Source organism: Emydura macquarii, unplaced genomic scaffold (genome assembly GCF_026122565.2).
Source record: "Emydura macquarii macquarii isolate MOO-44397 ecotype Brisbane River unplaced genomic scaffold, CSIRO-AGI_Emac_v2 contig_1363, whole genome shotgun sequence".
Taxonomy (NCBI): domain Eukaryota; kingdom Metazoa; phylum Chordata; order Testudines; family Chelidae; genus Emydura; species Emydura macquarii.
In genome coordinates, this window is record NW_027131500.1 from 6,791,188 (window position 1) to 7,325,186 (window position 533,999).

Below are 533,999 nucleotides of genomic sequence, written 5' to 3' on the forward strand. Positions count from 1 at the left end.
CCAGTATTATGGTACTACCCACAAATAGATAGATATGTTAAAAATCCTTGCTACCAGACTAGCAATCTCATGGGCCAATTCTTTCGGTATTCTTGGACAGAATTTATCTGGTCACCCCTACTTTGAGTGCATTAAGCTGTTTAAGTTTTTCTTCTACATCAGATGTTGTAATTTCCATTTCTAGACACTCATTTCCATCAGCTGTACTACCTTCATGAAAATGTTCCATATTATCATCCTTAGTGAAAACTGAGGCAAAATATTAATTTAGTTTTTGGGCATATCGAGATTATCTTTAATCTCCTCATCCACACTGAATAGCAGCCCAACCATTCCTTATTCTCTTTTTATTTATATAACCAAAAAGCCTTTTATTATTTATTTTAATTTCCTTGGCAAAAGCTAATTCATCTTGATTTGTGGAATAAAGTGAGAATTGCTACTTCCATAAAGTAGTTTTCTTTGCTGATCAACCCCTTTTTCCATTCCCTGTGGGATCTCTTTGTTTCCCAATAACATTTTTAAGGGTGGTTATTCATCCAGCTGGGTCTGGAACATTTCCCTAGAAGTTTCTTTCCCTTGGTTGGGTTGCAAATTTCAGACACTTTTTATATAGTTAATTTGAAGAAATTTCAAGCCTCCTCCACGTTGAGTCCTTGAGCTCTTTACACCAGTTTATTTCTTTAACTGATTCCCAAATTCCCAAAGTCTGCCATTTTGAAATAAAAAACCAGAGTTGATGACCTGGTTTTAATTATCCTTCCATTTAATTTAAACCGAATCAGTTTGTGATCACTCAACCTGAGGTTAAATTCCTACAACCAGCTCTTCTATGATGTCATCACTACTTACCAAAACCAATTCTAAAATTGTATCACTTCTTGTTGGTTCATTGACAATTTGATGAAGAAAACTGTCATCTATCACATCCAGAAAATACTGGGCCCCACCAATATTAGTAGCACTAATTCTCCAGTGGATATCTAGGAAGTTAAAGTCTTCCACTATTACACAATTCCCAATAGTATTTAACTCTCTGATAATATTGAAGAGATCTCTATCATATCTGAGTCCATCCCTGGGGTCTATAGCAGACCCCATCACTATCCTAACAAACTTCTTTTACAATCCTTCCCCAAAGTGATTTTGACTCAAACAGATTCTGTTTTATCCATACTATCATTTCATATTTTTTTACAGTTCACCACTTCATTGATCTACAATGCTGCCCTGCCACCTTTATTCATATTGCTGCTAAACAATACATACACTTCAACACCTGCATTCCTGTCATGAATACTTTTCCACCTTGTTTCTGTAATCTCTATAATATTTGGTTTGACCTCCTGCACCAGTAGTTCCTGTTCCTCCATTTTATTGCCCAGACTCTTTTCATTCGTATACAGGTATTTCAGCTGTTTCCCTTGGATTTCACCTATTTTTCTGGATAGAGGTATAGTCCTTTCACTAACTCTAACACCTATCTGATTATTACTCCAATCAATATTTGTAGTTTCTTTCTTCCTCTTTTCAGCTAAAATTTTAAACAAAGATTGAAATCTCTGAAACTTGTAGAGCACTGGTCTGTTTTTCAGAATTCTGTTAGAAGCACTTTGCACAGACACTTTGATAATGCTCTTTAATAGGAGTTGCAAGACTAAGTCTCACTGGATTTTCCTATCATCTTTCCACTTTCACCCTCACTATGTTGCCAAAGTTGTCTGTGTGCTAATTCAGTGAAGTATAAACTCTAATATATATATCGTGCTAAAGCTCTTTCTGGATGCTAGATAGATAATCTGTACCTGCCAAGAGTTGTGCTGGGTTGTATTTTCTGGTACACACATTGGGCTATTCTATCAAAGGGAATGATAATAGCAGACACTATTTCATTATTGTCGTTTGGAAGGACAACATTTTCAAGAGTGTCTACCATTTTAGGTGCCTCTGTTTTTTGATGCTCATATTGAGACATTTTGGTTCTGATTTCGGAGGTGCTGAGCCTGAAGACAATGGAAGATGCTGGCGGTCAGCACCTCCTAACTCAGACACAGTTGAGCACCCATAAACTGAGGTATCCAGAACTTCTAAAAACTTGGGTCCTAATGGTGAAATCGAGGAAACCTAGGGCAGATGGCTGGGTGTCAGGAGTACTTGTATGATTAAATGTTCACTGTGACACAGAGACTCCTTGGCAAGGAGTCCTCTGTACTTTGCAAACAACTCTTGCCTCAGACCTGACAAACTCACTACACCAAACATATCTTACAGGATATTTATCCATAAAAAGTAACATGTCCAGTATCTACAGAAAGCGCAAAACTTGTCAAGATACATAATCATCGTAAGATATGTGTACAGGTAATAGTTTAGGAATAAAATATTTATATTGAAAGTATGCTTCTTAGACTTAGAGTCAAAATTCGACACCAGGGGATAATATGTCTCAGTGGTAGCTCATTCAGGCAGGAGGGAGTTGCCACCTGTCCTGTTCAGCCAGTGACTCAATTGAAGAAAAATTGTTTATCCTTGCTCAATACCAAGACTTTCAATGGAAAACCATAAGAGGCTACTGCAAACAATAAAAAACACTTACAGGTAAAAAAGGAACATTACAACAATCCAGGATTTTGCGATCCTGGAATGCATAAATGGGGGAATCTCGAGTAGAGATAGAGAAGTTATTTTATCTCTATATTTGGCACTGGTGTGACTTGCTGGAATACCCATATATGATGCCCACTAATCAAGAAGGATATTGATAAGTTTGAGAGGGTTCAGAGAAGAACTACAAGAATGATTAAAGGGTTAGAAAACATACCTTACCGTGATAGACTCAAGGAGCTCAATCTATTTAGATTAACAAAGAGAAGATTAAGATATGACTTGATAACAGTATAAGTATCTTCATGGGGAACAAATATTTAATAATGGGCTCTTCAGACTAGCAGAGAAAGAACAGTCAATTCAGACTAGTAAGGCATCCATTTTTTACAGTGATAGTAATTATCGCTGGAACAATTTACTAAGGGTCGTGGTGGAATCTCCATCACTGACAATTTTTAAATCAAAACTGGATTATTTTTTTAAAGATATGCCGTAGGAATTATTTTAGGGCAGTTCTATGGCCGGTGTAATACAGGTTAGACTAAATGATCACAGTGGACGATTCTGGTCTTAGAATCTATGACCTTATAAACATTTGAATCCTGGTTTTTGTGAAATCAGCCAGCTCTGCAATAGACTGAAAAATGAGGTGGAAAACCTACTTTATTAGATAGGAAGGCTAACTACTAATAAATGTAGACCCAGGTTCATATTTTATGCTTTTGTTTTGCATTGTAACCAGTTGTTTCCATCACTTTGTCTTACTTCTAGTTAAAATCTTCACTCTTTCTTAAATAAACCTACTTTTGTTTTATTGTAAGTGCTCAGAAGTGCAGTGTGGTTTACAGGAGTGGTGATTAAAGGTAAAACAGGTAAACTGGGGTACACTGCACCTTTGGAGTTTCTGTGAATAGACGGTGTTTCAGGCTTCGGGACTGGGGTGCACCTTGTGTTAACCTGCATGGCGAAGATAGGGCTGGCATAGGAGGAGGAGGTTGAGTGGCTGAAAGGCTGGTAGTGTTAGGCAGCTGACACTCAGCCAAGTACAGGCAAAACTTCCTCATGCTGGAGGCAGGTGCGCCAAGAACTGTCACATTCACCAGCACGAGTAAGGATTGCATAATTGGACACTGCCCTGCGTAAAGTTTGTGTATACCTTAATTAATATAGTTTTAGTGGAAAGTCCTTGGCCGCAGGGAAAACACTGTCAGGGGAAACACTGATAGTCACAGAAGAACTCATCCATTTAGGTGTTGCAACACCTACATTTTAGGCGCCCTGCCACCCAGTGGAATCCATCACCCTGAGTTAGGCACCTAGGCTTCCAATATTACCCGTGGGGAGAGTTAGATGTCTATAAATGAGAGCTACAAAAGCAGCCTACTGAGTGGGGAGCAGCCTAAGATAGGCAAGGAGAGGGGTATGGCTTAAGTCCCATCTTTCAAAGGGGACTTTGTCTAGCCTGAAGGGAGATGCTTGTCACTGCTTGGGATTCTCAGCCATGAAACCTTGCCTGGAGTTAGACACCTACACTGTTTTTTGCCCCTCTTTCCCCACTCCTCCTTTATAGCTTTTAGCTCAGTGGGCTCTGAGACTTGCTTCTGCCATTTTTGGCTTGTTTGTTTTTTGCAGAGTTGGTGTACCTTCTATATCACCTATTGAAGCTGTTCCACTATGTATAAACAAACAGTCATTGGGCCACAGAAATAGTGACTCTATAGCCCAGTGATTGAGGCCTTGTCTCAACTAGAAAAATAAGTCGACATAAAATATGTCGACTTTCAGCCACCACTATAATTACAGGGGTGGCTGATGTACACACTGCTCTCCTGGGGTCACTGGAGTGTGTCCTCACTAGGAGTACTTCCACCGACCCAAAGGGCAGTGTGGGGAGCTGAGAGCCATCAGCTCTCTCAGCTCCCTCCTGTGAACCCACAGGCTCCAGCGCTCCCTGTGGATTGCCCCCCCACATACTTGCCAGTCCCAGTTGGGAGCCAGGGGCAGCCTCTCCTGTCCTGGCTCTCAGCTGGGAGCCGGACGGCAGCCACTCACATCTCACCCGCATCCTGCCCCATAGCTGGGAGCCAGGTGGCAGGCCCCTGTGTCCTGAGGAGCAGGGCAGCAGCCACCCTGGTCCTGGTGCACAGCTGGGAGCCAAGTGGCAGCCACCCATGTCCTGGCTGGCAGTGGGCAGCAGCCGCTCACCACTGCATCCCATCCAGTCCTGACTAGCGCCAGGTTCCAACTGCCCAGAGCTTGCCTGGTTCCAACTTGCAGCTCCAGTGGAATGCTGAAATTGACAAGAATGACAGCTGCAAGGGGTTGCAAGTATCTACACTGACACTGTCACCCTAGCTCTGCCAACAAAAGCTCTACACCTCACCAAGGTGGTTTTATTTTATCGAAAAAACGGGGCAGTTTTGTGGGCGAGGGGATGATTGCCGTGTGCTCACCAGCACTGTTCTGTTGACAAAAGCTTACGTTTGTCGACAAAACTCTCAGTGTAGACCAGGCCTAAGGCACTCATCTGGGAGGGGAGAGACCCAAGTTTAAATCCCTTCTCTACATCAGGAAGAGGGGGAAATTGAACCCAAGTCTCCCACATCTCAGGTGAATGATCCAACCACTGAGCTAAAAGTTGTAAGAGGGTTATAACTGCTGTGTCAGCCAGTTTTTGAGAGGTTAAGTATACTCTGAGCAGGCAAGATAGGCAGGGGAACACCTGTTTTGAGGATCCTGCTGGGCCTTATATGTGAAGACAGGCATCAAGGTACCTATACTGAGAAAGCTGTGCACATGCTCACTGACGGAAACCTAGGTGCCTCGGGGGACTTTAAAGGTGAAAAATTTAGGCATTAGCTGAGATGGGGTTTTGGGGAATCTCAGTGGCACCTAAATATTGGACTCAGGCATCCAAGTCCTTTTGTGGCTCTAGCTCTGTGCTTAAACACGGCTATTGTTAGTTCAATTCAATCATAATGTCATAAGGACCAAAATATTTTTTCTAGGCAGATGCAAAAATGAATAAATATAATTTTTGCAAGGAATATAAGTGTATTCAAGAAAGGGAAAAGAATTGTTAAAGACAGTGAGAGAGATTGGATATGGCCTAGATGTAGATTTATTTTTCTATTAGCCAATGGAACTTTTCCAACATTGCACATCCCACTAGAACACTGACTACAGCAGTAGTGGATATTGCTGTAATAGCTGGTGTTTATCAGATCCTGCACTGAGGTTTCTTAGTAAATACAGTGGCTTGCTAATCAGCTTCACATTGATTCACATAATTTCTTTCCTCTACTTCTCAGCCACCCTTTCTTTACAAATAAGATAGATGCAAGCATATAACTAAAGCAATTACACAGCTGTTGCAAGAAGCATACAAGTAGTGGTAGAAGAGGTGTATATTTTACATCTAATTAATTCATATTGAAAAGTGGAATAACCTTGCAGAAATATTGATTGGATAAGAGGCAATTTCAAGGAAGCCAAGGATTCAATTAGCATTTGGAGGTTACCTTAAAATAGCTAATTGGCACATATTGCAGACTAAAACGATTTAGTAGCTGCCAAGGCATTTACAAGAGCATTACATTCTACTTATCCACTGTCCTCTATCCTTCCAAATCCCTCAGCTTCAATCCCACAGCTCTGTGTAATTGTAAGCAATGTCATAGACCAAGATAAATACTATCTGTTTAGGATAAAAATAATCAATATCTTTTCATATATTAAGATTTATTTAAATAAACTCTTTCATGTGCTAAGGGCATTGGAAAACATGAAGAATGTTTCTTTTAATAGAACTACTCTCATTTGAATGTGTGCCATATTAATTTCCAAGTGAGCTGTTCTATAGACGACTGAATGCCTAAAAATGTCATCTACATCGTATTTTCCTGTGTTTGTAGAAATACTGAGCACTGCAATTCTGTCCATAATCCTGTATCATATTTTAGTTATTTAGAACAGTAATGCAACTTTTGGCAACTATACTAGTTTACCAGACTAGGACCAGCCAGTGACTTCTTTTTATCTAGTCTAATCTAGCTACTCCCATTAGGCCATTAATACCTAATCCTGCTTCCACTAACTTCAATGGGGCCCTTAATAATTAATCTGAAATGTAATTGCTTCGGTAAGACTAGGTGCCCCATAGCTACTTACCTTTCACCCAACTGTGAACGTTCTCAGCTAAAGCATTGATTAGGGCACTCCAGCTCCTAGAGTGTGCCAGATTACATAATACAGTATATTTTAAAATCTCCTAGTGCATTCTGGGGTGTAAAGTCCCAGACTGTGTTTGATGTTTAAAAATTAATGAAAACAGTGGGTCCAGCCAAGACCATTTCTTAGTTATGTTTTTCTGAAATGAGGGAAGAGGACATCTGTCATTCCTATTAGGGGATGGCAGAGGATCCACCAATCATCCAGGACTGACATGTCCTCTAGCTAGCTGTCTCATGAGAAATAAATTGAAGGAATCATGCCTACATAAACCTGAACAGGGAAGTAATCCAGCCAATCATCCCCCAAGAAGGGACTGGGGTCCAGATCCTAAAAGATAGTTAGGCACCTAACTCCCATTGATTTCAATGCTTAAATACTTTTCAGGATCTGATCCTGGGTCTACTGATCAGCAACCCCAAACCCCCAGCTGAGATAAGCACTTCAATCTCCCAGGACACTCTGCAGCTGACTTGAAAGTTGCCATACTTCTACAAAAAAACTTCAAAAACAGACTCCAGCGAGGAACTGCAGAGCTGGAACTCATATGCAAACTTGACACAATCAATCTGGGTCTGAATAGGGACTTGGAATGGTTATCTCATTATAAGAAGTAATTGTCACTGTTCACACATTCTCACCTTCTTATCAATGGCTGTGAATAGGCTTCATCTAGTCTAACTGAATGGACTTTGCTAACACCTACCCTCCCCATTGTTGTTCCTTACCCTTGGATGTTTATATATACCCCCTATCTGATTTCTGTTTCTTGCATCTGATGAAGTGGGTTGCAGCCCACAAAAGCTTATGCCTGCAGAAATTAAATTTGTTAGTCTTTAAAGTGCTACAGGACTCTCGTCATATTTGCTGTATACAGACTAACACGGCTACCCCTCTGGAACTTTTCATGTGGTCACTACCATTTCTCCCAGATGAGAAGACCAGAGTTGAAGGGGTAGCAGATGTGCTCTCCGCTGTCTCCTCAATCTATCATCAGGTAGGTAAGAACTGGAGCCTATACTGAGAAAGGGATGTTGTGCAGGGATTGGAGAGGGAGTTATCAAACAAAGGGCTATATTCACAAAGAAATTTAGGCATAGTGATGTTGAGCATTGCCACGCCTAACCTTTAGGTGCTGTGGTAGGGTGGCCCTTGTGCACCCGTGGGCTGAGTGCTTTTTCAGTGCGGTGGACACAAAATGACCACCCGGACTCCCACCAGTCTTAAGATGGCGGCCGCCTCGCTTCTGCCCCGTCTTCCTTCAGGCCTCTGAAGGCCGAGCAGTGCCTTCTGGACCTTAGGTTCTAAGGTGCGGTGGGGAGAGGGGGAAGGGAAAGACCTCTTCTCCCGGAAAAGGGGGAAGTTCCCTGGTTGGGCCAGGGGTGGTCGGGGTAGGGGGTGTGTGAGCCCGCCCTCTTCTTCGGACACCAGCCCAGAGACTCTGACTGACAGCAGTGGTTGGCTGCTGCTGTAAGGCACTATGCAAGTCTCTTCTCTGGACTGCTTCCCTACCCTGGTTTTCGTCGGGGCTGAGTAGCCATTCCAACGGGCAAATCCCAGCCCTTCTCTGGCTCCTGCCACTCACAGTTCTCCTCCCGTTCTCCAAAACTCTCCAACCTGGCTGGCAGGGAGCTTATATTTGCTCCCAGGCAGTTCTTAATTGGTCTCAGCTGATCCTGGCCTCAGCTGACCCTAATTGGTCTCAGCTGACCCTGGCCTCAGCTGACCCTAAACAGCGTGGAGGAAACCTTGGGCAGCTGCTAGGGGAACAGGGCCTTGGTCATTCTTAGGCTAACATAGCATCCCTCTATCACCCTCCGGTAGCCCCTGTCACAGTGCTTAGAAAATCATTGGGCTCACAAAGCCTGAGTTCAGGATATAGGCTCCCTATACAATGAATGGGGAGAGATAGACTAAGCCCACCCCTCTCTGAGTTCAATGCCTAAGTAGGGGCTTGCAGAGAGACACCTCTTTCTGCTTAGGATTCTCAGCTTTCATTACTGAGCCGAGATATTCCAAGCACTTCAGTCAAAGACACTCTGGTTTAGGTAAAATTATAAAACAAATTTTTTAACTGCAGAAAAATAAATGTTAAGTGATTATAAGTGGCAAGGCTAAAGAGAACAAGGTAGTTACCAAAGAAATAAAAATAAATTTACAGTCTAAATTCTATAATACTGAGTGGGATTTGAATTAACGACATCTCACCCTTATTAGCTGGTACAAGCAGTTCCTTAAACACAGGCTGGGACTGCTTTCCCTGCCTGGAGCAAACCTTCCCCCCTTCAAAAGTCCTTTTGTCTTCCAGATATTCCTTCAGGTGTTGAGTTGTGGGGGAGTGAAGCCAAGTGATTATGTCACTTCCATTTTTTATATCTTCTTCCAGCTCACTGGAACAATAGATGCTTGTGACCTGAGAGGGTCACCATCATTGGTCAAGTAGGATCCTTTGCCTATATGCTTCCTCAGTGAAGCCTTCACTGTAAACAATCCCTGGTAGTGGATTATTTCCTTGAATGGGTGAGGGAGATCCATTAATGCTGTCTGGCCACTCTGTTATATCTCAAAAGCTGATTTGTGGGTATTTCCCACCTCACAACATGTTCTAGTAACAGATACAGCAATATTTCATAACTTCACATACCATGATAGCACATGCAATTCACCAGTATGTTAATATTTAGCAGATCAAAACTTTTAGAATGATACCTCACAAGGCATACTTTGTTCAGAACATATCATAATTATATGACAGTGGTGAATGTGGGTTTTCTGGGGTGTTGCTTTCAGAGAGAGTGTCACAAAGACAACTTAGGTTGGCATAAGTACATTGCTCATTGGGGTGGATTTTTCACACCCCTGAGTGACAGAGCTGGGTCGATCTAATTTTCTACTGTAGATCAGCCCTGAGCAAAACTTGTATGGGGATATCCCATAGCTCAGTGATTAGGAGGGACTCTTTTGCGCTGTGAAGTTGCAGTGGGGGAGGTCTAGGTTGGATATTAGGAAAAAGTTTTTCACTAGGAGGGTGGTGAAGCACTGGAATGGGTTACCTAGGGAGATGGTGGAATCTCCATCTTTAGAGGTTTTTAAGCTGTAGCTTGACAAAGCCCTGGCTGGGGTGATGAAGTTTAGGTTAGTCCTGCTTTGAGCAGGGGGTTGAATGAGATGACCTCCTGAGGACCCTTCCAACTCTAATATTCTATGATTCAATGATGTGGTAGATCCCTCAGCAGATCCCTTCTCCCATCAGGTAGAGGAAGCATTTGAACTGGGGGCATCCCACATCCCAATGGAGCATCCTAACCACTGGGCTAAAAGTTGTGAGTAAGCTCCTTCTCCCTCCCTCGGCTATTTTATGTAAGCTCACCTATACAGGACTGCCCTGATAGACAAGGTAAAAGCATGCCCACTGGAATGGGTGCTGCAGGCAAGTTAGATAGAGGAATGCCTATCTTCCTCTGGGTTGTGAATAGCACTGGGCTTAGATATCCGGACTCCGGGTGGGGGGCTGCAGAGTGCGTGCTCAAAAGCAGAAACATAGGCACGTAGGGAACTTGTATTGCAAAAATTTAGGCACTGAATGAATGTAGGCATCTGCAGGATTTGAAGGTAGCGGAGCGGGGCTTTTGTGAATCCCAGCAGACCTGATTCTGGGATTTAGGTGTCTTAAGTTGCAGTTAGGCATCTAAGTCCTTTTTGTGAATTTAGCCCAGTATGTATAATTCAAAGCAACTAAGCTTTTAGATAGTTATCCATACTTGAATTCCCCACTGCCCCACCAACACTAAGAATAATATGAACAAACAAATAGCTTCATTACCTCTAATTTAAGGTTCTAAATAAAATTAAAGGTGAAACTTATTTATGCAATGGAATATTATTATTAAAAAGAACACCTAGGCATTTGTGAACTATGTAAATTAACAGTTTTGAGGTAGGTTTAATATTCAGATATCTCCATAGTTTTACAGTGTCACACTTACACTTGTAAACTGTCACACTGAATATCCCAGAGATACCTGGCTGCAACTTTAATTCTGGAGTCCTAACCATGACTGCAAAATATTTACAGAGTTGGTGCTTGCTGTTTCCTAAAAAAATTGTCATTTAAAAAAGTCACTAAAACTTAAAACAAGACTTATGCCATTAGCTAATTCTTGTTCTCGCACACCTTTCTTTTTTACACTGAGATTGGTACTGTATAAAGTATGGGCATGCATATCCATCAGCACTATGGACAAATACACTGGCACAATTAAGAAATGATTTGGAAAAGCACCTCTAGCCTAGTCAGGGTCACAACTGAAGTAAAAGAAAATGCAGAGTTCCAGAATCTGATCAACAACAGAATCAATCAGTGCTTTGCACTAGAGACTTGCATTCCATTCCTATGGTTTGATTGACCTCTGATGGGAGTCAGCAATGAATTGCATTAACTAGAAAGGCTTTACTTCCACCTGTTATATTATATAACAGAATTAGCCCTCTGGGTTCCAGTGACCACATAAGATTTTAACACCCAATCACAGCCAGAAATCTGACTCCTTCAGGATATCTTATAGAAGTACCCTCAGGCTGATGAATATTTCCCCATTCTCACTGAATGAAATTTACTAAAAGGGATGAACAAAAATACTCCATAGAAATCCCATTTACTCCAACAGGTTTTTATTTGTTTTATTTGTTTTATTTGCTGCAGCTGGTATCTTTGTGGCTCTGATAAATAGTTTTGAATGTAGGTGATAGTTACAGTTTTGAAAGCTGTCTTGATTTCATTTCTGGAAGTAAAACATCCATCATACAGACCGATGCTGTCTCATTTGTCTAAGTGCCTAGTTGAAATCTGAAACCAGATTGGATAATGTCAGAAAATCCCATTCAGTCCAGGCTTCTGCAGTGTCTTGAGTAGTAGAGTTTCATGCACAGAGGTTCTGGAAAAGCTAGAGAAGCTGCCAGGTCTAATCTGAAGGATGGACCTCATGGCTGGTGAAAAACAGGGATTGTTAATTCCTGGGAATGAACCTTCTTGGTTTCCTCCCCAGCTCTGCCCCTCAGATCGTATCGTAGTCAGGTAGTGACCTGATCTTTTTCCATACCTACCTCTATGCATGCCTCTAATCTCTCTGCTACCTCCAGACTCCCTCAAACATGATAATTTTCAGCAGCAGACCAGAGCTTCTCTCTGGCAAACCATTTGGAGGCACAGCTGATGGAAAATCTGCTTCCTTAGTGGTGCCATTAGCTCTGTTTCTGAGTCAACTTTCTTTGAAGCCTCCTATTGTTGTAGACCCTTTACCCCACGAACAAATTATTTAACAGAACCAGATGAATGCAAGGGACACAGACAGAGGGAGACTTGCAGGCAAAGTTGCCTGAGAAGCAGAGTTTGTAGCTCTCTTACACAGGTTCCTTGTCAGACTGTCAGACCTTCCACAGTTTGTCAGAGAGGAGCCTCTGTCTGACATACCTGATTCCTACAGCAGACCTTAACAGAAACACAGGAGGAGGTTGGGGTGGTGAGAATGGAGTAGGGAGTGTGTATGCAAAGAAGTGGTATGTAGGAGACACAGCTTTGTTGGGCGCAGCCCAGGACTATGGAATTAACTGACCCAGGAGTTAAGCACCATCACAAACCTCACCATCTTCCACTGTAAGTGCATGACACACTTCAGCCTTGCCTTCTCCAACAAACATTTACACCACTGCCCACACTGCTCCCTCTGGGGAGAGGACGAGAGAATAAATACATGACAGATGTTAGTCACATTAACGCACTGCTGGAAGCTGCTCAAATACCACAGTGATGAGCACAGTATAGGAATCTATATAGAATAGAACAGAATAGAAGTGGTGGTGAGGGGTTGGCTGGGGGCTGGAGGCAGGTTGGGAAATGGGACTGGAGATCTGAATGGTGCAACAGGGTTGTCTGGGGAAGGGAGCTGGTAAGTTTTACCATGAGTGGGGTGGCATTATATAATGGAAGTGGCAACACACACTCAGGATTTCATCAGCTTCTATTACGGAAGAAAACAGAGTGATGTTCTGAAGCAACTTTGTGATATTTTAAAGTTTAGCCTATGTCAGTGTCCTATGTAGGACTAAGTTATGTGCAAATTTTCAAGTGTGTACATATACATGCATAATCTACAAGACCCTCAATTACAAATTAGACTGACAGCAGAAATGTCAAAATAATGTGATTTTAATCTGTTTAGGAATCAAAGTGACAACATTTTTCTGAAAAGTATGTTGAAAATTAATATTTCTGCTGCTGATTTAAATTTAAAAGTTTGATACGCAGAATGCGCTAAATTCAATAGTGATTTCAGGGATTTATTCTCTGCTTTAAGGGAAAAATCATTCCAATCATAATTGTAGACCTGCTAGATCACCTTCTTAATATTGTGAAGGAACACATATGCACCTTTAGAAGTACATGCTTAGTAGGGCTGGCCAGAATATTTCAGTGAAAAACAGAAACAACATTTTGGAACATGTTTGTCATTTTTCTGACTAGCTCTAGTGCTTAATTATTTAGCTGAGGAAATATGAAATCCTGCAGCATTGCAGGGATGTGAGCGGTCCTTTCTGTGTTCTCACACAACAAAGATCATTCATGCTGTTAGCATGAAATGTTCTTGACACACACATTTATTTAAAAGAATTAGGGTATGACTGTACCAGACCTTGCATGTAGCTATGCAGTGAGGGATGAGGGAGTAAAGAGTCTCTCCCCAACTTGCACAGCCCAACTAAGGTAGAATTGCAGCCCCTCTGTGCGAGAAGTGCAGGGTCACTACTGAGGATGCACAGGGCCCAAAAAGGGGATAGAAAGTGTTGGAGGCCTAGCCTGACCTGAGTTGCTTGACCAAGTTGCCTGAACCCTGGTAAGATTGCTTGACCACTGTTTGAGGCCTAAAGTCTCAGCAGCCTGACTGCTTTTTATATTTGACAGAGACCGATTGCTGAGTAACCTTGTGGTACCTCAGTTTCTGCACATCATAGCAAATAACTAATGTGGGTTTGGCACAACACAGCACATAGCTTGTTAGTTTCCAGCTGCATATAGATAAAGATGAACAAGGACATGAGTTTATACATTTTATGTTAAGGGGTGCTCTTTCCCACTCATCGCTCCTCCCACTGCCAGATGTTGTTTGTGGTGAGAACATGAATATTAGTTATTACTAACAGTGAAGGATAGAGAAAGCGAAGGACATGAAAATGTCACCTAACATAAGTGAAGGAATGGACATTGTGTAAAAAAGGATATAAAAAGCCACCACCCAGACAAAGGAGTGTGTGTCATCGCCACCTGATCAGTGTCGGCCCGAGCCATTCCTGCGCCCCAGGAACGGGCAGACATTATAATTGTGCTCATAAGCGTGCGCAGCACATTTCATTGGGGTGTGCACTCAGGGAATTTTCATGATATTTTCAGGGGTGTCAATTTCAGCCACGCTGCTCCTTCAATTTCTATGACAGCTTGTCAGTTTCACATTGGAATTTCCCACTGCCTCTTACCCACCACCGAAAAATCACACTGATCCTTGCATTTCGGTGGGGGAAGGTAAAAACATTATGGCGCCCCATACAATCAGGCACCCCAGGCTGTTGCCTGGTCAGACCATAGCTCAGGCCGGCCCTGCACCTGATTCCACAGGAGATGCACTTGGTAGGCACCTAATGACAGCCCGTTCCTGTGTGCAGCTTCTGGAGTGAACACATAACTCATTGGGTCTAGTGAGCATGGATATATTGTAGTTAATTTTTGGCTTTGTATTGAACTAACTATCTAAGAAATCCTTATGCATTAAACCTTATTGATCTGCAAATCGGGCGTACCTTACCGTGTCTCACTGGTAACTTACACTGATCATAGTGAGTGCCATGCAACAGAGAGGGGTGTGAGACTCCCTAGTGCCCAGCGGAGTATGTTGCACCTCTTAAAGAGGTTTTGTGGTATGAATCAACTCTTCCCAACATGCTGGAGTGTTTCAGGAAGCATTCAACCTTTCTGTGGCAGAATGTCTCTGGTGCTCCCCCCCCCTCCAGGTAAGCAGGGCAGTCACCTTGAGTGCCAACATCTGGGGGAAGAGGGAGTCATTGAGGGGAGACACCACACTGCCAGGCTGCTTAGCTTTTGTTTATTTTGTTTTTTGCTTGGTTACTGAGGGCGGTGGAGGAGGAGGAGGAGGGGGGGGGGAATGATTCTGAAAATGTTTTCCACCCTAACGGGCAAAACACCTAGGGCTGGCCTGTCACTCTCTGACATGCAGCTTCGCACCACCCCAAAGCAGGGCTGTGTAGAACAGATACATCCTACACCTTAATGAATTTAACAAGAATAATTACTTTGAATTTCCATGTCAGGAGTTCTCCTCCAACAGATGAAGCTCTCTCACAGAATCCTGGTGTTGTGACAACAAAAGAGGAACTCATGCTGCTCACAGTTTCTTAACCAGTTCAGTAGCTGATTAATGAATGTCTTTTTAAAAAGCAATACCTAGAGTTCAGTTTTTATCCACCATGGGGGTTATTCTTTAAATAATTACATGCCAGTAATGTAATTGTTTCCCCTCCACCTCCAATTTTCATTTCCTCACCTGTCTACTGGCAGCAATGCAAGAGATCTTTCAAGACAATTTAGTCATATACATGGACATTAATAAAATCTTTTACATTATAGTTTGTTTATGCCATACTGCCTTAGTCTTCAGATGGAGTATTTAAATTAAATAGTTTGGACCCAGTTTATGCCCAGTGTAGCTGTGGCAGCCAACAGAGATAAAGCAGGAATTGTAAGATCCAGATTTTCACTCCATTGCAGTATTTTCGACATGGCTCAGTGTTTCACTGCAGTTCACTCTTGTACTGGATGCACTGACTTGCAATGAGATTCCCCAGCTGCTGCTCACTTCCTCTGGCAACTTGTTAGCATACTAATGATATGCTGATGTCAAAACCCAGACAGCAGCACCACTCTGATCATGAGATGTATCACTCTGTTATTCTTTTTTTACCCTAAGATTTAAAAGATGATCCGTTAATACATATTTTATTTCAAGAGTCATTTTGTCTCATTTCCCGTCAACGTAGCATTTGGTCCTAATTTTTGAGGTAGGGACAGACACAAGGAAGAGATAGGGACCACTAGGGGGCAACATGATTAGATGCACCTGGATCTTTTATTGCACTAAGATAGAAGGGGCTCACAAAAATCATTCATCTTTTTTGTGTCTCCAAATTTCAGCCACTGGGGCTGCATAATCTATGGCCTTATGTTTGTATCCCCATTATGTTTTCAGTAGCAGTGAGATTGCCTGCAGTTCATTAAGTAGTTTCTGATAATCCTGTTGTGAAATTACAGAAACAGACCCTGTATCAAGCTATATTTAAAGTCTTACCCCTTCCACTTGTAAAGAAATGCACTTGATTTATTGTCTTTTGAATTAAAGAGTTGTGGAGATATTATAACATACCTAGTGGGCTCCATGTTGTCAAACTGTTGAATCTGGAATCCTCTGTCATTGCCCTCACAAGGCAGCTGTTATGCATTTTGACCTGGACATTTTCTAGGTGTGCCCTGATTTCTTACAATTTGTAAAAGATTTGTGCTTGAAACAACAATTGTTTTCACTGTGAGATTGTCTCCCGCAATGAAAGCACACAGTTTTTTAGTGTTTTTTTTTACTTCCTGCTTGAGCCTCCCTTTATTTGTTTCACAGAGTACATGATACTGTTGCATTTCCCTGTTAGTTGTCTCTATTGATATATATCCCATGGTTTAGAGTCAAATCAGCCTCAGTCAATAGCTGTTTCTGGATTTCTTCACTTTGCATACTACCTACCAAATGGCCCCTCAACACATCATTTAAACTCTTCCAAACTGGCAGTGTTCTGTTAATGTATTTAATCCAGCCATACATTCAGGAACTGGTTAATTTTCATTTTATTTATAAAAGCAAAAATGCTCTGCAATGACCAGTGGCTTCAGGGATAAGTGATTTTACAGAATGTCCATAATCTCAGCAAATGTTTTGGGGGTTAATAGCAGTTGTTAGCTAAGAGGCAGGATATAAGTTTTAGCCCCCATTTCAATCAGTAAAACCACCACCTTTTTTTAATCAATTATTATGATTGTATACTGTTCCAGTCTTTTGATATAGTTCAGTCAGTTCTCTGAGCTGTAAATCTAAACCAGCCATTTTTTAACCTTTAACATTTATTTTTCTCTAAATAAGCAGTTCATTCCCAGTGGCTGCAGTTTCCTTTTCACTTTCAGTAGGCCTATGCAATCACTCTCTATTTCACTGTATTCTTGGATCAGCATCCCATCTCTGTTGCCAAGTACTGTATCTTTTGCTCTTTATATAACATACATACTATAAAGAAACCACATAGGTACAGTGAAATCTAAATATGCAATATTCAAGTCCTAGCCACATACATGCACTCTGGCTCTGATGGCTTCTCAAAACATAAAAGACAATGGGTATGTCTACATCTGTAATGTAACCCTTGGCTCAGACTCAGGCTTAAGCCTAACCCGCCTTACATCCATACACAAATCACATTAACCCAAGGCTTGGAGCCAGGGTCTCATGAGCCTGTGGGGCTGCAGGGTGGAGCCATGTCAAGCCTTAACTCAGGATTTGAGTCCTATTGCTTTGCAGTGTAGACACAGCCCCACTTGACTCAGGTCCTGGGAAAGCTCCAAAGAAGACCCCTCTCTATCCCAGAATCTTGAGTCCACTCTATTGAAAACAGAAGCAACCAGCCTTGGTGTAGTACAGCAGTCAGTGTGTTAACCCTTCCATTGTCTTCTGACCACTGAACTGCAAACACACCATCAGAGAACCTTCTGTGTTTGTAATGGAGACTGAACAGAACAAGCATTTTGCAAAGCATGCTCCTTCATGGTCACAGGAGCACAGCCTGCTTTTGATAAATCTCTGGGGCAAGGCAAGCAAAACCTTGGACTTTAGTAAGAGAACAAGGAATAACCACGCATACCAGCAAATAGTGAAGAAGATGGCAGCTTTGCAAATTTACCAGACCAGTGACAGGAGCAGATTAAGTGGCTCAACAGCAAATACTGGAAAACCAGGGAGCAGACCTGCAACTTGGGCAACTTGCCAAAATCATGCCTGTTTTATGAGGATTTTGAGTGGGTGCGAGGCACTGCACCCAGCATGAAGCCAACTAAGATGCATGATGACCTGGTCAGCCATGACGTTGACCCCATAATCCAGCATGGGGACTGATGGGAGCCAGCAGCAGGCTCTGAGTGGCGACAATGAAGTCACTCTGTAGCTGAAACCTGTCCCAGAGGAGGCTTTGGAACAGAAGCAGCACATTCTAAATGTATCCCCTGAGAGTTGGGAAGTTAATGTCTGTATCCCTTCTAAGTTTTTTTGGGTTGAACTAAACTAGTTGTTTACATCGCTATCTTGTTTTGACAAAAAGGACAGTGAGGACTCCATACTGGGGAGCCATCTTTACGGGTTTTCCCGCTCTTTGTCAGGTATGGATTTAGAGCAGGAAGCGGGAAACACAGTAGGCAGGGACAACTGAAATCTGCCCAGCAATGGCAGAGCATAAAAGTGAGCAATGCAGACCGGAGCTGTCCTCCCCAGAGACAGAGGTACAGCACACACACTGCCCATCTGAGTGACAGTGCAGGTAGACCGTGGCAAGCATGCCAGAAGTAGACGGAAGGACTCTGAGAGAGGACCGTGGGCAGGTTATGAGATGGGCCCAGCTAGCAGTGCGATATGCTAATGGTGGATTGCATGCCAGTGGTGTGCTCTCTCTGCCCTACCAAATGGAGCTCAGTATGGCAACTGGGACATGCAAACAGTCAAGTACACTTTTAAAGTGTATTTTTACTGGAAAGGCACAGATTTTTGGTAGGGCCATTCTTGTTTCTTAAAAATGATAACTTTACATTGCTATACCTGTAAGTATGCCACTCTGTAACCATTCTACAGCCTATAGAGCTACCTGGAAGCAGTGAACTCTGTGTGTGTGTTTGGGGAAATGTGTTCCATTCACAAATCTATTTCAGTAGGTAGTCTATGCTGCCCTTAGGTGACAAAATATGACTGCGATTTGAAATTTTGTCCAGAAATGTGCCAGGGGTGGGGAAAAGAAAGGCTATGGGTTTCTGTGTGTTTGCATGCAGTCATAACAGGCTAAATCACATGGAAGCTAACACAGCATCCTGTTGATTCCTGCATGAATTCTGATCCAACCCTGGGTGCTGATAGCTGCAAATTTTTCCTGAAGCAAGAACTCCAGACAGGTAGACACATTTCGGAGAAGGGCATACTTTCCAAGGCCACTCGCAGCTGACAGGCCCACACCGCTCAGAGATATGCTGTTCCGTCACTAAACATTTGAATACGTCTGTTGCATTAACTTCACATTTCCTACCAGCACCTTGGAATAACATCTCCCTTTGACAGCCAGACACCAGAAGAATTGTTATGTTCTCCAAAATGTGGAAGGCCTGAAATCACAGGAAAAGCTTTTGTAGCATAGCCACTGATGGCAGCCTTCCCTCCTGCAACTCAAACCCAAGTAGTTTTGCAGTTTTCTAAAATAAAAAAAGCTGCTTTGCATTTTTAACTTACTTAACTTACCTTTAACTTAACTTACCATTGTGCCTGTAATTCTTTCGCTGTGATTAACCAGGCTGTGTCCAGGGGGCTTCTGTGGTCTGAAGCATCCTTCTCAAAATATATTGAAGTTAAATTTGTAGAAGTATCATTTTATGTCCTTGAAATTCCTGCACTGAGCTATTTGAGACAATAGCCCTCAGTGTCTTGTCTTAGCCTATTCTAGGCTCCTTGACCTCTACTGGCTGTAGTACCGCCCAAAGTTGCCCACACTGCAGCAGAAGCCTGGCCCAATGTACCTTTATGGACCTTTAAAAGAGCAAGTCTTTCCATGATGAACTTATGGCTGATGTTCTGGAGAGGCCCAACAAGCAGGTCCAGTGCCAAACGCAGAGGGACTTGCAGCCAGAGGAAAGGCATGCCACAAGGCAAGAGGAAAAGCCGAGGCTGGCTCACAGGAGCAGGTACTTGCTTCGCAGTTTCTGGAACAGAACGGTGGCTAAGGGAGGAGGACAGAGTTCAGTGGAAAGTGCAGTTAGAGTGGCTCATATCACTAGTGAGTGCAAGAGTAGCAACTCCTACTGCGTCACTCACACCACAGCCCAAGTCCCTTGCGCGCTGCCCTGTGCGGCAGTCAAGAAGCAGCTTGGAAGACTCCTTGCATGGGTGGCCCATGCAATGGGGCCCCAGGAGTGGCTGGGAAGGACTCCTTTGCCCCATGCAGCCCTCCATATTGACATGGTTTCACTGTGTGCACTTGTTCATTCACTTCTGTTTGTTTTCCTGTAAGGTTCTGTTGTTACTGCTGTTTTGGGATGGTAATGGCAGCCAGCCTGCCTGGGCATGAGTGAATGGTGTACTTTTCTAACATATGTTTATAAATAAAGTTTTTTATTTCATCAAGAAAGTTTATTTCTATCATTGCTTCACATCATACGATGTGTATTCAAAATAATAAAGGTAAGCGTGATCAAGCACAATCAATCACTGGTATCTATAGCAATTCCTACTTCATTCACTTCCTTACATCAATCCATATTGTGAATAACCCCTCTATTCCCTATTTCATAAACGGGCATGTCATTAATAAGTACATTGCATGGCACTAAAATTCCACACCCCTCCTCATAATCAATTAGCACTATTTCCCCTTCCTTCCCCCCCCCACACACGCTCATTCATAAAGATATTATTCCCTCTCTTCCATTGGGCCATGCAAGTCCATAATGTGGGAGCATAAAGCATCCCTGACTTCTGTTGCCCAGGTGCATCCAGTTCCAACTGTGGTATGTGCTTTTTCTGGTGAGTGTACTGATTCAGCAGCCCTTCACGCTCATAGAGTCATTCAGGGGGGAGTGGCTCACCTCTGGTTCACAAAGGTTGTGAAGAGCTCTGCAAGCTACAGTAATGCAGACACTGGTATCCAGATGTGTCTGTAAACAACCTGAATGAGATTTCAAGCTGCCAAAAGCACATTTAACCACCATTCTGCATTAGCTGAGAGCATAATTAAACTGTCTTTTGCCAGGGCCTCTGAAATCAGGGTATGGTTTCATAAGCCAAAACAAAAGGAGGTATGCAAGGTCCCCCAGAATAACTGTGGGGACAGTAACTCCATTTATGACAATGTCATTTGGTGGGAATAGTGTCCCAGCCTGTCCATGAATGTAGACTCCTGATGGGTTGAAAACCCTGGCATCATGAACTTTCCCAGTGCAATCCACACTGACATTCATAAATCCTACTCTGTGGTCCATGAAGACATGCATAAAAATGGAGTAGTATCCTTAACGGTTTATGTGCTCCTTTAGGAGGGCAAACTATGGGCACACGAGTCTCATCAATAGCCCCTGCCACTTTGGGGTAAATCACATGCCTAATTGCCTCAGAAACCTCCACGACCACTTGACCCACAGTTGACTTTCCAACACACAACTGATTTGCAATGGATCTGTACCCGTCTGGGGCAGTCAGCTTCCAGATAGCTATAGCAACCCGCTTCTGGATTGGCCTCATTGTGTATTTTTTCCCACAGTGCACCACAGTCAAAGGACTAGAGCGGCCACAACTTGGGTGGGCTCTAGGGAGTGTGGTATATAGTTGGTTTGACTTAAGTCTTCATGCTGCAGTGTAGCTGCCAGAGCTCCAGGTTCAAGCCTGGGTTAAAAAATTCTTAACCAAGGTATAGATGCTCAAGCCCTGGGTTCTATTACTCAGGGTCAGCTGATTTGAGTCCCACTAACGCTGGTCTTACATTGAAGAGTAGGCATACCCAATATGGCTCACAAACTATTTAAAGGGATATTACCAAATTTCTTATGTATTACACCCTGCAATCCAGTTTTCACCTATTCACACAGTTACAGTTTCTCTTAAACTGTGAAGAGGGGAACAAGATATATCATGAGACATTTTACAGCTTTGCAACACACTTTTTACATATAGGTGATACTTTTGGGGGGATTGAGGAGTACATGTTTATGTTTCTCTCTGCATGGCTGTAAAACTAATGGAATCTCACTTCTGGCCTTTCCCCTACCAGCTTTTTGTAGGTGCTTGCATCAATGCCTGCACAATTTATAACCCATTTTATATAAAACATTTTTACTCTTCGCAATTTTGTTTTTTAGACACTAGGACATAAAACCATTAGGGAAAAAATCTGATTTTGAACTGAAGCTTTATTTGAAACCTCTTGTATTGATAGTCTTCAAGATACTAAAGAAAAGCTATTTCCAAGAAATAATTAATTTTCTGCCACTGAATTTTATACTCAGTAGTTCAGAAGAAAGTAAATATGAAAATGCAATTAATATTGTTAACATGTAGCCACAAAGGAGGGGCTGATTGGTGCAAGGGTCTGCTAGTGTCCTGCGCTTGGAGGCACTGGGGGCAAGAAAAGAGTCAGTGGTCCTAAGTATTGCAATATGCTGACCAGGAGACAGTAATTGTGGCCCACAGCTTAAGTATCTAAAGGCTGTTTGACCCACAATTTATATTATGTAATACAAATTTATATTGTAAAACAAATGTAAAATTATATTGTAAAAACAATTATATTTAAAATTACAATTAATTGTATTAACAATGAATTATATTGTTATATTATATGGTAAAACAAATGTAAGACAAATTTATATTGTAAAGCAATTTATATTGTTATGTAAAACAAACTCAGAGAGGTGCCATATAAACCTCTCTACAAATTTTCTGATGCTTTTCACTTTTTGGTTTACATTTAAATAGTTTAAGAATGTTGGGTAAAATGTAGCTGTTCAGAAGATTCTCAGTGAGATGTATTACACTCCTTTTAATTAATAGCAATTTCAAGTTAATTTACATTTGTTGAATATTGGCAGCCAATAGTAACAATATTCCATAGGGCACCAGGAGCTCCTCACAGCTGGCAGCTCAGTTTCATCATACTCATTCAATCAGAAATAAGACATATGTTCTGAACACCTTTCCTTTCAATCTTGAAATTTAGCAATTTATTCAAAATTCTAAATAGAAGGAACAAGGATCAAGATAACATTTCAATAAAGAAATTATTTTGTGCAATCCAAACTGAATTACTTGACAGCACATCAAAGGCAAACTATTTTAAACCAACAGTGCTGCTCTGAATTACAGTCACACTGTTATTATGATGATTAAATTCTGCAAAACATCAACACATTTTATACAACAAAATGTAGGAACAAGTTTATTATCAATTTGTTTCTTTTGACAAATGAAAGATACCAAAGATAGCCTTTGACAGTGCTTACAGAGGCTGGGAAGAACTGACATAATATAGGGTAATTATCTAGGATTGTTCCATGAATAAATGAAACATTTCAGGGAATGAAATAATTTCTACAGCACTACTTTTAAATTATGAAGAGATACTAAGCTTTATGGCAAATATTGAATGTAGCTATCTTTTATATAACTGATATTGATCACCTCCTAAATTAAATCAGACCCACTTGAATTTTCACATGAATGTTCTTATGGGAGGGTAGACTTTTTGTGAAAAGTATGAGGCAAATCAGACAAGGTCATAAAAAATGTAAGTATTCCATATATTTTTTTGGAAAAAAAAACTACTTTCTAACCTCTTCTGAGCTGTAATATCTCAAAATATGACTCCCAAAGTGTCTTATTGTTTATTCCGCTGTTGCACCTAGAGGCCCCAGTCACAGACCATGGCTCCATTGCATTATATGCTCTAGAAACTCATAACAAAAAGACAGCTTCAGTCCCCTAATCTGTTGATTTTTACAAGAAATAGTTCTGTTGATTATTTTCAGAAAATTTGGATATTTACCCCAATGGATACAATTAAATTGAAGGAGATGGTGAAGGGGAAAGCAGGACAGGCTTATAACAAAATGTGTGCTTCCTTAGAGAAATGCATGTATCTCAATAGGTTAATTGTGATTTTTGTTTATTCTACCCACAAATGCATCATTTCAGTTTTTCACATCTGTAGATCAAACACCCTTCAGAATGTAGCTGCAATCTCTAAACCCCCTTCCTGTGGAGTGCTGGGCACCCTCAACTCCCATGACATTTTATGGAATTTAAAGGTGATCACTAGTACCTCACAGGAGGTGCACAACAAGCACTGCATAGGATAGCATCTCTTGTCTACTATGATACTAGGAAATCCCAACATCCTGCTGGATTTTACTTCCTTTCTTTCTATTCTATTTGCAGAACAGGAAAATAGAGAAGTTTCACACATATCTAGAAACTGACCCTGTGTTTGAGCATCCATAAAGATAACAGAGACCATCAATCTGATATCACATTGCTTATACACCACTATAACTCCATTGACTCCAACACAATTACTCCTGATTTACCCCAGTGTAAACAAGATCAGAATCAGGGCCAGAAACTGTCCTCCTTTTCATTTGCTGAAATTTTCCACTACCAAACAAAGATTCCTCAGCCGATAGGAGCATACACAAGTCCATGGGGCCAGATGCAACGCACCCGAGGATGTTGAGGGAGTTGGCTGATGTGATTTCAGAGCCATTAGCTATTATCTTTGAAAGCTCATGGCAGTTGGGGGAGGTCCCTGATGACTGGAAAAAAGCAAATATAGTGCCCATCTTCAAGAAAGGGAGGAAAGAGGATCCAGGGAACTACAAATCGGTCAGCCTCACCTCAATCCCTGGAAAAATCATGGAACAGGTCCTCAAGGAATCCATTTTAAGGCACTTAGAAGAGAAGAAGGTGATCAGGAACAGTCAACATGGATTCACCAAGGGAAAGTCATGCCTGACCAATATGATTGCTTTCTATGAAGAAGTGACTGGCTTTGTGGATGTGGGGAAAGCGGTGGACGTGATATACCTTGACTTTAGCAAAGCTTTTGATACGGTCTCTCACAGTATTCTTGTCAGCAAGTTAAAGAAGTATGGGTTGGATGAATGGACTATAAAATGGATAGAGAACTGGCTAGAGCATAGGGCTCAACGAGTAGTGATCAATGGCCCCATGTCTAGCTGGCAGCCGGTCACAAGCAGAGTGCCCCAAGGGTCGGTCCTGGGGCCGGTTTTGTTCAGCATCTTCATTAATGATCTAGAGGATGGGATAGATTGCACCCTCAGCAAGTTTGTGGATGACACTAAGCGGGGGGGAGTGGTAGATACCCAGGAAGGTAGGGATAGGATACAGAAGGACCTAAACAAACTGGAGGATTGGGCCAAAAGAAATCTGATAAGGTTCAACAAGGACAAGTGTAGAGTCCTGCCCTTAGGACAGAAGAATCCCATGCACAGTTAAAAAAACTCCAAAAACAGACTTCAAAGAGAAACTGCTGAATTAGAAATGATCTGCAAACTTGACACATTCAAACTGGGTTTAAACAGAGACTTGGAATGGCTATCTCACTACTGAAGGTAAATTACTTTGCTCACCCATTCTCACCTCCTACTCAATGGTCGTCATTAGGTCTTAAGTACCGGACTCCACCTCCCCCATTGTTCAAAATGCACCTGGATACCTATAAGATACCAACTCTGTGTTAACTATTCTCTGTATTATTGCATCTGAAGAAGAGAGCTAAGTCTCTCGAAAGCTTATGTCTAAAAATATTAAATTTGTTAGTCTTTAAAGTGCCACAGATCTCTCGTTGTCTTTGCTGTATACAGACTAACACGGCTACCCCTCTGGAACAGTTACAGACTGTGGACCGATGAGCTAGGCAGCAGTTCTGCAGAAAACGACCTGGGGGTAACAGTGGATAAGAAGCTGGATATGAGTCAGCAGTGTGCCCTGGTTGCCAAGAAGGCTAATACCATATTGGGCTGCATTAATAGGAACATTGCCAACAGATTGCGGGAAGTGATTATTCCCCTCTATTCGGCATTGGTGATGTCGCATTTGGAGTATTGTGTCCAGTTTTTGGCCCCCCACTACAAAAAGGATGTGGAGAAGTTGGAGAGAGTCCAGCGGAGGGCAACAAAAATGATTAGGGGGCTGGAGCACAAGACTTATGAGGAGAGGCTGAGGGAACTGGGCTTGTTTAGTCTGCAGAAGAGAAGAATGAGGGGGGATTTGATAGCAGCCTTTAACTACCTGAAAGGGGGTTCCAGGAAGGATGGAGTTAGGCTGTTCTCAGTGGTGGCAGATGACAGAACAAGGAGCAATGGTGTCAAGTTGCAGTGGGGGAGGTCTAGGTTGGACATTAAGAAAAAAATTTTCACGAGGATGGTGGTGAAGCACTGGAATGGGTTACCTAGGGACGTGGTGGAATCTCCATCTTTGGAGGTTTTTAAGCTGCGGCTTGACAAAGCCCTGGCTGGAATTATTTAGCTGAGGTTAGTCCTGGTTAGTCCTGCTTTGAGCAGGGGGTTGGACTAGATGACCTCCTGAGATCCCTTCCAACTCTATGATTCTATTCTATCTTTCTGAAGCTCAGGTGAAATAAAATTGAATCAAATTCCTAGCAAATTGTACACATATATCCAAGAGGCTCTTCTGCCTAAAGGATATTGATTGATGCACTGCTGATTCTTTATGTTTAAAGTAGGCACTTGATCTCCACTCTCTTCACAAAACTAAGGGGCATAGTACCATGTTATGCTAACAATAACTCATCTCTCAGCCAGACTTCCTCTTGTGTTTTTTAATGATTATATGCTTCTTGTCATCAATGGCGCCTGTCTTCAGATGATATTATGTTCATAATGATGTTGTGAGAGGAGAAAGAGTGGGATTGTCAGTTTGTGCGAAGGTTTTTATTTAAATATAAACGACTGGCTGTCATCTCAGCCCAGCCAGTATTGGTACCTCACCCAGCGTCTGGTTCAGGCCCTTTTTCTCAGGTGTTCAGTTTTATTTCTCCCATCTAGTACAAATTCAGCATATTAGTTATCCATCCCACAACCCAGGGTCTTTTGAAGGGGTTTATCTATTCCTCTACCAACCACTTTCCTGAGATAGCCTGCCACCAACATACTTCCTATAACTCTATCAGCAAAATAGCCGTTTGCTGGCTTTTATAATCACCTGATCCCTAGCTGATCAGTCTCATCTGGGAGATAGTGGATCCGTCAGAGATGAGGCTGGGCCCAACTCCTCCTAAAGGGCCAGTCACCCTGTGACCTTTTGCTTTCTTTTATTTCTTTAACTAGATTTGTGTTAACATTCTATCTATTTAAGCAAATTTCTGAGTACATACTATAGGATGTATCAGTATGTGTTTGCCATTCTTTTTCTCCTGTTCCTTCCTAAAAATTCTTTATGGCAGGTATTTGGCCAACAGACTCAAAGATATTTAGGCACCCAACTCCCACCTCATTATTTCAATGGGAGTTAGGCACCTAAATATCTTTGGGGGTCTAGGCCCATTTGTTTATTTCTCTACTCCTTTCTGTTGAGAGCTGTATTTGGAGTAAAAAGACAATAGTCTTTCTATAATTAGTAAGACTTTGTGCCTAACCTTGTGTGGATACAGAAAAGGGTTAAGGACATTTATTACTAATTTGAATTACCAGAGTGAAAAAGGACCCCAGTGTGCTAGGTGCTGTACAAACACAGAACAAAGAGACATTTCCTGCCCCAAGGAACTTACAATCTAACTATATGACCAAAGGCCAGAGATGGACGAGAGAGAACACAAGGAAACAAGGGACAATATTAGCCTGATGGCCAGCACTCTTAGCATGCTAGCAACCTAATCTCACACAAGCAGCCTTCCCCTTTCTAGGACCAATTCCATTTAAGCAGATGCTTAAGTCCCATCAGTGATTACGTGCTTGCTGAACTGGGGCCTATGAATGAAATCCTGACTCCACTGGTATCAAAGGGAGTTTTGCCATTAGCTTCAATAGAGCAAGGATTTCACCTTTAGTCCCTGCATACAAGTTTGGCACAAATGTAGTTCTTGTGCCTTAGCATGCAAGGACCGCACAAAGTTATGTTGCCACCAGCAGTGCTAAACTCTCCAAAGATGACAGGGTCAAGGCCTTGACACCTGTACCAGCCAGCATATGGAGGGTAGATGCTGTATCCTGTCAAAGGGTGGCACAGTAGCCTTGCTCCCACCATGCTCCATGAGGCTTTGTTTAAAATTAAGCTTGACAGAAAAATTTCTATTTTCTGGTTTGGGGCAGAAAATAGTTTTGGTTTTTTTTACAAAATGAAAATTTTCCACAAAAGTGTCTGGTTTCTGCAGAACATTTAGGTTTTAGTTAAAAACTGAAAAGATTTTGGTTTTTGGAAAGTCTGACCAAATTTTTGTATTTGTTTTTTCAATTAAATGTCAAAATTTTCTACAGAAAAAAACATTTTCTGACCAGCTCTATTTACAAGGCCCCCCACAAGTTCCCATTGGTCCTGTCACACCACTCCCAACCATGGGATAGGTGCTGGAACTAGGGGTGCTACCACACCCCCTGGCTTGATGTGGTTTCCATTACATATAGGGTTTACAGTTTGGTGCAATGACGCTCAGCATCCCCACTCTAAAAAATTGTTTCAGCACCCCTGTACCATGGGCTACCTCTTGAAGGCACAATATAGCCCTTAATATTGAATGGGGAAATGATCCAGTCACAAACAGGATTTTTGCTATTGACTTGTATGGAAACAGATTCAGGCCCTAGGTTTTTGTTAAAAGACCACTTTTCACAAACTCATCCATCTAATTTCAACATATTAGCAACAGACTCCTCAGGAACCGTAACCACCTCATCAAATAGGCCTCACAGACTCCCCTGAGCCAGAGGAGCAGCTCACAAAGCGAGCTCACATAGCCTTACAGCAGTCAAATTAATATTCAGCCCAGGATGGCCCTGCTGGCCCTTACATTCCAGAAAGTAAACAAAATGGTCTTTCATTGATTCAATCTAAAAGATGCATTGAGAGCTAGGACTGGACTAGACTAGACCTGGCCAGACTTTGGGGATTAAGTCAGTGAGAGGGATCCATTCATCCTGTCCCATCTTCACACAGAACTGGCCCCAGAAAGAAGCTACCAGTTCTTTTTATCTTGCCTGATTATCTTTATCTTGCCTTTTTATCTTGCCTGATTAGCTTCTGTCAGGTCCCAGCCCTTTTAGCCCCCCGAGGACCAACTCTCAGTGGTACCACCCACAGCTGAGCTTGGGTGGGCTTTCTAGGCAGTTCCGGGTGTCTGACCTCTGTGCTTTTTTCTTCAGATGGGGTGCACAATGCAGAGGGGTCTCCAGCGGGGGGGGGGGGGGGGGGGGGTGTGTGTGTGTGGCGGGGGGAGCAAACACCAAATACACCCCATCATTACATGCCCGAGCCCTGACGTGTACCTGATATAGGCAGGAAGGGTGATTTTGAGTTATATCATCATATATCAAAATAACCTTCTAATTCAGTTCAATAACACAACTGGGAAGATTTAAGTTTTTTTTCATGTGATAATTAATGGGTTTCTTCCATCTGTGAAGGAAGGATAAGCAAGAATGAAAGGGTAAAGTAAAAGATGGTGTTGATATTGCTTGGTACAGGCATAAGATGTTTGTTAGAGAAGATGATGAAAGGGATATTGATGTTGGGATCACTGGCTGAAGAGAGAGGACTGGAGGTGCAGGGAACAAAAAAGGAGACCACATCAGCAGTATAGGCAATGGCTTTGTGATGTAGGGCCTTGAAAGCAAGGACAAGTAATTACAATAAATCTTCTATACAAATAGACTGAGGATTGCCTGCAAGAAAAATGGTTTAATTCTGGCATAGTTATTCAGGTACTGAAGTCAAATCCTCATCATCTGTCACACAAGCCGTAAAAGTTAATGATAACTGAAGATATTAGGAAGTTTATCTCCACTAAAAGCAAGAGATACCATGAGGACATTGGACAAATTGTCTTCTGATAAAAATGGGAATTTCAAGCTTATCTGAATTTATCCATCTAAGCCTGAATTTATCTGAATTTGTCCATCTAAGCCTGGATGTTCTTGAGACAATGTATCAAATACACTGATGTCAATGTTTGGATTCATAAGAAGAAGGAGTTTACCATTTTGCGAGTTTTCTACTGCTCTGCCATTTAGAATATGACCCTCAAGACAACTTCCACACATCAGTAAGTTAACTTACACCAGAAGTCCCTTCCAAATCAATCAGATTGCTTACATGAGTATAATTACCGATGTGTGTTTTTGGAGGAACAAGCCCTTCATTTTCACATGAAATGTGCATAAAACTTAGCCAAAGGTGGATTTTAATTTTCTTTAATAAGAAAAAATAAAGTTGTTTTTTGTTTTGTTTTGTTTTTTCCAGAGTCAGGCAACTGGAAGGATTCAATCTCTTGACCTTATTAGTCATGGTTTAAAAGATATTTTCATGTTTATTTTTTACTGTTTAATTGTGTTATGAGACCTCTCTAGGATTTTTTAACTTACTTTTTTGTATATATAGCCCTGTTGCTTAAATTATATTGTGAGAAGTTATCTGTATTTAGCACTACATAACTGTAAGTGGGATTGCTGTTTGTAATGTGCTGCATGAGTGTGCCATCTTGGTCAAATCTCTACTGTATGGCCTGATGCAGCAAAGCATCCTTATTCACCAAAGCACTGAAGCATGTGCTTAGGTCCCATTAACTTTTATGGGACTTAGAAAATTAAATCAAGCTTAACTACATCGCTCAGGGGTGTGAAGCCTCTCTCTCTCCCTCCCCCCCCCCCCCCCCCCCGGCAGAGTAATTAAACTGACCTAACCCCTAGTGTAGACAGTGCTAGGTTGACAGAAGAATTCTTCCGTTGACCTTGCTACTGCTTCTTGAGGAGGTGGATTACCTATGATGCAGTGCAGTTGCACCGCTGTAGCATTTCAAGGGTAGACTAGCCCACAAGTATATATGTAATATTAGAGATGCTTAAGTGCTCTGCTGAATAGTGGCAAACTGAAGTACATGCTTAAGCATTTTGCTGAATTGGGGTAAAAACGAATATTTGTTCTTGATGGAGTTAACCTTTTTAAATAAAAGTGTAAAAATTCATACTAACCAGTTGTGATACATGGACCTAGTGAACACAGACAAGTATTCTTTCAGAAACTGGAAAGGATACAGCAGATAGGTAGCTGGAAGACCATCTTCATCTGTGTTGGATACCATTCTAAAAATCAACCAGGCGAGGCTTTATACTCCTGTTTTGTCCACCGGCTTTGCGGTTTTAAAAAGCCGCTGGATTTGCAACACAAAGGTTAACTTGAAGATCATTTTAATATGAAAGTATTTTAGAAAGTGTTCAGTCTCGCACTGTAAGAATCATAGAAGATTTATTAGTTTTCAGATACAGATATGATCCAAATACAAGAGAATTAACTAAATAAACTGTGAACACATGAAATTATTTCAGAAAAATAGTCTTCTTTTCCTGTGATTAATAATAGTACCAGTGATCTTTCTGAACCTATTGATCCATTAGGAGACCTGAATCCCATTGTTTCCCATATGAGCCAGTACTAAGCAAACCTGCCAACAGCTGCAGTTAAACTAGAGGTCCTGGAGGAGTAGTTGAAACAAAAAGAGGATTTTACTGTAGAACAAACTTTCTGCATTAATTACAACAGGAAGGTAATTAATATGTGAGTTCACACTGACAAGAAGGTGCTGAAGATTAACAATATTTTATTTATGAGGAAATTATTGTCTAACACCTGTTTTTTAACTTGTTTGGGAGCAGAAAACATGAGCTCAATAGTTCCATTTCAAACCCACACTACTCAGTGAAATGCTCTGCACTGGTTGATCAATCTAAGGTTTGAAAAAGTTCCACACCAGACTACTGAAGTACTTAATAAACTAGGAAATTAAATTGAAATTTTTTTTTTAATTCTTGGGATTCTGAAAGGTTAATGAACCAACAGTTCAGTAACTGCATAAAAATGACATTGAAAAAGGAGGACATTTTACTGTATTGTATAAAACAATATGTTGTGCAGAAATTTCTAGTTATTTTGTCTTTTCAGACAACAAATGTTATGTTTTCATTAATATTATTCCCCCTATTTAGTATATTTACAAAGTTTTAAAAGGCTTGAAAATCTAGGTGACATAAATTCAGATGGCTTGCGTGGTAAAGCTTATCTCTACCCTAAAAAACTATGGAAGTGACATCAGCAGTCACCAGGGTAACTCACCAGGATGCTTCCTTATATATTTTGAGTGAGTAAGTTCCAGAATGGTGAGGTAGGGTGGAGGCAAATCTTAGAAGGCGGTTAAAGTTTGCCTGCAGCCAGTGATGATGGCTGGGTTTTGTTTTTAGTTTGCCTGGGATTTTATCTTTGATACTAAGAATGAAGTCTAAATATATGAATTGGTGATCTTTATATCCTATGGTTGCTGAAGAGCCCCAAGGAGATAAAGCAACTTGAAGAAGGCTGTTTTAAAAGGCTCAGGGCTAAGTAATTGTTGGAAAGTCCAGTTTACCAGAGATATAAGCATGTAAGTTTTGGCGTATTCAGGACAAACTTTATCTTTTCTATAATGACTAGTTAGAATTAAGGTAATTTTTTCTTATTTGAGACTGTTTTCTGTGTTTCTTGCATATACATTTTTTCTGTTGTGTTTAAATATATTAGTGTAAATAAGTCTTGCTTGAGTTATGTTACCCAGGGTAGTGTTGCTTATAAAGAAAAGTTGTAAAAAGGGCATAAATAGCCTACCTTCCACCATCCTCCAGGATGCTACAGTAGAAACAGAGATAATTATTAAAAAACACATTAAAATACTTGTTTAAAGGTATAAGCATTCTCAAAATCCATGTGCGAGGGACAGATTCTGCACTCCTGGGAGATGTTATTGACTGCCTGTGGTACAGAAGCATGGCTCGTTTTCTTGAAAATTACATACAGAATGTTGTGTTACATGTGGGAAAAAGAAATCTGCATCCTATTGATGGTTCATCATTAGGAAAACAGTAAACAGTGACTAACAATGTGGGTGGCAACATTAATTTTCATCAAAACAACCAAAAAGTTGCATGACTCATTCCTTTTGTAAGCCAGGAAGTGTTTTTGTATAGCTCTCATGGGGGGGGGGGGGGATTTATGTCAACATTACATACAAACCAATACAAATGTCTTAATTCAAACATTTCAGATGTGACCCCAAGAAAATGGTTTCTATTAAGGAAAAGTCAAATCATCATTCCATCAGCAGACTATTTTTGGAAAATCCAGAGGCAGCAGCTGGTTTGAGAATTTACTCAGAATTGTTTCCCAATCGGTCATTTGGGTCCTGTAACTCAGTGGTTCTCAAACTTTTTAAATGGAGCCCCCCCCCATGGATCTTTGTGTCACAATCATACCCCCCTTCCTCCGAACACCCCCCCCCCCACTCACACACACTTTTAGAAAAAATCAGGGAGCAGTGGCAGCAGCAGCTGCAGCAACAGTGTGGGGAGCAGGAGAGGCACGGGGAGCAGTGACAGGGCAGCGGGGAGCACGGGGGGCTGCTGGTGCTGCGGGAGGCGGAAGTGGCTGCTGGCAGCAGCATTGTATCATGTGGGCCTGTCCATTCAGATGGAGCAGATTGCCCCTTCCCCACAGTAAGGAGTGGGACAAGACCAGGTTGTCCTGCTCCCCAGCGGGAAGCAAAAGCGAGCACGCCAGAAGGATGAGCAGAGACTCTGTGGGTGCCCCTTGTGCAGAAGCGCAAGAAGCTTGGTGTGCCCGGTAGTGGCGGCCGGGAGCAGCGGCAGGAGCGACATGTGATGGGACCGTGCCCGGTAGTGGTGGGGGGCTGCGGCAGCTGCGCAAAGTATCCCCCGCTCTGCCAGCAGCCTACCTCTGCTCCCCTCCAAAGGGTCCCCAACCCCAACACCCGCCTGATTGAGGCGCCGGGGTCCCCAGCACCACCCAGCCCCGCTCTCAGCCTGGCGCCCCCCCCAGGATCCATCTTGCGTGCCCCACTTGGAGAAACTCTGCTGTAACTCTCTGTATCAAATGAGGAAGGTACCGCTTTATAGGGAGACGTTAGGGGACTTTTTACCACTCAAAAATTGTTATTTTGGGAAGGTGAGACATAATGGTGGAAGAGAAAGGGAGATATATATATATCTCTAGAAGAGGTTCCAGGAATACAAATGCCCCCATTCTGCACTTCCTGTGTGTCTAAATTAGAGGGATCACTTTTAGTGATCAGAGGAGAGTTTAGTCTTCATGGCCCATTGGTCTGTCTGCTGAGTCTGCCAAAAAAGGGGGGAATTTAGTGCCCGTGTGTTTTGTGATCTTGTCACGTCACCTAAGAAACACACAGAGACCACCAACTCCTTTCACAAAGGTCAGCGAACAGCCATCAGATCCTAGCAACTGTATTACTGTTATTAAATGCTTATATTGCAGTAGCTCCCAGAGACTCCAACCAGCATTCGGGACCCCTTGTACTTGGCGTTGCACAAATACATGCAAAGACACAGTCCTTGTCCCTAAGAACTATGATCCTGCAAGCTGCTTCACAACGACAGATTATTTTTCCTGCGTGCAGCCACACTGAACTCAAGGGGCTCTGCACAGGCACAGGAGTTCACTCCCAGGAAACAGCTTGCAGAATTGTGGCTTAAGAAAGCAAATGTACTCACTGCTGGCCTGGACTATATACAAACCAGTGAATATAGGAGGTGAAACAGGGAAAGAACAGATTAAAGACTATTTAGATAAGTTAGATGTGCACAAATTAGCAGGGCCTGATGAAATTCACTCAAGGCTACTTAAGGAACTAGCTGAAGTAATCTTGCATCCGTTCGTGATTATCTTTGAGAACTCCCTGAGGATGGGTGAGATCATAGAGGACTGGAGACGGGCAAACACAGTATCTATCTTTAAAACGGGGAACAATGAGGACCAGAAGAATTATAGACCAGTCAGCCCAACTTTGATACCTGGCAGGGGCAGCACATGATTCCTGTCCTTGGGGAGGCTGATTGGGAAAGAGGGGGGGGAGGGGCGCACCAGTGCTCTGACCATGCCCTCACTCCACCCTCTCTCATGCTCCACCTCCTCACTCTGCTCCAGGCCCCGCTCCTGCTTGGCCCGCTCCCCTGAGGCCCCCCCCCACCCGCCAGGGCAGCATCCTGCTGGGGCTGTGGGTGCATGGCCGAGCACAGGGGCAGCAGCGGCAGGGCAGCAGCAGCTAAGCAGAGGGGAGTTGCTCCTGGAGGGACTCTGTGCTGAGAGTGAGTCCAGGGGGTTGCCTGTGACGGTGGTGGGCGTCTGGGGCGGGGAACCCTCCATGCGCCTGCTTGCTCCCAGCAGCTGCAGCAGTCACGACTCCATCTTTGCTGCTGGCTCCTGTACACCGGAGGCATCTACGCCAATGCAGATCAGGGAGTGAGAAGGGGGCTATGTCCCAGGCAGCCCCAGGCTCTGTGCTAGGTCCTGAGTCTGCAGATGCCCCTGGGCATTCCTCCCCAAAGAAGCTGGGGTTCTCTAGCCCACGGAGCCCTGGTAAGGGGCCTAGTTCTCGCAGGGTCACAGCAGCCAGTCCTGCACCCCCATGTCTCCCAGCTGGGCAGAGAGGGGCACAGTCCTTCAAGGGGGTGGGGCAGAGCAGGAGCTTCCAGGCGGCGGCTATTTGGGCCCAAGCCTTTTATATCTGCCGCCCATTATACCTGGAAAGATACTGGAAGAAATAATTAAACAATCATTTTGTAAGCATATAAAGGATAACAAGTAATAGCCAGCATAGATTTGTCAAGAACAAATCACTCTCAACAAACCTAATTTCCTTTCTTGACAGGGTTACTGGCTTAGCGAATGGAGGAAAGCAGTAGATGTGATTTATCTTGATTTTAATAATGCTTTTGACACAGTTTACTATAAAGTCCAACTGGTTGAGTAGTTATCAATAGTTCACTGTCAGACTGAGAGGATGAACCTAGTGAGGTCCTGAAAGGATCTGTCCTGAGTCTGGTACTTTTTAGTATTTTCATTTACGACTTGGACCATGGAGTGGAGAGTATGCTTATAAAGTTGTAAAACTGGAAGAGGTTGTGAGCACTTTGGAGACCATAATTAGAACTCAAAATGGAGAACTGGTCTGAAATCAATAAGATTAAATTCAATAAAGTGAAGTACAGCGTACTGTATTTAAGAAGGAAAAATCAAATGTACAAATTCAAAATGGGGAATAACTGGCTAGGCAGCAGTACTACAGAAAGGATCTGGAAGTTATAATGGATCTCAAATTGAATATGAGTCAATACGTGATGCTTTTGGAAAAAAGGCAAGTGTCATTCTGGGATTCATTAACAGGAGTGACATAGGAAACATACGGGATGTAATTGGTACTTCGCCCTCATGAGGCTTCAGCTGGAGTACTGTGTCCGGTTTTGGGTGCCATATTTTAAGAAAGATGTGAACAAATCAGAGATTGTCCGGAGGACAGCAAAAAGAAAACAGTTTAGTAAACATGACCTATGAAGAGAAGTTGAAAGAATTAAGAATGTTTAGTCTAGAGAAAAGAGGGCTGAAGGGGGACATGACAACAATTTTCAAATATGTAAAGGCCTGTTATAAGGAGGACAGTGATCAATTGTTCTCCATGTCTATTAAGGGTCAGGCAAGAGGTAACTGGCTCAGTATGTAGCAAGGGATATTGAAGTTAGATATTAGCAAAAACGTTCTAATGATAAGGGTAGTTAAACATTGGAATAGGTTACCTAAGGAGATAATGGAATATCCATCACCAGCAGTTTTTAATAACAGGTTAGACACCTGTCACGAATGATCTGGATATACTTAATCCTGCCTTAACCCAGGTGGATGGACCAGATGACCTCTTGAGGTCCCTTCCAACCCTGCATTTCTATGATACTGTGAAAGGCTGTATGACATGTTACCATTCCCATGAGCCATCCATTGTCCTAGATTTATGATTGTTAAACTTGAAACTATAGATTCCGTTCATCACGGCACTTTGTGTACTTACCCAGCTGAAAATAAATGCAAAATCATATGCCTTAGTGTTGTTATGATTTAGGTGAAACCTCATCGAAGCTAACATGTATAACAACCACCTTTCTTTTAGGAGAAGCATAAAAAGTAACTGAGCACCTTTATGAAACCAGTTACCAGAAACACTAAGAGCACCACCCAAAATACAGGCACCTGGCAAAGCTTGAGTAGAAGCTAGACCATGTGGCCCAAGGGTTTTCCCTGCAGACTGGTACAGCAAACTCTGGGACATTATGGAGCTGTGTGTATGTGTGTGCAGGTGAAAGAAGTACCAGAAAGCCAAAGCCCACTAGCAGTATGACTCAGAAAAAGATGAGAGAATTTGGGGGGTAAGTGCTGGCTGGAAAGGGGCTTGAAACTGTTAGCAAAGAAACTGTCTCTTCCTTTTTTATTCCTGCTGTATTGAGGCAAACAGAACTTTACCTTTTTTGTAAACTGTATGGGTTCTCCACCACAGCCCCTTTGTTTTAGCCACCCTTTTGGTCATGAATGATTCCAAGACCCTCCAGTTTAGCGGTCACCAGTGTAGTTTATTTACAGTATGCAGTCTCACCACTACCTTACAACATATAGCTTAGACTAGCAATCACAGGAACTTCTCAGCTCTGACCAACCCTCTACTTCCCCCTTTCCACTCCCTGGCAGTGGCAGCCCAACTCCCCCTTACTATGGTCACCTGGGCCTGTAGATAGCCCCAGCTAATTAGGCAGACAGCTGCTTCCTTTTCACAAATCAGGTACAGGTGTCCCTAGCCAGCTCCAATTTACCTCACTTAATTGGGGTTGGCATGACAGAGCCGGCTAACAGGTTGTTGCCCAGTGCCCTGTAACATAAACAAACAGCATTACATCAAAGAAATACTGGACTCTATCAGCAGTTTCTTTTCCTAATCAAAATGACCCACTAGACCTTGAAAATTGACTAATATTCAAAAAGAGGTAGTAGTATAAATGACTATGCAAGGTGCGGGAAATGATGATGTGGATCCCTTGCAGCTTTTCCAAATATCTTAGCGCTTATTTTATGAAATAGATAAAGAGATCACATGAACACACATTTACAGAGTCTGATATTCCACTACCTTGCACCCTGTGTAGTCATTTACCATTCTGATCTGGTAGCATTTTACAAAACTATGTGCTCAATTACTATAGCTTCAAATGATTACATAAGGCAGTGGAGAATCAGGCCTGCAGAAGTAATTGGAGCATAAACATCTCTTCTATCATTTTCAGTAACTATGTAAGTGGATGAGTTTGTTGTCAAAGTTAATACAAATGGTATCTGTAGGCCAAATTCTGTCCTCATTTATCCTGTGCAACCTCACTGTTTAATTGATAATGAACTGTAATAGAAGTTCCAAATTGATGTTGCTGTAAGGAAAAGCCAATGGGATATACATGTATACATAAGGGAAGAGTTCAGCCCAAGGTGTATTTTTTAATGCAAATAGACAATAGTGTCATAATTTTTTCAAATCATGGTTTAAATATCACTAGCACAATCCTTCCTATAATCCAGAACATCTCTTCATTCTGATACAAAAAGTGGGAGTCCACAATAAGCAGGTTCACCTCCCCTGCCTTTCATGTACTGTCTGGGGTTCTCTGGTCTGTGTCCCTTTCAGGTTCCCTGTTTAACCGTTTGATCTTCACACCTATTCCTGTTTTTGTCATCTGTTGTCACTCAAATTTAGTTGAGTTTGGGGCTCAGTAGATCCTCCCCTTAAACTGGGGGAGGGGTTTTTTACAAGCCCACCCACATCCTGGTACCCAAATAGTATCCCCGAACTGTAGCAGCTTGATAAAACCAAAAAGCATCATCCCATGTCCCTGGCACAAATGACAAGATTCATTTTGGTTTCAGTGGCATGAGAATTAGGCCTTGAAAAGTGGGACAAAATTCCAGGCCGAGCAAAGCAAGAAAAGTCATGGGCACGCGATTTAAATGCTGAATATTTACCCAGTCAATTTACAACAATTACAGTGGCTGAGAATGAGCAGGGGAGGGGGTTAGCCACCTTTTCCATGCTGTGACCCCCTTTTCCATACCCACATCCCCCGAGGATCCCTCCCCTGTCCACCCTCCCACTTAACAAAAGGGGAGGTGGGGACTGCAACTCTCAGGCGGAGAGCTCCTGAGTTGGGGGGAGAGGCCCTTTTGTATCTAAAAGAAGGGGGCAAAGAGGGGTTTATGAGGATGGTGGCGACTGTCCTGGGAAGGTGACTATTCCGTGTTTATACTACACTTCCAGTGCTCGAGGGGTGGCTAGTGCAAATGAGTGGGGGCCAGTGAATCGCAGCTGATTAGAAGGCCAGGGCTGGGTGAGAGCCTAGGGAGGGCTCCCACTGCCAACCCACCGGCGCAGCGGGGCTGGGGAGCACGGCAGCTGAGGACCACGCCAAAGCCAGGAGGCTCAGCAGGTTCCGGCAGGGTTGCTTAGAGCCTGGCCCCTCGCTCGTCCTGCCCGCCCCCCTTCCCTGTCGCCCTCCAGCAGGCGCTGACAGTTTGGGGGCAGGCGGAGGGTTCCAGGGCCCGCCTCTAGCCCGGCGGGAGAGGCGAGCGCCGCTGCCTGGGGCCGGTGGAAGCTGCCGCCGGTGCTCAAGAGGCCGGGCCGGGAGGAGCGGCCGGAGCGAAGGGGAGGAAGGCGTAATGGGTGAGTCACTAGGGAACCCCCTCCTCGCCTTCCGAGGGGGAGCCCGGGCGCGCCGCGGCCGCTCCCTGCACCGACTGAGACTTCGCGGAGAAACTTTTCCGCGACGCTCCCCGCCCGCGGCTGAGCCCAGGACATCTCGGCGCCGCCGGCCCCTCTCCGCGAGCCGGCCCCGCAGGGCGGGCGGCGGCGGCGGCGGCTGCGTTCCTGGGCGAAGCCCCGCTTCGGGAGCGGGTCGCTGCTCCCCGCGGCGGGCTCCTTCCCCCTCGCCGGGGAGCGAGCCGCTTACCTGGCGCAGGCGGGCAGCAGGTTGCGGTCTCAAAAGTTGTTGCAGGCTCGGGAGGGGGCTTGCGTGTTGGGGTGTGTTCGTTTTCCTGGGCGGCTGCAGAGCCCTCCGGGGGGGACTGGAGAAACCCTGGGTCCTGCCAATTTTGGGTCCCAGCACCCTGAATTTCACTGCTTAAATGGAGAACAAGTCAAGCTGCTTCTATCCCAGGGGAAAAAAAATCCTGTAACCTGATTTCACAGTGCTGCAAAAACCCTCATCCGGCACCTGGCTCCTGCCACAGTTTGGGCAGCCAAACTGTGTCTTCAAAAGAGGTGTTCTGCTATTCCATCAAAACCATCCAGACCCGGTGCAACCTAGTGTAAGACAACTGCAAAAACTCTTGGTTAGTCTTCTGTAGCCTGCTGGATTTGACTGGCTGCACACCCTCCATCAAAATGTAATACATAAGCAGCTTCTCTTTGTCCGCCATAATAAAGTGTGGTATAACAGTGATTTCAAAAAGCACTGGGGGGAGGAGGAAGGAGATGTACATGTCACAACTACTGTAGGCTGTTGACTACTGTACTGTTGATTCTGCAAATGGTAGGAAAGAAGCAGCTGAACTTGTTCTCTACCTAAGCAATGGAATTTGTGAAGGCGTGACCAAAAATTGGCTGGATCCAGACAGATCTAGGGTTTGCAACAGTGTGCTGGGGTGCACCATGACTTGGATTTTGTTAGTGTAGTCTTAACTTGTTCTCTAGTCAGACATTAGAATTTGAAGGAAGGTCTAGGACCAAACTTCAGAAGTATTCATCTTTTTTACTTCTTCCATGTAATTCATGGGTAGCTGTCGAGTCCTTCCTGTGTTCCCACAGCTTGTCCTATCTTAACCTTTCTCCATTTGCTACTTCTGCCTACTTGCTTCCAACTATCTAACTCTGCTCCTTCCTTCCTCCCCCTGTTTCTTCCCCCTTCCTGGCCACCTCAAGCCTTCCATCTCTAATCCTCTCCTTGTTGCTTCTCTCCCAAGTACCCAGTTTTCCCACACCTGCTCCTCTTTCCTCCTCACTTCCATTTCCTCCCCTCAGAAACCATGAGCTGCTACCTTTGCAATCTAAGTATTATCTGGAACTGAGCATAGTGTCATGATGTGACACATACAGCTGTAGGGAAAGCAGGGGTAAGTGATTTATCTATGTGCAGTATTACTGTAGTGTGTTGATCCCAGGATATTAGCAAGTCATATTGGGTGAGGTAATATTTTTTACTTGATAAACTTTTGTTGGTGAAAGAAACAAGCATTTGAACTTACACAGAACTTTTCTTTGTTGTGTGAAGGAAGGGATAATGCCCACAAGCTGTGGAATTTGGAGTATTCCAATGCCTACACTCAATAGAAGTGTGGAGGGTTATAAAGCACTTTCACTTGCATCTTGCAGAACTCTCATTTACTTTTTATTCATATGTCACCAGCACACTCACACTAACAACGCTATGAAACATCAGTACACAAGCAAAAAACCCCAAAACTATTCCATTAAATATGGTGTCATATTTGCCTTTGTTTTCCTGATCATTGAGTTGTGTAATATCACCTTGATGTCTGACTCATCTGTGGAGGCCAAAGTAATTGGGTGAATATAGCTAGTAATGAATCAGACTCTGAAATTGGACCTTCATTTTTGCAAACAGGGAAAAGATACGGTTCTTACATGCAGTAAGGAGTAATGCATTGTTTTATGGAAACCAAACAAAAAAACAAATTCAGTGCAGTAATAAAGATCAAAGTGTGAAATCCTAGCCCCACAGATGTCAATGGGAGGCAGGATTTAACTGAAATATTTTTGATTCTGAATAAGTGATCATTAGGGTCACACTTGAGTTCTTCCTCTTCATTGTGGATTTGCTTAAAACAGAAAATCCTGATGTTAGAGGCAAAGAATGACTGGATGTATTAGATAATATCCACCTTCTTAAAAATATATATACACACTTTTATTTTCAATCAAATCTTTCAAGATCCAATTTAGGTAACAGTGCCTGTTCATAAATAAACTCCTGCAAGCAGAAACAGAGTTGTCTGGATGATTATAGCTCTGATTTTGGTCTGCCATAGGGTTCTTTAGGTGTTTATTCAACGTGTGTGTTGGGGTGGTGGAGATAAGTAAAACTTGTTTGGAACTTATTTGATAGAAGTCTAATCACTGTACAGTTATGTGGATTTTTTCATTCTACATATGTTTTCTTAAGGTAGAAAGGTTTGAGCTGCATCCAAGCACATCCTGGAGTCGATATATGGCAAACCTGGAGTAATTGCTGACTGTTGACACTAACTGAGCTTTGTATAGTTGAATATAATTTTCTGAAATGCTGTCTCTACAGAAATTTGCGGCTGGATTAGTTTAGTCACTGCTTCAGACCTATTTACCTAATAATCATCCGAGACTATGGAGGGAGTTGATGAGGTTTACTATTGACTTCATTGAGAGTAGGAACTGGACCTTATTTCTTAGTGATAAGTGCCTCATTTTGTTCTGGATGCTTTAAATACTCGTGCTTAATGTTATTCACAAAAATACTTTCACTGAACTTGATGAGGCTACTCACGTATGTAAAATTACACGTGTGTAAATGTTTGCAGGATTGAGCCTCAGTAAATACGTACTTGTAAACCATCATTATGAGCAAGGTACATGCCTCCAGTATGTTAACAAATTAAGACCCAAGGAGTTATTTGAACACAGTTAGAATAAATGGAGGACCCAGAAACCAATCTTATTTTCTGAAATAAGTCCGATGAGGGACTGATTGAAGAATTTTAAACATAGGCATTTAGATTTAACTGAAGTATTTTCTTATTCCTAAAACACTTAGGTAGCTTTCAAAACATGTAATATAAACCCAAGAGACTGGAACATCTTTTAGCAAGTTAGCTTGTGCAAATATTTGTGTTTTAACCGGATATACTAAACATTGTTAATGTCATGTTTTGGTACATGCATTATGTACCACTTGCGTGCTAAGATGTATTTGAATGTAAGTTTGCTTAGGAATATTTTCTATCGGTCACAATATATACAGATGTGCCATTGATACTGGTTTTCATTATTGTCTTTGATGTTGTTTTGCCTTTTTAAGAATGGCAGAATTAGGCCCCATTAGATATTTCAGAGTTAGAAAGTTCCTGCCTTCCCTGCAGTGACCTGCTACAGAGAAGACATGATGGTTCAGCTAAAATGAGTAAATACAGTTTTAAAATGGTGGGGGGGACTATCTATTTCTCTTTGGGGATTGAAGGGGTCTGAAACTGCTAATGCAGTACAGTCAGAATTGGCCATTATCTGCTGGAAGGTGGTAAAGAGACTGAAACAGCCTCATCTTGCCTTGTTCTGGAAACCTCTTTTTGAGACTTTGGCATTGTGGGTTCAGGGGATGATGTGAATTGAGGTGGGGCCACAGGAATGAGCGCACTCCATTCTCTCTCATCATTCTGTACAGAACCTGCTGAAATTTACTGCATAAGATAATGCTGATGAAACATCCTGCTCGGGCTTTGGTAGGTGGGCAAAAACAGGTGGTGACCACAGGTGAGGTTTCCTTGATTTTAAGATTTTCATTCTATCACAGGAATGAGGCTAAGGATATGACTCCTATCTGCACAATGGTCTTTTGAAGTTTTTGGGCACTTAAGGGTTTGTCCTTACGCTACAGGGAGTCTGATTATTCTGTCATGTTATCTGAGTTACTGGTAGATGAAAATAGCAAGAGTTTTTAGTCTTGGATATTCCGCTGTAATTAAACATATTTATTTAATTTCATTCCAGAACTAATTTTACAGAGTAAAAAGGAAACCTATCAAGATAGAAACCATTAGCAACCATCCTTTACTCATGCTTTTGTAAAGAAACCATCCTGCCAATAAATTCAGAACAGAAATGTTTGAATTGTTATTGAAAGTTATTGAATAGGTGCATAAATGCAAAGTGATAAAGCATGAAGTTATATTCTCCTTTAAACTACATCAATAGATGCTTTTTCAGTACATGTGTAAAGACAAAAACCAAGCATAATTGAATCTGTGGACTGAGGAAAAAAACAAAAATCTTGTAATGACTATTTATTTATTAAAATTACTAGCTATTCTTATTTCAGAGTTGGGAAGCATGCTTGAGTGTGTGTGGGTGGTTGCTGGTGGCAATTTACCAATAAGGGACAATTCCTGACATTCTTTACAGAAACAAATCTCCTATTAAACTTAAAGGCAATTATATTCATTGAAGACTATAGGTTCAGAAAATGTGTTCAATTAACTGTAAACTGTACAGTGCTGTTTGTTTTTTGTTACACCTGTATTCCTGGCTAATCATTCACCACATGAAAGCAAATAATTGTCCCAAAATACAATTATTACCCCGCTAATATGGAACACCCTTTTAAAGTCATCATACTAAATGTCTAATGATAAATGTTTGGGAGGTGGTAAGCTGTGGCAGTTGGATTTCTGTTCAAAACCTATTCATCCTGCTGTTATATCATTGTCTTTTTTTCCACCCCCAAAACTGTTTATTTTGTCCACCTGTTGTCTTGCCATGAAGCAAGATAGTAGGCTCTGAAACTTTGTGGGGGAAGGGATTGCCTTTTTAGCCCGTCTCTGAACAATGACTAGCCCAATAGGGCCCTGATCCTTTAATGAGACCCCTGGGTGTTCCAATAAGGCAAATAATAAGTTTGAGACCTAGCTGGGTTATGATTTATTTGTTGGGTTATATTTATTTATGATTGAAAGTGTGTGTTACGAGGTCTAAGGGTAGTAGCAAATCAAGTGCAGGGATTTACATATTGTTTGTTTAATTTAATTTACCATTCAGCTGTAAGTCAGTAATCGTACAGCATCCCTGCAGTCTGGCTGAGAGAATTCAGTTTCAATAAAAGTTTTATGCCATTCCACACCAAGGACCATGTGCTTTCTGTCTATTGATATTAATGAGTTAAATATGTTGAATGAAGTCCGTATCAGGAATCCTTATAAATCCCCAGTTACAGTCGCTTGTCCAGAAACACTAAACTTTTGGGGTTGGAGTTGGAAATAGAGTGAGATGAATAACTTCATCTCCTTAAGGCTGTGCTTTTTCTTGCTCCATTTTAGGGGTGGAACTATTATGCAGTCTACTCTTGGAGATTGATGAACTTTATCAGGCTCCAGAATGTTCAGAATGTATTGCTCATCCATTCAGTCTCAAAATCAATAGTCTAGTGGAACCTGTAGTTCTTGTATTATGATAAACGACACAATGTCACATTTGTCCTATAGCCTCATCTCTCCAGCATCATCCTTATAGGTTATCATGGTGTACAGAAGATACATTTCACGGAATAAAGCTGGAGGACTTGTGTTCTTTAACACTCTGGATTGTTTGGGAGCTAGTTATGAGTGTGCACCTCTCACCTTATAACCACAACAGCACTTGGCTAGGAGGTTCTTGTTGCCTGCTCCTATCTTTGAGTACTCCATGACCATTGGCAACATAGTCTCATTTCGAGGCCCTTGCCTTTGAAATTTGCCCCTCTTGGCAAACTGTTATCTGGTTCTGAGGCAAGGCTGCTTATTTTGTGTATTATTTGGCTATTGGTTGATTATTTTCTATTCTACTTATGTTTTAATTACTGTAACTGTGCCAAAATACTACAAAGGTAAGTGCTAAGGAAATCATCAAAGTACAAAGAAAGTGAGGAATGAAAGAAAACTAACAGAGCATTGACATTCTAATGAATCAGTTAATGTTTTAGATGCCACACCAAACTGATAGGCATTGGAAGCCATATTTTCATTAACTGTTTTCTGAGCTTTTAGGTCAAAACACCTTCAGAATAACAGAAAACATATTTTTCTTCTTTATATACAGCCCTTTACAGGTAATAATAAGACACCTCTGCTTCTATACTTCTTCAGTCTTCTCTCAGAGAAATTGATCTTTCTTCTGAACAGTTGTACTTAAGTCCAAAAGCAAATATCAGTTGACCCGAGAAATATATTTACTTCCATTCTCTTGGCCACATCTACAAATCCAGTCAGACTCAGTCTGTGACACAAACAAAAGTGACAACAGATGTACCTCTGGAGGTAGAATATGGATTTAAAAATATTTTCTGTGAATTATGAATTTGATGTATTTGGTATTTTATCCTGAGTAAGTCATGAGCTTGATAGCCTTTTAGGAATGTGAGATGCTCTCAGTTTGCATATATACCTCTTCACACCTCAAACTTCAGACAATAATTTTCAATTTCTTAATATAAAGTGTTTGCCTCTCATCCAGGTAACAGAATGCTGAAGCTGCTATCTGAATATATTTCATATTTTTGAATAATTTGTGACCAAGTAATTATTTTACTTCAGTAATTTCTACTTTCTTTGAAGTAAAATGTCTACTAGAAGGAACAGATAGACTAGAAAAGAAAATTCAAGTTGAGGTTTCTCTCTGGTGGTGATGGTTTCAATTACCAATGAAGCCAAGCCTCAGAAAGGAAGTGAGTTGGGGTTTGGACTATATACAGATTGTAGTAGGTGTGTTAATTATCTTGCTTTGAACATAACATACACCGTCACATCAATTGGCTATCTTGACTGGGACAGGGAGAATCTATTTTTTAGCTGAAGAATTGGACAGCTATTAGTAGAGACGGGGCTTTCCTACAATATAGACCTATATTAATATAGATATTTAGTACCGAGTTACTAAATGGCCCCTTCATTATTGATTTTGCAGATGGTACATATTTTAGCACTTTCTGAAAATCCATGTAACTTGTCAATTTATTCATTTTGTTGCATTGTCACTAACGTTACTGGTATTAGTTTCTGTGGTAGGTAAACTAACTCTGGAAATACTAATAGCACTTGGTGTTAGTCAGTAATATGTGTTTAGGGTTAGAGTTTGGTAGTGTGCTTAAATGTTTGGTAGTCTTAAATGTAACTTTTTGTTAGCATGTAATCCGGTGGGGGGTCCGGCGGGGGGGGGATGAGCCTGGCTGCTGATTGGTGTGCAACTCTGTCTCAATTCCTCCTAGGATCTCCTCCTGCCAGCATGAATAATAGGAAGTGATTGTGTGCACCAACATTTTTTTTAATAGTTGTTGAATTTTTTAAAAGTTTTTTTTTGTGTGTGCTGATGTCTCACTGTGTAAAATGAGCACATTTGCCTCATTTTCAGAGTTTTAATTGTGCCATTTTAATGATGGTAGAGATTCATACATTATTTGCATATTTACTATATCTAGTGAATTTTGTTGGTTTGCTTTGCGAAGGCATAGGCAGTCTGAGCTGCATAATCCCACAGGTTAATAGCAGTTTTGCACCCTTTTTTATTTTGGTTTGAGTTCAGTATTGATTTGGAGTTATCTCTTTGCAAGGTAAAAACAACCCTCTCTATATATATTTTAAGACGTTCCCTCTCGCTAATTAATTCTTGGGCTCTTACTATCCCAATTATGTCTTATTTCTTGGCTAGTTTATTCATTTAATGTTTAAGAAATTAAATGTCTTTGTGTTAATTCTGTAATGGAGCAAGATATCTCAATGGGTACTAAAATCTATAGTTTCCAGGACTGATAGAAAATGTGCATGACTTAATAAATAACATTCGTGCATTTATCCATGCATTCATGCTTTTGCAGCTATAAATCTAAAGGAAAATTAATATACTGGGAATTTCATCCTGAGCATCACTGAAAAATCACTGGTGTTGTGGATGCAAAGCATCCCTCAAGATCAAGCCATAAAGTGGCTCCCCTTGGAATACTTTATGTAAGTTAATACTTTGGTTAGAAATAAGCATGCTGATTAGAAAGTTATGGAAAATACAAGTTGTACATGGCTCCTTCGTATTTAACTTTTGAAATCCTCTTACAGAGATTTACAATGGTCTGTTTGTTAGATCTCCATCAAAATCTTGCTGGTATGTGAGATCAAAAAGGAATTTTTATATCGATGTGTAAATTTGCTCTGTGGGGTTCTTGGCTTCTCTGTACTTTCTTTGGTTCTAATCTTAAGAGTGGCTGTAAAAACAGCGCCTTCTTACTCAACATAGCTACTTCCTTCATTTATTCTGTCAGTCAGCCTATGAACATGACAAAAGTAAGTTTTTACTGCTTTTACTTTTGTTAGAGCATCACAGCCCACACAGGTAAGAATGAGCTACTTGTGCATCAACGTAAATTGTTTAACTGTGTAAATGAATTTAGTAATCAGTTGCACCTCTTCAGCTCCATTGAAAACAATGATATTGCACAGGTGTCATTGAGGTTAAGAACTCAGCTTGATGCTCAACCCAGTTTGAAGAAACAAGTTTGCTAGTTAAGGAAAAAATTATCTTTTATAGGTAAACTTAGCATGTTTCATGGGGAATCATGGCAGTACTATAAGTATCAAATACTCCAAAGTCAGTTTCACAACTAGTTTTCAGAGTGGAACTTGCAGTTCAGAGACCTTTCTCTGAAGCCAAACCTGCTTATAGAAACATTTAGTGTCTAAAATCAGTGAGAAAGATGAAACTCTGGTCCCTTGTACAAAATATAATTAAAGAGGCTTTGAAATGTGGGCCTTACATGTGTGTGCTTTGGGATAGAATCCCTTTTCTCTTCTCCACTTCCCCTTCAGAGGTAGTGTGTGGAGCACCTTTTGCAACCTGAATGTTACTGCAACTTATGATGTATAGTAATGGTTCTAGCCCACTGTGCTCCTCAGTCCCATACACACTGGCTGATCGTTCACTGGATCCAAGCTCCTACAGCTTCCCCACCAGTGCCCCAGTGTTCCAGTAAAGATAATTGTTACATGCTACACAGAAGCATGCACTCTTCTCCAGCATGACTGTGTCCCTGAGCCTGCTATATTATTTCTTCTGTATTTGAACTCTTTCGAAGAGGCATAGAGTTTTGGCTTGTCCCCGTCCCGTCCCGTTCTCTCCCCCCCCCCCCCCCCCAAAATCTCAAATATTGCAATGGCAATATTTAATTGATCATTTTATCCATTGTTTCCAAAACTTTTCAAAGCTGAGGCCCCCCTTCAGGAAAATGAAACCAATTGCCCCTTCTCCCTGTAACTCTGCCATCTGATGTTAAAGGCCTATCCAAAATCAGAGGTCACTTGGATTAGATTGTGTAGATCTTCGTAATATGCAGATTCCTTGCTTTTCTTGCGAACTTTGAGCAGCGAAATAGCTAAGTGTAAATATCTGAAATAATATCATAACAGAAATGAAAGGATCGGTTTGCATCTCAGAGCTACTGTTTTAGGTTCACTGTACTCAAGGGCATATAGCTGTAATCATTTACACTCAGATAATATTTTCAAGGTTTTCTTTGGAACCATAAGAGATAATGACATACTTTTCATTTAAAAAAAACAAACAAAAAAAACCTGGGATTCCGGAGAACAATTGAGGACAATAAAGGATGTTTATGGGGTGCATTCCACACTGTGAGAAATGCTGCTTTTAATCCATCCACATTTTCTGTGCGTACTTGATGGTGCATGCATAATTTTATACGAGAATGGCAACTATAACATTTTATTTTCATTTAATTTGTGCATGTAGTAAAGTGTGTCTATAAATATGCAAGCAGATGTGCACATATAATACCAGATTTGCACATCATAATACTCTGTGGCCTTTGGGGGACCGTACCCTCAACTGTAAACCAAGAGACTATAAATTTGAGTCTTGGCTCTGCCTTGGACTGCTCTTAAAGGTTACATGGCGCACAGAAATATTATTAAGCAAGGCCTTGTGGCTCTACAGTCAGGGAATACAATGATCATTCTTCCATTTTACACATCAAGTAATTGAAAATGTGCAGGCAGAGCTGTGAATGGAATGATGTGACAACTCAAATCTCCTCCATGTTGGCAAACTGTCTCAGAAGAAATGGATCATATTACATGTTTGTGTAACTCATGCTAACCCAATGTGGCCCTTTGTCATTCTCTAGAAGTGAAACCTTCTACAGAGGTTTGAGTTTGCTACCGCTGTCATGCTAATGGACCTGGTTCTTTAGTTCAGTGGTTCTCAAACTTTTAAAATGAAGCCCCCGTGTGGACTTTTGTCTAACAATCATGCTCCCCCTTCCCATGAATCGTGTCCCTCTTTCCCCGTTCTGAAAGGAGGGGCCCTTTTAGAAAAAAATGGGGGGGGGGCTTCCCGCGCTGTAGGCCCTAACAATCGCACCCTCTCTCCCCCCGAACACCGCCCTTTCAGGAAAAAAACAGTGCCTACAGCACAAGAAGTGGGAAGCGCGGCAGCAGCAATGTGGGGAGCAGCGTCAGCAGGGAGCAGCGAGTACCGGCAGCAGTGCAGGAAGTGGAGAGTGGGAGCAGCAGCAGGGCAGGGAGCATGCCCGGCAGTGGCAGGGGTCTGCTGCTGCTGCAGGAGGTGGATGGCGGTGGCTGCTTCCGTCTCCAGGGAGCATGGAGCTGGACCGGCTCTGTTCCCTGCTCCACGGCCCCCATGATCCATCTCGCACCCCCACAGGGGGGCATGCCCCCCAATTTGAGAATCTCTTTAGTTCAAGTTGTTAGAGGCTCAGACCTTTCCAAGACCGAGATTCTAGCTTCATTCTCTGCAGGTGCCCAGACAGAGGCATTGGAACATAGGACTGGAAGGGACCTCCTGGGTCATTGAGTCCAGTGCCCTCTGATAGCAGGAAACCACATCATAATCCTGTTTATAAATTTATTAAATTCCATCGTAAAGCTAGTTAGAGTGTTTGCCCCACTACTTCTATTGGGAAGCTATTCCAGACTTTTACTCCTCTGACTGTTAGAAACTTTCTTTTAATTTTGAGCTTAAAATTTTCATAGTCAACTTATTCCCATTTGTTCTTGTGCCAACAGTGTCCTTTAGCTTAAACAACTCTTTTCCTTCCCTGGTGTTTTGTGTCCCTTCCTCCCTGATCTATTTATCGAGAGCAGTTATATCCTTTCTGAGCATTTGTTTTGTTAGGCTAAATAATCCAACCTCTCTTGGTTATCTTTCATAAGATAAGTTCTAGAGGGGTAGCCGTGTTAGTCTGTTTTTAGCAAAAGAGTGAGAGTTCTGTGGCACCTTAAAGACTAACAAATTTATTTGGGCATAAGCTTTTGTTTGCAGAAACCCACTTTGTCCGATGGATGATTTACTTTTTGTAGTGTTCCCTCTGTTGACAATCACGCTTTCTTATCAACTGTTGTGAACGGCCTCATCCACCCTGATTATATAAACTTTGTTAACACACATCACAGTGAGGAGGGCGAAACTCACCATCCTTGCATGTGTATATATACCTACCAAATTGAAGTTTCCATTTCATGCATCTGATGAAGTAGGTTTTGCCCATGAAAGCTTATGCCCAAATAAATTTGTTAGTCTTTAAAGTGCCACAGAACTCTTGCTGTTTTACTCATAAGATAGACTCTCTCCATTCCTCTGATCACTGTAGGAGTTCTTCTCTGCACCTGTTCCAGTTCAAATGTCTTTTTCTTGAACACGGGAGACCAGAATTGTACATGGTATTCCAAATGAGGTCTTACCAGTGCTTTGTATTATGGCATTAGAACTTCCCTGTCTCTACTGAAATACCTTGCCTACTACATCATAGGGTTGCACTTGCCTTTTTCACAGCTGTACCACATTGATAGCTCATAGTCATCCTATGATCAGCTAATACACCCAAATCTTTCTCCTCTGTCATTTACAACTGATGCACCTCCACTTTTGTTTTGAAACTCACTTTTTGCTGGGAGTGAGGAAACTGGGGCTGGTGGAATGGGCCTTCTCCTGTTTTTTTTTCCTTTTTCCTCCAAAAAGATGATGACTTAGGGTTACCTGCTACCCCTTCCCTGCCCCCCTTCCCTTGCCGATTGACACTGGTCCTCCTCCCCGATCTTTTTAGGTAAAACTGTGTTCATTTTTCTTTCAAGGCCCAGATATGAGATCAAGTAGTATGATTAAACTAATGAAGTTGCTTTTGCTTTTGCTTACATTCATTTTATATAATTCATTTAATATATAAAATGTAGGGTCACACATGGTGACTAATCAGTCTCCTTTCTCCATTCCCTTCCCAAACCCTGTTGTGATTCTGAATACTGTTGCTCCCTTGGCTGGGAACCAGCTCAGGGAACTGTCACAGCAACTAGAAGCAACCCCATGCACCTTCAGTTTCCTTTTTCACTGAAAAGCACACATTTTTGTTTCCATTGAACAAAACAATCTCTCTCAAAACAAAAAACCCTAAACACAAATATGGTTTTATGCAAAAAATATTCTAAAGGATACTATATAATAGTTATGAATTGAGAGATAATTTTGGACTAATGTTGTAAGGTTAATTTAATCAGATGAGAAATTTTAATTCTATGCTCGTATTATTGATGATCTTAAAAATACATGATTAAAACAAATGTGAATCTGCTTTTACAAGCAATTAGAAAACGTACATATTTCAGAGTAAGGATAATAATACCTTCTCCTTAGCTTACAGTAAAGGGATTTGAGTCTGCCTGGTGTGTAGTAAACAAAATGATAAAGCTTGCAGCTGGCATTCTAATAGCTCCAAAGATGTGTTTTATATTGTCTGTCTGGGTCTTGACAGATTGCTTGGATTAATAAAGTATTTTGCAATAATCACACTGATCTACTTAGATACAAGAATTTATAAGCAGGAAAATATATTTACATGTAATTCAAACACATAACACATACATTCAGAATGTGGGGAATATTACACTGTCCAAAAGAAAATAACAATCAGTTTTACAAGTGGTCATTGGCTCTCTGTGACCTCTTGAATAGCACAGCTTTTTCAGCATTAATTTGAAGCACAGGAGGGAATTCAAATACTTCAGTGGAAAACTAGGTTTAAATCTGTCCGGCTTGTCAAAGTATGAAGTGTGTGTTTGACTCTTGCAAAATCAAAACAACGTGATCCACTATAAGTACATCCAGACTAAATAATTCTTTCTTTTCCTGCCTATTACCAGTGCATTTCCCATTACCTTTAACATGAGCAGGATCCCAGCTTTATTTTGCATCAAATACAGTTCATGAACTTTATGTAGGTTCTTACATTGACACGCTTCCCCATAGCAGCTGAGTGACTCTCAAGGGAGATAAAGTAGTGTCTTAGTTAGATTTGATTTATTTTTGTTCCTACTTCTCCTGAAGTTGTTAGGTCTATTTTAATAATTATTTCCATCTTCTTCTTGTCTGCTCCTTCCCCATCTCCTCCTCCTGATCATCTTTCTCTACTACCACCTGTCTCTCATCCTTTTTGCTGGTTTCATTTGCAGCTGTGGGAAAACTAAATAAAAAAATAGGTTTTATACACTGACACAAATCTCACTGCTTTCAGAACATTCTAATCTTCCCAGTAAAGAGTTCAAATCCTTGGCCCTGTTGCTGAGAGAGCTCTGTCTCCTAACTTTATGAACTTCATATTCGTTCCTGAGGAATGTAGCTGTTAGGTGAGGTCAACAACAGGTGGGGGGAGGGAGAGAGATGCTTTTTTAGGCTTATTCCATAGAAGGCCTTGAAGATTAGCACCAAGATTGTGAATTTTATTTGGTATTCTGTGTGGTACCAGTATACTGAGTAGACCACTGGGCTGATGTGTTCTTAGCTGCTGGTGTTGCTGAAGTGGCAGGATGTTGCATTCTGGATTAATTAGTTGTTTTAAATATTGGAGTGTTCAAAGGTAGTTATAATGAGCCCAGCCTGGAGGTCATGAAGGTATGATCGCCATGGAGTTTTGATAGAACATCAAACATCTATCATGCAACTTGGTAGTAACACATGTCTGAATTGCAACCTGTGTTAGTTTTACACTATGGGCTTTTCTTGATAAAATGAGGCAGTTTAATCTGACAGAGTAGTTATTAATCTTATTTTTAATGTTCTGTGATGCAAAAAATAAGAATATTACAGTGGATTAAAACTGACTCGCTTTATCTCAATAGGCAGGTGTGACTCACAAGAGCATCTCACTGCAAGAGGACAAGGGTCTCACTGATACCTGGTAGCAAGTTTCGGATGGCCTGACCAGTTCAGTGTACCACAACTCACTGTCATAACCTTTATCTAAAAGGTGTCACACAAACTATTAATAGCAAGCTAATAACATACTGATCGTTAATGTTGTTGTGTGGTGTGTGTATAGAGGACAAATTCAAAATTACAAACATTGGAAATTATGTTATCAAAGTGTTCGTTAGGCAGGGCTAAAATTACTCCACCTTAGACAAAGGAATGTGGTTTTGCCACCTGGAAGACATCAGCAAGGTACATTGAGACAATGGGTATGCACATTACATAGAAGATAACAGAACCATCAACACAGCAGGGGAAGGAGATTGCAGGAAACGGTTTCGTTTTGCATTTTAACAAACGCTAGGGGGGAAGCAACCAGCATGAAATTTCATTCACCATGAGACTCCATGTCGCCTTTCTCATAGGTTAAGGGAACTTTATTTTGGGGGATAATCTTCAGAAGAATCCATTGCAAAGGTCCACTGAATTTAGGGCTCTTTGCCCCTCTCTTTATAATAATCTAAGAAGACAAATGAACAGAGCATTTTGGACATTGTGAGGGATTTTGACTAGAGGGGTGGTCAGCTGTGGGAAGGAGATTGGTAGGGAAACTACGTTGAACAAAGGGTGTAGCGTGTTTTAAGTCTTAGCCTCTAGAAAGTGTTTCACTTTTATTTGTTTGAAGCCATTTCTAATGCTATCTTTTATAGTTGAACTCACTTAAAATCATATCTCCTTTTGTTAATAACTTGTTTAATTTTTAATCTAAACCAGCCCAGTACTGTGTTTGATTTAAAGTGATGTTCGCTCCAGTTAATGTGGCAAGCTGCTGAGTATTGTACCTTTAAAGGAACAAACAAGCTTTAATCTCTCTCTGAATGGCCCAGGAGAGAGCTGGAGATTGCAGAGTGCATGATTTTAGGAAAAATCTGGGATTTGGAAGTGTGTTGGGGTCATTTTGCCAGGTGTAACCAGAATGTGTCTGAAGTATAACCAGTAGGATGCTGGAATCAGAATTGCTGAGTCGAAGCTGCTTAACACACAGTCACTCTGTGCAGGCTTGCATGCTGGCTGGGGGTGTACAGACAAGAGAACCACAGCCGCAGAGCCATTTGAGACACTTAGGGTTACAGGACAGGCAGTGACACAATCCCTCGTTAGTTTGGCTTGCACCCAGAACGTGACAGCAGGCTCCTTGACCCAGCTCTGATTAGCAGAGTTACTGGCTTCTTTAACTTGCAACCTGGAGTCATCCATTTTGGAGCAGCTATTTCAAGGAGGGAGACAAAAAGGGGAAGGACAAGGATGGGGACAAAATATGCTGAAAACCCTGGTGATTGTGACTGGCCCTTGTGTAGGTGGCCAGGGGAAGGCACACACATGAATGTCCTGTGCAAGGCCAATTCCCTACTGCAGTCCCTGCACTCTGTAGCACAGGAATGTTCATGTGCTTTCTTTCTGCATTCCTGAAATGGTCAGGGCCTTCACCTGCATGGCTTAGTAGAGTAAACTGAGGCACTGAGCACCCTGATACTTCAATTAGATAACATCATTCTGGTGGCTGTGATCTATGGAGGCTCAGAAAGAGTACTCTAATTAAATCCTGCTGCTTCTCTCTCCCTTACAGAGAGACAACAGAAATGACTGTCTAAGGGCAGAAGTAGTTTTCGTGCAGCCTTCTGCATGGGATTAAGGGTGACTAATGAGAGTAGTTCAGTGTAAGCCAATTAAAATTTAGTACTGGGCAGGGGGGAAGGGGAGGAAACTGGGACTCTGCTGCTCCTCCTCTTTTACTCTAGGAGGGTTTTTTGTTTTTTAACTGCAGTGGATCTCCTTATCAGCTGCCAGCTCTGTTTCAGATTCATCTGCAAAATTCAGTGCTTTAGGGGAGAATTGGGACTGCTTGGCCTCTTACATTCAGCCTGCCTTTTGGTCAGCCAAAGAGGTCATGACATTATGCAGAGACACTGAGGGAGGCATTTCTGCCCTCTTGCTGTCACTCTCCAGTGATTCTACTTTCATTCATAGGAAAGGTGGCCAGGCTGGGTTGCAACAGAGCAGCTCTGTTTTGTGTGGAGTGCATGTGAGTGTGTTTTCCCTGAGAGAGCTGGCTTGGTCTTGTAAACAAACTACATTCCAATTCCCTCAATGCTCAACTAGTCCATCTGCTCTAAGTAACTGGCTCAAACAACACGGTTACATGAAGTACAGCTCAGCTATTCAAGATGTAAAATATAGACCTCTAACACTTGTATTGGCATTGTTAACCAGTTTGTAGGCTAACCACTAGTGGACAAAATAGAGACAAATCCTGACACATGTATTATTCCATCCAGTAGAGGGCAGTGTACATTTACATATCAGCTAGTACATTTCACAGTAGAGAGGTGTGAAATTCAGTTTTTTTGTTTTTGGGGAATTTTTGTGCACAATTTTTTTTATCTCCCATTTATTGAAATTACAAAAAAGCTTGTTTTCACATAGAGAATTTATTAAATACAAAGTTGTGCATCGTTTTCAATGCAAAAAGCCTTTTCAAAGCAACTGCGTACCTTTGCCAAATTAAGTGAAAATAGGCCCATTTTCTAGCTGGTATCAGAATGTGAAAAACCTGGAATATTGAGTATTTTGTTGTAACTACTCTCCACTCTTGTTTCTCCCTCCCTTCTGCTGGGGTCAGCCAGCTGTAGTTACTGTTGTCCTATAGCAGGAGTGACTGTGCCATAGAGCTTTAGCAGGTGTCAAGCTTGTCTTTCTTTACGGCTAGGAGGGAGTTTTCATTTAATGTATTTCCTCCTTTTTAGCTGAAAATGACTGTGTAGGAGCAGCAGTCTGCCTGTGTCCAAGAAGTTGGAGGATTGGAGCCTAACTTCTTGAGTGCTTATACTGCGCAGTGTGCTATGCAAGAAACAGAAGATATGAATCTTGACCTAAGGCGATTACTGCCTTACGCCAAAATTTTCAAATTTGGCTGCCTAAAGCCTAGGCTCTTAAATCTGTATTTAAACTCCTTTGAAAGTGACCTGACTTTTTCAGAAGATCTGAACAACCAAAAATACTATTGAAGTCAGTTACTCAGCACCTTTTGAAAATCAAACTACTTTTATTGAAGGCAATTTAAATGTAGATTTAGGAAGCCCTCTACATTTGGCAATTTTGGCATAAATAAGCAGGGGAAAAATTATACCCTTCTTGAAATTTTGGGGACTCAATGTGATCAGGGTTATTTCAGGAACCTGATTGTGATGCAGTCTGTGGTGATCAGGTTGGAAGGAGTCACAAACTTCTGGGAAGGGGACTACTGTGCGAGGATGTGTAATATGACTTTATGCCATTACTAATGAGGAATATTTCATTTCTTTAGACAGAGAAGGCCCATAGAATTTCCATGGATTAGCAGTTTGGCAGTTACTTTTCCTTTAATTGATTTCCGTGTATAAATATTGTTACTAGTATCGGTTGTTTTTGTTTTTTCTTTTGGAGAGATCACCTTTACCTCCACAGTAATAATTCAATTAATAATGAAATAATTAGTTTTGTCTTCCAGGGCCCCTTCTAATATAATATAATTGCAGCCTTGCAACTGTAGTTTGAGAGATGCATTTTTTCTTAATGATCTTTAAGGAGAAATAGGCTGGTGTTTTAACTAATATATTTCTTATACTCCACATTAGAAAAATTAGTTGAATAGTTTATTTCTTACTTTCAAGAAAGTTATGGTAGTTGAAATTATAATGTTGTGCTCATTAAGCACTTCAAGGAGTTTCAAAGCTGGGGGTGGAGGAATTGAAATCTGAATTCAGGATAATATTTCAAATGCTTTGATTTATTTTCTAAGTGGAATGCCTGTAATTTTGGAAAGTAATATATGTATAAAACTTGGACAACCTAGCTTTATTCTTCTGCTAGTCAGTGTTTTTTTGTTTTTTGTTTTTGTTTTTTTCAAATTATATTTGTAGCAAAGTCTTTAAAAAGGCATTAATTGAATAAAGTGATCAGGTCTTGCTGTCAAGTTCACAAGCTGTTTTTGGTTGTAAGAACTTGTTCTAGGTAATGGTTACTTCTGAGAGCAGAAGCATAACTCAAAACTTTTAGTTATTCTTATCCTGGAGGAGGGGTGGAGGGGGGTGTGAATGGATGGAGACACACACACTTTCTCTCTCTCAAGCATTTTTTGTGGAATGCAGGAAAGCTTAAGCAAGGGATGCTGGTGCCATTTTTAGTCACACTAACGGTTTTTTGACAATGAATTTTGAACTTCTGGGATCCAGTGGAATCGGCCTATTATATTCTTCATCACATTTCACAAGTTAATCCCATGGAGTGCCTTGGTGAGCTCCCTTATGTGGCACCACGTGAGTCTCTGATAGTGAGTGAATACTTCACCCCAGGAGACTCTAATACCACGCTTCACATTTGCAAGTCAGCTGTATAGCAAGTGGAGTAAAAAACCCAACCCAACATTATTTAACACTTCTAGATAGTTTTATTAGTAAGCATTGCACCTTACGGAAAGAATGATGATGGTCTTCCTGTGGAGAGGCATTTATAATTTAGGTGGTCATTAGAACATAACAGATATCTAATTTATTTTTAAACATATTTTTGTTACTTCTTCCTAGTTTTAGAACCCATTTTCTTATAGGGATGTTATAATGGGGTATGCTGCCGCTCTAAAAATAAAGGGGGTCGGAAGACTCTGTTCCAGAAACTTAGAATGAACAAAGGCCCAAGTAATGGCTAGCAGAAGAGAGGAATTGGGAGTTGGATGGTTGAAAACTCCAGGATGCTATTTCTTTAAGGGCCTGGGATCAGGAACTCTGTAGTGTAGGATGGGGGCAGAGCTAAAGCAACAGTTTCTTCCAGCCAGTTGAGAGGGTCTCTATGGAGGAGGGTGGTATATAGACTTCCTTGTCCCTCAGAACAGGGGAGACACTGACAAGAGAAGGAAGCCAGAGCCAGAAGGCTAAACTCCAGGAAGAGACATCTGTGAGAGGTGGAAACAGGCTGTGGCAGGGAAGAGCTTTGTGTAGGTGGCAGACAAGCCAGAGATAAGTGTGAACCTTTAGATTGTAGTGATAGACTTTGTTGGTGGGACTATTTGGAAATGTGTGTGGTCAGTCAAAGGTGGTAGGCCTCATAAGAGGGTCTGTAAGAAGCCCTGAAGAGGGGGGACAGAGGGAGGTTGTTGCAAAGGGAACTCTGGCCATAAGGGAGTGGTCAGTAAGTGGCAGGTGTATTTAGCCAACAGAATGTGTTTTAAGGAAAACAGGTGAGGTGACAGATCAATCTCCCTAATTGCATTAAGTTGCAGATAACTCATTTTAAGCATTGTTGAGGTGGGTTGGGTAGCATAAGTGGCTCAAACAAAGTCTGATTGAGCAATTCATAGTTTGAATAATCTGCTGAATGGTGGTGACTGGGGGGGGGGAGGGTCTGTGTGTGTGTTAACTCCTGCAGAATTTAATGTTTAATTACAAAAATAATACCCTTGTGCTTATTAAGATATCTTGTTGTGCTGTCTGAGTCATTTTTACTACTGCAATTTAGAATCTGATGGCTAGTTGCGACACTGACAAGAATAGAGTCAAGTTTCACTCTGCTGCTGTGTGGGGAAACTGATGAAGGCAATTGTTCATGAGGGAGGATGACCCATAATTGGATAGAGGGGTAGAGGCTGGAGTAGGTCAGGAAAATGGAAGCTGGGAAAGAGAGAGAGTATTGGAAAAAGTCCCTCCTATGTTATCATAGCAGTTAACCTACAGCCCCACTTCAGAGGTGCTTGATCAGGAAAGAGAGAGAGAGTTGCTCCTTTCTAGGAGCCAGGGAAAGGCACAGCAGGAAAGGTAGAGAGGGCTTTATTTTATCATAAACCTAGTAGTAAGAGGCTTACACAGGCAAATGGGCCATTGAGCAGGAAGCAATGAAAGCATTCCCCCCCCCCTTTACATCAGCTCCAATGAAGACTGGGCTTCTCATGAAGGTGTTGCCTGTAGAGTTTAGTGATCATACGGAAATGTGGGGGATGGTCATCAGTCATATAACTCTGGTTGTTGTTAAGCCTGTGGCAAGTGGTATGTAATATATTTTTCAAGCTCCATATCAATTCATACTTACTTTTACTGTAACATAGGGTTTTTTTTACTTGAAATACTGATGCCCATAGCTCTAAGACTTTATAGCTAACTCAAGTAGGCACGTTCTTTCCAGATCTAATTCAGTATCCAGTGTTGAGATCACTTTATTGGGGCTTTTCTTTCCCTTCTCCCAAAGGCACTTAAAATTTATTGGCAACCTCCCTGAAGGCATCCAGTAAATCCCGAGTTATGGGTTTTCATCAGACTCTCCGATAGCAAATCATTCCAGTAGCCTAATGAAGATTTTAAACTGAAGCTTTGTATCACCCTTCTTTACAGAATTGTATTGACTGTGAGGTATGAACAATGCCAATCAGCACATCTTTGTAGAGATAAATGCTACCCCTCATTTGATGCCAGCAGCAAAAACAAAGCTGATACCATTGTCTGTTTTTGCTATTAATGAGCTTCTCTCCAAAATCCTAATTATCTGTCTGTGCTGATCAAGAGACGTAACACCAAATGCAGCACATGGTGTAGTGAATATAATCATCACACAGATGATGCTCTTTAGGTAAAAGATACTCTAACAATTTTCTTTACACGAATACTGTTACAATGGAGGTTGAGTGAAACCTTGTTCAAGTTGGTGGGTGTAATAGATGCCCTCCATTCAGATAATGTAAGAAGCAGTAACGTTCCTTCTTGGAGTAAGGGAACTAAAACAGTATGAACCACCACCCAAAATATGAGCCATGTGCAAGGCCAGTCAGAAACTTATGTGGGTGGAGGATTTTCACTGGGTATTGATTGATGGAGGTGTGCATGTGTGTGTGAGCAGAAGCAGCCAGGAACACACAGAGAATGCAATAGGAAAGCTAAGGAAATACAGAAAAACACTGGAAATCCAGCCCTGAGAGAAAGCGTCTTCTGCTTTTTGAGTAGTGCTGGCTGGAGAGAAGCTTTGAATTATGAGCAATGAAATTGTCTCTGTTGTTTGATTCCTTCTGTGTTCAGGGAAACAGGACTTTGTGTAGATTCCTTGTAAGTAAACAGGTTTGTCTCAAAGAAATACTTGACTCAATCATAAATTTCTCCTCCTAATGAAAACAATCTGCAAGACTCGGAATATTGGCTAATGGCTCAGATCAAAAGGGGAAACAATATATGTTGTATCTGAACTCCCTAACATCACTTGTAACAACAGCCCAAAGAATGAAATACGCATGTAAGACTATGGTTAAATATCACTTTTTTGGAACTTCCTAATTATGACTCTTAATTGCCTAGTTTCATTGCATTTTACTGACCATTTCAAGAGAATAGTAGACAAATTAACATGTCCCTTTTTTACTTTGGGCCAAATTCTGCCAGTATTTTCAAGCTAAGAATTGCTAAATTTGATTGGGACTTTTTTGACAAAACTTTTTTTTCTTGGAAAATGTAGATGTGTATAAACTGAAACTTTTGTGGAAACATAGCAGTTGTGATAAAATGTGTATCAACAAGATTTCTCAGGTGTGGGATATAATTGAGAGTGAGCCACCCCAGAGTAGCCAGTAGCCCAATGGGTAGGGGGCTCATCTGGGTTAGGGAAGAACCAGGTTTAAGTCCCTGGCCTGAAACAGGCAGACCGGGGACTTGAACCTGACTCTCCCACATTCTGAATGAGTGTCCTAATCAGTGGGATATTGGCTCTTTTTTTCCCCATCTCATGAAAAATTTAGAAGGCTCTTGATTTTGTTGTGCTTTGGAATAGATGCTGATATTGAAACTTCAATTTTTTGTGTGAAATGGAATTCTTGTTTTCCTGCCAGTCAAAGGAATCCCCCATTCCATGATTAGTCCTACTTAATGTAATGAGACTGCTCACAGAATAAGATACAACTTGGCATGAGTAAGGATGGCAGAATCTGTCCCTTTCTGAGGGCAGATATGTAGCCTGTGTGGTGATGACTCTGCTTAAAGCTTCCTCAACAGCTATGGATAATCCAGATGTCATATTGTCTGACTTGTCCTGTTGTTCTATAGGTGATACTCAGAATTTTATACTATTCTCTCTAGCCTGTTTCTACAAAAATAAATCGTAAAGAATAGAGGGTAGGGGAGAATGCAGGCCTCTTTCTTAATTAAAGTACATATTATTTAGATTCCTGGCTCTTGGACAATGAACAAAAGACATTTTTTCCCCCCTCATAAAATGAAGAGGCTTTATATTCACAACATTATTTTTGGAGTTGGGTTTCAGATGCTAATTGAAAAGACTAATGAACTTTCAGAAGGGAAGAAAATTTAACATGTATAATTAAATGTAAATTATCTTGCCCTAGTATATGGTGATTGGCTTTTCATGTGTATTGCAAGCCTGTTCTCACCTCTCTGCTGTCAGTTCACTTTTCCTTTTTTATGGCTAAGCAGTTTTATCTATTTCTTAGTTTCGAGTGCTGATGTCTGCTGGTATTTTTCAATATCTGTTAGAATTAATTTTGCTGAGGTGCCCTGAGCTAATGGGTCAACCTTGCGCAAAAAATTTAACTTTCAGTTTCTCTCTTTCAAGGGACAATCAGCTATGCATACTTTTGTCTCTCCTCTTGCCTCTTCTCAAGTTTTCAAAATGTGTTTAACACAGTTTTCCTTTGACATCTCCATACCCCTTGCTGCAGTCTATGGATTTCCTTTTCCTTTCTGTGCTTAACTTCATTATTAGTGGTATTACTGTACTGCATAGGAGCACCATCATGGACCAGGACCCCATTTCTGTTTTTTCTGTAGTTGAGTCACAGTCATAGGGGGAGGCAACACTTCTTGGTATGTGCAGCTTTATTGTTGAGGAAGATAAACATAAGTCAATCATTGCTGTACTAGTTGCTGTACACATACAGAACACAAAAGATGATCCTTGCCCCAAAGAGCTTACAATTTAAGTATAAGACAACAGATGGATACATACAGACTGACTGGGGAATACTAGGAAACAATGGGAGAATATTGTCAACTTTATAGCCAGTGATCTCTTACACCTCTCAGCCCAAATCCTTCAAACTGTGGGGAGGAGTTGAACTCTAGCTGGGCCAATTAATGTTGCTCTCCAAGGCCTGCTATGTACTGCTCTCCAAGGATTCTGCTACATACTACATGTAGATGTACTCCTATGTCTGTGTGGCAGTCATTACATGGTTGTCCAGAGAGGTTTGATGAACAATGTGAAGCATTTCTTTCTCTGCAACCAGTGAGTATTCAGTCACTGCAGTACTGCCAATTTCTGCCACGTTGAGAAATAAGCAACTGATCTAGAATCACATTCTAGTCTCTTGCATGACAATGCAAAGCGTCATTTCACTAGGACAGCCCATATCTCTGGCTTTCTGTACTACTTTACTTCTTTGCAGGAGGGCTACAACGGTGGACTACTTCCAAGCTTCTATGTGCCTCTTAATCCCTCCTTCCCATTTTTTCTATCTATCCTTCAGTTTCAAGTGGAACAAACTAATGAAAATATAATCTATCTTGAATTTTAGAACAAAACAGTTCTTAAAATTTGATAGTATTTGAATAGTTTTTTCCCTCTAGTGACTGCTGGTGAGAATGACAGCAAGGATTTATTATGTGGCAAATTACTGGCAAAATGCAAATAGCATAGAAAATACATTAAGAGAATTCGTAGCAGCTGAATCATTTTGCTCCATTTTGTTTTGGTGCCTTCAGTTTAACATGCTGTCTGATGACCCTCCAGAGAGAAATTTTGTTAAGTGACCTAGCTGTTTGGTGGTGTTAATGAATGTTAAATTAAAATATTCCTTCATTTATGATTTCACTTTCCCTGCATACAATTTTTAAAACTATTCTTGACATTTCTATGATTAAACAGCAAGTGCTTTTAAAAAAAATAAAAATAGAGATGAATATTTTGGCATAGTGTAAATTTTTCAAAATCAAACCTGCAGATATGTCATTTTGTACAGAGATAAATATATGCCACCAAATGCCACCTGTTTAATATAGAATGGAACATGGCACTGCACATGTGTTTTAGCACTGTGTGGGCTGAGAAGTTCTGCTGTAAAAACAGAATCTAGGCTACCTTCATTAAGAAGCACTTTAAGAACAATGTTTCACTCTGTCCTAAACAAGGGAGGAAGACAATCAAAATGTCTATTATTTTATATTATTCCAATTTCCTTTGACAAAGATTAAATAAAAATAAACAGATTAATGGAGGCTTATCATTGGCTTATTCAGCTTGTCTTCTTTTACACTTGTCGTGTTCTGCCTTGGTTACTATAGTTACTAGCTTAATCACGATGCACAGAGCCATTTCTAATTACAGTATATGCCAGCATAAAATTAATTCTTTGAGTATCTTAAGTCACAAACAGCTTGCAGCTTGTTCTTTGGCATTTTATTACCACATATCCTGAAGTAACACATTAGCATATCATATTTAATCTGTGCAGTTTTATTGAAAATAAAGTTAGTCTGTAAATGTATTGAAGTTAAAATTTATGTCATGGGATTCTCTCCACAGAAGGAATGTTTTATTCGAGAGTGATGCATTAATTTGATATTATATTGCTCTTATAAATAGTCTGTGGCCATCACAGAGCAGACCTTTCTCACTGAAAAAGAGCTATAATTTGGTAGATACTGACTGTTTGAAAAAAGAAGTAATTGGTGGAATGTGTCAATTTCTACTGCTTGCTGTATTTTTTTAAACTGATTGCTAGGAGCTCTCCAAACATAAAAAAGAAGCATAACCTTTGTTTTGAAAGAGTTTATGATGCAGGCCCCTAGTTCTGCAACTGGATACGTTCAGGTCAACCCAGTGACTTGAGTGAGGCTCTGTGCCAATGCGAGGACCTGCCTTCATGCATCCAATTGCAAGATCAAAGCTTAAAAGAAAGACTAGACTTTTTTCCGAAGTGCTGATCACCCACAACTCCCAATGAGGTCCATACGAACTGGTAGGTAATCAGCCCCTTTGAAAATCAGGCCAAAACATTAATTTCCTAAATGAAGCAAACAGATATGTTCTATTCATTATCAGTGTACATTACTCCATTATCTAAGTCAAATAGTCCAATGCTTGACTTATGTTTATTTTCCTCAACAGTAAAGCTGGATATACCAAGATATGTTGCCTCCAACTATGGCTGTGACTCAGTCATAGAGAAAACGGAAAACAGCTAGAATTTTTTTACAGTACAGGAACTTGACCAACAATAATAGTATGCTTAATTTAAAACATGTATCATTTGCATTTCTGTCTGTTAACAGGTATTGACAATGATCCAAGAGGGACTTCCCCCTAAAATGTAACAACCTTGAGTTTTCAGCATAATGGTAAATGCTTGCATCTGGATTTTTGTTGGAGTCATAATTCAAGTTGGAAATGGAAAACTGATTATTTTAAAACAGAAGCAAAATTTTATTTGTATACATTTCTATCGCAATGCCATTTTTAACTTAAAATTTCATGTACCAAACTGGGAGCTAAGTGTGCATGATTGGGATTTGTTTCCCCTTTAGTGGAGTACGAGAACATTAACTATTGGGTTTTATTAAACTCTTCCAGTCTGGTCAGCTAGAGGATGAGGCGATAACTTAAGGAAACTGTAATACATACATAGACTTAGTTCACTTATTTTAAAGATACTATAATTATTGTCACTCATTTTGAGTGTCATCTGAACTGGTGGAATGTTGGCTTCCTTTAATTGGTATAGATTCATTTTAAAATAGTTGTACTTTTGACTGTGACTTGTAGCGATTATAGATTCTCTCTCTCTCCTTCCCTGTTTATGAACAGTACAAAATAAAACTCCCTTAGCGGCCAAATCCAACTTACCTTACTTGTGAACAGTCTCATTAACTTCATTGGGGTTAGTCATTTAAGTAAGGGCTGCAGGATTAGACCCAATACTAAATCACTTGTACATACAACTGCCCTTACAATTCTCCATTTACTTCAGTGATATTTTTGTATGGGCCAGGAATGTAGGATTGGGCTTTGACTATGTTTGTGCCAGTTATTTATTAAGATTTTTAACTGTTTTAAAAAAGTAAATTACTGATGCAAATTAAATTAATTTAAGCAAGGGTTAAACTGGCTGTAGGGGGTTGCACCTGCTTAACTAGATCCATATTGCATCAATTTAATTCTCTTCAGTGCTGCCTGGAATAGCAATAGCATAGGAGGGACAGTCTCCTTGCTCTCAGTTGTAGTGCTATAGTGGCCACTGGCAGCTGGGAGGAGCAGTTGGGTTTTCTTATTGTGTTTAGTACGGTGAGCTCTGTGGACAAACAGCATTTTCACTACAGATGGAATATTAGAAGAGCTTTGCTGCCAGTCCTTAACACGCTCCTAAGAACATATGCAAACACCAATTTTCATAGGCTTATAAGTCAACCAAAATTGGGTGGATTTTAGAGACATCAAGACACTCCTTGAAACCTGGGTCAACCTCTTAGGGACATTTCAAGTCCCTGTTCCAAAGCATTCAGGCACTGGGTCTTCTCTATGAAATAGTCATAATTTGAACATAGGGGAAAGTACATTGTTCTTCCCAAACTTTATTTCAGAAACAGTTTTTGGTTGTTTGTTTTGTTTTTGTTTTAAGTTCAGCCCGAGGCAGATGCCCCATATGGAAAATTTCAGCACAAATGGTTGAAGTTTAGCCACGTTATAAACCAGTTAAAAGTAGGTTTTTATAATGGAGAATACTAGGTAATCTTAACTATAGATGTTGCAGCCATGTCTTCCTGTAATAAAAATCTGTCCTGGCTGTTGTTGCTACCTGATCTTGTAGAAGTAGCTTAGAGTTGAACCAGGTCTTTTCCTTGCAAACCTGACCAATAAATGGAGGCACACCTTCCATTTAAAAATCAAATATTCATTTTACTGCATATTCCACTAACTTCCTCCTAACCCACAAATGATCTCAGTCTTGTCTAGATTGATCCTCAGCCAGTTAGCAACAATCCATGCTCCAATCTTGCCTAGACACTGAATGGAAGGTGACAAGACAGAATTCAGTGGAATCCTACATGAGAATGTCCTCCAAGAGGATGCTTTCTTGCATGTTCCTCTGAAGCATTGGTTGATGGCCACTGATGGTGACAGAATAGTGCTCTAGAGCAGAGGTGCCCAAACATCTTTTGCTGCAGCCCCCGCTTTGGAGATTCATGTCTCATGCATGCCCTACTTTTTCCACAATATTTCCATGTATGCCTGGGGCCCGGGAACCCATCTTGGTGCCCTAGCTCCCCTGCCTGGAACACACTGTGGGGTGTGGAGATGATGGTGCCAGCAGGGCATACAACTGGGCTTCACTCCTTTCTTTAGGACTTTCATTGCGCACCCCTAGGCTTTCCTAGCCCAGAGGGACACCTCTTCCTCCATGAACCCCCCACTCCCAAAATCCTTGTAGTAGCCTCCTGGGGAACTGCCCCTCCTCCTTCTCTTGCTCCCAGGGAGCAGCATCTCAGTGGACTTCTTCCCCACAGCCCTGGAGGAATCTTTCCCTCATGTCCGCCTGCACTTCCTGCTGTCACCTGAGGTATCCATGCTGCTGTCCCTGCCACTGCTGTCCTCTCTTCCCCACTGGCATCACTCACAGGCCACAGGCTCTTCTGGCTCTGGCACAATCCCCAGCATGCATGTGGAAGAGCGATTGTGGACCGAGAGAAACTACCTCCTAAAAGGCACGTATGCATTAGCCTCTCGAGATGAGCAAGCTGGAATGTCTCCACCTTGCGCAGGGAGCTGGAGCAGCTCCATGCACCTCTGTCCAGAGGGGCGCCCCAGGTTTTTTTTGGCCTGAAAACCAAAGAACTTGGATAATCCAGTATGACAATTCCTATAATTCTGTGTTCACTTCTATCAATTTTCCACCTGTATCATCTTTTGAGAATGGTCTAATTAAATAACCATCATTCCACTAGTTGAAAAAGACAATTTCTTGAGTGTAGGAGGAGGTGAAGAAAGAATTAGCTATCCACAACCTCTCTAACTTGCAATTAAATTGACCAAACTCACTAATGTCTCAGTTCAAGTTCATTTTTATTTCTTGCTTAAAAATATTTTAAATTATTTTTTTTTCCCCATGAATTTGCATATGTGAAAAATTTCCATAGAGCTAAGGTAGTTTTCTAACCTGATCAATATTTGCAGGCCCAAGGTTAGCTTTAGGCTTCTGATATGGCAATATGCATGCAGTGGATCACTCGCTATTAGACTGCAAGAGGTTTGTGTAAAACTATATGCATTTTGCAGGAGCTAGTCCTTCTTGTTTTGGCTAAACTCTTTTCCTAATTGGGAAAAAAACTGCAAATTCTCACTGTATTATAGACCTTACTGATTTTATTTTAACTGAAAAGACTATGATAATAAGACCATTCTCTCAAATGGAAAACAGTCATTTTTAAAAAAAGGAAAAATTGTTAAAATCCTGTGAAAGTGCAGTTTTGAGAATGGTGCACATAGATTTACCTACATGACTCATTAACACTGGCATAGTTGTCTACCTAAATTCCCGTGCAGTATGCTGAAAATTGACTTGAGCTGTTAAGTGTCTTGATATGTTCCGCAAAAAAGAAAATTATGGCTTAAATTTGCAGTGGAATTCTTGGCACACCCCTACAACAGCTACATTCCTCTATTGGGCTTTTCAGAACCTGTTACTATAATATATGCACCATGATATCTGTTAATCTTTCAACTGTTAATCTTACAAAAGTGCCACCTGAATTAAAAACAAAAATCTTCTGAAATTAACATCTAATATCAGCCTCTAACAAAATCTAACTCACACCAAAAGTCCCACAAATCTTCCTATCCCTACACACTTCAGGCCCCTTCAAGCCTCCTTTCATCCTCAAACCATAAGTACATAGATTAACTTGGTTTGTGCTGGATCTAATGAAGGAGTGGGTTCCAAAGCTGAGGGGCCGTCACTGATAGCACATAAGTAGTAGATCCCTCTCTCTAGACTTAAATGTGAAATTTATGCCTAAATATTTACCAATATTTAATGTGGATTGTAATTGTATTTTAGGCAGATTTGTGGGCCACTTGTTTGTTACTGATAAAATAAAAGTGGTGCCTGTGTGTTATGGTTTGACAGAACAGTGACACAGTTTTGTCACTGAAGCTTGATTAAAGATCAAAATGGTAATTAGTGTGACTCTTTTAACTGTTTTAAATACATTGGTCATTTTGCCTGCATATTCCCCTGTCATATGAACTAGATAAGATACTTAAAAATGGACTTGTCTGTCTTGTCATCCTGGGTCATCATCTAAGGAAAATGTAATCAGCTCAATGCTTTGAGCTGTAGAATTGACAAGGGACACTTAGTAAAATTGTTATAGGAAAAAGCATTAAAACTGATGAGTATGGAAAGCTTTGTGCTATGTGAGCTTCCTATTACTGTTCCCCATGTTTCGTGACTCTCTCTATATAATGTGGCTTGAACTTTCAAACCCAAAGAAGCTAAGCATTAACCAGTTGGATTTATAACAATACTCCCATATCAAATGAATACTAAACTCCATCGGTAGGCAAAATCACAAGGGCATGTGTTCAGAGTGATGTGAATATGATGTCCCTTTGTGTGTCCACAACTTTTTGTGGGCAATCATTTTTATGCGCATTTTTTTTACCCTCTCCCACTTTTGTGCATATGTGATAGCAATTAAATGTTCCAAAGTCACTTAAATGCACGAAATTTCACTTGGGCTCAGTTTGCTTGCACAAATGTGTTTTGTACATATAAATGATATAATCTGCGTGACGAGGAGCTGGGTGTACATTAACTAGGCAAGTACAAATAACAGAATATTGTGGAGAGGTGATTTTTATGGATATCTGTCACTTAAGAGTCACATAATACCAAGTCAGTAAATGGGATACTAAAGAAGAAAAATATAGATTATGCATAAATTGTAAGAAGCCCTTCAGAAAAGTTTGCAAGGCAATTTCTGGTGAGGCAGCCCACATGTGGCAACCTTGCCTTTTATGTGAGGTGAAACACTCTAAAAGTTATGGTTCTGTCAGAAAGAACTGAAGTGATTTGTAAAAGTTAAGATGCCTTTAAACACAAGACCCCAGGAAGGTCAGATAGGTATTTTCAATATGTGACCTATGACTGAACTGGTATCAATTTCAAATACACTGTAGCTGTTAGGAGTTTTGACAGATGCCTTCTCTAGATACAGCACTTCCATGGCTGAGTAGTCAGGAAAGGACTAGCAGGCTGCTGTATGGAGTAGTGTAGAAGAGGTTTTAACATATTGTATTTCCAACTGTCGCTGCAGTACCCTGTTTACATAGCCTAATATTTTTATATTGCTTGTGATGGAATGCTAGGGCCTGTAGCCTATAGAACTAGCCTGCTTGCTTGCATTATATAGCGATATATATCTTTTCTTATAGATTTAAGTATGATTGTGTGATTATAATAGAATTATACATTTATATATATTTTGCTGTAATGCAAGGTACCTTGCAGGACATCCTGGATGACAGCTACCTTATTATTATGATTCCACAAGTATTGGGTTCTCAGATCCTTTGCTCTGCTCTGACTTAATCCAATGAATCAGCCCCTTGGCACTGACTCATCAGCTGAGAAGGGTCAGCAAACTAGCCCCTTCACTGGTTTCCTAGCCTGCAGCCCTTTTCAGCCTCCCGGCACTGTGGCTTTTCCACACAGGAAGATGAGCAGGCTGGTCCCTCCCCTGGCTCTTAGCCCTTAGCTGTTTTTGGTCTCCTGGTACTTTGCTGAGCTAGAGAGTCAGTTAACTAGCCCTTCTGCCAGCTGCCAATCCAATTCCTCCCTCTTCTGAGGGAGGGCCTTCAGAGCTTTCCATTATTTGCAGACTCTCTCTCTTAGGTAGTTCTCACCTGCCTGACAGGGTCTCTCTCTGTCCTCCTTGGTCCTTTATAGCCCCTAGGTGGTGCCATCAAACTGAGAGCACTAGTTCTGGCACAGAGGTGCTGGACCTTCTTCATTTATAGGGGCCAGCCTCTCTGTAACAGTAAGCTATAAATATTTGCCTGAAACGTCAAGGTATGAACAACTTAACTATGTGTTGGACTAGGAAATTCAATACATTAATTGCCTTGAATCATACCTATTTTATGACTGTATCAGACACAAACTGTATACACAGCAGCTACAGATACAGCAGATCTGATCAATATAATGAAAATTTGCATTTTAATAGCATCTTCCATCTAATGATCTGAGAGCTTTATAAACAATGAATTAAGCCCAAACACCCATCTAAAGTAAGTGATGATATCGCAGTTGATAGAAAAGCTGAGGCATATGCTAGTTATTTTCTTGCTCATAAGAGGCCTTGTGATGGAGCTCAGAATAGAACTGAGATCTCCTGATTCCCAGTCCTGTGTTTTAAACACATGATCTTCCACGCCTCCTTATGTGCTTTGCAGTATTTTCCTGTAGCAATTTCAGCATTTTGTAGCATACCTCTTGGCAAAGGAAAGGGCTGTCTGTCATTGTCTGTCTGTCTTTTTGGCCATGGTATGACACAAGCAAACTGGCATATTAAAGCTAGAAAGCTGACATGTGACAGGCCTTTCACTGAATAGCAAGTCAGCAGTAACTTATGCTCAATACATTGCCTCCTGATTTGTTTGTTTAATGCACACATGCTGATATAAATATGCTGTAACTTTTGTTCTTTGTTATTCTGCTTTTGCTCAGTGTCTATGAAATTCATATGCTACATGCATTGTGTTCCCTGTCCTGTCTGCAGAGGAAGCAAGTCTGTTATAGCCTCCAGCTACAGAAGCAAACTCAAGTGGTAGACTTACACTTTCAGCCCTGGGAACCTGGAAGCCCTGAGAACCCCTGCTTTGAAGCCAGGACTCCAGACCCTTAGAGCCACTGCTAAAATTGGGACTTCCAGACTCCTATATCTGTATAAGGGAACCTGGAAACCCTGGTCCCCAATGCCAAGACAGTTCACTGGCAGACCCTAGAAGCTCAGACTCCCCAGCTGTTGAGAATCTAGGTGGGTTGCCAGTGTTTGAACCCTGCCTGTGTTCTGGTGAAACAAGATGTTTCCGTGAAACACTTCTGTTTTAATGAATCAGCATCTTCCGATGGGAAAAATTGTTTTGTTGGAAAATTCCTGACCAGCTGTGCTCGACCATCAAGAAGGCATTGGTTCCTCCTCAGACTTTTGTGAGGATGTGGCCATCTCCTCATTCGTTTAATCACCTGATGACTTCAGGCAGTTTCAGGAGTTGCTAAGGTTTAGGACATAGGACCTTCCTATATGATGTTCACTAAAAAGATTTGGGGAGGAAAATCATCTACTCTTGGTATCGGTATGGCTAAGTACCAGTGTAAAAGGGAAGCCATTGTAACAACTTAAAAATAGTCTAATTTTTCAGTGCCTTTTAAAAAAAAAATTCTGATTAAGGCTAGGCTCCAGTAGGGAGCACATCGATGGTTTACTGAACAGCCAAAAAAATGAAGTCTCTGTAAAAGCAATGGGCCAAATTCACTGTGGGCATAAGTAGCTGGATGTACCTCCATTATCTTGAGTGGGACTGGCCCAGTGTGTGTTCTGTTACCCAGATTATTTGCTCAATGAGCCATCTTGTTTTCGATGTAGAACTGTCTGTTAATGGCTTGAGCTCTTTCTGGAAATTTCTTATCTTGTGTTTTAAAAAAATTCTATATCTTTGCAATATGAACTTAAAATATTAAAAAGGTGTATAAGAATACTCTTTAGAATTTTATAGGAATAAGGATCTTAGCTTTTTTTAACATAAGATGCTTTTATGAAATTTTACTAAACATTACTTCTTCCTGAAAGGCATGGGAAAGGAAATATCAACAATCAATTCCAGATACAGTTTTAGAGTTTTGATGTAGGTTTCCTGGGGTTTTTAAAATTTAAAAAATGAAAAATCCCAGCAAAGCTTTGAGCCCTGTCTAGTTCTTCATTCTATGAATGGAAGCTTCTGACACTTAGTATTCTTGTCACTTGTGCAGTTCTGTGGATGTAGAGTATTCTCACTGCCAAATGTCAGTGAATACAAGAGCTGCTTTTGACTGTGTGGAATTATTCTTTTTGTGCAGTCTATGCCGTGCTACATATTCAGCATGAAATCTTGTCTTCTGCAAAGGAAATTATTTTTCATCACTGTGTAAATGGGAACAAGCATATCAAAGAATATATTGTTTTGATATCCAAGATTACATTGTTTTAATAATTTTAACTATTTGCTCCCTGAATGAAAGGATTTAGTAGATAATGTTTTCCAGTGAAATTCAATGTGTTGAATTGGAATTGTGTATAATTTAAACACTGTTTCAGAACATACTTTGCTCAGAAGCATAAGTCGGAGTGGGGAGGAAATGCTAATTTTAATAGGTCACAATCAGCTAAGTTTATCCCAAATTTAAAATAGAAATCTCAACAAACGAATACATTATCTGTTGTCTTCAAAGCAATGCTGAATAATCTTTCTCTCTAAGTGATATCCTGTGGAGTTGCTGGTGTCACTGTGGATAGAAAGTCTAGAACCATAAAATGAGTGTGCCTAAAACCAGTTCAGAACAGACTATTTGAACAAACTATCATTAAAAAGCTATCTTTTCTCTTCCTGAAAGGTACAGACTTAAGAGAATGTACACCATCCAAAACCAACAATTACATTCAATCCCATTCCATTCTTTCATCACATAACCCCATGTTGGCAAACTGTCTGCTGTGGCATGAGTTTTTTTTCTCCCTCTCTCCTCCCAACTGAAACATTAACAAATACATTTGAATTTTAAGGATCCATTTTGTCATTCTGCTTGTTTCCAGTACATATTCTTCTGAAGAGGAGGGTAGACATCACATAGAGGAATTGATGTATATCTTGATTCTTGCCCACTGCATCTAGCCTGTATGCTTGAGGCCTGATCCTCATTAGCAGTGAAACAGTATAAACTGAATGAGTTTTAACCTGAATCTTTCTGAATCCATGTTTATCATGGTTTAAATATAGTTTGACAATCAGACTGGAGCAGGCAAAACTGTGATAAATATTGTTTTGTTTTTTAATTGAGAACATTGATTAAAAACTGTTTATAAACTCTTGTTCCTAATCCTTGATGGCAAGGCAAAGTATGTTTAAATCATACTGGCTTGAACTGCTTTGAATTAGTGTTTTAAAATGTTAGTTAAGTTTTGGCTTAATCTCTAGCCAAACTATCCCAAATGCATACCATATAATCCCATCTTTGAGTTCTGAGCCTGTTGCAAAAGTTATTTTTAATGACTGGCTGATACCATAAATAGGTAAATCCTCTGACGCAAGCCTACTTGTGTCCTCTGCAACCATAGACTCAGACTTTAAGGTCAGAAACATGATATTATTCTCTCCTAAAAACATTTCCATCAGTAATATTCTGATAATGAAATTGCACCCTTCTACACAGAAAGGTATAAGCTAGGTTGGGCCATGATAAAGTATTATACTTCAATTCGCTAAATTAGGTTGTATGACAATGATAAGAAATTCATTCACACACAATCATCTGTTTATGTCATTGGTAGCATCACCAAATTCAAGAGCATGTCAATAAAAGATTTTCAGTGAGTTAGAAACAATGATTCATCCTCCTGACTAGAGCTAGCCAAAACTCAGAGTTTACAGTTTGCAGGAAACCTCAACATTTTGAAATTTGGTTTTGTTTCAGTTTTAAAAATTTCCAGGGAACTGCGAATTCTGAAATTTTGGTACCAGAATCAGACACATATTTCCAAAATGAAATGTACTCCCTGGAACCTGTAGATGCTAACTGAAATTGACATGATTCTGGTTGGTTTCATGGCTATTTATCATTGGGGGCTAGAGTAAGAGTGAGAATGACTCTATAGCCCAGAGATTACTCATTTGGGAGATGGGACAGATGTGTTCCAGTCCCCTGGTCCAGTGAATATTTAGTTATTTATATGCAGTGGAACAATTTCAACAGCAAAGACAGACCCTAGAATAGCCAATAACCTGCTGGTTAGGGCACTCACCTGGGATGTGGGAGACCTGGCTTCAAGTCCCTGCTCCAGAGCAGGGTTCCCTAACCACTGGGTGCCAGGGGTCCACAACCACCACCTCCTCCTTGTGAATGATGCCTAAATCCCTTTCTAAATCAGCCTGAAAAATTGAAAGGTTTCATGTTGAAATGAATGGTGTGGACACTTTTATTTCCTGTTTGTTTCAGTCAAAAAACAAAACAAAAAAACAAAAAACAAAAAACAAAAAAAACCTGAAATGAATAAGATTATGTAGAATGTTTCAATTGAGTGAATCTGTATTTAAAAAAAAATATATAAAAAAGAGTAACAACTTTTCCCAGCTGTGAACTATTGTGTACCCTAGAAGCCTGTCCCAGGAGGCTGTGCAGCTGGGACCTTGGATGCTCATTGTAATGCAACTCTAGGGCTTCCAGGCTCCTGGTTCTGTGGTTGGGAGCTCGGAACCCTGGGGCAGCCTGTGTGGCAGAGCTACTCCAGAGCTATATACCCTGGAAGCCTCAGGGCAATCTGCCAGGTTCAGTCCAGTGGAATTTTTTTTCTTTGAACACACAGCAATTCCTCAGCTACACTAGCAATTTTAAACATTGAAGCATAATGCTGGCAGTTGAGAATCTGAAAGTGAAATCGATTAAACGAAGTAAAAGCACAAGTGAAACTGACTAGTCTACATTTTTGTTGTCCAAGCTGAGAAAAAAATGGCAAAGCAAACAAATACCATAAATGGTAAAAACGCAGAGTTGAACATACCTGTTTGGTCATATACTAAAAAAAAAAAAAAATCCTTATTTTAAATGTCACTTCAGATTTTATGATAAAGGATGATCTCTATTGCCATTTTAATTCTGAAATAAAACTTTTCTTTTAACAAGTAACGAACCTTAAAACCAACCAAGGGCCAATCCTGCAAACAGCACTGGCTGGAATTATTACCATCCTGTAGAAGTGTTGTTTAAAGCAATGCAATTAGGACATTTCCAGTTCCTCAACTGGTTTTGATGTTGACTTTTAACTCACCCTTTTCAGAAAGATAAATATTTATAGATTCAGTAAGCATCTCCATTTGTTGTTTATATGAAAACCAAAAATGTGCATCCCATTCCACTGCAGGAAGACAAATGTGACCAGATAAAAGTTAGTGTAGAAATAGAAGCAGCAGCCTGTATACTCAGACAAATTTCTTAATAAATATTATTTCCAGAATTAATATAATGTAACTGGATGAAATATGATGCAATGGATGAAAATGCTGAAATGCCTTTGATTCCTCCATCAGCATTAGCACAATCCTACCACCACTCCACAATGAGAACTGATGTCTAATTTATCATGTTATCCCAAAAAAAAGTAGTACTGGAACAAAGCGCAGTTTCATACTTCTTTTTGTTTGTTACCATAATTAAGAAAACCAAAAATGATAAGTAATACGGTAAGTCTGGATCTGGAGAAGCTAATCTTTTGTCACTATTTCTCTCCCTGCCCTCATCTCAGGCCTCTCTGTTTAAATGCCTTCAGTGTCTTCTTTCTTCTGTCACCAAAGTTGTCATCTTTTTAGCTTTTTGAACTGAAAGAGTAGCCAGGTGGATCCATTCCTGGACTTCAATGAATATGCAGCCCGGGGGCGACCCTTTCAAATAATGGAACCTGCCAATCCATGGAGAAATCTGCAGCAAATATTGTATATCCGCAGGACATCTAAACGAGGAACCAGCTCCTAATACTGCTTCTCTCCACTGGCTCTCCAGCTCCCTCAGGCTTGCTTTCAAATGCAATTCAGGGTGTTGACATAGCTAAAGCTCTACATGGCTTGGATCCTGTCCAAGAGACTGCCTCTTTCCCCATGTAGTACTGAAATGGTTAAAGTTGTGCTATGAGCCCCTAGACTTTGAACATCTGGTGGTAGGTAGCAGGGTGATGTAAGTGAAGGACTGCAGAAAAGAAAGGATGGACAACTGTCATGCAGCAATCATGGCCCAACCCTGCCTCCTGACACCACCTGCAGCATGTGCCAACCAATCTGCTGCTTCAGAGTCCTCGGTCTCCAAAGGACCCATATCAAATAAAACCCATGAAAAAAGATCATTCTTGACTCGAGGGATCGCCGCCACCACCTCTAGCAAAGAAACCTTACCAATGCTAAGACCAAATAACTTCCCAAATACAGGGAGTGTGTGACAATCATAATGTGCTGATCTGTTGATATGAACAATATCAAAGCATACGAGGTCACTGAAGGTTTTGCTACTTCTGCATCTTAGTAAAGGTGTGCTTTCCTCCCTCCCAACCGCACATATTAGGTGGCGTCTATCCCAACAACATCCCAAGTTCATTCTAGTTTGCTGATCTGATAATTGCAGTGGTTCTGGTTCTTTCCAATTTGTCTCCCTTTCAATATATAAAAACCCAGAAATCCTATAGGTTAAGATCAGCTGAACTAAGGGCCTGATCTTGCATCTGCTTTAGTCAATAAAAACTTACCTTTGACTTTATTGGGAAACAACTGGTTTGCCAACCAGATATTCTCTATGGTCATGATACTTTACTGAAATAAATAGTCATACATTTGTTAATCATTTTTCTTATTAATTATTTTAATAAGTATATTACTTTCTTCCCTGCTGCGGGAGAGATTGACTTATGATACCTACTCAGCACAATACTTTGTTTCTCTCTTATGTTTTCCACTATGCCATTATGTTGGGTTTCTATGTTAAATTTTTGGCTAACAATACATTTTTTTACTGTCAGTGTCACACACACACTCCTGTGAAATCTTTATTCCTATTTATGCCTTCTACTGCCCCTTTCTTGCTGAGGCCATTGCATCTCAGTTTGATTACAGCTTCGTGTTATGGTTTTATGTAAACCTTTGAGATATTAATAACCAACCAAGAGAAAATTATTTTTATTTAGAAATTGAATAGGCAGCATATAAAAAAATTTCACCCAAATAGAGTCCTGTCAACATATGGCCCAGTAACTTTTCATGTTCATCACGTGCTGAGAGTTCTAGCATCTGTGTCTCAGGCCTAAAGGCCTTACCCTTTCCAGGAACAGGGTCATTGTACAGTCACTGATTTATGTAGCTGTGTAGCTGGATTAGAATAAAACATATGGAAGGTTGCAATGAAAATATAAAAAAAAATTATACAGATATTCTAAATGCCATGCTGCTTTGTAGCCCAGCACAGCAAAATCATTTTATGTTTTTCCAGCTCAAATGTTCTTTGCTGAAAGATGAAAATGTTGTAGGAATGTAAGATTCTTTGTTCCCCACGGTGAATGATGGAGTAATTATCTGACTTGCATCTTGGATCAGAGCATTACTATCAAGATCACAGAAGCAGAAAGAAAAAACTATTAAAGTCTAAAAACAGGTAGATCTGCAACTTCGTGTCAAACAACATGCCTCCTTAGTTCTATCTTGATTTAGTGGCTATGTTCAAATTAATATTCTACAATTGATGACAAAATAAGATTATATAATATATATAAATTTTTTGGAAGGCAGGGGGAATTGACCAGTTCTTCTGGCAATGTGGTGTGTGTAAGATATATAGGAATTGCATTACCAGTAGAGCTGATCAATTTATTTTCTCTATAGAAAATTTTGCTGAACCCCCATATCCTCTCCCCCCAAAAAAAAAAATTAGTCTAAATTTTCCACAGAAAATTTCAAAATCTGAAAAAGTTTGGCTGAAAACCATTGTATTTACTTCATGGAAGTTGTAAGTCCCATTCTCTTCTGTGGGTTGTGCTTCCTGGCCAGACTATGTCTTCCCTGATGGTCTCCCTTCATGGAAAGGGGAAATTGGTGATGGGATTCCCTGCCCATGGTCCATTATGGGGGCTAGAGCGTGGTCAGGAAACCCATTCTATAGAGGAGGATGGGGACATGAAGCAAATGAAGTGTAATTCCCACAAGGAACCATGGCAGCATTCCAAATAAAATATTTTAGTTTTCAGTTGAAATATTTCAACAAAAACAAACATTTTCCATCAAAAGCAAATGCTGATTCTTTTTTGAAAACCCAATTTTGTATTTAAACAACAACAAAAAAAACCCCCCCAAAACAAATCCCAAAACAAAACCACACCACCCAGTTGCAATAGAAACTTTTTGTTTAGCCCTACTTACCAGATCAGACCAGTAGTCTGTCCTGTGTGTAACAATGGCTAGATAAAGATAGTTGAGAGGAAGGTTCAAGAATACCCCAAAACTCAAAATTATGGAACAACATGAAGGCAAGAGAAATTTCTTTCTAACTGCAGACGGTGGTTAATTGGCTAATGCTCTCTGTCATGAGGATGTATATCCCTTACATTTGTTTTGCCTAGATAACGTAACTGCATACGTTCTCCTTATCTGTAGAAATGTCTAATCCTTTGCTGAAGTCTATTACATTCCTGGACTCAGTGATATCTTGTGGCAGTGCATTATGTATTATATAGAAAAGTGTTTCTTTTTATCAGTTGAAAATGTATTATCTTTCAAATTTGTTGAGGTCTCTTTAGGCTTGTCTTATCCAATAAATACTTTTACATATCCATTGTCTATAGAAACGTAGGAATTGCCCTATTGGTTCAAAACTGTGTTTAGCCCAGTATGTTGATATCATCTGCCAGTACCTGTTGCTTCAGAGAAAGGTGTAAGAAACCCAACGGAAGCAGGTGTGGCGTATCTGGTCTGTACATTAGGTCCTATCCTGATATATAATAGTTGGAGACTGGCTTAAGACCTGAAGCATGAAGTTTGATCTCCCTTCAGATATTTCTGTTATTTTAATTACAATTCTGGATGTTATTGAAATCCATATAAATATCCACTCCGTTTTGAAATCTTATGAAGTTTCAATCTGAATCATTGTGCAACCTGATTGTTATATCTGGACAGTGCTTTAACCGACTTTCTCTCATAAGTGCTAAGTGATGTTAAGAAACATGGCAGGGTATGTCTACACTGCAGAGTGAAGTCAACATACTTAAAGTCGACTTTCATCCGCTGATTTTTAGAAGTTGCTGGAGTGCGTACACACCACACTCTTTGTGCCGGGCTCATGCGTCCACACTCGCCACGCTTGTGTCGACATTCAAAGCAGTGCACTGTGGCTTGCTATCCCACAGTGCAACTAGCTGCGGTGGCTGTTGGGATGAGTTTCATCGTCCCATGATGCAACGCTCCTTCCCCCTCCCTTCTTTCCCCAAACAAACAGGAAACCGATTTTTGTGCCGTTTGTTTATGCGCGCATTCGCCATTCCTGCAAAGACATGGAGCCAGCTCAACTCTGCACTATTATTGTGAGCATCACAAATACATCGTGGCTTATTATTGAGTATTTTCAAAGTAGAGCAAGAAGCCAAAGCACAGGCAACTGCGATACCACCGAAGCTGCCCTGCTACAAGCCATCGAGCAGAACAATTCCCGATTGCTGCAGGCCATAATGCATCATCAGCAGTCCATGGAGCGCCGGTTCTGGTCTCGGGAAACAAGCACAGACTGGTGGGACCGCATTGTTATGCAGCTGTGAGATGATGACCAGTGGCTGCAAAACTTTCGTATGCGAAAGGCCACTTTCCTTGAACTGTGCTCGGAGTTGGCCCCGTCCCTGAAGCGCGTGAATACTCATTTGAGACAAGTTCTGATGGTGGAGAAGAGAGTCGCCATCGCTCTGTGGAAGCTGGCAACCCCCGACTGTTAATGCTCGGTTGGGAATCAGTTCGGAGTCAGTAAATCTACAGTGGGCGCTGCCGTGATTCAAGTGTGCAGGACCATCAATAGACTTCTGCTATGAAGGATAGTGACTTTGGGAAATGTGCAGGACATAGTGGAGGGGTTTGCCACGATGGGCTTCCCAAACTGTGGGAGGGCTATACGATAGGCCATCCCTATCTTACTGCCTGCCCACCTAGCAACCGAGTACATAAACCACAAGGGGTACTTTTCCATGGTGCTGTAGGCCTTGTGAATCATAGGGATCATTTCACTGACATTTATGTGAGGTGGTCTGGGAAGGTACATGACGCATGTATTTCAGAATTCGGGGCTGTTCTCAAATATGGAGGCGGGCACTTTCTTCCCTGATCAAAAAATTCACATCGGAGGTGTGGAAATGCCAATAATGATCCTGCTTATGCCTTGCTGCTTTAGCCAATGAAACCGTACACCGGGCACCTTGACAACGACAAGTGTTTGGGCATTTAAAGGCCAGATGGAGGAGTCTGCTCACTAGGCTGGACATGAGTGAAAAGAACCTCCTGTCAGTGATATCTGCATGCTGTGTTCTTCAGAATGTGTGTGAAGTGAAGGGGGAGAGGTTCCCCCTGAGTTGGGTTGCGGAGGCAGAAAGACTGGCCGCCAGTTATGAGCAGCCTGATGCCAGCAATACACTGAGAGCTAACCGCAGAGTGCTTTACATTAGGGAAGCATTGAAAAGCAGGTTCTGCAATGAGATTCAGGACTGATTTCTGTTCCTGTCTGTTATTTGCCTTTGCTCAACATCCCCCCCCACCATCGATACCAGTCCCTTCGAAACAAGATATGATTTAATAAAGAAACATGTTGAAATGATGCAAACTTTTATTTATGAACATTCAAGTTGTGGGAGGGAAGGGGGGTCATGTTCATTCACAGTCTCAAGACGTAGCGTGGTTTCTTGCAAGTCAGCTGTAAGCGGGGCTGTCGCTGCTTTCTGCTCACCTCCATCGGGGTGGAGTGCATCATGTACTGCTGCCTGGCCATTCTCCTCTGAGACCTCTTGGGGATGGCGGTGGGACAGGGCAGCAAAGACATAGGTGGAGAAGCGTTATGGAGGGGCTGCAGTGGGACTCTGTCCGGCCTCCGCTCCTCCGGACTCTCCACAAGCCGCCGGAGCATGTCTGTCTGGTGGCACATGATTCGCAGCATCTCCTGTGATCATGCTCCTGCATTTCTCTGTGACTTTCCCTGTCCATGTCCATATTCTGGGACAAGGTGAGCCGCCATGCTCGGAGCTCTGTCTCTGCAACCGTGGAGGCATTCATGAGCTCGCCAAACATGTCGTCTCTTGATTTTTTTTTCCTCTTTCTAATCTGCGATAGTCTTTCCACAGCATTTCTAGAGGGTTGGGCCCAGGCCGAGGTGTCTATGGAACGAAAAGAAATGCAGAAGGTTGCCATTGTTAGAAAATGAAACAACTGCAACAATGTGTAAAATACTCCCCTTGGAGTGCACAAGGCAAACCCAGACCATCATTCCATTCCTAACATCCCAGAAGGGTCAGCTTGCTGTGCCGTTACAGAGATGGTAAGCCAGGGGCACTTTACTGTGCTATAGAGAGGATTACTGATCTTTAAAAAGCTCGTTTCAAATGCCCTGTGTTAGAGGGGTGCCTGGGCAACGTGGTTTAATTTGGATGAACGTTTTGGAAGGAGGCGGCCACAGGGGATCTGAGGACAGCACGGTGGGCGTGGGGGCTTTAATAGTCTCTTCGGAAACCAAATCAGAGGTACAGGGTATCTGCTGTACAGCCCAGGTATTTTAAACATGCGCCATCTTCCCTAGGTGCCCATGAGTGATATCAGTCTCCTCAGGGTAACGCATGAGGAAAGGGAAGATTTGCTGCACGCAGCGGGGTACCAGCCTGGCCCTTATGCCGCTATGCTGTATTCCACCATGATGCCGGATCCCTTGATTGCAGCGTGGCACGGCAAAGTATCTTACCGGGGAGGAAGGAACAAGGGAGCCCTCCCCCGAAATCTTGTGCAAAGGAGAACAGATTACCTACATGAAAGTTTCCTTGAGATATCAACTGATGATTCTCAGAGCATATCTCTGCACATAAATAATCTGTTCCGTGGGTAACCCCCCAGTAAAGTCCACTAAATGCCTGAAATCCCCTTCTTGGAGTGCCCCCCCACTTTTTAAAAGGACAGAACTGCTAAGAAGGAAAAAACATCACGAGATGTGCCTTTCCCGGAATCATTATTGCTGTCCTGTGTGCTGCTGGACTGCTCTGGGGTCAGGAATAGGTCCTGACTGTCGGAGAACGGACACCCCGCTCTCCTGCACCCTGCTCTCCTAGCCTCCTCCTTCTCCTCGTCCACAGAGTCCTCCTCATTGTCCATGGACTGTGATCTAGTGGAGGTATTGATGCTGCGGGGCGGCACTGTGGTGGGGTCACCGCCGAGAATTGCATGCAGCTCCTCATAGAGGCGGCATGTTTTTGGTGAGGAGCCAGAACAGCTGTTGGCTTCCCTGGCTTTCTGGTATGATGCCGCAGGTCCTTGATCTTCATGCGGCACTGCTCTGTGTCCCTGTTATGTCCCTTCTCCAGCATGCCCTGGGATTCTTCCCGTAAATGTCCAAATTCCTTTTGCTAGCCCTGAACTGAGTCATAAGACTCCTCGCCCTACAGACAGATGAGATCTAAGACCTCTGGTCAACTCCATGCTGGAGCGCGTTTGGGTCTTGCAGTAGCCATGAGGAGTACAGCGACAAAGCTCTCTCTATGCTGGCTGCACAGGAAATGAAAATACAAATTTTCCCAGGGCATGAGGGGAGGGGCCGTTTCCGGGTAGTGTGAGCATGTAACAGAACCCTGCTCCCACTTTTGTCAACAGAAAGTCACCCTTTGACTTGAATGGTGCACAATAAAGCCCTTACTGGGGGATGGGAATCTGAACCAAAAGTCTCTTCTTACTACGGCCTGGTCTACACTGGTGACGGAGGTCAATGTAACGTCACTTACGTCAATCTCCGAAAACCTGCGTCTACACTGGCATGGTAATACCGTCGACTTAAACTGTGGCAAAAGTCGACGTAATAAAACCACCTCCGCAAGTGGCGTAGCGCCTAAATCGATTGTATTGGGTCAATTTTGCGTCAGTGTAGACAGAGCGTAACGTAATTCGACATTAATGGTCTCTGGGAGGTATCCCACAATGCCCTGTTGTCACCGCTCTGGACATTCGCGCTCTGCTGTTATGTGCTCACACAACCTGGAAATGGCCCCTCCCCTCATGCCCTGGGAAAATTTGTATTTTCATTTCCTGTGCAGCCAGCATAGAGAGAGCTTTGTCGCTGTACTCCTCATGGCTACTGCAAGACCCAAACACGTTCCAGCAAGGAGTCGACCAGAGGTCTTAGATCTCATCTGTCTGTAGGGCGAGGAGTCTGTTATGACTCAGCTCAGGGCCAGCAAAAGGAATTTGGACATTTACGGGAAGATATCCCAGGGCATGCTGGAGAAGGGACACAACAGGGACGCACAGCAGTGCCACGTGAAGATTAAGGAGCTGCGGCAGTGGGAGCAGGATGAAGCCTCACGTGCCTGGAATTAGGATTTCATTACTCAGTTATTGTCTGTTCTTGCATATTCTTACTTTTAAATCTCTGTAAATATAGTTTTGTGATCTCAGCCTTCTCAAAGTCCTTTGCTCCCTCTATTCCAGTTCATTTAATTGGGAATTGGCAGTGCTGAGAACCTCAGGAGGTATTTGGCCCTTACCTGACTGGTCTGGAATAACTCTGATGTATGTAGCTATAACTGTCAAGCTTCAACTAAAATATTTGTAACTCTGTTGATGTATACAGCAGCTCCCTAATAACAGTAGGTGCATGTTGCAGTACATGTTACGTACCTCGACTGCTTCAACACATTTCAAGTGTGCCTTGTTGGCCACATATGTGCATGTTAATTCTCAGGTTCCATGGGCTGGGACATCAGTGTGTAGATGGAGACCTGCAGGATGAGCTGTGAAAAGGTTAATTCAAATCAAAATAATTAAAGTGACTTGGTAGGACACTACAATGGGGAATACAGAGGTACAGGGTATCTGCTGTACAGCTCGGGTATTTTAAACATGCGCCGTCTTCCCTAGGTGACCATGAGCGATATCAGTCTCCTCCGGGTAACGCACGAGGAAAGGGAAGATTTGCTGCACGCAGCGGGGTACCAGCCCAGCTTTTATGCCGCTATGCTGTGTTCCGCCATGAGGCCGGCTCCCTTGATTGCAGTGTAACTAACTAATATCAGCATCACTATAGGGACTTGCAGATATATAAAGAGAGAGAGAGAGAAAGCAAAACAGTGGGAAACAGTGATCATAAACAGCACTGTAGCCCACAATTGTAAGAGGTTGTCACCTCAGATGGACACACAATGCAGAAGAATAGGCTACACATTCCCAGATCCCAGAAGGGAGGGAAATAAGGGGTATTGAGTCTGTTGTTTTGCTTGAGAGGGTCTCAGAGAGGCAACAACCCCAGCAGGTTGAGACGGTGGAATAACCAGAACAAATAGATGTGCCATCTCCTGACAGCAGTGGTGGTGATGTTTGAGGAGAGCCTCACACTCCAAGTGACAACATAGGGCACCTCATAGACTAATTCAATATTATTAGAAATTTAGTTATTAGATTCGTTGTAAATATTTGTAATTGTGCATTTTATTAATATTGAGTCTTTAAGTGGTGGTGTTAAGTTTTGGCTTGGAAGGGAAGATATGTTAAGGACTGTGCCTTTAAGGGCTGACCTTCCTGGACAGGGAATCTGGATGGAACACTGTGAAATTCTTGTTATGCGCAGCCAGTTGGAACTGCACGCAGAATAAAACAGATCTCTTGCAAGTACATTAATTACTAAGTAATCATTGAACACCATGAAAAGTATCGCAAGGCTCAGCTATGGTTATGATTTTGGGGTACTTTCTCCTGGTTTCAGAACCTGATGCAAAATCCCAGGCCAAAAAGTGGTCCTCTTTTAAAAATGACTCATAAGGAACTAGAGACAATGTGGGTGAGGTAATATCTTTTATTGGACCAACTTCTGTTGGTGAGAGAGACAAGCTTTTGAGCCACACAAAACTGTCAGAATTGCTCCCAAGGTCTAAGGTTTCAAGTTCTTTGCATGGATTCAGGGAGGGCACCTCCTATAGTTCTGGTGGCTCTAAGGTGCTGCACTGTGCAGAAAAGGAGGGCTCTGACAGAGATGATGCCATTGGATCCAGATGAAACCTAGTGTAGTTGGCTTCCTCAGGACCTAGGGATCTCATATAAGGGCTTCCTGGGGTCTGGGTTTTATAGGATGGTAATCTTATTCCGGCTGCCTATCAATTCCATCTGGCAAATTCCCCAGCAGATGCTGTCTGAGAATTCTGGTGGAATAAATAACAGGAGTTCTGTCTCCTGCACTCATGAGTCTCCCTGCTTTTGGTCTACAGTAGCATATTGCTGCTGTTAGAGGTATAGTTATAGCTCCCAAGACGCCACCTCTTCTTCTTTGGTCAATCACATGGTGGGTTTTAAATATCAGGCCAGTATAGTCACTTTACCTGATTTTTTATTTTTTTCCCCTCGGCCCAATGGCTGTCCTTGGGAGGGTAGTTAACATCGAGAGGATGTTAAGACAGCTATTCCATAGATAGGATTAAACTATTTAGAACATCCAGCAGAACATTTGTGGCCTTTCTGAGAAAAATCTAAAGATCAAGCCATCTTGATTCAACGTCCGTCTATGCAGCCATGACTGTGCGTCCAGTTGTGTTGTGAAGCATGTGCTTCTCTACCTAAACATGTCTGGGCTCACTCATTCAGGGGAGAGCAGCGTCTGTGTGCCCTCATTAAAATCTTTTGGGCTGTTATGTGGAGTTCAGTTTCTGCTGGCACAAATCACTCTTCTCTCAACATAGAATCAAGAATAATTGCTGATTTTTGGAAAGGAGAGTGCTTCAATCATCCTTGAACTAGCAGGGCTCCTCAGCCTATCTTATTGGAGAGGTCACTATTAACTAGAATCCTGCAGTAGGATTCTATATAGACATGGTTAAAAAGGACTCCTTATAAAGAGTGATTCTTTTTCTCTGACTGTATTTGCCTCCGTAGAGTCACACTTCTCGTTCCCCTTCTTCCACTCTGATTCAGGGGCTGGTTACAAATATGGCTTCTGGATCTGTGGGTTGGCAAAAGGGTGAGGGGTATTTATATGCTAATATTCTGGAGGGAATTGTGGGCACCCCTATATGCAAACTACTGCTCAAAAATGGTTTGGAGGCTGCACATCCTTCCATATGGCCCTGTGGAGGCAACACATTGAGAGAGCAAGAGTTATTGTTTGTAAATAACCCTTTGAGACATCTCTGTATATATGCAGAGTTGCTATAGAAACATGAGATTTTTAAAGTGATTTAATATGGATACTCAACTGAGAGAAATTGATGTTTAGTGCCTTCTGATGGGTGAGAAGCTCTTTAAAGCTACACAAAAATCTTTATGACACCATCTGGACAACAATTCCACTATGCCATATGGGCTCTTTCTGATACTTTTTAGTTATCTTCCCGCAATACATGTTGAATATGTAAACTGTTCCAGTGCTGAGGGAAGCTGAATGGCTACTCTTCATGGAGAATGTCACTTACAGCACTGCCTAGAGAAATTAATAACACATCATCCTATTTATTTTTCAATATAGTATAAAGGCACCAGTCAATCTCTGGACATACATACAATTTGCATAAAATCCCATATAACAAAGCAGAGACTTACCCATGCCAGTGCCTACTTCCGTGAGTAAAAAAGTTCCTTCCATTTACCCACCAACTTTCAGCAGAAGCTAAAGTGAATACCAAAGTCCTGTAGTGTGCCCTGAAAGCTAAAAAGCCTGGCTGTGGTTGTATTGTCTGTGACACAAATTTCAGAGGTGAGGGCCTTATGAGAACCTCCAGGTCCTTGATGTTCAGATCTGAGAGCTGCTGATTGCAGTTACCAGGATGATGCCTGGGAACAAAAACACTCATGTATATGTCTTCTGTTAAGGGAAAAGTGAGAGAGATTGGAAGTGAGTAAAATTCAAAGGGGTAAAGAGAAGATCCTGGTAAGTGTAAGAATGAGAATGTAACAGGCTAAAAAAAAAGAATGTAAATGTTGAAGTTAAGAGTTACTTGGCACTAAAAAAGTTCAAGGTACACATCTCTTTGCAAACAACGTTGTAATATGGATTACTTAAAAACAAAAATATTGAAATGGCAGTCAAAAGTGTGATCAAAAGTAATTAGTACTTAGAGGAATTTAGAATCAGAGAATCGTAGGATTGGAAGGGACCTTGAGAGGTCATCTAATCCAGTCCCCTGCACTGAAGGCAGGACCAAACATTATCTAGACCAGTGTTTCTCAATTATATTTCCCCCCCCCGGAACCCTTGCCCAGCCATGCCAGACCCTCCGCCGAAAAGTCCAAACTATCTACCCCTTTTCGGCGGTGCGGTGAAGGCAGCTTTCGGTGGCGGGCTATCTGAGCCGTTTTCGGCGGCGCACTAACAGCTGTTCGGCGGCGCGCTAACAGCTGTTCGGCTATTTGAGAAACACTGGTCTAGACTATCGCTGACAGGTGTCTGTTCAACCTGCTCTTAAAAATCTCCAATGATGGAGATTCCACAACCTCCTGGGCAATTCTAGTGCTTAACTACCCTGATAGTTAGAAAGTTTTTCCTACTGTCCAACCTAAACAGTCTTTGCTGCAATGTAAGTCCATTGCTTCTTGTCCTATCCTCAGAGGTTAAGGAGAACAATTTTTCTCCCTCATTCTTGTAACAACCTTTTATGTACTTGAAAACTGTTATCATGTTCCCCCTCAGTCTTCCCTTCTCCAGACTAAAACAAACCCAATTTTTGCATCTTCCCTCAGAGGTCATGTTTTCTAGACCTTTAATCTTTTTGTTGCTCTTCTCTAGGCTTTCTCCAATTTGTCCACATCTTTCCTGAAATGTGGTGCCCAGAACTGGATGCAATATTCCAGTTGTGGCCTAATCAACACTGAGCAGAGCGGAAGAATTATTTTTCGTGTCTTGCTTACACACTCCTGCTAATACATCCCAAAATGATGTTTGCTTTTTTTGCAACAGTGTTACACTGTTGACTCATATTTAGCTTGTGATCCATATGACCCCCTTTCCACAGTACTCTTTCCTAGGCAGACATTTCCCATGTGTGCAGTTGATTGTTCCTTCCTAAGTGAAGTATTACACTGCCAGACATGTTAGGATCGTTCTAATGCCATTTTCATGACAAAAGGGAAAATGCACTTCATACAGTCCTATTTCATTACTTGATATAGATTACACAATGTTAGCAAATATTGCAGTTAAATAATTAAAGTTTTAAATTGGGGATAGCGCTTATGAAATTTATTTACCCTGTTCAAATATAATTTATTCCAAGTAGATTTTCAGCAGATAATACACACTCTAGTGTACATAATAGATAATTACTAGAAGAGATACCAAGCCAACAGGTACTTAGATGCTGAAAAGATCTTTCATAGCCTGGAGTGTTCATGAAATCCCAGCAGATAGGGATGAAATGTAGATATTTTATGAATTGGATGGAAACAGTTTATAGAATAAGCCAGTGATCCAGGTTTAAACAAAGACATTGACTTTTTTGTAACTACATTGTGGGTATACCGCAGAGATGCCCATGTTTTGGTTTTTATATTATAGAATAATTGATAGTCTTATTTCTAAAAAACAAATCCTTTAACAATAGGCTTAGTCATAATAAACTAATTTAGTTTTACAAGTGATTTTATGTATGGAGTGAAGATTCTTACTCCATCAAGCCCAAAGTTAAAGATCTATTAATTTATTATTAAACATGATTTCAGAATATAGGAAAATGTGTGGAAGAATGACATGTAACTATTTACTTGTGATTTATTTAAATGTGTGCCAGAAACAAGGTATTTCAGTTTAGCACATCAGCACTTCAAGTATTTAAAGATTCATGTCATCAGGAATGTTGAATGTTTGACATTACTTTAAGCCTTTGATAATACAATTTAGAGTAAGGGATAAGCCTTACTCCTGTGAGAGTCAGGGCTAAAACTAATCTCGGCCTTTCCTGGTATTAATTTCCTTTTAAAAAAGATAATTAACCTAGGTGTTTCAGTGTCACTCTGCGCTCTCCTGATTTTATTTTTAAATACTTTTTCCTTTTCTACTGCCTTTTTAAAAGTCATTGTATAGTGCAAGTGTCAGTACTAAATGATGATGATAATTCTGTAAGTATGGCGGTGTAGACTAATGATGGCTGATACTGAAAAAGCTTTGGGTCTGTTGGAATAGGCACCCAGAAATTTGGATGTTTATCAGAATACCTTGGCTGCCTTACCTCCCTTTCCCCATGACAGTCCAAAAGGCAATCTCTGGTTGTTTTCCTCCCTATGGCATCCTCCCACGCATATTTCCCCTGCTCTGATGTCAGTAAGTTCTTCAGGTGTGCAGCTTTTCTCTGGAGGAAACTGCAGCAGTTCCAATCTGGAATGAAGACAGTCATTCTATTCCCATCTTCCATCAGCACTGCTCCTGAGGGGAGCATGAGACAATCTCCTCCAGCTGGATTGCTGGTGCTTCTCTGCTGGGATTCATTAGGTATCAGCAAGGTCTGCATCAGTTTCAGATCTGTTTCTGCATCAGTGTGTTTCTCCTATAGAAGTGGGTTTGTAATTGGGTATTACCAGCTCTCAGGGGCAACCTCGGAAGGGTTGGTTTACTGAAGCACAAAAAAACCTTTCTTGCTCTGTATAAGTGGAATCTTGTGGTTGAGTCTTTTTCTCCAGAGTGTGATTCAGATGCCTTTTCTCCTTCACACAGTTTTCAGTTGTTATCTTTGTTGCTTTAACTGCTGTTCTTAGGGTATCTCAGTGTTGGATGGCTATTACTGACTTGAATTTTCTTTCTTTGGTGTTAAACTAATTTCATTGCAGGCCTCTAAAATTAACTATGGAATTGAGAGCCTTTTCCAGCATCTGGTTCAGGTTGGAGGAAGGGAAGTGGGAGAGCCGGTTGAGGTTTAATCTTCACAGAACAGTGGTATTGGTATAACTTATGTTCTCAACCAGAAGTGCTCGTTAGATCCTCAATTATTGCTTGATGATCAGTTTCAGCACTAGTGATTTTTTGTTTGTATTCATTTAGGAAGGGAGGGTGTATTCTTATCACTTTAGGACTAGATTACTGCTATTTAGGGTTGCACCTTAAATCCATTTGGATATTGTAGCTCATGCAGAATGTGGCATTAGTTTGTTAAGCAGGATATCTTGTCATAAGCATATTATACCCATGTTTCATGATGCCTGAGAGTCTTTAGTTAAAGTTTAAGGTATTGGTTTTGACAGAATCCTAAGCGGCCTGGGACCCTTCCCCTTAAGAAAGCGTCTCTGTTTCCACATAATACTGTTGCAGTTGAAATCAGTAGAATCATTTGAAGAGACACGTCCTTGCTATAAAAGGAGAGCCAGTGGGTGTCAGGATATTCTTTTTTGGGATCCCTTGTATTTTGAACTCCCACCTGTGAAAAGGCTATGGATGAACCTGTTCAGAAAAAATAAGCTCCCATTTGAATGTTCACCCAACCTTTAACCCAAATCACTTTTGGGAGATTCTAAAGTGTTTGGATAATGGTCTTCCACATCCATTTCTGTGGCCAGAACCCATCAGTATTATCTGAAATAAATTACCCTTCATAGATGCTTCTTAGATATCTCTGTTATCTTCCTGGGAGGAGAAGTGTGAAAGAAAAGAGAGGCTATGTCTTCTAAATCTTTCTGGTGAAGTAAAGGAGGTGGCAAATTTGACTTGTCCTCCTCACATACTTTTTGGAGGGCATGTGGGGAAGGAGATGGGCTGCTATAGTTTGAGCGAACAGGAGCTTTTTCTGGTGTCTGTGTTTAAGTTGTTAGGTACAATATATTGTAATAATCAAGTCTGAATGTGTGGATTGCTGTGTTTGAATCTGACAGCACTGGAGATGGAATCCTTGCCAGAACTAGGTAGAATAAGGTGATTTCAGCAACTGTAGGAATCCAGTATCAGTTAACAGTGCAGGAAGTATTTGAATAGTGATAAGCACAATAAAAATACTTAACGAGCCCCAAGACTACAGACCATCTTGAAACTGGAAAGTTGATGCCCATGATAGACAATGATTTTGAGAAAAGTGTTTCTCTATTACCAGAATTATATCCATTTTGCCTAGTTTAAGTTTCAGCCAGCCTTAACTTTATGGGCAAGTAGGACCGTGTTTATTAAACAGCACTGTAATGAAGATTTATGTATGTCTCCGGAGAGCCTCTAGCCCTCCTGCAGCTCTCATCAATAGGGCCACCTCTATCTATTGGTCTCGTTTCTTCCCTCTCCAAATCCCTTTTCAAAGATTCAGATGCTATTTTCTCTCCCCTTCACTTTAGCCTCTGCCACTTCACCTGGAGAATATCTGGAATTAGCCAGGCATCTGTCTGGCTGGTATTATCCTGTGATGTCTGTCACTGTAGCATCTGACTGCTGAGGGAAGAACACCTCAGCACAGTTTTCTGCTGTAAGCCGCTTGCTGGCACCTGGGAGCAGGATGAAGGGCTTACAGTGAGAACTGGCTAGAATAGGGGAGTTGATAGGCAAGCTGGGACATACAAGCTACCTAGGGACTTTTATGGCCTGCATCATTGTGGTATGTGAGTATCTCATGAACATTCACTAATTTTTTCCTCTGTGTGGTAGAGAAGTATCATTATCCCTATCTCACAGGTGGGGACACTGAAGCACAGAGAGATGGAGTGATAAGAAGAATCCTTCAGAGCAAAGAACTGAATGCGGATCTCCCTTAGCATCAACCTGGTGCCTTAACCACAAGGCAGTCACTACAGGCAGAAGTCTTGATATGATACTGTGTTCCAGTGGTCAGACCTTCCCTTAGCCATGTCTCCTATGGTGCTTCCCTAGACTCCTGGAAATTAGCTAGTCACCACGTGTCCAGCCATCTAAGGACAGACCAGTTTTCAAAGGACTTAGAAATTGTAAGAAGTAGGAATTCTATTTGCCATTTTTAAACTTTATTTCTGACAATTTTAGCAATGAATATCTCAGAGTTAAAGTGCTGCAGAGAGTGCTGCAAAAGCTACAGTTTGAAGCTTTCAGGTGGTAGGCAGCATAGCTGTCTACTTTAGCAGCCTGTGAAATAACAGAGCTGCTAAATTCACATCTGAATTGAAGCAGGGAAAAAAGGTAACGGTAATGGTGTGATTATAAAATCTGATTTCTCATGACGTGCCAGATATAGAAATAAATGCTCTACATCTTTTGAAAGACTGGAATTCTAGCTTTTCAGTGGTGTATGATATTTGTTTCTAGACAAGATAGTTTGCAAGGTATCGTACCATCAGAGTCACTGGACCTGCAGTCTAGGAAATCTTTTCTATTATTGGTTAGTTTAGGGTTAAATATCTCAAGTCATAATTCGGTGTAATTTTTATTCAATGCATTACTATGAACAAAACCCTAAAATGTGTGCTGCTGTGGCATAAATTGGCATGTGGCAAGGTAGAAAGGTGCGAGTTGCCTTTTAAATGATTAAGATAGATATGCCTTTTCAAATTTTTCCCTGACCTTTTAGCAACAGGATTCAGTGCCATAATTTTGTGCATCTGAATGTTTCTTGCATCCAGCTATGCCCACTGATTTGTATACTGAATTTGATGGTAAATAGAATGAGAAAGATGACTTAATGGATCTTGAAAATGTTTACTGCTATTGGAACCATTCTGCTTTCTTTATTACCAGGAGAAGGTTCTGCTTGAAATATTGCTCTTCTTGCTTGCCAAATGATTGGATTTTTTTTTTTTTAAAGCAAAGACTGCATTAAAATACCAGTCTACACCAGCTGTTTCTCTAACAGAGAGAAATTAAGAACACTCCTTATAGGAGAGACTGTTAAAATGCTCTTCTACTCTCATTCATGTTTCTCTAAAACACAATAGCCCTTCCCCATAACATTGCTTGCTGGGATTTTCTTAGAAGAGTTGCGTGTAGTTTGGAAAGATATAAAGCAGTGGTTCCCAACCTTTTTGGCTTGTGGGCCACAGATATAATTTTTACTACCCTGAAGGACCACCAGTTTCCACCAGCAGTCTCCCTCCCGCATGTGGTCAGATGAAAGGGGTTCAGCGAGGAGGCTCTCCTGTCCCCCTGGCTGCAGCAGGGAAACCGTTGTGTGTCCTGTAGCCCCATGCTCTCCACCTGGGTTCCTAGGCAGTGGCTCCCTTCTGCAGCCAAGGGGACGGGAGCTCAGTGCTCCCTTCCTCCTGGCTCTAGCAGGGACCCCAGTGCAAGGAGCCTGCACTGGTCTTTTAGTCCCGCGGCAATGTGCTCCACGTGAGTCCTTAGGCAGTGGCTCCCTTCTGCGGCCAGCGGGACAGGCCACTTTGAAAGTCCCTGGGGACCACAGGTTGGGAACCACTGATATAAAGCATCCAGGGAAATTTGGCTTTAGCATCTTAAGGGCAGAATAAGAACTATTGGTGACCTCTCCCTTGAAAGCATTCTAGACTTATTTATGACAGTTAAACTCCTCTACTCAACAAAATAAATCAGAAACACAGAGAAATTAATTTCTGCAAATGTTAAGTGATTATTTTTATAGGTCAGAATGAATATATAAAGAACTGAAATGATAGCTGATGTGTCCATTTGATTTGCTCTATGGAATTGTCCCTTCTCGTATTGTGGTGCAAAAAGTCAAAATGCATGCATTAGTTGTGTCAAAATTCATGGGTGTTACATTTCCTTAACACTCCTCAGCTTCCAGTTGTTTCCCCATTTAAAGCAGAGCCTCATAGCTGATGAACCTGTCCGCAACCCTTCCATGCAAGAAGAGAGTTAGTCTCCGAGCTGCTAAATCTGACTACAGCCCCCCACACTCGTCTTCCGGTTGCTGATGTTGCCAACCCATAATAACTCAACAAGTGCCCTGAATAAGTCTTTCTCCATTTGTCCAGCTCACCCAAAACACCCAATCCAATTTAAAGATGAATTTGTAATAATACTGATAAATGATTTTCCCCAGCTGTCGAACCTGTTCCACCCCTCTGGTATCTGGAGCAATCCCTGTGCCAGCTTCCCTCATAAAAATAAACCTTACCGGACCTGTTTCCATCTCCCAGCTGACAAACCCACCTTCAGTTCTCACCGATATCTATCTTCACTGTCTCAGCTCTTGAGCTTCTCTGTACCCTCTTCTGTAGACAAATGCCTTAATGCAGCCCAAATTCTAATTTCCAAATCCTCCTGCTGTCATCATAGAGGACTTAATTACCACCAGATCTGAGTCACTGCTATAAAATATACACGTGTAGAGGTTTTTTTCTGATCTTATCTCCAGGGTATCCTTGGCTCAAACTTGTTTTCTTAATACATGAAGGTCTAATGACTGGTTCCTTTCTGTTCTTTTTCCATCTGTTGGGAATTGAACTGAAACCTCTGAAGTAGAATAGCATGTACTTAAATGCTATTTTACTCCCATATTGGGGATTTAAGTCCCCACTAAAACAAACAAACAAACAAACAAAGAAAGCACCACCAACTTTCTGATCCCCAAGGAAAACAGTTTTTTTAATTCCATGTGTTTGTTTAAAAATCAGCTTATTTTATTTTTATTGAGTGAGTTTTAAATTAACTTTCCTGCTTGTCTGAGGGAATTTGACAGTTATAGTTAATGTAACCATTTTATGAGGGTTGACATTTTGATTTATTATATGATTTTTATTGCTTTCACACTGAAGCTGAAAATACCAGACCCTTTGTGGTAATTTATTAACAGCCATTGATTTAGACAGTTTTGGTCTGTTTTAGAACCTGAACATATTTATGAAAGACTTTTAAAAGTATGGTGTTGAAAATTAGGGATTTATATGGCATTTTTGGTTTTGTTGGTGGTTTTTATTCAGTGTATCAAATGTAATTTAAGAAACTAAACTAATTTTGCCACAATAAAACTGGGGTAGCAGAGTGACTCGTTTAGAATGAAAATGCTTACACTTCCAGCATCTGACAAAAGAAAAGCTTCAAAGAATTTGATGCAAAACAATGGAAGGCAATCTTACATTATCTTGACAGAAAATATGATAATATATAGGTCTATATAGATAATATGATAATGACTCGTCCTTTTTGTATTTTCCACATTTAAACATTGTAAAGCACTGAAATTCACCTCACCAGTCACAGGCAAAACTATACTAGCATTTTAAACAGCTTTTTATTCCAAAAGAGGTGTTGTCTCCCATTGTAAAATCTTAATATGTAAGTTAGGGCTTTTCTTCATGGTATTCTGACATGTAAAATAATAAAAAAGGCCCTAATCCTGCAAGCTTGTATGCATAGGTGCAAGTATCCTCCCACACACATTAGCTTGCAGGATTGCAGCCTTTTATTATTTTATTTAGTATAGGTATTGCAGTAGCATCTAAAGATCCTGACTGATATTTGGGCCCCAGTGAGAAAAGCACATTACAAATACACTGATAGACATTCCCTGCCCAGGAGAGCTTTCAGTCTAAATATAAAACAAGACAGACAAAGGAACTACTATGATCGGCATTTTACAGATGGGAACTAAGACACAGAGATTAAGTGACTTGGCTGAGGTCCTACAGGAAGTCTGTGGCAGAGCAGGAACTGACTCCAGTGTTTTAATCACAGGCCAGTGGTTTTTTAGTCACAATGGTTCATAAAGTCATCAATCTCCCTTCACAAGGAAGTAAAAACTTTGCAAAATAATTTAAAAGTTAATACTCGTCCTCTGGAATATACTTTCTGGAGGTTGTTACAGGCAAAGAGAGGAAATTCTAGTGAATGAGATGGTATGTTATAGCATTAATTATGTGATTTTTCTGTCACTTCAGATTGGCTATCTCTAGTCAGTCTAAGAGGAGAGGATGGCTCTCCCATTCATTCGTCCCTGGGAAAGCCATGTTATGGATCTGCTTATGTTTGGTATACTAAAGGTTTATTAGGTTCAAAGCCATTGGTATTACATTTCTTTTTATACAGATATTTTCTCTCTTCAGAGATGGAAAAGCAGCTAGGTCTGAAAATACTCTGAACTGAATTACTCCCTCCAAGAACGTTCCCTATCATTTAAACACAACACAACAAAACAAAAAAGCGCAGACCAGCCAAACAAGTAAAACAGCCTGAATCCGTATTAGTCACTGAAGAAGTAACAACATTTTTATCCATTGTATAATATGAACTTTGCTTCTTGTGAGAGCATTTTGCACTTGGGCACTTTTTATGAAGGAAGGAAGACATGAAGTATCAATGGCACAAAAGCTTACAGCTGAGGTTGCAGACATACTTGGTCTTATATATTCATAGCCTGATAATGAAAACATTCCTTTTATAGTTTCTCTCCAGGTCAGAGGTTGCAGGAATATCCATAGCTAGTACCTCAGGTAAAAATCCCCATTTGCAGACAACCAGAAGACCAATCTCTCTCTGCTGTCTGTCCCCTACATTCTGTGCATCAGAGCATACTTGGGAATCATTAAACCGATACATGTCTGTGTTTCTCCAAGGCATCACGTTCAAGGACTTGGATTTTTAGTTAACCTCCTTGATTGCCTAATTGAGCCTCTCATTCACCTTAGGCAGACTCAGAATGCCCTTTTATGAAGAACATAAGAATTGCCATACTGGATCAGACCTAAAATCCATCTAGTCCTCTATCTTCCTGACAATGCCCATACCAGATACTTCAGAGGAAGGTGCAGGAACCCCACAGTAGGCAGATATGGGATAATCTACCCCTCACATTGCTGCTCATCCTTGTCTCTAGTAGCTAGAGATTGTCTTAAGCCCTGAAGCATAAAGTTTAATATTCCTTCCAAAATGTTGGCTGTCATCAATTATAACTCTGGATATTCCTGATTTCTATATAGATATCCAGAACCTTTTTGAATGTTGCTCATTTCTTGGCCTCAGTAACTTCCTGTGACAATGAACTCCACAGTCTAAACTGAGGGCCTTTCATCCTGGATTGCAGAGGTATGTGAAATTGCCTTTGCCTTGCTTTTTTTGCATACTCTTTAAAGGCCCATTTAAAATGTTTATTTTGCATAGTTGGAAGTTCCTTCTGTAAGCATCCTTGTCTCTTTAGAAAACAAAAAGATCTTTGTGAGTCCAGTTTCCAAAATTTATTGTGATTTATTCAGCTTACTTTGACCAAACTACTACAGGCTTTATGCAACGCAGCATATAGAATGCACTGCAGCAAACACCATTTTTCTTCTTAGGTAATTTTCCAACCAATTCTCCTCAAGACTTGACTCTTAACAGTACTTGTATTGTTCAAGAAATTACAGAAGCCTGTGAAAATATATATGGAATAAATACAATTTATAGAAGAATAGTATTAAAAATGTTAGATTGTTGATACTTTGTCTTTACATGACAATCTATTTAGATTGTGAAATACACTTTAAATGTCTGTTGTAGAAGTTCATCTGATTATCACCACCTTTTCCATACGCATTTGTTGAGTCTTTATGGCCTTTTAGGAGCAGTGCAACTCTTAGAATGCTATGTCATAAGGCAGACAAAGAGGTTGCTTAACATTTTACTATTTGTTTAATAATACATAGTGTTCTATTTTAAGGAGATTAAATGCAAGGATAACGTTAAGGGCTTCGTAACTGCAACATCCACTGGCAAAAACAGAATGATCCCACAATTCTTTTTTTCTGTAGTTTTATTATTTATATTATCAGCTAATTGATTTATAAAACAAACATATTTACTCTTAAGATTGTCCTTTTCCTATTATTAAGAAATCATGTTTATTCCAGGATACAGAGACTTCAGACACTAAAGGAACTTAAAAATTCCACTTCTTTCTGAACACTTTAACCTATTATTGCTTCAGGTAGCTCCTAAGGTTAATATAAATGAAAAAGTTTAGAGAACAAATATTTTTGTGTATCTTTGTTTATTTGATCACACATTGTGTATATGCGGTTTCACTGTTTTCTCTGTCTACGCTAATTAAGGCCTTATCCTGCCAATACTTAGGCACACGAGTAACTTTACCTAAGTGAGTAGCTCCATTCAGCAGGATCAGGCCATTAGTTAGTTTCCCTTGTTTATTGTGTGTGGGTCTTTTCTTGCAGCAATGAGAGAGAGAAAAACTTTTAAAAACATACAAAAATATGATAGTAAAAATACAAGAATTGAACTGTGAACTTAGTCTATGAGACTACAGAGTAGGTATTCCACATCAGAGACTATTTTTAACTAGCTTTTTCACTGATTAGATTTTACGTTGACAGCCTCTCTAAGTATTTTATTGTGCGAGGTTCTTTGGCCTGTGTTATGGAGCTCGTCAGAATAGATGATCATAATGATCCCTTCTGGTCTTAAAATCTATTAAAGCTGTTTACATGATCAAGGAAAGTGTTGGGCACCCTAGAACTTTCTGTTTGTGTAAAATGAAGTTTGACGGCCAATTATTATGTATTTCTCTTTTGTTTCGCTAAATGGTATGAGGTGGCAGAAGGCACTCACTGAGGTGAGATTGGTAGATATTGTAAGAATTATATGAGACTTTATACACCTGTACTAATCATGACAGTGTTTGGAACAATGTATTTAAAATATGTATCGGTGTTCTAAAGGAGATTTACTGTGGTGTAAATTGGTGTGGGTCAGATGTCTCAATCTACCTAGATTTTCTGTAAAGAGACTAAGGGCTCATGTTCCCTGCAAAGTTTATACTAATTATATATAACTCAAGTTCTACCCCTAACATGAGTCCCATCCACACACAAAACTGCTTAATTCGAATGTGAGGTTGCTTTTTATGAGTTGGCTGGCTTGAGAGGGGGATAGGCTATAGCATAACTCATCAACTGTTAGCACCACCATGTTGTAGCGCTAGCCTATGTCCACACTGCGAGAGCACCACTAGTCCTCTGATTTCCCTCATTATCAAACAAGGACTGACCAGTCCTGCCATAATTCACTGGGAAAGAATTCATAGAGGGGTCTGGCATAGTGAAGTGTTAAGACTTCTGGGGTTCCCATGATTCTTAGCGCCACAAGCAAGTATGTGCACAGCTTATCTGGACACAGCTACTCGAGTGTCATTTTGCAGTGTAGCCACTCTTGCTCAAGCTAAACTAACTTGAGTGTACGTAACTTGAGTTAACTGTGCAGTGAACACACACGCTAAGCCTAGCTATTTACTTTGCGTTCCAGTAAAGAAGACAACCAGACAAGACCTGTTTAGCTAGTGATCCTCAAGCAATAGAACACAAAAGACTTAATTCTGAAGAATGTAGTTGCAGATTGTTGTGAGATAAAAAGCGAATGGGACAGGGAGCACAAGGGTATTTGATCCTGCACTGAGTTTGCTGCTACATGGCCAGCTTGACAGTAATGATTAGTAGCAGGAATAAGGCCTATGAGCTGAACGTGTAGCTAAGCACCACATTAGTATGAGAAAGATCAAGTTTAAACTCCTCTCTCCTCCTGTTCTCTGCCTCTCCATCCCCTTTTAAGAAAACCCAACCAAACAAACCTCTGCAAGTTCAGGAGTAATTCAGCAGGTATTCAGGTGAATTGAAATTTGCTGTTACTTAGGCTTCATCCTGACCTAGCTACATCAGTCAGGGATGTAAAGAAACCACACGCTGACCGATAGAACGATGTCGACATAGCTGCGTCTACACTGGGTGATATGGTAATTAAAGAGTGCTTCCATTGATGTGACTATCATCATTTGAGGAGGGGGTGTGTGTGTGTGTGTGTGTGTGTGTGTGTGTGTGTGTGTGTGTGTGTGTGTGTGTTCATGTTCATGTTCCTAAACTGAAAGACAAAACCTTTCTGGTGGTGTAGGCTGCTTCAGTGCTACCAAGCTATGCTGGCATAGCTATACTGATGCAGTCTCCAAAGTGTAGCCATCCCCTTAGTGTAGAGGAATGGACATAGTACTTAAACGGTAAGCTCTTTGGCACTGGGACAATCTTTTTGTTCCGTGTTTTGTGCAGCATCTATTAGCACAGCGGGCTCTTGTCTCTGACAAGGGCTCATAAGTGCTAATAAATAATACAAATAATAAATAATAGTATTTAATTTCACTCCCATTTATGTGTAGCTGCCACTCATGCTTGAATTGGAGTTTAATAACCTCGTTCATCTTCTTACATGCTGTGTAAGGGCTTGGAGGATCATAATATATATTTTCATATTTTGTTTGTATCAATATTGATTATAGAAAGTTGCAAATATCATACACTGGAAGTGGGATTAATGAGTAATACTAGTTAGTGGGCAAGTTGCTGCTCACATTACAGTTTCACAAAAGTGTAAATTTTAGAGCCTTCATTTTCACAGGAAGGTTACACCATCTGTCTGCACTTTCATTTACTGCAGCATTTGCATTAACCTTCTTGGCACCTTTTATTTTTTGCATAAATTAATTGTGTCCAAATTAACTCTTTTTTGTTCCTCAAATAGTGTTCTTGAATTATTAGCTTAATTAAGGCTTCAGTTCAGCAAAGCATTACACAGCTGAGGCATGGGTTCTATTAAAAAAATGTACAGCTGCAACACTTCAAGAAACAGAACTTCCACAGTATTTGCATTCGCAAAGAACTCAATCTTTAGAATTACCAACACTGAGCAAATTTCAGGTTACCTGCATTCCACTGAATTACTCCCCAGAATTTCTGGTAATTTAATAATAATGATACTTAGTTCTTGCATAGCACTTTTTGTCAGTAGGTTTCAAAGCACTTTACAAAGGAGGTAAGCATAATTGTCCCCATTTTTCAAATGGGGAAACTGAGGCAGAGGAATTTGTGTAAAGTCATACAGCAGATCAGTGGCTGAGCCTGGGAGTAGAACCAAAACTCCTGAATCACAGACAAGTGCTCTGCCCACCAGGCAATACTGCCTATCAAAAGTAGGAAATGTGAGTGCCGACTAGTTCTGAAAATCAAGCTCAAATTTCCTTTCTCTGTGTTTGGAGGGCTGTGTCAGCTACATTATATTTGTTCACATAGCGAGCCCTCAGATAGGGAAGAGCATTTTTTAATCTGCAGTACAGTATGTCTGCTTCCTTGTGCAAATATGAAATAGTGTATATATCTTTTTGGAATTTGAGTACAAGAATCAACAGCATTTGTCCCTGGTGTTGACCAAAGAAATCATTATCAGATGGAAAATTAATGAATTCCGGCAGGATTAATAGTTTAGTGAGGGTTTATTATCTTAATGTGAACTGGAATTGTAACGTGAGAAAATGCTGGCATTTGTCAAAATGACTAGGGAAGAGGCAGATTTTATTATTAGTCTAATAGAATATTCAGAAAGAAAACCTGCTTTTCTACTTACTGTGGCTTAAATTCATCAAGGTACTAAAATATGTTCTTAATTTTAGGCACTTGAGTATTTCCATCAAAGTCAGTGGGAGTGTTCGTATTTTTAAAGATACCTATGTGCTTAAGTACCTTGATGAACTGCGGCTCATATGCACATACTGGTCTCTAGCTTTTAGGAAAAGATGGATATTGTAAACAGAGTATACGTTCTGTGGAGAAGTACAGTGCACTGTTTAAATAATAAGAGTTAAAATCAAAAGTCGTTTACGTTTTGTTCCTTGCAGCATTGATTTCAGAAGGGTTGCTACATTTCTGTAAGATGGCCACCAACCAGCTCAGAAATTCCAGTAACAATTGAACATTTGATTTTCAAATTATTTAATAGATTGTTTAATTTGAAATGTGCTTCTTCTCTTAGAAAATTCGGTATGCTAGGCTGAGCCAAATGTACTCAGGCGACTAGGCCAAGCTGCTACCCTTGCTACCCTTCAATATACTTCTGTTTTAGCCTCCTGGCTCAAGCAGAACTAGCCTGCCTGAGCTGGGAAGCATGTTCCCAGACTATCCTTTCACATGCAATCTGCAGAGGCTCCATCCCCAGCTGTTAGGGTCAAGCATCTCAGTTTGTGTCTCTTGCTTTTTTCCTGTTTTTAGGGCTTTATCATGCATTCTGTTCTGAATTTATTTTGTTTCTGAGACCATGTTCTCATTCCTCTTCCTCAACCCATTCTGTACTCTACAGCCACATACCTAGTTTTTTTAATTCTCTCACTAGCTGGTTCTCTCTCTTCTTGTCTTTCTTTCTCGCTTGTCAGACCCTGTTCCATTCCTCTCTTTCAGGCTTCTTTTTCCTCTCAAACACACAGCAAACACTATATCCTTATAATTACTTGGATTTTTATGAACAATGGCAATTATAGGTGTGGAATTTGGATCAGGTGTGGTTCTTAGTTACTGCAACAATACAGTTACCATGAGCTGCATTTTTGTAAAACACAATCTGCACTAATGGAACCACGAAATAGTAAGACTAAGTGCTCATCACCTTTTTTTTACATTTTGGTGGAACACCTGCCACTCAGTGCTAGGACATTGAAAATGTAATAACCCTGGTGATATAACTACTACATCAGAACTCTGACATTCATAGGGAATTTTGTAAGGCCTTATGTTTTCCTCTTTATCATGTCTTCTCTTGCTCTAAGCTATCAAATGGTCTCTCTCTCCTTTAAAAGCCTCTCCTTTCTACTATATAACATTCTTCCTTCCTTTTACCTCTTCTCTGTTATCTGAGGCTTCAGAAAGGGGAGAGGAGTGTCCTAGACAATTCTCTGTTATGATGATGATCTCCTATTTCCCCCCCATTTTACCCTCTACTCTCAAAGTCCTGCACCATTATATATGGCCCACTGACCAAGGAGAACTAGATCTGGGTGCCTTCAGAACCTGTAAATGCTGATTCTTTGGAAAGCCACAAGGGCTGCTGTTGTGCTATAGGGCTTGATCATGTTTTCACAGCATTTGACATCTCTGACCATGGGAGCAAACACTTAGCCTAAGGGTGGATTCTGGCTTCTCACAGTGTAATGCTAAAGATGCTGCCACTAGGCTGTTTGGCCAGCGATCTTCTTCTTTTGTATTAAATGGATCAGGAATATAGGAGGAGTTCAGACGAACTACTTCTTTTCAAGAAAAATAGGACAAACATTTTCAAAAGTGGCGCTGAGTGCCTGCATTTTTGAGCGCTCAACTTGAGAGGTGTTGGATCACTTTTTTAAAAGTATAGTGTACCTGAAGCTCTTACTGACTTCAGTTGGAGTTATGAATTCTCTGCATTTCTGAAAATTAGGAGCAAGATGTGATACGTTCAGTTTATTGCCCATTGTTGACAATATTGGCCATAGTAAATAGAAATGCAGTGAAAAAACAGATTTGTTTTTGGTCATGTGATTGCTGCATATGTTGTATGTTAACTTTCACCAGGAAAACGCACTTTCTGCTAATTCCACACACAATATCGTACTGCACATGTCAGAACTTATTTATAATGAATTTCTCTTTTACATATTCTCTTAAGGGCCACTCTGTACGGGGTGATTCGTTTCCCTGCTTGTGGGGAAAAGGGGAGAGATGGGAAATACAATATTGTGCTAAAAATGCACAGGCTTTGGTTTTGTGACTTCAGTTACCCAAGACAAGGGATTTAAGCACCTCATTGCACAGCCTTGAGGCTCCAGTGGCAATTATAAAAATGGATGTGTGTTATAAAATGGGGGTAGACATTGGCAAAAGCATTTTTAAGGTCGGTGGGGCTGATTCTGAACTGATATAGCAGTTTCACTGCAGGATGACTCTGTCATCTTCAGCACCATTTATTTAATAATTACAATGTCATTAAAATAAGAACACATAACCATGAAGCCTCACTCACCCAATATAAGTAAGTGGTACATTTTGCCATTGAAGAAGAAAAGAAGAACGTCAGTAGTGTCCTGGAACTTATTTTTATTTGAGACTTCATTTGCAACCCAAAACAGTTGGAAAGTCCTCATATCACTAATATGTAAATATCCAATTAATGGAAGAATTACAGCTGAGGATCCAAAGTACGTTAGTGTGAGACAAGAAATGAGAAAAGCAATTAACACCTGGCAATTAATATGGTTAAGAGCAGGATAGCTGTCATTCTGTTTGAGAATCAAGGGAAATCAATCACTATGAAATTCTTTACCAAATGGTATCTGACCTCTGAAGTCCAATTATGGTTATTGATAGGTGTTGGTGGAGCAGAGGGAAAGCAAGTCTGTTTATCCATTTCTGGCAATGATGTTCCCAAACTCAATTCCTTAGGATCCATGTTTCTTCTTAAAGGTTGATAATAACTTCAATAAACTTCCTTGGGGAGCTCTCTGGCTTTATTCTCAGGCTGTCATTCAAACAGATATATCGCATTAATGTGGGAAATACACTGGAAAATAAGACCTTATACCTTGACCTGGGTGATAAGGATTTGGGACATACTAGTAATGGGAAAAATTGCTATCCATAGAGCAACAGAAGGAGTTGACATATGACAGCTGTTACTCGTATGTATAGACAAAGATGCAGCTTCAGCTTATTAATTAATAGAGCTGCTCAAAAATGGTATTTTTTCTTAACCCTTTTAAAAATTGAAATAATTGTAACATTTAAAAAGAAATTTTTCATTTATACCAAATATTTTTGTGAAAATATTTTTAATGAAGATTTCTAATGAAAATTTTAGTTTTGAAAATTTTGGCTTTGTGGTTTTCTCTCTCCTCTCTTTTTTTTTTTTTTTTTTTTTTTAAATCCTATCCTTGACCCTCCCCTTTTTTTCTATTTTGACCTTAAAAAGTGGGGTGGCAGAGGGAAAGGCGTATCAGGGGCAGAAGTGTTATATACTGATGAAGTATTCAGTATATAACACTGAAGGCAGTGCAAATACGAAAGATTAGGTATTGGTTCAGCTACCTATAGTTGAAGGAAGTGAAGTGCAATTTGTTAGTTTGGTGCAAAAACTGGTTAAAATACCCAGAAAAATACTAAGGCCAAATATGGTCCTCTTTCATTTCACATTCTTTGAAAGTCAAACCTCTTAGCTTCAATGAATTCTCCCTCCTGGCTTTATTTTTTTTAACCACGAATGACAATACCAGAGACCAGATTAAGATACAGAATAATTCTCTGGAATCAACAGAATGTGGCTAACTTTACAAGGTTCTAAACTAGAAGGGAGATCTGATCTGAGAGTTATTTCTGCCCCACAGTCTCATTGTTGCATGCTGGGGGAGAGTCAGGCTGACCCATGGACTGCATAGTTGTGGAAGTTTGAAGAGTGCAAAAACTCAAGCAGTCACTTGTGTTGAATTCACTTAAAGTTGGTGATTCTAGAGCTGTCTCAAAACAGGACTAAAAAAGCCTTGGAAATAATCTCTCAGACACTTGATACTAGGTCATAAAGTGCTCTAGGAGGAAAAAGGCCGAAGGAACTTGTAAGCACAGAGCTATGGATGTTCAATACATAGGAAAAGGACCACTTCACTAGACAGTGCTATTAGCGAGGCAAGGCAGGCTAGCAAGCCAGCAAAGTGGTGTACCACTAAAATCAATTATACTTATGAAAATATTACACAAACCACTATTTTAAAAATAGGCTTTCAGAGTCACTAGATTATAGCCTGTTTTGACAATTGTTTGGGGAAGATAGCTCTAAGCAGAGGAATTGAGAGAGTGGTAGAGGGAAAGGCAGACAAATGCAGATCTTGATCTGTCCTCATATGAATGAAACAAAAAATGCCCCAATGATATTCAAACGTGCATTAGAATAAACACCTTGATCATATTAAATAAACAAGGCGATAGAAAGAGGATTTTAGTGGTAATCTAGACTAACACTGCATGGGTTCAAGTAAAATAAAACTTTTATGAAGAGAATCTCTCTCTTGAGTTAACTGACAAAAACTTGCTGGTCCCAGAAATGAGAATAATTTGGCAAGAGTGGACGTCGTCTTACTGCTATATCTGACACAGTAGTGTACAGTAACCATGACTGAGGAGACTTGATATTCTATCATGGATGCAATATATTCTGATTCTTTGTTACAAATTTAGCTATTTTAACACTTCACCATTTTAAAGCTTTTTATCAAATCAGATCAGATAAACAAAAATCACAAGTTAAAAGCAACTCGCTGTACCAGTGTCTTGTTGACTTTAGTTTAACGTTGATTTTGCAATATATCTGTGTATACTTACAAATACAATCACCTAATTAAAATAGAATCTAGAGCTGGATGGGAATTTGACAAAATGATTAACAAAAAATGCCTATTAGTTGAAACGGAAACTTTTTGTGGGAAAAGATCTGTTTCAACAAATTTCATGACTCAAAAAATGTTTTTAAAAAGATTCAAAATTGTTGAAACTTCTCATTTTGTCAATCATTTACTCAAAAAATCTGGTATTACAGTTCAAATTGGCATTTCTTTTAGAAATGTAAGCTTATTAGGATAAAAAAATGGTACAAATAAAAATGAAATGTTTCAATTGAACCAACAAGCCTTGCTTGAAAGGGCTGAGAAGAACTGAACAATAGCTGTTACAGTCACTCAAATATTCAGTAATATAACTTCAGATACTAGTTGTGTTTTATGTTCATTGTGTATTTCCAGTATAATGTCTCAGAACAAAGATTTTACTCCTATGAGATTGGTGTGGTCACTTCACTCAAGGCTGTAAAATGTTTGTCACAAACCATCCTGTATTATGCTGGGAATATGTACTACAAGTCATCCCAAATAAACGATCATGAAACTATTGCCCTGCCCTATGCTACAATGAATTTGCTCTTTTACTTGTATTTTTTAATTTCTCAATGTTGCCTTAGATATCAGGCACAGGCCTCAGAATGAAAAACAAATAAAAATACTAGGCTTTTGTTCCTTTATTATTTGAAGAGGAACTGAAAGGTTTATGTTTTAATTTGATATATACTTATAATGGTACAATATTTATTATAATGATCATTATATTTTATTTCATTCATTTATTTAATACCATGTAAAATCTGGTGTTCTCTAGTTGTGTTGAAGGACCAGTGGGAAGGCATAAGAATCTTGGAGCTATTAACACTTTAATTAAAAAGTGAAGGTGTTGAATCTTAACCAAAGCCTTCCCTTCTTTAATCAGTTATTACAGTTAACAGATGCTATGATGTTAAGGGGGGGGGGACAGACCCTAATAGTTCAAAGCAGTCTGACTAAAAATTGCTTCCCCTCTTCAATACATAATAGGGGGTGTGTGTGTGTGTGTGTGTGTGTGTGTGTGTGTGTGTGTGTGTGTGTGTGTGTGTGTGTGTGTGTGTGTGTGTGTGTGTGTGTGTGAGACACGCACACACATGAGAGGAAACAACATTATGGTTAATGGTAATGATTTTATAAAATTCTGTTTTCATTACTTCACATCTCTCTTAGTAAATAACAGTGAGAAAAGGATGGGCTTGTGCTTAAGGCACTGGCCTGAGGCTTAGAGGATATGGGTTCAATTCATTAAAAAGTGGCTGATGATTTTGGGTGCCTCCATTGTTTTGGTGCCCAACTTAAGACATACTGAAAGAGCTTGATTGTCAGAAAGTTGTGTGCATCCTTCCTCTGAAAAGGTGTCTCAAATTGAGCACCCTAAAACGGAGGCACCCAAAATATCTTTTTGATAATCTTGGCTGTAATCTTTTTGTGCCTTAATTTCTGTAAAATGAAGCTAATGATATTTCTGTGCCTCACAGATGTTGTTTGAGATAAAATACATTAGTGCTTTGTAGATAGCTAGCATCCTAACTGTGGTGGTGGGCTGCTGCTAGTGCCCTCCATGCCAAGAGGTTTCCTGCTTTTTCAAATTGCCAGCATGTGTGAATGTGCAGATCTTCTCAGCCCTTTCAAGCAAAGAGGGCTGTCTTGTGCCTTTGAGCTCTAAAATCACTTCGCACATTCCTTCAGGGTAGGATTTAACTTGCTTATGCTTCTAAAAAGAAACACATTCACACACCAAAGGCTAGAATTTTACAGGTCACTCGAGATGTATTCTGTGTTCTAGAATTTAATCTCTTCTGTATGTATGCCCTTTATATGTTCTTCTCACCCTTTTAGAGCTGGGGAGGGAGCAAATAAAATAGTAGTTTATTTTTTACTGTCTTGTCTATATTACAATCTTTATATTAAATATTTTAAACGTGTAAGAAAATTCAGATTATACCTACAATATTTTCCTGAAAATGTTAAGATATGCAAGGATTATTTCACTATTGCTCATTGATCATATTAGAAGGAAGCTGTGATTTCTTGTCTAAATGCCTACCTTTTCATAATACATGTATCTAAAATATTCTTACTAGTTATTTCTTGTAGAAATGTCAAATAATGTAATGTTTTGGATGAGCTGAAGTGAAAGAAGAGGATTAAGAGGTAAAGCACTGTGCCATTCTGTTTTTTCAGGCTCATTCAGGCAGTGAGATAGACTCCTTTGTTCCTTACCCTATATGATAACCAAAGGTCAGGTGCCTATTTTATTTCAAGGTAGGGGGAATGGGAAACAGGCTTCAAACCCAGGCTTTAAAATTTCTTGCTGTCATTGCTGCTCCTTTTTGATGATTGATGCCTTTTTCCATTGTGGGTAAAAACCCAATTTTCTGTGGTTTGTCTTTTTGTATTACCTGTATATGTGATGTATTGTGAGCAACAATTAGAGGGTCTTGTGCTTGCTACTGTTGTGGACTGATTTCACACACATTTTCACTGTCACCTCTGACATGGAGAGACATTATTCTGTATCTTACAGGACCAACATGAATGTAAATTCTGCAAAGCAAGATTACTTGCAATTCAAGTCCATCTTTAGCATTTAAACTACAAGGGTTATGGGCATAATTACCTGTATACACAGTTCAAACTTAGCCGCCTCTTGTGGTTTTGCTTTCATAGAAACGTGAACAACAATAGCAAAACAAGGTTCACGCTCAGCTTCTCTTCCCAATATAGCTGATCCCGAGTTTCCTCTTCTGTCCTAGACCTGGATCCACAAAGGGACTAAGGCGTTGCAGTGCTCAGTGCCAAGCATTGCAACGCCTAACTTCTGGGTGCCTAGAACATAACAGGAACAACCACAGGATCCACAAAATCTGATTTACGTGTGTTAGGGTTAGGGATGTCAAAATCTGTTAATTAAGAATCCGTTTAAATGTTCTAAAAACAGAACGTTTAAACGGTTAAATGCGTTGGGGGAGGGGAGGAGTCGTGCTGGGCTCGGCTCCTCACTGCCTAGCGAGAGCTTCTTAGCTGTGGCTCCTCCCTGCTGCACATGCAAAGCTGTAACTGGGCAGCTCTCACTGGTGGGGAGCTGAGCCGAGCTCAGCTGCAGCCCTCCCCCCACCCCGCCCCCACTAGGCTCCGCGCCTCCCTGTCAGTAAGAGCTGCCCAGCTGCTCTCATGCACGGGGAGCCAAGCCCAGCTGCCGTTTCCCTCCCACCCACAGTTTAAAGGGTAACCAGCTGTTTAAAACGTTTAAACAGCTGATTAACGTTTAAACATTTAGGCTTTTACATCCCTAGTTAGGGTCCCTGTATAATACATGAGGAGAAGGAGGTGCTAAGAATGGGATCCACAATAGTTGGCATGTTAGGCAGGGAGCTGCCAAAGCTAGCCAGTGCTGAGATGCTGAGGAGAGGGTGTGTCCTAAGCCCCGCCCGTCTCACAGAGATAGGCACCTAAGTCTGGGCCGCAGGGAGCCATCTATCTCTGCTACCAATCCACAACCAGGAGCCCCTCTCCTTGAGGCAGGTGGCTTAGATGCCTAAGTCATTTCTTGTGAATATGAGTTAGGCACTTGCCTCACTCCCCACCGAATGGCCAAGGAAGGAGACCGAGGTGTTGCCACCTTATGAGTTTTAACCCTGTGATTAGAGCACTCTTCTGTGATGTGGGAGACTCAGGTTCATTTCCCATTCTTGCCAGAGAGGAGAAAAGATTTGAACAGGGGAATCCCACACCACTCAGGTGAATGCGCTAATCACTGGACTATGGGATATTCTGAGCGGGATCTCTTCTGTTGAAACTGTTCCATTATGGATAAATAAGGAGTCATTCGAGCAGAGGGCCTGGACTCTCCTACATCCGAGACAGGTGCCCTAAGCACCAGATGTAGAGTGACTCTCGTTTTCTTTCTCACCTTCTTTCTGTGTCCCAATGATTCTTTAAGTATTTATCCACAATGGAGCAGCTTCAGCAGGAGTGATTGAGGGAGCCCCATATCAGAATATCCCATGGTCCGATGATTAGAGCACTTACCTGAGAGGTGTGAGAAGCCCCTATTCAAATCCTTCTCCACTGACATTTTGCCTGACGTACAAAACAGAGGAAGAAATGGCCTCTGCCCCACAGAGCTTGCAGTGTAACTAGTGGCAAAACGATAGTTACAGACAACCTCACTCTGCTCAACTGGAGTTATTTAGGGTACTGCAGATTTAATTTTAAAAAGTATAGCGCACAGAACTCGGGGCTAAAATATTACAAAACTAAGTGCCAAGAGTTTCCAAAGCCATATGTAAATACCTAAATATGTGGTCAGAACACCCAGCAGCTCTCAGTGACTTCAATCACTGCTAGGTGCTCAACAGTGCAGTGCAACTTTTGAAAATGCAGCCTAACTTTAGACATGCCTTTTTGAAAATGTTGGCCTATGTGTCATAACAATGGCCATATTGAAAGGAGAAATGGATTCTAAGTGGGGACTTGAATACGAAAGGTAGGGTTGTCTCCTTGCACTACAGTGATTAAAGGGAGTTCCAGGTATATTGGTCAACATATAAGAAAGCAGGAAGATGCGCGATGGAGAAAGATGTAAAGGGAGCAGGGAGTTGGGATATTTGGGCTGAGCAAATGCAGTGAGAAGGAGAATAGTAAGAAGAGAGATTAGAGATGTAGGCAATGGATAAGTAGTGCAGAATCTTGAAAAGGAGAAGCTTAAACTTTATAAATGGCAAGGGAAAGTCAGTGCAAGGATTCAGTGGCCCATCCAACCGCCAGGAATGTGTTTTTTAGTGATCACATTCTGGACAGAATGGAGATGAGTGAAGTAGAAATCAAGGAGGCTAGTAGAGAAGAAGATGCCATAGGAAAGCATAGTTTGAAATGTTGTTTGAAAGAAATGACAGGATTTAGTGGCTAAACCAAAAAAAGGCCACTGTTATTCTAAATGAGTGTCTATATAGGGAATTATACCGATATAATTATACCAGCATAGTAATGTCAGTAAATTCCCACATGCAGATAAGACCTAACACACACACTCTGTATACAATGTATATAAATATGTATAAAATGTATATAAAATGTATAAAAATAATTGCAGAATACGCACCTTGTAGCAAAAATATGTACCATTTTGTTTTTAAAATAAACTGGATAACCATCTGTGGAAGGAAGACAGGAGTTTTTTCTGTAAATATAGAATTTTATAACTCACTAATTTCTGTAAACTTACCTTTCTCAATGGATGTATTAGCCCATAGTTCACAATAGCTGTGTTTCTTCCCCATACATATTGTGTGTTGTGGTTTTGTCTGCATTACCTTCTTACAAAAAGCAAACCATTTGTCTTATTCATTTATATAATTTGATGGGGAAAGGGGGAGGAGAAAGAGGCTCTATGAAAGGAAATTCCTTATTTAGGTGAAAATGTTTGCAATGAGGTTTCTATTCTACGGCAAACAAGCTCTGGAAAAATATAGTGGCTCTTGATGTGCTTCTGTTGTCATAGAAATGGAGATTTTCAAGTGGGTTTATCTGCTGTGCTTTGCTTTTTATAGGCTTTCTCTCATTGGAAGTTGGTTTCAGGCAGGCATCCTTGAACTTCAAGGAGAAGAGCATTCCCTCCTTTATCATCCTTTTGTTTCTTTTCTGTGCCCATTAGGATTCATGATGTCTGTTTTAATAAGCTGGGGGAGGAGATATCATGTTTGCAGATCTGAAGGTGCAAAGAGTATACTTAGTCTGATAGCAGTGCTGAGCCTCAGGCTGTAGGGAAAGAGGGCATGGTTTTAAGGAAGAATGAAAAGAAACAGAATTAAAACATACCATTGGCATTCTCTTTTTCAAATAGGTATAAACTGCGCAGCGTTAAATTACTGATGAAGGGTGGAAAATTGCTACAGTTTTTCTGTGCCTACTGTAGATTATTCATTAAAGAAAATAGATGTACTTCTCTTGAAGATTTTTGTGTTAAAACAAAACCCAGTTTTCAAGATGTCTTTACTTTAGTAAAAATGTTACGTTAAAATAAATTGCAGTGTTACATGGCTCTGTACAGCGTTATTAAAAGTGATTCAGTGTCAGGTGGACAGGCAATATATTTCCATTACATTGCACATATTCAGAATTTGAATGTACTTTTGTTATCCAGTTAATATGACTTGGGTCTCTACCTCCAGAGTGCTCACAGATTCACAGTGGTATCTTCTGGATTATCATCTCTGTCAAAGGAAGGAGGGAGATCTCTCAGAAGCAATCAGGTTCAATATTGCCAACCCCAAATGTTAAAAAATCATGAGTCAGGTTCACCAAAAATCATGAGGTTATGTAAAAATAATAGACTTGGTGTTCTTTTTATTTGCCTTTTGCATTTTGAGCCTTTAGGGTGCATTAGGATCACATTTTGAAGCTTTCTCCACAGCCACAAGGACTAGAAACTTCCTTTTTATTTACGAATGAAGGCTGACATCATACATATCCACTTGACTCCAGGAGCTGGGGCTTTTTATCATGAGACTCATGAGAAAATCATGAGAGTTGGCAGCACTGCAGGTTTCAGGGGAAAAAACTGGACCAGTGCCTCAATTTCAAAAACTCTGTCTTTCCACTGCACCTGTAGTTATTTTTTCTCTGATATGCTCTTTTGAATCTATTGTCTCAGTTCTTTATTGGAGTTGTATTACTGAAATGTAGTTGCAACAGAATTCATAAGAGGTAGTAGCTGCAAAGAAATCATAAGCAATGGACATTAAATCCTTTCCTCTTTGTGTCGGTGCACACGTCCTGATATAAAGAGAAATTACTGTAGGGAGGCAGGATGAGAAAATCACAAGGGTGTTTTCTATACACCTCAGACTGTAGTGTGCTGCATGTGAGTTAACAACACTCTGCAAAAAATCATTAGATTAAAAAAGGTAAATAATCTCTATCTGAAAAAAATTCATATGTTTGAGGTTTGTTTTAATTCTGGCTAAAACCTTTTCCAATCATACAAAACTTAATTAGAAAAGAAAAATCACCTTTTGAATGTATACATTTGCACTGCAGAGAATCTTAGCTGCTCTAGTTGGGACTTTGGTGATTTATAATGAAGATTATGTTGAGTGAATCATCCTTTTTTAAAAAAATGTCCTTTATGAAATAGCTGAAGTATTGGAAAGTTGATGCTTTTTCAGTCAGATTGTGAACATTTAAAATTATATGTTTAAATTAATATGTGCATTGGACAACCTCTCATTTTCTATTAGATTATTTATATGTGAGTAGTTTGGACGAGCCCAAAAGAACTACCAGGCAAAGGTACATCAGTGCATCAATATGCTAGTGGGAAATCTGTTATTGGGCAGCGTTGTTACCATAAAACAAGCTGGAGTTTTTGAGAAATCTTTAATATTTTTAAATAAACCCAAATGTGCATATTTTGTTGTGTTTTCACACCAGTTCTCCCCCATCAGCTTCAGTGGTCACGCCTAGGAGAGAGCCTCTGCATATGGATATGTCTCTTTTTTTTTTTTTTTTCTTCAGAAAAAGCTGTGGATGAATATTCTGACTGAATAATATGCTTAGCTCGCTAAATGTCTTTATATCATCTATCATTTATGTCCAGAGTCAGCATTAAAAGCTTAATATTTAGTGGCAAGCTTCATGTTCTTGTTCCAAATCAGAACTAAGCAAAATTTTAAATAGCAAAATCCTCAGCAAAATGGAATTGCTTTTCTCCACATAGCTGTAGTTATTAGGTTAGTGTCTCTCCATTGCTGATGCACCTCTCTGCTCCCTGATTTGTGTTGATCAGCGCTGGCTTTGTGGTCCCGCCAGCCTTTTGCTAAGGGTCTTTCCTAATTTGGGGGACCAAGGAATGTAAAGAAGAATCTCTGCTTACTTTTTTAATAAACTGAACATTTCTATCCCTTTTCCTTGTTAAAATAGCCTGGGAAACGTAAGCGGATGCACACCATTGCAAAGCTAAGTAAGCTGATGTAAAACACTGCAAAGCTAAGATTTTTACATTCAATTGCTCAAGATATTCTCATGTATTTCCCTCACTCAGTTCATGTAGGAAGGTTATACAATAATTGCATTTCCAAGGATGACCAAACCAACTCATTTTGTTTTAACTTTGCACAGTAGTTTGTTATACGTCAGCACCTATTGCAGATCAGAAAACATACTAATCAGGGGCAAAATTTGGCCCATGATATGGCTCCAATTATTTATTATTTTCAATAACAGCTGGGGGTTGCTTACATCCACTTAAGAGCAGAATTTGGGCCAAGTTATTTAGAAGCAATTTGATGTAACTACTCCCCATTATTTATCATTAGAAAACAAATATTTTTACAGGCTATTAAAGCCATATATATATATGGCTCTCTCTCATTCTTTATATATATATATATGTTGCAAAATCCCTATCATTAAATTTAAATCATCCAGACTATCATCCAGGAATCCTCCCAAATATCTGTATTTTATGACCTCTTAGGGGTAAATACTGATGGAATTATTTATTTAAAGTTAGTAGCCTGATTAGGACCATTGTAATATTACCTGAAAATCCATTTTATTTTTATTACTTGACCAGAAAACGTTTTTGAGTTTGAAATAATCTTATGCTAAATGAATTAACTGAAAGCGTATTGTGCTTACCACTTTACTGTGCCTTAGCATCAGCACAGAAGTGCTCCTCAGGACTCATGTCACCTTTACTTTGGGTGGATCATTGATTTTTTTTTTTTTTTTAAAAGAGGGACATTGGTTTTTTTATGACAACAATTATGGTAGGTATGTAACATTTACAATTTTTTATCAAAATTATATTTAGCGTTTGCATATTTGCCGAGCCAAGCAACAGCTTTATTAGTGGTCAAGTGGAGCTCTCAGAGCCCACTGCTGAATTTCGTTAGCGGGCACTCAACAATGTGTATCATTGTTTGTTTGATCTGTGCCGCAGCTGCAGCTGCAGCTGGATTATTTTGAAGACCCCAATGGATGTTGCATAGTCCTTGCCCAGTCTGGAATCCGTTAAGAAGGGCCCACTGATGGTGTGGCAGGTGAAAGCCAGGTGGGTGAGCAGTAGGGTCTGTGATGAAGAACTGATTGGTAATGGTGTTAAGCACCAGTCTTCCTGCCACAGGGACTCTGCTGTCACTTCCTGGCAGCCTTGACCACAGTGGATGTCGTGATGAAAGACGTGTAGCTGATGGACTAAAAAGATTGTTGTACAAGGGCAAACTTGGGTTGGTGCACACCTTCTTAAGCAGCTTGCCAGCTGCAATCTCCCTCATGATGTAGGGCTCAGAACAGAATGTGGCGCAGAACTGGAAGCCATGGAAGATGAGTAGGTCAGAGAATTCCTGTGATGATGCGCATTGTTGAGTTGAGTTGCACATCATCAAGTTTGGTGTGAGCCGACTGACTCCATACTGGAGCACAGTACCCTGCAATTGAATATGAGATGGCAAGGACTGAGATCCTTAGGGTTGGAGCATCCCTCTCCATGAAAAACCTGTGAGTTTGCTGAGAAGTTTGTTGTATGTCCTGACCTTCGCTGCCATCTTGCTCAGGTGGCTTTTGTATGTCAGTGTTCGGTCCAGGGTCATGCCTAAGTAAACTGGGTATGCTTCATGCTTCAGCCTCTGGCCATTCATTATGATGTTTTGTTCTCTCTTAGCGTTGGCATGGTGGAGGTGGAATGCACTAGAGACTGTCTTGCTGTGCTTGGCTGAAGGTGTCATGTCTTGGAGTAGTCGGCCAGCTTTGCAGCATCATCACTTAGGGTCTTCTCCAGCTCAGAGAAAGTCTGAGTCTGTAACCCACAGCAGATGTTGTCTGCATAGATGAACTTCCGTGACTGAGATGGTGACAGGTCACAGATGTATAGACTGAACAAGGTTGGGACTAGATCAGACCCCTGGGTAACCTGTTCTGTTTTTTTCCAAGCACTTGTTTTCTCACCCACATGCACACTGAACCATCTGTTTTGGAGTACCAGTTTGATGGCATCAGTAACTCATGGTGGGAGGACTCTTGATACTTTAAGAAGTGGACCAATGTGCCACACCAGATCATACGCTGCAGTGAGGTCAAGGAAAATAGTGCCTGTCTTTGAAAACTGTTTTCGATCAATATGGTTAGCACAAGTACTTGGTCGCATTATGTTCTATGATGAGATGACTGCCTCTGGATGTGGGGAAAGTAGTGGACACTAGCTAGATCATCGGACTCAACAGGTAGTGAGCAACGGCTCGATGTCTAGTTGGCATCTGGTAACAAGTGGAGTGCCTCAGGGGTCGGTTTTGTTCAACATCTTTATTAATGATCTGGAGGATGGGGTGATTGAGCAAGTTTGCAGATGACACAAGAAGGAGTGGTAGATATGCTTGAGGGAAGGGATAGGATACCGAGTGACCTAGACAAATTGTAGGATTGGGCCAAAAAAAATCTGATGAGGTTCAAGAAGGACAAATGCAGAGTCCTGCATTTAGGACAGAAGAATCCCGTGCACTGCTACAGACTGGGGATCAACTGGCTAGGCAGCGGTTTGGCAAAAAAGGACCTGGGGGTTACAGTGGACAAGAAACTGGATATGAGTCAACCATGTGCCCTGGTTGCCAAGAATGCTAATGGCATATTGGGCTGCATTAGTAGGAGCATTGCCAGCAGATTGAGGGAAATGATTATTCCCCTTTATTCAGCTCTGGTGAGGCCTCATTTGTAGTACTATGTCCAGTTTTGGGCCCCCCCACTACAGAAAAGATGTAGACAAATTGGAAAGAGTCCAACAAAAATGATTAGGGGGATGGAGCACATGATTTATGAGGAGAAGCTGAGGGAACTAGGCTTGTTTAGTCTGCGGAAGAGAAGAATGAGGGAGGATTTGATAGCAGCCTTTAACTGCATGTAAAGAGGTTCCAGGGAGGATGGAATTAGGATGTTCTCGGTGGTAGTAGATGATAGAACTAGGAGCAATGGTCTCAAGTTGCAGCGGGGGAGGTCTAGGTTGGATATTAGGAAAAAGTTTTTCATTAGGAGGGTGGTGAAGCACTGGAATGGTTTACGTAGGGAGGTGGTGGAATATCCATTCTTAGAGGTGCTTGACAACGTCCTGGTTGGGATGATTTAGTTGGGGTTGATCCTGCTTTGAGCTGGGGGTTGGACTAGATGACCTCCTGAGGTCTCTTCCAACCATAATCTAATATGATTCTATGTGCTTCTACCTTGTCAAAAGCCTACTTACTTGACATTCAAGATGTTCTCCACCTCTGGTGTTATTAACTGTAAAATTAGGCATTCTAGAGCCTTGAGACACACAGAAAGCATGGGTGTTATGGGTGTTAGCTTGATGCCTGGTTTGGCAATTTACTTTGGGAAGCCGATGATGTTTGACATGCTCCAGATTTTCGGCAGTCTTCCTTCATTGGTGACCCTAATGAAAAATTGAGCCAGCCAAGAGTGGGCGCGTGGGCCAAGATGTTTCAGGAACCCTGGAAGGTTGTTGCTATAGTTGGCAGTGGTGCCAGACTTGATGTTATATAGTACTCTGTACAGCTCTGGAACTGTGAAAGTTCAGGGGAAGTTCTGGATTTGTGATGCCTGTGGAAGATGCTCCACTCACTCTAGACTTGACTCTTCACTTCTTTTTCCAGGGGTGTCTCTCCCAGACAAAGCAGGTGGCTGGCTACTTGGTTAGCCCTTACAGATGATCGGCTTGGTGTCAGTGGCTGTTGGGCTATTCCAAGACGACAAAGTAAATTCTAGCATTTTGGCCTGGAATGAGTAAAGTCCAGGTTCTTGGTCTTTTCCTCCCCCCTGCCTCAGCGGAGCATAGCTCAAATCTTCTATTAAGTGGCCACATCCAGGTCAGTGATTGACTCATAGTGCTTGATAGAGTGATGCATTCCTCTTCAAAGCAAAGGTGATGTCCCCACGGTGATATCAGCATGGAATGGCTCTCATGGCTGTTTTGTAGATGGCTCTACAGAAATGCCTATAAGCCTGCTCTGTTGGGATATGAGGAGGCAGTATCATTACAACACTCCGTTATAGTGTCTTGCTGTATTTCTCCTAGTTGGTTTTGTGCAGGTTTCACTGCTGCTGCTTTGTGTTCATGACGATTGGTAGCTGAAGACAAAAATGAATCAGTGATAGTTTGTGCTGGCTGTGTGGAAAGTTGTGCAAGACTTGGCATGATGCTGGATGTGGGTTGCCATATCCTGAGCTGACCCCAACGTATGTCAGGTGAGTAGTCATGCTTCCATCTAGAAGAATGGAATGCCCTGAGCTGTTTTGGATCATGAATAAGGGCAAAGTCATTTCGTGAGGCCCCGTCCACAAGTTGTTCACTGCTGGCATCAGCCACTTTTGTAGCCCCAGTCTGTATAATGGCTGTTGAAGTCTCCCATGTAAACAGCTGGGTGCGGTAAGCATGGAAGGATCTTTTGACCTCCGCTAACTCCAGGAGGCTTGGAGACATTTGCAATCCAAAATGCACCAATCTTGATGAGATCGCTATATTCCATGGATAACTAATGGACTGCATCTGCAATGGTAGCCCGAACATATGTGGCGTGCTTGGGATGTGCAGCATGGTCTACCAGGTTTAGGTCGTTGATCTTGTATTGGTCAGCTTCATGAGATGAAATGTGAGTTTCTTGTATGCAGATCACATGAACAGCATGTTGATAAGCAAGAGTGCTGGTTGTCACTTGGCTATTGAGAAACCCTCAGCACTGAATTGTAAGTCTCAGAGTGCGGGCCTAATGGTATGGAAGCCGCGGGATTGTACATTCTTAGGGTTACCAGAAGTGGCGAAACTGGGTTTCTTCAAGTATGAGCTTGTAGAATTCAGTTTGCTAGGGGGATCATTAGCTGCCTCAGACTATGCTGGGTATTGACAGGTGGTGCAATGAGAATGATGATCCATCGATCAAAAGAATGCTATTATATATGTAACTGTGTGACCATAAAATGTTTCCACTCTCCGGTGGCAAATGTGCCATTAACCTGGTTTACCTGACGATTCCAGCAGGGTAAAGAAATTCATGTGTCGTGCAGAGCTGTCATAGAACCTCTAGTGCCACCCTCATCCCTGTGACTGGTTGTGGGTTGGAGAATGGGGTGTTGTCAGGCCTCCTTTATTCCCTAGTGATCTCTCAGCTGGCAGAACAGTCTCTTGAGGCCATTGATGCCTGTCAAATTGTTCTAATTTATTCTGCAGACTGCATTAGTGAAACAGTTTCAACCCCCACTCCATCACTGAGCTGTACCAAGTGCTCCTTGTCCAGATCCAAGCTGTGGCCTTTGACTAAAACCTTTTATTTATATATACATTTAAACTTTCAGTAATAAACTGAGCTTTTAGATATACCACTGGGACTGCCACTGCAGTCCAAGATGGTTAGGAATAGTGCACTATTATTTCTCTGTCACCATGCCAGTGGTGTTTGGAAGTACACTTTTTTTTCTGATTTAGAATAGGAGATATCTGTGGTAACTGTGTGGCGGTAATAGTTGGCAATTGTTGACTGTTTAGTGGCTTTTACTGGGCTTGTCAGTCACCAGGATCACCAGGATTAAAGACTTGCTGGTTTGTCTTAGGTGAATACCACTTTATTTATCACATTCTTCTCTGCCCTCTGTTTACTGGGCTAGATTGTGCAACCTGCCCACAGCTGTGTAGTGGTGTATTCCCCTGTCGAAGTCCCCCAAGGCTGCTTGGTATGCATGATGGGAAGTGTATTCTGTGCCATTGGGATCATGCAGATTACTGTTCTTGGTATTCCAGCCCTGTACTTTAGACTGGTGTGGAGGGGGAGGTCTATGACCTGCTTCTTTCCTGTGCTTTTTTGGGTGATTTGTTTCTGGTCTCCTGCCAGTAGAGGCAGCCAAAGCATGGACCTTTGATCATTCAGAGAATTTTCTACACTTTTGACTGGACTTTCTCTGCTCTGTGCTGATTCTGTTTTGCTTCAACGCTCTCCTTCCTCCTCCCTTGCATTCTGTTCATATCAGATTCACTCCACAGCTGCTCCTCTTTCCCTCTTCTCCCTTGCCCGGTCCCCCACATCTCACTTCCCTTCATCTTATCCCCTCCTAACTAATCCCCCTCATCACACCCACACACACCCACACTGTGGAATTGACCTGACGTTTGCTGCCATCATGTTGTTCACTCTGCTTGTGTCTTATATCCCTTTTCTTATGTCTATCTTGTCTTTTCAGAGTGTAAGCTCTTCAGGGCAGGGACTCTGTATTTGTACAGTGACTAGCACTATGGGCCCCCATTCTTGTTGGTGCTTAGGCACGACTGTAATAAACATTATTAATAATATTCAGGATGATCTGTACCCTATGCAGAATGATATTTTAGGGCATCAACTAGAAAAGCCATTAGAATGTGAAATCAGGGGTGACTTTTAATATGGTAGTATTGAGAAGAGGAGGTTAAAAAATTTTTGACTGAAAGTTTTTCTATTGGAAAATGCTGATTTGTTGAAATTGAAATGTTCCATGGGAATGTGTTGATTTCAACAAAATTTCATTGTGGAAAAAATAAAATTGAAATGGAGCGCTATGTCAGAATTTTACTGACCAGTTCTCATCAAAACCTACGGCTAAAGAAATTTTAATTTACAACAGTTTATTGAAGAGGTATGTTTAAAATAATATAAATTCATTTGAAATATTGAATGAGCCTAATATCAGAATTTACAGACGTAATATTTCTGCCTCATGTAATTTATTTTCATTCCCTTCATCAACACCAATACTGACCTGTGCAATATTGCTTCTCTACCTTTAGCCCGTTTCCACAGGGCTGGGAAAGAATAGAAATGTCCCTTGCTTGAGAGCTCTGCACACACTGAGCTTAGCTAGCCTGGTTACACCCTCTCTCTTCCTGATACTTCCTGCTTGTGTCCTTGTACCCCTCTGCTGATGGGCTAATTGGCTCATCCAGCCTACCAGCTGGATCAGCCAATTAGCTTTCACATCCCCAATCAGCCTTCTCCATAGGAGCTGGTTGATAGCTAAGCTGACCTAACGTCCAGCGTAGACAGTGCAAGGTCATTGTAGGTAGTATCTACACTGTAGCAGTTTAAGTGTAGACATAGCCACAGACAGGTATACTGTTATGATTCCCATTACAATGAAACCTGTCGTATATGATCACCCAAGATATGAGCCAAAAGCCGCGGCTAATAGCAGTTGATCTTTAAAGGTCCCACAAACATAACAGAAATCTTCGCAATATTTGAAACTAGTCACTTAAGAGAAGGGGTTGTTTGTTTTGGGTTTCAGTTGGAAGGTTCACACAGCGGATATGTCAGATCACTCACGTTCTGTTAATTTCAGTCTGATAACTGCATAAGTAGAAAATGGTTTTTAAAATGAACATAAAATATAATGTCCTTCGGAGTCAGCTGATAACCATCGGGGCAGGTTTCTACTTTTGTATACTAAATTGAAGAATTTACTGGGTGGTTATTTGGGGGAAAAGGGAGATTCACTTTACTCTGAACCCTGCTGTTGATGTGATGGGTCAATGGGTTGGTCTGGAATCCCATGATCCCGGGTCAATGGGATCATGGGTCAATGGGTTGGTCATGGTGAATCCCATGATCCTGTGCCAGTGAAACAGGTGTGTCTACCACAAATCCATCCAAGGATCTCTGATTCTCTAGACAAATTTTTGTATTTTTGTTAGACACAGGTACCATGGATTGTGAGACTGGCTAATAAAGCTTTCCTACATCTGCTTAGTATCAGTAAGAAATCCATGTTAGAAATAAATCTGAATAAATGTAGGCTTTTAAAATGATTAGTTTAGCCCAGGATTAGAGAGAGCCATATTTTTATGCTGTTACGTTTGGCTGATATTCTACAGTGTATACAGCAAAGTATAGAGTCTTAAAACATTGTCTTAAAACACTGATTTTTGCTGGCTGAAAAGGAGGAGAAGATATGATACTGTCTAATATTAAAAACACTAATGTTTAGCATGTAATCCACGGTAGGCTAAAGTTGACAGTGTATGTACTTTGGCTTGCCTTGCAGTGATATTTTAACCAACTACTTTCTTTTTCTCTGTGGGATAGTTTTTTGCCATCTGAAATCTATTTATGTGATTTAGTTTTCTGGATTAGGAGGATCCTCTAAACATGTTGTATTAAGAGATTCTAATGAGAGTTTGCAAAGGGAATTTAGTTTGAATATCACACAAAACGTTGTTGTGTTGTTTCTGAGCTTTCGCCTCCTCCCCTCCCCTCCCCCCAAAAAACCCCCTCAAAAACTAGTGCTGTGGATAGCATTGCTCGGTAACGAGGATATTCTACACCACTTTGATTCTTTCAAAGGCACTAAGTAAATAACAAAGATTTTAAAAAGGGATTACAGGATCCAAAGGGTATGCTGTACGAACAGCATTAAATCAGTACTTGTGGGGGATATTTATAAACTGTTCTTTTATAGTCTGTGGTTATGTAGTCAATTTCAATTATATTTTTTAAACCTTTCTCTCTCTGATCTTTTGGAGATGGGAAAAGGGGTGAGGGGTAGTTTTATACTTCAGCATTGTATTTACTTTGTGCTCTTCTAGGACATCGTTTAAAAAAAAATTTAATTTGCTGCTGAACATTTGTATTGTACAAAAGTCTCATTTGCTTTTAAGGAAAAATTAATTTTAAAAAAAATTAAGTCATTCACTAACCTAATACTCTGTACTTGAATAGAATGTGGATGTATATTATAACTTGACAGGGAAATGTGTGAAGAAGAGGAAATAAAAGACCATTTAATAATGTCCTTTCAATAGAAATATGAAATGGTGAGCAAGATTTTGCTAACTGCAGAATCCAATGTATTGAACAGAGTTGCAAAACCATGCTCTGAAGTGTCCATAGCCTCTGTTTGCCAGAAGCTGGGAAGGGGGAACAGGGGATGGATCACTTGATGATAACTTGGTTCTGCTCATTCCCTCTGAAGCACCTGTTATTGGCCACTGTTGGAAAACAGGATACTGGGCTAGCTGGGCCATTGGTCTGACCAAGTATGGCCGTTTTTATGAGTTGGAGAAAACAGTGCTGAAAACTTTTAGGTGGCACAGCTCATACCTAGCATAGTTTTTTGTCATGTTGATTAGTTTACAGTTGAGAGAATGAAGTCAATATACCATTTCTGGACTTCTTCCATCTGTCATTTGCAGACCAGTTCACAGTCAGAGACTGCTCTTACAGGGATATAGTAAGGTGTAAAAAGGCTGGTAAAAAGCTGTGAGCACAGTTTAACTTTTACAGGTTCACTACATTCAAGGTTTGTTTTCTTGCTCAGTTTTATCAAATACACATACAGCTAAAGTTGACCTTAAAAAAACTGTTAAACATTTATGAGTGTGTTGGCTTTACAATTCTTTTTAGTCCTCCAGCTGTATGTGCTTGTGGGAGGGCCCAGTCAGAAGGCTTTTGTCTAGTTCTCTTTGTTGTGTTGCTTTTTGTCCCCTTCTTTAGTTCATTTTTCAACTCTTCCTTGTCTCCTAGTGGAAAGATGGGCTGGATGCCATTTAGTAGGATGGATCAATGGAAGCAAAAGGGTGCTAACGAACAGTGTAGCTGTCACTTTCACAATGAATCTACTGTAGGTGCTTGCTTGTTCAAGCCTAAAAGAGAAGAGGAATCCTTAGTGGAGCATCTGAACCTGTTAAGGGCCCAAAACTTCCTGCCATTGCCAGGATATTTTTTAGATCCCTATTTTAATTTTCTTTGCCCAACTCATTAGATCATGTTCTTCTTATGTTCCTTAAAATAGTGTTATATCTCCCATAATCATCCCATCTTGGCTGACATAGGAACTTTCTAAAGCAAAAAGAGGAAAAAAATTCCCAACCACCAATCCTCATGCTGTCTTTGTTTCCCATGCACAGCTCTAATTGATGGCAGTATATGATCCTGAGTCTGATGTGTGACTTTCTTAGTTGCATAATTCCCGCTGATGTTGCCATGTTGTTAACTATGGAAACTGTAATCCACTGCAAAATTACTCACAGGATATTAAAATTGGCAAAAGCCTGAATATAACTTAGTTAAAGGTTCAACAATAGAGTTTATTATGGTTTTGAAATATTTATATTTAGATGTTTATTTAGCAGTACTAAAGAACAGCATTTTAAAAATAATGTCAGGAGAGATTTTCACCTTGTCTAATTTCTCTCTTTCATCATTCAGACTTTTTGGGCTTTGAAGTGTTTTTTAAATGTTAATTTTGATTCAGTTCAGATCATTAGAATTACCCCCAGCTACCTGGGATGTGTCATTGAACAAGCTGCACCTCTCCTTCACTGGATTTCGCATGGCCTTTAATCTCTTCATATATGTCTGAAGTCAAACACTGGGTTGCACTTATTGATGATTGTTCTTATATGCATTGTGATAGTCTCCAAAATGCCTAGTTAGGATCAGGGCCCAGTTGTGCTTGGTGGTGTACAAGCACACACAGAAAGATGCAGTCCCTGACTCAAAAAGTTTACAGTCTAAAGCCCTGATCCTGCATTGTGATCCATTGTGGACCGACTATAGTGGCTTCACGGATCTCTATTGACTCCAGAGCTGTAGCAGCAGAACTTAACTAAAACTAAAAAGAAACTGGTGAATGTAACAGGCAAAAGGAGTGGGAAGTTAAAGGTTACAACAGTAAATCTCAGAATTATATAAATTAATTTTATGCACAACTTAAAGGTTCTAGTCCTTTTGGACTTCTGCAACTTAATAGTTAATATCAGGTACCCCCAAATTATCGCCCAACCTAGCCTACGTTGGCTGGTTGATTCTTCTAGGCATAGTGTCACTGTAGAAGTGGACCGTGAGGTGGGATTTGAAGGAGAAGAAAAATATTTTCAAATGGTTTCTTCAGTGAGTGATTGCCTGATTGTGGGTACTTAGCACCTGCAAATCCTGTTGAGTCACTGAGAATTGAAGATGCACAGCATTGCTAAACATCAAGCCAGGATTTGTTTTCATGTTGTGTGAAGAATAATTATTTACAGTAAAATAGATGGTGGAATACTATTCATTCAAATATATAACTTACTTATTTGTCAGTGTTTTCCCACCAATTTTCAGTCAGCTCTAGGACAGTGAAGAGAACCCATTTGTTTGGGAATTTCTTTGTGCTGCTGTAGCTACCACTCATCTACCAAACACTGAGGGTGAAACGCTGTTGTACTCAATAAAAGTTCTACCATTGTCTTCACCCTGAATCTGTTGTTTAAATCCTATTGTTCAGTTGCCAAAATTAAGAGGAGAATATTTTAAAAGGTCTTCAGGAACTTGAATTACCATTGTTCAATGACACTCTGTTTTGTTTTCTGGAGTAATTTCTGTGGGGTGTAAGTATACAATAATTACTTCATTATATTCAGTGTTCCCTATTTTTAGGTAACAGCTTCATTTCTTGACCTTATTAGAATTCCAGTGGTGTAATGTAATGTTTCTATTCAAAACTAAAGTTGATGGGCCAGATACTCAGCTGACATCAATTGGATAGCACCATTGACAATAGACCTATACTGATTTAAACCATCTGAAAATCTGACCCAGTATGTTGTTAGAAACGTTTCTATGGTGCCCTTGATTATAGTTACATACTTATTAGATTTTTTTCTTTTTCTTGGAATGCGAGCTCTGTTTGGTCTTTGAAGAAATGCTGTCATGTTAGTGTTGTGATTCAGTTTCTTTTGAAGGGAAGTGTGGCAAGTATCAGGCAGTTTGCCCTCTCACTTCATCTCTCTAACTAGAGTCAATTCTTGGTGTAGAGGTGCTTTCTGGAAATCAAGCATGGGTGCTATGGCTGAGATTTCTGAAAGAGGCATTGGCTGCATGCTGTTTGTGATCACCTCAGTTCAGGGACTGGTATATTGTGTAAGTAAAGTTGTACTGAATATACCCAGACTCCACTCAACTGATTTCTCTGCCAACAGTAAGCTGATCTGCAAGGTCCTGACAGATGATCTTTCTTGGCAACGGTATCTGCAGTATAATCACATTTAGAAGAGCAGTTTCTTCAAGGAATCGTATTCTCTCTCCTTATGTTGCACTGGAAAGGGAACGGAAATGAGGGATAAAGAAACGCTGAGACAAGGGCAAGTTTAAATGATCTGGGGAAAAGAAGAGATGTATAGAAATAAAGGGTGGGGAGGAAAAGATTAATGTAAATATATAGGCAGTGGAACTGAGAAGCAGAAAAGTAACTAAAACAAATTATATACTGTCTTCCTCCTATAATTTAGTTTTCTTCTCTGTGGTATATGTACTTATGATACTATGGTGCCCTTGCTTTCAGTGTAATGCGCCTTTTCATTTCTGAGAACTCTGCCTGTTGGCAGAGACAACAGACACGTTGTTCTTAAAGGAGAAACACACTTCTCTCATTCTCTTTTGTTCCTTCTTGTTGTTTTTCTTAATCCGAACTAAATCATTCCTAATGAAAATATAAGATTTCTTGCAGGGTATGTGTAACCCATTGGTATGGTATGTGTTACCTGTCCTCCTCAGTGCCCAATCCACAAGTCTGTTACTACCTCCATTTATGTGATGACTGCCATTTTGGCCAACACTGTGGATTGAACAAAGGATCTCCAGAGCTAAAAACATCAGTCTCTAAATTATTGAGCACAAAGAGCTAGAGAAAAAAGCTGAAAGCTTTAACAGAGTCTTATCCTTTATGGAACAGCCATGTAGGGGGATACATAACACAAACTGACCTGTGTGTTATATATGGGATAATATTACATCCCTCACATCAGTGTGTCAGCAAGATGTCTCCAATGAGAGAGAAACAGTGCAATAACTCCTGAATGCAATATAACTCTGCATTATGAAACCCTATGAATATGTACTTTAGTGCTAATTGACCACAGAGGAAATCAAGGGAAAGTCAAGGCTCTTCAGTTGATCAAGATTTGAAAGCTCTCAGGAACCAAAAATACAGTTTTAATTAATTAAGTGATAGATTCATAGATCATGAAGCCAGAACAGATCATTGTGATCATCTAATCTGACCCCCTGCATAACACAGGACCTGGGATTTCCCTGAATTAATCCCTATTTGAACTAGGAAGTATCTTCTATAAAAACATCAATCCTAATTAAAAAATTTCCAGTGACAGAGAATCCATCACAATCCTTGGTAAGTTGTTCCAATGGTTAATTACCCTCATTGTTAAAATTTTGCGCCTTATTTCTAGACCAAATTTGTCTATCTTCCACTTCCAGCCATTGGATCTCATCATACCTGTGAAGAGACCTCTATTATCATATTTCTATTCACCCTGTAGGTACTTATAAACTGTGATCAAGTAACCACTTAACTTTATCTTTAGTAAACGGATTGAGCTCCTTATCTTTCACTATAAGACATGTTTTCATGGTTTTTCTCTGAATCGTCTCCAATTTATCAACATCTTCCTGAATTGTGGATGCCAGAAGTGGATACAGTATTTCAGCAGCACTTGCAACAGTGTGAAATACAGAGGTAATATAACTTCCCTATTCCTACCTGTTCATAAATCCAAGTATCACAAAAACCCTTTTGGTCCCAGTCTTGCACTCGGTCTCATGTTCAGCAGATCATCTATCATGACCCAAAAGTCCTTTTTGGAGTCATTGTTTCCCAAGATAGAGTCCCTCGTCCTGTAAGTATGGCCTAGATTCTTTGTACCTACATTTGGCTGTATTAAAACAGGTATTGTTTGCTTGTACTCAGCCTACCAAAGTTAATTAAGCACTGAACTTTTTTGCTGGGGACAGCATTAATTTCTTGCATTACCAACTATGAATTTTTTTAGCTTAGAATATTGTGCTTAAGCTCAGCATTAAAACTTTCAACAAAATAAACCCAAGGGAATAAACACAAACAGAAAACCAGATCTCCATATGGTAGCTCTATTGAAGTCATGTGGACCTCTGCCAATTTATATCACCTCAGGATCTGGTAAATAACATGATAAAACATATCAAAGAATCTTCTGCTTTGGGAAACTTATGAAGTATGACATGGTATCAATTTGGATGTACACTCTGGAGTTTAAAGGGTTAGGCACGTATGGATTTGGATTTGGCACATATGACCTTAATTTAATTTATTAACTGATGTGGCTATACTTTTTATGATCCAATTGTAAAAATGTCAGCCTTTAATTGGTAATTATCTGAAAACACATCTGGTCAAAATTCAAAGTTTTAAATTATGGTAATAGTTTGTAAATACATTATGGCTGGTATTTTATATCAAAGGCGCCATATAAATCTGAGGTATTACTATAATAAGTCTCTTAGTGAGTGTAGCTCCCAGTAGTGTTATATTTGTGTCCTGAAAGGAGAGTATTTTTTAAATATCAATTTTTTAAAGACTATATATTGCAGTGTCCAGTGTCATGGGTAGCAGAAGGCATCTGTAACAAAGTGAAAATTTCCAAATGGGCTGGTTATTCAGAGCAAGGCTCTCCTTGATCCATTTTATATTTGGTATATAAATACAATTTGGTAACCCAGAGCATAATACTGACGGCATGGAAATTAAACCACTGTATCTCTCTCTACTGCATATAATCCGTCATTCCTGAAAGTAACAAGTTATACCAGGATAGGGGGAAACAAGTGATAAATATATTCAAATTCAGGAAGAGAATTGGAAGAGACAAGAATAGAGCAAAATGTAGGAAAGCAATAAGGGAATAAGGAAGAACATATCCATGTGCATACAGGAGAACATTGAACCTTATTAAAAGTAAAATGCAAACTTGACCTTACATTATCTAAAACAATAAGAAAATCCCTTCCTTTTCCCCGTTATGCACATTTTTACCAATTATGGGCCACACTTCCTCTTCCCTTTGTCCACATTTTCACAATATTATGGACTGGATTCTCAGTTTCTGTAAATTGGTGTAGTTTCATTGATTTCAGTGGTATTACGTTGATTTACACTGGCTGAGGATCTGGTCTATAATGTCTCTAGATAATATGGACACCCTGCCCTTCTCTTAAGCATGATCTTTGATTGGTTTGATTGGTGTGGCTATATTTCTCTTGTTTGAGTCCCCTACAGTGTCATTACCTCTAGCATTTTACCTCTTTCCAAGAAGCTGTTTTGGAAATCCATGACCCAGGTCCTTGATCCCATCATAGCTTATTCCTTGAGGTACAGATAACACAGTTCCCCCATTATATCTTCCCTTCAGTTCCTTTCCTCGCCGTTTGTGTTCTTACCCTCCTCGGAACTAACTTTTGTTAGTTACCTTTTCATGACATGAAACACATCTATTCCCAGCCGTTTGCTTGAGTGTGTAGCATGAGAGAGATTGTGGGGTTTGGTAGGATTCTACTTGTTTATTCTTGAGGGATAGTCTCTCCCTCCTTGTCATATTAACTAATATGCACATGCTGTGGAATGTGTATTTAGGCATATTTTAGAAATCTTAAATAAACAGCACTGAAAGCTGCTGCCTCCAGCATTGTCCTATAGGGAATTTCATGGAACTTCTTTAATCCATCACTAAATGGCAGTATTTCTGGTATTTATATGCCAAACAATGTTTAACTACATGAAGTGTTTGTTTACGTAAGGTCTTTATAAAAATACAATGTTTATCAGGCAGAGCAAAGAATTACTATGCAAAACTTTACTATAAATGTGATTAATTCATGTTTTTATCATTTTTGTTTGTGTAGTAGTTTAGTGTCTTCTTCAACCTAAATGATAGTTATTACATACTATAGAGTACCTGGTGGCTCTGTAGGAGGCTTTTGGGTTCCTTCCTCAGTTGTTTTAGTGGTAGTAAAATAATATTTAGCGCTCTCATGCTGCTTTTCACATGTAGATCAATATAGTACTTTCCAAATGAAAGCAAGTATAATTATCCCCATTGTGTAGCTGGAGAGAGTGAGGCATAGCTTGTTGAAGTGACTTGCCCAAGGCCAGCAGTAGAAGTGGGAATAGAACTCCTTTCTTGTCAAAAAGTCCAGGATTCTACCTGCTGCACCGTACTTTATAGCAGTGGTGCACAATCTTTTCCAGTGCACCCCCCTTACCATTGATGGTATTTATTGCCCCCCTCCCCTTCCAGTCATGCCCCACTGCTACCCATACTTCTGCGTTGCTGCTGGTGGTGGTGCTGACTTCAGAGCTGGGCAGCAGAAGAGTGGTGGTTGCTGACTGGGGTGTTCATGTTGTTTGTGGCGAAGGAGGACTTTTTTAAATTTTAAACCTGCTTGTAGCTCACCCCACAATACCCACTCCCACCCACTCCTGCATTGTTTGTTGGATTTTTATCCTGCTCCCGCTATTATGGTAGCAGATCCTGTGCGCTTCAGGGCTCTACTAATGTTTCTTTCTTTGATATTTTTATGTTCTGTTTTTAAAAGGGTGAAAGGCTGAAGTGTCTTCACATTCCCCCTCCCCCCGAGAACCTCTTGCACCCCCCATTTTGTGCATTACTACTTTATAGTATCCTAACTGCTAGCAGATGGTCTGATCTCATCAGCCTCCAATTGATTGTTTACTGAACTATTGACTGGCTCCTGATCCCAGAGTTGGATGTTTTGTCTTGCTTCATTTTTTACAGGTAAGGTCCTATGTTCACTCGCACTATTGGGGTCATCTGACTTTATCTTTTTTTTCTCTTATCGAGCCTTCTTAAACCTAGTACAGTAGAACCTCAGAGTTACTAACACCAGAGTTACGAACTGACCTGTCCAACCATTTGGAACTGGAAGTGTGCAATCAGGCAGCAGTGCACACACGCACGCACACACGCACGCAGCAAATACAGTACAGTACTGTGTTAAATGTAAACCCTAGGAAAAAATAAAAGGAAAGTTTAAAAAAAAATTGACAAGGAAACTCTTTCTGTGCTTGTTTCATTTAAGGTAAGATGGTTAAAAGCAGCATTTTCCTTCTGCATCGTAAAGTTTCAAAGCTGTATTAAGTCAATGGTCAGTTGTAAACTTTTGAAAGAACCACCATAACATTTTGTTCAGAGTTACAAACAACCTCCATTCCCAAGGTGTTAGTAACTCTGAGGTTCTACTGTAGCTTCTTCTCTCCACTTGTATTGTATTATAACTTGTTGTTAGTCCCAGTCCCTATTTTGATACTGGTCAGACCTGGACACCCTTGTGGAAAAGTTTTTAAAAGGACTTCTGAGAAAGTAGATTTTTCCTACATCGTTTCAGCAGCAGAAAATACAGTAAGAGTGATGGATTTGACATGAGATCTCTCACACTCACACTTTTTTCCTGCATGGAGAAGATGAGGATAGTTAATGTTCCTGAAACCAGTGGAGCTATTAATGGAGTAAGGTACTATGGATCTTAAGTAAGGGCATCAGAATATGGTGTACTGACTTCTTTCAGTTGTCACTTACACTGATTGTTTTTTCATTCCAATTTGCATATATTTTCATTAGAGTTTCAGATTCAATCCTCTCTTGAATATTGAGAGAGAGACTCCAGGGAAAGGAAAGAATGAGGAAAATATAGGTTATGAGGTACTGGTAGAAAACATAGTTCAGAAATAGAAAGGAATATACCGGGTAGAAGAAGAGATAAAGAAAGAAAGGAAATAGATACTGAAACAATGCAGGGAAAAGTACACCATGATAGGGAGGAAAAAGTGGAGTGAAGCCACTAAGGATAGAAACATATACATAAGTAAAAGAGCTATCATAAGTTACATTTAAAAATATTTTGTTAAATATGACTGGATTGACTATTACAGTTAAATTCAATGCATGGTAAACTCTACAAGAAGGATTAATCTTTGGGATATTAGCTATCAGGGGAACTTTTTAAGCCCAATTGATGAAGACATTAATGGATTCTTTTTTATGTTGGCTAATCAACAATTGAGGGTGTGTTTAGATGAGGTAATAGTGACAATGTATTCAGATGATTGCTAACATTAGGCGGGATCCTTTTGAATTGGTCTGTTTAGAATTTTACATTAGGGAAGAATTTGTGTAATGTAAACCTCAAGGTGTTTAGAATAGAATTGAGTAGGGTGTTTTGATTTCTTGAGTAAACTGGGAATAAGGGAAGAAAAGAGAGAAATCAGATTTATTCTTTTTAAAACAGGGAAGACAGGATTCTAGGTGCTTTTTAATTGGGATATAAGAGGTGAAGGTTGGGAGAGATTTGTGAAGTCTCACATATACTGAAGAGGAACAGGAAGATCAGCTAAATGAAGGTATAGTGAGGGATAATGGAAGACCACAAGCTAAAAGACTGAGGGAGGTCCAAGGGAAACAACTGAAATGCTTGTACACGAGTACAAGGCATCTGGGCAATAAAATGGAGGAACTGGAACTACTGGTGCAGGAGGTCAAACAAGATAGAGATTATGGAAACATGGTGGAATAGAACCAAAAGCAGGTATTAAACACTATGTGTTGTTCAGGAGAGATCGTAATGAGAGTAAAGGTGGTGGGGCATTGTTGTAAATCAATAAAGCATAAACTGTAATGAAATATGAAGTGATAGTATGGACAAAACAGTATGGACAAAATATGTTTGGGTCAAAAGTCACTTTGGGGAAGGATTGTAAGAGAGGTTTTGTTGGGATGGTGCTAGGGATCTGCTATAGGCTCCTAGAGTCAGACTCTGATATGAATAGTGATCTCTTCAATATTATTCAGAAGAGAAATATATCTGGGCATTGTGTCATAATGGGACACTTGAACTTCCCAGATATATATGGGAGAATAAATGCTACTAATACTGTGTGATAGACAATTGTTTTCTTCATCAGATTGTCCCTGAAGCGATAAGAGGTGATGCAGTTTTATACGTGGCTTTAGTAAGTAGTGAGAACATCATAGAAGAGCTTGTTGTAGGAAGTAATCTTGGATCGAATGATCACAAGTTGATTCAGTTTAAATTAAAAGGAAAGGATAATCAAAACCAACTATCAGCTATAATTTTTTATTTTCAAAGTGGCAGACTTTGGAAAACTAAGGGAATTTAGTTAATGAGGTGAGCTGGATTGAAGAATTTAAGGATTTAAATGCGAAGGAGGTTTGGAATTTCTTCAAAGCAACTACACAAAAACTCTCTGAAATTTGTTTCTCAAGCAAGGGGAGAAAACTTCAAGGGAAAGGTTCCAGACCTAGATGTATAAATAACTACTTCAAAAAGATAAGGAGTAAACATGCCTACAGGTAATGTAAAAAAGGTTGATCATAAAAAAAAAAAGCTACAGTGAGAAGGTTAGAAAATCTGGGAATAAAGTAAGAATTGTTAAAAGAACAGCTGAATTAGTGCTTGCCAAGAAATAAAAAAAAAATTAATAAAGGTGTTTTAGTTATATAAATAAAAACAGAATAAGAGAGAATGAGGTGGGGTGTTATGCAATGTAGATGACAAAGAGATTAAAGATGATCTAGGTATAGCCCAAACTCTAAATGAATACTTAGCCTCAGTTTTCAATAACAATGGTAATATGGAACATGTGAATGAAGGCAGTACAGCCAATGGAAATGAGTGTTTAGAAATTATCACATCTGAAGATCTCTCTATCACTCTATCTATCAGTGGTTCTTATATATTGTAAGAAAGGAAGTTAATATGCTCTTTAATATTAATACTGCCATACTATATGTTTCACAAACTTTTAAAATGATGGGAATTTACAACTAGAATAATGTAATGATCTCCCTGTATATTTGCTTTATCCAATCTCAAATTGGGAGGACTGGATAATTTCCATCCCAGATTACTGAAAGAACTGGCACATGAGATTGCTCATCTAGTAGCAAGGATTTTTAATAAGTCTATCTATTTGTGGGTAGTGCCAAATAACTGGAGAATAGCTAATATCGGACCTGTGTTTAAGAAAGGGGAAAAAAATCATCTGGCTGATTACAGACTTGTTAGTCTGACCTCAGTAGTATCCACAGTTTTAGAGCAAATTGTGAAGAAAAGAATAATTAAATTCATAGAGGTAAATGGATAAGGGGATGTAATACAACATGGGATTAGCAAAGGTAGATCATGGAAAACTAACCTGATTTCCTTCTTTGAGAAAACAACTGATTTTTTAGATAAGGGAAATGCAGTATATCTAATATATTTGGATTTCAGTAGTGCATTTGACATGGTATTGCATGGGAAATTATTAGTTTAATTAGTGAAGTTGGGGAACAGTACAAGTATTGTAAAATGGATGAAGAATTAGCTAAAGGGGAGAAAGCAATGGGTTGTGCTGAAAGGTGAATTATTGGAATGGAAAGAGGTTGTGAGCAGAGTTCCTCGAGGATTGGCCTTACAGCCAGTCTTAGTCAATATTTTTATTAATGACCGTGGCACAAAAGGTAGGAGTGTGCTAATGAAGTTTGCTGATGATACAAAGTTGGAAGGTATTGTCAGTACAGAGGATGATCAAAATATTATACAGGAAGATCTGAATGACCTTGAAGACTGGAGAGACAGAAATGGGATGCAATTAGATAGTACGAATTGCAAGGTCATGCAGTTAGGGTCTAAGAATAATAAGGCTGGAAGAGACAGAGGAGGAGAGAGACCTGGGCGGGTGGACTGATCACAGGTTGACTGAGCCAGCAATGTGATGTGACTGTGAACAAGGCAAATGCGATCTTAGAATGTATTAGGAGAGGCATTTCTAGTAGAGACACAGAAGTGTTAATGCCATTGTACAAGAGAGGGGTAAGATCTCATTTGGAATACTGTGTACAATTCTGGGCACCCATGTTCAAGAAAGGTTCATTCAGACTGTAACAGGTGCAGAGAAAAGCAACTAGGATGATCAGGGGACTAGAAGGACTACCTTATGAAAAGAGACTGGAAGAGCTTGGCTTGTTTAGACTCGCAAAAAAGCTGAGAAGGGATATGATTGCTCTCTATAAATACATTAGGGAGTAAATACCTGAAAGGCTGAAGAGCTTTTTAAGCTAAAGGACAATGTTGGCATAAGAACAATTGGATATAAATTGGCCATGAACAAATTCAGGCTGGAAATTAGAAGAAGGTTTCCAACCATCAGAGGAGTGAGGTTCTGAACAGCCCCCCAGTAGGAGTTGTGAGAGCAAACAATTTAATTAGTTTTAAAGAGAGAGCTGGACAAATTTATGAGTGCGGTTTTACGATGGGGCTGCTTGTGGTGGTGGAGGGAGCAGGGCACAACAGCCTGAGGCTCACTTCTGGTTTGCCGTTCTTCAGGGTTTCAGCTGGCCACCTGCATAGGTCAGGAAGGGATTTTATACCTCCAATGTATTCTATGAGGTTTTTTTAATCTCTTTCCTCTGAAGCATCAGGGTTGGCTACAGCTGAAGATGGGACACTGGGCGGGGTGGCCCAGGCCTCTGAGGTGGCACCTAACATTCTTTCTTTCAGGTACTTGGCTGGCTGGTTCTTTCTCACATGTTCATGGTCTAACTGATCGCCACATGTGCCGTTGGGGAGGAATTCTCCCCTAGGTCAGATCAACAGTGACCTTGGGGATTTTTTGGCTTTCCTCTGCAGCATGTGGATTCAGGCGACTTGTGAGGATTATCCGGGCATTTAATTATTTTCCTGTCATTGCGGTGTTGGGATTCCCTCTGAGACATTTTCCACTTGGCTTATCCAGAACATCTTTTTCAGTTCTGAGAAAACACTTCATCCAGTTCATTGGGATCCAGAAAACTCAGTTCAACTCCAGATTTCGTCACACAGGTTCTTTTATTTGGCATACAGCATATGCTGAGTTGATCAGACTCAAGCATAGGGAATAGGTATAGGATGTACCATACATCTAAAGTTACACTGAAAACCTGTTCCTTTATATACATGTACACATTACACTGCATTTACTATACACTGCATCACACATTTTGGGATTGACTTGGTTACTTTGCAGGAACCAAGTCCTATACAGCATGCTCTGTCCATACATTGTCCATGCTCAACATGGTCTTTACCTCATCTCTACATTCCTAACTTATCTTGTCCATTGTTAGCAGATGGTTTTCTGGTGTTCTCCCTCTTAGCTGGCTCAGACATTGTCTTTTTAGCCTATTGACCTATTTTCTTATCTTGTTTAGCATAAACATTCTGTTTTCAGCCTAACAATCTGTTTATCACCCTAATTCTGTCCTCCAAGAAATGAGGCCTCCCTCCATGTGTTAATTACTTAGGTTAGGTCTCTGCCTCATGTCAGGGGCCCCGACGACTGATGCACCTTAGTCCCACCTAGTCTCTGCCTGTGGCACATAATAATCTGGTCTCCTGTTGGCCTCATTTACTTTGGTCTCATTTCCATTGCTGGATTTAGTGTGCAGGTGATGTCTTGTTGGTAGCCTGTGATATACAGGAAGTCAGACTAGTTGATCTAGTGTCTCCTTGTGGCCTTAAACCCTATGAGCAGAGGGAGCCCATTCCAAATTGTGGAGAATTCATGAAAAAGACACAATGGTTGGAAGGTGACAGAAGATTCAGCAGAGTGGAATGGGCTAGAGTGCAGGAAGAAAGGACCACTGAAATGGAGATAGGAGCAGACCTATTTAGTACTTTTTACGGCTGTGGATGATGAGCTAGAATATGATGTACATAAGGGAGATTAAGTCAGTGAAGGGATGAGAGGGAAATAGGAAGTGATATAGGTACAGAAAATCTCGCATTTGCAAATGAAATAGTACAATTTTATACAATATATATTTTAAGAAAGTGTTGGTGCCTTAGACAAATGCCCCGTTTTTTGAGGAATAACAGAATGCTAGGAGGAATCCCAGGAGAGTTTAGGGAATTGGGAGCAGTTGGTCAGTCAGAGGGGGCGCAGATTAGGCTCTTATTTGATAGCTGACTGCTGGGGAAGGGGTTAATGGGAGTGCTTGACAGCTGGGAGGGGAGTGGTCAGGCACTTTAAGTATTGGGGGATATGTTCATGTTAATGAGTTATCATGAGATTGGACATGAATGTCCTAGACTGCAGTGTGCTCTTCTTAAAATATTACACCTTCTGTAGACAGCTGGGGTCCAGGGATAGAGGCCGTCAGACCTACAGATCTATTTTCAGTGCCATCTGAAAGATATGGGGAAATGAGACTTCATATGTTAATATGTCGAACCTGCAACATTCTTCAGACTGCTGTCTATAATTAAGCTACTGTCTGTTTTGTACATTGGTAAGTGGGGGAGGGGGGAGGGAGGAGCGGCAGTAGAGAGAGACACTAAAGGGAGATGGTGGGGATTAACTGGGTAAAAAAGAGAGAGCAATGACTGTACATTGGTTTCATTATAATGTTGAATTTATTATCTACGCTGCAACATAAATTGCAAAACACTTAGAAACTTTGAGGGAGCCTGAAATGGAGCTTGAATTGTCCTTTGCTCCCTGGCTCAACATTATTGTAATGTTGGAGGATTTCAGAGGGAGCTGTGTCCGGCTCTTCTAAAGAGAATGGATGATTGCTGTGAAGAACAGCCTCTAAGGGTGGCGGTGAAACAAGTCAGAAAGTAAACAGAGGGATCCTCCATACATTCCTCCATTCTCCTAAAAATATGTAAAAATTAAAGCTGTGTGATTTGGCTTGGCTATTGTCCAGCAATAGAATTTGCATATGCAAAGAAGATGTGTACTTGTACTGTAGATGACTCTCAGCTGTATGTCATTCTTTCATTAGATCTGCTAATAGAGTTGATTGGCTTATACAGTATCTGCCTAGTTTCAGGGTTTGAATGAGAGTGAATTGTCTACCACTCCATTCAGAGAGAGACCAGATTATGCTGGAAAGTTCAAGTCAGTTTGAAGAAATGTCTGAGTTTATATCCGCTCTCACTGAGCTGGGCATTTGCCCACCTTTTTAATTACTCTAATTTGTAAACTGGGTGTCCTTTACGACTTGCATCTGCTTTGAGGTACCTGCATAGTAGTCTGTCATTTACACTTGGGCAGGAGGTTACAGTCTTCTTTCTCTAGCGAAAACCATTCCTCAGTGATCCATTGTGATACCCATGTCTTGAACCTAGGCCTAGGCATTCCAAGACCAGCTGCCACATCCTGGCTTCCACCCAATGTTTGCTGATACCTGATGAGCTTAGAAGCTAGTAGGACTACAACCAGAGCCAAGGCACCAGCCACAGGAGCCTTGATTGGAGGATGACCCAGGCTCCACTGATTGGTCCAACCATGTTATTTAAGCCAGAAGGAGGCACAGGAAGTTGAGCAAAAAGATGATTTCCTGTTGTGGCACATTCAACACTGTTTGTGCTTGCTTTCTGAACTGAACCCTGTTCCTGATTCCTGCTCTGCTTTTGCCTCATCCCTGCCTTCACTCCTGTTCCCACCATGCTCCTGCTCTATGCCTGATCCTTGCCTGTCCTTCAGGTCCTGCCCTTACCTCACTTCCACCATCAGCTATCAATCCTGTCTGTGACCCTGGCCTCTGACTTCTAATGCTGACTCTGGATTGACCTTTGACATTCAGCACCTGACCTCGGCTCTGAACATCAGCTTCAGTTTCTGTTTCTGACTTGGGCTTGACCCCTGGCTCTGGTAGTTAACAGTTGACTCTGGTGCTGACCCTTAGTTTTGTTCCCTAGCCTGGATGACTGCTCTTCCCACTAGATTTGACTCCTGCTTTGACTATTAGGCCCGATCACCTACATCCTGGCCCACAACACCCATAACTTTGTACTGCAGTGTGTTCTACCTGGTCTATGCGTCAAGACCTCTGAAGCTTCAGCTGGTGCAGGATGTTTTTAGTGTGTTGAATCAGTGTGTCAAGCTTTTAGAATGGAATCTCTTCACTTAGTGCTAACTGCCATAGGTCTGTGTGACTGTTTGACACCCATTGATCTGAAGGAGGCATAAATCATCTTCATATCCTATGATATAAACCAACTAGAGGTTCCTCAGATTCTCCTCAGGACACTTACATTTCCAGTTTAACACCAGGTTCTTTTGTTTGATATTGGCCAGCCTCAAGAACTGTCTTGAACATAACCATGGTCATTGCAGCACCCTTCAGGAAGAAGTGGGTCTGAATAATTCCCGATCTGGCCCGGTACCCAGCATTTGAGATTCTGGCAGCTCAGGTTGGCAGTGAGTTGGGAGAAAAGTTCTCTTACTCTCCCAACGCCACTGCTCTAATAAAGGTAATCGTGGACAGACAGCTTTACCAATCCTGACATAATCCTGAAATGCCAGACCTTACTTGAACTAATCCACTGTAGTGGCTTAGTTTCTATCTGCTTGTGCATAGCACCATATTGCTTTGTTGGAACATAGTCCCAGAATTGTATTTTAATTCTTTGCCTCTCCAATATCTGTTTTTCTTCGTCTCCTCAATGGAGGAGAACATGGAGGACCTAATTCCTGTCCTTCAACCACAAAAATCATGCCTCAGTTGGGAGCTGGCCAGGTCTCACACCATAAAAGGAACCTCACTTCTGGACTCCCAGTGCATCATCCTGGATTGAGCACTCACAGTTCAGTCAGACCAGGCATCATCTCCTCAGGAACAAAAACTTGACCTCAGCATCTCTTGCTTTGAACAGCCAATATATTGGCTATAGAGGACTTGAGAGCCACATCTTGCCTAGTGCAACAGTGCCCCCATAGTGGCCTACCTGAATCATCAAGGCAGAACCTGGAGCATTCTCCTCCAGAATCCAATGATGTATTCCACTAGGCAGAGAAAATCCTGGGGTCTGTCAAGGCCCTATGTGTGCCCAGACATTGGGCTGAGCCAGAAAGGCCCCCATTTGGATGAATGCTATCTCTAGAGGGAAGTCTTCAGCCAAGCAATGATCTGGTGCCTGACCTCCTTTGATCAACTTCTTCACATCAAACTTCAGCTCCCTAGTTTCCAGATATGAATGAAAATATCTAGGCCCCTACGCATAGGCACAGGGTACCTTCTCCATCTCACAGGTGAGGGCGGGATCTTATGTCTTCCTTCCCCTACTTCCTATGTGTCGTAGTCTAAAGAAAGCAGAAAAATCAGTGCCCTATACTTCTGTTTGGCCCCACAGTGACATAGATGGGCCCGGTGTGCCTGGGGCCTCCTACAAACTATCCCATGGTCTCAGAATTTGCCTGACAGAAAGAAAGGGTCTCCTACACATCATCTCCACCCCTTGAATCTTGTGAACCCTCCTTCCTTTCAAAGCCAGGAATGTTATTCAGATCCTTGTTGTTAATCTACCTTCGTGAAAGAAGTGTACTTATTCTGCTTATAGTAGGGAGTGGTCTGTCTTTTTTTGATCCCATAAGATGTCAGCCAAGTCATCTACAATCCCCTCTGTCACAGGGTTCACTCGCTACTAGTGGTGCCTCCTTCTGGCCATCCTGGGGATTAGCTCTGCTAAGCTTTGGACTCTCCTCTGGTGGTGCTTCACCCATCCTGTCTCGCCCTGCAGCTCCTCCCGCTCCAGGAACTGCAGTTTCCTCTTCATGGCTCAGCTCTCCGGCCACATCACTACATGATTCCCCTTTCCAGAGGATAGGGGTTATGTAACAAACTCTTTCCAGACAAATCATCCCAGGCAGTCCGCTGTCCTTTGCCTGGCCTATGCCACATCCCCAGTGGCTTGTAGGAGAACCCAGGCTCACCCTCTACTCCAGGTTCCAGGTCAGGGGCCCTCCGATCAGCAGCCAAGACCTGCACTATCCTACCTTGCTGCTTTCCCCCTGAGCCTTTTCTATGTTCCTGGCTTCCCCCCCACTTTAGGTTCCTAGTCTTCCAACTCTCTCCTCTCAGGAAACACATACACTGCCTACTTCTCTGCAGCCCCTTTCTGCTATCTGCTTCTTGGTTTTATACAGACGTCTCCTGTTCCTGTCCAGCTGAGCCTCATTTAATCCAATCCCTGTCTTCTCCTTCCAGTGGAGCCTGGAGAGTTAATTGGCCTACCTTAACCGTTTCAAGCCTTGTGTGGAGTGAACTCCTTTCTGGAGTTCTTCCAGAATGGGGTAGAGAGATTCTCAGTGCTAGCACCTTTAGGATTCAGACCTCTGCCCTCAGCTCTCTTAGATTCCATAGGAGGCTTCCCAGTGGAGTTCACCCCACTCCCCCCCGTAGCTAGACTCCTTAGGGCGGACTCTTGTTCAGTGTATCTCTGTGCCATTTAGATAAATATAGTTCTTACTTGCTCTCACTCAGACTTATTTGGTCCTATCTTCACCAGTCCTCCTGTTGTGGAAAGCAATTTTTTTCTAGTGGTCCCAGAGTCTGTGAATTTATAGCCCTGGCTTGTGATATTTTATTTTCCACACAGAGAAGGTTTGTTCTGTGGAATTACTCCCAATTTGGTCTCAGCCAATCACCTTACCTAGGAAGTTGCATTGTTCGACTTCTGCCCCAAACCTAAGACAAGACTTGAGGTCCAGTTCCATTCTCTGTATGTCTCATGAACTCTTAGTCTAGCTTTCTGAAACCAAACACTTCCACAAATCCCTTTTCTTTGTACTCTGCAAAGGGCCCCACAAAAGATAGAAACAATCCAGATACATCCTCTTCCACTGGATAAGAGCCAGCATCTGGTACCCCAACTTCCTTATGTGTGTTCCCTGCTCAGAGAAACTTCAAGCTCACTTTTCACAAAATATGGCCATCCCCTGGATGGAGCACAAAGAGGCCTCAATGGATGAACTGTGCTGTGTAGCCAGGTGACATTTGATTTGAGACCTTCTCAAGACTCCACTGCTAGGAACGAATCAGCTGCTGTCACTTTTGGTAGTTGAGTTCTCGGAGAAGTCTTTCCGCAGTAGCCATAGTACTGCTGCCTTGGGGAGGAGATATTTAGAGACTTGAAAACAATTTTAAACTTAAATTGAGTTAATATCTGGGTCCCTTTAGAAAGTGTAATAACATCACATTAAAAACAGGTTTGCTTCTGAGTTAATATCCATTTTCAGCCTTGAAAATTTTTATTCGTGATGAGAATTAGTCATGTTTTTCCAGGAGGGTAGGGAAAGGGGAATGTGAAAAAGCTTTAAAAAAAATACTACACACATTGTGTTGTGTTTTTCTTGTTGCACTTTTAGGAAGTATTCAAACTCTTAAGATGATGCTATGTCACTCCACAGGCCAAGATACAAAAATGCTAATTTATTGATAGACTGCAGTGTCCAATTTGCATTTCAAATCAGACTGCACAGCTCCCCAAATGAGCAAGTGCACCCACAGAGTACTGAACCTGTGCTTTTCCTCCAACAGTACATGACAAACATTGTGTAATGCGTGGGGGAGCATTGTTTTGGTTTTTGGTTTTGTTTTAAGCTTCACCATCCTGAAAAGGTTCCATCTTTTAGTAAGGTACTACAGCGTTCAGATAATTTTGTATGATATACAGCAGAAAAATCATTGATAGAAGATTTATTTAAACATCTCACAGATATGATTTTAAGAAAAGAGAGAGTACTTTGTGGCACTGGGAGAGATCATTTACCTTAAAGAGCAGATTTGATTGGCAGTCAGTAATATTCTCTGTTACATATTTTCTGCTTTTTTTATTTATATACTTAAAACCCCCCAAACCTTAAATTGTAAAGGTGTTTTCTTCTTTTAAACAAACCCTCGTGCAGCCTGTCAGAATACATTCTAGAGTAAGTGTAATAGCATACATTTCTAATACTAATTCTACGCAAATAATATAGATGTTTGAGAGAGAGAGAAAATGAAGAAGCGTATTAGTAATATATGTGACTGAGAGAGAGACAACTACTGCAGCATAAAGAACCCACAGGCATCCGGGCTTTCCCACTTTGGTAGCAAATAGGGGGAATTATGGGTTGGTGGTCTGCTTCATGTTAGGAGAACACCCCTCCATCTGTTCTCAGTGCAGCCTGTTTCCAATTTAAAACGCAGATTTCAATACAAACCTCAATTTCTTTTCCCCATTTTATATGCAAAGCAAGGCTTATGAATTACAGTGCCACTGCCACTGGGACTGAGACCAAATTTCTGCCCCAAATTAACAGGCTATTCATTTGAATACCTGTTTACAGTGATATACAATGGGCAGCTTTGAGAAGAAAAATTGATAATCTTCACGGAAGAGTAATTTGAATGAAATTATACTTGACAGCCTGTCTCCAAGCAAACAAGGAGAGTGAGGGAGCCTTAGCTAAGCTCTGAGGACTTGCCTAAGCCTCTGCTGTTGGAGCTTCCTAGGGAAAAAAACCCTCACAGTTTTTTCAGCATCTAATTGAAGCTTTTGATTAATTCTGTGTAGTGAAGTGAAGAAAGGTAGCCATGGAAGAGAATATGGAAGAGGGACAGACACAAAAAGGTATTGTGCTAAATAGTTTTCTGTGTACATGTGTTGTTATTTTGCAGTTTCCTTTTTTGCTTTAGGTGCATGTCTATAAGGCAAGTGAATATCCTCGTGTAGCAGATAGAAGAGATTTTTGTCTCCATTTGGCTTCTTGAAGTAATGTCTGGAATTAACATTGTGATTGCAAATATTTAAGACTTACGGAATTCAAATGTAGAGTCCTATATGCATAGTAGTAACACAGCAAGCATTTAACATGGACTGTTTCCCAGACCAGTTCTTTGTTAACCTTCATTTATTTCATGTTTTCACGCTTGTCTAGCTGGGTCAGGGAGCCCCGTGTGAACTATGAGAGAGCCACTCACACAATATTTGGAGCTAGTTGGAGTTAGATTTCTAACAATGTAACTATTATTTACACCTCTGAATGGGTGTCCAGATGGAACAAAAACCTGGAGTATATATTGTATATATTTGGGGAGTATCTATATTCTTTCATTCTTCCCTCCGTATCTGTGGAGGCAGCGTTCCTATAGTGTTTATCAAGGGATTGGTTGTAAATTTTGCTGTGTATATATTCAATTAGTATTTTGTTTTGTTTTTGCACAGTAAAGTTCAGTTTGCTTTAGAAAAAATAGAATACACAGCATGGTCATGGTATTCCTATTTTAAAATCTCTGGCCAAAGTTGTATGTAGCTGACTGTTGCTGGGTGTATTACTGTTTTTTAAAGGTACACCTCTAGATTTGTTGTTGCTTGTGCAGTATATCAAATTGTAGCTCAGGAAAATAGACTGTTCATAAAGTCCTTTTCTCTAAGAAGCACAGTGTATGATCATTGCAACAATAATTTCTTTCTGGTCTGTCCATGCTGGATTTTATCTAGATGTATTGAAATGAGGGCATTTATTGTATTGCAAGCGCAAAGGTAATGCTGGCAAAGATTTGCCACATCTAAATCACAGGTACAGTTTGTTCTAAATTGAGCTGAAGATAGATATCCATTCCTGAGAGAGGCATTTAGGAAGTAATAAAACTCGATAAACTTAAACTCTGTGTAAATGCCTATTTCCTGAGTTGATACCATATTCTGTTTTTCAACACTCTGATCAATCTGCTTGCTACATGTAAATATCATGCTTGCTCATTAGAACTGACCCACTTAGACTAAATGCAGTCTGGGAGTGTTTCTTATCTTGCTTTTATCGGGATGTCCAGTAGATTGTCACACAGCAAAGCAGAATATATATATCAAATGTAAAACAGATTAATTTATAAACAATGTGGTAAACTGACAAGGTATCTGACAATTGAATCCAAATACTTAACCACTAAAGAAACACAGATTTGGAGAAGCAGTATATAATTCAGGACCATTAAATGCCTCATTTAAAAAAAAATCCAATTGGAAAACCTGTAAAAATTACTAAAGAAAAATGTGAATCAATTAGTGGATGGCATGAACAAATTGGTATAGATAACTGTGTCTTCGTTGTGCAAATGATAAGCAGTTGGAATGACCAATAGGCTCTCAAAATGATGTGATGGATAGTGCGATTACAACAGCTAATGCAACAGATTTTTTTTTTCCATTTAGAATCCCATGTATTAGTCTTTTTTCCCCTTTAGTAGTGCCCAGCTGTCATCACAAGCACTGGCAGAAATGTGTTGAAATCTTGATAAATTATATTTATTTCCCTAATGGAGGAGTGAGGCTGTTGGTTAATTGTTCTGACTGTATCTGTGGATCTGTTGTGGGAAAGAAGGGAACCCTTATCCCCAGAGAAGGCTGGATTTCAAGATTTGGGAATAAAATAAGGATCCATGAAGAAAAGGAGTGTTGGCATCTGTGTATGTAAGGGGCTGCTAAGGGAAGTACTGTGATCACTGCCAATCTCTGGTCACTGCAGATGCTTTAAAGGCTGCACCTTGCCTTGGAGGAAGAATATTATCTCTTGTTCCAGACCCTGGTACTTTTGTCCTGAGTTACTTTCACATACTGTAACTACTCTATTATGGTGTGCTTTGTCAAGGTTGAACAGTCTATAATTATAATTTAGCTGGGCCATCTCCTGTTGTTTTTCCTTTATGGAATATCCCAACAATTTTCATCAAGACATGCTCATTCTAATTTTCTTCATGCTTCCATCTTGAGTGAAGCTGCTTGTTTCCCCCTCTGTCTTCCTGCTATAAAATCAATGGGAGTATAAATTGTCCCTGCTCACCAACTCCTACACTCTTCGTAGCAGATGCTTTGAACCACCCACTGCACGGCATTACATGTTGCTAGCAGCCATGATGGAAGCAAATAGTTTAATAAATTCACATTTCACAAATACAATGCAAATAGCTCTAACATGGTACTTGCTGTTTCAACAACCATTTTATTTCTATCGAGTCAAATACAATAAAATACCAGTCGGTATAAATAGTATGCTTTCTATAGTGATGCCAAACAGTGACATTCAGTGTAAGGGATTCTGCCTGTATGTACTCTATAAATTCCAGTTTTTGACCATTAAATATCTTTTAAGACTATAATTTGGGAAATAAGTTAGCAGCAAGGGAGACTGCAGGACAAACACATTAGCCTCAGAAATCGGACAAATAATACATATGTATTAATTGTCTTGTTTCTTATGCTGATTTGGTGTGAAGCTGCATTGTGGTTGAGGATCAGGCACGGTAGCATTCTAATGCTTTCTCCAGTATTGTCTTGCTGTGTGGAAGTAGCTTCTCTTCTCTGCTTCAGTTTCGGCATTGAGAAAATAAAGCTAATGCTAACCTACCTTGCTAATGTTTGTTCAGCAGTTTGAATATGTAGAAGGGTATATAAGTGCTCTGTATTTATCATCTATTCATTTTTGCTCTAAACTATGGATAGGCCCATCTCATTGCTTCCAAAGCAAGCACAGGTTGGTGAGACAGATCCAGTTATATCCACTAGTCCACTGCCCATCCCTGTCCAAGAATTAGACCTGTGCATGAAAATATACTCTATCAAAACATTACAATGCATCTTTTAGTGTGCATTAAAATAATAGCCTTACTAAATATCAGTAGCTTAATATCTGGGGAGACCTTAGCCATTACAATTTCCATGGAAGGAATATAAAGAACCCTTTGATATGGTGCTGAGTTTATAGGAAATCCAAAGCCAGAACAACGTCAGCAAGAGTTTTGTCGTCCTACTGTTGAAAAACACAAAGGTGGTGGAGAAGATGGTTCAGATTATTATTAATGAGATAAAGTGTGAAAATTTCTGAGTTAGAAGCTCAAACCTCACTGACTTTCAATGGGACACTTGCTATTAAGTCACTTACTTAGATGCTTTTCAAAATCTCATCCATAAAAGTTAAGTTATGTCAGTGGTTCATATTCCAGGTCATTAGTGGCAGAAACATGGTAATATCAGACTGCTGTTAATTGTGCTACATGAAAAAAATCTCGTGGTTTTAGTCCAGTTTCTGCTGATTAAGTAATCTCACCATAAAAGCACAATCACCATTCGCAACATTGTTCATTGCCTCAGGAGAAAGTTTTTCGGGGTAGAAACCGGGGGCTTTTTATTACACATTTTATGCAGCACTTAGCATAATGAGACCTCAGTCCCACTGCTTGCTTCGGAACTATAAATAATAAGACTGTGAAATTTAAACTACCCATGTCCCTCTAGGTTTCCTTAAGGCACATTAGCAGAAAAGTGTGGGAAAATTTGTATTTTTGATGCTTCTCATGTATCTGTTCTGAGCACAAGTATGTATAATAAAAAGTGCCCATATTTAGATAGGCAGAGTGGTCTGAGGGTCAGGGCACTGTACTGTGACTCATGAGAATGGACTTCTGTTTTCTCCCCTGTCAATAATTTGCTGAATAACCTCAGACAAATAACTTCACCTCTGTGCCTTTGTTTCTCCTCCCATCTTTCGTCTTGTATATTTGGACTGTAAACTTTTTGGGGGTAGGAATTATCTCCTAGTATGTCTATGTATAGCACCAAGCACAGTGGGAAATAGATCTTGTTTGAGTCTCTAGGCACTACTGTAATATAAACAATCATCTAATGATCTGAGCGCTTTTACAAAGTTTAAAACTCTTCATAATATTATTTAATTCAAAGTTATACTATAATACAATAGACAACCCATAGCACTCTGAATATTACCAGCCAAACAATAATTATCAGAGTAGATGAGTTCCAGTTCAGGTTTGGCTTTTCGATGGCATGAGATACACAAAAGAAGTTAAATATAAGGGAGACAATCACTTACTCTTTAGTCCATGGTGGTGTTACAATGCATGTGGCATATTAAGAACATAAGAATGGCCATACTTGGTCACACTAATGGTCCATCTAGTATCTTGTCTTCTGACAGTGGCTGGTGCCACGTGCTTCAGAGGGAATGAACAGAACAACACAATTATGAAGTAATCCATCTCCTGTCATCCAGTCCCAGCTTCTGGCTGTCCGAGGTTTAGAGACACTCAGAGCACAGAGTTGCATCCCTTACCACCTTGACTAACAGCCATTGATAGACCTACCCTCCATGAACTTATCTAATTCTTTTTTGAACCCACTTATGCTTTCGGCCTTCACTACAACCCCTGGCAACGATTTCCACAAGTTGACAGCATTGTATGAAGAAGTATTTTCTTATGTTTATTTTCATGTGTTGCCTGTTAATTTCATTGGGTGACCCCTGTTGAAGTGGTAAATAATACTTTTGTTCACTTTTCCCACACTATTCATGATTTTATAGACCTCTATTGTACCCGCCTCTGTTGTCTCTTTATTAAGCTGAAGAATCCCAGTCTCTCTTCTCTCATATCAGAAGTTTTTCGTACCCTTAACCCTTTTTATGTATACACACATGCACACAAAATACACATACATATATAAGATATGGGATATATATATGTATATATATATGTATATGTATATATATATATATGTGTATATATATAGTACCCTAGTATTACTGTATCCCACTTATCATCATCATTCCACCAAGGTTCTGTGATGCCTATTATATTGGTATCCTCATTTATTACCAGGCACAAAAGTTTACCCATTTTAGTATTTAGACTTCTAGCATTTGCATACATGCCCTTATAAAATTTGTCAGTATTTAGTTGTCAGTCTTCATGTGATGTAATTGAATGGGACTTTTTGTCTTCAGTTCCTACCTATACATCAGCAACTTCTATCCTCTCCCAAATATAGAGTATCCCCTTTCAATAAATCCTCCCCTTTGGGATGTGTCTGCCTGAACCGTGGGCTCCTCCGCTTTCCCCCAGTGCTTAGTTTAAAAACTCCGCCACGGCCTTTTAAATTTTATAAGCCAGCAATCTGGTTCCATTTTGGTTTAGGTGGAGCTCATCCTTCCTGTAGTAAGGGTCACAAAGTTAGAGGAATAGATTCTCCACGCCATCTGAGATTTACTTGGATGCGGTGGAGAGGGGGGACCTGCAGGGAGCCTATCATAGCAGCACCTGGCCCTGGTAACTGTATGCCGGTGGGGAACTGAGTGGGACATTGTAGAACTCCACTTGGGCATACCTCTCCCCACCACCAGTCTTATTTCTGGCATGCCTTGTCCCTCTCTTTATACTGGGAGTTGGGAGGAGGCTAGTACAGAAGCTGCTATGCTGCCAGTGGAGTGTTCCCCTGTGCAGAGGGACATCTCTGTTGTCCATTGCTGGCTAGTTCATGTCTTTTGAGCAGTGCAAAGTTGACTTAGTGAACCAGTGATTTCAGCTCGTAGACTATATAGCGCCATAAGTTTAGGAAAGAATGGCAGTGGCATTGTTAACTCAGAATTTTGCTTCTTTGTTCTTTTCAGGCCAGCATATAATGCGGTAGAAATGTGTGTGTATTTATCTTTTTATGCGGTGCTTTCATATGCTGCAGTGTTAGATGATATCATTAGAATAAGAAAGCCTATTAACTCATTATTAGGCTCATTATTTCCCCCCCCCAACAGTGGTGGACTCTGCAATATATCATCTAAAGCTCTTTTCATTCTTGTTTTAAATAACTTAGTTGATGGTGTTTCCACTGTTTTATTTGGAAGATTATTCCAGAGAAGAACCGATCTGTTAGGAAGTTTTTCTTATAGTCAATCTTTAATTTTCCCTGTTGTTTCTTTTTAGCACTCTGTCAGTAATTTCATTCCCTTCATCCCACCCTAAACAAATCCCTGCCCATTTTAGTGTATGATATAACATTTTAATTTTCCTATTTCTAATCTTCATACATATTACAGAATGTAGTGATGGTTGCTTTATACTCTATAATGCATTATTTGTATCTAATATTACATCCATTTCTAGGGATCTCATCACCACATCATCTGTGAGCACCCTTAATTAAATTTGTTAGGAATGCACAAAATTTCTGAACAATGCTCTCCTTCCTTCCTTCTCCTCACTGAATATTGGTTTCATTAGAGAGAATGTATTTGGTAACTAATGAGAAGACCATTAACAAGGGTTATTTAAACTCCCCAGGGAGACCGATCAAACAGATGTTTTCGTTAAATCATAGAATCATAAGGTTAGAAGGGACCACAAGACTCATCTAGTCTAACCCCTTGCCATTATGCCAGATTTGTTGTGTCGAAACCATCTAAGACAGATGGCTATCCAGCCTCTTTTTGAAAATTTGCCAATGAAGAGCTTCCACGACAACCCTAGGCAGTTTGTTCCATTGTCCTACTGTTCTTACAGTTAAGAAGTTTTTTCTGAGATCAATCTAAGTCCGTTATACTGTAGTTTGAACTCATTGCTTCTCTCTGGCAAGAGAGAATAACTTACTCCATCTTTTTTATGGCAGCCTTTCAAGCATTTGAAGACTATCATGTCTCCCGCATCTCCTCTTTTCCAAACTAAACATACCCAGTTCCTTCAGCCTTTGCTCATATGGCTTGTATTCCATCTTTTTGATAATCTTTGTTGCTCATCTCTGGATCCTTCCCAGTTTCTCTACATCTTTTGTATACAGCAGTGACCAAAACTGGACACAGTAATCCAGATGAGGCCTAACCAGCACTAAGTAGAGTGGTATAATCACCTCCCATGACTTGCATGCTATGCTTCTGTTAATGCAACCCAAAATTCTATTTGCAACAGTATTGCATTATTGACTCATATTGAGGTTGTGATCCACCACAACTCCTAGTTTCTTTTCAGTAGTACTGCTGCCAAGTCAGTTATCCCCCATTCTGTATTAGGGAAGAAAAATCAAATGCACAAAGTGTAGCATCTTAAATTTGTCTTTGTTTTATTTCATTTTGTTGTCTATAGGTCGGTTCGCCAATTTATCAAGATCACTTTGAATTTGAGTTCTATCCTCCCAAGTGCTGGCAACACCCTCTATCTTTGTGTCATCTACAAATTTGATCAGTATGCTCTCTCTTCCTACATCCAGGTCATTAATAAAGATGTTAAATAACACCAGACGCAGAACAGATCCCTGTGGAACCCTCTTGAGACTTCCTTTCAATCGGACATCATTCCATTAATAGTTACTCTTTGTTTGCAGTTGTTTAGCCAATCGTATATTCACTTAAGGTAGTTCTACCAAGCCTGCATTTCTCCAGCTTACTTATGAGAATGTCATGTGGGACTGTGTCAAAAGCCTTGCTAAAGTCCTGGTATGTTATGCCCCCTGCATTCCCCCATCCACGAAACCGCTTACCTTGTCAATGAACAAATCAAGCTGTTTTGGCATGATTGGTTCTTAGTAAATCCATGCTGGCTGCTACTGCCTTCATCCATCAACCCTTCATTGTCCAGGTATTCGCAAATTTTATACATTGCTCTAGTAGCTTCCCAGGTATCGCAGTCAGGCTTGATGGTTTATAGGTCTTCAGTGCCTCCTTTTCCCCCTTTTAAAAGATGGGCACTATGTTAGCCCTTCTCCAGTCTTCCTCTCCTGTCATCTTTGAGTTTCCAAATATTATTTTCAGTGACTCTGAGATTTCTTCAGCTAATTCTTTCAGCACCCTGGGGTGAATAGCATCAGGCCCTGCCAGCTTGGATTCATTCAACTTAGTCAGAAGATCTCAGATGTGTTCTTTACTTATCCTGATCTGCATCCCTTCCTCTGTATTGTCTGTGGTTGTCACTAAAGTTGTGAGATCACAGCTCTGAATTTCTGCTGAGAGCACATTCTGGAGTTGAAGTAACTCATATTATTTGTATTACAGTGGTGCCTACAAGTCCCAGTCATGGACTAACCCCCATTGTTCTAGCATCATAAACATTTATAAAAGAAACACAGTCCCTGCCCCAAAGAGCTTACGGTCTGAGTATAAGACAAAAGACAATGAATAGGCAGATACACATATGGGGAGCACCAGGAAAAAGAAAACAATTGAGATGGTATAGATCAGTACAGTAGGCAGTGGTTGGAACATACTAGCTGCCAAGCCACTGACAAGTTTTTTGTAGTCATCACAGCAAATGGGACTTTTTAAGAGGGATTTGTAGGAGGACAATGAGGTGGTTAGGTGCTACTGGGAGCACCCTATGCTGCGCCCCAGAAATTCAATCCTGGAGACTAAAAGCTGAATTGCTTTTGTTGATTGCAGTTACTATGGTGCGTCTTAAGAGGAAAGGCAGACTCTGAGATAGCTGAATCATGGATTCAAAGACAGTAATCAAGAGTTTGAATTGCATCTAGAAGTTAAAAAGCAGCCAAAGTAAAATACCTGACACTGTTGTGATTCCTTATCTACTTTAATCTTTTTCTTTCACCCGTGAAAGAGAATACCTGTCCAATTTTTCTTTTGACTGTGACTGAAAAATTAGCTGTGTTCTAAACTAAAAAGTAGTTCATAATATTCTGCCCATTAATTTTTCCGAGTGACCAGACTTGTAAACGAAGCCTCAGAGCCAAATTCTTCTCTTACATGTGAGATTGCAAATGAGAGCCGTATTTGGGTCTCCAGTAAGGGAAAGTTTGTTTCTATTATGTAGCTGATGCTTTACCAAATCTTCTGGGACCCCTAAAGTGCAATCAGTTTTGTGCATAATTAGGATAATTCAGAAACTGCTTTTAAATTTGGCTTTGTGAAAAATTTATAAAGAAGGGGAAGCAGAATGCTTCTGTCTGATAGTTTTATCTGAAACTGGCATTTACAATGTTTGGCTTTTAGTGGATTTAATGTGGACTTCCACTTTTACTTCCCACGCCTGTGTTCAGACTGGATTTTTGGCAATTCTTTCACAGTGATATTGTCTTAGATCAACAATAACCATAGCATGAAAGCCAGCTCTTCTTTTTTATGTACTCCCTCAGGGACAGTAGGGTTCACTGACAGACCAATTAGCTATTCTCCCTTAATACACATTAAATAAAGCATTACGTTTTAGCAGCTGGTGAAGTACTGTGGCTTACTTCCCTGCTTAATACTCCTAAATAGTTAATCAATAATTTTATGAAAGGAAAATGTAATAACAGCATTCAATATGAAACTGAACTCAATTGCTTTCATTCCGTAGCATGATCCTCCATGAGCCTCTCTTTCCAGGTAATAGCCACACAGTATCTCAGTTAAGATGAACAAACACCAGCTCATTTTAGCACAGGATGTGTTCTTGTATCCTTCCACATAGCCCCATTTGATTCTCAGTGAAAACTTAGCATTGTGTTATATAGGTTAAAGGGGATATACTGAATCTTATAGCATTCCCATGGATGATATGCACATAATACCATACATTTCTCTGTGAATATAACCATCCTCTTTTATGTAGTCCGAAGCTGAGTGGGCAGCAATGGAATTTCTAAATTAGTACTATGCAAATATCACTTTGATACAGGCCCTTAATAAAAATTCAGTCATTCAGCAAGATACTGTAATGCTAATATGATTTAATTTATGACAGAATGTTTTCATTGTAACATTTCTTGAAAATGAATAATCCCCCAGCTGCCTCAGGGAAAGGAGTGAAGAATCTGGACCACGTGTAGCCTTTATATTGTGGTGGTGATGGTTTTAATAAATATTCTGATAGTGCAGAGATGACTGTGATGTAAATGCTTAAATGTTTTTTGATTTTTTTTTTTTTTTTTTAAAGTAAGGGGCTAAAAAGGGAGCCATATTCTACTTTCAGTCTCCATGCAAAACTCCTACTGATTTCAAAGAACGGATTTCATTATATTATTCAGGTTATAAATATGTATCTTAAGAACTAGTAACAATTCTACATCACATAGCACAATATGGTATTGATATTGCTGAAAATTACAGAAATCCTCTTTTAGAATTGGAAGAAGGCAGAGTCATTTTGGGGAAAATTGTTTTAAAGTTATTCTGACAAAATAGGCTGTAATGGCAAAATAATACTAGTGGTGTAACAAAATGTGTAGTTTAATATGCTAATGTTAAACAGGCTGCGAATACACTTTCGTGACTTTAAGTTCCTAATCTTTTTCTTATATGTTCATTTGAGTAATATACATGCTGAAATTTAATATAAAGACTTTAATAAAGAAGTATCTAAGGACAATTTCAGCACCAGGATTTTAACATTTTACAGACTGATACATTTGAAACTGTACTGTCCACAGCCTTGATATTTCTAAAGAGCAATTTTTAGAAATCTATTTTCAGTAAACATTCAAGAGGCGTGGGGAAGCGGTGTACCTGGACTGTCAGAAGTGGAAATGCTGCTGCTTTTTGGTCCAGTCATATTCCTCTTTTGCCCTAGGCACTCTTAGAGAACGTACCTATGTCTTAATTATATTAACTAACTAACTGTGAAAAAAGACAATTTACAAAGTTAGATTATGAAATATATGCAAAGGCTTGCTTATTTTGCAAATGAGGGATAAAATGAAAGTTGTATTTGAGCTTTTGCAAGATATCAAAGATCTGAATTAATGTAAAGCAAAAGTGAAGTTTATAATTTGAAATTTAGGAATGCATGAATTACAGTATATTTTCTATTCTCTGTATAGAATCATAGAAATTGTAGGATTGGAAGGGACCTGGATAGGTCATCTAGTTCAGCCCCTCATGCTGAAGCAGGACCAAGTATACCTATACCATCCCTGACAGGTGTTTGGAGGTTTTAAGAACAGGTTAGACAAGGACAGAGTCCACATCCTCCCTTGGAAACCTATTCTGATGCTTAATTCTACTTCTCGTGAGGAAGTTTTTCCTAATATCTAACCTAAATCTTCCTTGCTGCAGATTAAGCTGATTACTTCTTGTCCAACCTTCAGTGGATATGGAGAACAACTGATCACCACCTTCTTTGTAACAGACCTTAACATATTTGAAGATTGCCAGCAGGTCCCCTCTGTCATCTTTTCTCAAGAATATATGTACTCAGTTTTTTAACCTTTACTCAGAAGTCAGGTTTTCTAAACCTTTAGTAATTTTTATTGCTCTCCTTTGGACATTCTCCAGTTTCTTCACAACCTTCTTAAAATGTGGCTCCCTGAATTGCACACAGTACTCCAGCTGTGGCCTCACCAGTGCCAAGTGGACCTAGTTATTCCCCATTTTGTAGTTGCACATTTGATTTTTTTTTCCTTCTTAAGTGTAGTTCTTTGCATTTATCTTTTATTGAAATTCATTTGTTGATTTCAGACCAATTCTCCAATTTATCAAGGTAATTTTGAATTTTAATCCTGTCCTCCAAAGTGCTAGCAGCCCCTCCTACTTTGGTGCCATCCACAACTACTATAAGCATATTCTTCATTCCATTATCCAAGTAATTCATGGAAATATTAAATAGTAGCATACCTAGCACAGACCTCAGCAGGACTCCACCAAATATATCCCTCCCTGAAAAGAATGGGAAGATATCTATTGACAATACGTATTGTTCACTTCCTAATTGAGCTAATTAGTGTTTCAGGTCAAATCCTGCTCACCTAATTCATGCCAGTAATCCTGTTGAGTTCAGTGAGTCAAATGAGCAAAGTGTGGACCTTTTGTGTGTAAAAGTGAAACATGTTTGGAACTTTTTACAAAAAAAAAGAATAGCATGAAATAAAGTTTCACTCACTCTACCAATAAAAATATATTCTTTGCCATTAAAAGGAATGTTCTATTATCATGAATTATCATGACTGTTAATTAGAATATTATTATTATTATTATTTTTTATTATTATTTTATTATTAATAATAATATTCTGCCTCAAATTCTGACTGATTGTTCTGCCTTAGATTGTAGACATGGGGTAACATTTTCCAAAGTTCATCAGTGAGTTAGGCTGGAGATACATTCTTAGCATGGCAGTGAACCATTGATAATTACGCTTTCAGGACAGTCTTTCAACCAATTTTGCACGCACTTTATAGTAATTTCATGTAGACCACGTTTCCCTAGTTTGCTTATGAGAATGACACATAGGACTGTGTCAAAAGCCTTACTAAAATCAATTACAAACAATGTCTACAGCTTCCCCATTCACTAAACTGGTAACCCTGTCAAAAAATTAAGTTAGGTTGCGTTGATGTGACTTATTCTTGAGATATTCATGCTGGCTATTACTTATCACCCTATTATCCTCTAGTTGCTTACAAATGAATTGCTTAATAATTAGTTCTTTCCAGGAAACAAAGTTTGGCTGAATGGTCTATAATTTCCCAGGACCTCTTCTCCTCCCCCACCTTTTTAAAGATAGGAACTCCCTAGGTTATTCCCCTGAGGGTGTTGCTGGGGAGGACAGGGCATGTCTTGGATTTCCCTAAATCCCAGTGGCCTTCTGCCATTAGATGAGTCCCATGAGGCCTTAGGTAGCTGGGGTAACTTAGAACAGCTCAAGGTGCTTTGAGAAATGCTCAACAGTCCATTATATCTCTTTATAACCATTAGCTACCAATCAACATTTGAAATCATCACTGAAGTGCTCCTGCTGGAGGAAATGGATAAATCAGGGGCTTGATAATGATATAATTGATAGTGATATTAAGCCTTTTACCTCTTAAATTACTGATTGGAATCAAGGCCTTGTTTGTAGTGACTAAAAGTTTTCTGTCACAAGGACCATCTAAAGTATGTGACCTATCTGTAATTAACTTGTGACTTTTAGGCCAGATACCAATTTTAACAGTGTGAACATACCTGACTTTGTTTCCCTGTTTGGGACTTGTGGTATTAATATCAGTAAGTCAGTCAAAAATTGCAATATCGTGTCAGGGCTTTCTTCTCACCGTTAGTTGTAGAACACTTCAGGTTAGTGTTGAGGAACATTGGTGAAGCAGTGCAGTGAAGCATGTACCACTACTGTTTCTGTTAATCCTGTTCTGTGGATAAATTAAGGCCTTTAGTATATAGAACTCAACATGTATTTGTTTGGGTTTGGGGTGTTTTTTTGGTGTATCTTACAGTTAGGAATAAAAAAGAATATTTTCCTTCCTCCTCTTATAATGCAATCATAATAGAAAAGACACTATATTTTCCCTTACGCACTCAATATTCATAGATGGAATCTCAACTTGTGAAAGGCCTTCTAAGTGATAATATTAAAGACTTTTGTTCAGATTTTCAAAGTTAGGTGTGGGCAGTTATTACTATCTATCATTGTATTCTTATACCGCAGAAGTAGTGTTAGATGGTGTCCATACATAAAAGCAAACTCAGTAAAAGGCCAAAGGAGGTTACAGTCTTAGAAGACAAGTGCCATATGAAAGGAAAGAGAGCAATAAAAAAAAAAATATAAAAAATATAAAGGGCCTGGTTTTCGGAAGTATTGAACAGTACCACTGACTTTAGAGTGGCCAGTGCTAAGCACCTGTAAAAATCAGGCCTTCAATCAGTGTCTCTCTCTCTCTCTCTCTCTATCCATACATGCCAATACTCTAGGTGTATGTGCAAATCACATATTTGTATGCATTCATGACCTGGCATGTGCAAATACTTAAATGGGATGCACACACTGGAAATTTACGAACTTAGAAAATCTGGCCTTTAGTATTTGATTGTCACCTCATATAAAATAGAAGCATGAACATAAGTTGTATAATAATCTATCTAAAGCCTGAGGGAGAAATAGCATACAAAGGTACACTGAAACTGGTAAGTAACATTGAAAACCTAGTGAAAGCCATTTCTGTAGCAATTTCTGATGGAAAACTATATATGGTGAATGGGGGACATTTATTCAGTCACAGGCGGCAGGTTAATCTAAAGATGCCATTCTAGATTTTCATTCTCTGACTCATGTCACAAAGTACTGAGACACCAGACAGGAAAAAGCAAATGTTTTAAAATCTGCATGTCGTTGCATTTAAGTGACAGGTGGCATAATGCTCAGTGTCTTCATAGTTTCCCTACCCAGACGATTTATGTAGAGGAGACTTCATCTTCCCTATTTGTCCCATTTTTCCACATGAGTGTTGGTAATCTTTTTCAACCCTGGATTTTTCCAGGATATGATAGAGGCCACAAAGTAAGTTTTTGGTTTGGTTTGTTAGTTTATGTAGAGAGCTGGTAAGATTATGCTATTACCATAGATCTTTTTCTTTCTTTGAAATGTTGATTTATTTGTTATCTCCATTCCCACCACTACAAAGGTTTTTTAGTAAAAGAGTTGTCGTTTTCAAAATATATAGAACTGGCCAAATTCTGCTCTGGGTTACATCTGCCTAAACCATGGAGTTCAGTAGAATTACTCCAGTTTTATTTTCCAGTATAACTGAGATCAGAATTTTGGCCCAAATGTGTGAGAACTTGCTCTGAATTTGAAGTATTTTAATTTGTTCAAGGTATTTTGCTGGAGAATCAGCAACTATAACCTCCCTGCTGTGCATTGATATGGTACAGTGCAGAGCTGGTATGCATATGTATTTACTTTAGACAAGGAGACTGATGTCCTTATCTGGTAATTAATTTTTTATTTCCCCCTTTACATAGTACAATGTATATAAGAGCAGAAAGTAACAATTGTTGCATGGTTATAATAAAATCATGTTGTGATTCCTGTTCTTCCAAGTGCTTCTCACTGTTTGAGTACTATAAACTCTGTGCTATAGCCCATGCACTCTGTGTTTTGTGGTGGTAAGGAAGGTGCACACAGATATTGGCACATTTGATGTTTAGTTATTTGAATCAGAAAGTAAAAATCTCAGAAGCACTTAAATGACTTGGGAGACTAAGGACCAGGGTTACAAAGGTAGTTAGGCACTTAAAGATCCAGATACACGCCTAGTGAAATTTACAAAATGCATGAGCAGGCTAGGTGCCTACGATGCCAATGCTCTGGGATTTGCTTACCTATTGGTCTTTAACTGGTGTTGTGTTGGTTATGACCTATAAGGCCCTGAATGGACTGGGACCCAGCCCACCTCACATACAGCCTCTTTCCCCATGCCAGGCTGCTATCACTACAGTCAGCAAAGACATTTGAATGGGATAACCCTTTTTATAAGAGAGGGTTGCTATTCTGGGTATGAGCTCCAGGACTCTGAAATTTGCTTCATCCAAAACAGCCTGAATTCGATGACTTTTTGGGCATACTGTCAAAGATATCTGTTTGACAGGGTTTTTGGAGATGGCTGAGGGTCTGCTCCCAGAATGATGAAGAGCATTTTTGTAGATGGTTGGCTGGCATAGTTCCTGTTGGAATGATTTTTTTCGTGCTGCTGTGGTTTTGTTGTATTACTCGTGTTTAGGGCACCTAGAGTCTTTTATAGGTGTCTCTTCTATTATTATTTAAATAGAAATAAATACACTGTACAAGTAGCATAAAACCACTCAAAAAGCCCTAATGGCTAATTATCATCAAAGGTACAAATTTAAGGAGAATGGAACATTCAACCATTTGAATGCCTGCCAATGGAGAATTCCACTCAGAGAGAAGATCTTTCGCTCACTGGGCAAATGATGCGTCATGCCTTCATTTCATATCTATAAAGTGGTTACATTCAATAACCTCTCATTTTGCACTAGATTCTTTTACTTTCTGACCAGTGTTGTGATCATCGTTTTTTACCCCTACATTCATGAAAATGAATAGTTTCATTGATCGATTGTCCCAGAACCTGTAGGTTTTTACTCTTGATGATGCGATAAATAAGTGAAACTGTTTTTGAACTCCATGGAATTATTTATACACATCGTGTAAGAGATTTGGAAGGCTACCGATCTTTATAACCATTTACAAGATGCTGTTTTTTAATATGCCAAGTCATTAGTTTACTTATATTTGTGGAAAGAAGTTTCTGTAAATAATATTTGGAATAGCAATAACTGAGGAATAAAGTAACAATTTGAAATTGTCCATAAGAAACAGAGGCCACAAGCTAATGTGTTTATAAAACTCCTTTAAAAAAAAAAGAAAAGAAAAGAAATAATGTTGTCGTTTCTTCCTAGTGATACTGTGTCCTTTCACTCAGTTTGTAGTTCATCATTGCATGTAGTATATCAGAATGGGAACATAGACATATTGAAGGCTGATTCACTAATATTTGATGTCATCTTTTCCACCTCCCTCCAACAGCCAAATTCTTGCAAGGATTGTACATTTTTGTACAGTTATTGTACACGTATTGTACATTTTCCTCTCTCATCTCTGAAAAAAAATCTGTCTCCCTTTCTCCATTCCAGTGGCTAAAATGATTGTTTGTGCCTTGGTCATGTCTGAGCTCCTTGTCCAATTACTGACTTCCCTCCACCAATCCATTCAAAATGCCACTCATCTTCCTCTTTTACTGCTCTGCACATGTACCCCCACTTCTTCATTCCCTTCAGCAGCTGTCATACTCCTTCCATTGTAAGTTCAAGTTACTCACCCTCATTTTCAGGCTCTACACAAATCTCTGCCCATTTATATTCTTCTCTAGTCTCTACTTACACCTCCATCTGCTCTTTATGCTATTCCCAAACTTGGCTGCTCCCTTTGGTTCTCCACCAATTTCTGGACCTTTTCTATGCTCCTCACCCCACTTTACGCACTCTCCTGCTCTCCCTCTCTTCCTTCAAAGACTACTTGAGATCTACTAAGATCACTCACTCTGTCTTTCTCTTGTTTAGTATTGTTCTGTGTTTTACCGTATTGTATCTTTAATCCATAGAGTTTTCAGGTAAAGAATTGTATTTACTGAGCACATTATAGTACAGTGCTGTATATTTAATAAATTAGAATAGCAGTAAATAGTTTTATATATGGATAAAATGAGGCACAGAGTGATGAAGTGACTTGTCTATGGCTACAGAGCACATCACCAGCAGAATTGGGAACAGCACCAAGGTGTCCTGTCTCTCAGTCGTGGGCTTTAACCACTATACAACACTTCCGTTTTGTAGGCAATGGTTATAATCATAGTAGGTATTAAGGATCATAGTGCCTTTTATTTCTCCCCTCCTCCCCCATTGGTGTCATGGGATTTACATATAAATAGCAAGGACAGTATATGACCATAACATGTTTTACAATATGTAATTTAAAGACCATCATGCCTATGAAGCCTTTGTAATTAGTGATTGAGGCCCAAATTCCACAAAGAATTTCTTTAATTATGCTTAATTGTACACAAAGGGTAAAGATTTAATTGGCTTCAATATGACTACTCACAGAGTATGTACAGTTAAGTGTGAGTATGGCTGTTTGTAGGATGTGGGCCTAAATTGGCTATGTAATAATTTATATGTAGCTTTCAAGATGGTAAATGGACATTGGTTTTGAAATTTGCCATCTGAACTGCACCATTTTGGTGCAATAAACCTTTAAAAAAAAAGAAAAAGACTAACATTTTGACATACATTTGGGGGGGGAAATGATTTCTAATTTCTAATACTATTCTAACATATATACACACACACACACACACGTATGTAAAACCAGTCAGGAAAAGATTAAGACTAATACAAATTTTGCTGGAGTAAGAAATGCAGAACAGAGCCATTTACATGTGGTAAAACGGCAGCAGAATGAAGTATTACAAATACTTTCTGCTTTCTTTCCACAGTTCTCATAGTATTTGAACATTGTCATTGAACAAAGCTATCCACTTTCAAAATCTATCTGGAGTTTATTGTTCAGTGTTGAAGGCAGTGGAATAGCTTAATGGTAAGCAGGCCTTTTAGGTCAGCTGTGTTTTGTTAATGGGCCAGGGTAGATTTCCCCCAACCTCCAATCTGGCACAATCATTAAATATTGAAGACACAGAGGATGCTGTTGTGAGCATTTGGAGTATTTTCTTGGCTTTGTGTGTATGTGTTTGGAGGTCTTTTTTGTTGTTTTTTTTTTTTTTTACTGTGAACTGCTGTGCACTGTCTGTGCCATCTGTATTGTCTGTGCATCCAGCATATCTCCTTCCATTATCTCCATGCACACTCTCTTCAAGAAGATGTTCATATTGTATCAAATAGTTGTCGACACTCTTATTACTTTCAGAGTCCTGCTTAGGCATCTCTACCTTTCTTGCACATAATTTGAATTTATAAATCTTTAGAATGTGTTTACAATACCACAGAGCTAGCTATCAATTGGCATTGTAACTAGTATGCCTATACAAAGAGAGAAACATCCCATCCATGGCTCCTAGCAGGAGACATGTCCATGCTTAGGGTGTTATCTTCTCATATACAATCCTTCCCAGTTGTCTTTCCAGATTTCTGATCTATCCAATCATTCCAATGGCTTTATTTTTGTAATTCTTTTTTAATGTAGGCTCAGCTAAATTTGATTTAACAGCATCACTGTTTCTAGCAGCTAAATTTTGCTATGCAGTACTATTTTCTGGGATTTCATTGTTCTATATCCTGTTTTCCCCTTCCTTATAATTCCTGATCTTGTCTGAGTACCTACAAGCACTTTACCTCAAGCTGAGAGGATGTAATATCTACTCCCTTTAGCAATCTGAGAGCATTCCCACTCAGGAATCACCCACCCTTAGCCATTCCTGTATTCTAATACCAGCCAAGGCAATGCTGCTACAGAATGAGATTGCTCTGCTCTGTTTTATTTCTAAAGGAATAATTTTACTAGGCTGTTGGTAGTCCTTCAGGGACAATGAATTACACAATGGCCCAGATGTAACAAGGAATACAAGTGTCCCAGTCATTAAACTGAATTATTATAGTCATTTTTATTGCCTTTAAGATCTGTTGTTTAAAAAATAGTAACCTTCAGTGTAATAAACTATATTATCTAAAATCTTCCTTACAGGAATGTGATGAGTAATAATTTGGCCGTTGGTTGTATGGATAATAGTGCAGCAGAGTTTACTGAAATGGAGTTAGTCATAAATCCTGTAATAAATTAATCCAGCAAATAGAAAAATAGCACATGTGCAAGCAGCTAATGTAATGGAACATATCTGCTCTTCATAAATATAGAGTCAGTGTATTGTCGGTCTCCTGGGTCATATATAGATATGGTTTTAAGACTGCCACTAATTTATATGCATATATGCTTATCGACTTTCCTGCCTTCCTAAGAGAAGAGAGATCTCTTAAATGCAAAATAAGCATATAAATGCACTTTGTATATTTTGCATTTTAAAGACATCACACAGGAACATGCAATATACTTTCCTCTTTCTGTACCCAACTGATTTTTAATGGTTTTTTTCCTCTCTAACTTTGTTTCCAAAGAATGGTGTGTGTCTCAAGAAAAACTCAGATGATGAGAGTCTCTTTTCTAAGAGTATGAATGTTGTGTATGTTAGGGTGGATCAGCTGTTCTGTCAGTATAGCAGCATTTATTTTATCTCTGAATTAATGTGTGTAGGTTGCTAGGCAATTTTCACTTCTATAGTTTTATTAGGAAGTGACTAATTCAGGTTGAGTTTAGTTCTGAATCCTCTCTCATTTGCTCTAACCTCAACATGGTTAAGAGGTAAAGTCCTGCGTGATGTGATGCTTGGAATCAATGCTGATGTAGATGGCCAATTGTATGGAAATATTCAGTAGACTATTTTACTGCCCTGGGCCTGATCCTGTATTGCTTATGCACCTCATGCTTCTATTGAATTCAGTGGGAATTTAAGGTACTCAAGAAATGCAGGATTGGGCCTTATATAAATTGTTGAAGATTATCTCCTGTTGTGCCTGTAGTAATTTGGAATTGCAGACCTTCTGTAGCAACTCCTAGAGAGCCATGTGTGTATTCTGAGACAGTACTCAGTACTAGGGGCCAGTACTAAACAGCCCCTCTGAGTCCACAGTGACAATGGCTGAATTGCTAATACAGCCCAGTTATTCAACCTGTAAATTCATTCAGTAGATCTCTCTCTTCTCTTAGGAATGCAGGAAAGTCGATAAGCACATATGCATACTAATTTGTGACAGTCTGAAAAACAAAAATCAACTCCCCCCCCATAACCCTACAATAGTGGACCAAAACTGCAGTAAAACGCTGCAGAATTCTAGCATATTGTTATAAGGTAAAGGAGAACAGTCTCTGAAAAAGACAGTCTGATCAAAACTGTATTATTTTCAGTTCTTTTCAATCCCACTCTTTACCAAAGGACAAAAACAGACTGATAAACAAAAGGAATGCTTGAATACAAGCTTGGAGATCCTTGAAAATCAGGGACAGCAAAGAGTCATGGCAGTTGGGTCTGGTTTATTCTGACACCCATAGCTGTAAATTCATTTCTGACTTCTCACCTACCTAAATAGAGTGGGTCCCGTGTGCCCCCCCCGCCCCCCCTGGTTTTGTACCTCTGTTACGCTCTTGTGTTTCTGTGCTGGTAAACTACAGCAGCTTGGAAATGAGTGAAAACATATATTTTAGCTATTTGTTTACGAGGAGAGAAAAGCTCTGCAGGCTTAGCATGCTAATGCCCTACTTTTGTTAGGCTCTTGTGTTCTTGAGGTTAGGTTCAAGCCTTGGCTTTGCAGATTGATTGATTGACTCAATTCCTGGTACCACAGAGATTTTTTTTCTCTCACCCTCACCCCCTTCCTTCCCCCTCACCCTCCCTCTGTCCCCTTGTGGGAGGGGAACAAGTAGTTAATAGCAGAGCCATCTGCTGGAGCAGTGACCATCTTTCTGGCTGAGTTCAGTTGTGCTAAAGCCTACTGCTGATCAGGTCTGTCTGAATGATTAGGTGTCACTAAGAATTACGCGATTTGAGTGTATTTTAGTCTAGTCACAAAGGCATTATAAATATTAAAAGAGAGAGAAGTAGAAATGCTGTACATTATAATCATTGTGTATTAAGTCTGTGCAACCTTTGAACTCTATGAACACAACTAGCCTCTGGCAAAGCTTTTCATCTGCGGTCTTGCGCTTTAATTTGAGCTGCAATTGCTGTTAGTCAGACAACAGGGGGATTTTATTTTAGACCCTTCTGGTGGGATTTGGGTGAAAACAAACTTCAAAAACATAAGTTTATTTTACCAACACTGGGAGTGCTACAGAGAAAGCAATAGGTCAGCTGGCTATGTTTTCACATGCTAAAACTCAAAAGTGCTGCATTTGTTTGGCCCGTGCACCACTCAGCAATCAAATATGGGGGATACAAAACAATGTTATTGTTTACCATTGATACACAGTATTCTAATAATAATTAAGAACAAAAAATAAAAAAGGTAATTCTTCCTAGACCTTTGGGAGTTTTGCTGATTTGTTGTTGTGTGCAAAAAGACGACATGCCGTCAGCATTCTTAAGATTGTATTTGTGTTAACAGGAGGGTCTCTCAGATCTTCCTCGTACCATCATCTCTCACTATGTCATATCTGTTTTACTGCTTAATCATGGCCTATAATGGTGGTTTTCCATTTTCAGTGTATTGTGAAACTAGGTTAGAAATCTCACGCCGCAGAAGCATGCAGTGTTTATATTGCAGAGTAGCTGAAGGGGTACTGGTAGAGCAGATAGAAAATAGTTGTTTTTGCCCCCAAGCTGTGCCTAAGACCCTGTGGTGCTTACCTGGTAAAACCAGCTCTGTCTGGTACTCAACAAGATATTCCACTGTGGTCCTTCAACAAATGGAAAATGAACAAAACCAAACCAACCTCATCTCTCCCCCAGCCGTTTTTCAAAACTCTGCATTATCAATATAGAGCAGCACTATATATGTTCTGACCCTTTTCCTAACCCATGGATTCACCTATTACAAACAATTAAAAAGTCATGTTGTAATGTAAATATGTAAATATTTCACATTAAATAATATTAAGCACAGTTGTAAAATAATTAAGGTATCACAAAATAAGTCTAATTTTCCAACTGTAGGCTTCAGTGCAGAATTAAAAAACAAAAGAAAACTATTTCCAGCTAAAGAGAAATTATTCCCTCAAACTATTAATTCTAAGATGATGTTTGGTATTGTGGTTAAGACACTGAATTGAGATTTAAAAGATCTGCATTCTCTTCCCAGCTCTGCCATAGACCTCCCTTTTGATCTTGTGCAAGTAATTTATGGGATCTGTGCTTTGAAGTCACTTAAGTGCATTTGATAATCTTACCCTTAATCTTTCTGTGCCTCAGTTCCCCATCTGTCAAATACTTTATATAATAGAATAATACTTCCTTTCTCCTTGTGGGTCTTGTATATTGTCTGCTCTTTAGGGCAGGGACTGTCTCTTACTATGTTTTGTACATACCTTGCACAATGGGTGTCTGATTTCAGCTGGGCCCCTAGGTACTCCTGTAATTCAGGACATCATTATTATGATCTATGTGAGGGAGGTCTCAGTGGCCAGCAAAGCTGGCAGCCAAGGGGAGCTCTGCAGTGGCAGATAATGGGGTGAAATGTTATTGGAGTGCCATTTGTGCATGACATGGCACCCTGATCTGGAGAGTCCCTTTTAAGGTTGTACACCAAATGCCAATTGAAAAAACAAGGGACTCTCAACATTTTGTGCTTGTCATTAAAATAAAAAGTGTGATAGGGTAGCCTTGCCTGGAGCTCTCCCCTGTGGTAGGCCACAGCACGAGCAGCACATCTATTGTAGTTTCCCTTTCAGAGTCCCTAGTAACTCCATCCAGGCTTATCCTCTGGTCCATCAACATGGTTAATTTCCAAATCAAATAGTCCTGTCTCCCCCCCAAAGTCCCACACCAAATGTATATAGTCCTTAAAATCCTGCTTTCCCCATCGGGCACCCCCACCAGCTTCTCTGCTTGGAGTCCTTCCCTCCCACACACCAGCATCTTCTGCCACACCTAGACCATTTGTCAGTCTTCTTCTGTTACTCTGCCAGTAGAGGCACCCTAGCCCTTCCAGCTGCCTTGCAACCCCACTCTTCTAGGAGATCTGCCCCTCTCTACTGGGAGATCATACTCACCAGAGGAACATCCCTCATTTCCCTGGGCCCTCTCACTGTTCCCCTGGGTTCAACTGTCTGGTGTGGTGATACCATTGGGTAAGCCCCTCCACAGCTCCATCACCTTCAGCCTCTCTACCTCTCAGCTCTGGTTCTCTGGCTTAGAGCCAGCAGGAACTTCCCTCTGGTGCTGCTGCTCCTCCTGCCTTCAGCCCTCTCCAGCTCTGGCTCTCCATCTGGGGGAAGTCAGCCAGCAAACCCTTTTTGTTGCTCTCCTCACCTTCAGACTTCCCTGGGAAACACCTTCTGCTTCCTTCTGGGACCGTCCACAATCCCCTCCCTGGTAGCTCTCACCTTTCCTTGCTCCTCTAATCTGTGCTCCTAGGCAACCCTGTCTTACTGAGTCTTTCCCTGGTCTTTTATAGCCTCCAGGTGCTGCTACACCCTGTTAATTGCCCAAACAGGAGAAGCTGGAAAGGTGATCTGGCACAGGGGCACTGGACCTACTTTATTTACTAGGGCCAGCCAACTTGTGACAGCATGTAACATGCCTGATTTTTGGTAGTGACACAACACAAGCCAGAGTGTCATGTTGCATATCTTGATGGCATACCATAGTTGAAAACCGTATCTGGAATATGCTTTTTTAGTACTTCAGTTGCAACTGGTGTTGCTTCCTCTAGTGATTGATTTCTTAGTGACAGTACAGAGGAGACTTGACAACATCCATGCAGATGCTCAGTGATGCTTAACTTATAGGGAATGTGTCATCTTTGAAATGGCTTTCCAATTTATAAATCTGGTCCCTGATCTTTTGCCAGAAATGTATGTTGGGAGAATGATCATTCAAATTTCTGTTAATGAAATGAGTAGGAAGCTTATTCTATGTTTGGCAAGTGGAAGGAAGGACTTTGAATGAACATTACACTATAGCAAAGCTGCAGATATGAAGATAATTTGATTAAAACATGACTACATGTTTCTGAGATACAGGTCTGCCAAACTTCTCCTACAGGGAGATCATTGTGGAATAGAAAGGAGCTTTGGTAACATTTTAAAAGCCCTGTTCTCTCAGAGAGATCTGCTGAACACTGGGAGTGAAGTGAAAAATCTTTCTGATGTAAACATTTTGCCTGTGGTGCATATACCAGATTGTCTGTGGAGTGTAGGCATGGAGAACAGGTCACAGCCAAGACAAAAAATAAGACGGATCACATTGGTTTTATTACTTTGATTCGCCCAAGACAAAGCACCAACACCTCTTCATATTGATTGGAGAGATTATTTGGGGTAGGAGGTGTGTAAAAGAACAGTCAGAGAGCAGTAGAAAACCTTATAACTACTCTTGCTTATCTGACTTCAGTCCAAATTAAACCCTTAGTCCATCTACAGCCACAAATTTATATTGACTTCATTGGAAGTTCTACTACAGATTGAAGGCAGTATCTGACCTCTTAATTGTGACCCCCGCTTATTTTGATGGATGAGAGGATTTTCAGAGATCTTGAAATATAATAAAAAGTTAGGTTGGAAGTACCCAGACCATGTATTTATTTCACCCCCCACACTTCCTTATAACTATCATTAACCATAAATTACCAGCAAATAAAAATATTAATGAAGATAAATAAGTCTTCTCACTCTCAGCCTAAATGTTTATGCCTATGGATGGCCTTCTAGTATGTCTGAGTGGCTAATAAATTTAGCTTAACAAAGGTTAACAACATTTTGTAATTTATTTTTTTCCTCCATATTTTGACCATCTCTTCTCCCGATAGATATAAAAAAATCAGAATGGACATGTCATCCTTGCTTAGGAGGGAAGCATCAGCCAGTGCTACTAGTACAATTTCTGACCTATACCCAGGTCAATAACAAAAAAGACTGGTGCCAAGGAAATCTAGATGCTGCCAGGATTTCCTCACCCACCATCCTTTTAATAATTTCCTCCCAGCAATGGGAGATTTAATGCAGCTCTATAATTGACAAGTTTGTTACTTTCCAAGGTTGGTTCCCTGAGCAGAGGCTTCATCTATCCCTCTTTTAGTGTAAAAATCACTGTCTTTTTTCTCTCAAAAGGAGAGGCATTACCAAACTTCAACAGAAATTAATGGGTCCACTATTTCCATACTGGCCTTAACCAGCTAAGACAGACATGGATCCAAAGCACAGATGGAGCCCAAAACACCACCAGTATCATAGAATTTCAGCTAGTTCTACTGTCTGACACAAAGCCAAAAAAAGCTTACATGAGATTGCTGTGCATCCACAATAGTGGACCGTTTCATCTAAATCTGAGTGACTTTTATCTGCAAGGCAATATAAAACTTCCTGACAGTGGGAAACACTTGAGTGAATACAAGTGTAAGTAGGTGGAATTAAACAAGCTATAAATTCTTCCCCAGAATAGTTTCCCTTTGTGATACTTTATGGACATACTATAAAGGCCAGAAAACCTTCCTTTATGTTCTATGTAGCTATAGTATAAAATTTCAAAAATTCTTTCAGGTGCAATTGGTCAGACATGGCATGAATTCTGCCATGGGTGCTCTAGCCTTTTCTCACTTGCTTTATTTTGCGCAAGTCTTACATATATCATGGTGATCAGTCAAGGAAGAGAGGCATTTAGTGGCCACCTTTTTGATGGTCCTGCACAAAAAATATAATTGCTAATTCTTGTGATTTTTATCATGTTTCCATTTTTTCTTAAAACAATAGCTCCTGAAGTTATGTGACTACATGAGGACAATCTCAGCTTTCATTTAAAAAAAAATAAAGTTTCTAGCCCTCTTAGCTGCAGGAAAAAAGCTTTAAAATGCAAACCCAAAATGCTCAAACTAGAAAGCAAATAATCCACCACCAATTTATTATTTTTAAAAAACTCATGAGTTTTGAGACCTAACACATGGTCTTTGAATACTTGGGATTATCTGTACAGTAAATTATATGTATACTTTGTTTCCAGCCTGCACATATTCCTCCCCACTCCCAAATCCCATTTACATTAAGTGACAAGAATTCCTGTGTCTGTGCAGATCCCCATTTGACCTTTTTGGGTCAGAGGTTGAACAATGTACAAGAAATCTCAGGAGCATGATAATTTCAAATTCATACCAAAACTTCCACTGATTTCACTGGAAACAGACCAGGACCTTGTGAAGTAGCTGAAACTTTGAATATTGTAAAGAGAGTCATGCAAGATATGAGAGAAGAGGATGGTATGCAAAATGGAGATAAGAGGATAGGGAGCTTTCACCATACCCGCAACCATGTACAGAAACAACAGGCAGGCTCTCTAGAGATTACTAGTGAGAGCACTAAGAGATGAGCCCAGCTAATGCCCTGACCCATGGACCACATCTCCAAGGGAGTATGGCTTGCAGGTTGTGTGTGTGTTTAGCTATCCAGCAGGCTAGTATATATATTGTGGTGAGCAGAACATACTTGTCTGGGATGCATTTCTGTCCAGAGAAAATGTTCCATGGTTTTGTTTCCCAGGCTAGCCATGAGGAATTCTGCCATGATTAGCAGGAATCTTAAGAGATAGCAGGTAGTATCTCTGCTCCAATCTTTCTGCACCAGTCAGGGCAGCACTGAGCTCTGATTCAGCTCTTTAGTTTTACTACTTGTTATATTTTGGCTGCTGTATGACCACTGCATGAATTCAATCCCTTAGACCCTATGGGTTTATTTATATGCTGGCATGGGTAGGAAAAAAATCAAAAATAAAAAAAGTGGATTATAGTAAAATTTGGCACACTCACCTGTGCATAACACAGGGTATAACAGTTCTTGGAAGCTTGCCCTTAAAGAGCTTGTCATTGGCAATAATGGTATTAGAGGTTAGAGGTTAACCCAGTCATTTAGAGAGTGAGACAGTGAAATCATTACCCTAGAAGTTACAGAAGGACCAGGCCTATTAAAATCTTGCACATCATCAGTTGTGACAGAAACAGCTAAGGGAATATTTGCAGTATCCCAAATCAAATGCAAGCAATATAAGAAAACACAACAGCAAGGAATCACATATGTGTTCTCAAACTTGTGAAAACTTAAGTGAAATGGCTTCCCAATCCTTGGCATTATAATAATTTTACTGAAGACCACTCACACCACAAAGCTCTCAAAAATGTAAAAATAAACAGAAAATATATTTATCAGTAACCATCATTTCAAATTATTAATGCATGCACATAGACGATATGGGCTTGCGAGAAGAACACAGAGGAGGACATGTTAAATGTGATTGAAAAATAAGACAATTTAATCAGTGTGCTATACTTTCTGTGTAGTATTAGGGGAAACTGCATCCCATAACTGTGCTTTATTCCATGCTGCCCCCAAAGCATGGAATGCACTTCATATTCTTATTCTCAAAGCCACTACCCTTTTCCTGTTTGAGTCACTTCTAAAGACCCACATTTTCAATGATGAGCACAAGAAGTGAACCTAACAAAAACATTTACCTATACATGCACATGTGTGCACATATGTATAATATGTGTGTGTATTAATAAAAGCTAGTGAGAGACAATCCCTGATAGTGTGTGGTGGCATAAAGATTTTATTGGCATGAGTTTGGGATATCTCTATTACTTTCAACTATGCAGGTCATCTCAAACAAATGTGAGTAAACTTGTTTATAGCACAGCACATCATAATTTATTTTGTATATGCCTGTGATGGGGTGGACTAGGCCCTGAGTCCCCCTGCTGGAGGCCTCAGGGTCTACCACACCTGTCCCAGGAAAAGAATATGGAGCTAAGTTCTCCAAGCAACCTAGAGAGGCATGGAAAGGAGGAGGGGAAAGCAGCTGATCAGGGGGAGGCTGCAAGGTGCTATCCCAATCAGAGGGTTGCAGGTTAGTATAAAAGGAGCCGCAGGTTGCTGCTTGGAGCTTCAGGAGTGAAGGCAGTGCTCCTGGTGGGCTGAAGGACTACAGCACCATGGACAGCTCAGTGCTAGCAGGGCCTGGAAAAGTGAGAAAAAGCTCCTGTCTGGTTGCTGGGCCTGAATACAGAAGAGCTCTCAGGTAAGGGTGAAGGCTGGCACCATGGGGAAGTGGTCCAGAGAACTGAAAGCAGTTTAGTTAAAGGGACACAGCAGCACATGGCTCCTATTCTTAGGGTCCCTGGGCTGGGACCTGGACTACTGCGTGTGCCTGGGACTCCTCCATAGGCCACTGGGGAAATGGCTTAAGATTGGACAGTGATAAACCACCAGAAGAGGATCTGAACTGTTACGAGGTTCAGCTGGAGAGTCAAGGCCAGAACAGACCAGGATGGGCAAAGAGTCTCCAGGGAGGAAGCCCTGGGGGCCTGGCCCCTTACCAGGGTCAGGAGTGCTTAAAGACTTTGTTGGACTAATATCCCTGAAGGGGTCTGTTTGAGTTGTGTTCCATACAGACTGTGTGTGACTTGGCTGGAGGGCAAGTGTGTGAGGGCTTGGCTGGAGGGCTGTGTGTGACTTGGCTGGAGTCACTAGAAATCACCAGAGAAACCAGTGACAGTGGTCACCATAAACTGAGAGAAGTGCAGACACACCCGACCAGAAGGGGGTGCTCATGAGTGATGGGTGCCATGCCCTTACAGTCCCACATATGTTACAGGGGAAAAAAAAGACTATTCACAAATGTTTTAGGAACTTTTCAATGTTTTTATTAAGACTTTTTTTGTTATCCATCCATTTATAAAGTGTCTTAAATTAGTAACTGTGCAGGGCTCAGAAGGAGCCATAAAGTCCTTTAAAATGACTCCAAAATAGCTTTTCTGTACATAAAAATATTTGCATTTTAAGGTCCAACAGCATGAGGTGCAGCAGAAGTAAAGGTTTCATCTGTATTCAGTTCTATGGGACATTTTCATAAGGACCACTGTACATACTTATGTACGGAAAGATGTCACTGATCAAGAACTGAACCCTGCTTTTCCTGGGAAGATTTACAGTTGTGAGGAGAAGGGGAAGGAAATATTTCTTTGACAGGTTGATTTAATCAAGAAAAAGTCACCTGTCTGAATGAGTCCCAGGGACACCCATTAGTGTGCAGAGAGCAAATGAGGCAGTCAAAGCTGCTGGAAAAATTAGTGTAAGCTAGAGGGCTGCAATTTATCACCTGGATACCTTCTCCCCATATAAGCAGAGTTTTTAGACCCTGTTAGTGTAATCATTCGTTCATCCTTCCCACTCCCCTGCTTATGATTAAAGTTGTATGTTCTATGCATTTTTATTAAAAAAACACATCTTAGATGTAACAAAAATAGTGTAATCTCTTTAGATTGCTCAGCATTAGCTAACTTAAACCTCATCTGTACTACAAAAGTAACCATGTATAAACAGGGTTATGGCTCAGCTGTGTTCTAAAATGTTTTTTTTTATATTCTACAGGGATGGAAAAATGTTATAACCATGTTAGGAAAGCATGACTTTAGACTAGGCATCCAGAATGCGCTGGGCAGGTTGGTCAGAGTTGAGGCACGTAAGGGCAGGCTGGCTGGGATTGATAGTAATAGTCTGGTTGAGGAGGTGGAGAAAAGAACACAGGGTTCTGGAGGCAAGAGAAGAAGTGGGCACAGGAACAGGCTGGCTGCAGGGGGAATGTGAGGACAGGGACAGCCAGGGAAAGTCAGGCAGGGAAGAGGGAGCAGTAGGCAGCATTGAATGTCTGGGATGGAACCTCTGAGGAAGCCTTGCATCCAGGTGGCAGGAGGGCCTTTGGTGTAATAGCAGAGAAAATTCCCAGCTGGAAGAACAATTGCCAGGAGCCTTGGTGGAGGGCAGAGGAAGTTTCTATTTGAGGGAAAGTGGGGCAGCTGTTGAGTAGGGGTGAGTTGAGGGGCATGGTGGAAGACCCCATTGAGGACTGACAGGATTGCCTGCCTGATGTAGGGAGATGTGTGGCCGAGGAAGAAGTCTTTAGTTTGGGGCAGCAGGAATGGCCATTTTGGGCAGGGTAGGAAAAAACATGCTTGGGGGACAGCAGCAGAAGTGGATGGAGGCAGAAGAAACCGGAGCATCAACAGATGTTGTGAAGAGGAAGAGGGGACATGAAGTTTTGCCAAGAGAGGGAAGGAGCAGGAAGAGCAGGTGGAGAATGAGGGCCCAGAGGAAATTTTGGTCAGAAGGCCCTTTTGGAAGGGAGGAGCATCAAATGTGTCAAGAAAAAGGAGGTAGAAACAGGACACTGACTCCCCACTCCATTATCTCATTGCCTTCATGCTTTACCTTGTTGGGTGGAGGTACTGCAGACTCAGTGTGCTGCAGTATGGGAGACTTAACACTTGACCAGGCCTAAAGGTCTTCAGCAATATGAATCAAGCAATATGGATCAAGGGTTCTATGAGCTCAGATAACTCCCAATAAGATGTTTCAAGAATTGAAAAGCTGTGAATACACAAAGTCTCATTCTGTCTTCGTGGAGGATCTTCCTTCACCCTGGGCTCCTGTGGTGACAGGTTCTTCAGCTTCCTGAAAATGTTCATGTTATTCCTTTCTGTAGGCTTCCCATCCATAGGAGTCCCATCTCTACCATATCTGTTAGATGTTAAGTTCTCCAGGGCAGGGTTTGCATTCATTTTTGTGACTTTTACAGTGCTGAGCATGTTGTCATCTTTTAATGGCTAAATAATAAAAAATAATATATTTATTATGTGCTGTGGCATAGGTTCACTTTGCATTATTTTTAAAAGAAACACTGTTCTTACTGCATGACATTGATGATGTATTTATTTCTGCTTGTGTTGATTTCAGTGCTATTACCAGAGATTATATTGCACAATATCTATCCTGTTCTTTTCTTTTAATGGGCAGCTGCCAGATACTGAGTTTCTGGCAACTACATCAGTTTTGCAGAGCAGATTGGATTCTGTTGGTACTTAATAACAGTCTAAGCACCCTATTAATAATACTGGCTAGAGCTCAATGCAATTATTTTGGGGGGAAAGAATGGATTTAGTAAAATATTCATTTACTAACTTCATTATGGACCAGATTGTGGCTCAAATTAATGCTGTCATGCCAGGGAGTAAGGCCCCCTGCAGCCAGCCTGATTTTTATTGCTTCCTCATGCAGCATGGCTGGGAGTGCAGCTGGGACAGCAGAGATATATGCTTGGTACTCCCTATTAAGCGAGATGGTGTGGAAAGGAGGAGGGGAGAGGCATGGATTGGCTCCGCACACCCCAATGCGTTGGCCAGGAGAGCTGAGGTATCATGATGGGTGAAGTAACCTGCATCCAATAAAGAGCTGCAGTAAGTCATCTCCTCTTGAAGGCAAGGGGAAAACCAGGAAGGAACAGTGACTTTATAGTTTGCCCCTTGCAAAGGCTTTGAGCAAAGATTAAAGATTGTGTTGCCAAATCTTGTGATTTTATGGTGAGTCTTGCTATGTTTGGTGCATTTCCTCAAGTTCCAGTTTTTTGTGTGAGAATCTCAGTTTTCATTAAAAAAAAAAAAAAAAGAGAGAGAGAGAGAGAGGGCAGGAGTAAGTTTCTAGCCCTCATCATTGTGGATAAAAGTTTAAAAACTGAAGCTTAGGAACCACAAGGCGAAGAACAAAATCCCCAAATTTATTATTTGGTTTAAAAATCATGAGGTTTTTTGCTATTGTGTTTTTTTTTTTTTTTTTTTTTTTTTTTGGAAAGCTTGAGGTTAGCAATACTGGCATGTAGCTCTATATGCAGTGCTTAAAGTAAGTCATATGAGGATGGAGAGCTCACCTGTTCTGGCTGCTGCTTGGGCTAGGGTGCTCTCTCCTCCCCTCCCCCTTAGCCACTCCTTCTACTGAGGCTTAGCCCCTCCTTGCTCCTAGAAGCAGGTGATGGAGGATCCCTTCCCCCCACGCATACTCAGAGCCCTATCTCAAGAGGAGGAAGGGAAAGCAGTTGGATGGGTGGATGCTGGGTGATGAGGTGCCAGATGCTCTGGGGGAGGGGCCATGGGGTTGTTGGGTACTCTGGGTGGGGAAATGAGCATTTGGGGCAGCTGGGCAGTGAAGTGCCTGCTCTAGCTGCTGTGGCAGCAGAGTGGGTATGTGTGGTTGTGGCTGCACGGTGGTGGGCGGGTTGGATGAGGTGCCGGGTGGTTGCTGGAGCTATGGTGGGGTTGGGTGCTTGAAGCAGTTGGGTGGGGGATGTTGCTATGGCTTCTGAATGGGGGTGAAAGCATCTTCCTCCATCTTTCATCCTGCTGTTGCCACCACCTCCTTCCCATTTAGCAGAGGAGCAGGGTTTGTGTTCACTTTACATTTGAACTCTTGATTCTTTTTAACTGGGGGGGTGTCTGCCAGTTACACCCACACAGCTGTGCATGGTGTGCACCTTATATTAAACAAATACTGCCTGTGCAGTATTTCATAGAGCAGTGTCTATTAAACATTTCCCATGGGTAAAACTACTTTCTGATATTATTATATTTTGCCCAAGGCTTGGGGCAGTGTGTACAATCATATCACAATGTTCCTCAAGATAGAATAGTGAATTCAGTTTTTCATACTGCTCTCTGCCTTTGGCTTTGGGAAATTCAAAACTCTCTGAGGAAACATTTGTTATCTTTTGGACAATATTTTACTGCTATCGACCTGGAATCAGTAGGCATTTGATTGCTTACATTTTGGGGATTTCCCAAAAGCTCTGTCTAAGTAGAGAAGCCAGGTGTCAGGAACTTTTCTTCTCCCACTCCACCACAGTGAAAGCAGGCTATGGGATCTGCTATTCCATTCCAGAAGCAATTTGGGAGATGGATAGGATTTTACCTTTCCCTTTTCTTCCCTCTCCACAAATATTCCAGTGAATATTCCTGGTCAAGTGATATTGGGACAAACTCTCCTCCCAATGAACGGAGTGACAAGGCAAAAGTATTGACATTTTCCCTGATGGGGGGAGTGTGTGTGTGTATACAGCATACACAAACTATGTTGAAAGAACATTATTATGATTGCAAAGTCAAGCACTCAACGGTTAATAAATGCCAGAATTAAGGTTGCCCATGCAGTCTTAATTCAGGCCCCTTGTGTATACTACAGATGATAGTCTTTAATTACATGGTTACATATTATTTCCACAGGACCCCTGCCTCATTAAAACATAACAAACTGTGCTCAATTAATTAGTAGCCACTCAATATTTTTTCTCATTCCATAGTTGGTCCCATGCCTTATTTATTGCTCATTATTCAAACACTGATCTAATACAGAATTATTAATTCTTTTTTGAGTATGTGACAAAGTTTTATAAACAGATGAAAGCAGTCTTATAAAAGGAGGTGTCAGGCAATATTAAATATAATATGTATTGGTCAATGTATTTTACATCTCTCTCTTTCTCTCTCAAAATACTAGAACTGAAGTACAAAAATAGAACCTTAGTGGTTGCCATTAAAAAACAGCCTTTTCTAACAGATACCACAGAGTGACCACAATTAATTCTTATACTGCATGTGGGCATGGGAGAAGGAAACTGAAGTATATCAGATATCACCACGTGCTAGCTGTTGACAATGCTGAGGTATTTTTTTTTAATGGTAAATACTATTACCAAGGGATCCTGGTAGTATCTATATAAACCAGAACAGTGATATGTGATATATTTTATGTATATATTTGTATGTTTGGTAATAGTCTACTACATGTACCAAGTTCTGTTGATGGTATGGAGTCTTTCAACTGAATTATTAATTCAGAATAATCCAACTGCAGATGTTAACAATGAGAGTGTAGGATTGAACATGGAAATGGAAAAGATTGGAAAATGAAGAGGGACAGCGTTGCAGCTCGAAAATCTTTGTGCTGTTAAGTTTGTGAAGAAGTAGAACAATACAGAAAACCGTTGCTATAATTAACCTCTTCATAGTACTCATGCTAGTTTAGCTTTTCATTTAAATATGAATTCTCTGTTATGAGGAAAAAATAGCTGCCCAGCTTGTGCAAATCAGTGTTTTTAATAATTGTATCTGATATCCATCCAGACAACTAACTTGTATCAAACTAACAAAATGAACCCCCTATATTCTAATCTCCTATCTATGGATGAACAATTAAAATGTTGTTTAATATTCTCCAGTTCAAAGAATGTAACGTACAAAAGACGTTGTAGTCCCATTTGTATTACATTTGCTTCATTGTGGTGTTGACACAGTGAAAAACTAAATGAATGAATGTTGGGTACATATGATTATGATAGAAATTGCTGTTTAAAATCAACAATTGCATTGAAAGATTAAAAGGCATTACAGCTAACTCTGTTTATAGTGTTCTGGCCTTTAAAACGGATGAAGATTTTGTTCCAGACATTTTTGTAGTTCAGTCTCTGGGATTTAATCTCAGTAATGTGTTATACTTGCTATTGTCCCAGTGAATTTGTTGACAGACAGTAATTGGGTCACTGTATTGAAATGCCCAGGGTAAGCTCAGAATTCTCTTTGCTGGTTGGCATGACAACCGTAGTGGTCGATTAAACATGCGCAGAGAGGAATCAGCAGCCTGTGGTTCATAAATGCTGTAAACTAGAGGGAAGGAAAGAGAAGAGTAGCTCTAATGGCAAAATAGGCAGAAGATTCCAATGGCTTCTCTCCTTTTCTACTTTAAATGACTGATTTTATAAAAGATAAATGCTGACTTCTACAAGTAACATTTAATTCAGCTACATTTATTTAAAAAATAAAAAAAATTATTCTTGTTTTTAATTTATTTTTTATGAAAGACTGAAAAGTGTTAAAGGAAATTAAAATACTTCAATTGGGTCCAGTTTTGCAGACTTCTAAAGTAACTGGAAGGGCATAAATATTTAATAAGTGCAGTAGATCTCTCTCTTTGATCTGCCATTCCCTCTCCTTGCTTCCAGACCCACCCTAGAACAAACAAATGGCAATGTTCTATGTTCTAAAGATGGATTAGCCCTATTACACATACAGTGAGCTATTTATAGCTGGCACCAGTTGACCTTAAATATACTAGTTACATAGCAGCCTGACTTTAGATAGGGGCCATTGAGGTGAGAAGGGGAATCACATTCAGCTGTTGCAAAAAAGGAGGCGGAAATTTGATACTCATCCTTCTCTATGAAAAATTCAGTGCTTTGGTTCAAACATGTCTTAATTCCCCCATCCCCTGAGTCCCCCACAACGAGGCAGGATGAGACGTATGGTCATGGGTGATACAAGGGCACTCTGTGCTTCCAGGCAAGGCTTTTCTGAAAATTCTTTGGTTTTGTGTCATCTGAATTAGCTTGGGGTCTTATGATAAAGTGTTCAATGATGGATGAGGAGAAGGAAGGAAAGAAGGAATAATTGATCTTTGTGCAATAGCTAAGTTTCGTAGCATGTAGTTGGATGCTTTTTGCTCTTCAAGAAGTCTTCTCTTGATGGCGAATATACTTGTTACTCAAGACAGCAGTAGTGGCAGCAGAGGTGGCTTTAATCATTTTTTGATTAATAGATAGAAGAAGAACTTGTAGCGCTTGTAAGTGAGACCAATGAAAGTGCCTGCAGCCACATTTCAATTTGGTAATTTTACATTTATTAGTATGTCTGTCTTTTTGAGAATGAACAGATGAAATATGGTGCAGTTGGCAGGGGGACAAGAAAAATAATTGATTAATAATTTGGAAATTGAAAAAAAAAGTCTTATTTATCCTTTCTTAGATGGTTTGAGGCAGGCTGTAGTTGCACTCATCACTTCGGACCTTTAAAAATTCACTTACATTAATGCATGCTTGTGTGGTATATGATATTTCAAGGTAGGCTCCAAAGTGAGCAATGCATCTGAGACTATAATCTCAGGTTTTTTTGTGTTTAAATCATAGTAGTGTTGCTGTCAGTTCACATGATATTGCAGTGGAATAAATATCAAAGTTTAATACTAGGTTTATTATGGGACAACCAGGCTTGACTGCCTAATTAACAGTGGAATTTGATGTGACTGCAGCTAGATGTGATTTTTGTTTAAGTGAAACAAAATTGAAATCTGTGCCTAAATAGAAGTTTCAAACAAGAAAAAAGAGATGCCTTATTTTCTATCAGTTCAGCTAGTTGTGCACAGGAAAATTAAATGTAATTAGTCAAAGCCTTCCAAAAGCATAATTGATAAAACAGTTACCTTTTACATCTTCCATTTTTAATTGAGTATGTGTCGACTTTGTTGTTAAAAACTCTAAGCCAAATTCTGATCTCATTTAAATTGGTATAAATCATGAGTAACTCCAGAGAATCCAATGGAATTCCTCAAGATGTATAGTGGTGTAAAGCTGATTATAGTTTGCCTCACAACACCTTTTACAATGTATATTGTCCCTTTATTTTTTTTCATTGGGCAGATATTTCCAAACTCCAACAGAAGGAAGAAAGTTGCTAGAATTTTATTTATATAATATATATATATTGTTAGCAGTTTCCATATGGCATTATAGAGCTTCTGATTTTTGGTTTTAACTGATAAAACACCACCAACTGGGGAGGCAGGGGAGATGAAGAAAGAAAAGAAAAAAAAAATTGGTTTTGATCCAGTTAACACCAGAAGAATAGCACTGGAAATGGTTACTTGCATCTAAGGGATTTTCTGTATGGTGCAGCAATGTCGTCTATGGGGGCATGTGATTTCTAAAGTGCACTAATGTGTTGCCCAATAATTGGTCCATGTCGACTCTGCTGGTGCACACTAAATGTTCCCTAACATGCTTTAACATAGTTTTGTTTGATCATTAGGGAAAAAAGTATTAGGTCATGAGTGTGTATATAATATCCATTACTCATTATAGTGTATTCAAAGAGAGAACCCCCAAACTCCAATTTTAAAGGAACATTGTAATGTATTTAATTTTGATTCCTGTTACTAGTATCAGATTAGATCATTACAAATGAACGCATTTTAAACATTGAATGTATTTTTCACCAGTCACTGAATCTTTTCTTTTGCGTGTCACTTGTCTTGGGTAATTAAACTGGGTAACTGGTCTGTAGGTTCTATACTTTATTGTAGACAGATGCTTCCCTTTGTTACATATCTCTCAGGGGAGAAAGGTAGGAGAAGCAGCACTCAGAAAGAAAAAAATTCATAAAGTGTGGTGGATATGGGCAAAACTGGGTGGCAGCTCCCCTCTCAACCCAGCTGACTACTATGTTGCAATTTAAACATGATCAATGCTGACTGAATTGTGCTGCCCAGTGTAGGGGATTATAGGAAGTAGCTCAGAGAGGCTCACTTTCCACAGGGGTTACCTCAGATCCACTGGGTTGACTTGATTTTCTCCATTAAATCTTGGATTCTGTGAGATTTAAAGGCTATCCCATAACCCATCTTGAAGAGGAAGAATGTTTCAATATTTGAAGCATAGCATTATGAGTCGTGGAGATCTTGGTTTAATTTCTGACTGACTGATTTTGTGTCATCTTGAGGGAAGTCCCTTAACATCTGTGTGTTTTTCCACCTGTAAAATGAAGATATCAACACCAATAGCACAGTAGCTGTAAAGCATCTTTGGATCCTTGGATGGAAGATGAAATAAAAGTGTGAAGTATTAATAATTATAATTGTGTGTCCTTGCAAATGCCTTCCATCAAATAGAGAATTTGTAATTCACCTCCTGTTTTTTTAAGCCCTTCCTCCCCACCCACAATGATTTTTCTGCTCTTGTTCAGTACCAGCACTCTTACAGCATTTTCAACTGTTTATACTGTAGAAAATGCTCAAATTAAAATAGTTCACATTGCCATTTTAAAATACTCCACAGTGCCCCTTTAAGGTAGCTCTAGTTTGGGGCCTAAAATATTTGCCTCACTGGAGTAAGGAAAGTTAAAGGACCCTTGATACCCTTGTTCCATGACCCTAAGAAATGTTATAGGATTCAGATACAATTGTAGAATTCCCCATCCCTTTTGTTTTATTTTCTCCATGCCCATTCTGAATTGCTTTGCTCATCCCATTCTCTCATTGTATTCCTTCTGTGTGCCCTTCTTTTAAAAGACTGATTAAAGTTTATCACATGTTAACTAATGCGGGTTAGAAAATTTTAATGAAAATGAAAATTTCAAGAGTACAAATAACTGTTATATTTTTGTAATTGTTTTCACCTTTTCCCAATGAGCTCTAATGTTAATGAGCATTGTCAAGTGTCTTAGGAACAAAAGGAGTGAGAGGATAGGCAGTAGGGGAGAAAAAATAAAGGTAATTGGGAAGGAGGGGAAAAAATGGGAGAATGGGAGGAGAAATAAAAGGAGAGCTGAGGGTAGTGCGGGTTTGGACATTGGCCTATAATTCATATTTCTTGGCAAATGAAATAATTGCTCGGAGAGTTGACTCAGAGGCCTGTCTGAAGCTGGATATAGTTAGACCTGGTCTACACTTACCTGGAGATTCGGCGGCAGTTGATGGGAGTTACGCAAACTACGCAGAGTAGCTTGCGTAACTCACGTCGACTGCTCTGCTTCCCTTCCACGCGCTGTCTACACTGCGCTGAGCCGACGTGCACAGCATTTCCGTCGATGCAGCGCTATGCTGCTTGAGGGGGTGGTTTACCAGCGTCGACTTCTTGATCGATTGAGCAGGTCTACACTGACCGCTCAATCGATCCAGAAAGATCGATCTGGCGGCGGCGAATTTGCCGCCATCAGTATAGACATGGCCTTAGACAAAATGATCTGTGAAAGATAGTATCTGAGCTCAGTGATTAAGCTTTTAACAAAAGATGATTAATGGTCCTTAGGAATTTTCTCTTCGTTAGTGGATCATCTCCTAGAAGATGGGGAATGAAACACCTTTACCAACTCCTATTCTATCTCTTTGTCTTCAGAAAATTGTTTGGGTAAACTGGTGAAGGGATTTAACAAGTATATCTGTGGGAGACAAAGAAAGGGTCTCTGGATAGCAAGCAATGCTGACAGGCTGACCAGAGGGCTGAGAGAAGGGATTGTTTTCAGGAAGCATGAGCCATTCACGTTTCTTGTTCTTCTCCTTAAAACTAACTAAACTGAGAATCTATAATCTAATTTAACTGATTAAAAGTGTAAATCTAGGTCTAATAAGCAAGCCATTTCTTGACACAGAACGAGATGGGTGTGAACCATTGGGCAAATCAAATGTTGTAGTTGGGGAGGTAGTCCCTTTTAAAAATCAAATCAAATGTTGTAGCTGGGGAGGTAGACCCTTTTAAAAAAGCAACATACATCATTTAATTTTTAAGTATTTTGGGATCAGCATATATGTTTTAAATCAATGTATAATAAATAAATAAATGGATGAATTGATGCTATGCAAATGGAGAAGAGGCAGGGTTTGGTGATTGGACAGAATGGATTGGAGCTGAAGTTGGGCAGTGGAAAACAAACAAATAAAAAAAGGAGAAGGGGGAGCCTGATGGTAGCTGGGTAGTGGGGTAGCTTATGATCTGTATAAGCGTGTAAAGTGGGGGGCGGGAGAAAGCAACAAGCAAGTCTTGGGCATCTCATCGCTTTGCATATGTGTGTTTTCCCTTCTCCCTCATCTGTCATCTGTCTCTCAAATTGTATGCTGTGCACAGCAGGGGTCCTGTCTTTCTCTGTGTGGAAAGTGCTTGGCCCATTGTAAGCACTACCATAACATAAATAATAAGGGATAACGCAAGGTGATTTGTACTTATTATTTAATTACTATTTTAAGAGTTCAATCCTCAGTGCTAAGTCTAGCACTTCCAACCTTTTCATTATTTTACTTGATATGCTTAATTATGAATTTTTAAAACATGTAATCAAATATTTTAAATAAAAAGTAGCCAAAAATAAACATTTCAAATGGCTAGCCCAACTGCACTCTTAGCTAATCTAACTATGATTTTTCAAAATACTGGGCCAAATTCTGCCGTCAATTATACTTAGATATAAATCTGGAGTAACTCAACTGTCTGTGAAAGAGTTACTTTGGATTTATACGGAACAGAATTTGAGTGAATGTCATTTTCAACTCCTTGCTGCTATTATTGTAATGCGATTTTTTTTTCCCTTTCAGAAGAACCACCCAAACTCCTCTTGGAGTCTTGTGGTCCTGCTAATTTACTCTTTATCCCCCCAGTGTTCCTATATTCTTTGATGAAAAAGGTTTGGACACACTGCTGTTTAGGCTGGCCAAAGGGGCTGCTAGTGAGACCTGTGAATCTCACACCCTTTTCTCAGTAGGTAAGGGCCTACTCCTGCACTGATTGAAATCAATAGCAAAACTCCCATAGGTTTCAGTAGTATAGGATCAGGCCCTAAATACACTGCTTTTGCAGTACTCTAAGCTCCTGAAGGACCAGGAGTGAAGAACTGATAAAGCATAATATTTCAGTAGTAGTCGGCTAGGGAGTTGGGGGACAAAGCTGCAAAAATGCTGAAGAAGTGATACATAAAAAAAAATACTATGACTGACACTGGCATTCTCAGGGGTGCCACAGATTTCTGGGGCTATTTATAAGGACTTGATTCTCAGCTGGATGCACAAGTCTCTGGAAGACCTATGGCATAGTCTTAAATCTCACAGCCTTCCTTGCATTTAATTCTTAAATTGAACATTACAGCTTTTCATGTATCATGTTTATGTGCTTTGATTATTCAGTAGGTTTTGGAATTTGTTTCTATACACCTATATTTAGTAGTATCCCTTTCCTTCTTTAGACAGTGCAGTCATTAGAAAATTAGCATCACTAGCCTCTTAGGTATTCAGTACCCATTGGTTATCTATTTTAACAGATGGGCAGCAGTCAGTGTAAACAGGTCTGGTGCCAATTCCCAATCACCAAGATATGCATTCAGGGAAGGGATATTTTGAGAGCTTTAAAAATGACTGACATTTTAATTTTGGCTATGAACGTACTGTAGCCTTAAATGGTTCTAATGAACTGCATTTAGTTCTTTGTCAGTTAGATCAGAAATGTATTTTTAACATATAACTTTTTTGATTAAAAATTTTATCCCTGTATCAAGATATTGAGATTTCCTCTTCACCCAAATGTCCTGTTTCTCATGTCAGAACCAAACAATAACATACAAATGGCCTTTTTTAAATGAAAACATTAGTGGATGTCAGAGCCTAAAACAAATGTGAATTAGGATATTTCCCCACAATTGAAATGTTGCAAGAACACCAAAATATACACCAAAATAAACATTTTCCGCCACTTTCTCCTACTTTATCCAAATCTATTAACTATAATTGAAGAAAAATAGTCACTTGAGAAAATGGGAAAAAGTAGCCAAAGTGTATAGATAAGTGATTGAAGAAGAATCCTAGAACTAAGAGATGGGAGGTATCCATTAGCTTATTCTACCCATTGCCCTGCGTGGCAGAATTGTTCTTCACAGTAGATATCCTAATTCTAATTTTGTACATTATGGTCTGAAAGTTTGAAATGATGGAGCTTGAATTGCTTTCTTAGAGGTAGACTGTTAAACTATCTAATGGATATAAATGTTAAGAAGGTTTTTTTCTCACACTAAGCCTTTATTTTTCCTTTCTCAATTGAATCCCATCTTAGGTGTGTATTAAATAATTTCTCCCCATATTTAGTGTTTACACTCTTTCAAACATACATAGTGTCCCTATACCACACTTAAGGGATAACAAGTGGGGAATAAGCTATACATACGGTATTTTAATCTTTCCTTATAAATTACCTCATCATAGTCCCAATGCTTTCCTCCCCTTATGCAGCAGAGAAGAGCAAATACTGAAGCTAAGAATGTGTGGAGGCGTGAGAAGAGCTTCAGAACCCATCTTTGTTTCTTTTGCTCTGAACTCTGCACAGTCTGTCAGTATTCTTCTGGTGTGGAAGTGTCAGGAACTGAACATGGTATTCCAGACATGTTCTCACCAGTCATGTAAAGAGGAACTAGGACTTTCCTTTGTGTATTTGCATATATATGCAGCCCAAAATCACAAGGATAAAAGGAGTAAATTACAATAGTCCCCTCTATGGGCTCTCCACAATCGTTCCCAGTGGCTCTCTGTTCAGACCAAGCCTTTGTTTTGCAAAATGCATGGCCAGCGTACAGGAGAATCTAAGCTTTCATATTAAATAACCCTCAAGAATAGCTCCCTGCAAAACAGCCTTAAAAATGTGAACTGGTATAAACCAACAACTAACTAGGTTGAAAACTTCTTGATTTTTCCTAAAGATCACAAATGATCACAGTCCACAAACAGCTAGGCAAGGTAGGGCTTTGGATTTGCACAAAACATAAACATAGGTTCCATGGCGTTTGGAAAGCCCCCCGTCAGGCCCACAGCTGTAGTGGCTTCACTGTCTCCATACACTACATTTGAAAATGTTTGCCTTAAGTTTTCAGTTTGACTTTCCACATGTGTGCAGTGGGGATAACATTTCCCTAACTTACACAGGGCTCATAAAAATCAATAGTTAATGTCTGCCTGGTGCTATCAGAATGCATGTGCAATCCTCCAGCAGTGGGGTACAATGCTGACTCCACAGACTCTCAGTTTATTGTGATAGTTAGTACTTACACACCATTTAAAAATGTTGGCAATTACACAAAAAATCCAACACAAGCCGTTGGTTTCCACTTCTTCTACAGCATTAGGTTGGGGGATGGAACCTAAGAATCCTAATACTTATATTGTACATATATGCTAATATTGCTCTATACTATGTCCAAATGTATAAGACGACTCATCGCGTGCCTGGAATAACTCAATCTAACATGACAAACAGGATGGAGGAGAGAGGGAAAAATATACAATCAGCATTTTATCAGGTTTCTTCTTCTTTGGTAATTTCTTATAGACATAACCTTTAAAGAGGGTCTTCAAGATGTATTTGAAAGATAAGGGCAATGCCAAGAAGAATTCACAAGAAATGGAAAATGATGTAGCAAAAATGTTTTGGTTAGAAGTCTTTAGATGTTTTAAGGTATTCTGTTTGTTGTGTTATTAAATGAAGTATTCATAAATGAGATTTGAATAATTCATTCCATAAATCTGTTAAAATATAGAACTGTTTTGCGTTTAAATTGTGTGTATGCGCACATGTATGTATGTATGTATCATGATAATGAGAATTCTATGTACAACCACATTTAAGTACATGCTAATTATTGTTATGTGACTCTCTTACAGAGAGTAAGTAAAAGTAGGGCATGGTGATTAGGAAGAGTACTGCTTGGTTAACAAGCTTCCTTTATTCCTCTAACAAAAAGTGCTCTCCGAGGTTTGGGCTTGCAAATGGAGGTAACTACCAAACAAGTTAATAGTGATCAAAAATCCTATTTGCAGTATTACAATCATGCCTTCCACATTCCAATTGTCTGAATTGGATATCCCATCCTAGTCTAGCCCTCTTTAACTTCTGCTCAGTACTGCTACTTGAGGCTTCTGAGATCAAAGTTCACGTTCTGTTTCCCAAAGGCATTCCAACATCACTAATCTGAATTGAATTAATCTCTATTAGATATTTAAAATGACAGCAAATTTTATTTGCAGTGTCCAAAAAATTGAAATACATGAAATCAAAGTTGATTAAACTGTAAAGATGCCCAGTTTGATATTAGAAAAAAGCATGGCTAAACTGTTCCTAGGCTAATGACTCAAAGCATAGAATAATATACCTTAAATGTACGCAGAGACAAACTTCTTGGTCTGATCCAGTTGGAGCAATGTCCTACGAGCTGTCTGACAGCAAACCCTGTCAACCAAGAATCACCTGTCCAGACAGTCACATCCAAACAGTACCAATATACATGCATTGCCCAACCACTTTGCCTAACTATTGCAGTAAAAGGATCTGTGCTGGGGAGGAAGATGGCCTCCCTGATGGAGATGCCAAAATAAATGTGAGCAGAGGGCAGTCCTTTGAAACAAACTGCAAACTTCTGATGGAAGAATGCAAAAGCATTGAGCCCTGTGAAGACACATAATCTGTACATATCTATGGTTGGCCATACCTTGTCTCAGCAATTCTTCTGTCATTTTCGGTATTTTCAGTGAAGAAAGGCTCCAGAGGTGATTCTGGCAATTACAGGATGGTAAGCCTAACTTCAGTACCAGGCAAATTAATTGAAATGACAGTAGGGAACAGAATTACCAGATATATAGGTAAACACAATATGTTGGGGGGAACGTCAACACAGTCTTTGTAAATGGAAATCATGTCTCACCAATCTAGTTCTTTGAAGGGGTCAACAAACATGGACAAGGGTGATCCAGTGGACGTAGTGTACTTAGACTTTCAGAAAGCCTTTGACAAGGTCCCTCACTAAAGGCTCTTAAGCAAAGTAAGCAATTATTGGATAAGAGGAAAGGTCCTCTCATGGACCTCATGGAAGGACCTCAACTGTGTAAAAGATAGGAAACTGAGGGTAGGAATAAATTATCAGATTTAACAGTGGAGAGAGGTAAATAGCAGGATCCTCCAAGGATCTGTACTGGGACTAGTGCTATTCAACATATTCATAAATGATCTTGAAAAGGGGTAAACGGAAGTGGCAAAATTTGAAGAAAATATAAAATTACTCAAGATAGTTCAATCCAAAACTGAGTGCAAAGGGCTTCAAAGGGATTTCACGAAATGGGTGACTAGGTAACAAATTGGCAAATAAAAGTAAAGTTGATAAATGCAATGTCGTGCACATTGGGAAACGTAATCTCAACTATACATGCAAAATGATGGGGTCTAATTTAGCTGTTACCACTGAAGTATAGTTCTCTGAAAACATTTGCTCAATGTACAGCAGCAGAGAAGAAAGCTAACAGAATATTAGGAACCATTAAGAAAGTTATAGCTAATAGGAGAGAAAATATCATAATGCCACTATATAAATCTATGGTATGTCCATACCTTGAATACTGCATGCAATCTGGTTGCCTCATCTCAAAAAAGATGTATTAAAATTGGAAAAAGTACAGGAAAGGACATAAAAATGATTGAGTATAGAAAACATTCTATCTGAGGAGAGATTAAAAAGACTGGGACTGTTCAGCTTGGGAAAGAGATGGTTGAGAGGGGATACAATAGAGAGTTATAAAATCATAAATGGTGTGGTGAAAGTGAATGTGTTGTTTACCCCTTCACATAACACAAGAACCAGGAATCACCCAATTAAATTAATAGACAGCAGGTTTAAAGCAAAGATAAGGAAGTAGTTCTTCACACAGTGCACAGTCAGCCTATGGAACTTGTTCCTAGGGGATATTGTGAAGGCCAAAAATATAATGGGGTTCAAGAAAGATGTAGATGTGTTCATGGAGGATGGGTCAATCAATGGCTATTAGCCAAGACTGTCAAGGATGCAACCCCGTGCTGTGGGTATCCCAGAATCTCTGACTGCTATAAGCTGAGACTGGGGCAGTGGATGGATCACTCGATAAATTGCCACCTTCTGTTCACTCCTTCTGAAGCATATGGCACCAGCCAGTGTCGGAAGACAGGATTCTGGACTAGATGGACCGTTGATCCAGTATAGTCGTTCTTATGTTCACTAGTCTGATCTCTGGCATAGTCAAAGTTTGCTGAAACTGAGCATGCTGTGAGTGCCATGTAGTTGTACAGGCCTTCGCATGATTAGATGTAAGGTATGGGTTGAGTCTCTGGGATGGTATCCATGCACATGTATAGTGTTCTTTCATGAGCTAGTTGGAAATCTTTTGAAAATTGTATGGATTTTTTTTTTAAATTTCACAAAAATATGTTTGCTTTTTTTTCAACCATCTTATAGAATAGAATTTTTCAAATTTGAAATTTTGAGGAAAAAATGTTAATGGAGTTTCCATTCATCATTAATTGCCCCTGGAAGTGCACTCAGTAGCAGCCTTATGAGCCATGGAGCTGTTAGTACTAGTAGCCAACTTCATAATCTATCCACAAATTGGACATGTGCATGTGACAGCTTTAAGTATATACGGTTTAGAAATCAATACAAAGTTATGGAAGTTTAAATTCTGTTCCGTTTCCAAGGCACTCCAGCTCATTGCAGTGGATTTTCCACTGTGTGACAGATCTGATAGGTGCCTTCCCCTAAGACCTTAAATGAACTATCTTGCAGACTCTGACCTGACAAATCTTTCCAAGTCCTAACAGCTCTGTTTCTATGAAGTTACAGGAGCACCCAGGCATAAACTAGATGGTAGATATGGTTTGCCTGTGTTCACTGGCAAAAAGAAGAGTGCTTTACAACTCATGAAGTGTGAAACTTTTGTGTTCATTATTTTAAATTAATTCCTTTTTTCCCTTGCCTTCAGTCATCTAAGCATGGGCAATGCTTCCTTCCATCACTCAGAAAGCTGCCCTTAAGGCAGCTGCATGAGTCATATGATAATAGGAGCTACATGAAGAGCTGTATGTTGTCCTTTCTCTCCCCTCTCCTTTCTACCTCCCCCCTTTCGATTTATTTAATCTCCACTGCTTCAGGGCACCGAAGTCCCAGAGTTGCTCCTGAATCCTGTCAGTTATTCATTAGTCTGTTCAACAAAATTATTCACTACATTGCTTGTTTCAGTTACTTTGCATGCCATTTTATAGTACAGCTTTGAGTTTTAACCAAACCCTGAATAACTGACACTTTAAGGTTTGCATATATTCCCTATGTGGGGACACATCTAACTCCTAGATGTGGGGACCAGTTGGCCAGCTGCTATATGTGTCCTGCATCATGAGCTTAGAGATAAGAGGAGGTTAAATTCTATTCCCATTGAAGTCAATAGTAGTTCTGCAGTTGACTTCAATTTCATCCCTAGTGCAAGAGCAAGTAAAATGAGAGGGCAAATATGCTGAATCTGCACCACATTGTGAAGCAGAGGACTCAGGATGTGACCTTTTCAAAGCTGTCCAATTGGCTTTCCATTTGTAATCAAACCCCAGTTTATTTGAAGGGTTTAGATATCTGTGGGTTAAAGATGGTTTGTACTGTAATTCTGTTAAAAAACTATAAATTGATCATAGATGAAAACCCACACCCAGAAAAGTCTCAGTTACCCACATGAAGTTAGTGATGTGTAAATGTGAAGGCAAAATCTGGAACTTTTACCTCAATTTGGTTATTGTAGTAGTTGAAAATACTACAAACAGTATTTTATGTAGTTCAAATTTGCCCTGCTTTCTTGACCTGGAGGCCTTCCTGACACATGCATTTATTTTTTCACTGTATTGATTATCACTGTACTTTGTATTCAGTGCTTCCCATATATATATTTTTGATTTAATTTAACTTGCTGTAAATGTACTCATGATATATAACTGTGCTGGAAGCACTGACCATATGATGCCTAGATTACATGTCAATCAACATGTATCCAAGTCAAAGTGCCACATTGACTACAAGGTTTTGATTTTTATCTGATAAAGCTTTCGCTGAGGTTTGTGACAACAGTCCTCTTTCTCCTACCAGTGCAAATCTATTGAGTATGGGGGAGTTACTGCTGATTTGTACCCATGTAAATGAGAGCAGAACCAGGCCCAATATCTTTTATTGTTTTTATATATTCTGCTGATACAATCTTTCTCATTGTTTGTTTTTATAAGATACTGTGTAGGATGGCAGGCAGGATCTGATTTGTGTAGCTATTATGGCCAATAGTCGCTTCTTCCAGGGATAATACAACTGTTTTAGGACTAGGCTCAAACCTCATTTTATTTTACACTTCTTTCAAAGTAATATATCTTTGTATCATGTAATTTTTTGAGATATAATTGTTATTAAAGGTCCAGTATAAACTGGGCCACTGAACTATATTTTGTTTACTAATAAGAAGTTGTTTTTAGTTTTACTGAAGTCATGAAAACAGTCTCCTGTCACAGATACCCAGAAACTGCCATACTGTTTTTGTTGTATAAGTTAAAAATACAATAAATTAACAACTGAACTTTAAAATGATACATGAATTAAAATAGCATGAATCATAATTTTGGTATGACACTTTGATTACCTTTTCCAGACCTAAAGAAGAGCTCTGTGAAACTCCAACAACTGGTCTCTTACACCAACAGAAGTTGGTTCAATAAAAGATACTGTTTCACTCACCTTGTGTGTCTCATGAGTCATTCAAAATGTAAAAGCTCAGACAATGTTTTAAATAAATAATTGTACCAAATAAGTAATTGCTAAAAAGGTAAGTTAGAAAAATCTTTATCATTTGAGGCGAACTTAATAACCAGACAGGGCTTACTTTATACCTTCACAGAGTTCATAAATCCACCACTGGGATCAGAAGCATGCAATGTTTGGCCCAGATCTTGCACAGATTTAAGCACATGTGTAATTTTACTCATGTGCGTAGTCCCATTGACTTTATAAAGTTACGCATGTTCTTAAATCTTTACAGGATTGGAGCTTTAGTCTTACTTTTGTCTTATTTAACTTGGGCATTTAAGACATTTGTCATAATATGTAATCCATTTATAAAATAAGATATAGATATCATAGGAAAATGATAAACTACATTAGTCCTAAAGGAATGAACTATGGAACATTCTACTGCAATTCTACAGGTTTCTAGATTTTGGACAATTTTCTTAGTGATTTACATAAACTGATGACTAGATGGTGCTTGTTTAGCTCTGTGGATGTACAAAAAACACTGATTTATGTTGGTAAGAAAGTTAATTAATCACTGCTATTAAATGTACCTGGATCATCATCGTGTTGCATTAAATTCAGTTTAAACTTAATTTAAAACAGTGTAAATATAAATGTGGGTTTCAGCAGTGAAGAAGTTAAACATTATGGAGACACTAGTCACTGTTCCATAATTAAAGCTGCACCAAAATGTTCTTTTCAGTGGGTATTCACCTCTTCCCTTTATTTTAAGTGCCAGGACTGAAAGGGCCATTGAGTTTGAACTGCCCTCTAAGAGTTGTCCTTCCAGTCACAGTTGAGGCACCCTGGTTGGACAGCTAGGGAAAATTCTATTGAATATAGTTTGTTTTAAAATGTTAATTTTTATTGACTTAATTTTTTTTAAAAGTACAAAACCATAAATGACTTGTGGCTTACAGATTATTCTGAATAACGCCTGCTACACAGGCTGTCCAATAAAAGTATGCTCTTACCCATCTTGCAATTCATCAAAGCTGCAAGGCCAGACAATACAAAATTAAACAATATAAAAATAGGACATTAGGATGGTGGTTACAGTAATAAAATATGGAAATATGTATGTAAATAGGGAAAGGAGGGGACTAGGGAGAGGAAAGTGAAATGGAAGTTTGGCACTCTCTAAGCTGTCTTGATTTTTTTAACCAAATGTATCTAGAAATAGGATCCATTTAAAAAAATCATATTATTCATATCTATGGCAATAGACTATTCTTGTTTTGACTACTAAGTCCTATATAGTTTATATGGTGTTCATCACCATAGTATTTGAGCACCTTCCAATAGTGTATTAAGAAATGTGACTAACAGTGATCACATATAGCTTGTTCTCTCATCCTCTCCCAGGTGGTGAAGTGAGAACAGTGAAGTGTCTTGTTTTGGTAGGGTTTTTCCTCCGTCACTGCTCATGTGGAACCTATTATCACAGAATCATAGAGTTGGAAGGGACCTCAGGAGGTCATCTAGTCCAACCCCCTGCTCAAAGCAGGACTAATCCCAGCGAGGGTTTTGTCAAGCCACATCTTAAAAATCTCCAAAGATGGAGATTCCACCACCTCCCTAGGTAACCCATTCCAGTGCTTCACCACCCTCCTAGTGAAAAACGTTTTCCTAATGTCTAACTTAGATCTCCCCCACTGCAATTTGAGACCGTTGCTCCTTGTTCTGTCATCTGCCACCACTGAGACCAGCCTCGCTCCATCCTCCCTGGAAACCCCCTTTCAGGTAGTTAAAGGCTGCTATCAAATCTCCCCTCATTCTTCTCTTCTGCAGACTAAACAAGCCTAGTTCCCTCAGCCTCTCCTCATAAGTCTTGTGCTCCAGCCCCCTAATCATTTTCGTTGCCCTCCGCTGGACTCTCTCCAACTTCTCCACATCCTTTTTGTAGTGGGGGGCCCAAAACTGGACACAATACTCCAAATGCCGAATAGAGGGGAATAATCACTTCCCGCGATCTCCTGGCAGTGCTCCTACTAATGCAGCCCAATATGCTATTATCCTTCTTGGCAACTAGGGCACACTGCTGACTCATATCCAGCTTCTTATCCACTGTAACCCCCAGGTCCTTTTCTGCAGAACTGCTGCCTAGCTCATTGGTCTTCAGTCCGTAGCTGTGTATGGGATTCTTCCGTCCAAAGTGCAGGACTCTGCACTTGTCCTTGCTGAAACTCATCAGATTTCTTTTGGCCCAATCCTCCAGTTTGTTTAGGTCCTTCTGTATCCTATCCCTACCTTTCAGGGTATCTACCATTCCCCCCAGCTTAGTGTCATCTGCAAACTTGCTGAGAGTGCAATATACCCCATCCTTTAGATCTTTAATGAAGATGTTGAACAAAACCGGCCCCAGGACCGATCGCTGGAGCACTCCACTTGTGACTGGCTGCCAGCTAGACATGGAGCCATTGATCACTGCTCGTTGAGCCCTATGCTCTAGCCAGTTCTCTATTCATTTTATAGTCCATTCATCCAACCCATACTACTTTAACTTGCTGATAAGAATACTGTGAGAGACCGTATCAAAAGCTTTGCTAAAGTCAAGGTATATCACGTCCACCGCTTTCCCTATATCCACAGAGCCAGTCACCTCTTCATAGAAAGCAATCAGGTTGGTCAGGCATGACTTTCCCTTGGCGAATCCATGTTGACTGATCCTGATCACCTTCGTCTCTTCCAAGTGCCTTAAAATGGATTTCTTGAGGACCTGCTCCATGATGATGATTATGTGGATAAGCAAAAGACTCCAGGAATTAATCTCCAGGAATTTTGCTCCAGAACCTTTCAGAGCATTAAATTTCACATTAATAGAAAAAAGATTTATGTAGTTCAAGTCAAGTGCATTTCCCCTTCATATTCAACTCTAGATGCTTGTAAAATTTAATGAAGATTGGACTCCATCATTTGCTTTCTCTGCAGAAAGTCCTGTAGATATTGCTTAGTTGCAGCATGTTTTTGGATTAAAAATAATGAACTGGTGATAATTTATTCAACACTATCAAATAGAGACAATACCAGATAGTTAGAATTTTAATAAAACTCAGCTGTATTAAAATAGGAACAAACTACAAAAATTAGAAGTTATAGGCTTTACCCCAGTATTTATGAGGCTTTGGGAAATTAACAGGCATCAAATTAGCCACCAGAGGAAAGTTCTACAGATCAAATGCAAAAAAACAGATTTTAAAAGAATAAATAACACTAATTGAATGGCACAAATTTCAACAACATGAAGTTCTTTAGTTCATAACAAACTTGCATGAAAAAAAAATGAAAATCAGACTTCAATAAGTATATATTTTCCCAAGAAAAGTGCAAATATAAAGCATTATAATATTTAATATTTTTATAATGTTCCGTTTTAGTTTTAAAAATATTTTAATTTTTTGGTAAAGCACCATCTATATTTAGAGAAATTAATAAAAAATCTCCTTTCTTTTTCTTACTGATATAATAATTTTACAAAATTGTCTGATGGTTTGTACCCTATCATGTGCTCTCTTTTCCTGTTAGGAAACTCACTTCTGAAGGTTGGAGTCTGCCTGGGTCCTTTGTGAAGGCCAAGGGGGCTGTTCAATACTTGTTTAATCATATTGTAACATTAAAGGGGTGTGCAAAAGGCATATGGTGCTGTATGTTATATGATATTTATCATTTGACATTAAATTTCTTTTAAGACCAGGTTTATGTTGTCAAACTTAAATAAATCCATTGGACAACACCCTAAATTGAGCAAGCATTCATTGAATAGTGTCTTCCCATTTCTACTATAGTTGTATTGAAATGGGATAAAAATAAACCTCCATCTCTAGTCCTTACAAGGCTCCCATTACTGTAATATCTGAACGCATCACAATCTTTAATGCCTTTATCTTCACAATCTCTCTGTGAGGTAAGGAATTTAATATTATCCCCATTTAACAGATGGGGAACATATACACAGCAAAGCTAAGTGACTTGCTGAAGATCACACAGGATGTCTGTGGCAGAGCGTGGAGAGAACCTGGGTCCCCCAAGTTAGTGCCCTAACCTTTCTCCTTCCGTCATGTCTCACATCCGTAATGCTTAAAGTATTAAATTCCATCAGAAACTCAAAAAGCAAGTACAAGAGCAGCTGGCTTTGGCCATTTTTACTGTTGTGCTAGTCTTAAAGCACTAACATTTTTGTTTAGTAATCTGTACATACGGAGGTAGAATAAAGCGCTGTCTTTGGATTGAGGGGGGTCCAGGACTAGCTATGACTGCGGGCCCAAACACAACAGTGCCAGAGCAGCAGGCAGTTGTGCTACGCATTGTTGAATGGAGGCAGTTGTCTCCTTGCTCAGATGGAATGGACTACTTTGCTTGGCAGGAAGATCAAGGACTCAGGAGTGAGAGAGACAACTGTCCTTCTTGCAGAAGCATCTGTCTAAAGAGGCTGGGAGGAAAAATCTAGTAATAGGGTTAGCTCAAAAAGTGCCTAGAACTTTTGGTGTGGGGCTCATTAATCTTACTCTTCTGCAAATAATGTTATTAAAGTGCTTTGAGCTCCTTGGGTGAAAACTGCTATATAACTGTAGAATAACATATATTAATTCCTCGCTGTGTCCACAGACACAAACTTAAAGTAATCCATTTTTCGCAAATTAACTTTTGCTCATTCATCCTCCTCTTCCTGCATGTCTTCCACAGAGTTGGATGCTGCAAACAATTAATTGAAGATGTCTAGTGACATCTGAATTAATCTATTCTGTTACAAGATGCATAGCCAAGCTTTTGGTTAGTAAATAGAAAATCCCTTGAATCTACTGATCAAGTATTGACATCTGTATGGAGTTTAGCTGACCTCATAATTGAGATGGATTTCAAATATGGATTGTTATTTTTTAAATTTTTTAGCATACCATGAGTGGGAATTTTTTCAACTCTTTGATAGAATGACAACTTTTAAAATATCTGTATATAGAATTTTTTGGTTATGCAAAACTCCAAATGCTTGCATGCACTAATATACCCTAAAAGATAGAAATCAGGCTATTCAGTCATATGCATTAAGTGTTCCTAAGTAGGTAGGTTGGGTTTGAGATGCCTTACACCATAAATTATCAAACAGCATATTATTATTAGTTATTTATACAAGGGAGTGCTTAACCATTTCTTTACTTCCGAAAAAAAAGTCCTGTGATCTTAAAACTTTATATATGTGCTAAGTAGGAGCAATAGTTTTACTGTTTTTGTGTGTGTGTTAGTACAGAGCAAAGTGATCATTTTACACAGATTTCAGCAACATGGAAACAGCCTGTGACAATGCAGAAAAGCCAGAAACAAGTTGTGTTTATTGCATACTGTATGAGAACTGCCTCCACACGTTCTGTTCATGTTAATGGTCCTGATACTCAAAAGATCACTGCCTCCACATATGCTGCTGTTGGTGCTATCTGGCTGTGGGTATAGCTACTACAGGTTTCTCAATGTTAGGAAAACCCTTTTAAACTTGGATTTTTTCTTTTTAAGAACCCCGCCTTATCTAGCATTTTTGTGACTCTTGGTGTGGGTGAGAAATAACATCATTAAAACCGTTTTTAAATACAGTTCTCCAGATAAGGTCAGATAGTTACTAGACCCCTCTCTTCTTGAACAATTTATAAAAATATTAACAAAGTTACATTCTGTTCACACTGGCCTGCCCAACTGTGTTAGCTGAAATAATGAAAAACAAAGTGTTTATAAACATTTTCCTGTCTTGGGGAAGATGTTGTTTAGAAGGAGCAAAATGCTTAGTCAAAGACGAGAGTAACACATGGGATCTTAATATGTCATGACAAGAAATATTTATTACCATATCCAGAACTACAGATTTCAGAAAGGCATTAACTAAATGGTAGTTTCTGTATAATATGAAGATCTTCGAGCCAGATCCTTTGTGAAAAAAGCATGAGTAGCACAAGATTAAAATTCCCAAATTGGGGTGGCATAGAAGGAAACATGAAAATTTGAACACGCAGCATCTGAATAGTAGGGTTATCCTTGTGTCGGTTATCATCACTGTTTGGGGGCTGGAGGGAGAATGGTTGGCAGAGAAGACATTTATTCATACTCAGTGTTGAAAGAAAGCATGTTTACACATAATAAAATGAAGAAATTATTCACAAACAGTTCTTCTTTATGGAAAGATTATCTGTTAATGTTTCCAGGGTCAATATCTGAATAAATTATATATTGACTAAATAGATGCAGCAAAGAAATACCTTTTATACCTGACATTTTTGGAATTTGTTCAGGTTTTGTCCTTTGGCATTGGCATAAATTACTCTTTCAGAGTCAGATCATCTCTTTTCTGCCCCATCTGGATTTACCTGCCCCCTCACTCCCTTGTGTTATTGTAGCTGAGTTACTGTTTATGAGCCAAGTACCATGATATATTCTCATTTTCTGTGACTGACTTGAAAAAGACACATAACATGATTTTCCCATTTATTTCACATATAAATTAACCTATTACAGGGTATATAACTGCAAGAAAAAAGAAAGAAAGATCTTTTCCTGCCTTATGCTACATGGATTTGAATCTCCATTTTTAGACAAGGAAGATTTTACATACAACATTTCCCATTTAAAAATATCTAATTTTAAATAAAATTTTTCTTTTCATTTTTAACCTTTGATTTAGTAAACATTTTCTTCTTTGCTCTTCCCAAAGCTTAAATGAGTAAGCTCTTGAATGAGTAACCCGTTCATGTGTATGTCTCATAAATATATAGGCTAGACTGTGCCTGAAATGCATAGCTCTGGTTGACTCAGTCCTCAGTTTTCCTGTTGATTTCAGTGGGAGCAGGATCAGACCCTTTGTTTCCAGCAGGAGCTCCTTATTGTACTGGGTTGTGTGAAAAGGTTACAGGGCTATAGCTGCCTGCCTTAAAGGGGTGGTTAGTACCCATAAGGCACAAGGAGGAAACAGCATCTGTTCTTCTCCTTTGATCTTGCTTAGGGAATGCAAAGGGTAGAATGGCTCCTTGCTCTTGCCCTTTCTTATGCAATGGCCAGAGAAAATGTTCCCCAGGCTGAAACAGAACCTCAGAGTTACAAACACCCCTGAGTTATGTCAACCACACACCTCATTTGGATTTAGAAGTATGCAATCAGACAGCAGCAGACACACACACACACAAAAGCAAATACGGCACAGTACTGTGTTAAACATAAACTACTAACAAAATAAAGGGAAAGTTTTAAAAAAAGATTTGAAAAGGTAAAAAAACTTGTTTCAATTAAATTAAGATGGTTAAAAGCAGCATTTTCCTTCTGCATAGTAAAGTTTCAAAGTTGTATTGTCAATGTTCAGTTGTAAACTTTTGAAAGAATAACCATAACGTTTTGTTCAGAGTTACCAACATTTCAGTTACAAACAACCTCCATTACTGAGGTTTTCATAACTCTGAGGTTCTACTGTACTAACATTTCTAAAGGACTGCAGTATAGCGGCTAAGCAAATTACTTTTACTGCTCTGGTTATTTTTTATAACAGTTAATAAGTGAAATTGTACCAGCATCTTGTTTGCATCCATATTGTTGCACATCCATCTTCCACACCTAAAACCTGGGATTTGCATGTGCAAACTGCTTGTGCATATAAGGCAAGTTGGTTATCTCTGAACAGTTTGTATGGTCAAACATAGTGTATTCATGCAAATTCAAATTTCTGACAGTACATTTTCTGAACATAAAATTGCAAAATTCTGAGCACAAATGTAGAAAGAACTTTTGAAAATCTGGCTGTTGGGTGGTCAGACGTTATCTCGTCTGAGTCTTGTTTCTTTTGTAAGTTTTGATTCATTTTAGCCGACTTGCTCATGTTTAAAGGATCTCCACTTAGGACTCCTCCTTATGTGGCCATCTCAGAGTTTGGGTCTGTTAATGTACATCATCTGAGTTTTTTCTGGTAGGCTGCAGGATATTGCTCTGATGTGGCAGAGAAGAAATGGTGTGAACAGGGCTTGCAAAGGAGAATGGGTTGACTGGTTATGTGCCTTCATTTTTATGCATACATTTGTAACATCTGTCTTCATTTCTAACACATATGGAGGAAGTTCTGTTATTGTTTTATTGTCCCTTATTCATGTGATTTTCCATCACTGGAGATATTTTTTGAATTGTCTGCTTGCTGTGAGTCATTCTTGGCAGGAAAATAGTTTTCATTCAGTACACCCCCCCCCCCACCCCCACCCCCAAAGTAACTAATATACATATTGGCCAAGATTTTTTTAAAAAGTTATTTGGTTGACTAACTTGAGTTTCATTACAGGGTGCTGAGCACCTGCTCTTAGTAAAATCTCTTTAAGGTGTCACATATGGGGCCCAGTAACCAAGGCAATCCAAATAACTAGTCGCTTTTGAAAACGTTAGCCATTATTTTTATGCTTTCTCAGCACTGCCAGCATGCTCAGAGCTGTAGAGCACAGAAGAAGACCCTGTCCTGAGGTTATTCTAATCCAGTAAAGCAAAGTTCCCAATATCCACAAATTCTCCTGTTTCCTCTTGCTAAAGGTTGTAGTTCTCTGGATATGTTTTGTGGCAGGTCATAACAGTATCTTTTTTTAATTCATGATTTTGCCACAGCTGTAGCTTTATATTCAGCACCATTAAAAAGTATCACTTTTGGTTTATGTGCTCCTTGGCCAGGTGGTCTGGTGCCAAGATAAGGATATGTGTGCCATCTATCACCCCACAGCAGTTAGGGAACCTCATAGTGGCAAAGCCATACACTATGTCCTGCAAGTTGCCCAGAGTCACTACCGGAAGTCAATAAATGGCCCTGCACACTTGGATCACAATAGCTCCTGCGGAGGATTTACCAACTCTGAATTGATTCCCCCCCGATTGGTAGCAGTCTGGCATTGCAATCTTCCACAGAGCTATCACCACTTGGTTCTCCACTGACAGAGCAGCCCTCATTTTAGTATCGTTGCACTTCAGGGCTGGAGAGAGCTGTGCACAAAATTCCTGGAAAGTGGCCTTCCACATTTAAAAGTAACAAGTGGAGTGTCCCAGGGGTCGGTGCTGGGCCAGTTTTGTTCAACATCTTCATTAATAGGGTGGATTGCACCCTCAGCAGGTTTGCCCATGACACTAAGCTGGGTGGAGTGGTAAATACCCTGGAGGGTAGGGATAGGATACAGAGTGACCTGGACAAATTGGGGGATTGGGCCAAAAAAAATCTGATGAGATTCAACAAGGACAAGTGCAGAGTCCTGCACTTAGAACAGAAGAATCCCATTCACTGCTACAGAATGGGGACCAACTGGCTAGTCACCAGTTCTGCAGAAAAGGACCTGGGGGTTACAGTGGACAAAAAGCTGGTTATAAGTCAACAGTGTGCCGTTATAGCCAAGAAGGCTAATAGCATATTGGGCTGCATTAGTAGGAGCATTGCCAGCAGATTAAGGGAAGTGATTATTCTCCTCTATTCGGCACTGGTGAGACCACATGTGGAGTATTGTATTCCATTTTGGGCCTCCAAATACAGAAAGGATGTGGACAAATTGGAGAAAGTCCAGCAAAGGGCAACAAAAATGATTAGGAGGCTGGAGCACATGACTTATGAGGAGAGGCTGAGGGAACTAGGCTTGTTTAGTTTGCAGAAGAGAAGAATGAAGAGAGATGTGATGGCAGCCTTTGACTACCTGAAAAGGGGTTCCAGGGAGGATGGAGCTAGGCTGTTCTCAGTGGTGATAGATGACAGAACAAGGAGCAATGGTCTCAAGTTGCAGTGGGTGGTCTAGGTTGGATGTTAGGAAAAACCTTTTCATTTGAAGAGTGGTGAAGCACTTGAATGGGTTATGGAGGGAGATGGTGGAGTCTCCATTCTTAGAGGTTTCTAAGGTATGGCTTGACAAAGTCCGGGATGGGATGATTTAGTTGGGGTTGGTCCTGCTTTGAGCAGGGTATTGGACTAGATAATCTTCCAACCCTAATCTTCTATGATTCTCTGGGCTTTTTAATATCAGCCACAATACAGTTTGCTAATAAACTGATGAAAAGGAGGGAAAGAAAAGTAGGCTTTTTCCTCCCTGCCTTGCTTTTTCTAGCTTATATTTTAGGACCTGACACGTTACTCCTCCTTTGCACAATATATTTCAGTGTGTTTTCTATTTCCTCTTCAGTTGCATTAGCCAGTGCCTGTTGGGTTTTGATATGCTTCAAAATACTGTGCACTAGCTGATGTGACCATTTCTTTGAAGTAATGGAGTAACCTGCATAAGAGTTGCTGGGATGGATCTGAAAGCGACATCTTTTACTTCAGCTGGCCACTTTTTAATCAAGAGTGGATGTCTTTCTAAAAGATACACTCTAGGAAGCTCTATGGCCTGTGTTATGCAGGACATTATAAGGCTCTGTGGGTCTAGAATCTGGGCCTGCAGAGCTGCTAGGCAGCTGGCATCTCTGCTGAGCTAGTGGACTCTGTAACCAGCTTGTGCTCCACTGCCCATGACGCCCTGTGGGCACAGACCATGGGAAGTGCTGCTTCAAGGGATCTGACAGACAGCAGCCCCCTGGCTCTTGATAGGTTCCCCGTCCTATATAAAACTAAGGGGTGTTCCAGAAAGTGTCCAGGCAACAATGTGGATTTCTTGTAGCTGCCATGACCATTCCTTGCTCGTGCCTTGACCTCGGCTTGATTTGGATTTTGGCGTCTGACTTGGACCCTGATCCTTGTTATCGATTCAGGCCTGGAACCTTACTACACACTCCTCTGCTACTCCTCACCTGAGGTTTGCTTCTGCTCTGACCCTTGATCCTGATTGCCTGTGTTGGGATCCTGACAGAGATCAGATTAGATGATCACAATGGTCCCTTCTGGCTTCGGAATCTATGACACTACTAAAGGTAGTAACATGATCACATGCACGTAAGTGTGTATGTATTTTCATTTTCAGGTGATGTACTATGTTTGACTCAAGCAAATCTGTTGGTGCCCTATATTTTCAGAAGCATAAAATCCAGCCTCACTTCCCATCAAAAATGTCAAGTGGAGCTACTATGGTTAGGGTGTTTCTCTTTGCCATTAATGATTTCTTGTACAGGCAGTATTTGGTATGTATTTCTATGAAAATTATACGCAATTGTTTATGGAAGAAAATGTAAGGGAAATTTTTAAAGGCACAAAAAGAATTTAGCACCAAAATGTCCTCTGAAGTTCTTTAAATGCTCATAGTTTTAGTAGTTGTTCCCTGTAGTATATCTAGAAGTCTCTAGTTAGATTTAGTTATGTACTGTGAAATCCTTTTAAAATTATGAATAAAATGCATTTGTTGCTTTTTTAAAAGTGTGCATGTTCTTGTTCTGTTCTTGTAATGCACTGCACAGCATAATAGCTATTTCGTCCTATTTGTGCATTTAGCTGTGGAATTACAAATTGTATAATACAATAGAAATATGTCATTCAGTGCATGAAATGGCAATATTATTTTATCTTCTTTTACATAACAGAGTAGATAAATAACATTCTGTCTGATCGTGCTGAAGATTTGCTGTATGTTTGATGAAAAGTAAATTTCTGTATCAAGCACGTGCTCTGATGAGGTTTCATCTTATCTAAAGCCTTGCGGTTAGTTTGATCCATGGCAGATTTTCTTATCTGACAGTCAGATTAATTTAACTAGGTAGATATACATTTTTAATTTCCTAACCTGGGGTTTGGGTTCACTTAGGGAATATTTATATTGCAATCACAGCGTGCAATTGCTGCTTGAATAGCCTACCTGTTTTAGCTAGTTTTAATCTGGCTAGCTAGGGTACTGAAGCAGTGAAGCTGCGGCAGCACAGGCTTCAGTGTGGGCTAGCAGCTCAAGTAATTACCAAACACAGTCGACATGAGTTGCAATCACATCCCATGGTGAAGCATAGACACGCCCTTAGAATTTTTATATGTAATTTTATGTGATATAAATGTAATAGGATTTCATTGCTTGAACAAGATGTGTATAATCTGACACAGTATCCCCAGTGCTTGTGATTTTATTGTGTGTCTAGCTGTTTTGCGGTGTTTTACCTATCTTGTGAAAATGGGATGAAAGGCTGTCAACTCTCAAATTTGCACTCATTCAAAATGACCAGCATCTCCTTGAGAGACAAGGTGGGTGAGGTGATATCTTTTATTGGACCAACTTCTGTTGGTGACAGAGACAAAATTTTGAGCTACACAGAGCTCCTCAGCATCTCCTATTACTGTCAGTGGGGCTGAAGCCAGGAAGATGGCCACTGCTTCCCTATAGTCGATCTACACGTGGACGTGAGGCTGCCCTCAATAAAATTGGCTGCCACCTCCCACTGTCTTCAGAGAGACTGAAGCCACACCCACAGGCAAAATGGCTGTCAATCTATGGTTCAGGGGCTGAACAGGACACGGGGACTGTGAGGAGCATCATAAATACTGTGAAAATGAATGGGAAAGGTGTGGGGAAGCAGATGGGGGCAGGACAGAGTTTGGAGTGACAGGGAATGGGGTGCAGAGGGATGTGGGGGATAGGATGGAGACTGAGAGGTATGTGGGGGATAGCGATGAGGGTAGGGAATGGAAGAGGTTAGAATGGTAGCTTCCCCAGCCTGCGGGGGGCAAGGAGAGGCGGTAGTGGTGGGTAAGAGGTGTCCCCTCCCAGCAGGGGCATCATTTTAGAAAACTTCTGGGGACACAAATTTGTGTTAGCATTCTCTGTCCCAAATAGCATCACTCATGAGAAAAACTAGGCAATTATTGCTTTCCCAATGACCACATCCACAGTCTAGTGGGATACGAACCAAGTTCTGGGGAGCAACTGTCTCCTTTACCCCATAGCAAATGACCCTGCCTACGAGCATGAAGGGGAAGGTAGTATTGCTGTGTTGCCAATTTTTGTGAATTGATCACTAGTTGTGGGTTTTTTGAGCCTGCAGGAGTAGCTGTTGGGATGATGTTAGAAACTCCTCCATTCCTGCAATTTTCAGGGCTTGGCAGAGTGGTGTGCCTGAGCCTTGATGGTAAGGACACAGACCTGTCCTGTCTCTGAACCCTGCCTTCAGTGTCTGGTCCTACAACTGTGAGGAACTGTGGAGCGGGGAGTGAAGGAAAAGCTGCTGTTGGACCCAGGGACTGAGCAGTAATGCTTCCCTGCTGCCTAAGGATTTCTCCACTTGGGATCTAGGCAGAGGGGAAGCCCTCGGAAAAGAGTGTGTGAGAGAAGTGGTGCTGCCAGGAGAAGAGGAGATTCCTAGACCCAGCAGTTCCCCATCTGAGCAGCCAGGGAGAGGTGTGTGTTTTTGTGTGCATTAAAGTTTGACTTTTCAACCTGAAATGATCACACGTACATAGCCAGAGGAGAGTTTAAAAAGTCAAGAGACTAAAAAATATGGTTTGATGTATTTAAGTTGTCATGATTCATGGGATCTAAGGATTTTTTGAGGATCTGACTCATGACTCCTGAGGTTGGCAGTACCACCCTGGACAGTATGTTTCTGCTTTTAACCAGGTTTCATTTTAAGTAGATGTCTCTTCAAAATTCTCTTTCCGAAATTTCTCTGCAGTGTTAAACTATAATTAACCTACTGTATGTCACTTTCCATAACTTTGCTGGGAACACACATTTAAAAAAGCATTCTAATCATTAGCAGTAGCTTTTATAGAATAATAAACTTCATCTTATACTACACAGCTTTTGCTACAGATAAATGAGCTGTGTGCAACAAAGGAATTTGGTGAACTTTCATTAGAGGAGTTTATTAATTGTCATGCAGGGTTACACTCAAGTTGAATTATAAAATGAAAAAATACTGAGTGGCTGCTACCAAATTTACTCTTGTTTTCTTTTGTTATATATTGATCGCAAGGTTATGGGTTATTTCTCTGATTTCCTTTCTCCACCTTGTCCTAAATACTGTTTTGGAAATTAAGGGCCTGTTCTTGTTCTGAAATTTAATGGAGTGTTACCACTGACATTAATGAGAGTTGGGTTTGTCAATAAAAACAAATAACCACAATGTAAAGGGAAAAATAGGATATATAATTACCTATATGTCTGTCTATTTCAGTGATACTCAGAGAGAAGCTTGGGAGCCACAAGTGACTCTTTAATGTGTCTCTTATGGCTTTGCAGAACATAATATTAAAACACTGTGTGGTTTAATTATTAACCAATCAGGATCTTTTATTATGTTGTTAACCTGTTGTAGTCAGTCATTTTGCTGTGAGAATAATATATATAAATAGAAAATGAAAAATGAATTCACACTATGGTGGCTCTTTTGGGTAATGTTGATCACTAATTTGGCTCTTGAACCACTGAGGTCTGAGTATCACTGATCTATTTAGTTATGAAATGAACCAGGTTTTCTGAAGTAATTACCATAATGTAACAAAGCTAAAGTAAAGTAAAATAGCTAACTGCCTGGAAAATGAAAGAGCAATCTTATCAATAGGAAACTAATGCTTACTCTCCTAACTATGCTAGGAGAGTCTTACCGTAGTTGCTTTCTTCTGGAACTTGTATTTTATTGTTTCTGCAGTCTACCAAAGTAAAGATCTGGAGCCTTTGTCTCTTATCTGTTGGGTTAGGACAGCTGAGTCTTCAAAACATCTGTTCAGCTAATCATCTCTTTATGCATAAGCCTGAACCTTTGCCCCCCTGTGAAAATTGCATCTAACCCCAGATTTTTCACCCATGATGGATTCCAGTGTCAGATTAGCATTACAAGTTTATAATCAAAACTAAAAAATGCATCCTTGCTTGTTACAATAATGCCATGTCTACATATTCAATGGTGGCTGCCTAAATTAACCTTACAATCAGAGAGAGCCCTGGGAGGATACATAATTTGTATCTGCATACCATCCACAAAAATGATCCGTGTATATCCGTGCCTGCAGATATTCGCGGATGCAGATATCTGTGGATTTGCAGGTCTCCACTTACAAGCACTTAAAGAAGTTAATTTAAAAAAAAAAAGAAGAGAAAATCACAGCACATAGTGGAGACTGAAGTGCTGCTTCTAGCAGAGTCACTGGGGATTTCAGGGAATTATTTAAGATTCAAACTGCAGTTTCCTTAAAATCATTTTTGAAAAATATGTCATTATGGTAGATACAGTATGTGTCACTGCTACTGATGCATTAAGGATGGTTATGGCCAGAGTAAAAAGGGAGGGTGGAGATCCAAAAACACTTCCATGTGTTTTCAGATGCAGCAGCCCTCCTATTTCTTGGAGTGTTTCTTTCCTTTCTGTAGTAAACTTCTTGAGGGCACCTGTTCAGAGACTAGCTTACTAGAATTCTTAAAGCTCTGTGGTTGTGATACTGGTTTTTAGAATAGCTCAGTGTTCAACACATACCCCATGCTGATTTTAAAAAGTGAAAAACATACAAAATTAGATCTCCCCAAGTCTGAATGTAGGTCTGTTTTGCCATTCCATATAGTAAATAACTCAGACGTGATAATTGGGGTAGCAATCTTAACTATCTGACTGTTATTCCATATTGAAGAATAGTGTGGTTCAAGATTAAAGATTAATTTATTACAATAGTATTTTGACCCTCAAGTTTAAGCATTGTTTACTTAGGTATTTGTTTTTAGTTTTTGGTTTTCTCAAATTTTCGCTTTTCTCATTTTTTATTTTCATGTAGGCCTTGTGATCAGTATTGGAAAATGGTGTGCATTGTGATGGTTCTTATTAGATTTACTAGCAAATAAAGATCTGTCATCTCCTTCTTTAGAAAGCATCATTTTAAGACTCCATCATTAGGGCATTACATATTTATTTTAATCTAAAATCTGAAATATACAGAAGAAACCATTAAAAATTAAATAATTTGCCCAACTGCTACATGTTGTACAACAGCTATTTCCTTCCCTAAGTTAACCACACATTACTGCTATATCTCAGATAGTAATAGTTGTCAAAAGCTTGGATTTTAGTAGTGACCACTGTAAGTTTCAGTTCAGGAATAATTTTTGGCTTGAAAAAAAAATGCAAAACCGTTTATTTCGGCAAAAATTTATTCAAAAACAAAGATTCTTTTTCATACTCATTACTTAAAAATCGTTTTTGTTAGATACAGCTGAAGTTGATGTTCCATAGTGTTAGTGTGCTTCTGCTGACAACACTGCTCTGCTTTGTCAGCAGAGAACACTGGCATTTGCAATATAAGCTCTATCTGTAGTCCTGTTGCTATAGAAACGATTGCCTTTTTTCTTCTACATCTAGCAGCATCCTGAGTTAAAAATGCAGGATTAGCCAACCAAATCAATTTTATGCCTGTTATGATTACCATTAATTCTAATTCTATCAGTACATTCTTCTCCCACTTAGCAATTCATTGTGGATAGGTTGTGCCCGACCCTTATAAGACTGCATTTTGGGAGGAGGGGAAGGGAATTGTGTTCCTCTGGTGCTTAGGCGAATGCATGGACTACTCTGTCCCTACCATTTTTATATCATATAGAGGGAATAACGCAGAATTCCTTTACTTAAAAGCAACCATGAATACATTATAGCACAATAATATAGATGAAAATAGCGATGTTACTAATATAGAGTTAGTTTATATCTTTAAGACATAACCCATAGGAAGGGCCAGTGCAGAACCTGACAGTATAAATGCATTTATGTTTGTTTGTTTGTTTGTTTGTTTGTTTGTTTGTTTGTTTATTTAGATTTATAAACCCTCCAGGGGCACCCAGTTTATACCTTAGGTGTCCCTGGCAATTGGTTAAAATCTCAGTTAATGTGAGGAAAAGAAAGCCTGATGTAATTTTTATTGGTATATGTAATTAAACATCAATTAAACTGCATGCCCACAAACTGATAAAAAGTCTTTCCATCTATAATAAATGAAATTCACAGATAGGCAAGATAAAAAAAAATGCTGCTTGAGAACATATTAGAGTTTGATTTAAGAATATTTACTTTGTATACCTTGACACTTGATATTGATAATTTGTGTTTTATGCAGTGTAATAATTGTCTGACCCATCATGATTTCCCACAATTCTGAAAATTTAAATAGGTAAAAATCTAAAAAAATGCTTTAGAATAGATATTGATACTATCAATCCAAATGATAAACAAATAAAAAAGGAATTCTGCCACGCTGAAACATAACTAATGGAATAAAGAGTGTGGTAGGTACAATAAATACCTCGCCCTTGCTAAACATCACTCCTCAAACAGTATTTCCCTCCCTAAATGCACCTGGAACAATGCTATCATGCCGGGGAAAAGTTTGTTGTTTTAATGTAATTACATGAAAATTTTTAAAATTCTACACAAGCTGGCTAAATCCCAGGCAATTCTTTGAAAATATGGAGGCATGTTCACTGAAGTTGGAAATGTGGTGATATCTCAATGTAAACTCAGTCTTCAACCTAATCTAAGTGTCAAATTTTAGGACTGGAAGAACCTGTTCTTGATGGTCCACAGTGTTTTATTCAGTGTTTAGTTAAACAAGTGAAACTTTACTAAACCCTGTGGACTGCTTTGTCCAATTGGCTGAGTTGCTTCCAGCCTAACTCCCCAGCGTTCCCTGTTCCACTGGTGTCCCTTCAGTAACAGCCCCTCCAGGCAATACTTGCTTTCTGACTCAAGTTCCACTGATCATGATACATCTTTCCTATTTTACAGACATTCTAATATAAACATAAAAACTTATGAGAGAGGCTGAGGGAACTAAGTTTGTTTAGTCTGCAGAGGAGAAGAATGAGGGGGGGGATTTGATAGCAGCCTTTAACTTACCTGAAAGGGGGTTCCAGGGAGGATGGAGCTAGGCCGTAATAGATGACAGAACAAGGAGCAATGGTCTCAAGTTGCAGTGGGGGAGGTTTAGATCGGATATTAGGAAAAAAAGTTTTTCACTAGGAGGGTGGTGAAGCACTGGAATGGGTTACCTAGGGAGGTGGTGGAATTTCCATCTTTAGAGGTTTTTAAGCTGCAACTTGACAATGCCCTGGCTGGGGTGATTAAGCTGAGGTTAGTCCTGCTTTGAGCCGGGGGTTGGACTAGATGACCTCCTGAGGTCTCTTCCAACTCTAATATTCTATGATTCTATTATTAAGTATTTGAAGCCTCAGACCCTCGTCCCTTCGGCCAGAGTTTGCTAGCTCATAGCTGAGTTGAAGTCTCATCTTTACCACAGATGATACTATAGTTACATAGTCTTTTAGATAGTTTTGTGTCCTCAACAGGTGACCATGTTGGGAGAGACCTATCTCTGTCTCCACGTCTAGCAAACTGTGTTTCTGTGGTGTCTCCTTCATCCCTGTGGGGGAGACCTCCAGATGGTTCTCTGTTTCTCCATTCTGCAATGATCTCTGTAGGGTTTCTGTGTGTGTTGAGTCTGCTGGCTTGTAGTGTCTCCTGTTCCTTTGGATCACTTATTCCATGCTCAGTAACCTCATATGACCCTGGTGCCTCTGAACTCCTCATGACTCCTTAGTCCACTCCTTCTGGTGTTTCTCTAATGTCTGAATTATTGGGCTGGTAGGTCCTTGACTGACCTGTTGTATTCTAGTGCCTGCTTTCTCTGATTGTTGGGTATCTCCTCTTCATCTTTTTGGTTGCAACAGGTTTCCCCTCACTGATAGCAGAGTTTTGGTCCTTCCTCCCATCAGTACCTGCACTGGATGTTTTGACACCCCTATAATGGAATATTCCTGTGTGCCAAAAAAGCTCAAGGGATCTGAAGCAAAAGAAATAGACTTGTGTAACAATCTTAGCTGGTTTTGCCTTACCATAGCTCTGTGGGTATGCTAGGGAGGAGATGTGGTGGTCAAACTCCCATTTGCATGCAAATTCCTTGAATTCTTTTTAAGCAAATTGGGGTCAGAATGCCATATCTCACAAAACGGGTCTTCAGTTTGCCAATCATTGACAAGCTATTTGTATCAGGAAGTGCATCAACCTCCCAAAAATTTCAATAGTAGTCCACTGTAATTAAGTACTGCTTTTTCTTGAAGGTAAATAGGTCTGCTCCCACCTTTTCCTATTGTTGGGTGAGCAGCTCATGTGCTAAATCTTTCTGTTTGTGATTATCACACTACTGGCAGATGTTGCATCTTTCTATCATGGAGCAGATTCATGTATTTATTGCCTGCCAGAAAGCATGCTCTTGAGACTGTCTATGACAGCTGTCAATGCTCAGGTGTGAGGCATGTACTTTTTTTTTGCATGACATCCCTATGTAATGAGGTGGAGACAACAGCTCCCTGTCCTCAAAATATGATTCTATCCTTCACACTCAGCTCATCTTTAATTTGAAAATATGGTTCTGCTCCTACCGGTATTTGGCTTTTGTCTTCTGGACATCCTGCTAGCATCGCTGTCTTGACTGCCTGTAGTTGGATGTCCTGTTGCATAGCCTCTTTAATTCCCATCAACTTCACTGTTGAAACCAGGAGAGAGTGCAGCATATTAATGGATTCAATGTCCTGATCCTCTTCCCCCAAGTCAGTGATATTGGGTTTGTATGTCCTGCTCAGGGTGTCAGCTCACACCATTTTTCTGGACAATATCTGATCTCTTCCTGGTAGCACTGGAGGTGCATCAATCTACTCTGCAATTTCTTTGGAGAGCTAAAAAGGGGCTTTGCCATGATGATTTGTAAGGGTCTGTTTGCAGTTACTGGGTGGCCACAGCTGTACTAATGGAACAGCTCTACTACGAATACCAGAGCCAAAAGCTCTTTTTCTATTTGGGCATACTCCTGTGCAGTCTCTGACAGGGTTCTGCTGGCATAAGTGACTGATTGCTCTTGCAAAAGAGTTGCATCCAATCCTTTCTCCGATGTCAGTTGCTTTCCTGGCTGGTATTACTTGAGGATGGGCAGCCATTATCATTTGTTTTAGCATGTCAGATGCTTGCTATTAGGGACCTGCCCAGTCCCATTCAACAGCTGCCTTGTGAGCTGAAATATGGGTTCTACTACTGCAGCCAGGTGTGGACAGAATTTTGACTGCAGCTGGCATGACTCTGATCACCTTGATCTTGTTGGGGTCTGCTTTCAGTCCCTGTCCTGTGAGCAGATGTACAGTGTGTGTCAGCTCACACTATTTGACTCCTTGTCCCTGCATCACTGTAGAAAACATTGTAGTTTTCTGTCATGGTCTCATTTAGCTTCTTTGTCAGTGCCTCCTTCATGTACAATGAGGATATCTGTGGTTACATTCACATCTAGGCAGTCCTTCCAGTGCAGGGTTAAGTGTCCTCTGGAATGCCTCTGTGCTGGGCTTATGCCCACTGGCATGCTCAGCCCTCTGTAGTCACCAAATGATGTTGCAGAGATGGTCAGCATGTGGCACCCTTTATTCAAACTTATGTGCCAAAAACTATTCCTCACATTCCTATTCCTCAGACGCAAAGATTCTGGGCTTCTCTACATGAATGTTTAGTTTGTGGCAAGCTAAGGTGTGGATCTACTCCTGACTAGCCTGCTATGCGGCAACTGTCCATGTGAACCCTGCTGATGCACACTGACACCTTGTTAATGCACTTTGATCTAGTCCTGTTTCAAAAAGGACTAGATCAGGGTGCATGAGTGAACTGTTAAGGTGCATCAGCAGGGTCTATGTGGACAGTTAGAGGGCAGCAGGCTAGTGCAGGGTAGATTCACACTCCAGCTTGCCACAAACTTAACATTCGTGTAGCCAAACCCTCTGACTCTGGAAAGATGTAGGCAGTGGGTTGTGATATTTTTGTGACATCTGCTTTGGGTCCATGCAGATGCGCAGTTTGACTGATGGCTACTCTCATTGTGCTGCTTACCCAGACTGTACTGGCCTATAGATGTGGTATGATACCCCTGCTCTGCACCCTTCTGAGCTCCTTGCATACTGGATTATGTAGTGCAATGGAATTTCCCTTTGTGGTAAGCGCACTTTCCACTGTGGGGGTCTACCTCCAATCACAGCTTCCTCCGTGTTTCTGGTCCCACTGGTGTCCTTTCAATAACAGTCTCTCCAGGGAACATTGACCCTCTGACTCGAGTTCCATTGATCATGATACACATGGAAACTACATTGGCTTGGGATCTGCAGAGGCTATTTCCTGGTCTAAATAAACCTGCCTTCTCTCTATCAGCCATTCCACACCCTTTGAATACATAGTCTGTAATAACTTGGCTCTTGCTCATGATGCTGGGAGACTACATGCTTAATGCAGTAATATGTTCTTCCATTGCTACCAAAATATCAGTGAGCTAGGAAAGACCTTCACCTGGGCAGTGCGTCTAAGATATTGGACTGTCACTTATTGACAACTGTGTTCTAGAGATAATTAAATTCACTGGGGGCTTATAGCTGAATTACATTTAATTCTTTAAAATATAGGGTGTAGTTTCCAAAGATGACAGATCCGAAAGTCATTCAGTGGGTTATTATTCATAACTCATTTTAGAGGGCAAGTAATTTTTGCAAGTTTACGTCATAGTTTTTTCCAATATGTAAATTTTAAACGAGAGTCAGATTAAAGTCAGTAAGCCTTGACCACATACCTTTTGAGATACTAATGATAAGTAACAAAACTCTTTAGAGGACATTTATGGTCCTAAAATAAACAAGATAATTCAAAACAGTAATTTAAGTAAATTTGTCAGACTTGTTTTTTTAAATCTGAAGTTGTCCAAAAATAATGTGGCAGCACATTCAAAAATAGTGGATTAGATGGAATTTGTTTTTATATAGCAATTTATCTATGTAAGGGCCAAAGTGCCCTGCAAAGTGAATTATGTAATGATGGAAGTTCATTGCCAGATCTGACAAGTGGAGCTTTCACTCACTAAATAGCCTTAGACAGTAGAGCCTGTGCATTCAGAGTGGTGAATTTTCTCTTATCTGTCCCCATTTTTCTAAAAAGTAAATTATGTAGAACAGAAATGTTGAATCTTATACGGTTGTTTATGCCAAAAAATTATTCCTTTCCTTGTAACATTTCGTGCACGTCTGTGTTATTTTACTCAAGTCGAGCTCTTTATTCTGAATTGGGCCTCAGGAAATGGAAGTTTATCAGGTGCTGTGAGAACTTTATCAGCTGCCTGGACAGACAGAAGTGACTTCAGTATTTAATCTTCCATTTGGGCATTCCTCTGATTTGGAGAGACTTCACTCATTTTAGTCCCCAGTTACCTACATTTCACATGAATTTGGTGTTACTTTGCTTTTATTGTTGAAAATTATTTAGTTCAGCAACAAAGAGTCATGAAAATGAGGTCATAGAGTTATTTACACCGAAGGAATGAATGCTACATCATTTTTAGTTTCCTGTGTAAAGAATTTCTTTGTGCCCCATTTTGAGTTGATGTCGCATGCTGTGCCCCACACTGGGACTAGCTTGACAGGAATGTGTTTGTGGGACAGCATGTCTTGCATTACAGCTTCTCATAGTACACCACTTCACTGCAGGGTAAACATTAGGACTAGGTCCAAGTCCAGACATAGAATATGCCTTTCTGATTCAGAGATGTAGTATGAGAGTATAACCAGCTAACAATATTGTTTTTAGAGCTGTAGAAGTCTATTAAATCATATAGATTTTAGTCCTGTATTCAGAATGAATGCCCAGGGTGAAGTGCTCCCTTCTTTCCCTCCCTCCTTATAACCTCACGTTTCTAATATAGCTGACAATAGCCAGTCTTTTTTTTTTTTATGTTCTTAACTCCTTTTAGAGAGACACATCAGACAGGCTGATTTCAAAATGAGGGAGAGAGAGGAAATGGCAGAGAGGAGAGAGTCGGAGAGATGTCATATTTAATAATAGATCAAAAGTGCTAAAATTACTACATCTCAGCATGGTGTTCCTTATTCAGAACACTTCATACACTATACTGAGTCCCATGCCACAAATGATAGCATGTTATTCTGATCAGTGTTAATCTATATTCAGAGAGTGTTCTGGTCACAGTCTGATCTTTAACTTTTAACTTCCATGGTTTTCATTATAATTTAAAAGTTCCTTGACCTTGTCTACCTTTTTGTGCAAAAAATTGTCATGCAAAACTATTATAATTAGTTGTGAACGTGAAGCGGTGAGTAACAGCTCTCTAGTGCAGGGCCCTCCCCCTTTTTCTCATGTGAGACTTTTTCCTTTACATTAACAGCACAGCTTAAAGAAGTTTTTTTCCTGATGTGTGTCTGTCTCCTGTGGTATTACATACAGTGCAGTTCCTATGAATGCTATATATCAAGTTTAAATATTGACAGTTATTAGTATATTAGTTGTAATTTGAAAATTTTGAGCCCAATGTTTTATAAGTAGGCAGGTGATGAAAAAGACTGATTTTGCTGTATACTTACCAATGGATAGGGTAAAGTGATTTGAAAAGGATAAGATATGACTGTTATTCAAAGCTCCTGTATTCCTCCCAGGAATAGCTCCCTTGGACCTCATTTGTAACCCAAGGATGCTTGTCTCCTGTTTGACACTTTGTTGTTTGTGTGCAGTGCTTAATTTGTGCAAGGGCTGAGCCCCAGCGTCTCTAGGTTTGGCCGTTCATAGCCCTGGTGCTTGCTGCATGAGTTATGAAAGCACATTATTGCTTGAGCCCCAGAACCTCTTTGCTTGAGATCTAGCACCTCTTTCATTACAAATTAAGCACTGGTTGTGTGCACCTATCTTCTGGTTCAGAAGGAATGAAATGGGCTTCATTTGGGCCCTGTTGCCACCACTCTAATGTGTTAGAGGAGTCACTGATGAGCAGTCTGACTCATTTCATCATGGACTTCTAGAGGGCCTGCTTTTGAGATGTACTGGACGCCTGTAGTGCCCATTGAATTTTCTCATCAGCCTTGAGGATCAAGCTGTATATGAAGAGGGGAAAAAAAGCTAAAAGCAGACACTGAATTCAAGTCTCCTTATCACTCATTTCAAAATGAGAAAGAGGAAATGGCAGAGATCAGAGAGTTAGAAGACAGGCCCTGCATTGAACTCTTTTTTGTAAAATAATCATCCTTGTAGGCTTCCGACTTGAAGTGCGGAAATAGGATTGGCTAGTAAATATCTACAGAGGTAGTGGAAAAACAATAAAAGACCTAAAATCAAAACATTGCAAGAATAACAAAAAACTGACAAGGAAGCTGTGGGAGTTTCATTATATTAATATATTTTTTACTGATAATAAAAGCGTTAAGTGCCCATCTTGGCATGTCCTATTTTCTCTTTTGTGACCACTGACATAAGTATTCATTATAGGGATCCCACACTTCCCAAGAGCATGGAAGTATCTTTAGATTCTAAAATAAATTGTATATTAAAGGCCTCCAAAACAGCTTTTAGGTTGTGCCACATAATCCTCTCTCGACATGCATGTTTTGTCATCCAGAACAAACAGTTAAAAGTGGCAACCTAATGGACAGCATGACCAGTAGATGGCACTGCTCAGTCAGACTAAAATTTGGTCAGATGATGATGGGTTTAATTCTGTATCCCCTACTCAGGCAAAATTCCCACTGATATCAATGAGAATTTCTCCTGAGAAAGGTCTTCACAACTGGGGCCATCATGTATGAACATTTGTTATAGTGTTACAGGTAGCCTCTTGCAATTAAAAAGACACTAAAGCGGCCTTTTAGGCAGGGAACTGAACATACTGTACCTTTGTAGATGTTGTATATTCTTATTAGCAATGTGATTCTTATTTTGATTTTCTGATTTATTTTCAGAATTTAGAATGACCCTGTTGAATCGTTCGAAATCAATAAAACATTTTCGGTATTTACTGTAACTAAGCCAAGAACATGTGCTACGTACACGGAAAGTGCGTGTGTAATTCTTCTTTTAAAAATAACTCAGTGCTGGAAAGATACATTTTGAAAGGCAAATAAATAAATTGGAATCAAGACCGCTTTCCCTGCGAGGATGTACAGCTTTAGCAGCATGTTTAATTGTGCTGTAAAGGTCTTGACAGTGTACCTTTAAGATTTCTTTCAGCTCTTGTGCTGTAAAACACTATATTGTCCAGGTGTTTAGAATTTTCACAAATACTTTTCTGCAAAATCCATGCCTGCTCATCTTGCTTGGAGTATACATGGTAAACATGTCCTGAGATCATCTTCCTGTCCCTCCACAGGAGAGTCACCTCCACACAACATGTGCATCTTTCATCTGCCAAAATTCATCAGTCTTTTGAATCAAGCCTTTGAAAAACTGCTCCATCTGTAGCTCTTGATCTTTCCCATACATCCTGTTGAAAGAAATTGCAGACCCTTCAAGAAGAACTATGGCATACTTTCTAATGTAAAATAAGTCAGGTCATTTAAAAAAAAACAAAAGTAATCCTTTGAACATTATGAATTAAGAAGCCAAAATACATTGTTTTAAAACTTTATGCCCGCCTGAACATACACAAATGTTAATTTCTTAAAACTTCTTCCAATTGCAAAGCATCATGTATTCATTTAACATCATACTTTAATTATTAAAGAAATATTTTGTGACCTGAACTGAGAATGTATGTATTCTCTTTGTATGGTATGCTTTACTCAATGGTTTAAAATACCAGCTTCAGTGCACTTGGAGTCAATATTCTTTTCTTTATGCCTCAAGTTTCCTCATAACATATTGCTTTATAATTGACATCTGCATGGATTTTGTTTACATTTTGTTTAAAAAATTGTTTTTTTAATTGAAAAGTAGCCTACCTGTTTTAGTAATGTTTAAAGGCTAAATTCTGTAATCATCCTTCAGGCAAAATTCTCATTGAAGTCAGTAGTAGTTTTGCCTGACCATGGACAGGACAATTTGACCCCAAACGCAACAGTAAATTTTTTTTTCCCCTTCATTCACTTTCTTACCAGTGTCTTGGCTGATAATACTGTTGGCTGCTACCAGGAAGATCTAAGTTTGGTTAGCATTATAAGGCAGATTCCTGGTATGTGACTCACAGCATTTGAGGAATATCACAAAGTGATGCAGTTGGTTAGGAAGTTTTAGTCTGTGCTACTCTCAACACATCATTTAATTCCTAACATTCATGAGAAATGGAAACTGAAAGTGATGATGTCAGATGGGGTGGTTTGAAAGAGGGGGACATGGGTAGAATAGTGACAAAATAAATTTAAATGGTAAACTCTCTTATCTTTCTGAGACCGTTCTCTTTGGTTTATATACAGAGGGCACCAGGGGGATTGCTTAAGAAGGTAAAATAACATACTATGAGTGCCACACATTCAATCCTTCTAGGCTAGCCTTTGGGTTGTTGAGTTTTTAATCTTTTGCTGCTAAATATGGTGAGTAGTAGTGGTTTGAGAACAAGTCTACACACTATACTCAGCAATACTAATGGGGTTGATAAAAGAATTATGCAAGAAAAGGTATTCATGGACCTGCTTTAACATAACGGAGCATTGTCTAGGTTTTGGACTGTACATTCTAGAAGGTGATATATCAAGCACAGTTTAATTTGAAGACAACTCTGGGGTGTGAACAGTAGCTAACATAAGCTGAATAGGTGCAAATTGGAATTGCTGTAATTGAAATTGCTAAAATAATTTAGATTTACATAATATGAGCTGATCTTTTTTTCAGCAAGTGGATCATTTTATAGAGCACTTTTTTCTGAACAAATTTTGTCAATCTGATCTTCAGAAACAGTTGTCTTGGTAACACACTCATTTTGCTTACACCTATAAAAAGGCAAGGTAGAAAACATTGATCTGGCTGGCACTGTTTCTTAAGTCTTAGTCTCCCATGATGTATGTTATATTTTGGTGCCAAATTACATATTAATTATAGCTGCCAAATAATATAAACTTATGATATGTATTGGGATATAATATCTCTGATGCAGCTCACAAGCAGATGCGCTATCCTCACTTATTTAGCACATAATTCACATGGGTTTTAATTATAAGTTCTTCAGAGCAACAACTGCATTTTCCAAAGCATATGCAAAGTGGCATGCACGTTAATGGTGCTATATGAGCATTAATAATCACTCTAAACAATGGATTGTGGAATAGAAAAAAAAACTGTATGCCCCCTATATTATCTTACTTGCTTATTAATGGTTACTTTTGCCTAGACATGTCTTCACTGAATTTTTAATCTATATTTAGCATTCACCATTGTTCATGTATATTTTATTCTGACCTTTATTAAATTACACTGAATATATGATGAGAATTTTTTGCTTCATGTGTTTATTGTGAGTTAACACCTCCCCACCTCCACAACTATACCTGTATTTTTCCTTTCATCCGGAGCAAGCTAAATGCAGTGTCTGCAGGACATTATAATTACCATTGCGATTTTAAAGAGTAAAAAATCTCAACACTTTAAACTGGTAAAGAGTATGATGGAGCAATTCTTTGGGTAAGTTTGCAAGGAATGAAACCTAGAGGGTATCTGCTTTAGAACACCAGGACAGGAGGAGAACAATAATAACCACAAAATTCCTGGACTAAGTTTTGGGATACTCTAGGGATATGATACAGTCCTCGCGGATGATTTAAAGTAACCAGATACGTTTGATGGCTAATAAATTCTGCTAGACATGCTGTATCATTCCTTGCAAACTTACCCAAAGAATTGCTCCATCATGCTCTTTATGAGTTTAAAGTTTCGGGATTTTTTACTATTTAAAATCCCAGTAGTGATTATAATGTCCTGCAGATACTGCTGTATCAGCAGAAAGATTGTAGGTGATGATTAGAAAAGTAGACCCTTGTCTGTTTCTTTCTAATAAGAAATAAGAGTAAATGAAAATAGGAATTTGGATCCTGGGACGAGCTTCTTGAATTCAACATAGTAAGAAATGCTGTAATAAAATGCAATAGTAATGGAGTTTTAGAATTAATAAAAGCACGTTCAGAGGAAATTAAGAAATCTAATCAGTAAAATGAAAGGGAGGAATGATTAAAATCCCCTAGTGCAGTAGTAAGAAGTCAAAGAATCCTAAGAGACACCACAATTATGCCAAACCAGGCCACATTTCCATGTAGAAGAATGACAGAAATAGAAAAAATGGATCAAGTGGCTTCATGAGGGAATGTTAAACATCTGGGGAAAGGAAAAAGAGCTTCAAAAGGAAAAGGGAAAGGGGAGGCAACCAAACAAAAATTCTCATAATCAGCAAAATAGCCAGGGGGGAAAAATGAAGGCAGAACAAAAGCAAAATGAATTAATTCTAGCAAAGAGGTTAAGGGGAAATAAGAAGGGCTTTTATAAACGTATCAAGGGGGAAAATGAAATTAAGTTCATTAATAAATATAGAAGATGAGATTAGTGATGACTAAAGAATGGCTGGGAGCCAGGTTCTTAAATTGGCAAACTCCTACAGATGTTTTCTGGTTACAGACTGAATAAAAACTGAGGGCCTCACTTGCTCACATGGGAGAAAGAAAACAGTATGTGATGTGAATTGCAGAATTGTCTATTACGTTTTTTTTGGCATGCGGGGACATGGACGGCCTGGGTATGCTGGAGGTCAGCTCTCGAAGCCTGTGGGTCACCTAAGATGCTGCTTTGCCACTTGGCTCCAAGTGATTGTTGGAGAGCTTGGCTTCTGCAGGACCTTCTCTAACTCAGGTGTTGCCTGAAGTCCTTCTAAAGCAGTGTTCCGCTGCATGCTGGGGGGAACGGACATGGCCTTGCTTGCTTCTGCAGTGGAGGAGGCAAAAAAACCTTCCAAATTCCTTCCCTTCTTATTCTGTCATTCATCCCACAGTTCTAGAGAGCTTGAACCCAGAGGAGACCTCAAGAAGAGTTTCCCTGGGGTTAGGGTGAAGAGGGGACATGCTGCAGAGGCAGAATTCTTCTTCTCCTACAAAGCTGGTTTATTGTAGGTAATTAGTAGAGGTTGCACAAATGAATTAGTTCCATGCTTGCTTTTCCTTGGAGCACAGCACAGTTGAAGATGCAGGAAGAGCCTGGTGCAGGTACTGATAGGGGGAGAGGTTGCACCTTTCCTGTGGTGCTGGCTAGTTTGGTCCCAGTACAGGCTAGAATAGTCTGAATGCTGCCCTAACTTGTGCCTCCTCCTGCCATAGACCCTATGGGTATTGTGGCAGCAGGGAATCTCCAGGGCACAGGAACCAGCCTCAGACACGCTTCCTTCTCCCTGACATGTCCCCTTTCTCTTTTAGCTTGCTTCCAACACACACTGAGCACACCCTGCAATGCCCTGTGTACAGGAGTCTTCTGTGGGTGCTGCATGTAGCTGATTCTGCCCAGGAAGATAGAGATGCATTGGTCTGTTTCACTAGGGGAATTCACGTGTGGCTGCAAACTGTACATGGGTGAAACACTTGTCTTTACAAGTGGAAGGCTAAGACAAAAAGTCCCCCACGTCCTATGTAATATTCCTAAAATAATTCTCTAAAATGTGTGCCATGTACAGAATATGTGCTAGAGTGCTGTGGTGTAAACATTTCTTGGTTTTCATTTGGGATGACTGGTATAGGTGCATGCGCTGACCCTGTCTGATGTCACCTGCAAGGCTGCCTCAGAGATTCCTGGATTTGCCGGATTAAGCCAGATCTGGGAACTTCACTTTATGATGCGTGGTGCAATGCCATCAATGGTGGTCACTCTGCGTGGTGTAGTGGTCCTCAGTAGACTATGCATATTTGATGATGATAGAAGTATAGCTCACGTATGGCCATCCTGTTTTCATGCCTATTAATTCTTTATACTGCAACTTCATGCAATATGCTCTCTCTGCTTCTTATTGTGTTAGATTTTGCATTCATTTACACTACGTTTACCATCATGTCTGTAGACCAGCATGTCAATATCTGACCCCTGTCTCAGGTAGTCCCTGGCACATATTTAAGTTCCAATTTAATTTTAACACAGCAGGTCTCTGACATTTGCAGGTCATGCCGTCAGAATAGTGATATGGTTTAACCTGTACTGACTTTGCTCACTCTGAGTTTAGCTCTAGCCCATTGAAAATGATACCTCTTCCTGATGGATGCATTCTGTTTGTTTGCTTGATGGGCTGCCTTTGTTACTGCTGCTGACATGTTTCATCTTTTGGCAAATGTTATGAAACAGCAGTTATAAATAGTACCTGTCTTTGACATGCTGAGAGAGAAAAACGTTACAGGTCCCTGCTTTAGTGTGTGTGTGTGTGTGTGTGTGTGTGTGTGTGTGTGTGTGTGTGTGTGTGTGTGTGTGTGTGTGTGTGTGTGAATAGTCATGGAAATCTGAAAACTGCAAAACTAAAGGGTAGTTCTCACTCAAGAATGGAGGCTTTTGCCACAGGCACCAAAACACACCCAGCAACAACATATCTTCCTTCCCGTCACTTCTTCCCTGCTTTCCTAACTAGATAAAGATTATGATTCTGTGTATGAAGAAACGCAAATATTTGTTTTATGTTTTTGGCTTTTGTAAACTCAGTTTACACAGTTAAGCAAACAATTGATCTCTGGATGAGATTAATCTCTCTGCAGAGATTTAAGACACCACTTACACCTTACTGATGAATGGCATGTTGTGTATTACACCACCTGTCTGGCGTATAGATGAGCTCTCTGCTGACTCTGAATAGTTGGGTATGAAGCTACTTGTTGGGAATAGGCCAGGACTTCAGTACTATGGCTACTGATCCTGTAGGAAACTTTAGATCGGTAGATTTGTGATTGTGTGCCCAGTAGCTCAAAACTGCCACGTAGGACTATGAACTGACTGTATTGCAGCCCATGCGTATATATGCCCCCTTGTCAGAATTTCCCTGCAAAACCTGTTTATGTAGACTTTGTGGCCCCTCTGTGACCCCAACTTCAAGTTGCACCATTGGTGGCTCTCTTGTTCATGTGGCCCTCATCTGATGAGAACTCAAAAAACCTACCACGTGATGTATATCATGTGACCTTACTCAGTTAACCCAGCTAAAGATTTGCCTCTAACCAGATTGAGCAAAAGGATTCACTGCTGAGAGGTTCACAAGGCAGAAAAAATTGAACATAAAACAAGCCATCCAGTTTTTGTATATGAACCCCAAACCAAGTGAGTTTTGTGTGGGTCCAAGCTTTGGATAATCCTGAAGCTTTTTTGTGCATTTATTAATATGACTAGAAGGACTTGATACTTTTTTGTTGAAATCCAATTTTAGAACTAATTTCTATACAATTTCTATTCATTTAGTACGGAAGATATCACTGTGCTTATCATTATTACCATCACATGTGGTCAATATATCCCCTATATACTGGAAATGCTCCTCACTGATAATTACTATCATCAGGATGAGCATCAACAAGAAGTGTGGGTATGTATAGTATAGCAAAACCGGTGCAAGCAGCTACCATTATTAGATACATTCCTGAATAAAAAGACCACCAAAAAGTATCCCTAAATATGTTGATCACAATTCTGCTCCACCTTTAAAATACCACCACCTCTGTTTAGCAACCAATTTTTGATGGTCCTTTGGGTGGTCACTCTAAAATGAACTCTAGCTATGTAAAATGAACTCTAATAAAATATTTATTATCCCTTTTGGATTCTTTTACAGATTCTACTGGTTAATAGTGTCATGTGCAAAACTGTTGTGTGCTGTTACTCTCAAGCCAGCAGAAGCAGATAATAATAGCACACACTTGCAAGGAAATATTTTACTGAACACCATCTTTTCAGTGTCAGCAGGATAAAGCTGCATAAGAATATTCTGTGATGTTTTCTGGGGATTAGCTCTAAAACTCTGGTTCTACAAGAGGCTGGTCACATGACCAGCTTGTGCCAGATACGAGAGGGGGCTTGTACTGTTAACGAAATGAAAGGTATGTCTTTACTGCTGGCTTTGCGGCGATTGATTGAGTGGGATCGATTGAGCGGGTAGTGGAGACCCACTTAATCAATCCCAGATGGGCTCTCTGGTCAACGCCAGTGTTATGCCAGGCACCACTGATCACAGCTGCCTGCAGGTTTGGATACCAGGTGAGGAATAAAAACACGCCCACACTAATTAGGTATACTTATCTTTAATCATGGCTTACGCTCCAATCAGCAGAGGGAGACTCTAATGAGCTTTGCGAAGCGGGCTGCAGGGGATTTGTACCACGCAATCTTAGTGGATTCATGGCCAAGTCTCATTGCGCAATTTGCATTACAAGCTTTTATGTGCAGCAGCTCTAGGGTACAGCTAGCATTGGCAAATTTACAGCACGGGAACTTGCTTCCTAACTTTCCTCCTTTTTTGGCACCACAAACAAGTTTACATGGAATTGCAAAACCTGTTTACCAAGCTGAGCAGCGCTCCTAATCAAACCGGTTCTGACCAGACCCGTCAAGCCACTATTTCTCTCCAACACGTCACAGAATCTTTTCCGCGGCCTACAGCCAGTAATCCATCTCCCCGAAAAAAGTAAGGCTGCATCAATGGGAGGGCGTCTCCCGTCGACACAGTGTCATGAAGATGCCGTGGTATGGCAACGTAAGTACGTCGATGGGAGATACGCAAGCTATATTATGTGGCTTGCGTATTTCCCGTTGACCATCGGTGGCAGTGTAGACCAGACTGGAGAGAAGGAGCTTCAGCTGAGAAAATATTCCAGTTGTGTGGGCCTGCTAGTCCCCTAGCAGGTTCCTCAGTATTTGGGATGAGATTGTGTCCATCATTGCCCTAGGAAGGGCTCTGGAACTTTCTTCCTCCCTCCCTTTCAGAAACTCTTTTCAGGATAGAAATGTTGCTGTTAGGGTGTTGTGAGAGTGAGGAAGACACTGGTTTCTTCTCCCCTACTTCTTTCTGTTAGTGGGATGGAGAATTTCAATATGTTCTAGAGCTTCTGCTAGACTCAAAAGGAGGGAAAAGACAAGTGACCCATGGAACCTTGTCCCAGAACAACATAAATTGAGTTTAGGGCAGAGGTAGATGGTTGGGACAAAACAACAACATAATGGGGTTTAATGCTGACTGGATTAGAAGGCAAAAGCAATTAACCTACGAGTATATGGAGTTAAAAATAATTGCTGAACTTGTGCAATATTGCCACCAGCCTTCTGTTTGGGGAAATTTAAAATATCTATGGCTGATGCTCTAGGAAGTGTTGACTTAAATCTCACAGTACATTCTCTAAAGAGTGGACAGTCTGGCTTCACCTAGTTTTGCTTTATGTATTGATGGGGAAAAAAAACAGCATTAAACCAACAAAGTCTTGCAGATTAAGAGCTGTACACACATTGACTAAACTTTTTTCTGTCTTCCTCCAGCTGGACATTGTAGGATTTCCCCTTCAAAGGTGTAAATCAGATTTTCAATATACTGTATATACTACAGAGACTTTCTTAGAATACCATGCCTTCTAGAGAAGGTCAGTAGGTAACCTCTAACCAGAGCTGTATAATGTTTTCTAGATATTTATCCCACTTTAAAGAAAAAAGATCCCTTTTTCTCCTGTTCAGTCAAATTGAGGGATTCTGCCTCCTATTTTCATGTTTGTTCAACTGTGTTGTCTTCTCCTATTAAAACAATAAGTACTCTAACCTCTTTCATTGTTAGACATTCAGTTTTCATTGTCAAACAGACTAAGAGTTGAACACAGTATTTCAGCCCATGTTTTCAAAATGCTACCAGCAGATTTTCCTGACAAAATTGGGATAGAATTCTCTAATCTCTGACCCTTTTTAAGTTAGAGTCAGAGACAAATCTTAATATAATGTATCTAAAGCAGTCCATGGAACCGTTTGCTCTCAATGTTAAAAACAATATTTATTGTACTCAATGACATTCTGAAAATTCTGTCTGCAAAGACAACTAAACCCCAAATTGTGCCCCTTCATTATTTATTTAAGCTTTTCTTATTGAAGTATGCAGCAGCTTATGAGGTTTCAAGCACTGTGCCTTTCTGTATAGAACAATCATTCTAAGTGGGATATCATCCACTACAGTACGCTTTCCCTAGAGGCAGTAATAAAACTGAGGCTGTAGAACAATCCCTGGCCACCTTCCTGAGCTTCAGGAGTCATTCTGAAAATTCTCACTACTTGAGCAGTTAAGTTCTGAACCAATCTTGTAGAGTTGTCTTTCGGAAATAGCAATTGCTGCCTTGCCCAGGAGGATCAGCAAGTGTTTGATTACTAATGCACAGTGTCTCAGATATTCAAAACATGGTAGGGCCAAATTCTGCTCTTGCTCACGTTTGTGCAGTCCCATTCAATACAATAAAATAACCCGGGTGCTAATGACAGCAGAAATTGGCCCAGTGTTTGGGACCAGCCAGTACATTTCTCCCCAGGGTTTTGTCTAGTTTTCTTGTCATTTTAAAATAAGACCCACATTCCTTGCCTCATGGGTCAACCTGTCACAAAGAGGTTTCATACATCAACAAGGAGAGTGTAAGAAAATTATTTATTTATAAACATTTAAACTATGGGAATCCGAGGAACTGTGTTTTCTCTGATTCTCCAAGATAGAGTCTGGCCTGTGATTATTTTCTAATGAAAATTTAGGGAAATGTCACATCTCAGATACCATTCTGTGGTAAATGTTACCTTCTGTGGCAATCAGTGTGAGTCCTCTTTCTTTATAGTAGTAATGCTTCTGCAGCTATCCTCAAAGACAACATAAAGATAATGAGATTACCATTATCCAGAGGCCTCATGGGCTCATTTCTTGTTGTGCAGAGGATAAATCTGTGTTTTTTCCCTGGCATTGTAAAACTCAGAAAAATATATTGCTGTTACTTTCTACCATCCAGTAGTGTCAGTTATAAAACTATTCTGCATGTTGGGTAAGCAGAACATTCTTCCTTTCCTACTACCTCCCATCGTGTTGATCTGTATTAATTTGAGATATTTGTAAATGATTGATTATCCAATCCCTTATTATACCGTTAGTACAATAATGATCATTTTGTTCTTATACTAGGCTTGAACCATGAAAGAGTTGGGTGATTTAATGAGACAATATTTAATATTTTATAGGTCAATTATTTCAGTCTGTTTGAAGCCACCACCCTATTTTCTGAATAGAGTTTTCCACTCAAAAATCTCCATCTGTGTATGCAAATGAGAAAAATGTTTACTTACCTGATCAGTGCACTCGGATGTATGTGTTTAGATGGTCTTGTGGTTAGAGCTCTCACTGTAGATGGGGGTTTATAAGATATGGGATTGATTTGTGACTCTGCTGTGGACTTTCTTTGGGACCATTCCCAAATCACTTAGGGAGAGATTTTCAAAAGTGCACCCTCAGCCTGAGCACCATGAGCCCTAGTCAGCTGGCAAGGGCAAGCTGCAGGTGTCTAATTGCAGTGTAGACATGCCCTCGGTTCCCCATATGTAAAAAGGGATATTAATACTTCTGGTCCTCACGGGGATGCTATGAGGATAAATTAACGTTTGTGTGATGCTCATAGAAACCATGTCCTATAGAAAGAAGTGCAGATGAGTAAATAAGTGTGTGTGCTGCATACAATAGTGGGTAAAAATGCGATTGGTTTAATACATTTGTCTATTTGTCTTCGAAAGAATCTTTTTTTAAAAAAGGCAGTTATTTGTATACTCTTAGCTGTATGTCTAGATTCGCAAAAGAGGTAAGTGATTACCTGTTTTAACGAGGAGTCGCTGATTTATTATTCCAGAGATCTCAGTCCACATTTCTTTCATAAATTATAAAACAAGTTTAGGGTATAAAAGTTGATATATTGTAAGAAAATCTCCATGTTTTTTGTGAATTATTGCAATTAGCCAAAATTTTATGTCTTTAAAAATGAGTTTCTAAGATACTGGCTATCTAATTTCAATGCTATCCATCATCTGAATTTGTTTTACTTAGAGATACTGACTGGCACACTAAAGGCAAAAAAGAGATAAGTTACCAAAGGCAAATGTTTGAAACCTGTAAACTCATATCGATGATCCATAAAGCTTACTAACTCATAATTACAGTGGAGCTTTTCAAATTACAATTAATTTTAGAGATGGCTAATGGTGAAATACATTTCAAATAGAAAGAAAGAAAGAAATTGAATGAAGAAGGGAACAAACCAGATGTTTTATCACTAGCTGCATAAGAGGTTCTTCTTTGAGTAAACACTAACATATAACAGTGTATGAAATTCAAAGATGAGTGTATCAGCCAGCACAGGCAGCAAGGCCCTCAAGGCAAAAGTTTTAAGTACGGAATGAAATCTCGTTTTATCATTGTCATTCTGAAAAGGATGTACATCACCTACATCAGTACTGTTTGTAGCTGATTCTTAATGGCACCAGAGAAGCACAAGAAGTTCAGTGGTAGGAAGCAGGAGAGAGGCACTATAACAAAGTGTTCCAAGAGTCACTTTTCATATCCAGGAAGAAAGGGATTTTAATATTGCAAGATAACAATATAAAAAAATCTAGTTAATCCACTTTGCTTCCAGTATTAATAATTCTTGTCAAACTGATTCTTCTGTAATAATAATAAATTTCAGAAAGGATTCCAGACTTTTTCTGATAGGGATGGAGAAGCAAGATGGAAATTGATTCTGTATAGTAGAAATATTTCTTGTTTACTACATCCCCATCCCCAGATTGCTAGTTGCAGTTGATCCAGTCTTGGTCTCTTGAACTCACATACTTGCCCTAGGAAATAGGTTACAGCTGTGAAGTTTACAAAAGGAAACTAAAGAAACAGAGCCTATCAGATGTCCATATAAAGGATTTTAGTGGTGTTGTCTAACACTTCTACACATGGCATGGTCAATGGAACTCCTGCGATGGTTGAGAACACCTCGTACTCTATATGTCTATCATTTGTAGCAGAAAGTTGTTTTGTTTTTTCTCTCACTCAGTATTTGCTGTGATGCAAAGTCAGTGCCTAGGATCTTGCCTGCTTTGGCTAATGTCTGGAAATAAATAATGAATTACAGCCACATTCTGGGGAAAAGATACCATTGAGCAACAAAGTCATGTAAAGTAAAGTACTGTGCAATCAGATTGAAGCTGTCACAGGGTTCAGGGTGCAGTCCAGACCAGTAAGGAGTTGGCATCACTTGCCCTGCAACCCTGGACTCTACAATGCTTTGCTGCTTTAGTTCCCAGCCTGGGATGCTCCCAGACAGCCTACAAGCATGCAGATCACACCCTGAGTGTCTGTGTGCGCTAGCCAGCTCTGGTTCAGCAGTTCTGGCCCCAAATGCCCCTCTATAGCCCCAGAGTCCCACTTTGGCTTTCACCAGCCTTGTTTACAACCAGTAGAGTAACTCCAGCACACTCCCAATCCTGAACGGTCCCAAAACCATGTGCTCTGCAGTGTCCAGCCCTCTCCTGGACAGTTCAGAGGAGGTTCATTTTTTTTTTCCTTTAAAGAGACAAAAGCACATCAGAGCTTATTAATTTAACTAGGGTAAATATACCCTTCCCTGCAAACACTGTACTGAGTTGGTTTGTAGTAAAAAAAGAATACAAATTTATCAACAGGATATAGGTAAAGTGATGCCAAGGAAAAGGAATAAAGTTAGAAAGGGTTAAAGCAAATAAAAGCAAAAACATGCATCTAAAAGTCTAAAACTTAATCTAGCAAGGTACAGGCTTTGTTCACAATGGTTTCTCTCATCAGTCATTCTTCTTCCCAGCTGTGTCTGATTTTCCTTCAGTCAGGACCTTCCACAGAAATATAAGGGGCTGGATTCCCACGTCTTCCTAGGTGAAAGATCTTTGGTTAAGCTGGTTTCTCACCTATATTCAGTTTCTGGATAGTTCACCCCCTCCCCTCCTTTTTTGAAGGACCCATCTTTCTCAGCTTGCAAGAGCTCTGTTCCCTTATGTTTGTCTAGTGATGGTTTCCAAGGATGGCTTTTGTCTTTGCTTATATCCTCCAAAGCTCAATTACCTTGTTTCAAGAACCAAGATGACCTCCTGCTGTTCTTCCCTTCCTGTGGTCTTCAAATCCTCTTGCTTATTTTAATGTAAATGGGACTTCCACTGCTTTTGGTCACATCTTGCTTAATTTCTTTGGAGACAGATAGGTAGCAGCCTTCTCACCTGTCTGGAAGGAAACTGTTTTTCTTTCTTTAGCCACAGGCTTTAAAGCCTAATATCAACGAGTATCCATAATTCCTTATGTAGTGTTAATATATACATTTCACAGTGATATTAATCACCAGTGTGTCATAGGCTTTCATAAAAGACCTCACTCTTTAAACTTTTATAACAGTAATACTGTATACAATCAGTTGAACTAATTGCTTATCACTTGAGGTTTGGCCCCCATCTTTATAGACCAGTAAACCTTTGCAATATATTCTTTGAAAAGTGAACCCCAGACCAAGCTTCTCGCTCATGTTGGGTATAGGCACCATGCTGTCTCCTCCTCCACAGCTTGATAGATTTGTTTACCTAATATGTAATTCTACCTGAAGACCAGGCTGGTCAGGGAAGCAAATACGCATTACTTTGTCTAGGGCAGATCTGTTTTACCAACTCCCCCTGACATGCCTGGTTTAAACACATTTTAGTCATAGTTCTAGCATATACCCATAACTCTTAAAAACCCACCCCATATATATATCCCTCAAGAATAGTAATGATCAGTGTGTTATTAGTTTTCCAATGACTTCTTATATGACACCTTTGAGATATAGATTATAACCATCGTGAGTTGGGGTACACTGACTTGGTCAAGCCAGCTGAAACTCATTACTTATTGCCAACTTGTCCCTTGCCTACTGGCACGGGGATGCTCTTAGTGGTAGACCCTTACAAAGGTGCAGGAGTGTTAGCCACTGGCTGACCCAGAGGGAGCAGATCATAGCCCTTTTTCCTGGACAGGGCATCTGCCACCTTATTTTCCTTCTCCTTTATATAGAAGAAACCCATTTAGTTCAGCTAGTACTATCACTGTATAAATGACACTTTCCAATTTAAGAAGAATAGTCCCTGTTTTAGCAATAAATTATACCATTGTCTGTATTATCCCTTCAACATGATCATTTAGTCCAGTGCACTCCAGTATGCTTAAAACATTTCCTTCGAATGCGCATGTCAATAGATTTAGATATTGGCATCTCTTACTGTTGTTGTTTGTTAGATGTAATGACCTCACATTGATTAAAAACTGCTACTCCTTCTGGAGGTAGTCTGTATAAGCTGTTGATTTCCAACTCACATTTAGAATATGCATTTTGATGTTCATCCAGGAAATAGACATATGAGGGGATTGTTGAGGCGCTGGCAACGTGGCTTTTTCATTCTTTTGTAAAGGAAAAATAGTGCTGAGTACAAGGTGTGTTGGAGAGGTTTGATTCTTCAAGGCTATCTTTTGAGAAATGGGTTATAGTTCTGAAAATGAAAACTAGAGCTGTGACCCACAGTTAGTACCATTGTGGAGAAAGAGTCAGATTTTCAGGAAAGTTGTGTTATGTATCAGATCTTTATCTTCAAAAACCCCTTTAAAAAGGATGAGACGGCCAAGATGTCCTATGAGAGAGTGTATTTTAGTCATCTAGCATAAACGCTCAGATTAGGTGTGGGAATTGTCAATTCAGGGATAGAGATTATGTACTACTGTAGAAATACACAAGCTGCATCTTTAATAATATAAGGTTTACCACACTTTGAGTAGGCTGACCCTGCCATCAACACACAACACGTATCTGAGATTCAATATTCAGGCCTTAGGGTTTTTTTTATTCTAAAGAACAAGCAAAAATCTTAATCTGAGTTTCCTCTTCAGGTGGCTTTTTGTAGGATTGCTTCCTGCTAGATCTCCTGTCACACTCTGAGACCCTTCTTTGGCCTTAGACACTTCTACTCTTTTATCTTTCTGAAATAGAGATAAGAGGATACTCTACTGTTAGATTAGACCAGTGTCTACATGATGGTTCCTAGACCTTGACATAACAGATCAGACCATTGGTCCAAATTCATTCTCCAATAACTTGATGCTTCAAAGGAATGCAAAATTCCCATATCCCAACTATGAAATGCTACACATGAAGGATTCTTTTCCCTTCCTGGCTCATAAAGTTTGTTTTGAAACATTTTATTATAATCTTATGTATAAATACAGATGTTGTTAGTGGTCATAAAAATATCCAACCCTTTTCTTATATGGTGCTACGTTATTAAACTTGACACCTCCTTTAGCACTGATGTCCAAAGGTTTACCATATACCGTGTGAAGTAATATATGCTTTTATTTTTCCAAAATATACTGTACATCTATTTGATTAAGTTCTTGTTGAGACCAGGTAAAAAGATGGTACTGCTCAATTTTCATTATGCCTGTAATATTTTTGAATACCACTAACAAGTTCCACATTTGTCTTTTTTCTTGTGGTTTAAATAATTATTTTTTCAATATCTCATTATATATTAATCCTGCCATAAGTACCTTAAAATGACTAGTGGAACTCTGAAAATAACTGTTGATTAGAGTCCTCAGTAAATTAATCCTCAGAACAAGTCATACCCCTCACTAGCTCGCCAGGGAACCATGGTTTTTTTAACCGCAAAAAAATGAAAAAGGTAGAAATCTGGAAAGCGTACAACACACAACCTGTTTATCCACAGTTTGTGAACAGCCAAAAGCCCACCTACTGACATATGGCAAAACAATAAAGGAAGGTTTAAGAGCTTTCCTCTCAGACATAATTTCATAGGCCAAATTATGATCAGTAGATCTCTTTCATGCAATAGCCTTAGAATGACATACAAAATAAACAAACAAACAAATAAAATAAGTACCCAGATCCAGTCTTCATCTTATAATTCCTTACAGAAAAACATGTAATCACACTGTATCTTACTGAGACAAAGTTAGGGTCACCACAATACAGAACAATGCATATACAATCTGATTTACTAGAATTTGAACCAATCACTCAAATGCAAATGCCAGAGAATCTCCAGTCCACTACCTGTAAAACTGACCTCTGCCTCCCCAGCTGAAATTTAGCAAAGAGCTGAGATCATCAAGGCCTCTTTCAAAGAAAGTGAATTAGACACCCAAAAGAAAGCAGTAGCCTCGTCAGCCCAGAGAAGTGTGCACTTAATCAGTGGCCTTTTTAACATTTTCTTTTCAAAGTTATCAAAGGTGGTGGCATCAAAGCTCCTTCAGTATATACCCCTTCCCATCCGCAAGGATCCTTCACACTCAGGTTCAGAGCAAGACACTCTAAGGAACAGCCAGCTGGCACTGATTACTTTCTTATGGCCTTGGACAGGGAGTGAAATTTAAACTCCTGTTGTTAGATCTCTCTGCAGCCTTTGGTATTTGATAATATGGTGCTGATAAAATGTATACAAAATCTTGCAAAGGTAAATGGGGCAACACTCCGTTAGATCCCCTCATTCCTACAAGGCACATCCCAAAGAGATCATGATCAGCGCCTTTTACACTCAGGCCTCTATCTGCAAGGCTCAATATTCTCTTCTCTTTAAACTCCTGTAGGAGACAGTTCAAGAGAATAAAATATCATGGACTCAGCCAGCAATATGGATGACATTCAAATGTAGATCTCTTCCACTGGGTCATCCTTTGCAATCATCAGAATGTCCAAATACCCAAGAGAAGCAGAAGTATGCAGTTGTCTCAGATTCAACCCCCAAAAGACAGAAATGATGGCGGTAGAATGGGAAAATATTTAGAGGAACTAGTTTATTCTTTAAACTCATCAGATTACAGAATGTCAAAGTGGAGCCTTGGAGTCCTAGTGAACTCACCAATGACCCTGGGCATGACAACTATTTTCCACCATCTTCTGCTAGCCAGGAAGCTACACCAATTACTCAAAGGACCTAACTATTACAATCCATACTACTTTTTACACCTCTTTGCAGTACTGCAACACACTCTACCTGAATAAAACCACCACAATAAGGCATTTGACACCATGCTTCCTAAACAATAAAGGATGATGGAGATGTGAACCACAGGTGCTTTCAAGATGCTTCAAAATAGAATTCAAACTCCTGGCTCTAATCTTTGCAGACCAGAATGGATTGGGACTTGAGTACCTAAGAGAGAGCCTCATTCTCCTCAGCCCTTCAAGACAACAGCACTCCTAAGAGATGCTGGTGCTGGACAGAGCCAGGTTTACACTATCTGGATTTGAAGACAGAATGACCTCAAACTAGACAGCAAGTTTCCAGATTTCAGAAACGGTTGCTGTCCTATGGTCAAACTCAGATAAGTGCAGACAACTCTCACCAAAGTCAGTTTTATAAGTATCTGAGGACAGAATTTGCCCTTTGATGGATAAATTGCAGATCCTTTTAAGCATCTCTGGTATTTTACACTCATCTTTCACATGCTTCAGTTGAATATCACCAATCCTGATGATCTACTGCACTATTTCACTCTTTTTAGCTTCTTAAATGTTGCTCCATGACTTGATTCTTGGAGACCGCTGTCTTTTTCAAAGCCATTCTCTGCTTTTCATAAAAGGTGCCTTTGCAATAGTAATTCTGTCACTGATTTCTATAGTATGGTCTGTAAAATTAATTTTGCTCACTGATGTTTGCTGTGAACTGTACATTCATTGTCTGAAAAGACTCCAGTGGAATAGATGTCATATTCTTCGTATACTTCAAGATGACCAACTTGGGTGAGGATAGAATTCACCTCTAAAAACAAGTGATATCCATGTAATGTAAACTGAAGCTGATGTTTAAATCACTGTATGATCAAATTTTTTTGACAACTTCAAATTAATTTTGTGCCCAGATTGAAAATATTTCTACCAATTAAAAGTTAATTTGTTTTGATTAAATACTTAAATAGTTTCCTAATGATTCCAACAATAAGAGAAATCGAATTTTCCATCTTTTGACTATTTTGTTTTTGTTGTTTTAACAGAACCCTAACAAGCAGACAGACAAACAAACAAAAAAAAAGTGGCCAGACATCCAAAACGGTGACTTAAAACATTATTCAGGTGAACGTTGCCAAGCAGTCATGTTTGAAGTAGAATGCTTGACTTTAGCCTTTGAGCACATATACTTAATGATGACAGTTACGAAACATTGGTGCTGACAACTAAAGTAGGAGGTCTTGTTAAATATATATAGATACACTGGATGCCTCTGCCTTTTCATGCTGAAATTCCAGATGAGGGCAATTTGCAACATGTGGCTCTAGAAAGATTGCTGAAAAAGATTTTCAGGATATAATGTCAGGGAAATGACCACACATACAAATTGACTGTCTGCACTTTGTCTGAATACTTTACTGAAAACAAATAAACTCTATCTGGATTTGCAGCCTAATATTCAAATTTAATTGCAATACTTAGTTTCTTCTGTATTACTGATATCTTGCAGCCCAGTAAGAGAAGGATGAAACCACCTGGTTTATAGTAGAACATTATGGTCCAAGATTAAGATACAGTTGAGAATAAAAAGGAAGAACTATATACTCTGATATAAATGGTAGCAAATATGTGACATTATCAGTCTTATTTTTGCACTTTGTCATGACTAAATTACACCTGAGTAGTTATATTTATTGCCTTTGAAAAATGACTCTCTTGTTCAAATCTTCGGCTTCCACATCCCACTTTATCTTTTTCAGACTATGTTGTCCTGCTGAAAATTCATCACTCTGAGCTGTGATGTGAAACCTGGTCACAGGCGTGCTAGAACTTTTAAGAGGAGCTGGCCTCAACTGTGCTACCCCTGATTCTTATCTGCTAGGGGCCAGGTGGCTCAGTTCAATTATCAGACCCAGTGGTGGAAGAGTTAGGTGACTTTCGTAAAGGGCTAGGAGGGCTCAGTCAGGGAGGAGAGCTACAGGAGGGAGGCTGTCTCCTGTGACTGGCTCTGAAGGGACAGGGTGACAGGAGAAGGAGGTTCACGTGACAGGTCTGGAAAAAGGCTACCCCTAGGTAGATAGCCTGGAGGTAGACTGGGAATAAGGATCCAGTCTGGGGGAAAGACTTCAGGGAGGAAGCCCTGAAGGTCAGCAGCTTAGGCAGAAGCTATACCTCCAGCGAGAAAGTCTGGAAGGTCATCACTCACTTAGAGAATAGGATAGAGGGCAGAAAAGCCTTCTGTTTTTTGCTGTTTGGACTGGAGATTGTTCCATGACAGGGCCTTCAGGAGGGAACATAGGCCTGCTGCAGGACTATTTTTGGGCTAAGAAGGCAACAGTCAGAGCCAGTGCTGCACTACACCATAGTGGGCTATAGGGAGGTCATGATGCCACAACTTACTCACTTTGCTGAGCAGTTACTCATGTGAGTAGTCACATTGAAATCAATGGCATTACTCACGTGAGTGATGACTCCTAATCTGGGCCTGTGTGTTCATTTCAGGATACTTCGCTTAGTTTTTCAACACTTGCTTAGTGTTGCTTAGTGTGACCCAGTTATGACCTAGTCAGGCAATGAAACGCTTAGCTTTACCTCACTATTCAGAGAAGGTCCTTAGTCCCAGAATTGAAATCTATTGTGGTAAGAGATAAAGAAACTTATTCTTGACAATTTTCAACAGGCTCTGGCTTACAAATAGAGGATTTTTGCGTCAGGGTAGGTCCTACTCTAAAGACAGCTTGTTAACAGTTTAAACCTGTACTTCATTGGGAGACAGTGATTTGGCAGCTGGCCAGTGTAATAGATTTGCCATGTGACACCCAAATTATATATAGATAATGCCAAAAGCTGGCATTTCACATAGCTTTCCTTTCAGGGGCAGGTGTCTGTCTATTTCATGTCACTCTGCAACTCTTGCAGATGAGATCAGACTCAGAAGCAGTGGAAAAGCCTCTTTAGTTCAAGCCTTTGGAAGAATATAACTTTGGGATGTTAGAAACAGATCAAGAAAGAAAAGTACTGGTGTTCTGCTTTCTTTTTCCAGAGATGACACATTATTTAGGGCAACCCTCATTCAGAGATAACAGATTTTGAAGTTCTGTTTTAAATAACATACCTATGTATGGTAGAAGAATGGTTCTTTACAATGCAAAAATCCCATATGGTTACTTTGCAGCAGGTGTTGCCTAACCAAAGTTATCCCAGCAAACCCATTTCAATAAAGTGTTCTCTTTTTAATATATGGGCAGGGTAAAGTGGACAGAGCAGCAGGCATCTGAGCATATCCCATGGAGAGTACTGTTCTGATCTCACTGGTAAAAAGTACTCCACTTCAGACAGTGGGGTATTCTGAATTTACACTGCTGTAGTTTGTTAGGATTTGACACTAACTGTAACAAACATATATTCCAGTGCATTGCTCACACTTTTAAGGTAGCAATTTAGTCATACTTTGAACTTGTCTGAATAGAATATCAATAAAAGGTTTCAAGAATTGTCAGCTACCTCTTCATTCTGTAGGAAGAGTAAAATCCCAGTGCAATACATATATACATTTCTCACCAATTCTTCCAACCTAGGCATTGGCTGTTTAATTGCTTATTAATGATTAATGATTCTTAGATAAAATATTTTTTTACTGTGGCTCCTCTTTTATTATAAAAAGTATTTGAAAACCTGGCTCTTATAAGCATTAGTTTAATTACGCATAAAATATACTATGAGAACTTGTTGACAATATAGCGTATCACTTACATTCAGGAGACCTGATAGCAAATCTGTGCTTGAGAACTGTACATACAATAAAAACAAAACATGCCAATAAAGCAAATGATCCCAAGCTACTAATTACAGAGATATTGTACACTTGGGAAATACTTTATAAGCTTCCTAGGGTAGTAAACTATATTTCCATTTATTTTGATGACCATAATCTCCTTTGCCTGCTTAGGTTTTTAGATGTACTTTATTCAAGAGCCTTCATTCACCCAGGTCTAGGGCTCTCAAATGAAAAAGCGTCAGTACCAAGATTGCTTTAAATAATAATAATAAAAATAATTTACCAGCTGAGGCAAACTCTTTTTTATATGGATTTTGTAATTTATTTCTAAAACAATGCAAGTGTTAAAGGTGAACTGGAAATATTTGGTCAAAAATGCATAATTGTAAATTTTAACTTTTTATTGTAATTTTATATTCCAAAAACATGCAAACCTATACTATATGCTAATAAATTAAAATTCAAGGCACTTATGTGACCCGCATGCTTCATGAACCAGTGGAGTCCTGTGGTAGCAGTGATGGGGCAGAATTTTCATTTCAAAGTGGAGTAAGAACCAGCTGGCAACAGATTCAGAGGACCTTTAGTAACTATGCACTAGAGGGGGTGAAAAGTAAGTTCAGAGTGTCCTGCATGTTAAGTACCCAGTTACTTTTTCTGGCTGGGACATTCAGCACATAACCCTGTAATTATTTCATTTTCAGATAAATATTTGCAGTTCACCTGCAAGCTTTATCTTAGATTTGATTTTTATAAGACTAAACAATATGGAAAATTAGATTTCTCTTACTGTTTAGAATCATTAGGAAAATAGGTACTTATGTGGTCCCAAAACTTATCATATTTATGCACCTAAACTGGTCATGTTTCAGGTGGGAAGCTGTGCCAGAGAGCAGTGGAGGGCCTATGGTTGGGGAGAGGGTAAAGGACTGCCTGGGAACTTCAGAGTACTGAGTCCCGTCCTGTCCCTCTTTCTCCTGACAGAGAACAACCTGCTTTAGTCCAGATGGATTTCTCAGTTAGGTCCTGTCTCCACCATTAGTCCAGGAAGCAACAAAGAGAGGTGGCATATGGCTGAATCTCTGAGGATAATCTCACTTGTTTTACCATGATAATATCTTGATGTACTATCACAGAAATTTCAGCTCTGTAAAGTTTGGTGCAAATCATCACTAAAAATATTTTACAAAAGTGTGGGTGAAGAGATTTCAGTGTTTTGTTTTAAAAGAGCTATTTAAATTGTGGACTGAAGCATCACCTTAGTTAAACTGAGATTTGCACTTCAAGAAGAAGTAAAATCCTCCTTTAATTATTTAATTTATATATTTAATCTATATTTGGCACCAAAATACTTACAGAAGACTGAATTCTCCATGTAAACGTTTTAGAAAGATATTTACTAACATTTGCAGAATAATTATTTAAAATATTCCCCTTTGGAAAATTTACCCTGATTTTTCTTATGTTTCTTTATGTTCATCTAGGTAAACAACCACAGTATGTACGTTTGTACACAAACACACACACACAAGCTCTTCAGGGTAGGGATTGTCTTTCCATTCTGTATTTGTATAATTCCTGGCCTAATGGAACCCTTGTCCATGATTGGGGCTTCTAGGTGCTACAGTAATACAAATAATAATAGGGAAAGTCATATTTGGTTCATAGCCCGTATCGTGAGAACCTGTGGTCTTGTTTGAATACTGCAGTAGGACATGGTTGCATTTCTTTTCTGAGCCTCTCTATGAACTTTAAAGTAATCATACGTAAACTCATTTATGTTCCTAGAACTGCCTTTGAATGTTAGCAGCATGAGAATAAATCAGAACATTATTGGATTCTTACTAATGAATCTTCTAGATTGTGCAGCTCTTGGAGACTTTGGAAAGTTCTTTTTCTTTCTTTCTTTCTTTCTTTCTTTCTTTCTTTCTTTCCAAACGCCCATGGTTAGTAACACAGTGAAGTGAAAGATGAGAGCAAAGGCTGGGGAACACAAACTGCAGGGAGAAAATAGGCTCTAGTGTCTTAACCGGTTTTGACAAGCTGCACAATTGTATTTGGTAGAAAATGTTGCTATAGATTTATTTTGCATTTACTGAGACAATCATGCTGCATGATTAGAAGAGAAAGATTCTTGGCAACTTATCATTTCTGTATTTAAAGGTAAGCAGCACTGGCATATTAGTCTTCCCAGATGTTCCATTTAAGATTTGGAAACTTCCATTAATGGAATTTAATTTAAAATAATAAAATGATTTCAATAATGAACAGTTCAAAAACTGTAGCTGAACCTCAATAAATAAATAAAATAAATCAGCATTTGTGTTAATTTTAGTTTATAACTATGTATCCAGTCAAGTGTGGGCTGAGCTGTGTGTTGCTTCCTGACCTGAAAATGAGTCCATTTTCCTGAGCCCTTCATTTGGAGTCATTATTTCAATGGTTTTATTCTTCTCTTTGGCCCACCACCCATTTTATTATTAATTTTTAAAATTAGTGCTTGGGGCATTAATTCTTGATGACAATGGAAACAGAAGTCTACTAATCTTTTCTATAGGCCAGGGCAACTGCCATGCAAAACTCCTCAGGTGCCCTGTTGGAGACCTTAATCTTCACCTACCTGAAGGAATCATCCATTTAGGAATCATCTTTAGTGAGTTACCTTTCCATTCAGTCCTAGAGTTCTCCTGAATAGAGAATACAAGTTGTATCTCTTCATGTATGATGCTTTTGTGAACATGAATATCAATTTGCTACCAAACATGTCTGCCAGGGGAATCATGTTTCTCATGGAGGTTTTACCTTGCTGTATTTATGACAATAAGGACAATGAATGAATAGCCTTAATAGTAAAATAAATATTGAGCCAGATTCACCACCAGTACACGTGTTGGTAGAAGGTTTACTCTAATTCACAAACAGTGGTGGATCTCTCTGGTGGTTGAAACCGAGCCAAGACAGTATGTTATGATGGTGCTAAATGACAACTTCCGTTGTGTAGCAGTTGACTTGGAGACATAGGCTAGAAAATGGGCTGTGCTGTCAGGAAAGAGAGCAATTGGGAAGTGCACTGACTCTGAAGTTCCTCAGAGTGTCTTGCTGGTGGAACTCCTATGGAGCTTTGGTAAGGATTAAAAAAATGCTCTACCAGCAGAGCCCCAAAGCAGAATGATGATTGAAGTGCCACCTGCTCTCCAAAAGAGTGAATAAGTTCTCTGGGTTAATGGGCTTGTTGAGGATGGAACATCAAGTGTTTTTTACACCTCTCTGGGCCAGGATGGCTGAATTTTCCCCAAACATTTAAATTTATTTAAAATCTTTAATTATATTCATTTGTTGAAAGTTAATGCAGATAGACATATGGTGCATGATTGCTATCTGAAGGAAAAGAAGACATTAAATTAGTTCATAAGCATTTAAAATGTTTTATTAATCTTATAATTGTCATTATGTCTCTTAAAGAAGTTTTCTTAGAACTATTATTCAACTGCCTAGACGCTCTCTTTGAGTAATTCATAAGCTGTTGACACTAATATTGCTGTTCGTGTATCATGTGTTTGTATAGTTGTCTGTCAAGGATCCGCCATTAACTCCTATAGGAACTTTCCTAGGTGCTTGCCAAAATATGTGGCCGTAGACTGTCTGTGCCCCCTTTTTCTTTTCAGGCGCTCTTAACCGGCAGAGCAGCTTCCACTTGGCATGGGGAAATGATACCACTTTGACTGTACTACACTTCTCTTTCACCAACAGTTTCAGGAACGTTTAGAATGATATTTACAATTTTTTTAAAAGTATCCACTCAACACAGTGGGGTAGGGTATGCTTATGGCCCTTAAGGTTTTTTAAAAAGCTATCTCTATTCCATTAAGACAGTGTTTACAAGCTTCTCTGTACTTTGTATATATACTAGTTTACAGCAATTACTGATGTTTTGTTCCTGTGGCAAGTGCCATGTCTGTCCAAGGAAAGTTTTTCTTTGGAAAGCAAATTTAAATGTCTCTGCCATTTTCTTGTAATGGTTCTTTTAACACATTAAAATTCACTTGTGCTTGGTTGACTCTTGATTTTTCAGAACAAATAAAATGGAAACATCCATGAGCTGGAAATTATGGGGATGTTACTAATCTAAATATCCTGTTGAGGTATGTCCTCAGGAACGGACTCATCAGTTGTGAAGTCCTCTTGTTTTAGCACTTAGTAGAAATAGCTTTTTGTTTTGATTTCTGTTTCTGCCTTTGGTATTCTATTTTGTATATTAATTACCTTCTGGAGAAGCTCCTCTGTTGGGGTACATTGTCATAGCTTCTTTGATTTCATCTCCTCCAGTGTGTGTACAAATTTTGATCTACATTAAGTTAGGATTATACATATCCTTGATTTATATCCAGCTATGACACTGAAGACTGAAATTGTTCTGTAGTTCTGATCTTTATATTCACTTCATAAAGTGTGTGCCTTTTCCGGGTCATCTCCATGCTTTTTCTGAAGACATTTCTAGAAAAGTCCTACAACTATGTTACCCACAAAAATTTAGGGCACCCTGCCTATACCCTACCGAGGACTCAAAGCATGACCTGGGTAATTTAGTATCCCCCACTCTTTCCCTACTGAAGGCTTGGGGTGTAAGGCACCTACACTTACTCATGAGGCTCAGGAAGAAACCTGGTCAATTTAAGTACCCTCCCCTGTACACCTGGGGCTTGGGGCTTCACGGGTATACAGGTTCTTTTCCTAGTGAAAGAGCCTTACACAGCTGTGCTCTAAATATCTGTTTGTTAGCAGCACACACAGGGTACATATGCCAAGCAAATCTATTATGCTCCCCAGTCCCAGTATACAGATAAACTTAACCCAATGGCCAGTCAAGATCCACTCATTCGGGGATGCCAATGATGCCTCTGCACATCATGGTTGTGCAGAGTGTAAGAGTTCTGACAGCTTGATGCTGAACTGCAGTCCAGAGATGGGTCCCAGAGAGCATTGTTTTCTATTTACATTATATGTATATATAAAACTTGCTACCTCCTTTAATTCTGCTAAACCTGTCACATTATCCAATACCCCTAAATAACAAAATTTAACCAATCACGCACTGGCACCTATGTTTATTTTTCCCTGCTCAAGTCTTTTTTTACATTTGATCTCTTATGCCCAAATTGTAATTTATTTATGACCTTCTTTGTTTGTGGTGGTGGTCAGCATAAAGTCAGAGCTTATCTTATCTAATTTATCATTTGCTGGATCTTTCTGTATCCCCCCTAAACTTCCCAACACCTGGATGTCTCTACTTCACAACCGTTGGTGTTCTAACTTGTTAGGGGCATTCCTAAGGTGGGGGTGAAGCCTGTCCAGCAGCAGAGCATGTTTTCTTAACTTTAGTGCTGAAATCTCTGAGTTTCACCCCAGGCTGGTCACGGCTCATTTATTATGGGAGGTGAGTTAAGCCCCAGGCCTACAACTGCCTTTTTCATTCAGATTACACCCTTGTATGTCCAACCGTGCATGGTTCTGAGCACCTCCTGCAAGTACCTAATGTTTTCAGTGGGAATCAAGGGCATTCACAGACTTGCCAAATTGGATCCTGTAATAACATGCCTGTTCTATTGAAGAGATGAAAATAGAGTCCAACTCTCCAAAAATGACTTTATTATTGATTCCTTTTTTAATCTGGCAGTCATTGTGGTCAACCTTGCTTTAGGGTCCATGGAAAAATATTGGTATTTCATCCTACCTTCCCCCCCTCCCCAACCCTCTCCGCCATCCCCATAATCACTGAAAGTTTGCATGATTTGTGGCATATAAAATCAAGACACAAGAGTTCTAATACATGAAATGCTGTATTTAATGTTTGCAGTATCAATGAATAACAATACATGTTTGAATAACAGAGGTACATGAGGAAGGGGTTTATATATATATATATATAAAACAAAATTATAATTGTATCTAAACATCCATATACTTCATTTTGGCATCATTATAAATTATTACTAGTGTTCTCTCTCAATTAAACTACAGTTGAGTCTCCCGATACGAGTAATACAGGTCACTGCTAATCATCGCTGTTTTCATCTGCAAATGATAACGCTGATTTTCTCAAGTCATTGCAACACACGACACTTCCTTGGGATGCACAGAATATGGTACGTGGCAGTTTGGTGCAGTTACATGCACTTCTCAGAGATTTGCAAGGTGCACCATTCTCACAAAAGCACTTGATTAACTTCAAAATATCTGGAGCAGCAAGCGCAACATTATCTGGTATGGTGTTTTTTAGAAACCGTGTTCATCTGTACTGAATGGGTCGAGTAGTGGTGCATCTAAATCCAATGCACTATTGTTCATACATATCTGAAAATATGCTAATTTTACTTTTTCTATAAATGTTCAGTTATTAATGATAAGGAACTGAGCTTAGGTATTGACATGGTACTCTGCCAATTTTCGCTGCCTGTGATTTCTGTCATGCTTCAAATTTGGTGGCATGCAACCATGAATTTGGCTGCTGGTTCAGTGACATCAGTCATTGCTGCACTGATATTATCAAGCATAGTTAGGGAATATCCACTTCACAGAATCTGCAACACATTGCCTTTGCTAAGGCCAAAATAGGAAGCTGCTGTATCACAGCCTGAGAGTTTATGGGCAGCTAACAGTCCTGGTACAATGTTCTGGTGTTGCTGTGAAGAGCACACCGCTCTCACTTGGACTGATCTCCTTGGACATCACTAAAGATGTTAGGCCGTGTTCAATGTAATAGTGCAAGAGTAAGACAAATACATCAGTGTCATCTGATGATAACGATCTTCCCACCAGTTTCTCATTTGTTGTACAAGGATGTTGCCAGCTTCCTCATGCAAACTGGCTGTATTTTCTCTGTTGATCAGCACATCTCCCTGGTTTATTTCAAATGAGGTGTTGTCTCTGCCTGTGTTGACTAGCTTGTGCTTTAATATGTGTTGTGGTGAAACATCTTATCTTGAATGACATCATTTGTACAGAACTCAGTCAGTTGTTTCTTATTTTCAGTAACTAAGGCAATTTTCTGTGGTGGTAGGTGTGGACTTGAACTCAGCTGATGTACTCTGTTTGCTTCTGTAACTCTGCTAGAGCTTGTGACACTCTTTGTGCTGAAGTTTTTGTACCTATCAAGGACAAGGTATATATCACTTGCTGCTAGCTTGTATTCAGTGTAGACTCTGAAATTGGTCACAAAGTCCTTGATGTTACCAAGTGCTGGTAAGTGTACTACCCAAAGAACTGCAGAACCATCAATGACTGTGCAGATGACTTCTTGTGAAATACATCTAGTTGACACCTCTGTCTGCAGCTGCTTCTTTAGGTTTGACTTAGCCTTGACAGTCCTCATGTCACCAGAGTCAGTAACCATTGATGTTGATACAGGAGACAACTCATGTGACAAAATATTTTTTATGTCAACCTCTCATGAACTTGCCTGTAAGTCTGCAACTCTTGAATAGATCAAGTTAATGTCAAATACCTTTGTTGGATCAACATGCACATGCTTTTTATTTTTTTGGTCTCTGCCAGTGTCTTTACTATTCTTGGTATTTATCATAGAGCCCTATGGGTCAGTTATGTTCAAATTCTTGCATTTGGTGAATTGCAATTGTGTGTCATCTATGTTCACTATTGGTAGCACTGTACCACTGACACGGTTGGTCTCTGGATGCTTTGTGGGGTCTAGGGAACAATGCACTGCTTCTCATTAATGGCTTCTCTGTTCATTACACCTGCCACAATCCTTGACTCCACTTCTTCTTTGAGGATCTCTTGTATTTGTGCCTCATTGTGTCATTTATGTTTGCAGTGTCTTCCAACAGCCAGCTGTATATGTGGAGGCTAAGAGGTCAGGCTCAGTGAAGGATAAATAGGCCTATAAACTATAAGTATGTAGTGATAGCTACCAGGGAAGATAACCAGTAAGAAGCATAAAAGAAAACAAAAGGTGAATGAAGAAAACAGCTATCTGCGTATTTGGTTTATAATCTGTTAACGTATATAATTGTCTAGTATTTGGAAAATAATTCTCATGAGTGAATATGTAAGAATTTAAGTGAGCGTGTTCTGAGAGTACAAGAAACATATGCCTTGGAAGAAGAAGAGGAGGTCTACTAGCAAGGTATACTGCTAATACAGACATAACGTGTACATCCTAGCTAATTATGTATGAAAACGTCATACTAATATTTTATATATGTTATATCATATTTTAGTGTGAAGTTTTTCATTTTTTTTAAAAAATTGAAATTCAAAGACAATGATTTCACTGTCACCTGTCTTGTGAATGAGGAAGTGGAGGTGGTGGTAATAAGTGCTCATATTTTAAAATGTGGCAAAGTGTCAGTCAGTCAATTTATCTGAAATTAGGGTCTTGAACTTGAAACAAGGACACTAAAACAAGGCACTGTCAAAAACTTGCATTTGACTTGTGGACGATTTTATAATATTAAGCCCTTCTTCCATTTTAATGAAACTTTAGTGAGAGGTCTCTGGAGGCTATCTATCTGCTAGAGGATGCCCTGTTGTCTTTGCCTTCTAATTCAGATTTCTGGGTAGGAACTCATCGACATTTTATTTAGTCTATTGCATACCTTCATCATCTCATTTAACTGTTCTAGTGAGATGATGAGATCTGAGTAGTAGGTTTCTTTTCACCCACATGTAAAGAGTCCTTCTGCAACAAGCATCATTCCCTTTTGCTCTCCATTTGTGAACACTAGTAAATACAATTATTTATATTGTCTGCATTCTCTACACTAGAAACCATTAAAAAGTCAGGATTTTCTGACCTGTTATAGGTAAGATACTAGTAATCTCAAAACACTGTGCAGTTACTCCTGGCAAATGCGGTCTTTTTTTTTTTAATGATGTGTCTCATCTGTCACCAAATTACCCCAGTTATCTCTGGCAGGCCTTCCTGGCTGACTCAATTGCTGTCTTGAACATTGTTGACTTTATTGTTTTTATTTCTCAATACTTTATTGACAAAGTCTTGACATACTTTATTGTCAAGACTTTATTTGACTTTGACTTTATTTCTTTTTGCAACCTTCACTGTAGTTCCTACTTCTTCACTGAGTGGTTCTAACATGCTTAAGAGACCTATGTAGACTTCTTTTTACTCTTTATTAATATAAATTTCTTTCTAGTCCATGCCCACCTATTTACTTCAAATTGTTTTATTCTATCTGTGCATGTTACGGTGCCAAATTTCATAATTTTTGCTTTATATGAAAACCTACATACAGAAAATGGAGACTAGCACTAATACGATTTTCATTTACTGTGCATTTTGTTGTTTTGGGTAACAAGAAAGGCTGGATTATTTTATTCCCAGTACTTGAGCATTGGATTTGTTGTTGTTATATGACATAAGAGCTATAAGCACGGTATATTGACATACATCCTACTGTAGTTAAAGCAGAAGAGTTTTTATTTATGAAATGTTTAAACTAGTTAGAGTGAAATGGACTAAAGATGATTCAGAATGATTATTTCTCAGCAGTGGGTCAGGTCAGTCTTCGATACTTACATGGCTAAATATTGATTTATGAGCCTAACTTTGGGAACCTATTTAAAAAATAAAATAAAAACGTTGGCCCCTTTTTCTAGCACTAATGGATTTGAGATAATGGATGTTAAAATTGATTTTTTTTGTATAAGGAAAGTAATGCAGGTTTGGGCTGCATTACCGATGAGTTGCCTGGTGAGTTGGATGAGGGTTGATTTGCCTCCTGATGGACCTGCCTTCCTTCAGCCCAACACACCCATCTCTACTTCTTCTCCCTGCATGGACCTGGCTGGGTCACAGGACTTCCACAGTACTCATGACACAGCAGAGCTCCCACTCCATGTGCAGATCAAGGTGGAGGCCGCAAATTGGTTCAATGCAATTAATCCATAGTTGAAGTACAATCAGACAAAAAATACTCTGAGATGAGCTGTCATGCACTGATACTGTCCCAAAATAAAGAGGGGGACAGATCTTGGTTTCCCCTTTTACGACATGTCAGACTCCCACATAAGTGAGGAATTGCTAACAATGATCTGAAAACAACATCAGAAATATCTCTGAATGTCTATCAACAGAATGCAAAAATAGACACAGTTATTGTTATGCTAGCACCTACAGGCAGCACTTGAGATCAGAACTCCATTGCGCAAGGTGATATACAAACACATAGGAAGAGAAAGTTCTTGCCCTAAAGTGTTTACTTAAAATGTAAATAGACAAAGCAAAGGTAGAGTGGGAGGGGAAACAGAGTTGAAATGACTTGCTTAATGCTCACACAATAGGTCAGTGGCAGAGACAAAGAGAAAACCTAGGTCTCCTGTGTCCCCAGCCAATGCCCACTCCCCTAGACCATGGTACCTTCCAGTATTTAGACATTTGAGTAATATTAGAAGTCTCAAATGGCCTGGGATGTCTTTGTCAGGTGTGAGGGGACAAGTATCCCCTCCAGAACAGATATACCTATTGTGAAATGTTTAATCGCTATTCATGCCACTGAATAAAATTTTAAATGAATTTCCTAAAATGGAAATACACAATGGGGCATGTGCAGTATACGCAAATGATTTGTTAAAGCAAACTCAGGTTTATTTAGGCCCCGAGTTAACATTCTTTTGTAATAAATATTATATTTTCATTAAATAACAATAACATTTCATCGATGAGATAGTTTTCATTATGGAAAAAACTCATTGCACTCATAGCTCACTTTTACATCTATTCTTCATGGGAATTAGGGAGACCTCAATACTGCTGAAACTAGTATGCTAATTTGTCTTGGGTATTTTACATTGCTTTAGTTTTTATTTCATTTTCAGTGGTAGCTAAAGATTTTAATGAAGTTTTTGCCATTAACTGTACCCCAGTTGCTATATTATTGCCAAAGACATTTCAATGGAATAATATCTTAAATGAAATTTGTGCATAAATATATGTCCTCAATGCCAATTATTAAAAAAAAATAACTCTTTCAATCAATTATACTATTGCAAGGTCTTTCTCTGCATTAATGTGGTATGAACTTTATAGAGTTATGTTTTTTAATTTCATCTTAATCTTATAATTTATCTGCTCCTGTGACGTCCTGAAAACTTGTGTGGCAGAATCAGTAATTTATTGGATATTTTTTCACTCTTGGTTTAAGACTGAGGAGAAATATAGGGTCTTGCTCTTCAGACACCTTTTTAAAGTTTTAGATTATTTGAAAAAGTTTGAGTACTACCATTTATTTGCTGTGAGGTTATGGAATATCGTAATACAGTAGAGTGCAAAATGATTAGCAATATTTAAGTTATTTTACCCTAATGACTTGCGTCCCACTCTCTAAGTTTTCTCTAAGTGAAAGAGGAAAGCACTTATTGTGTTAGTTGGACCACTTTTATAGTTCTTCCCTGAAGTGGGTAGGCTGCATGACATAGCATTGATGTCTCCTGGTAAGACTGGGGTTGGTTGTTTCATACAGAACCTTCATGGATTCTTCAGATTCAAATGCTGTTAGATTGTGACTGCATGTTATTGTTTATTATTATTATTATTATTATTATTTATAAATAATAGGCCTCGCAGCCCTAGTCATGGATCAGGACCCATTGTGCTAGGCACTGTATAAAAGAAAGACAGTCTCTGCCCCAAGAAGCTTACAATTTAAATATAAGACAAGAAACAGCAGATGGATACAGACACTGAGGCGAATGCACTAGGAAACAATGAGACAATATTAGTTAGCATGATAGGTTGTGGTCTCGGCATACTAGCAGCCTAACTGTACAAGAAAACCAAGGCTACTGAACGAATATTAAGTAAACTAAGGGAAAAAATGAATGAAGATTTGCAATATGATGGGCAAATTCATATCAGTCAGTCCTCGGGAAATTTTAATATTGTAACTTGTCATTGTATCATAACATTTTATCTAAAAGGTGTCATCTGAAATACTACAAACAGCAGTCCTTAAAAACAAAAACAAAAAATCCCTAAAATTATAGCATTACATCCTATTAGACAACAATGGATGCGGCGTAGCATGGTACCTTGTAAAATGAGAATACTCAATTAAACATGATGACTGGAAAATTAAATTAAAAACTTCTCTTAATTTCTATCATCTGTTATCACACCAACTACCAACCATTCAATCCAAATGTAAATATAATTAACTTGTCATTTTGTGTGTGGGGGGGGAATGCGCACACATGCGTGTAAATCACATAGTTCCATTACTTTTGATGGAGCTATGCCAGACTATATCAACTGAGGAACCTGGCCCACAACATAACTGTCATTCCCTTCCGAGTCCTATTTGCCCTGATATTCTGTTTCTCAGATCTTCTCTGTTTTGTGAAATTGGAGAGGAGTTTATAGTCCAATGTAATCAGTGAAAAACAGCTAGAGAAGACATGGTTGGAGGTCAAACATCTAGGCCAGTACATAATCACAAGTAAAAGGTCCAGTGGGACACTCTTCAAATATCTCCAGATGGAAGCATTAAAATAGGGAGCAAGGTGTCAAGATTACCTTAATGTGGATAATTCAGCTCTTCTGAGAGGAAGCAGAAATCAGTGAAAAGGCAACAGTAAGTAATTGCATCATCTTTAACTTTGAATTTATGCCCAGTGAGCCAGATTCTGCTCCTCCTCTGCTCTTCCTCCCATACTAAAGCCTTGAGAGTCGGGAATCCTCCTCCTCCAAACCACATGCCTGGTATGAAGTGTCTTTACAGCTGATCCGTTGCAACAGTTTCATTGTGACATTTATGACCAGGTTTTCAAAGGTGTTCAGCACCCAATGTGCTGAGCTCTTCCCAGATCCTGGCCACTAATTGATGGACCTGCATTTCAGAAGAGTTCAGCTCCCATATAGGCACCAAAACAAATTGCCAGCGCATCGGATTTTAAACTCTTTTAAAAATGTGACCATAGAGGTCACAATGGGAGCTGTTGAGTGTGGAACACTTTTGAAGATCTGGCCCTTGGAGCTATCTGTGTCCATAGGGGCAGGCAGCATTTGACCTAATGTGATAGACCATGAAAATCGAAATCTGGAAATTGAATCTCTATATTCCCATGTAAGATCTCTTTGTTTAATTTCTATTCTGCACCTACATTAACTGATAGCTGGTGCAACTAGCAGGGTCTTTTTTAAAAGTGAGCATATTTGTGTTAAATCTCCATAGCCAGCAGTAAACAAAGGGGACAAAGTTCTGCAGTGACAATATATTCCACTCAAGTAAGTGAAGTTGAATTCATGTAACTGGGAGCAGAATTTGACCCTTGAATTTCAGATGAACCACACATGAAATGTAATATTCTGGGAGAAGATAATGATTGCAGCATAACATAGGTTGAGCTCTTCAGACATTGTAGTGAAAAATGTATGCTTATAGACTCATAGGTTAGAAGAGACCATCATGATCATCTAGTCTGATCTTCTGCACTTGGCAGGCCACAGAACCTTACCCATCCATTCATCCAGTGGGACTTTCAAACAAGGGAGATGTGGGACCATCTAACTTGGGAATCCTGGGGCTGCCAGGAACGCTGCCTAGGCAGGCGGGCTTACAGCTTGGGTCTCCTCTGCCTGCTACCTCATTAGTTAATGTCCCTACATAATCCATCCCCTTCCAACTCTTGATCTGGGATTCTTTTGTTTGTTTTTTCTGTTTCACATGTATTAGAGGACAGAAAGTGTTAGCTGGGGAAACGGTTGGGAAAGTTAAATGGAAAAAAATAAGCTGTTGAATTCATAACGTTGTGCTGTAACTAAAAAGCTCTCTAAATATGGTAAATAGTGTATTCTGGTTGTTGCTTCAATACTAGAAAAATAATTACATTTAATATTACTTCAGACTTGTCTGAGACATTTTGAAAATGATAAATTGGCAGTACAAGGTGTAAGGGCAATACGGTAATAAACATATACTGTACCAAGTCTGAAATCGATGAGTTATCAAGCAGAATGTGAAGGTACTGTACACAGTAAAAATTGTTTGCTCAACATTAAATGGGGTACAATAATGGGAAACTTACATACCCAGAAATAGCCTATACCATCAATTTGAGTCTGAGAAAGAAAAACTCATGAGAAACACAAACTGCCGTTTAATTTTTATACCCAATCTTTCATGAGACACAAGACTTTAATGTGCTTAAAATTATTAGCTTGCTTTTTCTTCCAAAACTATCACATAAAAACATAAAAGCAGTACTGAAACAAATTTGTCCTGAAGCTGTCTAAAAAAATCGTCTAACCAAAATGAGGTAGCAAATCATTAGCATTAGGTAGACATTGTTTCAAATGTACACAATGTCTGCTTTAAAACAATGCAAAAGATACTTCAGTCTTAGATTAATCCTTCTTCTCTGTTGACCTTTGCAGCCTGTGCTTTTTATTATTCCCAAACATAGAATATGTTAGTTTTAGCACAGTATTTAAGAGATTGTACAATAGCCCAGCAGAAAGCCATGATTTCCTCACACTGTGAACCTTTTTAAGATACTAAAAAGCTTACTGCTCAAACAAATTTTTGCTAACATGGTTGAATTAACATGTAAAGGCTTCAGTGAATTCATTTTGATAGCTGCATATGTCTTTAAAAATTGATTGTTTTATAATTCTCATGACTTTAATAGAATAGAGTTCCCCTCCCCCCCAAAAATAGTGAATATAAACCTCTTATCTTAAAAACAGAAATTCTACATCTGCTGTGCATTTGATAAGGCCAAAGGTGTTGGGTTTTTTTGTATTCAACCAGCCATGTAATAGTAAAACTACTTTTGGAAGTGTAGCTTCATGGGGGCTATTCAATTAATTAGTGAACAAGGAGACAGACTAATAAAATGAAGATGATAAAAGGAACACAACTTTAATACTCAACAAATAGTGTATGATCATAGTCAGAGTGGGAATTCTAATGGCAATACTAGGTAAAAATCACTGTAGTGAAAAGACCAGATGGCTAGTAAGTGAAGGAGTAATAAAAACCATGTGTTCCTAGAACAGCTGTTGTTTAAGTGGTTTAGGCTAATAAGCATATGTTAATGCTATAGATATTCAGAGCTAAATAGGTCTGCTAAATTTCATATGATAAAACTCCATCCTTGGATTAGGTGGTCATCTGTAAAGTAATTTAAATAAGTAGAATGAAGGTTTCATAAATATCCATTGATCAGACTTAAAAACTACCAACATACTTTGCATTTATTTTAGGGCTTTTCAGCCCATCACTTTGAGATCTTCTTGATGGTAAACAGACAATCAAAAAAAAAAAAACCCCAGCTGTGTCTCAAAGATAAGATAGCACAGTTGCTGGAAAATGTTGTTTTATTTATGCTAAATTACCATATGAAGGTTGCATCATTTTTTTAATGGAATTTGAAAGGCTTCTTGTTCTTACCATGATCAAAGCTTTATGATCCTGGTGTCCTAAAGAGAAAGTTCTTACAAAAATATTAACTTGCCTCAGTGTAATATTATATACCTGTTCCCCTTTGTTTTTAGATGGTATGTTGGCTCTCTTGGATATTCTTTTAATTTATCCTCTGAAACGTCACTGAAATAACTCACAGAAAGGAAAAAAGTTTTCTGGAAAAGCTGTGAGATGAAATAATACCCTTAGGAGAGGATTCACAGGAGTTTGTGTGTGTGGGGCTGGAGGGGGGAATCTTAAAAATGAATTGAACACAGAATATTAAGTGCTTCTAGGGAATTCATAGAGGTCTACAGCAAACCGCCAGATCAGAGGGTGCAGTGGGGAAGTGAGTGCTAGTGCACCTAGGCGGGTCCACATTGGATTGTGGTCTCCTGGCAACGGTTGCTCGGTAAAGCACTTAGATGCAGTTTGGAAAAGACAATGATAGCATACGTAGCTACTGGATGTTGGCTCAGGCGGATGTTCAGAGTACTGAATCAGTCGTCCTTAAGTTACTCATGATTTTGTAGTATAGTTTTTTTGCTGGGATGGTGTTGCCATGTACAGTGGCTGTCATCAGGTCATGCTTTTCCACCTCCATCCTCCCATGCTTTCTGTTCCTGTGGAGAGCCTTCTGAGCATGTAGAGAGGGGTAAATGCTGTTTTTGATTTTCTTCATCTGACAGTTTTAGGACCATAATGGTTGGATTTCAGTCAATGGCGTACCATGGATCTCCGGTGCCTGGGTGCCAAACCTGCATTTGCCCCCCCCCCCCCCCCCAACGCAAGGCAGGAGGGGTCCCCAGCTCCCACCAGACGGTGCCAGCCCCCAGCTGTCCCTCCTAAGGGGGGACACACTGCTTACCTACTCCTGCGCGGGCGACTTTCTGGTGCTCTGGCTTACCCGTTGTGTGGCGCCCACCTCTCCCGCTCCAGCCCCGCAGCCCAGCGCCAGCTCGGGTGGGGCGGCTTCACCCCCCTCAGGGGGGGGGAGAGCTCCTCCTGGTTAGCCACAGCTCCCTGTCCCTCCCCCACCGCCTGCCCCTGGGCTCCATCCAACTGCCCCTCAGAGCCTCCTACACGCCCTGCCCTTTGCGCCTTGTGACCGGGCCCACCTGGCGCCCCCCTAGGCCAATGCCTAGGAGCCTGGCCTCACCCCACCTCCCCTTTGGTATGCCACTGATTTCAGTGTTCTTTGTCCTCTCCACGATGGAAGGGTAGGATTGGGAGAGAGCAGAAACGATACAATAGTTTACATTTGCCAACAGAGAGTACATAACTGCCCTAAGAATGTGCTATTTTAAGAGCAAACAAAGGCATAACAAGTTCCAATGACTGGAAGCTGAAACTAGGCAAATTTAGACTACAAATACTTCACCAATTTTCAAACAGTGATGGTGATTAATCATTGAAATAAATTACCTAGATGTATGATAGATTCTTCGGCACTTGAAATCTTTAAAATCAAGACTAGATTTTTTTTTCTCTAAAAGATATGCTGTAGGTTAACTACAAGTTATGGGCGTGATACATAAATCATTTGGTGACATTCTATGGCTTGTGTTATGCAGAAGGTCAGACTAGATGGTCATGGAGCTCCTTTTTTACCTTAAATCTATTAATCTGTGAGAGCCTGCTATCTCCAATACCAGTGTGTGGCAACTTGTCCCGTATGTTCCCCAGTTTTTATTACTTACCCTTGTTCTTCTTCACCTCATTGAAAGTTGCTCTCTGGTTTCTGGTTGACAAAAAGGTAATAATAATATATAGCTCCTATATTGTGTTTCATCTGTAGATCTCAGAGTTTTACAAAGTTGGTCAGGATCATTATCTCCATTTTTCAGATGGGAAATAGACGCATGGGGTAAAATGACTTGTCCACGGTCACTCAGTATCTGAGCTGGGAATACAGCACAGGTCTCTTGAGATCCAATCCATTGCTTTATCCACTAGGTCACTATACTACTTCACATACTGTATTTTTAAGAATCCTATGAGATGTTACCTGTTAATTTCTCGCCTTTGGTGTCAAGAGTCAATACAACATTTGTGTTCTTAGTTCACAAGACTGGCATTCTATTGGCATACTCTTTTAGCTTCCTCCAGCAATCATTCTGTCCAAGATTAAAAGCATTTACTTCATGTTTTCTTACACTATATAGGCTTCAAATAGCAAGTAGATTATAAAAAAAGAGAATAGAAGTAAAAGGTGTTAAATTTAACCTCAGTACTCAGTATCCTGTGTAGATCGAGGTCTGGTGAAGCTATTAAAAAAATGGATTCTGATATCTTAACTATGAATTACCTTTCTGGAACACTAGAGGAGTAGTTGTTTCCCTTTCACGCTATAAGCCAAATTTGTCCTTGATGTAAGCTCATTGAAGTTAATGGAGTAACAGAAAAGATGATTTTATCCCTATGTGTTCTCAAAACGGAGTCGTCTTTTCTGCCTCTGGTAATCTCAGAGGAAAAGTCTGGATTCTAGGACCAGTTCATATAGCGGAAACACCATTTCAACTTTTCAGAGATCTTTCATTAGAATCCATCCTGTCTGGTTAACAGCTACCTCGGCTGACACAAATCCTAGACTCTTTCCATAGTGTCCTTCTCCACCCTTACAAGTTGTTACTCCCCTGGATACATACTGAGAATCCTGCTGTCACTGGGTATATGGGCTGGTGCATGCACTGAATGTTCAAGGTCTCTGCTCTAATTAAAACAGTCATAATTTGAACAGTAATATTAATGCAATATTGAAAATCATAAGGGTGGGGAGAAAATCATTTGTAACACCTTAATTCACATAGACTTCAGTTTTGACCTATACTTCTAAAACTTTGGCCTTTTTGAAAAAGCTAGAAATTATAACTTATTTGGCCCTTAAATAAATGGTATCTTATAAAATTTAAGGGGATTATTTAATTTAAATGATGTTTCCATTTTCTACACTGCTTTTTATGGCTAGTAGATGGTTTTATTAACAGGTTTTAAAAATACATTTTTATCAATTATTATTTTAAATAGGTTTGGAATCTGTGTTCCCTAATTGCTGGTCACTTAAGTACTCTACATACAACTCTCAGGGCTTGTTGACACTGGCCCGCAGTTCAGACTATAAGGTCTGAATAGCAGTGCACACCAAAGTGCTGTGCTGTAATTCCCCTGTGTGGACCCTGCGGGCGTGAAGTAAAAGGGTCCTAGTTCGTGTTAATGTAGTACTCTTCAAACAGGATTGCATTAATGCTAACTAGGACCCTTTTACTTCACATCCACAGCATCAACACAGGCGAATTACTGTACTGCACTTTAGTGCACACTGCTGTTCACACCCTCATAGTCCGAACTGCGGGGCAGTGTAGACATAGACTCAGTCTAATTAGTGTGTGCGTGCAAAATACACATACAACACACACGTCTGTACTGTACAGTAAACAATTGGTTGTTATAGGATTTTATTGGTATGAGGTTCTGATGGCTGTGCTTCTCATGAGTGGCACAGTGATGACTGAGTTATTGAGGTCATCAGAAAGGAATGTCAATGAAACATTTATAACCCTAGCATGTGTTCTCTGCTGTATTATAGGCAGTGCTGATGCTGACACCTACAATTAGTTGTCAAACACTTTCTACTATCAGACCTGTTTTCAGTTGCCGTTAGCTTTACCAAACTTAAACTGTTTAGGCTAAAATTTTCCATGCTGGATAACTGCCTCTGGCTTAATAGAAAACGAAAAACCCCCTCATGTTTTCATTAAAATGGTTCTTACAGCCATTTAATTGAGAAACTCTACTTCTTCTGTGCTGTGGAGCAGGGACTTGACATTTGGCAGGAGGGTTGCCCTGCTATCAGGTACCTTTTGCTTCCCCTGTGAAAATTGAGTCAAATTTGCCCCAGATGTAATCCTCTAAAAAACCTGACAGTTTCCACATTCTCAATGGGTTTTTTAGGGACTGGGAGCATTATTCTCTGAAGACTCTGTGTGCACTGAGCAGGTTCCATCTCCACACAGCTCCTGTATGGTGGCTAGGCTGAGCATATGCCTTCCTCATAGAGCGACTGTGGATGCTCCATCCCAGAAGTGCAGGGGCTGAGCAGACTTTTCCTAAAGTTGTTCCTCAGGCTTAGGGGTTCGGGCTCAAGGCGATGGGAGTAGCGGGGATAGGCATAGGTGGAGAGTAATGAGAAGAGAGAGGACAAGGACAAGTTGGGGTGATAAGAGCAATGGAAGACAGGCACTGAAGATTACAAGCTGTGTATGATAGGCTAAGAGATAGAAACGAAGGAGGTAGGCTGGGAGACGCTGGGTAGAAGAGTCTCGAGCATGCTGTTCTGTGCTTTCTAAAGTTTCTAACCCTGCTGACGACTACTCATCTGGGAGTCAGTATAGTTCCACAGGATGGAATATTGTTTTGGTTGTTGTGCCCCTCCTCCCCCATTTACATCTTTAGAAACTTAGGATTACATACAAAAACCTACTCAATAGCCCGTTACCTTGTTTGTTTCAGTCATTGGAAGATATGCAGTGAATATGACGAGGGGACTGCAGGAAGATAAAGGGTGGTCTTATGCTTAAGACAGTTGACTGCTACCCTGGAGAACTGGATTTCATCCTTGCCTCTGCCACAGTTCCTATGTGATGCTAGTCGAGTCTCTTAAACCAAATTTTTTGCAGTTGGCCCTTAATTGGAAATTCCTCGTTTTCTGGATGCCCAACATGAGACACCTGGGGCCTGATTTGCAGATGTGTGGAGTGCTCACAACTGCAAGTGAAGTCAGTGGGAGCGTTGTTCATATAAAGTGACATAAAAATGTATGTGCTGTGAAAAATCATTCCCTAGACATCTCAAATTAGTGGACCCAAAATCAGTGGACACTTGACAATTATGCCTCAGTTCCCTATATGTTAAACAGGGATAAAACTATCATTTTTCCTTATAGGGATGTTGCAAAGATAAAGTCATTAATGTTTGTGAAACCCTCTGATACCACAGTAATGAGTGTCACAGAAAAGCTCTCGAAAGAAAAAAGTTATTTCAAGCAGGGTTTGCATGGTGTACAGTAAATAAGTTGTTGGGCCACACATTGAATGACAAGGATAAAACAATACTGAATAACTATCCATTTAGTGAGTGCCATCCACCTAGTGCACTGAATGATGGAAAAAGTAGTGAGAGACCATGTAATTAAACACCATATCATAATGTGTATATACATAAGGGGACTAAATTATGGTTTCATAGGCATTCTGACATTTCCTAATGTTTGAATGCTTGACTTTGCAACCTTAAAATATAGAATACATATATCAGCATCCAGATGTATAAGATATCATCCCATATTATTTTCAGGAATTGCAGACTACCGTACATTTTTTCTTCATATAAAGTATGCTTCATATTCAGTAGGTGTTTTAGGTAAAAGTGTTTTTATGATTTGTATCTTAGTAATAATAACATGGTTATAATATAAAGTATGTGCAAGATGCACGATTAAACCATAATGGTCAGCTTGTCTATATGAACATGTAGTTCACAGCAAGCTGGTGTGTGAATCTACTCCTCACTACCCTGCCACAGTCTTAGGCTACGTCTACACTGCCAAGGGAAGTCGACTTACTTTAAGTCGACTTTCAGCAGCTGATTTTTAGAAATCGCAGCAACGTGTATACACTGTGCTGTTTGCGCAAGTCTCCTGCGTTTACACTGACCAGCCTTAATTCGAATTGCAAAGCAGTGTAATGTCAGTAGCTATTCCACAGTGCAACTAGCCACGGTGGCTGTTGGGACGAGTGTCATCGTCCCATGATGCACTGCTGCTTCTCCCACCTTTCTTCCCTCCCCAGACAAACAGGAAAAGTATTTTCGTGCAGTCTTATTAAGTTGATTTTCCAGGCACCTTAATTCGAATTAACAGTGGTGCCAGTGTAGACGCGGGTGTAAGTAGGTCGACATAAGTGACTTTAAGTTGACCTAAGTCGCCAGTGTAGACCAGGCTTAACTGTCCAAGTAGACCCTGTTGATGTACATGAAGAGTTTAATGTCCTTTGATTTAGTCCTCTTTGAAATAATACTAGATAAAAGCATATTAACAAACTGTTAATGCATGTCAGTAGGGTCCATGTGAACAGTTAGTTAGCAGGCTAGTGCAGGAAAGACTCATGTGCCAGTTTGCTGTGAACTAATTGCTTGCATAGACAACCCCATTCCTGCATTGGCTTAGGACTGATTTTATTTTTTTATCCTCCTCTTGTTTAGGTGGGGGTGGGTGGTACCCTGCTTCCTACACACCTTAAAGTTATATCAGATCAGCCTATACACAGGAGTCCAAACTTAACAAAAAATTATGTGACATTTGTGGAAGCTTGACTTAGGTATGCAAATCTTTTGTTCAGATGAAAGCTGGCAAATAGAACATGTGTGCATGCAAACAAGCAAGTTTTGCATATTTGCATTTGGGACTTGACGACCTAAATTGATGCACATATGTAGGCCTGGCTTTACATGAGTAAATGGACATGGATGAGGCTTTATATTTTGGGAGGCGGTATTAGGCAGATAGCTGGATCAGCAGACTGAAAACAGAAGTCTGTACTAGCTAAGATAAGAGGGAACCATTTATAATGGACAAGATAACAATGGATAAAATAAAGCCTAGAATATAAAATGAGGTAAAGACTAAGTCATGAGTGGACATAGCATTCTGTACAGGGATTGGTTCCTACAAAGTGACCAAGCCAATCCCAAAATTTGTGATACAGTGTATAGTAAATACAACGTGTAACTTTGAATATGTGGTGTACTCTTTATGCATCCTCCTCTCCCATGCTTGAATCTGATCAACTCAAGTGTAGTTTGATTGTATGCCAATAATGGAACCTGAATAACAAGACTGGAATCTAACTGAGTTCTTGCTGGAATTTAGTGGAAGAAGTCTTGGGGAAACCCCAACAACATATACCTTTGAAAATATGTGGTGTTACATCACCATCTCAGCTCCAGTGATTTTTAAAGGCCTAATCCTGCACCAGTTGAAGTCACTGAGAATTTTGCTGACTTCAGCAGGGGTGAGGCTGGCCCATAACTTTCTTCTTTTCCATTCTGCTTTATTCCTGTTACTGTAACTTGCTTCCATTAATATTTTGGGAACGCGCCCATTCTGCTCTTTACTATTGGCTGATTTCATTATGGACTAATTTGTTTAAAGTCATCCTATGAGTTTTTTAATTGATACAGAATGTCAAAGCAGCCTGTTAGGACCAATCTGTTCCTTTCCCTTCTGTGTTTTGTACAGGCTATCTCAATAGGATCTCCTTAATTTTCTGAGTTATTGAACCAAGTCCCATTAAAATTTTATCACAACTCCGCCTGTTGCCTTCCAGCACTGTAAATCATTTTAGCTTCCACATATTGCTGCTTTGTGGTTTCTACAATATTCTTTCTGTCATAAGCTGTATGTAGTGTTCCAAATGATCTCTTAATATGTGCCCAATTAATCCCCAATACTACCCCCAAAGCTGCACCCTTGTATTTACACATTACAACCAAATTGTACCTGTTTAATGTTCTCAGATATTCTGTAGATGGTTCAAGTGTATTCACCATAATTGTCTCTAGGTCTCCTGATCTATGCACCTATGTAGACAACTTATGCCATTGTTTTTTATTATTCCATTATTTCATTCATAGCCTTAATTACAGAACCATTTATCCACCCACTATCCCCCTCTGCCCAGATTATTTGGATGTTCTTCTCCTCAATTTAGATAATGGCATAGAAAATATACTTATAAACTTTGCGGACGACATCAAGCTGGGAGGGGTTGCAATTGCTTTGGAGGATCAGATTAATATTCAAAATGATCTGGACAAATTGGAGAAATAGTCTGAATTAAATAGGATGTAATTCAATAAGGAGAAATGCTAGGCACTCCACTTAGGAAGTCAAAATCAGCAGTCATAGAAAATGGGTAATGACTGCCAAGGAAGGAGTATTGTGGAAAGAGATCTGTGGGTCATAGTGGGGTCATTATGCTAAATATGAGCCAAAAGTGTGACACTGTTGCAGAAAAAGGAAACATCATTCTGAATATTAGCAGGAGTGGTGTAAGCAAGATACAAGAAGTAATTATTCCGCTCTATTCCACACTGATTAGGTCTCAACTGGAGTGTTGTGTCCAGTTCTGGTCACCACATTTCAGGAAAGGTGTGGATAAATTGGAGAAAATCTAAAGAAGAGCAATAACAATGATTAAAGGTCTAGAAAGCAAGACCTGTGAGGGAAGATTGAAAAAATTGGGTTTGTTTAGTCTGGAGAAGAGAAGACTGAGGGGGGACATAACAGTTTTCAAGTACATAAAAGTTGTTACAAGGAGGAAAAAGAAAAATCTTCTCCTTAACCTCTGAGGACAGGTCAAGAGACAATGAGCTTAAATTGCAGCAAGGGCAGTTTAAATTGGACATTAAGAAAATGTCTGGGTAGTTAAGCACTGGAATAAATTGCCTAGGGAGGTTGTGATATCTCTGTCATTGGAGATTTTTAAGAGCAGATTAGACAAACACCTGTCGGATGGTCTAGATAATACTTAGTCTTGCCCTGAGTGCAGGTGAGTGGATTAGAAGACCTCTCGAGGTCCCTTCCAGTCCTACAATTCTGTGATTCTTAGCATAAAAAATAGAGGATCAATATATAATCTGTAATTTTAACCTCTTTAGAAATTGGGATAGTTATGATTATACAATATTTAAAAATTGGCATGATAATCATCTTATTACAACTATTTGTTGCTCAGCTGCCGCTCATATCCACACTGTCTGTTTTGTGCCATTTCTGTAAATTCTAATGACAGTAGAAAATATAGTTTGTTTATATTTTGGTTTGTTTAAAATTCAGTGCATCTGTAAGGTGCAAAATGATCAGCCCTCGATGCTGAGGTGCTACATTAAATTCACAGAAGTGGACAGTAGCAATGGATTTATTATATATGGTGGTCATTTTTCATTTCAAATGTTCTTTGTAATATGTGATAGCCAAGGCCTGGATTCTTTTTCAGAATTTTTGTTTTCATTTGATCTAAAATTAGGGATGAAACACTAAATCCCAAACAGATTTGAATTTTTGTTGTGGGGGTAACAAAATTGGGGAGCTGAGCTGCATTTTATAAGTAGGGCTTTTCTCTATAACAGAATAAAGCAGATCCCTGAATATATATAACCCCAAACTCTCGAAGGGTAGTTAAGCTCTGGAATAGTTTTCCAAGGGGAGTTTTGGAATCCCAGTCTTTGGAGGTTTTTAAGAACAGGTTGGACAAATTAACAGGTTGGACTCTCAAGGATGGTCTAGATTTAATTGGTCCTGCCTCAGTGCCGGAGGCTGGACTTGTTGACCTCTTGAGGTCTTTCTCAGCCCTACATTTCTATGATTCTGTAACTTGTATGTTTATTATGTGTGGGATCAAGATCTGTCTCATTTAAACTGCAATAAACCTAATGTACCGAAGAGCACATCAAAACTAACCACATTATTTTCTCTACATTTTCATAATCATTAATGTCCCATAAATGATAGTTTTCAGTTTAATGGGATTTGTGCCACACAGTTGGTTGCAAATCTATATTTAATTATTTAATTTTTAATTCTCATGTATTCTGAGAACGTAACATCAGTTTACAACACAAACTTCAAATGATGCATATTAAAAGAGAGGGAATTTTCCTGAATGCAAAAAGAGCCGCCTTTGCACATCTCTCTCATTTGCACTTCACTACCAGAAATGATCTTGAACATGGATACATAAAGAAAGTTTGGGCTCAAAATAAATAATATTTGAATATAAAATAACAGTGCTGTATTTGTCTTTTTGCTGCTGATTTGTCATCATTATTGCTATGCTGCATTTGTTTTTATATAAATGTATGTTTTGTATGTAACCAATGATATCAACACATTCCATCAGTATGGTAGTCATGGTCATAAAGATGGTCAGAGAGGTTTAACTCATACTGAGAAGACTCTATTTTGATGACAGCACCTCAAGAGCTGCTGCACTAACTTCTCAAAAGTGAACACTGAACAGCAGCTCACATACAAGTCCAGGTTCAGAAAAGTGCATATGGTCACTATAAATCAATATCAAATATATCACATTGTCAGTATGGAATCGGTCTGTCCTACACCTACATGTTGTCCCCCAAGTAATAGCTACCCCACAGCACCTCAATTCAGAGCTGCCCTCTTCTGTGCAGACGGGGAAACTAAAATATTACCAATTTGGGTCGGACTTGGGTTGCTCATCCCTTATTTTGCTTATGGTACATCTGGAAGGAAGCATATAAAAGCAGGGTCTTGACCTTGGCGATGCCTTTTATGAATGTTGGAAGGTGAGAATCATGATGAGCCCATGAGCATCATTCCCATCACCATAGTCAACTTGATGGAAGTGTAAGGACACACGTTTTGTCACACAGATATATATACCTTGCTCTCTTCTCCCAGTTTGCGGCAACTTGCCACCTGGCTTGCTTGCTTTCTGATCTGCACTAAAATAGTCTGTAAAGATTTTGGACTCCTTTGGAATGAAAAATGCCATATAAATGTGAATGATTAAATGTAAAATATTAACAATACAGAGTGCAGCAACCAACCGGACATATCTGAGGCCAAATATCTAGATGTAAGCGGTTGTGACAGCAGAGCATCTGTGGCTCAACAGTGCAGAGCCTAATTATGAGGGCCTCTCTTCCCTGTCTGTGGAAGCTGAACTCCATGCTTTGGTAATGTCTGCATATTAGTAAGCAAGTAGAGGTTTGCACCTCCTCATCCTCTTCCCCAGGATGCTCGTTTGTGCATGGTAACTGGCTTGTACTGACTGAATTGAACATGCAACTAAGGAACAGTGAGATCAGCAAATGGGGCAAGCTCTCTGGACCTGATTGGAAATACTTAAACAGCCAAGCTCTTTTAATATAAAATATATCATTATCTTCCTTACATCTGCCAGGACTCTAGCTCCTCATGTCATTTGATTCTATCTTTGTGGGTAAGTGTTCATACCGCATACTCTATATTTTTTCTGAAGTATGGTATCAATTCTACTTCTGCAGACACTGTCAAGAGTGATGCTAATGCAGAACTCATTTAAGCAAAACCATTTATTGCACATCTCATCCATTGTCAGTTGATTGCTGACTGTTGGCTCTTTCTGTCAAGGTGCCAATGTGGGCCCCATTTCTGCAAGGTATATAACCACATGCATAACTTTAAGCATGTGACTTGTCTCATTGACTTCAATTCAGATTAACCTTACTGCTTAGAGAAACTATAAAGTATGTGAATTAAACACTTACAAAGACAGAATTGTGTGATATAACATCATTAGCATATATGAAGTTGTTGCCTGTAATAGCAGGGGACTGGACTCGATAACCCATGAGATCCCTTTAAGTTCTATGTTCTTTTCTTCTTGTGGGTATTTCTAATCTGAATATACTTTCCCTGTATGTCGATCTCATTGTGCATGTTCATTAACTTCAGTGACTTAAATAGCTTTCTCAACTGGGGCCATGCTCATAAACACCATTAATGAATTTATCTGTATAACATCACTGTGAGATAGGGAAATATTATTGTCCCCATTTTACAGATGATGAAGTGCGGTACAGAGAGCTTAAATGACTTGTCGAAGATCACACAGGAAGTCTATAGAGCTAAGAAACCATCTCACTATGCAATCTGTATTTTATCAGCCATGATTGTGCACAGATACTGTGTCTTCCTTTTTTCACTTTTTGAGTATTTGTGAGCACATAGTTATCGGTAGGAAGCAGATACAAAGAAACATGTAGCCTCAAAGAGGAGAAGTATGCAGAGATCACTTGTGGTGTTATGCCTCTGCCTATTTAAATCCATCACCCTTGTCACTTACAATTTAATCAGATAGGTCAAATGAATTCTGAGTTGGCATAGGGTCACCCATGTGAAGATGTGGATGTGAGCATAAGAAGAGAACAGATCATCATAATGTTTTTGGGCAGTGAACCTGATTGTTTGGGTCACCTTATCTTTTTTATCAATATCTAAGGCAGCTATACTACGCTCATCATTGTAGCATACTTCCTCCTATTCAAATATTTGTTCCCCCATAAAACTATGTTGGAATTGATGAGCACCAATTTTCAAAAAAAAGAAACTGCCTTTTAAAAGAAACATGGTGGCCAAATCTTGGGTCCTGATCTTGTCCCCTTTGTAGCACTCTGATAGTGCAAAGGGGACAGAGAGCTAGTCCAAGAGGGCAGCTGAGGAATCTACTTAGCTGGTGCTAGCTCACTTGCTTTACCTTCCTACAGATGTAGGGGCATTTGTGGATGTAATCTTCCACATTCGCCATCACTGGAGCAGTCCCCAGTAAACTGGTCTAATTGGCATAAGCTCCTCATAGCCACCTTTTTTCCCCATTCCGGGTTCTGTACTAGCACGGTTCATTTGGACCCAGGGATTTGAGCTGCACTGTAAAAGCGAACAATGAAGTGCTATTCGTGTCAGTAAAAGGCTGGCTTTAAAATAGAGTATGCTTTAAGAATGTCCTACTGTGTAGCTAGACTGCTATTACAGAGTCCTTTATATTGTGTGCTTTGGATTTACTGCTTTTGAAATTGTCCTTATAAACCTTTGCAACTTTATAGGTATTTGTGAAATACCTTCAAGGCTTTAAATTATGTTTCAGCACATTTATGCCCAAAGCTGTTTTTTCTTGTAAATTAGGGAAAGAATGAATATCTTTTTTTGCCAGTATTTTTCCGCTAGGAGTCCTTCACTGTCTCCTTCCACTGGCATGTGTGTGCCAACAGAAAGCGTTTTCACCTTCCACATTGGGGGTGTGATTAGACTTCTATATAAATAAGAAGGAACGTTTTAGGATGGCATTATTATCAACATTCTAGCTTCAGAAACTGTGACCTAGGGAGAAATGAGCAGACGTAAAACAGCAGAGAGGTGGCATCCCCCTTGACTCCTAGAGATTGCCAGGTCGAAGGTTATTTTTTTAAGCCCAATCTCCTGTTTTCTATTTCACCCATTTCATCCTCCTACCATGAGATTACAAGTCTCCCTGAATTGTATTGCTCCTTTTTCCTGCTGCTGCTTTCTTCCATAGCTGACACTATCTTTCTTGTCATTCCCCTAAACCTGTTTATTTTAGTAGTAGTATGCAGTATTATGGTTACTAAATAATATTTATATTATGGTAGCACCCAGTGGGCCTAATCAGAATCAGGGCCTAGTTAAACTAGACACTGAACAAACAAAAGTTGACCCAGCTCATGTCCTGAAACCCTTACAATCAAGGAGGATGAGCTACACACAAGAGTTGGGGGGAGGGTGAGATGATGAAGCATTTACAATTTTTCACATATATTTGCTCCGTTTATTTTAGTTTCGTTATATACAGTAATTAAATACTGACTTTTCCCAACTGTCCCTCAGCCTAATCATTCTACATTGAGTGTTGTGGCAGACGTGGGCCTTAAGAAGGGGTTGGAAGGACGAGGTAGTATATTTACACAAATGCTTATTCAGATTTTCTTTTATGAGGACCTGGCAGTTTTCCCAAAAAAGATATATGCAAAGATGTTTCTTCGGGTTCTACATGCAATCCAGAATCTCTTATGTTAACCACTGTTACATCCCCCAATAGCAAATGTCTTGTATTAAATTATCTGAGAAGGGAATAAGATGAAGGTACTTTTTCCTGAAATTAAGATATTTGGCTGTCATGGGATGAACAAGTACATGCATAAAACTCCTCATCTGTAGGGAAATGGAGAGCCATCCTTTTGGTACATGGATAGAATGGGTTCTAGAGATTTGGTGGAAATGTTAACTAGATTTTATTGTATCAAGCCTTTAAGCTTATTTGAAGGGTGCTCAAAGTTGTTTTTTAACTTCACTTAGGGCTTGTCTATACCACGGAGACTATAATGGCATAGTTTCATGGGCATAGCTATGCCAGCATAACCACATAGGATAGATGCTTCCTACATTAATGGAAGGGGTTTTCCCATTTTTCAGGAACACCACCTCCCCTAATGATAGTAGCTACGTGTGAAGCATTCTTCTGTCAACATAGCTGCATCTACACTGGGAGTTGGTTGGCATAGCTACATTGGTCAGAGATGTGATTTTTTCACACCCTCAACCATCATAGCTATGTTGACCTAACTTTTAAGTGTATGCCAAGCCTTAGATCAGTTTGCCCTAATAAATATTTCTAACAAGGATTTGAGATGGCTGGTACAGCAAATGACAGTGACATAGAAATCATAGATCTCTATGCCAGGTGGCTTTGCTAAATATAGTTGTTTAGCAAATTGCTCACTGAATTGCTCACTGTTTGAATTGCTTACTGTTTTTCTCCTGCAAATTTGCTGGAACAATAATTTTCCTTTTTGAATAAGAAACATAATCCTCATCATCTCTGCTGTGCATCAAAACTGCAGATTAATTAGAAGCCAGTCAAGCAATCTATTTAGGAATTAATTATCTAGAATATAACAGAGCTAACACTTTCAAGTCAGGTAAGGAAAGTGCTAATGTGATTCATATTAGGCAACATTATTTCTGGTGTGGAAGATTACTTGATGGATTTCTGTGATCTTGTTGAACTGTACGTAAGTTTCTTATAGTCAATGCATTATTTTTCAAAGCACACTACATTTAGTGATGGCTGTATAATAGCAGCCATAAGGGATTGCTTTGGATGAAAATACTGGGTAATTAATCAAGCAAGTTAATCATTGTGGAATTTAATGATGCTTTAAATCACTATTAAAAATCCAAATTCTTTCACCATCATTAGTACCAAAGTTTGATAGTACCAAGGTTCGATTTCATATTACCAATCCTGCAAAAGAAGGGAGAAAATTACACATAATTAAGAAAGGAGGATTTGTTTGAATACACTATATACATAAGTGATATTAAAACAAAATTTAAAAAACACTACCCCTCCCCACATTTTTTTGGAGTAAAAAGTAAACTGATCAGAACAGTAGAGTTTTAATAAATATGCAGAATAAAATCAGAGCTTTTCGAACTGGTCTGTAAAGCACTTATAGCTGGTCTCTGCAGGTCTCTGGTTTGTCACATGGTACTGGCCCTACTACTTGTTTCCAGCCGCTAAATTGCATGAATAAACAGTCAAAGATATATTAAACTTTTCCCCGATGGAACTTTTTCATTAAAGCAATTGCTGTTGTTGCCACAAAGATGTACTGCAATGTAATTTTCATGGGGACTTGGCAGTTTCCCAAAAAACATGCATATTGCCTAGTTTCTTCAAGTTCCGGGACTAATCTAGAATCTCTTGTGCTAACCACTGTAACATCTCCAAACTGCAAGTGTTTTACAGCAGGATAACAATAACGGCAATCACAATAGGCCTAGAGTGTATGCGATCCACAAGACAATCCCTGTTTTGAGAAGTAGTCCACACTGTGAAAAAATTGGAGAACCTCTTCCCATAAAGCTATTGACCAATATCTTGCCTGTACCAGAAAAGTGCACCTGCTTAGCTAAATTGATCAAAGAATTTATTTAATTAAAGCACTGCAAACCCCCAGTAATCTAAACTAATTCAAAATAAACAAGATTTAGTGTGCTTACATTGGGGGATTCTACTGGTTTAGCTAGGTGGATGTTTAAACTGATTTAGTTAAACCTCTGCACTTTTCTAGTTTCGGCAAGGCCTGAAATATAGGGGAACTGATTCTGATTACACTCACAGTCAACTTACCCCTATAACTGATGTAGTTACTCCTGGTTTACATCAGTATAAAGTGAGATTAGAATCAGGCATAGGGATTTTGTAAATATAAAGCCCCATTGTTAGAATAAGTTGAAATTGAACTACTGAAAGCATTGGAAAATTTACCATAGGGTCAGTCCTGCACTGGCAGGGGATGGACCAGAGCTGTTCCAATAGGTCTTTTGATTTGATTTTTATGATCCTATTTAAAAGAAGGGGGAAAAAGATGCCAATTATTTGCAAACCTTTAATATATTCATTTAGGGAGAGTAGCCTAAAAAGACAGATTTGTGTCAGAAAGTGGTAAATGCCTCTCCCTTTGTGCATTTCTTTCTTTTTTTTAATAGATGTAGACAATTTTCCAAATATATGCTAGAGTTCAAAGTAAAGTAAGTCTTAGAAGCAATATTGCTGCCATCCTGTCATTGCTGCTTCAACTTTCAGGATCTCAGTGTGTAACTATATGAGTAAGAAATGAGCATCTCTTAAAGACACTAATACAAACATTTGAATTCTTACCTGTCACCAATTACCAAATAATGATTCCTTGCATAGACATTTTGTTTATGCAGCTCTGTCCTAAAGTACTCAAGGAGGATGGGATGTTGTTTGTTTTGTTTTTTTCTGACCATTTTCCTTTTGAAATCATATTTTATGGCAATATTGTTTTTATAATTTCTCTATTTAAATTTTATTCGCTTGATGTTACAGCATATTACAGGTGAACATACTTCAGCATTTTCCAAGTGAATATAGAGTATACTATGACAAGTTTTGTCATCTTACAATACATTATTAATCAACCAAAAACTAAATTTTAAAACTAAACCTAAAACTACATTTTAAAACTAAAACTAAAATTAGGGCCTGATTCTGATCCCATTTGTAGATCCCTGGTGTAGATCAGGAGGGTCTCCAGTGAAGTCATTGTAGTTGAATTGGTGTAGAGCCAGTGTCAAGGAGATCAGAATCAGGCCCTATATTTTGGCGTTTCTTCTCCTTTATGCATCTTTTCCATTTCAGGCTCTTTTCCTGTGATGTGCTGATCAACTTCTGGTGGATACTGAGAGCCCACAACTCCCATTAACTTCATTGGGAGAGGAGGCAAATCGGCACCTTCCATAACTGGAACACAGGAGATTAGGGGACTCATGTATAACCTGTTTGAAATCCCATTGATTTAAATGGGGTTGTATGGCATTTAAGCCAGTGGACAAATTGGTTCTAGTTTTATAAATAAGTACAAAATGCTTTACATCTGAGGAATACGCATGGCTAGGACAGAGAAGTTATTTTTCCAGAAAGAGCATTGGGCACTGAAATACTCTTAACCAATCCCCTTACATTTCTGACTCTATCATGCTTTTATGTTGTAACTAGCGTTTGCCTTTATTTTCCTCATAGGAGTATCTATGGCCTTGGCTTTAGTGTGATTGATTTTTGTAATTTCTGATAAAGTACAATAAACTGTGGTTGCAATTGAATTCTCTTGAATATTGCCCATGACTATGCAGTGTGTCTGAGAGAGAGAGAGAGAGAGGGGTTTACAGTTGATATACTTCATTTATTGCTGTCAATATAAATGTTCTGCTTTGATACCAAGTTCCTTTTTTTAGGAACCAGGTTATCAAGTGGCATTGCTTTTGTCAACTAACTGTACGAAAGTGTAAACAGTGGAAACACCCTGAATTGTACTTTATTGCAATTTCATAAAAGTCTCTTCTGCTGTTTTTCTGGATGTTTTTTATTTTTGATTGATGTAGAGATATGTCTGATGCAAAACCTGGATGTGAACATTCCAGCTCACTAACTTTTCAGGATCAAGAATCAGAATCTGGGACTAGATCCATGAAAGGATTTAGGTTCCTAAATTCAATATTTAGGTGCTACTGAGATCCTTGAAACCGCTGCTCAGCTTCTGCCTAATTCTGTAGGCACCTAAATTTCCATCAGGAATATCCCTAATGTGCTTAAGTTTCTGCCAAGGAGCATGCACACTGTTGCCTCAGTTTAGTTGCCCAGGCACTTATCTCACACCTAAACCCTGGTGGGATTTTCAAACTAGGATTTTCTTGTGGATCCTGATCCAACACAAAATGACAGCAGGAGGAGGTGATGCTGCCCCCGCCTTATAATGTTAGCCCTGTGGTTAAAATACTCACCCAGGATAGGAGAGACAGTACCCCCATCTATCTGATGTGGAACTGGGGCTAGAATTGGGGTTTCCCACCTCCAAGGAAAGTGACTTAAACATTGAAATATGGAGCAGGGGGACTGGAACCTGGGTCTCCTATATGGGTGCCCTGACCATTGGGCTATAGAGTCATTCTGTCTCTGGCCCTTTGTGGATCTAGCCCCCAGGTCTGATCTTTGTTGATGGACTCAGTATAAGAGACTACATCAAAACTCTGGATCTGAAAATCCCTGAGCTATCTTTGAGAAGGTGGGGGAAAGTCAGAATCCAAATTCTAACTTTTCAGCTTGTGCCCGTCTTTACAATGATGAAACAGGTAACTTTGTCTTGGAAATTAAACAACAAAACAAAAACCAGTCATTCAGAAGTGTAAGTTAAGACAAATAATGTAACAATCCCCTGTGCATAGGCGTTCAATTCATCAGACAAAATATTCATCTGACAAAATAAGATCCCAGAACCTCTGTCTGTTTAACTGATTTGATTTTTATCTGATTTAACTAATTCGATTTTTGCATTTAATTAACAGAATAAAATGACCTTTTGGTTATTAGAACAAAGAAATCACATTTCTGAGAGGTTTAATCCATATCAAATGGAAATTTGACAAACTAGTCCCTAGTCCAGATGCATGTATTTTAATTGCTGAAGGGGATGTTAAACAGAAATGGCTTAAATTGGATGTCATTTTATAGATGTTTGGTTTCACAAGCTTGCTACATTGGAGATAAACAGGTGTTTGAAGAGTAAACAAAGTTATTTTATGGTTATGCTACTTAGTAAATAGTGTGAACTATTGTCTGTTGCTACTTTTTGTTACAATAATTTGGAAGTATCCAAAATATTTATCTCTGAAATCTGGCTTCTTTGTGTGCTCAGAAAGTATGAAAGAGGAATAATATATGCCTAGAATTATAAATAATAACAGACATATTTATCCCATGGAGTTTTCTGTCTTACAAATACTATGTATTGAATAAGTTTCATAGGTCCTATGATCCATGAGAGTTATGTTTTTAGCAGTTCCATATACAGACTGAAGACGAATATGGCCACGAATAGGCATACTTTTGTATTTGTATCATTTATGATTATTGTTTGGTTCCTGCACCATCTGGGCACTTTACAGGTTTTAAATGAAATATTCACAGTTTCACAGAAGATCAAACACTATGCTCCTGCTGCCTGCAGTTTTATCAAACAGCTAGGAAACCAGAATATTATCCATTGTGATGATCTGTGCAGTTGGAGAATTTATGCTTATTCATATTTCCTCAGGGACACAATTCCAGCTGTGTGGGCTTACTACTAGGAAAGCATTGCTGTCAACACATCAGTCAGGTTCTGGCCCACCATGCAACAGAGCTGCTCTGATCAGCCAGATGAAGAGCCCTCTGGTGAGGGGAATACCTGAGTGGCATGGAGCTGGTTACACTGTGCATAGGAAGTGAATTAAGGGAGGTGGTTGGGAGAAGCGAGGACTCAGCTGCACCCCAACCATCTCCAGCTGACATTATGGTCCTGGGGGGCTGTTACCAGGCAATGCAAGTAAAAATACTTCTGAGTGCTCCAGCTTTCTTGGTATGCGGGGGGTGAGGGTGGGAGGCTGAATCAGTCCCAAGGAAGTCCAGGGATCAGTTGAGCACAGAAGTAACGTACAGCCACCTATGATTCTTCCTCCTCCATCTGGACCCTGTGCTGCGTGCAGCTATTACTGACTGTGCAGCTGTTTGCCGTAAAATGGCAGCACTGCCTGAAAGACTTCAGAACTTCTTTCTTTCTTAACTCTCTTCTCATAAACTCTCTTGCCATACGTTCAGACATACTTACATAAGAACAGCCATACTGGGTCAGACCAATGGTCCATCCAGCCCCCTGTCCTGTCTTCTGACAGCGGCCAATGCCAGGTGCTTCACAGGGAATGTACAGAACAGGTAATCACCAGTCTCCCTGTTGCCCATTCCCAGCTTCTGGCAGACAGAGTCTAGGGACATTTCAGAGCATGGTTTTGCATCCCTGCCCATCCAGGCTAATAGCCATTGATGGGCCTATCCTCCATGAATTTATCTAGTTCATTTTTGAACCCTGTTATAGTCTTGGCCTTCACAACATCCTCTGGCAAAGAGTTCCACAGGTTGACTATGTGTTGTGTGAAGAAATACTCTTTTAGTTCATTTTAAACCTGCTGCCCATTAATTTCATTTGATGACCCCTAGTTCTTCTCTTATGAGAAACAGTAAATAACACTTCCTTATTTACTTTCCCCACACCAGTCATCATTTTATAGATCATCTTTAAAATCTATCATATCCTCCCCCCTTAGTCGTCTCTTTTCCAAGATGAAAAGTCCCAGTTTTATTAATCTCTCCCCATATGGAAGCTGTTTCATACCCCTAATAATTTTTGTTGCCCTTTTCTGTACCTTTTCCAATTCCAATATATCTTTTTTGAGATGGATCGATCAGATCTGCACACAGTTTTCAAGATGTGGGTGTACCATGGATTTGTAAAAAGGCAATATGATAGTTTCTGTCTTATTATCTATCCTTTCCTAATGATTCCCAACATTTTGTTAGCTTTTTTGGATTGCCGCTGCATAGTGAGTGGATGTTTTCAGAGAACTAGCCACAATGACTCTAAGATCTCTTTCTTGAGTGGTAATAGCTAATTTGCACCCCATCATTTTATATGTGTAGTTGGGATTCTGTTTTCCATTACTTTGTCTTTATCAGCACTGAATTTCATCTGCCATTTTGTTGCACTGTCAATTACTGTGAGAAAACACAACTAATAGTAGGACCAGCGATGTTTGATACCTAAGAGGAAAAGGCAGTTTCCACATTCAGACCTAATTATTTTTGTGCAGTTAGCTGGCCTGTGCTGGGGGGGAGAAAGTACTGACATTTGCTGTTGCTAGGCAGCAGCGACACAAGTATTCATGTGTTGCCCTTCCACAGCCTCAGAGGTAGGAGGTCAGCAGGGGAAAGAAAACTCTTAGTCCCTTTAAGGATTGCACTCCTCCTCACCTCCTGGTGTCTTTATGGCTAATTGGTTGGACACAAGGGTGGAGCGTATGTCTGTTGGCTCCAATGCCCAGAGGGAAGGGGAGTTTATAAGACCTTCCCGCAGCCCAGAGCACCATTCTGTCTGGGCAGAAAAGCTCCTGCTCCCCCACTACTGCTGCCCCAATCCCTTAGGATTAGAGTAGGACAGATTTTTGGGCCATGCTGAGTACATCATGCTGTTTACCTTTTTGGCAGCTGGGAAGGAATTTTTCCTTCACTGCCAGAATGGTCAGGGCAGTGGGAGCCAGTGAACAGGTTAGGATGTAAGATTTATATTGTTGCAATTTGGCAGATGCTCATCCTGTAGGTCTGGCTACTTGATGAACCGGAATTGGAAAAGGATTAGGAGGAGTCATCTCCTAAAGAAGATGGGGAATGGTATCGGGGCTCCCAATATCTGGTACAGAGAGGAGGCAACCCCCACTTCCCCACCCCTTTAACCCTTGTGGGGGGAGGGGGAAGGGCAGTGGGGTCCCAGCATGGTGCTGGGATCAGGTTAATGGGGTGGAAGGTGGAGTGGCTGACAGCAGCCCACCACCACGTGGAATGGATTACAAAGGAAGGATGACCTGCACTGAACCTGTTAATGCCTCATAGTTCCCAGGTGAATTACTTAATAAAGTTGTGGCCTAATGAAACCACATTCCTGGTGTATTGCCATCTTCCTGTGGCATCCAGGATAATCTCTGGAGTGCTTCTGCCGGTGGTTACAGTGCACTGCAATTGCTTGTTGTGTGCTGCCCGGATCCTCAGTCGGACTCAGTTTGTTAGACAGTGGCACAAGAGGAAATGATGTACCTGCCAACTGGCTCCTTAGTAACAATATAGGAAGTATTTGTGATAAACTTCTTTTTTTCACAGTTCCTCGATTCCCCCAGAAGTATGGAGAAACATAAACGTTCAAAAATCATGACTCAGACTTCATCCAAATCCAGACATTTTCAAAATAATATATGTCAGTTCTTTGAATTTGCCCTCTGTCTTGTGAGCTTTTAGATTTCATGTTTCTTAGCTTTTTCTCTGCAAGTCCATTTCTCTAGGACTCTAAGAGCTGGGGCTTTAATGAAATAGGCAAATATTGGAAGGCTCATAATAAATTGTGAGAGTTGGCAACATGTTGTAACTATTTCCACTTTTGCAGTAATAAACTCACAGAAAAAGATAATTCTCTGGTATTTCCAGATGGAAGTTGCTTGAAGTTTTGAAGTCTTTAAATTTCAAAAGCCGCATAAAGTGTGTGTTTGCGTTTAAAAATATTTAATATTTTGCAAATTTAAAAAAAACATTTTGAATCAACAGCATTGGGAACATTCATTGACTAAAACTTAATTGGTATAATTGAATGATGACATTTTGAATAACATGCCACTTTGAGATGAAGAATTTGATCACAACAAACAAAAAGAAGTGTCTAGAAACATTTTTTTAAGATGCCAACCTAAGCTATTTATATACCCTGATGTCTTAACATGAGATTCAGATTTTCCATTACTCTGCAGAGATGTTTCATGAATACACTTGGTTAGCTCCTAAGCAGTCTACAAGTGCCTGTGTTGGTTCATCTCTTGATATTAAAATATCAATTTTTTTCCTTTTCATCGCCGGAACAGCCATTAAAACTATATAAAACGTGTCTGCTGCATACAGAGGTAGGACTGAGCTGCAAAATTGTGATCCAGATATTGAGATACATGTCCATCATTGCCTGGGTGCATCACGAATCTGAAATTCTAGTTTGGTCCATCATGGAGGTAGGGACCAGTCACAAAATGATGATCTAGATTTAGACTAGAACTCTCTTGTCCTCAGCCAACCCTGGAACAATGGGGGGAAATGTTCTGATGTGGAAGTTGGTTTGGACACGTCTGTCCCCTTAGAATACCCAAAGTTTTAATTTTCTTTCGATCCAATTTTAATTCATATCCAGGGATGTTTTTATGTAAATTAACTTCTAGAAATTGCAAACTAGTTTGGCACCTTTGAAGATATGGTATCATCCCACCAGCAATCAGGACAAATACAAAAATAATGCATCTTCCACACTGCTCATCCAGTTCTGTTTAGTATCCCATGAAGAAGTAACTGAAAACGTTGTTCGAAATGTCATAAAAATGTTCAACATGTTCCTTGACAGGATCTTTTATTTTTTAGCACCGTGTGTGTAAATTTCAGTGGTTATTTAAATAATAGTTGGATTCTCTCAAAAGTTCCAGATACCGACAGAGATGGTTGCAGAAAGGAAAAAATATACATAAATATAGGAACTACTTCAATATTCTGTGTATTTTTGTTTTTCTCTTTTTTGGCTTAGTGTTCTGGACTTGATAGGCTTTCTGAATACTAAATATTATAGCCAGTACCATGATTACAATACTGCATGCCTGATTCTTTTGTCACACCCATTTTACAGGAGAGTAATTCTCGTTGATTTCAATACAGTTTTCATGGGTTTAAGTGATAGGAGAATCCCTCTCAGAGCTGGTATTCTTTCTATGTACTGGGCAAAGACTGATTGTTCATTTCATATGTCACTTGCAGAACATCAGCTGCAGTGATGGCAAGAGTTCATGTAATACTAACACTTTATAAAACAAGGAGAATGATTGTGGTGGTGGTGGTTTCTATCCTCAATTTGTGTGTAAACCTCAACTGCAGTTTAAATTGCTGTACTGAGAGCAAAGTCATTTATCTCCTTAATATAAAGTAAAGAGAAAATTATATACACACACAGCACCAAATTATTGTTGGCTGCTGCATGGAGAGGCACATTAGAAAACTTGCAGCCAGTAAAAGCAGCACAGAGTTGTAGGAGCAAATTCTGGCTCAGAGATTGCAGACCTTCTACAACAGGAATTACGAAATGCATTCCAGTACGCAGGTTATTCCTAATCTGGGCAAGAATAGTGTACATGGAGGAGGGGAGGAGGCAGTTGTTCGTGGGACCATTGCTGGTTTGGTCACACATTAACACAGTCTTAACAGTGCACCTCTTTTGGTAACTAAGAATTACATTTTTGGAAGTTGCTGCTACACATGCATAGTACAGCTCTATGGCTTGTCACATACTATGCACTTGGATATATTAGTTTCTCTCTGGATATTGATTTATGATAAATGAAATGGCTGGTTCTGCTTTTATGATTTGCAGTTCCAAGCCTGAGGTGTGCAGAAAAAACAAACATGCAATAATGGAGAAGTGGGACATTTCTTATGATTTATGTCAAAGTACATAGTTGCAGCACTTCTATATAATAACCTTGAATTGGGGGAAAAAAATCTAGGTAAACGAGGCAGTAAGCACAGCCGCTATTGACACTGAATTGTGTCTGTTAAATAGGGTTCTAGCACAGGGTGAACAATAAAATAAAATGTATTGGAGCCCATATTTCCTGAATAGAGGCTTGTCCGCATAGCGCAAGCTCTTCTTCACCACCCCTGGAATAAAACTTCATGTATTGCCTTTGTTTTGGATTTCTGTTTCATTATGACTTCCAGCTCAAGACAGTATTCAGAGCATTGATTCTTTCTCTCATGCTCTCTCTGTCTGTCTGTCACATATGCAGCTATAGTTGCTAAGGTGCCTCTGATTACATTCTATACCAATGTTTTAATAATGCCTGGACTGACTAGGAATTGCAGAATCTTCCTATCTCTGCTATTATTATTTTGTGGTTATAGAATAGATATCCTCAAATTTCGCACTGTTGAAGGCAGGAGCTAATTGACCTAATTCTCTACTGCATTACACCACTTGTCGTAGTGAAGAATCAAGCTCACTATTCATTTTAAGAAATTTAGACTGGCGTCACCACTGCATTACTCTAGTTTTCTGCTGGTGTAACTCCACTGACGACATTGGCAATTCATGGAGTAGTGAGGAAGATGGTAGACTTGGGCCCTATTTAGGTACAGATTATAGGCCTAGTACAGCATTTTAATCAGTTTCAAACAGTATTTAGTCAAGGTTATTGTTTAAATTATATTTGAATCAGAAACTTGTCACTGAAAATTCAAGGCCATTATGCTACAAAATAGCAAGTGTGATATATATTTGTCTGGTTGTGCATGTGTAACTACTTTGCCAGCCATGGGATGCATGCCCTAAAAGGTGAATATAGCTCAGTACCATCACGGCTTGAGAAAAAATTCTTAAATGTTTTGTAGATTACTTTCCCAAAACCGTGTATATCACCATTAGGGGAGTTCGCATAGCAACTATATAGGTAACTAATACATGCTGTAGGTGGGTAAATTACACAGTAGGTAATATATACAGTAATATTTTTAGCAAGTTTACATGTATAGACAATTACACATCTTTAGGATGGGCGGATGAGAATTGTACTAGTAGGTTTAATTATGTGTATGTTTTATGTGCTATGTTGTTGCCAGAATTTTTTCTTATAGCCACATTGCACAGCATAGCCACATTGCTGCTTTATATATTTGTACATCACCAGAAGAAATCTGTGGCAATTAATCCTAGTTTGTGGAGTCAATTTATGCATTAATACAGGGGTGGCCAACTTGCGGCTTGCGAGCCGCATGCGGCTCTTTGGTCATACAAATGCGGCTCGCAGCTCTTTGCATGGGGCTCTTTGCTGTTTGTTCTTTGAGGCTCTTTGCTCTTTGAAATTGACAAGCTTTTCTGCAGAGGGTAAGAGACCAGGGGAAACTGACAAGTAAAATTGACAAGCTGCTCCCGAAATTGATGAATCAGTGTGAAGTTTCCACTGAGGGTAAGAGATGAGGGGAAACTGAAAAGGTAAATGTGGCTCTTCATCTCTGACTGGTTGGCCACCCATGCATTAGTAGGTTAGTCACTTTGGACTGGTGTATCTGATAGCCCTTTCAGTTTGGTTTTGCCATTTTTTCCCTTAATGATAACACGTTCCCTTTTTGATGAGTGGTGTGATCTTTAGAGATGTATGAAATCAGTAAATTGTATGTTGGAAGTTTTGATGCTTGCTATATGCAGTTATTTTAATGTAAAATGGATTTATTGAAGTTGATTATCTAGTTTCCTTTTATGCAGTAGTTGACTTCTGGGTAACTCGAGAAATATGAGCATACTGCTTGTAGGTATATTTGTTGCAGTTGTTCAAATGACATTGGTGTTCCATCAGTGCATAAATTAGCCGTAGCTTCAATCCCCTTCCCAACTCATATGTTTTCATATATGTCTTCACTGCTTATTTTAAAACACTGATTTCCCAGTGTATTACAGGGATACAAGGATGATACTCAACTTCCGGAATGGGTCCTGAGGGCTGTTGGCAGTTGTGTAGCAGCCTTCAAGTTGGTCTTATTTGTTCTGGTAGGTCAGCCCACTGCTGAGATAGTCAAGCATTATGGGACCACAAAGGTGGTTTATGGGCACTTCCTCATCCCCTTCTGATCTTCTGCCAAGCACAGCTTGACCAGACCAGAGAATCTGGCCTCAATATGTTTATTTTTTAAATTCCCTGTGTTATTTAGTGATAAAACCTTGCAAAATTAAAACTTACAGAATTAAAAACTACCAACCCCCAAGCCTATGATTTCCCATATCGGCTGTTTATTATTTTTCTGTGCTCTCATTTTGGATGGTTTATCAAGTCTGATCATTTCCTACTCCATTTCACTCCAGTTTTCATGGATTAGGACTACCATAATGATGCATTTCTCAAGTTTTTAAAAGAGTTTTACATAAACCACGAAAATATTCTTAGGACAGGGGCACTTTTATGTAGGGTAATCCTCAAACTTTCCCTTTATCATTAATATATATAATATACACTTTTAAAAAATATTTTGTGTGTGCGTGTGTGTGTGTCACACATAAAATATTAATAAAAAGTTTTCATGAATAAAAAAAAATGAGAACAGGTGTTTTGGGTGGCTAAATGACCCCACTGCAGTGATTGATGAATGATGTCTTTATGATGTAAATAACTGTGTAATCTTTCGTAACTATTTTTAATCCTGCAAAAACTATGCAAAGAAAAATAAATGAGATTAATAAAAATACACAGTAGAATTGTGCTAATACATGAAAAGCAGAAAATGGAACAGATTAGAACTGAAAGAAAAAGAAAGCTTACGTTTATTGCCCAGGCTGAATGAAGTGCAAAAAATTGAAAAAGGAAAATTAACATTGATAAATTTTTCCGTTTCGGTCATCTAAAGTAAGATAAGCAAGGAAATCTGTATTTTTAAAAAAAATGAGAGCTAGCTCCTCAGATGGCGTGGATTGGCATAGATCTATTGAAGTCAATTGAAGTATACCCGTTTTCATTAGCTGAGGATCTGGCCCTTAATTTTTAACATAATATTGTCTCTTTAATATTAAAAGTTCCATAATCCTCAGCTCCTTCCCCTCTCCCTCAAATCCTAAAGGTTGGGCCTAAATTGGTACGGTGGCTGGAGAAGAAAGTTTGTGGCCCCTGGATAGCTGTGTTTGGTCAATATTTTTGTGTATTTAACCTTAACCCAACAAGGAAGCTACCTATCTTCCCTCCGCTATTGGTTCTTGGCTGTTCTCCCCTGTGAACTAGAAGGAAGTATTAGGAGGTCATGCCAGGCTTGGAGAGACTCTCGGAGGGAGTCTGGAGGTGCTGCATATAGATAGGCTGACTGGGAGGTGAACACAGATAGGCAGAAATCATGAGGCTCTCTTCTAGGAGGCAAATGCCGCCTTCTGCCTCTTGCTGGAGAAGAAAATGTAGGAGAGCTGGGAGGAGCAAGCATGGGGAGAGAATGCAAGTTCTGCAGGTGAAGAAATCCAAGACTGAATATACTCAATCTTAGAGATCTAAAGATTAAGCAACTGTTTTAAACAGTTTTAAAGCTTTGTGGTTCACCTGAAATATTTAAACTGTTCTCATTTTCTAGGCCCTTTTCTGATTTCCCTTAGATAGGAGTAACGATCGTAAATTAAGTGGAGTTATACTGGTGTAAAAGGCAAATTGGGCTCTGAGCGAATGCCTCTGGGGATTTTTAACAGCCACTTTTGTCACTGAGGTATCTGAGTGCCTCATAATGTGTTTATCCTCACCCGAACACCTCTGTGTCTCACTTCCTTTCTGTAAAACAGGGATAATACCGCACAGGTATAAAACTTCCTTTACAGAGAGGAACTGAGGCACAGAGACACTAAATGATTGCCCAGTATCACACACCTCGTCTGTGGTGGAGCAGGGAATTGAATGTAGTTCTACTGAGCCTCAGGCCACTGCCCCGATTACTGAACCGTCCTTCCTCTCTGGTTTTACTTAGGTCCTTTTCTGTAATCCATTAGCTGAGCATCTAGAGTAATGAATATAGGTTTAGCCTAGTTTCAGCATGGTAATCTGCTCTGAATAGAAACACATAAAATACAGAGGATTCACACCGCTTAATAGCTTCCCTTTAGTCAGTGTTGTTGGTGATTAATGGGTCAAACGACAGTTGGGAAAGCATAAGAGCTGAATGAACCACCCTCTATTTCAAAGGTTTTCTGATGCTGAGGACAGTGACTGCGTATGGCGCGTTGTATTGCTGATGCCTGATACGCTGTCTCCTTAGCCTGCAGTCTTCAATTTCTAGAGTGTGTTTGCAATATTCATGAACACAAATATTGCCCTGCATCAAAAAGAGGGGCTGCTGCTTTTAGGATAGACGGATAATAAAATGTCTTATAATATTATTTCCTTTCTCATGCAGGGTGCTTTGAGTGCTGTATCAAGTGCTTAGGGGGTATCCCCTATGCCTCATTGATTGCCACCATCCTGCTGTATGCTGGTGTCGCACTGTTCTGTGGCTGCGGACATGAAGCACTCTCGGGAACTGTCAACATTCTGCAAACCTACTTTGAGATGGCAAGAGCTGCTGGGGACATAATTGATGTCTTTACCATGTAAGTGTTTAACGTTTTGTAACTTTGATTTTAGGTGTCTGGTAGGGTTGCCAACTTTGTAATATTTAAAAGAAGGGCATTCCAGCTGAAGTGTTGGAACTTCCCCATCCCGCCTCTTCTCCCCAAAGTCCCACCTCTGCCTGCGAGGCCCTGCCCCTGTTCCCTCTCTTCCCCCAAGGTTCCTCCCACATTCGCTCCTCTTCCCTCTGCTCCATCACTTGCTCTTCTTCCCTTTTCACTTGCCCTTCCCCTCTTTCTGGGTCATGAGAGACTTGCCTGAAGAGCTGGGACTAGGAGCTGCATTCCTGGCTGAGTAGGGGTGTTCCTGGTGGGTGATGAACTGGTGCCTCCCTGCCCTGCAGTAACCAGTCTTTGGGTGTCCAGTCAGTAGATCTGACCAGACACGATCAGGTCCCATTTTCTCAACTGGACTTTCTGGTCAAAAACTGGGCACCTGGCCATCCTAGGTGGCTACAAATTAAGGAAAGGGAAAAAATTAGATTAATGAAATTATGCTGAAATAAAACACACAGATAGAATAATCCAAGTACATTCAATAGTATAAGTACAGTAATTGTAATTCTCATAGTGCTAATATCTTTCCTTTCTACAAGTAATTTGTAGCAAACTTCAGTATTTGGTAATATTTTTCACTAATTAAATACTAAGGATTGCATCACTTATTGAGTAATATATGTATTTTGTGATCTTTATGGATATTCTCAATAAATATAATTCTTATTAAATGGATTAAATAATTAAAATGCTTTGTAATATATAAAAAAATTCATTCATTCTAAGTAATTCTCTGTGAACAGCAGTCATAGTTTTGCTTTACATAAGTAATTAATTTTGATACCTACCAAACAATTTCCACATGGTTACAAATAATTTAGGAAAAAGGTAATAATTATTAAAGATCAAATGTTCTAGCAAAGGTGGAAGAGGGATGGGAAAGCCATAGTCCTGCCCAAAGTGTGTGTGTGAGGGGCGGGGAGAGAAGGAGACCCCATGCACAACCACACAATCCAAACAATGGCAAGGACTCCACCTGTGCCAACCCCCACTATTCAAAACTCATGAGTCCGCCGACCCCCCGCCCAAATCATACGATTAACTTAAAAATCATTAGATTTTGTTCTTAAATAATCCTATGTTGGAGTTCTTTTTATTTGTTTTTGATCCTTTAGGGTTCACATTTTCAAGCTTTCTGTGCAACTAGGAAGGCTAGAAACTTACTTTTGTTAAGTGAAAGCTGACACAACTCCAGGAGCTGGGGCTTTAAGAAAAATCCCAAATATCATGAGACTTACAATAAAATCACAAGAATTGGCAACACTGATCAGATCTGGATGGTGGGAAAAGAGCAGAGCTAGGGAGCAGCTGCTGGACATGGCATGCTCCCTTCTCCAACCTGTGGAAATTCCCCTGGAAAAACTTGTGCACTTGAATGCTGCTCATTGCAGCATCAACTAGTTCTTTCTGTACCATTTTGCAAAGTAGATTCCAAGAGCCTGGGCTCCAGCCCGAGCCCAAAAGTCTACAGAGCAATGCAACAGCCCCGCAGCCTGAGCCCAGCAAGCCCAAGTCATCTGGCATGGGACAGCCGTGGGTTTTTCTTTGCTGTGTAGACGAACCCTCAGAGCCTGCATCAACTGGCTCAGGATTGCTACAGGGTAAAAACCAGCGTTGTAGACTTTCCCACTCATGCTGGAGACTGGGCTCTGAAACCTGGCGATGCGAATGGATCTCGGAGTCCAGGCTGCAGCCTAAGCAGAAACATCTACACTGCTATTGTTAGGCCTCTCGCATGAGCCCTGGGAACCCAAATCAGGTAACCCGTACTCAGAGACTCACTGTCTCAGAGTGTTTTCACAGTGTAGATGCACCCTAATACAATATCTTACTCAAATCTGAACTAAAATGACACATCTTAATGGTGGCTTCTCTGTTCTTCCCTTCCTCATAAAAAAACATCCTCTTCTCAGGAATATGAATGCAAGTTCTGATTCATATGGGCCTAGCCTAAAATGAAGGACCCTACTTTTCATTCTGGGCAGCATCACAGCCCTCTACTATCACCACTCTGTCTCATTGGGCAAGGATTTTCTTCAGAGGCCTGGGGCAATATTGCTTGTTGGATTAGTCAGCAAGAGGCATTCATGCAAATCAAGTAAATCACCACTTTGCCACATACAGATTTCATCTCCCTAGGAGTGAGGGGTCTGAGCTTGTCACCTGATTTGGCTGTTCAGCAGTGCGGTTTATAGTGCTGCTGGGAAACATGTGGCTTCAGCTATTTTTTTTTTTTTTGGTCCCAGCATTTAGAATAATGTATATAACTTTACTTCACAGCTAAGGTTCAGTGTTATTGCTGAATGAAAGATCAGTCATTTTATTAGACTGTAACTTATTTTATTAGTCTCTAGGAACCCATTAGTGCAGTACTGCTACAAATCAAGGCTTTCAGTTCATAGCTAGTTTTCCAGGTTCCCCTGTCAAACTCCTAAGTGAAAGTATCAGTCAAGGGCCATAGTTCAAATGTAGATAATTCGCCGGAAATGATAAAGGAGCTATGAAGCCAAATTTAATTTTTTCTTATGATCTAATTATTTGACTTCATCCAGGGATTTTCTTTCAGTCTTACTTAAAAGCACTTGCTTCCTTCGCAGCCCTTTCATTGATCTCTGATTCCAGCTCATTTTTCTGTATGTTAGATCCAAGATAAACTCTTGAGGGACAGCAAACTTTTTCACTGAAAGCAATGAGATGCCATCTGTAACCAGACAAACTGTACAGTTCCGTTTTCTGCCTTTCTATTTGAATTTTAATAAATATTTGTCTGCCCTTAAAGGTAATTTTCTAAGGCTAGTCAGTGATTGATTGGTGTTTTGTCACAACAGAGTTCAGCAGGTGGCAATACACAAAGCCCTTTGTAAATCATGTTGCCTTGAAAGTCAAGAAAGAAGCAAAATTCCATAAATAATGAAAATTAATAATTTCTTCCTTTTATGATTTATTGCCTCTTTGTCTGTGAATGGCATCACACTGGATAGATATTCCAATCTCAAATAAAAAATAGATAAAAATTATAAGGAAAGCCATCTTAAGTGATCAATTTTTCTTTGATTTAAGAGCCTTTTTTTTTTAAACTGCCGGTGCTGTGAAATGTTTCTCTGTGACCCAGAGTATGCCTCTCAAAGGCAAATGTACAAAATAGATTGTGTAATGGAACTCATCGTGTTGAAATGTATTTAATTATGCTTATGGTTTTTCTCTGGTTTATTGACATGTTGATTTCAATATGTCATGCAATCTAAAAATCAATCCACATCTGAGAGCTGTTCTGCATGGGTTGGTAGATAAAGGCTTTTTTATTGCAGTCACAACTACATTTGTGCAAAACCCTTACAATACAGCTAATAGGCTACTATTTATTTTTGACCTTTTATTCTTCTCAGTGCATTTACAATCCTAGCTTATTTGCTTATATTTAGTTTTATTGTTTATAATCATGCAATGCAATTTATGTAGATATAAGCATTCGTTACTATCTAAAGACAGGAGCAGGCACATACAGAGGAAACACACCCTTTGGATAGCACAGACCTGTTCTTGCTATATCTGAAACAAAAAGGCTAAAGTCTAATACCATCTCTTCTTCTAAACACTGGGGCTTCTCATGTAAAACAATGCCTTAGTAGCCTCGTTAGCTGATACAATTACTCTTTGTTGCAGTCTTTGAATAACAGTCCAGAGACACACAGGTTTTTAATTAACAACTTCCCAGAAGAAGAAAAAAAATTCTATCCCCACCTCTGGAATTATTAGAAGATAAAAAAAGAAGATGACGAAAAAGCACAGTGCTCCAATACAATCGTGGTTTCAAATGACTAAGGCTGTAAACGCAAAACAGAGAAATGACCAGAACCCAGGTCATGCAAGAGACTTTGGCCTGCTCTACACTGCCGGTGAAATTTGGCGGCAGTCAACGGGATTACGCAAGCTACACAGAGTAGCTTGCATAACTCCTGTCAACTTCGTAATTTCTGTTTTGCACATCGTCTCCACTGCACTGTGCTGACGGGAAATGCATACCCGTCGACACAGCACTACGCTTTCTGGGGAGGTGGTTTTATTAAATTGACTTCTGGATTGATTGAGCTGATCTTCACGTCCACTCAATCGATCCGAATAAATCGATCTGATGATGGCAAATTTGCCCCGTCAGTGTAGACATACTCAGTGCTAGCATTTGTAAAGAGAACGGTTGCTATTATTAATGTGTTGTATTCTGATAGCAACCTAGGCTCTTTCCACACATGCCCACACAGAGGAAACATAGTCCGTTCCCAAAGAAGTCACAGTCTGGAGACAGTGAAAACTCACATGTGGATAAAACGTTACTGAAATAACAAATACATATTAACTATTCATATTTAAAAAACAAAACATAGGGCCAGAGCCTCAGCTGGGGGAAATTGGTATAGCTTTATTAAAGTTAATTGAGAGCTATGCTGATTTATTCTTGTGTAGGAGTCAGAAAGTCAGGAAAAATCTACATTAATGAGACAGGCTATAAAATAAAAGCATCCAGGAGGAGATGAGGTTTACTGGGGAAGGGAGCAGGGCTGGATGGGAAGATATCCGGAATAGTCACAGGGGGAAGGGTTGCTGCAGTTCCTGGGGTCATGGAAAAGCCCTGATTTGATATCTTACCTTGAGCCCTCAAAACCCGGTCTGTAGTCCTTGTAATAAATAATATTATTAATGGAACATAACAGCAGTTTTAGAGTGGGATTTATCTTTAAGTGTAGAATCTCTCATCAGAAAAACCTCTGTCTTTTTGGGTTCCATCTGAATGGAGAAAGAGTGATTTTAAATGTCCACAAACTAAAATAGCTCAAATGGATCCAAACAACATACTAAAAGGAGCTTTTTTTATTGTGCAGGTAGAACTGCTTGAAAGGTACCATCTTCATGATTCAATCCCTTCCCCCAATCATTTCTTAATGCATATATTGTTAATAAACTGGACATTTCTAACACATTTTTCATCTTCAATCAATCTTGAAAAATCACTTTTTTACCAGGACCAGTCATGAACTGTATGATTCCCTCGGTGACCTCTCTGATACTTCACTTCACATTGGCCCAGATTTCTTCAATATCATCTCTATCCTGCGGCTTGCTCCAAATAGCTATTTTTTGGCAGTGCAGCAAATGTTGGAAAGAGGAGGAGGTAGGAGAAGTAGGAGATGGCATCTGCAGGGGACTAACAGTAAGAAATAATCAGCTATGTTTGATATTTTAACCACAAGTGTGGATTCAGTCTGAGATGTAAATGGATTGCATCAAAATAAAAATGGTTATTTAAATTCTTCGGAGAACTGACTTTACGACACTTTAAGTGTGAGAAGTCAGTGGTCTCCGTTGACTAATCTGTTAGTCTAGCAGTTCTATAGTGCTAGTTGAAATTCAGCAATCAGTAAGAGGCAATGTGTTAGTCAGTCATTCTTTTAATAACTCCATCATTATACTGAATCACACTGCATATCATAAGCATGGGAAGCAAAGTGTGGGCAAGAAAAATATTTCTATATGTAGTCATTGAATCTGACAGGAACCTGAAATCATTCCAAGTGGACAGCTAATTGTTAAGCCGTATTGTCCGAACTCTTTGAGCTAGATTTCTTTCATCTCCATGGTGGTCAGGTAGGTTCCACGATGTGAATTTTAAGCACTGTGAAATCAGCACTGCTGGGTGCAGCTATTGTACTTTGTCAAGGACCTGGCAGTATTTTTAGCAGCTAATTTTTGTTTGATATGCAAAGCAGAGTCAGGACCATTAGTCATATATTCATGAGATCTAGGTCTTTCTTAGCTTCCATGCAATGGATTGAAGGAAAAACATGGAGGCTACTGTAGTCCTGGAAGGAAAAGTTAGGAAGTCTTTCTGTTAGAAAATGATAGCAAGATTAACATACTGCAATCCAGGCTAGTTGAGGGTATAGTAAATTCACCTGTTTCATGAAAGTGTAATACTAAGTACTAAACTAAACCAAATTGGTTTGGTTTGGTATTGTCATCAAGTTATCTTCTAGTAACTTCAGCGACTGTCACAGCCTACTTTATACTGCTAATTTTTTCCTTTAGTTCAAGTGGTATAAATCTATGCTTTTGATGTTGAAGTTCCCAGATTTGAGCCCTGCTGATGACCATCATGTCAGTATGTATGAAGCTACCACTCTTTACAAGTACATAGTTTAATAACATATACACATTACTCCATTTTCTTTTAGAGATGTAAAGGATCATCACTGGTAAACAAATAGCTTCCCTTAACCTTCAAGTCCCCCAGGCTAATGTCTGAGAAAGGAGCCACAGACTTGGCCTTCGTTGAACCTGATGTGGGAGTGATTCCCACAATTCTCTTATCTGCTATATAGGTTCTTATACTGTGCTCATGTCCATAATTTCAGAGGACTATCATGAGAATGCCCTACCACCTGTCTTGTTTTCCAGAAAGCAGCTTTGCCCTTTGCAGATTTTACCTTTGCTGTAGTGCCTCATGCACTCTTTCCTTACCCTGAATGAAAAATATCATATCTGTGGAAGGTTTTCCTCACTCCATGAGGGCAGGCCTCTATGTTTATTATATGCTTTTGGTCCTCTAGTCTCTATTTCTATTCTGTAAAAAGAGCCATTAATAATACTGCCATAGGGATAAAACCATTAAAATCAAAACACCATCCTAGCGACTATGGATGTAGAAGCTCTCTACACCAACACTCCACACAAAGATGGACTACAAGCCATCAGGAACATTTTCCCTGATGATGATATGTCACACCTTGTAGCTGAACTTTGTGACTTTGTCCTGACCCACAACTATTTCAGATTTGGAGCCAATCTATACCCACAAGTCAGTGGTACAGCTATGGGCACCTGCATGGCCCCACAGTATGCCAACATTTTTATGGCTGACCTAGGACAACGCTTCCTCAACACTTGTCCCCAAGCACCTCTCCTTTACCTACGCTACATTGATGACATTTTCATCATCTGGACCCATGGGACAGAGTCCCTTGAAGAATTCCACCAGGATTTCAATAATTTCCACCCCACCATGGACCTCAGCCTGGACCAGTCCACACAAGAAATCCACTTCCTGCACACTACAATACAAATAAAGGATGGCCACATTAATACCACCCTCTACCGAAAACCAACTGACCGCAATACATATCTTCATGCCTCCAGCTTCCACCCTGGACACATTACACGATCCATTGTCTACAGCCAAGATACAACCAGATTTGCTCCAATCCCTCAGACAGGATCCCTCAGACAGACCTACAGGAGCTCCATAAAACATTCTTAAAACTACAATACCCACCTGGAGAGGTGAAGAAACAAATTGACAAAGCCAGACAAGTACCCAGAAGTCACCTCCTACAGGACAGACCCAACAAAGAAAACAACAGAACACCACTGACCATCACCTACAGCCCCCAACTCTCTCCATCACATCATTAAGGATCTACAATCTATCCTGGCAGATGAGCCCTCACTCGCTATCCTTGCTTACAGACAGCCCCCCAACCTGAAGCAAATATTCACCAGCAACCGTACACCATACAAAAAGAACACTAACCCAGGAACATACCCCTGCAACAAACCCTGTTGCTAACTCTGCCCACACATCGACTTTAGTGACACCATCACAGGTCCTAACCACATCAGCCACTCCATACGGAGCTCATTCACCTGCACATCTACTAATGTAATATATGCCATCATGTGCCAGCAATGCCCCTCTGCCATGTATATTGGCCAAACAGGACTGTCACTTCGCAAAAGAATAAATGGACACAAATCAGACATCAAAAATGGTAACATCCATAAACCAGTCGGAGAACACTTCAATCTCCCAGGACACTCTGTGGCTGACTTGAAAGTTGCTAAACTTCTACAAAAAAAACCCTTCAAAAACAGACTTTAAAGAGAAACTGCAGAACTGCAACTCATATGCAAACTTGACACAATTAAACTGGGTCTAAATAGGGACTTGGAATGGTTATCTCATTACAAGAAGTAATTGTCACTATTCACACATTCTCACCTCCTAATCAATGATTGTGAATAGGCCACAACTACTCTAACTGAATGGACTTTGCTCATACCTAACTTCCCCATTGTTGTTACTTACCCTTAGATGTATATATATATACCTCCTCTCTGATTTATATTTCTTACATCTGACAAAGTGGGTTATAGTCCATGAAAGCTTATGCCTGCAGAAATTAAAGTTGTTAGTCTTTAAAGTTCTACAGGACTCTCGTTTTTATTAAAATCAATGGGAATCTTGACTGATTAACAGTCCCAGGATTAGATGTATAGTGAAGAAGAATTTACATGATGTATAGATGTAAAATGTGTAATCCTCACCTATGCAATATTTTATATTTTGCTCTTCAACATAGTATCTGATATAGAAATATTAATGGTATCTGTTTGCTTTGTTCAGAAATGCTTGCAATTATTAGACGCTTGAGCATCAGTTGTCTGTTACCCACCATATTTATGGCTGGAAGCAAAGCTCATGTGGTAACACATCAGCATGAGCTATTATGAACAAAAGTTAATGCCAAGCTATGTCATGTTCCAGAGGCATGACCGTTACTATGAAGAACACCAGAAACTAAGAAAGTCAAATAGTCCAACAGAAATCAAGTAGTCGTATCCCCAACTACAATATAAGATGAAAAAACAATAATGAATGTAACTATATTTTTACCACAACTGATACAACCAGCTAACAAAGATTCTAGCACGATGAAATATGGATCAAATGAAAATTTTACAGATTCAGAAAGTTATGAATATTTATGTGCTCAGTTTGTAATTATTATAAATATTTTGCCCTTACAAAATAAATGGGATCAATGGATTGGCTCAGAGTGGTTTGAATCTTGCAGTGCTTAATCATTTGTTTATCTCAGATTGTGCAATTTCTGTTCTTGACTTTGATTATTAACAGCTTAATTAGGCCCCTACTTAAGGTTCAGGGTAGTATCAGTGTAGAAGGTACTGCTAAAATCTAGATCCTAAAAGAATAGATGGTTGATCTTGTGTGTGATAGTGCATTATATTTAATGTGCACTCTACAGGGACAATTCTTTGTTAGTTTGAGGAGGGTTGTTAATAACATCCATTACTCTGACTAATTTGTCTACACAAGATCAAGACTCTCACACAATCCTACACACTCCATTCAGAATGGCCACTGTTGCTTATGGTAAAGGATATTTCAGTGTTTCCATTATAAATCCTGAATATCCAGAGATGTGTGTACTAGCTGTAAGAAGGAGTTGAAACTCTGCACTTAGATGCTATAGGAAAGACAATTTATAAATGCCGACATATAGATAAATAGAAATCTGCTATTCCAGCTCTGAAAGGAGCACATATTTGTATAAATAGCTGGGAAAAATGATTTAACTATGTTACTACCTATGAAGGTCTCTGTACCTTCTTCTATGCTACTGCTTATCTATGAAATACTCTTCCTGAAGTGACCCATAAGATCACCTTTTCCTCCTTTAAATCCCTCCACAAGACCTCTTTTACTGTAAAGAACCGATGAAGAAAGCTGGTACTCAGATTAGAAATATACATTTGTAATTAAAACAAATTTTTTTTTTAATTAAAAAAAAATGTATCTGACTCCCCACACATTTTGTATGTCACTTCTCTTCTTTGGATCCTGCAATTGGATCTGCAAAGGCAGCTCCTTCCACCAGTGCAAAGCCCCATTCACTTCAGTTGGCATTCCACAGAAGAGTAAGGTTCTGCCTGCATGGACACAATTGCAGGACTGGGGCCTTAGATTATATGGTCTTTGAGGCCAGACATGGTGCCTTTATATATGTTTGTACAGCACCTAGCACAGTGGAGCCCTGAAACTGACTGGGGCTTCTGGGAGTTGCTATAAAGTAAGTAATAAATATGAATTAAATTTTTTAAAAAATGTTTGTCATTGCATTTGTTTGTGTAATGAACAGCTTTAATCGTTTTAAAGGATAATTCTAAAATAGCATCTAATCAATTTTGATAATTTGAAACAAAAATGTAGAATTGTTAGCCCTAGAGTTTTCTAAAGAGATGCGCTGACTTTTCATGAGGATTATTACCGCACATTCCATCGTATAAAATTATTTAAATAGTTGTTTAAAAAATCATGTACTATAATGTCTCTAAACACTCAATAATAATAATAATAATAATATGCTTCTGAAGAACTTTCTAACTTTCTAAATGTTTACAAATCAACCATAACAGATTCTTTAGGAAATGATGCAATCTAACATCAACAATAAGTTTTTAAAAAGTATTCTGACGTGTTTAGGGACTAGAGCTTAATGCTGTATTGAATCGACAATGCCCTTTAACACTATCATTAATAGGTATTTGCACATAGCCCATTTTTTTTGTAACAGCACACATTGTAACAGGTGTGGACATTTTTATTTATTTATTTATTTGCATTTTGTTTTAGAACAAAAACAAGGAAATTAAGAAGTTTGTGATATTCAAGTTCATGAATGACAGCAACTCTTCTTGAATTTATCTTATTTCACCTAAGAGTTGTAGAAATCTAAGGCTACACTTACACTTGGAGCTGGGGTCGTGATTCCCAGCTTGGATACACCCCATCAACGGGTCCAGGCAGGTTTGTACTTAGGGCAGTTAGCCCATGCTGCTGCTCGCTGCTAAACTTTACCACACTTGCTTGATGAGAGCTAGCATAAGAATGTCTGTACAAGCTGGGAATCACAGCTCTAGCTCCATTGGTACATTGGTAGCGTCACATTGATAGGTGATGCTACTCCATCTGCTGTGCATGCTGCCCTATATTGAGAAAGATCTTGCAGTTGTACAGCGGTATTATCCAATTAGATCGCATATGACCTTATAAAGCTTACTGATTCATTGCACAATCAATGGGACAAATTGTGGCAGAAAACCTGTGGACTACCTAGGGATGGAAGTTGCCTTCCTCAATTGTGGCTCCCCAAAACCACAGAGAGGCCACGCCATAGGTTTTTTGAGGCAGGAACTGTGGAGTTATGTTTTAGGGTAGGGTCAGGGGTTATAGTGCTTATTGTCCTGGTTTAGCAGTGCTTCATTTGCATGACACTCTACTCAGATTATTTTGCTTCTGGCAAGTGTGCTGATGATAGTCAGATATGGCTGCACATTGATGACGCTTTGATTGGTGTTTGTGCATTGACTCAGAATTTATGCTTTAAGGATGAAGTTCACCCCTGTGCTGAGTGTCGGCACAAAGCCTATGTATGAATAAATCCCAAATGTTTTTTTTTTATTAATGTGTTAAAGGTTAATAAAAACTCATTTAAAGAGCAAACATCATAAAGAGCAAAATAATATTAAAGAATACATTTCAATTTCAATTAAAGCACTATTTAAACAAAGGAGACAGTTGCTTTGTCATTAGAATTATTCTGTTACATGTACAAAATAAAGCTTGACAAAAATAGCATCAGAAACCTTTTAAAGCAAATGACAATGGGCCAGATACTTAGCTGATATAAATTGGTGTAACTACATTAAAGTTAGTGGATTACACCAGCATTTGGCCCAAATACTTTTGCAATCTTAGGCTGTGAGGAAAATTACACTTTCTTACAAAAAATACATCAAAGCTGCATATCAGTCTAGCACTCCATATTCTAATAAAAGCAAAGACAATAAATATTCTTATATAAATAAAATAACATTTGGGAGGCATTAGCACAAATCTAGTCATACCTAGAATAACAGAGCTGTGGCAACATTTTAATGAGCAAAGAGCAAACGAGATTTTAATCAGTGCATAAAAAGAAATCTAGTGGATAACAGAAGAGGTCATTAAATAGGGAGCTTTCAAAATCATAACACAGCAGGAAGGAACAACTTAGGAGCAAATCAACACATTGCCAGAAATAAATTTCCTTCAGAGAAATCAATCTTGTTTTGTTTTTAAAAAAATTACATAAATGAAGGTACTTGGTGAATTCACCACGCTGAGAATTCTGGAGACAGATGTCTTCTATTTACCTAGAAGATCTAACAAGCAAGGCCAGAGGCAGTGTGAGTTTCTTACTCTGTCCTGTCAATGTGTCACACCCCAGTAAGGATGGAGTCAACCCTAAGGGTGACAGCAGAGTTCAGTTGCCATCCAGAGACTGATCGCAAAATAAGGCCCTGATCCTGCAAACGCTTGCATTGTCTTCAGTGGACAACTCTCATGTATAACATTAAGTGTACATATAAACATTTGCGAGATCAAGGCTTAATCTGGTTAAAACAAAATACTTCTCTGCACACTTCAGTAGTTGGATATATTAGAAAAATCATACATTGGCTGTATTTGGAGATATTTGATCCATATTCCTGTCTATATATGCCGATTATATTTAGTTACATAGTCATATTTTTAATATCATGATAATCATCTCTCATTCTTGATGATATGTAGCCTAAGAATTAGCTAAAATTACGGCATAGTAGGGTCTCATGCCCAAGATTATAAATGCTGTTAATAGACCTGTTTCAGTAAGTAATTTATTTTTATGTGAGTTAAGGTTTATTTCCCTTTGATTTTCATTTGTTTACTTAATAGAATTAGTTTTGCAATGATAAGATTAGAGGAGTATATCCATGTATAAACTGGGTATTGCCAAATGTTGCTCAGTCTTTGATGCAAAACTCTGGCCATTGCCCAGGAGATCTAAAGACGGCAAAATAACTCTCCCCTCCCAATCCAAGGGTTTAGTGTACACCAGATGAAGGGACTGGAGTAGAGTAAAGTGGCCCTAGTTGTGGCCGAGGGAGGATTCTCTTGGCATATGCCTTGCAAAAGACTGCCCTAAGGCTGCCTTCTGAGATCCCCTTTGCATGCTCGGGTGTAGCAGACATACTGGGGGTGGAGTTGCAGGTGGAAGTGATATATTGGGGCAGAGCATGCAACTTTGCTGTGACCCATAGAGAAGCTGGGAGGGGTGCCTGCCATAATTTAGACAAGACTTTGTGGTTGTCTAAATTATGTCGGTGCCTCTCAAGCAACAGGAGTAGATAAGGATCAGGAGGGCACACAAATTTTGTTTAAAGCCGCCATAGTCCCCATGCTTTCTGGGTTGGGAGTTGTCTGCTGTTCCTTTTGAAGGTGCATCAGAGAATCTCACCCCAATCCTCCCTCCCCTAATAAAGCAAGCAATCCGGGAATTAACAAGTATTCATCTAGATGACAAAGAATTAAGGTCAGCTTCTGATACCCTCACTCTTACTGAATAACACCTTGTTTTACAAAGGACTCTATTGACGTCAGTAGGATCATGTGTTACCCGATGAGAGTAAGCTATCAGAATCTGCCTCTTAAAGAACAAGAGGCAATATGAATTCACATGCTCTACATCATATCAAACAAACCTATGAGCTTTCCTTTATGCAGTCCCTGACAAGTTAGATGGAGATAATATTGCAAACATAATGTATTAAGAGTTTAGCAAATGATTTAATATGGTTCTATATGAAATTCTTCTTGAAATATATAGCATTACATCCTAGAAAGGAATCTCCATTATTACATGTTCTAGTTCCTCTAAAGTGTTTTTTTTCCATTCACCAATAGGCAGGATTTGTAAAAGTCCTTTGTCAAAGGGTGACACTGGCCCTTTTATAGGGAAGAGACCAGTGCACCTGTGACTGGCAGCTGCCCACCAGCTGAGCTTTTAAAAGAGGACACCTGAACCCTAGGGGGCGGGGGTAAAAGGACAGGAGAGAGCTGCCTGAAAGACTCAGACATTGGCAGGAAAGAGCTGCCAGAGACTAGGAGGTCTCTGTAGAAGGTCCCTGAAGGAGGCTGTTGCTGGTGAAAGGCTGAAGGCAGGAGAGCAGTAAGAGGGGTTAGCTGGCTGACCTGCCCAAGCCAGAGAGCCTGGGCTGACGGCCAGAGAGTAGCAGATGGAGTTGCCTGCTGGTTTCCAAGCCTGAGCCAAAGGCTAGAGAGGGCTGAAGGCAGGGGAGTGGCGGAGGGCTTATCCCTCGATGAGACTGTGCTGCAGAGGTGGAAAAGGTCAACAGAATAGGGGGAGTGATAGAGTCTCCTCTGGTGGGGATGAACCCCAGCAGAGGCTGTGGGGATTCCTGCTGGAAAGAGCAGGGTTGTACTACAGTTGGAAGGGCTGGGGTGGCACTCCTGGTAAAAGGAGAGAACTTAAGAAAAGTCCAGGTATGGTGGAAGATGCTGGAGCACAGTGTGTGCTAAAATGATGGACTAGATGTGGGATTTTAAGGACTATATACATTGGGTGGGAGAAATGGACTATGTTTGGACTGTTTGGACTGTTTTGCACTATGTTTTTGTAATATACCTGCCCCAAGGAGGGGTATTATTGTGACAAGAAAGCTTGCGTTGAATTATTGGGGACTCTGTAGGAGGGAAATTGAGGAAGGTGCACTTGTTCTGCTGCTGGGATGTACTTCAGGTGGGATTGCCCTAGGACACTCTTTTTTCCCCTAGCTACTGTGGCTAGCATTAACACGTTCTGTTTTATCATTTCACTGCAAACGTTAATTGACCACCGTATATTCTCTTTTTGTCCCTTTCCCAATTCCTCATGCCTAGCATAGGTTGTGTATTAACCCGATCTCTCTGAAAAGTCCCTCCTGGAGCTACATTGATGTTTTCTTATTACTTACATTTTTCTTTTTTTCTGAGACATTGTATACGCTTTTGCCTTAATTGTGGTGTTATTCGGCATGCTCCATCCTTACTCTCTATACAATGTATGGATATTGATAATTCCCTCTTTCTGCTTATTTATGCTGTTTCTTAATTCTCCAAAATTGCCTTCAGACATGGAAACACCTATCACCAAATCCTCCTTTAAGCACAACTAAGTGGCATTAAGTTTAATAAATGCAGTAATTTAGGGACTAAATTTAATCTGCATTTATTTGGTGGACACCCAGTCACAGGATCTCAGAAGCCCACTAATGAGGAAAGAAAGTGGCTGCAAAGTTCCTTCCAGTGAATGGCTCTCAGGGCTCGAGAAGAGACTTTGCTAGGGAAACCGCTAAATGCAAAGGATCAGTGCATCTCCTCAGCATTCTCTATGGCCCGGGCTTCTGTGGATTCCCCCCTCTCCCTCACAAAAAATTAAAGCAGTAAAGTTGCCCCTGCAAACTGGAAGCTCTGAGCCAGGGTAGGTGGCAATGCCATTCTTTGCCTTCCCTCAGGGTGAAACCCCCAAGGGTGCGGGAGGGATCAGCTGGTACAGAGAGAAATATATTACACCTCTCTCTGCCAGCATGAGTGAATTTGATTCATGGCCTCTGAGTATTAACCAATCCTTTATTGTGGCATATAATAATAAAAGAAATGTGCCTAGTTTCATAACCCATGTGCTACACTAGTATTCTGTCGTCTTTCTGATTAGTGGGCATTAATATCTCAGGAACAAAAAAGTTACTCAAATTTTACAAGGCCCATTCCCTACAGAACTGAACCCTCCCCCCCAAATCTTATTGATCATGCCCTGTATTTATTTTTGTGAAGTGTATCTGCCAACCTTGAAAAATAAATGTGCACATTTAAAATATGAACTGAGCTGTGCTAATCTAATCAGCATTTAGTGCTTTCTATATCCATTGAATTAATCGCCTATGTTCTGTGAGAATTACATTTATTTTTCTTTGTTAACTTGGAAATAGAAATATTGTAAAACGCTAAGTATCTGGAAAGAATTTAATGGTGTGTTCAATTGATCACCTGTGGACTTTATTTGTAATTACATTCTTTTCAACACTTGTATTCTTCTGATTCCATTATCTGTATTTGGAGAAGTTACATTATACATTCATTTTATGCAGTATGCAGTAGCCAAGTTGGTTCCAGGATATTAGAGAGACAAAGTGAATGAGGTAATATCTTTTATTGGACCAACTTCTGTTGGTTTGCGAGCTCACACAGAGCGCTTCTTAAGGTCTGGAGAAGATATTACTTAACTCACCTTGTCTCATTATACATTCAGACAGATACACACACGGCACATCCAAGGAGAGTATTGTTGCTGTTAGCCATCATTAAGAGTTTGCAATATATATGTATTATAATTAAATAAAAATCCCCTGCCTTGGCTAGAATTTTGAGCATTCCAAAGCACTATAACACAGCTTGGATAGAAAAAAATCTCTCATTTTCTGCTGACTGACTACTGATTTTTCAGCACTCAGGATGGAAAGTGCACCATGACTATAATGCACAGTATAATTGCTTCAGAATTCCTACAGTATTAATCCATTTTAGGACACAGTATAAAACAGGGCAGACTCATAGTTGACTTTTTTGACCAGATCCTCAGCTGGTGTAAATCAGTGTAGGTCCATTTATTTCAATGGGGCTATGCTGATTTACACCAGCTGAGGATCTGGCTCCTAAAGCCTGAAAAGCTATTGCCTCCAAGTCTTCTCAATAGGAACTAATGCATAATCTTGGGAGAGGCAATACTGGCAAACTTTTGATTTACAAATACCAATCAGAAAAGCCTCTTGATCACGGCTCTTTGCACTCTCTCTCTTCCACACACCGTCCTTACTCAACAAAACTAAATAAATAATAAATGGCCATACCCTGCCACTCAGTTCGTAGGAGAGTTCCGTGCAAAGATTGATGGCAGAGTCTCCTTCAAAAACAGGATAATCCCCATTATGTCAGTGCCTCAAGGGAAACAAGAAACCTTCAGATAATCATGGTGTCGGCCCAGCAAATCTTCAGTCTGTTCTCCAAGAGCACCCCAATCACAGAAAGCCTAACTTTCTTTTCCCCAAAGACAGACAGCCCCACAGCTTCATTAATGCAGAACTGAGAATTTTCACAGGTATCAGATGTGAAAGAGCTCAGCCTGTTGGAACTTTTTTTTAAGCGCTATGTGGCCTGAACTACTGTCAGTCTTTGGCTTGGTCTACACTGCCGGCAAAATTCGGCGGCAGTCAACAGGAGATACACAAGCTACACAGAGTAGCTTGTGTATCTCCCGTCGACTTCCGAACTTCTACTTACCGAGGTGTCTCCATTATGCTGCGCCAGTGGGAAATTCCCTCCCATCGACACAGTGTTAATCTTTTTGCGGAGGCAGATTAATGCCGTCGACTTCCAGATTGATTGAGCAGGTCTCCACTGCTGTTCAATCAATCCTGAAGAATCAATCTGGCGGCGCCAATGGTGATGTCGTCAAAATAGACGTACCCTTTGAGGGTGATGGGTGGTGATGTCCTTTTTTTTTTTTTATAACCAAGGAGTTTAGTTAGTAGGCATCTAATTCAACATTGCATACAAACAGGCACAGCTGATCTTGGCTCCATACTACACATATTTTGATGTAGAAATTACTGGGTGAGGTTCTATGCCCTGTGTTATGCAGGAAGTCAGACTAGAGGAACATAATGGACCCTTCTGGCCTTAAAATCTAAGAACATATGAGTATGTGCTTCCATATTTCATGTAAGTAGCACCAAACTGATTACTTGCTGCTATATCAATTGATGATCAACCAAATATGAAGGAGGGCCTTCGTTACACCCTCTTCTTCCTCCTGGGAACCACCTTGCCCCACTGTTCTAGGAGGAGGTCATCCTTCATTTCCATTACAACTCTGAATGTTATTTCACTAAATAATTATTTGGAAATACTTTTTTCATTTTTTGACCAACTCAATGGGTGGTTGAATAATCTATTGCAAATATTATACATCGCAAATTTTGTCATGTTTGTAAATCCACCTTTCCTCATTCAAACAGCTGAACCCACAGCAGAGTCTATATACCATTTGTCACAACAGTCTCTTCTCTAAAGTTCAGTTACAGCTTTTGAATGTTCATAAAGCGTGTTGGGTTTATCTTATTAATTGTTGTTATTTTATTATTGAAACTGGATTTGCTAAAGCACCAGGAAAAATACTGAAGAGAATTTATGTGGGAATGAACTAGATGACCTATTTTTTTTTCCATCTGTAACTTCATTCTGCTGGGACAGGCCACTCTGTACCTAATTGCACCCTGTTTGTTCTTCCAAGATGACAGCACACTCGGGTGGCAAAGTACAGTGGCTGCTTCTGTTAGGGGGAAAAAAAAGTGAATATTTTCTCTAGAGCTATTCTCATGTCTCTCAGGTTGGATTGAATCCAAACTCAGATTAATTATTTATGAAGTCTGCTGAATGTGGAATAATTAATAACCAACAGTAGAAAAAATTGAGAGAGGAAAACCTGTACAGTCAGACTGGTTTAATTTAGATCAATACAAGAATAGCTTGAAATATAGGTTTGAAAAATCTTATGAACATGTTGATTTCTACCTGAATAGGCCCATAACACAAATATTCTCTACAAGATTTTGACAATGTACAAAAGAATTCTTTCTTCAGTCTCCAAAAATGTATTTTACTTCTATCAACACAATTGTTTTGCAATAACTGCATTTAAAATAGTGTTTCTTCTTTATGTTAATACTGTATGTGCGTGCGTGCGTGCGTGCGCGTGCGCAAAAAGCCTATGTTAATACAACATTGTGAGGTCAAGCTCTCTGAAATTAGAAGCTGTTATGATTAGGATTGCCTCTGTAACCTTAATTCAGCCCCTTTGTGTGTATGCAGTATGATTACATTAATTATATGATCACATAAGATTTTTCCCACAAGATCCCCGAATGGGTAGTTATTCAATATTTATTTTCCTCCTCCTCATTCAGTGTATGCCTCAGGCCATTTAATGCACACTATCCAAATCCTGCATTGAATACAAGATTTGTGATTTTGGCTCCAGTCATCTTCCCCCTCTGCTCCTATTAACCCCTCCAGCCACCTGTCCTTCTCCTTCTCTAACACTATATACCCCTCAGTCCCCTCTTTCTTCCCCTGCTCCTGTTCATCACATCCCAACCCACTGGCTTCTGACTCCCTCTTTGCTCTTCCCCTGGACCTTCTTGACTTCTGGCACCCCCAATCCTAAATGGGTTTTTGGGGTCTTACTAAAGCATAAACAATAATACCATTAACAATAAATATTTGAAGCCATTTTACTCTCATCAGCTTCATCCAAAAGAATCAAAGCTAGTTTTTAAACAAAGGACATTTCTGAATATTTCACCAGTCCTGCCCTTAGAAACTTCTTGCATGAGCCAATGTCAAATTCCACCTATATTTCATATTTTGTGATATAATGTGATTTCGCTGGGCAGATCAAGGCACACACAAGCATTAGACATTGCAAGAGATTTTAGATGGAGTTTTCATTTATTTATCTTTTAATCTCAATGTGTACTTAATCATAATTTTTTTAAAGCATTCTAGCTGTTAGTGGGTTTTATTCTGAACATTTGTAAGCCTAAGAATTTTTCTTTTTTTTTTTGGAGCTAAAGTACATAGGGATCAAGTTAAGCCTTATGTTTGGACTGTAGTTCCAGCCTTACCTATGGAGGGGCTGGTCCTCTCCATAATTAAGCAGAGCAAGACTAGAAACCTGGCCTTTCAACCCCAGAAACACGGACATCTGTCTCTTGAACTAAAGGAAAATTTCTGTTAGGTGTCAGCTGTTGCAATACCAAATGTCCTTTTTAAATTGCCACCAGCCATTAGAGAGCAACGTATTTTCTCACTTTTACAGACACACAGAAAGAGGTTGTGTCTATACTAAGGCTGTGTTTTTTCAAAAAGATCTAAAGGTTTGTCTACATGGAGACACTCAGGAAAGTTAATCCTAATGAACTAAAGGTGTGAATTCAAAGTGGATTAGTTAAACTGCATTAAACTCCAATGTAGCCACTCAGAATTAAAGTGACCTTAATTCAGTTTATCTTAATTCACTTCCACTGCACCTGTGGGAAATTATGGGTCTGAAAAATCCTAGTTTAGACAAGACCAAACCCTGACCCTGCTTCAACAGAAGACAATAGGGGTATGTCCTGTTTCCATTAATTTTAATGGAAGTTATGGGTCTATTTTTATTCCCACTGATGACAATGGGAGTCTTGTAGGGTATGTTTACACTGCAATTAAACACTGGTGACTGGCCAATGTCAGCTAACTCAGGCTCGCGGGGCTCAGGCTATGGGTCTATTTAATTGCAGTGTAGACTTTTGGGCTCGGTTCTGTGGCATGCCTTTTCAGAAGAGCAGCACAGGAGGTGCAGCCCTAGAGAGGTGTAGCAAAGTTGACTTAAAGCCACCTTTTTTCCACCCAGATGCTCTGCTGCTGCAGTGGTCAAAATACACCAGCCTTCACTCAATTACCAATGGAGTGCACATCTCAGAATCCCTACAGGTTCACGTCAGCTCTGAATCTCTATAGCACTGAGCAATATGGGTATATTTCCTACACTGAGGCCTGTGAAGAGGCTGATTTCAGCCCTATGATGCTCCAACAGCACCATTATGGCAGTGTATAATGTCTGGTATGGGAGCTACAACTGGACCTATAATCAAGGTCTCTCAAGATCTATTTTAACTGTTTTTGTCTATTTCCTTTACTATCAGGATATATCTTCATAAATAATAGCAAGATTTGCTTCAAAATCAATCATTCAAGGTCCTTTTGTATAATGAATTTTATACTTGCTGAATTATCATAAAAACAACCGAAAGGGGATTTTTGACAATTAATTTAACATCTAAGAACAAACATGAGAAATGACACAACTTTCTGAACAACTATGAGATTTCTAGACATGCAGATGAATTAGACCGAATCCCTCTGAATATCTACATCCTTAGCTCAGATATCCAGTTTCTAAATTCAGATATCAAATGTGACTCCTTAGAGTCATCTAATTGTGAACCAAGGAAAAGTAGCAGAAAAAAATCTTGAGAGCAGATTCTTTATTAGGATACAGCACCTTGTTAAAGATAAAAGCTTAGCATGTCTTTTTCCTCAGCCCTTTTCAATTCATCACCCTTTAAAAATGTTACTCTTAAATTATTTTCTAGATGCTGACTCAATTTAATAATGATACATATCTTGCCCTCACCCATGTGCTAGATCAGTGTTTCTCAACCTTTTAAGTAGCAAGTACCCCCTAACTTCTGAAAATTTTAATAAGTACCCCAACACTCAATTTTCCACTCTGAGAAATATAATATTTTCCCCCTTTACCGCTGGATGACTATTTCTCGTAAAGCAGGAGAATTCTGAGTTCTGCAATGCTGTGTGGCTATGACAGATCACAAACCCCCTGCTGTTTCTCCCCTCCTTCCTCCATATAGGAGCAAAGGTCAACGCTAGCCAATCACTATGGCCCGGTGGTGGGGTCAGGTGGTGTTCTCACAGGCGGGAACAGCCCGGGAGGTGGGCGACTGCCACCTGTTCTGAGCTGGGGTGGAGAAGGCTTCCACATGGGCTGGGACCCAGGAATGTGGGCAGGCATCAGGCAGCTGCTGCCCATCTTCAAGCCAGGGTGTGGGAGGCTGTCTCTTGGCTCAGAGACAGGGCACGGGTGGCAGCCACCCAGCTGTGAGCCCAACTCGCAAGGCAGAGGAGACTGCTGACGGCTCCCACCTGGGAGCTGGGACCGGGCGGGACATGGGCGGCTGCCACTTGGCTTCCCAAAAAGCCAGCAACTGCTGCCCAAGCTGGCAGCTGCCGCCTGGCGTCCCAAGAAACTGGCGGCTGCTGTCTACCTCCCAGCTAGGAGGCGGGACTGGGCGGGAAGCTGGCGGCTACCGCCGCCTCCCCCAGAAGCCGGTGGCTGCTGCCCACCACCCTTCACTGGGTTTTTCGCCGCGTACCCCCTGGCTGTGTCTCGGGTACCCCCAGGGGTACGCGCACCACAGCTTGAGAAACTATGTGCTAGATCATTGGTAAACAATTAATAAAGCTTGTTTCAAGGTTTCAACTGTTCCCAGAAACACCGAAGACACCTGTAGTGGCATTTATGCGGAGACACTTTATGTAAAGTGCACACTTATGTCTCAGTTTGGATGACCTGCAATTTCACAAGCTTTTTAAATTCAAATAGACATTACTTGGGCTTTGAGACTTGTTATCCTAAAATCTACATTTACAGTTACGTTTTGTAGATGAGGTTGAATTTTTTTTGTTGTTGAAACTGTTTTCGAGTGGAATATGCCATTTCAATGAAACTGAATCTCTGTGTGAAATCATATTGATTTTGGACAACAATTCCCACAGAAAGAAAAGGAACCAAAATGTTTTGTTCCATTTCAAAATGTATTTTATTTCAATGTTATATTTGTATTTTTACATTATTTTATTACAGCAGTAATAGTAATGCATGAGATGACATACCAAGTCATGCTATAATGACATGACAGATCATTATAGCACTGGTACTATTGACATTTCATAATAGGACAAAATAATAGTTGGAATATTGTGTGGTCCTTCATTTCACCCAACAGATGGTTGAAACGCATTGCTGATTTAAAGGATTAATATAAATAAAAGGTTCTCAGCCTGGGCATTGTGACCCCTCAGGAGAATTGCAAACAGATATCAAGGGGTACAAACTCCGGGCCATGTCCATATTGTTAAATGGCAGGAGGATTCCACATAGATGAGTGGGGGGCTGGGCTATTGGTTGCAGAGTGGTCCTGATATGGAAAAGTTTGAAAATTTCTCATCTAAATCAAATTGTGAAATCCTCCCCCCTCCAGTCTAATCTCTTTATAGCAGGTAAATGGGCTGGAGCATCACGAAGGGACTACAAAACACAGGATTTTGCTGTGGGGGAATTCCCCTGGCTCAGGTACCACAAAAGATAATCACAAGGCTGCCTTCTTAGGATCTCCGCACAAGCCCAAGTATTGGGGTCAAGACGGGGTAGGAGGGGCACAGAGAGAGCTGCGTCACAGCAGGCCACACTGTGCAGATTCCAGGCAATGCTGGGGCCCATAGCACTGCCTGGAGAAACTGCCATTACTTAAACCTTCAGGAATGCGTATTCTATGCCAGGAGCATTTCTAGCCACTAGAGCGTTCCAGGATTAGAAGGGTGAAAAGGTGACTTAAAGCCCCCTCTTAGAAACATAGCAGAGAATTCACATTTTATTCCTAGATTTAGATCTCAATTCTTGCTTGACTCTTGTGTGTAGTCCCCTTGTGGTGTTTATTATGCCTTGTCTTAGACTGTTAACTCTTCAGAGCAGGAAATGTGTGTATGCGTTTATAGTGCCCACATAATTGGTCCTTGATCTCAGCAGGGGCCTCTAGACACGACCGTAATATAGATAATACTCGTACTCATACTGCTGTGAGTAGGTGAGCAGGACTTGTCCAATAGCTTATACAGTGTTTTTAGATCCCTTGGGATGGAAGACATTACATGAGTATGTAACCCTTCTGCCATGTGTGGCTAACAGTAACAAGGGCCAGGTTCAATATGGTGTCTAGGGATCCTTTTTAAATGCTATCTCCCAAAATGCACTTTGTCCATTGGGGAACAGTGGATGAAAAATAATGGAGAGAGAGAGGTGTTAGCAGAGATTGCCATTGCCATTTGAGAACTAAATATAACTATACAGTGATGAGTAGTTTATTGAAGATAGTGACTGAACCTCTTTTCGTGATACTACATTTCAAAATCAGTAACTGCTGAGGAAGCAGAATTGCCTTTAAGAGAGTGCAATATTTCAGAATTGTGTTTTTATTTTTGTTTATTAAATTTGTCGAAGTATTTTAATCCTATTTCACTGTTTAGCTGATAAAGTCAAATGAGAATGAATTGACTTTGGAAATATATGGACTTAAATAGTGCTCTCTTACTAATTGAGGACAATTTTAAAATACTTTGAAGTGAAGGGACCCCATATTTTTTGTGTGACCATTCTTCAGAAGTAACAGCCACATAATACATAAGCCAACATTAACACAAGTCTTTAAATGCAGTTATCATTATAGAACATCAGCACTGAAGAGTTTCCACTCTGAAAAAGTTTATGCTTGAGGAGATCTTATTTATACAACACTGATATTTCAGAGTCATCACTGAATGGTTGCTGAGATAATAACTTTCATATTTCTTGCACAGGATTGACATCTTCAAGTATGTGATCTATGGCATAGCAGCTGCATTCTTTGTCTACGGCATTTTGCTGATGGTGGAGGGATTCTTCACGACTGGTGCCATCAAGGATCTCTATGGAGATTTCAAAATAACCACCTGTGGCAGATGTGTCAGTGCCTGGGTATGTTAATATGACAGCCTTGATTACTTATGTTAATTTCAGTACCATTTTTGGAATAGGTTAGGATATGTTTACAAGGAAATATGTTTCTAGGGAGAGCGGTTGTTGTTTATTCTTACATTTTAGCAGTTAAAAACTACAACAAGAAAGGAATGGAATAATATGAATGGTCTCCATATTAGTTAAGCAGTGTCTACTGATGAAAAGTGCTATATAAGAGCTACGTATTAATAATACACTGTATTCTCAAATGGCATATATTGATGAGCTGAAGTAAAGGCTGCACATTCTGGTGACAAAGGATAAAAACCTTCCAAGAGCAAAACAGTTATCAAAAATAAACTATTAGAAACCCAGGCAATCCTAGTTAGGCTTAAATGGAAAAGAAATCCACATATTTGAAATTGTGGAAATGCACACTTAAGGCCATCCTAACAACTGTAATATGCCCTATAGTAATGTCACTCTTTCATCTTCTTTTCTTTGTTCCTTTCATAAGTACAGGGTAAGGTGTTAATACTTGGACCAAGGACTTGTTGATACCTTTAAAGATGTTGTTAGTTAAAGGCTGGGAACATTATAAATTGGGAAAAGTCACTGTACTGAGCCCCCCACCTAGTTCTTTGATCATCTTGTGGGCTTTGAGAAGTCTTCAGTCTATGGATGCAGACATCTTAAATGTAAACTAGATACTGTACTAATACAACTTGTGGATGAAATGTAAAAATATAACGCCTAGAGCATTGATTTTTAGAACAGTTTCATAAACATGTCTCCAATACAAAGAGTATTTATTCCTTTCATCATAATAAATGTTATAATCTTATGAACTGGGCCTAGGTGGACTGAATATGTATGCTAGCCTGCAGTTTAAGACCATGTGTATAGTTGCTGGCACGTGAAATGATTGCCTTCAGTATGCTATTTGTCTAATCAGGAATATGTGAAGTATGTCTTTTCCTGTAAAGAAGCCCAAAGCTCATACAGGCACTCTACAATTAAGATTAAGGCAGCCTGGTTTTTGTGGCCAATAACAAGATGAACCTGTTTGTTATGGTTGGAGGAAGTTGACATAGAGGGTGAAATCCTGGCTCCGTTTGAGTGAATGGGAGTTTTGTAGCTGACTTCAATGGAGTCAGGATTTCACCGAGAGTATCTTTTTTTCCCCAGGGAGTTGCTATGGCAGCTCTCATTCTCTGCATTTCTATATTTTCAACTGTTTGGGTATCTTTTAGGTTAAACTCTAATTCTGAATTTCCTGGGCCTTTCTTGGTAGCTATTTGATAACTAACCTCTAAAAAAAAAAAAAAAAAAAAAAAACAACAACCTGAGATTCTGACATGTGCTCGCAACCTTAATTTCAGCTTAATGAAAATGGGAAATTCCTTTGATTTATATTTGTTTGGAAATGTCTGACATGCATTGGCAGCTGAAGGAGGGAAGGAACATATTACCCATGGAAGAACTAAAAGCATGAGCACTCTCAGCAGGGAGCTCTGCGGGTTGATGGGAGTCACAGGGCTGTACTCTGTACTCACAGGGCCTGCCTCTTTAGCTGACCTCCCTGAGTTAGCTCTTCTCTATTTCCTGGCCTCTCCTTTCTTCCCATGCTTTGATTCCTGCTCTGGTTCCCTATGACCTTCTTTAAGATCAGTAGGAATCTTGACATGATAAAAGATCAGTGGAGTTTTTATTGGTAGTTTTATTTTAAGCTAGCCTACAAATCTACATTCTTAAAATATTCAGATTTACATCAATTAAAATGTGAGGCAGTCTTGTTTACACGTGTTTCTTTTACTTCTCTCACACATTTAAAAATAATTCTTATATAAATAATAAGTAGAGAAAAGCAACAATTTTTATTTGAAAAAGATTTTGTTTAAAACGGTATTTCAGTTCTGTCATGGTGCTTTTGCATTTCTACACTTCTCTTGTTCACATCCCTATACGTGGGAGGGTAAATTCTGAGCCCGATACATGGAGAATTAGACCTGTAACTCCTATTAAAAATAATGAAAGGTGGCCCTTTGTGTGTAGCCCAGATGGTGCTGTTGCTATGTAGATCAGATAGGAGAAATTAATTGTAGGGTTGCCAAATGGAGATTATGCTATTGAGGAGGATTAGCTCATTACGCAGGCTGCAAGAAGTCTTCCTTATATGGAATTCTGGGATATTCATCTTGCAAATTAAAAAAAAAACACTACCCAAAAACAAAAAACTCAACTAACAGAATCAATCAATAGCTTTCTAGCAATGTATTCTAAAAGTGAAAAAATGTACTCTTTCTGGTCACATATGCACGGACTATTTGCATTTTAAAATAATTTTGAAATCACATAAATGGCTCTACCTTGAAAGTGGCACTGTAAAAATGAGGGTGTATGTTTGTTGTGTCTCAGTGATTCCAGATAAAATTTGCTCAAATTATGAATTAAAAAAATATTTCTGAACAGTAGCCTTGCAGGCTCACCTGGCGGTCTGGGAATCAAGTTAAGTTCTTTTCTGCTTCACCATCAGCACTTGCTGATCTTAATGAAGTGTGTTACACATGTATGTATTAACTACACCAGTAATTAGAACTAGTTAGAAAATGGGGGGGGGGGGGGGAGGAGAGGGTTTCCCCAGGGAAGAATGTGTGTTTTTGGGGGGGGAGGGGAAGGCTTTTGTCAATTTTCTGTGGAAAGTTTTGACTTTTCACTGAAAAACTGAAAATGTTTTGATTTTCAGATGTTCAGTTTTTGTACAAAAATTGAAACTTTTCTGTTGAAAGCTGACAATTTTGCAAAAATAAAGAAATTCACTTTGTTGAAAACTAATTTTCTGTTGAAAACGAGTTTTGAGAGAGATTTTTCTTAATAACGCTGTTTATAACCTACCCGATTTTTATGCCTGTGGGCCTCTCTACACAGGCAACAAGAGCCTTCTTTTCAATTGAGTTAGTTTCTATTTACAATACAACCGAACCGGGTCAGTTCATATTATCTTAAAGCTTATGATCTACATCTCTATGTGCTTTAAAGGGGATTTCAATCAGGTTAAGCTAACTCAGTTGAAAAAAGCACCGTTTTTGCCCATGTAGACAAGGCCTGAGGAAGTGTCAATGGTAAGAGTCAGTGACAATCGTTTCAGAGCTAATTTATTGTTAAAGAAAGTAAAATAAGGGCAGCACAGGAATGTTAAATAAATTAAAACACAGATCGGAATTGGTTTTCAGTCTTCTTACGTACATTTCTCAACACTGCATGTATATTCTGTGAATTAAATAAATAGATATATAGAATGGCAGTGGAGCGTGATTAGCCAGAAAATGAGAAACAAAATTCAATTATGCCTGAAACCACTTGTGACATAGTTAATATATTTGAGATCAGGTGACTCTCCATTTATATTCAAACACCTTGATGATCGTGGGATGCATCTTTTCCACCTGTGATGTCAGTCAGCTGACTAAATGAAAGACTCATTTCTCAATCATCACAGCATCTCCTTTCTAAAATCTTTGCTTCCAGGCATCCCTTATTACATAAGTAATCATTTTTCTTTTTAAACTGAAAAGATTTGCTATTTTGGAAATGAAAAAAAGGCCTTAGTTTTAGGTCATTAGAAAATATTAAAGAAAGATTGCACCTTCTTGGTATTCATATTACCTCTTCACATACCCTAGCTTCAGGAAGATATGTATTTAAATGACTTTCTTTGGATTCTTCATATTATGTTATGGGTCAGTTTGACTAATTTTTCTTCCATCTCTGGCAATTAGATGCATATGATGCTCCTAGCTATGTCATCTGTGGGAACAGTGATTTTTTGGAATCTATATATTTCACTAAAATTTGAATGGTTGCATAAGTTTATTGCTTCATGCTTTCATTCAGTTTCTAGTAAATATTTTGTAGTGGTAATGCTAGATATTTGTGAGATAGCGCCTTTTCCATTACCCAGTCAAAAAAATCTAAGGCACATGACAAGCAGAATTTTATCTCCCCTAGCTGTGGAGGGCATTAATTAATTAGTCACCATGTAACACAGCTGAGGTCACAGCTGAGGATATCAGATTCAGGACAAACTGCTGAGAAATATGGCAGACACCTCCCTCCCCCAGGCTGGTGGTTATTCTATTATTAGATATACCAAGCCAGTAACAAAAATAAATTTCTGTCTCACCACACTGATTAACAAAAGTACAAAATGCAGTCTCCTTAGGCATCCCAACTCTTAACTCCCCACCCAGACACTAGACTTTATGATGAGTGGTTATTTAAAATCAGTTTAAAAAAAGGGTTCTGCTCTCAAAAGATCTGCCACATAGCCAGGTCAATATATAACTCTTAGATCTTACCCAATAATCACGCTGCTGTCAATCCTTCAGTGGCTAAAATCTAACCGTTTATTTTTAAGAGAAAAGAAGTAGAGAGTTAAAATGCTTAAGGAAATCATATACACACAAGTGTTTGCAAAGTTCTTATATCAGGTTTGAAGCAGTGATGAAATAACCTGCTAGTTTGCAAATGTCTCTCTAGAAATTACCCCAAAAGCTTGGGGCTCACCAGGCTTGTTTAGAACTTCCTTGTTAGAAATCCAGTCCAAAGAAATAAAGATAAAATGGAGACGTTTCCAGGGTCTTTTATACCCTTTCCCACGTTGAGGGAATTTTACTATCCCAAACAAAACCCCCAGCACAGTGGAAGAGTACAGGCACAAGATGGAGTCCAGAGTCACATGCGCAAGTCACATGACTTTACATGGCTTGCTGACTCACAAGGGCAAGCCACTGGCCACTTGGAGGCTAAGGCATCTGCAGAAAGAGCCAGCTGGGAGGAGTGAGTTTCTTCTATAGCTCGTTGTGAGAGTCAATCGCCTTTGATGGGCCGTCAAAGGATAGCTGTCTGGCTTCAATGTAGATTTTACCTGGTGAGTGTTATCCGGGAATACAGCACACATGTAGGATGCCAGCATATAGTAAATATTTATAACTTTAGATACAAAAATGATACATATGGAAAGTAGCCCTTTCCCTAAGAAGAAATCTATTCTCAGTAGTTGTCCAGGTCACTCAGTTATCTTCTAGGTCCTAGTGATTTTTTCTTTTGGTTTTTTACTGTCTGTGCTTCAGGTCAATACAGCACTCTCTTGCTACCTGATCTTCAGTTAGAACTGTTATTCTAGGACAGTACAAACTGTAACATGTTTTCCCCATCTTTTAAATGTTTTTGTTCCCAAATGCCCAGTGCATATTCCATTTAGAATCTCCTCTTCTAAGGAGCTTTGGATGATTCTTTGTCATTATTCGTTAGCATACTTTTCACTACGTATAACTCATCTTGAACGTTCCAGAAATGACATGTAAACTTTTGCCTTTCTTTGCTGGTGTCTTTCTAGCCACTTATGATTAATTTCTTACAGCAGCAGTGATTCTGCATCTTTGCTTGTCTTCCTGACTCTCTCAGTAAATTCTTTCTCACTTAGTCCTTGTCTATACTACACAGTTTTGTCAACAAAAGCGATGGAGGTGTACACTCTGAAATGCTCCTCCTGGCAATGTAACTTCCCTTCTGTGCCAACATTATAAAACCACCTCAACGAGAGGCGTAGGGCTTATATCCGTGTTGTTAGGGTAATGCAGTGTCTGTGTAGACATTGTGTTCCTTACATCAGCTGTCATTCTTGTCAATCTCTCTGGAGCTGTGAAATTGACAAAAAAGCTGAGCAACGAGAGCCCAGCTGCCCCTTGTTCCCTTGGAGAGTTGGGTGGCTGGACTCCACCCCTGGCTTGAAGCCAGGGTGAGAAGCCCAGGTGGTGGACTCTGCTCCCAGTAGGAAACAGGGAGCTGGAGGGTGGGCAGCCCACCAGAAGTCCAGGAGCCTATGGGGAGGTCGTGCTCCTGGCAGGGAGCTGACAGCAGAACTACCAGATGGAGCTCTCAGCTCCCCACACTGCCCTCTTAGGTCAGTGGAGATGCTCCTGGTGAGGACGCGCTCCACCAACCCAAGGAGTGTAGTGTGGACATCAGTAGTTACTGTGGTGGCTGTAAGTAACATAGGTCAACTTATCTTTGTAGTGTAGTTTTACTGCTAGGTTCTTTATTACTTTGTGCACAGGTGTTTTTAATTCCTGATTAGTAATCGGATTTTGATCTATATGATTAAGATACCCTTGTAACAGCATGTCAGCCACATACCTTTTCTTTTGAGGGAGATATACATTTAATGTGATACAGTGGTAAATACAGCACTTCCTTTTTCTGTGCAACAAAATTTAGTCTTAAATTAGCAGGATTGTCTAAAACAAAGACGCCTGTATCTCTGGTTATTCACGGGGCTTTTGTTTAGTGACAGTCTTCATGCTATGAAAATGAATCTGTGTCAAGTTTTGCTCTTAGACTATATTAATTACAGGCTGCAGGGGTTTGAACATCACAATGTCCTTTGGTCCCAGAATTGTTCATAAACTATTTTATTGGATTAAAATGTTTCTTGGACTGAATGACTTTTGTGTCTAAAAGTAGGCACCGTAGTGAGGCGGTGTGGTCTTCCTCTGAGCCAGAAGGGGAGAGACGGCTGACACCCGACTACAGTCACACACTTATATATTCCTTTTTCAATTATTATATGCAGCCCTTTGGCTTTCTATAAGCATGTGCAAATAAAAATGGAATGACTATAAAATACAATTGATTCAATGTCAACTAGAGGATGCAACAACAAGCCATCCCCATATACCACCTTCAGAAAATGCCTATCTAAATAAAAAGGCCTTTCTGACTGCCCTGAAGGTCAAATAAACCCTTTTTCTCTCTCAATAGCTGAGGAAAAGCAGGGCCAGATTAAAATACAAAGACCCAGATTTTAGGTGCCTAAAGATACAGATAGGTGCATGGTGGTATTTTCAAAAGCACGTAGGCTCCAAATTCTCCCTGAAATCTATGACTCTGTGTGTGCTAGGAGAAAAAAGAGGTCAGTGGGCTCAGCCTGCCCATCTGCCTATCCAAAGCAAATACATCCCAGTTTACAGATTAAATATTGGGGTCTTCTTGCTGCCACCCAATCTCTCAGTGGGGCAGAATGCGACCCTGTTGCTGTCCCACTGCTCTCAGTGAGAGGGGGGACCTCTGTTGCCGCTTGTGTGTATGTGCGCCCTCACACCACTGCTCCTTCTTCTCTGGGAAGAGAGCACCACCTCCACCACTCCAAATGGGAGGTGGAAGTAGATGTGCCTGAGAGCCTAGACTGCTTTAATTAAGCCCTGGATGAGAGTATTCCACAGGCAAAGACTCTCTGAGGACACTCTGCCTCCACCCCCTTATATTTAAGTACTGAGTGCCTAAACTAATCTCATACCCTGGAATGGGACATGAGGAAAGAGGCAGTTTCTAAGATAGCCAGACCTAAACCATATAGAGATCAAAACCATCATTCTGAATTGCAACCAAAAGTGAACCAGAAGCCAGGCAGACATAGGAAATCAGACGCAATACACTCCATGTGTGTAATGAGTCTAAATAAGTTAATTTTTGGTATGTCAGCACTGACTAGACCTTTCCAGGTTTGCAGAATAAAATCTATTAATTTGTGTTTATTGCTCTGGGAGTCAATTTAGCTTGGACACTGGTAAAATATTGGTACCCCACCACTAGGATTGGGAAGTCTGCTTCTGTGTAATCTGTGTGTGTGTTCTTGAAGTAGCAAGGACAAGAATTGGCAATATTTCAACACTATACTGGTGAATATTACACACTTACAATATGTTTATTTCCAGTCCACATATCATGCTTCTTGCGACTCCATTTTTAATGCAGTGCTGACAAAAATGGAAAGCAGAATGTGAGTTTTTCCTCCTCATTTTTTCTAGTATCTGCTGTGCCACACGCCCTTTTGTATAGATCTCCCAAGTGATTTTTCTTGTTAGATATTTCCAAATAGGAGGCACAAAATGCATCATTTTCCATCCTGTCTCATTTGCAGTGTTTAGGTAACAAGAGGCTCTCCGTTCTACTCCCTCTTATACTTCTGGATTTTCCCACCAGATAGCATAGTTGTGGAATCATGCTTTTTTTTGACCACCTCTCTTCTTGCAGAGCTTGCCATGTGTTATAAACAGTATTTTCATTAGCTGCTGCAGTGTTAAGTTGCTTGCCTTAATACAGGCACAGCCTGCCAGGCACTATCACATACATTGCCTGTGATTGTTGTTCTCTTTTGTACTTTCTGTTATTTGACAGATATTTTTTTTTGGTCAGCCATACTGGACAAATGCTTTCTTTTGCTTTCAAATTAATTGTGTTATGAATGTGGCTTTCACACGGTGCATAGCATTTATCCTTGGTGTGTAAGTTTGATCAATAAGTAATTTCGTGATCAAAATGTTTTCTGAAAATGTGATTGTGTAATATATTTCCAAAGCTTGTCTTTCTATGGGAGCTACTATACTTTTTCCATGGGTTGTGCCTTCCTATTATAGACATAAAAATAATTGAACTGTTAACTCTATCTTCCCTGGGTTTCAGAGAGATTCTCCTCTGAATGTACAAATGTACAATTGTAGCTGTCTGCATAATAACTCCGTTGTTCATCAGACGAATGTGAGTTTTGCCGACCCCCATCTTTTGCTCGTATTTGACAGGCCTATCTTTATAGTAGAAGTTAGCTGTCTTATTCAGTCTCTTTTATCAACCAGATTATTTACTCCCACAAATGTAGACGGCAATATTATAGACTCAGCTGCTTGCATAGTAGTCACGCTTTCTGCCCCATTTAGATTCTAGTCTATATGTCTGCGGACTCTTACCTTCCTTTAACTTCCCCAATGGCTGCAAGAGCAGCAAACTGTTTTTCCTCTCTAGCTCATCCTTACCATGACCAAGATCTTGCCACTGACTCCTGCAATGGCAGATTCCTTATTTCCCTTGTGGCTACTGTAGTATTTACCTGTTAGTAACAAGTAGCAATATTCCATGGCTGTGTATGTTCCATATGATTATATGATAGTGAAAAAGGGCAAAGTTGAGTTCTTTTCTAAAGGAAAAAGTGTAGGGATTTATACAACAGATGAAGTTATTTAATCAAACCAAAGAAGCTGCATCATGTAGATTACCAAAGGTGGTACCGTCAAGACCAGAAATAGAATAGACGGAGGTGGATACATGAAGATTGAAGATTTTTGGTAGCAAGAAAAGGAAGAAGGGAATTTTAGAGATTGTGTACAAACAAATCTTTGAAAAGTACAAAAACTAATATGAATAACAAAGCTGTCATGGAATTAAGGAGAAATTACTCACTGGTAATTCAGTTTACGCGATTCTCTCCTCTTCTCTTATGCTGCAGAAGTTTCCAGATAGTCAGCATTATGGTGCCATATTCCTGGAAGCAAGAAGGAAACTTAAAGGTTGATTCCAAAGCCCTTCGCTAAATTAAAGTGAAACCTTTCCAACCTTTGTATATCTGATACTCCACAAGAGAGAGAGGGAGGCAGGCTGAAAGAAGAGGGACTCCAACAAACTGAATTATCAATGTATACTTTTACCTGTGGTGTTCATCCTCTTTTTCATTCCAGATAGTCAAAGGATATAGCAAGCAGACCAGTAAGGCGGTGAGGGTACCGGAGAGGTGACTTGCAGAATTGTATGGATTAAATTTATCTCCATTGTCTATGTCCTCCAAGCATTGTGTAATGAGCGGGCCTCAAATTGGCCTGGGTTGCTGTGGGTCATTCTTTCAGGATCCCCTCTTGTTCTCAAGAATCTCAGATTTCATGTATGTGAAAAAGTCTGTAGACATTATAGTTGTGAAGAAAATCTTGACAATGTGAAATGTATGTAGATGATGCAGAGGTGTCTGACTGAGTTTGTAGGAATGCTGAAACAGCTCAGATTTCCAAGGCTAATCATTTAAGTGCCCATATTGTTAACTTGCATGGTTTACTGAAGCATGTAAGGGAAGAGGGAGGATCATATTGTGAACATCTGCATAACTTATTCTGAGGGCTCCATGAGAGGGTACTGCTTAACAGAGTATTTCTACTATTTCCACCCCCTAATTTCACCAATGGAATCAAATGACCAGGAGGGAGGAGCAGTGATTAGCGAAGCATCTGAGCCCTGACTAAAGGGGAACCAATTCCACAGTGCCCACCTCGCTGAGGGGAAGCCAAGATGAGTGTAGTCTAGGAAAGTTTGAAAGAGTAGCCCACTTCTCTTCCGACCCTAGCCTCATTGTTGTGCTTCATTTTAGAAGCCCTGCAGGCTTCTAGCGTGGGCACCTCTCAATCCAGGAGGTATAAATAACCATCCTAGAGTGCCTTTCACTGTCAGGGGTGTAGTCTTGTCTATATGTGGAAAACTTCCTGACAGTGAAAGATATAGACTGTGGAACAGACTCCCCAGGAAAGTGGTGTTTACTTCACAACTTGGAGATAAAACACTAGACAAAACACTATAAGGACCAACCCTGCATGGGCAGGGGAATGGTCATGAGGACTGAAGAGGTCTTGTGGATCTCTTAACTTGAGTGGATAAAAGCATCCCGAAGAAATGTATTATACAAATGGTATGGGAAAGAAGCAATATATCTCATTTGAGGGAGGTGTCCAGCAGAGTGCCTCAGGAATCCATTGTAAATCCAGATTTATTTGTCTGCTTTGCATTTTAAAGAGTAGATAATTATATACACAGAATGTTGCAAACAGCACTCAGAACAGAGAGGTTGGAAGAAGAGATAGGAGATAAAATGAGAAACAGGAAAGTGTAAGTTTATACATTAGGGTAAAAACAATCCAAAACACAGTTTCAAAGGAAGTGAGATACTTTGAAAGCACTAATGATTAAAAAAAAAATCCTTTGTGGAGGACAGCGATTTAGATAAGTATTCACATTGCTATGGAGCAGCAAATAAAACCTGTGCTCTTTGACTGCAGAAGCAGAGACATCGCATTTTTCACTAGGGAACCATATAAGGCCCAACTTCTAAACCGTTAGACCACTTTTTACCAACTCAGTTTGTTCTATTGATTAGAATATCTACAAAACAAAATTTGAACAAAAATCCAGTTAGCCGTTTGAATTATATGTGCACAATATTTCTGATCAGAACGTAAGTAGTATATGTTTTTTAAACAATACACAGAGAACTCAAAGAAGCTGAACAGATTTTGGTGGCCCTCTAAAGAAAAAAATGACCACATTTTCATAGACATCAAGGATAGAAAAGTTCAACCCAAAGGAAATATTAGAAAAATGTAAAAAGGAACTGTAAAAAAAGAGTCAGAATGGAAGTTGCATTTAGCCATAACAATAACAGCTGCTACCACTCTAGAAAGTATATAGTGTTTCTTTAGTTAATATTTAATAGCATAGATCAGAAGGGTAGAATCCCCAGATTTCTATAAGGGACTGTTACACCTTCCCAAGGTAAAGCTATTGGGAGTTAGCCATTTGTCATATTACAGAGATCTGAACAATTCTTAACCTTTGAAATTTCACATTTCCTTTCACCGCTTGCTATTAACTTTTTATAGATTTTTTTAGATATGAATATAAATTGTTATATGTGAATTAATTAGAATTATTATAGAAATGAGAGATTGATCTTGGCTATTACTGATTAACCCATTATTAATGGAATATACAGACCAATCTTCTCATTTCCTTACTCTTGCAAGCAATTGGTAGTAGGAAGGCAAGCCAAGAAGAATCAATCGAATGACAGCAGTAATGTAGTATGAAATATATTAGTGTTCCAACAAGGAAAGGACTAATCTAGGAGCTGTGCCTGAGCATGTTACATAGCAGAGAAAGAGAAAAGATAAATGTGGCTTTGTAGAAGTCAATAATGAAAGACAGATGAGAACAGGAGCTGTGGTGGTAGTGGTATATCAGGCAAAAAATTTTGGAAGAATATCTTTGCTGTGAGTTATAGTTCTTTCAGTAGGGTATCAATATTTTGATATCAGTGTTCTCAATCATCAAACACAGCACCACAGTGTTTTTGGAGTGCAGATATTTAACTGCTTATATTTCACTTTTACTTGTGCACAAGAGTGAAAGCACAGAAATGAGCTGTGAAGATGCTGGAAGCTAGTGGGGAAGGAACTGGGATTATTTTATTTAGGTGACTGTGGGGAGAGATGTGGAGATGGAAGTCTAGTTGTTGTGGCCTACTAAATCAAATCTTTCTTGAACCTTAATTTAGATTTTACTGTGCTTTAAAAAAAGGGTGTGCCCTCTGGATGCTAAGAAGGGAAAAACATCTCTCTCTATCTTTTTCTTTCTTTTTTGGAGCATTGTTTGATTTTTTTTAAGTTATAAAAGCATCTTGCTCCATTTAATATATAGTGGTGGGAAAGAATTCTTGATGTATTTGAAGTGAATAATCATCACATTGATTTACATGGGATTTATTGGTTTTCCGTTATATCTAAAAATAAGAAGATATGATGTAGAAAGTGATTGCGCTCCTTGTTCTGAATTACTCCCTAAAGGACTCTTTCAGTATTTAGATTCTCATTGATGGAGTAACATTTGTGGTTTGTCAATGCTATTGTTATTCTACATTTATATTATGGTAGCATCTAAAGGCCAATGAATTCCACTGTGTTAAGTGACTAGGTAGCTAAAGATTAATACCCAGAGAACTACTTTTAAGTGTACTACAGTATTTAAGCAGTAAATATCACAACAGGAATTTAACACTTAGGAATAGCACAATTCATGTAATAAGCCTCTGAAACTTGACTGATCTGTAATTGAGTTTAAAGGAGTCTTACTGCTGTAGCTTACATCATTCATGCGCCTTCTAGCTCCATGGGGTGTAAGTTAATTTATTTTTATTTAGTTATTCATTTATATTTAAAATAACAAAGAAATCTATCCAAAGCTCGAGGCACCTAAACACAATTAATCATGCAACAAATATAATTAAATTAAATCTTAGCAGCATTAAAATCAATTCCACAGGAACTCTGCTGTCCAGCCATCTGCCCTCTTCCTCTAAGAAGCATATCCTCAGCCTTCTCCAGAGACCCTATTAAACAGGTGTCTTTTGTAGCATGTCCAGAAAATCACCAGATTTGGGCTATTTCAGACCAGAGGTAAGCAAATTCCAGAGACCCAAAGTCCTCACAGAGAAAGCCCTGCCAGTCACCTCCTTTCTTTTATAATGAGGGGATGATTAAAGGATTAGAAAACATGCCTTATAGTGATCGATTCAAAGGGTTCAATCTGTTTATTTTAACAAAGGTGAGGTCAAAGGTGACTTAACAGTCCAAAAGTATCTACAGAGGGAACAAATATTGAATATGGGCTCCCCAGTCTAGCAGAGAATGGGATAACATGATCCAATGACTGGAAGTTGAAGCTAGACAAATTCAAACTCTAAATAAGGTGTACATTTTTAACAATAGAGTAATACATCATTGGAACAATTTACCAGAGATTGTGCTGGATTCTCCATCTGACCATTTTAAAATGAATATTGGATGTTTATCCGAAAGATATGCTTTATGAATCCAGCTCGATGTGGTTAGCAGGGGCTGATCACAGCTGTGGGATTATGGCATAGGGAGAGAGGCGATTCCTCAAGTAGGCTGATCCCAGGCCATTTATGGCTTTATAGCTCATAACCGATGCCTTAAACTCTACACGGAGACCAATGAACAACCAGAAGCAATGGGCTCATGTGCTCCCAGAGAGAGACCTTTTTCAATAAGTGAGCCCCTCAGTTCTGCACTAGCTTCAGTCTCTGAATGGTTTTAATGGCTGTAGCCCCCATGTAGAGCACATCCTGAGGTAACAGCAGCACTGATAGTTGCAAGCTCCACATCACAACCTCTTGGTCAGACACAGATTGTAAAAAATTGATTGGATTACTGCTGTAATATGATAGTGAAACAGCAGCTGGGAATCTAAAATCATGCCTAAATTAACTAATGGCAGATATCTGTCCCTTCCACCATTTTCTTCAGCTGCTTCCTCTAACCCACTATCACCACCTGAGCCTTCTCTAGGTTGAGCTTCAGTCATCCTACTCCCATCTGTGCCCCCATCTTGACTAGATGCTGGCTGAGATGCTGAACTGCATGATTTGAATCAGATGAGATAAAGACATACAACTGAGTGTCATCCACATATTAAAAACACCAACTCCCCTACTGCCTTACTAACTCTTTCATCAGCCCCATGTACATATTGAATAGGAGCAGTGACAAGATGGCATCCTGCATCACCTGACACATGAGAGCTCTTCAGGAAGAGGAGCGCTAGCCCACAAATACCCATTGAGGTGTCTGAAAGAAAAGAACAAAGCCACTGTAGACCAGCCCCATCCACTCCCACCAGGGTCCAGAGGCGAGTCAGCAACATCCCATTATCAACAATATCAAAGGCAGCTGATCGATCTAATACATATACACTTGATCATCTATTGCCAGGAGGAGGTCATTGACCAATATGATGAATCTCTGAACCATAGCCAGGCCTATATCCTGATTTATAAGAGTCAAGGAGATCGAAGTCATTCAAGTATTGTGAGAGTTCTCTCACCACAACAAAGAGGTAATGCAGGTTGATAATTAGCAAGATGGTCAGTGTCCAGTGATGACTTCTTAACCAAAGGCCACTCCCTTACTTTGTTCAAAGCAGCAGGCTGTCTGTCCTCTCTAAGAGGTGTTGACAATCTCCACAAATAAGGGATCCAGTATTTCCCAACTGGTCTTCACCACCAAGGAAAGACATGGATACAAAGCATGGGTTGTGGAGGAAGTTTCCCACCATCACCAGGCAGCATCAATTGGCTGAAATTCTAACAGAGAAAAGGAAGCCCTTGTTCTCTCAAGATCTTGCTCTGCCATCACAAAAGCAGACAGCCGATCCTTAATCTGATCGATCTAAAGTTAAAGTAGTCACTTCTTTACTTCATTTTACACATTATTGCACTTTCTTTTAAATTTCTTTCTTGCTGTACTCCTTTATTCTGGCACATTGATGTGTGTGCTACACCAATGTAGACCTCTTGAGTCAGTGGGCCAAATTCAGAGGTCATGTAAAGGGTAGAATGTGTGGAGATTGTTTGTAAATGTGTGTGAATCCAGAGGAAGTCTAAGAAGGTGTAATGCACATACCGAGGGGGCCAGAATAAAGTGTCAGTTACATAACTGTAAACACCCTCAGGAGTTTCCTTACGCTCAGTCACCTCTGATCTTGTCCTTTGTGTCTAAGCACTTTGTTTATACAGTGGGCAACAATACCATCACACAATAAAATGGCTGGAGTTGCAACTTTAATCTAAGTTTACAAGCCAGACCTTTGCACTATGGTAACAAAATCTTTTGAATTTGATTTTTCTCTCTCTAGCTCCAAAGCACCAGAGAAATAAACATGAAGTATTTCTTTAGGGGATTTTTAAAAATTAAATATTCATAACAAAAACACAGAGTTCTCAAAAACTATATTTACTTTTCATGTGACCAGCTATGCACGATACAAAAAATACAATGGGCGAAATCCTGACCCCACTGTAGTTAATGGGAGTTTTGCCCTTGATTTCAGTGAGGCCAGGATTTTGCCCAATTTATTCATTGTGGGAGCGGTTTTATTGAAGTATTCAGGGGTCGGTGTATGTACAGATAAAATATATCCTCATTTGCAACCTTCTCTAGCAGCTCTTGAAAACAAATTCCATAATTACTTTAATAGAAATCACTATAGAACTTCAATAGAGAAAAGATACTGAATTTCTTAGCTTAATAATCCATTATTTAGGAAAGCCACTGATAAAATACACAATGCTTGACAACTCCAGTGGCAAGGGTCCGCTTCTGCTGGTGAATGTGGAGACCTAAGCTGTCAATCTCTGCAAAATTTGTTTAATTTTTTATAAAAATTAAAATTCTCACCCTTCCAGTTAACATTCCACAAGTGAACAAAGTGTAAATTGGTACATTATTGTGTTTGTGAATCTGCAGACTGATTTCTCCACTGCTGTTCATGACTGTGCCAGGAAGCGGTAGTAAAATTAACAAGGCTTGTGTCCCTTTTGATGTTGCTGTTCACAGCCCCACAGTTAGCAGTGAAACTGTCAAGGATCATGTCAATCACAGTCATACTGGGGGAGAGGCTGAGGAGTAGAGAAAAACCCCTTTTTTTCTGTAGCCAGCAGGCTTTGGAGTAGAAGCAACAGAATGAGCCTTCTCTCTTTTAGTATCTAGAAAATTCTAGACCTTCAGTTTAATATTTAGAATGCCATTTATTAAACACCTAGTCAGAGACTGATGAGAAAGATGGAACCTTCAAGCAGATTCCCGGAACATCACCCTAGTAGAAATCCTAGCAGCCTTCCTAGCAGTTGGAGGTGACAGTAGGGGCTGGGACATCATCAGAATGTTGCCCCCTGAATCCTGAACAGGGGGCCACAACCCTTAGCTTGTATGCACACCTATTAATAGCTTTAGTTCTCTGGTTAGTAGCTGTCTGGTAATTTTTTCAAGATCTGATCATGAAATTAGAATTTAGGAAAACACTACATCATGGACTTTTGCATTTTACTTATGAACATAAAATGCAATGAAATGAAAGCCTTAAGGAAACTTTATTATATTATGTTTGTCTCCTTCCAATGATAAATGTGCTAGCCTAGAGGAGCTATTTTCTCTTCTAACACAATACATAGTGTGCTAAAGGAACAAATATGGTGCTTTTAAAGATTCAGTACTTTTATTTCATGTCATTTCTTCCTTTGACTTGTCATGTAGCAGAACTTCTGGAAAGATCTCTAGAAGAAAGAAAGAAGACTTTATAACAGAGAAAATTCACTAATAAATATTTTGGTTACTAACTCGTAGTTCACACAAGTCTATCCTGTAATTTCTAAATTCCACTCTATTTTAGAAAGAGCATATTAATTACCATTTTATATGTTAGCTGATCATTGTTTTAGGCTTTGTTTACACACCGCTGGACTTGTATTACCCATGCCAATGCAGTTTGGTTCTATGGTTGCCATCTAGCTGAAACCACCATGAAGGACAATTGCCCATTAAAAATGGTTTTAACAGAGCTGCAGATCTGTGGGATGTCCAAAGACCTTCATAGACGTTAGCATTGTGCACACTCTTGCATGCAATCTGAAAAATGTACTTGATCTTTCATGTTTTCCTGGTTCTACAATCTTAATTGGAGCATGTCATGGGCCCAGGGGTCCTTCAGTTGAAAGAACTCAGGCAACAAGGAAGAAAAAATAAAGCAGAAGTTTTTGTTTGGTTTTAGAATAAACACAGTTCTAAAGTTCCCAGGGTTAAGGTAGGCAAACATTTCTCTTTCTTTCTTTTGTTCTTTCGTCTTTCTTTCTAACAACATCTCATTCCTTTTTTCTTCAGTATGGAGGGAAACAAAACACATTAATGATTGTTTTTAAAAGGAGCCTCTTTACGAACAAACATCTACCCTGACTATTGGGAGGCAGTAGCTCTCCTGACATCTTGCTCCTCATACTCTATAGCCCAGGCTGACTTTTTGGGAGGCTAATGGGCACCATTTGCTTCTGAATGCTGCACTTTAACCCTTGCATCTTGGAACAAATTCCTAGCCTGGCTTCTTGACCCAGGCCAGAGGCTGGTCAAATACCCTGTCACAGAGCAGCAAATCCAGTTACACTTTCAATAAAAATTGTCACTGATTTTCAGTAGGGCTTAGCCTTGCCTTAACTTGTGCCTGTGTTAACATCTTCATGAATAGCTGAAAGATTCCTGCATCTCTGTGTGCAGAATGAGCGCAGGAATGCAGGCCGGTATATGAAAATTGGGCAATATTGTTCTAAAATATAATTAATATAAGAGATGTGGTCCTACTGATTAAATTATAGTACATTTAACTACATGAACTGAGGTGTTAACATATAAATAACTTTGCTTTATGCTTTTTAAGAACACTTCCTTTCTCATTTTTGAGGTCCCAGAAAGTGACTTTTAAAGGGGACCAAAACACATTGCTATTTCTTGCAAGATTAGAAAACTTCAACACAGGAGATGTTTTTACCACTAAATTGAAATTTTAAAATAAGATTTAAATTGAAAAGCTATTCTAAAAAGGAAACAAATGTGCATAGAATATTCTTTGTAATTTCTTGCTCCTAGTTTAAAAAATAGCAATAAAACTGTTTACCTTGATAATAAATTAAGAACATCTTTTGCTTTTTAGTCTGGAATTCAAAGCTCTTAAATGCCACTATGTTGCCAAATAATTACTTGTTAATGAATTCCTGGGGTTGGACCAAATGTTGTCTCCTCAGCTTTAACACTATTGGTGTAGTGTGGAGGGAGAAAGAGTAGACCACTGGCAGAAATAATCCATTTCCACAATGCTTCGGTGCTTAAGTCAGAGCCATAATTCTCACTTTTCTCACTTGGTGTCATTCTTGAATTCTTTGGGACAAATTCAGAGGTGATTCAATACAAATCGGTATGTCAAACTTACTGGACATTACTAAGTGTTGTTGTTACACACTGAAGAAAGTTGTTGAAAGAAGATAACCAGTAGGAGGGTGTAAAGAAGATGTAAGATAGAAAGTACACTGGGGCTTGCTCTTTCACCTTCTTGCTCCTAATAATTGTTTTTACTGCTACAATCCAGCTTTCCACCTCAGCATGCTGCTTACACTCACAACTTACACCGCCATTTATATCACATAAGAATGGTCATACTGGGTCAGACCAATGGTCCATCTAGACCAGTATCCTGTCTCCTAACAGTGGCCAATGCCAGGTGCTGCAGAGGGAATGAACAGAACAGGTAATCATCAAGTGATCCATCCCATCGCCCATTCCCAGCTTCTGGCAAACAGGCTCTCTATTTGTTCTGCATAATCAGGAATTTGTACTTTCAGAAAGCCTTTGAAAAGGTCTCTCACCAAAGAAGTCTGCAAAGAGTTACAAAGGGATTTCACAGAATTGAGTGACTGGGCAACAAAATGGAAAATGAAATTCAATATTGATAAATGCAAAGTAATGCATGTTGGAAAACACAATCTCAACTATGCATACAAAATGATGGGATCTCAATTAGTTGGTACCACTCAAGAAAGGGATCTCGGAGTCATTGTGAAAACATCCACTCAATATGCATCAGCAAAAAAGCTAACAGAATGTTAAGAACCATTATGAAAGGGATAGATCATGAGACAGAAAATATCATAATGCTACTATATAAATCCATGGTACACCCACATCTTGAATAAGTTCTTGTCACCTCATCTCAAAATAGATATATTAGAATTGGAAAAGGTACAGAGAAGGGCAATAAAATGATTAAGGTATGAAACAGCTTCCATATGAGGACAGATTAAAAAGACTGGGACTTTTCAGTTGGGAAAAGAGACGACTAAGGGAGGATCTGATAAAAATCTATAAAATCATGACTGGTGTGGAGAAAGTGAATAAGGACATGTTAGTTACTCTTTCACATAACACATGAACCAGGGTTCATTCAATGAAATTATCAGGCAGCAGGTTTAAAGCAAACAAAAGGAAGTACTTCTTCACACAATACAGAGTCGACCTGTGGAACTCATTACCAGGAGATGTTGTGAAGGCCAAAACTACAACAGGATTAAAAAAGAATTAGATGAGTTCATGGAGGATAGGTCCATCAATGGCCATTAGCCAAGATGGTCAGAGATCCAACCCCTCTCTGGGTGGCCCTTGCCTCTCTGGACCAGGAGCTGGAAATGGATGACAGGAGATGGATCACTCAATGATTGCCTCTTCGGTTCATTCCCCCTGAAGCACCTAGCATTAACCACTGTTGGAAGACAGGATACTGAGCTAAATGGATCGTTTTTCTGACCCAATATGGCCATGTTTATGTTTTTATGAACTGTGGAGGAAAGTCTGTTTTACTTCATTTTTGATCAAAATAGGGACACCATCCTTTCAAGGTTCTGGAGTTCTTTTTTGATTCTTCATTATCTTTTGGTCTTTCATCAGTTCATTTAGTAGAGGAAAAGTAAGAAACAGACTCTACTCATGGTGGGCCAGGTTTGTCTATGGTGTAAGCATACTGCTTCTTAGATGATACTCAACTCTACATCTAGCCATGTTTAGTTTCCTTTTATTATAATAAAATGGACAGGAATGTATCCACAGTGTTACAGAGATATAAAGTCCACATACTGGCTATTTATATTTGGGGTTTTAAAATGATTATCAGATGCAAGAGAACTTTCTTTAGAGAAACCAGAAAACATGTTGCTATTTTTCTCATTGCTTTTATGTTCTAGCTTTTTCCTTGATTGTGGGGAAGATCATCCAACATTACTTATTTTTGTTGCTCCCTCTAAGATTCAGTGTTCAATATACATTGTAGTGATTCGGGCTCTAGGCTGTGATTAGGACTGTGGAACTCTTTCAGAAACAAGTTAAAAATTTTTAGTTCCTCAGTATTCAGTAGCACTGCAAAATCTTGATCCATATCCATTTCTGAAGCCACAAAAGTTTGGGTGTTTGGCTCCCGTGTTGAAATGCAGGTTCAGTGATTGTTTTCCTGGTCTTTACAAAGGTTGCTTTTTCAGTACAAAAGAAGAAAAGGGCAATCATTAATGGAATTCTGTACTAGTTGTGTGAGATTGTCAGCACTATGACACTGAAACACACTCACTGCTTCTAGATGTTACATGTGCCAACATGGGATCTAGATCTTAAGTCAGAGTTCAGTGATTGCTATAGATTCACAGCTAGAATTTTAAATTGCTCTGCTCTAGAAACTGGAGGTTAAAAAAATAGCACTCAGAGAACACATTGCTTCAACGTAGTTTACAATACATGCTTCAGTGCTTTACCTAGTGATAGAGAGACATTTTCCAGTTTATTTAGAATGGGAAAGCCCCTTGTACTAGTTTTGACTCCAGGCTTGCAAACATGTATGAGAGGTGCCTCATTGATCTGATCCAATACACATTGAAGTCAGTGAGATGCTTTGCTTGTAATGACAAGTGATTAATCTTAACTACGGCCCAAAACATGGCTTGAACTCACAAGGTGGCATAGAGTCATATGTGGGCACAAGGAGCCCCCTTACATTCCTTCATCAGTTATTTGCACGAGAGCCACTACATCCTCTGCTCCCACAGGTGGGTGGGGGGAGAGGAGGAGTAGAGAGCTGGCTCTGCACTGTCCCCATGGTGCCCAGTGAGGTAGTTGCCCCAGGACATCATGTGATGTATGGTGGATCAGGTATAGACCTGGTGTAGTGGGGAGCTCTGGAGCCATAATCTCACTCCTGGGCTGCTCCAGGGCCAGCACAATAGCGCACTGCCCCTTACTCTGGGCCAATCACAAACTGACTGTCTAACACAAAGAAAGTAATGGGACTTTCGAACAACAAAAGACAAAACTAAAAATGCTTCAGACATTTTGGTTCTGTATTTGTGATGGAATATTGTTCTGATTTCAGAATTTTTTTAATGTTCTGCTGTTTTTGTTTTTCTTTCTCCTTTGAATTTGTTATAGTTTATTATGCTGACATACATCTTCATGTTGGCCTGGCTTGGGGTTACAGCTTTCACCTCTCTGCCTGTTTACATGTACTTCAATCTGTGGACCATTTGCCGAAATACCACCTTAGTGGAAGGGGTTAATCTCTGCTTGGACCTTCGTCAGTTTGGTAGGTGAATGATGGATGCTAAATATGAATCGAGACTTCAGACCCAGTTAACAAAGCAGCCTTTTTAAAATATTTGTTTGGAATGTTATCTGCAAACCCTTGATGCTTCCAAAATTTTGTCTAACATCTTACAGGTAGGTACAGAATATGTATTTCGTTCCGACCAATGAAAACAGTAAAAAGAAAATATTACAGTTTTTTCCCCTTGCTATATTCTACCATTTCAATGGTGTGCAGATTTAAGACACATCAGTTAAATTCATAACCATCACTAAAATTGGAGTTATTGCAAAGAACATTGAAAATAATGAAATCATGCAAAAAGGCTGAGAGAAACTAGAAAGATGAACAGGAAATAAGAATATGACAGTCAGCCAGGAAAAATTCAACTTGCTACATATAAGGAAAACAATATGAAACACAGATATACAGTAGGGGATGGGGTATTGGAAAGCAGTAATACCAAAAAAGACTTACTGTAGGGGCAGCAATAGACAGAAAATTAGCAATAAGCTTGCAATGCAATACAGCATAAAAACATAATGTTGATCTGTATACACAGTGGTATCACTTATTATTTGGAAACGAATACCATCTTGGTGATAATGGCAGTAGTGAGTCTGCGGCTGGAAAACTGCATCTAATTCTGGTCAGTTTAGGCAGATGGCAACAACTGGAGTGTATTCACAGAAGAGCAACCTAAGATAAAGGAGATGAAAGAGATAAGCTATAAGGAGAAGTTGAGACTGAAATAAGGAGGGAGACAGTGCTGAAGTGGGCAATGGTAAACATCTGCAGGTATTAGAATGGCATAGATGACAAGGAAGGAGAGGCACAGCTTTAAACTGAGTACATTCTTAAGTCATTCCCTTGCCATGTCTCAGTATCCCTTCTCTGACTGGGAGGAGACAGGCGCATGGTTCTTGTGCTTTGCAAGGAGAATATCTGTACTCTGCCTGCCTTAGTCTCTGCTTAGTCTGTTCTAAACCTCTTCCTGTTGCTCTTTTGCCTATCTGTTACAAACCAGATGGAAACTGTAAGGATTGTATAAACAAAATACAGATGCAAACATTAACAAAACAAAAGTCCCAGACAGCATTTGCAGAGATAAACATTGATCTTTAAATGTCTTTCAAATAACTTATCTTTTGGGGAGCAAAATAAGACTAGCTGTTAGTCTTAGCAGTAGTGGAAGAAAGAGAGTGCCTTAATATCATTCAGGCAACAGGTCTATTTCCAAATCTGGAAGAAATAGACTTGATGATTCCGTGGATTGCTCTTTTCCATTTCTGACTGTTTTGATTCAATAATAGCTAGTCTTATTTTGCTCCCCAAAATATAAGTTATTTGAGAGACATTCAATATTTATCTCTGGAAATGCTGTCTGGGGCATTTGTTTCATTAATGTTTGCATCTGTATTTTATTTATATAATCCTTCCAGTTTCCATCTGGTCTGTAAGTCCTGCAAAAAAAAAAAACCCACTGATCCCACACAGGGAAGGCTCTTTTCCAAAGTAATACAGTTGTTTTCAACAGGCTAATCTATGATTTAGTATCTTGTCGCGTGCTAAAGTGAACAGTACAACAGGCTTCTTGTTTCCATCACTGGCAGCAGCTACATTCATTATCAACAGATGATTACCTCTGGGTAACATACTTTTATAGCCTCTAACAGACGCTTTGCACCAGGCAAGCAAATTTGGATCGTGACTCTGGTACATTCCTCAGCATAAGGGTAGAGAATGTTTTCAAATGTGCCAGCAGACCTAATATGCGCAGTGGATGAAAGTTATTTTCCAACACATGAATACCCGTTAGTTGGAATTAATCAAATCCAATATGAAAATTTAAAAAATGGGTTGAGGAATCATTCTGTGTGTTGTTTCTATTCAAACTGTTATCTAAAGGGTAACATATCAGCTTCATGACAATGAGAGAGAGTAATTGAAGACCTAAGAGGTTGTTTTCTTTGTTGTGTAAAATATGAGCCACAGTTGGTTTCTTCTACCTAACAGCCAAGAATTTAGATTCCCCAGCTCAGCTGAACAAATCTACTGAATACTTTGCATACTAAATCTAGTTCGTATTTTATGTACTTCAGGTATTGTAACTATTGGAGAGGAAAAGAAGATTTGCACCACGTCTGAAAATTTTCTGAGGATGTGTGAATCTACTGAGGTGAGTAAATGGGCCAAGTTTTTTTGCCAAATCCGTAACAGTCATTTTGGTAAGAAGTAACTGGCACATATGGTTTCCTCTTACACTTTAATCATAGGCAAAGTGATAGAATGAAGGCACAAGGAAAAAATTCAGTTCTTTGCTTTTTCCCTAGCAAACATACTCAATCAGCATAGTTTCTTCAGATATTATTTTTGTAATTACATTTTGATTTTTTGGTTTAAAAAACCAATATTCCATTAAACCTTCAACATTTTAATTCGAGATTTTACTGAGGCTTAATGCATCTGCTACATGGTGAGAAGAAAGTATGAAAAACACTAGTGTCCTTATGTTAGAAAGTCAGACAGCACAAGGAGTTGGAAGAAATTATGTTTATATTGTAACAGTAATGTTTTTAAACTCATTGGACCGTTTTTCCCCACTCATGTAGGAGCCTATAACTCCAATTACTTTGATGGAGCTATGCACTTTGTTTTTTCCATAAAGAAAGACCGTGTTTTTTAGTTCAGATTATTATTTTAGATCAAAGAAAACAACATGAACAAACAAAAGTAATGTCTCCATAAATGAATACACTGGCTAAAATCCTGCCCCTTCTGAAATCAATAGGAGTTTTGTCATAGACTTTAATGGGCCAGGATTTCACCCAGTATGTGTAAATCTCTTTAGTTACAGGCTACAGCAACTGTGAAAACAAAATGGCTGGAGTTTCTGCACCCACACAGAGTTATTAGAAATTTTCAAGGGTAGTACACTGAAAATAAAAGCACTATAGTTTCATAGCTACCTACACCATGCCAACAGTGAATTTGGTCAAACATATTACTGAAATCATTAACTTCTGCAGAACAATGGCAGCAGAAAAGTAGTTATTTGCTCTGTCAGATGTTAACTTTTTGTTTCGTTGCCATGTAGAGTTATCACTATGAAATGTGTTTTCTTTGTCCCCTTTACAGCTAAACATGACATTCCATTTGTTCATTGTGGCACTTGCTGGAGCTGGAGCAGCAGTCATTGCTATGGTAAGCTATCAGAGACACTGCCCCTGATCATACAGCCACATCTAAATCACTGACCTACCCTGCTCATACATTACTGTCAATAGTAGAATTAGTAGCCAGAAAATACATTCAATTACTACTAGAAGAAAGAAGGCATGTGAATTTAAAGGGATACTGTTAACTAAGTTTTTTTTTTTAATTATTAATTTAAAAATGCTATTTTATGATACAGCCTCCTTTAAACAGCATATGCTGGTTTTTTAATATAAAAAATCCTTTAAATATCTGTTCCCTTGCTGTGTTTAGAAGGGTTTCTTGGGAAAACCCCAGACCCAAACCACTGAACTTTTTCTTCCTCATGCCCTGCTCTGTGTGCACATACCTGTCTACCGTCTCTTCCTTTTCATTTTCAGCTATGCTGCTGATGTTAATAATAAACACCCTTTTGCAGAAATTGAGGAAGAGCTTGACCATGAGCTCTTAGATTTTGTCTGGGAGGAAATATTGCCATTTTTGCCAGTGAACATTGTTTATTGATATGAACATGTTAGCATTTTCCCAAAAAATATAACATAATTCATTCCAAAATTATCTCTACAGTATGCTATTTTTGTCATGAAGTATGTGTGTGTGTTCTACATCCCTTGCCCTTCATCTGCCTTGGCTAGTTAGATTGTAACGTCTTTGGGGGTGGGGACCTGTCTGCTATTCTGAGTCTGTACAGTGCCTAGCACAGTGGGGGCTTGGGGCACCACTGCAATAAACATGATTAATAATTAGGCTTGGGAGAATTCAATTTTTATATTTTTACCATTTTCAACAGATAATATCAATGTTTATTTTTAAGCATTTTTAAAAGATATTTATTGATTTAAATGTTCAAAGTTGCAGGCATTATGGGGGGAGGCAATGTGGAGTGATCAGACAATAATTATTTAATGACAGTAGACACTGAGATTCAAAAAGTTAAAGCTTTATCACTGTTAAAACATGAATTGTCAACATGACCTGTCACATTGCCTTAAATCAAACTCTAAGAAGTTCTTAAGCAGCATTTCTCATACTTTACCTATCTATAAATTTTCATTTTCATAGATGGAAATATTTTTTCATCAGTTTGTGCATGTACAGTGAAATCAACGTTTATTGACATTTACTAATAAAAATCTAATCCTATTAATCTAGTCCAAGTTTATTAAGAATAATGCTTTTTAGTGATTATTTTTTCACCTATGAAAACTATTTTTCATTTACACCAAACCAGTTCATTATTAAACTGTTCATCACTACATTGCATCATTACACTCTTCATCACTAAACTGTTCATCACTACAAATTGAAGATGTACTTTTTTTGTCATTTCAGTGGTAGTGATTTTCTTTTCACACAATCCTAACACTATAAAGTATTTTATCCTTGTTCCACTGTTCAAGTCTGCTGCAGAGAGAGGAGTATGATCTAGTGGACTGAACTAGTAAACTTGTTGCGCAAATCAACTTCTGTGCCTCAGTTTCTACATCTACAATACAGGACATTTTGCTACATCTGCTGCTGTGACAGAGTAGCATGGAGATTAATTAATGTTTAAAAATATATTTAATTGCTTCAAGATGAAAAGTACTGTGTCGGTATTTTATATTACACTAATGGATTTAATTGATTTACTCTCAGCTCTTCCAAAAGCAGACTTTTCTGCATCAAGAAGAAACAGTAGCCAGAATATTAATGCCATAACATTTTAAAGAGAAAATTATATTTCCACTGCATTGCTGCTCTAAGCTATATTTTCTAGTGATGGGAAATTCTTAAAAGGATCCTTATTGTTAGTTGAACTTTTGAATACTTCTCTGAACTAAACACTTAGCACTTGCCTATTGTTTTATATTTTCCAAGCACTGTGTAAAAGTTAACTAATTCATATTTACAATATCCTTGGGAAATAGGGAAGTAGTTTTAGTCTGAGGCTGCACAGTGAATTTGTGGCAGAGAAGGTTTGAACTTAGGCATTTTTGGCTCCCAGCCTTTGTACTCAATTCCTTAGAGGGAATGCTGCTTTATCCAAACCACCAATTTTGCCCTATTGTCGATCATCATTTAGACTCCCCACTTGCATAAAACAAGCCTCAAATCCCATATCTTTGTTTTCTCCACACATTTTTTGGTGGCAGGAGCCGTAGTGGGGGTTGTCCTGCCTTCTGCCCCATGGCACATATCTTCCTGTAAAAGGGGAGATGTCCCATAGGCATGCAGCATAGCCTGAGAAATAAATAGAAAGGAAGGCACAGAGCAGCTCCAAACATAGGAAGGACAGAGCATCAATGGGGTCCTGCAGAGAGATTGCTAGGTCCCACCATAGCGCAATAGTCCCAGTGGGAGCTGGGACATATCTGACCCTGAAATGAAGTTCAGGTTATGTTTGGGGAGTGGATGACTTCTCAGTCCTTCCCAAACCAATTTAACCATCTCTGATAATAGCCCCTCTATGCTGCTGTGTCAATCACACAGAACACACACCACTTCTGAATTAGTTACTCCCCTCACATAACTTTCAAGTATGATCACTTCTAATGTTTCTTTAGAAACAGCTATTCTGAGTAAGACAGTGTAGGCAGGTTGCATTTTTAAGTGGTAATCCCCTAAACTATAGCCACAGCTTCATCACAGCCAGACTGAGACAGCATGCACAGCTGATTGTGCAGATCTTATAAGGCAGTGTGTCCCTCATTTTTTCTTGTGTAGTTTGATCAGCAGCAAAATACTTAGCTACATTTACATTAATAGTGCCATTGTTAGGCTTCAGAGTCAACATTTAATTGAAATGTATTAGGGAAGCTCAAAGTGCCACAGAACTCTCGTTGTTTTTGCTGTATACAGACTAACACGGCTACCCCTCTGGAACGTCTCTCAAAGTTACTCTCAAGCTGTCAACAGATTCAAGTCAATATAATTACGTCAGTTTATACTTGGCTCATGCTTTGAAGGTTTTCTTCACAGACGTAAAGGATTTAAGTGGGGTTAAATATTTTTTTTTAACATGAAAGATTAGATGGTGGAGCCCAAGGCAATAGCCAACAGGGAAAAGTAGCAGCTCACTGAATGGCTGCAAACAAATCTTGTCTGAACCCAAAGTCACAGCAGGTGTTTCTGGAAAGATTTGATGCGGCTTGAGGAAAAAGTAATTAACTAAGTGTTCTTCTCTCACCACTTTGCCAAAGAAATATTATTTTATCTAAGGGCAATAAAAATAATTTAATGTTAAATTTCTGGACAGAGCACTCTAATTAACTGGAGAAAGCTTTAATATATTCAATAGAGAAGATTATATATTTTCTCTGACATTTCCCTCTATTTCTAATTCATGAACTGAAGAGAATTGCTTTCTAAGTAGCTATTTAAAGCAAGTGAATGCATTGTTTGCTCTTGTGCTAGAATTTTTAATTTTCCTAAAGTAGTTATAGTAACAAAAGATGGAAATAATTTATAAGAGATAAGGGATGTGGCAAAGAAGGTGAGGGAAAGGGATCGTTTCTGATAAGGACAAATTATTTTAAGGGAGTGTAAGAGTATTTAAACTGTTTAGATATTTACGCAAAGACTGATAGAGGTTTCCAGGTGTCAGTAAAAAAAACATTACAGGTTATATTATCAGTAGCCTGAGTGGGTCATCTAAAGAGAGTGGAGGTAATAGGGTATCAGGAGCCCCGCTCCTGCGATGCAGTAGCCAGGAAGGAACAATAGTAGGTTGCCAGTACTCCAGGTGTGATAGCACTAAGGTGGCCAGTGTTGACCTCAGTTCTCCACAGCTCATTGGGGTATGTTGTGGTAGTGTGGGTGTTTGGTTTTACCTACCTACATACACTGGCATGTGTAGCTACTGCCACTTCTAAGCACCCATGGAGTTCAGCAATATCGGGACAATATCATGACTTTTTCACTCCAGGACCCCTGCTCAGCATATTCTTCCTCTGCCACTCTTATCATCGCTTGGCTAAGAGAGCCCATTTGTGTTTATTCTTGTCTGCCATTCCGTGTTCATGCTCACTTTGTGTTCAGTAAGCTAATTTGGGGGTTTTTTTTAATTTATCAGTCAATTTTACCATGAACCATTATTTCCATAAAAATCAGTGAATGTAATTGTGGTAGTTGCAGAGAGATGTATTAGTTTCATCATATTAGTTATAGATAATGCCATTTTGGGGCTACTATTGCGTGCACCTGTTCCAATAGAAAATGATTAAGACGACCAAAGACTAAGTGCACAGGGTAAAATTCTGCCTGCAAATAGGCACAGACAGCTTCAGCTGATGTCAGTGGGAATTGAGTGCATGTCTCTGAGGACAGTATTTGGTCTATGAACTGAACAGCAGCCATGGAGTGACACCAAGTGACAAATTCTGCTCTCAGATACACTCATGCAACTACACTATTATGTGTTTTGTTCATGAAACATAGGTTTTTATTGCGTGGTTTCTCTTGGGTGCAAAAGAGGGAATACTTTCTTATTCTCTGCCCTTCAGGCAGGTGATGACACAGGAAGGTTTGCATCTAATTTCTAAGCTCTGTGCTAGCAGAGTCCCTAGCTGTTTCCTGCCTCATGCTTAAGGAGGAGATGGTCTCTTGTCTGAGTTTAGGACACCATTCTGCATTCTTTGCAGACTGCCTTAAGGCTTGTTTACACAGTGATTTAGTCCAGACCAAAGGGGTGTAAATTCTAGTGTGCACTAGCATGATGCACACTAACTTCCTGTCCTGTTTCAAACAGTAATACATTAACATGCACTAGGGAACCTTTTTGTGTAAGCCAGCAGAGGCTGACCAGCCTGTAGTTCCCCAGATCCTCCTCCTTCCCTTTTTTGAAGATGGGCACAATATTTGCCTTTCTCCAGTCATCTGGGACATCCCGCAATTGCCAAGAGTTTTCAAAGATAATGGCCAATGGCTCTGCAATCACAACAGCCAACTCTCTCAGCACCCTCGGATGCATTGCATCCTACCCCATAGACTTGTGCATGTCCAGCCTTTCTAAATAATTCTGAACCTGTTCGTTCAGCACTAAGGGCTGCTCACCATCTCCCCATTCTGTGTTGCGCAGTGCAGTAGTCTGGGAGCTGACCTTGTCTGTGAAGATAGAGGCCAAAAAAGCATTCAGTACTTCAGCTTTTTTCACATCATCTATCACTAGGTTGCCTCCCCCATTCTGTAAGGTACCCACACTTTCCCTGACCTTCTTCTTGTTACTAACGTACCTGTAGAAACCTTTCTTGTTACCCTTCACGTCCTTTGCCATCTGCAACTACAATTGTGATTTGGCCTCCCTGATTTCACTCCTGTATGCTCGAGCAGTATCTTTATACTCCTTCCGAGTCATCTGACCAAGCTTCCACTTCTTGTAAGCTTCCTTTTTGTGTTTAAACTCACCGAAGATGTCTTTGTTTAAGCCAAGCTGGTCACCTGCCATATTTGCTATTCTTTCTGCACATCATTGTCTTGATACTCAGGAATGAAAAGGGCTGTTTCCCTTTAAGGAGGGTTTACTCCTTCACCAGAATAGTGTTTTTATGATTTGGGAGAGGGAGGTTGCTTGCAAGGAAAGAGGCAGGAGCTTTGAGGAAGACTGTTGGTTACTGTGCAACAGACGGGAGGCTATATGAGCCCTTTTCTCTACGATCTGGCTACCGTTGCCTGTCAGACAAGCAGCTCCCTCTCCTGAGTTTAGCATAGGATTTGGTTTTTCGAGTCGTCTGTGGTATCATGCTAGTTACCTTCTTTGGGCTGAGAAGGAATTTTCCCCTCACTGCCAGATTGGCCAGGGTGGGGTGAGGTTTTTTTGCCTTATTCACAGCAACTCAGTGGACAGGGTAGGAGATTAGATTCAAATTATTGCACTTGACAGCTGTCCAGCACACATACTCATTCCATGGAGGGTCCGGTTCCCTGAATTGGGTACGTCCTGGAATTGGACGTACACTATGGAGAAGGCATCCCCTAAAGAAGCTGGAGAACACGCTTGGATCTGTTGAGTATGTCCGTTACACAGGTGCTAGGTGGTGACATTAGGCAGGTGCTGCAGAACCCAGTTCTAGACCTGCAGTGCCTTACACTAGCAAGCAGAAGAACCAAGCAGACTAGCCCCTATAAGAGTATGGATGAAAAGACTGAATTCTGATAGTGAGATATGAAGGCCATTGTGTGAATGTCTCTGAGAGAGGCATGGCTTGGAGAGAATATCACTGGCACCCGACTTCCTACCTTGTACTGAACTGCTCCTAGGGGCTGGCTTAGAAACTTCTGCTTGGTTTGTTTACTGTAACCATTAAAGCAGTTGTGACTAGGATATTCTGGCAGTCCAAATGTCAGTGTTTTGGAGAACTTTCTGAGAGTTGGAGCCTGTAAAGCCTAGTGCTTGGAGTACCTACAGCTTTGAGCTCATGGTACACCCAGTATGTTACCAGATACCAGTGGGGACTGGTATACCATAGCACCCATGTACAGTGGGAATGCTTATGATATTTTGAGACACTTATTTGTAGCCCCAACAAACAATGCTCAGCACCCAGGTGTGTTCCAGGCAACCCAGACGTCATCAGAGACCCTGGCAGACTACTAAGAGTGGCTAGCTAGACACTTTTCTTGTACCCTTGTTTGGAGGGAACACAGTTGAGTTAAAATTCTTTGGCTTTTGTTGTGGCTGATGAGGCTAGGTGCACTGTTACGGGACTGTGGAGAGTTACTGTGTTCTCTTGAAGCCGGTAGTTAACATGAAAGTCTGCTTTACAGATGAGCCTTTCCTTTTCCTCCTGTGTAGGAGAGGGTAAAGGATAGGACATGGACCCCAAGCAAATTCAGGATCGCTTTGCCTCCTTGCTTTCTGTAAAGATGTCTCCACCGGTTTCCCAGGTTCTACCTGTTAGGACAGTTCCTCAAGCATTTCTGGCCTTTCTAGAAGCCAAGCAGATACATGGGTATCTACTTCAGAGTATACAATTTCTATTGCCTCAAAAATCACCTTCACCTTAGGTTGAACCAGATCCATGGCCTCATTGTAATGGTGATGTAGGGCTGATGGAGGGGCTCTTTTGCCACACACTTTCCTTGCTGCTAGCAAAAAAGGGAAAAGGGGGGCATGGCTGGGACACCCCATGCCATGTTGATCCTCTGCTATATTTTGGCCTCGTGGCCACTGCAGCCAAATGTAAATTAAAGCAGCCCCTAGCTGCTTTATCACAGTGCAGAGGGAACAGCAATGCTTAGAATAGCCCCAAGATCAATGGAGTGCAAAGGTGAGATTTACACGACTTTTCCCCGCTGTAACCTGACTTGCTCTGCTCAATGCATTTTGATCCCACCCAAAAATAATTATCTTCATTTTTCAACTTTGAATATATTGTTTTTATGTAATTAGTTACTAACTCCCCATCCCCTCTCTTACAGGTTCATTATCTCATGGTTCTGTCTGCTAACTGGGCCTATGTGAAAGATGCTTGCAGAATGCAAAAGTATGAGGATATTAAGTCAAAGGAGGAGCAAGAGCTTCATGACATTCATTCTACCCGCTCTAAAGAGCGGCTCAATGCGTACACATAAGAGAAACCTTGTCTTACTTTCTAACATTTGAATGCTTTGTTGTTTAACTAAAGGCCATCCAACCATTTTTAAAAAATGAAAGTGCTTCTCACAAAAGATAGTTAGGGTGACTTGTAAATCACCCGGGTACAATTTTTGGTTGTCTAGCACTTGGTTTCCTAATTAGTTAATAGTTTGTGTGACCATTCTCTACTGCAAAGCTCCTAAACAGCCTTTCCCGAATTCTTTTAAGCTAATTACTTCTGTTCGATCAAGGATACTAACTATTGTCAAATACGGAGATGTGTTTGATTTTTTTAATCACTTTGTATGTGTTATGCATAACACCTTTTGCATTGTTTCTTATATGGTTTTGAAAAGATAGCTTTTTATACTTTTTAGTTTTAATTTCAGTAACTACTTTAACTACAGGTATACATCAAAGGGACCATTGCACATTATGTACAATATCTAGAGAAAACACAGTGATGACTTTCCTTCATATTTGGAAGTCTTGCCAGATGGACCAGTGTCCATCTTGATTGAGGGTCCTAAGAACATTTTAAACAATCAAAGGTGCAATTTCTAAATTTGTAATAGTAGGTAAAAAAAAAAAAAAAGTGCTTCTTATCTATGTTAAAATTGTATTATTGTTGATGTTCTTAAAGAATATTCTCTCTTTCAAAGTTTTATTGGTGAGTATTCCTGTTTATATTGTGAGCATGCAGACCGTGGTGCTAATAAATAGTGCATGGCCTCTTGCCTGTTTAAAGGATGTTATACCACGGTTACCTTTAAAGAGTTAAAGTATATAGACAAATGTTAACTAAGTGATATAGCTATGCGTAGGTTTGTGCAGAATGATCTCTTTGTAATTCAACAATGGTTATGCTAAATTGGAGCTGTTCATGTGTTGATGTAAGCAATTACTGCTTAGCTACATTTATGAAAGTGATATATCAAAAATACAGCAACCTTACAACTCAGAAGTCTTTTTACCTGCTTTAAAAATTTTAATGGATTGCACCTGTCTGACCAATACATGTATTGTATGTGATATATTCAAGAAAGCTTCCATAAATGCAACAGCTTGGCTTGCGGCTTTCCTACACATACTGGTTTATCTGCATTATGTGAAAGTGAGGTAAAAGGCCACTTCAGAGCTTATTGTATGGAAGTGTAGAAATATATCTGAACCTTTATTGTGAATAAGAAAATATTAACAGAAAGGTAAGTCATGTCAATTTGAAGGAAGCACCTGTATTAAGAAAAAACCCTATAAAAATCAGTATTATTGGACCAAATTTGGTGTTTGGGGTTTTTGTTTTTGCCTATTTCTAATGCTACAAGAATGCTGTAAATTGTCTTTTAAAGTGATGTAGCCTGACAAGACATTTTTGTCAGTGTTAAAATCCTAGATAGTTTGTGCACTTATTGGATCATTGTGAATTCTCTCTCAGTGTAAGTGCATTTCTAATAAAAGTTCTTGAGTAAAACTCTTGGTTGTACTATTACTAGTCATGCATCATCAGTGATTTTTAACAATTCTTGTAGTAACTAGAGGGTAATACTATAGTTATTTGTGGCATGATTATGCATTAAGTAGCATTAGTTGATTAATTTGGGGTTGGTTGGTTTTGTTTTATTTTTTAATTTCTTTTGTTTGTTTTTTTATGCTTAGACTGTCTTACGAGGTCAACAGTTTTCTGGTATGTCCAGTACCAGTATTACAGCTCTGCAAAAAGTATTATGAAACTCTTTCAGATTCTATATTGTAGTGTTTCAGTTTTGTGTCTTAAATGGTTTGTGATGATTTTTAAAACTGTCTTTTAAACTCATGTAACGATGTTGATGCTTTTGGCTTTTCTCTGATATTAGAGTTTGTATTTTCACAAAGAATGCTTTGTAACAGGCATTAAGATTAATCTGTTTTGTACATAAATGTGCCAACAGCTTGATGGTGGCGTTTTTGAAATGTAGAACAAAGTGCTTGCAAAAATGTAATAAACACACTTGTGTACTTTGTGTACTTATTAGTAGTCCCTGATGTCTTTCTTCTTTTGTATGTACAGTATGAATCTAGAGATGGAAGAGACTACTAACTAGTGCTGGCAGCAAAATGGTTTTCTCATCTTGAGAATATTTTCAAGAGTTCAACATTATTTCCCATCTCGAATTGGGATGAAAAGTTGACATTGTAAAAATATTTGCGAACTGAAAACTCCAGGTATTTTTCTTACAGATCGACTGGAATAAGTAGATAATTTCTGAAAGTTTCATTTGAACATCAGCCTTTTTTCTATAACTTTTTTCAGTCAATCAGCTTACATTTCAAAAGGAAAAAACATTTTGATCCAGAAAACAGGAATTTTTCATTTAAAAAATGTCAAAATGAAATGTTTTGGAAATAATTTAAATTGTTTTTTTCTGGTTTTGGAAGTCAGGAAATTTGTCAGCTCCCCAGACCCTGTTTTGCTAACATTTTCAATGTTGACAAAACAGCATTTGTTGATGAAAAAATTATTCATTCAAAAATTGTTAATCAACTCTACTTGTTAGGTAGCCTAGTCCCATCTCCCTGACATCAGAGGATTGTTCTCAATTTTCAGTTTTCTTTGTACAGTCTTCTTTTAAATGTCCTAGACAATCATTCCCTTTTCAGAAACCTTAAGAACAAACCTCAGGTAATGGATATTTTTTTAAAAAAAGGCAGAGTTAGAAAAAAAATGCCACAGCTATAATGCTAATACTATTCAAATATAGAATATGTCCGTATCAACCTTATGATCAAAAATGTCTCATTGCAATGTACCAAAGAAATTTAGAGGGATAGTCCTGTCTCCCTGAATGGAGAACTATGCACATAAATCCCACTTTTGTATTAAAATGAACAGTAAACTTCTTCCAGTCTGTAAGTATTCTATTTTAAATCTCATCAGGTCATCATTTCAGAGAAATTTAGGGGTTGGGGGAGTTGAACATTATATGTGATTATATTATATCCTGCAAAGTTGGGGGAAGATGCAAAAATGGAAGATGTAATGAAGCACTAGAGCTGTGAAAAGTCTGGGAGTGGGGGAGTGAACCAAGGTTTTTGGTGGGCAACTCCCCCCTTTTCCCACAGCAAATGATCCCCCCCGAATCACATGTAGGTAAAGGGCCAGATTCACAGCCATGCTACACCAAGGTCTGCCTTACAGGCAGAAGTGAGCCCATGGAAATTGGAGAAATGCTACCCAAACTACAAATAATCAGTTCACCATATCAGAACACCTGGCCATTTCCATTACTGGAACAATTTTTATAATAGGGGTGCTGTAAACCAATGAACCAAACTGTAAACACTGTATATAATGGAAATCACTTTAAGCCAAGGGGTGTGACAGCACCCCCTAGAGTCCATAGTTCCGGATATCACTTACAATATTTTTGGGCAAGAGTACATCTTTTATAGAGAAAAAAATTCAAATAAGTGTTTAAACAACATCTAGGAATCAAAGGGACTTTCCCCCAGTACACCATTGAAACCCTAAAATCATGTGTCTACAAATGGATTCCATGGTGGTTGCTTTTGCTTAGTCTTGAACTGTGACAGTCATGCCTCTCAAGAACTTGATAGTCGGTTTTAATAGCTTTATAGGAAACAATCCAGTATATTAATTGTCAATTAATATACCAAGTCCAAGAGAAGCATGCCTTGTGATGATTTTTAAAAACTTGGCTAGCAATGTGACAAAACATACCTAGTAAAATATTACCTGCTTGCAAGAGGGGTAGCTCCATAGTTTAGAAGCGTGATTTTTTTTAAAATTAGTCAGTTACCTCTAATTATTTCATCACTAAATATACTGAAATTGCATGTACAAGCTAAGCCTTCAATGGCTAGCAAATAATTATGTTCAGTCTTTTCTGTTACAGGAACTGAAACTAAAACAAGCTGATTTTATGGCCTGGTTACAAATATATCTGTAAAGCTTCCACTACCATTTCACGTGTATCCTGTTATCAGTATATGGACTATGAAATGGTACCTACTCAGACTAAAGATTTAAACTTTTATATTTAAGTAAAATTACCAAATATCTCACAGAAAAGAATACAAATCCTGCTGGGAAGATGTCTCTACAATTGTTCAGAATAATTTACAAGAGCTGCATAAGGTAAATCAGTACAAAGAACAAGCTTTAACATCTATAATGTATTTGTATAGCAGAGCTATGCTTCAGGTACCTTTTATATGCTTAGAAAAAGCTGATCCAGTGGGATCACAATCAGAAAATTTCAGGAAGTAATAATATGTGTCTTTGAAGGGGCTAGTGGGAAATGTACACAGTATAGAACTCGCAAGAAAGGTTCTGAATTAAAAAAGGTCTGAATAGAATGGAACATTTTTAAGATTAATTTAGTCTGTAATAAAATTAGCTCATTCATTATTTTGCTTTGACGTTTCATGAAGGAATAAGAACATGCCTTTAACTTAATGAGAAAATCCATTGATTAAAGCAATGACTGAATGTTACTGTAGTTAAGGTTTGGCTGGTATAGTTCCAGTTAGTCTTTGGGCAGGAAATTTCTGCACAGTGCATGCTATAAGTACTCAGCACTGCATTACAATATGCATTAACAATACTGGCTTTTCCGTTTTAAAACGTCTTAAAAGATTTCACCTTTTCAATTCACCTTAGCTGACACAGGGAAGTGCAGATTGCAATGCGCCTTTGTGGAGCATTCATCCCAGGGTGGGCAGGTGGTGTTTGCTCATCCATTTCCCCCAAAAAAGGTCAGCTTTTCATTTCAGCTGTGTTTCACAGGAACTGTGCTAATAGATGCTGACTAGGCAATCTAATGAATCAGTGCATATCATGGCCACACCCTGTTCTCAGTCAGCACCACCTATTTGTTGGGCTGTGCTGGTGAGCCATAGGTTGCCCTCAAAGAGAACAAGTTACCTTCGAAAAGTCATGGAAGACAGGAGAGATTCCAGAGGACTGGAAAAGGGCAAATATAGTGCCCATCTATAAAAAGAGGAATAAGGACAACAGAAGGAAGTACAGACCAGTCAGCTTAACTTCTGTACTCAGACAGATAATGGAACAAATAATCAAGCAATCAATTTGCAAACACCTAGAAAATAATGTAATAAGTAATAATCAGTATGAATTTGTCAAGAACCAACCTAATCACTTTCTTTGATAGGATAACAAGGCTTATAGATGGGGGAAAGTGGCAGATATGGTATATCTTGACTTTAGTAAGGTTTTTGATACAGTCTTGTATGACCTTCTTATAAACATACTAGGAAAATACAACCTAGATGGAGATACTATAAAGTGGGTGCATAACTGGTTGGAAAACCATTTCCAGAGAGTAGTTTTCAGTGGTTCACACTCAAGCTGGAAGGGCATATTGAGTGGGGTCCCACAGGGATAGTTCTAGGTTTGGTTCTGTTCAATATCATTATCAATGATTTAGATAACGGCATAGAGAGTACATATATTAAGTTTGTGAATGATACCAAGCTGGAAGAGGTTGCAAGTGCTTTGGAGGATAGGATTAAAATTCAGAATGATTTGGACAAATTGGAGAAATGGTCTGACATAAATAGGATGAAATTCAATAAGGACAAATGCAAAATATTCCATTAAGGAAGGAACAATCAGTTGCACATGTACAAAATGGGAAATGACTGCCTGGGAAGGAGTACTGTGGAAAGGGATCTGGGGGTCATAGTGGATCACAAGCTAAATATAAATCAACAGTGTAACACTGTTTCCAAAAAAAAGCAAACTTCATTCTGGGATATATTAACAGGAGTGCTGTAAGCAAGACATGAGATGTAATTCTTCCACTCTACTCCATGCTGATTAGGCCTCAACTGGAGAATTGTGTCCTGTTCTGGGTGCCACATTTCAGGAAAAATGTGGACAAATTGGAGAAAGTCCAGAGAAGAGCAACAAAAATGATTAATGGTCTAGAAAACATGACCTATGAGGGAAAATGTAAAAATTGGGTTTAGTCTGGAGAGAAGAAGAGAAGACTGAGGGGGTACTTGAAAACAGTTTTCAAATACATAAAAGGTTGTTACAAGGAGGAGGGAGAAAAATTGTTCTTGTTAACCTCTGAGAATAGGACAAAAAGCAATGGGCTTAAATTGCCACAAGGGCGGTTTAGGTTGGACATTAGGAAAAACTTCCTAACTGTCAGGGTAGATAAGCACTGGAATAACTTGCCCAAGAGGTTGAGGAATCTCCATCACTGGAGATTTTTAAGAGCAGGTTGAACAGACACCTGTCTGGGATGGTCTTGGTCCTGCCTTCAGTGCAGGGGACTGGACTAGATAACCTCTTGAAATCCCTTCCAGTCCTATAATTCTATGACTCTATAAGTTGGTGGCACTTTGCATTTCACCCATTTTCTCTGCCCAAACCCTCCCACCCTGTGTGGATTTTTAGGTACAGCCATAGTGCTTCCTGTTCCTCAGCCCTTCAGGAGGGCTGCTGTAGGTAGCTCCCATACCTATCATTTTTTCCTCACAGCAGGTAACGTATGGTAGCAGGTAGGCTGTCCTGAGATTCTGTCTCTGAGGTAGCTGGATGGGAATGGCTTGCCTTTAGTTTTTGACGTGGTGATGCGGGTCAGCCAAGGAGTAGTTCTCCCACAGTTGGCTGGTGGGAGGGTGTCTAGGTGCAAAGGGCACTGGTCTCTTTATAGGTACTGCTTAAAACTCTGGGCTAAGGTTGGGTCGATTGGTGTAAGAAGGGAGAGAGACAGCTTTAATGGCTTCAGGTCTCACTAATTCAGATCTGCCCCCTCTTCTCATGAACTGCTGGAACTCTGTGACTGGAGATAAAGATACAGGGGATATGTGTATATCTTTCATGAACTCCAAACAACACAGGTAGGTGGGTATGCTGCAGGGAAGCTCCTTTTTCAGAAGCTGCTACAGCTGTGTCAATAACGGGAGTATTCAAGCACACAGCAAATGTGTAGCAGGCAGCAGATCCAGATTTGATAAAGGGCTCACATGGGTCTCCATTCAACAGTGCTTTTGCAATCTTGGTTACCAGCCTGAATGGCCAAATAAGCATTAATACTAACCATAATTTCTAAAGTGCCCTGCTAAATATTTGCCCACTCCTGCTGTGCAAAAGATGCCTTTGCGAGTGCAGACAAGGAAATGCTTTTTCAGTGGATAAAAAGAGGAGTTGCAGTCTTTAGTGGTGTCCGTCTTGTACCTTTCTTTATATGTAGCTAAATTTCTTTTAGAAATTAATTTCAGCATAGAACTATTCATCCCTACTGTGATTAATTGAGACCTATAAACTATTTTTTATGAGTTTATAACTCAGCCAATTTGCTTTGCATGCATATATTCAGACCAACTAATGCAATTTTTCACTCAACCTAGGGCCAGATCCTCTGGTTCCCCAGCTGTCTGTTTTCAGCTGATCAGGCAGATTGAAAAGCAGCACTGAGAAAGCATCTGAGGATCCCCTTATGTGGGGAACCCCCAGTGATATACGGTCAGAGGGAATGGCTCTTTGCCAGGTGCTCTTGGTCCCCGTCCTCTCGACACTGGAAATATGTCAGGGCACATCTAGTTCAACTGAATGATCTCTTATTGCTTGTAGAATTTAAAACAGCTCTAAGGATCCAGGACTTGGGGAGAGAAAATGGCAGAAAGGTGTCTTTGACCCACTACTCCTTGGCTGAAATCCTGGCTGCATTGAAATCAATGGGACTACTGACATCAGTGAAGTCAGAATTTCATTATACTTTTCTCAAGTCCTTCACTTAGTGCAATTTGGAGGATCTGGCTCCTACAGAAGCCAATCAAATGAAATGTTTCAATTTTTTTATAATTTAATTGTTAAGGAGTGAATGTTTTACTTTTCAAAAGTAGCTACAGTAAAAACAAAATCATTATCTTACATTGCCTGATAAAACTCTAGATGTTTCATTGACATATGCACAGCTCAGCTACAATGACAACAGAAGTGTTTTATATTATGTCGAGTGTTAGTTATGTTTGCATGGCATTCTCTTTGAGGGAATCACAGGAAACCCGCTCCATAATTTAGTCAGTGGCTGACATTTTAAATACTTTTAAAAATACTCTCATTAAAAACAAAGGAAAGTTAAAAAAACAACAAAAACAGCTAATGAGAGATATCTTTTCCTTTTAAGTGTGTGACACCTGCAGATGAAGAGAATAAAAACCCATAATAAAATAGCCAAGGCTAACTTTAAATTAAAATATGAGGAAATTCAGTAAAAGGCAACCATTGTACCTTCATCCAAAAATCATACCTATTTTTGACTACCACACTCCTCAGATATCTAGGCCAAATATGGGGTAAGCTAAGAACATAGTAGCAGCTTCAGCCCTTTCCATTTCTCAGTCTAAATCAGAACCTTACTGTTAGTTTTAGTTCTTGCCATTCCTATTAATACAAATGTAAACAATGTGCATCTGGTTTTTGAAGCTGCATGTTTCTCAAATCATCCAAACACTTGACATAAGTGTTGAGCACTATGGTGTAAATGTATGAAGTAATTAATCATTAATTAATGTTTGCAAACGTGTTGCTCAGCAGTTCTTCCTGCAGTTCAACTTGGCATTCCAAATTCTGTTCCTTCCCTTCCCACATACACATCATAGCCTTTTCTAGTCTGTTTGAGACTCCATTTTACATTTTTTTATATCCCCTTACTCCTTGAAAGTTCCTAACAGTAGGATTTTGGATAATTTTTATATAATGTCATGTTTTTACATTAAAATACACATTCAGATATCAGTTTGTACTGATTTTTCACACAGATCTCTGATAGAATAATAAGAGTGAAACCAATAGCGATCTATAGACAATAAAGAGATCTTTAGAAACTACTGTATAAACCTATGTAATTGTCAGATTATGGCAGGTTACACACACTTACACAAGTTCTCTTATTTCAAGTTTTTAGCCTTGGAAGAAAGTGCTGCATGGTTGGTTTTCTCATACAGTTTTTTGTGAGAGCTATGGTAACCAATAAAAGAATTTACTGTTTTCTTTAATCTCTCTACTTACAGTCAATTCTTGAGGTAGGGTTGTTCCCTGGGAACAAGCGTTTAGTGTTTGGGCTGAGATCCTTGAAAAAGGGAATTGCCTGCATGATGTGGTTGACTGCTTCTGTTCTAGGACGGGAGTATAAAGGTAAAGAAAAAAGCTGCATTAACAATACATCCAGACATAGTGTCACTGATTTCTCATCCAACAGAAAGCTAACCAACAAAGCCCCACCATCTCCTGCCTTTTGGAAGGACGGCAACAGTCCTTTCTAGAGATTTTTTTAAAGTATTGAAACAAAGGAGTAGAAAATTATTTTCTAATATAGAATTATATTTATTGATTTAAAAATGATATTAAAAAGTTATCATTCTCCATTAAATTCTATCTAGGATTTTCCCATAAAGGATCCAAAAAACATCCAACAAAATCACCTATAATAAGAATTTTATTTATCCCTGTGTTTAAATGATCTGATAGAAACTAATTGGTGTAATTCTCAGCAAGTCTACACAAGGCATTGCTTTATCTTTCAGTGCCCAGAAATCATGACCGGCTGAATAGTTTGGGATTCTGGTAATAGAATACATTGTCTGTCATCAGTTCGAAGCCAGATCATGTTGGCAGTGACTGAAAGTTACCACCAGAGAGCACTTCTGTCATATTAACTGGTGGTCTGAGTTACAAGAAATTCACCAGACCCTAATATCAGAAATGTTCCCAATATCTTTGATCAAGTCTTTCTTTGTCTTCCCTCCTCACTGTAGGTATGTGACAGTGCATAGCCCTGTCTGTTCCTGTCTTCTCATACAAATGGCTCTTACACCTCCAGTTGGATAACACCTACCTATGTTATCTCAACCACCCCTTTAACTGTCCCATACAGAAACTCCATGTGCAGTGACAATAATCATCCTCCCTTGCCAGAGGGAAGAGATCGCTCCACGCAGAGATCTCTTCTTATCCTGGCCTTATTAGCATCTCCCCGTCTTTCATTACCCCATTGCATTTCCTTCCTGAGTGCCTTTAAACTCTTCCAGTTAATGGGTTAACTAGCTGATCTAGTAATTAGCCCCAGCATCCTTCAGTCAGGCCATTCTCCAGGGAAACTAATTTGACTTATGTCCAGAGTGCTGATTCAGCTTCTGGTTCTTAGCACTCTGTCACAGGGTAGTCATTATGATCTCCCTGTTCTATATGTCCAGCATGATTCTCCAATGTGTAATATTGTTTTAAACAGGCAGAACTCCACTGATGTAACTCATAAAAATGTAGTGAAGAATAAGAGTGCTTGTCTCCATTCCCAGAAACTGTTATACACTCAGCTAACCTGAACATACCATATAGATGGCCCTAGAGTACAGATAGGCAAATGGCTTTGGTGAAAGTAAGAACTGTTCTGAACCTTCTCTCATTTCTAGCATCAATGCACTGAGATTCAGGAAAGTTGGGATAATAATGGCCTTGACTCAGTTGTCTCGGGATGATGGCATTTGTTCCACAGATGCTGGACTGTAGAGTGCAAACTACTCTGAACACATATTACAAAAGCACCATTAACACTTCTTGCTGTTGTGGCGGGGAGGGGGAGTGAGCGGCTACAACTGGGGCCTGTGGAATGATCCACCAAGAGGTTCCTTCACCAAGGTTATGATAATGGAGACTAACACAAAGAGTGGTGTTGCCAAAGAGAAAGGAGGAGAAAACCTCCCTGCAACAAAGGTGGGAAGGTATCAACCGGAAAAACACCTAAAAAGGGGTGATTCAATTCCAGATATGTAGCCATTTTTAGAAATAATTTGGTCAGAATGTAATATATATTTAACTGATAGAACTAATTGATGCATAATATCGCTGAGACAAATCTCCTAGTCATAGTAAAATTAAAATAAAAAATGTAGACATTCTTCAGAATAAGAAGAATATCTGTGTTAATTATAGCTAAGACCAAAATTATGTTGGCTACCAATTCTGAGGCGTCGGAGCATAAACTAAGCATCAGCCAGTGTTGGGAAGAATTTCTTCCAGTGCTACAGTATTGGACACTTTGATAAATTATGGGTAGGTTATTCTGCTTTTCTGTAGTGTCCAGCACTGATCACTGCCAGAGACAGGCTAACAGATTAGAGGGGCCATTGGGGTAAAATTCTGGCCACGCTGGAGTCGGTGTCAAAACTCTATTGCCTTCAGTGGGCACACGTATTTCCAGGTTTTTTCCCAGTGTGGTAATTAATATTAACATTGTTCACTGAACTGTTGCACAATACTCTGCTTTTAAAGTAAAATAATGTCAACCCCCTGATATGGTATAAAAGAATGGTGTTAGAATAACCATCTAAGATGTTCAAAGGGTATTCATACCAGTTGACTACAAACTTTCTTAGTATTGCTTGAGTGTGTTTGAGTAAATGGGAATAGTTACAACAACTGAAAATCTGAGAAGACAGCCTTGGTGAATTAGCATTTTAGTAATTAGCTAAATCATTCAAGCCTTAAACTGGGAATTGAATTTTTCCTTTCTGTTACTATATTCTTCTGCTAAGTACAGGAGTCTAGAGTTGATTGGTAATTATAATAGCCTGAATGAAACTGTTCATAAAATGAGACCAGGTTTTGTGAATTTTTTTGAAAATATTGTGTTCCTTTTTTTAATCAGAAAATTTTGAATATCTCTTTTTTCAGATAACTTTAGTCCTGAATTCAAGGACTTACATTGAGCTAGGTTGTCCTAGGTTATCAGCTAGGTAGAGTACCAGGATAATTTTGTCATTTAGTATTGAATTTGCGGGATTGTAGATTGTCAGATTGATATTCGAGAGTTAATATAAATATAATTATCTTATAAATGTACCTATTCTGTGTTTTTTCTAAATAAGATACTGAATATATGAGGTAATCAATAACATTGGTGAAACTGCAGTAATCTTGAAGCTATATCTTTCATCTAGTTCCTCTAAACTCTGGAAAAGTTTGGCTCATTTAATTAAACACAGTTTAATTTTTTTAAAAAACCTTATTGTTCTCACACAGGTCTTTGAAGATCAAAGTGAATATTTGTACCTCCAAAATGATTTGATTGTATAAAACTGAATGCAATAGTCTGATAGTACTGTAACAATACTAAACTGAACTATTAGACCTGTTTTTCTTTCTTTAATTATTGTGTTCTTGAAAGAGCTCATGTACTAATGTGCTGTTGTAACAATATCCTTATAAAATTTGAGCAATCTATTCCCTGATGCTCAAATCAACAAGATTATTCTGAAGGAGATAAACAAACATTAGTGAAATGATCTAAAAAAGCATTATGGACCTTGCTTTTTTCTCCCTAGTCGAGAATCTCTGGTATGTAGGACCCACCCCACCATTTCAATAAAAGTGTAAACATGTTATGTAAAAGACACTAACTGTGGATGAAGTGAATGCTCTAACTCATTTTTGCATACATTCACAATTGTATTTGAACGCACTCGCCATTAAAATAAATGCAACAAAAAGAACTTGTCCACATACCGTATTATTTTGTGATTTTTAATGAAAAGTGGAAAATGGTTGAACAGGAAAATGGCAACATAGAAGTAATTACATAATCATTCCCAGCTTGAAATTTGTAAAATACTGACATCTAGAGGAGAACACACATGAAGCAGAAACATGAATTTAGCTAACAAACAGAAATATCTAAGTTAGATAGCATACCAGAACCTGTCTCTTTGCTCTGTGTGTATGTTTAGAAAGATCCCTAGAATTATAACTTAGACTTTTTCTAGGAACAGCCAAGCCTAGCTATGAATTAATTCCTTACTCATATATACATTATACAATTAGTCAAAGCAAGATGTGCCTACTTATTCCACTGATGTACACAGCATGGTTTAAAGACATTTGTTTCTATCATCAGAGGAATGCACCGATGACCCCCAGATAGACACCTCCTGACATTATTCATTGTTCCAATAATATTTTTCCTAACATTTTCTCCTTTTTTTGCAATTTACTTTTAAAAAATAATTTTGATGCAATTCTATGCATCATATCCTACCACTATGAACAACAGCATAGTAGAAGTGTAAGGGAGCATCCTGACATTATTTACACCTATTTCTGTAAGGATCTGGTTTTTCCACAGCAGGATACAAGTCTAAGTAATTGAAATCAATGTGGGTTACTCAGATCCTTCAGGGAGAAAATAGAGTCTCTGAACTTTTAGGACTTCTTTATGACCTTCCAGTCTAAACCCAAATGTCCTTTCAGCCACTTAATTTCAACTGTAAAATTAAATTGTCTCAAATCCCAACCCCAAAACAATCACCAGATTATGATTGGCTAATGCATTAAACCAAAAAGCTCCTAGAACATTTCTATGATTGTCACAGTAGCCATGAAATCACAAGACAACCTAGAACAGTCATCCTCTGTAAAGATATTAATGTCACCTAGTGCCATAAGCGAGAGGGACTTACCAGACAAGCATACAATCTGCTCATCACAGAAATCTGAGTGATAACTAGATGAATAGTGTACTCTTGCTATTCCACTGAGAATTCTGTCCTATGAATTTCACATAAGATGAACACATGCTTCAAATAACAACAAAACGTCTTAACCTAGTTTGATTTAATTGGTTTTAACTTTGAAAAGTGACATGATAAACATGGCATGGAGGGAATGAAGGCATTGAAAAGCATTGATAATTTGATTATAATCCAAAGCATAGAAAATCTTACTCCCTGACTCCCTGCATGCACGTACCCTCAAAGTCAAGTATTCATCCTCTTGAAAACACCTTCTCTGAAACCTTCCCACACCATTAAACATTGCTTAGAGCACACCTAGGGCTCCACCATCCTCATCTGTCCTAGGCTGCTCTTTGCATTCGTCTATGTTATCCCATAAATTTTCCCTCTCTAAGTGCTGTTCAATGGAGGGATTCTTGTGGTCGATCCCTTTTATATATTCTGCCGGCTGCCCAATGGCATGGCTGTCATGACAAATGCTCTGGCTTCATTCTTAACACATGTCCCTCATATTTCCATCGTCTCTCTGGTCAATCTTGGAGATAAGGAGCCGCTGAATGCTCTGCTGAATCTCAATATATATTATAACTTCATCCCATTCTACACCTAATGTTTTCCTGAGGCATTTGCTTCTGAAGATCTTTAGACACCCATCTCTGCCTTAGGTGGATTTCCAGATTTCATATCCCTATATAAAGGTGGAAATCACATTTATGTTGGAGATTTGTAATTTGTTCTTCAACTGTAGGTTTTTATGACCACAACTTGTGTAAGGTGGTGAATGCAACTGCCCTCATCAATGCATGACATTTCCCTCTGGACATCCCCATTTGCTTGCATGTTACTGCAACACACAAACTCATTTTTGCTAACGATACATTTTTTTATTCTTACTTTTATCGTAAATGTAATGGGGCCATGAAAATGTTTGGCTTTGAATAAGGTGTCGCAATCCTGAAAAAGATTCAGCTGCCCTTGGATACCTTAAAGCAATGTAAACATTGCTTGTAGAATTAGGTATCATACATTTCTGTTCACTGCCATACTGCGTGGCAGGATGATGGCTCCATCTGACTCAGAATCTGACTGTGGCTACTATGTTCCCTCTTGGATAGCACTCTTGATCAGTGGCAATGGCAAATCTGACACGGGACCTCTGAGAGATGACATCTCTGTAAGGGGCAATGTAGGTGTCAAGGGAGGCAGAGCAATCTTGGCAAACAGTGGCTGCACTCCCCAAGTTGTAATAAACAAGCATGGCAAGTGAGGTTGAACCTGACCCCACTTTCTTAGGGATAGGAGCAGTGCTGAAGATGGAAGGAATAGATGTAGTGCTCTAGCATTGGGCCAGCCAAATAGGAAGTTAAGAGGTCCACTTTACTATTAAACTCACTTCATTTTGTTGCCTCATCCTCCAACCCCACCCCGTTTATCAATTTTGTCCACCTGTCACATCCTGACACCCAGACAGTAAGCTCTCTGGGGTAGGGACTGCTGAATTATAATGTATTTGTCCATGTAGGGCCTAACATAATCAAGCCCTGGTCCTTGACTGGAGATTCTAAGTGCTACCGTAGTACAATAAACAAACAAAAATAATTATGATAATTCCAGTGGAATAAAAATGTGTGGTTTATATAGAGATTTATTCTTCATCGTGGCTCACAAATATTAGTGAATTTATCAACATGACCCCCTGTAAGGTAGGCACATATTATTAATCCAGTTTCCCAAGTGTAGAATTGACACATTCCCAGTTCAGTAGGTACATAAGCATGTGCATAACTTTAATCATGTGAGTTGTCCCTGCTACTTTAGTACTTCTTACTTCAGAAGATCAAATTTTGATATTAGCATGTCCTTAACTGTATCTTTAAAACACATACAAGCTTTTAATGAGGAAAGCAGAAAGGAGTACTACATAATAGGTACAAGACAACAGGGCCATTAGCTTTTATATTTATGCAGCAGTTCTACCAAGTGACCTTTTTAAATTGAAATTTAAAATACTGATCAAATTTATGTCAGAGGAACAGTTGAAAAAATGTATCAGGCTACATGTTATTCAACTCAGCCATGCTAATTCAAGCAACAGAGAGCATTTGCAGGGATTATCTCATTACTGGTGCAATCAAAGTCCTAATCCTCAGCAAGAGAACTGTAAATTTTGAATTTAAAAAATTAAGCGACTACCTTCCCATATTAGCAATGTTCTCCTTAGTTCAATTATTTTAAGTTCATTTTCAGATTGTTTCCTTCCTAAAAAAGTGTGGGGGATAGACCACAAAATGGATACAAACTTAATAAAATTATAATAATTTAGTGGTAATTTTTTATTAGTAAAATATGCTTTTGCCTTCACTGAATTTTAGAAGATATTTACAATTACTTTCATACACATACTTGGAGAATAATAGATCACATGCTTATGGTTTGGTTGCTGCTTTTATTTAATGAAATGTTCAGGGAAATTAAATATAGTTCTAGGCAATCTTTGCTTTCTCCCAATAAGTAATAGGTACAAAAAAATCTTCAAGTAGAAGTCCTCCTCCTTGCCCAGAAATCTGTATTTAACACTTCTATGGCCAATTGCACTGACTCTGGAATGCAGCTTCATAATTTCTATTTTGCTTTAATACACAATATATTTTTGACTATTATTTATTTTTATTGTGTGATGTTAGAAAGGGAGTGCCAGATATTAGTTACTGTGACTTTTGTGTTGTATGGAATATTTGATAAGAGCCTGTAATTGTTAATTGTATGTAACGCTACTATGGATTGTAACCTACAACCAACAGGACTGTCTTCTCAAAGAGTCAGACATGTCGCCCTTGTTAAGAATTTCAAAGAGAAGTGATATTCAGCACCTGGTTTATCAATACTGCAAAAGCTAGACTGGAGCCTCTTATTATCCCTTCTTCTCTTCATAGAGGAGCAGCCTCAGTTTTAAACTCACACAAAGAATTCTAGAAATGAAAATGATTTTTTTATAGGCACTATGGTTTTCATTCATTTAACTTTAAGGAAAACATATCTAGTTGTAAAATGTTTTGACTACTTCTAATGTCATGTTTCCACTGAAAGGTGAAAAACCTTTGTTTATTCCTTAAATATTAAAAATGGTATATGGTCCTTTTGTGATGTTCATTTACAAATGTTTTGTATCTAAATGCAAACAGCTAATGTAGTAACCTCCTGATGCCATTGCTGGGTGAACAGGGAGACATTTTATATAGCAATATGTAATCAGAGCACCTTGCTGCAACTGTTACTACTATAAGAAGCCATAACGTAGAAAATATTTATATTAATTGGGGAATTAATTAGTTATCTTGCAATACTTAAGCAAAGTTACCAAACTCAAAAAGACAAGAACCACCTGTCCAAGAACTGTCAAGAAGAAGACACAATGCTGCTGTAAAGGACTATTTGAGTTTAAAGACTCTTTTTAAGAATAATTTAAGTTTAAAAATACTATTTTAAAGCTGAAAGACTTTAATGTAGAATATATGCATGGATTCATTTGAAACAGAATTTCAACTTTTATTAAAACCGTATGGAATTAAAAGGATAACTCAGAAAATGAACTGAATAAAAGAAATATTTAAGACTCTAGCTTTTAAGATACTCTGAGATTTCCCATCACAAAGATAAAAAGTAATATAACCATGAAGTGGAAAAACATGTGTAACCCTGGTCATGTGCCTTACTAGATTATATATTCATGAGCTGAAATGTCTACCAAGACCATCCCATGAAGGTGTGGTGACAATGACTGATATTTGAACCCCGTCAAGCCCTTGAAAGAGGTGTGTCTTCTACATTCAGTGAAACTATGGAAGAAGAGGTATAAATCTTTCTGAAGTGAGATACCCAGCTTGACACTTTCACTTCATCCAAGCAAATAAACAGCAGCAATAGACAAAGAACCAAGAATACAGTGTCAAGAAGAAGCAATCTTCTAATTCAGCACTACTTCTGCAGCACGATATCATCAAGACTTCAGCATCACTGATGAGATCTTTGAAAAAGCATTTCCATGGGATTAGATGTAAATGGTTTTTGTATTAATTTTAGCAGGATGTTGACACGCTATTGAAATTTAAGGTACTAACTTCTGCTGCTAACACCAAATTGTACAGACTTCATTATGGAGAGGAGACATAGGCTAACAATGGTAAACAGAGAGAACTAATAGGATTTACTTTGAATTAAGATTCTTACTATGCATTAATTTGCTTGTCTCAAGACCATTCCTTAAAGTGAGTCAGTGGGTGTATAAGAAATATTGCTATTTCACTTGAATAAGTCTTGAATGTCTTCTTTTAAGTAACTGAGTTTATAAACTTTACGTTATCCATGATAAACCAAACAGGATTCACCAACCTTTAAATGAAATTCTCTTTCCCCATCTATAAACTTTTTTAGTTATTAATGATATGCTAAGGCACAACTTTGTTGTATTTGGGGAATAATGTAACACAGAGGTTCTCAACCGGTGGTATGGCGAATTCCCCCCCGGCGCTGCTGAACCCCCCCCCCCCGCGGAAGACGCGCAGCCTACCGCCTAATTCCCCGCCGCCGCCGAACCCCCCCGCCGAAGCCTCGCAGCCTACCGCCGGCTTCTCCCCGTGCTTCCGCCGAAAAGGAACCCGGCCGGCTCCGCATGTTTGAAACCGAAATGTGGTTAACGGCGGGCAGGATTCGGCGGAGGGTAGTTCCCCCCTTTTTTTTAACTGGAGTACCACTCGGGTCAGGACCAGCGGTTCTTGACCTGATCCGACTGGTACTTGGGAAAAAAAGGTTGAGAGCCGCTGAATTGTAACATATTACTCCTGGAGGAATTCTGCGCCAGTGCACACGTGCAGAATTCATGTCCCTTGAAGAATTTTTTTTCTCTGCAGAAAATATATTCTGCTGGAAAGGCACTGCAGTTATGCCTTTTGTCCACTGTGGGCTGCTGTGGCACCAGACCAGAGGGCTGCCAGTCCCGGGTGGGAGCAGCCCAGCTGCAGATAGGGAGGAGAAGAGGCTGCATTCCTCACAGTGCCCTGCCTCTGGGGCTAGGTGAGGAGGCATGAGCTAAGGGGAAGACAGATAGCATGGGCCACATAGGGCTTCTGGGGGAGTCACAGATTGGGGTTCAGAAGGGCTAGTGGGGGGACAGACTGAAGTAGAGCTGAATGGAAGTGGGGATGCAAAGCCACATATGGACAGGGGAAGATGTGCCTGACAAAATGAGAGAGGCTCGGAGTTAGACTGGGTCTGCATGGAGGAGGCTCCCCAACTCACTAACAATCATTCCCTTTCCCCTCCCCCCCCTGCAAAAACTGTTCCTTACTTCTCTCACCCATACCCAAAAGCCCTCCAGGTTCACTCTCTGGCTTCTTCCCAGCAATTACTTACCTCTTCATTACCTCTGACTCTTCCAAGCCTTTGCACTGCTTCTGAGGGATGTGGAAAATAGGTTTATGTATTATAGTTTGAGTAATAATTCATTTAAAGGTCTGTATTAATATGCCTAATAAGGAATCTATTTGTCAAAAAAACATTTCCTGAATCTTTTTTGTTGGCTGTATTGTGACAGACATATGTGCTGACAGGAATTTTGAAATAAATTACCAAAATAATTGAAACTGGCATGATAATACTGTGTTATTTTGACAAATAAAATATGCAAAGTTTTGCAGAATTTTAAAATAATTCACACAGCATTTTTAATTTTTGGTGCACAATTCCCCCAGGAGTAATATACTTCAGTTATAATTTACCTAGAGAAGAATGTCCTCATCACAGCTGGATCCATGCTTAAGTGTAATCTCTGTTGAATGCTTTGTGAAAATGAAAGGTCTCCACAGAGGGACATATAGAAGAGTTCAACTGAAGTCACCATTATTCTCTCGTTGCTGCTGCTTTTCTTTTTTTCATTAATAATTAGAAGTATCTCATTTGTCTTTGATAGTGGTGTCCTCTAAGGAATAGTCAGAACCTCGTGTGACTAAAATAGTGGAGGGTATCATCTCTGGATTGGCATTAGGCAAAATCTTAACAATTGTTTCTATTATTTCTTGTTTCTCTAGACTATAGTTGTTCAATAATTTTGGAAATAACATGCATTGGTGCATGGCACTGTTTTCTTCTCCACAAAAGCTACATGTGGTTTAAGTTAAGAAAATATATTCTATTTTTAAATAATGATGAAACAAGCAATAATATTGCCTTTTGAAATCTAACATTACAATTGTTTCATACAATATAAAATATGTGAATGCTGCAACTTTTAATTCTACATACTCATTATATTTTAATTTGTCACTAATGTTTTAATAGTCTGAAAGTCACAGAAATTAGGCATAAGAACTGTCACAAAAGTTCTTAAAAACAGTCCAGTCTTTTAATTTCTAATTTTAAGAAAGACTTGCTCGGTTTACCTCCTTCTCTACTGGGAGCCAGTTCTATCTAGTAGTTAGACCACAGCACTAGTAACAAAAAAGAGCTGGGTTCTAGGCCTGTTACTGCTATGGACTTGCTGTGTGATCTTGGACAAGATATCCATACCAAAAAAGCTCCAGCTGCAGCCTCCAGAAAGACACATCTGCCTGCAGGAGCAGCTGGGCCTGTCTTTTATACTTCCTACCCTGGCCCTGGCTCCACCCCTCTGCTTCTGGGTGGCTGGGCCTGCAGGGCCCGGTTCTGTCCAGCGGGGGCAGAGTGACCCTTCCTCAGGCCCAGGCTCTGAGGAAGGCCACAGCACCTTGTTACAATCCCATAGCAGTAAGATTTGAAAAATCTCAGCAATTGAGCACCCAGCTCTAGCCAGTGTACCCAGTTTGGATATGCGGTACTTAGGGTAGATATTTTAAAGACCCAACAATGCTCACATTGTGCTTTGAACAGTCCTCCCAAAGGGAGAGCCCAAATCCTTAGCACAGCTCCCAAATGAGGTTCTTTGAAAATTCCCTGGAATTTCTTGGTGTCGTGAAGTGGGGGTGTGAAAATACTTATCAAGCTTTGTAGAGCACTTTTCAGATCTTCTGATGAAAAAATAAAATAATAATCTTAACAACTCTTTTGTTCTTACAGGTAAAGGGCAATTCAAAGTGGATGCCTACGGTTAGGCTTCTAAGTCCACAATTAGTTTCCTAAATAAGTGGCTTGACATATCCAAATTCAAAATACCTTCAGTGGTGTGGCTGGGTGCTCAGCGCTTCTAAAACTCAGGCCACTCACTTACAGCCTATCCTGAAACATCAATTCTTGAAAAATCTTTGCTGAAATAAAAAATATTTTATTTGTCTATGCCTGATTGGACAGTTCTGTTTTTCCTCCACCATGAAATATTTCCCTGCCCTCCTCTATGTGTCACTGATACCATCAGCTGCGTAGAAGGAAATCTAGAACCTTGATCCTGACGGTTAAATAGAGGAGAAAATTATTTTCAAATCCTGTTTTTAAAATATATTGATCTGGAATTTTCATTTTAGTCTCTATTAATTGTATGCATTATATTTGCTATATAAGATCACGCATTAAGTATGTATAAGTATGATTGCATTTTATATTCTATGTTTTAGTTTTGTGACTACAGAAATATTGACTTTCCTTGACTGCCACTCAGCCATCTGTACTGCAGCTTAGCCACGAAACATTAACTGATTCATATAGGCATATGTCAAAGTCAGTCAAAATGAGTTGATGGAGAAGAATCAATTCAGGGAGGATCAATTCAGGGAGGATGTTCTATTGTACAAGGAGTGGAATGGAGAGGTGTGAAGAAGACTTGGGAGGAAAGCTCAAGAGTTTGTTTTGGCCATGTTAAATTTCAGCGGATGGGGAAAGATCCAGGAGCAGATGTCAGAAACAGGCTGAGAGGCAGGCCTGGAAAGAGGGAGAAAGACCTACTACTTTATTCCTGAGGTATGACTCATTGATGTAAAGAAAGTAGATGAGATTGTCCAAAAAGATGAGATCACTGAGGAGGAAGATGGGGTGAAGGAGGAGGAATTCCTTTCACCAATTAGTCTTACCTTAAAAACAACAATAAGCAGTATGTGACAAGGTGTACAGACCCCACACTACACCAGGGCAAGGCATAGATCAGTTCTGGGGTAGGGATGCCTTGCCCCTCAGTGGGTGCAGGGCTTGCTCTGGATGGAGGGTTAATTCAAAAGGGCACTGGTAGGCAGGGGAAGTGGGGAGGGAGCTATAGGCTGGAATAGCAAGTGAGGCTGACATCTGGAACTGAGAGAGAAGTGGCTACAGCATTGTTAAAGCTACTCTAGAGGTGGTGATCCAGACTTCTCTCCCCTCTCTCCCCCCATTTGGGAGCTGGAAATTCACTAGAGACTGAAGAATGGGACATTGTCCCACCTGCAGCCTAAGCGCATGCTCCTATATCTGTGACCAAACCCCAGAGAGAGGAGCCACAGCCTAATAGGAAGTGACCCCGGAGGAGTATAGCTTGGGGTAGACGAAAGTGTGTCATGGACAGCATAACACTCCTTTAAGGCCCTGGGTTGGGACCTGGTGGAGTGTGTGGGCCCAGTCCTCTGCTCCTCTGCCATGACAGAATCCTGGAAGTGGAATTCCTGGAAAAGGAAGTGGCATAGACACTTAGGAGGGACTGAATCTCACTGCATATGACCCTGTAGGGGCCCCCTCCAGAACGACCAGGTCAGAAAGAACTGTGGAGCCACTGCCTGACCACTAGGCTGGCTATTAGACTAACCTACTACACAATAAAATGTTTCTTACGCAGTGACATTTTCTGCTGCATTCCAGAAACATTACTTGTGGCATGTAACAGTTTATAGAGACTGCTAAGCGTGAAAAATAGAAACTCCAGTAGGAGAATTGCATAAGCACTTAGTATACAATTTTAGATGCACCTTATATGACAAAATTGCTTACTCAGTTTCCTATACTTGACATTAGCCTAGTAGCTTTGGAAATAGAAGGTAAAATCTCTCGTGAATTTTGAAATGGCTGATTATTCACCTTGCTGTGATCTAACTTGCCAGAGGACACTACATTCTTTATGATTGTGGAGTTTCTATTACTCTGTGTGACTCTGAAGTGTCTTAAGAAAAACTGATACCAGCCACTGGTAGCATATTTAATGATAAAAAAGTAACAAAAACGTAAATGAAAGGCAAACTTCCAGAAAGCAGGGCACTGGAACGTACTAATAATGCAGGCTTCTGGCACCTGATTCAAAGGAGAGAGCTATGCTTTTGCATCAGATCAAGACAAATCCCAAGATCTCAAAATGTTCAAATCCCAAAATTAAATCAATGTGGGTTTCTTGCTGGTGTGCCGGACACAGTAAGGTCTCCCTGATTTTCTGTCAAAACTAGTGCAGCTGCTCTGATGGAATAGGAATCTCCTAGGTTTATCAACTTATGGCACTCTACCATCTGGCTTTGGTTAGGCAAGTGGTAAACTCAGACTTCATTTTTTTTGCTAGACTCTGTTTCTTCTGTTACATTATCCTCCTAGCCACCCCACCTTGTGTATCTGTTGTGTCCTTTCTAACACCTGGACTGCAAGCTGTATGAAGCAGGGACTGACTTCTTTATCTGCCTGTACAGCACATCATATATTGGGGTCCTGATCCTTGATTGGGGTTCTGAGGCAGTGGAAAGGCAGCTGGTGTGCTGATATCACTGGCCAGTATTGTCTCATGGTTTGCTTGTGCTCTCCCTGTCTGTTGTATCCAACTATTATCTCTTCTCTTATATGTAGATTGGAAGCTCTTTGGGGTAGGGACTGTCTTTTTTATCTATGTTTGTATAGCGCCCAGCACAGTGTGTTCCTGGGTCAAGACTGGGTCTCCTTGTTGCTACTGCAATACAAATAATAAATATTGTCCTCCTGAGTGATCCAGATCCAGAGAACAGCTATTGGTTTTCCCAGCCAATCTCCAGAACCACTCACGTGGCTCCTTGCAGATTAGCCAGCAGGTATGAAAGGGAGCAGGCAGCGAAGAGTTAAGTGAAATTCCAAATTTCCATCCTGAGGGAAATTCTGACACTGCTATGTTTGTTTTCTTTCCGTAATGGGATGAAAAGTTGAAACTTAAATTTTTCATAGAATGGAAATTCTGAAAAAAAATTGATTTGAAAATGTTGAAATATTTCATTTTGGCATTTTTGATCAAAATGAGGAATTTTGATATTTCTCAAACTGAAATGTTTAATTTAGGCAGATTATCATTAAACTGCATTTTGCATTGCTTTGTGGAAGTCAGAGCTCAAGCACACATTGTCTCCTATGGGCTAGGCTCCCTGGAGGCCATCAAACCTCACCCACAATGCAATGCAGACCCAACTGACTAAGCTGTGTGATGCATCAGGGAAGCTCACCCATGGGAGATAATGGAGGCCTGAACTAAAACACCCGTAAGGCAATGTACTAAGAAAATGCAGTTTAATGTTTTTGAACTGATTAGAAATGAAACATTATGGGAAATTTCACTAAAATGAAATATTTAGGTTTGTGTTGAACAAATCTGGAAGAAAATATCTTCTTTTGATTTTTTTCCAATTAAAAATTAAAAATTTTGCACTGAAAATTTTGATTTTTCAGAAACTACATTTCATGTTGGAAAACTTTTCTGATGGAAAATAACTGACCAGTTTCCTATCAATTGTGTTTGTTTTCTAAAGGCCAGGTATGAATTTGATGCTGCCATCTGATGTTTTCACATAGAATGGCTGGCAAATTTAAACACAAACATGTATTTTTATCATGATATTGTATATTTCACAGATACTTATTTTAAAGCAGAGGGAACTATTGGGTACATAAAACTTTGTGCTTTTAATGACAGACACTAGAGGTATATATTTATAATTGATAGGCTGTTTGGCTGTCATCTGATGATCATCACATAATCTGTAGCTTGACATTATAGATAGGAGTAAAAAGGCAAACCCACACAACAGATGATAGGATGTTCACTGTTCCTGTGTAGTTGTGTATCTTCTAAAATAACAAAGGAAAGACAGAGAGAAATGGGATCATTAAAATGCTGAAAACATAGAGTAGTGATTCATGTGGTGTTTTTCTGGACTCTGAAATGAATATATATGTCTGGCACATAATCCCTTTGAGAGCTGGATTTAATTTTCTCCAGTGACACCTCTCCTCTAATGGAAAGTACCTTCTGTTTCATTCACCATAATCAGAACTAGTTAGGCATAATTACAATACAGAGGGGCTCTTAAGGTTTTGAACCACCACTTAGTGGGAAAATTAGGACATTTTAATTTTGCACCAAATTCACATTAATTCCATAATTGTCCTCTTCATCTGGCTTTAATAGGAATACTCACAGGAGCAAGGGCTGCTCGATGAGATGCTAAACCAACAGGGCCAGTTAGGGTCTGATTAAGGCAATGTGAGCGTAGACTCACCACAACATTCCCCCCCGCCCCCCACATTTGCTGTGGCAGGGCCACTGTGATGGTGTGTTCACCCCACATCAGGCCTGAAGGGGTTAAGGTGGCCAGATGGGCCAATTAACTGCCTAGGCTGCACCTGGAGGAACAGTCAAAGTAATGAGGGCTAATTAACAAGGCAGCTCAGCTGGACAGGAACAGGAAGGGCCTGTATAAAGCCCAGTAGCTGAGAGTAGAAAAGGGTTGCAGGGAGAAAAGCTGAAATTATTTTCAGGGTGAGAAAGCAAAGTAGGAAATAGCCTAGGGATACAGCAGTAAGGTTCAGGAGTGTGCAGACCTTGACTGCTTGTTGTGGGGTCACTGAGCTGGATCCCAGTGTCATGGGTGGGCCTGGATGCCCCTACCAGCCATTTGGCAGTGGTGCTGTTAAGGGGCAGTGAGAGGAAAGACTGCCTGGGACAGGGGTTCCTGAGAGACTTCCATACCTCAGAAGAGGAGGGCTACAGTGATTGAGCTGGAGGGCCACACTACAAAATGGGGGCAATGAAGTTCCAGGAGATCAATGCAGAGAGAGTGAGGGAGTGCAACTGCAGGAAGGGGCATTGGCCTGGCAGAGCTAATTGCCAGATGTGGCCCAAAGGAGGCATCCAAGTGGTGAGTAGAGCACCCTGTGACTATTTGTGGGAGAATGTGGGCATGGTGGTCACCACTGATGGAAGGGGTGGGGTGAAAGACATGATGGTTCCCTGATAAAAGGGAAGTGGTAAGAGACTGTAGTGGACTGTAAGGTGGTTACCCCCTGATACAAGGGGAGTGTGAGAGACTGTAGTGCCCCCCGCGCTCCCCCCCCCCCCCCCCAAAAAAAAAAAAAAAAAGATCTTTTTTGCAGAAGGCATTTATACCCTCCTAGGCTGGAGTCCAGAGTCCCTGTCCCTGTAGAAGGGGGCTGATAAAGAGCACGGCTGGATCTAGGAGCTACTGAGGCAAGCTAAACTTGAAGTTAGATGGATTTCCACCAGCCCAGCTACCATGGAATTAGTTCCAATATGTTTGAATGGTTCAGAGAAATGGATTCAGCTCTGGTTTATCTAGACTCAGGGCTTCCCCACACTTTGCCATTTTACATTTCTACACCCTCCCAATGGATCAGCCAGTGTGGAAAGGGGTGGGGGGAATACAGTTAATAGCTTCATGTCTGGGATAGTTGGGCTGATTGCTAACCTAATGTATCTGTGCATATGCCAAAACTTTCCACAAGGTGGGGCTATGATGTTTCACATCAGGAATTCTGCTTGCTTTAGGATTTGGTGCTTGAATTGTCCTTTTTTTAAACTGAATTTTGTGGAATAGAAATTCAGTGATCCAAATTAAATGTATGCATCCAACAAAGCAGTAAAGTCTGTTAGAGAGTAATGTGGGGCACATCTGGATGTCTGTTAATTTAAATTGAATTAGCTTTCTCCAAGTAGTTATGGTCTTGGGTGTTTTATTCTCAATACTTGTCACTTCACTCAACTTAGTTTTAATCAAATGTTCTTATACTTGATTAATCATAAGCCTTTTTTCACCAGAAGTGCAGCATGATCTGTTTTCACAATTACAGATAAAAGTACTAAGAATTGTTCAGTTATGGCATGATGATAACTGGGGCAATGGTACAATGGAAGCCAGATAAAAGCAAATATTGGATACAAAAGCCTGCTGTTGTTGCTGCATTACATTCAAGCATTCAAACACACTAAGGGGGACTTAAGCACCACTGGCATTCACAAAACCATGACTCAGTTATCTCACCTAACTCTATAAAAACTTGTTTCCATTCTTAAGGTCCTCAATGTGACTGGGCATATGCTCAGCTATGTCCTGACAGTGTTCATCAGCTAAGTGGCAGAGGAGCTAAACGTTAAATGCTAAAACACTGAGTTGCAGTGATCAAGTTCCCCTTGTGAATCTAGCCCAAAATATCAAGTAGGAATAGGAAGGTAGTATTACCTCTGGGATCATAACTGGAATACTGTGTACAGTTCAAAAAAGGATGTTGAAAATTAGAGTTCAGGAAAGAGTTATAAGAATGATATGAGCTCTGGTAAACCTGTCTTATAGTGAAAGACTTAAGAAGCTCAATCTATTTAGTTTATCCAAGAAAAAAGCAGGAGTGACTTGATCATGATCTATATGTACTTAACTGTGGAAAAAGATTTGAGTGGATGATTCTCTAATCAGCCACAGTCTCTGTTACATATAACAATCTAGCTAGACATTGAACATACTACACACAGCGGGCCAGATTTAAAAATTAGGCATGCATAACTGCCTGCATAAATTCTCCCGTGCCTAATTTAAGTGCACAAATACCTCATTAGATTATTTCCACATGAACATGATAGGTTAGACATGCAGCACTGGATTGCCACAGGCATGTTGGGTATCTGGATGCAAAAGTAGGCATGTGCAAATGTGCCTAATTTCATATGTTTAAATTTGAAATGGCAGCCTGGTGTATTCAGTGCAGAAGAACTAATATTACTATGATAACCTTAAACTTCTGCAGTTCCTGACATTTGTGCACTGGAATTTGCAAACACTGCTTCCAAACCTGCAATTGACAACGCGTGCATGAAGAGCGGTGCCCTCATAGAGTTCCACTAAGCTAATTCAGCTATTAAAATAGACATAATGCAATAGAAACTTCACCAGTTCTTACTAATGATTGGGAGGCCCTCTGCAGATCACTAAATTTCTGCTAATTAGTGAGGATGTGACTACACACACAGCACAATTAAAATTACAGCATCAGACCATTTACTTTATTAAAAAATACCGGATTAGCATTTACAAAGCTCTCTGCATTTTGTGGGCATTTTGTGGGCAGAAACCCACTTCATCGGATGCATGAAGTGGAAACTTCAGTTTGGTAGGTATATATACACATGCAAGGCTGGGTGAGTTACTTCACAGTGAGAAGGGCAAGTGTAAACAAGGTAAATTCAATCAGGGTGGATGAGGCCATTCACAACAGTTGATGAGAAGGTGTGAATGTCAAGAGAACATTTTTTTTGTAATGGGCTAGCCACTGTCCTTTTAATGTTCTTTGGGATCTTCTGATGAAAAGTGCTATTAAGACCGAGGTAGTATTGTTTATTAGGGCACATCTGATTCTTTCCTTCTTCCTGTTTAACAGAAAGCTTCCATCAATCATTCACCAGCCTCCTGTGATGGATGGTCACATAGGGGCAGATTTTTCCAGGTATTTAGGTGGTGCTGTGCCTAACTGATTTAGGAGCCTAAATCATTTTCAAAAGGGATTGAGGCACTTAGGAGCAGAATTCCCCGTTAACTGTCTATGGGATTTTGACTTCTAAATGAAATTAAAGTTTTGGATTCTAGATTAGCTAGGTGCAGCAGTGCCTAAATATCTTTAACAATCTGGGCCTGATGCATTTTTTTCTCTGAAAAGGACTGCTGCCTTGTTCAGCACACAGGATGAAGGCATCCAATAAATGAAGAAGCTGTTAAAAATTTCATAAGTTCAGTGTGTGGCCCCATGCCTCATACACTGCCCAGAGTCCAACCCCTGTCCTAAAAACACAGCATTACTCCATACACTCAAACTATACAACCCTGCCTTGTTGACAATGCAACCTGTCTGTTGAATGAGGTATGAATCCTGGGGCCAGGGGGGAGGGGAAAGGAAAGGTAGCACATGATCATGTAATTAATGACACACACACAAAGCGTAATGGGAAAAATCTTTTCCTTAGTCTTATAGACTCAGCAGCTTCAACTGGGATATGCAGTTCTGGTTAGAGAGATGAACTCAAACTGGAACAGGTACAGAGAAGGCTACTAAGATGACCCAAGGGATGGAAAATCTACTTTATGAGAGGACACTCAGAGCTTTGGCTTGTTTAGCCTAACCAAAAGAAGGTTGACGGGAGATATGATTGCTCTCTATAAATACATCCAAGGGATAGATACCAGGGAGGGAGAAGAAATATTTAAGTTCAGCACCAATGTGGACACAAGAACAAATGGATGTAAACTGGCCATCAACAAGTTTAACCTTTGTCTAATTTCAAGCCTACTAACCATAAGAGGAGCGAAGTGCTGGAACAGCCTTCCAAGAGGTGCAATTGGGTGAAAAAAATCTAGCTGGCTTCAAGGCTGAGCTTAATAAGATCATGGAGGGGATGGTGTGATGAGACTGCCTACAATGGCATGTAGCTGATCTGCAGCAAATCACTCCAATGGTTGGTGATGGGACACTAGGAGGAGAGGGTTCTGAGTTACTACAGTGAGTTCTTTCCCAAGTATCTGGCTGATGGACTCTGGGGTGGGTGGTGGGGATGGTTGCCTTCCTTTGCAGCATGGGGCACAGGTCACTCATAGGTTTAAGCAAGTGTAAATGGTGAATTCTCTGCAACTTGAAGTCTTTAAATCATGATTCGAGAACTTCAATAACTCAGCCAGAGGTTAGGGGCCTATTACAGGAGTGGGTGGATGAGGTTTTGCAGCCTGGAATGTGCAAGAGGTCAGATCATGATGGTCCCTTCTAACTTGAAAGTCTGAGATGTCTGTTAATGCTTGGTTAAGCAGGAAGTCCATTAGGCATTTGCCAGTGGCATCTAATGACTTAAATAAGTTTTAGGAGGGTAAATTTGTTGCATCTTTGTTCACTGTCTATTGAGGGGGATGTGGTTCTAGTTTCTTGACTCTTTATTATAAACCAGGGAATACTGACAAACCAATGGACCCCACAATAGAGACTGCTGAGGAATGGCCTACTTCTTAAAGATGATGGGTCAAGCCTGTCCACCTGATCTAGGTGATCTTGTAGAGCTGTTTATGGTCAGAAGGCTGGATGGTTGAATTTGTGGTTTCCCATGTCTAAACTTAAGCAAAGGGTAGCTGGCGGTATTGTGGTCAACTTCTGCCAGCCTTTCCAGGTAGTATGATTTTGCTTTTACCCTTGTTTTGCATTTCATAGAATCATAGAGTTGGAAGGGACCTCAGGCGGTCATCCAGTCCAACCCCTTACTCCAAGCAGGACTAACCTCAGCTAAATAATTCCAGCTAGGGTTTTGTCAAGCTGCAGCTTGAAAACCTCTAAAGATGGAGATTCCACCATCTCTCTAGGTAACCCATTTCAGTGCTTCACCACCCTCCTAGTGAAAAACGTTTTCCTAATGTCCAACCTAGACCTCCCCCACTGCAATTTGAGATTATTGCTCCTTGTTCTGTCATCTGCCACCACTGAGAACAACCTAGCTCCATCCTCCCTGGAACCCCCTTTCAGGTAGTTAAAGGCTGCTATCAAATCTCCCCTCATTCTCTCTTCTGCAGACTAAACAAGTCCAGTTCCCTCAGCCTCTCCTCATAAGTCTTGTGCTCCAGACCCCTAATCATTTTTGTTGCCCTCTGCTGGACTCTCTCCAACTTGCCCACATCCTTTTTGTTGTGGGGGGCCCAAAACACACACTACTCCAAATGCAGCCTCACCAATGCCGAATAGAGGGGAATAATCACTTCCCGCAATCTGCTAGCAATGCTCCTACTAATGCAGCCCCAACCAGGACACACTGCTTGGCAACCAGGACACACTGCTGACTCATATCCAGCTTCTTATCCACTGTAATCCCCAGGTCCTTTTCTGCAGAACTGCTGCCTAGCTCATCGGTCCCCAGTCTGTACTATGTATGGGATTCTTCCATCCAAAGGGCAGGACTCTGCACTTGTTGAACCTCATCAGATTTCTTTTGGCCCAATCCTCCAGTTTGTTTAGGTCCTTCTGTATCCTATCCCTACCTTTCAGGGTATCTACCACTCCCCCTAGCTTAGTGTCATCTGCAAACTTGCTGAGGGTGCAATCTACCCCATCCTCTAGATCATTAACGAAGATATTGAACAAAACTGGCCCCAGCACTGGGGCACTTTGCTTGTGACCGCCTGCCAGCTAGACATGGAGCCATTGATCACTACTCGTTGAGCCCTATGCTCTAGCCAGTTCTCTATCCATTTTATAGTCCATTCATCCAACCCATACTTCTTTAAATTGCTGATAAGAATACTGTGAGACAGTATCAAAAGCTTTGCTAAAGTCAAGGTATATCACGTCCACCGCTTTCCCCACATCCACAGAGCCAGTCACCTCTTCATATAAAGCAATCATATTGGTCAGGCATGGCTTTCCCTTGGTGAATCCAAGTTGACTATTCCTGATGACCTTCCTCTCTGCCAAGTGCCTTAAAATGGATTCCTTGAGGGCCTGCTCCATGATTTTTCCAGGGATTGAGGTGAGGCTGACTGGTCTGTAGTTCCCTGGATCCTCTTTCCTCCCTTTCTTGAAGATGGGTGCTATATTTGCTTTTTTCCAGTCACCAGGGACCTCCCCAATTGCCACGAGCTTTCAAAGATAATAGCCAATGGTGCTGAAATCACATCAGCCAACACTCTCATCACCCTCGGGTGCATTGCATCTGGCCCCATGGATTTGTGTATGTCCAATCTTTCTAAGTGGTCTTGGACCTATTCCTTCAGCACTGCGGGATGTTCACCACCTTCCCATTCTGTGCCACCCAGTGCAGCAATCTGGGAGCTGACCTTGTCTGTGAAGACAGAGGCAAAAAAGGCATTGAGCTTTCTCCACATCCTCTCAGTAGGTTGCCTCCCCCATTCTTTCAATAAATATTGCAGCCAATTTAGCAGAGTCCATTGAGAATTGCAAGCCCTCTATTTTGGGGTGCCTTCAGCAAAGGATAAGTGTGGGGGGGGGGGAGGGAAGAAGGGGGCTGTTTGGTTTTTTTAGTTCAGATTATGGATAATATTACAACATAAGCTGTTTCCTTTTTTTGTGATTTAATCAACTCTCTAGAGTTTCCTAAAATAGCAGAATAAAGACAGCAATCAATGATGTGCTGCACACTCTATGTAGCAACATCTGCCATGCAACCGTAATCATTTGCATCAGTATCAATTGACTTGACAACATTTTTCATGTCCTGATTTTGTACGCCCTGGGTGGTATTCATCATGCTCCTCTTTTGAAACATTTTGTGGCTTTTAATCAAAATTGAAACAGTTTAAATATTCATCAGCTACTTTTAAAACACATATTGAAGGTTGGTGAATTTATTTTTAAGAGCCCAGCATGTTTAAATTTATTAGATGCTACCCAATGTCAATAAATATGCTAATCTCCAACAAACACTGAGCTATAGCAAGGGTTTGGCATGGCAGATCTAGGCAAGAGGCTGGGATGCCTCACAGGGCACTTGAGGTTCTCCAAGATTAAGATCCACATTTAGAGATACAGATAATGGTTTTTAAAATGGCATTCTGCTCTTTAAAATAAAGAGCACGCAAATGGCCAAAGCCACATCTGGAAAAAAGCAATCTGGCATGGAGATTACTGAAAAGATCACAATTGCTACTCTTAAAGCGCCATCACTGCTATCACCACACTTTTCACGGCCTGGCAAAAAGCCCAATGGGTACTGGCAAAATGGTGCCAAGAAGCTTAAGGGAGACTGTGCAAATTTCAGGTGAGGCTTCATTGATGGTATTCCTAAGAGGACAGAAAGAAGCCAGCTCAGATCTTTCTGTGCCTGAAACAATATCCAAGCCTCACTGAAGTCAATGGCAAAATTTCTATTGACTTCAGTGGGACCAGGATTTCACCATAGGATCTTCACATCTGTGAAGGTAGAGCATTACTTCTCATTGAGAAATGGATGGCATATTATATATAACACTCTTTATGAACAGTATAAACATAATGGGGCTAGATTCTCAGATGTAACTTAGCTCCATTGACTTCCATGCTTTTACTTTTCTAGTCATTTTGGTTTTGTTGACCCACAGATGACTTCTTTACCCACAATGTTCATCTCCAATTCTCCAGTAACCAGTTTAGGATGGTTCTGATTCTGATGTTTGTGAAGTTCCCTGTGCAGGGGGTTGCTTTCTTTACTTTAATAGATTTGATTGGTGAGTAGGCATTAGTCCCATAAAATGTGTTTCAGTCTTTGCTTTTTTTCTTGGAGGTTTGAAGGCTCTTTTGGTAGGCAATAAGGATCTGTGGAAGCCTTTTTAGGACCAGGTATTGATCTGTTACACCAGTGTAAGTCCAGAGAAGCTCTGTTTTAACAGTTCTGCTTTGGATTTACAGCCATGTAAATGAGATCAGAATCTGGACCATCTTCTCCAGATTTATTTGTACTTTCTTTTGCCAGGGGCTGCTACTTGTGTGTTCAGTTTTTGTTCAGTTAGGAGGGTCTTTGTTTTACTTGTGGACATCCTTACACAAGCTTATCCTGTTGTAAATGGAAGCACAGTGAAGTGGAATACATCAGAATGCCCATTGAAGGGTGGAGTGGGAAGAATGCTGCTTCTAGATGTACTTGACTGGCCCTCAATAAAGCAATGCAATGTTTGCCTTTTAGTCAGAAATTAATGATAAAGTAGCTGCTTTTCATAGGATTTACAATTATTTAAAATGTCTTAGATTTTCTCCATTGTCATTGTCAGAATTTGTTTTACTAAGTCAATCTAGTGTTTGAATGTTAATATTTTCTATAATTCATTTTGAAATAAAAACAGAACATTGTGTGTAGGATCAATGGATTTCTGTAATGAAAATATATTATATACAAGATACAAAGTTTTATATAAAAAGAGGAAGATCTGACAATGAATTTTTTGAGGCAGCTCAAATCCTCTCTCTCATTGTACACTGGTCCTCCTAGTTTTGTCTTGAATACACTGCTGTCTCACCATCTTCTCACCTGTCCCTCTCCTTCTGTTCCTTTTATTGCAGTGACCTCCCCTATGTCTTTAAATCTCCCAGTTACCAGTCTGTCCAGTCCAGAAGTTTCTCATTACTTGTAACACCATTTGGAATAAAAAGTTTAGAACAGCATAAGAACAAACACACACCATTTATAATCTAACAACAAAAAACCTACCTAGTTTATATGGAGTCTGGTGCTATACTCCTGTACATCCATGGCAACCCTTCTGCTGAATCATGGTTGTAGGAACAAGTCCAGAAAAACATAAAAGAATAGGGATGAAAGGGACCTCAGAAGGTCATCTAGGCCAACCCACTGTTCAAAGCATTGCACTGCAAACTCAAGCAACTGAATCTTAACAATTGTAATTATCCTCCTAACTCTCTTCTTCTCTAACCTCACACCTCCAAGTTTAAACTGTAGGAACTATGGATTAAATCCTCACCCTCACTCTGATAAAAGGGCTGGAGTGGCATAAAGTGCTGGCCAGATCTGGCCCCCGGCACCAAAGGAGATCAACCTAAAGCTGCCTTCCAAGGACCTCTTACCAGCCTTGATGCAGGGTGTCAGGCTGAGCATGGGGCAGGCGCACAGCATGAAATCCAGTGGAGATTCCAGGCAATCCTGTGGTCCATGGACAGCCTGGGCAGGCTGCCATAATTAGGACAGCCCAGAAAGCCATTCTACATTATACCATGGACCTTTCCAGCCTCTGAAGCAACCCAGGATTAAGTGGGCACAAAGATGGCTGTTTCCTTAACTCTCACTCCTTCTGGACCGCAAACTAAGATCAGTACACTCTTACCCCATGTATTTTAGCTACTCTGCAAAGCACTTAGCACATTTTAGGCATTGAATAAATTGTAGTTATAACCCAATGGGAAGAGACATGTAGAGTACTTTCCCGTGTTAATGTAAGAACTATTAAATGTTCATCAGTGAGAGAATCAGTGGTTTGATAAATGTAAGTTAGGATGCCTTTGCCATGGTGCTTTCATCTGGCAGCTAATTTGCTATTTGATGGCATTACTGTTAATGTGCTATTGAACAGCTCAAGGAAACCAAGAAACTAACAGCTGTTTTTGCAATTAGATTATTCATAAGCAACATAGGGAGTTTGTTCCTGCCAAGGGTTTTAAAGCTTGAACTTTACTGTTTAAAAATCTCCAACAGGCAATATGATAGTCTTGGCAGTAATGAGTCCCTCTGAGCATTAGTGATTTCCACTCCATCTTTATTTTAGCAAAACTTGGAAAAGTGTCTCACGCTAATTACCATGAAGAAGGTTTGATTCAGTGTCAAAGAGCCAGAACTTGAACATAATTTACAATAACTTATAGTGGCAGCTGGTGCCCAGTCCATCTGCTGATGAATCTAGGTTAAGCACACATCCTGTATTTTAAGAGCTATCCTTTATTTGTTGCTTAATGTCCCTTTGTTAGTATCTAGGGAAGAGCTTTTAAACAGCATTTAATCAGCTATAAAATATATTGTCAAGCAAAGATCAAATACTATTTTATAAATGCATGACCTTACACTATGAATAAAACATTGTAGGATAGAGACTCTTAAAAATAAGCTTCTACCTTATATTTCATACTGTTTTCCTTCATTTCCTTAATATGTGCCTCACTTAATGGCTACTAGGCCTGGTTGGTGTGGGAGGGGCAGGCTCTGGCTGATGTTGCTTCATTTCAGCTCTTTGAAATTGCTGTGGCACTTAGTACGAAGCTCTTTCACAATTGGAAGAGAAATATTTGAAATCAAATACATCAGCACATACCCTATTTTCAATGATTTATCAGCAATATTACTTGGTGTTAGAAATGAAACTAAGGCCTGATTCTTCGCTGCCTTGCCATCACTTACATCTCTGCAATGAGGGTGTAGAATCCTAGAAAAGTAGATCTGGAAAAGAGTTCATAAAGTCCACCCCCCTCCCCCATGCTGAGGCAGAACAAAGTAAACCTACACCATCCCTGACAGATGTTTGTCCAACCTGTTTTTAAAATTCTCCAGTGATGGGGATTTCACAACATCCTTTAGAAGCTTATTCCAGAACTTAACTACCCTTATAGTTTGAAAGGTTTTCCTAATGTCTAACCAACATCTTCCTTGCTGCAGATTAAGCCCATTACTACTTGTCCTATCTTCAGTGGACATGGAGAACAATTGATCACAGCTTTCTTTAAAACAACAGTTTTCAAATATATTAATGGCTAACAGCTGCCCCCTCAGTCTTTATTACTCAAAACTAAACATGGCCAGTTTTTTAACCTTTCCTCATAGGTCAGGTTTTTCTAAACTTTTTATCGTTTTTTGTTGCTGTCCTCTAGACTTTCTCCAAGAAGTTGGTTTGTAACTTCTTTACTGAACAGCCACAAGATGTCATTATGTGCCTGCAATGTGGAGCTGTTATGTCTGGAGAAAAAAAAAAAAAAAAACAGATATGAATGTTTTGAGACAGTTAAACTGAAAATCTTTCTTAAAGAATGGTGCCAAGAATTGGACACAATATTGCCGTTCAGGTTTCATCAGTGCTAAGTAGAATGGAACACTTACTTCCTAGACACTTCTGTTAATACACCCCAGAATATTATCACTATTTTTCACTATTTCATGCTATTAATTTATATTCCTTTATGATCCACTATAACCCCAGATCCTTTTCAGGAGTACTACCATTTACCAGTTATTTCCCATTTTATAGTTGTGCATTTGATTTTTTTTTTTTTTTTTTTTTTTTTTTTTTTCCCTTCTTCCTAATTGTAGTACTTTGGACTTGTCTTTGAAGAATTCAGATCAAATCCTCCAATTTATCATGGTAGCATTGAATTTTAATCTCATCCTCTAAAGTGCTTGCAACCTCTCCCAGATTGATGTCACCTGGAAATTTTATAAGCATACTTGCCACTCCATTAGCCAAGTCATTAATGAAACTATGGGATAGTGACTGATCCCTGTGGAAATCCCACTAGATACATCCTCCCCATCAGACAGCAAACCTTTGATAACTGCTCTTTGATTAGTCTTTCACCCAGTTTTGCACCCACTTAATAGTAATTTCATCCAAACCACATTTTCCTAGTTTGATTGAGAATGTCACATGGCACTGTGTCAAAAGCCTTACTAAAATCAAGATATCAGGTCTACTGCTTCCCCTCCACCTACTAGGCTAGTAAAGCTTATCAAAGAAGGAAATTAATGTGGTTTGGCATGATTTGTTCTTAAGGAATACCCAGCATGGATTTCTCAACCTTTTTGTCCTCCACATCCTCTAGATGCTTACAAATTGTAATTGCCTACTAATTGTTCTAGTATCTTTCCAGATATTAAAGTTAGACTGATAGGCATAATTCCCCACATTCTTTGTTCCCCCTTTTAAAGATGTTTGCCCTTCTCCAGTCCTCTAGGACCGCATCCATCCTCCAGAGTTCACGAATATAGTTACTAATGGTTCTAAGATTGCTTCAACTAGTTCCTTAAGTACCCTGGGATGACTTTCATCAGGCCTTGTTGATTTGAATACATCTAACATGTAAATTTTCTGTAATCTGTGCTTTCCCTATTTGGCTCCTTTACCTTGTTAAAATATTGTGTGGAGTATCTGGTCACCATTCACCTTTTTAGTGAAGATTGAAGCAAAATAGTCATTAAACACCTCCCCCTTCTTGATGTCATCAGTTATTAGCTCTTTCCCCATTAAGTAGAGGACCTACATTTTCCTTTGTCTTTCTTTTGATCCTAATGTAATTTTAAAAATTCCTTATTGCCTTTTATGTCCCTTGCTGTGTGACACATTTTGTGATATAGCCTTTCCGATTTTGTCCCTACATACTTGTGCTATCCTTTTGTACTCGTCCTCTAGCAATCTGTCCATGTTTCCACTTTGTGTAGGATTCCTTTTGATTTTTTTTAGGTAATTAAATGGCATCTGCTTTGCACAGGTGTGTATGACTGCTCCAAGTGCAAGGTGGTAATAAACCAGGACCTAGGTTGATTAGGTGCATCCATTATAAATACTTAACTCAGCAGTTCTCAATCTGGGGATTGTGAAGTGGTTTCAGGAGGTCATGATTGCCTAAACCTTCCCATATTGTTAAATGAAAAGGGTGGGTCTTGGTTTGGGAAAAGTTAAGAACCACTGACCTATGCAGTTTAGTTAAAGCCAAAGAAGAGTAGACATGGAGTTGGACAAGTGGGATAACGGAGTTAAAAATATAGAAGACTTTAGCGGAGAGGGAGATATTCTTAATTAAACAAACTTTAATATCCATTCTTGCTGAATTAGACAAAAGAAACCCAGCAGATTTACAACAACTCACATTTGGAGACAGGGAGGTGTGGATGTCTGATAAAAATGAACAAACCCAACAACAAAATGAGCATTAGGTAGTGAATTGTTTTGTTTTTATTTTGGAATCATATTTGTAAATATTTAGTTTCTATGAAGATAATAGAGTTCTACTTCTCAATGATGTACATGTAAACAGTTGCATCTTAGGAACTCTTGTTAATACATACAATCCGCTACTAACTTTTGAGAGACTGAAGCCATAAACAATGAAGAGGTTCTCAGCCTCCCTGAATTGTCTTTCAAATTGTTTTCTTTTCAGTCATTAATTCTAAATATGTCCCCCCTAGAGAAGATAGCATATATGGAAAATACATTGCTCACATAGTGGTAAACTCCAAATAATATGGGGTTCAATCCTTCAGACTACACTTAGGCAAGACTCCTAGTGAAGTCATTGGAAGTTTTTGCTATAGTGAAGACTAAAATACTGGGCCTATAGAATCTTGGTTTATAACTTCTTTGCTGAATAGCCACAAGATGTCATGTACCTGCTATGAGGAGCTGTCATGTCTGCAAAAATCAGACATGAATGTCTTGAGAGTTAAACTGAAAATATAAGACCTATAAGCATGGATCTATTTCACATTTATATAAAACGAAAAATTCAAGAAACTCTCCTAGTGTAGATTCCAAAATACATTTCTGAATGCTTTCAAAACTTTACCTAGTCAGTTAGGTATGTTGAAAAATTAAAGCCACAGCTTCCTTATATAGAATCACAGAAGATTAGGCTTGGAAGGGATCTCCGTTACATTGTCCATCATCAACAAGGCCTCCATTGTTGAGCTCTAGGTGTTCTGAGAATAGGTAAAGTTACTTTACCTAACTAAGACATATGGTGCTTTTGGTTTCATAAGAAGATAATCAATGAAGGAATACATAACACACTCAGGAAAAGAACAAAGTGATCCATAAGGAAATGGAAGGCGCATTTAGTAGCTCTATAATGGACTTACAATATAGTTTGTCTGAAATTTCATATCTTAAATATTCTTTCCAAAATGATTCTCATTTATTCTTGGTTAAAAGGTGTTTGTATTTTCAAAGCAGAGATTTACATTCATGACAGCATTATAAAGATGTCTCTTTTAGGACTTTAATATCACAAGTACATAGGAAGAGACAGAATGGAGATTACAAAAAGATTTGCTAGCAAATGAAGCCAACATTTTCAAACCTGAGCGATAGGGTTGGTTTATATAGAGACTTAGTGCATGGTAAACTAGAGTGTTAATTTACAGTGCACCAGTTAGCCGTGCACATATGACCCTTATTTGAAATGTCAAAGTGCACTAGGGAGCTTTTTCTGCACAGTAGTGTTCACATGGCTGTTTAGTGTGCAGTAGGCTAGAGTGTTATAGATTCACATCATGGCTTACCTTGATGAAACTTCCATATAAAAAGCCCTTAAGCTCCTACGGTAACATTTTCAAAAGCACCTAAAGTATTTAGTGGGCAAAAGCCACAGTTTACTTAAATCTAGGCTCCTTGGTGTCTAAATCCATTTTTTGAAAATGGGACTTAAGCATCTTTGAATATTTTACCCCTAGATTCATATTTAGGCCCCTAAATAAAAGTGGTTGGGTATTCTGACTTCAGGTGATGCTGTAGCTGCTTAGCATCTCTGAAAAATCAGGTCCCTTTTATTTAGGGGACAAAAGACTTGATCCATTACATCTGAAAGATCTCCCAATGATGTATCTGGATATTGGGTCAAAAACTGGTAGAGACAGGAAACAGAGTAAGAAGAAATAGATGATTTTCCACATGGGAAAAGGCTAACAGCAGGGTGCCTCAAGAGAAGTATAGTAGTAGGAGCAGTTTGTTAATGATCTGTAACAGGGATGGGCAATTAGGTAGCAAAATATGTGAATGATGCAGCGTTATTTAGGTTGCTCAAGTACAGAGTGGACTGAAAAAACTCAAAGGACCTAACCAAGTTAGGTGAATGGACGTGATGATGGCAAATGAAGTTCATTATTGATCAATGCAATGTAGTACACATGGCTGGAGGGGGACAGGATGGGATAAAAATGACCCCTATACCTTTACAGGGGTCTAAATTTGCTATATTAACTCAGGAAAGGGATCAGGGCACAGCTGAAGGAAAGAAATACTTTTTTCACACCACATAATTTAACTTCTCTTTAATATGGCTGGGAAAAAGCATTCCAACATTCATGTTTATGGCATTTCACATGTATTTGAGGTTAAACCCATAGTGAAATCTTCCCCTCCTTGATTTTAATTTCTTACCCACCATGCCCCGTTAGGAAAGATGTTTAGTGCTGCCAGCATTCTATAAATATAATAAATCTTGAAAGTTCATTGGGTTAACAAATTCCATCATAGTACTTCAAGTTTATAGATTTAATTTATAAATGAGTAGGATAGTTGTAAGAGATTATTTGTGGTACCATAAATGAGAACAGGTCTTGGTAGACCAATAAGGGCAAAGACCCAGATTTGTAAAGGTAGTTAGGGCCTTGCAATACTGCGTGGAACAACATCTAATAGCCAGATTCTCAAAGGTATTTAGTCTGTAATCCCCAAGGTTCCAGGGCTTGTTGCATATAGAGAGGAAAGCCCAGAGGGCCCTACTTGGGGGAAAGGAGCATTTTCCCAAAGTCAGTGTGGAAGTTGGTGGCACTCACTTCCCATATATCTCCAAGATTTTGCAGCTTTAAGTGATCCACAGGTCTGTGAATGGAACCCAATGCCTTTTTCACATCAAGGAGGGGTTGGTAAACCTTGCCTCTCAATGGAACGATCAGGGGAAAACCCAAAGGGGGAATCTTGCTTGTAAATGTGAACTATTTTTGAATCTATCTAATGAAATAGTTCCTTATTAGTTCAGCTGATGCTGCTGATCATTAACCATGACAGAAAAAGAAATATCTGCTACATTTGTTAACTCATAACAACAATGGTATTTTGAACATAAAATTAACATTAAGAATGGGTGAAAATGTACCTTAAGAAGTCAAATGACCCTATATTTTATATAGGGTTTGGTGAGGATTAAAGACACATTCAAGTAACATTTCTTCATGAATATAGAAAAATTGCCATGAACTGGCAAATTGTTTTAACATTCTGAAAAAGAAAAGCTTTTGTTTTCCCTAAATAGCAGTTATTTCATGGCTTAATGGCAACATCTTTTGCATGAGTTAATGTTCCTTGTATAGGGGCAATCTCACTCTCTTCTTTCTTAGCCCACAGTAATCTCAGAAGGAGTAGAAAATAAACTTGTTAGAATTTGATCCCAGATATATCCACAGGGAATTTAATAGAGATTTATGATGGTAGAATACTAAGATACATAAATATTTTTTATCATGGCATGCTGAACTGAAACTAACAATTAGGTTTTTTAATTAAATCTTTGCCTAAACATCTTTTGGCCCCAGGGGAAGGAGAAATCAATAGCCATGTGTTTTCTTTATTGCAATGCTTTCATGCAACTGTAACAATAGAGACATTTAGAATCCAAAGGGAGAACATTTGCTACAAGGACACAAACCTTTATGAGGCTTTTCAAGCTAATTGATAAAGAACTATGCTATTTTTGAATACCTAAGATAGTACAAAATATCACAGTAGCAATTAGAATTGTTCACTTGAGAAAGCGTGTGTATGTATAAATACACACACACACACATTCTCTAATGTTCTTACTTAAAGTTTTATGACCATTAGCTGTCTATGTATTTAATCCTTTCGGAACCCTCCAAAAAAAAAAAAACTTGTTAGAAAATGGGACTTTTAAGAAAAAGTGGCTGTGTCTTGGTTAGAGGGGTAAATCAATCCATTGTCCATGGAAAGCAGAGCTATTGGCAACATCATATTAAAGAAAAGAGGAGAGGAGCATTCAGTGCTGGAGAGGAAAAGTGAATACCAACTAGAAGAAATTATCTTGCAAAAGAATATCCCAGGGAAAAAGGCAGAAAACTGGGAAGAAGGTATTAAGAAGTGCTAGGGCACCAGAAACAAAGTCTGCCCAGTCACAGACTAGAATGAATCAAGATGATGATGGTTTGTGTGCATGGACTTGTGCAGTCACCATGTATTCAAGAACTAGAAGTTTCTGAGCATGTGCAGTTTCAGGCATGAATCTGTGTATGCCTAATTTGGATATGTGTGCAGGAATTAGATGTTTTCTCACATGGCCCTGTAAGTGCCTAACCATGGACGTAATGTTCGCACGCACATCAGGTATTAGTGTTTATACAGGCTGTGTGTGTGGAAAATGAATGAATGCATGTAAGTGTGTGCACCAACTTTGAAAATCTGTCCCTCAAGGTGTGTGGTTTTTTTTTTCGGGGTGGGGGGAGTTCCTATGTTGCAGCCAAGTGAGCAGTAGGGCAGATCTGATAGTCATGCTATCAGTATATTGACTAGAATTTTAGGAACCTGTGACTAAACATGTTTGGCAAGATTTATCCATAGGTTGTAAAAGTAGAGTAAGAGTTATTATTTATCAATCAGCACAAATGGAGTGCAGAGCACTTTAGACACACAATCACAAGGCTTGCCCTGAAGCATTTATTTTTTGTGTTACAGTTGGATCTAGAGACCTCAACTAAGATTAGGGGAGACACCCTGCTAGATACTGTAAAAATGAAGTTCCAGAGGGGTAGCCATGTTAGTCTGTATGCAGCAAAATGAGAGTCCCATAGCACCTTAAAGACTTACAAATTTATGCAAGCATAAGCTTTCATGGGCTGCAACCCACTGCATCTGACGAAAACTTATGCCCGCAGAAATTTGTTAGTCTTTAAGGTGCTATGGGACTCTCATTGTTTTGGCTGTAAAAACAGAGTGAGACACAGATCCTATCCCAGGAGCTTAATAGACAAGATAAAGGGAAAGGATTGGAAACAGAGGTGAAGTGACTTACCCAAGGTCACACCAGACAGTTCAGTGCCAGAATCAAGGCTAGAACCTGGGTCTCCTTACCCCCACCAATGCACCACTGTCGATTAGACCTACTTCTGCCCCCTCAATGGCTCATAATCTAAGGAGTGGGGAAGTGCAGGGGGGGGGGAAAAGAGGAGTCTGAATGAACGTTTAGCTATAGCACATGTTTTGTAATTTCCGTTATGTTTTATTAGATGCTGTGAACACTTCCCTCGGGAGGAATAGGGTTTGTAGGCTTGTTGGAAGTGGTGTGTTTTAAGGAGGGACTTAGTGACAGAGACTGAAGATATGACAGACCAGTTGGAGAAGGAGTTCTACATGTAGGGGACATGGAAGAAGAGGTGAAGGAGGGATTCAGAAAAGGCTATGAATGAGTGGAGCTATGTGGCTGAAGAGAATGATGGAAGGAGACCAGTGCAGCGGGGTGGGCAGGAGCATTTTCCCTCCCGTAGGTATAGTAATAGTGGAGCTGATCGTCTAACACATTTTGTTAAAGTACTGTAGGCCATAATGGGTTGCATCTCAATCAGTGGACTAATGGCTGTTTGCCTTTATTTTGTTGCAATAGGTTGTATGTCATACCCCTGATTTGTTCACATAATGTGAATAAACAATTTCATGACTAATGTCAATCAGAAAAAGTTAAACAATTTCTTCAGCACTTAACATTGTGTATTGCACACTGCTAAAATCACTGTTGCCTCCCCATTCTGTAAAGCCAAGCATTGCCGTGGGAAACTTCATCAAATATATTGTTCTGCAACTTTCAGGATCCTAGAGACACTAATAAGAATTTGAATGCACATGGTATGTAATTTATACATCAGTGTTCATTTGTGTCAAGTATTGCCTAATTAAGTCTCTACTTTTTTGCCAGTGTTTTGGCTGATCTTATGCTATAAAAGTACGGAACGTTACCATGGGTTGTAAAGTCTATAGAAATGCATGTGGCGCTCAGTTCAATGCCCCACTTAGCTGAGCACTGAAAAACACTTTATAGCCACACACATCACTTTGCAGAACTGGCGCCTATCGCTGCAAAGGGAATTGCTTCTTTCTGTCATTCCATGCTCTTGTCAGAGTCATTTATCAAAGGAATGGATACATATGTTGCTCTTCTCTATCTACACAAAGAGAATAAATTTATTCTGTAATGTCTTCACTTCTTGGTAAGAATAGCTATCTTTAAACCAAATCATTAGAATATAAACATAGCTTCATTCAATTTAAACATTTAGTATTGTGACTGGCTGACCATTCTCCCCTTTCTCTAAAGCTAATGATACTTTTAAGGGTAGACAACATAAATGGTTAACAAATTAAGCGACAGTACATTAGCAGAGTCAATATGGTTCAATTTACATCCGTCTTTTATAAAATCCATGAGGTTCATGATACTACATCACTTGACAGGTGATAGGAAGGAGAATAAGAGGTGCTATAAATGTAACATTTGTTATGAGAATGTGTTACAATTACTATCAAATAACTTGTTTTCTTTGGCATTGTACTACAGGTTCTATATCAAGAAAGGTGACAGAATATAACTTGATAGATAGCCCTTCTACTTCTCTTGCAGCTCAGAGGGATGTAAATAGGATGAAGTGTACAGCATATACTGAACATTTTCAGATATTCCTGATCCTATAGCAACTGTGAGATTATTTTTTAATTTTAGACTACCATCATGTCAACAAATGCAAAGGATTTTAATTTGGAGCCAGTGAGCAAAATATATGATTTAGGTGACATTCTGGACATTTACTTTTTCTTGACAAGGGGCAAATTTATAATAATGGGTTGAAATTGGATCAAGTGGTTGACATTTGTGACAAGGCTGATATTGCTCTTTACTACAAAGATTCAGAATGTTAAATCCTTAGGTTTTAAATTATTTGGATATGGGCTTTCATCTTTCACAGGTCCTTAATGCCAGCTTTAATGTGGATGTTTTAATTGCTCGTATGTTCATGAAGTTTACATGACTTTCTTCCTTAATGGTGAACTTCGTGCATGTTGATAGCCCTGGACTTATTAATAGAACAAGTAAAGGCAATGGCTGTTCCAACTTCCTCTCACTGTCTGTGTACCAACTGAGTAATACAGAAAGGGCAAGAGTGAGAGCCCTGATTCTGAAGGACTGGCATGAGAGAAGAGCCACTGGGGAAAAGGAAAGAGAATACTTCTCTCTAGCCCTTTTGGAGGGGGACAGAGGGATGAAGCAGCAGAGGACTGGGGCCTTGTTTCCCCAGCAGCAGCCCATGGTGTTCCCAAATGCACAATCTTTTCCTGAGCTTCCCCACCATTCCCAATACAGGTCAGGGGCTAAATGCCACAATTAGCTCCTAAAGGAACTGAATTTAAAATAATGAAAGAAAAGAGACAGTGATGGAAGAAAATGAGGCGCAATGAAGAAAAACATGAACAAAAGAAAAGATATAAGATGGCTGAAGTTAGAAGTCAGAAAATGCTTATTTATAGCATGGCAGCATACTACTGTAAGAGTAGAGACCCCAATTGTGCTGAGGGCCCTGTTGTGCTAAACATTGTACATATGTATCACAAAAGGCAGCCCAGACCATGAAGCACTCTAGCCCCTGTCTGTATAGATTGTCAGAGACCTACAGAAATTCACCAGCACAGCCAGGAATAGAACCCACCTCCGAATCCCTATCAAGTGCCCTGTACACTTAGTACACATAGCCTGTACACAAAGCCCACACTGTCTGGTCATTACATCTTAAATAGTTAAGATTATAAAGATTACATGCTAAATGCTTAAGAAAAAATATATAGGGGGAAGAGACAAAAAGGAGGAGACACAGGAAGTTACTGAAAAAATATTTTATTAAGTCACTTGATCACTTTCAATATAGCTTGTGAAATGCAGCATCATTATATGCACATTAAAAGAACACTGGATATTTTGTCCAAATGGACTCGCACACTGGCTGGTAAGAAGGCTGAGAAGAATGAACACAGTGCAGATGCAAGTAGTCCCTGTTTGTATGTATGCAAAGATTTTATAGACTAATAAACAACCATAACAGTTGAAGTCCTTTTTTTTTTTTTTTTTTTTTAAAGTCTAGGAAGCTAGCAGGGAAGTGTCAATAGAATAAAGCAAATGGTTTCTTTTTGGCTTGTATTACATATGTATATGTGTATAAACACCAGTATCAGAAAGAGAGGCACAGGCTCACACAGTTGAAAAATAAAAGCTGATTTTTCTCTTCAGCTCTTGTAAACTAAACCACATATTTTCTTCAGTGTTAGAATACCTGAATTGTCCAAAGATATTACATTATACATGGAGATTACACATGAGCTGAATTTATCAGAAAGGGAGAAAGACGCCATAGAATTCTAAGTAGTGCTATGATATTGCACTCTCTGTGGTTGTTGTGAAGATTTGCTATCTGTAATGAATAATGCATATATTTTTCTTTCATAGAATAAAAAGGCTGCCTAATGAAAAATTTGAAAGAGGTTACAATTTACCTTCCTGAAGTGATCAAAAAAATAAAGATAGCTAGCTCACTATCAGGCTACATTGTATTGGTACTGGCAAAAATACAGAGGACAGTTTATAAATGAAAATGAACTGTAAATTGCTTTCTTATAAGAAACTTATAACAACTGGTGGTATGTTCTATAATTAGATTTCACCAAACCAGTAACAAATGTGAACTCCTAGATCACTAACCAATCTTATGGAGTCATAGTCCCCTTAGACTCGCCAGTCTATCTTGCCACCCAAGCAAAATGAAATTTTTGATAATGGTCACTTAAACCAAAAATCACACCACCTCAAGTTTCTCCCAGTCCCAAGAGACCAGTCACTTACTCCAGATTAATTGGTACTCCAGATCGTATACCAAAGACAATTCTGGCAGCTAATTAGTTAGTAAACTAACCAAAGATTTATTAGCCAAGAAAAAAAGAATAAGTTATTCAGAGATTAAAGCAGGTAAAATATATGTACATGTGAATTAGTTTGTAACTCCAAATGATGGCAGTGATGTAATAAATTACCAAAAGTCATTCCAAGGTACCCAGATTTTCTCTGGAGATCTCTGCTTTGCATCTGGTATACTTCCTGGAAAGTCAATACAGTCCAGAGATGAAGGATCTTTCCTAGAATCCATATTTATATCTTCCAACAGAAAGCAAGTTGATAGTCCTTCTGCCCATGTGGGATTTTCCTTTGATGTTGAGTGAGGAATGCACTTTAAGTCTTTGACCTCTGGTCATCCCACACAATAGCCAGGATGATAAAGTTCTTCATTAGCATTCTACAACACATATTTCATGTCTGATGAATTATTTAGTTACAGGGGTATTTAAAATGTAAATGTATACTATTACATTAGGACAGCACATGGATAGTAAAAACAATGCATGTAGCATCCCATTATTTTTATGAAGCTTAAACATCCAAAACACTTGTACATTTAACAATCGCAGAATTTTAAAGCTGCACATTTTAAGGCTGCTTTTACATGCTTAGCTCTGCCCCATTCTGAATATGCATTAGAGCAGTGGTTCTCAACCGGTGGTATGCCGAAGAAGGCTGGGTGGTACGCGAGCTGTACCGTGCCACCAAATCCGCCGCTGGAAGTGCCCACCCAGCCATGCGAAACCCTGCCGCCGAAAAGGGGCAAATTGCGGCAGGGTTTCGGCGGAGGGCATTGTTCCCCCGTGTAACCTGCTGCTGCCGAAATTCCCCACCTGCCGCCGTGAAACCCCACCGCCGCTGAAAGTTCCCCCCCTTTTTTTTCCCCGCGTGGTACTCAGATCAGGTACAGTCAGGTCAACTTGCAGGAGTAACTCCATTGAAATGAATAGAGTTACACAGGTTAAAAACCACTGAGATCAATATCCGGCTCATAATATTTAGATGGGGAAAAATAATCAATGGAAGGTGCTTCATACTCTAGGACGATGAAGCTCTATTGGCTTCCTCAAGTTTGTGTGTGGTGCATATACGTTTCATGATCCAATTCCCTTTCTTGAATTTCTCCCACTTTACAAAGCTTACTGCAGTTGAATAGAAGGTGTTTAGGGAGCACTTATTTTATCTGTGTACACATCCCAGCCAGTTATGCCAAAGTGCATAGGAAGGAACCCTAACTCTGCATAGCTCAGGCCTTTTAAATTTAAGTCAACTATATGTAGTGAATTGGTTAGTCACATAGCTCTGGTGTTGAGGCAACAACTCCTGCAGACTTTAAGAAGCACAGAACAAGATTCAAGGGTCAGGAAACTCTTAGCACCTTGCATAACCCCCCTTAATCTATACCTGCATGTTGGCCAATGAAAATGAACCTGACAGTTCTGGGGAAGGAAATGCTGCTCACCCCTCATCAGTAGGAGGGAAAGAGAAGGAAACCTGGCTCTAGGAAAGGTGGGGAGATTTAATCCTACCCAGAGAGTGACCCTTTCTCCACCCAACAAATTCATGGTTAAAACCTACTGTTAAGGGGACCAAGTCAATTTTGGCTGACCCAGAAGTACTGGGGTGACCAGATTATATAGGGGGAGTGCATGAACTCTGCCCAGATGTGCCCCTCCAGTGGAATCACAAAGGAGATCTGAATGATGTACATGGGAACTGACCTATTATGTTTTAATGACAATTGTATGTTGATTTGAGTATGGGAGATGTACTGGACTAATGCATGAAGTTTGAAAGCATGAGGAGTGATAATGGATGCTCTGTTCAGGTGAGAGGGGCTGACTTTGCATAGGTCACTTGAGAAGTGGCCCCACTCAGGTTGGTCTTTCAATGGGGGAAATGGGGGAAATGATGGAGTTGTGTAGATTTTTAAAATAAATATCACATGCTCTTCAGGTTACCTATGATGTTCTCCTGCCTGAATGCATAAGTTAAATCACATCAAAAGAGTTGTTGAGGCAGCCAAGAAGGGAAGACAAATCAATGACACAGAAGTCCTTGAGGAAACAATAGGGAAGCTGTTTATTGAAGAATACCCTGTTACTTGGCTCTAACCAGGATAAGAATAGCTAAGTCTTCCCAAGACTAAGTCTAGGATCAAAGGGGAGCCTACACCTTAAGGATAGAGGGGGGGGGGGGGGGTGTGAATGGGGTTGTTGGCTGTCCTGAGGGTGTGAGTGAGAGATGATAGACATTCAAGGAGACACAGACAGCATGCAGCAAGCAGGACACTCCTTTTGCCAGACAGAGTTGCAGTTAACTGGGCTAGATGAAAGCTACCAAAACTTGCAAGGAAGGATTAAGGTTTAGAATGAAGTGGTGTTTACCATGCACTGGACAGGGTTAATGATGGTGACATGGGACCAGTTAACTGGATAGGCTGCACCTGAGAGGAATTAGGTAACTTCACAACCCATGAGTAATGATGGAGCCCTGCTGAAGAGGAACAGGTGGGGCTAGTATAAAGCCAGGAAGCTGGCAGTAGAAATAGACTGTAGTGAGGAAATCTGCAGTCACTGAGTATTAAAGGGGAATAGGAGGAGACCTAAGGGTGAGAGAGGAGAAAGCTGGTGATTGGGGTCCTGAAGGAAGGATTTTCCTGGAAGAGTGATGGAGTAGCAGCTTGAGAGGTGCAGTAGGAAAAAGCTAGGGAAAAGGCAGCAAGGTAGGATATTGCAGACCTAGACTGATAATTAGAGGGTCCCTGAGCTGGAACCTGAGTAGAAAGCAGGCCTAGATTGACACAGACAGGGGAGTGGATTTGAAACTGCCTGAGATGGCTTTTCCTGTGGGATGTTAATTCCCTAGAAGAGAGAAAACACATAATGACTTGGCTGGAGGCCCAAGCCATGAAAAGGGAACATGCTGAGTCCCAGAAGGCAACAGGGGCTGTGGCGAGAGCAAATGAAGGAAGAAGGCATCAGACCTGGCTGGGGCCAATCCACAGAGCAGTCAGAAAGAGGTGCCCTAGTGGCGAGTGTTTTATTATGTGAATAGGTCTTTGTTTTTAACATTTGCTCTGTGCTTTGTACCATTGGGTGAATGAATGAATAATACTTTATTCTGAAGATGCTATTTCTATATCACTGCAAACTTAGCCTATGTGAGGCTCCCAAAGGGAAACTAATACAGGTGTCAGACCCAGCTGGCCTTGTACATTAACTGGGTTGGGAAATAGTGGGGGCTGTGGTCCAGAGATGTAATGCCAGAATGTTGAACGGTGTGGTCGTGCCTGGAGATGGGTAAAAGTAATTAGGTCTATCACAAAAGAAGTGCAATTTGAGAGATCTAAAAAGTCTAAAACACAGTTCTCCCAGTGACTGTGACATATGGATATAAAGAGAATATGGAGTTATAATTATGATAAAGCTTGTGGAAGGGTTATTAAACTGCATGATTTAGGACTCAAGACAATCTCTATTAGAAATCAGGATGAGCCCTTATGGGGAGGGGCAGATTATCCCACACCTGCCTACTGAAAGGTTCTTACATGTCCCTCAGATTAGCTGGCAAATAAAGGTGTTTTTATTTTTATATGGAAAATTTATCTCTACCTCAATTTCCCTGTCTGTAAAATGGGAATAACTATATCTGCCTGACTCTAAAAGAGATGGTGGCAGGACTTCAGTCATAAAAGGCATGAAGTATGGAAGATTAAGGACATTCAGTGGAAAAAGAGGGACCAGAATTCATGATTTTCTTGACTTCAGTCCTATGGCTATTCCTCTAGGTTGTGAAACAATTTCACTGGTACAGCGTGAGGGGATAGGAAGATAGAGGATGGAAAGATGATCTGTCATCAAATCCTGTATTGGCCTGAAGTAATTGGATGGTAGTCCTGGTTAGTCCAGAGCAATTTAGGACTCAGTGTAGGATTTGCAAACGTAGATAATTTAACCAACTCAAAACAAATCCTCCTGGACGAGGAATGTGCACTGCTCCTCAATAAGAGCTAATTTCATATCAAATTGTAACTATTGACCCTCAGTCATTTTGGGAGTAGAGAGTTAAAGTCACAAGGTAACATTTTTTATATATGTACAGAAACTAGGGCTGTCAAACAATTTTAAAAAATCACAATCGTGAGATTAAAAAAAAAGTTGTGATTAATCAGAGTTTTAATCACACTGTTAAACAATAATATAAAACCAATTGAAATTTATTATAAATATTTTTGGATGTTTTTTCTACATTTTCAAATATATTGATTTCCATTACAACACCTCATACAAACTGTACGGTGCTTGCTTTATATTTTTATTACAAATATTTGCATTGTAAAAAAGAGAAACAAAAGTAGCAGCATTTTTTAATTCACCTCATACAAGTACTGTAGTGCAATCTCTTTATCTTGAAAGGGCAGCTTACAAATGTTGAATTTTCTCCTTTTAGATAACTGCACTCAAAAACAAAACTACGTAAAACTTTAGAGCCTACAAGTCGAAGCATGAAGGAGCATGGATGTTAAACACAATGGCTCCCAACCTTTCCAGACTTTTGTACCCCTGATTTGTCTTGTGTACACCCAAGTTTCACCTCACTTAAACTTTTAAAAATACAAAAATGTCACTGCACACTATTACTAAAAATTGCTTATTTTCTCAATTTTGCCATATAATTATAGAATAAATCAACTGGAATATAAATATTGTACTTTCATTTCAGTATATAGTATATAGAGCAATATAAACAAGTCATTGTATGAAATTTTAGTTTGTACTGACTTTGCTGGTGCTTTTTATGTCGCCTGTTGTAAAACTCGGCAAATATCTAGATGAGCTGATGTATCCCCTTGAAGACATCTGCGTACCCCTAGAGATACACATACTCCTGGTTCAAAACCACTGGTTTAGCATACCCTGGCACATAAATACCTTGCAACACTGGCTACAACAGTGCCATGCCAACTCCTGTTCTCACTTTCAGGTGACATTGTAAATAAGAAGCGGACAGCATTACCTTAAAAAAAACTTGTTTGTCTTAGTGATTGGTTGGACAAGAGGTAGAACTGAGTGGACTTAGCTTGAATTCTATGAAGGTGAATTTTTTTTTTTTAATGAACAATTAAAGTGGAAAGGGAAGATGTTGGAAGCCAACTTATGTTACTATAAAATAGATCACATTCTGTGTGTACGCTACTTTTTGCTAGTAAAAGGGAAATAAGAGAAACTGCTTAAGCACAGCACTTTACATGAGCTAACATTTAAACTTTAGGCATTAAAACACATTGGAAACTATTCAGCAGCATACTATATCAAATAACTTTAATTTTCAGCATGTAAAGGATGAGAGAATTTCATCATGAATGTCGTCCCTGTTGGATGCAAGTAAATTAATGTTCTTTGTGCAACTGTAAAAACCTTCCTTCTGTGATGACATTTCAAGACACGCAACAGAAACGGCAGGATTAAACTTGTTTTCATTAACCAGTCGTTCAACAAAAATCAATTGAGATGGATTTTCCCTTTATTTTTAAGTCCTTTCATTAGGAAAGCATTAACCATATATGAGAGAAGCTCTAGTTCTTCCTTTTAATATCTAATTTATGGAAATGTTGTGTAAATGGTGACTGGCTGGGTACACTTTCTGTCCTTATATAAAGTCATGCTAGTTGTAAAAATCTTTGTAGAAAGAGTGACTTAGGTAGTGCTGCAAGTGTAGACGTGTTATATGCTTAAAGGAGAGCTTCTCCCATTGGTGAAGATACTCCATCTCCCCAAGAGACGGTAGCTATCTTGATGGGAGAAGCCCTTCCATTGACAGCGCTGTCTACACAAGAGGTTAGGTTGGTATAACTGTCGCTCGGGGGTATCTATTTTCCACACCTCTGAGCAATGTAGTTATACTGACATATGTTTGTAGTGTAGACCAAGACTTTTTTATGGGGATGAAACAAATTTTTTTCCAAGTTTTTCTTTGGAGAGCAACTCACACCAGCTAGCTAATAGCAACATGGTTAGGGCACTTACTGGGCATATAGGAGTCCCAAGTTCTAGTTTCTGCTATGCCTGATTCAGTTATTGTCTGCATTTAGAATTTGGGCAAAACACCAGTGTAAACTCTTCTGGGCTATAGTCAGCATCTCTCTGGCCTAATTATTTATACAAAGTGGAGCAGCTCCAATAGGAGACATTGAGAGTGACCCACCTCAGAATAGCCAATAACCTGATGCTCAGGATTTATCTGTGATGTAAGAGGCCCAGGTTCAAGTTGATAGTCTGAATCAGGCAGCACAGGGCCTTGAACCTGTGCCTTCTATATGAGTGCCCTGACTATTACGAGGTGGCATTGTCGTTCTTATTTTTTGTCTTAAAAAAATCAACCCGCAGCAGGCACCTTTCCCAACAAACATGTTTTTTCCAAAACTGGCATGTTCCTGTGAAAAAGTTTGGTTTCAATGAAATGGCATTTTCTGATAAACTGTCTTGTCAAAATCCTAATCATAGCTAGTTAAGGTTATTTTTAAAAGGCCTTTGGGGCAACCAGAAAGACATACTATAATCCAGTGTTTCTGGTTTTATAGTATGTCTGTCTACCACATCCATCTGTACATACAAGTTTGCAACTGTATGCATGTGTGTGCAAAAACCTGTCAGGGTTTCCCAGTTGCAGTGTGTATACTACAAAGGGATTTGAAAATTTGTGTCTAATCTTATTGCCATTGTGACCAGAATGGTTAACTATTTCTGTTGCCTACTAACATAAATATTAGCCTCCACGTGATTTCTACATTTAGAAAGAGGCACTGCTGCAGCAACTCATCTCATTACTCATTTGCAGTGCACGGCTCTGACTGGAATTAAGATTATCACTGACCAAAGCATCCAATGGGTAGGCAATATCCACTGTTTCACATAGAACACTCTAAATTTTAGATTCTTAGTCTGTTATTCTGTAGCCAGTTGTCCGCAAAAGGACAGTATTACCCACTGCATCCATTTATGAAGTGCTTGCTTTAAGCAGTACATGTACTGTAGAACAACAATCTGTTCTTCTGCACACTCATAGCTCATCAAGCAAAATGAACTACCATATCTCTAGATACTTACCTCGGGAACTCTCTCACTTCTCTAGTCTGATATCTTTAATTTGTAGATATTTACAGTGCATCTTACCTTTCCTTTTTATTTAATCTCTCTGCTATCCTTTGAGTAGGTGACTGTAACTTTAGTGTTTCCAAGGTTTATTACATATTTTCATCTCTTGTGTGTTTTGCCATGCTACTGTGCAATACAGTAAAGTACTACAAATTAAACTGCTTAAGTATGGATTTGCGTGGGCTGCCCGTGTTGCTATGATATGGCTGTATGCTGCTACTCTCTAGCTGTATGCTGCTACTCTCTCAGTGGTGAGGACAGTTATTTCTTCAGAACCGTTACATGCTTACAGCAAATGTTTTTTCAACTCCTGTTTCATCTCACTGGTTTCTAGGAGTTCACCTCTTTTCAGATTAGAGGAGTTTCTGTCTGCAGTCAATTCACATCATGACTACTTGAATTTAAAAATTCCATCATTCTTTAGCAAACAGAACTACAGTACAACCATTGCACAAGACACTAGAGAACAATATGGTCGAAACATTAATTTTTCAGACCAGAAAGGTCATTGCTCTTGAAAAACTTATTGATCTACAAATCTTTGAAAAAAACCTGATTTCAAATCTAAAGATGTATAATAGCAAAATGTGTGCCCTACATAAGTCTACAAAACGGTGCTACTTTCAGAATACATTGATATGCTCCTGTGTCTGGCCTGTGTAGTAATCATATCATTCAATTGCCAGCTGTCCTAGACTTTCTGTGTAACTTTGGGCAAGTCTGACTCTGTAAAATGGGGATGATCTTTTGTTATAATTATTACTGATGATGATTCCTGTGTCCTATTGTTTATCTGTCTTGCCTATTTAGACAGTAAACTCTCTGAGGCAGAGATTGTTACTGCACATACACATAGTAAGAATCTAGCACAACAGGGCCCCCAAATAACAAAATGTATTTTTTAAGAACTGCTAGTTTATAATTAATCATATGTTCTTTTGCCATTATAAAACTTCTATCAGAATACTTTAAAATAAGTTTTTTGTCCTCATAAAATGTAAAGGACACACCCTTGGTACAGAACTGTAGGACTGAAAGAGACCTTGCAAGGTCATCTAGTCCAGCCCCCTACACTTTTGGCAGGAATCTCTAAACCATCCTGACGTGTTTGTCTAACTTGCAGTTAAAAATATCAAATGATGGAGATTCTACAACCACCGTAAACAACTTATTCTGGTGCTTAGCTACCCTGACAGTTAGGAAGTTTTTTCCTAATGTCCAACCTAAACCGCCCTTGCTACAATTTAAGCCCATTGCTGCTTGTTCTATCCTCAGACTAGGGAGAACAAATTCTCCCCCCTCTTTATAACAAACTTTTATGTACTTGAAATCTGTTATATCCCCTCAGTCTTCTCTTCTCCAGACTAAACAAACTCATTTTTTTCTAATCTTCCCTCCTAGATCATGTCTTCTACACCTTTCGTCACTTTTGTTGCTCTTCTTTGGACTTTCTCCAATTTGTCCACATCTTTCCGAAAATATGGCATGCAGAACTGGACACAATACTCCATCTGAGGCCTGATCAGTGTGGAGTAGAGTGGAAGAATTACTTCTCGTGTCTTGCTTACAACCCTGCTGCTAGACAATTAGAAATGGCACAAACCCTTAATTTGTAAATTACAAGTCAAATTACCAAGTGCGAGATCTAGAATTTTTAAAAAGTGTTCATATTATAAAGACAGCTGCCAGTGGCAAATCCTTCTCTTTAATAAGCTTTTCATTATCAGATCAGATCCACCCTTACAAAATTTTGTTCTCTGTCAGACCTATTTCTCTATACAACATATTACTGTGAAAGTTAATTATAAGTGGGGAAAAGAACAGATTCTGAGATGACATTTCTCACCATACTGTAAACTAGAAGGCAAACAACTGATTAGTTGTGAGCAATGCACCAATCATATAACATTGTCTACCATAACAAAGCAACTATATTTCTATCAAAATTTATACAGCAATAAAGTAACAATATTGGAAAAAGAAAAACATGGTGTTAAAAGTGCTGTCATTTGAATTTGATATGCGCCATACCCTCAGCCCTCTCTCTCTCTCTCTCTCTCTCTCTCTCTCTCCTATATATATATATATATATATATATATATATATATATATATATATATATATATATATATATGCAGCTTCTGAAGGTTAATGGTTATTTACTTGTACCATGTCCTGAACAGTGCTTGTTTGGTTTAACGTACTTCTCAGCTGACCTCAGCAAACTAAAAACCTGTTCAGATTGCATACGTGTCCATGGCTACTTTCACTGAGATTCCCAGACTATGGCGATAGTCCTGGTTCATCAGAAGCAGAGAAGAACATGTAAAAACATTTGCTGAAGTACAGCTTTGACTTTTGAAATTCTCTTGCATACTTGAACAACTAATATAAAATTGTGGTTTATTACTTGTATTGTACCTCAAGCAATAAATATTGTCCACTGAGAATTACATAGTTCTACAAACTCTTCCTCAAGCTGTCTCCACTGAGCGTAGGGAGGAGTGTCTTGTAAATGTACATTAGTCAAATTGTGTCATTAGTCTGCACCTGCTCTTTCACGTGCAGCTCAAATATACGTCTGGACAAACAAGAGGTTGCCAGTCAAATAGGATGTGGGCTTCAGTTCCAAATAATGGGATGTTTGACCTTTGTCTCTAGCTGGCCTTAAGCTATTTGCTTACAGGGAGAACACTCCTATCATTATTGGAAGTACCATAGAGAGACATTAAAACCAAGTAGGAAAGTTGCACAGGGTAATGGTAGACTTATCCATGGCAGGTGTGGATTTTTAAACACACTTCCTCTGTTTCCAGCTCTAAATTTAAACGTCCATAAAGATATCAGTTTGCAACAGACTGGAGAAACTGCAAAAGTGATGACACATAGCATAGAAAGTATTAATCTAGTTATAATCACAACAGAACATTCTTCATTGCTATCAGTTAGTGTAATATCAGTTTTCTTTCCTAGCTCCCTATCACTATTCTTTTTCTCAATAAGTTATGCGAAGAAAAATACTGCATGGAGACACATGTTTAAAAACACCCTGGAAAGTTAGGCACATGCTTTCCATCCTAACTAGAATTCATATTGGCCCAATTGCAAGGTTTCAGATTTATCATAGACACTTTCTAATTTGCACAGACTAATTTCTCTTGCTGCCTGGAGTAATTCACATGAAGTCCCATAACTCCAAGGGTGGGGAACAGTAACATGATGACAAGTCTTCAGGAAAGACCTTCTCAGAGGAAATGAGTGCACAGACATCATAGGGCTGCCAACTCTTAAGACAAAGAGGTAAGGACAAGTTTGAAGAATTCAAATGTTCCATTGACTATGTTCTTAGAATTCATTGACATGAAAAGCATCTATACATTTGTATAACTAAGCTGTTTCAAAGAACTGACCTCTACTTACTGTGTAAGGTGGATACCATTTAATTTTTCAATGTGTTTTTGACAGCAACTAGATCAGAGTGCAGTGCAACAGGCTATTGTATTCTACAAAATCAAAGCACTTTTTAAACATTGTTAAATCCTATTTTGAGGTGGAAAAATCATTGAAACATTTGCTTAATCCTTCAGTATCATAGAGTTGTGCATGAATGTTTGTCATGTTGTGCAATACATGGCAATTAAAGTTTCAAAATGGTGAAGGAAGGCTTTTCCATAATTTTGCTGCTGATGCATTAGCAGCATACTGTTGTATTATCCACCTTCAAAGATTACTCTTTCAGCTTTGAGAATCTCTGCAGCAGTTGCATCAACATATGTCTACAGCACCACAAAAACCTGCATATCCTTTATGTACACTATCTTTTTTAAAGGGAACAATTGTTTTCTTTATACATTATTTGCAGCTCACCATGACTTGCTGTTCAGTTTTTCCAAGACAATATCAGTGGAATGGGTAGCTTGTACTTCAATGCTCTAAGACTGAACTTAGAATTGACCAATAATTGTAAGTTAAGAAATGCAGAAAGAACTTGCATGTTAAAGTTTGGAACTCACTGACAGGGAAAAGTAAGAGTGACCACTAATCTTTCCACTTCCAGAACTAAATACAAAGAATTTCAAAAGTTTCTTCAATCTTTTCCCCCCCACGCACATCCACTTGCACTCTTACTAAAAAAAACTTTTAGAAGTGACTAAGTGACCTACTTTACAGGCTGGAAAGGAGGAGAGAGTGAGCATTACTATTGCTATCTTTAAATATGTCTGAGGAGCTCAGATATTATGTTGTTAGGCTATGTTCAGACTGATGGTGGCAAAATCGCCACCGCCAGATTGATCTTTCTTGATCGATTGAGCGGTCAGTGAGACCTGCTCAATTAATCAGGAAGTCGACTGAATAAGTCCACCCCCTCAAGTAGCATAGTGCTGAGCTGACAGGAACGCTCTTCCCGTCGGCTCAGCACAGTGTAGACAGCGCGCGGAAGGGAAGCAGAGCAGTTGATGTCAGTTACACAAACTACTCTGTGTAGTTTGCGAAACTCCCGTCAACTGCTGCCGAATCAGCAGCCTTCATAAAATCATGGTACCTGCTGAATGAAGTCCAGCTCCACTCTCATGTTTTACCTTAAGTTTCAGAAACTGAAAAACTCTAAGTAAAATTCATTTGAATTGCTGATTTTCACCTGGTCAAAACTAAATTTCGTGTGGTGTCCAAGCAAACCATAAATTGACCCATGATCATGTTGGTGGTGTGTCAAGTCTTTAGATAAACCTGTTCTGAACTTGTAACAAAACTTCATCTGGTAAGTTTTTCATTTGGTTTTCTGTCATGAACATTTTTCTAAGATTTACTTTTGAATTGTTCTAGAGCCAAAATATGAGAATCTTTTAAAATAAGCCTAATTTTAATGAAGATTGGGAACAGTGACGTTGGAAAGTGGTGCATTCCTGTTCCCATCTGCCTAAGCACTTGCTCAATGCTTCACAGCAACTATTCAAAAAATGGGCTCATTTTTCATCACTTGCCATCAGCTGGTAAATCTCTATATACTATAGAGCAGTTATCCCCCTGCCTTCACAAAAGAAACGTGCTGCTGTTACACTGTCAGTTCCCTGACATTCCTAGTCAGTTCGCAAATTTGGTCATTACTGTGCAATGACTGGGCCTGGATAATAATTCAGGGGAATGCTCTATCAGCAGGCTTGGGAACTGGGGTGCACCATGTCTTGCCTGCAGAGTAAAGGCTGGCAGAGCTTTGGAGGCATTTGTTTGGCTTGCCATGTCCAAAGAGACCGCATACACGGCAGCTTGTTTGATTCAATTAAGAATTCATCTTTTGCTTAATATTACAGTACTGAGATGCACTTATGATAAAACACAAAGTTTATTAGCAAAGATGGAGATTAAAGTGATATAAAGCAGGGATAATGGAAACAGTTACGGTTACAAATCATACAAAAGTGTAATATTCTTCTAAAGCGAAACAACTTTTGCAGGCTGAAATCTGTGTCTAAGATAAGCTTCTCACCTAAAGCAACCTTCCAGTGTCACCAGCCCCCATGAGCAGGATCCAGCTTTCATTGAAGCAAAAAGTGCAGTTTTTGTCCCTCAGTGATGGATCCAAAAAAATTTTTTTTTTTTTTTTTTGCTGTTGCTGCTTATATTGCCCCCAAAACTCCTTGTTTTGACCCCATCAGTGTCTTCCCTTGCTGATTTCATGTCCTCCACTCCCCCATATCAGCCTGGCTTTTCTTGTTGACTTGCATGAAAAAGCAGCTCCCATTGTGTTTTGGCTTTTACAATGCTTTATCTTTTTACATCAGACCTAGGCAGACATGTAAATCAACAATCCTTTCTCTGAGACAGGTTTGCTTATCAACTCTGCCTGGTTATATGGTAAATACATCTTTTATCATTTTGTTTTATTCTTATGATGACCAGTAGGCTATAAGCATTCATTTAATATCTCATAACTTCTTTAGAGATAAATACTAAGACAGCAATGTGTTGGGAGTATGTCAAGCCTGATAGGAGTTGCTGTGACAGAACAGGGAGTACTCTGCCACTTGGTGTAGAGGGATCTTAGAGCTATAGAATCTGCCAAATATGGTTTTGGATTTCTCACAAGCTGTTCTACACATGAACACTGTTTAGATTTATGATAACACCTAGCTCCTTTTTGTAAAGTTATTTTTCTCTGACAAACTTGGAAGATCCTATCACATCTTCTGAAGGGTGAACAATTTCTCTTTTTAGGTGATTCTGATATTCATTGACTTTTTCTCAACTTTCTCCTTAGTGTGTACTGTAATAACATTCATCCTTTAGCTTGAAGGGGAAAATGCACAACCTTTTCTACAGTTTGCATTTTTTTGATTGGGTAATTAGTGTATCTGCTTAAAAAAAAGCATATAGTGGATAGTAGAATTTTGCTGCTGCAGAAGTGAATTCAATTCCAGATTATAAATATCTGGATGGAGATTATAACCATACTGGAAACAGAAACCCATTCAAAACTACCATATGCATCTGAAGCTTGACTATCCAATTAAAAAAATTCCAGCTGGTTTTATAACCAGTGCCCCTCTGGCCAATAGACTCCTTTGCATGATAGTTTAGTAATGTAATCTTTTCATCAGTTCTATACAATGGACTTGACTATTCTAGTACTCCAACTAGTTTTAAAATCAGCTATACTGATTTTAGATAATTATTTCTGTGATCCTGTCCTTAAATAGCTTAGTGTGCTGGTTCCAGCATGTTACCATTGGTGTCACTTATTTCAAAGTCCTCGATTCTATTGCAATTTGTCAGTATGTGCCCATAGACTAACAGACAATTTTTATCTAAATGTATTTAGTTTAGCAAAGGAGGAGATATTATGAGGCACTATTTCATGTCTGTCTCTTCAACAGATCTTCTGCTGGTATAGAGTACATTAGCATGGATTAGTAAATACATTAGTAATTTATTGCTAGTTAAATTAAGGTGGTTTACTTTTAGAACCAACAAAATTAATGCAACATACGAGTTTATTATTATGTGGAGTTTATTGCCACAGGAGACTGTCCAGATAAATATTGTGACTAACTTTTAAAGGACTGAAGAAAGTGATAAATGTTAGTAACATTTGGGCCTGTTACTAAAAGCAGGCACTAATACAATGATATGGGTAAACAGATACTGAGATGGTTCAGAAGGAATTTATCCCTCCTGTGCAGCATTTCACAATTGAGTAGAACCAATCTATTGGACTTCTGAAGCATCAAGAATTGGCCAATGCCAAAAGCAGGGTACTAGACTGGTGGGACCAATAAACAGATACAGTAGGCCAATTCTTATGCCAACTAGAAATTATTTCTTGCTGCAAGTGTATTTTAAGGAGTACTGTACTTGAGCAGTAATGTTTGCAGGGGTCTACATTTTCAGTGGCTGAAAGAACTGTTTAAAGGAAACAGTATATGGCATAATTAGCCTTATAAAAATTTAGTAGTGAATACATCCAAATTCCAGCTCTGTTAGAAGCTACAAGGGTATTGCCCATCTAGAAAGTCAAAACTTCTCTCTCTCCAACAGCAGTTGGTCCAATAAAAGATTTTCTTACCCACTTTGTGTCTCTCAAACATTGAGGTGAGCAGTTTTCACTTCCAAAAATAGTCGTCTTCTGGAGGAAAATGAGAGGCAAAACTATCATGTTTCACTTGTTTGCAAAGGTGATAAAATCATGCTTTTCCAATCACTTTTCCCCAGCTGTGACTTTTTTCATAGAGCTCTAATCAGTGGTACTCGTATCTTCTTCCTAGGTCTTCAGTCAATTAAAAGTATAACTAACCTAATTCTCTTGGTGTGTAAGCTGCACAACTTCAATCCATTTGAAAAGCTTGAGAGGTCAGAGATGCTACTCCAAATTAAGTTACAACAGCACTACATCAGTCCCAGGACAGGTGATGTAGCACTGAGTCTTGTCATACTCCAAGGTATTTTTTGGCAATTCTAATGCTGTTTTTCATTGAGCACTACCAGTGGTACTTCAGTTATTACAGAGTTGTCTCTTATTACTGTCTCGTTTAACAGTATGGGACCTCAGCACAGGAGAGTAAGGAATGAAGATATATTGTACGTATGCTTGCTGACTTTTTTTTTTCCAGCTAGCAGATGATGATTGACGGTCTGTTGCACCTGAAGGATAAATTCTGCCATCCCAGCTAGGTTGTCTCCCATCTCTATAACCTCCATTCTCACCAAACTTCTTAATCCCAACAGGCAAATATACAGTATCATCAAGAAATGGTAAAGTTTGAAGATATATAACCTTGTGTAGTCTCAAAAGGCTTGACAGTCTCCACTAGGAATACGATGGTCTTCCCATCCTAAATTTAGAATAAGGGTAGTCAGGCCGGTCCTAGACCAAATGGCACCCCAGGTGATGAGCATCTTTGGTGCTCCCTCCCCCCGCCATTTGTTAAACTTTTGAATACCTTCAAACATTCTATTTTCCCTTCTGTTGCTAATAGTCTTGAGCCTGGTGCCCCCCTCCCCCCTCCGAGTTTAGTGTCCTCAGCTACGCTGCCTATGGTGAATCCTGATTTGTATGGAAAATCCCTTTATCACCCCTGCATGTACCTATCTGCCCATAGACTGTGTGAGCTCCTTGGAGCTTTCTTGTATGTCTAGAAGGTGTCGCTCGCTATTATTTACCTTTTCACTTAACATTTCACACACAGACATTAAAAGAAACAAAAATGGTTTGAAAGATTTGGTAAAAAAAAATTCAATCTTTCGATGAAGATTGAAGTGACTATTTTCAAACAAAACCTCTGCAAAGTTTATTTGGTTTAGTGCGAGAAACCTCACTTTTCCCCCCAAAATCTTGCCACCTTCCTTCTACTGGAAAAAAGTGTGTGTTCCCTCCCCCCCGCCCACACACAATGAAATGAAATGTTTCAAAACGGTCTCTGGGGAATAAAATGAAATTGAAAAACTTCAATGAAAATGACATTTTTCATGAGAGTTTGATACATTTTCTTCAAAACACTTCAACCAGCTCTAACTGAGCACATAGTGGGCACTAGTACAAATATATTATTTTTTATTGTTAGAGGATTTACTCACCTTTTAACCAAAGTATAGTCACACCTCACTATAAAAATTCTCTTTTGGCCTCACTGAGAGGACCCTGTACCTCACTTCATTCCAGGTTTGATGGCCTGAATTTTGTATAAACAAAACTCAGACACAACCTTTTCCATGGCAAGTTACGAAGACAGTTTTGTGTGTTTTACAAAGTGCTAAGTGATTTGCTTTTAAAGTCCGAAGCATGGTCATCTAGTGACTAGCTTTGCATTCCAATGTGCTCTTTTTTTTTTTTTAAAGTCTATTGCTCTAATCAGCAATAAAATGGATTGTTCCATTTTTACTGTTGACGAAGGAATTACTTTTGTAGGCCGTTGTTAAAATTGAAAAATATAAAACTTTGAGGGTATTTTGTAACAATATGCACCCAGAAATGTTTTATGTCATAGTAGAACATCATAATCTTTTTAGTTTGGGTAAGACAGAATAATACATCTCTGCTTGGAATCCTTTTGGTACTACCCATATTTTCTGTGCAAGAATATTGTGATCTCAGGAGAGGTATTATAAAATAATGTATTTAGTAGAAATATCCATTTGAAGAGTACAGTGTGGAAAAGATTGATATAAAGGTCTTGTAAGTCTTCCCTCTTCAAGAGGGGTCCTTGAATCTTAATTTTTGGTCACTTCCTTTAGTTCATACGTAGTACTTGTGTGTTTCCTTCTTAACTAGAGTTTGACTGATTTCCAGCTGACAATAATGGAATATTTGTACTACTGATCAACTATGAGGGCTCCTAGGTGCTACAGGATTCCATTGTGCTAGGCACTGTACAAACAGACAACAAAATAGGTGGTCCCTGCCCCAAGGACATAACAAGTCAAGTATAAGACGAGACAAAGGATGGATGGATACAAGGAAATGGTGAGACAATATTGGTCAGGATGATAGGCAGTGGTCTCAGGAAACACACTTTTTGTTCTCAGTCTTGCTTTATGCCATGCCACACTGCATGACTCATCTAAACCATGATCAAACATTAGCTCACTCTCTCTCCACTTGCTCCCTCACTGTAATACCAGAATTGAAGAAATCAAGAGACCATTTGTCATAAGTGTACAGCTGTTCTTAGTCTTCCTATTGCGACAGACATAGTGATTTCCTTCAATTTCTTTCAGTGATCTTACTATATTAAGGTTATGTATCACTGTGGGCCAAGGATAGTTTGTAATTCCATGGAGAAAGGTAGCAACACCCTATCCAGAAACTGAGAACAATGGGGTGGGGAAGGTGATTAGGCAAATTTATGCAGGTTGTAAAACCCTCTGAGAGGTAGTACCGCCTGGAGAGACTCACATATACTGGTTTAATCTGGATTCTCCAGAGACCAGACAAAGGATTTGGGGATAAATAGGTCTGAGTTTAAACTGACTCAGGGCCTGCTTTCTGGTCCAAGAAACATAGGACCTTCTGTCTAAGGGAAGGCCCCAATCCTTTAGGGAAGCACTTGACCTACGATGGCTCCATAAAACAGATGGATGACCTGTGGTATGATTTTTATCATGCATGTAGATTACTTTATTGTTTTAACATGTTTTCTCTGTAATGCTTTCACCTGAAGAATAAATGTTTGCTTTGAAGGAGCTGTGTGGTAACTTATAAGTGCAGGCAAGATGCTGTTCGTAGCCTTTGGAGAGAAAACAAAGCACAGGCGCTGGACTGAATAGGCAGTCTGGCTTGCTGAGGATATCAAAGTGTAGGCAGGGACTGTGTAACCTTAATGAATCCAGTCAGGAGGGAATGAACCATGGGTTTCAGCCCGAGAGAAGTGATGGCTGGGTGGCAGAAATATTTAAATGGGTGCCCTGAAGAGACAAAGGAGGGGGAATACATGTGCAGTTACCCTGAAAATGTGACACCTATCAAAGTACGGAGGAACACCAGTATTTCCATGTTGGATTAGACCAGCAATGTCTACAATAGCCACTAACAGATGCTTCAGAGGAAGGTGCGAGGAAACCCTAAAATGTACAATCCTGGAATAACCAGTTAATAGTGGAAATTTCTTTCTAATCCCTCACAGTTAGTGGCTGATCTATTCCCTGAAGGATGAGGATTTATTATGGCTTGCACATTTTTGTTACCCTGTCTAATGTGAAGGGATGTCTTTATCAGTATAAAAGTCTGGTTTTAATCCCCCTAAGCACTTGGTCTCAAGGTATCTTGTGGCAATGAATTCCACAAGCTAAGTTTTTTTTAAACACAGTGAATAATTTTATTTCCCTCTCTCAAGTTTAAATCTGTTGCCTTTCAACAGGTCTTATTAAAAATCTCAGTAAGGTTAGAGATATTGATTCCCCTTTCCACCTTAGCTTATTATCAGCTGTTACTATGCAGTCTCCCTTTAGAACTGATCCTGCAAGGTGGTGAATGCACTCAGCTACCATTGACTTTAAAGAGAGAACGCGCGGATCTTCCTTGGAAGGGCCCAGCACCTCTGAGTTGGGCTTTGTGGCTATAATTCTAATTCCAGAAACTGAAATGGTGGATTGGATCAATTCTGTTCTTTTGTTTTCAGCTTGATATAGTTTTTAGACATGGGATGGGTGATGCCAACCTTTAGAAGAAAGACTGGAAACAGCACTGAAATTCTTATCAGGAATCAATTTCTCCTGATTTTGTTTGGTTTTCCCAAGTAGTACGGATCAGGTCTGGATAAGGATCTGAGCAGTAGGACTCCTATCCACAATGAATTCTGTTGTTCACTTATGACAGTTACAAATCCATATTTAAATGGCTTAGTAGAGCTGTCTGGGGTAATTCATACAGGTCAATATCTTAAAGTGGTGGCCTCTGATTTGCGGTGTCCAATTTCAGATAGTTTCAAGGTGTCTCCAGTTGGTAACCCACAAACTGAGACTTTTCAAACCAGAGACCACTTTTGAAAATGCTGTTCATTGTACCTGCCATGTGTGTGGCTCAGTGCTACTGGCACACAATTTCATACGAATAATATGAAATATCTTCTACACAGTATAAGGTACAATGTAGTTATCCTATCTCATTTTAGATCTTTGCTTTTATCTCTGTGTCTATATGGTGTATATGTTGATGAATACTGTAACGAAATGAAGCTATTCACACTTGTCTGTAACAAGTTGTTTTTCATTTTCCCTCTTGAAAGAATCTGAGTTTTTAATGCCCTGCCTTATTATGTATTCAGTGTTGTAAAGCCGTGAATATTGTCATTATTGAAACAAATTACACTAATATGATGAGAGTATCTTTGTTCTACTATTAGTAAGTGGGCAGCATCTTGAAAACAACAAGGAGAATGTTCCTTCTATGAGCTTTCAAGAAATTCCTGTTGCTAGGAAACCATACTTTCTTTGTGTAGTTTCAGAATCACTAAATCACTTTGTCTGGTTCAGAGAAAAGAGCAGAGGAGGAAAGAGCTAGTAAATACATAAAACAAAGGCTTTATTTTTTTTTCCTAGTGATTTGGGGAGTGATGAGTACACAAACTCCAGTCTTACTGAATCATATCAGTAAATGGACCTACAGGGCAAAGCCAAGTATTTAGGGAGCTTGTATTTCTTGATTTCCTGTAAATTAGGGGGTTACACATTTTTAGTAGCTTTAGTAGGCTGAGTGTATTTTACCCACTAGAGATTCCCTGAATTCTCTCCTCCCCCCATGATAAGATCTATTTCCCCCCACTGCCCATATTTTTTTCTCCATTTCCACTCTCCCTTCCTGATCTCTGCTTCCTTCATCTCTGCCACAGCACCCCCCACATCACCAATTACCATTTGCTTCCCTCCCCACCACTACCATCTTTTGGATTCCTGTTGGCCCCTCCCCTCTGGTTCCCATTTGCCCCTACTCCACCCAGTCCCTGCTTCCTGCTGACAAGCCTTCCAATAAGGCTCTCTTATTTCTGTTTAGGTTATTTCGAGTTACAGACCATCTCCCCAGGCAGCAAGTTAAACTGCTGCCTCTGACATGGGTGGGCAGCAGAGAGATCCTGCTGCTTTAGCACATGGCAGTTTTGAAAAGCCTAAGGATCCCTATTCTGATTTTCACCAAAATCCATAGGCTTTTGACCATTGAAGCCTCTCTATACTAGTCTCTCTTAGCATTGACTAAAGAAAGGAAGCTGCCAGGCCTAACAAAGCAGCCTGGAGAAAGGAGCATTTATTATGTGGAGGTACACTATTAAATGAAATTCCTCTGTGAATAAAATTGGCAATGAGACATGTAAGCTCCAGGGCCAGAAGGCCTTAAAGGAATGGAGATGTCTGCTCCCTCTGTTGGGGAGCAGGGGAATAGCCAGTACTTGCCAGCATCATTTACATTAACTATAATGTCTACCCATAATTCCAACTACCGAGTTGTGGTGTGTTGGCTGGCATTTGTTAATGTTTTGAGTAAATGTGATTATCATTTTGTTGTCATGAAAGGGTGTATGAACTGAGCTGGAGATGGCCTTGGTGAGGGTACCCTAAATATACAAAGAATGGGCTCTGGTTGGGTAACAAAACGTGGCTTCAGCACAGTTGATGGAACAAGGGTTTGTTTGGGAGGTGAGCTGTAGGCCTGGGAGCAGTGTCTGTCCAAGGGTTATGTTCTGCTCTGTTTCCCATTTGGAGGCTTGGTCACTATTTAGGACTAGATGAGTAGCAGTGGTGAAGAAGCACAGCTGATTCTGCAGTAAGGTTTGGAGGCAGCAGTAGAACAGTTCTGACTTCCTAGTAAGGTCAGACTGGCAACACTGGTGAGCTGAGCTCACAGGTCCCATTTGACTAGTGGAAGCAGAGCTGAAATCACTAAACGTCACCAGCTAGCTGTACATTGGAGCAGACCTGGCCAAGCACTTTCATCAGGACTGGCAGTCTCCTCACACCCCCCCCCCCCCCCCAAAAAAAAAGTTTCATATTCCCAAGGGAATGCTGAGTGTTACTATTTGAGTCCAGGGTGGGTGGGCACAAGCCCACCCACCACTAAAGGCCCCTCCCCCCAGCCTAAGGGGAGGAGCCACCGATCCAGGACTCAACTGATTTCATGGGACAACAAATGAAAAAATAAGAAGGGATGTGGGGGTCAAATGGAAGGAACCAGAAGGGGGTCACTGAGCAGAGAACCCCAGACAGCATCCATTGCTCCCGGAAGGTGTCAAGGGAGCCGATGGACGCTGCCCAGAGGAACTCTGCCCATATGCATGAGTGCACAAGGGAACGGAAGTAGGCCCCACAGTTGCAGAGCACCGCCCACCCCCAATGCTGAATGTTAGGGGGCAGGGAAAAATGCCTGGAAGGAGAATATGAAGGTTTTATTTTAAATTCCCTGATTCAGAAACTGGCATATGGCTCTGGGTGGGGATTTCAGCCATAGGTTTATTTTAGAATGGAGTCTCTAAACAGGTTAAATCTAGCCCTTGTTGGTGTCATTGGCAGCAGGGTTATATACACAAAAGATAGGGCAAAAGAATCTGTCAGATTTGGGTTTTGTTTCCCACCCCAAGATATAGCAAGAGATCAGAATAGATCTGAAAAAATTCACCTTTCACCTGAATTTTTAGGAATTAAGTACCCTAGGTGAGAAGTGGCTTTAGAGTTTTGTAGGCCTTGTGCTATCCTATTTTGCAAAACATGAATAGAGCCTCTATTGTACAGAGTTAAGTAGCATCCCTTTTAAATAGTTTTGTGAACCCTCTAGTGGCACTCACTGTGCTTTGTTTAGAAACCTACTAGAACCGCAGTGTGTACGTAGCTAGGATTTGAATGTTGTGTATGGTTAGTAAATGTGGGTTTTTTGACCCAACTGTGCCCATGTGGCTCCTTCATTATGGTAGGTTGCATCACAGGTCAACGCTTTAGTCATCTAAAATTGACATGCTACGGTAGTTTCCTTTGAAACTTGGTGAGCCTCTGAAGGGTGCAGGGTAGGGTTAGTGACCCGAATTTGGAGTCATTTGAACTAGGCAGTAGTGAAGATGTACGTCCAGGAAAAAATAGAAAAGTATTGAAAAATGGCAAGGTGTTTTTGCACAGAGCTAGAGATCAAATTATTCATGTGGTGAGAGTCAATGATCTCAGTTTGTCATTTGAGCAAGGGGTTCCTGAGTTACATGGCCCCCTACTTTGGCTTCCTTCTGTTGCCTTGTACAGTTAAACTCAGAGGTGCTATTAACTGAAGAAGCCAAAGATCTCATGGAGATTGATAGCTGTAAATTCACCTTACAATTAACATGATTAATTTATCCTTAAGTATAAGGCCCCCCCCAAGGAGTTTTGAACTGGGTGGCTGCAGGTTGATACAGTTTGAGTCACGGGTGACCATTTTATTTTGGGAGGAAATGTAAAATATTTGGGTGGAAAAAGTAGACGTGAGTGCTTCCTGGGAGGAAAGGAGTGTTAGGGGGAGAGGGGCTTGGGGCTGCTGTGAGAGGAGGGGGGCAAGGCTCCTGTCAGCCCCACGTTTTCCCTTACCATGTGTATGCCCAGATTCGAGTGGCTCTTGTCTCTCTAGGGGTATCTGAGCCTCCCTCCTTGACCCTCTCATATAAGCTGGGATATGGGGGCCCTGCCCCCCCATGTCAGCCATGATCTGCAGAAGTTCTGGCCATTTAGGTAGGGAGCCTAGAATGGGCATATTTTATGCATATCTCAGGCTCTAAAACACTCATGAGGGGGATGCAAATACCCACAGAGATGAAAGGGGCAGTTCACAACTCTGAGCTTTGTTTTAGGCTGTATTCCTACATACTTTGCAACCTCACTGACATGAAGTTATAACTGAAAATAAGATTAAAGTATACATACATAAATATAGTGCATTTTGAAGGTGACTGCCCCGTCACATGACTTTAGAAATTTGCCATTTCTTTTCCTCTCAATGCTATCCAAAGAGAGACACTGTCACATAATTGACTGTGTGACATCACACCTCTCTCCAAGTTTATATCCTCATTTGTAGTATAGAAAAACAAATGTTTGAAATTCTGCTTCTTGCCAATAATTAATTCTGATGAGCTTTAGTGTTTGTTGGCAGTGGCAGGACCACTGTGCCGCCTCTTGTACTTCAGCAACAATTCATCTCCAGCATTGATTAGATAGTCCACCATATCTAATATAAACCACCAGTGCAAACACTGAAGGCGTTGGAATAACTTCCCCTATTTTCTCTGAATATATAATTTACCCACTCACTCTCCAAAAAGATTGTACACAGGTCAGGAATAGCTCAGAGGTGCACTGATGAAAGCTGTGATAGACAGTGACTGACTGATAGATATTGTAAAAAGAAGGGATTTGTTTACGGCTGTAACTTAGACCTGGTCTCAACACAGTGTTGCCCTCGTTTATTCACAAGTGCAAACAAAAATGATATAAGCCAAGATTAAAATATCAGAGTAGCCAGATGCAAGATTACAGCAGTTACAAGGTCACACCTTTAGTTAAACCTATGCAACATCTGTATTTAGATAGCCCTTAGTTTTTATTATTTGCAGTGAAAGTCCCGTAGTTCTCAATTCTTAAAGCTTCAGCAAAAAGGAAATTCACAAATATATATTCAATAAAAGCCATGAAAACATCAGCTGTAACCAATTATTACCTCCCCCACTTACCATGGGCATATATTCTAAAGGGAGAGAGAGAAATTTACCTTAGAAACAACTGTGTGGTGACAGTTTATTTCCTGTCCAGCTGAACTACTGATATTTTAATGGAAACGGTTGTACAGTATTTAATGTAGAACATCACATAAATTATTCAAACATTAGCCATATGGATTGGCTTTTCAGAAAAGGGCATACTAAAATGGTGGTTGATGGTCATGAAATCCTTGCCAGCATTTTGCAGCTTGCACAAGTTTGGGCATTGTAAAATTTTAAAGTACACTTTGAAGACAATTAGCATTAGACAAATGCTGTCTCCCCTGTTCCCTGCCTTAGAGGTTTTGTCTAGGCCAGTAGGGAAAAGAAAACCTTGGCCGTATTAAAAACTGCAATCCCTCTCCTCATGGATTTGAGGAGGGGGGCTCTTTGGCTGATTGGTTAGACACAAGAGTGCAAAATAAGCCTATTGGCTCCCACACACCCTAGGGAGGGCTTATAACCTCCTCCCTATGCCCAGGGGTGCCATTCTATGGTGGGAAGAAAAGGTCCCCTTCACCCCCACTTGGGATTAGAATAGGTTTGAGTTTGAGAGCCTTTCTGTGGGTGTCATACTAGCTGCTTTTTTGTGGTGGGGAAGGTATTGTCCTGGGTGGAGATCTTTTACTTTCCTCTCAGCAGGGATAAGTTAGGTTGTAAAATGCATTTTGCTGCAACTTATCAGGTGACCTGCAGGTGCTCATTCAGTACGAGGTCCTGCTTCCTGACAAACTGGAACTGGAAGAGGATTAGGAGAAGGCAACTCTTAAAGAAGGTGTGGAATGGGCTAGAGTGTCTAATGTTTGGTACACTGAGTAAGCAACCCCCTCTTTCCCACCCCATTAACTGATATGAGTATGTTGGGGTCCAGGTGGCATGGAGGGGTGGAGAATCTAATGATAGCCCTCCACCAAGATGTATAAATTACAAAGGAAGGCCTGCACAGGATGAGTTATTGCCAGATACTTCTCAGATGAATTACTAAATATTTAAGTTGTGGCTAAGTTAAACCACATTCATGGTGTCTTGTCTGTCTTCCTGCAATGCCCAGGACACATACCGTTATTTTATCTCCCTATGTGAAATGGTAATATAGGAAAAGAGGTACAGGCTGCTAAATGACTGGGAGTGGGGAAGGTAGCCATCCTACAACAACTGTCATATTTAGTTTTATGGGCTCATTCTATAGTACCATAACAATTCCATGGCATTGTTAATGGGACAAAATTAAATACACAACATTTCTGCATCTATAAGGAACAGCTCCACACTGAATTTTTGCATAAAATAGCTCATTAAAATGCAACAAAATAGTCCTTCAGAGATGAATAAAACATGTACTATATCACTGACTGAGCAGAATTCTTCAATTGAAAGTTTATTTCTGAAAGCAAGTAGCATTTCACTAAGGTATATGATATAATCATGAGTGACAATGGACAAATTAATAGAAGTATTAGGAGCAACTCTTCTGAGAACTAATGACATCTGAGTGTGAAGTTGCAAATATGCTATTGAGAACAGCTGATGGACCAGGGAGTTGAGGCAAAGATAAAGTCTGGTATAGGGATGGATGGCCATAAAAAGATTAGTGACCTAGATAAAGATTTACATTAATGACATATCAATTTGATAAGGATAACTTCAACTGTGCTTATCAAAAGATGAAATGAATTAAATCTCTTGAAAGAAAGTGCTGGTCTTGGAACTGCATTTGCACATCTAAGGGCAGAATCTTTCTTGGTTGTTAAACAAATCCGGTTTTAAAAACTGGCAGTGCTATATGAAAGGATCTCGTTCACTGACTTAAAAGAATGGGGGACATAACAAAATAATGTGCTGCAATAGGCAGCAATGATCTGATGCTGCACAGTGCTACTCTATTTTGTTGAATTGTGAACTCCTTTAATTTTCTCAAATATCGTGACTTATCTGAGAGGCCTTTTCTTGAGCTTCTCTTTCCACTCCCTTAATGAGGGTAACTAGATAGCAAGTGTGAAAAATCGGGACACTTCCCCGGTGTGTGTAGTTATATAAGACACAGCTCCTAATATTGGGACAGTGAAATTATTTTTGAGTTGAATGCAACTTATTAAAACTGTTAATATTTTCACCACAAATAGGGAATTTTTTTGTAATAGAAATAGGCATTTACTTGAATGAGGACCAGACGTGACTCGCATTTACCCAATGTCTCAGAAAAGCTCCAGAGAGCACTGTGCTGCAGGACATGCCCCCTTTTTAGACGAAACATTTTAAAAAAGGAAGATCTTTTGGGCCAGATAATGCATCTTCCTCTTGGCCTGTCATAGGGCCCCACTTATCTTCGGTGCTACAGTACTATACATTGATTTCTTAATAAAACAGTAAGAATAAAGGCCCTAATGACTTGTGGCTTTCAAAGAATCTGTCATTTTGTAACATTAGAAGTGTTGGCCTCTGTGCCCTGGCCAATCATCATCTTCTGTAATAATATCCACCTATCTTAAAAAGCAATCCTGGTTGGAGAAAATATTCCTCATAGTGTGACCCAAAAACTGGTCCTGGCCCAGAATGGTAGCTCAGTTCCACCTCAAAGACCATTTCTGTCATAGTCTACTAGCTGGGGAGGGTGGGCCAGCAGCCATCCTAGTCACTAACACTTAAAGGCAGACTTTAAATTACATGTAAACACACATGCAAAGCTAGATAGATGATTCCAAAGTGGGTGCTAACAAATTAAAATGTTCTGTTTTTAGCCCCACTTTGTGAAAGTATGAATAGCTACAAAAGATGCAAAGCTGTGATTATTTGTTTTGTTCTAACACCTCGGAGCACTGCTCATGGACCAGGATCCCCTTGCAAGTACTGAACAAAACAACAGTGCCCGTCTCAAAAAGCTTGCAATCTAAGCAAACAATCTGGCCCACACTGACTTGCCTTCTACATGCAAACAAAGTTTCTGGAATGGTGATTCTGAAGAAGGTTTGGGAACATCTTAGGAAAGGAAAACATAAGAGGTTTCAGCCTTGTGTATTTTGAATATTTCAGCTGTATTAAATGCATCCCTGTGACATATTGAAAACAGCTTTACTATTTATGAAACATATTGTACCGAATACTGGAAGGACTCTGTCCTGCAGAAGCTGAACTGATTACTTTACTTATCCAGGCAGCAAGTTATTAATCTTATCAAGTGCAAAATGAAACTGATACTTTTGATAGCAAAAGTTACAGTGGCTTGGTTATCTGGAACCAAAAGGCTGTATGCCATAAAATCAACTATCCCTGCTAGCGCATTAAGGAATAATACATATGATGACTTGCACTGAAGAATATCTTACTATTTTTACACTTCTGCTTTTATATAGGAAAATTTAATTTATTGCTGAGTTTGAAAAGGTTCTTCTAATAAGGACAATAAGAAAAATGAGCATGAACAACCTCAAGCTGCTTATCAGCCAATTAAGGGCCTGTCAATCTTCTCTTAATTGACAAGACATGGTATGTAAAAAGATTTAATATAATCCAAATCAAGTTTGGCCTTAGCAAACATAGGCTGTATTAGTTAGCATTGTGGTTTGCACATTTTACATCTATTAAACATCAAAATAGAATAGCTAATTTGCAATGTAAATTCACTCAATTACATACATATTTTAATAGAGTAGCTACTATCGGCTGAGTCTGTATCTACAAGCTACAAGACAGCTATTAGCCACTGATAATAAAGAAGTTATTTCTATAGCACCATCCATATCAGGATCTCAAAGAACTTTAAAGACATTAGTGAATTAAGACAGGCAATACCCATGTGGTATTCTCCTTTTTTTTTTTTTTTTTTTTTTTTTTAAATGGGGAAACAGACCTGGAGAATTAATTTAAGGATTACATTTGGGCAATAAACCATATCACTGCATTGGGGACATTATAGCCTGAAGCTGCCACAATGTGGTGCTGCTTGAGCCACTTTTTTTTTTTTTTTAAAGAAGTCCTCTCCATGTCTCGCCAGCTTTGGTTGTTCTTCCTCCTCCCCAAACCCAATTACCATCCTCCTCCCCAAACCCTTTGCAAGGGCCAGAGCGGGAAAGATTATACAACTGTGATTAACCATGTGAAAAGCGGCACAGGGGTCCTGGAAGATGAGTACAAAATAGGGTGCCTCTGATTTGGACAAGATGATGTCAAATGAAAACCTTGGTAAAAGCAGATTTGGTGGAAGTCAAATGAAGTAGTATAGATGATGGAGTCTGAGAGAACTGTGTGGTAAAGATCCTTCTCCTACCACTTTGATTCTATAGTGCATCTTTTTAGTAGGCCCTGCGCCTCCATTTCCCATTCTATGCGGGGTATCACAGGGCTCTCTGTCTCTGGACCTTTCTTCTTCTCTCTGAGCAATGGCATCCGCTCATAGTTGAAACTAACATCCTTATGTTTATGATTGACTCACAGATCTTTCTCCACTCCTGATCTGACTTCCTCCTTCCACTTCTATATATCAAGCTGTCTCAGATCAGCTGAATGTCTTTTTGTCAGCCTAAACATAACACAGCCAAAGTTGCACTCCTAATCTTTCCTCCAAAACCCTCCTTGCTTCCTCAATTATGTCATTGTTGACAACACTGGTATCCTTCTTTTCACTCAGTCCTATACCTGGATGTCATCATCATTTTCTCCCTCCACTTCACTGTTCAAATCCAGGTTGTGTCCAATTCTTGACCCTTCTTTCTCTCAACACCTTTAAGATCCAGCCTTTTCTTTCTGTTCAGATGCCTGAATTTCCCATTCGGTCCCTCACGATCTCCTATCTTGAATAGTGCAGTCTCCTTTTTGGAACTTTTCAATCAAAATTTCATTTCTGCAAAAAACACATATTCAATAGCAATCCTCATCAGTTCATGTCAGTTTTATTGAATTGTTCGTGTAAAAATTCAAAAAGTCAAAACTTTTCATTTTTAATTCAAAATGAATTTATTTTGAGTTTTCTGTCAATTTACACTCAATCTGAAATAAATTAATTATTCTTTTCAGTATTGCCAGCAATGGAAAAATCAATTATTTGCACAGATCTAGTCTCATCACTGTACTGCCCCCACTTCTGAGCTATTCAAAATTCAGTTGCTGAGATCCTCTTTCTTTGCTCTAATCCTGTCATCCTAATGACTCCCTCTCTTTCGCCACAAAATTTTGTCATGACTATCCTGACTCTTCACAGTTCTGCGTTGACCTACTTCTCTGCACTTGTCTTTTATGCTGTCATCTACCACCTCAGCTCTGGCAATCATGCTAGTCTTCTCTGTCCTTCTCTAGTCTTCTCTGTCAGCTTTTCATGCAGACACTTGCGGGCTTTATTTCCCATTGTTCCTAAAATCCCATAGAATTTTCTCCAAAGAGAAAATCTAGGATACACACTTAAAACCACCTTCACTAAACAAGGACACTCCAGCAGAGGAGTAGATTGCATCATGGAAAGGGCCCACCCATACACTCCAGGAGAACCTCCCCCAATACAGAACCTCCCCACCAGTGAACACCTAGTTCACTCCTAATTGTCACCTATCACCCCACATTAGAACACTTATGGGGTATCACCAAATAATTACAACCCATATTTGATGGGCACCATATCTTGAAAGAAATCTTTTCCCTTTTCTGACTTTCAAACAACCCTAAGCCTGCCAAATTCATCAGAAGCAAACTCCCCCCAGATCAGGGTACATCTACTCAAAAAAGAACCAGACCCCTCCAGCAGCTGCAAAACCTGTAGACATATCTCCACTGCTATGATGATCAATACCCCCAAGAGACCTTTCAAGATTCATGGGTCCTACACATGCTTATCACAACACGTGGTATACTTTATCCATTGCATCAAATGCCCCAACAACAACTAGGTGGGTTGAAGCAGGCAACCACTATGCTTTCAAATGAACTCACAGAAAAATGAGAAGACAAAAACACCATATTATTCATGGGCAAATACTCTTCACAAAGCAATCGCTCCATATCTGATCTTCCAGTACTCAAAGGAAATGAGCATAATACCTTCAAAAGGCAAGCCTGAGAATTTAGGGTGTGTCTACACTGCACCCTTCTTTCGGCAGAGCATAGTCTCTGTAGCACCAGTATAAATAGCAGTGTAGATGGTGAGGCGGGGCTTAGCCACACCCTTCAGGCGTATCTTTATTCTACTTGACTATCTACTAGAGTATATACCATATGAGGCTCTCTATTCACTTAGGCCCTGCCTCTCTGTCTCTGATGCTCTTTTTACCAATGTAGTATACTGCTGGACCCCTTCCATGCTGCAGGCAAAGACTCTGACAGCAGGGAAAGATTCTAATTGGGGGAGGCAGTGGGAAAAGGCTGCCCCCTTGCAGAGACTTTCCTCACCGTACTTAAAGGTTCCTACAGATTATGGATCATGGTAATAAACCCCACTGCCTGCTAGCCCTTTATTGCCCACTTCATTTTAAGTGGGCTCCCACAACATGTTACTCTGTTATACTTAATATGTCCCTGGTGTGTATTTAGCTCAGACACTCTGGTTACCTTCCCCAGACCTGATGAAGAGCTCTCTCGAGCTTGAAAAGTGTATCTTCCACCAATAGTAGTTGGTCCAATAAAATATTTTATCACACCTACTTTGTCTCTCTCATATCCTGGGACTGACACAGCTACAACACCTCAAACATATTTTAAACTTATTTTTTTGTTCGGCCCTGCTTATTCAACTATATTTGCTTTAAAAAACCCACTAAAGCACATTTTTAGACAACACATTGGTCAAATATTGATTTTTTTTCCCCAGGATATCTATAATTTTGTTTAGCCTACTTCTACATAATTTTTTTTCTTAATCGTAATGATAATCCTGGTGAGGAAAAGAATTCGACAATAAATCCTTCAAAACATTTTATTTCTTAACCAAATGTTTAAACCTGTTAGCATTCAACACTCTTTGCTTATTTACAATTTGGGATTTAAAAAAAAAAAAAATTTATGTAGAAATACTATTTCAAGACAAGAAAAATCTGCTTATTTTTAAACAGCACATTATAGAGTCATACTTATTAGCCATGATCACATTGTAAATAATTCCAAAATGAATTGGATATGGTTCAGTGCAGAGAGAACAGAACTGTCTCAGTAGATTTACTGCTGTAGGGCTGAAATCTCTTTTCACTGGTGTATAACCCCCATTTAAGTAATGAAGACTGCTGATTTGTGGAGAGCAGAAATTGGCCTAGAACACGTATATGAATAATAGATGAATGTACCTGATCAGTATTCTACCTGTCCAGTATTTATTTTTTTACCAGTCCAAGAATTGTTCAGTTTGTCACAGGCTACAGTTGTTTCATTATATTCCCAGAGATAAATCCACCCGAAAGCAGCAGGCCTGCTTAAGATCTTGTGTACCACTGAAGTTCAGATAAGCTCTGCAATCAGAATAATTTTGTAGTACCTTCATTTCCATGCATGATGGCTCTGTACCAGAGCCAAAAGATCTGAAAACCTCAGTTATTGTGGGAGGGGTTTTGCCATAACCTTCTTCCTTCAAAATTGGAGATTTGAGAGATTAGGTGATATTTGGAGAGATTATCCATAGCAAGAGATTGTTCCCCTTAAGTAAGCTATTCCTCCTTTAAACTAAAAAACCTCTTTTCCTCCCCCAAGGAGGCATTGATAATCTCCCCAGCAAGTAGCACTTCCCCCTATTATTCAACTTGATGGTTATAGCTTGTATTCACCCTGTGTATGGTATAAAGATAAAATAATTTAGAAGCAATTTGTTGAAATTGTCTAAGAGGAAAAGAAAAATACAGATGCAAAATATCAGCCTGCTAAATAGAAGAAAAATATGAACACAGACAACAAATCTAGTTATAAAACAAAACTGAATAAAACATTACTTTTCTGCCTTACAAAAATAAAGTATTTAATACTCTATTTTTAATTAGAGATTCCATTAAGAAGTGTGAAACAAGCTAAATTCAGACACTTTTTTCTGTAATGTAGAAATTTCAGAAATAATACATTGGACTACAGAATTGCCATATATAAACATGTCTAATGTAAATATAAGAACATAAAAATGTCTCAGGGAATTAGTTGTAAGTAGACTGAGTTTAGCTCTTATAAAGAAAATTGACTGCTGTAAGCTTCCAACCTATTTGCACCTCTACTTCATGATTCCTTCTTATCTTAGATAAAGATGCAGTGTGAATGTGATCTGCTTTTTCCAGTCTGTGAGACTGTAAGGAAAATTAGGACTCTCTGCACTATGACAAATTTGGTTGTTACATCAAAAACGCCTGATTTTCAACTTAATGATGTTCCTAACATAGTGTTTCTATCTAATACAATTTAGTTGACAGCCTCGTTGCCTATGTATGTAATTGTATTAACAATGAAATGAGGATTTTGGAATAAAATAAATACAACAATACAGCAACAAGAGGGAAAAATCATCCTAATAATCCGGAACATTCCTCTTTAAATGCAGGCATTAGAATGAACTGCTATGCCAAAAAGGAAGATTATAGCTGAAGTCCAATAGAGCTTTAACACATACAAAGGAATTAATGTACTACTCAAGGGTAGGAGCTAGGTTTTCATGGAGAAAAAATGGATTGTGTAGTTAAAGGCATTGTAATAGGCTTGAAATACAATTAGAGTTTGGATTTCTAACAGAGTATTTAACGCTTCATCACACATGCTACACTGAGAAGGAAAGTGAGCACATGACTCACGGTATTTGAGATTAAAGGGGGAAAGAAATTTTAGTCTAAATTCAGAGTACCTCCACTGAGGCAAGAAGAGTTACTACTTTAACCTGGGGGACTGATAGCAGAATTTGGCCCTTTAATTTTCAGAATATTTTTAGAAACACTCTTCATCTTTGAAACCATTTACATTACTAATAAACATTTTGTCCAAACAAAGCAAAAAAAAAAAAAAAAAAAAAAAAAAAAAAAAAAAAAAAAAGGGGGGGGGTAATTTAAAGTCTAGTAAAATCCATGCTTCTGCCAAATATATTTTTCTGAATCTTTTTATAGAAATTTAAATAGGTAATAACTGGCTCTGTGAAAGCGAATTGCAACTCCAATCCCAGCCCATGTTCATGTTTCCGTTTAATTACTAGCTCTGTTCCTGTAAATAGTGCTATGGTACCCTACAGCACACTGCAATAAGTTGTGCAGCATAGAATGTCCCATGGGCTATTTATGTTCATTTATTTCAGGAATGCAAGGTAATCAATGAAGTGCTCATGTATAAATGAATAACTTTTTAGGATGCTTTAGTCCAGTCCAACTGTCATAGGTTTTAAGGATGAATAGATCAGCATTCATTGGCTAGATCATAGTTGCAGGGGGTGCTGACCTGTGGCATGCCAGGAAAGCACGTGGAGGAATTTTGCTTCAAGGAATGAGTCAGACTACCTCCCATAGCTACCTTGTATGAAAGGGAAGTAGACTTATAACTCTGTCCATTTTGGGGTTCAGCTTACTTCCCAAACTGCATTTGTGAGGCATGGGCAAAGCCTTTTTCCTTTCCCCTGTGAGGTAATGGATATCCCTGGAAAAGTAGGGAGGGAGCAGTCCCTGTAGTCCCTAGAGAATTTTTACTGTATAGAGTGCAGTACTATGATGGTTGCCCCTCGTACAGGCCATGAAGAGTGGGAGAGAGAGAGAATCTGTACATCTATGTTAGGGGTAGGCACTGTTTGGCCCTATGTTATTAATGTGGATAGTAAATTACATTTGCAGCTGCAACAGATATGCATTTTTATTTCAAATTTGGGCTTTTAATCACTGTGCTCGTATGAGAACAGATGTTGGCCAATGAAAGCAGACACACGTGCATTCTTAAAAAGTGAGACAAAATAACCACTCAGTACATTCACATGAAAATCAAATAAATAAATAAACGTATATGTATGGCTTGATGGCTTTAGTTAATAAAAAGTGACCAAGAAAACAGTATAATTTATAATTATAATGTATAAGAACCTTCTGGGGGAAAAAATACTGGGAAATAAAGGACTCTTTAATCTAGCAGAGAAAGACATAACAAGAACAAATGGCTGGAAGTTGAAGCCAGACATATTCAAATTAAAAATAAGGCACATTTGGAACAGTGAGAATGATTAACCTTTGGAACAAACTACAGAAGGAAGTTGGGGATTCTCAATCTCTTGATGTCGTCAGACCCTTTCTGGCAGCTATGCTTTAGCCCAGCACAAGTTATTGGGCTCCGTACAAGGATAACTGGGTGAAATATAATGTCCTGTGATACACAGGAGGTCAGACTGGATGATCTAATGGGCTCTTCTGGCCTTGAACTTTATGAATCTATAGTTTATAATGAAAGTCTCTACTAGAAAAAATACTAAACTTACTAGGATGGATGGTTTTAAAAATTAGGTATAATCTATTACAAATAGTATTCCTAAAAATTACTGTTAAAGACCCATATCCTGATGTGACTTCAGCAAGGTTTCAATGTGGGATTTTGATATACTGAATTTTTTTTTAATTGACTCACACTTAGTTTAGAGTTTTATAATTGAAAATCTTTGGAGAATAGTGGTCTCACATGAAGTAACTTAGAAGGTAAGGGTTTGATTAAGGGGCATGCAAATATTTGAAGTTTATCTTCCAGATATATCTCTGGCTGCCAACACAGAACTGCTCTGGTTCTGACAATTCAAAAGTGTCTTTTGGCCCACTATTTCTCAAGTAACTATACTTTATTTAAACTGCCTGCTACTTAGTGTGTATCCAAGTGGAAATATAGGATGGCAGGTGCTAAAGTGATTGATAAGGAATTTTGCCTCTTCATCACAAACAGAGGCTCACTCTTGTTAAAATTAAATTAATAAGCACTTTCTAGAATAGGAGCATGGCCACTGTATGCATAAAATGGGCGAGGAAGGAAGAGAATAATAATATTTTGAGACCCCTTGTAATGCTAATTCAACAACTGCCATCGTATGTATGGTCTTGAGAATAAAACTGCAATGGTCTTTCAAAGTCTGCTCCTTCCTGTCCCTCCTTAAGACTCAGAACACTAACTGTTGATAATGACTAGGTAGATGGCAACCTATGTTACGCATGACACTGATGTAAGTGAAAACATGCTCTTATTACTAACTCTACCTCATCCTCCCTCCCTCTGCTTGTTTCATTGGCCTGTGGCATCCTGTCATTAACATAGATTCTTCAGGACTGGGACTGTCTCTTACTACATGTTTCCTCGGTTCCTAGCACAATGGAATTCTCATCTCTATTTACGGACTCTATGTACTACCGAAATACTGCTCTAAAAAAAAAAAGCAAACCGACTAAAAGATCGTGTTCTAAACATCTTAAAATTCCCTTTAGTCATTAAAGGGGGGTTGGGAATACAAAGAGTCACTGTGTGTGCGCATAAAGAACAATGTACCTGCCAGCCGCAGTGAGAGTTAGCATAGAAGAGCTATCTGCCTTTGTCTAACATTTATTTTTTGTAGCTCAACGACCTCTGAATTTAGCAGCTCCTTTGTGCACGCAAATCATCTTTGAAAGGGTAGAAGTGAGGAATCCTGTGTTTTGTTTCCCATCAAATCCCTTGGTTTTATAATTTGCTGTGTTTACTTGAGTGTGGTGCTCTGGTTGCACCAATCAAACTATTGGAATGCACATTGGGTTCACTCTTTCAACTTTTATGGCTTGGAGAGAGGGAGCTGAGTATAGTTTCAAATTAGCCAGGATAGTGAGCCAGGGGATCACCGGAAAAGATGGGTATAAAGTTAGAAGGTGCATAAAATATATAGTTGGCGGGTTTTTTTGTACCCTTATTGGTTCCTGGATAGAAGAGAGACAAGGTGGGTGAGGTAATATCTCTTATTTGTGGAGAAGAGCTCTGTGGAGCTTGAAAGCTTGTCTCAAGCTAGTCCAATAAAAATATTACCTCACGTGCCTGTTTCCATAAAATATAGTGGTAATCGTGACTCCTGATGACGTATAGTTGGCTCTCTAGATTATTTTTTTTTTAAATGTCAGAGATCCAACTAGGCCCACCTAGAGTGTCTTTCAGTGCACATCCCAAAGTCTTTAAGGGTATAGTCATCCACTTTCTATGAGTGCCACTGTTAGTTGGAGCTGAACCCCTTTAATTGAGCTGTAAGCAAACTGCTGTTGACTCCTAGCAGTCCTTACAGAGATTCCTCCCACAGCCATGCAGTCTCACATGGAGTAAAATTATTATTAAATACAGAAGTAATTCAATGGTTGTCTGCTATTGATGAGACAATTCTGGAAAAATCAGAGTGCTTTAATTCAAAATGCTGACGAGACCCCACATCTCATCAAGTCAAATACCACAAATAAATAAAACTACATACAGCCATCTGAACATTGTATTTTCACTACAATTCACCAAAAGCATCCAGTAGCTTGACTGGACCCAGTCCTACAGTGGTGTGTAAAGAAAGGGGAGGACACAAAGAGCTTGTTGGACAGTGCAAACACTGTTCCCTGCAAGTGCCCTGGTAGGTGATGATAATTTCCTGAACAGGGTGTGGAGGTGTGTGGACTCCTCTTCCCTGCCTTCACACCTGCCAGCAAAGGAGATCATCAATGGAACTGACTATTCTTCTTGTTTGGGAGGGTGGTGGGAAGAGAGCAGTAGCTGAAGCATGCACTCACCAAATCCCTAGTAAAAATTCTGGCAGTCTCTGCCAGAATGTCTACTGGAATTCCTGTTGAAGCAGGCCCTTCTGAAGCTTCCTCGAGCATAGACTATGGCTTAATATTCTGTTCGGCCTTTAATTTATCATACAAGAGACATCTACTTCCTACATCCAATCAGAAAAGGTAGGTTACATATACTGAACTTCTTCAACCCTGTGGGCTGACACAGTGAGATAACAAGCACATTTAGATTAAGCCAGCAATAAGATTGAAATCTCTATTATTCAGCCGTATAATGAGGAGTAGTGACTAACTACACAGTCACACTCTGACAGTCACCATGGAGAAAATGAAATTTGTTATTATCCTAATGAGGACTGAGGGAGAGAAAGAGGGAGATTCAGCCACAAATATACACACACACAGATTAGACGTAGCTGGTAAACAGTGCAATGCAATACAAATACAGCTATTCCACGCTATCATTTTCTGTTAGAGTCCACTGTCAGGGCATAGATAAGAATCCTATTTGGGTGTATAGTGAGGAAGGATTATTCACTATAAATGAATCAGGCAAACCAGGTTTAAAACCCTCTGTGAAAAAGTAGTGATAATGGGGTGGGGAGGTCACACAACTTTGCAACTCCTATTGCAGAACACCTCCAAGTCCATGTTAGTCCATCAGAGGACATCCTCCTCCCATGAAGCAAATTTAAAATAATGTTTTGAATAAGGCTCTTGGAAAAGAAATGTGGGCATCAGAAACTCCAGAGAGCATGAAGGAAGTGTAGTTGTGACAAAACTGCCTGTAGAGGCTGCATTGTTAAAGCAAGAGGACCCACTATTAAATATACAATAGAGAATAATCCTGCATTAGCACAAAGATGTATTCAAGTGACTTAGTAAGGGTTTTTTTTTTTAAATATCTCTAGCTTCTGTGACTGAGTAGAGAGTATGACCATTGTCATGGTGATGAGTGAAAAATTCTGCAACTTCCAATTTTTAAGAACTTTCAAATGCAAGCCACTGATGATCAGTGTTATTACTGAAGAAGAGTAATAGCAATCTAGCCCTAGTCTAGTCTACTGCAGTGCCACACACCGATTTAATGGATGGCAGACTTGATTGGATCTGCAAGGTGTTGGACGACTTTAGGATAAAATGGGGAGTATATACAGGGGTTGGCCTCTCCTGTGCATTAGCTAGAGAGTTGTAAGATGATTGGCTCTTGCTTCCCATAGTCATTTATTTAAATCATGGCTCAGTGTTTATCAAGCCTCTTACCTCATTTTTAGGTGACCCAACCATCCCTCCCTTCCTATAGTTATATGGTATAGGAACTGTGTTTTCAGGCTGCCTATTTAGAGTCAGGAAGGAATTTGTGCATCAGGATCGATTTGCATCATGGAGATACAGTTAGGTTAAATAGTTGTGGGATTTTAATGAGAGGAATTATGTGAATGTTAGTCTGTTGCAACTTGTGGCTGGTATTCAGTGTGGATAAAAGGCCAAAGGGCCCATGACCAGAAAATGAGACATGGGGTTTTGCTGGTAGAGCCCAGGTCTATGGAAAAATGGAGACATGAAGTCCTTGCAAACTGGGATCTGTCTTTGATACCTTCCATCCCCATCTCACGGTGAGAAGATTGAGCAGAGTAAGCTGAATCCTTGGGGTAGGCAGTGGAGATTGTACCCTGAGTTATGGGCTACATAAGCGCCCTGTAAAACCGTGCACAAGGCCCATCTAAATAGCTGGTTTGGGGAGACTGAGCAAATAATGTGCCTCTCTGATGTTTAATTGAAATAAAAGATGTAGCCTGCTGGTTAAAATCCATCCCTGAATCTGTACTCATTCATTTGTGTGTCCTGATCAACGAACTGTCAACAACAAGTATTGCTTCAGCTAAATACAAGATTTCACAGCAAGTGTTAAGCACTGTAGTAATAACAATCAAATACTAAATATCCAGGATCTAATCTAAATTCCTAATTTGAAGAATATGAAGAGACAATTAGAGGGAAGAGGAGGAAGAAAGGAAATTGTTTTCCAAAAGAAAAACAAGATCCCACAGAAGCAATAACAGAAATTTCAAATGCCATATAAAATGCACTACAAATTTAGCCATCCAAAAGTTTACTTGTACCTACTACATAAAAGCAAAAGCCTTCAGAAATTAACACCTGTTGTATTCAAAGCCATTTGCTGACTTTTAATGAAACCATCAGCAAGCCTGGAATCATCTACTGTAAAATGCTTTTAGTGCTAGACTGTAAAAACTGATCACACTGTTTTCAAACAGGGACCCACTCCGTCACTTTCTTCTCTATTGATAGAGAAACTGATGAGCAACAAAGACATGTCCTGAACACCTGACTAGAGCAGTTGATGCAGTTGTTCAGCACCAGCTGCTTCTGTCCAATTCCAGCTCAAATCATCTGCCACCTGTTTGTAGTGGGGAACTGTGATGTAAAGTCAGTGGGGAAAGAGTCTGTATGCAGCAATCAGTGCTAGGGACTTATCAGCTTATGCATGATAGGTTTTTTAACCGGTTTACTTCTCAGAACAGGTCTACTGGCTATGACGTTGCCTCTGAAGTAAGAAAGGAGGTTTGGTTTTGTTACCCACATGGTTTTAAAATAGCCAATAATCGTGCTATAAAAGATATACTCTTAAAAAAAAAATGGAATTTTCTGAGGAAAGGACAAGGAATACAAAAGATATTTTCCAGAGATATTTACAATTTCTTTTGCAAATTTGTATATTTAATTAGCTATTTTATAATATAGGCTTCTTTTCTTCTGGTAATCATATAATTCTCATTAATATCAACATGAGTTAAATGTGCTCCTTGGGAGCAGACAACACTATAATTTTAGTATTTGCAATTGTATTGATTAGCCATTTTATGCTTACTGCTATAAAACTAGCTCCACTGCAACACATTTCACAGTGAATTTCTCCCCTGTGCTCGTGGATATGAGATGGATGACGTGCGCTGGTTTGCATGATGTCCTAATATATTTATCTCCACTATTCTTAACATACACAGAGCTCCTCCTCCCTTGGAAATAAATGGCAGCCATGCCACTCATTTCAAAACCATAGCATCAGGTACAAAGTCCAGGTTCACAAAATACAAAGGAAGCCATTAGGTGTCCTTGCAGCTATCTTTCTACGTAGGGGCAGGACTAAAGAGAAGAGGGGGATATCTCTTCTCATTCCAGTGACCAAAACTAACCAACTACATGCTCTTTTCTATTTTTCTTATTTTCTGGTGTTCAGCCAAAATCCTTCTTGATGTAATTACAGCTGCTGTTTCTACCTGCTCTGAGCTAATATGAAAACATTCCCAGACAACGTGTCAGTATAGAGTCCTGAGTGACTGCAAAGAAGTAAAAACAAAGAGAGTCCTGTAGCACCTTAAAGACTAACAAATTCCCGTGGGCATAAGCTTTTGTGGGCTGCAACCCACTTCGTCAGATGCATGAAATGGAAATCACAGAAAGGAGGTATGTATATACATCCAAGGGTAAGAAACAACAATGGGGAGGGCAAGTGCTAACAAAGTCAATTCAGTTAGAGTAGATGAGGCCTATTCACAACGGTTGGTGAGAATGTGTGAACAGTGACAATTACTTCTTGTAATGAGATAACCAACCAAAAATCTTCAAAAAACAGACTTCGGCGAGAAACTGCAGAGCTGGAACTCATATGCAAACTTGATACAAACAGACTGGGTCTGAACAGGGACTTGGTTATCTCATATCTCAAATAAATTGAAATGTCTTTAAGGTGCTACAGGACTCTCGTTGTTTTTGCTGTATACAGACTAACACGGCTACCCCTCTGAAACTATGCAAAGAAGTAGTTGCTATTTCAGCACCCTAAAGGGAGAACAGGAAGTTGTGAACTTCAAAACTAGCTGTTTTGAAACTGGTATGGAAGGCTTCATTAAGTGCAGCAGTTGCTGCATGTCCACATGTACCCCATTAGTTAGAAGCTAGAGCTCCTGACCAGTGAGTAGTGAGCTCTGTCAGGGGTACAAAACTGGCAGCAATGTTGAGCACCAGTCAGATGCAGCCCAGCTTTGCAGGGAGAAGATAGAGCTGCCGGGGGTAACCCAGACTGTATCTCTGTGTTGAATCTCCATACAGTTTCCTGCAACTTTACACAAGTCAATGGGATTGAGGCTGGAAAAATACAGTAAAGGAGAAACCCTAAACTGGAGGCCAAATGTTGTGGGTTGTATTAGGTCATTGAACCAAAGGCACTGTGTGAGCCAAACAGCTCTATTAATTGACTGATTCTCTTATTTAAAATTGTGGATGCTGAACCACTTGGTTATGTGGTATAACTAAATGTTTTATCTAATTGCCAGTATAATACTCAGGGTGAGCCTATGTGAAAGCAGAAGATCTCTGATTGTCAGAAGTCCCAATCCTTGTTCTTATTTTTGTGAGGTTTAAATATATAAAATGTAGAATTTAAGCCCTGTGATATAGTTTTTCATTTTATAATAAATCTCTAGTTGGTGATGTTTGTCACTATCTAGGGTGTGTTGTAACTGTTGTGCTATAATGGGTGTATCTTTGAGGTGTTGTTCAGTAAAGAAATTTGAAACTGCTAATTGTGTGTGTAATTGTCTTATGGTAAAGACCAGTAGTGGATTCCTAGAAGAAAAAAGGAAAGAACATTTTATAATTCTCACTTTTAGTATTTAGAGGGTTCCTATCAAAAATGCAGCTGTAATCTCTAGAAGGATATGAATTCATGGTCTGTGCGAATACTTTAGCAGAATTGGTAAATAAATTGATTTATTCCTGTCTACGTAGATTACATATGTATTTGTTCTGTTGTTTTGGCTGATTCTTCCTTGCTTAGTGGGCTTTATTCCTCTCCATGTCAGAGCCAAATATTGGATTAAAAACCACAGCTGTGACTATAAAGAGAGATCTCTATTTTGTCAATGTACTGGATAGGCAGGAACTTTTCATTTCATACATCATTTAGAACTTGCTGTTGCAATTCCAAAAAGCATTAGCAAACGTAGAAACTGTTGATAAGAAAGAAAAACTTTGCAATTGGTGAAGGTTTGGAGCATTTATGCGGGGGTGCATTGGACAATGACGAGGCTGCTGCCACTTCAGTGCTGCTGACGGTAGAGTCATAAAAAATAAACAAATAACCCCTCTCTCAAAATATTCTAGTTTAGAATGACTGGAGCAAAGCATCTTGGGAACATTAGAGATTTCCTGCCGTGGATTTAACTTACAGGGACACGACACATTTATTTATATTGCTCCTGTCAATGCTTTCCTGCCATCTCTCTATAATAAAAAAGACCTTTGGAGAAGCAGTCCCCACTCCCCACTTCTTTACTTTGCTTCCTTTTTCAGTCATGTTCCAATGATGGATGGAGACAGAAATTTTTAAAAATAAGATGGGCTGTGAAAAAGTCCTGGCCAAAAACTAAGCATGTATCAGAGAGAGAGAAAATATTTTTAAAGGAAAAGACTATCAGGAAAGTTTTTTGCCACATACGTTCAACTAATCTAAATATATAAAATCAAGCAAGTAAAAACACTAAATACAGAGACCAGATAATTTCTTAACTCATGGAAAATAAAGTAACTGTTGGAAACACTCCAAAAATTATGTAGGGGGTAAAAAACTGTCTTCTCATGAACCCTCAGCTACATAGCAAAACATGGTGTGCAGGAGGCAATGGGCACAGAAAAGAGAAACAGCATTTCCAAATATGAGTAAAGGTGGAGTTGGTCAGGAGGATGTCAAAGTGGCCCGAAACTGTGTGTTTTTTGGTAACACAGGGAGGGCAGCCAGTCTACCTGCATATTGTTAGAATGTGGGCAGTGTTCTAGAGAACTAGCTAATGGACAGTGCAGAGGCAATACATTGGGAATTTGGTCAATGATAGTTGGGGGGGGGGGAGGGGGAGAAAGCACTCCAGGGAGACCACAATATTCTACTGCCCTAGGGGTACAGGAAGATCATCCCTGTGAAGAAAATTAGATACAAAAAAATATGTTAAAAGAAAACTTAGTTAGGAAATTTAGGAAAGGCCAGTTTTACAGTTCCAATGCAATCTTAATTCTGCCCCCTTACGTGACCATCATGTGCACTGAATGAGGCTGCGATCTTGTGGAAAAAATAGCATGTGCTTATGTAATTACAACTATCAAAACGCATATCTACAAGGAGGTTGTCTATTTTTCAATGAGCCCTTCCCCGTCCCGTGCTATTGCCTTCCAGTGTGCAATGCTTTTCACATCACATAAATTGTTTCCTCAGATAACTGACTTACAGCATGCCCCTCTGCCATGTGCTTTCAGACACATTTCAGGGGGCTTACTGGGTTTCCGAGGAGGAAAAAATGAGGCTGGATGAAAGAAAAGGCTGTATGATGAAGACATTGATTTCAGTGTCACTTTAGTTTTGTGAAAGTCTTCAAGAAGGCTTGTCCTCTTCATTGGCTGCTCTGTACTAAATACGCCAACCAATAATAAGCCTTCAATTCTCTTTTTCCAGCAGAGACTGCCTTTTTTTCTGTGCAGGTCCAGAATGATAACACAGTGCTGATAGTGAATGGTGGGATCTTACACTTCCTTTATCACTCTTTATTGTGTTCTCAGTGACTCTAGTTCCTTGTGCTGTACTATTTAAAAAATTAGAGAGAAAATATTTTAGATTATGGCTTAGGTATCTGAGAAGAGAGCAAGTAAATAGTAGAATTCTGTGTTAGGTTTGCACTTCACCTTGCACTCACTTAAGGTGGATTCTACTGCATTTAGATTCATGAAAATGGGTTGATGCTCCAGTTTGTATAGTTCTCTATCCCATATTACTGCTCTCCTCAAGGATGCCTTTCCACAGCTGCCACCTCACCTCTCCTCCTTGCTTTTTGAAATTAGATGGACTGCTTATCACCTCTTCCAGGTATTCGAGAAGTGCTAAGTACCATGAACAGGAGAGTTTGGGATTTATAGGGCACTGGAACAGTTTCTGTGAAGATCTTGCCTATCCACTATTCCTAAATGATCTTTTGGAGGTTACCTGCTCCTGGCAATGGATAAAAGCCATATTTCAGACTGCTCACTGTTCAGATTGCTACACATTCAAACCTCCAAGAGCTGCTGACCTGCTTAGGTGACATATATACTACAATGAAGATGGGAAAATCCTACAGTAGCTCCAGTCATTCCTCTCCAAAAGAGCCAGAGAGAGGTGATGACCAACTGAATTTCGTGATAATTTATAGAATTTAAAAAACAAAAACAAAATTTGCCTCTGTATCATCGCATGGTTTCCTGCATATGATTATTGCCCAAGCTCTCTTGGTAGCAAAACCATACTTTTAGCAAATCTGGCCACTTTTAGTAACAGCTGCAAGGACATTTCTTTGCTCAGTCTGTCCCAATTTGTGAAATTATGGTCTCCTTACTAATTTATTACTAAATTCCAACAGTTGATGAAAATTAGACTCCTAAGGCTTAAGTCCCTTATGAAAATAAGATTTAGGCTCCTAAATCAGTTAGGTGTTGCACTGCTGAGCACAGCAATGTCTTGATAGCTTTAAGAATCTGGGCCTATAATACCATAGCAATAGGTGCCAAAAAAGATTATCTTAATAACAACTAACATTATTCACATCTCCGGTGCATAAACTATTGTGCAGATTCTGAAACATTTATCAATAGGAAGTGTCTTGTTATCCTTATGTACTACAGATACTTATAACTGAGTTGAATTTTTCCCGTTCTATGTTTTATTTTTCAGAGAAGTTCCCTGCTATTTAAACTTACAACCGTCTCTTTCTTAACCAGCAAGAAACAGTTTGTCTGCAATCTGTTTAGCTTGTAATACTAATTCAGTACAAAAAGCTTCTATACAAGGACATTCTTTGAGTAAAATTCTGAAACCCAGCATCCTGGCTGTGGAAGATTTGTAGATCATCATTCCTGAACCTAAGCTATTTGTTCCTTGGGATCCCAACTTTGGTGCCATTCTTGGACTACCATGGAAGACACAACCACACCCACACATAGAAATCTGTTCTGCTCTCTTCCCTAGTTCTGAATGGCTTGTAGTCTTTCCACATGCTGCTACCTCCTTTTTTTAAGTGTCCATCACACTTTCCCACCTGACCACCTACTGCCTTTCATATACTCCTCTTCCTGTGTCCGCTTCCTTACTGGTCTCCTACACGTGTGCAGTGTTTGGTCCCCTTCCATATCTCCGTGTTGCACTGTCTCAACAGGTCAATCTTCCTTCCCCCCATTCCTACCCACTTCTGCCACTTACCAGGTGTCAAAAGGATTTTAAAAGTATAGCCTGCCACAGTTCAGGGCAACTGCACCTGTATTTCCCTGTTGTGGTTCCCCAAGGACACCCACTCTAGGCTTCTGACACCTCAGATGTTACCTCTCTTGAGCAGTGCCCTGGGTCTCTCTCCCTCTTGACTGGGATTTTTTTCCCAGTTGCCCAGTTTCTTGCCAACACTGATATCCTCAGCAAGCCAGACTGCCTAAACAGGCCAGTATCTGCGCTTTGCTTTCTCTCTGAAGGCTATGAACAGCTGTAATTGGCAGCAGATGCAAGTTACCACAGAGCTCTTTCAAAGAAAGGACATTTATCCTTAAAGTGAAAGCATTACAGAGAAAACATATTAAATACAATAACAGAACCTACACAAACGCTAAAAAGTTTCCCAGTGATCACCTCAACTCCAATCTCAGGCTCCTGGTAGGTATCAATCCTTCAAAGCCCACAAATGGGTTCTCCCTGTGGTTACAAGTTCATAAATGTTTCAGATTCAAAACCAGAAGCACCATGAATAGTTCAGACTTTCCTTTACACAGCTTGAACCTTTGATCTGGGCCTCATGTAACAGGTGATCAGTAGACAAAGGCCCACTCCTCAGGGCATAGCTTCAAAAGGCTGCATTTTTGCATAACCAGAGGTGAGGAATTTGCATTCATCTACCTGTAGATATTTCCCAGGAAAACCATTTGACACATATTGTTCCCTAAGTCCATTCTTGCCTTGCACGTTGTACAATATAGTTTTTTGAACATCTCCCTCCCTAGAGAGGGTGCATACAACCCTAGCCCGCAATAATACATAATCTTTTCATTTAGAGCAATGGACCCCAAAGATACTTAAACTTAATTCAAGAAGGTTTATTCAAGGGTATTGCAGGAAATTGCTGTATCTGCCAGCAGGCAGGCAGAAAAGAGGGGCTATTCCCCTTCCTCCCATCACTATCCCACTAGGTAGTAGAACTGGATAAAGCATATTGCCCCTAAAACCTGCAGCAAACAATACCCCTCCCCCTCCGCTCACCCATTATTGCAGCAAGCTGCCACTGAGGTCCTCCAGTAAAATGGAAATAAGGCAGCACTCTGAAATGTGTTGAAAAAAATTCACAAATGGATGTTGATGAAAGTAAATATTAAATAACCGTGTCAATAGTCTGATAAATAATTCAGTTAAAACAACTGTTTCCTGGATGGCTGTGTCTTATGAAACATCAACATTCAGAACTGCTGCACCACAGAAATCTAAGGACTTGGTAACAAAATTGAAGTCCAGTTTTGTTTCCAGAGTTCATAAGAGCCAATGCAGTTAAGAGGTTTGGTCATGCTCTCTAATGTTACTTTATAGCACTGATCTCTTACTGAACCCTCTGCTTTTTCCATAGGTTTCAAATATTCTCTGAAACCGTGGGAGAAATAAGGTTGTCATGTCATCTTGGCAATATTGACAAAGAGGCAGAACCATATCACTGCTATAATACCTGTTTTCTTGCTTTTAGTAGTTACCATGTCTGTCTTAAGCCACTTTAATAGCTAAAACTGGAAGCAAACAAAGTCTCCCATCAACTGCAATATTAACTTGTATTAACAAAGTAAATAATCATCTAATCTCCATGATATCTTTAATCTGTTCAGATGTAGCAAGAAGTCTCAATAAACACTCTGACTAAAAAAATTATTTCACTTTGAAAAATATATTTTAATTTCCCTGCCTTAGGTTTTCTTTATTTTGCCTTAGGAGTAGCAGATCCTTCTCTGTCATGCTTTCTAACCCACACAAAGTCTGCCCACATAATGGAGATCTGACTTTCACAGTAAACAGTGCATACACTTCAATCTTCAAAGAGTCTGCACCTGATTCTGATGTGTAGACATCTTACATCCTTATTGCCACTGACAAAAATTATTTACCGTTTTTTTTTTCTCTTTGTCACCTGGAAAAACCCAGGGTCCTTAAATATTTTGTGGGAGTGCTGAGTCAGCTGGCATGGAATTCTGTAATCACAACACATTTCTCTTTTGCAAAGCCCATCACTTTACGTATTATAGTGATTCTACCATTCTTTTAAGATATTTCCTAGCCGCCTTGTCCTGAAATTAGATTTTGAATCTGGGCTCTGACAGAAGAAAATGCATAGTAAAAAAATATAATAGTTGTTGTGGAGAAGGAGAAGCAGGCAATGGGGCATGGATGGAAGATAGTCACACATGGGAAGCTCCAGGCTTCTTAAAAGTTTTTTGGAATTGAAAGAGAAAGGGCCCAATTCTCCATTGTGGTGTTGCCACCTCCAGTCTGCACCATTTGTGGTTTCTGGATGCAAAGTCAACTTCTCCAGGAGGATTCCCCAAGCATAAGAGGATCAGAATAGTCATAGTGGCTCGTTTTCCAATCCTTTGCCTGTGGCTGACACAAAAGTCATGTCTGTGGAAATGGAAACATGGCCCCACTGATCTCTGTCTGCTCTATTGGCCCCAAAGCAATATTGATTGCCAGCACTTAAAGTATCTTTGCATCCTCTTTTGTGCCCTATATTTTCAGCTGTAACCAGGATCAAGGCAAAGGATTGCAGGAGAGAAAATTTAAATCACAAATTTCCATATTGAGAAAAGGCAGCTGACTTGAAATAGTCAAATTATTCATTGAGAAAATAACCTGACAAACCAGACACTTTTTCACTCTTGGAAAATCATTCGTGAACTTATCTTGACTTCTGAGACTGTATTTGGTCATAAAGTATTTGCAGAAGAGTTTAATGAACAAATATTAGCCTTTGTTGTTCATGAACTAATCACTTTGACTAGTCACAGCATGTGATGGGCTATCCAAGTCTCTGCTCTCTGAATCGATTATACATATTTTACATAGAAAAATAAAGTATTGAACAACAAATAGAAAATAACTTTGCTTACTAGTAGTCGTATAAAGATCAGCTATTCCTTAAGCAAACATAACAAAAACCTGTTTGTGTGAATGTTTGCTGATAGGGTGTACTAACATGGGTGAACCATTCAGCCCTCGGGAATTTGGATGACTGGTCATGAACACTGTTTTTGCAACTCTTTACCAATTCTGCAGGTTACCGGAAGGTGATATTGTATATGTTCCATATCACAAGCCTACGGGAAGTTTTCTCAACTCCTATCCATGATACTGTCTGGGAAACTAATTTTAACATTTTAGTGTCATGTGTATCTCAGAAATGCAACAGCTAATAAAAAGAATTATCTCCCATCCCCTTGCATTTACATGCTAGATAGCAATTCCAAGTTAATAGATTTTATGTTCTTCACATCTGGGAGCCAGTGAGTCTTTCTTCCTTTAGTTATCTCTGACACCAGCATAAATCATCCTGGCTTTTTGAGACTGAGTGTTCTACATTTTGAAATTAAATTAATATGCCATTGTACGTGTTCTTTATAGATAATTACTTTTCTATTAGTAGATAACAGTGCACAATAAAGTCCTCTCCAGGATTTTTCTCAGAAGTATTAGGATTTTAGTCATAGTGTTTATTGTTGAGTTAGGGAAAACTATTCTAGATAGAAGCATAGAAATAGCTGTTGTGTGCCATGCAAGACTCAGAACAATGCCTTTTAAAGGATCAAAGATCTTTTCACCACTGAGCATTCAAGTGTGCAAAATGATGCACAGAGCAGAGTTTGTTGACCTTAGGGTTATAGTTCTGAGGACAAGCCAAGCTGTCCTCACGTAACTGCATCATGGAACTGAAGAAAAGTAGATTTTTAGTTTGTCCTACATCTCTCATCCTTCAAAGTATCCTGGACCTCCCCTTACTTATTTTTCCCTCTCCCAACAGAACAATGCTTTTCCTACTTTTTATCCATCTCTTTACTTCCCCACCAGGAACATCAGCCAGACTCCTTTTAAGCAAAGCAAATCCACTTCTGCTTCTTCCTTGCCTTCGACCTTTGGTTTGTCACTTGTCCATCATCTTCTGCCTGGTCTCAAATTATGCTGGCTCCCATTTTAATCTTCCCAGAAATATGCTCCCATTTTATATGCTCAATTTTGGCTTCACAGTCAGTTGAGAGTCAAGCTGGGATATCAGGATGGAGATTGGTTATGGTTTCTGGCCATTGGGAGGTAAACGAAGAGGACAGTGTCAATCTAAAGATCCAGTCACCACCCTACTGCAGAAAAACTCTGTGTGCTTTCCAGTACTAACTCCCTATCTCTCTACTCAAATCTAAAAACAAAAAAGCCATTCTCCAGGTATTATTCATCTGGGAACTAGCCAGTCACTAAAGGCTGCACTGTAAAACAGCACTAAATGATCTTTGTTATTTTCTTAGCAGAGCTATTCATACATTCTGACTCAAGAGCTGTGTTTTGGTGTTGTTTCACCTTCAGCTGGAGATAAAATAAGCTGTACTTTCAAATAGTTCTATTTTTTATTAATTTGTTGAATGCCAGCACTGTACTTAGCCCTTTATTTAAAATACATAACATCTGCCACAACTAACTTCTTGTCTAGTTCAGACAGACACTCAAGCATTACACTCATTACTCAAGCATGATTAATTTGCCCCACGTGTTTCATCTGGTAACCGTTCAAGCTTAAAGCAGTACAGATGTCTGACAGATAATAATAACTGAGAGACTTCACAGAAGAAGTGGGTTTTAGGGGTGATTAGAAGGAACAGACATCAGACATTGAGATAGGGAGGCAGCATAAGGCATAAGGGGCAGCATAAAAGGAAAGATTGGGAAAAGGAGAGTATAGGAAGGATGAGATGTACCCCTGGGACTGTACGGCATTTTGAAAGTTGGAACATGAAGCCAAAAGATTATTCAAATTCTGAATGTTGCACTAGAAAAATAAAACCAAAGTTTTCTTACTAATTGCATAAGATAGCAATTCATATTTATCAACTGAATTCAAAATAAGACTCAGGTAAAATTAAAACACACTGTTTCTTGTCCAGTGAAAGAAAGCAAAACCATTCAGAAGAAACAGGAACTCTGTAAAGTTGAGAGATTTCTCTGTTTCCAGGAACTATCTCATTGATAATTCTGCTACCTTCAGAGTTTAGAGGAACAAGCCATTGTTTTTATCCATCCTCCTAGTTAAGGACAAGGGCCCAGGTAGGGACATGCACATCCGGGAGATGAATGCATGGCTGCACAGATGATATTGATGGGAAGGGTTTGGCTTCCTTGACCCTGGGATGCTGTTCCGGGAAGAAGGTCTGCTGGGGAGAGTTGGAGTTCACCTGAACAAGAAGGAGAAGAGCATCTTCATCCACTGACTCACCAACCTAGTGAGAAGGGTTTTAAACTAGGTTCAAAATGACTTGCCTACCAGTAAGCATAAAAAGGCAGCCTTAACAGAGGACTAGATGTTGGGGTGGACGCGGAAAATTACAATAGTGTGATAGCAGCAACAAGAGGGAAATCAGTGGGGGAATCTGCTCAACATCTTAACTGTCTATACACAAATGCAAGGAGTATGAAGAATAAACAGGAAGAACTGGAAGTGTTAGTCCATACACTGAATTATAACTTAATTACCATCATAGAACCATCGTGGGATAAGTCTCATAACTGGAATAGAGGGGTGTAGCTTGTTCAGGAAGGACAGGCATGATGAAGAGAGAGAGAGAAGGTGTGGCATTATACATCTGAAATATATACACTTGTTCTGAGGTCCAGAATGAGGTGAGGGACAAACCAGTTGAATGGCTCTGGATAAAGATAAAAGGTGTAAAAAATAGGGGTGATGTCACTCTAGGGGTCTATAGATGGCCAAATCAGGAAAAGGAGGTGGATAAGGCATTTCTAGAACAAATAACAGGAAAACAAGACCTAGTAGTAATGGGAGACTTTACCCAGACATCTTTTGTAAAAGTAACATGGCAAAACACAGAATTTCAATAAATTCTTGGAATCTACTTGAGACAACTTTTTGTTTCAGAAAGTGGGAGAAATACCCAGGGAACAGCCGTTTTAGACTTGATTCTGGCCAACAGGGACAAATTGGTAACAAATCTGAAGGTGGAAAACAATGTGGGTGAAAGTGATTGATTTCATGATTCTAAGGAAAGAAGGGTGTGAGAGGAGCAGAATAAGGACTTTGGACTTCAAAAAAGCAGAGTGTAACAAACTCAGAACTGGTAGGTAAAATAAAATACGAAGAAAATCTAAAAAGGAAATAATTCAGGAAAGTTGATAGTTTCTCTAGAAACAATATTAAAAGCTTAACTGTGAACTATCCCAATGCAAACAAAAGACAGGACAAAGAGTAAAAGGCCACTATGGCTCCATCAGGAGCTCTTTTAATGAATTGAAAATCAAAAAGGAATTCTACTAAAAGTGGAAACATGGATAAATTACATTGAGAGATGCAAAAGAAGAGCTCAAGCATGCAGGTATAAAGTCAGAAAAGGTAAGGCACAAAAGGAGTTACACCTAGCAAGGGAATAAGAAGAGATTCTTTGAGTATATGAGGAGCAAGAGAAAGACAAAAGGCAGCATAGGTTCTCTACTTAGTGGGGAAGAAGAGCTAATAACTGATGACATACCAGTTTTGCTTCACTCTTCACTAAAAAGGTGAAGATACTCAACAGAATTAATATTACTGACAAGGAACCTAAACATAAACATAAACCAAAATAGGGAAAGAACAGGTTAAAGAACATTTAGGTAAGTTAGATGTATTCAAGTCATCAAGGCCTGATGATCTTCATCCTAGAATACTTCAGGAACTAGCTGAGGCAATCTTGGGACCATTAGCAATTATCTTTGAGACTCCTTAAAGATGCATGAGGTCCCAGAGGACTGGAGAAGTGCAAACATAGTACTTATCTTTAAAAAGGGGAACAAAGAGAATGCAGGGAATTATAGAACATTCAGCCTAACCTCAATACCTGGAAAGATACAGGAACAAAATTATTAAACAATCAATTTGTAAGTACCAAGAAGATTACAGGGTTATAAGGAATAACCGGCATGGATTTGTCAAGAACAAATCATGTCAAACCAAGCTTATTTCCTTCTTTGACAGGGTTATTGGCCTAGAGAAAGGGTGGGTGGGGGAAGCATAGATGTGATATATCTTGATTTTGGTAAGGCTTCTGACACAGTCCTACAGGAATTTCTCAAAGAAAAACTAGGAAAATGTGATCTAGATTAATTTACTATAATATGGGTTCACAACTGATTGATTGAAAGACTGTAGTTATCAAGGGTTCACTGTGAAATTGGGAAGGCGAATCTAGTGAGGTCCTTCAGGGGTCTATCCTGGGTCTTGTACTAATGAATATTTCCATGAATGACTTGGAAATGGAATGGAGAATATGTTTCTAAAATTTGCAGATGACACCAAGCTGGGAGGGCTGCAAGCACTTTGGAGAACAGACTTAGAATCCAAAAGGACTTGACAAATTGGAAAATTGGTCTGAACGCATCAAGATAAAATTCCGTAAAGATAAGTGTAAAGTACTTCACTTAGGAAGGAAAAACCAAAGGCGCAATTACAAAATGGATAATAACTGGCAAGATGGTAGTAATGTTGAAGTGGATCTGGGGCATACAATGGGTCACAAATTGAATGTGATTCAGCTACGAAAAAGACTAATAAAATTCTTGGGTGTATTAACAGGAATGTCAAATTTAAGACACAGGAGATAATTGTCCCATTCTTCTCAGAACTGGTAAGGCCTCAGCTGGAGTACTGTGTCCAATTCTGGGCACCACACTTCCGGAAAGATGTGGACAAACTGGAGAGAGTCCAGAAGAGAGGAACAAAAATGATTTAGAAAACCTGACCGATGAGGAAAGGTTAAAAAAAACCTGGGCATGTTTAGTCTTGAGAAAAGTCTGAAGGGTGAACCTAACAGGCTTCAAATATGTTAAGGGCTTCTAATATGTTAAAGAGGACTGTGATCAATCATTCTCTGTGTCCAGTGAAGGTAGGACAAGTAATGGGCTTAATCTGCAGCAAGAGAGATTTAGGTTAAATATTAGGAAAAGATTTCTATCTATAAGTGTGGTTAATCTCTGGAATAGGTTTCAAGGGACGTTATGGAATCCCCTTCATTGGAGGTTTTTAAGAATAGGTTGGACAAACACCTGCCAAGGGTGGTCTAGGTTTACTTGGCTCTGCCTCAGAACAGGGGGCTAGAGCTGATAACCTCTTGAGCTCCCTTCCAGCCCTACACTTCTATGATCCTGCTTTTTTCCAGGAAGGAAAGAGGAGAGCAGTGCCATCCTCTGTGGTCTCTTAGCAAATACTTTTGCAAAAGTTCATTCCTGCCCTTTCGTAGACAGTTTCTAGTTGTACTGCTTGACACCATGTTATCCTAGGGCTGTCTTGCTAATCAATCTTGCTAGAACACAATAAATAATTTGTTCAGTGAATTTTATCTCCCTCTCCCCGCCCCCCGCCAATTTGGAAATTCTCTGGGTACAGATAGAACAGTCTTGAATGTATTCACTTACTAAAAGTTCATCACTTTCTCCAGTGAATAATTCCTGGTCTGCAGATCCTTTGTATCAAATTAATTGTGAATTATTTGCAATCCCCATTGCACTGGTTAGTTACATAAATCAAATCATATGGAATTATTTCTATTCTCTTATGTAACAAGGAATACTCTAATACAAAGAGAGACCAAATTCTTCCCTTACTCTCACACATGAAATTCCATTGAAATGAGTGGGGTTATAGAAGTGTGACTGATGGTAAAATTAGGCCTAAATAATTTGTAGGGAAGGAAATAGGTTTTAAATGTACAGGTTACCAAATCTGTAGCTACCAGATCCATCCAAGAGTACGAGAATGAAAATGAATATATTGAATTCCTAGTTTCCCTCTTTCTAGCTCAGGGTATACAGTAAAATAGTTTATTTGTGTGGGAAGGAGCTAACATGTTTCCTGGCTTTCCTCTGTCTCATAATACTGGGGTAAGTGGAGGTGGAAGGGAAGTTGGAAGAGATCAAATTTATTGTTTTTGTCAAATGAGATCATAAAGTTCCAATACTTTAGGAGAACAAGATTTGAACCCTTTTTTGTGTGCTATTACCAGATGCTGTAGGGTGATGTTCAGTTCTCTTTGTTTGCCTGTGACTATATTAAATAAAAATAAATGCCTCTTCTAGTCTCTCACCCTATCACTCCAGTTCTGCCTGCCAAATTATCTTCTTGGAGAAAATGTTGGTTGATCAACATCATTAGCTTTTTTTTTTTTTTTTTTTTTTTTTTTTTTTTTTTTTTTTTTGAAGAGTGAGGGAAGGAAGTTGGTGGGGAGGAGGTAAAAAAGACTACTTGATTGCTACAAATTATGTGGACAAGACTTGTCCTTTTATCTACTTAGAAAATATTTCCCTTCTTCCTTCCTTTTTTACCAACACTTATGCAATTAATATTTCTGTAATGTATAAGGTAACTATGTAACTGCTACTTTTTAAAATGAAATTGCTTTCTGTCACTCCCTTTCCTTTACTGTCTTCTTCCTGTGCAATTTGTTGTGAAATGACTGTGGTACAGACAATACTCAGTGCTAAAATAATCTTTGGGATTCAGAAAGATGTAAACAAAACTTCACCAAATATTAGAATTTCAGTATTATGAATATTCATGGTTGTCATGATCTTCAGTTCACAACAGCAGTTCAGAATGCTTAAACTAGCACTGTCTGAGAGAGTTTTGGCAGAAACCAATATGATAAGTATTTTTCCACTAAAACATTACAATGCATTGATTTATCTATCACTAACAAATTACAGTTTACTGATATATCTCGGCCTAAAACAAAGCAGGTAAACACATTCATAAGAAGATAAATGTTCTTTTACTTCCTTTAGATAAATTATCACTGTTCTCAAGCAGATTATCATGGGACAGATTCAAGCTCAGTGAAAACACTACATAAATCACATTTAGTGTACTTGGACTAAATCTAGACAAGCCATTGCCATTTAGAGCATTCATGTTTTTCATCTTCCTTAATGTCCTCATGCTCTTATGTAAAACTGAGGCTAAATTTATAACACTTCCCTTTCTTATTACAGACATGGCCAGGAGATTAGATACATATTGTGAATGATTTATGTGGAAAAAAATGGTTCAAAGGAACATTTCAATATAGTTTGTCTGAAATAAATGCTAAAAGGTTTTTTAAAAGCACTGTGAAGTTTGCTATTTTAAAAGGACACTTTGTTCAGAAATGACATTGAAGAGACATATAAGAAACCCCATATAAACCCACACCAGGGCCTAGATTAACCTGAGCTGTATCTTTTTAATTGATTTATTAAAAATCCTATTAAGAATGAGGGTTGTTTTACAAATATTGTATGTCTATGTGCAGATGTATTCCTTTTCCAATAATTACTTTTACATGTGAAATGTATTAAATATTAATCTAATTTGGGCACAAATATGATTAATAACTGTCATTGAGTGGAGGGAAGTATTAATGTATACAATTTTAGCCTGGTTTGTTTTAGCTGGTGTGCCATTCTACCTTATTCTTACAAAATACTTATTCTTAGGTGGCCTTGCCATTACAGGGCATTGAGGAGGTCTAAGCAAGGCATTCTGCCTGGAGGCAGAATTTTTCTCTCTTGAAAATGTTGCATAGAATCATAGAAATTAACATTGGAAAAGGACGTAGGTAAATCATTTTATCTCTTCCTGAAAATCAGAATTGTACATGACCAGGCTATTGTCCATCTAGTTTTAAAAATGCAGTGGTGCATTCTAGTAAAATGGTGTTTCCATACTGCCCTATTTAGAGAAATGAGAGGAGAGAATAAAAGGAATTTCGCTTTCACACCAGTTCTGTGCTTATTCATGCCTCTTTTTGTATCAGAATAGCTCTTCAGGTTGAAGGATCAATGTGAAGTCAGCAGCTCTACTGCTCCATTAGTGCACATAGTGCACGTCTCACTATGGGCTCTGTAGTAGAAGCAGTGATAGGACCTCATGAAAGATAGCTTCATAGCATTACTGAACAGACTGGCAACCCCAGCAGAGCATGGGGGCACGCTTCAGAAAGTGCCCTAATTAATGGGTGTATATGCAAGTAGATGGCGACCAATCTAACACTTTAATCTGGAATATCCATGGGGGGCTTCCATCACTTCTACTGGGAATCTATTCCTCAATCTTCACTATTAGGATATTTTGCCTGATATTCAGCTATTGCTCAATATCTAACAGTTACTCTTAGTTATAATATTACTTAGCCACTATCCAGTTCTGTACATTTGAAAAGGACTACACAGATTACAAGTTAGCAATACTATAGAGTTTTAGCTCTTGGAACCACATTTAATAATGCACCACCTCCATTTAAGATGTCCCTGAAATCTAGTGAATACAGTCCCAAATTTGTGAAATTACAGTCCTATTATCTGCATAATCTACATCACTTAGATTAGCAAATCTGATGGACTGTGAAATTTAGCTTGCTGGCTCCAAAGCATTCTTATTAAATCTCATTAGGACCAAGCAATCAACTTTTTTTTCCTGCAGCTTTATAGTCCCCTTTACCTGACAGTTACATATTTCGTTATTTTAATCTTCCCTCTTTCCTACACTTTTATTAATTTCTCTAAGGCTTTGATCCAAAGTCCACTGAAGTCAATCAAAATATTTCAAGGGGCTTTGGCGCAGGCCCTTTCTTACTTCTAAATGATTAATATACAAGGTAGGATAGTGCCCAGGAGTGTTTGTGGTATTCTAGATATAGTACATTCCCTGCAATACAAAATGGGAACATCAACTCCCTTGTCTGTAATGTGATGCCAGTGCCTTTGCAACAACACTGAACTGCTTAAACTACAGGACCATCAGGTTGTAAACTCTGTATTTCAGTACAATACAGAAAAAAAACAAACCACATTTTCCCAAGCATTTATTTGAGGAGATGGGGGTGGAGTTTTTGGTTAGCTGTGACCATTTCCTTTTGCTGGGTGTTGTCGGCAGCAACAAGGCCAAGTTCAAATAGTAATGGGTCCCGTAGCTTGAATCCCTGCCCATCATTTCTGGGATCTCTAAATACCTTTTTTGGGAATCCTTAAGACACAATACTTCTCCACTTGCAAGTGCTGAGTCTGTGTCTAAAACAAGGAAAACTTCTTTAGTGGGAAAGAGAACACAGTATCAACTTTGAAAAACACTAGTATGTCTATATGAATGATAAATAAATCATTCCTCTGTGGTAACTTTGGTGGTAGCCCATGAATTTCATTCCTCACCCATGTGTGAACATTCAATAGACAAATATCCCTTTATCATGCCACTTCACCCTTCCTTGTCCACTGAATCCTTCTCATGGTTTGGTGTTGAGGGGTAGTCTCACAGTGCTGAGGTGCATTAGTACAGGCCTATCTCCTATTTCTTGGGAAGTGCTGCCTAACCCACCTGTCATGATTTCAGCTTTATTTAGTGGCTGAGTAGGGGAAGCCTCACAGGAGTTCACTCAGCTCTGCTGCTGTTCTCTGTGGCTTTAGCAAAAAGCCCTCTCTGAGTTGCACCCAGCCAAGGAGCTACCTCTGGATCTTTTCCCATCAGAGTCCTCCTAATGGAGCAGGATACATAGCAGAGAGGAAACTGTAGCATATCCCTGAACAGAGTCCTTGCCACATGGATATAGTTCTTCAAACAGGGTAGGACTCCTTTTCTTCTCTTTTAATTCAGCTCTGCTAACCAACCATTTCTCATTTTGTGTACATTATGGTGGCTCCCCAAATGTTGCTGGAAGAATTTCTGTATAGAAACCCTATGCAAATGAAGGTCTCTTTGTGACTGTATGCTCCCCCCACCCGTTCACCAACAGATGAAGACAGAGAGCTCCTTATGCTCTGGAGCTTCAGTCATCTAAATGTCTGGGTAAATAGTTTATGCAAATAAAGAAGCTCTATGGGTTTTCTTCTCCCATTCACTAACTGATGGGAACAGAGAATATATATTATCCTCTAGAGCTTCAGGCCCCACAAATTCAGGTTTATATTACATCTTGTATTTATGACCTGAAATATGTATCTTTGAAATATAAGGCAGGCACTTAAACTAATAGGTTACATTTTTAACTTAGGTTAAAAACCTTACTCTTGTGATAAACAATTTTATAAGAGAAGCAAGAGGATACATCCTTATATCTTTTTTTCTTTGAGGAACTAAGGTTATGAGCTAATAAATGGCCCTCTTCAGACATTTGTAGCAGCTGACAGTAAGAATAATAGTGTACTGTATTATAAATGGAACATTCAGTCTTTCAGCTTCCAGAAGAAATGTCAAGTAAATATTAGAATTGTCCTTTTTTCTTGCTATGAACTGAATATAGAATGAGTTCTAGTCTTCTAGCTCATAATTTTATAAAGCATGGCCTGATTCTGTTCCCTTTCTCACAGACATAGTCCTTATTCACATGAGTAATCTCACTATAGTCCAATTGAATGGTCCCTACCTGAGTAGCCCCATTAAAGACAATGACACTACTCAGATGGCATTGAAAGATTTTGACTCGCTGGAATAATGTGGCATAGTTGCAGGATACCACACACACACACTGTCACAAGATAGAATGCCTACATACTGTCAAAGAGTAAAGTGTCCATTTTAAATTCAGATGCATGCTGAAAAGAAAAATGAAGTGGAAAACTGCTGTTTTATTGGGGATTTAATCTCTTTTGTACATACTTCAATCTTTAGGTACATCCATAGAATTAACATTCTAATTCTAATACACTTCACTGCCTCTGTACACGTGAGAATACATGTGAAATAATTACCAGAAGCTTTCTGACTTTTCATGTTCCAAGTAGATTATTCAGAGGAGCTTAATTAAAACAAAACAAAAAAAACAGGAAACAACAGACAAAAAACATTACTATATTTGGGAACAACTGTATCAGGTTTATTTTTCATTACTAACTTTCTGTGTCTTGAATGGGAAACAGCAGAAACTATCCATGCAGAATGCTGGATAAACAGAAAGAGGCAGATCAGACTTCCTTTGGAACCAAAGGTGATGACTATATTACAGAAAAATTATCAGCAATGTCTGTAGTCTCTGTTTGCAAATTGTGGTAAGGAAATAAAAGTTGCTCACAGTTAGAATGCTGACAATAAAACACAAATATTCTGTTATGTCTTCTAAAATATTTGTGGGGTAGAGGTGGAAAGAATATTTATGATGGACTTGCATTGTAGGATTGCTATTTCAAAGCTTCCAAATATGCAGTCAGTTTAGATATAAGCATTGGCATACCTGATACAGAATTTGCCTGTTGCATCAATAAAAATAAATAATTAATCAGCATGTATTTGAATGTAAATAAATTGATGCTTGACTGAAAATATGAGATAGATTACTTAAATATCAAGGCAAATTTGATCACAGTAATTTTTAAATATGTTACTGTGCATCCTACAGTTTTTATCTGGGTAACTAGTCACACATTTCTGTAAAGCTGGCTGTAGTTTTGCCTTGCAAAATTATGTGTATTTGAAATGACCATGCTTACCTGATTAAAACAAAACAAAACAACAAAATCACCAAAACCATGTTTTTCTTGGAAAAATGTTTTACCATTAACTGCCAGGCCTGAGCTATTACAAATGTCAAATAATGGGAAAAGGGTGGTTTTAAAGACATGACTTTAAAAGAAAGAGAAATAACATATTTGATACAGTAACAAAAATTCATTATAGAATAGGATCTGAGGAAGAAGGTTCTTTAGCAAAAATGTTCTCTGTGAGAGAGAATTCACTTTTTATTTTCATTTGTTTTCTAAAATGTTTGATTTAAATAAAGGTGTGTGTGTGTGTGTGTGTGTGTGTGTGTGTGTGTGTGTGTGTGTGTGTGTGTGTATATATATGAAACTGCCAAAAAAACTTTGTAATTTGTGGAATGATTACACTGCATTCCTATCTCTTCAGGAAGTAATCAGTTTAGCTAATCTGCACGAATTTAACCAATTAAGATTATTCATCCCTTCCCCCCAGCCTTGGTATGTTGCTTTTCTTCTTAAACTGAGCTCTTTGTGGGAGTAGCTAGCACACTATAAAGTCTGCTGAAATAAAAATAATAAATAAGAAGAATTAAAGCTTTTTATCTTCACTTTGCTTTTGCCACTCATGGGCCTGCTGACACTGAGCTCCATCCTCTAACACAAGATGAGGAGGGTGAGGAAGGAGAAAAAAAAATACCATTAAAAGAAGCTCCTCCAGACCTTTACCTGTTGACCTTGTGGCTTTCCCCCCTCCCCTATTTTGGTCTAATGAGGGTAAAAAATTGCCCATAACTATCTCTCCTTCCAGTGACATCCTCTGGGGTGAGGAAGATAAAGGTAATGTTGCTGCTTTTGGCCTGAACAGATAGCCAAAAATTCAGGGACTAGTAGGCTGTTCTAACTGGAAGTAGAAATTGATGGCATCTGGTCTCTTTGTTGCAGTTTTGTTTATTTACAAAAAATGCACAAAGTCCTTTGAATGCAAAAGGACTCAAACAGCTGGAAACAGCTGCTTTTGCTTTTGGTACCAAGAGCACTCTTTTAGTCTGCACCCCTGACCCAAAAACCTATTTCCAGGTTAATAAACCCAAATTAGAAAAAAAAAATCTTCTCAAATGTTTTAATTTTTAGTGGCTGTGGTGGCATGAGACCAGCTGTTTCTAATATAGTTTCTCATAGCCTCTTTTGCTATGAAAATGTATCTACTGGGGGCATGAAAAGTACGGGCAAGTTTTTTTTAAACTGAATGTCCAAAGTTAGGTTGTAATATTTAAGCTCCTATATAATCCTTGATTTTCAACAGTGGCTGATGCTAACAGAGAATACAGCTGAAATCAACAAGAAGAAATTAAATAAAGACAAGTGCAAAGTACTACACTTAGGAGGAAAAAGAAATCAAATGCACAACTATAAAATAAGAATAACGGATTAGGTAGTAGTACTGCTGAAAAGGATCTGGGGCTTATAATTCAGAAATTGAATATGTGCCAACAGTGTAATGCAGTAGTCATTCTGGGGTGCATTAAGAGGACTTTTGTTTGTAAGACACAGGAGGTAATTGTCTTGCTCAACTGGACACTGGTGGGGCCTCAGCTGGAGTGCTGAGTACAATTCTGGGGGTCACACTTTAAGAAAGATGTGGATAAATTGGAGAGAGTCCAGAGAAGAGCAACAAAAAAGATAAAAGGTTAAGAAAACCTGACCTATGAGGAAAGGTAAAGAAACTAGACATGTTTAATTTTGAGAAAAGAAGACTGAAGGGGGACCTGATGACAGTCTTAAATATGTCAAGTGTTGTTAAATAAAGAGGACTGTGATCAACTGTTCTCCATGTCCAATGTAGGACAAGAAGTAATGGGCTTAATCCATAGCAAGGCAGATTTAGATTAGATAGTATGAAAATTTTTCTAACTATATGGGTTTTTAAGTTGTAGAATAGGCTTCCGAGGGAGGTTGTGCAATTCACTGGGGGGTTTTTGGAACTGGTTGGACAAACACCTTTAAGAGGTGGTGTAGATTGGTCCTGCCTCAACACTGGAGGCTGGCGTTGATGACCTCTTGAACTCCTTTCGAGCCCTACACTTCTATGATCCCCCAGCATCTCTCATTGACTTTAATAAACCTCCCCTTCAAATAACTGTGCATGCAGGACTGTGATGCAAACATAGATCACAATGAGGAAACTCTGAAAATTTTTGCCTTCAAATTCAGCACTAAATAAAGATCAAATAATGATAGCTGGGTTAGGCAGGACCTTATTAAATGCAACATGACTGAAATGTTGAAATGGAAATGTCTTATCCAGACAGCTTGGCTGATTTCAATCCAAGGCAATTTCAGTCTACTTGAAACCTCATCCATCTTTAGTCTAAAATGGATGCCTGAACTTCACATACAAGTCACTGCTTCAAAAGAAACACATCAATCAGTCATTTACTCCTAAATCTGGATTATACAACCTGTCTCATCACCATGTAGGAAGTTCTTTCTCATCTGTAGAATCAACATTAACGAAGACATTGCAGCTCCAGGCTACGAAACAGAACAGAACCCTACAGGATCATACATCATATCACTTTCTATTAACTTCCTGTTTTGTAGAAGTTAGTCAATATAGAACCCATAACATATGGAAAGACTAGCACAAAGCCCTTATTTCCATCTCTGTAGACATGAAAAATCTGTGAATTAGATGAAGAATGGTTTCAGTAGGAGCATACACCAGAATCTCATCTCACTCTATAAACTAAGTTGACTGAAATATTGAGGAGTTTGGCTAAATGTTTTCTCTGGGAGTTTAGACTAAAACTTAACTAAAGCAGTTGTTACACTTTGTTGTTGTTGTTGTTAAATTATTCTGATTTTTTTTTTATTTCAATTTTCAAATCTCTAAGGCATCTAACCTTCCCCAAGAACAAATGAAGTCCTCACTTCGAGGGGTCAATTGCAACTCTTTTCACTTTCTATTTAGTAGAACCTTATGATTCTTCTTTTCATTAGGCTGACATGTGAATCATGGAGCTGTCTCTACAATGGAATTTAAGAATCCTGCTAGAAAGAAAATACTCAGGATGATAGAATTTGTATATCAAAACAATAATATGAAGTTGAGTGATCCTTTCTCATTTGCTGTGGCATCAAGGCACTAGTGAACTTTACTTTGGCAATACTTACTGCTCGTTAGGACTTCAATAAGTGTGTCATTTTCTGGATTAATATAAATAAGTTATTTCTTCAGTCTGCAGGTCCTATAGCTGTGTCTGGTTTCATAAAAGTAATTTTAGGATTAAGAGGAATGATGTTTTCTCCTACATGACATATTAAGCTTAACAATGCAATATGCATCTGAATGCACCTCATATTGGTGTAGCCTTGGAATATTATAAGAGTTCTAAAGGAGATGAAGAAGAAGAAGAAAGATTCTAATTTGTCAATCAGACAACATTTTCCTGTAGTGCCAGAGCTGGTCCCTTAAACAGTCATTTGCTGTGACATCTGAGAAAAATGAGCTTATTAGAAGCTTAGAGAACCATTATCTTACTTCTCATAATGCCAGCAGTAACTCGTCATTTTCTTTCCACCTTTAATACAGTAAATGCCTTTTGCAAGGTCAAAATTAGTAATTCCAATTTTCTTTCTTTCCTCTCTCTTTCTCAGAAATATATTCCCCTAGGATGCCTACTTGGAAATAAGTTCATTGTCCATTGTATGCTTTCTCTGGCTATACAGTAAGAGTGATTACCCATGAGACCCATTCAGACAGGAAGAACTAATACAGTGGTCTGACAGAGAGTCAGATTCTGGCCAGTGACTGATCAGGAGCTCCTTCTTTATAAATTGCTATTTAATTTAGTACATTGCAATACTTTACAAAAAACGAAATTCAGAACCTCATAATTCAGAGGCATAATTTAATAGCATAAGAATGGATGACTATGCAAATAAGAGAGTTTAATGTTAATATGAGATTGATTGATCAGAACCTGAAGAAGAATGAAACACATATGTACCCCCAGATGAATTTTAAAGCAGAAGTCTGCAACTTCATTAGCCCTTGCTCCTCACAGCTCAGCCATTGTCAGCAGGGGGAGGCTGAGAAATCCCTCCTCCCCATGCATTCTTGGGAAGGGTAGACTCTGGAGCAACCTCTCCTCTCAGGGCCAGAGGAGTTGTCTATTCGATGCAAGGAAAAACATGATGAAGTAGGTGTCTCTAACCATGATCCAGTAGCTCAGAACAGATGTCTATAATGGAAAAAAACAACCTAAACCCATGCAATTTTCCACAGGAACATTCTCCAATTATATCTTTTCTCTGATCAAGAAAGTTCATTTGTATAGCAAAACACTACATTTTAAATCAAAGGTTTTGTTTTAGGTGGTCTCAAAATTGTATATGCATGCAAATTGGATAGTTATAGGCACAATTGTTCAATCTGCATATAAAAAGAAATCCCCATAAGATAACCATTTGGAAATTAATTATCCATTGTACAATTTTTCACATGCAAATTTAGAGGCCAATTTTGAAAATGTGGCCCTCATCTGAAGTCTAATTAAGGCTAAATACACTTAAGATAGCTATAACTAAATAGTTGCTTGTGATGTCCAAGAACTCCCCGGATATAGCCATATAGCACTGTTAACACTGTATGTATTAATTACACGTCTAAAAGAAGAACAAAGTCAGAAAACTGATCTAGTATAAATTTCCCTATATATTTCTGTATTGGTCTCTTAGAGGCTTGGATTTAAATGCACTAAGTTTCATGGTTTCTCAGTATAACATAGATATACAAATATTACATTACTACGGCACTGTATGACACCCTAGAACTTTTTCCTCTATTGATTTCACAATATCTGGTATTCTAATCTACTATGTTGCTCATTAGTTCCCAGAAAGCTGATTGTATTGTCTTCCCCATTCATTTTATGCCCCAGTTAATTACACTTGTTTCCCGATGTTCAGCAGCCAAAAAGTAGCAAACAGGGACTTTTCTTGTGTAACTGTTCTTTGAGACTTACAGACAAGTATAAATTCTGAATTTAGAGTAGTGAGCATTGTGCGTAAGTGGCATGTTACTTGCTTAAAGCAAAAGTTTGCTTTGTCATCTGTGTTTAAGTGTTTCAAATGTTAATGCTGTTGGGAGTTCATCTTTGGGACTAGGAGAGCATCTAGGGGGTTGAAAGTACTAGTGATGAAGCAGAACCCTGTCAGGAAATGAAGAGAGTCCCTGTGGGAATACGAGAGAGAGAAAGTAGGGCGCACAAGAGCCTGAAAAAATAATTGGTGGTGATAAAAGCTTAACCACCCCCCCACCCCCCCCAAAAAAAAAACAACAAAAAAAACTGGAGCAAAACTTGCCTGTGGGAGTTTGCGAAAAGGTATAGTACAACAGTGATAATATCAGACAAGTTAATTTACAGCTGTAGGACCTCATAATTCCACCTGCCTTGCATGAAGGGAATGCCTTTTTTTTTTTTTTTTTTTTTTTTTTAATAAATACATTAAATCAATGTTATTGAATGGATTTCACTCTCCAGGGCAGAAAATCCCTACAGATCAGGGAGAAAAGGACTGTAACTTTGAAAGAGCTGCTATAGTCGAAAAAAGATCTAAGAACTAATGAAAAATAGACTAGATTCACTGATTGCCTAGCAGGCACCTCATACGTACAAAAAGGCACAATTGTGTTGAGAAGGAAGAAATGAGAAATAACTTTGTCAGTGTATTATTGGAAATCCAGTGTCTAGCTGCCCAAACCTTGGATAAGGCAAAGGATTTGTGACTTCGTTGGTAAAAGCAGACACGAAGAGCAATGGATTAACTTCTGGTCACCATATTCTTTATATGATGAAATTTCAGAAGTTTGCCTTTTCATTTAATTGTCAGACAATCTCTTGAAGTTCTATTGATTTTCTTCTTCATGAAACTGTGTTAGAAAAGTTTTCACTAGAATTCATGAATTTGTTCAAAAAGTAGTTTCTACTCTTGATCCCAGACTTTTTATTGAAAGCATATTCTATAATTAAACCTGACAGCAAATTTTGCCCATCGTTCATGCAAAATCATTTAAAGATGAACAGTGTATATTTGAGGTAAAACATAACAGTAAACTATTTTCAGTGGCTATTTAAGAAACCATAAAAACTTGTTTTTCATTCCAGTTTTAACACTTTAGTGAAAGACTATGGAATTCTTTATGTGATCACACTGAAAATAATATGCTTTGTACTTAATTTAATTACAATATTTTAATTGTATCTGGTATTCCTGAAAATACTTCAGAAGCATTAGTTTAAAAATAAAACTCTGGCACAGAAGGAACATAGGGAGTGATTTAAGTTATTTTGAGCTGAAAGCTATCACATGGAAAAAACCAAACAGAATGAGGTGTTTTGTGGACAGAATAAAAGTACTTCTAAATTCAGCATAATTCTAAGAGATTTCTGATTTTGGGGACTTCTATATTGCCTCTGGAACAGTGGGGAAAATTTGTGGTTTCTAAACTGAAATTTAGTGGAGAAGACTGTGACCTCTTTTATACTTTATTGATTTTTGACATTGTCTTTAGTAATTTTTCTGTTAGAGAAGATGTAAAAATTAGATGGTAATTCTTATATTGGGAGACAAGAAGTAAATAAAAAGACCAAAGATAATAGTGTAAAGAGAAGTTAGTGTAAAATATTTTATTGTTAATAAATATGACTTACTCTAATTTACTTTAATTTTATAACTGTACTCTGATATAGCAATGTATTTACTACAGCACAACATACATTATTATATTTCCTCTTTGGAAATTTTCATTATTGCTGTATTTTGAATAAATAATATTACAATCTGGAGTTGAGAGAGAAAAAATTGAGTCTTATTAGGAGTTATATACAAGAAAGCTAACTGACACATAATATCATACAGTTCCACATAAGAACGTAAGAATGGCCATCCTGGATCGGACCGATAGTCCATCTAGCCCAGTATCCTGCTTCTGACAGTGGCTGGTGCCTGATGTTTCGGATGGAATGAACAGAACAGGGCAATTTATTGAGTGATTATCCTGTCTTCCAGTCTCGACTACTGACAAGCAAAGGTTTAGGGACATCCAGAGCATGGGGTTGCACTCCTGACCATCTTGGCTAATAGCCATTGATGAACTTATCTAATTCTTTTTTGAACCCAGTTATACTTCTGGCCTTCACAACATCTCCTGGTAATGAGTTCTACAGGTTGACTGTGCGTTGTGTAAAGTAATTCCTTATGTATGTTTTAAAACTGCTGCCTATTAATTTCATTTGGTGTCCCCAGTTCTTGTGTTATGTGATGGGGTAAATAACACTTTCTTGTTCACTTTTTGCATACTATGCATGATTTTATTGACTTCTAGCATTTCCTCTCCTCCCCCACTTAGTCTCTTTTGTAAGATGAACAGACCCAGTCTTTTAATCTCTCCTCATATGGAAGCTGTTCCACATCCTTAATCATTTTTATTGCCCTTTTCTGAATCTTTTCAATTCTAATATATCTTTTTTGAAATGGGGCAACCAGAACTGCATGCAGTATTCCAGGTGTGGGTGTACAATGGATTTAAATAGTGGTATTATGATATTTTCTGTCTTATGATCTATCCCTTTCTTAATGGTTCCTTATATTCTGTTACCTTTTTTGACTGCTGTGCACATTGAGCAGATGTTTTCAGAGAACTATCCAAAATAAGTCCAAGATCTCTTTCTTGAGTGGTAACAGGTAATTTAGATCCCATCATTTTGTATGTGTAGTTGGGATTATGTTTTCCAATGTGCATTACTTTGCACTTATCACCATTGAATTTTGTCTGCCATTTTATTGAAGAGTCACCTAATTTTTGAGATCCCTGTGTAAATCTTTGCAGTCTGCTTTGGACTTAATTATCTTGAGCATAACTAACAGCATGAGCCAAAGGCTGTGAATCAGAGTACACCTAGCCCTGGCAGAATATTACCTATTAGCCAACCAAGTAGGCACATTCCTGGCCTGAGAGGATGGTACAGAGACTCGCAGAGTTCTCAGGTAACTATGTACACACGTTCTAAAAAGATGGTACAGGAACACACCAACCCCTCAGAAACATAAAGGGGGATGACAACATAATGGATGAGGATGTTTTGTTTGAACTAGCTGGTACAAGGTATAAGAGTGGTAACTAACATCTGGAGTGTCATATGCAACTTGTTTGTATCATTGTATAAAAGGAGAAGTCCTATGAGGGGCATCTTTGTACTGGTCATGGGGACAGCATTATGTTTTGTTGATGGAGCTGGTACCTTGTCATGGGCATACACGTGTTAATGTACCTGTAACTCCAATGAAGCACTAATACCATGCTTTGTTGACAACATACCTGGCCAAGTGCTTTCACCACTGAACTGACTCTGTGGTCTTTCTTTATGAATAACATCAAGGTCTGCTGAATCAACAAGTTGCAAGCTACTCTGGTGCAGCTAATACGGGAACTCCGAAAACAGCTGCACTAGCAGCAATAAGAACACTCTATAGCACTAACAACAATGGACAGAAATAGATGAGCATAAGTTAGGTTCTTCATTAAAAATATCACTCAACAGGGATACACGGGTCAGTAAATCATTTGTAAAGTCAAAAGGCTTATTATTAGATGGTTTCAAATAATAGCAATTGCTAGTTACTACATTTTGTCCAATGAGATTAATGTACAGCTTCTGCACTAATAACAAAAAAACTTGAGGAAAACTGAAATAATCCAGACTACATCAACATTAACTTGCAAAAAGAGCTTTCTACAAATGCCCTCATCAAATTCCTCTGCATTCTACTGTGAATCAGTGTTATAGTGCAGTTATAGGGCACAAACCTGCTGCTATTGAAGTAAATGGCAAGATTCTCTTGTGTAAAATCAGACCCTTCCAAGATAAGCAAACAAAAGTAATGTTTTTGGCAGTGAAGGTTAAAAGTATGGAAATACTCAACACCTTGAAAGCATGGAAATAAGAAGTTAAGGAGAAAGACTTCTGCATTCCTTTCCACCTTCATATCATTCTTACTTATTATTTGTATTACCATAGGAAAGATGGTCTCTGCCCCAAAGAGCTTGACGTCTATATATATTGCCTGCAAAACTATTGCCTGCAAAACTGCAGTACTTTCCAAAGCTTTCACTTTCATCTCCAATGGATACCCAAAAGCAACATGTACCCCAACTTAATCAAACTTGCACTCTAACACAAAACTTCAGTATCAACAAGGAACATTGGGTGGCTTAATTAATTTTTTTTAAATATCTATCATACGAGGATCCCAATTGTCATGGAAAAACAAAACAATGTAGCAATATGTGGACGTGCCCTTGAAAGTGGGGAGCAGCGTCCGGGTTTCTCCCTCTCTGGGTCCTCCTCAGAGGGGGATCATCCCTCCCGACTACCTCCCACCAGGAGTAGTCTACGGCTTGCCAGGCCCTCAGGCAGGGCGGGCCGGGTGAGCAGGCCGCTCTCTGGAGCGGTATGGAGGGTGAGGCTCTCTCAGGGTTGTTAGGGAAGGGGGAAGAGGGACACAGGCCCGCCTGTCTCCACTGCGTCCCAGCCCAGGGCCCTGGCAGTGGCAAAGGCGTTTGCCATGGGGTTGGCGGGGCTCCAGCCGCAACACGCCGTCTGGGTTGCCCCTGACTCAGCCACTAACTTGTGGATACCCCTGGGCTTCTTCCTCCCCGAAACCCCCAGTACCTGCCTCCTCTGGGTCGCTGGGGCCTGGTAGTCCCGCTAGGCCCTCCTCATCCACGGATGGCAGCTCTGGCAGCTCCATGGGCTCATCCTCGGAGGGCAGTTCTCCAGGTCCCAGGCTCTGTACTGCTCCGGTGGGCCCACCTCCGGCTCCCAGATTGCGGGTGTCTCAGAGGGGTTCTCCTCGGGCTCGCCGGCAGCGGGAAACCCCAATGGGTCTTCTTCCAGTTCCCAGACAGTGGGGTACTCTGGTATGCCCTCCTCCAGCTCCCAGGCAGCAGGAAACTTGGGTGAGGCCTCCGCGGATCCCCAGGCTGGGGTTAAGGCCGGCCGCTCCCTTTCAGTGTGGCTCTCCGGCCCGGCCTTAGCTGGGAGGTCAGGCAGAGAAGCATCCTTCCCCCTTGACCGTCCTCTCTTGACTGAGCTGACAAGCCTGGCCTTTAAAGGCCTGGCCCCGCCCACCTGCTTCCGGCCAGGGTTTCCCCTTGGGGGCTCTATCAGCCAGGGTGGGTCTGGCTCCCTCTCTGGGTCCTCCTCAGAGGGGGACCACCCCTCCCGGCTACACAATATATTTTAAATGACATTGCTGTTTTAATTTTGAAACTGTATTGAGAAAATTTCTTACATTTGTGTGGAATAATATGTGTGTGTATATTTCATTAATATTTTAACATTATTTTAACAGAACACAGAATATTTGATTTTTTAGTTTGCCAGTTAGTGAATTTAATAATAAATCCTGCTGATGCTACCAGAAACTTTCATTATTGATGAGATATTTTGCTGGATAATTATCAAAACCTCTCAGTTATTCTGGTTTCTGTTATTTTAGCTGAATCTTTATAAATTGTAGTATTACACAAACTTGTCTTTTCCTCAGACTTCATGAGGAAATGTTTAATTAATCTTCCTGAGATTATGATTGAGCTTGAGAATGAGAGTTGAGATTTTGAGAGACCACTACAAAAGTCAATCCTGGGTGCCCATCGCTTCTAAGAATGTATTGGTATTCAAAATTACTTACAGATTGCTTAAAAATAAAGCAATAACATGGAGCTAAATTAGACCCTGGTGTAACTCCAAGTCTTTTGCAGAGCTATATTAGAGACGGATTTACCCTTCAGTGTATCTTTAAAAATGAACAGTAAGCTTACTGTATTGCCTCAAATATGAAATGAGCTATTTTAATATATTGTGGTGCGTCAGTATCTAGAGTCTGTTAATCCAAGTTTTATATTCCATGGGATAAAACTACACAACAGCAACAACTGCCAACTTCCAATAGTGACCCTGTGGGTGCACCACTCTGGGTGCACTTGTTGTACCCCCTGTGCCTTTGATAGGAGATTTTTCATGGCAGTGTCCATTTGGCTCCTGCATGCATGTTATTCAGCCTCATGCTCCAGTCCATTCTTGTATAGCACTGCATGGCCGAATCATCTTCAGTTCCTTCTTAACTACTTTGGCCTGAGACAGAGCCTAAGCAGCTGCCCTCACTGAGCTTTACCTCAGCTGTGTCCCTTTAGCTCTTTAAGTAGTTAATTTATTAAAGTAGTTCTTAGTAGTAGTTAGTACTTAGCAGTACTAAGTACAAGGAGAGCCTTGGTTTTCTGTCTTCACGGGACTAAACTTTTCAGAAAGACTCCCAAATTATTTTATCAATTGCTGACAGATCAAAAAGGTCTGCAATAAACAAAGATTTGCCAAGTGGATATCTGACTGCATTAGTTGTTGCTACCAATGTTGTAATCTTCAAGAACTGATAGACATATGAACCTACTCAAAAAGGTCTATTTCCACCTCTACAGCCTTTCTAAAAACTGTTCCCCTAATTGAAATATATAGAATCGTGATTTGGACTGCTATGCATACATTTGCTGAGCACTATGCAATAACTCATGGGTCTGCTTCCGATGCTGCCTTTGGCTTGGCTATACTTTCCTCGATATTGGACTCAACCTTGAAGCCCACTCCTCCTTAAGAGGAACTGCTTGGTAATCACCTAGAGTGGAGCACCCATTGGGACACTACTCAAAGACGATAAAATGGTTACTCACCCTGTGCAGTAACTGTGGTTCTTTGAGATGTCGTATGGGTAGTGTCGTATGGGTGCTTCACTACTTGCCCTCCTTCCCCTCTGCTTTGGAGTTGTCTACTATGGAGAGTCACAACAGAGAAGGAACTGAGGATGGTTTGGCTGCATAATACTATGAACAACAGCCCTGTGCAGGAGACTGAGTAACACGCATGCACAGGCTGAATGGCCACTGCTATGAGAGATCTCTGATCAAAGGCAGAGGGGGTGCAAGTGGACCCAGAGTGGAGTGCCCATAGGAGGACACATCTTGAAGAACCAGTTACTGCACATTTCTTCATTATATTGTACTATGTATGCAAAGGGTAATGGCCATCTGGAAAAACTTTTCTAGTAGGTAATGGCCAGGAGGATGAACTGAGGATCAGAGGTGAAGCAAAGGATTCTTTCCCAGCTAGTCATTAACTGTGAAGAAATGCCCTCCATACCCATCGTTCCTGATATATTCACTGGAAAATATAAAGGTATTAGGAAAATAATAAATTGCTTTTGATATATTTAAAAGTTGAACACATTTAAATGGATATAGCTATCCATATTCTGTTTACTGTGCCAGTATTTGTCTTGCAATTCAAGGCCAGTACAATAACCAATGAGAAAGGAAAGCTGCATTCTTAGCATTTAATTATATTTGTAAATTATATAGAACTATTGGATAGTCAATAAATAAAGGCATGTGAATGTTTGAACATACTTTGACATCTAGTTAGAATATTTAGGGTGTCTTGTGCAATAGACTGACTTCCAAAGAAACTGATTGTTCCACTGTAACTCTTTGGGGACAAGCAGAAGAATAGGAGCTGGAGGGGAGCAAAATTACACACACACAAAATAAACCATGTGGAAATCTGGCCCTTTTGTGTAACTCAAAAAAAATTGATTTCTAGATTTGTATTAAATGTCAGTAGGCGTTAGCATGTAACAGGATATCATAGACAGCAGAGGTCGTGAGCACATAGCAGGAAGACAATAAATTACCAAAGGATGTTCCATGAATTGGGTAAAGATATGGTAAGCGGGGTATCATCAAAGTATAAAAATACAACACTTAGATTGAAAGAGCCAGGCCAGGAATTTAAACATTGTGGAAGCACTGCATAATCCAAAGGTCTTTAGTAAATTGTCATAACTTTTACCCTCCTGTAAAAGCAGTCTCTCTCTCTCTTCCTTTTGTATCCATTTCCACCTCTTAGTAGCTGTTAAATCCTTGGAAAATACTTGGATTCAGAGAGAAATCAGCATGGAACACAGATATATTCAAACCCAAGAAAAAGTCTTTATTGAACTACACTAAAAACCAGCCAGGACTGGCTGAACTAGTCTAAATCTATTGCTATGGCAAAAAGCTAAGCTCGGTTGCTATGGCAACCTAGGCACTAAGGCAAGACACAAAATACACAATTAGCCAGTTTGATGGTAGTTATAGAATCGATGAGGGAATTGTTGGGAGCAGCAGCAGGAAGAGGGAAAGAGAGTGCTACTACTTCTATCCCCTGCTCAAGCTCCCATAGTGTCCCAGTGACCCAGGGATTTTGCAGCTCTTAGCCAGTGCATATGACTCAGCCAACACCCCCTCATGATCCACTTTAAGTGTTGCCCCCTACTCCTGATTGAGAACTGGTGATCTAGTCCCCTTCTCTGCAAATGCTGAATTTTCCCTTCTAAATTAGTGTTTTATCTAATCTATTCCTCCATGTGCTAGGCAATGAAGCTTCCAACACTTCCCTTTGGATATTTTCCCACAGGTTAATGTTGAATAATTGGAGAGGATGTAGAAACCCCTTCAAAAATTATTCAAGGGCTGGAGAAAAATGCCTTAGAGTGAGAGACTTAAACTAAACAGATCAAGCTCTTTATAAAAATAAAAAATTGAAAGGCGACTTGATTAGTGTATGAATGTCTTCCGGGGGAGGAAACAGCAGGTACTAAAGGGCTCTTTAATTTAGCAGAGTAAGACATAAGACCTAGTGGTTGAAAGCTGAAACCAGACAAATTCAAATTAGAAATTAGGCACAAATATTTAACAGTGAAAGTGATTAACTCCTGGAACAAACATCCAAGGGAAGTGGTGGATTATCCATCTCTTAATATTTTCAGATCATGACTGGATGCCTTTCTGGAAGAGATGCTTTAGCCAAACACAAATTACTGGGCTCACTGGGTGAAATTTAATGGCCTGCAGTAGATTGGAGGTCAGACTAGATAATCTAATGGTTTCTCTTGGCCTTTAAACCCTATGAATAATGGACCAAACTCATGTTTTCCCTTAAAGTCTGCATACACTTCCTTTAATAATTTTCTCTCATTGTTCCAACTTATAGAGACTTTTGTTATGCTAAATAGTTGATCTCCCCCTGTCCTGTTTACTAGAATGGGTCAGAAGTTTTTGGTCTAAATGGCTTCTTGATGGAAAATGGCTTTTTTAGTTGAATGGAAATTTTCAAGAAAAAATTCCTTTTCCATCAAAAGTCTTTGTCAAAAAAACAAAAATTTGAAAACAGACACATTTTCAGTTTTTGGGCAACATTATTTTTCAGTTTAAAACAGAAAAATAATTATTTTTGTTTGAAAGTTTTAGATTTTCAATGAAAAAATTAATTTCCTCACTAGATCTATTGTTTACACACTTATAGACTATTGCCACATGGCATCTTAGTTGCTGTTTACCGAAACTGTACATATCTAATGTTGCCAACTCTTGTGATTCTTATCATGAGTTTTGCCATATTTGGTGTTTTTTCTCAAAGTGAATAATTAAAAATCTCTGTTTTCATTAAAATAGTAAGTTTCTGCTCTTGTGATTATGGATAAAATGTGGACTGAAGTTTACCCTAAATGTCCAGAAATGGCAAAAGTCATGTCTTGCTGGATAGAGAATAAATCTAAGAGGAAGTCTGGTACTACAATACAGAGCAGACATGTTATTTCAATAGCCTGCATACAAATTACTTGCATATCATAGAGTTATATAGTTAATTACCTTAGCATTTGTTAGAAGCACTGGAAGCAGTGGCAGCAACAGGAATAAATTACTTCATAATTCAATTAAGGTTAAAATCTAATCAGCTATTTACATGAGTGCATGTCATTGCTGAGGTTATGAGGTTATGTTAAGGTTAGCTGTTATACATTTGCCAAAGTGTTGGTAGGCAAAATACCAGCTGAGGGGTCAGGATCAGGAATGACATACAGAATGCCTTTAAATATTCATAAAAAAACCCAAATTCATTTCCAGTTCTCCCACTCAAGTACAACACACTGGTTTTAATAGTAATTATGCATTCCACATTTTCTGCTCTTGTGGTCAGAGAAATTTGGAGGCTGCTTCTTCGTTGGCTCATGACTAAGGCCCTACCAAATTCATGGTCCATTTTGATCAATTTCACAGTCACAGGTTTTTTAAATCATCAGTTTCAGTGTTTCAGGTATTTATATCTGAAATTTCATGATGTTACAACCATGGGAGTCCTGACCCAAAACAGGGTTGTGTGGGGGTGTTGCAAGGCGCGCGCTAAACCTTGTTTTCTCTTCTAAAATTCAATTTGGATTGCGCCAGAATTAAACTCTGTAGAAACTCCTTCCCTGAGACTGTCCATCATCACAGTTTCTTTTTAAAGTGCGTTGTAAGTTTTTACTCTTGCTCTAATTTTATCTATCACCCTTTAATTATCCATTTCCATCTAGCCTGCTGTACAGATGTATGCTTGGGGGTGTGCAGCTGAGCACTGGGCCTGTTTTATGACTTCTAATTACTGAATTCTTTAATCTACAGCCCAAAGGTGCCGTTTTGGAAATGGGAGTTCAGTAAATTAGGAGAATAAATGAAAGCCATTCGAGCAGTCAGGATTTGTATGTTCTTTTCTAGTGTATGCTTCATTGATGATGAGAAACTTCAGAATTGACATTTAGATTGTCACAACTGGAACTGGACTGTACAGGAACAGGATCCGCCCTTTTTATTCTCCTGCTTAGATCTGCTCAGCTTGGGAGGCTGTTTGCAGTGGGGAGAGAAGGGACTACTTGCCCACTATTCTCCTCCAAGTGGCCAGGGAGGAATTGGGAAAAGCCTTGGCTTTGCCCTTCTTTTTTGCCTGCCAGAGAAGCTGTCTGTATGGGTGTACTGGGCCTCTCAAAAAGCACTGAAGTAATTTAGGGTATGGCCACGCTGGAATAAAAGACCCGTGGCACAGCCGCGGCTGGCCCAGGTCAGCTGGCTCAGGCTGCAGGGCTAAAAATTCCTGCGTAGACATTCAGGCTTGGGCTGGAGCCCAGACCCTAGGACCCTCTCCCTCATGGGGTCTCAGAGCCTGGGCTCCAGCCTGAGTCCGAACTCTATGCAGCAATTTTACAGCCCTGCAGCCCAAGTCCCATAAGCCCAAAACAGCTGATCCAGGCCAGCCATGCATGTTTAATTGCTGTGTAAAGAAACTGTGACTCCCCACTAAAAAGGGATGCATGAATGAAATTGTGATGCTGAATCACAATTCATTGTCTGATTTGATCCAGGTTTGGTGCAGCTATATGCTTCCTTCTGACACCTAGAGTCTAAGGTTACAATCTTGTTGAGAAAGATAAGAATTATTCTAAAAAAGAACTTTCTATGAAATGAAACTAATTACTAACTTTTGACAATAGAGACGATCACATCTTTAGGTCAATTGTCCTGTTAATGTATTCTGCTTGTATTATATATACATATGTTCACATAAAAATGTCTTGTACTAAATGGAATGCATTTGCAGGTTGCTGTCAAAGTCTATAACCTAAAATATTTATTTTACAATAGGGCCTTTATAAAACAAAGGTTCTATTTGTTTTTATAAGGTTGTTTCCTTCCTTTTTTTAAACCTTGGTGAAGTCAGAAATATCAAATCTGGTCTGCCTTCAATGGAGGACTCTTTGGGGTTTATATCTCTTTTAATTTTTATGAGTATCTGAGCACCATATGCTCCACTGCACTCCAACTTGAAGGCGTTATGGTGTTTTGAACAAAAACATCCTTTCTCCCAAGTGTTCATTAAGAATTAGAGTTAAATAGCTGTTCACAAAAAAACCAAGACTTTATATGGTTATACGAAACATTCCTTCCCCTTTCAATCCTTCAATTGTCAGTTTTGTCTTGTGTTGTCAATGTAACACTAGCCATAAAAAACTTACATTATACTGTAAAAAAGAAAAGAAAAAAGAGGGAACAGCAAGAGAGTTTACAGATCTAATTTTTTGACAAAAACGTTTCAAGACTTTTTTATACATCATAAAGAATGCAAAAGGAGCATAAGCCCATTTTTTCCCATCCATTAGCAGGTCACCATTCCTGGGGAAGTTTATTCATTCTCCCACTCTATTCAGTTTTTAAAATCAAGAGCAAAGATGGTAATTAGTATCCGATGAACGATTGATATGGAGATTTCTTCAGCAAACACTGGACTGAGAGCAGCATCACAATTCATAGAGGGCACTGATTAGCCTCATATGATAACTATTTTCAGGGTATGTGTACCCTGCAAAACAGACATCTAAGCTCATTAGAACTGATGTATTAGGCTTATCTTCTCAAAAAAACAAGTAATTTTGATTAAAGACATTTTGTTTGTCACTGACATAGCACTCAAGATGTCAGTTTTATTATAATTTAACAGGGTTTTTGCGAGTATGCAAGATAAAGGTGTAATAATAATAAGGGTTTTCTTAGGAACTGTAAAGTCCCTTTAATGTACAACTGTTTTTATCTTGTTGCCATTGATCAGAGAAAACCAATTTAGTGTGTGATTACAATTTTTATTCAAGAGCACTAATAACTGCAGTGTTAGATAATATCTTATACTTCCCTAAAGTATTAAGCAATATGATAATTAATATTGGTATTACAATAAAAATTGAGTTAATCAAATTGAGGAGTTAACAATAATACAATTTTAAATTGGATAACTACAAAATAATAATTTAAGACCAACAATTGGTCAAGTTATTAGATGAGCGCAAACAATAAGCAAATCATAAAGATAACATAACACCAATGATTACTTGGCTTATTTAATCTTTCTATCCCTATGTGGTTTACTTAGCAGTTTATACTTTTCCTTGTGGGAAATCCTTGGTTTAAATCCTTATGTATCCCAGGTGACTTTTAGAGATCTGTAATAAGATTTGCTTTGAACCTAGGTTGGTTAATACCCAATGGTAGCTCACACTATGGGTTTATATGCCCAGGTTATTACTATTAATGGCCACATACATCCACAACTAAAAAAGGCTAAGAGAGGTCTTTCCTGGCAGGCATCTCTTCACGTGTGTTCAACTGTCCTGTGGAGAAGACAAAACAAATAGTTTTACTTTTCCTAAATAATGTAATCTGTTCTTTAGTTGGGTTGTCTGTGGAGCTTCAGAGTCAGTTAGGAACTCCACTTTTGGAAACTAGGCAATGTTTTTTCTCTTAGGTACCCTCATGCTAGTGGGTGTTGTTCTGATATCAGCTAGTTCATCTGCAATGTCTTTGCCTCTATTTTCCTTGGAAGGGGAAGTAGCAGTATCAGCCATCAAGTTGTTCTCATGGTGACCTTGAGAGGAAAACATCTCTTCCTCATTTACTTCGGGTGAAATTCAGAGTGGTATTGGCCCACAAGACCTTCTATTGTGACCTTCAGATGAAATCAGGGGAGCACAGATTTCTCAACCCCAACTGCATTGTCCAATTATGATTTGGTCCACTTTTGGGATTCTCCTTTTAGAGTGCCACTTCTTAGTCATGTCCATGAGTCTGTGTTTTTGCCAGATAAGTAACACTGAGTGAATAACAGGAGGTGATGACTCTATTGAGATGATCTCAACTCCTTGTAGTTCCAATTTTTCTCATTTACCTCACTCTATTTTGGTCATTAGTTAATTCTTACAACAAGAACTCCCCAAGAGCAGCTATACTCAGTCTACCTGCCTTGCAACTGGAAAAGTCAACAGACTTCTCTCAGGTACAAAAAAGAAGAATGTACTGAAGAAGACTGAGACAGTCTTGTATCTGTAATATTCCAAATTTCATGTGGCCCAAAGAACCTTAGACAGGCACCTGAACCTCGACCTTCCATTGTCAAATTCATTAGGCCATTAGTAAAATATGCCAAGACAAAGTGTAACTGGACAATGGTAGAGGGAGCAGTGTTGCTGCTGTGATTGCATTTATCCCAGAGCAGTGACTTTGGTATTTTACTATATCACTGGCTGCCTCTTTTACATGTCTGGGAAATTAGGCTATATTAGCCTGAGACACAAGAGCTTCAGCACCTGCTTTAAAATTTGATTGTCTTGAAATAACATGGAGGTTATTTTCACTGCCAACCACTTTCCACTCAATCACATGTGACATTAAAAACAAACAAAACATTTGTATACATAGTTCTTTATGACTGCATCAAAGACACTGATGGGTAATGTGGAATTGTAGTAATGCAGGTAGGCAATATTATGAATCCACGGTGTGACAATTTGGGGTGAAGCCAGGTACATCTTATGAAATGGTGTGGGGAGGGGGAAGCTTTTTTTATGCATCTGTCAGATTGCAGACTCAGTGTTGACTAGGGGGTTTGTTTGCCTTGTCTGTTATCCTATCTCCATGTTGGACTGTAATTCCAAGGAGCAGCACACAGGGCTAATGATATAGTGTTGTTAACTTACCTGTTATCCCACTGTCCTGGAACCACCCTATACAATAGGCTGGCTTCTACCTGGAAGAAGGAGTCTGTTCAGCTGAGCTGGTAACTAAGCAACAGATCACCTGGTAGAGGATTTTGATCACCTGATTAAGCTGATTAGGTGGTCACCTGATAAGAGGCTGAAAGTTACAGAAGAGCCATTTTAGAGAGAAGAAGTAGAAATAATTCCATGTGCAGGCAAGCAGGGGGAGAGGAAGTATCCTGGACTTCTTAGATGACTCTGGTCTAAGCCTGAAGAGTGGTGAGGAAACTCAGTCAGGGAAAATGTATATAGGTGTGTTTACTATTTTGTGTAGATCTGTGTATCTAAAGCTAAGTAAAGGGTAATGGGGTTTTGAATCCTGTGTTAAGTCTGTCTTTTTGTCTGTTGGTTTTCACTGTCCTGTGCCACTGAAAAGGTAAAATCTTTGATGGGATTTTGGAGAATGTGCAAAAGCTGCTGGAGAGGGTTGGGGGAGGCTATGCTAGGTTCAGGCTCTAGACAGTTGGATCACGTTAGTTCCCTACTGCTAAAAGGTATACCTAGAGACCTGAATCCAGGGACAGTGTCTAAACTGCCCAGCCCCAGCAAGCTGAGTGCACACTGAATTCAGCAATTGGAGTCTGTGGTGTTCAACAATCATTTGGTGCTTGAAAGATTTTGCTTTATTGCGTATCTATTTCCAACTGGCTGTGCATAAGAGCAAGAGCTTCATGGTGCCCTGTTCAGATTTTCTATCTGGGAAGCTCAGCCCTGAAAGGCACAGTCCCCCAATACTACATCTTCTTTTCCAAGCTAAAGCTTAATAATAAAAACATTTAAAAGGCTACCAATAATATACCACCCAATTTTAAATACTTATGACCAAAGTAATAGAGACTAATAAAATATAGTAAATTTATTGGAGGTGTCCTGCACTGTGACTTGGACCTGTGTGCTCCCCTGGAACATCAGATCTACTGCTGTCAGGAGATGGTAAATCTACTTGTTCTGGTTGTTCCATGTCCTGGGATGTCATTGTCTCAGCCTGCTGTGGTTGTTGCCTGTCTGAACCCTTTTCAGGCAGAACAGCAGACCTTAGTGCACCTTATCTTCCTCTCTTTTGGGATCTGGCAAAGGTGTTGCCTATTTGTTTAGTCTGTGTCTGTCTGGGGTGACTAACTCGTGATGAGGGCTACCTCTTGTGACACCACTACAGTTTGTGACAAGTTTCACATTCCACAGAGCCACACAGCATCATTTTCAAGACGCGGTTGTACCTCTTGCGACCCCAAATCATACTGAATCTTTTGTTTTACCATACCTGTTTCTTTAAACACTTGCAAGTTTGCAGTGACTCTGACATCTGTTTCTAAAAGGCAGTATTGTTTTTTGGTGAACAAAATGTCAGGGGATGACAACCCATGCTTCATTAACACTGTTCTGTAATTTAACAGGGCTAAGTGTGTCTGAGTCTGACTCTGCCATCTTTTTCAGTAGGTGTTTTGCTATTTTGACACCATTTTCCACCAACACATTGGACTGAGGGTAATGGGGACTAGCAGTTGCATGTGTAAACAAATACTTTCATGCAAATTGCTTAGACTCGTGCTCACTCAACTGTGGTTCGTTGTCAGATAGTACTATGTACAGGTATACCATGTACAGCAAATAATTATTTGATTAGGCGTGACAGTTAAGAAGAATGTATCTTCTAGTTAGCCATCTTAGGAAAATGAGAATAATAGTCTAGGACAAATATTTTCCCAGTCAGCATAAACAAATCTATGCCTGCATTGCTCTAGAAGGCCAGCTTTTTCCCTGTGCCACCAGCATGCACTCTATTGGCTAGTTTGGCCTGTCATTTTGGCACAAGCAACAAGTCTTCACCACTTCCTCAATGCTGTTTTTTTGAGGCTAGTATAAAATGTCTCTGATCCTTCTCTTAGATTTTTTTCAAGGCCTAAATGACCCTCACATATCCCTTTTAACATATTTTCATAACATCTTAGCAATAGTCAGGTATTAAATTTATAAAGCTTGAGGTTTTTGCGTTCATTTTGTTTGGTGACAAAAAGGGTGGCAGGCAGTGGATGGAAGTTACCCACTGGGGATGGATTCGTTGACTTTAAACATTTGTAATAAGGGCCTGCTTTCTACAGTGATAGCTGCTCAAAATAACACACATTTACAGGCTCTCCCACAAATATGGTTCTTCTCTAGAGTTTCTAAGTGTAACCATATAGGGAACTTGAACAAGTGGCTTGCGTTATGAAATAGAGGTAGAAATGAGTAACTCAGGATGTAGCTTTAATTTGTTCAGGATCTCTGGACTATACCGGGAAAGGTTCCCTGAGTATTATGTACTAGGAATAAATTTAAATGTGTTTATTAAATCAAATTACATATAATAAAAACATATCCATGCAAGGGGCACAGTAACACCATTATAGCAGCAGATCACCATAGGGTGTGCATTAATGAGGTGTTGGTAATACAAGTTCAACAATGGCCTGCTAATGCATACCCTGTAGTGGATTATTGCCATTAGCGTATGGCTTCTTCATTCTTAATCTTAATTTTTATTAAAACAATACAAAACACCATCTCCATATAATTCAAAATAAACAAATCAAACAGTTTTAGAGGGGATTATGTAATGTATCTAGATTTGGTTAGGAAATTATTCCCCCTCATTTAAAACTTGACAGAAACAATTTATTTTATCAACTTTGTTTTTGATTTTTCTGGGGTGCTTTTTGTTTTTTTGGGGTGTTTTTTTTTAAAACAAAAAATACTAATTTGATTTTTATGATACCAAAAAGTTTTTAATGAAAACTAATTTTTTGTCACAATTTCTATGAAATCCAAAAATAATTGTCAGTGGAAAAAAAATTTGTGATGGAAAGTTTTTTCCACCAGATCTAAATGTAATCTTTCCATTATGAGAAATATCACTACGATTTGAGAAAATAGGAGGGTGGAAAAAGTTAAACACAGTTTTTATTATGTGTTTAGAATTGCTGGCGGAGGGGATCCTCACTAACTTTTTTTATTTTCCTTCCCCTCCCAAAACATTCCTTGACCTCCTGGTATTACTTCCATCTCTACCCACTTCCATTATCAGATGGAGTTTTGAGGGTAGGATTGTCTTGGAGAAGCTTGAGTAGGAGCTATGTACATATTGGATGTGATTTAAGGCCTATTCAAGTTAATGTAAATATTTTCATTGACTTCAGTGGGTTTTGGATCAGGCCTGTTGTGAGTGAAACTAACTAGTTAAGAACATATCAAGTTTTTTTAGCATTTGCGTCTCAGTTAAGAATGAACTGTTGTATTAATTTAGATGGAATAAATGGGTCCAGAGTCAAAGGTGTTAACATGATACTGAAACTGTCCAAAATTAAATAGTTTTAATGTTGGGGTTTGGTATACAGAGACATCAACCTGCTTTGTACCATGGCAAAAGCAACATGAGAAATTCTTTTAATATTTTATTAAAGACCCAGAAAAGGCAAAACAGCTAAAGCATTTGAAATGTAAAGTATTAAATAAGGATTTCCTTTTAACAACATTCCTTGTTCCATTTCCTTTTTGCTGGAGAGAGCTTTTAAGAAAAAACATGCCCTTATATAACCATCTTCAGATTATGTTAAAGATGGTGGTAATTTTTTTTTTTGGAGAAAAGAGAAGAAGTTAGTTGAGCTGGGCTGGAGCCATTATTGTTTCTGTTAAAGTGTGATCCCATTTTCTTCAAGACAAAACACACATACAAAATGAAAGGTGAAGTGGGCGGAAACTCACAAAGATGGAAACTTCAGCCTGTCTCTGGTGTTGACTTTTATTTGCAGTCTCACTGTTGGAAAAACACAGGCACATCACATGTCTTAATAGCAACTCTGATATATGACAAACCACCTGTATTGAGCTATTAAGGGCATTGCTTTTTCCTGCCTCTCTGTTCACAGGCTTACAGAAGTATTGTCAAATATGTAGTCTTGTCTGGCTAAGCCAGATTACTATTAGACAGAAAAGAAAAAGGAGAGGAAAGAGCAGAAATAAAGGGCGGGGTGGGAGGTGAGACACCAACCACATAGTGGCTGGGATTTAGCCAAAGCAGATAGAAGTAGCTATGTCATCTGAGTCCCTCTCTGGCTGTCTGGACACGTTTTGGGATTAGATCAATGAAGGTACAGAGTTTTTATAGTGAACCCCAGGAGAACATGCGGTAGCAGCCATGACGGCAAAGCTTCCTTCTTCCTCTTCTTTCAGTCAGCAATTGTGTTCACATGCTCTGTTGCCAATTTTCCTCCCTTAGTTTCTTCTCTTAAGGAGCCCAAAAGGGAGTGATGGGTAGAAAAGCCCATCTTCTCATTATTTATTATTTATCAGAGCGCCTAATTTCTGATGCACTAATGTTTTGGTCCTTTAATTTCCAGTTCCACATGTCTCTTATTTACCAGGCATGATTTTAACACAGTCCTTGAGTTACATCAGGCCTGTTTGTTTGGACTAATTCAATTTTTCTGTCTCTCTTTTACACCTTTTCCCATCAACATTTATTGTCATGGGTGGCTATAATATTTTATGAACTTCTATCCACTTTCCCATGCTCAGGCTTACCAGGCCCCAGATATCACTATTCATCGTAGAATGTTCAGACTCTGCTACGACCATGTGAAGCTGGGACAATACCATACTGTTAACATAGAACTGAATCCTACCATGTTATTGTCAACTTCTTTGATATATTTTCGCTGAAGTGCTAGCACAGAAGCTGTAAAGCTTCACCATAATCCTGATCAGAACATTCCCTCTTTGTCACATCTGTAAAATAAAAGGAAATGGATTTTGTATGAAATTATGGTGTAATTTCCCCTTTTTAAAAGTAAGAGACACTAGAAAATCTCCTGTCAGTTAATGTTTAGTATGAAAGTCTGGATCACATCCAAGATCATGAAGTCTTCATGACTCTACATCTGGAGCAGGAGCAGCATCTTTAGTCAATGGGGGCCTATGGGCCTGGCAATTTATAAGGGCCCAGGCAGGTGGGAGGATAAATATGTATCCTACTCTTCTCCACACACACCCTTCCCCAGAAGCTTCTGCTGCTCATGCTCTCTACCCCTCCCGTGAGCCAGCCTTATTTATTCTACGCCATGCAGGTTCCTGGCTGGCTTAGGAGTTATCTGCTACTCAGCTTCTGGAGTTCATCAGTCATCTCCCAGGGGAGTCTAAGGGACCTGGAAAGTTGAGTAGCAGATACCGCCTCCTCAGCTGCCCAGGAACCTGCATGGCACATAATAAATAAGTAAAAACTTCTGGTAGGAGCCCCCATGGACCTCAGCTGTCCCTTTCTAGGGGGCCATTGACTGTTCTGACCTGGGGCCCAGAATTGCTGTCAGTGGGCCTGCTCTGCGTACAAATACAGTCAAAGCAATAGGTGATGAAAATGATTTTGGCAGTACCATAAGAGGAGTCTAGTATCAACAAGACCTGAAAGGAAGCAGGTGCCGTAGTTGTGGCAGCAGATGATTAGACATGGACTAGCTATTTGGCTATAAAGTGCAGTAAAAATAGGGTGAACTTTATGTGATGAATTGTGGTAAAGTGACAGGGTTTGGCCAAAGTCTTGATGTGCGAAAGAGATCATGACCCCCTAGATTAAGAGCCTGATATAAATTAGGTGCTTTAAATCATATTGGGGATATAAATCAAAATGGAGACTAGAGTAAGTGGAATCACCTGCTGTGCTTCTTAATGTTGTAATATTTTGTCTTGATCAGTATGTGAAATGCATCACAACTCATTTTTGCTCTGAATAATGGTTGACTGCTTTTGTGTATCTAGATATACAGTATCAGTGTTAGGATTTTGCTATGATACATATTCTTGTTTTATTTCTTCACACTTTTTCATACACAATACCAGTAAATTGTAAATGTTTGGTACATTTCAAAAAACGAACCACACAGTAAGGTTACAATTATCACTCTTCTGCAGGACACTGAGAAACTTCATTGTGCTAATGTTTACTGTCTGCTTCCTATGCAAGCATCCTATGGCAATTATGCATGTAAGAAGAGTAGAGCATGTCCCATAGATAATAATCCCATTGACATCAGTGGGGCTATTTTGGGGAATAACTATTTAACAATGTAAGTAAAGGGTTCACTATGAAACTACTTGTGAAGTACAGCACTACTCAGCATGAGTAAGAGGGACAGATTCTGCCCCTTCTCCCCCCACCACATACACACTATGCACACATGCAAGATAAGGCTGTAAAGAAGCACATGAATTCTTAAAACAAACTTGGGACTTGGAAATCATATTTAATATCAGAAAGAGGGGAAAAATATTTTCACAATTTCAGATTTAATTGGAAATAGCAGCCTTATTTACTCTGGGCACTGTCATGCATTTTCAGGGCTGTGCTGGCTAGGTGTAAATTTCCTAGCAGAGAGGAGTTTACAGGACTTTACATTGCTCTTTGCCAGATATTCTGCCACTGAGAACTATCTTCAGAATCTACACAGATCCTGGAGTCAGGGTTATCTGAAGTATATTTTCCTCCAAAGTATGTGATTAGCATGATGCCTTAAATGCTTGTGCTTAAAAAAAATAATTAAATACATATATATTTTATATATTACAATCTAAGCATTTCTATCATGCTAATACCACAGTATTAGAGCACCTAAAACCTGAGCTAAAGTCATCATATTGGTTTATTTGATCCTCTTACAGTTTCCTCCCTTTTGTTAAGGGAATTTAGTGGTGTAGAATGATTGTAGGAATAAGAGGGTTATTTTTTTTTAAACTCAAGGAAAAATATTAAACTTAAGTAAGCCTGAAGAGTAATACAAGAAATCAGTTTGCAACACAAATGCTACCAAAGTATTCAGATGAGAGAGTTGATAAATCTGTAAAAGATTTAAAAGGCTGTCATTTACTGCAGCTTGTGTTCCTATGCCAGAAAGAGCATGGGGAGAGAACTGTGACTGGAATGTTTGATATCTCAGAATGTGCAGAGGGAATAGGAAAGTGTTGTAGTCCAGGTACAGTAGTTGGCTGCTTGTGACAGATGTGACTTCCTGGACTTTCATCAGGACAAAATTGTTTCTAGCTGAAATGATCACTCGCACAGAACTTAATCCATCTTGCAAAGTGACTCTGACAGTCAGTGATTCAGCTATAAACTATAGGATTATACATTGTGAAAATCTCCGGTACAGGGTATCAGTAAGAAAGGTCACAAGACATATGTGCCAAGAGGAGCACCCTTGCAAAATTCTAGTTACCCACTAGACCACAGTAATTTTTTGTTCAATTGGCAAGCAATATATACTTTGGTATCAGTCCATCATGATTAAGGACAAGCAAGTAGATTTTGTACCTAGTTTGGTAAATTTTTGTGAGCATTTTGCAAGGTTACAGAATCAAATGTGGAACATTTTTTAAGTGGAGGAGGGTGGAGGAAAACCAAATGGAGGTCTTAGCAGTGGGGTGCGGATTTGTCATCTGGGTGGTGGACTGACAGTTTTCAGTCATATGTATCTATCCTCATTGCTGAAACTCTGGAGCCTGCTTGAGGCTCTCATTTTTGCTTTGACTCCTGTAACCTTGGAGAGCAGCCAATGTGAAAATAGGGACCACAAGCTGCCATTAGCGTTCCAGGAATGAGGAAAAGTAGATGTGACTGACGCCTGCATATGGTACTAGTCAGATAGTCTAGTCACAACAGTAACACATTTACAAGGAGGAGCTTTTCCTTGGTTCTTCATCCAGTGTTATCTGCAGTTTCTCCCTTTCACTCAAGTACGGTACAGAAATGCCTAAAGATAACTCTGTTTGGCTTTCTTGACCATTCAGCATAATAATTTTCAGTAACATGTTGCACTCTACTTAAATGGAAAGTGCTTTGTCGTCATCATCAGGAAATTCACTTAATAATGACATCTTCCAGGGAATCCAAAGCCTACTTGTACTTAATAACAATGACTGACATTAAATGAACTACTGTCACCTTTAAATGTGGATGCTGGCAGGAAATTTAATGGTGCTTGTGTCTTTAGCACGTGTCAATCTTAGGTTTAGTCACTCCTGAGCTCTGATGCATAAGCATAGTGTATGAATTGCTTCACTGTTGCATGTTCCTATGTTACTATAAAGTACCCTTCCCGAAACCAAAGATGTGAGAAATTGAATGGGCAAAAGAAAAAATACATACAGGAAACAACCCTATAACTCCTTGCTTATTTGGGCATGTAATGAGCAACATTATTTTCCTTGGAAGTGAGTGACATTCCTGTAGTCAAATAAAAAGACTATTTAATGTAAATATAAAGAGAGAAAAAACAATTTTCATTACCTCACTGTTAACTGTTTTTACATTTTTGTACAAAAGTGGAGTTACCCATGTGCCTCCATAGAGGACTAATTTAATTCAGTCATATCAAAGATTTTTTTTTTTTTAAGAATTATAATAGAATCATACTATTTAAAGACAGAAAAGAGGATGTTACTATTTAACTACCAGTCTCACGCACTCCCCCAAAAGAAAAGGTGTGTCTATATAAATCACACTTTTTATTTTAACAATTTTATTCTAAAGAGTACTTCTCCATCAGGATAAATTACTATTAAAGAGACAGGTGTTAGAGATTTTCTTATGGTGCAGCATGTTTATTACCTTTTGCTTTAACCTAATACCCATATTTTTAAAATATTCAAGACAGGAATAACCATGTCAAGTTTAAAATATATTCTGTCAGTTTATTAATGCCAGTTAGTCTTTATATAGTGAAGTACAGGGCAGTAGCAGCCAAATTCCAAAGACACCCTTAAGTCGGTGTAAATGCACTAAGGCTGGGTAGTGGTGGGAAATAAGCAGAAACGTTTAAGAAGCTGGAGGCATATTCAGTCTTACAGTTTTTATATTCTTTCGTTGGTTGCATTTCTTGCTACCACTCCATCCTTCTTTTCCCCATCAGCATGTAAGATACACCTGCCTACAGTACCTGTGTGGTACCACCATATAGATCATCTCGGAACCTGGCCCTTTTTCTTATGTGCCTGCTTCTCAACACTAAAGTCAAGAGAACTTACACCACATTAATGGTTGAAGGTCTAGTCCTAAATGCTAAGATCAGTATTTGGCATAGCTAGCTTGGTGCAGTGAAAACTAAAAGACCTCATTTCTCAGCCAAACTAGCACTTAAGTTATAACTTGTGATTATTTGCCTCTAAGTATTGTTTAACTTTTTATTGATTGTTTTGTATTAAGAAACATCTTTTGATTAAAAGCATCTGTGGAATTGTCCATACAAGAGTGAATATTAGACATAAAGAAAGTTTAAGCAAAAAAGATCTTCCTTGCACAAATGCATCAGAAACAGTACATCCCAGAATAGTGCCCCTTGCTTGTAAAATAGTCTATGCTTCCTTGTATCCACGTTCAGCAGCAGCGGGAATCATAACTTATATAACAAAGGATTATCGTGTAGGTTTCTTCATAAGTATAAATAGTCCCCACGTCTAGCATGTAATATGAATATCCTTCCAAAAGGTTAAACTATGTAGAAGTACAATATTAACCACACAGACACTAGCCTCATTTTGCCAATGTGCGGCCAAATATCACCTTGACCATTTTACATCCCTTCCTCTAAATCTCCTCTCGGTGCATGCGCTTCTGCAGGGACCATATTTTGATTGTATGGAAAGTGCCCGGAACATTGTAGTTTTTTGTGTAAGCACTACAATAAAATTGTATTTTGCTTCTATTTATTAGCAGCACCATTCTGGACTAGTAAATGTAATTGTAGTATCTAAGATGTTAAATTTTTGTGGATGCAAGCTTTTATATGTAGTGTCTAGGTTTTTTTGAGCCTCTTGTGATGACTGAAAAGTTACAGTAACTAATTTTGTGAAGGTTTAAAAAAAAATTGATTTGGATTTAGATTTCACCTTCTATGCAGTAATCATTTAAAAATCTATATGCTTCCATGGTGTTGCAGGATTTCTTCTACTTTGCTTTTTTCATGTTATTCTTCACAGCGTTCAGTAAGGATACTGTAGGAAGTGAGTCAAAGGGAAATCTTAAGATATGTATAATACAAGAGGAACCTTGGAAGTTGAAGAGGAAAGGGTCTAAATCTATTTAAAGAAATAGGGAAAGGATCAGTAGGTTTTCTTTCCACAATAATTTTGTAGTGACTGACGACTAGGGTATGAGTCATTGCATATGGGGCATTTTGCCTTTGGTGTGAATCCCATACAGATTGACAGTGACAGAAACCTATGGTGGTCCTTGAGTGGTCCAAACAAAATGATTTGGCCTCAGTTCAGTTCTTCCTGGACAGGAAACCATCCTGTAGAAAAAAAATTAAAATACTAGTTGGCTAACGGGCATGGTAAAATCCAAGGTTTGTGAATATACAGAGGTTTCCAAGGCTCTTAACGTGATTCTTTTCAGAAAACAGAAATAGAGCAGCACAGCAGATTTAAATTTTATGGACTAATGAACACTGGAAATGATCTGAAACAAGAAGTGTGTGTTTGTTTGTTTGACAAAAAGTCTAAGTTTTCCACAGAAAGCAGACACTTTCCCCAAAATGTGTTTAGTCAAAAATCCAACTTTCCACCAAAACACTTTCAGTGGACATCTTTCAAAAGCCTTAGTTAAATTGCTAGTGATCTTTACTCAAATGATTGACTGCACAATTTACTAGTTCAACAGCTCTGTCCTACCTAGCCCCAAAGGAAGTATCATCAATGAAATGAAGCACTGGAGAGATTTTCACCCTCTCGCTGGTCCCTTTATCGGGCGAAGGGGGCAAGGGGGAATCTAGAAGTCCTGTATTCAGCCAGAGAACAAATCTCTGGTGCATGAACTGAGAAATATGGTCACAGGCAGACTTCTGAGCACCCCTCTCAAGCCCCAGTGTCATGTTGGGAGCATGTGCATAGAATATGCCTGATACAGGGAGTCTCAGTTGCTGCACATGGGTGAGTAGTATAAATTAGAGCATGGGTTAGAACTAATTTATTAAGGCTGGAGAACCATTCTGGCCTCTGTAGTAGCCCACAATCGAGGAAGCATAAAGATGGCTTAATGTTCTGTGCTGCAACTCTAATCTCACCTCAACCAAACCACTAAACCCTTTGAGGTTCTAAGTCCCATCTTACTCCATATTCCAGAGGCAAACATCTGCAGAACAAAGATAACTGAAAGAGTGTTGTGGTAGCACAACATAATGTAGTGTATGTTACTGCAGTGGGATGATATTATGTAAAGCATATGGATATGTGTCATAATAGTCAAAGGGAACAACATTTTAGTGATGTGCAGCCATGCTGCTGAAAGCTTGTCGTGTTGGCACTTACTTGAGTAACAATTCCTATAAATAATGGCTTGGTAATTACTGATCAGAAAAAATGTTTTTTTCAGAGCCTTAATCTTATGTCAGGACAGCTTCAATTTTAAACACTGCAAAGACAGTTCAGAAACATTTCTTTTGACACTGGATGAAAACAATTTATCTAGACATTTGACTTCATCTACAATATACAGTGTACATAGTGGGGAACATAAACATGTGCATACAGTATATAAATATTTTTGTCTGGGAATGTCATCTTCAAGGATTTCTATTTTTAAACAACTAACAAAATCATCCAAAGCACAGGACTTGGTGGTGATGAGACTTCAACTACACAGACATCTGTTGGGAAAATACATGGCAGAGCACAGATTATCCAACAAATTCTTGGAAAGTATTGGAGATAACTTGTTTATTTCAGAAGGTGGAGAAAGCTACTACAGGAGAGGCTGTTCTATAGTTGGATTTTGACAAATAGGGATGAACTGGTTGAGAATTTGAAAGTGTAGGGCAGCTTGGGTGAAAATGATCATGAAATGGCAGGAGGGAAAAAAGCACAATAAAGATAATGGATGTCAAGAAGGCAACTTTACGGATTATTTTACTGTGCTATATAAACTTTATTCATGGTAAAATGAATTTGGTATCAAAATTGCTTTTACTTAAAGTAGAATGTCACTTTTAAAAAATGAGTTGGCTTTTTTTCTTTTCCTGGACTTCTTTTTTGACCATTGAGTTGAATATTAATAATGGTGTCCAACTGATGAATGCTGCACAAAATAATTATGAGGCTGAAATTATAAAATGAAGAAAAAGTGTTTTGTGCTCCATGTAAGAGTGAGAGTTAAAACTTCTTTGACTGATATTTCTTTCTTACTGAAAATCCTTTAACTCCCACCCTGCCTCCCCCACACTCAAGAGCAAGCATTCATCATTCAAAATTGATGTGAAATGACCTTGTTATTAAATTGAATAAATATCTTTACTCCCACGTGCTTAGCTCTTGCCACAAAATCTCAATTCAAGGTTTCAGCTGCAACAAGTTGTTATTACTACATGTTTAATTGGTGGTCTACAAATTTAAACTGACTTGAATAACTGAATGAAAGTGCTTTCCTGAAACACAATCAGATTTTATGCTTTACTGGTAAGGACAAGGAAAAATATTCCTTTTCCCTGGTATGTCTTTCAAACAACACACAGCATGGAGGCATTGAAAAGACTTTGTGGGGAAAAATAAATACTTAGTCTGCCAAACAGATCACAGTGGGCACTTTAAGCAAATTTAACAAGTAGAGTAAATATGGTTTCCTATCATGCATATTGTATGAGATCCTGGGGCCTTACATCTTTACTCATAAATGTTTTAATGCTTGCAATTTTCTACTCCAGTAATTTAAAATGAAAAATATTTTCCTTTTATTGAAAATTGGTTTGAGTGCTCATATACATTCATTGTCTGAATGGAGAAATTTTGTCATCTGAGACCTGGTCTACACATCTGGTGAAATTCGGTGGCAGTCGACCGGAGTATGCAGAGTAGCTTGCATAACTCCCATTGACTTTGTAACTTCCCTTTAGCGTGCCATCTCCACTGCACCGCGCTGATGGGAAATGCTGTCAACACAGCGCTACGCTTTTTGGGGAGGCAATTTAATTGAATTGACTTCTGGATTGATTGAGCGGGTCTTCACTTCCACTCAATCGATCAGAATAGATCAATCTGACAGCGTCGAATTTGCCACCATCAGTGTGTATATACATTGGGACAAAAATAGTAGGGTTTACTATGTAAAATTCTTCCTGGTCTTACACAATGTGCTCCTACGTTAAACACTTTTGAAATGTCATCTTCTGGGTAAGTTGGCCAGAAAACATTATGGTTCTGATCCTGAAAATGCTTTAACTTTAAGCATGTGAATAATAATGTCGATGTCATGTGTTTGCAGGATCTTGGCTTTTAGGGGCAAACTAGTCTAAATTGGGCAGAATTGGCATTCTGCAAGAGTGGAAAAAGAGTTTCATTCTACTTCTACCTTGAAGTACTGATCCTGCAAATAGTTTGCAATGGGATTGCATAAAGTTAATCATGAGCTTAATTCTTTGCAGGATTGGGATCTAAGGAGCAAAAGTAGGGTGTAGCAGAGGGAAATAATACAAATGGTAATGTGGATTTACCAAGCAGAAATTCCCACTAAGCTCATTCTGCAGTACTGCAATCAGACAAAGAGTAGCTAATAGGAGATGGTAAAATAAAATTGCATCCACCTCACCACTTTAGCTATATGCACACCATGGTAGACAACATCAAAGGGGCCAGTAGCATATACAAGGGCCCCCAATGTAAAATGAATTTCTGAACTTCTGTTTGTGAAAACAATATATAATTAAATATGAATCAGACTTATTTTTGACAAATAGCTGGTTGATATGAGTGTTTCCTTTTCTTTATCTAATACAAGTACTGCATAATACATATTCATATCAATTTTACATCATTTCATTTGGATATATCCCACAAATAAAACATTGTTTTAAAAGGAATTAAGATTGGGCAGGAGTGACACCCTTTCTCTTCTACCAATGCAAGCTCTTAAATGGAGTTTCCATGAAAGCCTCTTGCTGCCACAGTTTCCAGTGGCCCTGAATGTAATATAGAATCTTATTCACCTTAAATAAATTGTTAGTAAGAGATGGGAAAATGTTACCACTGCACAGTAGGTTACTGTCTAGTAGTGTAAAACTTTTACAGTAAATCCATTCTAGAGCTTCATTTTACAGATACTATAAAGGGGATTTTTCTGTATAGATTGACCCTGAGTTTTTAATCTTTTTACCAGTAAAAGCAGAACTGAATAGCAAAATTCCCTTTAATTTTAGTTGGAGAAATATCAGATCCCTATAGGTTATTGCCATGAAGTATGTTGTCCAAAAGAATACATTGGTTTTACTGATCGCTCAAGACATATTACCAAAAACTGCACAGCTCATTTTGCAAGACAGAAAGCTAAATCATCAGTGCTGCACATGTACTATCTCTTGAGTGTACATGTAATGATCTGAAATGTGAATTTCTTCAGCTCTTCATCATGGTGAAACAAACTAAATGTCTTGCTTTCCCTCAGAAGACCAGCATTTGCATCCAACAAGTGAAAAATGGTTAGTTTACAACACGATTAAAGTAAAAAGTGAAAGATGCAAAAAAGAGGTCTTTATGTACACTGCAACAGCTTTGAATAAACTTGGCGTCAGGTTAAAGATTGAGCGCTGTACTTGAATCTCTAAACTACAAAATAATTGTCTTTTTATACATGAAAAAGGGTTTGGCTAGGAGGTTCAGAAACACAGTCTGACAGGTGAATGCATGACCAACTCCTCTCTTCCAAACCCTCTACCTGAACTAATCTTTTCATAAGATTTTTCCCCTGGTGGATAGGGACATTGGAAATCTTGAAGAAAGTTTGCTTGCTTCCCTGTGGAGAAGACTGAAGTTTCATTGCAGGTCTGTAGATCCAACTACTTAAAATAAAATAAAAAGTTGGGGGAAGGGATCAGTCGTGAATATGAACATGTTCTGTAGTCATATTGAGGGGGAACATCCACTGGATAGCACAAAATTGGTGGTAGAAGGAGGAAAAGCTTTCCCCCTAAGCATCTTAAACAATTTTAGGGGTTTCCCATGAAGTCATAGATAAGGAAAGCTGCCTAAGTTTGTGTGTATATCATTTAGAACAATGAAATATAATACAGATCCAGTGCTTACTCAAAGGTGAGCTTTGTTTTTTGAATGGGTGATGTAAAGGCTTGTTCTAGATTTAGCTGCTGCTTTCTTTAAATATTTTAATTTGGGGGTGTTCAGAATAAATGTGGATCATGTTTTGCTGGAATAAAATTGTAAAACCCATAGAATGTACTGTATGTAGCATGGTATCAAGATTACAACTTGTTAATTCAACACAACCCATCATCTTCCCCCATAACTGTGTTGGTTTCCTTCACTTGTTTCCAAGTTGTTGCAAGCTGGCATTTTACGAAAACATTTTCTAAGCACATGCACACTGTTCAGGCAGGAGATCAGTTGTCAGAGAAATACTAACTTAAAGAATCTTATTTTAATTTCCACTTTTCCTCTGCAATATTACAAACTGAGCAATGTGGTGGTGGTGTGTGTGTGTGTGTGTTTTTTTTTTTTTTTTTTGGAAAGCCCCAAACTCCTGCCATTCTGGATATTTATTATCAGAAGTCTATTTTTGCAAAACATGAAATTCCTTCGAGTTTTTAGGAAATGATCTCTGAGTACTCTTGCAAAAAATCAGTATTTGCTAAGTATTGCGGTTTTGTGTGTCACATCGAGTTCAAAGTACCCAAGATTTAGTGACCTAGAAGAATAAACTTTTCATGCTGCCAAATATGCACTTAGGACAATCAACCTCATCTACCTGTAGTTACATGCAGAAATAGATCCAAAGAAAGCAGCAATCAACTATCCTGTCACCGATAGGTAAATACCTGACTAGAGTGCAACTACTACCTGCATCTTTTTACAGACTTGTGTGTCTACTTTTTTTCTCTTACCATGTTGCCCCCTGCCTCTTCTGCTTTACTAATAGAATTGGTCAGAAAAAACTTCAACAAAACCATTTTCCATTAGAAAACACAGTTCCATTAAAATAGAATACATTTGTTTAGGAGAGAAAATGGGGATAGTTCAACAGTGTTAAAATGTTCTGTTTTAACATTTCCAGAATGAAATGTTTCATTTTGAAATGGCAATTTTTAACAAAAATCTGTACTTTAATAGAATATAAAATGTGAAAGTCAATCAAAAGGAAATGTTTATCTTAACTGTTTCAGAATTTTCTTTCATGGAGAATTTGAAATATTTTGTTATGAATCTGATCAAAATATTTTCAAAATCCTTCATGAAACAGAACTGCTATCCTCTGCTCAGCTGTATTTAAGCCTTATCAACTATTTGCTAGATTCTCATACAAACATCTTTGTATCTTCATCCATGCTGCCCCTCAAGCTTGAAACTTCCTTTCTGAACTGATCCACATGGTCATTCCCCTCTTTTAATTCAAATCTCTCTTCAGGACTTACCCTTGCTGTGATGTTTATGAGAGGCCAGTTTAAAAGCACAGAATGAGGATAGTTGGCACTTTATTTTTTAATATATTGTTATTTTGCAAGTGTATATGTGAGTGTTACCCTGGACCCAGTAATTTTTAGTCTCTGCGAGTCAGTATCAGGGCATAAATCAAGGATGATGCAGTGCCTTCTGTCTGCTATATGGCTGGCACAGACAAGCCAAAAAAAGTGCTTTTACTTCATAGCCTTTAGCAATCAGCACCTCCAGTGGAATGTCTTTGCTCAAAGTCTCTGCCTTACTAGCCTCATGCACATACAAATGCAACAGATTATTAGAGACTCCCACACTATAGTTATCCCAGAAGACTGAGGAAGTGTTTGGATGGTTTCAGTCTTGGATTTCTGCATGGCCAATCCTTCCACCTGCACTTGGAGACCTTGTCAATGTGTCCACAAAGTGATTTGCCTGCCTTAACTTGCTACCTCCCTCTTATAGCCTCAAAAGTTAGAGACATGTCAATCAAGAAAATGTTACATAGCTGACCAAACAAGTCAATCACTGGGCGGAACCTGGAGACCTGTCACTAAAAAAAAATTAAGCAGTCTTATGCTATAAGTCTAGCAATAATTTCCCTGTAAGTGGGAATCTTAAAATGTAGCCAGACTTCCTGTGTTTTAGAGACATCTGCCCCAGCATATTCACAGAGAGAGAGAGAACACCAAGTCAAGTCCACTTCATGTATTCATTGTCTCACAGTCCCCTTCCCCAGTTTGCCTAGTTATTCCTACAGAGGCCTAAAAATGGCTAAAAGCAGCAAGCAGAATAATTGATAGCCTAAGTCACTGCTAATTAGTGGGATAGACTATGTCTTCAATGAGGGTGGCAAATTTGCGCCGTCAGATCGACTTATCTGGTTTGATTGAGCAGTCAGTGAAGACCCGCTCAGTTGATCCAGAAATCGACGTATTAAGACCACCTTCTCAAGTGGCATAGCGCTGCGTCGACAGGAATATGGTTCCCATCGGTGCAGTGCAGTTAAGATGGCACGCAAAACAGAAACACAGAAATAGACGGGAGTTACGCAAGTTTTTTGCGTAGCTTGCGTCATTCCGGTCGACTGCTGCCAAATCTCCAAGGTAAATGAAGACAAGTCCTTAGACATCTGGCTGGTTGTAAAAATGCCCCTGTACAGGAGCTGTGCATGTCTGATGGTAACTTTTCTTGTGCCCCTCATACTAAGGTCATTGGGGCTAGGACCATGTTTTCATATATGTATATGCAGCCCTGAGTACAACGGGCCCACAGTCCTGAAGTGGGCCTCTGCTGCTATTGTAATACAGGTATTAAAGCTACATGCTGCCATCTAAGAATCAATGAATTCTTCTTGAACTGTTGAACGGTGCAAAGGGCATTCAGCTGACAGCCTGATCTTCTAGTATTAGTGGGGAAAACATCAGCTTAAGGAAAGCAATCCCACAGTCTGCAGTAAAAATACTTCCACAAATTTTAGACCCACTCAAGCAATAAGATGTTCTTAAACTTGTCTGCCAATTTTTCAGTGTTGAGGTACAGTGAAAGTATTTTATTCTCTCTCTATCATGCAGTAAAAAATTATTCACAAATATGCACCTTTCCTAATAATGCTGCTTATAAGATTGAAGATTAAGATAAGGCATCACTATTGAACAAAGACAGCTCTGATAAAAAATAATCAAATTGCAACATTAACGAGAGTCTGCAGAGTGAATACGTGCACAGCATGCACTTGCGCTGATAGCAACAAAGGGTGAACTGCTACCAACTAGTAAATAATGCTAATACATTGCACTTAGTGATAGTTTGTATCAGAAGGGAAGCAGACAGTCTTAAGGCACTTCCAAAAGGGTCAGAAACATAAACTGAGTCTATATTTATTTGCACCTACAAAATTCCACCTGCAACTTAAAGGCCCTCTTCTTCTGAAGAAGAAACACACACATTCTATCACCTGGGATTAGCAGAAAAGAGAATTACTCCCCTTTAGCAGAGAGTTCATCCCTTTTCATTGGCTGGTTCTCCTGTTCTTAAAAACTTGTCACTAAATCTGACAAATTAAAGACACATATTGACTGCTACTGCAGTCAATCACCAATAGAACAATTGAACAGCAGCTCATCAGAATCTTCATAGGTCAGTATTGGCAATTACCCAATCTTAGAATTTGCTTTAGCACTGATTTTGTTGTCAATGACAAAATGACATTCATTCCTATGCGTGGGATTTTGCAGCATCCTGAAAATTTAATCCTAGTAGAAATGTTTAACTGCTCCTTTACAACTTATTTTATCATAATAGCAGGAATATTTAATTAGTTCTTTAAGTTGGGCACAGTTTCAACTGTATAAATTGTTTTAATTTCTTGCCCATGCCTACTGTGTACTTGTGCTGATAAATAGCTGCCCTCTTTTACCCCTGTGGTGGCTGCATTTTCTTTGTGGGTGACTTATATACTATAATTGCTCTACACTGGTCAGTAACAAAATTTATAATCAAATTCTAAACCATAAATGTACCCATAAAATAAACTATCAGTTTGCCTAAAAAAAGGCCACCAATAGATACTAAATAAATCTTAGCTATGCCTCAAAAACCCTCAAACCACCTGTTCCAAAGATCTGGAAAAAATAAGGGCTTTCTAGCAAATCTGGAAAGCTATCAAATCCAGGCTCTGGCAGAACAGTATAATTACTTCTAAAAACCCCTGCATTACAAGAATACGAAGGTTGCAAAGTCAAACACACAAATTAGGAAATACTAGATTAAGGTTGCCTGTGCAACCTTAAGGCAGCCTCTTTGTGATTATGCATAATGATAGTCATTCATTACATAATCACATACAGGACCCATCTCCTTCAGTGCACAAGATAGACCTGATCTGGGGATGAATCAGAGTTGTGTAGAGCAGGAGGCTGTCATTAATAGGACCCCTGCCTCATTTGTTGCAGACGTTGGAAGGTGTATTAAGACAGAGGATGTTTCTGTGATTAAGGCACTTGAATGCTGTTTTGGATTCTATCCCTTCCTCTGCCACAGAGTTCCTAAGCGATGCTAGGGAAATCACTTTATGCCAAGCTTTTCTCAACTGGCCACTAACTTTGTGTTCCTCGTTTTCTGGGTGCCTGACTTCTGATCCCTGGGTCTGATTTTCAGAAGTGATGATGAGCACTCAGAGCTGCTACTCTAGTCAATGGGAGCTCTGCTCTGAAAAATAAAAGGTGCTATAGAAATGCTAAATACCCTGAAAAATCAGGCCCAAGCTGTGTCAAATTTGGAACTCTAAAGTAGCAGACACTTTTGACTTTAATCTCTCTCTGCTTCAGTTTCTCAGGTGTAACAGTGGGATGATACAACTTATTCTCACAAGGAAATTATGAAGATAACTGGATTAATATTTGTGCAAGAACCTGAAAATATCCATGAGGAAGTTTAATATTTTATTAAAATCCGCACAGGATTTGGATGGTGAACCTAAAATAATGCCTGGAACCACATAAAGATAAAAACAAATATTGAACAACATGAAACCAAGAGGAGGAATAAATGGGCAGTTTTCACAATTGAGAGGTAAATACCAAGGTCCCCTGCAGAGATCTGTACTAGGACCTGTGCTGTTCAACATATTAAAAAATGATTTGGAAAAAGTATAAACAGTGAAGTGGCAAAATTTGCTGAGGCTACAAAATTACTCCAGCTAGTTAAGTCTAAAGCAGTCTGCAAAAGGATTACAAAGGGCTCTCCCCAAACAGGGTAACTGGGCAACAAAATGGCAGATGAAATTCAATGTTAAGTGCCAAGTAGTGCACACTGAAAAAAAAACTATCATGTAGACTGATGGGATCTAAATTAGCTGTTACAGTTAAGAAAGAGATCATGGAGTCATCATGCCGAGATTCCTGAAAACAGCCACTCAATGTGCAGCAGCAGTCAAAAAAGCTAACAGAATGTTAGGAAGCATTAGGAAAGGGATAGATAATAAAACAGGAAATATAATGCCACTATTTAAATCCATGGTACTCCCACACCTTGAGTCCCAGCTCACTCACTGTTGCCTCATCTAAAAAAGATGTTAGAATTGGAAAAGGGGCAAAAAGGGCAGTGAAAATAAGTAGGAGTATGAAACAGCTTCCATATCAGGAGAAATCTTAGAATAGAGACAACTAATGGGGGGATATGATAGAGGTCTATTAAATTATGAATGGTATGGAGAAAGTGAGTAGGGAAGTGTTATTTATCCTTTTACATAATACACGAGCTAGGGAGAACCCCATTTAAATTAATAGGCAGGAGATTTAAAAACAAAGTACTTCATACAAGGCATAGTCAGCCTGTGGAATTCATTGCAATGGGATGTTATGAAGGCCAAAAGTATAACTGGGTTTAAAAAAAAAAGAATTAGGTAAGTTCATGGAGGACAGGTCCATCAATGGCTATTAGCCAAGAGAGTCAAGGACGCAAACCTATGCACCAGGTGTCCCTAATCCTCCAATTGCCAGAAGCTAGGACTGGATGTCAGGGGATGGATCACCAGAAATTGCCTTGTTCTGTTCATTCCCTCTGGATCTGGCACTGGCCACTGTCAGAGATATTTAACTAAACAAACATTTAAACGATAAAAAATTATATCGTTTAAACAATACATATTACATCCCTGCCAATATGCGGAGTGCTTCCCCCATGAGTGGCGCTAGCCTGGGGTGCAGCATGAGGGGTGGGGAGGACCCTGGGAACCTCCCCTGTGCTCTGTAGGGTTGCATCATCTGGGTGAGTGGGGGAGGGTGCAGGGGTCGCCAAAGTGTGTGGCTCTGTGGGGGGGGGGGGGGGGGAGAGGATGCTCTGGCAGCTGGTGTGGGCTTCATCTGGTGATGTTGGGCACTGGGGGAAGAAGGGATGGGGCCATGGATGTGTCGGCTGGAGTAGGGAGGTGCCTCTGCCCTGGATTCCCAGTCATACTTTGCACTGGGCATGCTGCCCCACAGCCCACGGGAGGGGGCAATAAAATATTTTCATTCCCTGCCCACACCCCAAGCCTATCTACCCCCTTGTCACACTCCTGGCTCTGACCAGGACCAGGGACACCACCCATGCCAGCCAGACCCCCCCCCAGACTCTTCACTCGGGCGCACCTCAACTGCTGCCGCCTGGGAGTCCCAGCTCACTCACTGCTCAACTGACACCTGCTCAACTGACACCACTGCCAGTGCCAAACCCCTGAGGCGCCAGGGCTCTCCCCTATGCACGTGTGAGTCCCAGCCCCCCCCAGTCCCACTCACCACACACGTGCACAGCCACTCCATGCTGCTGACTTCCTTCGAGCCTCTGCGCTGCTACTGCAGGGTTGCTGTCAGCCACAGCTGGGTGGCTCTTGCTCAGCAGGGAGGGGCTGAGCCCAGTGCCTGGGCAGCCAGTCCCCATGCACCAGCCCAAACGCAGGCAGGTGCGATGCTTTGCAGGGAGTGGGCACGGCTGAATTCTTCCAGCCCGGACTCTGCACGGCTCCCCCCAGGGCAATGAATGAAGTAAATGAATTACTAAACGGTAAGACCGCTGGTTACCATTTAACCATTTAGCTGCTTACAGCCCTGGTCAGAGACAGGATAGCAGGCTGGCGGGCTATTGGTCTGATACAGTATGGCTATTCTTATGTTCTATGAAAACGTTGCTACAATAAAATAATTTATATTTATTCCCTTTAGTGGGCCTTAGCTATCCTATTCTCTAAAAACATGTAATGCGAATGAATATGGTATTAAATGCCACAGTAATCTCCAGTGCTGATGTAAGTATGCTTACTGAGAAAAATACAATCTAGCTGTTTTACCTTTGCAGCTGACCTAGATAATTGTTAATGAAGGACTTCATCATAAACAGATTATAGCATCCCTGATGCATTAGATTTATTTCAGAATTACCTGCCAGGATATACAGAGAGATAATTTATGATGATTATAAAAAGTTAACTCTGCTGTGTACTGGTTGATGGCTACTGAAAAAAAATACTATGATGTATTTTATATGATTTGATGTGTCACATCCACTGACCTTGGATATTTTAAAAGTTAGTCTTGGCATGAACTGTGGAGAGTTCTTGCTGAGTTTGAAAAGTAAATTAAGTCTTATCTGCACAGTATTAGATCTGGGTATATCAGTGTTGGTTTCAAAGGTCAAACAACAATGAAATAGAAAAAAAGAGTACATTCAAGCAGAGAATATCGTTGGAATTCAGTAGTATTCTGATCTGGGGTTTTAGTTCAACCACTTATAAATGCAGGTTCTTGTAAAAGGTTTCAGAATCAGAAATGGATTTGAATTTTGAACATCTCAAAAGTAGAGAATTGGTCAGATTTCGGTTCAAATCAATCTCCAGTCATTGGACTTTTCAGTCTTGAAATAGAAGTTGGGGCCATAAATACAGTGAAATCATCTGCCAGTCCTTCCTTAGCTGGAACCTGACAGTGTAGTGGCAGAAAAAAATCAAAATAGTTTGTATTGAAATGTGGCTTATATTTCACATTCAGAATTTTGTGAGCATTTTGTGAGAATTTTGGGGGAACATAGGGAGTTCCACAAGCCTCACTTCAATTGTAAAAGAGCAGAATGTGGCTCATGAGCCACAGTTTGGCCATTCCTGTTAAGCATTCAAAATTCAGAAAATGTAACAGTTAAAGTTGCACATAAAACTTAATTTTGCCCCCATGTGGCTTAAACACACTTTTCAATTGTACTAAAACTTATAGCTCAAATAATTCAATAGAACATTTACAATGTTACTGTAAACCTTATATCCTCATGTTGTCTTCTATAGAAAAATACATTGTTACAATAGTTCAATGCATCTTTATGAGTTTAGACATTTTATATAAATTCTCTTCTCTCTAAGCCATGTTCTATACATTTTATTTTTCACTCAACAGCAGGGCATTCCTTTAGGTGGAATTCAGGTTGGGGACAATTAATTAGAAAGCTAATTTAGTAGGCCTGTATGTACCTCATCCAAGACAGTATCTCCAGCAGTACAACGCCATTTATTACCATTCTGAGGCACTGCAACAGTGATGACTTAGAAAGAAGAGTGACACCTACTGATGTTTCACCAACTTTGGTGGTGTTTAGAGATCTTCCTATACAGTTATTTGATACAGCCTGGTCCTTGTTTTCCTATGAAATCTGACAGTGATGTAGCATTTAATCATATTGCAGAAAAATCCCAGTTAATAGGTTTGGAGCCTGGGAAGTTGGATCACTAGGAGCATCCCACTTCTTTGGTTGCAAAATTGTTCTCAGGTGATTCTTGAAACTATTAAGTCAATGAGTCAACAAGACATTTTACAGTCTTCCCCTTAGCTAAACTCTTCCACATCACACAGAAATCCCCAAATGAACCAAGACTTTGTTTCTCTTTTCAAATATATTTTGAAAACTATCCCAGAACTGTCAGGTTACAAGGTCACAAAATTCCTTCTCTGATGGAAATCCATTTGATCAAATGAAGCCTTTATGCCATTTGACAGTTTTGTACAGTAGTTACTGCTTCCTCACAATGGTCTTGTTGCTAATTTTTCCCTCGCGAGTACCTAACAATAGTAGTTCCTTGTCCGCAGAGCAGCTCACAGTTCAGTACAAGGAGATAGATGAGCCACACAAACTATAGGCATAAGTTTCACGGGGCCAGCACTAACAACTTCCAATGAATTCAACAGAAGCTTCAGGTGTCCATCTTTTCTGAAAACCAGACCTTTTGGTACCACCATCTGAGGCTGGTGGACAGAAAATGTCTGTTTGAAAAATATTAATCTATTACTAATTGAGAGATATTGATAAAGAATTAATAGGCAGGTTCAGACAAATGTAACAAGTGATCTGTCCTGTGCTTTATTATTCATAGATGACAAGTATGTAACAATTATTACATATTTCTTACAGAGGTTCAAGATTAACAGCTTAACATTAATGTAAACATTTATAAAATACACTCACCTGAGCCAAAGCCCATTTAAGTCAATGGAAGTCCCTCCACTGAATACAATAGGCTTGGGTCCGACCACATAAATCATCCTGTCATAAAGAGAAAAGGGATGAAAATACCAATGAACTAAACATAGGGAGTGCTTTGTTCTTCTGGCAGGGATGTGATAATTAAGATGGATAGAGGAATGTCACCTTTTTAGTGGGTTGGAATTTTTTATTGACATCTGGTAGGCTTGAATTTTTATTTTTTGAACTGATTGTTTTTAATGATGGTTTTGTTCATGCAGCAAGGGTTTGGCGAGAAGATCATTGTATAAATAATGAAATAAATAAATGTTTCCATATGTTGGCCACCCGCTGTAATTTGTAATCACCCAGACCAGTGTGACATAGGGTGTGACACACACTCAACAATTACACATTGAGACCAAGAGAGAGAGCACAAGGTGTTGGTTTATTGATGATTTGAAAACTCCTGACTCGGAACATGATCGAATACAATATCTGACTACATTTAACATTCAGCAGCACTCTGGGGCTATCCTCTTCTACTGACAAAGCAGTGCTCTACTACAGTTTAAAGGAAGAGTTAATCAGAGTGATAATAATTCTAACCAAGTAATTCAAATTTAAAGCTGTTCAAACTGTAACATTTTCTGGGTCACACAGTGACCAGCTTTCTCTAGAGGCTATCAGATTTCTTGCTAATGAACCAGAGTACAAAGTTAATTAATCACTTACAGAGTTAAGCCAATTCTGGGACTAATGATGGCATTTCTAGCCTCTAAAATAAATGCATTGCTAATAAGCAAACAAATTCAACATTCTAGAACTTGCTGTAGTTCACCCAACCAACCTTGCATTCTTCCCAAAGATGACAAATCTCACTTTGTAATTCTAACATGGGACAGTTCTGATTTCATAAAAACCAATTTAAGGGCAAATATTTAAAGATTGGCTCTATTACTATTGTATTTGTTTTATTGAGATATTACTTGGTTCACAAATTGAAGTCTGAGGTGCCACTGTGTTAGACACTGAACAACCACATAAATATAATCTTTGCTGCAAAAAACTCATCATATAAAACCAACAACTTGGAGACAATGTAGACTTGAACCTATCTGATTGTTCTCATAAATCATTAATACCCCAAATAAATTGTGTCTGAAATTTTATACACAGATAATTGTTGGTGAAAAACTAGATGTTGGATTGACATTCTGGTAATTTTTATGACTGATTAATTAGGGCCAATTTCTGCTCCCAGTTACACCAGTGGAAATTCACTTCACTGACTTCAGAAGACTTTGACCAGACTTATATCAGTACATAAGAGTTAATCTTTAGAACCTTCATTTTTGTTTTTAGACCAGAATGGTAAATTTTTGGGAATAATGTGTGCTCGGTTTTCTCAGCTTACTCAGCTTGCGTTGGGATGTGTCTACTCTCTCTGAACCAAAAACTGATATTCTTGTAAGATTTTTCACTAATAAAAGTTGGGGATCTGTTTATTCTCCCAAGAGCCACCCGTGGAGCACATCTTCAAGATTACACAGGCAGATTTCCCTCTTTCACCATAGAGGAGGAGTTAGAGCAAGAAAGGTCACCATTGACCCATGGAAAGTGTTCTGTGGGTCAGGAATTCACACATGAAGTGGAGACAGGGCCAGAGGGGTATGTGTTATTCTTACTCCTCCCCAAACCATATGGGTCTACTTATGGAAATTATTAATACAAATTCTGTCCATCTGCTCTGCTCCCAGGGGCAGGAAAAGAGGAAGCACAACTGCTTGATCTGTTTATAGAGTGGAGATATGAACTCCACTGCTTACAAGGGTCCTTCAAGTGTTGACTCTGCTGTGGTTCATCAGAGGTTTCAGTAGCTGAGTTGTGCCTCCACAAAAAGGCCCACATATTATGCTCCCCTACCCTGCCTTCTCCAACCATCTCAGGCTTAGGGAGGAAGTGATAACACCAGGTAAGCCTCTCTGTGGATTGGAGGCAGAAGACTCCAATGCTTCTGAGAATCCTGGCTCCATCTACACTTCTATGGGAGAAGAGAGAGCAGTTTAGAGGGGAACTGGTGGCTCATCACAATCTGATCATTAACAGGGTGGCAGAACCCCTCAGTTAATATGGATTAATTGGGGCAAATGAGGGGAGAAGAGAGATGCCCCCATTCAGAAAATACCACCAAATAATACCATTGGCAAAAACTGGAAAACTTACTCAAGATTACCTCAAATATTCACAGAAAGTGTATGAAATAATTTGGTTTTGATTTTTTCACAAATATCTAGAGACAGCTGTAAAGGTCCCACCAAAATAAATAAATAAATAAATAAATAAATCATTCCACAACATAACCTATGAACACACTAATGCACTTCCATAGTAATCTATTCTCTTGGCAGTTGAGGATTTTAAGTAAATGTGATATAATTTTCCTTCAATAACTGTAGAAAGTTGAATCTGTATAATTAAAATGGCTTAAGCATTACTGTGAAATTTGACCAGATTTGCAGGAGAACCATATAGAGAAATCAACCTGAAGAGGCAAAATTCATTGTTTGCAAAATAAAAACTTATTCAGGTGAAACTATGTATGGCAAGACACTGCAGGGAATTAAAATGAGCTGGTCCTCAGCAATTTTAGTTCTATTTTGCATACATAATTTTAAAACCTAGTCACAGTCCAGGAAAAATAGAAGTATTTCACAGAAAGCAGGCCATTTTTGTTAGCACTTCTAAAATGTAACTCTGAGTAGAAAAGTACAGTGCTGTTAACCAAGAGAACATCATACAGGATCAAGTCACCCAAAGAAGATAGTTTATATGGAAGAAAATAAGCCTGGGATACCAATATCAAAGATATTTACCATCTATATTTGAAAGTAACTTGGGGATCAAGCACAACATGATTACGGAAGAGCAAAATTCTCAAGGTTTTAGGTTTGCATTCTTCCTGTGTATTAATCCTGAGTATTGTGTTAATTAAAGTTTGAGTGAGGGTATGCGGAGAATTTACTCTATCTTCCTGTATTTCACATTTCTTACTAAAAGTTTCTACAAAGTCTGCCTGTCTTCAAACAAAATACAGCTTTATTAAATTAAGTTTATAAACTGCCTAGCTTCGTTGAAGGATTATGAGCCATTCACTGAACTTTCTAAATGAAATCCTCTTTTTCCACCAATAAACCTGCAGACTCAGTTGCACCCAAAACAACATTAAAAGACTGTCAAGCACACAATCATTGTGCAACCTTCATTCAGCCCTCTTGTGCATTGTTCATTATGATAGTCTTTAGTTACATGGTCACACAGCGTTTTTTTCACGGGACCATACAGTGCCCAAAAGAAGGGGTAGGCTTGGAGCTCACAGTTAGATAACAACAACCAGCTAATGATTTGTGGGATTTCTGATCTCCAACATGAAATCAGACAACTAAACAATGTGGGGGTTCTTCCCCATTCCTCAACAAATACATTGTCCTCTCCCATACCAGCTCTTCTGCTGACTTCCACCATAGTTCACCTGCTCCTCTTGAAAAAGAGTTAGCAGCTTTCCTTTGCTCCGTCTTCTTCCCCTCACTGAGTCAGAAGTCCCTTTGTCCCCCCCTTTCCTCTCCCCTCATCAGGTCACAGAGTTCCACCTGCAACAAATGTTTGGGGAGAGTCGAGATTAGCCTTTAGAAACATGTTAATTCCCTCAAATTAACTGGTGGTAAATGAACTTGAGGTTAAAAACTCTAGTGTAGACAATCCCTATAGCCTTGTCTTCACAAGGAAAAAGAATGCATTTTTAATATATTTTGGGCAAACCTGTGTAAACTAGACTGTGTTAAAGTCCTACCAAATATAAAGCTGTTGTAGTTTTAACCCATGTTAGCTGGTTGAGGTAAAGGCGAGGTAAATGCATAGTTCAAGTATGCACATAATCTACCATGAGTGGTATCTCATTTTGACAGCTTACATGGTCAAAAGTTATTTTATGAGTGGAACGTGGAAGAGTTTCACCATTTTTGTGCCTCTTTCCCCATCTGACACTTGATTAGAAGGGAAGAAAATGATCTTTGCTTAAAAACATTATATTTTAACCAGACTTTCAAATTATGTGAAAGATTAAACAGGTCAGGTCTATTTACACCAGAGTGAAAGTAAAGTTTCTCTCAGTACTGACGTCCCTCTGGAAAAGGTTGATACCACAGGCTGCCATTGTCTCAGTGCCTGTGGTGGGAAGAAAATGTTCTCCCCTTACCTGAGAAAGGAGAAAGAAAGAAAAGAATGTCTGAGTTGTAGACTGCTCCCCAAACTCTGCATTACATGCAGGTTTTGTATGGTGTGCAACAAATAAGGCCTCAGAGCCACACTTCCAAGTCTACTCAGTTTCTATCTGTGGTATGTGAAACATGAGAATAAAAAGTAATATTGAACAGCTGCCTCATTTACTGACCATCCTCCATTCTGTGCACTGACTGAGGCAGGGTACTGTGGGAAAAATACTGTGTTATCAAAGCCCACTTGGGACCCTCCTGTGTCTCTGCCACACTTCATCACAAGCAATGAAACAATAATTCTATGTCCAGTGGCTGCTTGGCAGTCCTATAACATCCTGATCTCCAAGAGCAGCATAGGCAGGTAAAGCTGGTGAAAAGTCATTCAAGAACTAGATTGGGGTCATCAGACAAACTTCTGGGAAGGAGAAAGGGACCCATAGGAACAGCAGAGAAAGAAGCATCAAGGGAGAATCAAATATGAGAAAGAGGAACCACAAGGGATTGCATGCAGAAGGAACCATGAGGAATCGTGAGCTGGAGGATGGGGGAAAGGAGGAAGTACCCTGAGTGATTGGGTGCCAGAGCATGAAGACGAGGGATAATGTTCCAGAGCAGGAAGTGCCATGAGGGAATGTGTGCTGAAGGAGGAGGAACTGTGATTGATAGCATGACAGAGGAGGAGGAAGAAAAAATACCAAGGGATTGTGTGCCAGATCAAGAGTAGGGACCATGATAGAACACATGCTTGAAGAGGATGCAGAGAAGAGACTGCACTAGATTGTGCACCAAAGTAGGAACTGTGCGGGATCATGACCCAGGAAAGGAAAAGGGATCTCATGTTGGAGGTGGAGGATGAAGAGGAGATCCTGTGAGGAATTATGCACCAGAGAAAGAGGAAATCACACATAGGAGGAGGAGGAGACTGCAAGGGAGCACATGCCAGAGGAGAAGGGACCATGAGGAATTGTGTGCCTGAGGCAGTAGTACTGGGCAGGACTGCAAATGGTTGCACACTGGAGGAGGAGGAGGGAACATGAGGGATCATGCATCAGGAGGAGAAGCAATGAGTGTGTGGGATAATGTGCTGCAGGAGGATGACAGATCATGCATTGGAGGAGAACGGATTGCATGTCAGGAGGAGGAACAGCAAAGGATTGTGCCTTAGTGGAGGAAGGACAAATTTCCAGTGCTCTAAAGATGGGACAGGGACAGGAAATGGGGTGCTACTGAAAATTGGATCTTATCATAGGAAATGTTGAGCAAACTTAATTACAATAACAGTTCTGCCTATAGTATATGGAATTAAGACCTGCTGAGATACTAAATGTCACGTGCTTCAAGCTGTGATCAGTCACAGGATCTTAGGTCATCTTCTCTGGCTAAGAAAGGCTAAGAGATCTCTGAAGAGGAGGAGCATATTAATGGCTGGTCCTCTGTTTTAAAAAGTTAGCATCTCATCTTTGGCTTCAGGCAAACTGAAGAGTCTATGGATGAGATTTTTTTTAAAGGAATTCTATCATAATTTAAGTAGAACACTGTGGTTTGGCACTCTTCTATCCAATCAAATTGGAGGACATACAAGAGATACTCTTGTCTCAGCTGAAAGCTAATACAACTCGTTCTGGTTTAACCACAGGAGGGTCCTTTTTTTTTTTTGGCATGGCAACACTGCGTGACTGTAGATTGAGACTTGGCTGTGGTTGTGTGCAGCATCTGCACACACTGTCAGTTGGTTGTCCACTCTAGCATCTGGCTATGAGTGAGCAGACAGACTATAGATGATCTAATACATTTAGTTTAATTACCATTTAATTGGTTTCATGTAAAGATACAAATATTTACTGGGAAAAAATGTTTGTTTGGCAATAAGCAAATCTAGCGATGTAATGGAATGATAAGATAATCACTCAGGAATTGGGACACTTTCTTTTAGCCCTAGAGCTGTCGGAGGTACAATTATTTCATAACAACTTTATCCCTTAATTAATTAAATCACTCCACTGTTATTGACCTGAGGGACTGCTACTTATGCCTTCCCTTAGGACACAATGAATTTGCATGGGGAAGATAACCAAAGCCTGTTGTTAGTAGATTATTGGTTTTACACTGATTATTATTAGGAATAGCCTTTTAAAATAATTTGAAATTAGAAGCAAATATATTTTAAACTATTTAACTATGTAACTTTTGGTGTATTCAAATTTTTTAGTGATCTTAATTATTTTTATTAGGCTTCTAACTATGTTTTTGACATGATATGATAATACTTATACATTTTTAACTATTAATACCTATAGAAATGATATTTAATTAGGAGAAAACATTGAGGATAAATTAGTAAGGGTTAAGAATTAACTAGTATGATGAAATACTTTTCTGCACATTTCATAGTTGTTTAACTTGAACAGATATATTTTAATACCTCAGTATCTGAGCCTGTTTCCATTGGAGCCAGTGGGTAGTTCACTATTGATTTCAGTTGGAGCTGGATAAGGCTCTAATCTACAAACATATGGTAACTATTTTATTAACTCAAGATTAAAAGCAAGATTCTGCCCTTAAACTGGAGAAGCCATACTTTGGTTGAAATTCTCCCCCTAGAAGGAATTCAGATGGTGTCATTCAGAAATTCGTTAGGGGGGTTTCCAGCTACCTGGTGCTTAGGAAGTATAGGATCATGACCCTGTTCTCAGCACAACCCTTTTCAGACAGGCAGCACTCTCAGGGGATGAAAGGGCGGGTGGGAATGGGATGGAAGGGTAGGAGGGCACAGACACTGCATTCCTCAGTGTCATTCTACACAGTTCCTTCAGAAGATCTGTCATGGATGGAAGAGAAGCTCTTTTTCCCCTACTCTTTCTACTCCCATGCAAGGTCTATCCAGAATATGGTCCTAAAAGCATATTTTGGGAAATATAAAGTGCCTGCACAATTTGTTTACAGCATTCAGTAGCTGGTTCAGCATAAAGTGACATTAGACAATCCTCTGAAGTTAGGTTTAACCCAGTTGTATTTGATAATTGCACAGACCTCCCAGAGTACTTAACTGTAGTAAGTACATGTGACAAGTCATGCCTACAGTAATTGTTAATATGCTTTGTAGACACCTTTCAAAATCTGATTAAAGTGAATGGGAATATTGTCTGAATAAGAATTGTGTAGTTGGGCCCACCCTTTAAATTTAACTTTCTTTCAGAGAGCATGTACCAAGCACTCTATCCCACTTAAGCCCCATGTAAGGGTGGTGTGGAGAGGCTCTCTTTGAAGGCAGGAACCCATAATAATGCAGTCTTATGGCATGGTTGAGGGATTGAGTTCCACCTAGATGCTTAGGTGCCTGCACAAAGGTGCTCTAGTCAGCTTTTTTGGAGAAGATGAGGGTGAATTTTATCCAACATATTCAAGCTGTAGCCAGTACCATTATTTCTCATGAAAATAAATCTTGGTAAGTAGGTACAATGTCTGTCGGAGTTAGAATAAAAATTAATTGACCTTTGAAGTTAAAATTAGTTGATGGAACAATTGTCTTAAGCAAGCTATCGTTTTTAAATACAGTACTAGTATTTTTTGTTAGAAAAATGGCTAGTCCTGTCACTTTCTTTTCATTATGTAGGTTGTTCTTGCCCAAAGAAGTGCATTGGAATGTCTACAGAGTATCTTTTTGCCAGTTTCTGTATCTTCAGGAAACTCAGTGTATGTATTAACTAATGCAGTTCCAAATATTGTACACTGTGTCTAATCCTGAAACTTTCCTAAATGGAGCCCTGTTGGTTTGTTGCGAATTAGCCACTGGCTAAAAAGCACTTTGGGGAACTACGCTGTAGGCCAGATCCTGCCTTCCTTACTATGTTGAGTAATGCCTTACTTCCCATTGATTTAAATGGGATTACTCATGGAGTAATGCAATAGGCACCATAAGTAGGCATGGGAAAATCCAACCCAAAGTAAGGACTTCACTTAAATTAGGTGGCATATAAGTAATTAAAATCTTTTAAAATTCAGCATTAGCTGCTTTCAAACATAAGTAGAGGAAGTGACAATGGTAACTCTAGCTCAAATGTTTGGTAGGCTACTCTCCACCTTTTTACTCTGCTTACATGCATGCATTAGGCCCTCTTTTAAAATGCCACTCTCCAGTCCCTCCTACTTTGTTGTGACTTCTGAGCTGTTTGCTCAGGGACTTCTCAGAAGTTCTGTTGCTATGGGTTCTCCTATAGGAATGTTCACTACCAACCTAGTGCATTGGAGCAGCTGCTCCAGCTAGGAATTTATATTGCACTCAACACCATGGTATCTTAGCCCCCTGCATGTATCGTTCATGTGGAAGATGGAAGTGCTCTGCTGCTAACTTAACAACTTTGAATGATGCAGAGAAATGGCAAGAAAGTACATTTGTTTTAACATTGATTTCATTTTTCTGAATGGGGCAGTACCCCAGTGTTATCAGTTGATATGCATGTGTGTGGTCTCTCCATGTGGCTCAGCAGACCTCTACGGAACTGCCAGGAAAGACCACAGACTCAGTTCAGTGGTGAAAGTGCTCAGCTAGGTTCATCAGAAAATAAATAAATAATAAATAAAAATAAGTACAGCACTAGTGCCCCATAGATTTTACAACAACACTAATACAGGTATGCCCATTACAATGGCCCATTATGGCTGTCCCCTAGATTGGACAAGGAGTTAAGGCGAGTTAACCCAATGTGTATAGAGGAGACAAACAACTTACATACCACCTTACGTGTTTCACAACATCTGCTTCTTTCCTCCCCTTGTACCTTGCTCCAGATGTCTCAGGTAAAATGCCCCTATTTACCATTTCTGTCAAACCTTCTTATCTGGTGTTAGGTCAGGATGTACCTTGGCTAATCTTCTGGAATGTGTTCACACACATACCCAGTAGCTGTTGCTTCTTAGTAGTGACAGTGAACTTTTAAGCATCTACTTTAATATATGCCTGACTTTGGTTCACAGCTGCTGGTCCAGGCCTCAGGCCGTGCTCCAAGCTCTCTCTCTCTATTACACCCAGGTTCTCCAGTGATAGAGTAACCACTGACAAACACAGCAATACAAGAAATGTAGGAAATATCCCTTCAAAACGAAGCTGCCAGCTGGATGTGCTTTGCGCGGGGGAGGGGAAAAGAAAGACTCTGAAGTATAACTCAGCAGGCAGTTTATGTGCTGCTGTACTACCAGATTTAGGGGTTGCCACAGTTACTGCACTACTGTTACAGCAGTTGCTATGATTCACTAGATTTAATATTGTCACAACTACATTGGGATATGGCAGGCAGGATTTTCTAAGCTACTGTGCCCAACAACATTTTCTTTAGTACAATGAACAAAAGCAAGTTTTATTTTAACTTGTAGCTTTGGTAGTCAAGCAGTCCTATTTCCATAGGACTGGAAAAAACAGATTAATCTATTTGTTGCCCTCAGCAGAGACTAAAAACATTATCCTTGGCTTTGTGTTACCTACAGGCAGGCAGCAAACAAACAATTATCCTCTCCAATCTACCCACTTGATCCTGTATGCTGCTTCTAGTTCTGGCACCAAATTAAATTTAAATTGGAGAAATAGCAAAGTGATAAGAGATGTATGCTTTGGACCATAACCAAACCCACAACTGAGTCAAATCATTTTGAATATGTATTTATATTTCTTCCACCCCTTGTTTACTTTTATCGCATGGCTAGAGTCTGTAAAAGCCTGGACATACAACAGTAAATCGCAGAGCACAGGAGAATTTATTCAATTCAAGAGACTCACACTTAGATTTTATAACTTCACTACCTATGTTAATCTGAGTCCTCTGGTATAAAAAGCAAACTACAGTCTAGTTCACTTTGAGCACTGATGTTTGATTTTTCTCCACTGACTATAGCTCCCTAAAGCTCTTGCGTTGTGCATCTTACTCTTGGTCAATGATTTCACCTAGTATCCTGAAATTATGCCATCTATTGCTCATGTGAAGTGGAGAAGTCTTGTCTCAGGCAGCCACAGCCCATCTAAGCAGGAACCAAACTATTTCTTCAGCAGATCAGCATCGCCTGTGTGCTCCACTGCTTATGAAATGTTCTTTTTAAGCAGATACCAGAGATCTTTCCAGACTTATTTGTCTTCATGTTCTACTGGTATTAGGGGTTTGAAGAAAATTAAGAAAAGTCCAACATTGCAAATGGATTTCACAAGGAATTGTGCAAGTGTCAGCTATGAGTGGCTGCTATAGAAGAACAGGTTATATAAGCAAAACATGCTGGCTGCTGACTTTTGCACTTGAGATTTCAGCTAATGTCTATATTTCCCCATCAACTAGTAATGGTTCTGCAGTGGTGCTTGAGTCTATATTTTTTGCAGTCTTTGCCCCCACCCCATATTGTATACAGGACAGAGTCACAGATGAGTAAGTATCAAGTTTGGTTATTAGTGGAGTGTTCATACTTTTCAATTGACCCATTCATTACCTTTTGAATGTTTATTCAGTTTATGTTGGTCTAGTGACCAGAGTCAGAAATCAAGAGAACAGGATTATTGTTAAGATTTAGTTGTATGCCATGATCCTAGCCAGGTCAGAAATGCCAAGAATTGTAGTTCTTTTGCCCTTGGGTGAAGCAATGTGGTGCAGAGAACATTTTAAAAAACAGATAAACAACAAAAACCTTTTCCAAACTAGTTCAAACCACTGATGGGTTAGTCTCACTCTTATTTTATCCAAACTCTTCTGCACATCCCTAATCATAATATTAACCATTTTCTATGAGCAGATTTTACTCCACAGTGGCTAACACCTCTCAAGAACATAAGAGCAGCCATGCTTGGTGTCATGGGGTCCGTTCACCACTAGAGGCACCACTTTAGGAAGCAGCTCTACGGATTACCTCATTCCAGGTCCTGGGCCCCCTTCTGCAGCTTGCTGCACACTCTACTGCCGTTCTCTGTCCCTGCAACTCCAAGTGCTCCTTCTTTGTGACTTGACCCCTCAAGCCAGGTCACTATGTGTTTCCCCTTTTCTCACTAGCACCCTCTGGCAGTCTTCCCATTCACTGCCTTACAGTGACACTTCCTCAGTGGTTGGCAGGGGAACCTGTTCCCACTCACCCTCTACTCTGGCTACTAGCTCAGGAATCCTCTAATCAGCAACCAAGGTCTGTTTCATCCTGAACCTTACTGCCTTTCCCTGAGTCCTTTTTTACCTCCTGGCTCTCCCCTGCTCTCGGAGTTTGCCAACTCCCTCCTCCCAGGGACTAGCTGTAAGCTACTTGCCTCTGTAGTCCCAAACACCTCCGAGAGAGTGACTAAAGACTACTTCCCTCCAGCACCCTCTGCAATGAGCTTCCTGCCTTTATAAACCCAGCCCAGATCATTTCCCCTCAGCTGGGCTCCCTCATTCAGTCAGGTGATTCCCTAAACCATCTGATTCCCATCCACTTTGGCCTATCTGATTAATTGGCATGCTTCTTAGCCTACATTAACCCTTTTAGGATAAGTGTGGGGTGAAAACAACCCCTCACACTGGGTCAGATCAATGGTCCATCTAACCCAGTATCCTGTCTTCTGACAGTGGCCAATCCCAGATACTTCAAAGGGAATGAATGTCTATCTGTTGTTGTCCAGTCCCAGCATCTGACAGTCAGAGGTTTAGGGACACCAAATGCATGGGGTTGCATCCCTGACCATTTTGGCTAATAGCCATTGATGTACTGGTCCTCCATATCCTATCTTCTTCATTGAATAAATGAGTGTTTTATAAATGTCTTCCCCAGGAGGGTTAGAAAAAGATTAGTACATGTTAATTAAACCTCATATAGTAAGAATATAAAAACTATGTAAAAGAAATTGCATTAATTGGATCTCAACTTTGAATTCAATGAGAGCCATCCTGCTCACTGAAGTAACACTTTTCAATTTCCCTTTGCAAGTGACATCTCTAAAGCCATTTCCTATTGTGCTTTATGTTGAATGTTTTACAGCTCAGTTAAACTCAGTTAACTCAGTTAAATTCTTTCCCGCAACACTCTCAGTATTACAGTATTATTGTTTGCTATTTTGCAAAAATTGTTTTTAACCTAAACAATAGCAAGAATAAAAAGTGAGGCTGGTGTATATACATTTTATCCCATTAACCTCTCATAGTAACCCCTTTAAATTGGGGTTATGTACCAAAAAATTACTCTGAAAATGGTATCTGAGGGCTCTGTGTTTGTTGTGTCTGTATGGCTCCATATCACATTTGCTCAGTTTATGCGTAAAAATGCTACTTTCCTAACTGCCAACCCTGCAAACTTAGCTTGGGATACAAAAGTCAACCTACATTTCTTTCTAGTTCTCACATTACCACAAGTGATGTTTTTCGTATCTGGAATTTAGTTAAAAATTCCCAGTGAAAGTCTGTTAAGCTGAAACCAAGGTTAAGAGTACATACTGTATCAATAACAATGATCTAAAGTTCCTTACAAGAAAACTGTACTGAGTAAAAGTAACAGCCATTTAAAAAAAGTTAGAGTTAACGTTAAGTTTAAAGAACTTTAAAGAACTTTAAGTTTAAAGAATCATTTGAAAGTATGGAAATTCACAGTTGAGGTAAGCCTAATTACCTTAACCCTTCTCTTCAGGGCCCCCATCTTCTTTGTGAGTGAAATATCAAAAACATACATACCCCAGAGAGCAGTGGTTGCATATGTACTAGGGCTGATGCTTTTTTCACTACACTAAATTTTGCCCTGGTCATAGAATGGTTATAATTTCATGACCTCGGCCTAGAATGTTTGTATATGGAGACACACTAGCTCAGTGTCTAATTACAGGTGGATAACTAGCTGGCTCTTGGAATCTTAGTCCTTGATCCTGAAAGTCTGAGCTTCTCCAGCATTTCACAAGATCGGGCCTATCCTAAAAGGAGCTTTGTGTGCAGCTGCCATCTGAAGGACTGCAGGAAGGGAGCCCCACTCTTATGTATCCCCTAAGAACCACAGGGAAGAAGTCAGAAAGAGCACAGGAAATGGTATTCCTTCCTGGGGGGATTTTGGGATTTGCAGAGGGTCATGGGGGAGGAGCAGCACATCTTGTGGATCTCCTGAGATCCAAACGAGGAAACTTACTCCTCCAGTTCTCCTGAGAGACACAGAAGTAGGGCTCCACCAGGGTAAGTCAAAGAGTACTTGTGGCCATTGGCGCTACCTCCAGCTCCCATGGGCATTAGGAGGTTGGTTAGTTCTGATATGCCTGCTAATTCCCATGCCTGCTAATTCCCATGCAAGCTCTACAGGTAAGAGGGTCCAATACTCATCCAGTGGTGAACCTTAAGATAATCTTTAGGGCCCAACTAAATCACTCCACTTCTTTCCTCCTGCAGACCCTAGAAAATGTATTTATTATCCCAAATGAGCTAAAACTGGATCATCAGTCACCTGACAAGCCTAAACAGGAACAAAAGCCTCCTAATCAGGATCCGCTGAGTGTAAAAAAGCTTCTAGTGGGTGGGAGGATTAGAAGGAAGCCCAGTGAGACTATTGGTCTTGTGGAGAGTGGCGGCCTTACAGAGCCCAGTGAGGCTTGCATGGGGGAAAGGCAACAAATGTCCAAAGGCTTGCAGTGAAGTATAGGGGTTGGGTGACCAGTGAGCCTCCTAAAGTCTGTAAGAGGGGTGGAATGCCCCGCTTTTTTTCCCTGACTGCCATGTTGCCCTTCTTCAGTGCTCCCCATTTTGTTATCTCTTTCCCATTGCCACCCCTCTTTACTCCATCTATGCTGGCACCTTCCATAAACACTCACTGACACCATGCCAAACTCTACGCTCATGACCTTACCAAATGCACAGTCCATTTTTGTAAATTTCATGTTCATAACATTTTAAAAATCTTGAATGTCATGGGTTCGGATAAATTTCATGGTATAACAAAGCATATATGTATTCAAAAATATATATTATTTTATATATTATATATATGTATTTAAAATAAAATATGTATTTAAAAATGGCAAAAATATAAACATGTAAAGCCCATGATGACTCCCTCCCGCACCCCCATACCAGGCCACACTTACTTCTGCACTGCTGCTGTGAAGGCAATGCTGCTGCCAGCAGCAGCGCAAAAGTAAGTGTGACCTGGTATGGTACTGACACCCTTACTTCTGCACTGCTGCTGGCAGCAGCCCTGGCTTCAGAGCTGGGTGCCCGACCAACAGCCACCACTTTCTGGGCACTCAGCTCTGAAGGCAGCACAGGAGTAAGGGTGACAATATTGCAAAGCCCCCACACAATAGTCACGGGTCAGGACCCTCAGTTTGAGGAACACTGCTAGAGGGTAAAAATACACAAAAGACCAACTTTCATGGGGAAGACTACATTTCATGATCCGTGATGTGTTTTTCACAGCCGTGAATTTGGTAGGACTCTATCAACCCCCACACTCCCTAACACCCACAACAAGTGAGCACCTTAGGAAAGAGTGGTCAAGGGTCTACCAAGTGACTTCAAGAATTAGGACCACTGGAAATCAGAAGTCCTTCCTTTCCCTTTCCCCATGGAATAGATGAACCTAGTAGACATAACTGTGATTGTGTCCCCATTATACTCTTAATTCTCAAGCTAGGATCTGGCAAAAGAGTTCTAGAAAAAAATTGCATTACTGGTGGTCACCACTTTTTAAACATTTTCATGGTAATAATGGTTTATGTGTTTAACTTCAGTTTTGGTGGGAAATTCTCCTTTTGTCACTGAGAAGCCTCCCTAGCTCTCAGTTGCTACTATGAGGTCTCCCTCTGTTTGGAAAAGGCTAGAGATTATCAGTTATTTGCCCTCCTATTATAAGTTCACAGCATCCAATAGATCATTCTGATCTTAATATTTAAAAACTTAACTGAAACTTTCAAATATGTTGAACTTTTGGCATTGTAGTGAACACCTCTCTTTCTATGTGGTCATAATTCAGAGATCCATTTGATAAATCACTTCAACCCTGTAGAAAACTTTGAGTTTGACTCTTGACTGAGGTTATGTCTACACTGTAATTAGACACCCATGGCTAGCCTGTGCCAGCCGGCTTGGTCACCTCTCTCAAATCCTCACAACACAAAGGAATGTTGGCATCAAAATTGACACATAAGGGTGTGTCTACACTGCAATTAAAAACCCACGGCTGACCCATGCCAGCTGCTTCGGGCTAAGGGGCTGTTTAATTGCCGTGTAGACATTCGGGCTCAAGCTGCAGCTCGAGCTCCAGGACCCTCCCCCCTCACAGGACATCTACAGTGCAGTTAAACAGCCCCTTAGCCCAAGCCTCATGAGCCCAAGTCAGCTGACACGGTTTTAATTGTAGTGTACACCTACCCTTGATGCGTAACCGTTGATGCCAACATTCCTTTGTGTGAGGATCATAGAGAGGGAACCAAAATCAGGCTCAAAACAGAAAGTGAGTTGCACCCTAATAAGGTAGATTTTGATGATGATGCATAAGTGAGAAAAGAATGTGGACTCCTCCCCTTAGCTGGTTGGTTTCTGAACTGTGACAGGTGTAAAAAATTATGAAAGCTTATTTTTAAGTAATCAAATATGACTCAGAATATACACAGAGATCAGAACTGTTGAGTGAGAGGGTGCCAGTTTTTACGTGGCCATAGACCACACATTAAGTAGTTCAAGAAGCTGTAGCAGTACAGGAGTGATTGCTTCATTACAAAATTTAAGATAAAAAAGATGCAGAAACATTTCTAGTCAAACTCTTCTCTCATTGTCTGTGTAGTGCAGGGAAGCGTCAAATATTATATTGAATGTTAAAGTGCGGAAAATGAATAGTTTTAACTCCCCCTCCTCCCCAACCAAAGTATTAAATCAATTATTCTATTTGCTTTATTCCATAAAATTCTTTAGTCTGGAGTATTTATAAAACATGGGATTCACTAGTAACAGTTACAATACCACTAAATATAAGAATTTGCAAAAGTGCCTATGGGATAGATTCACCAAGGAATTTAGACGCAGTGATGCCGACACTCAGAGCCAACTTGCTGGATTGGTGCTGCCAGCGAGTTAGGTGGAGGAATACTTATTTTGTTTGTGCATTGCTCTAGGGCTTAATTATCCAGACACCTCGAGTGAGGTGCACATGAAAAACACAGAAACATATATAGACACCAAGAGACCTTTTACAATGAAAATGTAGGCCCTAAGCAAGTTTAAGAGCTTATCAGGTTCAGCAGCAGCAGCAGGGGTTTTGTGAATCCTAGGGGGCCTGATTCTGGAATTTAGGTGCCAAATGTGGCAGTTAGTTGTAGAAGTCTTTTTGTGAATCTAGCCCTTAGGCTTCTGGAAATATACAGAGGAGTTTCACATATTTTTAAACTGAAAAATGGTCTCTTTTCCTAAGCAAAAAAGAAAAAAAAAATTTCCATTGCTGGGATGAAACCAGAAAATGAAAAATTGAGTCTGGCTTCAGTTTTTGGAATTTGGAGTATTGTTTTTCCTCTCCCCACTTTCTCACTGGCAAAATAGAAAAAGGGGGAAAGAAGGGAAAAAAGAAGTAAAACGAGAAAAATTGTGTGGGGGAGGGGGAAAACCAATAATAAAGACTTTGAATAAAAATTTCCATATAAAATTTGGATGACTGTTTCTTTTCAGAATCTCTAGAAGGGCATTATGGACATTTTCATGATTTCTCCCCACCCCCTCTCACTTTTTGACCAGCTCCAGTTGTATCACTAACAAAAACCTTACTGTGGGATAAAATGTCATATTGCATATTCCCAGGTATGGTGTGGCTTTTCATAAGTTGAAAATACTGTTCAGGCCTATATTATTTGGAAAACGGTAATTATAACTTCACTAGTTTAGACACTATTGTACTTTTCTAAAAATAGATATTGTAACATTTAACAGGAAGCATTGTGAAATGAAATGACATGGATGACATATAATGCAGTCTTGATCAGCATGCATCTTGATGTCTGTCAAAAAATGAGGCTTAAGTCAAAATTAAATACCTAAAATTAAATATAATTTGAGCCTTAAAGAAATTGACTGATTTTCAGAAATGGGTTCCTGGAGTTAGGATCATACATCTATAGTTAGGCATCTAAATAAATAGCTTTATTTTCAAAAGTTCTGGGCACTGGACAGTTCTTATTGACCACTGAGCTGCCAAGGGCTCAACACTTTTGAAAGTCAGGCCACTTAATTTGTAGCCTAAATAAGCATTTAGGAACTGAAGTTTAGGCAAACATTTTTGAAAATCTTAGCTATCATCTGGATGGTGTCCAAGTAGCTACATCATCTCTAAATTTTTAATAACGTAAAGCCAACAATGCCAGCATGAATATCACAATGGCTCCATGCCACAGGCTGACATAGTATCTTATAAAGGCTCTTTTCAAAGATGTTGTCGTGTCAGACTTTCTTGTGTTAGGTACATTAAACAGATAAATGTATATTTAGGGAACATTAATATTGTGACCAACAAAAGTAAAAAGGTGTCATTTCTTTGAATTGGGATTTCCAATGGTGCCTAACTAAGTTAGGGCCAGTCTGTTAAAGGTATTTAGGTGTTTAACAGTGTAGATAGATGCTTTTGAAGATCCCACTAGACACCTATGTGTCTCACTCCCATTGATTTCAATGGAAAACTTAACTTCCTGAGGCTTCTTTGAAACTCCTACCCTTATATCCCAAGATGAGCCTCCTCTTTCAAGGAAGGGAGAAATGCAAATTTGCTCATGCAAAGGTATCTGGTAAATGTTTAGATGCTACACTGTTAAATAAACAGACAGACAGATTTCCTTACAGGGACTTGTGAAAAGAGATTTTCAAACTTGCAAATAATAAACATGATGGCAAAAGAATGGTTATGCTGGCTGACTCAAACATAATTCATTATGTACTATTCTGAGAGCGACTGTTATAGCCTGAGGTAAAACATACCTGTAGAGATTCTTTTTACGTGGTTTACAAAAATTGCCTGTGGTGAGGCACAAAGAAAACAAAGGACCAAATTCACCCCTGTTCCAACTCCATTGGTGTGAATAGAGTTGTAACATGGATGAATTTGGCTGTATGTCACAAATAATTTTATGTTATTTTGCCTTGCTTTATCCTATTAATAGCTAAAAGTTGTTACACTTGTTCCTATTTGCCTTTTGTATTGTCCGTGAGGAATATACGAGTTGTTAAATGAGCAGGGATTATCTGTCATGGAAATGGATCCTTACAGAATCACATTTGTGAGAAATTGGAGCTTTAGGTGGACTGGATTAGGATCTACTGGGTAAATGAGGAATATTCCCTGTCCATCAGTTTTTAACTAGTTGCCTTAATAAATTTATAGATTGGACCTTTTGGTATAGTACTTACTATTATTTATGGTAAGTCGACTATGTTCTAGGGGTTTCTAGACAGATATAGAAGAATTGTAGGTACATTCTATACTATCACTAAACACAATGGGATTTATGAAAATAACTCCTGTTAAAGCTAGTCTGTTGCCTGTTTTGATCCTTTATCTATTGATCACAAAATCCCTTATTTTTCTGTCCAGTGTAAAAAGTTTCCCAAAAGTCTATCTGTGTACACCAATGAACAGTTCGTGATTTGTAGATATTTGTAGATAGGCATTAGCATTTTAATTCCTTCGGCCAGGGACCAACTGCTGATGTGGATTGCTTTACTGGCAAGACAGACTGTTTACTTTATAGAACTTGCATGTGTGAGAGTACAGCAAGTGGAGTGTTATGTTGATTTCCTCATTTAATTACCTTCCTTTGGCAGAAATAGGTGAAATTTGGTTTCTTTCCTTGAGTCAAGAATAATTTAGCACTTATATAGTGCTTTACATTTTCAAATAGCTGTTTCATTAGTCAATGTTGGCACAACAACTCTTAAATTTCTGCTGAGGAGGTGGGAAAGTGCAACAAAAACATCACATACACTGTAACAATCCGGTCGTTGTGTTGCAGAAAAGTGATTTAGCATCTAGAATTAGATAAAACTGACTTAATGACTTCTGAGATCCCATGATCTCAGCTGACTGTACAGCAGTAGTGAGCCTCTCTAAACCTGTGGTAGCAGGTGGATCTTTGTACAGCCATTAAGATGAAGGGGCAGGAGGAGTTCCTGCTTATGTCATAAACACAAGGTAGTGGTGCCTCTTAGAACTTGGAAGAAGGGAACAAAATAGATAGTCTTTAAAACAGAAATTATATATATAAAACAATGTACTACCGCTCTTTACTGGATAGAATCAGGACTGCTCCATTGTGTCATAAATTCTATGCTACTTAGGGGCCATAGTTTTTGGCATCGTGGCAACTGTGACATTTCTAGATGCATAGACTAGATGACCATGATGGTCCCTTCTGATCTTAAAGTCTGACCTCCTGGACGTTTCAGGCCACAAAACTTTACCCACCCATTTCTGTAATTAGACCCATAACCTCTGGCTGAGTTACTGAGGTCTTCAAATCATGATTTAAAGGCTTCAAGTTACAGAGAATCCACCATTTTCACTAATTTAAACTGCAAGTGACGCATGCCCATTTCAGATTTGGTGGGTGGAGGCAACTTTACTTTTGATTCCAGGGGCTACTTAGGCACCAAAAACTCTAGTTTTTTTGCAGATAATAACTTAGAAATTAGCTGACAGGAGCACTGTAGCTAACTCCTATATTAAGAAAGATAATAAATAGTATAAGAGGTGAGTGGGTCTAATATTAACATGTTCTGACATCTTGTGTTGAATCACTTAATGAACCCTGGCTAGATTTAAAATCTTAATGTATATTCTCACTTCATTACAAACTCTTGACTACAAGAATTGAAACAGCTGTAAAAAAATCTAGATTACTTTCTATTATTTAAGCTACTGCTTTTTGCAGTTCCCCAAACTTGGAATAGATTATTTAACTTTTGAAAACATCCTATTAGGCCAAGGCCTCGTGAGTTAATACTGCACCTGTCTGTGGTTCTAGGGGTGTTACCATACTACAAATAATAGACTAGAAACCAGACTTTAAACAGGAATGAAGCTGACACTTTCAAGTCATTTTCACAGTATTGCCAACCCCAAATGCTAAAAAATCATGAGTCAGGCTCACCAACAATCATAAGATTGACTTAAAACCCCTAAGATTATGTAAAAATAATAGATTTGGTGGTGGTTTTATTTGCCGTCTGAGCCTTTAGGGTGCACTGGGGTCACATTTGGAAGCTTTCTCCACAGCCATGAGGGCTAAAAACTAACTGTTCCTTTAAGAATGGAGGCTGAAATCATTGCACAGCCACTTGACTCCAGGAGCTGGAGTTTAAGGAAAACAATAATTATCATGAGACTCATGACAAAATCATGGGAGTTGGCAACACCGCTTTCACTTCTGTTTAAAGGCTAGTTACTTTCCAGAAGGTTCTTAAACACGGCACTACAGGGACTGAGTTGCAGTTCTCACAGGAGAATATTTAAAACCAAAGATCAAGAAAATTCCACATTTTAAAGCTAAGAAAAAAATTGAGTCTTCTGAGGTATATCAGGGCCACCGCAGGCAGGAAAGGAAAATAAACAGGCACAGGAGCTCTGGGCAGCAATTCCTTTTGAAAAAAGGTTGGAGGATCAAATCTTCCAGCACCTCCACTCATAGATATTAACATGTGCTCAATATATACACTTCATACTTAAATATCTGAGCCATCTTATCCGGGGGCTAAACATTTTATCCACTTTGGCTCAGGGACTACATTTTCTGGCATACTCTGAACAATGCTGAGCACGCAGATGGTGCCCAGTTGTAATGAGGCTCCACTCACCATGGTGGTGCTTCCTGCTGGTCATCTTGGGAATTAACTCCACAGGTGAGTATGCCTTTTCATGGTGGTGCCTCGCCTGCCATCACTTTTGCTCCTGGACCTACATCACTCCAAGGACTGCGCATCCTCTTCATGATACAGTCCTCCAGCCGTATCACTATTTGTGCTCCCCCCTTCCAGGGGTGAGTGCTGCAGTCCAACTGTCCCGCCACTTCCCCACTGTCAACTGGGGGCGGGGGGAGACCTGGGACTGTCCACTACTCCGGGTCCTGGCCCAAGGACCCTATAGATGGCAGCCACGTGCTGTGTCCCCTCCAACTCCTCAGTACATTTCCCTGGGTTACTTCCCCACGGCCACAGCACCTTCTTCACCTTTGTGTCAGGGTCTCAGCCTCAATCCCAGCAGCCAGCCAGGAGCTCAGTTTAATTCCCCCAGTCCCTGCTAGCAGCACTGTTCTGTCCAGGATGTCAGCTGCTTCCTCCTGCCTTCCAGGCACCCAGTTCTCCCTCCTTGAGCTCCAGGGAGTAACTGACCCTTGTCTGCCCTGAAGCACCTCTGATATGGGCCTGTCTGGCCCTGATTGGCTGCTCCTCTCAGCCCCTCTCTAATTGGTTCATTCTTGCACAGCCTCCCTAGGACTCTATTAATCATACTTTATGGACTCTGTGGATGCAATTTCTGTTTTGTTCTGGAATTGGCCTAAATACAGCTGAAACCCTAAGAATTTGCGGCATAAACATATCTGATCCTCAAACAACACATTCTCATTCCTTCCTTTTCTTAAACCAGAAAAAGAAAAGACAAAACAAAATTGTTTTAAGTTAAAATATAAAATTCCATAGCAGCCCTTGCTCTACAACCCAGCCTGGGGCAGAACCTGCCATCCTGTGGGGATTAAGTGATCGTCTCTCATCTGACTCTCATTCTCTCTCTTTCTTCATCCTTCCTGACCTCTACAGTAGTATTTATTTAATTAAAAACATTAAAGAGGTCTCTATCCATATCCAAATCGGATCCTTGGGGTCTGTAGTATACCCCAAGCACTAACTCAGAGGAACCTCAAGCACTAGCCCCGGGGAACCGCTAACTTTCTTCCCCAAAGTGATTGTGGCCCAAACAGACTTTGTCTTATCCATTTTATCACTTCTAATTTCTTTAAAGTCTACCTCATCATTCATATGCAATGCTATGCCACTACCTTTGCCTTTATTTCTATCTTTCCTGATCAGCACATACCCTTCAATACCCGTATTCCAGTCATGGCTACTATTCTGCCATGTTTCTGTTATCCCTATAAAATCTGGATTCACTTCCTGCACCAGTAGTTCGGGTGCCTCCATTTTGTTACCCAGGCTTCTTGCATTGCTGTACAAACATCTTAACTGTGGCTGCTTGGCTTCGCCCACATTCCTCGCCCAATAGGCTATACTGGCAGTAGAATGACTATACCCAATCTGACTGGTATCAGCACTATCCTTCCTCTTAATGTCCATTCTTCCACGGACTGCTGTCCCTTTCGCCACTGCTGTATCCTTTCTTAGTTGATTTTTCTCCCTCTCAGTGTTAAAAATCAGGCATGGAGATTACATGAGCATCTCCCATCCATCTCCCCTGAGCTTCTAGTTTAAAGCTCTTTTAATCAGCTGTGCCAACCTCCATCCCAGAAGTCTATTTCCCTCCCTACTCAGGTGGAGTCCGTCCCATGAGAATAGTCCTCTGACCATGCATGTCTCCCAGTGGTCAAACAACCCAACACCCTCCTTATAGCATGACTGCCTGAGCCCTCTATTGATCATCAGAATCTTGTCTTACCTTCATTCTTCTCCTTTAGGGAAAGATAGAATCCTACTAAACATCACCTGAGCCTCCATTTTCTTAAGCATCTTCCCAAGCCTGGCATAGTTTCCTTTGATACATTCCAATAAGAATCTAGCTGTATCATTTGTTCAGAATCCAGCTGTATCACTGAAGGACAATCAGTGGATTCTTTCCTGTTCCCATTAGGATCCTCTTCAGCCTCAGATCCACATCCTGTACCTTAGCTCCCAGCAGACAGCACACCCTTCTGTTCTCTGGATCAGCTCTGATCACAGGCCTGCCTGTTCTTCTTAGTAAGGAGTCCACAGTCACATAGCCCTACCATCTCCTGATGATGCTTTGATTCTTTGAACGGCCTCTTTTTCTTTCAGTTACCACCTTCTGTCTACCAAAAGAAAAGAAAATGGCCAAGGTCTTTCTACATCCTTCCCTCTGATGTTTCACCTCTCCGCCTACATCACAAGGACCATACATGCTGCCACTGTCTTTGCATTGACAGAGCGTATGTGTTCAGATACCAGAATGAGGGTGGGCTACAAGAAACTGAACAGAATAGATTATGGTCATGTCATGCTACTAAGGAAAACATCAATTAGTATTACCGGCAGAAGAAAAGTATATTTTAAAACAAAGACCCAAAACAGTAGTTATACATGGTGTATTATTATTGCACTGTGGATGATCACATTTTGTGCAATTCCAAAATGATGCAGTATCTGCCAAGGGTGAAAGGTGGCCTCTTATGAATGCCAATGTCAGGGCTGGCATGTGTTTTTGTTCAAGGATAGAGATGAGAGTTATTCAGACAGAGTTATTCATTTTCATTCAGTCTAAACCACTTCTGATTTTTAGATAGAAGTTGAAGGACACTTTTTGCATATGGACAAGTTTTTTTCCTTAACTATGAGTGCATTTTACCCCAAAACAACAGGCAACAATTATGTTCTTTCCAGTTTAAATGACCACTTTAGGAATGTTTAATTGCTGTTATGCACCAAATGAGGAATTTCTAAAGAACAATACTACCGACATTTATGCACCGTGATACAGTCACACAGATTTATGGGAGGACCCTGTGCTGTTCTATACAACAAGGCTGAATCATAAATAAAATCCAGCTAAAAGCAGATAAAGAGTTTAGAAAATTAAATCTATTTAAAACTGGTATTTAGCATTATGAAGCAAATTCCCAGAAAGGCATTTAAAAGGCCCAGTTTTTTTAAGTGCCAGCAAAACACTCAATGCCTATCATATGCCAGAGTTGCCCATCTGCTAAATATATTGGGCTAAATTCAATCTTAGAGTTGCTGACTTAAGGTTTAGGATTGTTAGAATCAATTTGGAAAAATTGTGTGGATTAAATAGATTTATAATCCAATCTTTGCATCACTGGAGACAAATAATTAAATAGACACCATTTTACTTACATACAACATTTTCTGTGTCCCTATCATCAAACATACACTAGCTCAATGGCTTTCCAGGTACCAACCTAGTAATGCTGGGTCTCAAAAGAAAGAAGTTTAGCAAGTAAGGCCTGATATGTGCTGATACGCTTGAACAAAAATAGCCATCTTCATTCAAGTTCTATACAAAACACAAATAGAAATGAAAATCATTTCTCATCAAATGAAGAATATCAAAAATCAGTAGGGAAGAATATTTTCAAGCACCTAATAAAAATCAATGAAAGAAAAATGGAGTCATCTGTCAGAACATGTTTGGAGAAGGATGAAAAAGCAAGCAGCCACAGTCTTTTTGCAGGTACTAAGAAGTGATATAATAAAAGCAGATGTTGATTTTTATATCTAAACGAGCTAAATGTAAACTATCACACTAGAAAATCATTTTATCTGGAGACTTTAATAAACTAAAATAGTTTGGGCTCAATCCAACTCCCATTGTCCATAATTTCCCATTGGCATGCAAATAATGTTAACACTATGTTATACTGTGCTTTGCTAAGTACAGAAGAATCATGGAATTGCTCTTGTGTTGGCATATATCTAATTAAAATTGTAATAGTTCTTATTTTTTGTGTGTACTATCCTAATGAAAAGATGGTAACCCTTTTATATTTAAAAGTGGTTTATATTTATAAATATACTTATATATATATATACTAAAACATCTATAATTATAAATTGTTATAGTGTCAAGTAGGTTAATATGTTATATAACCATCTGTAATACTTTTTATGGCTTTGCTTATCAGCGGGTGAGTGCTGTGCTTGAGAAGGGCCCAAAAGGAAGTACTAGAAGTGCTGTAAGGCACTGTTCTGGTTAACAAATAAAGTGCCTGAAAGGCATCCTGGAGCATTCTGGTGGGAATCAAGTACCAGTACTTATAACCATTCATCACATGTACTACTCATGTCTTTATAATGTCTGTTAATCCATATATTCCTAGAGATCTTTTGCTTGGGAACCTGTTAACGAGTTTAGTGCATTGTCAGTATGCTCTGAGAAAAAATTTTGTCCTTCAAAAATTAGGTGGTAGGTGGTTGTTTGTACTTCTTTGGGGAATCCTGAGAGATATAACCAGGAGGCTCACCACATTACTACTGTGCTAGCAATGGATCGGGCTGATGTGTCCAAGGAGCTTTGTAGAGCTGTGTGGGATATAAGATGACCTTCCGCTATTAAGGGCAAGAATTGTTCCTATTTTAGGGTCTGGGAAGGTATTAATTCATTAAGTAATCCAAACAATCTGTGTCTTATTAACCCTTAATAAGCGATTTACAAATATACCCTTAATGTAACATGTTACCCAAATAACCAGAGGAAATATTTCCTTCATGGAATATTTGGAATATGATGGAATTCCATATAGCATACAGTACATCTTTCTGAATTATACATACACAGAGAAAACATTCTGTCAGAATGACCTTTATTTTAGATGAAAAGAACAATAAAAGTAAATTCTCCATGAGAGAGCACAAAAGCATGTGTCTCATCTCTGACAGCACTAAACTGGATTAAAAATAGCTGCCTGTCTCTACAGTCATCAGAATCTTTAGAGATATAAAAGAGCAGCGTGGAGAAAATAAAGGCATAACAGTTACACAATTAAATATACCACATGTATATTTAATTAGACAAAATCCAAGAGGATATGAGACTCTCCCCTAGCTCTGGAGTACCTTTTATCCCAGCAGATCTACAATATGAATTTTTCATTTTCTCAGGAGAAGGTAAACAACAAAGGCTTTATTTGTAGGCAAACAATATGTATGTTCTGGGCACTGTTGGTTCATCATCTGGGTAACGTTAGGGGGAAAAAAATCATCCAGTCTGGAGCATTACAGCTAAGTGTACTCAGCTGATGGAGCTTTTGAAACCCAGACATAGCAAAAAATGGTACAATCTATTTATCACTGTTATTATTTATTTATATTGAGGTAATATGTAGGCTCTCCAGTCACAGCCCATGATCCCATTCTATTAGGCATTGTACAGACACAGAAAAAAGAAAACTATCCTAGCATCCAAATTAAAAGAATAATGATGCACAAAAATTTCAATTAAATGTGACCATATTCGAGAACTTCTAAAGTAATACATTTGATATGCTTATAATACTGAAATGATTCTCTTTATTTATTCATTAGGGGTTATTTGAACATTAATTAACAATTGCGACAAAGTCAGCCTAGATGGTATAAGAGGGTGCTACTAATTGGGTTCCGGGACGTGGGCAGGCTAAAAGCCCCTCCCCCAGGGTAAGGGGAGGAGCTACTGAGCCGGGGACTTAATTGATTACGGGGACAATAATTGAAAAATACAGGAACAGACGTGAAGGTCAAAGGGCTAAACAGAGGGAACCTGAGGGGGACACTGAGCAGAGAACCCCGGACAGCGCCCACTGCTCCTCAAAAGTAGCTAAGGAGTCAGTGGATGCAGCTCAGAGGAATTCTGCCTGGATAAGTGATCAGACAGAAGAATGGAAATAGGCCTCACAGTTGCAGAGCACCTCCTTGGCCAACATCCTCGCCCTAGTGTTATAGATGGCCACCTTGGCCAAGGCAAGGAGGAGGTTGCCAAGGATGTCCTGCAACTTTGTGGGGCCACGGATGGGGTGTGTTTAGATCAGAAGATGTGAGGAGAAGTGCAGTGAGAACCTCAGGAGGAGATTGTCGAGGAGCCGGAATAGGGGCTGCAAGCTGGCAAACTCCAGGTAGGCATGCGCCAGGGTCTCCCTCTCACCACAAAAGGGACTGGCTTCGGGATGAGGGGTGAACCACACCCCAGGTGGAAGGGCAACCAGACCAGTACCCTTGGGCTGTAGGAAAGGGGCCTGCCCCATCTCTGAGGAAGGGACACCCCGAGGCTCAGAGCCCTGCCGTCAGGTCCCAGCCATCACCACCAAGACTCAGAGGCCTCAAATGAGGTTTTGCTGTCAGTTGGGCAGGTGAAGGAGCCCAAGGGTGTCCCAAGGAGGAGAGTGGGGGTGGCAGCCTGGGAAGGGAGGAAGGGAAAAGAAGGGATGACTGCGCATTGCTGAGATCAGTGCCCTCCATAGGGGAAGGGTTGTCTTCATCCTGGCAAGCTGGAGTCAGACCCAGGGCATCGAGCTCCTTGAATATGGAGAAGATAATCCCTCCCACCATCACAAGGTCTTCCTTGACAGAAATGGTTGCTGCAGCGCCAATAGGGGGGGCCCTGATAACAAAGGGTTTCGGGGGGGGATTCCAGCCAGGATCCCCTTGAGACGGGACTCCAGGAGAGAGAGATGGTGTGGCCCACATCTGCTGGATTGGCTGCCTCAGCCAGTGTTACCCACTGGGCCCCAGCAGGGGGTGTGGTGAAAGGCTCGGTGCCAGCAGCCCCCTTCATGGTCTTACAGGGGCTTCTCCCCCCTCCACAGAAAGGGGGGGTGTTGGACTTGAGCCTTGAACTTGCTGTGCTTGCCCTGCATGAGCAGCTAGTCCTCCTACGTGGAGGGCTGGTCAGTGGTGGCAGGACTGGGGGGGGCAAAGGCAAACGGGTCAGGGCTTGGGAGGACAGGGGTGGGACAGCGGGGGACGGAGAGGCCACCCCTGGGGCAAGCCTCCACCAGGGCCCAACAATGGCTGCCCTGGCTCCCTCTCCTATGCAAGCCACGCCTGACTACACCCGGAGTCAGTGAAGCCCGTCCGCTTGTCTGAGCACTTCAGGGAGACCACCCCGTAGGCCTGAGCAGAAGTGATGTCATGTGATGGAGAAGGAGGGGCAGCCACAGGGACTGGACTGTTGGCACCCTCCTGTGTCCTGGGGTTCCCAGGCTTCCCTCCTTACTGGGCCGGGGGTAGTCCCTCCAGACATGCCCCATCGCTTAGCAGCACTGGGCCTCCCATATGGAGTAGTGGACCCGGTACTGGGCCCCTTGATGGGGCATCAGAAACAACCCCTTAAGCACCTCACTGCCACGTGCCACCAGAGGCAGCTGGAACTGAACCTGCCAGTGACCAATGGGACGTGGCAGATGGCAGGGTCCTTGCAGCTGAGGGGAATAGGGCTAATCACAGAGAGGCGCTTCTCCAGGGTGGAGAGGAGAGGCAGAAGGGTGGCATTGGGGAGGAAGGGCGGGACAGAGGTGAGCATCCGCTGTACTCCTAGGTCTTCCAGAAGTTCCAAAGAGACAGACACTTCCCACTGCCAGTACCTTCTCCACCGCCTCCTGGGCAGCAGCCTCAGATGCTAGTAAGAAGACCACATTTCCATACATCTTCAAGGCCACCGTGGGCCCCACCACTAGTGCCAACGCTTACACGTAGGTTTCCACTTGGGACGAGGCGGGCCCCAGGAGACAATGGACCCAATGCTTCCTGCTAAGGGTGGGAAAGGGATACCACAGGAGGCGGTTGGGAGAGATGGTGAGGCAGTGTGTAGAGGGCTTGCAACCACCTGGGCATATGCCCTGGGGGGCCAAGGGCTGGCCAACCCCAGAGCTGGTGGAGGGGACAGTAGAGGAGGGAGCAGGCAGAGGGGACCACACCACAGGAGACGCCGCCTTCCAGGCAGGGCTCTTGCCCTTCTTCTTCCCCCCCTCTTCCCTACTGGCTGAGGGAGCACCCCCCAAAATGCCATGGGGAGGGCAGAGGCTAAACCAGCATAGGGGACTGCAGTGCACTAGGGGGCCAACTAAAAGCAGGGAGTCAAGCGCTGATGGGGGCAAGGGCACATGGGCCAGATGAGTCTGGGCAATGGGGAAACAGCCGAGAGCAAAGAAAGAGGGAAGATAGATGCAGGCCTGGAACAGGGCTAGGAAAGCACCAAACCAATCTGCAAAGGCTGGGGCAGGGTGGATAACAAATTAACACCAGGGACTAGGGTGAGGCAAACAAACTGACCAGAAGAACCTTTTGGAAGGCCAAAGCAAAGCAGCAGGGGAGCAAATAGACAGGGAGAAGGGAATGAGTATGGCAGGCAGCCAGGGAAAAAGGGGAGGAATATGCTGCAGAGGCAGGTGTGTGGGGGGGGGGGGGGGGGGCCAGGGGAAAAAAGGGGGGGAGCAAGACCCACTAGTCAAATGCAGCAAGTAAAAAAAAAGAGGGCGTTTCAAATAAGGGGGAGGGCAGGGAAGGCTCTAAAGCAAACTGCGAAAGCTGCGGCAAGGCAGGGAACAAACTAACACTGAGGGACTAATGGTGGCAGAAAAACTAACCAAAAAAAGTCCTCTAGGGAGCCAATGTTAGCAGGGAAGAACAAACGAACAGGGGTTGGGGAGCAAAGGGGCAGACTGCTGCAGGGAGCCAGTGAACAAAATAGAAGGGGAGGGATCCCACTGCAGGGAAGGGGAAGGACAGGTACACTCACAAGCGCTTGTTCAAAGGAGAAGTAGCAGCAGTGGAGTGCTCAGCACCAGGAGCCAGCAACCAAGCAGGAGAGACCCCAATAAGGATGGTGGTGGAAGTGGCAGGGGCCCCTCATTCCCTGAACCAAGGCGTACCTTGCATACCCTGAGGAAGAAGCACCAAAGGAGGAAGACAAAAAGACTCGTTGAGGGTGGGAGAGATTTACCCCAGGCCTGCCACGGCAAAGGAAGGAACCAAGAATCCAGAGAGATGGAAGGAGTGCCTTTCCACACAATATATTTATACAAGATGGCAGTGTATGACAATAGTTGGAGATATGAAGAATTCTACTCTATTTTACAATAAAATTAAATAAAAAGAATATCCAAACACTTTTAGAAGCTATGGTTAAATTTAAAAAATAAATGTGATACATGTATGAGTACAAAAAAATTCATGCAAGGCACTGAGGTAAAAAACCAGCATAAACTAGCCCCTTTATTTTCTGTAGTTTTCAGATATTTGTTTGATCCTGCAAACACACATGAATATGAGTAATTTATCTCACTTGTGTAATCCCATTGAACACAGTGGAACAAGTAGCATGAGTGAGTTATTTAATATAATTTTACCCTGGGATTTTGCATGTGTGTTTCAGTGATGAGGTCCCAGCTGCCCACTGCTCAGAATTAGTTCACAGCTGTGTAATCAGCAAGGTCCAACCAACCAACCAGAACATGCCTTTGAACAATCAGAAATTAAAGCTGGAAAAGACATTTCAAGATCTTGTTATACTTACTAGAACTGTGGGTTCGTTACATCATATTCTTCAGCATTTTGTCCAATCTAATTTTAAATGCTGCTGTATTTAAAGATACTTAAATTTTTCATCCAGATTAGTCCATTTGCTAGTGTTTTGCTTGATACCAAAGTTAATGTTGTTAGATATCTCTCATTTTTTTGCTTTAACACAGAAATATTTTAGAAGTTATAGGGATCAATATAACAGCTGGCAACTGTTATGTTTTTAAAATCAGGAACAGAAGGTTATTTGGTGACCGGCCTGTAAAGGAAGCAATAGTGTTGCAAAACACCGTCTGCAGTGTTCCTATTGCAAAGCAAAAATGTTGGACCTTCACCTACAGCAGCATGTAGCATCACACATACTGGGATTTTTAACTGTAGACCAAAGCACCCTAATCTGATAACATGGGAAGTATTTAAGAAAAGTTAGTTGCATTTTAAAATTATGAATTAGTTCAGAGCAATCTTTTATTTCAGTTAAAAAAAATCAATTTAGTGTTGTCCTTTTGTCTAGTTATGTTGCAAACATGGTGTAACCATGGTAACAGTATTTTGTTTAAAAACCCTGTACAGTAGCTAAATAAAAGAAATGTACTGAAATCAGCTGCTGAAGGACAGACATTCACTTCAAAACAAAATGCTTATACACTCTACAGCAACAAAGAGTACCATAATTTACAATTTTTAAGTGATAAATTATAAACCTTAGAGGCTTACACGAGGAACACCTTAACCCATTAAAATAGTGAACAGCTTCCTCATTCACTGCACACCTGTCCAGCTTGCATCCTGAATGAAGCAAAAGTCTCCACAAAAAATGTGATAATGTAATGAAAGATTGTATCACAATTCATATACACAGTGGACAGCTTTAAGAAAACTTTAACTTTAGCATTTCCAGACGTTTCATTATTTCATTGTACAAATTTAGTGATCTAACATCTTTTTGTATGACATAGCTTCTATTGTATTATTTTCTCTTGATAGCCTGATTCAGCAAGTTTCCTAAGCATATGTCTGTCTAATCATGAGTAGTTCCCTTGACCTCAACCAGATTACTCATGGACCTAATGTAAAGCCCATTGAATTTAATGGAATTTTTCAATTCACTTCAGCTGGCTTCGGATGAGGCCCATAAGTACTTTACTTTACTATTTCTGTAAAATTGTCAGTAAAATGTTCTTTTGATTAAGACTACTTGAACTGAAAAGCTGTCTGCTGCAACAGTTACTGATGGGCAGCTAAGACAGAGAACAACTTCTGACATGAAGGGAAGCAGAGTCAGAAACAGATGAGTACAAGGACGCAGATGTAGCCTGCTTTGGTCTTTTCCATTTTGTTCTATTACATCTGAAAAGGGCCATTCTGGGCATGAGAGGAGTCACATCTTCTAAAAGGCACAAGCAAAGCTCATATTCTGCTGGTACATGGAGGTATGGTATACCAGCATCTCTTTCGTGCCAATTTCTTATTCTCTAGCAACTTAGTTTTCATTAAAATAGGAACTCCCTAGCAATTATAGTTGCTGAGATGGCCTTGAAAACATAAACAGAATGTAATTGCTACAGTAAGGTCTGCCTAAGTCTGCAGAATCTTAAACAATAGCTCTGAGAGGTTTGAGCTGACCCATTTAGTTCAGTGGAGGCTAATTCAGATATGCTATGATAATACTTCAAATGACAAAATTATTGACAATATCACTGACCTTGAAAGTACAGCAGAAAGGAGAGGGAAGAGCAAATTATAAAGCTCTGCACAATTTACTGGGAATAGCTCATTTTGAGATGAATGAATGGGCTTGGGAGGTACTGTCTCTTTTTTACCATCTCCGGTCAAGAAGGAGCCATGCCCCAGGAACCTGGGAGAGCTAAGTGGGGCATCTGAGCCCCTCCGCACCAAGGGGGAGCTAAGTTCAAGCAGCCCAGTGGGGCATACAAGCCTCTCATTAGGTGAAGCCAAGCAGAAGGAACCCAGCAGAGTTGTATTTGGACTCTATTGAATTGGAGCGGAGACGGAGGCGGCTAGAGAACATGTATGATCAAACATCTGCAGAATCTGCTGAGTGTGTTATCGCCTATGGGCAGTATGACCCAAGAACCCCTTAATGCCAGCTGACAAAGGGGTTATAGGAATGTCCTGATTCTGGTGTGTACATTCCAGCTCCCCAAAGAATGTTGTCACATGAAAGATGGTGTCACACTGGTCCTTAATATCACTGTGACATGTATGCACAGATGAAGTCATGTATAAATACCAAAAATATGTTTTCAAACTTTGTATAAGGCTGAGGTGAAAAACAGGTTTTCCTTCAGACAGGAGGTAAAAATGTGTCTCTCTCTGGCAGGATTATAAGATAACATGACAGAATCTCATTTACATACAGCATCAGAGGTTAACAAAAGATGTGAAGTCAACAGGGAAGTGGCACAAAGGAAAAGCAAGCCAGAGGTAGTTATCGTGTCTGTGAATACAGACAATGAACTTTCGGAGGTATGTGTAGCAGCAAAGAAGTCCTGATCCTCATCCTCATCATGCAACTATGAAGTAAATGGACAGAGCGTTTACATTCACGAAAATGGGATCTCAGGCAACCTTGATTGTAAATGCTGAAAATAATTTTGAATGAGATAAACTTATTCAGACAGGAAGTTAAACACATTCTGTACCTGCATTTGAAATGATATCTTACAACATAGAATTCACCTTTATGAAATCAGGCACTTCACTGAGATAGTTATGTCTGATCATATCAAGACCTATCAATTTGCCACTGTTGCACCTTATTGTATATTAGTAATATGTGGACATTAATATGCACATTATCTGTGTAGCCACAAGCCTACTGTGCTCTGATTTAATTGCTTGGGTAATAGTCTGCAGGACTCTAGATATAACACCACACTATTTGCTCCTCAGTTAGTATTTCCCAGTACATATGCTGGAAGAGGACATTCTAAGAACAACATAGAGTGGATGAAGAGAGATTTATGAATAAAGGTGCTGATAGCCAAATATCTGAAATAGAAGTGACCTTCATGCCTTGTGTAAGTACCTGTGTCATCTTTCCTTTTATCACACACTATATATATTCCCCCGTATTGGTTTAGCTGTTTATATTTCTTTTATTTCCATGATAGCCCTTAGAGAACACTGACATTTTAAAGACTGGCGGTCAAATGAATGCTTAGGAAGACATGTATTTAGGGGGAAGAGGGGGGTTGGGGGAGCTTCTATTTCTGAAAATCTGAATCCATTCAGATTAAATTATTCGAAACTCAAGTTAAAGGCCAAATGCATTCTTGCATACGACATGCTGTGTTGCCTCCAAGGATGCTTGTTATTTTCTGCTGTAGAAATAGTGGGGCTGTGTTTCTATGTTTAAGGTTAATAAATCATTCATTAGTATCTTAGAAGCTATAACAAGTTATTTGTGTGTGCATAAAGGGACTTGAATTCATTTATCTTAGAAATATTTCTCTGCCATTACTGGAAATCTTGCAAATATATTATTATTTAAGTTTTATGTTACCATGTCCCGAGGAAAGTGTGGCTATATTCTCTTAAATAAATATAATATAATATAATTCTTATAGTCGCTAATCCTGTTTATGTGCTTTATAAACTGGCTGCAACTGAACTGGCAAAAATCATACCTGTAAGTTCTCCACCACTGGAAGATATAATATCATGTTATCTAATCCTACTCTACGTAGAATTCATCAACAATACTGGCAAAAATACCTGACCACGGTGTTTTTACTGTTCCTGCCGCCAGTACTGAATGACATGTCTAGTTTTTCCTAGAATAGACAAGGCCTCATTGGGCCAGATCCACAAATGGACCTGATGAGTGTTGTGATGCCAGCTTTTTAGGCAGTTAGGAAACCTGTGGAGTGACACTGGGATCCTCAGAGCCTGGGTTATGTCCCTATACAATGAATGGGGAGAGACAGGCACCTAAGAATGGAATCCACGAAAGCTAGCACACTAGGCAGGGAGATGCCTAAGCTAGCCAATGGGAGATGCTGAGGAGAGGTGTGTATCTCAAGTCCCACCCCCTCACAGAGTTAGGCTATAGGGAGGTGCCTATCTCTGCTTGCAATCCATAGTCAAGAATCCCACTCCTGTAGTTGGAAAGTTTAGGCATCTAAGTTATTTCCTGTGGGTTGTGCCTCACTCCACACAAATCAGATGTAGGAAGAAGTGGCAGTGGTGCCACCACGCTAATTCCCTTTTAACTTTTAGCCCAGTGGTTAGAACCTTGGTGCTTGAGCCTGGCACATTTAAGTCAGTGTGAGGATTAAGCCCATAAAGAGGGACATTGGAAACTGCTGCAGCTTTGGATCTCTCTGATTAGGGAGTGGTAGCACAAAGGTACCAAGGTACTTAATTCCCATCCTCAGAACCTGGGTTATGTCCCTATACAATGAATGGGGAGAGACAGGCACCTAAGAATGGAATCCACAAAAGCTAACACACTAGGCAGGGAGATGCCTAAGCAGGAGGCAGGATGACCAAGGTTCAATTTTCCTCCTCTGCCTGTGGATAAATACTTAAAAGTGATTGGGTCAGAGAGTGAGAATGAGAATGACTCAATAGGCTGGTGCTTAGTACCCTCCCGTCCCATGAGACTCCCCCCAAGTTCCAGACCTCCTGCTTCAGTAACTATTTCATTATTTATCCATAGTGGAACAGCTTCAACAAGAGAGATTGAGGGAGCCCCACACATTAGAATATCCCATTGTTCAGTGACTAGAGCACCCATCTGAGAGGTGTGGGAGACCCCTGTTCAGATCCTGTTTCTCTCCATCAGGCAGAGGAGGAAACTGAACCTTTGTTGCCCACTTCGCAGGCAAGTGCTCTAACCATTGAGATAAAAGTTATAAGGTGGGCACCTCCAGTCAGATTTTGAATGGGACCCAATTTGATAGGCAGCCTCTGAGCACACCCACCAGATCAGGCCCCGAAGGCAGGAGAGACGGGTGAATGCTTGTCTTACCCTGGTTTGAGGTGTCACTTTGGGAGAGAGGCCTCTGGATGCTCAGAGCGAGGCAGCAGTGTGCATTCCCAAATGCAACAACTTAGGCACCATCGAACTTTTACTCTGAAAACATAGGTGGCCAAGTGAGTTTAGGTGCCTACAGGGTTAGGCTGCACCAAGCAGGAGTTCTGTGAATTGCAGTGGTGCTGAAAACTGGGAATTAAGTACCTTGGTACCTTTGTGCTACCTCTCCCTAATCAGAGAGATCCAAAGCTGCAGCAGTTTCCAATGTCCCTCTTTATGGGCTTAATCCTCACACTGACTTAAATGTGCCAGGATCAAGCACTTTAAGAGATTTATGCATTCATAGGACAGAAACAATACCATAATATTTGTGCGACTAATTGCAAATCTCATGGCAAATCTAATTGCAAATCTCATGGCAAAATACCACCAATCTATAAAGTAACCTTTTTTCCTCCAAACATTTTAAGTTAATTCAAATCAGCAGTGAACTTGCAACAAAATTATTATCTGCTTCGAGATATTCTGCATGAAGAAAAAAAGGCTAAATTAATCATGGCAAATTTCTCATTCAACTCCAGAGACAGCTAACAATTTAATATATGTGTAAGGAAGGTCTAAGTGTCTGAGTGGCACTTCCTTTTGCTTAGCTGGAAGGGGGCACTATTTGCATGGGCTTTATATTTGCATGAGTACAATTAAGTACTTAACATAATTTTACTGTATATGGATAAGCACACCTAGGTGCAAAGCATAATGGAAAATGGTTAGAATGGCAGGTTTTGGGCTACAAACCACTTTTGTATTAATTGCTGGGGTAATAAAATGTTGTTCTTTAATTGTATGAACAAATGTCAGCAGAACTGTGCTTAACATGTTCTGATAAAATAATGTACCCTAAACTAAACAGAGCTCAACAAGGGTGGCGGACAGATGTTTCAGCATTGTAAAAGGGTGAGGGGTAAGAAGTCTTCTCTGTTGGGATTGCACCAGCCCTGGCAAAGAGCTACCCTCAGGCATGAAGTGACTATCTCCTCCCATTGTTAAAAGGTAAAATTAACCATTCCTCTTGGAGTCTTTTGTTTGTTGAAAGCAGGGACATTGCTCCTGGGTCAGCAGAAGGTTTTCCCATGAGCTAAAATTCACTAAGAGCTGAAATGCACTAAAAGCTGAAATTCACTAAGAGCTGAATCACTAGAGGACCTGGGAAAACTTGCCTGACAACTAACAGGAAGGAGTCAGCAACAGTCAACGCCTGTGGTTGGCGCCTGCGGATGGCGGGAGCCAGGCGGGGTCGGCACCAGCTGTGGGGATTCGGTGAGGTCCGGAGGTGGTAGAAGACAGCAGCGGAGGGGGCCTGGTCAAACCTGTGTTGGACAGGAGCCTGCATAGGGGGTGGGCTGAGCCCCAACCGAGAGGTAAACGTTGCAACTACGACAATCAGTACAGGGGAAAGCAAGAAGGGAGAGGCAAAGGACATGCCTCCTGTACTCTGGGGTGGGTTTGGCTCAACGAGCTCATGAATTCTGTTTGCACTGTTTCCCAAGCCCGTGCTGTGTTACTTCCCTCCTGTTATTAAAAGGTTTTACTTTCTACACTCAGACTCTGTGCTTGCAAAAGGGGAAGTATTGCTCTTTTGGGTGCCCAGGGAATAGTGTGTGATTTCCTAGGTGACTGGGCTTGAGCCAGTGTGAAGTGGTATCATTGACAGGGACCCCTAGATATAAACCCAGCCCTTGCTGCTGTCAACTCTGTCTGGCAGAAGGGTTACATATATATATATATATCAAACAGCAGCAGCTTCAGACAAAACCAACAGAAAATATTGATTAGTTCAGGGTATTCAGACCTTTGATCCATCTGAGGGTATGTTTTCACTGCCACGGCAGCAGGAATCGATCTCGGAATTGCTCTCTGGTCAACAGCACTAGTCCATCTCCCCTAAAGGAGTAAGGCTGTGTTGACCGGAGGGCACCTCCGGTCGAGGCAGAGCAATGAAGATGCTGCGGTACAGCAACATAAGTAAGTTGATGGGAGTGTAGACCAGCCCTTAGTAACTGTTTCCTGCAGTTGGACTTTCGTTCTCTTTCTCTAGGACCCTTGAAGTACATTAATTACCCAAGAACTAATATTCTTTATTTCTGTAGTAAACCATAAACTTGGTTGGGAAAACTTGTCTCCTTGTTGAATGCTGTCTGTAGTAGTAAAAAGGCAATTTTTTTTGCCTGATTCCCAAGCCTAGTAGCTGGAGATAAAAAAACTCTCCAGTCAAATTTTGGACTTAGTCTTGCAATTGGATCCATAAAACTGATTCCCCTGAACCTCTCTGGATACCCACTGATTTAAAATAATAGTGTCACCAACTCCACTGGGTTTGCTGACTAACATTTCTTACCATCTCCCCCTCTCTACTATTCAATAATCCTAATTCAATAATAATTTATCAATTTGTAAAACACAAACTATCCTCTGATACTATATATGAATAATTCTTTTTTAATTGAATGACACCCTCAATGAGCTGTGTGGGATTTTGATCTACATTTACTAAATTAAATTTATTCTTCTGTCCCCATCTCTTGCTTTCCATCAATGCTGTTGAATAGGAAGATCCTTTTTTCTTTACACTTAAATTGCATACATGGTATATCATTTCAATAACATGTACAAAAGACCATTAGTGTGCATGATGCTTTACAACTATTCAAGAAGGTAGTTCATGCATTTACCACCACTCTTCCATGCATTCTGATCCTGTCACAAATTGGGAAAGAAATTCAAACTACTGACATAGACTCATAGACTCTAAGGTCATAAGGGACCAATATGATTATCTAGTCTGACTCCTGCACAATGTAGGCCACAGAACCTCACCCACCCACTCCTGTAATAAACCTCTAAACTATGACTGAGTTATTAAAGTCCTAAAATCATGGTTTAAAGACTTTAAGATCCAGATAATCCACCAGCAAGGGAGCCGTGCCCCATGCTACAGAGTAAGGTGAAAAACCCCCCGAGCCTTTGCCAATCTGACCTGAGGGAAAATTCCTTCCTAACCCCAAATATGGTGATCAGTTAAACCTTGAGCATGTGGGCAAGACTCACCAGCCAGACACCCAAGAAAGAATTCTCTGTAATAACTCAGAACCCCATCTAACATCCCTTCACAGGCCATTAACATATAGTAGTCAAAGATCAGTCAATTGCCAAATTAGGCTGTCCTATCATACCATCCCCTCCATAAATTTATTAAGCTCAGCTTTGAAGCCAGCTAGGTTTTTTTGCCCCCGCTGCTTCCCTTGGAAGTCTATTCCAGAACTTCACTCCTCTGATAGTTAGAAACCTGCATCTAATTTCAAGTCTAAACTTTCTGATGGCCAGTTTATATCCATTAGTTCTTGTGTCCACAGTGGCGATTAATTTAAATAATTCCTCTCCTTCCCTGGTATTTTTCCCTTTAATGTATTTATAGAGAGCAATCATATCTCCCCTCAACCTTCTTTTGGTTAGGCTAAACAATGTATGTGTCCACTTTCCCTCTCTCTTACTCTTAAGCTTGTACCACATACAGAATATAGCTTAACATGGCTGGAGAGATGCTAAAAAACACTGAAAGAAACACCTGCTGCAGTAGACTACAATGTTATAGATTTTATTCTCGTATACAGTGACCAAAATGGTTGATTGGATTTTCCTGTTTGACTCATAATATTTATGTATACCTATTTCTAACCACTTATTTGCAGCTTTGTTTTTTCTCTCTTGATTTCTGTATCTGATAATTTTCTCAGAGCCAGAGACAATATTAACGTGGATAGGCAGTAACTGGATTTTTTTCCCCCAAGCCCAAGAATCACCTTTAATTTATCAGAGGACTCTGTACACATATGTGCTTTTACAAAGGACTCAAAGGATGCTCAAATTCTTCAATAAAATCAGAGTTGATAAAATGGATAGAATGTACAATAAGCTGTAAGGACAGTAGTATAATGGTGAATTAGCTTATTTAAGGAGCAAATTGTGAAATTAATATCACATTCAGTTCATTCACATACATTTTATTAAAGAGTAATATATTAATGTAATCAAACTCTAATTGCTGATATTATACAACTATAAGATGACATTCAATACAGTGTTTCTTAACTACCCTCATGTGAGCTATCTTAGTAAAAGAAATGACACACAACCTGTCACTGACTTTCTAGCACGGGGCAACATTTTTCAAAACCACCCACTACCTCTCAGTCTGCTAGTCATTGCTGCAAATTTCTTTTATTTCTCATTATTTGTAATGTTATTTCCAAGATCACACTGTGTGTGTCTCAGGACTGCTACTTCGACTTGATTGTCAATCCTACCTCTATAACTTTGCTAGGTCCATCATACAAGATGTGATCAATGGTCCAATGAGTCAAATATACTACCCTCAATATTGGCTACTAGCAGATGGTACAGAAGAAGGTGCAAGAAACCACATAACAGAGCATTATGTATCCAAACTGATTTTGTCTATAGGATCTAACTACTCCCTTTGCCCAGTGCTACCTTTTTATGTAACCCAGCACTGAAATTAAGTCGTTTAGTATATTGCCCTTTCGATTTGTTACTTTCATGAAAGCAGCCATTGTTCCAAAGACTCAACTCACAGGATATTGATTTGTCTTTAGACAATGAGACAGTTGAGGCTTTGCCTAAATGCTCCTACCATGTTATTAACTCCTCAGCCTTTATTTATTTTTTGAACTGACACTACTTCATAGAAAAGATAGACTAAGTATCAAAGTTATTTAAAATAATTTTAAAAAGGTGGGAAGGAGTGCTTCTTAATGATTTTGAGACGTGAGATTGTCATGCTTTCAGCTATAGATCCCTCAAGCCCCAATTTAGCAAGGTATTTAAGCACATGCCTATCTTTAAGAACCTGATTAGTCTTTTGAAGCCAATGGGAATTATATGCTAAATTCAGATATGTGCTTCAGTATCTTGATGAATCAGGGCATCGGACACTACTGACCCCCATCCCATGATTGCATTCAAGAGATACGTGAAGAGGAGGAGTGATTGTTGCAGGTGGATGCAGTGGTGCAGCCAAAGAAAGCAAGGAGTTACACCACCGTGATGGGTGGAGAAAGGGAGGAGGTCCCATCAGTGGCAGCGGCTCTGAGAGATTTGACCCAAGAAGTAGCCATGATGAAGGCTCAGGGACATACTGTGCAACTCGTGAGATGGGAAAGTAGCAGGACAGGTGATAGCCTGCAAGAAGGTTTTTGTTACAACTGTGGGAGAGATATACACTATGCTTTTGACTGCCAAAACAAGAAGACCATGCAAGGGTATCTCAGAGAATGCAGAAAACCATTAGGGAATTTCAGGGAAATGCCAAGGGGGCTTGAGGAAGGAGCAACCCAAGACCCTGAAATTTCAAGGCTTCCCAGCAAAAACCACAGACGGGTTACCCAGAGAGGTTGGTAGGACCCCAGGCTGTAGTACCAGTCTGTATAGAAGGATGATTGTGTGAGGCATTGCTGGACAGCAGATCACAGTTCACCATACTTTATGAATTTCCTATCAAGAACACCTGCATCATTTACCCTTGCATCCCCTCTTGGCCTGCCAGTCTGGGGAATGGGTTGTGTCTCCTGCCCTTATTGGGGACATATCTTGTTGAAGGTCCAGTTTTCAAAGGACATAGAAGGGGTAACCCAGGAAATCGAAACATTGATGCTGGTCTGCCCACATCCAGATGGAAGAGAATATGCATATTTAATCCTAGGGACAAATGCAAATCTTTCCCAGAGATTGGTATGGAAGTGCCATAAGACTGCAAGGAACAACTATCTGCAGGACCTGCCAATGCACACCTTATGTAATACCAGTGAGTGAAGGGGCCCCCACCCCCAAGGGGAGACCAAGGCTAGACCTTTTGGAAGGGACAGTTTCCAGTCTGGGGACTCCCCTATTCCTTCTGAGTGGAAGAACCACCTGTGCGAGAAGTTAGTCAAGAGGAAAGTTGTTTTCTTTATGCACGAGTGTGACATTGTGCTCACAATGTTGATCACCATATCAGAATGCAGGATGTTTGGCCTTTTCAAGAGAGGTTGAGATGATTAGCCCCCGCTGACATCAAAGATGCATGTACAAGAACTGGCTTAAGCAGGTATCACTGAGGAATCCAGAAGCCCCTACACATTGCAGATCATTGTAGTATACAAGAGAAATGGTAAGATGGGCATGTGTGTTGACTATCGCACTCTGAACTGGCAGATGATCCCTGACCAATACACAATGTCTCAGGTGGATGATGCCTTGGATAGCCTGGTTCTCTGCTCTTGATCTTTGCTGTAGATACTATCAAGTACCTATGGCACCAAAGGACCGGGAAAAGACAGTATTCATCTGCCCCTGGCAGTTTTACCAATTTAATCTCATAGCCCAGGGAGTGTCTGGGGCTCTGGCCATATTTCAGCAACTCATGGAGCAGGTGGTAGAGACCTACACCAGTTAGAGTTCCTGGATGACATCGTAGTGTTCAGGCACACTTTAGAAGAACTTGAGACTTGGCTGTGCAAAGTCCTGGATCGTTTGGAAGAGGCTGACCTCAAGGTATCCTTAAACAAGTGCATCTTCTACCAGAATCTGTGTGGTATGTGGACTACATAATGTTTGCAGATGGTATATCTATAGACCCAGAGATGGTGCAAGCGGGTAGTTTCTGGGATTCAGCTGCTATTACTGCAGGTTCATAAAGAATTTTTCCCACAGTGTGCATGCATTCACAGAGCTTACCAAGGGATACCATCCCCCACAAACAAGAAGAATGAGAACCCACCCTGGCATCAATATTTTAATGTGGGTGCACCTTTTGGTATGCGATGGACTTCTGAGTGCGAAGAAGCTTTCCATAAAATCATTCAATAGCTCACTCATCTGTTTTGGTGTACACCAATTAGACCCATCCAAAGCTCGATGTCGATGCAAGCTACACGGAGTTAGGAGCCATCCTTTATCAAGAGTGTGACGGTAAACTCTGACCAGTAACTTTTGCAAATCAAGGCCTCATATGCCCTGATAGAAACTATCCTGCTCATCAAGTAGTGTTCCTTGCATTAAAGTGGGCTATGACAAAGCGGTTCCATGGAGCCAAGTTCATTATAAAGACTGATAATAACCCTTTGACATACATAAAGATAACAGCAAAATTATTCGTAGCAGGACACAGGTGGTTAGCAGCACTCTCTGCCTATGATTTCACCTTTCAGTACAGACCTGGTCAAACAAACATGGATGCAGATGCCTTGTCTTGTTGGCCACATACTAAGGACTTATCACACAATGATCGGATACATGTGGGAACCCCTGAATTGAGAACTTTATGCCTTTATCCATTGTCTAGGAAAAGTCCACAGCCATTGGAGAACAAGTACCACTAGAAGCTATAACCATAGTCTGCTCAAGTTTTACTAGAGTACTAGAATACTCTCAGCTCCCCAAACTAAAGATTGAGAGGTGGAGCATGCTCAGAGAGCTGATCCACAGATGAAGGATGTTCTTTATGCATTGGAAAGGGGAAAGGACCCCAAGGCTATCCGGCCAAGTCAGAGGAGGCCCTTTAACTAAAAGATTGGGACCACCTATTGGTTCGGGATGGGTGACTTGATTGAGAGCAGACGCATCCCCAGAAGCCTTACCCAAAGCAATTGGTGCTACTGCAGAAGTATTGGTGAGGCATGTTGAAGGCCTGCCACAATTGAACAGGGCACCAGGGAGTGGAGGACCTAGTTAAGGCAAGATTCTATTAGCCCCATGGGGGTGACAATGTCCACCAAGTTTACACCTGCACCAGCTGTATCCGATGAAACACTCTTCCTAAGCAGGCCACTCCACTTTGTCAGCATCACAAATTTGGCACACATGGAGCTTGTCTTTATGGACTTTCTGTCATTGACCAGAGGGGTACTGCAAATATCTCAGTGGTGACTGATCATTTTACTCATTGTGCCCAGGCTTATCCCACCAAAGATCAGAAAACTTCCATGGTTGCCAAGATTCTGTGGGAAAAGATCTTCATTCACTATAGGCTGCCTGCAGAACTACACTGGGACCAGGGATGGGATTTTGAGAGTTGGTTAATAAAAGAACTTTGCAAAATCATGGGGATCAAAAAATCACACACCACCCTTTATCATCCACAAGGGGATCTGCTGCCAGAACGATTCAACCACACGCCACTCAACATGCAGGGAACCCTAGAGCTTCAGCAGAAGTAGTACTGGAGCCAGAATGTTGAGCACTTGATACATGTCTATAACTTCACTTGACACGATGCAACTGGATATTGTCCCGTACAAGCCTGGTTCTTGGTCGATCTCAGTTGGATACAGGGACACAAATGTCTGACCACACAATGGAGAGTGCTGCTTAAAAACATATGGCACAATGTAGTCCATTGTGAGAGCTTTTTTCTCTGGCTCTGCAGCAGTAAGTAACTAACAAATGGTATGAAATGCTATGTCCAGGGCTATTCATAAGAAACAAAAAGAGGACCAAACAAATTTAAGCTATACAAACAAATGCCACACTTGACAAATTGAAAATGACAAACTTGATGGGGAAAAAGTTACAGTATGTTGCAATGTATGCATAATAAGTCAGAGAATTAACCCACTACAGTGAAGCAGGTTTTAATATATTTCAGCCTTGACGAAGCCTTCTGGCAGCCAGTGGCAACCTAAGATGATCAGTACACTCAGTTGATCATTCAGACTGTCCCATATCTTTGAGCAATCTGTGTGGTTAAAGTTAGAATCACTGAGAGATCTTCTGTAACAGAACTGGAGAGTATGTTTCAACAACCTTTCCAGCTCCCTCTGGAGTCAATGGAAATATCCACGTCGCTCAAACACAATTTTAAAGGGATATCAACTAAATCTACTCAGTTCTTAAAAATGAGTTACACTTGTTCCTCAGTCCTTTGCCAAGTGTTGGGGTTTTACAATCACAGTTACCTAATTTTTAAAGTGTTTTCCGCCCCCTGATATTGTGACTCACAAAACACAAGAGGAAACTGACTAATTCATTATATGGTTGCAGTATTGGTGTAGCCATGTGGGTCCCAGGATATGACACACTCAAGGTGAGGTAATATACTTTTTTGGAACATCTTTGATTGGTGAACAAAAAAAGCTTTCAAGTTACATAGGGTTCTTCTTCAGTTCTGGGAAAGATGATCAGACTCTGATCCAATACAAAAATATTACCTCACCTGCCTTGTCAAACTCATTATACACAGGAAACCATAATGCCTTGTAAAATGTGT

The 533,999-nt window shown here is 39.7% G+C and overlaps 1 protein-coding gene across 3 annotated transcripts; it reads left to right on the forward strand.

The window, feature by feature from the left end:
- The first annotated feature begins 39,470 nt into the window (after positions 1 to 39,470).
- GPM6A (glycoprotein M6A) lies at positions 39,471 to 341,012 on the forward strand. 3 transcript variants are annotated; one of them, XM_067551707.1, is made up of 8 exons: positions 39,540 to 39,558; positions 279,683 to 279,772; positions 282,139 to 282,331; positions 306,435 to 306,591; positions 328,080 to 328,233; positions 330,336 to 330,412; positions 331,372 to 331,437; positions 338,848 to 341,012. In XM_067551707.1, the coding sequence occupies exons 2-8, from the start codon at positions 279,712 to 279,714 to the stop codon at positions 338,998 to 339,000; spliced, it is 861 nt and encodes a 286-aa protein (XP_067407808.1). In that variant the 5' UTR covers positions 39,540 to 39,558; positions 279,683 to 279,711; the 3' UTR covers positions 339,001 to 341,012. The 3 variants fall into 3 exon arrangements, with proteins under 3 accessions (XP_067407810.1, XP_067407808.1, XP_067407809.1); XM_067551709.1 differs by lacking the exon at positions 279,683 to 279,772 and having other exon boundaries at positions 39,471 to 39,558; XM_067551708.1 differs by lacking the exons at positions 39,540 to 39,558; positions 279,683 to 279,772 and adding an exon at positions 143,972 to 144,307.
- The last annotated feature ends 192,987 nt before the right edge of the window (positions 341,013 to 533,999 follow it).

Excerpts from the sequence above, each read along its gene's own strand:
- GPM6A (XM_067551707.1), top strand. The coding sequence starts at position 279,712 with ATGGGTCCTGAGGGCTGTTGGCAGTTGTGTAGCAGCCTTCAAGTTGGT. Across the intron at positions 306,592-328,079 it reads GCAGATGTGTCAGTGCCTGG|TTTATTATGCTGACATACAT; the intron begins GTATGTTAATAT and ends AATTTGTTATAG. Across the intron at positions 328,234-330,335 it reads CTTGGACCTTCGTCAGTTTG|GTATTGTAACTATTGGAGAG; the intron begins GTAGGTGAATGA and ends TATGTACTTCAG.